The 576716-nt window shown below is 41.6% G+C and overlaps 4 protein-coding genes, 2 non-coding genes and 6 pseudogenes across 11 annotated transcripts in view; 4 read left to right on the forward strand and 8 right to left on the reverse strand.

The window, feature by feature from the left end:
- The window catches only part of LOC129458792 (large ribosomal subunit protein eL36-like), a 1308-nt pseudogene extending 651 nt beyond the window's left edge, over positions 1-657 (forward strand).
- The window catches only part of L1TD1 (LINE1 type transposase domain containing 1), a 12932-nt gene extending 2914 nt beyond the window's left edge, over positions 1-10018 (reverse strand). Inside the window, exons 1-2 of the mRNA XM_055235430.2 lie at positions 9920-10018; positions 1180-2296 (exon numbers count right to left, since the gene is read on the reverse strand). Coding sequence (XP_055091405.1) covers positions 1180-2187 — 1008 coding nt within the window. The 5' untranslated portion in view covers positions 2188-2296; positions 9920-10018. The remainder of the gene's footprint in view (positions 1-1179; positions 2297-9919) is intronic.
- Positions 10019-16378: 6360 nt separating this feature from the next.
- LOC129458260 (phosphatidylinositol N-acetylglucosaminyltransferase subunit P-like) lies at positions 16379-17113 on the reverse strand (annotated as a pseudogene).
- Positions 17114-35647: 18534 nt separating this feature from the next.
- LOC129458261 (uncharacterized) lies at positions 35648-36257 on the forward strand (annotated as a pseudogene).
- Positions 36258-43085: 6828 nt separating this feature from the next.
- Positions 43086-44031, forward strand: LOC134731936 (bolA-like protein 3; annotated as a pseudogene).
- Positions 44032-47907: 3876 nt separating this feature from the next.
- On the reverse strand, positions 47908-473466 carry PATJ (PATJ crumbs cell polarity complex component). Of its 6 annotated transcripts, none has more exons than XM_063613334.1 (45): positions 473381-473466; positions 456854-456910; positions 456589-456755; positions 453018-453212; positions 450047-450186; positions 447552-447747; positions 443829-443957; positions 431335-431553; positions 427553-427652; positions 423131-423222; positions 421291-421432; positions 410607-410753; positions 406874-406950; positions 404180-404236; positions 388989-389123; positions 383712-383873; positions 377486-377617; positions 354793-355002; positions 349379-349498; positions 346415-346810; positions 336281-336404; positions 326892-327063; positions 312662-312733; positions 311183-311360; positions 304359-304469; positions 299335-299412; positions 286520-286619; positions 219113-219309; positions 192681-192772; positions 174069-174141; positions 159803-159895; positions 142509-142583; positions 136187-136304; positions 131156-131289; positions 107105-107188; positions 104793-104986; positions 102040-102187; positions 101211-101297; positions 97422-97536; positions 95655-95692; positions 90677-90799; positions 89206-89310; positions 64300-64406; positions 58597-58720; positions 47908-50925 (listed from the first exon to the last, which is right to left on the reverse strand). In XM_063613334.1, the coding sequence occupies exons 2-45, from the start codon at positions 456873-456875 to the stop codon at positions 50779-50781; spliced, it is 5727 nt and encodes a 1908-aa protein (XP_063469404.1). In that variant the 5' UTR covers positions 456876-456910; positions 473381-473466; the 3' UTR covers positions 47908-50778. The 6 variants fall into 6 exon arrangements, with proteins under 6 accessions (XP_063469404.1, XP_063469405.1, XP_055091121.1 ...); XM_063613335.1 differs by lacking the exon at positions 473381-473466 and adding an exon at positions 463422-463611; XM_055235146.2 differs by lacking the exon at positions 142509-142583.
- On the reverse strand, positions 84406-86289 carry LOC129458849 (Krueppel-like factor 17). The gene has a single exon (XM_055235149.2). The coding sequence runs from the start codon at positions 86236-86238 to the stop codon at positions 85078-85080; it is 1161 nt and encodes a 386-aa protein (XP_055091124.1). The 5' UTR covers positions 86239-86289; the 3' UTR covers positions 84406-85077.
- On the reverse strand, positions 172907-173329 carry LOC129458793 (ragulator complex protein LAMTOR5-like; annotated as a pseudogene).
- Positions 358429-358530, reverse strand: LOC129459040 (U6 spliceosomal RNA). Its single transcript, XR_008649856.1, has one exon. It is a non-coding gene; the product is annotated as a U6 spliceosomal RNA (small nuclear RNA).
- LOC129459020 (U6 spliceosomal RNA) lies at positions 395839-395945 on the reverse strand. The gene has a single exon (XR_008649839.1). It is a non-coding gene; the product is annotated as a U6 spliceosomal RNA (small nuclear RNA).
- Positions 473467-492692: 19226 nt separating the features above from the next.
- TM2D1 (TM2 domain containing 1) lies at positions 492693-536976 on the forward strand. Its single transcript, XM_055235151.2, has 7 exons — positions 492693-492886; positions 494049-494122; positions 508781-508889; positions 516427-516518; positions 522654-522727; positions 534199-534329; positions 536673-536976. The coding sequence occupies exons 1-6, from the start codon at positions 492723-492725 to the stop codon at positions 534307-534309; spliced, it is 624 nt and encodes a 207-aa protein (XP_055091126.1). The 5' UTR covers positions 492693-492722; the 3' UTR covers positions 534310-534329; positions 536673-536976.
- A 25785-nt stretch (positions 536977-562761) lies between these two features.
- Positions 562762-568781, reverse strand: LOC129458262 (sepiapterin reductase-like; annotated as a pseudogene).
- Between the last annotated feature and the right edge of the window lie 7935 nt (positions 568782-576716).

The raw sequence follows: 576716 nt of genomic DNA on the forward strand, positions 1-576716 counted from the left end.
TAAAAAATATTGGCTTACGAATATAGACCTTGGCTGGGCATGGTGGCTCACACCTGTAATTCCAGAACTTTGGGAGGCCAAGGCATGTAGACTGCTTGAGCCCAGGAATTCAAGACCAGCATGGGAAATGTGGCAAAACCTCGTCTCTACAAAAAGTACAAAAATTAGCTGGGCGTGGTGGGTGCATACATGTGGTCCCAGCTATGGGGAGGCTGGAGTAGGAGGATCACTTGAGCCTGGGAGGTGGAGGGTGCAGTAAGCCCAGATTGAGCCACCGCACCCCCACCAGGTCAACAGAGCAAGACTTTATCTCCAAAAAAAAAAAAGCACCTTCCACCTTCCAGCACAGCAGCCATTGGAGAACAGCAGCCACAGCTCTGTGAGACCCCAAGGCTTTGGGCCTCAACAAGGGCAACAAGGTGATCAAGAACATGAGCAAAAGCCCAGGCACAGCCGCTTCAGGCATCTGACCAAACACACCAAATTAGCGTGGGACATGATCTGAGAGGTGTGTTGCTTCGCCACATAGGAGTATCAGGACAAACAGGCCCTCAAGTTCATCAAGAAAAGGGTGAGGTCACACATTCACACCAACAGGGAGAGGAGCTGAGTGCCATCTTGGCCACCATGATGAAACCAGCTGCCAAGAAGGACTAAGGCCCCCTTGCCCTCTGCCCATAATAAAACCTTCACAGAAAAAAAAGTGCCCTTTAAATCATTACTTTTAATATCATGCTTTTACTTTTAAGGAATCATTTTTTTAAAATTGATTTAACCGGCCGGGCGCAGTGGCTCACGCCTGTAATCCCAGCACTTTGGGTGGCCGAGGTGGGTGGATCACCTGAGGTTGGGAGTTTGAGACCAGCTGACCAACATGGAGAAACCCGTCTCTACTGAAAATACAAAATTATCTGGGTGTGGTGATGCATGCCTGTAATCCCAGCTACGTGGGAGGCCAAGGCAGGAGAATCACTTGAACCTGGGAGGCAAAGGTTGTAGTGAGCCGAGATTGTGCCATTGCACTCCTGCCTGGCCAACAAGAGCCAAACTCCATCTCAAACAAACAAATAATTCAGACCTTTTCTCAAGAAAAAAAAAAATGATTTATCCTTCAAAATAACCGTGCCAACTATTACATTTATACATAAGCTTTATACATTTATACATTTGTATGCTTACCCTTTTTTCTTGAATTCCATATTTTCTTCCTCCTTGATTTATTTCTTCCTTTTGTGGGAGTACATCTTTCAGTAATTCTTTCATAGAAGATTTTTGGCTGGCAAATTTTCTAAGGCTTTGCAGATCTGAAAATGTCTTTATTTCACCATCACATTTAAATGCTAATTTAACTTTGCACAGAAATTTAGGTTCAAAATCATGTTCTCTCAGAATGTTGAAGATATTACTCCATTGCTTACTAATATCCAGTGTTGCTGATGAAAGGTCGGCTGCCAGGGTAAGTACTGCTCCTTCATCCATCAACACTTTTTCTTCTCTAGAGGCTTTTAAAATGTCTTTATTCTTGAATTTCTGAAATTTTCTTTCCTCTCTCATTTCTTTGACAAATTCATTCTCTCCATTCTTCCTACTCTCTCCTTCTATAATTTCTAAATGGACATTGCGATTTCCATCTCTGTCATCTATATCGCATAAGGTTTCTTCCATACTTCCCATGACTTTGTAACTTCGTGATTCATTCTGGGGTAATTTCTTACCATCATTACTATTGCATTCATTAGCGTTGTCTAATTTACCACTTGGCTCATTTACTTCTTTTATTTTAAAGGTTAAATTTTCAATGTCATCACCTATTTTAGAGTTTTCTCCTTCTATTTTCCCTACCATCCCTGTTTTTTGTAATGCTAAATTGATTATTTGTTGCAACTCTGTCCTACTACTGGAGTTCTCTGAATTCTTTACCTCAGGTATTGTAGTTTTTCCTCCTAAAACTGCCTTTAGGTCATTTTTAAGAGTTTCCCTCATCTCCTCAAACATCAGGTCTTGAATTTCCATTAAGACCTTAAACTTACTCATAACTGCTGATACGTCCTTGCATTTTAAATCTAATACCGGAGCTATGTCCTTATCAGTTTCTGTTAACTGCTCTCTTTTCATATAGGTGATATTTTCCTGTTTCTTTCCAAGTCTAGCAAATTTTGATTGTACACTAGTAGATACGTCAGACATTGTGGATATGTTGTCAAGACTGGATTCTGTTTTTAATTCCTGCAGAATGATTTTTGTTCTTACAGGCCTGCTAGACTTCAGAAATTAAAAAATCTTAAAATACGTCAATCTGAAATACAAAGAAATGAAAAATTACTTACTAAAGATTCTCTTGAGAAACTTGGTAAGAATATGAGCTTAGTTAAGAAGACTATGCTGGGTGCACTCCATAATAAATTAATAAAAGGTTCACTAACAAAATGGGTATCTGTACACTAAGACCAGAAAAAAATTAGAATTCAAAATTTATAAATTATCATGAAAACTCCCTTTACATAATGATTTGGATGCAATAAACTAACCAAAGAGCAGATAACTAAGAATGAAGCAGTGTGATTTGCCATACTATTAACTTTGTTGTCTATGTTCTCCATGGGCAGATTAATTATAAGAAAATAGATGTTATTCTTTAAAAAACCAACATATGTATCATACCAAATCATTCAAATCTCAGCTAACCTGAATGGAATCTTACACAAAATTGAGAAACAGTTGTCCTTTTTGAATTGCAGAGACTGTTAACATTAAGACTTTTTCTGAAAACCAGTCATCAAGTCAATGCAAAATGACTTTCTTGGCCAGGCATGGTGGCTCACGCCTGTAATCCCAGCACTTTGAGAGGTTGAGGTGGGAGGATCACTTGACCCCAGGAGTTCGAGACCAACCTGGGCAACACAGGGAGATCTGTCTCTACAAAAATAAAAAGATTAGCTGGGCACAGTGACACACGCCTGTGGTCCCAGCTACTTGGGAGGCTCAGATGTGAGGATGACTTGAGCCTGGAAAGTTAAGACTGCAGTGAGCTGTGACTGTACCACTGCACTCCACCTTGGGCGACAGAGTGAGACCTTGTCTCAACAGAAGAATACTGTTGGCCAGGCACAGTGGCTCACGCCTGTAATCCCAGCACTTTGGGAGGCTGAGGCGGGAGGATCATTTGAGGTCAGGAGTTCAAGACCAGCCTGGCCAACATGGCAAAACCCTGTCTCTACAAAAATACAAAAATTAGCCAGGTATGGTGGCACATGCCTGTAATCCCAGCTACTCAGGAGGCTGAGGCAGGAGAATCACTTGAACCCGGGAGGCAGAGGTTGCAGTGAGCCAAGTTCAAGCCACTGAACTCCAGGCTGGGCAACATAGCAAGACTTCGTCCCCCCCAAAAAAAAAAAAAAAAAAAAAAAAATATATATATATATATATATATATATATATACACACAGTTTTCGTTGGTTTTGTTTTTTTTTCTTTTGACAGTCTTGCTCTCGTCACCCAGGCTGGCGTGCAATGGCACGATCTCGGCTCACTGCAACCTCCGCCTCCCAGGTTTAAGCAATTCTCCCACCTCAGCCTCCTGAGTAGCTGGGATTACAGGTGCCAGATAATTTTTTTTTTGTATTTTTAGTAGAGACGGAGTTTCACCATGTTGGCCAGGCTGGCCTCAAACTCCTGACCTCGTGATCCGCCTGCCTCGGCCTCCCAAAGTGCTGGGATTACAGGCTTGAACCACCCTGCGCAGCCAAGAATGTTGTTTTCTAGAGTACAGGGAGATCTAGAAAGGCTTCCCTGGTGAAGGCAGGTGAATCACTTGAGCTCAGGAGATTGAGACCTGCCTGGGTAACATGGTGAAACTGTCTCTAACAAAAATATACAAAAATTAGCCTGGTGTGGTGGCATGCACCTGTAGATCCAGTAATAAGGGAGGCTGAGGTAAGAGGATCACTTGAGCCTGAGGGAGGCAGAGGATGCAGTGAACTGACATCGCACCACTGCACTCCAGCCTGGATGACAGTGTGAGACCCTGCCCCTCCCCTGCAAAATAAGAATCATATAAGCAGCTAAAATGTCACTCTTGTCAGGGCAAAAGATATATGCTCAGCACCCAACCAAGAATTCCAGTCGTGAGCCACCTCACCCAGCCTCATCCCTCTTAATTAAGTAAATTTTTAAAACCCAGCACCAGTAGTATCTGAATCTAATCAAGGACTGAGAAAGCAACCGAATAGTCCACAGGACAGTTCCATAGGATACTATACAGGACTTCAACGGGAATAAAGGGGCCCGCTTTCATTCAGGAGACTAAGGGAATTCACTAGATGCAATGTACGCTCCCCCTATTTTGGATCTCTATTTGAATGAATCAACTGTAAAATGCAGGGAGTATTGAATATGGACTGATTATTAGATGATATTGAGGAATATATATTTTATTATCTGTAACAATACTGTATTTAGTTAAGAAAGTGTCCTTATTTTATAAGAGCTACATACTGAAGTTTTTACAGATGAAATGGCATGATGTCTGGGATTTACTTTAAAACACAGCAAACAAATAAGAAAGAAAAAAGGGAGATTAAACAAATGTGGAAAAATATTTGTTTTTGAATCTGGGTGATGAGTTCTTACTTTTATTGATGTTTGAAAATGCTCCTAATTTTTTTTTTTTTTTTTTTACTCAGGGTCTCACTCACCGAGGTTGGAGTACGCTGGCACCGGGCCTGGCCTGATAATGCTTCTAATATTTTTTTTTAACTGAAAATCCTTAAGGAAGACCACTGAGCTCTCCCTGGTGAAACAGACTTCTACTTGACTTGCCAAGATGACACAGAAAGCTGAAAACAAGGGTAAACTTCTACAGGCACAAAAGGACAAATTTTTTTGATAACAACAATTGTGCCTTTATTGTGTCCAATAAATGCTACAATAAATGAACTTGAGGCCGGTTGTGGTGGCTTATGCCTGTAATCCCAGCACTTTGGGAAGTTGAGGAGGGCAGATCACCTGAGGTCAGGAGTTCCAGGCCAGCCTGGCCAACATGGTGAAACCCTGTCTCTACTAAAAATACAAAAATTAGCTGGGCATGACGGCGGGAGCCTGTAATCCCAGCTATTCCAGAGGCTGAGACAGGAGAATCACTTGACCCCGGTAGACAGAGGTTGAATTAGGGTTAACGCCACTGCACTACAGCCTGGGCGACAGAGCGAGCAAGACTCCATCTCAAGCGCCGGGCGCGGTGGCTCACGCTTGTAATCCCAGCACTTTGGGAGGCCGAGGCGGGCGGATCACGAGGTCAGGAGATCGAGACCACGGTGAAACCCCGTCTCTACCAAAAATACAAAAAATTAGCCGGGCGTGGTGGCGGGTGCCTGTAGTCCCAGCTACTCGAAGAGGCTGAGGCAGGAGAATGGCGTGAACCCGGGAGGCGGAGCTTGCAGTGAGCCGAGATCGCGCCACTGCACTCCAGCCTGGGTGACAGAGCAAGACTCCGTCTCAAAAAAAAAAAAAAAAGACTCCATCTCAAAGAAAAGTAAAAATAAAAATAAAATAAAATTGATAAACTAAAACAAAACATTTTTAGGAAAGACAATGTAAATCAATAGTAAACATGTGAAAAGTGGCCCAATCCCAGGAGTTGAGTACATAATAAAAAATACAATGAGACCACTTTTACCCATCAGAAGTAGGAATAGTTATTAAACATTTCAGGAAACTGGAAAAGCCTATTATTAAAGTCAGAAATAATACATACACTCTCCCCTTGAGAATCTACCATTAGGTTATGAAACCACCTGTACACTTAGGAATACATGAATAGAAATTTTAGTACTGAGTTTTTTGTGGCCAAAAAATACTAGAAAACGATGTCCTTTAATAAGAGAAGGATGGAACAAATGATGGTTTATGCACACAATGGGATTATATAGAACAGATATAATTATATATAAGTACATAAATACATTAATTTATAAAATATACATTATAATATACATTATGGCCAGGCACAGTGGCTCACGCCTGTAATTCCTGCACTTTGGGAGGCTGAGACGGGTGGATCACCTGAGGTCAGGAGTTCAAGACCAGCCTCGCCAACATGGTGAAACCCCGTCTCTACTAAAAATACAAAAAATTAGCCAGACGTGGTGGCGGGCGCCACTAGCTACTCAGGAGGTTGAGGCAGGACAGTTGCTTGAATGCGGGAGGCAGAGGTTGCAGTGAGCTGAGACCATGCCATTGCACTCCAGCCTGGGCAACAAGAGTGAAACTCTGTCTCAAATAATAATAACAATAATAATAATAACATACATTGTTATATATATACCATGTTATGATATATATACTGTATATGGTGCATACAATGTGTTTAATGTATGTATAAAAATTATACTATACATAATAGAGTATATTAGAATCATACACATATGGTTAAGGATGTCTTTGGTATATTAGAGGGAAAAAATGGTGCAGAAAATTTAGAGTACAGTCGCATTTTGTAAACACATATACAAAAACCATATGTACGGTAAACACAAAAAGATTATATTAGTCAGGAGAATGCAAATCAAAACACATTCCAGTGTTTGAACACCCTGATTACAGCCAGTGCAGGGGTAAATAAATATCCACCCTGGCTACATTCATAGTGACCCTGGGGATTTTTTTACCTCTTCAGTAATTAATCTGGCCAGTGCCCTATTATCTAACACTACCTTTTTTGGGTAATGTGTTTTCCAAGAGTCACTCTATAGTACATGACAGGTGCAATGAGAAACTCGAAATTAATTAATTTTTTAAAAAGAGACAGGGCCTTGCCATGTTGCTGAGGCTACACTCAAAACGCCTGTCAAAGCCTCCTGAGTAGCTGGGAATACAAGCACGCACCACCATGCCTGGCTTAAAACTGAAAATTACAGCCGGGCACGGTGGGATTTATTATTTGTCGTTAACTGTATCAGATGCTAATTTTTTTTGAGACAAGGGTCTCACTCTGTGGACTAGGCTGGAGTGTGGCACAATCTCGGCTCACTGCAAACTCTGCCTCCTGGGTTCAAGCGATTCTCCTGCCTCAGCCTCCTGAGTTGCTGGGAGTACAGGCACATGCCACCACGCCCGGCTAATTTTTGTATTTTTAGTAGAGACGGGGTTTCACCGTGTTGGCCAGGCTGGTTTCAAACTCCTGATCTCAGGTGATCCACCCGCCTCAGCCTCCCAAAGTGCTGAGATTACAAACATGAGCCACTGCTCCCAGCCTCAAATGCTAAATGCTAAATTATAATTAGTGTTTAATGACAATAAATATATGTGACCTTTTTCACATCCAAGATATCAGATACTCTGAATTCTAGCCAGACACTACCCAGGCACTCTGGGTTCAAAATCCCTGATCAAGAACAAAGCAGAGGCTGGTGTAAGTTTAGCAAATTTTGTCTCAGGGCTGGATGGTAGCCATCAAAAGGGCTCAGGGACCAGACGTCCTGGCTTCTGCCTGCAGTCCCAGCTACTTGGGAGGCTGAGGTGGGCAGATCACTGGAGCCCAGGAGTTCAAGGTTACCGTGAGCTCTAATTGCATCACTGCATTCCAGCCTGGGTGACAGAGCAAGACCCTGCCAAAAAAAAAAAGTGATTAGGGAAACGGGAGGTTTTCACCAGTGTACTCCCAAGTTCTGCTTTATATTTTAAGGAGGTTACTCTAAAAGTATGCAATATAGGAGAGCACCGGTTGGGAAGGGCAAGAAATGTTTAGCACTTCCCTCAAGGGACTGGGGGTTGGGAGGGCGGATAAACTTTTCCTTTAATTTTAGGGATGGAAAAAACTTGTTCATTTGCATTGCCTTGGCTTGTGACTGCCATCTTTTCATATGTTTATCTGCTTGCATTTCCTTTGTGGTGTATTACCTTTTCAACACTGGCAGCCTGTTCTTATCGGCGGGGTGGGGCGGGGGGGTCAGTGTGTGTGTTTTTCTGAATTTGCTGGGGGGATTATGGACTTCTCTTTTATTTTTTCTTTTTTTAAATAAGAACAATTAATATTCCCTCACCTCAGTCTCTATCATTTGACCTCTGAGGCCACCCAGTTTGGTGTGGTATCTCTCACAATGTACAGGTGACTTTTCTTTTGTGTTTTTGCATTTTTTTTTTTTTGAGGTCTCACTCTCGCCCAGCGTGGCAAGCAGTGGTGTCATCACTGTTCGCTGGTCACAAACTCCTGGGACCAAGTGATCCTCTCACCTCAATCTCCTGAGGAGCTGGTATTACAGGCGTGCCACCATACCAAGATAATAAAGTGCCTGATTCTTATGGGTGCATGGGAGGACAATAAAGGAATGCCAACTTTGACTTCTAGAGAGTATGTCTCTTTCTTTGGGTCAGGGGACATTTACTTTTTTTTAATAGCTTTATACTTTTAACACTATTTTCTTTTTTTCAATAGGCCATTTGTAATCTTCCAGTTATATATGCACACCTCACTCTTCTATGTGTGACATGCCATATTTTGAACATATTTTGGTTCAATAAATAATTCCCTCAGCAGTGGGCATTCAAGTAATTTACAGAGTTTTTTTGTTCTGTTTTGTTCTGTTTTTGAGGCAGAGTCTCACTCTGTCGCCCAGGCTGAAGTGCAGTGGCACAATCTCAGCTCACTGCAAGCCCTGCTTCCCAGGTTCAAGCGATTCTCCTGCCTCAGCCTCCCGAGTAGCCGGGACTACAAGGGTGCACCACTGCACCCAGCTAATTTTTGTATTTTTAGGGATGGGGTTTCACCATGTTGGCCAGGCTGGTCTCCAGCTCCAGACCTCAGGTGATCCGCCCACCTTGGCCTCCCACAGTGCTGGGCTGGGTGCGGTGGCTCAAGCCTGTAATCCCAGCACCCTTCGGGGCAGCAGAATCACTTGAGGCCAGGAATTTGAGACCAGCCTGTGCAACATAGCAAAACCACCTCTAAAAAATTTTTTTAGATAATAAAAAATGTTGAATATATGAGCTTCTTAACCTACTACTAAACAAGATTGAGTAGCAGAACTATATATATCTATATCTATATATAGATATGGTTTTTTTTTTTTGAGAGGGCATCTCACTCTTGCTCAGGTTGGAGTGAAATGGCAGGATCTCAGCTCACTGCAACCTCCACCTCCCGGGTTCAAGCGATTCTCCTGCCTCAGCCTCCTAGTAGCTGGGACTACAGTAGCGTGCCACCACGCCTGGCTAATTTTTGTAGTTTTTAGTAGAGATGGGGTTTTGCCATGTTGGCCAGACTGGTCTCGGACTCCTGACCTCAAATGATCTGGCCTCCTCAACCTCCCAAAGTGCTGGGATCACAGGTGTGAGCCACCACACCCCGCCCTACCTTTTAATCTTGAAGTAGTGAGAGTGCAAAACCTGCAACAACTGTTATGTGAAACAAAACGTGGTTTCTAGTGATGATGAATTGTGGGTTCTGCTAATAGCACCAGACTGCAAAAGGGTCCTGACCCACACTAGATTTTAAGTAGGACTAATTTCTTTATCAGACTCCAGGTCATTTCCCGTTTCACTCTAAAATACCCCTCCCCAGTCCAGGCGCAGTGACTCACGCCTGTAATCCCATCACTTTAGGAGATGGAGGTGGAAGGATCACCTGAGGTCAGGAGCTCGAGACCACCCTGGCAGAAATGGCAAAAGCCCGTCTCTACCAAAAATACAAAAATTAGCCGGGTATTTTGGCAGGCGCCTGTAATCCCAGCTACTTGGGAGGCTGAGGGAGAAGAATCGCTTGAACCCAGGAGGCGGAGGTTGCAGTGAGCAGAGATGGCACCATTGCACTCCAGCCTGGGCGACAAGAGAGAAACTCCTTCTCAAAAAATAAAATACCCCACCCCAACCCCACCCGCACACTTACCCGCCACTAATCCTGCCCCTAATCCACTAAACTACTTACCAGGTCTCAGCAGTTCATCCACCTCTGTACCTTCACTGGAAAGACGAACTCTGCAGAGCAGGACTTGGGTCTACTGTAAGCTGTGCCTTGGTGCCTAGAATTCAAGTCAAGTTCATAACACCAAAGTTTAAGGTTTATTTATTGTAGAAAATCACCTCATATTATAGACTGGAAAAAAAGGACTTATCTATGCATGTGTTTGCTTAAAAAGGCACACACAATTAGCAGAGTCTAGGGTGCAAGTTGGGAGAGGGCTGCAAGGAAGGGGAGGACCCAGACAAGATCTGAGGAGGCCAGGGAGGGGCCGGAGAGAATGGTTTCTTCTTTGTGAGAGTTGGGGGTCCATTATTATGGAAGACACGCTTTCCTTTTGCAATTTGAACAAGAATTCGATTTGCCTAACAATTGGAAGAAATTGAAGAAAATCCAAAAATTACTACTTCCAAATCAATTTTTCCAGTCACATAATTAAACACTTTTTTTTTTTTTTTTGAGACGGAGTTTTCCTCTGCCGCCCAGGCTGGAGTGTAGTGGCCCGATCTCGGCTCACCGCAACCTCCGCCTCCCCGGTTCAAGCGATTCTCCTGCCTCAGCCTCCCGAGTAGCTGGGACTACAGGCGCGAGCCAACACACCCGGCTAATTTTGTATTTTTGGTAGAGACGAGGTTTCCCCAAGTTGGCCAGGATGGTCTCGATATCCTGACCTCGTGATCCGCCTCCGCCTCGGCCTCCCAAAGTGCTGGAAAATAACAGGCGTGCGCCAGAGCGCCCGGCCCTCCATCTTTTTGTTTTTTTTTTTTTTTGAGACGGAGTTTCGCCCTTGTTGCCCAGGCTGGAGTGCAATGGCCTGATCTCGGCTCAGTGCAATCTCCGCCTCTCGGGTTCAAGCGATTCTCCTGCTTCAGCCTCCCAAGTAGCTGGGATTACAGGCGCCTACCACTATACTCGTCTAATTTTTGTATTTTTGGTAGAGACGGGGTATCTCCATGTTGGTCGGGCTGGTCTCGAACTCCGACCTCAGGTGATCCGCCCGCCTCGGCTTCCCAAAGTGCTGGGATTACAGGAGTGAGCCACTGCTCCCGGCCCGTCCATTCTTTTTCTAAAGCTAGGACTTGTCAAGCACCACCTCATTTTCTTGACTTTATTTTTTCTTCACAGAGCTACTTTAATGTTTCCAATTTGGGGGTAGGGAAGTCTTAAGATAGTTTCTTTCTCATTGCGCCACGGACGCTTAGGGAAAGAGCAGGGAGTCAAGTGAGGGGGGTCAACTGCCTGCCCCACCCCGGGCCCCACGCACGCACCCGGATCAGCCTCGCCTGGGGCACCTCGGGCCTCACGTACCTGGGCCAGCCTTACCCGGGGCACCCCGCGCCCTTCGCGCCTGGACCAGCCTTACCCGTGGCACCCTGGACCTCACGCTCCTGGACCAGCCTTACCCGGGGCGCCCCGGACCCCACGCGCCTGGGTCAGCCTTACCGGGGGCACGCCGGTCCCCACGCACCTGGGCCAGCCTTACCTGGCGAAAAAGGAATCCGCCTGGACGACTGAGGAGCGAACAAAGCGAGGATGGAGCCTTGTAACTAAGGTCTGAGAGGACTCCCGGTCTCTCGGGCTGGCTCCTCCCCTCCCGGTGTGTCCCAACCGCCTCTGCCTACACACCCTCGTCTCCTCCCCGGAAATCGCATTCCGCCCTAAGGAATTGCTGACTTCCATTGCTGTCCCCCGACTGAGCCCAATTCCCTGTATCCACCGTGCCTCCGCTTGAACGAGCCCCACCCCTCAGACCCGACTCCAGACTCAAATCTGAATAAAGGCGCCACTAAAGGGCCGCATCACCCAGGCCTGAACCCCAAGGTCACCTCATTCCTTTTCTTCAACCCTCGCAGTTAATCCATTCCTGAGTCCTTGAATTTGCCGGCTTCTATCTCCACAGCTCCAGCCCAGTCCAAGCCCCGTTGCCTCTCACCTGGATCACTGAAATCACCTCCAACTGCTCCCTGGCCTCTCCCGCGACCCCTCTGCAATCCTTCTCCCCCTCCAATACCATTCAGTGGCTTCCTGTTTCGGTTAAATTTCTACCTCTTCATTCTATCCGGACTGCCCCTTCAACATTGTCTTAGCACTACTCTCCTGATAACAGAAACACTGTCTCTTTCTGTTCCTCAAAAAACACGGAACTTCCTGCCTCAGGGCCCTTGCACTGGCTGTTTCCTCTGCGAGTTATTTTTTTCTTTTTCTTTCTTTCTTTTTTTTTTTGAGACAGAGTCTCTGTCCCCACAGCTGGAGTGCAGTGGCATGATCTTGGCTCACTGCAACCCTGCCCTCCTGGGTTCAACCAATTCTCCTGCCTCAGCCTCCTGAGTAGCTGGGATTGATTACAGGAGCACGCCATCACGCCCGGATAATTTTTGTATTTTTTTTTTTTTTTCTTTTTGAGACAGAGTCTCGTTCTGTCACCCAGGCTGGAGTGCAGTGGCACAATCTCGGCTCACTGCAACCTCCGCCCCCTGGGTTCAAGCGAGTCTCCTGCCTCAGCCTCCTGAGTAGCTGAGATTACAGGCTCCTGCCACCACGCCTGGCTAATTTTTGTATTTTTAGTAGAGAGGGGGTTTCACCATCTTGGTCAAGCTGGTCTTGAACTTCTGACCTGGTGATCCGCCCGCCTCAGCCTCCCAAAGTGATGGGATTACAGGCGTGAGCCACCGCGCCCGGCCACCTCTTTATTTTCCCGGTTCTTTCATTATGGCTTCTGTTCATCCTCAGGTCTCAGGTCCAATGTTAACTCCTCTAACAGGCCTCCTAGACTACCCTTTCTACAGGAGCCAAACTCCCCATATCCCAATACTCTTTTTTTGTTTTATTTTGTTTCCTGAGAGAGTGTCTTGCTCTCTAATAGAGACTCAAAGGTTCTGGGTGGTTGGACTCCCCAGTCCTGCCTTGCAAGGCTCAGGTGGAACTTGACTTGCCCAATGTTATGCAGCTAATAAGCAGAGAAGCCTCAATATCTGGCAGTTCAGTCAATACACAGCATATGAATAAACAAAGAGAATTTTGTCTTTTGCTTTTAATCCCTTATTTCTTCTTACTGCCTAAAATCCCAGCACTTTGGGAGGCTGAGGTGGGAGGATCACTTGTTTATAGTTTAAAACAAAGATGATAACAGCCCTTTCCCGAAACAAACCCTTCGGATTTAGACTGCCTTTGTAGTACTAACAAATTAGCCACAGGATTAGAAATTATGGTTTAGGAGTCATGCAGCTGGAGGCTACAAGACTCTGACTCTCCCCAAATTGCTTCTGGGGATAAAACCACTACTGCAAAACCTAAGACCAGGGAGATATTTCACAGATATTTTGCAGATCCTGCACTTGACGGATCAGCTGGTACCACCCAGATCAATAAACTGGCTGATCTGATCTTGGTGGCCCCCACCCAGGAATTGATTCAGTGCAAGAAGACAGCTTTGACTCCCTATGAGTTCATCTCTGATCTGACCAATCAGCACTCCCGGCTCACTGGCTTCCCTCGCCACCAAGTTGTCCTTAAAAACTCTTATCCCTGAATGCCTGGGGAGATTCACACAGCCCACTCTTTGTGAATTACTCTTTCTCTATTGCAATTCCCCTGTCTTGATAAATGGGCTCTGTATAGGCAGTGGGCAAGGTGAATCCATTGGGCGGTTACAATCACACCACTACACTCCAGCCTGGGCGACAGAGCAAGACCTTGTCTAAAAAAAAAAAACAAAACTGGGCGAGGTCACTCAAACCTGTAATCCCAGCACTTTGGGAGTTCAACGCAGGTGGATCACCTGAGGTCAGGAGTTTAAGACCTTAGGTAAGCCTGGCCAATATGGTGAAATCCCATCTCTAATAAAAATACAAATATTAGCCAGGCGTTGTGGTGTGTGCCTGTAATCCCAGCTACTCAGGAGGCTGAGGCAGGCGAATTGCTTGAACCTGGGAAACGGAGGTTGCAGTGAGCTGAGATCGTGCCACTGCACTCCAGCCTGGGTGACGGAGCAAGACCCTGTCTCAAACAAACAAAAAACAGGAAAATTTGAACACTGACTGGATATTTGATGATATTAAGAAAAACTGTTGGGCCGGGCGCGGTGGCTCACGCCTGTAATCCCAGCACTTTGGGAGGCCGAGGCGGGCGGATCATGAGGTCAGGAGATCGAGACCATCCTGGCTAACACGGTGAAACCCTGTCTCTACTAAAAAATACAAAAAAAATTAGCTGGGCATGGTGGCCGGTGCCTGTAGTCCCAGCTACTTGGGATGCTGAGGCAGGAGAATGGCGTGAACCCGGGAGGCGGAGCTTGCAGTCAGCCGAGATCGCGACACTGCACTCCAGCCTGGGCGACAGAGCGAGACTCCGTCTCAAAAAAAAAAAAAAAAAAAGAATAACCGTTAATTTAAGTGTAATAAGGTTACTGTGATTAGATTTTTTAACGGTTAAAGCCTTCTGTTACTTAAGATCACGTGTTCTTGGGCTCTCAGTGCAATAGAAATTGACATGAGGCTGAAAGATTGTTCCCAGACAAGGCTTGTTAGAGCTTATGCACAGACATAACGGAGAGGACTACCTGACTAACTCTGCTTTATTAGGCAATCAGGGGTAGAATATGCAGGTTGGGCTAAGCAAAGCACATGAGGGGTAGAGTACGCGGGTCAGCCTTATCTGGTTTTGATGGTTTTATTGAGTAATGGATCACCCACCTGGTGGTCTGGCTAACAGCAACAAGGCTGTAAATCAATTGTTCAGCATTTCTTCCTGAGGTGGGACACTCCACAACCTTAGTTTAATATTTAGATTTCCTAAAGCCAGTTCCCGGAATTCTTTTAAGTAAACGGCAAGGTTAAACATTATGGGCCGGGCGAGGTGGCTCACGCCTGTAATCCCAGCACTTTGGGAGGCGGAGGCGGGCGGATCACGAGCTCAGAAGATCGAGAACATCCTGGCTAGCACAGTGAAACCCCGTCTCTACTAAAAATACAAAAAAATTAGCCAGGCTTGGTGGCCGGCTCCTGTAGTCCCAGCTAATCAGGAGGCTGAGGCAGGAGAATGGCGGAGAACCCGGAAGAGCCGAGATTGCGCGCCACTGCACTCCAGCCTGGGCGACAGAGCAAGACTCCATCTCAAAAAAGAAAAAAAAAAAATTATGAAAGAGGCGCTGTGTCCCATTCTTATTATATCTCACTTCCAGCCCTATGCTACTAAATTTGGGGTAAAAAGACTGGGTTCTGTGTTCCAATGGGCCAATCAAGGCCTATTTATATGAAGAAGTGGAGCTGGCTGGTGGCAAAGGGAATAGGCTAGTGAGGTGGTGGTGTCCTACAGCAGAGGCCTTGATGCTGGTGCATGCTGCCTCTACGGTACTTGGAGAACTTCCAGCAGATAAGTTGACCTGAACAGTTGCTTTGTTTTGTTTTGTTTGTCCATTGAAGCATTTTATTTGGACATGTGTATTACATCCCTAGAAAAAGAATCCCAGGATTTTACCCGCTGTGTGTTTTCATTTTGCTTCTTCATGGCCCGAGATGTCAGGTGAGGTTGTCAGTACAATGAAACCAAACAGAGGGGAAGGGAAGAGATTATTCTGCCATTTTTCTAGATCTTTGAGCTATATGTCGAATCTGGGCCTGATCACTCCACACTTGTGTAACTTTGCCTGAGAGGTTCTCAACAATTTTCCCAGCTCTGTGATCATCGATGACCTCAAATTTGCCAATGTTCAAATTTGAACATTTGAACATGCTTCATCATCACAGTGAGAAACCAGATGTTGTCTTTGCAGCACAGCCTAATTAGAACCTGGCCTTTGCCTCTGTCTTCAGCATTGTTGATGCTCTTGAGAACATCTGCCAGGACATTTATGTGCACCATTATGGTGGCACAGTAAGATGGCAGAAAGAGCTTGTTGTTGTTGTTTTTAATTATTATTATTATTTTTGAGACGGAGTTTTGATTTTGTTGCCCAGGCTGGAGTGCAATGGTGCGATTTTGGCTCACTGAAACCTCCACCTCCCGGGTTCCAGCGATTCTCCTGCCTCAGCCTCCCAAGTAGCTTGGACTACAGGCACGCACCACCATGCCCAGCTAATTTTTGTATTTTCGGTACAGTTGGGGTTTCACCATGTTGGCCAGGGTGGTCTCAAACTCCTGACTCCAGGTGATCTGCGCACTTCAGCCTCCCAAAGTGCTGGATTTACAGGCGTGAGTCAATATGCCTGGCCTTTTTTTAAAAATATTCATGAAGTATTGTAAAATTCTGTCCACTGGTAACTAATATTTGAGAACATTTACAATATTAATGGAATTTAAAGATAAGTTATGTGTATATTTTATTTTACATTTCAATACATCTTAATAGGAGATAGTAAAAATAATTACGGTCACAATTATAATGGCAAAAACATATAAATGTTTGGTGTTAGAATATCTATATACAATTCACTTTTTGGTATAAAGTTCTTTGGTTGCCAAAAAGAACATTAGGTTTACTTCATTAACAGGAATATGTGTTAATGCTGGTATGGCCTCTTGGTATTTTTTTGTTTTGTTTTGTTTTGTTTTTTGTTTTTTTGTTTTGTTTTGAGGAGTCTCGCTCTGTCGCCCAGGCTGGAGTGCAGTGGCGGGATCTCGGCTCACTGCAAGCTCCGCCTCCCGGATTCACGCCATTCTCCTGCTTCAGCCTCCACAGTAGCTGGGACTACAGGCACCCACCACCACGCCTGGCTAATTTTTTGTATTTTTAGTAGAGACGGGGTTTCACCATGTTAGCCAGGATGGTCTCGATCTCCTGATCTCGTGATCCGCCCGCCTCGGCCTCCCAAAGTGCTGGGATTACAGGCATGAGCCACCGCACCCAGCCCTTGGTATTTTTTTTGCTGTTAATTTTTGGAATAGTTGCGTGTGATTTTACGAATGGAGTTGAGTGGAGAGAGAGATACTCATTAATTTAGTTCCAAAAAAGAGTACATAACTGGTTACTGTAGTACTAAGGAGGTAGACAGGTAATGCAACTGCCCAATATTTTTGAGGCCAATAATTTAAGCCTGAAGAATTTAGCCAGGATTCAGGAGCCAAAGTCCATAGTAGACAAGGCATGAAGCCAAATTGGGAGTTTAAGAAAAGAATAGAGCCATACATTGCTCTTTCTGGCAATGATAATGGTGAATTCTCCATGACTATCCTATGGCTTTAGACAATCTCGGCGCTGGGTCCTCTGTGCTAGTGATCAGGGAGCTGCAGGAGGGGGAGAGAAGAAAAAATGAGGGAGGCTGGGCGTGGTGGCTCACGCCTGTAATCCCAGCACTTTGGGAGGCCGACGCAGGCGGATCACGAGGTCAGGAGATGGAGACCATCCTGGCTAACACGGTGAAATCCCGTCTCTACTAAAGATACAAGAATTATCTGGGCGTGGTGGCAGGCGCCTGTAGTCCCAGCTACTCGGGGAGGCTGAGGCAGGAGAATGGCGTGAACCCGGGAGGTGGAGCTTACAGTGAGCTGAGATCGCGCCACTGCACTCCAGCCTGGGTGACAGAGTGAGACTCTGTTTCAAAAAAAAAGAAAAATTGAGGGAAAGGTGAACATGCCATGGTGCCCCACCTCCATCCCAGTCACTCTAAGGCAACCAGTTTCCCAGTTTCCTGAGCCTCAAACATATATCTATTTTTAAACCAATCTGCCTAAAAAGGTGACCGAGGTCTGAAAGATTCCCTTTTCTTACCTTTACCTGCCTTTTCCTCAATCTTTCTTTTTTTTTTTTTTGAGACGGAGTCTCGCTCTGTCGCCCAGGCTGGAGTGCAGTGGCGCAATCTCGGCTCACTGCAAGCTCCGCCTCCTGGGTTCACGCCATTCTCCTGCCTCAGCCTCTCCGAGTAGCTGGGACTACAGGCGCCCGCCACCACGCCCGGCTAATTTTTTTTGTATTTTTAGTAGAGACGGGGTTTCACCGTGGTCTTGATCTCCTGACCTCATGATCCGCCCGCCTCGGCCTCCCAAAGTGCTGGGATTACAAGCGTGAGCCACCGCGCCCGGCCCTTCAATCTTTCTTTTCCCACTTTGTAAAATGATGACATTTCTGAACTCATTTTTTTTTTTAACGGAGTTTCACTCTTGTTGCCCAGGCTGGAGTCCAATAGCGTGATCTCGGCTCACTGCAACCTCCGCCCCCAACGTTCAAGCGATTCTTCTGCCTCAGCCTCCCAAGTTGCTAGGATTATAGGTGCCCACCACCACGCCTACGTAATTTTTTGTATTTTTAGTAGAGATTGGGTTTCACCATATTGGCCAGGCTGGCCTCTAACTCCAGACCTCAGGCGAGCCACCTGCCTTGGCGTCCCAAAGTGTTGGGATTACAGGTGTGAGCCACCGCACCCAGACTTCTTAACTCATAGGGGTATTTCTGCTGGGAAAAATCTGGTTGAGCCCAGGAGTTTGAGACCATCCTGGGCAACAAAGTGAGACCTTGTCTTTACTAAAAAGTAACCCATTAGCTGAGTGTGATGGCACACACCTGTAGTCCCAGCTACTTAGGGGGCTGAGGTGGCAGGATCACTTGAATCCAGGAGTTTGAGGTTGTAGCAAATTGTGATTGTGCTACTGTACTCCAGTCCAGCCTGGGCAATGCAATGAGACTCTGTTATTAAAAAACAAACAAGGCTGGGCGCAGTGGCTCACGCCTGTAATCCCAGCACTTTGGGAGGCCGAGGCGGGTGGATCACCTGAGGTCAGGAGTTCGAGACCAGCCTGACCAACATGGAGAAACCCTGACTCCACTAAAAATTAGCTGTGTGTGGTGATGCATGCCTGTAATCGCAGCTACTTGGGAGGCTGAGACAGGAGAGTCGCTTGAACCCAGGAAGTGAGGTGGCGGTGAGCTGAGATTGCACCGTTGCACTCCAGCCTGGGCAACAAGACTGAAACTCCATCTCACAAACAAACAACAACAACAAAAAACAAGACAGGCGCAGTGGTTCACTCCTGTAATCCCAGCATTTGGGAGGCCTAGGCAGGCGGATCACTTGAAGTCAGTTCAATACCAGCCTGGCTAACATGGCAAAACCCTGTCTCTGCCAAAAAATACAAAAGTTAGCTGGACATGGTGGCAGGCACCTATAATCCCAGCTACTCGGGAGGCTGAGGCAGGAGAATTGCTTGAACCTGGGAGGCGGAGTTGCAGTGAGCTGAGATCTTGCCCCCGCACTCCAGCCTGGGTGAGGAGTGAGACTCTGTCTCAAAAAAGAAAAAAAGAAAAAAAAACAAACAAACGCCCGGGGGCGTGGTGGCTCACATCTGTAATCCCAGCACTTTGGGAGGCTGAAGTGGGCGGATCACCTGAGATCAGAAGTTTGAGACCAGCCTGGCTAACATGGTGAAACACCGTCCCTACTAAAAATACAAAATTAGCCAGGTATGGTGGTGCAGGCTGTAATCCAAGGTACTTGGGAGGCTGAGGCAGGAAATCTCTTGAACCTGGGAGGCAGAGGTTGCAGTCAGCCGAGATGGCGCCACTGCACTTTTGTTTTTTGTTTTTTAAAGAAAAGTATAGAGAAGCAGACCGGGCATGGTGGATCACGTCTGTAATCCCAGCACTTTGGGAGGCTAAGGCAGGCGGCGGGTCACCTGAGGTCAGGAGTTTGAAACCAGCCTGGCCAACATGGTGAAACCCCGTCTCTACTAAAAATAAAAAAATTAGCCAGGTGTGGTGGCGGGCACCTGTAATTCCAGCTACTCGGGAGGCTGAGGCAGGAGAACCCTTGGAACCCGGGAGGCGGAGGCTGCAGTGAGCTGAGATTGTGCCACTGAGCTCCAGCCTGGGTGACTGAGGGAGACTCCATCTCAAAAAAAAAGAAAAATATAGAGAAGCAAACATGGATTACCTCAAATACTTTGATGTACATTCCTTCAGATTTTTCAGATTTTTTCTACGTACATATGTGCTTACATAAAATATGAAATGTTTACATCTGTGAACTTTCTTTCTTTGAGGATTTTTTGTTTTTTTTTGACAGGGTTTTGCTCTGTCACCCAGGCTGGAGTGCAGTGGCACAATATCAGCTCACTGCAACCTCCACCTCCCAGGTTCAAGCAGTTCTCCTGCCTCGGCCTCCAGAGTAGCTGGGATTACAGGCGCCCACCATCATGCCCGGCTAATTTTTGTCCTTTTAATAGAGACGGGGTTTCACCATGTTGGCCAGGCTGGTCTCAAACTCCTGACCTCAGGTGATCTGCTCACCTTGGCCTCCCAAAGTGCTGGGATTACAGGTGTGAGCCACCGTGCCCAGCCTCTTTGGGGATTTTAATCAAAGTTGAGTTATATAAAAATTAATTGGGGAAGAATTACATATTATTCAAGCTTTACAGCAATGAAGAGGAAATCTCAGGCAAGTTACTTAACTTGCTTTGTGCCTATTTCCTGTAAAATGAGAAATACTATGGTATCAGCCTCATAGAATTGTTGATTAAATAAAGTCAAACATGCAAAGGTGCTTAAAATTGTGCCTATGGCATAGTAAGCCTTCCATAAATTTTATTTTTATTTTTATTTATTTTTTTTTTTGAGACAGAGTCTTGCTCTGTCGCCCAGGCTGGAGTGCAGTGGCGCAATCTCGGCTCACTGCAAGCTCCGCTTCCTGGGTTCACGCCATTCTCTTGCCTCAGCCTCTCTGAGTAGCTGGGACTACAGGCGCCTGCTACCACGCCCGGCTAATTTTTTTGTATTTTTAGTAGAGACGGGGTTTCACAGTGGTCTCGATCTCCTGACCTCATGATCTGCCCGCCTCAGCCTCCCAAAGTGCTGGTATTACAAGTGTGAGACACCGCGCCCAGCGTAATTTTTTTTTTTATTATTTATTTTTTATACGAGTTCTCACTGTGTTACCCAGGCTGAAGTGCAGTGGCACAATCTCAGCTTACTGCAACCTTTGCCTCCCAGGTTGAAGTAATTCTCTTGCCTCAGCCACCCTGAGTAGCTTGGATTACAGGAATGCACCACCACGGCTGGCTAATTTTTGTATTTTTAGTAGTGATAGGGTTTTGGCATGTTGACCAGGCTTGTGTTGAACTCCTGACCTCAGGCAATGCACCCACCTCTGCTTCCCAGTGTTGGGATTACGGACGTGAGCCACCGTGCCCAGCCCATAAATGTTTACTATTAACATTGTTAATGCCATCATTTGTTTAAACTTTTTAAAAATTTTTATTATTTATTTATTTATTTATTTTGAGATGGAGTCTTACTCTGTTGCCCAGGCTGGAGTGCAGTGGCACCATCTCGGCTCACTGAAACTTCCACCTCCCAGACTCGAGAGATTCTCCTGCTTCAGTCTCCCAAGTAGCTGGGATTACAGGCACGTGCTACCATGCGCAGCTAATTTTTGTAGTTTTGGTAGAGACGGGGTTTCACCATGTTGGCCAGGGTGGTCTCGAACTCCTGACCTCAAGTGATCCACCTGCCTTGGCCTCCCAAAGTGCTAGGAATACAAATGTGAGCCACCGTGCCTGGCCTCATTCTTTAAATTAGAGATGAGGTCTCACTATGTTGTCCAGGCTAGTCTTGAACTTCTGGGCTCAAGCGATCCTCCCATCTCAGGCTCCCTGGGATTACAGGTATGAGTCACCACGCCCAGCTATTTAAACTTTTTGCATGTTTTTTTTTTTCTCTGAAATAGATCTTATACATTTTTTTTCGTAGATATTATTCTTGAATAGCTGGGTACAGTGGCTCATGCCTGTAAGCCCAGCACTTTGGGAGGTCGAGACTAGAGGATGGCTTGAGTCCAGGGGTTCAAGACCAACCTGGACAACATGACGAAACCCTATCTCTATAAAAAGTATAAAAATTACCCAGGCATGGTGGTACGCACCTGTAGTCCCAGCTACGCAGGAGGTTGGGGTGGGTGGATCATGTGAGCCCAGGAAGTTGAGGCTACAGTGAGCTCAGAATGCACCACTGCACTCCAACCTGGGTGTTGGAGTGAGACCCTGTTTAAAATATATATATATATAATTCCTGAGTAAAATTGTAAAATTGGTGTTCATTACTATTGTAAATGATACTTTTCCCCTAGTCTATTCCTGATATGTAGGAAAGCAGTAGCTGATAGTCTATGGCTCATATAGTAGTTCATAGCCTGGCAGTAGTTCATAGTCTAGCATTGAAACCGCCTTTGCAAAATTATGACTGAGACAGTGAAAGAGATCTAACCTAATCAACTCTATCTTGCTTCTAACCTCCAAGCTGTCCCTGTTCATTCCTGGGCATAGGCTGAACTAACTTTGAGAGAAACTTAATTTATAGTTTAAAACGAAGACAATGACAGCCCTTTCTCAAAGCAGACCTCCTTCTTGCTGGGGGCCTAGATTGCCTTTGTAAGACGAATGCTAGCCACAAGATTAGAAACTATGGTTTAGAAGCTGGGCACAGTGGCTCATGCCTGTAATCCCAGCTCTTTGGGAGGCTGAGGCTCTTTGGGATCATTTGAGGTCAGGAGTTCAAGACCAGCCTGGCCAACATGGTGAAATCCCGTCTCTACTAAAAGTACAAAAATTACCTTGGGGTGGTGGCGCATGCCTGTAGTCCCAGCTACCAGGCAGGCAGAGGCAGGAGAATTGCTTGAACCCGGGAGGTGGAGGTTGCAGTGAGCTGAAATTGTGCCACTGCATTCCAGCCTGGGCAACAGAGCAAGACTCCATTTCAAAAAAAAAAAAAAAAAGAAACTATGGTTTAGGAGTCATGCAGCTGGAGGCTACCGAGTTCTGACCCTCCCTGAACTGCTCCTAAGATCAGTGCTTGAGATATTTTGCAGACCCTGCAATTGATGGATCAGCAGGTACCACCCAGATCAATACCACCCAGATCAATACAGTGGCTCATCTGATCTTGTGGCCCCCACCCAGGAACTGACTCAGTGCAGGAAGACAGCTTCAACTCCTTATGTTTTCATCCCTGACCAATCAGCACTCCTGGCTCATTGGCTTCCCCCAGCCCACCAAGTTATCCTTAAAAACTCTGCTTCCCGAATGCTCGGGGAGACTGATTAGAGTAATAAGAAAACTCTGGTCTCCCACACAGCTGGCTCTGCATGAATTACTCTTTCTCTATTGCAATTCCCCTGTCTTGATAAATGTGCTCTGTCTAGGCAGTTGTTGGGAGAAAAGCTGAGTGTTGGGAGAGAAGCTGAGGCAGGGCTTGCATGTGTGTTAGACTTGCTGGCTCCTTGCTTCTAGCACTGCCATTATGTCAAGCAGCCACATGTTTCTCATTTGCTTGATACACTGTTTCCTTTCAACCCCCGCATCCTCACCACCTGTTTCTTTGTTGGATTACCAATAAATAGCGTGGGCTCCCAGAGCTTGGGGCCTTTGCAGCCTCCGCAATCGCAATGGACCCCTGGTCCCACTTCTCTCTCTCAAACTGTCTTTTTCTCAATCCTTTGACTCTGCCGACTTCATTGTCCCCACGACCTGGTGTTGGGTCTGATCACCCCAACATTCCTGGCTGCCCAACGTGGGGCGACAAAGACCCCAGTGAAGCAACGCTACAGCATGTGAAAGCAGAGGACACATCTTCAAAGGACAGCCGAGGACGTCTAAAAGAAGCTTGACAGGAAAGCTGAGCACTCGGAAGAACCAGAGTAACAATGGGACAAAGTGAAAGCAGACATTCTGCTTATTTACATTTCTTAAGGCATTTATTACGAAGAGGAGGAGTAAAAGTTAGTACTCAGAGTTTGTTATCACTCTTTAGTACAGTAAAGCAGTTTTGCCCATGGTTTCCTGAACAAGGGACTATGGAGTTGGACGAATGGGAGAGAATTGGAAGAGATTTTAAAAAGGCACATAAAGAGGGAGCAGAAATTCCAGTTTTCATTTGGTCAGTGTGGGTGCTAATGAAGACAGCTCTTGAGCCATTTCAAACAGATGATGAGGCAGATTCAGATGAGAAAGAGGAGGACAAGTGTCAAAAACTAACTTCAGATTCTGAGTGTGAGGAACACCTACCGGAGGAGGTTAAAGAAAAGAAAGGAAAGCTAAAAAAAAGGATGTTTTACTAGCCCATAGCTTCCACCTGCTGAATTAAGTGAATGGCCACCTCCTGTCTCTCCCCTTAATAGGCAAGAAAATAAATTAGCTGAAAAACTTACTGCTCCTGTAGTTGCAACATGAAAACCTGGAGCGATCGGTGGTGCTATACAAAATTCTATTCAAAAAGTTACAGCCAAGGGCGACCTTGAAGCATGGCAATTTCCCATTGCTATAATCCAGCAAGGAGGACAGAATATAACTAATTGGGCCACTTTTCCTTTAAAGTTACTAAAGGAATTTAAGCAAATCATTAATATGGACCGAACCCTCCTTTTGTGCAAACTTTATTTAAAAATATGACTCTTGATAATAGGTTAACACTGTATGATTGGGATACTTTGACAAAATCTGTTCTCAATCTCAGTACTTGCAGTTTAAAACCTGGTGGGCTGATGAAGCTCAAACTCAAGCAAAGGAAAACATACAAGCACAGCCACCTGTGCCTGTTTCCTTTGAACAGTTAATGGGAGTTGGCCCTAATTGGGGTCGGTTAGAGAATCAAGCAGTGATGGAGGATGTTGCCATTGTTCAGCTGTGCTGTGTGTGCTTACAGGCGTGGGAAAGGATAAACGTTACAAGGGAAAAATATCCTTTTTTCAATTCTGTCTGACAAGGACCTAAAGAACCATATATTGATTTTATTGCTTGGCTCCAAGAGGCTGTGTATAAAGCCATAACTGATAAAATGGCTCAGGATGTTGTAATACAGCTTCTTGCATACAATAATACTAATGCAGAGTGTCAAACTGCTATTAGACCCCTGAGAGGGAAGGCTCATTTAGCTGAATATATTAAGGCTTGTGATGGCATTGGAGGTAACTTACATAAGGCTACTGTTTTAGTGTGGGCTATGGCTGGATTAAGAGTAGGAAGGAGTATGCCCCATTTCTCAGGCTTTTGCTTTAATTGTGGGCAATTTGGACACACAAGAAAGGAATGTAGAAAAAGAAATCAAAAGGCAAAAACTACTGCTATCAATCAACAGAAAAGTCCCGGTATATGTCCCCGGTGTAAGAAAGGCAATCGCTGGGCAAATCATTGTCATTCTAAATTTAGCAAAGATGGACAACCTATTTCGGGAAATGGGAAGAGGGGCCGGCCTCGAGCCTCTCAACAAACCGAGGCATACCCGGCACAGCCAGTGCCCTTGCAAATGTACAACAATTGTCCCCTGCCTCAGCAGGCAGTGCTGCCATAGACCTCTACAGCACAATTCCCATCTCCTTACTTCTTGGGGAGCCACCAAAGAAGGTCCCCATGGGAGTTAGGGGACCCTTACCCTCAGGAACAGTCGGTCTATTACTTGGAAGATCTAGTCTAAATTTAAAAGGTGTTACTGTACATACAGGAATAATTGACTGTGATTATACTGGAGAAATTAAATTAGTTATTAGTTCCCCGACTCTGTGGTCTGCCTCCCCAGGAGAGAGAATTGCTCAGTTGTTGCTGTTACCTTACATAAAGCTAGGAAGCAGCACAGTGAAAAGAATAGGAGGCTTTGGTAATACTAATCCAGCAGGAAAGGCTGTATATTGGGTTAATCAAGTGTCTGACAAAAGACCTATTTGCACAGTAACTATTCAGGGAAAGGATTCTGAAGGACTAGTAGATACTGGAGCTGATGTCTCTATTATTGCTGTAAATCAACGGCCCCGGCACTGGCCTAAGCGAAAGGCATCCATTGGTATTTTTGGAGTAGGAGCTGCCTCAGAAGTTTTTCGAAGTTCTTTGATTTTACCATGTCAAGGGCTGGATGGTCAAGAAGGGACAATTCAGCCTATCATTACACCTCTTCCTGTCAATGTATGGGGTGGAGACTTACTGCAACAATGGGATGCTGAAATATCTATTCTTACGGATCAATATAGTAATAATAGTAGACAAATGATGAAAAATATGGGATATCGCCTGGGAAAAGGACTAGAAAAAGATAAATGACCAATCAGAACCTTTAGAATTAAAAGGGCAAACAGATCGGACCGGATTGGGGTGCCATTTTTAGGAGCCGCCATTGTTGGGCCTCCGGCTCCCATTCCTCTTGTTTGGCTAACTGCCAAACTAGTTTGGGTGGAGCAATGGCCGCGGAAACAGGAAAAACTGGAGGCTTTAAAAGAACTGTTGCAGGAACAACTGCAAGAGGGACATATAGAGCCTACTTTCTCCCCTTGGAATTCTCCTGTATTTGTCATTAAGAAAAAATCCGGTAAATGGAGAATGTTAACAGATTTAAGGGCTGTTAATGCTGTGATTCAACCCATGGGCACACTACGACCAGGGCTGCTCTCCCCAACAATGATCCCAAAATACTGGATTGAATGTGCCTTAATTCAAAATGTGACTGATGAACAACTTAATCTTTTATTTCATTCTTTACAGCAAGCAATACAATAAAGGCATTCACCTTTCTGTATCACTCATATGAGAGCACATAATAACCTCCTCAGCCCTTTGACTAAACTTAATCAATGGGCGGATGCATTGTTGTCTGCAGCCTTTGCTGATGCACAAACATTTCATTCTTTAACCCATCTTAATGCCGCAGGCATTAGAAAAAGATATGGTCTATCATGGAAACAAGCTAAAGCAATTGTGCAACACTGTTCTGCCTGCTAAGTCCTGCATCTGCCACATCAAGGACCAGGAGTTAACCGTAGAGGTTTATCTCCAAATTCCATCTGGCAGATGGATGTAACACATATTCCTGCTTTTGGAAAATTGTCCTTTGTTCATGTTTCAGTAGATACCTATTCACATTTTATCTGGGCCACATGTCAAACAGGGTAAGCTACAGCTCATGTTAAAAGACATCTTTTATCTTGCTTTTCAGTTATGGGAATCCCAGAAAAAATCAAAACTGGTAACAGCCCAGGATACTGTAGTAAAGCCATGGCTACATTTTTTCAACAATGAAATATTACCCATACTGCAGGTATTCCGTATAACTCACAAGGACAAGCAATAGTGGAAAGAGCTAATATAGTACTTTAAAAACTCAAATACAAAAGCAAAAGGGAGGGGACCAGGAATATAAGACACCACGTATGCAATTGCATTTAGCTTTATTAACATTAAATTTTTTAAATGTACAAAAAGATCAACCCATTACTGCAGCTGAACAACTCCTGACAGGACAAAAGGAAAATAAAAAGCCTGGACAAGATATATGGTAGAGGGATGCACATACAAAGAGCTGGGAAAAAGGAAAGATAATTTTATGGGGAAGAGGATTTGCTTGTCTCTCCAGGTGACAATCAGGTCCTGTGTGGGTGCCCACCAAACATCTGAAGTTCTATCATGAACCACAGCATCTAGTGGACCCACCTGTACAGTGCAAATTGAAGGTTTAAGGATTGCTTTTAAGCCTTGATTTGCTTTCTCTGTGCCTTCTGTTAGAAGGGGCCTGCTTCTCATTATCAGTGGTAAGTTTTGCCCCGTGGTAATTAACCAAAGAGGCAGAAACTGAGTTACAAATGCTTCAGCAATGGCATGCCTCCCAGCTACAGCCACAAAAGTTTTTGCTTCTGTCTCAATAGATTTACTAACATGGGGGTGAGGGTATGCTTGTGTTTTTGCAGGAGATGAACAAACCATGTAGGTGCCCTCCAGATGTGTGCGACCATGGAACAGGAGACTGGAAGGACCCATGGAACCCAACCATGGACTGGGTTCCGCTAGTACGAGCCATGCTGAGAAAGTGCTGGAGTGCCAGAGTTTTACCTATAGATACTTAACAAACACATGCTTTTTTTTTTTTGAGATGGAGTCTCACTCTGTCGCCCAGGCTGGAGTGCAGTGGCATGATCTCGGCTCACTGCAAGCTCCACCTCCCGGGTTCATGCCATTCTCCTGCCTCAGCCTCCCAAGTAGCTGGGACTACAGGCGCCTGCCACCACGCCTGGCTAATTTTTTGTATTTTTAGTACAGACAGGGTTTCACCACGTTAGCCAGGATGGTATCTATCTCCTGACCTCGTGATCCGCCTGCCTCAGCCTCCCAAAGTGCTGGGATTACAGGCGTGAGCCACCGCGCCTGGCCACAACGAACCAATGCTTTCTGACTGAACTCCTCTCTACCCTGAATACAAGAGACCCTAATTGGTAGGCAGGAGTATCATCACCCCTATTCAGCATGAAGTTACAGAAGATGGACCTTCATCCTTCTGCAACCCCTAGGATTAAGGGTCCTCTCGTAAAAGGGAAAGGGGAGATATGTAGGAAGCATTCAAACCAGAGCGACTCCATTTTGAATAAGGGCTAAGAAAAATGAAGCTGGATCGCCAACTGGCAATTAAGGGCTGCACAGCCTGTGATTGCCTTGCTCAATTAATTTTAAAAAGAGGCCACCTTATGCTAGTAATAATGATAGCTGTGGCTGCCTTTACAAAAAAGAGAAGGGGGGCATGTTGGGAGAAAAGCTGAGTGTTGGGAGAGAAGCTGAGGCACGGCTTGCATGTGTGCTAGACTTGCTGGCTCCTTGCTTCTAGCACTGCCATTAGCTCAAGCAGCCATGTGTTTCTCATTCACTTGATACACTGTTTGCTTTCAAACCCCACATCCTCACCACCTGTTTCTTTTTTTTTTTTTTTTTTTTTTTTGAGACGGAGTCTCGCTCTGTCACCCAGGCTGGAGTGCAGTGGCGCAATCTCGGCTCACTGCAAGCTCCGCCTCCCGGGTTCACGCCATTCTCCTGCCTCAGCCTCTCCGAGTAGCTGGGACTACAGGCGCCCGCCACCACGCCCGGCTAATTTTTTGTATTTTTAGTAGAGACGGGGTTTCACCATGGTCTCGATCTCCTGACCTCGTGATCCGCCCGCCTCGGCCTCCCAAAGTGCTGGGATTACAAGCGTGAACCACCGCGCCCGGCCCACCACCTGTTTCTTTGAGCACCAATAAATAGCGTGGGTTCCCAGAGCTTGGGGCCTTCGCAGCCTCACACCATGGTCCCCTGGTCTCACTTCTGTCAAACTCTTTTTATCATTGCTTTGACTCCGCCGGACTTCGTCGCCCCCACGACCTGGTGGTGTTGGGTCTGATCACCCCAACAGCAGTGGGCGAGGTGAACCCATTGGGCAATTACAGCATCTTCTGGGAAAGATAGATCCTATAAACAGGTAATTTTAACACAACATGTTAATTGAAAAGGTAAAAATAAGCAAGCAACAGTTTTCATGGAATGGCAGAGGAAGTTGCATTAGCAAAACTTGCAGAGGAAGTCTGGGGAAAAGTTTCTTGGAAGTTGTAATAGGGAACTGAGTCTTGAAGAACAAGGCATTTTGCACAATGTGTGGACGCCGTGCTCTCATAAGTCAGGGAAAACAAACCTTGTAAACAATTTGAAGAGACTTATTCTGAGCCAAGTATGAGTGGCCAAGGCCCAAGGCAAAATCTCAAGAGGTCCTGAGAACATGTGCCCAAGGTAGTTGGGTTACAGGTTGGTTTTACACGTTTTAGGGAGACATAAGCATCAACCTAGACATGTAAGATATGCATTGGTTTGGTTCAGAAAGATGGGATAGGTGGATACAAAGATTTTCTTGATTGGCATTTGTTGAAAGAGTTATTATCTAAAGGCTAGGAATCAATAGAAAGGAGTGTCTGGGTTAAGATAAGGGGTTGTGGAAACCAAGTTTCTTATTATGTAGAATAGATGGTAAATGTCTCTTATCAAGCCTTAAAAGATGCCAGACTCTAGTTAATCTCTCTGGATCAGGAAAAGACCTGGAAAGGGAAGGTGATTCTCTACAGAATGTAGATTTCCCCACTAGGATGTAGATTTGCCCACCAGGGCCATTTTAAAATATGCCAAAAGAATATATTTTGGGGTAAAATACTTTGGATTTCTTTCAGGGCCTGCTCTCTGTCATGTGAAGCTATACTAGAGTCACGTTGGAATTTGTTATTACTACAAAGAGTGGGCTTAGTCTTAAGATCTCTATTTTAATGCCTTTTTTTTTTTTTTATAGATAGAGTCTCACTCTGTTGCCCAGGCTGGAGTACGGTGGTGCCATCTTGGCTCACTGCAACCTCCGCCTCCTGGGTTCAAGTGATTCTCCTGCCTCAGCCTCCTGAGTAGCTGGAATTACAGGCATGTGCCACCATGCCCGGCTATTTTTTGTATTTTTAGTAGAGACGGGGTTTCACCATATCGGTCAGGCTGTTCTTGAACTTCTGACCTCGTAATCCACCTGCCTTAGCCTCCCAAAGTGCTGGGATTACAGGCATGATCACTGCATCTGGCTTTTTCTTTTCTTTTTTTTTTTAATTTCTTTTGAGAGGAGGTCTTGCTTTGTTGCCCAGGCTGGTCTTGAACTCCTGGGCTCAAGCGATCCTCCCAAAGTGCTGGGATTACAGGCGTGAGCACCACACCATGCTTAAAGTCTCTTATTTTAATGTTAATGCTGGTCAGTTGTGCCTGAATTCCAAAAGGAGAATGGTATAATGAGGCGTGTCTGATTCCCTCTTCCCATTGACGGCCTGAACTAGTTTTTCAGGCTTACTTTAGAGTGGGGGTGGGGGTCTCCATTCAGTTGGTTGGGGGGCTTAGAATTTCATTTTGGTTCACCCAAAACTCTCAGTGGAGGTCCCAACGTGGTGGGCTCTGCATCTAGCCGTCACTGATGCCAGGACTCAAACTAGGAGCAAAGGAAGAAAACCGGCAAGGTGGGTTCAACAATCTAGGGAACCTGGTGCATCCCCCTCCACTAGCCTTGGGACTAGAGTTTTTTTGTGTGTGTGTGTGTAATCTCGCTCTGTCACCCAGGCTGGAGTGCAGTGGTGCGATCTCGGCTCACTACAACCTCTGCCTCCTGGATTCAAGCTCCTGCTTCCGCCTCCCAAGTAGCTGGGACTACTGTTGCGTGCCACCACACCTGGCTACCTTTTTAGTATTTTTAGTAGAGATGGGGTTTCACCGTGTTAGCCAGGATGGTATCTATCTCCTGACCTCGTGATCTGCTCGCCTTGGCCTCCCAAAGTGCTGGGATTACCAGAGTGAGCCACTGCACCCGGCTGGGACTAGAGGTCTTCTCTCACTTGTACCTTGGGGATGGAGGCCAGTTGCTGTTGTTCTAAATTAAGACCTACCCTCTTATAATGGCTGGCCTTGACTCTGAAGCCAATATATTAAGAAAAAAAAAAAAAAAAAAGATGGAGGGATTAATTAGAGCTTTTTTTTTTTTGACATTGAGTCTTGCTTTTTCACCCAGGCTGGAGTATAGTGGCACGATCTCAGCTCACTGCAACCTCCGCCTCCCAGTTTCACTCCTGCCTCAGTCTTCTGAGTAGCTGGGATTACAGGTGCCTGCCACCATGCCCGGCTAATTTTTGTACTTTTAGTAGAGACGGGGTTTCACCATGTTGGCCAGGCTGGTCTTGAACTCCTGACCTCGTGATCCGCCCGCCTCAGCCTCCCTAAGTGCTGGGACTACAGGCGTGAGCCACCGTACCTGACGGTTAGAGCTTTCTTTTTGGGAGTGTAGTAGTACTCTTCTAGCCTTGTGAACATGTCCTAATCTGCTATGCTTTCTGGAGAGAAGGGTGGCATCTATGGAGATGGGATGCCTATTCCCACCTGTTATAAGTCTCTCATTTCTCACTTGCCATCATAATTTCTGGGGAGCCCTCTTCTGACGTAAGTAATGAGATCAAACAATTTCTTTTGAACAAGATTTCCATCTTTCCAGCCACGCAGGAACCAGGTAAATGGAAAACCTGCGCCATCTTCTGGCTAAGATGTGAGTAGCTTTCTGAAGAGCCATTGTTCTTTAATATTAGATACAGGTTTTCCTCTGCTTTTCTGGCTGCTAAATTGGGGGTTCTTCAAAGAACTTTAAGGTATGTATGCCTGTGCGTGTTCAGTGACGAATCAGGGAAGAAACTAGGTTGAAATACAGACTCTGATTTGTACATGTGTACGTGCAGCGATCCAGGGTTCTGATGTAAACTGTTCATGGGCCACACCCTGAGAAACAGTAAAAATGTTACAGCGAAGGCCAAACCTTCATTTCATTAAAGGGAAAATCTGACCACAAAACTCTCCAGATTAAAATAGCTCAGTTGTCCAGGTGGGGTGGCTCATGCCCATAATCCCAGCACTTTGAGAGCCCAAGGCAGGAGGATCACTTGAGGCCAGTAGTTTGAGACCAGCATGGGTAACATAGTGAGACCCCATCTCTACAATAAATAAATTAGTTGGGCATAGTGGCATGCCTGTAGTCCCAGCTACTCGGGGCACTGAAATGGGAGGATTACTTGAGCTCAGGAGGTCAAAGCTGCAGTGAGGCATGATCGTACCACTGCACTATGGCCTGGGCAACAGAGAGAGACCCTGTCCCCCCCCCCCAAAAAAAAAGATCAGTGACAGCATAATGCTGAAAGGATAAATTCCACACTCCTTCAAGTGGCTTAGAGGGCCCTTCCTGAGCAGGACCCTGCCTGTCTGCCTGGTTGCCTGTCTTTTCACTTCTCTCATCTTATGTCCCAGTCATACTTGACTCAGGAGTTTTTGGAACTCACTATTCTGGCATCTCACTTTGAAATGTTGCTGCTCTCCCTGGCCACCATGCCATACTACTCCTCATTGTTCCTTCACCTGACCACCTGGCTAACTCTTACTGCTCTGCAGCCTCTGCAGGTGGTTTTCCTGACCCCTCTTGTACCTCTCATGACATTTTTTTTTTTTTTTTTCCAAGACGGAGTCTTGCTCTGTTGTGCAGGCTGGAGTGCAGTGCTGGGATCTTGGCTCATTGCAACCTCCGCCTCCTGGGTTCAAGTGATTGTCCTGCCTCAGCCTCCCTAGTAGCTGGGATTACAGGCACCCACTACAATGCGTGGCTAGCTTTTGTATTTTTAGTAGAGACGAGAATTCACCATCTTGGCCAGGCTGGTCTAGAACACCTGACCTCAAGCGATCCACCCCCTTTGGACTCCCAAAGTGCTGGGATTACAGGCATGAGCCACTGCACCCAGCCCTCAGCTCATGTCTTTTTTTTTTTTTTGAGATGGAGTTTCACTCTTGTTGCCCAGGCTGCGGTGGCTCAATCTCAGCTCACCGCAACCTCCACCTTCTGGGTTCAAGCAATTCTCCTGCCTTAGCCTCCCGAGTAGCTGGGATTACAGGCATGCGCGCCACCACACCCAGCTAATTTTGCATTTTTAGTAGAGACGGGGTTGCTCCATGTTGGTCAGGGTGGTCTCGAACTCCCGACCTCAAGTGATCTGCCCACTTTGGCCTCCCAAAGTGCTGGGGATTTACAGGCGTGAGTCACCTCGCCCGGCCTCATGTCATTTTTTTCTAAGAGACAGTTCCACTATGCTGCTGAGGCTGGGGTACAGTGGTTTTTCACAGGTGTGATCACGGCACACTACAGCCTCAAACTCCTGGACTCATTCAATCCTCCCGCCTCGGCCTCCAAAGTGCTGGGATTATAGGCATGAGCCACTGTTCCTGACCAGTAAGTGTCTTTTTTTTTTTTTTTGAGATGGAGTCTTGCTCTGTCACCCAGGCTAGAGTGCAATGGCATGATCTCGGCTCCTTGCAACCTCTGCCTCCTGACTTCAAGCAATTCTCCTGCCTCAGCCTCCGGAGTAGCTGGGATTACGGGCATGCACCACCATGCCCAGCTAATTTTGTATTTTTAGTAGAGGCGAGTTTCCTTATGTTGGTCAGGCTGGTCTCAAACTCCTGATCTTAAGTGATCTGCCTGCCTTGGCCTCCCAAAGTACTGGGATTACAGGCGTGAGCCACCATGCCTGGCCTGCAAATCAGGAGTTCGAGACCAGCCTGACCTACATGGTGAAACCCCGTCTCTACTAAAAATAAAAAAAAATTTAGCTGGGGATGGTGGTGGGTGCCTGTACTCCTAGCTACTCAAGAAGCTGAAGCAGGAAAATCATTTGAAACCGGGAGGTGGAGCTTGTACTGAGCCGAGATTGCACCATCACACTCCACCCTGGGCAACAAGAGGGAAACTCCATCTCAAAAAAAAAAAAAAACAAAAAAACCACTAAATCTGCTAGTGTTTTCTTTTTTTTTTTTTTTTTTTTTTGGAGACAGAGTCTTGCTCTGTCCCCCAGGCTGGAGTGCAGTGGCTCAATCTTGGCTCACTGCAAGCTCTGCTTCCTGGGTTCATGCCATTCTCCTGCCTCAGCCTCCCGAGTAGCTGGGACTACAGGCGCCCGCCACCACGCCTGGCTAATTTTTTGTATTTTTTAGTAGAGACGGGATTTCACCATGTTAGCCAGGATGGTCTCGATCTCCTGATCTCATGATCTGCTCACCTCAGCCTCCCAAAGTGCTGGGATTACAGGCGTGAGCCACCGCGCCCGGCCTCTGCCAGTGTTTTCTACGTGTATCCTATAATAGCAATCTTACTTAGAGTACTCAAATGATAAATTCTAGCAACAAGTCTCCTTCAGAGTGCAGACACTGGAAAGGAGCAGGATATGGGCAGAGGTGGGGGCACCTGAGGACTGAAATCCATGGCCAAACCCTGAAACCCTCACATCTGTATCTTGTTGCTCAATATCCAGGCCAGGCAAATGGATCTAACTGGCCAATGGAAGAGCTGGGATTGGAAGGCAATGGAACCTGGTCATAGTCAGAGACAAAGCACCAACAGGTATGAGGATCACATCCACCTTCCTGTACTGTCGGTTAACAACCTGGCTGGGGTTGAAACTGACCTTCTGAGGCTCTGGCCGCACTGGAGGTCAGCGACGCATGCACTACAGCCAGGCCTTTTCTGCCTTCCTTCCCCTCCTGTCTGGTTCCTACTGAGGACTCAGCTAAATGAACGTGTTTTTCTCCATTGGTCTGGATGGTTCCAGAGACAATCAGCTGCAGTGCCACAGTGGAAAGTTGGAAGGAAGAGAGTGAGTTTGGGTGGATGTGGCCCAAGCCTGGACTGACTTCATTTCTAGCCTATGAAGATGATTAAATAGCGACTTAGGTACCTTCTAGGTAGCTCTTCAGGTCTGGAATTCTCAGCTCTGCATTCCTTCTCTCAAGGTCTCATCTCTTACGGAAGAGTTAGTTGGTTATCTGATGGGATAGGAAATCTGAATATTGCGCCGGGTGCTGGTGGCTCACGCCTGTAATCCCAGCACTTTGGGAGGCTGAGGCAGGCGGATGATCACTTGAGGTCGGGAGTTCGAGACCAGCCTGACCAACATGGAGAAACCCCCTCTCTACTAAAAATACAAAATTAGCCGGGCATGGTGGTGCATGCCTGTAATCCCAGCTACTCAGGAGGCTGAGGCAGGAGAATCGCTTGAACCCAGGAGGCGGAGGTTGCAGTGAGCAGAAATCGTGCCATTGCACTCCAGCGTGGACAACAAGAGTGAAAAACTCCGTCTCAAGAGAAAAAAAAAAAAAAAAAAAAAAGTCTTGTAGGGAAAAGAAAGAGATCAGACGGTTACTGTGTCTATATAGAAAGGGAAGATATAAGAAATTTCATTTTGACCTTACCCTGAACAATTGCTTTGCCCTGAGATGCTGTTAATCTGTAACTTTGCCCCAGCCACTTTGACCCAACCTCTTTGTCCCAATATTAAGCTCACAAAAACATGTGTTCTATGGAATCAAGGTTTAAGGGATCTAGGGCTATGCAGGACGTGCCTTGTTAACAAAATGTTTACAAGCAATATGCTTGGTAAAAGTCATCGCCATTCTCTAGTCTCGATAAACCAGGGGCACAATGCACTGCGGAAAGCCGCAGGGACCTCTGCCCTGGAAGGTCGGGTATTGTCCAAGGTTTCTCCCCATGTGATAGTCTGAAATATGGCCTCCTGGGATGGGACAGACCTGACCGTCCCCAGCCCATCACTCGTAAAGGGTCTGTGCTGAGGGGGATTAGTAAAAGAGGAAAGCCTCTTGCAGTTGAGATAGAGGAAGGCCACTGTCTCCTGCCTGCCCCTGGGAATGGAATGTCTCAGTATAAAACCCGATGGTACATTTGTTCAATTATGAGATAGGAGAAAAACCACCCTATGGCGGGAGGCGAGACATGGTGGCAGCAATGCTGCTCTGTTACTCTTTACTCCACTGAGATGTGTGGGCGGAGAAAAGCATAAATCTGGCCTACGTGCACATCCAGGCATAGTACCTTCCCTTGAACTTAATTATGACACAGATTCTTTTGCTCACACGTTTTCTTGCTGACCTTCTCCCTATTATCACCCTGCTCTCCTATTGCGTTCTTCTTGCTGAGATAGTGAAACTAATAATCAACAAAAACTGAGGGAACTCAGAGACTGGTGCCGGTGCAGGTCCTTGGTATGCTGAGCGCCGGTCCTCTGGGCCCACTGTTCTTTCTCTACACTTTGACTCTCTGTCTTATTTCTTTTCTCAGTCTCTCGTCCCACCCAACTAGAAATACCCACAGGTGTGGAGGGACTGGCCACCCTTTCAAGTCTGAGTGTTGTTTGCCTGGAAGTGAAATTTCCTGTAACTTCTTGAGGAGCTTTAAAAAAAATACCAGTTCTTAGATTTCTCCCTTCCTCCCCCTACTCTGGGGTGTAGCTTGGGCATTGAGCCTTTAAAATATCCCCAGGTGATTTGAATGAATAGCCCAGGTTAAGAACCACTGCCCGAAAAAGACAAGCAGCAGGTTTGTGCTTTTTTTTTTTTTTTTTTGAGACCAAGTCTCACTCTGTCGCCCAGGCTGGAGTGCAGTGGTGCAATCTCAGCTCACTGGAACCTCTGTCTCCCGGGTTCAAGTGATTCTCCTGCCTCAGCCTCCCGAATAGCTGAGATTTACAGGTGCCCCCACGCCCAGCTAATTTTTGTATTTTTAGGACAGATGAGGTTTCACCATGTTGGCCTGCCGGGTCTGAAACTCCTGACCTCAGGTGATCCACCCGCCTCGGCCCCAAAGTGCTGGGATTACAGGCGTGAGCCATTGTACCCTGCCAGGTTTGTGCTTTTTGGACAGGTGGGGCTGTGTGTTGTACCTGTCTGCTAACAAATGTTCATACACCTGGGCATGGTGGCTCATACCTGTAATCCTGGCACTTTGGGAGGTCGAGTTGGGGAGGATCGCTCGAGGCCAGGAGTTTCAGACCAGCCTGAGCAACATAGTAAGACCTCGTGTCTACAAAAAATTTTAAAAAACCCACTGTGGTGGTGTGCACCTGTAGTCCTAGCTACTCAGGAGGCTGAGGCAGGAGTGTTACTTGAGCCAAGGAGGTCGAGGGTACAATGAATCCTAGTCTCACCACTGCACCCTAGCCTGGGTGGCAGAGTGAGACCCTGTTTTTTTTTAAAAAAAAGTTCAGTCTGGGTGTCCTGGCTCACGCCTATAATCCCAGCACTTTGGGAGGCTGATATAGGAGGATCACTGGAGCCCAGGAGTTCAAGACCAGCCTGAGCAACATGGCGAAATCCTGTCTCTACTAAAAGTACAAAAAATTTGGTGGGCCTGGTGGCATGCACTTGTAGTTCCAGCTACTGGGGAGGCTGAGGTGGGAGGATCACCTAAGCCTGGGAGGTCAAGGCTGTGGTGAGCCATGATTGTGCCACTGCACTCCAGCCCAAGCAATAGAGTGAGACCCTGTCTCAAGAAAAAAAAAAAGTTCATACAGGTGCAGACTCAGTCTGAGAGTCGTTCTAACAGGTAAAATACCTCCAGTGCCAAGGCGGCAAGGGAGGAGGCTTGTGTTTCTTTCTGCCTCTAGCCACTGGAGGCAGAAAAGAACTCAGCAATTGTGAATGACCACAGACTGGAAAAAAAGGGGAGTGTTCTCCAGGCTCTCAAAGTTTAGTGTTTAGAATCACCAGAAGAGCTTGTTAAAACTCAGATTTTTTTGGCCCTACCCCAGAGATTCTGATGCAGTTGGTCTAGGCTAGAGCATACATTTGCACCTTTCCTAGGTGATGCTGATGACGGTGGCCTGCAGTCACATCTTGAGCAGCAGTGCCGTCTATGCCGATGGATAGTGTGTGCAAAGGCCTAAGGGTGTGAGAGTCCGGCTCATCCTGGGATAAGTGCTTAGTGAGACCAGAGTTAATACGACTGCTGGAGGTTAAGGTGGAGGCTAAATTATGAAGAGCCTAACATCCATGCTGAGTTTAGACTTGACCCTGAGTCCACTGAGAAGCTACCTAATTAGGTATACAAGTACTTAGGGTCCTCCGGTGGTGGGGTGGCAGAGGCCAGATCTCAAGCCATCTGCTCCTGAGGGCTCTGGGACGGTAGATGTGGTGATGGTGACTGCACCACAGTTGTGGACACCAGAGGGGGCAGGGGGCTGGAAAGGGGTTGAGAACAAGGATAGTGGACACTTCTGCACTTTCCCTAAGGCAAGGCCATCTCCCTAGAGTGGTCCGTTCAAGGTCTCATGATGTCTGATGCTTGATTTGTGAATTTGGAGGGTGTTTTTGGATGAGATCAACATTTTTTGTTTGTTTGTTTTGTTTGTTGTTGAGATAGGGTCTCGATCTTTCTCCCAGGCTGGAGTACAGTGGTGCCATCTCAGATCACTGCAGCCTCTGTCTCCTGGGCTCAAGTGATCCTCCTACCCTCAGCCTCTGGAGTAGCTGGGACTTCAGGCACGTGCCACCATGCCCAGCTGTGAAACATTCTTCACAGAAAATTATCTTCTGGGTCTTGAACCAGCTGGCCCACGGTGTAGATTTTGGACTTGCCCACCTGTATAACTGCAAAAGCTAATTCCTTATGATAAATCTTTCTAAATACATACACATCCTCTCGGTTCAGTTTCTCTGGAGAACCCTGACTAATACAATGTTGGACAGGAAGTTTCTGCTCTCAGTCTTTAAGAACATGTGAATCCTATTCCTCATGGCATGGAGGCCACTGGATGTTTCTTCTCTTTTTGGGGGGAGTGGGGGAGGAGGAACAGGGTCTCACTCTGTTGCCCAGGCTGGAGTGCAGTGTGTGATCATCGCTTACTGCAGCCTCGACTTCCAGGCTCAAGCAATCCTCTCACCTCAGCCTCCAAAGTAGGTGGGGCTGCAGGTGCGTGCCACCGTGCCAGGCTGATTTTTTAAGTAATTTATTATTTTTGAGATGGGGGCCTTACTCTGTCACCCAGGCTGTAGTGCACGATCATGGCTCCCTGCAGCCTCAATATCCCTGGGCTGAGGTGACTCTACCACCTTAGCCTTCGGAGTAGCCAGGACTACAGGTGTGCGCCACCACGCCTGGCTAATTTTTGTGTTTTTTGTAGAGACGGGATCTTGCCATGTTGCCCAAGCTGGTCTCAAACTCCTGTGCTCAGGCAATCCGTCCACCTCAGTCTTCCAAAGTGTCGGGATTACAGGTGTGAGCTATTGAGCCCAGCCTAATTTACTTTTTGTGGAGACCAGGTCTCACTATGTTGCCCTAGCTGGTCTCAAACTCCTGGGTTCAAGTGATCCTCCACTTTAGCCTCCCTGGAGTGTTTTCAGACAGCTATCCTGAAGTTCCCAGGAGAGTAACACATGGCTCTGGGGTTGAGAGGAGTTGAATGACGGGGTCCCTTTAAGATTTGTGCTTTTTGGACAGGTGGGGCTGTGTGTTGTACCTGTCTGCTAACAAATGTTCATACACCTGGGCATGGTGGCTCATACCTGTAATCCTGGCACTTTGGGAGGTCGAGTTGGGGAGGATCGCTCGAGGCCAGGAGTTTCAGACCAGCCTGAGCAACATAGTAAGACCTTCTGTTCTCCTGGGAGAGTAATGCTGGGGGCATGCCCAGTAAAGCCATTAGGCAGGAGGAGCCATTGAAACACCACATCTGTCATCAACTGTGTCTATCTAGAGAAGAAGAATGTTTAAACCATGAGGGAGGGTATCCAGAGTGCCCGGCCTTGGAAATTCTTCCCAGGATGTGGGGATGTAGGGTGAGTGGATAGACTAGGTCTTCTTTGTCGACATCTAAAAGATGTGTCCTTTTTTCATTTGTTTGTTTTCTTCTATTCTTTACTTTAATCTTCTTTAAATCTTCTGCTTGTGTTTAGGGAGAACTGAAATAAACTTACAAATTCAGGCTGTGCACACAGATGTTTATAGTAGCTTTATTCCTAATTGCCAAAACTTGGAAGCAACCAAAATGTTCTTTAGTAGGTAAATGGATAAACTGTGGTACATCCAGACAATGGAATATAACTCAGTGCTAAAAAGAAATGAGCTATCAAGCCATGAAAAGACATGGAAGAGGGGCTGGGTGCGGTGGCTCACGCCTGTAATCCCAGCACTTTGGGAGGCCGAGGCAGGTGGATCACCTGAGGCCAGGAGTTCATGACCAGCCTGGCCAACATGGCGAAACTCTGTCTCTACTAGAAATACAAAAATTAGTTGGGTGTGGTGGCGCATGCCTGTAATCCCAGCTACTCAGGAGGCTGAGGTAGGAGAATCACTTGAACCTGAGAGGCGGAGGTTGCAGTGAGCCGAGATTGTGCCACTGCACTCTAGCCTGTGAGACAGAGAGAGACTCCATCTCAAAAAAAAAAAAAATTGGTTTGCATGGTTCGGAAGGGGGTTGGAGAAGAATAGGGAGCACACGAAGAACTTTTAGGGCAGTGGAAATATTCCATATACCTTTATGGTAGGCACATGTCATATATTTGTCCAAACCCATAGGATGTACACCACCAAGATTCTACCCTCAGGTTGAATATGGAGTTTGGGTGAGGATGATGTGTCAATATAGGTTCATTCATTGTAGCAAATGTACCACTCTGGTGGAGGATGTTGATAATGGGAGAGGCTGTGTGAGTGAGGGCACAGGTATGTGGGAAAGCTCTGCACCTTCCTCCCAATTTTGCTGTCAACTTAAAACTGCCTTTTAAAATTTTTTTGGAGACAGGGTCTTACTTTGTGACTCAGGCTGGAGTGGAGTGGTGCAAACACAGCTCACTATAGCCTCAACCTACCAGGCTCAAGCAATCCTCCCAGCTCAGCCTCCCGAGTAGCTGGGACTATAGGCACACGCCATCATGCCTGGCTAAGTTTTGTATTTTTTGTAGAGATGGGGTTTCACCATGTTAGCCAAGCTGGTCTCAAACTACTGGGCTCAAGTGATCCTCCCACCTTGGCCTCCCAAAGTGTTGGGATTACAGGTGTGAGCCACTGTGCCTGGCCCAAACTGCTCTTAAAAATAGTCTTAACACAGCGAGAGCCCCGTCGCTACAAAAAGTTAAAAAAAAAATTAGCCAAACGTGGTGTCGCACATCTGTAGTCCCAGCCAGTTGGAGAGCTGTGGTGGGAGTGTCACTGGAGATGGGGAGTTTGAGGTCGCAGTGAGCCACGATTGCATCACTGCACTCCAGCCTGGGTGACAGAGCGAGACCCTGACTCAAAAGAGAAAAAAAAAGGCTCTCGAGAATATTTCGAACTAATATGGTAGCCACGTGTGAGTACTCTACAGTAGTTTGCTAAGTTGGTGAATTCCCGCTAAGGTTTATGGAGAACTCTTAGGGCTGCAAGCTAGTGGGGGACTGGGCTAGTCAATTCCTTTCTCTGGCATGCTTCTCCCACTTGTAAAATGGGAGGAGTGGTGTAGCAGGCAGGACAGACTCCCAGTTCTGAGGTTGCCTCCATTTCAAAAAAACTGATTCTAGAAGGAGGATCAGGTATATGTTTGTTCCTGTATAATTTTGCCAAGCACAGGTCCTGATACCCAACAGCAATCTCTCAGGGACCCAAGACCAAATCAGCTTTCTTGCTTCTTCCTTCACATGACTGGAAATGGATATGCTGCCCAGGCCAGGCAGGGGTGAGAGTCTTTTATACACCGTCACACACACACACACACACAAATGACTCTTCCAAATGTCAGTTTATCTTGGGATTGTGTAGAGAGTGAAATGTTTCTTTTTTTGTCTTTACTTAAATATAGAACATCTGAAGATTGAAAGTCAAGTTGTCAAAAACTTAACATTTGCACCAGGCTGGCATACAACTGAGGCTATAACCTAAATTTAAATTTTTGTGTTAAAAAAAGTCTCACTGTTCTGGTTGACTTTAATAGAAAAAATATAAAACATAAAATTAAGAAGAAAATCAGGTGCAAAAAATTTTAGTTGTGCCAGACAAGGTGGCGTGCACTTGCGGTCTCAACTACACAGGATGTTGAAGTGCAAGGATTGCTTGTGCCCAGGAGTTCAAGGCCAGCCTGGGCAACATAGCAAGATCCTTGTCTCTTAAAAAAAAAAAAAAAAAGAACAAGAAAAGGAAAGAAGGAAAGAAAGAAAGAAAGAAAGAATTAAGACTTATGTATGGTTCATGAAACAACTGTCTCACGTGCTTACTTTGAAACCTGAAAACCAGTGCTGTAAGGAAAGGAAATGTTGCTTGATCTCCCACGGTAAGAAGGCTGTAGGCTGGGCACGGTGACTCACGCCTGTAATCCCAGCACTTTGGGAGCCCGAGGTGGGCAGATCACAAGGTCAGGAGTTCAAGACCAGCCTGGCCAATATGGTGAAACCCTGTCTCTACTAAAAATACAAAAATTAGGCGGGCATGATGGCACGTGCCTGTAGTCCCAGTTAGGAGGCTGAGGCAGGAGAATTGCTTGAACCCAGGAGGCAGAGGTTGCAGTGAGCCAAGATCACGCCACTGCACTCCAGCCTGGGCGACAGAGCAAGACTCCATCTCAAAAAAAAGAAACAAAAAAAAGGCTGTCGTTCTGATCCTGATAATGAGTATTCCTGAAGAGGGGATATCTTCCCTAGGTCACCTGGGCAGGTGTGGCTGTGAACAGGGGTTGAGGAAGGATGCCAACCACTGAGTCAAATGGGCTGTCAATTCTAGAAGTTAAGAGAAACCAGGGACCTTATTGGTAGAGTGCTCCCTTAAGTGTAAAATGCTTACAGGGAATTGAATAATCATATTGTGAGACATTTATTCCCAGTAGCATCAAGGATACAGGACTTTTGCTTCTGTGTGAAGGATGAGGTGCTCTGGGAATTGCCCTCCCACTGTAGTAAACAACTAGAAAAATGGATGTAATATATGAAACATTTTCAGACATCAGACAACAGGCAGCATAGGATTTTGATCCCTGCAAGAAGGAAAACAAGGTAAATTCTACAACTGTCCCAGTTTTACCCCTGGAGGCAGTATCCATGCCACACTCAGGAAGGGGAAACTCACACAGAGTCCACGAGTAGAAGAGAAAGAGATCCACGTTCAGGGAGGCCAGCCAAGTTGGCTAGAACATGTAGTGTCTGGAAAGGAGGGAGCTGTAGATTGAGAGAGCTATGGAGATCGCCTGTTTGTCAAATACTCACCTGCACATGCACGAAAGGGCCAGGAAAGAAACATTAGAGGTTGGCTGGGCATGGCGGCATGGATCCTGGCCGCCGCAGTGCCTCTGCTCTGTGGGATCTGTGGGTTTCTTCTTCTCCACCGTGTTCATCGGATGTTTGCCTCCCAGACTGAGAGGGAGCTAAACGTGACCCAAATTCTCAAAGAAAACTTTCCTTAGCTACAGCTATCAAAGTCACTGACATTTCAGGAGGTTGTAGGTGATGCATGAAATTAAAATTGCATCAGAAGAATTTAAGAACTGTCCAGCAGCGCCAGATGGTTATCAGGCATTAAAAGAATAACTCGAAGGGATGCATGGATTGAGAATACTTACCTCTGTCCCTAAACGTTGACCATGCCCTGGCAGCATAGATGCTGCTGCTTAAAACCATCAGGCTGTGCCTGATGAACTTGGCCAGGTGGTGGCTCACGCCTGTAATCCCAGCACTTTGGGAGGCCAAGGCAGGCAGATCACGAGGTCAGGAGATCGAGACCATCCTGGCTAACACGGTGAAACCCCGTCTCTACTAAAACTACAACAAATTAGCCAGCTGTGGTGGCGGGAGCCGGTAGTCCCAGCTACTCAGGAGGCTGAGGCAGGAGAATGGCGTGAACCCGGGAGGCGGAGCTTGCAGTGAGCCGACATTGCACCACTGCACTCCAACCTGGGCGACAGAGCGAGACTCCGTCTCAAAAAACAAAACAAAACAACAACAACAAAAAACCTTGGATGAACTTGACTGACACCATTCTTCCCTAGGCATTTGCCAAAAAATCTATATATTTTGTTCATATACATTTCCATATTTATAGAAGATGTGTAATCAATTTAGATTTGAATTTTTTTTTTGAGATAGAGTCTCTGTTTAGGCTGGAGTGCAATGGCACGATCTTGGCTCACTGCAACCTCCGCCTCCTGGGTTCCAGCGATTCTCCTGCCTCAGCCTCCCAAGTAACTGGGACTACAGGTGTATGCCACCATGCCTGGCTAATTTTTTGTATTTTTAGTAGAGATGGGGTTTCACCATAGTAGCCAGGATGGTCTCATCCTGACCTCATGATCTGCCTGCCTCAGCCTCTCAAAGTGTTGGGATTACAGTCGTGAGCCACTGCGCCCGATGCCCAGCCTAGATGTTAATTAAAGGAAACAAACAGCGGAAACAAACCAACCAAAGAAGAATGATCAGAAAGCAGTTCCTGGAGTTCAGACAGGACTGTGAATAGCTTCTACCTGTCAGAATGGAAAGACCTTATAATATGATAGACATTGGGTAGAATTTTCAGAATAGTGCCTTAATAGTGGGGCAAAATTACCCCTAAAATTAAAGGCTGTATTTAAAGGCTGTATTAGACTCACCCTAAGAAAGCTTAAAAGCAAGACGTGAAAGGATCAAACTGATCACAAGTAACTTAACTGCATGCAAGAACAGTCCAATGCTATTTAAAGAAATACAACAGCCAGGCATGGTGGCTTATGCCTGTAATCCCAGGACTTCAGGAGGTTGAGGCAAGTGAATCGCTTGAGCCCAGGAGCTTGAGACCAGCCTAGGCAACATAGCAAAACCCCGTCTCTACAAAAAAATACAAAAAAAATTAGCTGCATTGGCCAGGTGTGGTGGCCCACACCTGTAATCCCAGCACTTTGGGAGGCTGAGGCAGGCAGATCACCTGAGGTTGGGAGTTTGAGACCTGCCTGACCGACATGGAGAAACCCTGTCTCTACTAAAAATACAAAATTAGCTGGGTGTGGTGGTGTATGCCTGTAATCCCAGCTACTCAGGAGGCTGAGGCAGAAGAATCGCTTGAACCCGGAAGGTAGAGGTTGCAGTGAGCCGAGATCGCACCATTGCGCTCCAGCCTGGGCAACAAGAGAGAAACTCCATCTCAAAAAACAAACTAGCCAGCATTGGTGGCATGTGACTGCATTCCCAGCTAATCGAGAGGTTGAGGTGGATTGTCTGAGCCTGGAGGTAGAGGCTGCAGTGACCTAAGACCACCATTGCACTCCAGCCTGGGCAACAAGAGAGAAACTCCATCTCAAAAAACAAACAAACTAGCCAGCATTGGTGGCATGTGACTGCAGTCCCAGCTAATCGAGAGGTTGAGGTGGATTGTCTGAGCCTGGAGGTAGAGGCTGCAGTGACCTAAGACCACCACTGCACTCCAGCCTGGGCAACAAGAGAGAAACTCCATCTCAAAAAACAAACAAACTAGCCAGCATTGGTGGCATGTGACTGCATTCCCAGCTAATCGAGAGGTTGAGGTGGATTGTCTGAGCCTGGAGGTAGAGGCTGCAGTGACCTAAGACCACCATTGCACTCCAGCCTGGGCAACAAGAGAGAAACTCCATCTCAAAAAACAAACAAACTAGCCAGCATTGGTGGCATGTGACTGCAGTCCCAGCTAATCGAGAGGTTGAGGTGGATTGTCTGAGCCTGGAGGTAGAGGCTGCAGTGACCTAAGACCACCATTGCACTCCAGCCTGGGCAACAAGAGAGAAACTCCATCTCAAAAAACAAACAAACTAGCCAGCATTGGTGGCATGTGACTGCAGTCCCAGCTAATCGAGAGGTTGAGGTGGATCATCTGAGCCTGGAGGTAGAGGCTGCAGTGACTGCACCATCGCACTCTAGCCTGGGCAACAGAGACTCTGTCTCAAAAAACAAGAACAGGCCAGGCGAGGTGGCTCATGCTTGTAATCCCAGCACTTTGGGCAGCCGAGGCGGGTGGATCATCTGAGGTCAGGAGTTCGAGACCAGCTGGGCCAACATGGTGAAACCTCGTCTCTACTAAAAATACAAAAATTAGCTGGGCGTGGTGATGTGCGCCTGTAATCCCAGTTACTCGGGAGGTTGAGGCAGGAGAATCATTTGAATCTGGGAGGCAGAGGTTGCAGTGAGCCGAGATTGCACCACTGCACTCCAGCCTGGGCAACACAGCAAGACTCCATCTCAAATTAAAACAAAAGACAAAAAAAAACTCGGCCGGGCACAGTGGCTCACATCTGTAATTCTGGCACTTTGGGATGCTGAGGCAGGAGGATTGCTTGAGTTGGAGACCAGCTTGGGCAACATAGGAAGACCCTGTCTCTACAAAAAAGAATGAGCTGAGTGTGGTGGCGTGCATCTGTAGTCTCAGCTACTTGGGGGTTTGAAGAGGGAGGATTGCTTAAGCCCAGGAGGTCAAGGCTGTAGCGAGCCATGATTGCGTGACCATACTCCAGCCTGGGCAACAGATTGCAGACTCTGTCTTTTTTCCCCTTGAGACAGAGTCTCACTCTGTTGCTCAGGCTGGAGTGTAGTGGCATGATCTTGGCTCACTGCAACCTCTGCCTCCCGGGTTCAAGGGATTCTCCTGCCTCCAGAGTAGCTGGGATTACAGGCATGTGCCACTACACTTGGCTAATTTTTGTATTTTTAGTAGAGATGGGGTTTCACCATGTTGGCCAGGCTGGTCTCAAACTCCTGACCTCAAATGATCCACCCACCTCGGCCTCCCAAAGTGCTGGGATTACAGGTGTGAGTCACTGCTCCCGGGCTGTAATGCATATATTATTATTATTTTATTTATTTATATTTTAAGACAGAGTCTCCCTCTGTCACCTAGGCTGGAGGACAATGGCACAATCTCGGCTCACTGCAACCTCCGCCTCCCAGGTTCAAGCCATTTTGCCTCAGCCTCCTGAGTAGCTGGGACTACAGGCGTGCACCACCACGCCTGGCTAATTTTTGCATTTTTAGTAGAGACGGGGTTTCGCCATGTTGGCCAGGCTGGTCTTGAACTACTGATCTCAGGTGATCCGCCTGCCTTGCCTCCTAAAGTGCTGGGATTACAGGTGTGAGTCACCATGCTCGGCCTATAATGCATCTATTCTAGTGCCCAGCAACATAGTTGGCAGTAAATATATGAGACAGCTATTAATGGATTCCATATTTGTTTTTGAAACAGTCTCACTCTGTCGCCCAAGCTGGAGTGCAATGGCGCGATCTTGGCTCACTGCAACCTCTGCCTCTCAGGTTCAAGTGATTCTTGTGCCTCAGTCTCCCAGTAGCTGGAATTACAGGCACCCACCATGACGCCTGGCTAATTTTTTTTTTTTTTTTGAGACGGAGTTTCCCTCTGTTGCCCAGGCTGGAGTGCAGTGGCGCAATCTCGGCTCACTGCAAGCTCTGCTTCCCAGGTTCACGCCATTCTCCCACCTCAGCCTCCGGAGTAGCTGGGACTACAGGTGCCCGCCACTACACCTGGCTAATTTTGTTTTTGCATTTTCAGTAGAGATGGGGTTTCACTGTGTTAGCCAGGATGGTCTTGATCTCCTGACCTCGTGATCCGCCTGCCTCAGCATCCCAAAGTGCTGGGATTACAGGCGTGAGCCACCACACCCTGCTTCATTTTTGTATTTTTAGTAGAGACAGGGTTTTGCCATGTTGGCCAGCCTGGTCTTGAACTCCTGACCTAGGTGATCCATCTGCCTCGGCCTCCTAACGTGTTGGGATTACAGGTGGGAGCCACCACGGATTCCAGATTTTAATAGGACATCAAAAAACCTTGTGAAAAGTTGGACTTTTTTTTTCTATTAGGGAACAAAATGCTGAAGAAAAAGCACAATTAGATCCAGAAAGTACACTTTTTCATATATAATAAAACTCCGCAACGGCCTTTATTTAGAATCTTTGGAAATATCTTATACATACAAACATTCAGCAGTTTTATTCTTCCTGGCTTACTTCCCTCTCATGCTAATTCTAATTAGTGATATCATTACTATACTGAAATGGCCCAAATGATGAGGCCAAATATAAGAGCACTACTTCTTTCACAGATTTCCATCTTCATAGCCTCTCAGCTTGTCAGTAAGTTCTGAGGCAAAAATATCTTTCTGGAAAGGCAATTACTTATTAGTCATGTGAGCAGAGACAGAACCAATTATGACAAGTCCTAGTTCTATCAATTTAGTGCAGTAAGAAGTATAAAGCATCATAATTCCTTCATCAATATACTTTTACTAGCATGACCTAAAAGGATAATGTACAAAGAAACACAACAACAATGTATTTTCTCAAAATGTGTATTTAATGGCCATTCCATCAAAATAAAGCAGAATCCCATTTCAAAACTATTATATGCATATATATTTTTAAGGTGCATTTTCAAGTTTTATTTGAGTTTCATTTCTTCTTGGCTTGCCTGAGGTGTTCTTGCAGGTACAATTAACACAAAATGTTCTGAGGTTGGTAGCTTTTCATGCACTGAAGAATGAGATCCTAACAACACTGCACATCTTGGATACATTAGAAATTTTAAAAGCCATGTTTAATTTCAGAAAACTTAATACCATCATGAAAGACATTTTCAACACAAAATTTAGGCACTCTATACTTTGGAATAGCCATAAAATATTCCAACAAGAGTTAATGCACTTTGTGATTACATCTACTCAAAGATAATTCTCAGTTAAAATCTATACTTATTAAATAACATTTTAAATTAGAGCCCATTAGATTTTGATAATTACTGTGAAATATTTGCAGCATTGTGTTGTAGTTAAATAATGCTGAACTACTTCTATTACTGACTCTAGTACTCATCCTTCATGGTTTTTTTCTTTTTCGAGACAGAGTCTTGCTCTGTCACCCAGGCTGGAGTGCAGTGGCACGAACTTGGCTCACTGCAACCTCTGCCTCCCAGGTTCAAGCAATTCTCCTGCTTCAACCTCCTGAGTAGCTGGGATTACAGGCGCCTGCCACTGCACCCGGCTAATTTTTGTATTTTTAGTAGAGACAGGGTTTTACCATGTTGGCCAGGCTGGTCTTGAACTCCTGACCTCATGATTCGCCTGCCTTGGCCTCCCAAAGTGCTGGGATTACAGGCGTGAGCCACTGCACCCGGCCATGGTACTTTTAAAAACAGAGGACTCTATAGCATCCACCAGTAAGCATCTCTCCCTTTTTCTTGCTAATATATGAATAAGATTGCCAATAATCAACTTAAAGGTATTCTTGTGTTTTCTGCTGTAGTTGATTTCTTAGCATGCAAGACTTCAGCAAATGGGAGTCTCCTTGGAGATCAGGAAACATCAGCCATGCATGTTCATCACAGATTCCTAGGCTCAATTCATCTGCTCACTTTGCAGCTAAGTATGTTGCTCCATTAGGTTCCTGCAGTCCGTGCTGCTGGACTGACTGCTATGGAGGTAAAGGGAAAGATAATCAAATATGTCACCCACTTTGCACAAGGCCAAGGCCAAGGCCAAGGCCACCTAGACCTTGTCTGACTTGAGACAAAACTTGCTGATCTCTGCAGTGTGGTTCTGGGACTTCTACTTCCTTTTCCTAAGACCGAGGGATGGGAATGATGCCTACCTACTGAAATGCCATTAATTCCAGGTGATCTTTCTGGACTTGAATGTAATTTAGCACTATTAGAATTCAGAACATGTATGCTAGTTGTTCCTGTTGAGAATAAGGTTATTTGCTTAGTGGTATGCATTTACATGGCACAGAAAACAATTAGTATTTCAGAATTTTTAGAAGATTACAGTCTGTAAATTGACTCATCAAAATCACCAATGACTAGTATATAAAGATCTATCCAGAGAAATGAATTTGAGACTTATTTGACTATAAGTCATACAGAAGAGAGCACAGTAATTTCCCATAGGAGAATCTGGTATTTCATCTTGGGGGATCACTGGTAAATTAATTACACTGCTAATGTTTTCTTGCTTACTTGAAGAGACAATTAGCATAAGTAAATCATGAGTGAGATGACAAGTTGCTTAACATTTGTTTCTGTCCATTGGATGAGATCTGAGGTTGCCGTTAAGCCTCGGTGTGAGTAGGGGATAGGGAGAGAAGAGTATAAGGAAAGAGAAGTTAACTCCAGTTTTGGTAAATATAATCAGAACCAGTTGGTTAAAATCAGAATACTGGGCTGGGCGCAGTGGCTCACGCCTGGAATCCCAGCACTTTGGGAGGCCAAGGCAGGCAGATCACCTGAGGTCAGAAGTTCAAGACCAGCCTGGCCCACCTGGGGAAACTCCGTCTCTACTAAAAATACAAAAATAAGCCCGGCGTGGTGATGCATGCCTGTAATCCCAGCTACTTGGGAGGCTGAGGCAGGAGAATCGCTCCAACCTGGGAGGCCAAGGTTGCAGTGAGCCAAGATTGCGCCATTGCACTCCAGCCTGGGTGACAGAGTGAGACTCTGTCTCAAAAAAAAAAAAAAAAAGAGATCAGAACACTGAAATTAAATGCAAAACAGGTAGACTCATTTAAGTTTTAGAAATCAACCTCACCAACAGGTGACAGGAACTGGGAAACATTAGGAGATGATTGTTGATTCGGGAAATTCACGTGAAACCTCAGCCATTTCTCCTGAGCAGAGAGGACAAGAAATAAGAATGAAGGTGCATTTTAGTTGAGGGTGCTTTTCATACCCACTCAGAACTTCATCTGCCTGTCGATATTCTAAGCAACAACATCTATCTTGTGATCAGGCCCGAGGCTCATGACAGCACAGTTAAGGTTACAGTCCCTCTCTGGTGTTTTAGAATGGCGACTGCTTGCTCATGAGTAACACCTTCCAGGGTCTCGCCATTAACAGCTAAAATTTGATCCCCTCGTTTTAATCGGCCGTCATCTGCAGCTGCTCCCTACAAACAAGAAACATTCCAGTTTAATCCAGGGTAAAACACAGTTTATATTAAATTAATAGTAAAACCTCTAACTTCTGTCTGGTGTGCATATTAAAAGAGTAACTTTAAAAACTACCAATTAAAGTTTTTTCTAGGTAATGTTTTAAATTAGGAAAAATGTAAGATATGCTGTTTGAATAATAATGGTTGAATAGTAACTATAATTATGGATAATCTAAATAACATACTAATAGAAATGTACTGATACACTTCTTTCAATAGAAGTAGAACCTTATTTCACTATTTAGTATTAAATGGAATTGGATGTCATATCATGTCCTATTCATGAAAATGTAATATACAAAAAAAGGCAGATGGAATTGAATCTGGTGTTAGTCTTACTGCAAATACCACCATTATACAGAGTTCCCATTGCATTATTAAGCTATCAGCACTGTGATCTGTCAAAAATAAGTGTAGTCTTTAAATGGGTGAATTGTATGGTAAGTGAATTATATCTCAGTGAAGCTGTTATCTATATATAAATATATACAAGTGTAGCATCTCTAAAATTTTGTAATATCATATTCAAAACCTTCCACTTGATCTTTGATCATCTAAATAGGTTTCTAAATGACTACTGTTATTATATACTCAGTCATGCATGGCTCCTCAAAACGGCACAAAGCCAGTGAAACTTCGGGGTTTTTTCACTCTAAAGCTGCATATCTAAAAATGCCACGATATTACTAGAAACATTTTGGACTGGTAAGGGAAGAAGAGACCTTAAAAAATGATTTACAGGAGGTTTCACCATCTGTAGGGGTAACTGTTTAAGCTCCTTGAAAAGTCAGTGCCAGAAGAATCCTCCAAATGAGGTCAAACTTCAGGGGGCAACCAAAGCCCGCAGGCACTTGGCCCTTGACCGACTCAATCAGAAGCCGAGCTAGGAGGCACCAACACTCCTGAGATCTGTGTCCATGTGCAGCTTGGAGGTCCTGAGGTGCTGGGGAATCAGACAGGTTTTTCTAAACCGTGAGAATGGTGGAATTTCTAAATGGATATGCAATAAAGAATATTCAAAACCTGCTGGGCACAGTGGCTCATGCCTGTAATCCCAGCACTTTGGGAATCTCAGGTGAGAGGATTGCTTGAGCTCAGGAGTTTGAAAGCAGCCTGGACAACATGGTGAAACTGTCTCTACAAAAAATTGGCCGGGCATGGTGGCTTATGCCTGTGGTCCCAGCTCCTCAGGAGGCTGAGGCAGGAGGATCACTTGAACCTGCAGAGGTTGGAGTGAGCTGAGATAGTGCCACTGCACTCCAGACTGGGTTACAGAGTGAGCTCTGTCTCAAAAAAAAAAAAAAAAAGTATTCGAAATCAGGTCTATACTGTGGGCAAAATATCAAAATTAAATATTAATAACTTGCAACTGGCCAGACATGGTGGCTCATGCCTGTAATCCTAGCACTTTGGGTGGCCAAGGCAGGAGGATCACCTGAAATCAGGAGTTTAAGACCAGACTGGCCAAAATGGTGAAATCCTGTCTCTACTAAAAATACAAAAATTAGCTTGGTGTGATGGTGTATGCCTGTAATCCCAGCTACTTGGGAGGCTGAGGCTGAAGAATCACTTGAACCTAGGAGGCAGAGGTTGCAGTGAGCTGAGATCGCCCCATTGCATTCAGCCTGGGCAAAAAGAGCAAACTGTCTCAAAAATAAATAAACCCCAAAACTTGCAACTTCACTCAAATCTTTTAAGAAAGTAATGTGTCAACTGTACTAAAGACAAAATTAAACAAGTAATTTTACTGGATAAAATCAGAATTACTAGGCAAAGTTGATTTTATTAAATTTTACATGCTAAGATTTAAGGGCTTCAGTAAATCTCAGATATCTGTGTAAATTAATTTTTTAAAAACTATGTTAAGCTCTTTATCTTTTTTAGTAATGCAAAGAAACAATTTTTTAATTTTAATTTTTTTGAGAAGGAGTTTCACTCTTGTTGCCCAGGCTGGAGTGTGATGGTGCGATCTCGGTTCACTGCAAACTCCACCTCCCGGGTTCAAGCGATTCTCCTGCCTCAGCCTCCCAAGTAGTAGGGATTACAGGCGTCTGCCACCAGGCCCAGCTAACTTTTGTATTTTTAGTAACAGAGTTTCACCATGTTGGCCAGGCTGGTCTCGAACTCTTTTTTTTTTTTTTTTTGAGACAGAGTCTTGCTCTGTCACCCAGGCTGGAGTGCAGTGGCGCGATCTCGGCTCACTGCAAGCTCCGCCTCCTGGGTTCATGCCATTCTCCTGCCTCAGCCTCCCGAGTAGCTGGGACTACAGGGCCTGCCACCATGCCCAGCTAATTTTTTGTATTTTTAGCAGAGATGGGGTTTTTCACCGTGTTAGCCAGGATGGTCTCAATCTCCTGACCTCGTGATCTGCCTGCCTCAGCCTCCCAAAGTGCTGGGATTACAGGCATGAGCCCGTGCCCAGCCAGGATGCTTTTTTAACTTTCTAGGACTTGGACTCTCTCCAGTGTTGCAGTGCTTGGTTGATGAGCACTTACTGATATGTATCTACTCTCCTACTTTACCAATGTGGCATTTGTGGACTACAGGGAAAAAGGTAAAAAGGAAATAAATACATGGCTTGAAAACCTCTACTTACTTCGTAATAGTGGCTCTTTACTCACTTGCTATTTGTCCCAAGTTGGTCACTTAGTCTTCTCAGATGCCATAAAATGGGCATCTACTATCTACCTTGTGGCCTGTTCTAAGGATTAAATGTATGATATATGGCATTTACTCAACATGGTGGTAATATAATAAAACAAAACACTAGTGACAACCAAGTTCATGGTTCAGATTTCATAGGCTCTGAAAAACTGCTCCTGAAATTTTTAGAGTTGCTGAAGTCTTTAGGTCAATCTCTTACTGGCTCAGGGTAACATTCAGCTGCTGAAGGGACTAAGACCTAAGGCTGGCTTGGATTTCTTTTTTTTTTTTTTTTGGAGACAGAGTCTCACTCTGTTGCCCAGGCTGGACTGCAATGGCACGATCTCAGCTCACTGCAACCTCCGCCTTTCGGGTTCAAGCCTTTCTCCCGCCTCAGCCTCCCGAGTAGCTGGGAATGCAGGCGCCTGCCACCATGCCTGGCTAATTTTTGTATATTTTGCAGAGATGGGGTTTTGCCATGTTGGCCAGGCTGATCTTTAACTCCTGACCTCAGGTGATCCACCTGCCTTGGCTTCCCACAGTGCTGGGATTATAGGCATGAGCCATCATGCCCCTCCTGGCTTGGATTTTGAAGTTTTCAACCAGATACCTGAAAGAAAACTGAAGGAACTGACAGCTTATTAGTCATATTGACTAAGTCTCTCAACTTCTACACGCCCAAAGTGCCAGTGATCATTTGCAGGCACTTTGGGTGTATAGGAGTTACGAGGGGCTGAATTAAATAATTTCTGGAGGGGTTGAATTAAATAATTTCTTAGTTGAGCAAGATAACTTTTTTTTTTTTTTTTTTTTGAGATGGAGTCTCGCTCTGTCATCCAGGCTGGAGTGCAATGGTCTAATCTCGGCTCACTGCAACCTCCACCTCTCAGGTTCAAGCGATTCTCTCATCTCAGCCTCCCGAGTAGCTTGGATTACAGGCACCTGCCACTATGCCCGGCTAATTTTTGTGTTTTTAGTAGAGACTGGGTTTCACCATGTTGGCCAGGATGGTCTTGAACTCCTGACCTCATGTGATCTGCCTGCCTCCACCTCCCAAAGTGCTGGGATTACAGGCATGAGCCACACCGTGCCTGCCCTAATGAAGTCTTTCTAAAATGAATTCTGATACTGAGTTACACATTTCCCCCTCAAGAATTTTGAAAGGTGTAGATTTTCATGTGATCTTTTTGGTATCCTAAGTTTCTTTTAATTTTTTTTTTTTTTGACAGGGACTTATTCTGATGCCCAGGCTGGAGTGCAGTGGTGTGATCACAGCTCACTGCAGATTTCACTTCCTGGGCTCAAGCCATCCTCCCACCTCAGCCTCCCAAGTAGCTGGGACCACAAATGTGTGCCACTATGACCAGCTAATTTTTAAATTTTCGGTAGAGACAGGGTCTCTCAATGTTGCCCAGGCTGGTATCAAACTCCTGGGCTCAAGCCATCCTCCTACCTCAGCCTCCCAAGGTGCTGGGATTACAGGCGTGAGCCACTGTGCCCAGGCACAAAGATTTTTTTAAAAGTCACCAAAGTAAATCTGATAATAACCCCTTTGGCACTATTTAAATAATAATAATAACTATTATTTACATTGGAGGTTTTTTTTTTTTTTTGAGACTGAGTCTCACTCTGTTGCCCAGGCTGGAGTGCAGTGGTGTGATCTCGGCTCACTGCAACCCCGGCCTCCCAGGTTCAAGTGATTCTCGTGCCTCAGCCTCCCGAGTAGCTGGGATTACAGGTGCCTGTCACTACGAATGGCTAATTTTTGTATTTTTAGTAGAGATAGGGTTTCACCATGTTGGCCAGGCTGGTCCTGAACTCCTGACCTCAAGTGATCTGCCTGCCTCAGCCTCCCAAAGTGCTAGGGATTATAGGCGTGAGCCACCATGCCTGGCCTACATTGGAGTCTAAAAAAAAATTTTTTTCTTTTTAGAGATGGGGATCTCATTTTGTTGTCCAGGCTAATCTTGAACTCCTGGGCTCAAGTTATTCTCCTGCCTCAGCCTCTCAAAGTGCTGAGATTACAGGTGTGAGCCACCATGTCCTGCCCTATTGGAATATTATTTTGTTTTATTTTACTTTTTGAGACAGTCTTGCTCCGTCGCCCAGGCTGGAGTGCAGTGGTGTGATCTCGGCTCACTGCAAGCTCCACCTCCCGGGTTCACGCCATTCTCCTGCCTCAGCCTCCCGAGTAGCTGAGACTACAGGTGCCCGCCACCATGCCCGGCTAATTTTTTAATATTTTTAGTAAAGACGGGATTTCACTGTGTTAGCCAGGATGGTCGCGATCTCCTGACCCTGTGATCTGCCCGTCTCGGCCTCCCAAAGTGGTGGGATTACAGGCATGAGCCACCGCACCCGGCCTGGAATATTCTTTTAGTAAGACTGACTGCGCTAAGTGGGCCACTGGATAGGGCTTAGAAATTTGTCTTTTTATTTTTTTAAATTCAGAGCTTTTCATTTTTAGGTGTGCCATTCTGTAAGTAATGAAATACATGAAGGATATTCAATATCTGTTCCTTATAATGTTTCTACTTCCATGGCTGCTTCCTTTTTTTTTTTTTTTTTTTTTTTTTGAGACAGAGTCTCGCTCTTTCACCCAGGCTGGGCTGGAGTGCAGTGGCGTGATCTCGGCTCACTGCAAGCTCCGCCTCCCGGGTTCACGCCATTCTCCTGCCTCAGCCTCTCCGAGTAGCTGGGACTACAGGCGCCCGCCACCTCGCCCGGCTAATTTTTTGTATTTTTAGTAGAGACGGGGTTTCACCGTGTTAGCCAGGATGGTCTCAATCTCCTGACCTCGTGATCCGCCCGCCTCGGCCTCCCAAAGTGCTGGGATTACAGGTGTGAGCCACCGCGCCCGGCAACTTCCATGGCTGCTTCCTAAAGGAGCTCTTTCAGTGGGACCTTTGAAGAGAGCATTCTGTGTGAGCCACAGTCCATTCTTTATTCCCACTACTCTTGTCCCACTGTGTGGATGCTGGTGGGTTCTTTTAAAAATTCACCAGCAATGCACAGCCATTTTGCTCTTAGCTGTATGTTCTGGTGCCCCGTCAGGGTATCTGGCTCCCAGCTGTATGTTCTAGTACCCTGTCAAAAGGTGTCTGGGTCCCAGCCCACCAGTCTATTGAAAGTGTAGACAGCTGGGGCAGTCTGCTGAGCTCTGGGTCCAGGTCAAAAGGCCTTAGAAGCTGACTCACGTTCTGTCTGTATCCAGTTATCATGAAATGAATGGGTGACTGCAAACATTCTGGAGGAGCTTTCTGGAGGCAACGGCAGGCCAGCAGAACGTGTTAAAACATGGGGGCTAATTCTGCAGCCTTCCCACTGTCCTTATCTACATAGCTGGCTATTTCAAAAGCAAAGTATAATAATGCCCTCCAAAGAATAATTATCCCAACAACTTATGGTGTTAAATGTGTCATAGGAGAAGGATGGTCAGTTTATGGTTTATCTACCTTGGGGATAAGCATTCTGCTACCCAGAATGTTTCTGTGCTGCCTTTCCTCTCCTCTTTTGCCTATCAGCAGTTCAACAGGTTGTGTTTGGGAATAACATGCCTCAATAGGCACTCTAGCAAGATGCAGGAAGTGGGTAAATGTGCAGCTGCTCAATGTCCAAAAGCAAATGCCAAATGACTTAAGGGTTTTATGGCAGGTCACTGGGCCCAATTAACAGGTGATAAGATCTAAGATTTGCACAGGTAAAAGCAAGCTTGTATTTAATGTATAGTTTAGCTTTCTGGAAAGAGATTCCTTCTTATTTCTCCTTTGGAAGACCTTTATCTCTCTCTCCTTTTTTTTTTTTTTTTGAGATGGAGTCTCACTCTGTTGTCCAGGCTGGAGTGTAGTGGCGTCATCTAGGATCATGGCAACCTCTGCCTCCCAGATTTCAGGGATTTTCATGTCTCAGCCTCCCAGGTAGCTGGGATCACAGGCGTGTGCCGCCACGCCCGGCTAATTTTTGTGTTTTTTAGTAGAGACGGGTTTTGCCATGTTGACCAGCCTGGTCTTGAACTCAGGTGATCCACCCACCTCAGGCTCCCAAAATGTTGGGATTACAGATGTGAGCCACTATGCCCAGCCTCAAAGACCTTTATTTCTTTAGGAAAATAAAGCAGTTCAACAAGATCTGTTCATAAACAAATGACCATAATAAAACCAAAGAAGAAAAAAATTATAATATCAATTTGAAATACTTCTCAGAGATCTTCAAAATTTATAAAAAAATTAAATTCCAATTAAAAAAATCACAGTGAAGTTAAAAATAATTACTCAGGCTGGGCACAGTGGCATACACCTATAATCCCAGCACTTTGGATGGCCGAGGCAGGTGGATCGCCTGAGCTCAGTAGTTTGAGACCAGCCTGGAAAACATGGCGAAACCCCGTCTCTACCAAAAATACAAAAATTAGCCAGGCGTGGTGGCATGCACCTGTAGTCCTAGCTACTGAGGCAGGAGAATTGCTTGAACCCGGAAGATGGAGGTTGCAGTGAGCCGAGATCACGCCACTGCACTCCAGCCTGGGCGACAAGAGTGAAACTCTGTCTCAAAAAAATAAAATAAAGAATCCACTGATTCGAGGCTTGCACAGCACAAACCTTTCTGCCTTAGCCCCCTGGTGCCTGTTATTTTCAAGAAGAGAGCCAAATCTTTTTTCTAGCTCAGAACAATACTTCCAAGGACACCTTCTAAAGAGTGGCACTGCTCCTTATGCTGTGTTGCTGAAAGAAGACACTCTAAAAATCTGTAAGCATCTGCTTCTGTCATAGAATCCAAAGAAAACTGCACTTCTTGTGACTCCGCCATTGTAAAAGAACTCTTCTCTCACTATTCCTGTGTGAGAATTTCCTATAAGATTCAAATGAAATGAGCATACATGCACACATCCAGGTCGAACCCAAAGTAAAGCAAAGCAAAGCACTTAAAAAAAATCTCACCTAGGTTTAATTTTTTTAAAAAAGTACATTAAAAAAGAAAATATACCTTTGCAAATATAGTCTTGACATAAATTGGCAGGTCTCCATGGGGACTTCCATAACCCCCTACAATACTAAACCCCAATCCTTCAGAGCCTTTCTCCAAAGTAATAATCTTAGGTGGAGGTGTTCTGAAAACACAATGCATGCTGTTTAATTCGAGAATAGATATCGAGAGGGAATTTCATTTTATTGGAAGAATACAGATTTGAGAGAGACTTTCATACTGCAAAACTATGAAGTTTGGTTTATCAGATCAAACTCTCAGAAAGCAATCTAGAAAGTTATTTTAAAACTTCTCATGTCATGCTAATTAGTCACCAATATTCTTGATGTTTTAGAAGTTTCTCTTTTCATAAAACTCACTGATTTCTAATTAAAGATAAAGTCATGATGCTGAAGTTGTCAAAGCACTCTTCTATATGCTTAGTTTTTAACTTTTTTTTTTCGTTTTTTGAGACAGAGCTGGGACTATGGGCGCGTGCCATACCTGGCTAATTTTTGTATTTTTAGTGGAGATGGGGTTTCACCATGTTGGCCAGGCTGGTCTCGAACTCCTGACCTCAAGTGGTCTGCCTGCCTCGACCTCCCAAAGTGCTAGGATTACAGGCATGAGCCACTGCACCCGGCCAGTTTTTAACTTTTAAACTTACTGCTGACAGCTGAAGGAAGCTGTCATCACATCCTTGAAGCATGCGCATGGAGACAGAGGTAGCATGTCTCCTAGTGTGGTGGGAGACTGCCAGTCTTCACATGAACCCTTGTCCATGACAGGTAACAGCAGCCCGCAGCTCAGGAAACTGCTGCTCCTTTTCTTTTACTTTTTTTTTTCTTTTGAGACAGAGTCTTGCTCTGTCACCCAGGCTGGAGTGCAGTGGCACAATCTTGGCTCACTGCAACCTCCACCTCCCAGATTCAAGCGATTCTCCTGCCTCAGCCTCCTAGTAGCTGGGATTACACGCGTGTACTACCACGCCCAGCTAAGTTTTGTATTTTTGGCCGAGCGCGGTGGCTCACGCTTGTAATCCCAGCACTCTGGGAGGCCGAGGCGGGCGAATCATGAGGTCAGGAGATCGAGACCATGGTGAGACCCCGTCTCTACTAAAAATATATAAAAAAAAAAAAAAAAAATTAGCCGGGCGTGGTGGCGGGCGCCTGTAGTCCCAGCTACTCGGAGAGGCTGAGGCAGGAGAATGGCGTGAACCCGGGAGGCGGAGCTTGCAGTGAGCCGAGATTGCGCCACTGAACTCCAGCCTGGGCGACAGAGGGAGACTCTGTCTCAAAAAAAAAAAAAAAAAAAAAAAAAAAAAAAAAAAAGTTTTGTATTTTTAGTAGAGATGAGGTTTCGCCATGTTGGCCAGGCTGGTCTCGAACTCCTGACCTCAGGTGATCCACCTGAAGCCTCCCAAAGTGCTGGGATTCCAGGCGTGAGCTGCCACACTCAGACTGCTGCTCCTTTTCTGCCGGAATGCCCTGGCCACTTCCACCTAAGGCGGGAACTCATTCTCCAAACTCACTTCCAATGTGAGGCTCTCCTGCCTCCCTTGGGAGGATGGGTCCCACAACCTTTTCTGTGCTTCCCCTGCATTGAATCCAAATTTCCATTTTGGCACTGACTGTAGCATATTGTAATTACTTAGCCATCCATTTCCTCTACCAGACTATGACCTCTTTGTCTTAGTCATCCGAGACTTCCCAGCACCACGTGTGGTGCTTGTCAGAAACAGGATCATGACTGTGTAGATGAGAAGTGAAATCCAGGAGAGAAGAGAGAAACCAAGGTGATGCAAAATGGAGAAAGAAAATCTGTTTCAAATGTAACATTTAGCTTTTCAAAGCTTCGTCCAGTGTGGAAGTCTTCTCTCTCAGAAACAACATGGCTAAAAATTAAATTACCTATGTGGGCTCCCAGTAATTTAACCTTAATCTAAGCTTAGGCGATGCCAATTTCTTATTCCCAAATGCTATTGCTCAAAAGGCAGAAACCCAGACCCAGTCTTATTTATGATAGGTAGTTCATATTTGTGTACTGGCAGCATCCTTTGTTTTGTGGCAACATGCATGTCTGAGAGGCAAAGTCATCTCATATAAACTCAGCCATTCATGTACTTAGAGAAATTTGCAAAATGGGGACACAAGCAATCTTTGAGTATGTTGTTCTATTTAACTAGAATATTCTTCCCTCTCTCCCTCAGTTTTGCTGGGTTTATTTATTTATTTATTTTTTTTGAGACTGAGTCTCACTCTGTCGCCCAGGCTGGAGTGCAGTGGCACTATCTCCGCTCACTGCAAACTCCGCCTCCCGGGTTCACGCCATTCTCCTGCCTCAGCCTCCCGAGTAGCTGGGACTACAGGCGCCTGCCACCACTCCTGGCTATTTTTTTTGTATTTTTAGTAGAGATGGGGTTTTTCACCATGTTAGCCAGGATGGTCTCGATCTCCTGACCTCATGATCTGCCCACTTCAGCCTCCCAAAGTGCTGGGATTACAGGCATGAGCCACCGCGCCCGGCCAATTTTCCTGGGTTTATTAAAGGGTTTTCAGCTGGTTCACATTGTTACCAGTTGTTTGTTGATGTACTTACTGTTTGTTTACAGCAGACATCCATAGTTATTGCTGACGATCTATGCTATATAAATTAACTGATTTTTTTGTTTGTTCGTTTGTTTTTTTTGAGACAGAGTTCTGCTCTTGTTGCCCAGGCTGGAGGGCAATGGCGTGATCTCGGTTCACCGCAACCTCTGCCTCCCGGGTTCAAGTGATTCTCCTGCCTCAGCCTCCCGAGTAGCTGGGATTACAGGCATGCGCCACCATGCCCGGCTAATTTTGTATTTTTAGTAGGATGGGGTTTCTCCATGTTGGTCAGGCTGGTCTCAAACTCCTGACCTCAGGCGATCTGCCCGCCTCAGCCTCCCAAAGTGCCGGGATTACAGGCGTGAGCCACCACGCCCGGCCTTGTTAACTGTTTTTAACTGTTTTGTTTGTCTTTACATTTTTTTATAAACACAAGATCTGACCATGTTGCCCAGTGCTGGGATTACAGGAGTGGGCCACCATACTTAACAATTTTGAATGTTACCTGCTTATTCCAATTCTTTTTTTTTTTTTTTTTTTCTTGAGACAGGGTCTTGTTCTGTCTCCTAGGCTGCAGTACAGTGGCACAATCGCAGCCCATTGCAGCCTCAAACTCCTGGGTTCAAGTGATCCTCCCGCCTCAGCCTCCTGAGTAGCTGGGATTACAAGCATGCACCACTATGCCTGGCTCCAGTTCCCTTAAAACTGGCTCCAGTTCTCTTAAGCTTAAGCATCAGCTTCTCCAACTACACTCCTTAACTGAGTTATGTCCCATATCCATGGTTTCACAGGACCCTCTCTCAATGAATTTAGCTCTCCTACAGTTATCTTTTATAACCATGGATTTATGGGTCTGTTTTTCCACTTCTCTGGCAGCTCTGTGGGGATTGGGGCAATATCTTTACTTACATTTCTAAGTTTGAGTCCTCAGGACCTAGCACTTGTATCTAAGTGTCTGGCCTTAGAATGGTGCTCAATAAATATCTGTTGAGATACTGATGAATTGTCCTGTATAGCTGAATGATTATGACTCATGAATAAGGCTCTACTTTTCCCCACTTTGTGGCCTTACAAGCACTCTCAGTAACAGCTCACTGGCTGGATACAAATTCGATTCATGTTTCTTCTTTCAAACACGGCCCCCATTTCCAAAGATACTGGAATGGGAACCTAGATGCCCAAAGCCATTGCTTTAGAGCTACCTCCTGCAGCCACCAAATCATTAAAGACCCTTATAATCGTGCCTATTTATACTCAGGGACGTATTTTCAGGGGAAGAGGGAGGAGTGTGGCTCTACTCAACTGGCAACATCAGATGGAATTTGCCTCCATTGATCTCACAATATCATAACATTTTCAACCAATTAGTTTAAATTTACTTTCATATAGAAGACTAGTAAAAAAAAAAAAAAAAATCCCAGTGTTAGCAGTGGTGGGATTATGAGTGATTTTTAAATTCCTTTAAGCTTGTGGTTCCCAGCCTGCCAGAGGCCATGGAATTATAGCAAAGGAATTAAGATTACCAGGGGATCTCTGTATTTCCATTGCCACATCAAAGGATGCTAAAGGTACACTGTACTTCCTATAAAGGTCCTGATTTTTTTTTTTTTAAGGAAAAGGCCACCGTAATTTGAAAAATGTTATATTTCTATGTGTTGTCATATTTTCATGGCATGCATCTATTACTTTTATAATGAGAAAAAGGTAGAATGAGCTTAATTTAATATTCTTTCCTCAAGAAAAATAATCTCAAAGATGTCATTTAGGTGGGGAACTACCAGGAAAAAGTTGGGATGGGCTATGACCGTGAGATCCTTCAAATGAACCATCCAGATCTGTCAACAAACATTTACTGGGCACCTACTAGTGACCAGGCACTGCTGGTACCTGAGAGGAATAGCTTCAGGCAGCATTTCTCAAAGTGTAGCATTTCTCAGCCCATCTGTAGCAGAATCACTCTGGGAAACTTGTTAACATCAGGTTTCTGGAATCCACCATAGACCACCTAGTCGGAATTTTGGGATGTGGCCTGGGGAATTAGCATCTTTAAACATGCTCCCTAGATTACTCCTCTTTTTTTTTTTTTTTTTGAGATGGAGTTTCCCTCTTGTTGCCCAGGCTGGAGTGCAGTGGTGCAATCTTGGCTCACTGCAACCTCCACCTCCCGTGTTCAAGCAATTCTCCTGTCTCAGCCTCCCGAGTAGCTGGGATTACAGGTGCTTGCCACTACGCCTGGCTAATTTTTTGTATTTTTAATAGAGACAGGGTTTCATCATGTTGGCCAGGCTGGTCTCGAACTCCTGACCTCAGGCGATCCACCCACCTTGGCCTCCCAAAATGCAGGGATTACAGGCGTGAGCCACTGCGCCCGGCCCTTAGATTACTCTTATGCACATTCTAGTTTGAGAAACCCTGCTTTAATGAACGACTTTAACTGTGATGACTGGTTTTAATGAAACATGTCAGCAAGTATAACAACAAGATTTCATCTCAGAACAAGATTTTAGCCTAGAAGTTCAGGAAACATGGTTCCTTGCACAATAAAGAAGCGTGCACCTGGGCTATACATCCGTGGTTTCTTTTTTTTTTTTTTTTTTTGGAGACGGAGTCTCACTCTGTTGCCCAGGCTGGAGTGCAGTGGCGCGATCTCGGCTCACTGCAAGCTCTGCCTCCCGGGTTCACGCCATTCTCCTGCCTCAGCCTCTCCGAGTAGCTGGACTACAGGCACTTGCCATCACGCCAAGCTAATTTTTTTTTGTATTTTTAGTAGAGATGGGGTTTCACCGTGGTCTCGATCTCCTGACCTCGTGATCCGCCCGCCTCGGCCTCCCAAAGTGCTGGGATTACAAGCGTGAGCCACCGCGCCCGGCCATACATCCGTGGTTTCTTAGGGAAGCAGGCATAGGCACTGTGTCAAAGTGACCAGGTGCAGCGTGTGTGCAGGCCCTGCAACAATGGTCTTTCAAGAATTCATATGGTGGAATTAAGCCTTGTGAGAAATAAGGATTCCCTAGAATTTAGAAAAAGTCATGGGCGCTTTGGCCTCCTCTCCTTTAGAGTGCACTTGAGTATCTGGAAAAGTTCTTCTGAGCTTTGCCCACATGCATAATAGGCCCTCTGCATCTGAAATACTCACTCTGTGTCTTCTGGTTGGTGTTCAGCGGTGGGCGAACCAAGGTGGTAGCCTGTAGACATGTTTTCAAGCTGAGCTGCTATGGCGCTTATATTGGTATCTGCTACAACCTGGGGAAAAAGTGAAAACAAGGTATTTCATTATAAGGAAGGGGAGAATTAGAGAAACCATGCTATATCCAAGGGTCAGTTCTCAATCCTAATCTTATTCAATTTATCTAGACCATTTGACACAATGGACTATTCTCTCTTTCAAACTTTTTTTTTTTTTTAAAGACAGGGTCTCACTCTGTTGCTCAGGTTGGAGTGCAGTGACATGATTTCGGCTCTCTGTAGCCTTGACCTCCCAGGCTCAAGCAATCCTCCCACCTCAGCCTCCCACGTAACTGGGACCACAGGCATGCACCACCAGGCTCGGCTAATATTTTTTTTTTTTTTTGAGACAGAGTTTCACTCTTGTCACCCAGGCTGGAGTGCAATGGTGTGATCTCAGCTCACTGCAAACTCTGCCTCCCGGGTTCAAGTGATTCTCCTGCCTGAGCCTCCTGAGTAAGTGGGATTACAGGCACCCACCACTACCATGCCTGGCTAATTTTTTTTTTTTTTTTTGGAGTCAGAGTCTCGCTCTATCAACAGGCTGGAGCGCAGTGGCACGATCTCGGCTCACTACAACCTCTGCCTCCCGGGTTCAAGTGATTCTCCTGCCTCAGCCTCCCGAGTAGTTGGGACTACAGGCGAATGCCACTACGCCCAGCTAATTTTTGTATTTTTAGTAGAGATGGGGTTTCACCATGTTGGCCAGGATGGTCTCCATCTCTTGACCTCGTGATCCACCTGCCTTGGCCTCCCAAAGTGCTGGGATAACAGGCGTGAGCCACTGTGCCTGGCCTAATTTTTATATTTTTAGTAGAGGCAGGGTTTCACCATGTTGGCCAGGCTGGTCTCGAACTCCTGACCTCAGGTGATCCACCCACCTTGGCCTCCCAAAGTGCTGGGATTACAGGCGTGAGCCACCACGCCCAGCCCTGGCTAATTTTTTTGTATTTATAGAGAGGGAGTTTTTGCCATGTTGCTCAGGCTGGTCTCCAACATCTGAGCTCAAGTGATCCACCCGCCTCATTATCCCAAAGTGTTGGGATTATAGGCATGTGCTCCTGTGCCCGGCCTTAAACTATTTTCTTCATTTCTTCGTTTGGCTTCCATGACACCACAATTCACTAGTTTATTTTCCACCACTTCTGGCCATTCCTTCTATCATTCAAACCTCTAACTGAGGGCCACAGGGCTTAGTCCTTGAGCTCCTTATCTTTTCCATTAAAGATATTATCCTATCCCATTATCTCCCATTCCATCCCATCCGATATCCCATCCCATCCATCTCATGAATGTGAATACCATCTAAGTGATGATAATCCCTGAATCTGTACCTCTAGCTCCAGTGCTAACCTAACATCAGATCCATATATCCAGTGGGTGACTGGATATATGGATCCAGTTGTCACTGGGTCCATAGACATCTATGGGACATCTCCAGGAATCTCAAAGCTAACGTCTAAAATGGAGCCTTTGCTCCCTGCAACCTTTGCTCCCGGAGCCTTCTTCATCTTGGGCAACTGCAGCTTGATTTTTCCAGTTTCAAGGATGGCGTCATCCGTGGCTCATCTCTGTCTCTCACAACCCACATTCCATCCTCATGAAATTCTATTGGTTTTTCTTTTTTAAAAATTTATTATTTATTTTTTTGAGATGGAGTTTCGCTCTTGTTGCCCAGGCTGGAGTGCAATGGCGTGATCTCGGCTCACCGCAACCTCCACCTCCCGGGTTCAAGCGAGTCTCCTGCCTCAGCCTCCCAAGTAGCTGGGATTACAGGCACCCGCCACCACGCCCGGCTAATTTTTTTGTATTTTAGTAGAGACGGGGTTTCTCCATGTTGGTTAGACTGGTCTTGAACTTCTGACCTGAGGTGATCTGCCTGCCTCGGCCTCCCAGAGTGCAGGGATTACAGGCGTGAGCCACCGCGGCCGGTAAAATTCTATTCGTTTTTCTATGAAATTATTTCTAGCCTTCTCACTGGTCTTCTCGCTTCAGCCCCTCCATCCATAGCGGCTAGGATGTTTCTGTTACAATGGAGCAGATTATTCCAATCTTTTGCTTAAAACTGTCCAAAGGAAACCCGACTCTCTTGGACCACCACTGAAGTCCTTCCTATAACCTCTAGGGACATCTGCAGTGATGTGCCCTGTGACATCTCTGCCTCTCCCCTAACATTCTCCTTGGCATTCTCTCTGCCCCATTGTGCCGGCCTCCTCACTGTTTCTTTCACATGCCAGACGCATCCCCACCTCAGCACTTTAACCGCTGTGCCTTCTGCCTGGCACGTTCTGTATTTGGCATCTGTGTGGTTGGCTTCTTCACTACTCTGAGGCCTTTGAGCCACCTTCCCTGGCCACTCTAATTAACCTTTCCACACCAACATCCCAGCTCCATGTTTCATGTTCCCCTTCCCTGCTTCCTGGTTCCTTCTAAATATTTATTTCTTTCATGTATGTATGTATTTGTTTATTTTTGAGACAGAGTCTTACTCTGTCGCCCAGGCTGGAGTGCAGTGGCACGATCTCGGCTCACTGCAGCCTCTGCCTCCCGGGTTCAAGCAATTCTCGTGCCTTAGCGTCCCAAGTAGCTAGGATTACAGGCACATGCCACCACGCCTGGCTAATTTTTTTGTATTTTTAGTAGAGACACGGTTTCACCATGTTGTCCAGGCTGGTCTCAAACTCCTGACCTCAAGTGATCTGCCCGCCTTGGCCTCCCAAAGTGCTGAGATTACAGGCATGAGCCACCGCACCTGGCCTTTTATTTTTTGAGACAGGGACTTGCTCTGTCACCCAGGCTGGAGTGCAGTGGTATGATCTCAGCTCACTGCAGCCTTGACCTCCTGGGCTCAAGAGATCGTCCCACCTCATCCTCCAAGCAGCTGGGACTACCGGCATGCACCACCATGCCCAGCTAACTTTTTATTTTTTGTAGCGACAGTGTCTCACTGTGTTGCTCAGGCTGGTCTTAAACTCCTGGGCTCAAGTAATCCTCCCACCTTGGCTCCAAAAGGAAGGAGGATTACAGGCGTGAGCCACCCTACCTGGCCTGTTTCCTTCTTACCACCATCACTATCTAATGAACTGCATACATCTTACCTTGTTTATCTTATTTATTGTCTATCACTTCATATTAGAATGTAAGGGCAGGAAGTTTGTCTGCTTTGTTCACTCCTGTATTCCCCATCACATAGAAGAGTGCCTAGCACATAGCAGGTGCTCAGTAAATAACTGGTGAATGAAAGAATGGATGAATATCTCTGACTCTCTGAGATTTGCCTATTAGATAGTCCCAAACAAAGGTATAGTAGAATAGGCTGTGCACGGTGGCTCACACCTGTAATCCCAGCATTTCTGGAAGCCAAGGTAGGCGGATCACTTGAGCTCAGGAGTTCAAGACCAGCCTGGGTAACATGGCAAAACTCTGTCTCTACTAAAAATACAAAAGAAATTAGCCAGTGTGGTGGCACATGCCTGGAGTCCCAGCTACTTGGGAGGCAGAGGTTGCAATGAGCAGAGATCGTATCACTGCACTCCAGAGTAAAACTCTGTCTCAAAAATAATAAAATAAAATAAAATAAAAATAAAGAAACCCACAAACACACACAAAAACAAAGGTATAGCAGAATAATGGCACTTTATATTTGTATTCTGCTAATTATATATATATGTTTTTGCAAATAACATTCTAAAGCATTTAGAAGAAATATAGTATAGCTCTGGGAGTCCACAACAGGACTCAGGATGGAGTTCCAGAGTTCAGTTTCAGCCACTTATCAATGCCGTATGTGAGTTTCAGCTTCCTCATCTATTAAAAGGGAATCATAAAAGTCTGTTTTGCCTCCTTATCCTGGAGTTGTCTTCCACCTCAACTAGTTACCATAGATACTTTCTCAAGAGCTCCTTGGTCACCTCTGCTTCTAGGTTATAATTCTCACTGCACAAATACAGAGGGAAGTTTGCCAGCAATGCAAAGCTCGACTTGATTGCAATTTCAGAAAAGGCCAACAGAGGGCACAGCTGCCTAAACTGCTAAATTAAGCTTCATCTGTTAAGTAGAGCAGAGAAAGAAAGAAAATAGGCCTGACCCAGAACGCATTTTGGGTGAAGCATCCTATTCTGGGGAAAACACTGCTATGTCCAAGTTACAGAATCTTCTGGAAATACCACTGTATGAAGAATGAGAACACATTTTGGGTGAAGCATCCTATTCTGGGGAAAACACTGCTATGTTCAAGTTATAGAATCTTCTGGAAATACCACTGTATGAAGAATGACAGAATGAATTGGGAAATATTTAGGATGAAAGATTAAAGGAGGAAATGATAGATTTCTCCCTGACCCCAAAAGTCTCTCCTTTTAGCACCAGCTTTCTGCTCTCTTCCACAGCAAGTGTACTGGAAGGTTAAATTGTCCATGAACTCTTTTATCCTTCCTACTCTTGAAGTCCACCATCTTTATAAACCTACCCCACTCTGGCTTCCATCCCCATCTCCCACCCAAACTTCCATGACCCACGCTTTTCTGGCTTTCCTTCTGCAGGGGCCTGTCTCTCCATCTCTTTGCTCTTCTTCCATTCATCTCTCATGGTGCAGTCCTGGGCCCATTATGCACTTGCACACTCAGGCTCCAGTGACAGCATGTACATTCCCACAGCTTTACATTCCCACATGCTCACAATCCCAGCTTAGGCCAGCGTGGCGGCTCACGCCTGTAATCCCAGCAATTTGGGAGGCAGAGCGGGCTGGATCACCTGAGGTACAGAGTTCAAGACCAGCCTGGCCAACATGGTGAAACCTGGTCTCTACTAAATATACAAAAATTAGCTGGGCGTGGTGGTGGGCACCTGTAATCCCAGCTACTCGGGAGGCTGAGCCAGGAGAATCGCTTGAACCCAGGAGGCAGAGGTTGCAGTGAGCCGAGATTAAGCCATGGCACTTCAGCCTGGGTGACAGTGAGACTCTGTCTCAAAAAAAAAAAAAAAAATCCCAGCTTAGTCTGTGATATCCAATTGCCAAGTTGACATCTGCATTTTAATATCTCAAATATGTATCAAAATTAACACAATATCCAAACTTTTGATCTAACAATTCATCTCCTTCAATTCACTTTTCTTCTAGTTTTCCTCATTTTAGTAAGTGGCACCTCCAGATGTCAAGTTAGAAATATACTAGGTGAAACAGTGAAAATACTGGTGTGCTGGCTGGTGCCTATCTAACTGGAAAGGATGCTAGGATGCCAGCCATATAGCTGATGGCTCTCTGAATATCTGATCCCTCCACTCCTGCTTGCTCTATGTAATCCATCAAGTCCCCTGGATTCTACCTCCAAAATCCTTCTCAAAGGATTTTGAGATATTTCTCACAAATTATGGTGATTAGTATCTATGTGCATGTTGACTGTATTTCCCACCCAATCACAGGATCCTTGAGGATCAGAAGTGCTTCTCCTTGGCACAATGCTAATGTGTCTAGCACATAATAATTGCTTAATAATTGTGGAGTGAATGAACGAATCTAAAACTGTCATAAGGAATAGGGATTATGAGACTCAATTTTCTGAATTTCCACAGAGCAGGGTGAGACTGATGGAGGTTACAAGGAGATAGGTGTTGGGTCTTTTAAGGGGAAAAAAAAAAGTAACAAGGCAGTTATGGAATGGAATGGCACAGTTTGCTAGGGCATGAGCACCTCAGTGGAGCAAGCATTCAGATAGAGGCTTGAAATTAATCAATTCAGGATGTAGTGGAGGGGAGTCCTATGCTTTGTGGGAAGTTACACGGGTACTGTTGTTAGCTGACCATGAAACAGACTGTCCATATGGGGCCGAGGAAGAAAGTCACTAAAACTGTTTTTTTTAAGGTATCGTCAAATGCCAAGATGTGACGGCAGCCTGCTCCTTCATTTACTCGCTCATTTATTCAACATAATGCAGCATCACCATGGCTGAATATAAAATGAGCACTTACTTTATGCTCATTTTATTTTATTTTTTATTTGTTTATTTAATTGTTTATTTTTGAGACAGAGGCTTGCTCTGTTGCCCAGGCTGCAGTGCAATGGCACAATCTCGGCTCACTGCAACCTCTGCCTCCTGGGGTCAAGCAATTCTCTTGCCTCAGCCTCCCAAGTAGCTGGTATTACAGGCGTATGTCACCACGCCCAGCTAATTTTTTGTATTTTTAGTAGAGATGGGGTTTCACCATGTTGGCCAGCCTGTTCTCAAACTCCTGACCTCAGGTGATCCACCCGCCTTGGCCTCCCAAAGTGCTGGCCTCCCAAAATACAGGTGTGAGTCACCGTATTTGTTTATTTTTGAGACAGAGTCTCACTCTGTTGCCCAGGCTGGAGTGCAGTGGCACAATCTCACCTCACTGTAACCTCCACCTCCCAGGTTCAAGCAATTCTTGTGCCTCAGCCTCCTGAGTAGCTGGGATTACAGGTGCATGCCACCATGCCTGGCTAATTTTTGTATTTTTAGTACAGATGGGTTTTACCATGTTGCCCAGGCTGGTCTTGAACTCCTGGCCTCAAGTGATCTGGCCATCTTGGCCTCTCAAAGTGCTGGGATTACAGGCATGAGCCAATGCACCCGGCTATGCTCATTTTACATTCAGCCATGGTGGTGCTGCATTATGTCTTTAAGCATCCTTCTGAGTCCCTACAGAGGTAGGTGCTGCTATTATTTCCATATTACAGATGAGGAACCTGAAGCAGGGAGGTTAAGTCACACAGGTGGTAAGGGGTAAAGCCAGGATTTAAATCCAAATCTAGAATCTTGTACTCCTAACTGTCTGTGGTGTGAGGCAAATCACCTTGTGTGAGGCAACAGAGTTTATAGGCCATTTTTGGAGCATGGGAAGGGGAGGAGCAGAGGGACAGTGGGACAAGAAGATGCAAATAGAGCAGACCATCATGATGGCATGTGCTTGGCACCAGGGGGTACTCCACTCTCCAGGGTACTGCAAGGAGACAGCCTGAGGTGTGGGAGGCATAACACACCCACCACCTCACCCCCACTTCCTAGAAATCTTCCTAGCTTCCTAGGAAGAAAGCTGTCTACCTTTTATTTTATTTTTAGAGATGTGTCTTGCTCTCTCACCCAGGGTGGAGTGCAGTGGTGCGATCATAGCTCACTGCAGCCTTGAACTCCTGGACTCAAGTGATCCTCCCACTTCAGCCTTCTCAGTAGCTGGGAATACAGGCGTGAACCACCGAGACCAGCTCATTGCCTTTTAGAAAGAGATTATCCTTTCAAGAGTCCATGAAATCCGCCATACAAATGGTAAAACCAAAGTCATAGTTTTATTTGGGTAAAAATCAATTTTTTTAAAATTTGAGATGGTGTCTCGCTCTGTTGCCCAGGCTGAAGTGCAGTGACATGACCTCAGCTCACTGCAACCTCTGCCTCCCAGGTTCAAGTGATTCTCGTGCCTCAGCCTCCCCAGTAGCTAGGATTACAGGCTCGTGCCACCACTCCCAGCTAATTTTTGTATTTTTAGTAGAGACGGGGTTTCATCATGTTGGCCAGGCTGGTCTCAAACTCCTGATCTCAAGTAATCTGCCTTCCTTGGCCTCCCAAAGTGCTGGGATTACCGGTGTGAGCCACCGCACTCGGCCAAAAATCAATTTTTAAAAAGTCTAGCTGCAAAGTATAAAAACACTTCTGTAGCATGGTCTTATGGAAAAACTCACATCCCTCTAAAACCTGAAGTCATTTTGCTCACTCCTTCACCCCGAAACGAAAAAAACTGATAATACCGAATCTTAGAGACCCACCCAGGACACTTGGGGTTGTCCAGTCTTCTGCCTATTTTGTAGAAGTGGAATCCAAGGGGCTGAATGAGAAACATGAATGACTTTCACTGACAGCTTGGTCTTTTGCAGGAAGACAAGGAGAGCACAAATATGTCACCTTAAGAATGACTTTAGCCTGGGCAAGGTGGCTCATGCCTGTAATCCTAACACTTTGGGAGGCCCAGGCAGGCAGATCACATGAGCCCAGGAGTTCGAGACCACCCTGAGCAACATGGTGAGACCATGACTCTACAAAAAATACAAAAATTAGCTGGGCGTGGTGGTGCATGACTGTAGCCCCAGCTATTTGGGAGGCTGAGGTGGGATGATCACCCGAGCCCAGGAGGTTGAGGCTACAGCATGCCATGATTGTGCCACTGGATTCCAGCCTGGGCAACAGAGTGAGAACCTGTCTCAAAAAAAAAAAAAAAAAAAAGAATGACTTTAGACTTTACAGCTCTAAGAAATCCCCATCAAGCCCTTCTGTCTTAAGAGGTGATTGGCAAGTAACTTGATAGGCAGCAGAGTTAAACCTTCCTGGGGCTTTGACTTGTGAAAGGGGATAATCTGATCTCCAAAGGGTGTGTTCAGCTTTGAGTTCATATAAGTTCAACTTTGAGATATGGTCTGTGAGCTGGCTCAGCCCCGCCACTGGAGAGCTCTTCCACCGTCAACATCAGGGACTGACTGAACAACACGGAGGTGAGGCTGGGAGATGTTTGTGTGCTTTGGGGAAGGCAAAGAGTCTAATAAGAAGTTTGCTCTTTTTTTTTTTGAGATGGAGTCTCTCTGTGTCACCCAGGCTGGAGGGCAGTGACGCAATCTCGGCTCACTGCAACCTCTGCCTCCCAGATTCAAGCAATTCTCTGCCTCAGCCACCCAAGTAGCTGGGACTACAGGTGCCGCCACTACGCCCGGCTAATTTTTGTATTTTTAGTAGAGACTGGGTTTCACCATCTTGGCCAGGCTGGTCTTGAACTCCTGACCTCAGGTGATCCGCCTGCCTCGGCTTCCCAAAGTGCTGCGATTACAGGTGTGAGCCACCGTGCCCGGCCAGTTTGCTCTTTTTTAAAAGTAAATCTTACACTCCTGGGTGTAAACTTCTGCGAAAGGTTCTGAGAATAGAGACGGGGGCAGAGGAAACCCAGGGGAGCAAAAGTTCCCTGCCCTCCAGAGATTGCAGCCAATGTCATCTAGTGTGGGAGGCAGATATGAACACATGCAGGTCAGAGTGGAGAGAGGAGAGGGGAAGGAAAGGGATTCCTTCTGGGGAAGGCACAGGGACTTTGAGGTCCTTAACTGGACAATAGGCATTAAAGTTTCTGTAACTTGAATGTGCTTCAGAGCTGTAGTGTTTGGAGTCCTTTCACCTGGGTGGGGCCAGCTCCAGTCCTAAGATCTGCAGCTGTGGTCTTGCATTTTGCATTACTCAGATTAGCAAACTTTTCGCTCATGTCCCGCTAGACCCAGAGGCCTGGAAATGTGGCTGGTGCCCCGGCCCTCCAACATGGGGGAGGTGGGTTAAATTTATGCCTGCAGGTCCTTTAAATTTATGCTCCTTCTTGGCTGGGTGCAGTGGCTCACACCTGTAATCCCAGCACTTTGGGAGGCTGAGGTGGGTGGATCACCTGAGGTCAGGAGTTTGTGACCAGCCTGGCCAACATGGTGAAACCCCTCTGTACTAAAAATACAAAAATTAGCTGGTCATGGTGGCTTATGCACCTGTAATCCCAGCTACTAGGGAGGCTGAGGCAGGAGAATCGCTTGAACCCAGGAGGCGGAGGTTGCAGTGAATTGAGATTGCGCCACTGCATTCCAACCTGGGTGACAGAGTGAGACTCCGTCTCAAACAAACAAACAAATAGAAAACTTATGCTCCTTCCTGTGAGTCACAGTGCTGCTGTAGACATCTTGAGTGGTTGTTTAAGGGCAGGTAACTAGATCTGGAAGCTGGTGATGGGTATTGCATCACCATTAAAGTTAGTAGAACTTCTAAGTCACCAAACGGTTGTGTTTTCTTAAAGTCTCACTAGGCATTTAATGAACTACTTGGTTTCCCCTCATCCTCCCCAACTCTTATTATCAAATATTTAGTAATTGCCGACCTGAGGTGGAGGAGACCCCTGGTCTGAAGGAAGAGAAGGAAATCTCCCAACCCAAAGAGTGGAAGGCCACAGACCTGAAGAAAGAGGTGGAGAAAATCTCCTCATCCGAGGAAGAGGAGACTGTGAACCTGAAGGAAGAGGTGGAGAAAATCCCCCCACCTGAGGAGGAGACTATGGACCTGAAGGAAGAGAAGGAGGAGATCCCCCCACCTGGGGTGAGGGAGGCCACTGGCCTGAAGAAAAAGCAGGAAGAAATCCTCCCGCCAGAGGACGGGGAGGTCGCAGCCTTGTCCTCTGCGCCTAAGGAACAGTTAGAGACGTTTGCATCTGTGGAAGAACCGACAAGCCTGCTTCCCTCTCAATCTGTGTTCCCCCCACAAACTGCTATCCCCTCTCATTCTGTGTTCCCCCCTCCAGAGGCATTTACCCCTCAGGCCTCTATCCCCACTCACTCTGTGTTCCCCCCTCCGGAGGCATTTCCCCCTCAGGCTGCTGTGCCCCCTCACTCTGTGTTCCCCCCTCCGGAGGCATTTCCCCCTCAGGCTGCTGTGCCCCCTCACTCTGTGTTCCCCCCTCTGGAGGCATTTCCCCCTCAGGCTGCTGTGTCCCCTCACTCTGTGTTCCCCCCTCCGGAGGCATTTCCCCCTCAGGCTGCTGTGCCCCCTCATTCTATGTTCCCACCTCCAACGGCACTCACTCATTCCATGTTTCCTTCTGCCAATGGGTTTCCCCCTCACTGTTTCTCCAACAGCGTTCTCCCTCTGATGTGATTCCCTTAATTTGTGCCACCTTCCCCACTGTTTTCCTTTAAGAAGATATTTATTCTTATGTACTCTCTTGTGCTTTGCCTCCATGTTGCATTTAATAACTTAGGGTAAAAGGAACATTAAACTTAATTAGAACTCTATGTTCTACAGTGAAATATTGTGTATTTATTAAGCTTTCTAAATGAGTAATGAAGTAGAGGTCTTTACTGCACGGACCTAGGTTGAGTATCTTTCTTTAAAAACAGGTTTAGGTATTATGTTTTGGAGAATTGAGAAGTCAAAATAATTTCCAGATAAGTAAGATATTACAATGCATAAAAGCTTGAGCTCCTTGCTTAGAACTTTCCTAAAGGTTTCTGCAAAAGAACAAGATTAGCCCTTAGACTTACTAGACTCAAGCCTTTCAGTACCAAATCTGAAATTTAGCACTGGCTGGGTGTGGTGGCTCATGCCTGTAATCCTAGCACTTTGGGAGGCTGAGGTGGGAGGATCGCTTGAGCCTGGCAGATCAAGGCTACTGTGAGCCATGATTGTGCCACTGCACTCCAGCCTGGGGAACAGAGTGAGACCCTGTCTCAAAAAAACAACACACCACACACACACACACACACAACATAAAAATCCTCAGCACTTACACGCAGCTGGACCCTCAACCTATGGGTGCACACATGTTGAAAACAAACAGGAAGGCTGTAAAGTTAAGGTGATCCCTGAGAAAGCTGGCATCTTAAGATGGGGACACATTACAGAAACACACACACACACACACACACACACACACAAACGAAAAGCCCATGCCTGGCCTTTGGTGTAACTTACTGAAATAGAAAGCACAGCTGCTTAAAGTTTTTGTCTAGAATCTAGTGACCCTGATTTTAGTGACACCAGAATATATTGATTTTTATGTGTCTGTTAAAAATTCAATGATCGAGCTGGCTGTGGTGGCTCACACCTGTAATCCCAGCACTTTGGGAGGCCGAGATGGGCGGATCACTTGAGGTCAGGAGTTCAAGACCAGCCTGACCAACATGGAGAAACCCCGTCTCTACTAAAAATACAAAATTAGCCGGGCGTGGCGGCGTGAGCCTATAATCCCAGCTCAGCTACTCAGGAGGCTGAGGCAGGAGAATCGCTTAAACCCAGGAGGCAGAGGTTGCAGTGAGCTGAGATTGCACCATTGCATTCCAGTCTGGGTAACAAGAGCTAAACTCTGTCTCAAAAAAAAAAAAAAAAAAAAAAAAAAATCTAATGGTCTGAAGTGTGAAGCACTTGGAGTAAAATTCGAAAAGGGCAAACTGACTTCCAGCCACATCGCCACCTAGTGGCACACACCTCAAATGCCACCTGGAAAACCACTCCACTTCCAGGATTTTATAAAGGAATTTTAGTATCCTCTAACTTCAAGCCTATGTTATTACAATGAAAGTAATAAGATACCACTTAGTATTTACCATTTGCAACATACTTTATTTATTAGACACTTTACATCACACCTCATTTAATCCTCAGAGCAACCTTTTTAAGAAAGGAGCTCCACAGTCCGTTTTAGAGGAATAGGTTAGACTTTAGTAAAAGGATTCAAACTCACAACTTTCTGACACTACAGCCTACCTCTCCTACCTAAGTTGGCCTAGGTCTTCATTTCAAGTTTCAAACCTTAGGTCTTTGTCCTTTTCCTGCAGTTTATCACTGTCTTCATGGCATTAATTTGGCTTTTTTTTTTTTTTTTTGAGACGGAGTCTCACTCCGTCACCCAGGATGGAGTGCAGTGGCGCGACCTCAGCTCATTGCAACCTCTGCCTCCCGAGTTCAAGCAATTCTCCTGCCTCAGCCTCCTGAGTAGCTGGGATTACAAGCATGCGCTACCATGCCTGGCTTATTTTTGTATTTTTAGTAGAGAGGGGGTTTCACCACGTTGGCCAGGCTGGTCTTGAACTCCTGACCTGAAGCGATCCCCCCCCCCGCCCCCCGCTCCCGACCTCGGCCTCCCAAAGTGCTGGGATTACAGGTGTGAGCCACCACACCTGGCCTAAGCATTAGTTGGCTTTTTATTTGCAAACCCTGTAGACTACTTTTCTTACCCCTGGCTACACATTAGAATCACCCGAGAAATTTTAAAATCATCTGATGTCCATGCCATATCCCACAAAAATTAAATCTGAACCTCTGGGGTGGGGCCCAGGAACAGGTATTAAAATCAGTGATTTTATTATGCAACTAAAGTAAAGACCTAATAGCAGATCATTCCTTTAGTGATACTCACATAGGCCATGACACGCCTGCTCTGCACCCTCAGTGACACACCTTTTCCATTTCCAACCCTGGGTAAGCCATCCATCTTCCTCCCCTACTGGAATTTTTCTGGACTAAATTGGTAACTGTGCTGATTTGTTCCCTATTAGTTCATGTCCTTCAGCTTGATTGGAATGGCTCAGCAACTCCATGTGAGCAGCACTGAGGAGGTATCTGCTCTGGGCGAGGCCCTGCGCCTGAGGCACAGACGCAGATTTCTCCAGCTTTGGAGAACCATGGTCTGGAAGGACATCAACACCCAGGCACTCCCTATTCTTGGATGGAGAGTTTCTTTTTTTTTTTTTTTTTTTTTTGAGACGGAGTCTCGCTCTGTCACCCAGGCTGGAGTGCAGTGGCGCGATCTCCGCTCACTGCAAGCTCCGCCTCCCGGGTTCACGCCATTCTCCTGCCTCAGCCTCTCCGAGTAGCTGGGACTACAGGTGCCCGCCACCACGCCCGGCTAATTTTTTTTTGTATTTTTAGTAGAGACGGGGTTTCACCGTGGTCTCGATCTCCTGACCTCGTGATCCGCCCGCCTCGGCCTCCCAAAGTGCTGGGATTACAAGCGTGAGCCACCGCGCCCGGCCTGGATGGAGAGTTTCTAAACAAAGGATTTTCCAAAATTTATAAAGAAAAGAGGCTGGGCATGGTGGCTCACACCAGTAATCCCAGCACTTTGGGAGACCGAGGCGGGCGGATCACCTAAGGTCAGGAGTTCGAGACCAGCCTGACCAACATGGTGAAACCCTGTCTCTACTAAAAATACAAAATTAGCTGGGCGTGGTGGCACATGCCTGTAATCCCAGCTACTCAGGAGGCTAAGGCAGGAGAATCGCTTGAACCTGGGAGGTGGAAGTTGGAGCGAGCCAAGATCACGCCATTGCACTCCAGCCTGGGCAACAAGAGCAAAACTCCATCTCAAAAAGAAAAAAAAAAAAGAAAGAACAGAAGAGAGGGCTGGGTGCTATGGCTCACGCCTGTAATCCCAGCACTTTGGGAGGCTGAGGTGGGACAGTCTCTTGAGTGCAGGAGTTAGAGGCCAATAATGAGACCTTGTCTCTCCAAAAAAAAAAAAAAAAAAAAAAAAAAAAGACGAGAGTAGGGTGAGAAGGGTGTTTCAGATGAAGAGAATAACGTGGGGAGACCTTTATTCATCCCTAAATAATGCTCTACTCCCCTGGGTCTGAGGCATGGGATCTGAATTAGCAGCATCACCAGTACCTAGGAGCTTGTTAGAAGAAATGCAAAATTGGCTGGGCACGGTGGCTCACGCCTGTAATCTCAGCACTTTGGGAGGCCAAGGCAGGCGGATCACCAGAGGTCAGGACTTCGAGACCAGCCTGGCCAACATGGTGAAACCCCGTCTCCACTAAAATACAAAAATTAGCCAGGCATGGTGGTGGGTGCCTGTGGTCCCAGCTACTGGGGAGGCTGATGCAGGAGAATCGCTTAAATCCAGGAGGTGGAGGCTCAGTGGAGCCGGGATTATGCCACTGCACTCCAGCCTGGGCTTCAGAGAGCAACTCTGTCTCAAAAAAAAAAAAAAAAAAGAAAGAAAGAAATGCAAATTCTTGAATCCCACGCCACTCCTGCAAAATCAGAAATGCTGGGGAGCCCTCCAGGTGTTTCCGGAGCGTGCTAAAGTTTGAGAAGCACCATTCTACTCAAATCTGTTTAGCTGCTTTTCAAACGGACCTATATTCTTGGTTCTTTTCTATTCTTTTTTCTCGAGATGGTGTCTCACTCTCGACTGGGCTGGACTGCAGTGGTGCAATCTCGGCTACTGCAACCTCCACCCACTGGGTTCAAGCTATTCTCCTGCCTCAGCCTCCCAAGTAGCTGGGACTACAGGCACGTGCCAACACATCTGACTAATTTTTGTATTTTCAGTAGAGATGAGATTTCACCATGTTGGCCAGGCTGGTCTCAAACTCCAGACCTCAAGTGATCCACCTGCCTTGGCCTCCCAAAATGCTGGGATTACAGGTATGAGCCACCATGCCTGGCCATATTCTATTTTTTCTAAATATTTCTTTTTTGTGTGTACATAATAAAAAATTAAATAGTACAGTACATGATAAAAAAAATTCAACAATTGCCCTCCCTAGAAGCACACTGAACTTTTCTCTTTTTAATTCTAAAGAATAAGCTAAATAATATTCTTATATGCCTATTTTGAAATGTACTATCTTGGTGTCCACTGACTCCATACTCAGATGAAAATTTAGCTCGCCAAACTCTTTCACTTAACTGTTACATCATTTTTAAGTTCTATTTGTTTCCTATGTTTTAAAAATGTACTCAATCCTCTGTAGTTCTGATACTTTCCAACAACTTTTTATCTCACTTAAAAAAAAATCAGCATGATTTATAGTCCTTTGGGTATATACCCAGTAATGGGATGGCTGGGTCAAATGGTATTTCTAGTTCGAGATCCCTGAGGAATCGCCACACTGACTTCCACAATGGTTGAACTAGTTTACAGTCCCACCAACAGTGTAAAAGTGTTCCTATTTCTCCACATCCTCTCCAGCACCTGTTGTTTCCTGATTTTTTAATGATGGCCATTCTAACTGGTGTGAGATGGTATCTCACTGTGGTTTTGATTTGCATTTCTCTGATGGCCAGTGATGAGGAGCATTTCTTCATGTGTTTTTTGGCTGCATAAATGTCTTCTTTTGAGAAGTGTCTGTTCATGTCCTCTGCCCACTTTTTGATGGGGTTGTTTGTTTTTTTCTTGTAAATTTGTTTGAGTTCATTGTAGATTCTGGATATTAGCCCTTTGTCAGATGAGTAGGTTGCAAAAATTTTCTCCCATTGTGTAGGTTGCCTGTTCACTCTGATGATAGTTTCTTTTGCTGTGCAGAAGCTCTTTAGTTTAATGAGATCCCATTTGTCGATTTTGGCTTTTGTTGCCATTGCTTTTGGTGTTTTAGACATGAAGTCCTTGCCCACGCCTATGTCCTGAATGGTATTGCCTAGGTTTTCTTGTAGGATTTTAATGGTTTTAGGTCTAACATATAAGTCTTTAATCCATCTTGAATTAATTTTTGTATAAGGTGTAAGGAAGGGATCCAGTTGCAGCTTTCTACATATGGCTAGCCAGTTTTCCCAGCACCATTTATTAAATAGGGAATCCTTTCCCCATTTCTTGTTTTTGTCAGGTTTGTCAAAGATCAGATAGTTGTAGCTATGCGGCATCATTTCTGAGGGCTCTGTTCTGTTCCATTGATCTATGTCTCTGTTGTGGTACCAGTACCATGCTGTTTTGGTTACTGTAGCCTTGTAGTATAGTTTAAAGTCAGGTAGCGTGATGCCTCCAGCTTTGTTCTTTTGGCTTAGGATTGACTTGGCGATGCGGGCTCTTTTTTGGTTCCATATGAACTTTAAAGTAGTTTTTTCCAATTCTGTGAAGAAAGTCATTGGTAGCTTGATGGGGATGGCATTGAATCTATAAATTACCTTGGGCAGTATGGCCATTTTCACGATATTGATTCTTCCAACCCATGAGCATGGAATGTTCTTCCATTTGTTTGTATCCTCTTTTATTTCATTGAGCAGTGGTTTGTAGTTCTCCTTGAAGAGGTCCTTCACATCCCTTGTAAGTTGGATTCCTAGGTATTTTATTCTCTTTGAAGCAATTGTGAATGGGAGTTCACTCATGCTGCTATAAAGACACATGCACACGTATGTTTATTGCGGCACTATTCACAATAGCAAAGAGTTGGAACCAACCCAAATGTCCAACAATGATAGACTGGATTAAGAAAATGTGGCACATATACACCATGGAATACTATGCAGCCATAAAAAATGATGAGTTCGTGTCCTTTGTAGGGACATGGATGAAACTGGAAAACATCATTCTCAGTAAACTATCGCAAGGACAAAAAACCAAACACCGCATGTTCTCACTCATAGGTGGGAATTGAACAATGAGAACTCATGGACACAGGAAGGGGAACATCACGCTCCGGGGACTGTTGTGGGGTGGGGGGAGGGGGGAGGGACAGCATTAGGAGATACACCTAATGCTAAATGACGAGTTAATGGGTGCAGGAAATCAACATGGCACATGGATACATATGTAACAAACCTGCACATTGTGCACATGTACCCTAAAACCCTAAAGTATAATAAAAAAAAAAAAAAAAAAAAAAAAAAATCAGGCCAGGTGTGGTGGCTCACGCTTGTAATCCCAGCACTTTGGGAGGCTGAGGTGGGCGGATCACAAGGTCAGGAGATCAAGACCACAGTGAAACCCCATCTCTACTAAAAATAGAAAAAATTAGCCGGGCGTGGTGGTGGACGCCTGTAGTCCCAGCTACTTGGAGAGGCTGAGGCAGGAGAATGGTGTGAACCCCGGAGGTGGAGCTTGCAGTGAGCTGCGATTGAGCCACTGCACTCCAGCCTGGGTGACAGAGCGAGAGTCCATCTCAATGAAAAAAAAAAAAAAAATCACACCTATTCACTTATGTAATTTTTTTTTTTTTTTTAAATTTTGAGACAAGGTCTCACTCTGTCATCCAGGCTGGAGTGCAGTGGCACGATCTTGGCTCACTGCAACCTCTGCCCCCGCCCCTGGTTCAAGCAATCCTTCCACCCCAGCCTCGCCAGTAGCTGGGACTACAAGTGCATGCCACTATGCACGACTAATTTTTGTATTTTTTTGTAGAGACGGGGTCTCACCATGTTGCCCAAGCTGGTCTCAAACTTCTGGGCTCAAGCGATCTGCCAGCCTCGACCTCCCAAAGTGCTGGGATTATAGGTGTGAGCCACTGCACCCGGCCCATTTATATAATTGTAAAAGTCAAAATGATTCTATAGTGTTTAATGAAAGAGTCCTTGCTCCTTTACCCCCATTACAGATTCTCACTCCCTAAAAGCAACTACTTTCAGCTGTTTCTCCTAGTATTTGCTTCCATATTCACATCGCCCAGGCCAGAATGCAGTGGCGAGATCTCGGCTCACTACAACCTCTGCCCCTGGGGTTCAAGTGATTCTCCCACCTCAGCCTCTTGAGCAGCTGGGATTACAGAGGTGCACCACCACACCCGGCTACTTTTTTATATTTTTAGTAGAGACAAGGTTTCTCTGTTGGCCAGGCTGTGCTTCCATATTCTTAAATAACAGTTTTACTTCTATTTCTTGATTTTAAAATTTTTGATATCTAATCACTCCTTATTGTGGAAGATGAAGATTTAACTCACATTTTCATTCTACTAAAACACCACAAATCCCCATGCTACTAATAATTCATTCGGCCAGGCGTGGTGGCTCATGCCTGTAATCCCAGAACTTTGGGAGGCCAAGGCAGGCAGATCACTTGAGGTCAGGAGTTTGAGACCAGCCTGGCCAACATGGTGAAATCCCATCTCTACTGAAAATACAAAATTAGCCAGGTATGGTGGTGCATGCTTGTAGTCCCAGCTACTTGGGAGGCTGAGGCAGGAGACTTGCTTGAACCCGGGAGGTAGAGGTTGCAGTGCACTCCAGCCTGGACAACAGAGCGAGACTCCATCTCAAAAAAATAAAATAAAATTAAATAAAAATAATTAATTCATCCTAATGTTTGGTTATATTGGTTATTATTATTATTATTATTATTATTATTTTTAATTTTTCCAAATTTTATTAAGACTACTAAACATTTACGTCGAAAAAGTTCAATGAATCCTAAACAGAATAAAGGTAAGTTCAAAACCATACAAAACCAATCACTATATTTAAGAACAGATACGCTATGTGGTAAAAACAATAAATAGCTAAGGCAAGATTAATCAAAATTCAGTATAGTGGTTACCTCTGCAAAGGATGGGGAATTCAAAGCTTTAAATGTACTGGTAGATCACTTTTCCTTCTTTTTCTTTGAATTTTATTTTTTACAGAGACAAGGTCACGCTGGTCTCAAACTCCTGGCCTCAAGTTATCCTAAGCATTTTTATTATTTTGTATTATTTTTCTTTTTCCTTTTTTTTTGACCTTCCTAACGTGAGTGCATTTATTATTAAATTGGATATATACAAAATATTTTTTGCAGGTATGATAGATATCACAATCAATGGAAAATGAATCAAGTTCACCCATTCTTCTTCTGTGTTACTTATAACACAAGTCAGGAACCTGGAAGTCATCATTGGCCTCGCCCTCACCTACCATATCCAGTTAACTATCACTTTCCTACTTCTCCCTACCGCCACTCTCACACTCTGGCCAAAGCCACCCTGACTCCCACCTGAAATACTGCTATGTCCCTTCCTCTCCCTTACATCCTCACTCTAATCTAATCTCCATGTTGCAGCCAAAGAAAACAACCTTATCTCTCCATCTTGAATCTATCTCACCATCCCCTTTACTATCAGAAGCAAGAGTGACAAGTAAATTTCCCAAGACACCTCATAGCCAGGAAATGGCAGAGGCAGGATTCAAAATCTATTAGAGTCCACAGGTCTTGTTTGTTTTGAGATAGAGACTCGCTCAGTCGCCCAGGCTGGAGTGCAATGGTGAGATCTCAGCTCACGGCAACCTCCACCTCCTGGGTTCAAGAGATTCTCCCATCAGCCTCCCAAGTAGCTAGGATTACAGGTGCCCGCCATATGCCAGGCTAATTTTTGTATTTTTTGTAGAGATGGGGTTTCACCATGTTGGCCAGGCTGGTCTCGAATCTTTAATCTCAAGTGATCCGCCTGCCTTGGCCTCCAAAAGTGCTGGGATTACAGGCGTGAGCCACCGCGCCGGGCCCAATTTGTGCACTTCTAGTAACATCCCTCCTTTGCTAGATTGTGACCTCCACAAGAGCAGGAGCCTGTTTTGCCCACCGTTGTAGTGCACATCATACACCCTTGATCACTCTGTCCTCTCCAAGTCCACTTCTTGGTGAAAACTAGGTCACCAAGCAGACAACAAGCAATCTGGTTTGCTGACCCTACCCACGAGGCTGTGTGTGAGCCAGGTGGGCTGGGGAACAGAGACTAGCCCTGGCCCAGTGAACCCGAGATGGCCTGCTCCATGGAAGGGATCTGGTGCCCTAGTAGAAAGACACTTTGAGTACCCAAGACTTCAATCCCTGGGGCTAGTGAATGGGTCATAAATGAGCCCCTTCTGCCCCTGTTCTTTTAATCATGTCCACTCCCCTCACATAGGAGCTTGGATGAAGGGCACCTGGATGTCCATCCCAGGTATACTGGGGCCACTAGTAACACAGACAAAGGCAGCAAAGCAGGACAGGGTCACGGTAGGGGTGGGAGGGCAGGGGCAGGCACGGCCAAGGCTGTGGGGCTTCCCCAGAGGCCCAGATAGGCTTGAGCCCGCAGAGGACCAGCTTCTCTTCTTGGCAGCACTGATGACACATTATAAATGTTGTCTATGATCTTTCTGCTCTGCAGAGGCAGGGTGCCTTCATGCACCTCTGAATCCTTACTGTCTATGCCATAGTTTCCAGAAGACAGACATGTCCAACGGTATATGTCCAAGAAATATGAGGTGCAGCTAGCCCCCATGAGTCCTTCGGGTCTGATGGAGGCACCTCCTTGAGAAGTCTTTCTTCCCTGACACATCCTTTAGTTAACTCCATGCTCCTCACCACGGGTCTCCACAGCCTTGGTGCGCTCAGTATTGTGGGCTCAAAAACCATTTTGCTGAATGAATGTAGAACTTGAAGACTGCCTCTCCTCTGAGCAGTTGCCATGTCCAGTGCTCTCTGCCTGGAATCCTCTTCCTTCTTCATTCACCTAAGGACCAGCAGCAGGAGGACTGTCCTGCTCTCCCTCGGGGGCCTGTGGGTCTGAGGGTGCCGGCCGATGAGTTTTCTGGTGTTGGTTGAGATGGTCAGACCTCATGAACTCCCGGCTGCACTGATCACATTTATATGGTCGATATCTGGTGTGTCCTCGCATATGTCGTCTAAGCTCATCAGAACGGAAGAAAGACCATGAACAACTTTCCCAGTTGCAAGAATACGGCCTCTCACCTGTGTGCTTGTGCTGGTGGCTCACGAGATGGGAGCGTTTGGTATAAGCTTTTCCGCAGTTCTCGTAGTCGCAGCAGTAAGGCCTTGCCTCTGAGGAGCCCCCTCTACCAGTTCTTTGCTGAGGCCTGGAGTTCTTCTCTGCTGTCTGTGGAGCAGGTCTGGGCTGCTCCGGTAGAAATGGGCCTTCTTGAGAGTCTGGCTGACTGACAAGAGAGGCCTGAGATCCTAAAACCAGCAATGACTGGGACTCAGCTAGGGGCATCCCAAGGTCATGGGCATCTTGCGGGGGCAACTTCTGAGCCATGGAGGGGAGCACTGCCTGGGCCTCAGTGGAAGGTACGGTCGGGCCCAACAATATTTCGTCAGAAGGTACTGTCGAGAGGCCAGGGTAAGGCATTGGAGGGGTCCCAGTGTGGGACATCATTGGGATTCCAGTGCAAGCCGAGACTGGCAGCCCATTGGGGGGCATCCTTAGATTCTCACTGAAGGGCCTGGCCACCCTTGGAATATTGGGCTCTCCTGTGGGCATTAGTTGGGGCCCACTGAAAATCATCTCTTGCTGAGGGGGAGACACTCTCTGACAGTAAGCCATCTGGGAAGGAGTGAGAGTCGCTTGGGGGCAGTAGCTCATACCACGCTCAGGCAGTGGCATACTAAACTGTGGCCCCCCTTCATCCACATTCTGCCTCGGCACCTCAACAGACACCAAAGGGGACCCCAGCATCTCTGCGCCGTGAGGAAAGTGCTGCATGCTTGGTAGGCCTTGGTTCCAAGAGGTGTGCACTCCAGAGCTTCCAGAAGATGAAGACATGTTCAAGGTGGGCGCTGAGCTCTCGTTATCCTGGGCAGCTTGGTGCGCTGCCTGCCACCGGCTCAGCTCCCCAGCCTCCTGTTCCATCTCAGCCTGCGGTCGGCCGTACATGAAGACTGGGTGGGGTCTAAACTCTCTACCGAAGAGACAGGGAAACAGCCACCACGGCGTCGCAGGCGGGTATCCGGTTTTTATTATTATGACATTATAGTTACATAATGTTATTATTTACTGATTTAGAGCTGGGATCTCACTCTGTCGCCCAAGCTGAGTGCAGTGCTACAATCACAGCTTACTGCAGCCTCAAACTCTTGGGCTCAAGTGATCTTCCTGCCTCATCCTCCGAGCAGCTAGTTTCTATGTGCTTTTTTTTTTTTGAGATGGAGTCTGACTCTTGTAGCCCATGCTGGGGTGCAATGGGGTGATCTTGGCTCACTGCAACCTCCGCCTCCCGGGTTCAAGGAATTCTCCTGCCTTAACCTCCTGAGTAGCTGGGATTACAGGCATGCGCTACCACACCTGGCTAATTGTGTCTTCTTATTTATTTGTGAGGAAGACAGAGCTGAACAAATTATATCCATGTGTGAAAATATCAATAATACTAGATTTTGCTAAGGGAGAGAGACTTTTTTCTGGTCAGTTACCATTTGAAGTAGGATCCTCCTAAGGTCTTTGTAATTCAAGGTCCTGGGCTCGGCACTGAAGAGCTGTACTGTACTGCCTCTAGGGGTCAGCATAACGTGAAGGATGAGCAAGCACAGCCACCCAGGGTGGAGGAACAAATGCAGGTAACTGTGTAGGTTTCCACTGAAAGTGAGGACCAGGAGTTGAGGGGAAGCAGATTCTATGCCCAGTCCGCACAGTGTTTTGGTTTGTGTTCAATAGAAAATCAGGGACCCAAATAATTTAATAATATTTGGCCTATCACATAAACTCCCTTGAAATTAATGACAGGATTTTCTTTTCTTTCTCTTAAAATTTTAACTTAAAGACTAGTGTGATAGTAAACGGAAAGGATTTTCATTATACCCCTCATACATACTGAAAGCCGCTTACTTTTTAAACATCTGTTTGGACACTTTGGACTTAGACCACAGAGATGTTAAACACCACAAATTGCTTCTCCCAAATGTAACGGTTTTTCTTTCTTTCTTTTTTTTTTTTTTTTTTTTTTGAGATGGAGTCTTGCTCTGTTGCCCAGGCCGGAGTGCAGTGGTGCCATCTCGGCTCACTGCAAGCTCCGCCTCCCAGGTTCACGCCATTCTCCTGCCTCAGCCTCCCAAGTAGCTGGGACTACAGGCGCCCGCCACCATGGCTGGCTAATTTTTTGTATTTTTAGTAGAAAGGGGTTTCACCATGTTAGCCAGGATGGTCTCAATCCCCTGACCTCGTGATCCGCCCGCCTCGGCCTCCCATAGTGCTGGGATTACAGGTGTGAGCCACCGCACCCAGCAGTTTTTCTTTTTTTCTAATTTTTTTATTATTCAAATTAAATTTTTATTTTTATTATTTTTGTAGAGATGGGGTATCATACCACGTTGCCCAGGCTGGTCTCAAAACTCCTGGGCTCAAGCAATTCTCCTGCCTTGGCCTCCCAGAGTGTTGGGATTATAGGCGTGAGCCACTGTGCCCAGCTATGTAATGGTTTTTCAATTCGAACTTCCTATGTATTTTTTATTTATTTTGAGCCAGGGTCTCACTCTGCTGCCCAGGCAGGAATGCAGTGGCACAATAGTGGCTCACCGTAGCCTCCAACTCTTGGGCTCAAGCCATCCTCCTGCTTCAGTCTCTTGAGTAGCTAAGACTACAGGCACACACCACCATGCCAGGCTAACTTTTTAAGTTTTTTGTAGAGATGGGGTCTTGCTATGGCCTAGGCTGGTCTTGAACTGCTGGCCTCAAGTGATCCTCCTGCTTCAGCCTCCCAAAGTGCTGGGACTATAGGTGTGAGCCACTGCACTCAGCCCAAACTTCTTATTTTAAGGCTAGAATGATGAGTGGCTGGCTGGCCCTCTCCCTAAGGTAGTACATGGTGGGCTTTATTCTTTATACCTATAAGCTAATTATTTTATTTTATTTTATTTTTGAGACAGTCTCACTCTGTCACCCAGGCTGGAGTACAGTGGAGCAATCTTGGCTCACTGCAACCTCCTTCTCCCAGGTTCAAGTGATTCTCCTGCCTCATCCTCCTGAGTAGCTGGGATTACAGGTGCCCACCACCATGCCTGGCTAATTTTTGTACTTTTAGCAGAGGCGGGGTTTCACCATGTTGTCCAGGCTGGTCTTGAACTCCTGACCTCAGGTGATCCACCTGCCTCAGCCTCCCAAAGTGCTAGGATTACAGGCGTGGGCCACCGCGCCCGGCCACCTATAAACCATTTTATATTACCTCTGCAGACGTATGGTAAGCATACATTGCTGGGGAAACTCATTAATGAAACTCACTGCCAGTATGCTGCCTCTCAGTCATGCATGGTGTCAATCTCAGAGACATTTGAAGGGCTAAAATATAAGCAGGGGTAATTAATAACACATTTTGCTTTTACATCCTGGTATATTTCCTTGTGCCTCTGAACAATACAGCTGGGGACCACAGCTGATAAACAATTGTCTGCCTTGGTTGATGACTGCTATGCGTGAGAATTTAACAGTGTTGGCAATCTATGCTAAAGGAAAAAGATCATTGTATTTTTCCTCTTCCTTTAAGGGGAAAAGAAGAAACAGCACTTGGGCAGTTCAGTAACAGTCTTTGGGCATAAGAAAAGAAATCATTTCTTATTCCTTACAAACTCTGATTTACAAAAGAACACTGGAAACTAAAAGCCGTGTTGATTTATCATGTGAAGCAGAGAGTAATTTTTCTCCCCTTGTTATGCTTTCATATAATCATGCTCACTGCCTGTATGGGTGGCATTAAAGAATTTCTGAATAAAAATAATAATTTCTTGCTTTCAACCTTCATAATTCACATCAGCAAGCACCCTGCTGGGTTGCGATGCCTACTGCCAGTGACGCTCAATCTTTTTTGCACGCCACTTATCTGCCTCATGCAGCTGCGTGCTCCATTGATCGCAATACCTGCAGGATAATGCGCCCATAGGCGTTCTTCAGCAGATTAACCACATCCGCGTGAGACAGCCCATCCAAAGGTTGCCCGTTAATGCTGACAATCCGATCTCCAACCTGGAAGTACAAAAGTGACAGAAAATCACTATCATTAAGAAAAATTAAATTTGAGAAGAATGCTTAAAATTCTTTGCGAGTCCTATTTCCCATTTGTGGCTATTGTGAGGATTCTGCATTACTACCGTGCATGCATGTTCAAGAAGCATGAGGAATTTTTTTGGCTTTCCCCAAATACAGACAAATCAGAGCAACAAGAAGGGGGTCACATTTGATTATTAAAAGGCACAGTAGGCCACTTTTGTATTTTGGTAATGGTGGTGTTTCATACATCCATTTGCCAGTAATAGCGAGGTGTACACATTAACCGTTCAATAAAGTTCTAATGAGGAAGCCAAATATTTTCTGCTTTATTTTTCTACTGAAGTTAAGATTAAGGGGCAACAAGGGGGAGAAATCGTAAAAATGGTGATTCTTTTGATTGAGGGAAGACTCTAAGGTCAAATGTCTCTCAGTTGAGAGCTGATTTTGGGTGGAATGAGGTGCTTTTTTTTTTTTTTTTTTTTTTTTGAGACAGAGTTTCGCTCTTGTTGCCTAGGCTGGAGTGCAATGGCGCAATATCAGCTCACCGCAACCTCTGCCTTCCGAGTTCAAGCGATTCTCCTGCCTCCGCCTCCCAAGTAGCTGGGATTACAGGCATGTGCCACCATGCCCGACTAATTTTGTATTTTTAGTAGAGACGGGGTTTCTCCATGTTAATCAGGCTGGTCTCGAACTCCCGACCTCAGGTGATCCGCCTGCCTCGATCTCCCAAAGTGCTGGGATTACAGGCGTGAGCCACTGCCCCCGGCCTGGAATGAGGTGCTTAAAAGGGTAAAGGAAGGTTTGCAAAGGGGCTGCAATTTCTTCTTTTATTGAGAAGCTTTGATACAAATAATAATATTTTTATGTGCCTGGGGACCTAATGAATTTCTAAAGGTATAAAGTTTTTTTTTTTTTTTTTGAGACGGAGTCTTGCTCTGTCACCCAGCCTGGAGTGCAATGGCGTGATCTCGGCTCACTGCAAGCTCCGCCTCCTGGGTTCACGCCATTCTCCTGCCTCAGCCACCCGAGTAGCTGGGACTACAGGCGCCCGCCACCACGCCCGGCTAATTTTTTTTTTTTTGTATTTTTAGTAGAGACGGGGTTTCACCATGTTAGCCAGGATGGTCTCGATCTCCTGACCTCGTGATCCGCCCGCCTCGGCCTCCCAAAGTGCTGGGATTACAGGCGTGAGCCACCACGCCTGGCCTCTAATGCATCTTGCGCTCAGCCTGGGTCTCTGATGGCTATTGGAATTCCAACTTTAAACAAGGTGCCCAGGGCTGCAACTTCCTCTCCCACCCCACCACATGCTGTTAGTCCTTCAACCAGTTCTCTCGTTTACTTTAAGCTTCTGTGTCCGTGCGGCCACTCCGCTGGCCTGAATCATGGCAATAAATATAGGGATATCTCCTAAGGGACTTCCTCTTCCTCCAGCAATACTGATTCCAAGGGCATCACTGAGCTCCTAAAAAAGAAAGAAAACATAATGCTTATATATTTAATAAAGAGCCACAAACTGACTATCCCCAGATAGCTGTTGAACAAAATCCCTCCATGAGGTAGGAGGCCAGGATAACACAGGAGTTAAATGTGGAACCTTTGGAGTAGACAGCTCTGGCCCTCTTTTTTAGTTTCGCTCTTGTTGTCCAGGCTGGAGTGCAATGGCATGATCTCAGGTCACTGCAACTTCCGCCTCCCGGGTTCAAGTGATTTTCCTGCCTCAGCCTCCTGAGTAGCTAGGATTACAAGTGCGTGCCACTATGCTTGGCTAAGTTTTTGTATTTTTAGTAGAGACAGGGCTTCACCATGTTGGCCAGGCTGGTCTCGAACTCCTGACCTCAGGTGATCCACCCTCCTTGGCCTCTCAGAGTGCTGGGATTACAGGCGTGAGCCACCCTGCCCGGCCCCAGCTCTAGCTCTTAATTAGCTGTGGGGTCTTGGGGGAAGTTACTTAACCTTGTGAAAGTTGTCAGAATCAAAATGGAGTCACTTGTGTCAAAAAAAAAAAATCCTTACCAATAGAGCCAGGAAAGGCTATGCAGAAAGGGTTCTCAGGCTTGTATGCCTGATAACAAAAATTATCACAAAAGACTGCAAAAACCACAACCCTGCAGGAAGGACATCACAATCTTTCATAAAAAAATACTTCTACAAGTGCATCTGTCCCGCAGATGCCTGTCCAGCCTTGGGCTGTGTGTCACCCCTGTTATTAATCTTTGTGGCCAAGGATTATCTCAAAATAATTATATATTTCTCATTCTGTCCTCTAAAACCTTTTATTTTCCTTACCTCCCTGAATACGCACATAGTCTACTATGGCCCGCATATTCCCATTCCTGAATAAACACCATTTTCCTTTAGAGAGCCTCTCTGTTTGTTATTTAGGCTGACTACCTCTTAAAGCCTCCATGTCTATGCATAAAATGAGAAGAATACTACATACCTGACAGTGTTGGTCTGAGCATTAAATGAGATAGTATGGCACAGTCATTGCCTACAGAAATGGCTCAATAAAAGGCAATAGCAGGAGTAAATTAAACACACACACACACACACACACACAAAACACCCTATGCAGCTCCTTAGTTTAGTGGCCAATTCTGATGCAGACTTGGCAAGTATGTTCTCATATGGTGTTTATGATTAAACTGCCACACATACTATGCTCTTCTGGGTGTGAACAAACACATTTGGCTTTAAAAGACTGCGTTAAAACAAAGGATCTGAGAGGACACTCACTGTAGTGACAACAGTTTGAAGAGAGACATAAAATGCGGCTGAAAATGTTCCCCAAGACGGACTCTGGTGAAGAGACTTGGCTCTAGTCCAGTTTTTTCCCTACATTAGTATCATAGGGTTAATATTTTTAAAATCACTAAAAGAACAAATGACAAGTTCCAGTTCTGGCATGGCAGCATAGGCATGTGACAGCGTATCTCTCCTGCTGGTTACAATCAAGACGTCTAGTTAACATGTAAAAAACAACTACCTGTGGCCTCTGAAACAAAAAGAAACCAAATGAAGTGTGGTGGAGAGTCAAAACTTGGAGAAATGGCAGCAGAGGGGGAAGTTCCCAGTTTTTTTTTTTTCCTGGCAGCTGTACCCTGAAGGTGATTCCCAGTCAAGGAGCTGGAAAGGTACGGTGAATGCTAACATTCAGATAGAAATTCCATCCTTCTGGGCAGAAGAATCAAGAAAAAGAGGGAAAGAGAAGAAAAGCAGAGAAGAGGAAGCTGAAGAAAACGAATTCTCAATTCTGTTTGTGAACCCACAGAACTCTCAGACTACATATGTGTGGGACAGACCCAAACCAGCATAGCAGAAGTTTAGAGGCTGGGTGTGGTGGCTCACTCCTGTAATCCCAGCACTTTGGGAGGACGAGGTGGGTGGATCACTCGAGGTCAGGAGTTTGAGACCAGCCAGGCCAGCATGGCAAAACCCTGTCTCTACTGAAAATACAAAACATTAGCTGGGCGTGGTGGCACGCACCTGTAATCCCAATTACTTGGGAGGCTGAGGGAGGAGAATGACTTGGACCTGGGAGGTGGTGGTTTCAGTGAGCTGAGATTGCACCACTGCATTACAGCCTGGGTAACAGAGCGAGACTCTGTCTCAGGAAAAGAAAAAAAAAGAAAGAAATTTCTGCTTGGATCACGTGTGGTAGAATTGGGTAGGTAGGAGCAGGCTTTATTGCAAAAGCCTGTAAAAACAAGTGGCTGAAATGACTAAGGAAACATAATATTATTTTTGAAATCTTAGAGGAGAAATTTATGCAATAATTTTTTGGCTTTGTTTAAATCCATCATGATGTTTCCTTAATTTATCCATAATTATGTATACTGTTGGTACATTTAACTTCCCCATCATAGGAACATTTGAGTTGCTACTCTGGTGGAAAAATATTGGGAACAAATAAGGCAGATTTAGTCAAAGCTGTAGCTAATAACAACAGAAGCCACTTCCTGGGCATTCCTGATGCACTAGGTGCTATGCTAAAGACATTACACTCATGACCTCGTGTAATCCACACAATAATATTTACCTTTGAGGTAAGTTAGTGTTATCACCCCCATTCTACAGATGAGAAAATTGAGGTTGACTTGCTAACTATTATAGAGCTAATGGCTTTTTTTTTTTTTTGAGACAGGGTTTTACTCTGTCACCCAAGCTGGAGTGCAGTGGCATGATCACGGCTCACTGCAGCCTCAACCTCCTGAGCTCAAGTGATCCTCCCACTTCAGCCTCCCAAACAGCTGGGAGCTGGACCACAGGCATGCACCACCACACCTGGCTAATTTTTAAACAAATTATTTGTAGAGACAGAGTTTCCCCATGTTGCCCAGGCTGGTCTCAAACTCCTGGGCTCAGTGATCCTCCCACCTTGGCCTCCCACAATGCTGGGATTACAGGTATGAGCCACCGCACTCAGCTGTACAGCTAATGTACAGGCTGAACTGGGTCCCCCTAAGATTCACATGTTGAAGCCCCAAGTACCAGGGCCTCAGAATGTGACTGTATTTGGAGATAGGGCCTTTAAAATGAGGCCAGGGTGTGCCCTAGTCCAATGTGACTGGTGTCCTTATAAGAAAAGATTAGGACATAGGAGAGACACCAGGGATGGATGATGAGTGACACACAAAAAAGGCCACGTGTGGCTACAGCAAGAAAGCAGACATCTGCAAGCCAAGGAGGGGGGCCTCAGGAAAAACCAAACCTGCAGACACCTTCATCTTGGATCTAGCCTTCAGAGCTGTGAGAAAATAAATTCCCATTGTTTAAGCCACCCAGTCTGTGGTGTTTTATAACTGCAGATCTAGCAAACTAATGCAGCTAATAAATGGTAGAATGCCTTCAAACAGAGGTATCATTAAATCTAGAGAAGTAAAGTATGCTGGATATCACTTTACTGCAGTGGATTACCATGATTACAACAGGGTCATTATTTCTTCTTGAACCCCTCATTTAGGTCAAAGTGAGCAAAATAAAAGTCTACTTTCAGCCGGGCCTGGTGGCTCATGCCTGTAATCCTATAACTTCCGAAGGCTGAGGTGGTCGCATCGATTGAGGGCAGGAGTTCGAGACCAGCCAGGCCAACATGGAGAAACTGTGTCTCTACAAAAAATACAAAAGTTAGCCAAGCGTGGTGGTGCGTGCCTGTAGTCTCAGCTACTTGGGAGGCTGAGGCACGAGAATTGCTTGAACCCGGGAGGTGGAGGTTGCAGTGAGCTGAGATTGCACCACTGCATTCCAGCCTGGGCGACACAGTGACTCCATCTCAAAAAGAAAAAGAAAAAGAAAAAAAAGAGTCTACTTTCGTTAGATATCATCACACAGGCGTCTGAAAATCAGGGTTCGACAAATTTATGAACTGAAATACATCTTATATAATCTTCTCAATAGGGGAATTTAGCAACATGTATAAAAACCTCTAATACCAAGCTTGGCTTTTGACCCCAAAATTTCATTTCTAGGAATTAATCCTGAGGAAATTACTCATGATTTGGGCAAAAATATAAAGATATTTTACTATAAAAGATAGCAAAAATTGAGAAATATGCTAATTGTTCAATAATAGGAAACTGGTTAAGAAACTTATAGCACATGTGGCTGGGCACAGTGCCTCACGCCTGTAATCCCAGCACTTTGGGAGGCCAAGGCAGGCGGATCACGAGGTCAGGAGATCGAGACCATCCTGGCTAACACGGTGAAACCCCGTCTCTACTAAAAATACAAAAAATTAGCTGGGTGTGGTGGCGGGTGCCTGTAGTCCCAGGTACTCAGGAGGCTGAGGCAGGAGAATGGCGTGAACCCGGGAGGCGGAGCTTGCAGTGAGCCGAGATCTCACCAGTGCACTCCAGCCTGGGTGACAGAGCGAGACTCTGTATCAAAAAAAAAAAAAAAAAAAAAAAAAGAAACTTATAGCACATTCATAAGATGGAGTACTATGAAATCGATAAAAATCATACTATATGCTCTCAAAAAATACTTATTTAGTATTTGCCACATGACACCATTTTTGTTTTATAAAACTTTACATGTACAGGTTAAAAGACTAAGATTGAAAAAAATAAATAAAAATAAAACTTACACACAGGCACAGAATATAGTGGATGAGATTTGCCAAAAAATTCATAGAGGTCATCTCTGTGCTCTACTGTACTTTTCTCAGTCTATTTATTGATGTTATTTAGACCGTATTTTTATCACAGTAACTTGAAAGAGCACACTTACAATCCAATAAACTGTATTGGGGAAAAGGTACATTTAGTGCAAATCCAACACAAACCAGAAAAATACATATAGCAAAATGACTGACTTACCCTGTTTATCTCAACAGTCCTTGGTTCCATATCTGTGCCTATAAAGAAGCAACACAATTTACTTTTTAATATTAAAAAATAATATATTTAGGATATAATATTGTCCCATGAAAAATTGTTTCATTTTCTAGGTCTTTCAAGAGAAGACACTAAAGCACGCAGGTATTGTACCCTTCCTCAGCATCCAAGCTGGTAGCCAAGTCACCAGGGGCCGTGTCCTCTTTTTTTTTTTGACACAGAGTCTCGCTTTGTCACCCAGGCTGGAGTGCAGTGGCACCATCTCAGCTCACTGCAACCTCTGCCTCCCAGATTCAAGCAATTCTCCTGCCTCTGCCTCCAAATAGCTGGGATTACAGGCGCCTGCCACCACACCTGGCTAATTTTTGTATTTTTAGTAGAGACGGGGTTTCACCATGTTGGCCAGGCTGGTCTCAAACTCTCGACCTCAAGTGATCCACCTGCCTCGGCCTCCCAAAGTGTTGGGATTACAGGCGTGAGCCACCGTGCCCGGCCTGCTGTGTCCTCTATTTTAGAGAAGTGCTCTCTGTTTCAGATCAATGTGGCCATAATCATTTGGTCTGACAAAAGTTGATGGGCTATATAGCAGCAGCTGCCTGGAACATGGTGAGTAAATACTTGGAGGATGAGTCATTTGTGTGTGTGTGTGTGTGTGTGGGTGTGTGTGTATGTGTGTTTAGACGGAGTCTCACTCTGTCGCCCAGGCTGGAGTGCAGTGGTTCGATCTCAGCTCACTGCCATCTCTGCCTCTTGGGTTCAAGCGATTCTCCTGCCTCGGCCTCCTGAGTAGCTGGGATTACAGGCATGCGCCACCATGCCTGGCTAATTTTTGTATTTTTAGTAGAGGTGAGGTTTCTCCATGTTGGCCAGGCTGCTCTTGAACTCCTGACCTCAGGTGATCTGCCTGCCTTGGCCTCCCAAAGTGCTAGGATTACAGGCATGAGCCACCGCACCCGGCTGAGTCATTTGTGTTTCATTGTACATTTTTTTTTTTTACCTTAAAGATAACCCTCTATTCAACAAAAGACTTAAAAGGACCCCTTGTCCCACCCTGCCCCCAAGGATATACAAACTTTTTTTTTCTTTTAACTGGCCCAATTTTCCCATAGAAGGCATACACACTTCTGACCTTTCTCCAGTGACCTGTAATTTATTAATTTTCTCTTTGTAAATAATTTTATTTTACCATGCACTCCAGCTTTCTGCTTTTCTGTTTTTCAGGTGTTTTGTGTTGTGCCACTGAAGGAATTTCTTTCTTTTTTTTTTTTCCTGGAAACGGAGTCTTGCTCTGTCACCCAGGCTAGAGTGCAGTGGCACGATCTCGGCTCACTGCAACCTCTACCACCCCTGCCAGGTTCAAGCAATTCTCCTGCCTCAGCCTCCTGAGTAGCTGGGACTACAGGCATGTGCCACCATGCCCGGCTAATTTTTTTGTATTTTAGTAGAGATGGGGTTTCACGGTGTTAGCCAGGATGGTCTCGATCTCCTGACCTCAGGTGATCCACCCGCCACAGCCCTCCCAAAGTGCTGGGATTACAGGTGTGAGCCACCATGCCTGGTCACCACTGAAGGAATCTCTATGGCTTTCCTACCTTCAGAACAGGCCTTTCAGAAAGCTCAGCTTATGCGGCCAAGCTCAAAAAATTAAAAAACATTTATATTAAAGAAGACTGGTTTTTAAAAAACATATATATATTTTTTTAATTTGGGTAACAGGGTAGTTTTGCTTTGGGTGTGTCCGTGTAATACCTGAATTTTTCTGGGAAGGATCTGAAACTCTTTTTGTGCCAACCAGGTTTTGCAGGCCAGTGATGACAGGAGCGAAGGAGGGATGACAGCTGCTGTGTGCGCTCTGCTGACTACCCTGAAAGAAAGACCCAGGGGTCATCTGTGTGCAGACATTGACTTGATCCCCAAAATGCATACTTATCCATTAGTGTGCCAATTACTGATGTCACCATAACCATCTAACAGAAAATCGTGAAGAGGCCAAGAAAGAAAACAAAAATCACCCACACTATTCTCTTACTACCTCAACCCAATCCCATTTAGACACTTCCTCCATTGCTTTCTCCATTATATGTGCTTTTGCATACGGTTTCAATCACCAAGGTGGAGACCATACAATCATTTCAGCTGTTCTTGCTCCACATAAAATCAAAACCATTTTCCTAGGTTGCCACATAGTGTTTATGTATATATAGTCAGTTAATGGGCACTATGTTTCATTTGGGGTTACAGTCAACCTTATTACCCAAAATGTATTATGTATTTTGCTAAAACATGTATAATAAGACCTTGATTAGCAGAAACCTACCAAAATAGAACCCTCAATTGTGGGGAAAAAAGTACCAAATCTGAAGGGAAAAAGGCTTGTTTTAGGGATATATAACATTTTTTTCTCAAAGATTTTCCTAGAATCAGTAATAATTTAGTCCAGTCTCCTAGATCTCCATTACCTGTCCCTCTATTCATTTAAATGAATATGTGAGGTTAATACTGTGTAGTCTTTTAAGGCCAGTGGCTGTTCAACAAAAACTGTATACATAGTGAAGGGCCTTTCTTATGTAGACAACAATATTGCAAATAATGAATATCTTTTTCTACCAAATTATTCTGCATCAAAATTTAAGCTAAGCCTAAGATCACTGTTATCAGTTCATAAATTATAATTTGGTCCATTTTCTTAACTCTATGATGAAAGTTGTTTAATATTTTAATTCCTAAAATATGAAAACCTTCAAATATATAGAGAAGCTGAAAGAATTATACAATAGACATCCATATAAATAGCACCTAGATTTCACAATGAGTATTTTGCTATATTTCCTTTATCACATAGTCATTTATCTATTCATCACTCATCTTTTTTTAAAAAATTCATTTCAAAGTAAGTTGTAGATCTCAGTATACTTCACAGTGGCTATATACATTTAAAGGAGTTTTTTTATACTTTTCCTTAAAGGATATGATTTAAGTAAATGGTACTATAATAGATAACTAATCAGAACTGAGGAAGTACAGTATATTATAACTTTTGCCTTTAAAAAATTTCAGAAAGATGTGTTTGCCAAGACCTTTACTGCATTGTATTGTAATTTTTGAGGAGTCTCCCTCTGTCACCCAGGCTGTAGTACAATGGCGCAATTTTGGCTCACTGCAACCTCTGACTCCCAGGTTCAAGTGATTCTGTTGCCTCAGCCTCCTGAGTAGCTGGGGTTACAGGAGCCCACCACCATGCCCGGCTAATTTTTGTATTTTCAGTAGAGACAGGGTTTCACCAGGCTCTTTGGTCAGGCTGGTCTTGAATTCCTGCCCTCAAGTGATCTGCCCGCCTCGACCTCCCAGTGCTGGGATTACAGGTATGAGCCACCACGCCCAGCCCCACGACGTTTATGAAAGTACACTTTGCCTGGCTGTGTTCCCTTAGTTGGCTGAGGAAGAGATCTCGCAAGTATTTTTTCCTCTGCGGAGTAAGGAAATTTCTTTCTGGTTTGGTGGAAAGTCATTTTAAAAAAAGATGCCTGGTGGCCCCAAAGCTAGAAGTTATTTCTCTCTTAATGAACTCACTTTCTATGAATTAAGTCAACAGCTTATTCTCCTTCGCACTCAGAAGAAGGCATTGATCTCCCTATTTTGTAACTGCTCAGAAGGAAATCTGTGTTCCTACAAGATCCTGATTTTTTAAATGGGTCTGGATATAAAAATGTTTGGCAATGGAATCTTGTTTTTGCCCACCAGGGTCAGTCTTCAACTCATCATGACGGGAAGACATTTCCTTTTCACAGTCGGCTACCAGCCTTCTTCTAATTAGCCAAATAGGGCAAACTCTTTTATCTCACCCATAATTTTAAGCACCTGAGATCACCTGAGATCAGGAGTTTGAGACCAGCCTGGCCAAGATGTTTTGAAACCCCGTGTCTACTAAAAATACAAAAATTAGCCGGATGTGGTGGCGGGCACCTGTAGTACCAGCTACTCAAGAGGCTGAGGCAGGAGATTCACTTGAACCCAGGAGGCGAAGATTACAGTGACCCGAGATCGCGCCATTGCACTCCAACCTGGGCAACAGAGTGAGACTCCGTCTCAAAAATAAATAAATAAATAAATAAATAAATAAATAAAGAAGAAGATGCTCACATACATTTCTCAAGAGGGACAGAAATCCAGTTCTATCCACTACCTTACCTATCGATCAGTCCAAACTTTTCTTAAATCACACAAACTCCTGTTACCTCTTTGTGCCTTTGTGTATGCTATTTTCCCTGTCTGAGATGCCTTTTCCTTCTTTTCCCCAAACTCCATTTGGAGTGAGATTCAATGGAACCTCCTCTGTGTAGCTTCATTCTAATCTTCTGTATACAATAAGGCTTTAATGAAATCATTCAACAAAGATGAGCCTTCCATTAAGGAAGAAGCCTGGCTAGACAACTGTTTCGTTTGTTGATATAAGTCTGGTCAATATCATCACTAACTATTAACTCATGGAATCCTACAGCAGCACCGTGTCTTAGATATTTGCTGCCCATTATGTAAGCCAGAAATGGAAAAAAAAAAAAAAAAGGGTTTCAAACTTAATATAGTGTTTATTGGGTTTGACTGCTTTGAAGATTCCCTAAGACAAGCCAGCTAGTCTGTAATCCTATCTGAACAATGGTATTTTCCTCACTCATTTTTTAACAGCAGTGAGGAACAGGAGGCAGCTAATAGCTTTCCAGAAGTACCTGTGTGCTAACTGTAAGATCAGAGCATCTTCTGAACAAAGGCCTTGGAGAGGCTTCAGAAATAAGGCAACCAGGAGGGGACCAAAAGTCATGCTTTTAACCTCAAAACTAAGGCGGCCTATCCATAACCCAGAGAGGAGACTTAGGGGTCACATATAAGTTTCTATAGTCTCATTATGTACCACATGGGGCTAACCATACAGTCTACCATCTTGATTTTGTCAGCCATTACAATGAAAAAAATATAGTGAAATATACTTTGCAAAAAAAAAAAAAAATGGCACTTACATCAGCTTTGCAAATAAAGATGTTTGCTAACCCACAAAATATCACCCACTAAGGCCTCCCTCCCACAGGAAAAACCCCCACACTTGGTTCTCCTAGGAATATGCCATTAATTGCCCTCGGCATGTGTGAGTGGCTAGTCACAAGTTAACTTTATAGCAATATTTAATTGAATGAATAGAACAATGTTGTGCTAATGAGGGTCAAATTGCCACCAGATGTTGCCTCTGTTTTTTTTTAAATAAACACAGCTGTGTACATGCGTGCAGAGGCAATATAGAACTAATAGTGAGAGAAAAGTGGTTCTAAGAAAACATTTGTAAGCAATAAAGGAGAGAAAAATCTAGGGATTAATGAATTTCCATCCCACCCTTCATTTTTATTTCAAACACATGAAAATTCACTAAACTTGGTGCTGTGAATATGCTGTACATTAGATATTATTTCCAAACAACCATTTATTAAATGGGGAACTTTCTCCCAATGGGGGCAGAAGAGTGAGTCAGTCTGATGAGAAGCCATCGACAACCTGACTATTCTGTGATGTCTTCCTTGCGGAGGTCCAGGAACCAGCTCGGAGTCTTCCAATCTCTAGCTGCACAAGTCCCTGTGCACACTTGGAAAGGCAGGAAAAGAACAGAAATGAAAAGTAGTAGCATTTATATTCTGAAATATCTTAACAGAGCCTCTCCTTGCAGCCACGAATTATAAAAGGGTAATGAAAACAACAGGCATAGCCCTAGAGAGAGGAGGATGAATTCTGTGGCTCCTGGAAGGCCCATCTCATGAAACGGATTTAGAGAACAGTGATGGATACTTAGAATTTTCTTTTTTTTTTGAGACGGAGTCTTGCTCTGTCGCCCAGGCTGGAGTGCAGTGGTGCAATCTCGGCTCACTGCAAGCTCCGCCTCCCGGGTTCACGCCATTCTCCTGCCTCAGCCTCTCCGAGTAGCTGGGACTACAGGCGCCCGCCACCAAGCCCGGCTAATTTTTTGTATTTTTAGTAGAGACGGGGTTTCACCGTGGTCTCGATCTCCTGACCTTGTGATCCGCCCGCCTCGGCCTCCCAAAGTGCTGGGATTACAAGCGTGAGCCACCGCGCCCGGCCTAGAATTTTCACAAGTATGAAAAACTTGCTTGTGAAATCCCAAAGCAGGTTCCCTTTCATTCTGTTAGTCAATGTAACAGAACTTTCTTTTAAACCTATTCCTGCTCATTTAAAATAATCAGAGATTAAATCTCTAGTAAAAACTAGAGTTAGCATAAAATCCAACCCATTTTATAATCAAGCTAGACTGGAACAGTTCCCACTGGACTTCAGTTGTGCCAGCTGGGTAAAAAGCAGCCTAGCAACTCACCTTGAGGATGGTGGCCACTGTCTCCTGTGAAGCATTTCTCATGTCCTCCCCATTCACAGATAAGATCTGATCTCCCTGAATCAATCTCCCATCCAGGTCTGCGGCTCCGCCTTTCACGATGTCAGAAATAAACACTCCGCTTCCATTTCTGTTAATACCATACAGCAGTGCAGTATTGGCACAACCTAATATTTCCATGCATAATACGTGTGTGTGTGTGTGTGACAGGATACACACACAGATGCTCCTTTCTTCTTCCAGTTTTGTTTTCTTTTTGTTTCTTTCATACCTTGGTAATTTGCCTTTATCAGCACTTGGTGCTTCCTCATTTTTTTTTTTTTTTTTTTTTTTTGAGACGGAGTCTTTCTCTGTTGCCCAGGCTGGAGTGCAGTGGTGCGATCTCGGCTCACTGCAAGCTCCGCCTCCCAGGTTCACGCCATTCTCCTGCCTCAGCCTCCCGAGTAGCTGGGACTACAGGCGCCGCTATCACGCCCCGCTAATTTTTTGTATTTTTAGTAGAGATCGGGTTTCACCGTGTTAGCCAGGATGGTCTCGATCTCCTGACCTCATGATCCGCCCGCCTCGGCCTCCCAAAGTGCTGAGATTACAGGCTTGAGCCACCGCGCCCGGCCCCTCATTTTTTAAATGGCTACATATTATTCTATGATGTTTCATAATTTCACTTACCAGTAGCTTACTGATGGACATACAGGTTATTTCCATTCTTTAACTATTGCAAACAATGAGCAATGAATACCTGTAAGTATATCTTTAAGATAAAGTCCTGGTGATGGAATTGTTAGTCAAGAAAATAGTGACTTTTGAGAACTATACATCTCATCCTTTACAATGCAAGTTTTTGTGCTAAGGAATGTAAATGTTCCTTACAAACTCAACCTGAAATACTGACATTCACTAAAAGCAAAAAACATTGCTGTAAATGAAACTGCACCAGGTATACGTATGTGTCAAAACAAGAAAGCAAACTTCAACACTGGCTCTGTCAGTTGCGCTGCACCCAGATGTGCACTGATTTTTGTTTAGAAATGTACGAGATTCAGCATTTTTTGTTTGGTAATGCATTTTCAGAGTGATGGTTTTATGGTGCTGAAGTAAAAAAAAAAAATGAGATTATGACAGCACAATACTTGGCCCAAAATCAGTACTCAAAAATTGTAGCTAATATTTTTATTTTAATAACAGCTTGGCCTGCTGGACAGACACTAGGCTAGTCACCAGAGGTCTGTGAGGGCATATAACATAACATGCATAAAACCAACTTGATTTCTTCCTTAACAAGATGGTTCATACACTTTAAGGCCATATTAGGATATTACCTGGAAATCCTATAGCCCTGTTGGGATAAATGCATACTAGATACCTAAAAGCCAGCAAACCATGGAAGCTAGGCTTTGTTTCAAGCTATTACTTACCTTTCCAATTCACTGCAAGAGAAACTTAGTAATATGATCCTGGAACAAATTACTGTTCAGCAGTATAGACTTCATTTTTCTTTAGTTAAAAAACTTTTTTAGAGACAAGTCTTGCTATGTTGCCAGACTGATCTTGAACTCCTCACCTCAAGTGATCCTCCCACCTCAGCCTCCCAAAGTGTTGGGATTACAGACGTGAGCCACTATGCCTGGCCTAGGCAACATATATTTCTTTTTATTTATTTATTTATTTTTGAGATGGAGTTTCGCTTTTGTTGCCCAGGTTGGAATGCAATGGTGTGATCTCGGCTCACTGCAACCTCCGCCTCCCAGGTTCAAGCAATTCTCCTGCCTCAGCCTCCCAAGTAGCTGGGATTACAGGCGCCTGCCACTATGCCTGGCTAATTTTCTGTATTTTTTAGTAGAGATGAGGTTTCACCATATTGGTCAGGCTGGTCTTGAACTCCTGACCTCAGGCGATCCACCCGCCTCGGCCTCCCAAAGTGCTGGGACTACAGGCATGAGCCACCGTGTCTGGCAGCAACATATATTTCAAAAGAGCAGCCTGGCCACTAGGATCTATCTACCTACATTTTTGGTGCAAACTATTACTTTGGGGACATCTTTCTTTTTTTCCTTTTCTTTTTTTTTTTTTTAATTTACAGATGGGGTCTTGTTATGTTTCCCAAGAGGCTCAAGTGCAGTGGCTATTCACAGGCATGATCATAGCACACTATAGCCTTGAACTCCTGGCCTCAAGTGATCTTCCCACATAGCTGAGACAACAGGTACATGCCACTGTGCCCAGCAGGACATTTTTCTTAATAGAAAACTACTATCATGAATAATTATGTTTATCTCTTAACTATGTCTACTCAACTAGTTTCAACATAGCATGAAATTAACAGTATGACACAAAGCAATGTTCCATGTTAATTTCCATGTCGAAGCAATGTTCTTGACCCAACATTGGATAAATCTCATTCTTGATACTAGCTATTTCTTGGGTATGGTTGCTTTAATCAACCTCTGCAAAACTCCGATCTTAGTAATTCCAAGTGAAAGAACCTTGCTAGTTGTTCTTACTCTGTACAGAAATATATCAGTCTGGGCTGATTGGGCTTGGAGTTCTATCTTGATATGACAATTTTTTTGGTAAGACCTTGCTCAGAAATATGACCCATGTTGTCACATTTTCATAAATATCTTAGTTTTAGAAATCCCATCACTACTTTACATTAGGCTTTCTCTTTCAGTGTTCACAGGCATCAGAGCTCTGGATGAAAAAGGCAGACCCCAACTCCCACAGCACGACTTTACCGTTTCCCAACGATGCTCAGGCCCAGGCCCCGGCCAGCTTTCTTCTGCAGATCCACAGGGAAAATCTCCAAGTTCTCCTCATCCCGGTAGTGTGCCTCATCTCTATACACCACCAGCCGCACCTTCTGGGGGGTCTGCCTCAGGGCTGTGATGGCTTCTTCGTGGCTGGAGTTCCTCAGGTCAACCCCATTAACCTGGAACAATGGGCATCCTGAGCTGGGCTGCTGATGGCAGAGGCCTCTGCCTGCTCTGTCTGCTGAATCTCCTTGATCTAACCAGTAAAGAATCTCTAGAAATTTCCAGCCAATCTCAAAGCAAACAGGTAGTGACCATGAGCAGTACGAGCTACTCTGAATATAAAGGAAGTGGCCCTTAAAATATCCTACCCAACATGTGCACAGAGGGTGGATACATGATAATGCAATTTTACATAGCTATAAACTTTACTGTGAAATCAATGAAAGAGACAGGAGAGTGTGCACGCAGGGAATTAATTAGCTCATTTAATTGTACTCAGCCACAACCAGAACCAGTCCAATGTGAAGTAGAAAGCCGTTGAGAAAGGAAACATGTTCCCTGACCAAATTGAGAGCTGTATTTCTTAGCTAAACAAGTGTCAGACTCTTATGAACTAGACCTTGTCTGAGGTAAGAGAGGAGCCTGTACTGGCCATCTTTAATGAGAAGTATAGGCCATCCATTTAGAATAGATAATATAATGCTGCCAGTTGCCAGGAAACTGTTAACTTGATTTTTGAAAAATTCTCCTCCCACTTAAAACAAATTTGCTTTATTCATGTTAAACTTTACTGGGTGTTTGCTTGTACTTGAATATACTTTATAGAAGACAGCAGCTACAGAGGGTCTACCTAATACAAACAAATAGTTAAAAAAAAATCCTTATTGAGGTATAATTGATATAAAATAAACTGCACAAACTTAAAGTGTACAGTTTGATAGGTTTTGCCAGATGGGTACTTATACCTGTGAAGCCATCACCACATTCAAGATAATGAACATGTTAGATTTAGTTTCAAGTGACCATTATAACTTGTGGACTTAGAAATCATATTAGTATCAAGGCATATGTGTATCAAGGCATATGTGCCATTTTAAATATTTAATCTATTCATCTTAAAAAGCCAATTATGATAACATCAATTGATTTGAAAATCTAGGGAGGGAAAAACAAAGAAACCCCAAACTCCTGACCACTAAAACACCATGTTGTATGCTAAGGCAGTCAAGCCAATTCCCAGAGAGGTCTTGCTTATTTTTCTAACCTCATACACTTGTACCTTAATGAATGTACTGGGAATATGTCTTAATCCAATGATGAAACACAGTAAAGGCCTGCAGAGAAATCCTGTAACTTGGGCTGAATTTTATTTGCAATCAGCCTGGCCTCTCCTTTAACCCCTTCTCACCTATGTTTCCTGCCCTTAATTATATCTCTGGTTTCATCTTGGGAGGCAGAAATGAACCACCAAAGGGAAAAATAAAATTCTATGATGTCATTTGTAATGTGCTACATTAAAGTTGCAACGCAAAAACGCACATGCTCACCATAAAATGCCAACTATTCAATTAAGTTCATCCAATGAAAAAAAAAAAAACATTGCCTAAAGGTTTCACACCATCGAGAAAGCTCTTTAGTTCCACCTACCAGAACGCCTGGCATCGCCTTCTCTCAATGTCAGCCATTCCATAGTGCAGACATTGCCTGCTTTGGTACTTTTTAAAAGGTTTTAACAACTTTGCTAAATGAGAGTCAATTTGAAAAAGTTAAGCATTTCAATTTTTAATAAGCATCATGGGGGAAGATTTTACATTTTCATCAGCTTGAAAACATTGGTGGCAAGGCATGAACTTCCATTTGGCATAAAGATTTATTAAGATTAAGAAAATATGATTTAAGCTGCCACAAAATCTTTAAAATATCAGGTATATATGTGTATGTGCATGTATCTATATGTATGTGTTTTTAGGAGGAATTTAGTAGGGTATAATGGAGAGGCAAAAAATTTGCAATATTATATAGTCTCATTTGATATTAAAATAATAGACCCGTAAGTTCTATTTTTCCTTTTAGTTAAAAAAAGTTTTCATAGACAAATGTAGATTGATAACCTGTCATGATTCTAAACCACCGTACAAAGTACACTGAGGAAAAAAAGAATATGCTAAGTATTTTGTTAAACGGGAGAGGAATCAGTGAAGATATAGTTGAGTAGAAAGACAACTTTGTGGATCGAGACCAGCAAAGGAACCACATTTACTGATTGATATAAAATGAAATTCAAAACCATATACCTCTAATATCTGGTCACCAGCCCAAAGTCTTCCATCTCTGGCTGCTGCCCCTTCTTCATAGACTTCATGGATAACTATAGCATTCTATAAAAAATAAAATCTTACTCATTTTCAACAACCACAAATGCTTCCTTAAGCAAACAACCAATAGGCAGCAACCCATAATTTTCTGTTTGTTAATAATGTTATATTTTATCTGACATAAAGATAAACAATATACACAGTTATGATATATTCAGAGGTATAATTAAATTTTCCTAAGATTATTATTTCATTCCTTTAAAACTGGCTCTGCCTAATATTTCATGTTAAACTTCTTCCATGTGTTTTACTGTTAACCCTGTACATTGCTGCTGTGTATGAACTTGAGGTGAACTATGTGTCATTCTTATTTACATTTTATAGTGTATTTTGAAACATGGTTTCAGGTATTTATTGGTATTCTAGGATTTGGCATAGATGTGTGGCCTGATGAAGGGGGTTTTGCCAGGCCTTTTTACTTGGGCAATGAAAGAAAAGAACTTAGTGGAATGAATAGGTCCTGGAGGAGAAGAAAATGGGAGTAGGGGAAACAGCATTCATGGACTTCAGTGTAAAACAGCCGTGGGTTCAAATCCGGACTCTGCCTTCTTGTAATCTTGGGCAATTAACTCCTCTGAACTCAGCAATCTGAGCCATAAAATTAGGACAACAATATTTACTGTAGGTAAGCTTTGGCTGGGAAAAGTGTTTCATGGTTAATGAATTAAAAAATAATTTGTATGTCTTCAGATTCATAACCTTAAAAATTATTTTATCATCATAAAAATGACACGTACCCACGTATAGGATTCAAGTAATACTACTACAGGTTGTTGCAAAGCTCAAAAATAGACTGCTTGCCACCCAGACCCAGTCCCATCAATCACCACTCACAGTTTCCAAGGATCTCTCCAGACAATTCACATTTATGCACCCAAATATTTATATATTTTGATGAGAGACTATTCTAAAAATATTAAATTGAGCTTGCCCACCCTCATCCCCCTTCTGTTGAGCAAGTGGTCAAGCTTTGAAATTCTTCGCTTTGGGGATTTTTGTGGAGCTGAAAACTGAAGTAACCAGAAGGCATTGGCTCTTTCTGTTTTTAATAGAACCAAAGAGTGCTGAATGGATTATGATAGGTGTCTTAGAGGGCTGCTGAGAGAGGGACACAAATTTTTTTTTTTTTTTTTTGAGATGGACTCTCACTTTGTCGCCCAGGCTGGAGTGCAGTGGTGCGATCTCGGCTCACTGCAAGCTCCGCCTCCTGGGTTCACGCCATTCTCCTGCCTCAGCCTCCCGAGTAGCTGGGACTACAGGCACCCGCCAACACGCCCGGCTAATTTTTTGTATTTTTAGTAGAGACGGGGTTTCACCGTGTTAGCCAGGATGGTCTCAATCTCCTGACCTTGTGATCCGCCTGCCTCGCCTCCCAGAGTGCTGGGATTACAGGTGTGAGCCACTGAGCCCAGCCGAGAGGGACACAGCTTTTGAGTGGAGATTAGAAACAGACGTCTATGGGTCCCACAGTGGGGATTTGAGTCCTGCAGTGCCCAGGGTCCTCCTATTCCTTGCCCCCAGTGCACACACACAGGTTTTAAGACCCTGCTGGCAATGGTCAAGGGCTGACATCCTTGACACCTGTCAGAGCCTACAGGCTGACACCTATAGGACCCCAGGCATGAAAGAAGTCAAGCAGCAGGACTTCTGGACTTGAGAGATCTTATAGGCTTGGCCAAGAATAGGCTTGATGATGAGCAGGCAGTGCTGATGGCAATGACCACATCAACGTCTGGGTGTTTGGTTGGTACCCTTTGGAGTTAACGAGCCACCAAAATGGCTGAGGTTGAATTTCACCTTAGTCCAGAAATATGGAGCCTCAGAATTAAGTTCATATGAAGTAAAGAAATGAATATTTCTTGCAAAAATGTGACAAGATAGACAAAATACACACACCTACACACACACACACCCATACCAAACCTTGTTTGTTTGCTTTTTAATTAAAAAATTTTTTTTGAGATTGCATCTCCCTTTGTGGCCCAAACTAGAGTGCAGTGGCTCAATCATAGCTCACTGCAGCCTCGACCTCCTGGGCTCAGGTGATTCTCCTGCTTCAGTCTCCCAAGTAGCTGGGACTATATGTGTGCACAACCATGGCTGGACAATTTTTTTTTTTTAAGTAGAGATGGGGGTCTCACTATGTTGCCCATGCTGGTCTCAACCTCCTGGGCTCAAGCAATCCTCCCGCCTTGGCCTCCCAAAGTGCTGGAATTACAGGTATGAGCCGCTGTGCCCAGCCATATATATATATATATATATATATTTTTTTTTTTTTTTAAGAGGAGTCTCACTATGTTGCCCAGAACTCCTGGGCTCAAGCGATCCTCCTGCCTCATCCTGGGAGCTGGGACTACAGGCATGTCCCGTAGCACCAGGCTTACTTTCTATTAAAAACAAAATAACAACAGAAAAACAAAAAAAGGGCTTCTATACAAATTCCACAATAGAGAAGCAACAAAAGAAAACAAGAGGTCTATAACTAGATAACCCATCTGGATTCCAAATACTTTTACAATACTAAATACCGTACTTTCATTTTATCGCTATACAGTTCTGAAAACATTCTTTATTATAGCAATTAGAGAGGCAGCCCCCAAAAGCCAGGAAAAGTTTCTGGATCCAGGCAGTTTACATTTCAGATTCTGTACCAGGAATACATTTTAGACCATTCTTTGTTTTAACTCTGACTTATGAAATTTCCAGACCCAGGGAGTGTTTACACTGCCAAGAGTTTGTTTCTCTGAACTGTTTCAGGGGAATGATTTGGAGGAAACTTGAGGGGTCAGTGGCTTGTGGTGATCCCTGCGACACTAATGAGATCCTACCAAAGGTCATTTGTATTAAGGTAGTATGAGGAGAAACTAATGCAGACTCCTGGTAGCACCCTGTAATGATACTGGTTTTCAAAGTTTGGTGCCCAAATATCCTATTTTCACTGGATTGAGAGAGTCACACACTACACTTGGACTATGCATGGCTTTTACAGAATTTGATTTTCAGCAAAAACTCCTTTGATCTTGGAACATTACAAAAGGCAAATAGAAAATTTCTGTTCACTCATACTCAAAAGAAAGAAAAGACCCCCTTGGAATTTTTATTCCATAAAAGTGGTCTGAATTCAAAATCTTTAGATACTTTCTGGCGCTCAATGAACTATCCTACATAAAGGATGCCAGTGACCCTAAAGGAATAATATGTTAATAGTTTCAAATGCTGAACTCGCTGCAAATGATCCATTTTTAGTTCATAAGTCTTTCTGTATTTAAAATTCTCCATTTATTTCTTTCTTTTTGCTTGACTGCTACTGTAATTCCTCTTAAAGTTATTGGTGAAGGCTGGGCATAGTGGCTCACGCCTATAATCCCAGCATTTTGGGAGGCCGAGTTGGGTGGATCACTTGAGGTGGGTGGATCACCTGAGGTCGGGAGTTCGGGACCAGCCTGGCCAACATGGTGAAACCCCGTCTCTACTAAAAATACAAAAATTAGCCAGGTGTGGTGGCCCATGCCTGTAATCCCAGCTACTCGGGAGGCTGAGACAGGAGAAACACTTGAACGCGGGAGGCAGAGGCTGCAGTGAGCTGAGATCACACCACACTCCAGCCTGGGCAAGACAGAATGAGACTCTGCCTCAAAAAATAAAAAAATAAAAAATAAAGTTATCAGTGACGATACCAGAAAATATGAGACACTGTGACCTGTCAATAGAAAAGGGCCACATTTCTTTTTTTGTTTGTTTGTTTTGTGTTTAATTCAGCTAGTGTATTTAGGGGAAAAAAAGGCCATGTTTCTTACTGTGTGCCCCTGTAGTCTATGAAGCTGTGGTTCTGGATAGTTACATTAACTGGGGGTGAGAGGTGGAAGGTGGGGACCAAGAGCTAAATTAGAAATGTGGACTTGTGAATTCAAAAGAAAACCTGATTTATGTTTTAAAACATGCAATTCAGAGAGTGGAACAGGAGAGTAAAAAAGATGCTGGGTTGGGATATTTTATGCATCTACTTTGTGAATAGATGAAATAATAGGTCATTAATGAAAGACTGACCTTTATTGCTTTAAATTAAAAATTTGGTGTTGATTATGCATATGACGCTTATCTCATCATTGGATATCCTCCTAAATTTTAATGCTCTTGAATTATTCAAGCAAAACTGCAGCTCTGAGTGCCTTCTCCCCTACCCGCCCTCCCTTCCTATCTCTGCATATGTAAATAACATTCCAAAACCCAAGACCTCAGTGACTCCAGCCTACAAATACCGGTGATTTCTAAAACTCATCTATTCCAAAAGCAGTCCATTAATCAACCCACTCTGCAGGTGGCTCGCTGGCTCACTCTGAAGACAGGCTATAACAGGCAAAGGATTATGAGCTAGGCTTCTGGAATCAGACTTCTTTGGTCTAAATCTTGGCCCTGCTACTGTTGGCCGCGGGACTTGGGGGAAGACTGTTAACCTCTCCAGGGCTCCACTTTTTAGATGGTTTTAACAGTATTGTCTACCAATAAGGCATTATGTACAGTGCGAGCACACAGTAAGGAAGTGATAGACTGTGTTTTTTTTTTTTTTTTTTTTTTGTGTGTGTGTGTGTGTGTGTTGAGACAGAGTCTTACTCTTTTGCCCAGGCTGGAGTGCAATGGTGCGATCTTGGCTAACTGCAACCTCCACCTCCCAGATTTAAGTGATTCTTCTGCCTTGGCCTCCCGTGTAGCTGGGACTACAGGCACGTGTCACCATACCCGGCTAATTTTTGTATTTTTAGTAGAGATGAGGTTTCACCATGGTGGCCAAGCTGGTCTCGAACTCCTGGCCTCAAGTGATCCACCCGCCTCGGCCTCCCAAAGTGCTGGGATTACAGGCATGAGCCACTGCACCCGGCCAGGTAATATTTTTAATAGCACCTGTCCATTCTTATTTATTTTACATCTATGTGCCATAGATGCTACACACTTCCCATTTGTCCCATTTAATCCTCATAACAACTCATCAAATTCAGTGTCATTAGTTCCACTTACAGCTGAGGAAACGAAAGCTCATAAGGGTTCAGACTTGACTAGGTCTCTGCAGCTTCTAATTAGGAGAGATGAAATTCCATCTCAGGATTGTTTAACACCAAAGCCTGTGCTCCCACCACGATAGCAAGCTTCTCATCTGTTTTGAATATTTGATTTTGTACTTGTACAAAAGCTAGCTTGGGATTTTCCATATGGCATCAATTCTGTTGAAATATTGTCACCTCAACTCCCAGCAGAAACCTTGACGGTGTGAGCTGATTATTTTACAGAGAGTGAACAAAAAGATGACTTGTGGAAGCAGAAGTTGAAGCCTTTGACTTAATGAGGTGAGGCGATGATCTATAGATCTCACTAGCTAGTGCTGGCACATGGTTAGGGGTTTGCACTACAGAAAGCATGATGCATAGGCCCCTCCCAGTCTCCAACAGAGTCCCTCTCATTTGTTATTCTTTTTTTTTTTTTTGAGACAGGGTATTGCTCTGTTGCCCAGGCTGGAGTGCAGTGGCATGATCTTGGCTCACAGCAAAGTGGGCCTCCTGGGCTCAAGCAATCCTCCCATCTCAGCTTCCCAAGTAGCTGGGACCAAGGCATGTGCCACCACACCTGGCTAATTGTGCTTTTTTGGTATTTTTTGTAGAGACAGGGTTTTGCCTTGTTGCCCAGGCTGGTCTTGAACTTCTGGGCTCAAGTGATCCTCTCACCTCAGCCTCCCAAAGTGTTGAGATTACAGGCGTGAGCCACCACTACGCCTGGCCCATTTGTTATTCTTATCTCTTTCCTTCCTTACCTTCAGCTTTTCAGTCCTATTTCTGTGCACCTATATTATTCACTTAATGATTTTTTTTCTAAGACAAATACAAAATATTAAAATACATACAAGTGATACATTGATGTTCAAAACAAAAAATTGTTCAGCCCAAGAAAAAAGATTAATTTCTATCAATTAATGGCACAGAACTGAGGATCATTTACAGATGATCAAGACTGACAAAGAGTCAAAAATGAATTTCCTCCTGGTAGTTGTGTGATTTTCACTGGGACAACAGAAATGTAAGTAAGATGACCTGTTTATTTACTGCTTCAGACAAGACCAGTGATTTCCTTTTGAATGTTTTATTTATTTATTTATTTATTTATTTGAGACAGGGTCTCACTTTGTTGTCCCGGCTGGAGTGCAGTGGTGCAATCTTAGCTTACTGCAGGTTTGACCTCCTGGGCTCAAGTGATCCTCTCACCTCAGCCTCCTGAGTAGTTAGCACTTCAGGCACATGTCACCATGCTCGGCTAATTTTTAAATATTTTGTAGAGACAGGGTCTTGCTATGTTGCCCAGGCTGGTCTCAAACTCCTAGGCTCAAGTGATCCTTCTGTCTCAGTCTACTAAAGTGGTGGGATTACAGGTGTAAGTCACTGTGCCCGGCCTGGATACTTTAAAATTATTCATTTGACTTGCCAGCTCAAGAGCCAGTGAAGAATTTAATCAGTGAGAGGGAGAATCTCCCAAATAGTGGTTTTCTCATAGCCAGAAGGGTCAGACAGGATTTGAGAGACATGGTAAGTCTTCTACTTAAAAACTTCTCCCTCAACAGTCTGTCTGAAAACTCCCTTTATTCCATAATCAAACATTTATAACATTAAAGAAAAAATGGACAACCAGGAAGAAGCAGCTGGCTAGCAAATTCATCATGTTGCTTAAGAAAATACTGTCTTTAGGCTGGGCACAGTGGCTCACGCCTGTAATCCCAGCACTTTGGGAGGCTGAGGCGGGCAGATGACCTGAGGTCAGGAGTTTGAGACCAGCCTGACCAACATGGTGAAATCCCGTCTCAACTAAAAGCACAAAAATTAGCTGGGTGTGATGGTGTGTGCCTGTAGTCCCAGCTACTCAGAGGCTGAGGCAGGAGAATCACTTGAACCCGGGAGGCAGAGTTTGCAGTGAGCCGAGACTGTGCCACTGCACTTTGCCTGAGTGACAGAGCAAGACTCTCTCAGAAAAAAAAAAAAAAAAAGGAAAGAAAGAAAAGAAACTACTGTCTTAATGTCTCCATTCCTAAGAGAGTATTTATTTTTAAACATGGATAATGTATGCACATGGTACCATACTCAAAATAGTATTCACTGATAAGTATCTCTCTAGTACTTGTTCCTCAGCCATCCAATTTCTCTATCTAGAAACAAACAGTATTAAGTTTTTTGTGTATTTTTGTAGAGATTTTCCATATATCTATATTTGAAATATAGGCTACCAAGTGCTTGAGGGTTATGCTTTCTTTTATCTGCTACCTCCTTTGTTTCATGAAATTCTACAAGTGCCACCTCTTCTATGACATCTTCCCCAACTTTCTCCCCTGATAAAGTTGATTGATCCTTCTTGTGAGTCACCACTACATAAGTTCATTAGTACCACTGAACTTATCACAGCATCATGAATGTCTGTTCAGGGCTCTATGTCTCGTGCCACCTCCCATTCTTGATGGAAGCCTTCAGGACAGAGGCTGCTTCCAACTCATCTTTGTATTCTGGTGCCAAGTCCAGAGTAGGCACTCAATAAATGTTCATTAAATGATTGTCAAGAAATTGGTTGGAGATAGATAAAGAGGTTACAATGACTCAGAAAAGGGAGGCTGGAAAAGTTAGTATGTCATAATCTTACTCCAATCAAAACCAATTGTATGGTTTGAATGTACCCTCCAAAATTCATGTTGAAATTTAATTGCCATTGTGACAGTATTAAGAGGTGAGACCTTTAAGGTGCGATTGGGTAATGAGGGCTCTGCCCTCAAGGATCGATTAATGCTGCTATCTTGGGAGTGAGTTCCTAATAAAAAGAGTTCAGCCCCCCTCCCTCTCTGCCTCATGTGCTCACTTGCCCTTCAACTTCTGTCACAGGATGATGCAGCATGAAGGCCCTCACTAGATGCTGGCTCCATGCTCTTAGACTTCCCAGCCTCCAGAACTGTGAACTAAACACAATTCTTTTTTTAATAAATTATCCAGTCTCAGATATTCTGTTACAGCAGCAGAAAATGGAGTAAGACACCAAGCTTCTGATGGTAAAATATTAGTGATACACAACCAAAATACCCATCACAAATGGATTTTAAATCCATTGAAGTTTCCAGAGGATTTACTTTAGCTCAAAGAGCAATTTAAGAGAGCCAAGTATGAGGGACTTAATTATCACTGAGCCCCACAAAAATCCCAAACTCCTCCAAGGGGATTTAAACTCTGAATTGTTGGAAAAGAATTTCACAATATGCAATAGTATATCCTTAGACAGAGTCAATGTCACCAGACACTTCAGCTAATCAATCACCATTTTTATTGTTCAAGCTGCCAACAGGTAGATAAAGTAACTCATAAACACACCAATCATTCAGCAAAAGGCAACCTTATTGTCACAATAGACTCATAACACTTAAGCCAGGTGTTAGAAAAATTAACTAAGGGTTTCCTGTGGGCTGAAGGATATCAATAAGTACCCTTTTTTGGGTGAACTATTTTAGTAGATGAGATTTTACAATTCTAGATATTTAGTTGATTGTTTTAACAAGCATTTTAGGACAAAACTTTGACAAAGAATCATATGTAGATACTATTATAAAGAACTATGAATATACGGCTTAATTACACTGCTTGCAGGCATGTTTTACTTAATTTGATCACTCTGGAATTAAACTCAATCTTTGCCATACTCATAAAAGTCCCTACCTGCACTCCCTACACATACAAAAAAAATCCTAAGGGACATTTTAACTACAGGAAAGTTTCACATTAAATCTCACACTGAGGTGAAAAACATATTTACCAGTGATCCAGAAAGAGTGTTATGTCTTATTACCCTGCACTAGGGGAAAAGTCCCTCCTAACAAGAAAAACCCATGAAGACCAAAAAAAAAAAAAAAAAGTTGGAGATATTGTATGTAATAAAATAGTCATATGTTTTCCTTTGAAAGAAACTATGGTTTGGATCTGTGGCCTTGGAGGAAGGATGTAGCTTTTAAACACCATTTAATAGTTTTCCCCTCTATGGCTGTCCCTTTTCAGAAATCATAAAGACAACCATGTCTTCTACACAGTAGGTGACTTTCTCAGCAGGAAAGCCGTAAACCAACGAGGGCTGATAATATGGCGGGCGTGGCAAAATCCTCAATCCAGTGCTGTGTAGATCAAAACTACATCCAAATCTACACTGAAAAACACATGGTTATGCATTAAGTTACTGATTTGTGATGTCTACTACAGTTATAGAGTTTAAAAAGAAAGGGTTAGCTTAAAACTTTTAAAGTATATTTCACTTTGAGCAAAGTTGATTTTATATATAAAATACATTTTTTATATATAAAATACATTTTTCATTTCATTACATATAAAATCAACTTGTATTTTTATATATATATTTGTCATTTATATATATAATATATATAAATAATAATATATAAATAATAAATAATAATATATATATTTTATATATAAAATCAACTTGTATTTATATATAAAAAAGGATTCAGTTAACAGAGTAGAATTAAAAAAAAGAAAAAAAAATTTGAATGTTTTAGAACACGATTCTTTTCCATCCTAAAGCCTTTGTGACCAAATGCTTTAAACATTTTTAAAAGCTTCCCTATTATATTCAACTAGAATGTGATTTTAAAAAAATGTGCAGTAGTCTGTGAAAGAAAAGACTCAGGACTGGGGGGTCAGAGGAGTTAAATTTTCTGACAGCTCTGCAGGTAACCAACTGGATCAATTTGTTCATGACACTAATATTACCAGTAAAGCACAGAGTTGAATGACTACATGACTTTTTTTTTTGAGACACAGTCTCACTCCGTTACCCAGACTGGAGTGCAATGGCGCAATCTTGGCTCTCTGAAACCTCCACCTCCTGGAGTTCAAGTGATTCTCATGTCTCAGCCTCCTGAGTAGCTGGGATTACAGGTGCACACCATCACACCCAGCTAATTTTTGTATTTTTAATAGAGATGGGGTTTTGCCATGTAGGCCAGGCTAGCCTCAAACTTCTTTTTTATTTTTTTTTTTTGAGACAGAGTCTCCCTCTGTCACCCAGGCTAGAGTGCAGTGGCGCAATCTTGGCTCACTGAAAGCTCCGCCTCCCAGGTTCACACCATTCTCCTGCCTCAGCCTCCAGAGTAGCTGGGACTACAGGCGCCCGCCACCATGCCCAGCTAATTTTTTGTATTTTTAGTAGAGACGGGGTTTCACTGTGTTAGCCAGGATGGTCTCGATCTCCTGACTTCGTGATCCACCCGCCTTGGCCTCCTAAAGTGCTGGGATTACAGGTGTGAGCCACCACGCCTGGCAGGGCTGGCCTCAAAGTTCTGACCTCTAGCGATCTGCCCGCCTCCGCCTCCCAAAGTGCTGGGATTACAGGGGTGAGCCACTGTGACTTGCCTGAACTACATGACTTCTAAAGTCATTCCAGTTCTAAAATTCTAGCCCTCTATGAGCCTAAATGTTGTGTAGAGTGAAACAGATAAAGTCGTTGTTTTATACAGATATTTAGGTCCTACCTAAGAATAAGAGCTCCTTCTAAATGGTAGGTCAGAAGAATCCTAACTCCCATAGGTTGAGCAAGATATGAAAGCTATGGAGGCTGGAGTCAGACTCTGTTTTAGTTACCTTTGGCCACAAAACTTAGTGGCTTAAAACAACTATTTATTTGTTTACAATTCTATGGGTTTGCAATTTGGGCTGGGCTCAGCTGTGCAGTTCTTCTGCTTTACATTATGTCGCTTGGGTTCTGAAGTGAGCTTGCTGTCAGGTTAACCCAGGCTGGTTGTGTCCTGGATGGCTTTACTGTCATGTCTGGGGCCTCAGCTGGAATGGCTGGGCCTCTCTCCCTCTACGTGGTCTCTCTACATGCTGTTTCATCCTCCAGGCCAGTCCAGACTTCTTCATAGGGTGGCAGTGTTTCAGGAGAGCAAGAGCTAAAATTGCAAGGCTTCTTGAGACCAAGGCTTAAAAGTCACACAATGCTACTTTTGTCACTATTGGTCAGATTGGATTCAAGAAATCTGGAAAGAGCTGCATAAAATTTATAGTCTTTTTTTTTTCCTTTTTTAAAAATTTGAGACAGCACATATAGCCAGTTTCAATGTACCACAGATTCTATCAAGGTTGCCAGAGGAATTTTCCAGCTTGCAAACAGTGGAAGGCAGCAACGTATGCTGGGAAGAGTACTGGCTATGGCCAGATAAACCTGTGTTCAGATTTTAGCTCTGCCACCTATCATAGATTTATGATACTTCCATTAAGTTATATAACCTCTCTGAGCCAGCATTTCTGCCTCTGCAAAATGGAACTAATAAATCCCCCTTTTTAGATTTTCAGGATGAGATGGGGTTATATGCCAAGTAAAGTGTCAGCTAAATCGCAGGTATTGAGTAATTGCTCATGAGAGCTCCTAACATAGACACTAAGTTTGAAGGGGCATATCTAGTATATAAAACATCTATGTTGGGCCGGGCGTGGTGGCTTGCGCCTGTAATCCCAGCACTTTGGGAGGCCGAGGCAGGTGGATCACCTGAGGTCAGGAGTTCAAGACTAGCCTGGCCAACCTGGTGAAACCTCGTCTCTACTAAAAATACAAAAAGTTAGCTGGGTGTGGTGGTGGGTGCCTGTAATCTCAGCTACTCGGGAGGCTGAGGCAGGAGAATCACTTGAACCCGGGAGGTGGAGGTTGCAGTGAGCCGAGATCGTGCCATTGCACTCCAGCCTGGGTGACAACGTGATCAAAATTCATGACTCTAAGGATGAGTGACACCAGTCTTGTCCATTTTTTTCATTTCTAATTTTCTTGTTATTATGTTGATCCCAAAATATAACTGAAATATAATCTTTCAAGAAAGATTATACTACAAGGATATTTTAGATTATTTTTCCCAAGTCATAGACTACTCAGGATTAAGCTCAAAGGACCATGTGAATGCCAACAAGCTCTAAGCCAGACTGCAGGAGTCTCATTCCCAGACATTTTGATTTTTCTTGGTCAAGTACAATCCTCATTGATCATAGATTCAGTATCTGTGAATCCATCTACTCCCTAAAATTTATTTGTAACCCCCAAATCAATGCTCTCAGCACTTTTGCCATCATTCTCAAATGTGCAGAGTGGTAGAAATTTGCGTCTTCTGATTTCCTTTTTCCCAGCTGGAGTTGAAAAAGGTGTTACTTTGCCTTCTTGTTTCAGTTCTCATACTTCTTGTTTCATGTTGTTTTGCTTGCCAGCTCCATAGTTGAACAGGTAAACAAGAACCCTTTTCGTGGTCTATTTAGTGTCTTTTTTTTGTTTTAATTTTTGTGCTTTTTCTGTTTAAAATGGCACCCAAGCATAGTTCTGGAGTTCTGTCCAGTGTTCCTAAGTACAAGAAGACGAGGATGTGCTTCATTGAGAAAGTATGCGTGTTAGATAAGCTGTGTTCAGGCATGAGTTTTAGTGCTGCTGGTCATGCATTCAATGTTAATGAACCAACATTATATATTAAACAATGTGTCTTTAAGCAGAAACATACATAAAGCAATGCTGAAAATGTTGACTAGAAGCGTGGAAGAACCTGCCTCTGTATTTCCCCTAGCAGCAATGGTTCACTCTTCACTAATCAGTGTTTGCCTTGACTTTATAGAATACAACTCCTGTGAACAATGAGAATCAACTATAACTCCTATTGTTGCTTTTCCTGGGTGGTACTTTACAAAAAAAACTGGGAAGCACAATGTGAAAGGCAGAAATGCAGACAAATGCTTTCTCTAATAGAGATGACAGGACTCATGTTGACAAAGGCAGTCCTTGCCACAACGAGGCAGGGATTGATGAACCTAAGGATGGGAAATTTAAAAATGCATTTCCTCTATGCTGTGGCATGTACTTTTATGCTTATATGTCAATGCATTTTGTAGATCTATATTTTTTGAACCAATTACAAAGGTAAAATGCAGAGATGATTCAAGATGAGCTGGAAAGTTACTTATCTTCTCCACCTTTGGACTAAGAACTTTTCTCTTCTTTGATATAAAGAGTTATTTGGTATCACCTCACTGATTCATGAGAAGCAAAAGATTAAGCACTACGTAATTTCAGTATCTCAAAAGAGCATGCAGGACCTGAGGCAGAATGTAGTCAATAAAAATTATACTTACTTTAAGATAATTTTTTTCTTATTTTAACAATTTTACAATTTGGATGAGTCTAACACTCAAGTGTACATTTAATCTACTGCTTTCCTACCATGGGTCACAATAAAAGATTATTGCCTTCGAAGATACACAGTGTTCGCTGAGTTGATGTTGTTTTGCCTGCCAGCTCCATAGGTTGAACAGATAATTGTTTCTGTTCAGAAAACCTGAGGGACTATAGCTGTACAAGGGAAGTCAGCAAGGGTCAAAGGAACTTACCGATCATACTTGAAATCATAGTTTTAAAAAATCTGGATATTCTATTTGGCTCACAAATAATAAATTAGTTTACTGCACAGATTTTCCCCAAAATCTCACAACACAGTCAGACTTCAGTTGACCCTTACAAAACTCTGCTATAAAATAAACACAGAGCTAGTCTATATACCCTAATACGCATTTACAAAATCCCTTAAGAAGGAAGAAAATGGATCATAATGTTCAGTACCTACTGTTTTGAAATATTTGAAACATTCTCAGCTAATAAACTATAGATAACGTAAGTGAGCATTATAATAGCAACAAATAATGGTGTCTCTTTTGACATAAAATAAGATTAAATACTCACTTACACTGGAAGAAATAACACAAATCTCTCTCTCTCTCTCTCTGTGTGTGTGTGTGTGTGTGTGTGTGTGTTGAGACAGAATTTAGGTTAGGTTCGGTGGTTCATGCCTATAATCCCAGCACTTTGGGAGACTGGGGCGGGAGGATTGCTTGAGCCCAGGAGTTTGAGACCAGCCTGAGCAAAAGAGTAAGACCCCATCTATATAATTATTTTAAAATATAAAAATAAAAAAAAGAGAAACAGAGTCTTACTTTGTCACCCACGCTGGAGTGCAGTGGCAGCACCATAGCTCACTGTAGCTTTGAGGTCCCAGACTTAGGCAATCCTCTTGCCTAGCCTCCCGAGTAGCTGGGACCACAGGGGACACACCACCACACCTGGATAATTTTTATTTTTTTGTAGAGACAGGGTCTTACTGCGTTGCCCAAACTGGTCTTGAACTCTGGGCCTCAGCTGATCATCCTGCCTTGGCCTCCCAAAGTGCTGGGATTACAGGCATAAGCCACTGTGCCTGGCTGTGTGTGTTTTTTAATGCAATGGACTATGCAAGCAATCCTAAAACCCAAACTCAGGGATTGCAAACTATTACATATATTTACAGGTAACTAATATGTGAAATAAAATCACAGCAATACATGGCTAATATAAGAACTGCTGTAAATATATTAAAATGTTTTGCATTTCAAGACTGAACAAGTTTTCTCTTCTTAAGCTCAAAAAAGAAATGGTTTTATATTTATTTAAAATGGAATTCCCTTACCCAAGTCTTCATTTAACAAAAAGTTGATACTTATCAATATGAATATAATTTTTCATACAGAAATATAGACTTATTTTAAGGAAATGGTATAAGATTTGCATTATATTTTATAAGTCCCCACAGTTCCATTTGGTTATTATTAAATTTGACTTAGCTTACATAATATTTTTGCTTATATTCATATTCTTTAAGACCAGAAATGTCCAAATCTGGAATTCAAAGGTACTATTCATTAACATTCTTTCACTGTGATTCATAGACTTTTTGCAAACTCTGCTTTGATTTTAAAATAAAACTAAGGTAATAAGATGTTTTGTATAAAAATATATGACTTAAGCAATAACAATAAAAGGAGCTTGGCTTTGGTGGATCACATGCCAAAGCAAACCACACTCCTCATGAAATAGACTGTACAAAGTTCATGTCAAGGGGAATAACAAAATAAAACACTTAATCAAATGTAAAATAGCTTTCTATTCTGCTTATTTAAAAAATATCCAGTGGTTTAAATTGCTGTAGTCCTATGTTTAAATTATCAAAAGCAGTACCAGAATGCAACATGATGAGGGGTTAAGTGAGATCACTTCAGAACAACATATGGTTATAGCTAAAGAACAGGTATTCTTTATTTCAATTTCTAGATAGATGAATTTTGCCACATAGTACCCAAATGGGAGAGTATGTCTACCATGATATTTCTTGCTAATGTATCTGCCCTATAGAACTTTTGTTTAATAAGAATGAATTAAATTGGTATTAAATCAGGTGATTGAAAAAAATGTGGATTTGAAACTTGGAGAGACATGACAAGATTCTAACTCTTGGCCAGGCACCGTGGCTCATGCTTGTAATCCCAGCACTTTGGGAGGCTGAGGCGGGCAGATTGCCTGAATTCAGGAGTTTGAGACCAGCCTGGGTAACATGGTGACACTCCATCTCTACTAAAAATACAACAAATTAGCTGGGTGTGGTGGCACGTGGCTGTAGTCCCAGCTACTCAGGAGGCTGAGGCAGGAGAATCACTTGAATTTGGGAGGCAGAGGCCGTAGTGAGCGAAGATCGTACCACTGTACTCTGCCTGGGTGACAGAGTGAGACTTGGCTCAAATAAATAAATAAATAAAAGTCGTTTTCTTGCCAGGCGCAGTGGCTCACACCTGTAATCCCTGTACTTTGGGAGGCCGAGGCAGGTGGATCACCTGAGGTCAGGAGTTCAAGACCAGCCTGGCCAACATGGCGAAACCCCATCTCTACTAAAAATACAAAAATTAGCTGGGTGTGGTGGTGGGCGCCTGCAATCCCAGCTACATGGGAGGCTGAGGCAGGAGAATCACTTGAACCTGGGAGGTGGAGGTTGCAGTGAGCTGAGATCGCGCCATTGAACTCCAGCCTGGATGACAAGAGTGAGACTCCGTCTCAAAAAAAAAAAAATTCCAACTCTGACATTCGCAGGACTTTTTATCATTAAGAATATCTAAATCTAAAAAGAGAATAGTGCTTGAATCACTTTTTTTTTTTTTTTTTTTTTTTTAACAGGCAAGGTCTTGCTCTGTTGCTCAGGCTGGAACGCAGTGGTGCAATAATAGTTTACTGCAGCCTTGACCTCCCGGGGTCAAGCCATCTTCCTGCCTCAGCCTCCCAGGTAGCTGGGACTACAGGCACATGCCACCATGCTCAGCTAATTAAAAAAATTTTTTTTGAAGAGACAGGGGTCTTGCCATGTTGCCCAGGCTAGTCTCGAACTCCTGACCTCAAGCAATCCTCCCATCTCAGCCTCCCAAAGGTCTGAGATTACAGGTGTGAGCCACTGCACCTGGCCTTGAATCACGTAATTTAATTTTCTTTCTTTTTTTTTTTTTTGAGACAGACTCTCTGTTACCCGGGCTACAGTGCAGTGGTGCGATCTCGGCTCACTGCAACATCCACCTCCCGTGTTCAAGTGATTCTCCTGCCTCAGCCTCCCAAGAAGCTGGGACTACAGGCACGTGCCACCATGCTCAGCTAATTTTTGTATTTTTTAGTAGAGACAGGGTTTTGCCATGTTGGCCAGGCTGGTTTCAAACTCCTGACCTCTGGTGATTCACCCACCTTGGCCTCCCAAAGTGCTGGGAATACAAGCATGAGCCACCGTGCCCAGCCTATTTTATTTTTTTTTAAAATAAGAGATGGGGTCTCACTATGTCACCCAGGCTGGTCTCAAACTCCCAGGCTCAAGTGATCCACGTGCCTCAGCCTCCCAAAGAGCTGGGATTACAGGTGTGAGCCACCGTGCCCAGCCAAATCACTTTTTTAAAGTTTGATGTTGAAAAACAAATATGCAATTGTCTAGGAACAAAGCCACATTTCACTGTGCAGGTAATATACTAAAGACACACAGACAAAGAAAGTTAAGGATCTACTTTAATACAAATGTTTATAATTAATAATAACTGAACTCAGTTTAAATAGGCACTGGGCAAAGTTCTTTATATTCATTATCTTAATTAATTCACATGACAATCTTAAGAGGTAGATTTTTGTTATCACCACAGTGGCACAAATGAAGAAGTAGATTTAACTTAGAAAGGCTGTCATTTGTCCAGAGTCCCACAGTTAAATATCTAAGATTCTAATGCCAAAGAACCAGCATCATTACTCTGCTATGGTGCCCTTTAGGTTTGGTAGTACACATTGTCTATAGCCTGGGATCTTTGCCAATGTTATCAGGGAAGGAAAATGCATAGAAAGAGGATCCTAGAGACTGCATTCTCATTCTTTCTCCACTTCATTAGTTCAATTCCAAAAACAGTTCAAGTCTGCCAGTAATCCAAGATAAAGGATTTAGTTCTTAAGTTTTTCTTCTCTATAATACCTAAGCCTGATAATAACCCCAATGAATGAGTCTGGAGAGCTATCTTCTACTTCTTCTGAGGGTATTGCTGATAAAACTTCTAATCAACGAGTATACATCTCTGAGAAGTGGACATTGAAGGACACCAGGGAGGAGTTTAAGGAATACGATGCAAACCTCAGAAAAGGTAAGAGGGCTTGGTATTTCATTTGACAGAGTAGGATGAGTTCTCTAAGCTGTAGGATTTCACGCAAATTCAATACTCCGACAAGACTAGAGGGGTGGAGGGAGATAGAAGACAGGATGAAAGGATGGACTGATGGATAGAAGGAAATAAAAATTATGAATTCATATACTACCTCTGATATCCAATGTGCCTTATCTGGCTTCCTGGCTTATAAGAAACATAACAAATAGCTTATATTAATTAAATCTAGAAAGTGGATGCCATGGCTCTACTCTTTTCTGGTTTCCAGAGGAAGCCCCTATTTTAATAGTCATTATTATGACTTTTCATTGGTTTATCTCCTATATTAGACCATAATCACTAAAAGTCAACAGAATTAACTTGAACGACTGTGTGAGCTCTTTGAGGACAGGGTTATCTCACTCAATTTTGTATCCTTAGCACTAAGCAAACGGCAGCCTTTGAGCAAACATATGCAACCTATCACAGAAGAGCCACGTCCACCAAAGGCAAGCCTGGGAGCAACATCACAAGATTAAAACAACAGGCAGAAGTCTGTCATTGAGGATTGGGTCCAGGTGTGCTTGTAAACCTTCCCGAGGTTCACCCTCATCATTACCTCGGCATTTTAAAAGGTCGATTTAAATACAATGGGATGCTAAGTGAGATCTCCCTCTGTGATCTCAGAAACCACCTGTCTTGGCTCTAGAGAAACTATTTATAGCAGAGAGGACTGATGTGGTGTCAAGACCAGGTCCCAGAGACTTAATTCCTCTAAAGACAGCAAAAATATCTTTTGGACAGACAACAAAGAAGACACAGGAATCTTAATTGGGAGGGTTGGAGCAGATGTGAAGAAGGGTCACCAGAAGTCAGGACGTACTCTTTCCCCATGCCAGAGCTGGAGTCAGGATGCATCACCTAACCAAATGTGCAAAGGTTCTTCTGTAGTGAGTCTCAACGTTTTCTACCATTTCTCTTTGATATGCTCTCATCTTTGTTTGCTAACTTTCTGCTAGCTGGATACCATCCCAAGACCTGACTGGAAAATGTGACCTATGGTATGCTGGATACCATCCCAAGACCTGACTGGAAAATGTGACCTATGGTATGCTGGATACCATCCCAAGACCTGACTGGAAAATGTGACCTATGGTATCAGTTAGGTTGCACATTCCATGTCAAAATTTGGAAGGGGGGAAAAAAAAAAGAAAAATGAAAGATTTGCATTGTGGTAAATAATAGCTTTATTTGTTAAAGTGCTTTCCAACCCTCGCTGTTCAGCCTCACTGAAATGACAGACAGGCCTATATATTTCTCCTGAGTCTAACTTACGGCTTTTGATGAGGTACCTGAGGTTAGGAAATAAAAGCTGTGTCCCATCCCTCATTTTTAAGTCATGCTTATCCTTCCAAGGACAATGGGATTTACAGTCTCAAAAGGCAGAACTATGTATTACGAACCTCAAGAAGCTCTTGATTTTTTTTTTTTTGGCTGCCTCACAGTGGCGGGGAAAGGAGAGTACAGTATTTAGCAAACAGCCTCACATCCAGGTTGCAGGAAGTGATGGAATTCAATGGAAACCCTCAAGCTATCAGCCAGCAGCACAAATGAATGCAATATTGAAGACCCAAGTGCAGCACAAAAGACACATCTTGTTCAGGTATTCCAACCAACCCAGGTAAAACAAAGTCAGATTAACAGCGGCAAAAGCAAAACCACAACTCATTCAGCTAGGATGGACATGCTGATCAAATTCTTCCGATTTCCTATGGGAAATCTATTCCCATATAAAAAGCAATGTAAAAAGACTCATGTTTACAAAAATAATCAAAGGTTAATATTCTATTATGAAGGAATTCACTACAGAATTTAGACTGTAATTTCCCAGGATTATTGTTTTTAATATTCAGGAACACCTCCTCGGGAAAGTGTGGAAACATGCCTTGGAAGGAGCCATCACCCAATGTTCAGGGTCAACCAGTAGTTTCTGAATATATATATATGTTCTATATATTCTATATATATATATGTTCTATATATTCTATATATATATGTTCTATATATTCTCTCTATATATGTTCTATATGTTCTATATATATATGTTGTATATATTCTATATATATATATTCTACTGTTTATAAGATATCTGATCCTCACCATAACTCAACAAGTCAGGAATATTAAGGTCATTTTGCATATGTGAAAACAGAGAGTTGGAGAAGGTATGTGCCATGGGCAGTGGCTCACTGTGTGCTAAACATCCTATGAAGGTCATCTCTTTGATCATCCTAGTAAGTCTACAAGGTATTATTATCTCTGTAAATAGAGCAGGAAATAGACTGAGAGGTTAAGAAATCTGCCCCAGCTAGTAAATGGTAGAGAGGGAATATGACTGAGAGCTAAAAGAGAGGAATGGTCAGCATTACTTCTGAGTTTGGCTGAGGACCGATCATGAAACCCAGGGAAGACTTCTTGGGGAGGAGTGGCTTAGAGGAGGTAGAGAAGCTTGATGGGAGCAGGACGAGGGCAGAAGAGAGCAAATTCAGGGGAGCAGAGCAAAGTCCAAGATGCTGGAGCGCATATGTAGGTTTGAGGAACGATGGTCTGGTCTGGTCCTATGTTGGTGGTATATGAGACTTTCTACATAAAGTGGGGGCTAGCTGGGTGGCTGGCGCTAGTCAAAGTGTTTCTGTGAACTGCTGAGAGACCAGATGACATAAAATTACAAATAATTGGCTGGGCGCGGTGGCTCACGCCTGTAATCCCAGCACTTTGGGAGGCCGAGGTGGGCAGATCATCTGAGGTCAGGAGTTCGAGACCAGCCTGACCAACATGGAGAAACCCTGTCTTTACTAAAAATACAAAATTAGCTGGGCATGGTGGCACATGCCTGTAATCCCAGCTACTCAGGAGGCTGAGGCAGGAGAATCGCTTGAACCCGGGAGGCGGAGGTTGCAGTGAGCCAAGATTGCGCCATTGCACTTCAGCCTGGGCAAGGAGAGCGAAACTCCATCTCAAAAAAAAAAAAATTACAAAGAATTGTTAAAAATACTATTAGAAGATACAGTGCAGACCAAATTCCTGTATATATGAAGCCACACAGCAGCTCCTGCTTGCAAAGGCAAGAGGAGAATTCAGGACATAAATTTTCATGAACTCCAGAGAAAAATGTGAACAGTACTTTTATCAAGCAGAAGGAGATAAAATCCTTTCAGGTTCAGGTGAGGTGGTTCACTAGCAGGGTGGGGCTCAAAGCCAGGATTTTCTAGACCGGGCCCAGTGGTAGGAAAGGGAAGGACCATGACCAGCAAACATGTAAAAGGCATTAATGATAGGGACAGGAGGCAGAGAAAGTCTAGGCAGACGGGGCAGATCCCCGGCAAAACCCCACCTTTGAGCCGAGAAGCCTGAAACCCTTGGTCCAAAGTGATAACTTCTATCCCTGTTTGCCTGCTGTCTCTTGATTGGTACTTTCTGAATAATGTCGTTTTACCATGCAAATGTTGCCTTTCCCAAAACTACCTACGGCCCCCCCCACCCCTCATCCTGTGCCTACAAAGATCTCAGACTCAGTTGGTAGAGGAGAGAAGCACTTGACTGAGGAGACGCAGCTTGACTTTAGAGGGATGGCTGGACTTTGGAGGAGAGATGGTTTAACTTTAGAGAAGAGCCAGCCGGACTTCAGGGAAGACTCTGCGCCTGTCCGTCCCCTCTCCAGCTCCCCTCTCCACTGACAGCCGCTTCCATTGCTAAATAAAATTCTTCTCCACCATCCTTCAAGTGTCTGTGCAACCTAATTCTTCTCGGACACCGGACAGGAGCTTGGGATTCACCGAGTGCAGGTACCCAAAAAAGGCTGTCACACTGGCCCTTTGCCCTCACTGGTAGGGAGCAGCTGCCCCATGCAACAAGGCAAGTAGCCCACTGAGCTGATAACGTACCGCTGTCCACAGATGACGGAGGTTAGCGTTATAACACACTCTCTGGGGCTTCAGGGGTCACAGGCACCCCTACCTGGTCTGGCCGAGGGGACCCCACAGAGCCTGCTCCTGCCGGCGCCCAAAGCAGCCAGCTGGGTCCTGCACTCGCTCTCTCATGCGCTCCCTCCCACACAGGCTGAGTGCGGTGGTCCAAGTAAACGGAGTACCCCTGTGGCAAGTCTGATGAAGGGGTCAAGAGAAAACTCCCGCATCATCAAGACCCTGGTTTCTATCGCCTGTGCTGTTCTTGAGTTTCCTAGTGCTTTAGGGAACTAATATTTATTACAGAAAAGTAGAATAGGATCTCCCCACCCCCAACAGTACTACCACAAAAATGTTATATTACTGCCTAATGTGGAAAAAAAATAGTTTTATAGACCCTGATATATTTGTTTTATCTGGCATGTACAATTTATTGCTTACTAAATAAAATGGGCAAAAGAAATACCAAAATATTCATTTAAAACATATTCATTAACAAGAGTGATTGTCTCTAGGGAGTTGCCCTGGTTTTAGGTAGTGAAGGGCAGAGCTAGGGCAAAAAGGTAGGAGGGAGGTTTATTTTTCGCTTTTTTCCTTTTATGGCAACTTAACTTTGTATAAGATGCAGGTATTAAACACACACACACACACACAATTTTCCTTTTGTATCAATTTAACTTTGTATAATATGCAGGTATTAAACACACACACACACAGACACACATGCATTGATTAATCACATCTTGAGTAAATCAAAACCCAGGAAAGGTTTTCATTTTAATGGCGCTACTGAGTAGTGATAAACAAAAGGTACTGAATAATGAAAAATCAATCATCCTGGCCAGGCATCGTGGCTCATGCCTGTAATTGCAGCATTTTGGGAGGCTAAGGTAGGAGGATCGCTTGAGCCTAGGAGTTCAAAACCAGCTTGGGCAACATAGCAAGACCCCATCTCTATTCATTAAAAATAAAAATAAAAAACAATGAAAAATCAATCATCCCAGGAAACATTAATATTCTAGACTGACTTCTAAAAAAAATTATGAGTAGATATGAAAATGGGAGTCTGAGGCAGGAGAATCACTTGCACCCGGGAGGTGGAGGCTGCAGTGAGCTGAGATTGTGCTACTGCACTCTAGCCCCACTCCTCAGGAGGCTGAGGCGGGAGATTCACTTGAGCCCAGGAGGTCGAGGTTGTAGTGAACCGTGATCATGCCACTGCACTCAGTGTAAAATGAACCTAAATTGTTGGGCTGGAATAATTCATGCATACTTTTTTTTTTTTAACAGAGACAGGGCCTTGCTCTGTTGCTCAGGCTGGAGTATAGTGGCATGATCATAGCTCACTGCAGTCTCAAACACCTGGGCTCAAGTGATCCTCCTTCCTCAGCCTCTTGAGTAGCTGGGAATACAGGTGTGTGCCACCATGCCTTGCTAATTAAAAAAAAATTCTCTTTGTAGAGATGAGGTCTTGCTAGTTCCCCAGGCTGTCTCAAACTCCTGGCCTCAAGCTATCCACCTGCCTCGGTTACCATGCCAGTCTGATGTATACTTTTTATCTACCATTCCATTAAATAATGATGATGAGAATAACAATAGTTACTACTTACTGAACACTTACTATGTGTGAGACATCCTCTTAAATACTTCTAAATGCTGCTGTGATACTGTTGGTCTAAAAAGTAGTTATAAAAATATTCAACATCCTAGATGGAGAAAATCCTGATGAAAGTTTTTTTTTTTTTTTTTTTTAGACAAGGTCTTGCTCTCTGTCACCCAGGCTGGAGTGCAGTGGCATGATCACGGTTCACTACAACCTCGACCTCCTGGGCTCAAGTGAATCTCCCGCCTCAGCCTCCTGAGGAGTGGGGCTAGAGTGCAGTAGCACAATCTCAGCTCACTGCAGCCTCCACCTCCCGGGTGCAAGTGATTCTCCTGCCTCAGACTCCCAAGTGGCTGGGACTATAGGTGTCCACAACCATGCCAGGCAAATTTTTGTATTTTTAGTAGAGACAGGGTTTCACCATGTTGGCAAGGCTGGTCTTGAACTCCTCACCTCAAGTAATCTGCCTGCCTCAGCCTCCCAAAGTGTTGGGATTACAGGCGTGAGCCACTATGCTTGGCCCACCCAGAAAATTTTTGTACTTTTTGTAGAGATGGGGTTTCGCCATGTTGCCCAGGCTGGTCTTGAGCTCCTGGGCTTAAGCAATCCTCTTGCCTTGACCTCCCAGAGTGCTGGGATTACAAGCATGAGTCACCGTGCCCAGCACTGATGAAAATTAAACACCGAGAAAAACTTGAAAACTAGCTAGACTGTGGATGCACATCTATTTATAATCACGTTTTCTCTACTAAGAAAAAAGGCAAGTCTTGAAGAGTCGTGGCGCAGGGCCAAAATTAACCTCAACAACTAGTTCTATGACAGTGGATACATTTTACTTCTAGAAACTTACCAAGGGTGTGTCTTTTCCTCCCACAATGCTGAGACCAAGCCCTGAACGTCCCTTGGATATTTCTATAATCATTTCCTGTCCAGGGACAATGGGACATGTTGCGGGGTCCACTGACAGAGGAGCCTGGAAACCACCTGGAAAAGAATTGAACACAGCATGACTGGTGCGTAAGAGTTGCAGCTCAGCCTGCACGTTCCATCACGTGGGGATTGTGGGGCTTGCACGTGTTTATCACTGCACTCTTTTCCTGCCAAACACCATGAAACAAAAAGCTGGGTCATTCCTGACTCTTCAGCCAGGGATGACACCGTTGAGATTAAAATGATAACTCCCACCCCTCAACCCATCAATTTTACTTGAAAGTTTAAAATCTTATTTTATTTGTTTATATTTTTGAGACAGTCTTACTCTGTCGCCCAGGCTGGAATGCAGTGGTACGATCTTAGCTCACTGCAACCTCCACCTCCTGGGTTCAAGCGATTCTCCTGCCTCAGCTTCCCAAGTAGCCGGGATTACAGGCACCCACCACCATGCCTGGCTAATTTTTTTATTTTTAGTAGAGACGAGGTTTCGCCATGTTGGCCAGGCTGCTCTCGAACTCCTGGCCTCAGGTGATCCACCCACCTTGGCCTATAGGTGTGAGCCACTGCACCTGGCTAAAAGTTTTAAAATCTTAAAATACATCATGAAAATCTGTATGGAAAAATTACAATGATTAAATGATTAGGTATATGAAGGCCTATGTTACAATGAGAATAAAGGCTGGTATAACAGGAGATTCTGAGCTATAGAATACTAATTAAGAAACAGTGCCTAAATACTTTCAATTAGAGCATAGCAGATGAATTAAATTATTAAGATGTATAAAGAATTTAATCAATAAAGTATGAAATACCTGAAAATAACAATTACCTAAAATTTATCCCCAAATATATTATATAGTAAAGCAAAATGTATTATAAACACAAGACTCAAAAATTACTTGCGGGGTTCATGGAGGAAAAGTTTATTTAAAAGTTATTGCGTTTTTACAAAGGTTTATTTTTAAAAACAATTGTTTTAGGTTGGGTTTTTCCAAAGAGTGAGGGAAAAAATGTTTATAGGCTAAGAAAAAATGTTTAATAACACCTGTTTATCCAGCATAAAATCTATACACATGCTTTTCCAGATAACCTAACCTACTAAAAACTCAAAACATTCGGCCGGGCGCAGTGGTTCAAAGTGTAATCCCAGCACTTTGAGGCCGAGGTGGGAGGATCACCTGAGGTCAGGAGTTCGAGACCAGCCTGGTCAACATAGTGAAACCTCGTCTCTACTAAAAATATGAAAAATGGCTGGGTGTGGTTCATGCCTGTAATCCCAGCTACTCAGGAGGTTGAGGCAGGAGAATTGCTTGAGTCCGAGGCAGAGGTTGCAGTGAGCTGAGATCACGCCATTGCACTCTAGCCTGGCCAAGAAGAGTGAAACTCCATCTCAAAATGGCAACAACAACAGCAAAACCTCAAAACGTTGAATAGTTTCAAGAGATACTCATATAAAATGTTGAATAGTTTCAAGAGATGCTCATACAAATCATAGTCTCCAGAGAATGTCATATTTTCTGATAACTAAGTTTGATCACCATGAGTATTGTTTCTTACATTACGAGATAATTCAGGAAAGGGCTGATGAGAGAGGGCTCCATCTGCTGGTCAGCTGCAGCTAATGCACAGAGCTGAGATGAGATCCCAGTGCTCATTAAACCTATGTGTAAAAGCAGGGGTCAGGGGACTATAGCTCGCGGATCAAGAATGGCTTTTCACTTTCAAAAGCTTGAAAAAAAAATCAAAAGATAAATAATGTCTCAAGGCATGTGAAAATGATATGAGTCTAAATCTCAGTGTCTGTAAATAAAGTCGTAATGGAACACAAACTCACTAATTCATTTATGCCTAGCCTATGTATGGCTGCTAGCATACTACAGTGGCAGGGGTGAGTAACTGCAATAGTGATTGTGTGGCCCATAAGCCTAAAATATTTACAATCTACTTCTTTATAGAAAAAGCTTGTCAATCTCTGGTATAAAACAAAAAGAAACAGGCTCTAGGTAAGCCTGTGGGGGTTCTGCTCTCACTAAGTGATAATCATGGTCTTTGAGATGAAATGGCACAGGCTTTGGAGTGGCACAGAGCCACAGTTGAGTTCCTAGGCAGGAATTTAACAGGAGGGTGAAAGTGGAGCTCCCTTCTCATCAGAAAAATGCATGTAACCACTATTAAAAAGGCTGTTAGAGAAATTAAATGAACAATGTGTGTGAGGTGCCCAGCCCAGAGTCTGGCACATTGTGGGTATTCATATATCTGCTGTTCCCATCCATATGGAATTTATTAATCTAAAGGCCTCCTGGTTAAGAGCAAGAAATTCAGTGACACAACCATAAAAAGTACCATATTTAGAAGTAGCCTATGGCCAGCCTATGGTGGCTAGCACGCTACAATGGCGGGGGTGAGAAACTACAACAGAGGGTGTGTGGACCACAGCCTAAAATATTTACTATCGACTTCTTTATAGAAAAATCTTGCCAATAAAACAAAAAGAAACAGGCTCTAGGTAAGATAGAGGCAAGGCAGAATATTAAATTGTAAACCAAATTTGTCTCTAAATCTTTTTGCAGCATACGTATTTTATACTACATTTCCCATTAATTTACAATAAAAATGACATACGATAGTGGCACACTTTCTTGGGTGCTTTAAAAAGTTTATATTGCTTTTAGGCCGGGCGCGGTGGCTCACGCCTGTAACCCCAGCACTTTGGGAGGCTGAAATGGGCGGATCACCTGAGTTCAGGAGTTTGATACCAGCCTGACCAACATGGTGAAACCCCATCTCTACTAAAAATACAAAATTAGCCAGGCATGGTGGCACATGCCTGTAATCCCAACTGCTAGGAAGGCTAAGGCAGGAGAATCACTTGAACCCGGGAGGCAGAGGTTGCAGTGAGCCGAGATCACACCATTGCACTCTAGCCTGGGCAACAAGAGCAAAACTCCGTCTCAAATAAATAAATAGATAAATAAATAAAAAGTCTATACTGCTTTTGTAAATGACTAGCATAGTCTCCTGAGTGAGAAGACCGAAAAAAACCTGGTGAGACATCCTGGAGATGGCATTTCTTTTCCCTCCTCCACGTTTGCCTCACCCTAGCCAGTCCCAGTCTTTTTATTTACTTCTCTCAGGGAATCCAGCCCCAAACCTGGCTCATACCAAGTCCTCAATAAATGCTTGGTAAGTAGATGAGTAAATGAATAAAATTTCTATAGATTCAACTGTAGGATGATGAACTTCATTTATTTATTTAACCATGAGAATGAAAACCAGGCAGGATGCTGAATTTCTGTCATCTAAGTATAAATATGTGATATATATATATTACCAAAACTCAACTCGTCTACCTCCATAGTCAGCACGCATTGCTGGTAAAGTGCCAAGTATACATATTTTGGGCATTATAGGCCAGAATGTCTCTGTTGCGACTACTTAACTCCATCATTATAGTGTGAAAAAAGCCACTGACAATACAGAAACAAATGAGTGTCTATAAACCTGTATTTGTGGACACTGAAATATGAATTTCATAGAATTCCTTAATAAAATTTTCTTTGGTGTTTTTTCAACCTTTAAAAAGTGAAAACCTTTTTAAGCTTGTAGACCATACACAACTAGCTAGTAGGCCAGATTTGACCCATGCGCCATAGTTTTCTGACCACATGCATCAAATGTTTTAGTACAACTACAATGCTTTAAAGTAGTACCTGCTTGATGAACTTTATGAAGTTAATATTTATGAAAAAATATATAAAAGACAAATACTGCAAAGATTTCAGAACTGCTAAATTAATGCAGGGTTATGCTTTGCCATTGGTGAGTACTGTCTTATAAAGAGTTTATTTTTTACTGATGTATACTGCACAAAAGCAAAGTAGGGCTGGGGACGGTGGCTCACATCTGTAATCTCAGCACTTTGGGAGGCCGAGGCAGGCAGATCACTTGAGGTCAAGAGTTTGAGACCAGCCTGGCCAACGTGGTGAAACCCCATCTCTACTAAAAATACAAAAATTAGCTGGGCATAGTGGTGGGCACCTGTAATCCCAGTTACTCAGGAGGCCGAGGCAGAAGAATCACTTGAACCCGGGAGGCAGAGGTTGCAGTGAGCTGAGATCACCCCCCTGCACTGCAGCCTGGGTGACAGAGTGAGAATCTATCTCAAAAAAAAAAAAAAAAAAAAAGCAAAGTAGAAATACCTATTATTTATTATAAAGTTCTACTTTCAACCTCCAGTCAGCATAATTCAAGCCAGGAATTTAAAGACAGAATGTGCATGCCAATTTCTTTAAGCATTGAAAATCAACATTCTTCAAACAGCTAATAGCAACATTTGCAGGGCTAAAAATTGGGTTTGATAGGATTTTTAAAGACATATTACTCAAGACCTAAATATAATCTTTTGTAGACATTAGAGAATAATAATACAGAAGCCTCAGATTCAAATAACATTTACTGAGGTCCTTTTCTTTTCTTTCTTTTTTTTTTGAGGCAGAGTCTCACTCTGTCACCCAGGCTGGAGTTCTGTGGTGCGATCTCAGCTTACTGCAACTTCTGCCTCCTGGGTTCAAGCGATTCTCCTGCCTCAGCCTCCTGAGTAGCTGGGATTACAGGCACGTGCCACAACGCCCGGCTAATTTTTTGTATTTTTAGTAGAGACAGGGTTTCACCATGTTGGCCAGGCTGGTCTCGAACTCCTGACCTACTGAGGTCCTTTTCTGTTCTAGTGCTTTTATATTCAAAAAGCAATAGGCAATGGCGATGGCAGAGAGGAGGAAAAATGGTGTAGGAAATGAAGTGACCTATCCAAGCCCCAAAGCTAAGGAAGTGGAGGAAGCATCCAGAGTCAGACTTCTGCCTCCTGGTCCAGTTCTCGTTTTAGGACATTATGATCCCTTGCCTTCTCTAAGGCTTAATGAGCCAGATCTGCTCAGGGAAAGAATCATACCATAGCCTGTGAAGTCTGCATCTGTTGAATGGTATGATGAAGCTGGTGCTAATGGTATCTCTTGTGAACTGAAGGAGACTTTTGTTGGATATTTTTGCTGTTTCATCTGGCTGACAGCCTACAAAAGAAAGGAAAATTAGATGAATATCAAAAAGGAGAAAGGTAACAAGAAAATACTTTAAAACTGGTGTATTGTTACCAAAACAATGGTGCACTCCAATGATGTCTTTTGAGAATATAAGGTTGGAGGGTGGCAAGAAGTTAGGATGATTTATGCCTCATTCCTCAGGCTTCCCTATTTAACTTTACAACTACAATACTTTGATGAAGGGCAGACCAAGGAAGGGAGGAAAGATAAAAGCTGAAGATACTCTGTCAGTGTGATCTGTACATGAAGCTGGGGGTGGGAGGCGAAACAAAAATTATTTTGCAATTTCTACTCATTCTGATGAAATCAGCAAGAAGCCCCTTTATCTATGGACTTTGAAGTGACTTATCTGTGTTGTGCACATTGAAAAACAATCTACAATGGGGATGTTTAGAGCATCAACACTATCCATTTCTTCTGGACACACTAGAGTCAAAGATGCATTTGGTAGGTTAATTAAGCAAAATGAGGGGTGGACAAAGAAAACCAACATCTACTGAAAGCCTACTAAATGCCAGGTACATCAGTGACATTTAATTCACACAAAGGAAGCACAGTTCCTTTACTGAGTCCCTACTATGTTCCAGGCACCTATGATACCCAGTGCCTGGAACATAGTAGGGACTCAATAAAGTGCTTGATGAATAAATGAACAAGAAAGAAAGAACAAAGGAAAGCAAAACTGAAGACATGAGTAACTTGCAATTCAGTGAAGGTACAGGGACCTTTACTGTGTGAGTTTGGGAAAAATTAACTTGTAATTCTGGATTTTTGCTGACAGTACCTCCAATGAATATTAATATTAAAAAACGAAGGGGCCAGGCACGGTGGCTCACGCCTGTAAACCCAGCACTTTGGGAGGCTGAGGTGGGTGGATCACCTGACGTCAGGAGTTCAAGACCAGCCTGGCTAACATGGTGAAACCCCATCTCTACTAAAAAAATATATAAAAATTAGCCAGGCGTGGTGATGCATGCCTGTAATCCCAGCTACTTGGGAGGCTGAGGCAGGAGGACTGCTTGAACCCAGGAGGCAAAGGTTGCAGTGAGCTGAGACTGCGCCATTGCACTCCAGCCTGGGCAACAAGAATGAAACTCCGTCTCCAAAAATAAATACATACATACATACATACACTAAGAAAAACCAAAAGGACTCCTTGCTTATTTAACAGGCAGTTAAGAAATACAGGTAGTAACCTGACCTGCCTTCTGGATCTGCAGTTTGCCAGAGAACCCATCCCCAGCTGGAAGAGTCTGGTAGTGAAGCACCAGGCTGCCCCTGGAGTCTAGAAATAGGACCAAGGTAACTGCTCCAGAACTGTAACACCTCAAGATTCTGTCAGTAGAAAGCTGTGCCTCAATATAGGGCATTGTGCAGTGTGCAGTAACAACAAAACAATACCATCCATTGTGCACATGCACTGTGCTTTCTAGTTTTCAAAACACTTTTACATCCATAAATTCATTCAATCACACGAACAACCCTGACAGTTAAATATTACTTTTTTTCTTTTTGCAGAAAACCAAGCATAAATGTCAAGTGACATATTTGAAATCACGCTGCTAATTAGAGAAAGAGGTAGAACTGGAAGTCAATAGTTGAAGAATGCTACAAGCTTAAAGTGTTCATCAAACAGCTGATAGGCAGTGATTCTATGGATGTTCTTTTGTTTTTTTCCTGTATATATAACCATCTTCTTCTTCTTTTTTTTTTTTTTTGGACAGGGTCTCACTCTGTCACCCAGGCTGGAACAGTTGCGTGATCTCGGCTCAGTGAAACCTTGATCTCCTGGGCTCAGGTGATTCTCCCACCTCAGCCTCCTGAATACCTGGGATTGAAGGCGCACACCACAATGCCTGGCTAATGTTTTGTATTTTTAGTAAAGATGGGGTTTTGCTATGTTGCCCAGGGTGGTCTCGATCTCCGGGACTCAAGCAATCCACCCACCTCAGCATCTCAGAGTGCTGGGATTACAGGCATGAGCCACTGTGCCCAGCCACTATCAGCATCATTTAATATTGACTAAAAAAAGACTTATTCAATTACACATTTATCAGTGATTTTTAAAGGAGGGAAGTGGAAAAGGACAAATAAGGGGTTACTATAAGAAAACAACATTGAGAGGACTTAGATATCCAATTATTCTAAGGACCACATTTACTAGCCTCATTGAAGGTAGGTGTGCCAACAGGCTAAGTCCTGGTCAATGAGATGTGAATGTACAATTTTTAGGTCATTCTCCTAAGGAGAAAGATCCTACCTTTCCCTTCTCACTGGTTGGAATGCAGATGTGTTGGTAATAACTGAAGCAGCCCTCTTAAACTAAAGAATGGATGCCACCATTTGAGGATGGTAGAGTAATCAAATAAGAATGGTATAGTATCTGATAAGAGGTGCTAGGGTCTCTGACACTTTGGAGATACCATATCATCCCCCAACTGACCACACACAGACTCATAAGCTAAAGAGAACTTCTTGCACCAATTGAGCCTGTATCTTAACTCACACAGTACTTACATCCAACTTACATTTTTTATCACCTCAAGAAAGAACATGGATTCCCAACAAAGCTGGGTGCAAGCCGCAGAGTTCTTTTATGAAAAATCACATGACTTTTAAAGCAAGAAAGCACTAGAGACAGCAGACTAGATTACTAGATTACGACTTTTCTATAGCACGAGATGACTGTTGCTTTTCTTTATATCCCAGTTTCATGTAGCATCTGGTGTATAATAGGTCCCTGATAGATACTGGTGGAATTGAATTCAATTTAACAATAAGGAAGCAGTCCACAGAATCCAAGTGAAATGTCCAAACATATATACATAGAGGTGGGCCTCCAGTTGTCGGTATGTGTGGTGATGGACGAAGGAGTGTTCCCATGACTCATTCATTGGCACAAAACCAAACTACTATGTAAGAAAGATCAGAAAGAATGGATTTGCTGTTGTATGTTACTGTGTTGTAAGAATTGAGATGGCCTTTATAGGTCATCCAACCTAACTAAACCTGTGGTTTTCAACCCTGTTTCATAATAGGAACACCTACGGAACTTTTAAAAATTACAGATGCTAGGATCCCCATTGCAGACAAAATAAATTAGCATCTAGGGGTGTGGATCCCAGGCAGGTGTTTTTTGTTTTTTTGTTTTTTGTTTTTAATTGAGACTTATTGCTTAAGACTTAATCTTCTTTTAAGAAGCCCTGGCTTAATAATCCACGGTTTAACTTTAAACGACAAGTCTCAATTAAAAACAAAACAAAACAAAACTTGCCTGGGATCCACATCCCTAGATGCCAGTTTATTTGGTCTGGGATGGGGGTCCTAGCACTTGTGATTTTTTTTAAAGCTCCCTAGGTGTTCCTATTATAAAACAGAGTTAAGAATCACTGGTTTAGTTGTAAAACACCCTTGCAGTTGTATCAAAATTGTACTTGTCAGTGTTTTTCTTTTTCTTTTCTTTTTTTTTTTTGAGACAGAGTCTCGCTCTGTTGCCCAGGCTGGAGGGCAGTGGCGCGATCTCTGGTCACTGCAAGCTCCGCCTCCCGGGTTCACGCCATTCTCCTGCCTCAGCCTCCAAAGTAGCTGTGACTACAGGCACCCACCACCATGCCTGGCTAATTTTTTGTATTTTTAGTAGAGACGGGGTTTCACCGTGTTAGCCAGGATGGTCGAGATCTCCTGACCTCGTGATCCGCCCACCTTGGCCTCCCAAAGTGCTGGGATTACAGGCATGAGCCACCGTGCCCGGCCCTTGTCAGTGTTTTTCTAGAGAAAGGATTTACATTTCATCAGGCCCTCATGATAGGAAAATAAAAATCACTACTCAAAAGAAGGTATATGTTGCCAAGTTTGCTATCACTAATTAGCTGTGTGACCACAGACAAGTCACTTGATCGCCCCATCTATAAATTGGTGATATATCTATATCTTGTAAGGTTGTTGTAAAGATTAAAGGTAAATAAATAAACCCATCATTGTGCCAGAAATAATTTAGGCTCAATTAATAACAGCTATTAATGCTTTTATGTCCTTTTAGAACATATCAATAAATGATTGGCCAGCTTCTGATTGAAAACCTTCAGTGATGGAAAATTCCACTTCCATGAAGAAGCTCATTCCATTTTGGAGCAGCTCAAAGAGTGGAAAAGTTCTGTATAATGAGCTGCCAGCCTCACTGCAGATGATGCCCACTGACCTCTGGGCCATTTCTCTTTGGAAGCTGCAGAAAGGGCTTAATATCACTTTCCCAAAGGAGAATAATTTAGATGTTTAGGTGCTCATTGTTCTGCAAGAAGAAGAATGTAAGATGATATTTAGGATTCGCCCTAGCTCTAAAATTCTATGGCTGTAATATTTTAGAGATGTTTGATATGTGCTTGAGGTAGGTGGGAGTATATAAAGTTTTGTTTGTTTGTTTGTTTTTGAGACAGAGTCCCGGTCTGTCACCCAGGCTAGAGTGCAGTGCTGTGATCTCAGCTCACTGCCACCTCCGCCTCCTGGGTTCAAATGATTCCCCTGCCTCAGCCCCCTGAGTAGCTGGGATTACAGGCGGCCGCCACCACGCCTGGCTAATTTTGGTATTTTTAGTAGAGATGAGGTTTTGCCATGTTGGCCAGGCTGGTCTCGAACTCCTGACCTTAGGTGATCCGCCTGCCTCGGCCTCCCAAAGTGCTGGGATTACAGGCATGAGCCACTGTGCCCGGCCAGGAGTATATAAAGTATTAACACCTTAATGTATTTGCAATTCATTAATGACACCTTAATGTATTTGCAATACATTCAAGCAAAACCTGCTTTTAAATTTAAAAATTATAATTGGCCAGATGCAGTAGCTCACAACTATAATTCCAACATTTTGGGAGGCTGAGGTGTGAGGACTGCTTGAGCCCAGGAGTTTGAGGTTACAGTGAGCTATGATTGCACTACTGTACTCCAGCCTGGGTGACAGAGAAAGACCCTGACTCTTAAAAAAAAAAATTGCTTAAAGGTTTTCAGTTGAACTGAATTTGGTTATTTTTAAGGTTCATTCTGTATCTATTTTTTTAAATTTGGGTTTTCAGCATATAATTTTACAGAATTTTCAAAGGCATTTTCTTTGGCAATGTTTGAAATATATATTTCCTGTAAGCTCTAGTAATCTATAGTTTCTTAAATATAAAAATAGCTAACACAGTGATAATGTATACATTTTAGACACATAAAAACATAGATTAGTACACAGATATGAAAATCTGGAGTTAAAAAAAGCAAGGAAAAAGCTCAACAGCAACAAAAGTATAAAAACTTGATAAAAGTTTATAGTTTTTTAAGACAAGTGAAATTCAAATGTAAGGAACACTAAAGTTATTTTATAGAAATTCTTCCATTTGTAATTTTTATTTCTAACATTGTGTAAGACATGGTGCTCTCAGAAATTTTTTTGGAGATGGAGTCTCACTATATCGCTTAGGCTGGTCTGGAATTCCTGGGCTCAAGCAAGCCTTCTGCCTCAGCTACCTGAGTAGCTGGGACTAGAGGTATGCACCACTGTGCCTGGCTAGATAGAATTTATTTAAGTGCAAGGGTGTTTTCAGGGATATCCTTTTATTATTTATTTATTTATTTACTTATTTATTTATTTATTTATTTATTTAAAGACAGCATCTCACTCTGTCACCCAGGCTGGAGCGCAGTGTTGCAATCTTGGCTCATTGCAACCTCTGCCTCCCAGGTTCATGTGATTCTCATGCCTCAGCCTCCTGAGTAGCTGAAACTACAGGCATGCACCACATCTGGCTAATTTTTGTATTTTTGGAAGAGATTTTTGTATTTTTAGCAGACTTGCTATGTTGGCCAGTCTGGTCTGGAACTCCTGACCTCAAGCAATCTGCCTGCCTTGGCCTCCCAAAGTGCTGGGATTACAAGCATGAGCCACCATGCCCAGCCAGGGATGCCCTTTTAAACATCTGTTTAGGGGGTTGGGACAGAGAGGTGAACACAGGATATTTGCATACAACTTGCACAGAATCAATGATACAGTTGTGGCTTGATTTCAGGTTGCATGACACTCTACAACCTCTTGTCAAGTAATAAAAGGTCTGATCTCATTGCAATCACCTCCTTTTCTTTTGGAACCCAGTCTATAATGCACGCTACCCCAGAAGAGCAAAACCTAAAGTACAAGTTATGTACATTGTCAGGTGGGTATTCCAGTGCCTTCTGCTGATCTGCCACCGTGCCCTGACCAATCAGCTGGGACGTGTCTTCCTGAAATGTAAAAGACACAACCAATTAGCAGCATTGTAGGGCTCAACCACACTTTCCAATTTCAGCAGTTAGAACATTTAATTGGGCTTCGGTCTACTATAAAAATGACCAAAACACTGGGCAAAAAAGTTTCATTCACCCACTGGACTAACTCTTAGAAATGAATGCAGCCTTGTCATTTCCAAATGTTTTTTCAGCCCTTTCAGATCTGTGAGGCTTTAGACCTATCAGATTTCTTTTCTTTTTCTTCTTCTTTTTTTTTTTTTTTTTTTTTTTAAATAAAAGACAGGGTCTTTTTATGCTGCTGCTGGAGCGCAGTGTGCTCTTCATAGGCACAATCTCACTACCAATCAGCACAGGGGTTTTCACCTGCTCTGTTTCTGACCTGGGCTGGTTCACCCCTTTTTAGGCATCTTGGTGGTCCCTCCTCCCAGGAGGTCACCATATCGATGCTGAACTTAGTGTGGACACCCAATTGGCAGAGCTTGTTATAGCGTCAAACTTCTGGGCTCAAGTGATCCTCCTGTCAGCCTCCTGAGTAGCTGGGACTACAGGAGCAGTAACGCACTGGGCCAGATATCCTTTGACGGTCATTCCAGCCAGAGCTTTTTCTTTTTTGTTACACTAATATCCCTATAAAACTATCTGTTCAGGGCTCAAATCCTGAACTAGAGTTTTTTCCCCTTAAGACATTCAATTAGAATTAAAAACAACAACAACAAAAAACGTGGCTACAGAAAATACTGTGGGATAAAGGTAAGTTAGCTCTAAACCCCATGGAGGAGTGCAGAATCCAGACTTGAGAGACTACAAACTGCCTAAATATGTGGAAAGCTGAAGCATAGCGAAAGGGCAGTTTATTAACTGAAATAAATAATAACACCAATAAATTGACCAGAATGTTTATGTCTGCCTCCCATTATATCCAATCTTTTTTTTTTAATAGGCACATTTTCAGGGGAAATTATCATATGATGGTTTACTTTAAGGCATAAATTCCTGCAACTGGGCTTGGACAAAGCAGGGAACAGGAGAGACTGGTTTGGATAGGAGAAAGCATGGGTTTACTCTGTCTTTTGGTAACGTCTGAGAGATACCCAGGTGGTGAGGTGTAGTACAGCAGAGAGGTAAGCTGATCTGGAAGGTAGGGATAACTTGTACAATGAATGGAATGTTAGGAGTTTGTGATCGTAGCTCTTCAACTTAAGAGTTCTGCAAACCTGGCCGGGTGCGGTGGCTCACGCCTGTAATCCCAGCACTTTGGGAGGCCAAGGGGGGCGGATCACCTGAGGTCAGGCGTTCGAGACCAGCCTGGCCAACATGGCAAAACCCCGTCTGTACTAAAAATACAAAAATTAGCTGGGCGCCTGTAATCCCAGTTACTCAGGAGTCTGAGGCAGGAGAATCACTTGACCTGGGGAGGTGGAGGTTGCAGTGAGCTGAGATCGCGCCACTGCACTCCAGCCTGGGTGACAGAGCAAGATTCTGTCTCAAGAAAAAAAAAAAGTGTTCTACAAACCTGAACAGGTTATTTGCCCTCTTCAAGCCTTAATTTCCCCATCCATAAAATGGAAAAAAAAAAGTAGCTATACTTTCAGGATGCTGAAAAGGTTAAATGAAGTAATACATGAGCGACTGTGGCATCACACCTGGCAATTAATAATATTTACTAAAGATGTTAATGATGATAGTAAATGGAATTGGAATATGGTAGCCCCATGTTCCTAAATGCACTATAGGGGACTAGTGCAGGGCCCAGAACATGCACCCAGAACCGTGGTGCTAAGAGTCTTGCAAGTGACCTAGAAAGGACACTTTTCTCCTGTAGGAAATGCTGGATGCAATTTTTAGGGTAAGTAGGACTAACTTACCTTTGTATCTCACAGTATTTTCTATAACTGGTTTTTGTTTGTTTGTTTTTTGCCTTTAATTGAATCTGACATCCCCTGCCTTGGGTTTCTTTCCTAGGCATGTTCACACAGCCTTTCTTCACCAGGCTCCCATTAGATGTATAACAATACAACAGATAATGACCAAGTTATGCCCAGCTGTTCATTGTTATTAGATTCAGTTACAATCTCATCCTATGTCCTTAATTCCCCACTGGTTTACAACCTGAAAGATCTAACCCCAGTAAGCACTATCCTGAAACTGGAGCCTAGGTCCCCTGGATGACCATGCCTACACTTGGCTGCCTACTTTGTAACTGATTTTTGGGGGGCCAGACTTACCTCACTCATTCAGATTCTCTTTAATTTTCCCCTTCTACGAGAAAGATCCTAGGACTGCTCCCCTGCCCTTTATAAATTTTGCTCCTAAACAGATGATATGATATAAAATGAACTAAAAAAATTACCTCATCTCGTAATTCTTCCCTTAGCCCCTGGGTGGTGTCCCTTCCACAAGATGAACCAATTAATTTGATCACTTATTTGCAAGATTATACTGTATCTTTTTATGTATGTGTCTCCCATATCTTAATATGATCGACTTTGTCTTATTTCTTTCTTCAACATATGGCAGAATAGAATACGGGCTTTATAAAGTGTTAGTGCTGAATGAACCAAAGTTCGGGAACTTAAATCTTAAATGCACCTGGGTGGATTTGAGAATCAGCCATGAAAGGAAGGTCACACAGTGAAGACGACTCTGTGGCCTTTACTTTAAAGGATCACACTTGAAAAGAAAGAAAAAAGACGTGAAAAGGTCAATAAGGCTCATGGGAATTTTTAGAGGAAAAACTCTAACCTGCTTCATAAACAGAAACTATTGGTGTTACTCCTACCAGTGTGTATCAAATGGCCTTAGGAGGAGCAAAAGTAGTGCCTCTGTTTGAAAATGATATTGTAGATCTGCAATTTGACCTTGGTTTCAACCCCAATCAACCAGCAGTGGGACAAAGGACCTGACTTCCCAAACTACAGGTTTAAAAACCAATTTGCATATCACATGGAGGAAGTACTAATTTGGTTTTATTCTTCCTTATCATTTGAACTTTTTAGTAAAAAGAAATGGCACTGGAATAACAGCCAGAAAATCTGGGCTCAGAATGGTTCTGCTACTTACTAGCAGTAGCAGTAATAGTGTTTGGAAACCTTCATTTTTGTCAACATTAAGAATGCAATAACTGCTACCTGAATAAGGGGTTGTGAGCAAAGCTGATTTAATACATGCTTACCGAGCACCTACTACATGCCAGCACAAAGAAAAAGAAAAACAGAGGAGCCCTCGCCCTGAGCACATTTACAGATCTAGTGAGACAGATGTTAAAGAAATAATCATAGAAATGACGAATACAACTGAATGGTAGAAGCGTGAAGGTGTGTGGTGGGTAGCAGGAGCCTGAAGTGTCAGTTTCCTTCCTTTTTTCTTGTCCTCAAAAATGTAGAAGGAATAGATGAGAAAACTGGTTTTCTGAAAAGCATCTGGTCTGACGCACTGTCTCATTTCTTATAATGATTACCCTTAAACATCCGAGCCAAGGGATGGAGCTGGTACGTGACGATATTGAAAATTATGACAGCTACAATCTCCTGAGTATGAGTGTGCCTGTTACTAAGCTAGGCGTATTACCCATTTGTTGGTGTACACAACAGACCTGTATATTAGGGACAATTATTGCTCTTATTTAGAGCTGAGGTAACTGAGGCACAGAGAGGCTAAATTATTATTTGCCAATCCAGAACTTAACTCAGACGCATCTTGCTGCAGAGCGCTTGCTCTTAACTGAGTAAACCTTCAGGGAAAGGGAAAGTACTGTTTACCTCCTCCCAGCAACACACGCAACATTCTTAGCCAGCAATGACATAGTGATTCCGTTTTTAGATCCAATATCAGGTCAGAACAAGTCATGCCTGCTTATTTTAGACTTGGTGGGGAAAAAAATCATGGCACTAGCCACAGCAGTGACCTTGGGTCACTTTCCTTCATGTTTTGTGTTTAAACTTGAATTTATAATTTGCTAATTGCCCAATTATTTCACAAAAGGAGCTCTTAATGCCTTCAAAACTGAGGTTTGAGGACATTCTAATGTGTTTACTTTGCAAGGGACCCCTAAATAGGAAGACTGAAGAAGTGTTATAGAAAGGTCATCTCATTTCATGAAATAAACTGATAGGACACATTCTGTCAGCGTGATGCTATAATCTTCAGCACAGCACTATGAGCTCTGAAAGAAAATGCTTTGTGGGCCAGGAAAATTACTGTGATCAAGTGAAGGAGCTTCTGAAGGGTGGACATAAAAGGCAACACTGGCAATATCCCATATAACAGATGAGTGAGATGTCCAGCTGACAATCCCCAAAGCTGGTTGATCTCTGTACCAAAGCTGGACAATCAAAATGCCCTGTCTCTCTGGCCACAGTAACGGGTCCAAGGGTGGACACTTGAACCACACAAGAATATTCTACGGATTTTCCAAAGTAGACCCAAGGGAAGGGTCAGCTCTTTTCTGGCAGAGAGGCTTAGGAGCTTCGGGCAGCCATACACACACCAGGCTGAAGAAGCACATCTGCAGGAGGAGAGTCAGATAAACAGAGAGAACCCTGGCAGCAGCAGGCCTCTGGTTCCAGCCGCCTCTGAGGCTAAGTGTCAACCACACGCTGCCTGCAAGTATATGAAAAACAAACAAACAAACAAACCTCTAGCCCTTGAGTAAATTTCTCCTTTTGTCTAAGTAATGTCAAATTGAGATTCTGTCACTTGCAACCAAGAGACCCCTAATTGAAACAGGGTGGAACCCATCTCTCCCAGAAAATATCCGCCAGGATAACAAACTCAGATGCATCCAGGCATCAGGCTGCAAGGGAGCCAACTGAAGATGAATGACGTGAACTGAGTATAAGACAACAAACTAGGCCAGGCGCGGTGGCTAACGCCTGTAATCCCAGCACTTTGGGAGGCCGAGGTGGGTGGATCACTTGAGTTCAGAAGACCGGCCTAGGGACCATGGTGAAACCCCATCTCTACAAAAAATACAAAAATTAGCCAGCCATGGTGGTGCACACCTGTGGTCCCAGCTACTCAGGAGGCTGAGGTAAGAGGATTGCTTGAGCCCAGAAGGCAGAAGTTGCAGTGAGCTGAGATGGTGCCACTGCACTCTAGCTGGGGTTATAGAGTGAGACCCCATCTCAAAACAAACAGAGATGGTGGTTCAGCCTAAAAGCATTCAAATTTAACAATTCTTAAAGCATGCCCATCAGACAAACAACAGACAAACACTAATGTTTACTACTACTTTTGGTCCTTCGGCTTCCACTTTGTAGCTGAAGTTGCCTTTGCAAAATTACGACAGTAAGAGAAATCTGACATAGTTGACTTGATCTAGCTTCTTGACCGCCTCACTGTCCTTGATCATTCCTGCATGTAGGCCATAGAAACTCTGGGAGGAATTTAGTGGATAGTTTAACTTGAAAGCAAAGATGATAATAGTCCCCACCGAAAACTAACCCCTTTCTTGCTTAGGGATCAAAAGCTTCTTTTGTAAGAGTAATGAAAGGCCACAAAAATAGGAGTATTGGGGCTGGGTGTGGTGGCTCATATTTGTAATCACAGCACTTTGGGACGCCCAGGCGGGTGGATCACAAGGTCAGGAGATTGGGACCATCCTGGCTAATATGGTGAAACCCTGTCTCTACTAAAAATACAAAAAATTAGCTGGGCGTGGTGGCATGTGCCTGTAGTCCCAGCTACTTGGGAGGGAGGCTGAGGCAGGAGAATTGCTTGAACCTGGGAGGTGGAGGTTGCAGCAAGCCAAGATTGCACCACTGCACTCCAGCCTGGGTGACACAGCGAGACTCCATCTCAAAAAAAAAGAATAGGAATTATGAGAGGGGCCTGAATTCTTTGCTAAGAGAGGCATAATTTCTATAATCCCTTGCTGCTCAGGGGTCATATAGCTAGAGGTCACAAGATTTGTGATTTCCCAAGTTGTAGATAACATCACTATTGTAGAACCTAAGGTTGGTTCTTTGAGATATCTTTCAAACTGACCCCATGTGGACTTGTGACTCATGATTCAGCTGATCCTGTGGCCCCACCCAGAGGTGGATCAGTGCACAAAGACTGTTTCCACACCTCTATGAATTCACCCCCAACCAATCAGCAGTACCCATTCCCTAGCCCCCTGCCCACCAAACTGTCCATAAAAACCCCAAGGTCTGAGCTTTCAGGGAGACTGAACTGCAGTTCTTCAGTGCGTGGGCTGGTCTTGCGTCAATTAAACTCTGTCTCTAATGCAATGCTGTGGTCTCAGTGGGTTGATTTTGTCTGTGCAGTTGGCAGGAGGAATATACTTAAAAAAGCCTTTTCCTGGGTCAGTTCCAGCCTAATTCCTATTCATCTAACCACCTGGATTAGGTGAAATCACATTAGCAAAGTTCCCACAGGCCAGGCGTGGTGTCTCCTGCCTGTAATCCCAACACTTCGGGAAGCTGTGGCGGGAAGATTGCTTGAGCCCAGGAGGTCAAAGCTGCAGTAAGCTGTGATCACACCACTGCGCTCTAACCTGGGTGACAGAGTGTGACCCTGTCTCAAAAAAAAAAAAAAGTTCCCATAGCACGTTACCTTGTCCTTCAATAATACTTTTTTTTTTTTTTTTTGAGAAAGGAGTCTTACTTTGTCGCCCAGGCTGGAGTGCAGTGGCGTGATCTCAGCTCACTGCAAGCTCCACCTCCCGGGTTCACGACATTCTCTTGCCTCAGCCTCCCGAGTAGCTGGGATTACAGGCATCCGCCACCATGCCCAGCTAATTTTTTGTATTTTTTAGTAGAGATGGGGTTTCACCGTGTTAGCCAGGATGGTCTCGATCTCCTGACCTCGTGATCCACTCGCCTCGGCCTCCCAAAGTGCTGGGATTACAGGCGTGAGCCACCGCGCCCAGCCTCAATAATACTTACTAACCTTAATAATTGCTTTTTAAAGTTGGATTCAAATCTTGGCTGTGACACTTATTAGTTGAGTGTCTCAGTTTCCATATCTATAAAATGGGAATAGTAATAGACCACTCTCATATAAAATACAAATTAATGCACTTGGAATAATGCCTATAGAATGCATAGTAAATGCCATGAAAGCATTAGCTGCTATTATCCTTGGCAGTTCTGAAAGCTCCCTGAAGGCAGGATTCTTCACTGTCACTACACCTTGGTTAGTGCAGAGCCTGGGACATAACAGGCCCTCAATACAAACTTGCTTAATTTCTGAAAGAGAAGGTAGATTTATAGCTCCCTTTGAAAGATAACAAAATCAACACACGTTTTAGATTATAGGCTCTTATTATGTGGGCAGATAAGGCTTCCCAGAAAACTGAAAACTTTATAGACTCAGAGAGCAGTGCCCAAGCAGCAGCACTTGTTTCTGAGGAGCAGTGGGATTCTGAAAAGAGGGGATGTGACTGGTGTGAGAAAGTCTGAGTTCTGAGTTCTGGGTTCTGAGCCCTGTCATTTTTCTTCTCTAAGCCCTGAGTGCTAATAATTACGATTGTGAGATCATTTTCTCAATTTAGAAAAAATCTGATAAGCAAGTGATTCCTTCTGGGCAAGTTAAATTTCAAGTTGAATAAGTCTCCACATTGGACCAGCTACAGTGGTTGGGAATGAATGTAAGCTAGTAGATATCAAAACCGTAATTTTTTTTTTTTTTTTTTTTTTTTGAGACAGAGTCTTACTCTGTCACCTAGGCTGGAGTGCAATGGTGTGATCTTGGCTCACTGCAACCTCTGCCTCCTGGGATCAAGCGATTTGCCTCAGCCTCCCGAGTAGCTGGAATTACAGGCAAGCGCCACTATGCAGGGCTAATTTTTGTATTTTTAGTAGCGAAGGGGTTTTGCTATGTTGCCCAGGCTGGTCTCAAACTCCTGAAATCAGGTGATCCGCCTGTCTCGGCCTCCTAAAGTGCTGGGATTACAGACATGAGCCACCACACCCGGCCTAAAGCTATGAATTTGTGTCAAAATTGTGTGCCTACATTTCTGCTGTCTTTGAGTTCATGAGGTTACTTGCTCTGTTACCCTGGTGTCTCTACATTATCTTCATTTACTACAGTGAGAGGAACAGAATAGAAGAAAAAACCAAAAGCGTTTCTCCAGAGACCTTCCTGAAGGAAGTAGACTTGACTGTAAAACCTACAGCCTTTTTTATCATCAAGAAAAGGAAATTTATCATGTACGCAAATCTCAAGTGGTTTTCAGGAATACAAGATATAAAGAACAATGAGCTGTGAAAAATGCCACATATTTGAATGCACTTGAACTCTGCCATTGGCAATTTGCATACTGTCACAAAAGAGAAGCCAGTGCTGACTCAGTCACACTTTCCTGCTCCTTAGAGGGAATTCCTAGACTCTTGCTACAGATGTATTTTTTATGTTGCATCTGAAACAGAAAAAAAGATTTGCACAGTGACATTTGCTCCCAATAGCAAACCAGAAATCCAGCAGTTGATAAGAGTGCAAATTGGGGGTAAAAATCGATTTTAAGCATACAGTTCAAGACCTCATATTAAAAATGAGTAGGATATAACACCTGGGAATTCTAGCCTGGAAGTAAGACCAGCAAGAAGCCCATAATCATTAGAAACACATTTTAAGCTATTTTTTCATACTTGGATACCAGCACTTTAAAAACACTTATGAGGGCCCGGCGCGGTGGCTCATGCCACCCAGCGCTTTGGGAGGCCGAGGAGGGCACATCACTTGAGCCCAGGAGTTCGAGACCAGCCTGGCCAACATGGTGAAAGCTCATCTTTACTTAAAATACAAAAAAAATTAGCTGGGTGTGGTGACACACACCTGTAATCCCAGCTACTAAGGTGGCTGAGGCAAGAGAATCACTTGAACCTGGGAGGTGGGGGTTGTAGTGAGCTGAGATTGTGCCACTGCACTCCAGCCTGGGCATCAGAGTGAGACTTGGTCTAAAAAAAAAAAAAAAAGCATTATGGCTCATACCCCATTATACTTCAAAAGTCATTAAGTCCCTAAGATTAAAAACAAAAACCATATTATCATCTTAGTAGACTCAGAAAAAGCTTTCGATAAAATCCAACACAGCTTCATGATAAAAACCCTCAACAAACTAGGCATCGTAGGAACGTACCTCAAAATACTAACAGCCATCTTTGACAAACTCACAGCCAACATTATATTGATTGTGTAAAAGCTGGAGGCATTCCTCTTAAGAACTGGAACAAGACAAGGATGCCCACCCTCACCACTCCTATTCAACAGAGTACTGGAAGTGCTAGCCAGAGCAATCAGGTAAGAGAAAGAAGTAAAAAGGCATTCGAATAGGAAAATAAAAAGTCAAATTCTCTGCCTTCACTGGTGATATGATTCTGTAACTAAAAAACCCTAAAGACTCTGCCAAAAGACTACCAGACCTGATAAACGACTTCAGTGAAGTTTCAAGACACAAAATCAGTGAACAAAAATCAGTAGTATTTCTATACACCAATCACATTCAAGCTGAGAGCCAAATCAGGAATGCAATCCCATTTACAATAGCCACCCAAAAAGTACCTAGGGATACATTTAACCAACGAGGTGAAAGATCTCTATAAGGAGAACTACAAAACACTGCTGAAAGAAATCAGAGATGACACAAACAAATGGAAAAACATTCTATGCTCATGGACTGGATGAATCAATATTGTTAAAATGTCTATACTGCCCAAAGCAATCCATGCATTCAATGTTATTTCTGTCAAACTACCAATATCACTTTCCACAAAAGTAGGAAAAGCTATCCTAAAATCTGTATGGCACCAAAAAAGGGCCTAAATAGACAAAGCAATCTTAAGAAAAAAAATGAAGCCAGAGGCATCGCATTATTTGACTTCAAACTATACTATATAGCTATAATAACTAAAACAGCATGGTACTGGCACAACAACAGACATGCAGGGCAACAGAACAGAATAGAGAACACAGAAACAAAGTTGCACACTTACAACCAACTGATCTTTGACAAAGTCAACAAAAACAAGAAATGTGGAAAGGTTCCACATGTCAATAAATTGTGCTGGGATAACCAGCTATCCATTTGCAGAAGAATGAAACTGGATCCCCTTTTAGTACCATATATAAAAGTTAACTAAAGATGGATTGAAGACTTAATTAAGACCTAAAAGTATAAAAATCCTAGAAGAAAACCTAGGAAATGCCCTTCTGTACATCAGCTTTCACAAAGAATTTGTGAGTAAGTGCTCAAAAACAATTGCAACTAAAACGAAAATTGACAAGTGGGACCTAATAATTAAAGAGTTTCTGCATAGCCAAAGAAACTATTAACAGAGTAAACAGACAACCTACAGAATAGGAGAAAATATTCATAAACTATGCATCCAACAAAGGTCTAAAATCCAGAATTTATAAGGAACTTCAACAAATCAACAAGCAAAAAACAACCATATTAAACAGCAGGCAAAGGCAAAGGACAAGAACACACTCTTCTAGAAGAAGACATACGCCTGGACAGTGTCTCACACCTGTAATCTCTGCACTTTGGGAGGCCAAGGCAGGAGGATCACTTGAGGCTAGGCATTCAAGATCAACCTGGACGACAAAGTGAGGCCCTTATCTCTACAAAAAATTTAAAAATTAGCCAAGTGTGGTGGTGCGCCTATAGTCCCAACTACTTGGAAGGCTGATGTGGGAGGATTGCTTGTGCCCAGGAGTTCAAGGTTGCTGGAGCTATGACCACACCACTGCACTCCAGCCTGGGAAACAGAGTGAGACCCTGTCAAAAAAGGAAAAAAAAAAAAAAAAAAAAAAAAAAAAAAAAAAAAAAAAAAAAAAGAAGACAACATAGAAGCAGCCAACCAACATATGAAAAAATGCTCAACACCGATTATCACCAGAGAAATGCAAATCAAAACCATGAGATACCACCTCATACCAGTCTAAATGGCTGCTATTAAAAAGTCAAAAAATAACAGATGCTAGTGAGGCTATGGAGCCAAAGGAACTCTTATATGCTCTTGGTGGGAATGTAAATTAGTTCAGCCACTGTGGCAAGCACTTTAGAGATTTCTCAAAGAACTAAAAATAGAAGTATCATTCAACCCAGCAATCCCATTACTGGTTATATAGCCAAAGGAAAATAAGTTATTCTACCAGAAAGACACCTGCATTCATATGTTCATTCCCGCACTATTCACAATAGCAAAGACATGATATCAACCTAGGTGCCCATCAACAGTGGACTGTATAAAGAAAATGTGGTGTAAGTCTGGGTGCGGTGGTTCACGCCTGTAATCCCAGCACTTTGGGGGGCCAAGGCGGGTCGATCACGAGGTCAGGAGATCAAGACCATCCTGGCTAACACGGTGAAACCCTGTCTTTGCTAAAAATACAAAAAATTAGCTGGGCGTGGTGGCGGGCGCCTGTAGTCCCAGCTACTCGGGAGGCTGAGGCAGGAGAATGGCGTGAATACGGGAGGCGGAGCTTGCAGTGAGCCAAGACCACACCACTGCACTCCAGCCTGGGCCACAGAGCGAGACTCCATCTCAAAAAAAAAAAAAAGAAAGAAAATGTGGTGCATACACATGAAATACTACACAGCCATAAAAAACACTCAACAAAATCATGTTCTTTGCCACAATATGGATGCAGTTGCAAATTAACACAGGAAGAGAAAACTAAATACTGCATGTTCTCATGTGTAAGTGGGAGCTAAACACTGGGTACACATGGACATAAAGATGGGAAAAACAGGCTGGACGCGGTGGCTCATACCTGTAATCCCAGCACTTTGGGATGCCAAGGTGGGTGGATCACCTGAGATCAGGAGTTTGAGACCAGCCTGGCCAACATGGCAAAATCCCGTCTTTACTAAAAATACAAAAATTAGCTGGGCATGGGGGCGGGCACCTGTAATCCCAGCTACTCGGGAGGTTGAGGCAGGAGAATCGCTTGAACCTGGGAGGTAGAGATTGTAGTGAGCCAAGATGGCACTACTGCACTCCAGCCTGGGTGACAAGAGTGAAACTCAATTAAAAAAAAAAAAAAAAAGATGGGAAAAACAGACACTGGGGACTACAAGAGGAGGCAAGGAGAGAAAGAGGGAGGCAAGGTTCAAAAACTACCTACTGGGGACTGCGCTCACAGAGGTTCAATCATATCCCAATCCTCAGCATCACACAATATGCCCTTATGACAAACCTGCACATGTACCCCCTGTATCTAAAATAAAAGTTGAATGGCTGGGCGTGGTGGCTCACTCCTGTAATCCTAGCACTTTGGGAGGCCAAGGCGGGTAAACCCCCTGAGGTCAGGAGTTTGAGACCAGCCTGGCCAACATGGTGAAACCCTGTCTCTACTAAAAATACAGAAATAAAATAAAAGTTGAAAGGTCTGGCACAGTGGCTTATGCCTGTAATCCCAATACTTTGGGAGGCTGAGGTGGGAGGACCACTTGAGGCCAGGAGATTGAGTCTGCTGTAAGCTATGATCTTGCCACTGCACTCCAGCTTGGGCAACAGAGCAAGACCCTGTCTCCAGGACTCTTCAGTTTATAGAGAGATTTACTTACATTATCTAATATGATCCTCACTCCCTCCCACCTACCACCAGCCTATTTTCACCCATCAAGTTATGTTAGTGTGGAACTGCTGAACTGAACACGGTGAAACCCATCTCTATAAAAAATACAAAAAAATTAGCCAAGTATGGTACTGTGCGCCTGTAGTCCTAGCTACTTGGGAGGCTGAGGCAGGAGGATTGCTTGAGCCCTGGAGTTTGAGGTTGCAGGGAGCTATGTTTGCCTCACCACACTCTGGCCTGGGTGACAGAGCAAGACCTTGTCTCAAAAAAATAAATAAAAAATAAAATAAAAATTCAGATTAAAAATAAAAAAAGTCAGCCCGGTCAAATCCATAAGGCTCAGAATCCTTACTACAGCACTCACAGGCTCTAAGTCTTTGAGCACGTGCATTAACTTCTGGTACCTCAGCTGCAAAACGGAGATGACGACAGTGTTAACGCTTTCATTATGGGAAGGACAGCGGTGGAGAGCAACAGTTTCTGCTCAGTTCCTAACAAATAAGCATAGAATCCAGGTGGATGGTATTGCTATTATTATTGCTGTTTCTATCAGGATAAATGAGATCATATTTTAAAGTGCTCATTATAGTGACAGATATGTTTCCTGTTTTACAGAGACATCTAAAAACAGACAAGAATGAAGGTAATCCTCTTTCCACACAAATCTGCTCTTCCTCCTGTTTCTTTTCTCAGTAAATAGCATCAATCAACCACCCAGTCAGCTGCCCACGACGTATCTGAGAATCATTTTTGCCTCTTCCCTCTTCAACTTTCATATCTACGTAACCATCAAGTCCTATCCATTCTGACTCCTGTATAAGTTGAAAATCTGTCCATATTTCTCTGTCCTCATGGCCAGATCGTTGGTTTCAGTCATTATTAACTTTCATCTCAGTTACTCTAATAGCTTTTTAATTCTCTTCCTGACTTCAGTTTTGACATTTTCTGATTCTTTATATTTTATATATATATAATTTTCTGTGCAAAATTGAAAATTGACCAAAGTATCTAACCAATTCTTTTTTTTTTTTGAGATGGAGTCTTGCTCTCTCACCCAGACTGGAGTGAACGGGCGCAATCTCAGCTCACTGCAGCCTCCGTCTCCCGGGTTCAAGCGATTCTCCTGCCTCAGCCTCCCAAGTACCTGGGATTACAGATGTGTGCCACCATGCCCGGCTTTGTATTTTTAGTAGAGACGGGGTTTCACTCTGTTGGCCAGGCTGGTCACAAACTCCTGACCTCAAGTGATCTGTCCACCTCAGCCTCCCAAAGTGCTGGGATTACAGGCTTGAGCAACCATGCTGGGCCTAACCGATTTTTCAAAGGGCACCCAGAAGGATCTTTTCAAAAGGTTAATCTCATCTTTATAATCCTCTGTTGAAAACCATTTCAAAGGCTTCCCTTGGTATAAAGTCCTTTCTCCTGGTCCACAAGGCCCTCTGCCAGCCAGCCCCTGCTGACTTGGTGGTTTTCACTTCCTGCTACTACATCTACATGCCCATAGTTCTGTCTCTAGGATTAGGCCAGGAATGCAGATGTGAGGACCTACAGGTGATGCCATTAGGGAAGCAGGCTGCATTAGAGAAGAATAAAAAGGCAGGGACTGAGATAAACTCGGAGTACATAATTGAAAGGCAGCTTGGAATACTGGTCCATTTCCAGTGGAAAATGGGAACCAGGATTTTTATGGAAAATCTCCTGATTCATAAAACTTAGCTCAAAAATCGTAAGAATGTTGCATAGACTAAATGAAACACATTTGTGGGCTGAATCTGACTCCTAACAACCAGCTTGTGACCTCTGCGTTAGACCAGGTGTGGCACGCTCCTGGACATGAAAGCGGTCTTACTTATCTTTATATGCCTAGAGCTCGACACGCTGCACAGATTCTAACAAAGTGTGTACTGAATAATGAGAGCTCTGGCACACCTACATTTCATAGAGGCAAAATCTGGTATTAATGATAGCTACCACTGAGCTTTTGCTGCATGCCACGTGCTGTGTCAGAAATTTCACATACAAAATCATACTTGATCCTTATAACAAAGAAGTGAGCACCATCTCCTCTAATTTTTGGATGAAGAAACATAGGCAGACAGGATAAGCCCCTTTCCCACAGGCAGGATCTAAGTCTGTTCAGACTTCAGAGCCCACGATTTATATCTGACAGCCTTTTTCATCTGGAAAAGCAAGTGTCCCCAGTCCATTTGGCAATACAGGTGTGATGTGTAACACATGATGCTGTTTAATAAGTAGGTTTAAATTTTTTATATGGATCAAATGTATCAAGGTGGAGAGTAAAGAATGCTCTTAAAATGTTGGTATTCTAGCTGACAAGGACTCTGAAATGGTAAAATGCACGGTCAGCTGCAGTATGCATTTCCATGTCACAGCTCATTTAGGTTACTGATAAGTTACCTCTGAAAACAACTCATGCTTCTTCAGGCATCTTTCTATCCTGTAAATTCTAAAATCTCCACAAAGAAACTCCAAGAAGAATGCTGCCCTGCGCAGGCTGGAATACTCTCATTTTTGTATTCTTGCCCTAAGGGTCAGAAATTATATTTCACAATGAAAGACAACAGTAAAGACAAATACCACTGAAAATTTGAAAAATCACGACATTCTGAAAATTTTTGAAAAATCTAAAGTGTTCTTGAGGCAGCTGTATACAAACCAGGTCTGTAATGACAAGTGTCACTTGACATATAGAGTGCACTGCTGTTATGCAGTTGTACAAAATGAGGGAAGTACAGTAAGCACATCTGTTCAGGGCAATTCTAACATGGTTCTCTTGGGCTCCTGGCCAAGCTTTGGGATTATGGTTGTTCTGAAGCCCCGGATGCTATGACATTTGCCATTTAAATAGCTGTAAACCTGCATTCAGAGGAAAGCTTTAAAGAACACTTACAGACATAAGGTTTACATACTGGGGGCAAGAAACATCAATTATTTTACTGACAACCCTCTGTGAAACTTACCTAGTAAACCCATACATTGCCTTGCTGAAGAGCCAAGCATGTTTATTTTACATGATTTTTGCAAAGACAAAACATGAGAATATATACTGTTTCCACCATCTCTCATGGACTGCCAGTGCCGCAATCAACTCTCAACCAGGGCATCAGCATCCACTCTGGCCTGTTCTATCTGATGCCACACTGAGGCTACAGTGAACTGGGAGTCATCTCCTGCAGACCTCTGTGGCCTCCCACTGCCATCAGCATGGAGATCACACTGCTTAACGTCGCCTGGCTGCTGCTGACCACTCCAATTTCGCTTCCATCTCACCAATCTGGCAACCACAGACTTTCAGTTCATCAGACTCTCACAGGTTCTAAGTTTGCCTAAAACCTTCCTTTGTTTTCTTCTTTGTCCCATTCCCAATTATTGTCAGCTTCTCCTTCAAATTCATCCCCAGGGTAGCCCTGCCTCTCAAGGTCAAATCCCCTTTTATACGCTCTCTTAGCACCAAGCAACTCTAGTTCTTAGCTTTGATTAGAATTGAGGTTTCAGGCCCAGCACAGTGGCTCACGCCTGTAATCCCAGCACTTTAGGAGGCTGAGGTGGGCAGATCACCTGAGGCCAGGAGTTCCAGACCAGCTTGGCCAAATATGGTGAAACCCTGTCTCAACTAAAAGTACAAAAATTAGCCGGGCCTGGTGGCACATGCCTGTATTCCCAGCTACTCAGGTGGCTAAGGCATGAGAACCGCTTGAACCCCAGAGGTGGAGGTTGCAGAGCAGGGACCTGAGAAAGCGCCACTGCACTCTAGCCCGGGTGACAGAGTGAGACTTAAAAAAAAAGTGTAGTAACCTCCAATTTGAGCCCTGGCTTCAATGGGTGATTTTTTATTTTTGAGATGGAGTTTTGCTCTTTTGCCCAAACTGGAGTGCAATGGCGTGATCTTGGCTCACTGCAACCTCTGCCTCCCACTGGGTTCAAGCGATTCTCTTGCCTCAGCCTCCCGAGTAGCTGGGATTAGAGTCATGCACCACCATGCCCAGCTAATTTTTGTATTTTTAGTAGAGACGGGGATTCTCCATGTTGGTCAGGCTGGTCTTGAACTCTTGACTTCAGGTGATCTGCCTGCCTTGGCCTCCGAAAGTGCTGGGATTATAGGCTTGAGTCACTGTGCCTGGTCCTTTTTTTTTTTTTTTTAAGCCAATCTCTGGTAAATAAACTGCTACTATTCTTAATGCCAGTTGGTCAGGAGTTCGAGACCAGCCTGGCCAACATGGCAAAACCCCATCCCTACTAAAATTATAAAAATTAGCTGGGCATGGTGGCGTGCGCCTGTAGTCCTAGCTACTCCGGAGGCTGAGGCAAGAGAATTGCTTGAACCTGGGAGGGAGAGGTTGCAGTGAGCTGAGATCATCGCACCACTGTGCTCCAGCCTGGGCGACAGAGTAAGGCTCCATCTCAAAAACAAAAACAAATAAAAAAAAAGGAGAGATTGCTTCCTTAATCCCAGACAGCACAATTCAAGTGTCGCCAAGGTAAGAGAAGATGGTCTTCTTCAGAGTCAATGGGTCACTCGCTACACATAATAGCTTCTCGTCTCACAGACAAAGATTCCTGAGAGACGCAAACATGATAGGTGGTTCTTTCCAAGGTGGTACAAAATATAAGTGATACATCCCTAAACAGAATACAGGATGAACAATACTCAAGATTCTCACCAGTTTGAAGCTTTCACTTTCAGGCAGTTGTTTAATACCAACTTCGAGGCTGCCATCTTCCTCACTACTAATAGGTTCGGTGCTGCTCTGATCCTATGGAAAGTTAAAAAGAAAATGGCAAAGATGTCATTCTTCACTCACACTCCCTTGAATTGTACAGATACTCAATGTCATTTGCTCATCGTATGTTGTGGTGGACATTGTTTCCTCTGAGGAAGGCTTTTCTGTTTCTTTCTTTCTAGCAGAAGACTGTTTTGTTGTTGTTGTTTCAGGTATTTATCTCTGCTGCTCACAGATAGGACTTAGGGAAAGCTGGTCCCTACCCTCTGTTTCAGGTGTAGGCCTGATTGCCTAGGATAGTCTTATTCTTTTCCCAATGATTTTGTCAGGAATGGGCAGATCAGGCATAGATTTTGTCAGTTCTGGCCAATGAAATATAAGGAGAGGTTTGCTGGAGATGTGTGGAAAAGTTCTTCTTTAATCTTAAGAGAGCTGCAAGAAGTCCCTATACCTTCCAAATTAACAAGAGAGCATGAGCCCAAGTTTCCATGGACAGCCGTCCCATGACAATGAGGGAACCAGCCGTAGGACAAGGCTGACCCTGTGGGTTACAAAGCAAAGGCAGAGATAGAAATAACTGGTTCTCTGATGGCAAAACTAGGTCACTGGATTGAGCAAACTTGGAGCCCAGCCTTATCCTTAACCACCTTCTGTGAGAGCTAATACATTTCCTTTTGCTTCAGCCGGTTTGAGGTAGCCATTCTGTTACCTCCAGCCCAAGCTTTCTCACTGAGTCAGCTGACTGTTTTTTGTATATGACTAAACTGCTTGAGATAAGAGACTGGGTTTATCTTGTTGATTTATTTTATTTATTTTTTTATTTAATAACAAAATGTTTCTTTAAAATTTAATAAACAAATTTTTTTTTTTTTTTTTTTTGGTGGGGAGGACAGTCTCACTCTATCGCCCAAGCTGCAGTGCAGTAGCACGACCTCCGCTCACTGCAACCTTCGCCTCCCGGGTTAAAGGGATTCTTTTTTTTTTTTTTTTTTTGAGACGGAGTCTCGCTCTGCTGCCCAGGCTGGAGCGCAGTGCTGTGATCTCAGCTCACTGCAAGCTCCGCCTCCTGGGTTTACACCATTCTCCGGCCTCAGCCTCCCGAGTAGCTGGGACTACAGGCACCTGCCACTGCGCCCGGCTAATTTTTTGTATTTTTAGTAGAGACGGAGTTTCACCGTGTTAGCCAGGATGGTCTCGATCTCCTGACTTCGTGATCCGCCCGCCTTGGCCTCCCAAAGTGCTGGGATTACAGGCGTGAGCCACCTCGCCCGGCCAAGGGTTCAAGTGATTCTTGTGCCTCAGCCTCCTGAGTAGCTGGGACTACAGGTGCACGCCACCACACCGGCTAATTTTTGCATTTTTGGTAGACGGGGTTTTGCTGTGTTGGCCATGCTGGTCTCGAACTCCTGACCTCAAGTGATCTGCCTGCCTCAGCCTCCCAAAGTGTGTCTTGTTGATTTCTGAAATCAAGTCCTATCACCATACCTGGCATGTGGAAACCACCTAACACTGATGGAACTAATGAACACACTGAGTACTTGTTTTCTTTCGTGACTTTTTCCTGCAGAATCCTGAAAATATGTATTTACATAAATGAGACACCCGGCAATAATACATACCACTAAAAATCTAAAACACATTAGGCATCTCCTCAATTGAATTGTGACATATTACATGTTATAGTTAACTAACTAGAAGTTATTTTACTTTCTGGGGGTATATAAGGAAGGATAAGAATGATAAATGGAATATCCACATTGTACTTACCTGGACTTTTACTTTTAATCACCACCATCCTGGGATTACTACAAATTTGGTTGAAATAGTTTACAGGGAAAATAGTTTTGATTTTGAGACATTCAATCTCACTCATAATTTGATGCAATTAAAGCAAAGAGAGCATTCTTTCAGCTATCAAATGGACAACAGAATAGGAAAAGAACATTCAATATTGGTAATGTCAGGGAGAGAGGAATTTTTATATACCATTGAGTGAATATAAATTAAGATAATCTTTTCAGAAAAAAAAACATACTGTGTGTGTGCGTGTGTGTGTGTGTGTGTGTGTGTGTGTGTGTGTGATTGCTTACCTCTGGGGAGTGGAATTGTGGAATGGGTAATTTTTGCATTAATTATTTCTATACTGTTTGATTAGAGAAGAATTATCACATATGATTGCACATTTAAACATAAAGTAATGAGAGACTATGAGAAACACCTAAAAGAAGAAAAAAAATTAAAGAAAGCAAGCAACATGGACTTTAGAATTGGGCAGATTTGGGTTCAAATCTCAACTTTGCCACTTAGAATTACATGACTTGGGGCAAGTTGCTTTCAAACCTGAGTACAGGTTAAGTATCCCTTATCCAAAATGCTTGGAAATGTTTTGGACTTCACATTTTTTCAGATTTTGGAATGTTTGAATTATACTTACCAGCTGGGCATCCCAAAACCAAAACGAAAAATCTGAAATCCAAAATGCTTCAATGGGCATTTCTTTGGAGCATCGTGTTAGTGCTTACCAAGTTTCAGATTTTGGAGCATTTCTAACTTCAAATTTGGGATGCTCAACCTGTAACTTAACTTGTTTTTAAAGTGCAGATAAAATACCAGATTAAAAATACTACCCTATAAGGTTGCTTTAAAAGATTAATGAGTTAATAGGTAAAATATCAATTTGCATAACACCAGGTACAGTTAACTTTTGTTTCTAGCTTTTAAATATAATTTACTATTTTATTTTCTTTTTCTTTCTTTCTTTTTTTTTCTTTTTTCTTTTTTTTGAGACAGAGTCTTGCTCTGTCGCCCAGGCTAGAATGCAGTGGCACGATCTCGGCTCACTGCAACTTCTGCCTCCTGGGTTCAAGCGACTCTCCTGCCTCAGCCTACTGAGTAGCTGGGATTGCAGGCACCCACCACCACGTCCAGCTAATTTTTGTATTTTTAGTAGAGACGGGGTTTCGCCATGGTGGATAGACTGGTCTCAAACTCCTGACCTCAAGTGATCCACCCACCTCAGCCTCCCAGAGTGCTGGGATTACAGCGTGAGCCACCACGCCTGGCCTTTTCTTTCGTTCTCTGTTTCCATGTGAATTTGACAGAACTGTTTCTAGCTTTTTGTTGAAGCAGATTGTTGATTCTTGCACTATCTCATTTAGTCTTCCTAAATGTTTCTAGCTTTTTGTTGAAGCAGATTGTTTATTCTTGCACTATCTCATTTAGTCTTCCTAATAACCTGCTATGGGTATGTACCACCATGATCCCAATTCATAAATGAGGATAATAATACATTGTAAATAACTTGCTAAACAACTCCAGGCAGTAAAAGGTAGACCCAAGATTCAAAGCTGAGAAAGGGCCATGCTAGGCCCTCAATAAATGATGCTCTCATTTCTCTCTCATTCTACCTTTTCAGTATTGAGTGTTGACAACTGATCTTACAGAAGACTCACAATCTTTCAAAAAATTATTGTTAATAGATCATGGATTTTCTAAAATGTGTCTTAGCATTTTTTTTAACCAGAAAATTGTATTAGATAGAACATCCTCTTCTCAGTGAATTTTGGATAATCAAGGAGTTAACATGTGAAATAAACATACCCAAGTTAATACATCTTGAAAACATACAGATTTTCAGCATTTTTCACAGTGGTAATGTAAGTTTTAGAAACAGAAATTCTGAACAAAGGAATTACTCTTTAAAAAATCAGTATTTAATCTATGGAAAACTTGTAATATCCAAATTCCTTAGTGTGTCTAGTTCTGCAAGCTGTGGGAGCCCCTGAAGAAGGCCTGGCAAGGTCATGGTGGCCAAGTGGAGCTTTGAAATAGTCAATGTTGGGCTGGGTGCGGTGGCTCACGCCTTTGGGATCTCAGCACTTTGGGAGGCTGAGGCAGGTGGATCACGAGGTCGGGAGTTCAAGTGGCCAAGATGGTGAAACTCTGTCTCTACTGAGAATACAAAAAAATTAGCCAGGTGTGGTGGTGGGTGCCTGTAATCCCAGCTACTCTGGAGGCTGAGGCAGGAGAATGGCTTGAACCTGGGAGGCAGAGGTTGCAGTGAGCCGATATCGCGCCACTGCACTCCAGCCTGGGCGACAGAGACAGACTCTGTCTCAGAAAAAAAGAAATAGCCAATGTCTGTAAATGCAGCACATCAGACTGCAGAACAAACCCACAGGTTCCGCTAGTAACCCTGCAAATGGCCACCACCTCTGGTCCCAGAAGAAAGAGATTCACACATGAAGAGGGGTCAGCTGAAAACATTCATCTAATTATGCACATGTCTCCTTAGGGAAAGGAAAGTGTTCCTTAAATAAACTAGAGGAATCTTTGCCTTTATATTTCTCAGCAATATGCATATTGAAGATGAGATATTCTTGGTCTTTATAAAATGAATGCTAAAGTAGAGGAGAAAACAGCTGTTTAAGGGCTGCGTCAACTTGTAAAATTTAAGAAAACATGGGCAAAGCAGTGTAGGTTCCAAATAGTCTATGCATCCTTTAAGATGTGAAAGGAAACAAAAAATACCCTCTATGTCTACACCACATCCCACACTGAGAAACTAGATGAGCAAATGAAGCAGAATTTATCATTCAAAGCCAGGTCTCAAATGCCACTTGTTCCATTGTATCTTTTCCTTCTCCTTAGCTGGGGGACATCTCTCCTTCCTCTAAATTGTAACATTCTACCTGAACCTCCTCTGTCACTTAACGTTCATCTCTTTTGTATCCTAATTATGTATGTACAGAACTGATCTCGCTGATGGGACTGAAAGATCCTTGAATCAAGCATCTGGGCCTCATTCATTCCCATTGCCTGATTCATTTTTCACCCTAGGTCTGTTTTACTTCAAATTCCATACTCTTTTTAACCATACTACACCTCCCCTCGTTTCTTCTTAGTCTGAGATGACTCCGTAGAGGAGGGTTGGAAGTCCAAATCTAGATGGAGTTGGGAGTCAGGCAAAAAGGAAGTTGGAATTGAGGGAGGATAGCAACAAAGCATTTACTTTCTAGGAGAGCTAAAGTTTGTAACAGTTTAATGTTTACATTAATGTTACATTACAAGGAGAGCTAAAGTTGTAATGTTTATGCTAAAATGAGGTACAGAACACAACAATGTGGATCCCTTCCCCTCCCTCCCTCCCTCCCTCCCTCCCTTCCTTCCTTCCTTCCTTCCTTCCTTCCTTCCTTCTTTTTTTTCTTCATCATCTCACTCTGTCACCCAGGCTGGAGTGCAGTAGCATGATCACAGCTCACTGCAGCCTCGACCTCTTGGGCCCAGGTGATCCTCCCACCTCAGCCTCCCAAGTAGCTGGGACTACATGCGTGCACCACCATGCCTGGCTAATTTTTTGTATTTTTTGTAGAGATGGGGTTTCACTATGTTGCCCTGGCTGGTCTTGAATTCGAGCTCAAGCACTCCTCCGGTCCTAGCCTCCCAAAGTGCTGGGATTACAGGCGTGAGCCCCCGTGCCAGGCCACAACAATGTGGATTCTGCTCTGAGGATAGAATGGCTCATGAGGTAAGGAGTCTTCAAAATACCCCACTCACCAGGAGCTTGGAAAATAGCAAAGAGTCTGATATGGGAAAGGGAAAACAGGTCAGCAGCGTGATTTCTAAGGCACAAGTGCATTAGAGTGGTTTCAGGACCATCTGGTTGACGGATGGGGGCCAGTTGACACCCAAAATGACTCAGCTAATCCAGATGGCTGGGTGTTCCTGTCATCTCTTGCTGATCTTCAAACCACCTGTCCAAAGCTGCCTGCTCAGCCAAGCAGCTTAAGGAGAACAACCTCTCCCCATGAGATCACAGTCAGTGGATTCCACAGTGAATTATGTTTTGTAGATGAACAAACAGAAAAGGCAAGACTTGTAAGGTTTGCGGATCAACCCCCACTGAGGTTAGCCTTTTTCAGACCTTCGGGAAGTTCCAAATTCCTTCCCCTGGGCTCTCCCAAAATCTTCCATATAAGGATTGCAGAAGTGATAACGCTTATTATTTTAAACTCTTTTTTTTTTTAATGCCCACCATTTGTCTATAGTTTTCTTCAAACTGAACAGTGAAATCTTGACAGCAAGAATGCTATTTTATTTGAGAGTACACTTTCAATAAAAGTTAAATTTGTTAAGGACGTTATTGTGGATTGAAAAAACATTTCCTTTTTTTTTTTTTGAGATGGAGTTTCACTCTCGTTGCCCAGGCTGGAGTACAATGGCACGATCTCAGCTCACTGCAACCTCCGCCTCCCAGGTTCAAGTGATTCTCCTGCCTCAGCCTCCTGAGTAGCTGGGATGATGGGCATGCACCACCATGTCTGGCTAATTTTGTATTTTTAGTAGAGATGGGGTTTCTCTGTGTTGGTCAGGCTGGTCTCGAACTCCCGACCTCAGGTGATCCACCTGCCTTGGCCTCCCAAAGTGCTGAGATTACAGGTGTGAGCCACCGTGTCCGGCCAAAAAAACATTTCTAATTAGTTAAATGTTCAATAGTCTTGTTCCCTACCCTGTTTCCTCATTTAACATAACAAGAGTATATTAGTATATACAACTGTTTTCCTTTTCATTGATTTAAAATGATACTAAGCAAAGTAAATTTTAAAAAATAGCAATTATAACTCCCTAATAGGATTGAAAGTTTTTTAAAAAATAAAACTTATGTTTAGTGCAAATTTTGTCATTCCCATATTTTCTTTCTTTCTTTTTTTTTTGAGACAGAGTCTCACTCTGTCACCCAGGCTGGAGTGCAGTGGCATGATCTCGGCTCACTGCAACCTCCACCTCCTGGGTTCAAGCGATTCTCCAGCCCCAGCTTCCCAAGTAGCTGAGATTACAGGCGCACGCCACCCCACCCAGCTAATTTTTATATTTTTTTTTAGTAGAGACGGGGCTTTGCCATGTTGGCCAGGCTGGTCTTGGACTCCTGACCTCAGGTGATCTGCCCGCGTCGGCCTCCCGGAGTGTTGGGATTACAGGTGTGAGCCACCGTGCCTGGCCCATTCCCATATTTTCTAAATCCAATGTTCTTTTAGAAAACACACAAAATAATTTTAGTCTCATTGCCAACCTAAATTCACAAATATTTCCTTCTGCAAAACCTTGTTTACCAGAAGTGACAAACTGAATTTCTTTCTTCTAACCCCAAACATGAGCTTATTTATTAAGCTGCTCAGAATTCTAGAAAGGCAAGGCAAAATTAAAATAAAATGGAAATTATGCTAATGGAACTCCCTGTGTGATCAACTTCCCTGATCTTTATGAGGCCTGTTCCATCTCAGTTAGTACTTTAAAAAGCACAACTTCTAAGAAAGCAAAAAGGAGGTCCTTGTTTGTATGAAGATATTCTAAAAGATTTAGACTGTCCTGTCAATAAATGGAATAAGTATGTCGGAACCCAAGTTATTTGAGCCCTCAGTACCTCTTACTAGACGACAGCAATGGCTTCTTAATTGGGTTTCCCTCTTCAAGACGTCTTTAACATTGCTGTTAGACTAATCTTCCCGGAGTACAGCCTTGATCAGATTGTTTCATTGTTCAAAATGCCTTCAACAGCTCCAAAACCTAAGAATGAAATTCAGACCCTCTGGGATCTAAATGTGGAATCTAAAAAGTTGAACCCATAGAAGCAGAGAGTAGTGGTGGTGACCAGGGGCTGGTGGATGGGGTGAAGGTTGAAGACATGTTGGTCAGAGGATGCAAAATTTCAGTTAGAGTAGTAAGTTCTAGAGATCTGTTGTACAGCAGGGTGACCACAGCTAATAACAATGTACAACAATGTATTGTATTCTTGAAAATCTCTGAGAAAGTAGATTTCAACTGTTCTCACCACAAAAATAAGTATGTGAGGAAATACATATGTTAATTATCTCGATTTAGCCATTCTACAACATACACATATTTCAAAACGTCATGTTAGCCAGGTGCAGTGGCTCACTCCTATAATTCCAGCACTTTGAGGGGCTGAGGTGGGAGGATCTCTGGAGCCCAGCAGATTGGGCATGGACAACATAGTGAGATTCTGTCTCTGCAAAACATCTTGTAATAGCCAGGTATGGTGGTGCATGCCTATAGTCATAGCTGTTCAGGAGGCTGAGGCAGGAATACTGTTTGAGCCTGGGAGGTCGAGGATGCAGTGAGCTGAGATCATGCCGCTGCACTCCAGCCTGGCAACAGAGCGAGATCCTGTTTCAAAAAATAACTGCCCCCCACAAACCAAAACCAAACAAAAAAAGCCATCATGTTGTCTATGATAAATATATACAATTTTTATTTATCAATTTAGTTTTTAAAAGGAAAAAAATCCTGTTTTGTATGTAACTATTAAAAATGGAAGATGTTGGAGGCTGGGAGTTCTACTAGAGGGCTGTGATAATATAAGTACAATCACAACAAAAATGAGGTCTTACCATGTGCCAGGAATAGTGCTAAGCCTTTTATAAACATTACTTAATACTTCTAACAAGTCCATAGAATTAATTATTATTATCAAACCCATTTTAAATGTGAGGAATTGAAGTTTATAGAGCGTAACTGGCTCAAGTTCACTCTGCTAGTAAATGGTAGAATACTGATTAAGACTTGGCTCTGTCTGACGTCCAAGCTTATGTTCACATCACTATGCTGTAGAATTGTGCCAATGGTATTATAACTACCACAAGCACTGCATCATAATCCCTTATAAATATACATAGCTGTAGGGATAAAATTTTTTTACACCTGGCCCTCATAACTACCCTTTGACACAGGCAGGGGCGGCTATTAACCTGGCTTTACAGAAAAAGACAGACTTTGGGAGGTTAACTGCCTCTACCAAGGTTATATGCCCACAGGTAATTAGTAGAGCCAAAACCAAAACCCACATCGTCAGACTTCTTGCTCAGTGTTTTATTAGCATTCTTGCTCACTCTACTAGCACAGAACTGCATGAAACAATTTTGTTCTCTGCAATACCCTTTGAGTCTAGAACACTGACACATAATAAGAGCTCAATGACGCTAGGCTCGGTAGTTCACACCTGTAATCCCAGCACTTTGGGAGGCTGAGGTGAGAGGACTGCTTGAGGTCAGGAGTTCAAGACCAGCCCGGGTAATATGGCGAGATCCTGTCTCTACAAAAAATTTAAAAATTAGCCAAGCATGATGGTATGTGCCTATAGTCCCAGCTACTTGGGAGGCTGAGGCAGGAGGATTGCTTGAGCCCAGAAGTTTGAGGCTGTAGTGAGCCATGATAGCACCACAGAACTCTAGCCTGGGCTACAGAAAAAGATGTTGTCTTTTTTTTTTTTTTTTTTAAATAGCTCAATAAGCATTTGCTGAACAAAGAAATAAATATGAGATACCATTAACATATAATAAAACTGCTACTTAATAATACTGAATTATTATTATCAGGTCCAATTTAATAATGTATGGCTCTATTTCATCTATTTGGTTATGATTTAAATGGGCTGTCTCTTTTAGCCATATGCTGGATATGAGTTATGCTTTAGTACTGACTAGAAACATCTAAGGGGGAAAAAGATATACTAAGAGGGTCCACATAGGCAAATGGGAAGGTGAGAAAAAGTGGTCAGGGATACATGTCCTCTTCACATAGGGGGTGGCATTCATCATTTGGTAGCAGTTACTAGAGCCAATAGTCCAGAGTGGAACTAAAGAGCCCTCTCTAGAATATAATCAAATTGTGATAGTTCAATAGAAACACTGCCCGCATAGCATATGCTGTTAGAGAAAGGGATTTATTATTTATTTACACATTTAGATGCCTAATGTGATTTCATTATTTTTGAAAATGAAATACAAATAATGGCACACAAATTTGATTAAGATATGTGATAATGTTCTTGAAACTTAAGACTGGCATTATTTATACTTTACATATTTTTTACATACTAGCCTGCTTTTTAAATTATATTTATTTATTTATTTAATTTTGATTCAGAGTCTTGCTCTGTCGCCCAGGCTGGAGTGCAGTGGCGCGATCTCAGCTTACTGCAAGCTCCGCCTCCCGGGTTCACGCCATTCTCCTGCCTCAGCCTCCCAAGTAGCTGGGACTACAGGCGCCCACCACCACACCCGGCTAATTTTTTCTATTTTTTAGTAGAGATGAGGTTTCACCGTGTTAGCCAGGATGGTCTCGATCTCCTGACCTCGTGATCTGCCCGACTCAGCCTCCCAAAGTGCTGGGATTACAGGCGTGAGCCACCACGCCCGGCCTAGCCTGCTTTATTTTACATACTAGCTTGTACTTTTTATTTTACATACTAGCTTGCTTGTTTTAAAAATAAAATCAGTCTTCTAAATTTTCAGAACAGCTATTCTTTGAAAGACTCTAGTAAATAGTACCACTATCTACCCAGTTGCCCAAGCCAAAAATCTAGGTTTATCCATGACTCTCTACTTCCTCTCAGCTCCCTCGTTTAATTAATCAAGTTTGACTCAACCTCCAAAAGGAACCTCCATCAAGAATCTGCTCACTTTTCATTGCTTCCAATACCAACACTTCATCCAAGCCACATTAGGGCCTCACTGGGGCTTTTGCCTTTTAGCATATTACTTTCCCACCAACCCATTCCCTACCTAGCAGCTGTGGGAGATGAGAATATGCCACTCTAAAAAGGAAGGATCGTTGAGCTGAAGGCAATTAGGAAGAAGCAGATACAGGAAAACCCTCTGCTCTCCCTCTATTTGTCTAAAAGCGGGACATAGATATATAAAGACAAAGGTATCTCCCTCCCTCTGAATCAGGGAGAACAAAGGTTAACCACTGAAGACAACATGGAACGCTTATCCCCTGGAGACGGCACCAGGGGAATCTACATAGCAAGCTATACCCACTAGCCTTTATCTGCCAGTTGTTTGCCTTCCCTCAAGTTGCCATCCCTAGAGACAAAGTCCTCTTCCTTTGTCTTGTCACTTCTCTAAACGTTTACCATTTTTGTTAAAGATGCTATTTAAGCTAGAATTTAAATCTATCTTACTGAGAACTACTCATTCCCTGGGTGTTCGCCATGTATATAAGAAATACATATGTCACTAAACTTCTGTTTGTTTTGCTCTTGTTAATCTATCTTTTGTTACAAGGGTCCATTCCAACTAAGAACCTATGAGGGTTGAAGAAAAAAGTTATTTTTCTTCCCCTAAATAGCCAAATGGATCCTTTAAAATTATGTATCAGGTCACCTCATTCCCCTGTTTAAATCCTTCCAGTGGCTTCTACTGCATGTAGAATAAAACCCAAACTTCTAACTGACTTACACAGCCTTTCTCTCCCTCTTGTCTCATATTTCACTGCTCTCCCAGCTCCTAATATGCTTCCAGCCATATTCCTCAAACACGCCCCAGCTCATTCTCACCTGAGAGCTATTTCTGTCCTCTCAGCAGGGAAGGCTCCTCCCTCTTATTTTTGAATGTCTGGCTTTTTCTTTTAATTTTTATCTTATTTAAATTTTACCTTGCCCAAGTGTAACCAAGTACTCCCATTTTTCTAAGAGATAATTATTTTTTTCTCTCTTCTTTCCTCATTCCCCCAGTTCCCCACTTCCTACTCAGTCTTTTAGAAATGCAAACATAGGGTCATGCCTGTAATCCCAGCACTTTTGGGAGGCCCAGACGGGCGGATCATCTGAGGTCAGGAGTTCAAGACCAGCCTGGCCAACATGGTGAAACCCCGTCTCTACTAAAAATACAAAAATTAGCCGGGCGTGGTAGTGTGCGCCTGTAATCCCAGCTACTCGGGAGGCTGAGGCAGAAGAATTGCTTGAACCTGAGAGGCTGAGGTTGCAGTGAGCCGAGATCACACCACTGCACTCTGCCTGGGTGACAGGGTGAGACTCCATTTCAAAAAAAAAAGAAAGAAATGCCAGTATAGCCTTTTACCTCCCCTTCACCAGACGCTCCCTAGAGAGCAAGTTCATCTAATTATGTGCTTGGGAGAGATCCAGAAAGGAACCCTCACTCACCAGGAGGTTGCCTGGATCGCTAACAGCTGATTTCTATGGGCCCCCACCCCCCAACCAGGAGACTGCCTTGAGAGATATGAAACTCTCTCCCACCTGGGCAGTTTTTGGCCTAGTCCTGCACAAGAAGGCACCAGCAGTCACCAGCTCGACTGCCCAGTAGATAGGGCACTGGAGCTAGCACATGGACCTCCCCCTTGCTCATTTCCTCCTCTGCCTTTTAAAAGTGCGAGCTTTCTGCTCCAAAAGCGAAGCAGTTACCCTTAAAGCAGGAAGCCTGTACTCCTTCCCCAAGGCTAGCTTTGGAATAAATCACCTTCTTTATACCAGACCCCCTTCTTGATAACCTGTGTTTCGGCTACATAAGTATCCTTCTCTGTAACTCAGCAAAGTGGTCACATTCCCCACTTTAATTCTTTCCAAGGCACTGCCCACTATATGATAATTCTTTTGGTTTATTTATTTCTTAATTTGTATCTTTGTGTCTTCAATCATGAAGAGAGAAAGATGATAACAAATCGGTAGGAAGCCTTATCTGTTTTATTCACACCTAGATCTCTAATGCCTAAAAGAGTGCTTAACAAATAATATGCACTCATTGAACACTTGTTTTTTTTTTCCTCCAAACAGATTATTGAATACGGCAAAATTCTATATACAAAGTGACCTGGACCGGCTGCGTCAAAACATGATCCTTTCTTACTAATATCTTGATAGGTCAGTCCATAGTGTTAAAAAGCAATTTACGGCCGGGCGCGGTGGCTCACGCCTGTAATCCCAGCACTTTGGGAGGCCGAGGCGGGCGGATCACGAGGTCAGGAGATCGAGACCATCCTGGCTAATACGGTGAAACCCCGTCTCTACTAAAAATACAAAAAATTAGCCAGGCGAGTTGGCGGGCGCCTGTAGTCCCAGCTACACGGGAGGCTGAGGCAGGAGAATGGCGTGAACCACGGGGGGCGGAGCCTGCAGTGAGCCGAGATCGCGCCACTGCACTCCAGCCTGGGTGAAAGAGCAAGACTCTGGCTCAAAAAAAAAAAAAAGCAATTTACTCTTAAGTAAATAGAAAAGTGCCCATTGCACATTAAATGAATGGCCTAACTACTGGAACTTTAGTAGTTCTACAGGATATTTAACAAAGGTAGGATGGAGTTCCTATGACAGGCTGCTGAAGAACAGATACGAGCCATCAAGAGGCCATTTTGTGTACTGCCACTATGAAGCCATCATGCTTCTGGATCATAATGTTCCCATTATCTGATGCTGGACACACTACAAGAATATCAGTGGGGTCAGAGGTTAGCTTAGCTGCTTGTTGGGCTACAACAGATATCACTCCAGCATGCTCGTCTGACAGGGTCCCATGGCAACCCAGATTAAGTGAATGTGCATGGGACTCCGACAATGGAGGGATTCTTCATTGTATCTTCTAAGCACTGCTCCAAGGTCGCCTCCACCCCACCCACCGTCCACCCTGGCCCAGAACCCTGAACACTTGTTGAAAGAATAAAAATAATGTGTATTGCACATCACATTTTTATTAAAAGGGACACTATATATAGCTATTTATGTTTACTGTAGAAACAAAGGAAAAAGTATGAAAAGATACTGAATAGTGAACGTTAACTTCCTTAGGGAGGTAGTGAAAGAAAAATTAAGATTTCTTTGAATAACCCTGCACTATTTAATTAGTAACAATAAGTATGTCTTTCTTTTTGGAGTTAAAAAATAATTCAATAAATATAAAATGAGAAGAGAAGGAATATTCCCTCAGCTGGGGAGACAAACTGATTACACAATTCTATATCTATCTACTCCAGAAGCTGACCAATATTACAGCAATCTTGTTATGCTAGTAATTTCTCCATTCACAGATGAAAGTAATTATTTAAAGACGCCTTGATCATAGGTATTAAAGTATTTCAAAACCATAAAGAAAGGGGTACAATTCAGTCATAAACAAAGAGAATTTTCTTGTAAATCCTGAAATGCCCAATTAGGACAAATTTATATATTTAGAGGAGACCTTGAGCAACTTTGAGGAAGGTAATACTTATATGGTTAGGTTCTAATATATTTACTAAAAAATTACTTTATAATCAATACCTCAATACTTTCTATTTTGGTCAGGGAAATTTTCCATGAGTTTGGAATACCAAATACTGAATATCAAAAATGTCAGATGTGGGGAAAATGCTCATGACAAATCCATCGAACATACTAAGAGCTAATTAGAAACAACCTTACCTCAATAGAAGATGGAGAACTTGATGGCACTGGAAAGGGAGTAACGGCCATCTGATTGACTGCATCCTCGTTTCTGTGAAATGTTAAAACAGGCAGAATCAGTACACAGTAAATGCTAAGTTCCTGGCTCAAATTATAAATACTTCCTCAGTTCTCAGTTGAAAATGCACACACAGCATCATAGAATTAAATATATATATATATATATAAATATATAGCTTCCATATATATAGCTTCTAAGCATGCAAAGTTACTACACACAAAAAAATATGTATTGCTCAAAGGATACCAAGATGCAATTATTAGTGACAAAGAGTGATGATGCTAGGAGTTACTCAAATCTCACTTAGTAAGTCAGGTGCTGCAGAGGATAAGTTTGGAAAGGCTTTGGCTCTTTCAGCACTGTGGAGTATACATTTTTCAAATGGCCATGTGCATTTGAATGTCTGGAGGCCCCATTAATGTCTGGAGCGTTTTGTTCTTTGAACTGGAAAGGATCCCAGCCTCCTCACTTGGCTTCTAACTTTGTTTTGCCAAATGAAGGATGATGGGGTGTCTACAATAGGCCTGCAAGGTGGGGTGTGAGGAGGAGTGATTGATGGGGAGGGCAGAGCTCCAGACAATGCTTTGTGGGTAGGTGAATTCTCCTCCTCCTCATCCCAATGGAGTAGAGTAGATGGCAGCTGAAACCTCATCACCAGGGTGACAGGCATACAACTCCTATAATACTGGTTCTGATTATCTGGACCTATTTTCACCACATTACTAGCAAATGGTTGGCAGTGGTCTGTGGGAGATAATGACTATCCTTTATAGTCATTATACCCATTATGATGCACAACCAACATAATTATCTCAAGATAGCCGGGCGCGGTGGCTCACGCTTGTAATCCCAGCACTTTGGGAGGCCGAGGCGGGCGGATCATGAGGTCAGGAGATCGAGACCACAGTGAAACCCCGTCTCTACTAAAAAATACAAAAAATTAGCCGGGCGTGGTGGCGGGCGCCTGTAGTCCCAGCTACTCGGAGAGGCTGAGGCAGGAGAATGGCGTGAACCCAGGAGGCGGAGCTTGCAGTGAGCCGAGATTGCGCCACTGCACTCCAGCCTAGGCGACAGAGCAAGACTCCGTCTCCAAAAAAAAAAAAAAAAAAAAAAAAAAAATTATCTCAAGATTTATGTGAAGTTTGATTTTATGTTTCACAATATAAACCAAGGAAGCCCACAAAAAACGCTTCCTGCTGATATGTAAAGTTCTTAGACTGTTCACAGATTTCTCTCCATATGAGCCATGTATATAGAAGAGCTATTGTCTGACTTGGGAGGGCATTCAAAATCCAATCCCATTTTATGCTTTCTTTTTCATCAATTGGATTACTAGACCATTCCTCCCTTGGTGATTTAATCATGTCACTGCTTTTTCTTGAAATGCCTTTCTTTCTCTTTTTTCTTTCCCTTCCTCCCTTCCTCCCTCCCTCCCTTCCTTCCTTCCTTTTTTTTTTTTTTTTTTTGAGATGGAGTCTCACTCTGTCACCAAGGCTGGAGTGCAGTGGCACAATCTCGGCTCACTGCAGCTTCCACCTCCTGGGTTCAATCGATTCTCCTGCCTCAGCCTCCGAAGTAGCTGGGATTACAGGCATGCGCCACCACACCTGGCTAATTTTTGTATTCTTTATTTAATTTATACCCCACCCATCCTTCCCCTCCAATGTGAGTCCAATTACCTCTAACTAGGTGAATTATTCCCTTCCCTTAAATTCAAAGACTATTCTATATACGGATGTCTTCCAAATTCACATATTTAGCCTAAATCTTCTGAGCTTAGGACTAGGACCTGCGTACCCAGCTCTTACTTTATATCTCCACTAGATGTCTTATAAGCATCTCAAATGAAACAGAGCTTTTTTATCCCACTCAGTCACCATATGGTTCCACAGCCAATTCTCTCCACCAGAGTAAATGTCAACAACGTCTGTCCAGTTGTTCAACCAGGAACCAGGGGTCATTCTTAAAAATAATCTTCCTCAACTGTACTTCCAACCACTAAGTCTCATGGATTTCACCTTCAAAACATATCTTGGATCTTTCCATTTCTTTCCATCCTATCCTATCTATAAGCCATCATCATTTCTCACCTGCATGTAAGAGCAACCCAGTTACATCTCTCCAACCCATTCTCCACCCAGCAAAGTTATGATTCTAACATATAAAACTGATCATACTTCTAACTCCTTCTTACGGCTTCTTAATGCACTTAGGATCAAGCGCAAAGTCGATAAGGAAGCTCTGAGCTCCCAGCCCCCATCTCTGGCCCCCTCTAGTGCTTCTTCCCCTTGCTCACTTATGCCTCAGTCCAGCTGCACAGACTTTCTTTCCACTTCTTAGCTGAGCTGAGATCTACTCACCTCAGGGTCTTCTCTTACCCTACTCTCTTCTGCTCTGCTTGACAAATACTTTGGCTGATTTACTCCTATTTCTCCTTCACAGCTCATCATAAACGTCATTTCCTAAAACAAGCCTTCCAGGACCTTCTTAATATGCTCATAGCACCCTAGACAATGATTGCTCTTATAGGTCTGCTTCTTTCATATTTTACCTAACTGATTTGTGTGAACATTTGCTCCAAATCTGAATTTCTCTCTGGATGGGAAGCATTCCAAGGACAGGACTCATGTCCGTCCTGCTCCCTATGACACTATCTAGGGGTAACACAGTGCCTGGCAAGTGTTTGTGCTTAACATAGTTATTGGAAAAAAAAAAAAATGGCCGGCCTTCCTTCCTTCCTTCCTTCCTCCCTCCCTCCCTCCCTTCCTTCCTCCTTGCTTTCTTCTTTTCTTCTTTCTTTTCTTCCCTCTGTGGCCCAGGCTGGAGTACACTCGGCTCGCTGCAGACTCCCTGCGTCCGGCTCCGGTGATTCTCCTGCGCTGGCCTGCGGGCTGCCTGGGATTGCCGGCGCGCGCCACCACCCCTCTCTGGTTTTTCTCCTTTGGCTGGAGGCGCGGTTTTGCCATGTCGGCCAGGCTGGTCTCCAGCTCCTGACCTCGAATGGTCTACCCGCCTGGGCCTCCCGAGGTGCTGGGACTGCAGACGGAGGCTCGCTCACTCGGTGCTCGGTGTGGCCCGGGCTGGAGTGCAGTGGCGTGGTCTTGGCTCGCTGCAGCCTCCGCCTCCCAGCCGCCTGCCTTGGCCTCCCGGGGTGCTGGGATTGCAGCCTCTGCCCGGCCGCCGCCCTGTCTGGGAGGTGGGGAGCTCCTCTGCCTGGCCGCCCATCGTCTGGGTTATGAGGAGCTCCTCTGCCCGGCTGCCCAGTCTGGGAGGTGAGGAGCGCCTCTGCCCAGCCGCCACCCTGTCTAGGAAGTGAGGAACGTCTCTGCCTGGCCGCCTGTCGTCTGGGATGTGAGGAGCGACTCTGCCCGGCCGCCCCTTCTGGGATGTGAGGAGCGCCTCTGCCCGGCCGCCCCGTCTGGGAAGTGAGAAGCGCCTCTGCCCGGCCGCCCCGTCTGGGAAGTGAGGAGCGCCTCTGCCCGGCCACCCATCGTCTGGGAAGTGAGGAGCGCCTCTGCCCGGCCACCCATCGTCTGGGAAGTGAGGAGCGCCTCTGCCCGGCCACCCATCGTCTGGGAGGTGAGGAGCGCCTCTGCCCGGCCACCCATCGTCTGGGAGGTGAGGAGCGCCTCTGCCCGGCCACCTATCGTCTGGGAGGTGAGGAGCGCCTCTGCCCGGCCGCCCCGTCTGGGAGGAAGTGAGGAGCGCCTCTGCCCGGCCACCCCGTCTGGGAGGAAGTGAGGAGCGCCTCTGCCCGGCCGCCCCATCTGGGAGGTGAGGAGCGCCTCTGCCCGGCCGCCCTGTCTGGGAGGAAGTGAGGAGCGCCTCTGCCCGGCCACCCCGTCTGGGAAGAAGTGAGGAGCGCCTCTGCCCGGCCGCCCCATCCGGGAAGAAGTGAGGAGCGCCTCTGCCCGGCCGCCCCGTCCGGGAAGAAGTGAGGAGCGCCTCTGCCCGGCCGCCCCGTCCGGGAAGAAGTGAGGAGCTCCTCTGCCCGGCCGCTCCGTCCGGGAAGAAGTGAGGAGAGCCTCTGCCTGGCCGCCCCGTCTGGGAAGTGAGGAGCGCCTCTGCCCGGCCACCCATCGTCTGGGAAGTGAGGAGCGCCTCTGCCCGGCCACCTATCGTCTGGGAAGAAGTGAGGAGCGTCTCTGCCTGGCCGCCCCGTCTGGGAAGTGAGGAGCGCCTCTGCCAGGCCGCCTCGTGTCTGGGAAGAAGTGAGGAGCGTCTCTGCCCGGCCGCTCCGTCTGGGAGGTCTACCACGGAGGCCAGAAGCAATGTGGGGGCTGGACGTGGTGGCTCACGCCTGTGGTCCCGGCACTCTGGGGGCGAGGCGGGTTGATCACTTCGGGCTAGGAGTTCGAGACCAGTCTGGCCAACTTGGCGAAACATGAAAAATACAACAGACAAACCAACCAACCAACTCAGTGACAACAAAACAGGTCTACCCTGGAGTCATACTCTAATTTTTTCTATTTTCCTCCCTTTCTGATCCTTTATCCCACTTTCTTTTTCTTCCTCTTCCTTCTCCCTCTTCTTTGTCAAATAGAGGATTGAGTTATTATCACTGATCCATATAAAGTCCCTCTCTCATTTATTTTAACTCCCACCCCCCATTTCTATTCCCCGACTTCCCATGTGCAACCTTCCTGATATGTTTGATACGCATCTTTTTGTTTGTATGTATTTTTAGAAAATGTTTATTGTTTTTGTGTGCAAAAAAAATTAAAAAAAAAAAAAAAGAAACATAACATTTGACTGCTTACCAGGTACCACTGTTCAAAATCCTTTACATACATTAACTCATTTAACCTTCATAACAAGTCTATGTGGTAGTTAGAATTATTTTTTTCATTTTCTCTTGGTTTTACAGAAAGGTTAAGCAACCTGACCAAAGTCACACAGCTTATAAATCACAAAGCTGATAAACAGCAGAGCTGAGGTTCAAAAACAGCAATCTGGTTTCAAAACCTACTCTTAACTACTATACTACAGTCTTTCCCATTTTCATAGCCTATCCAGAGACACAGATGTCTCCTTCTCTCATATACACAAGTTAAGATCCTTAGGTGAGTCTAGGCTATTAAATTTTGGGCTATTACTTTTTAAATTATTTAATAAATTTCCTTGGGGTAAAAATACATGCAAGGTTCTAAGTCTGCTCACTGTATCAACTGCAATCTGTCCACATTTCATATGTAGGTCCTGGGTGTTTTATCTATTAAGATATTACCCATCCCTTATAGAGATATAATGACTATAAAATGCTTTAAAATTTCATTTTGTGTGATGGGGCAGGTATAGTGGTTAATATTACAGTGGAGTGTAATTTCCTCAGTACTATTCTGGGATAGTTATTAGGGCTGTTCATAAATCCTCTAGCTTCAACTTTTCTTCCTCTTTAAAGGTGAACCAGTGCTTGATTAGCTACGTTTCCTTTTTCTGCACTGGTGATCATGGAAACAAATGCTGAGAGGGAGCCTCTGCTGCCTGGGTACGTGAATGACCATGGTGAACACAGGGTTCCTTACTGAGCCCTGATGGGTATGTAATATGAGAAAGAAATAATCCTTTATTTATTTATTTGTTGTCTTAAGCCATGAGTTTTGGGGCTGTTTGTTACTGAAGCATAACTGTGTCTACCCTGAGTCTAACATGCTGTATACAAGTTTATAATTTTTTTAAAAGCCACTTTTATACCTTATTCATAGTAACTAAAAACTGGAAACAACCCAAATGTTCACCTACAGGAGAATGATCATCAAATTTTTGTATATTCATAGAGTGAAGTATTACTCTGTGATTAAAGGAACAAACTTTTGATAAACATAACATGGATAAATCTCAAAAATGTTATGTTAATGAAAGAAACCAGACACAAAAGAATAAATGCTGTTTGATTCTATTTACATTAAGTTGAAACTAACCTATAGTGACAGACATCAGGAAGCAGGTGGCTCTTAGGGGAAGGAGAGAGTGACTGTAAAGGGACACCGCAATCTTTCGGAGGTGAATGAATAGTCTATATTTTTGTTTTGCGTGGAGGTTACACATGTGTATGCAATTATCAAAACTCAACAGACTTAAGACATAAAATCTATTGCACTGAGTATAAATTATACCCCAACTAAAAAATAAATCCATGATAATGTGTAGTACAAGACAACTACGTTGGCTTGGAAATGAATATAAGCAAAGGCACAGACAGACCAAAGCAAAGGTATGGATTCTAACTCTGATAAGATATAAATAAGATACAAAACAACTTAAAACCCTGGTTTCTCAACCTTTAAAATTGGGATAATGTCTAATATTAATAGAATTGTTATGAGATAATGTAAACGTCAAAGCACCAAAGCACACTAACAGAAGTAAATATTTAATGTTTTATGGCTTTGTGATGTTAAATCTCAAATGCTTAAACTTCCAGGTGCTACATTGTCGGTTACTATTAATTCATTCAGCCATCAACCAAAAAATTTAAAACATCACTGAGTCTAATGGTTTAATCTAAAGGCTTTATTCTTCTTTTTTCTTTTAATCCCATAGTTTCCATCCTAATTCATGTCCTTTTCATGTTGCCTGGTCTATGACAACAGTATCACTACTTGTTTTCTTGTTCTGCTTTCTCTGCATCTGAATCCATCCAAATTGCTCCCTCTCAACTGTGAAAACTACCCACTGGAACCAAGCCTGAAAATAACCCAACATCAATGAGTTCCCTCTATGGATGTTTGTTTTGCCTGATGTATAGTTTCTTATTTGCATGTCTTTGTAGTTGCTGGAGAACTTGTTACTTAACTGTACGACCTTTTATAGCATATGACATACAGGAGGTACTCAGTAAATCATGAATTTGCTGATGCCATTTGGACTCAATTCTTTCCTATGTAAGTCTACCTAGCTAGTATTAAATATTAACTAACTCTCACTGTACCCACTTCTCCAACAGCAATCGCTTGCTCCTTTGAATTTCTAAACTGCTCATGTGGCTTGTCTCAGTAACTTCATTCTAGTCTTCTAAGAGCATTTCACTGTATTTTTGGATGCACATATATGTCATATACAGCACTTTGTTGATGTAACATTATATATTTATTCTTTATCCCTCAAAGGTGTAACCATAATTCAAACTGTAATGAGGGATTTCATTAACATGTTATTTGATAGCCCTTGACTAATTCCTTAGGATAAATATGGGATACTCTAATATAAACTCGAAAAGAACACTGTAAATTGTTGCCAAAAAAAAAATTAGTAGTCATGAGGAGAACATACTCATGCTTCAGGGAGACACAACAAGCCCATGATGACAATTTATGAATGATGAAAAATAAGACATCTAATGTGACAGGCAGTGTGTGTATGTTTGTAGAATGCCATAACTTCATCAGGGTATGAGATATTCCTAAGAAGCATTTCTACCTCTTCTAAAAGCAAGAAAGTGTGTTTCATCTTAAAATTCATAGGGAATTTCAAGGGACCCCAAATAGCCAAAACAATCTTGAAAAAGAAAAATAAAGTTGAAGGTCTTACCTTTCCTTGATGTTCAAACCTACTGCAAAGTACGGTAATAAAAACAGCGTGGTACTGGCATAAAGATAGACATATTAACCAATGGAGTAGGACAGACAGCCAAGAAATAAACCCTGGTATACGTGTATGTATGCATGTATGTATGTATGTATGTATTTTGAGACAGGGTCTCGCTCTGTCACTCAGGCTGGAGTGCAGTGGCATGATCATAGCTCATTGTAGACTTGAAGCCTTAAACTTCCAGGCTCAAGCGAACCTCCCACCTCAGCCTTCTGAATAGCTGGGACTACAGGTACAGGCTACCATTTCTGGCTTTTTTTTTTTTTTTTAAACACAGTCTCCCTCTGTTGCCCAGGTAGCAGTGTGGATGACGTGATCATGGCTCACTGCAGCCTTGACCTTCCAGGCTACAGCAGTCCTCACACCTCAGATTCCTAAGTAGCTGGGACCACAGGTGTGTGCCACCACAGTGGGCTAATTTTCTTTTTGAATTTTAGTAGAGATGAGGCCTCGCTATGTTGCCCAGTCTGGTCTTGAATTCTTGAGCTCAAGCAATCCTCCCACCTTAGCCTCCCAAAGTGCTGGGATGACAGGCGTGAGCCACCACACTCACCCTGTATATGATTAAGGGATTTTCAACTAGAACACCAAGACCATTCAATGGGGGAATGGATGATCTTTTCAACAAATGGTGCTGGAAAAACTGGATATCTACATGTAAAAAATTAAGTCTTCTGAGTGAAGGTTACACTGATGGGGTGCATCTGTAATCCTAGCTACTCAAAAGGCTGAGGTGGGAAGATGGCTTGAGCCCAGGAGTTTGAGGCCAAATTGTGCTATGATCATGCCTGTGAAGAGCCACTACTCTCCAGCCTGAGCAACACAAAGAGATCCTCAACTCTAAGAGAGGGGAAAAAAAGAATGAAGTCATAGCCTTCCTTTATACCATATATGAAAATAAACTCAAAATGAATCAAAGGCTTAATATAAGAGCTAAAACTATAAAACTCTTAGATGAAAATATAGGGATGAAATGCTTTGTGACATTGGATTTGACAATAATTTCTTGAGTACAACACCAAAAGCACAGGTAACAACAACAAAAATAGATAAATTGGACATCAAAATAAAAAACCTTGCGTATATCAAAGGGCATAATCAACAGAGTGAAAAGGCAACTTATGAAATAGGAGAAAATATTTGCAAATCATATATCTGACAAGTGGTTAATATCTACAATATGTAAAGACTCCCATAACTCAACAACAGCAAAACAAACAATCTCATTAAAAAAATGGGCAAGGGACTTGAATAGACATTTCTATAAAGAAAACACACAAAAAGCCAATAAGTACATGAAAAGATGCTCAGTATCACTAATCCCTCAGGAAAGTGCAAATCATGCACATCAAAATCACAATGAGATACCACCTCACACTTATTAGGATGGATACTATCCAAAAAAAAAAAAGGAATGTTGGCAAGGTTATGAAGAAATTAAAACCTGTGTACATTGTTGGTAGGGACGTAAAATGGTACAGCAACTATGGAAAACAGTATGGAGGTTCCTCAGAAAATTAAAAATAGAATATGACTCAGGAATTCCATTTGTGTGATATATATCCAAAAGAATTGAAAGCAGGGTCTGGAAGAGATATCTGTATATCCATGTTCATAGCAGCATTATTTACAGTCACCAAAAGGTGGAAGCAACCCAAGTACCTATCAATGGATGCGTGGATAAACAAACATGGCACATACATAAAATGGAACATTATTCAGCCTTAAAAAGGTAAGAAATTTTAGCACACGCTGTGACATCACTGAACATTGAAAGTACATGCTAAGTGAAATATACCAGTCACAGAAGGACAAATACTGCATGAGTCCACTTATGTGAGGTACCTAGGGCAGTCAAATTCAGAGACAGACAGTAGAATGGTGGCTGCCAGGGGCTGACAGGAGGGAAGAATGGGGAGTTATTGTTTAATGTACACAGAGTTTCAGTTTGGGAAGATGAAATAATTCTGGAGATGGATGGTGATGATGGTTGCCCAACAATGTGAATGTACTTCATGCCACTGAACTGTGCACTTAAAATGGTGAAGATGGTACCTTTTGTGTTATATGTTATGCTCAGTTGCTTCCACCTTTTGGCTACAGTAAATAATGTTGCTAGGAACACAGATATAGAAATATCTCTTCCGGACCCAGCTTTCAATTATTTTGGATATATACTCCACAAGTAGAATTGCTGGGTCCTATGGTGAAATTGTGTTATGTTTATTTCATCACAATTAAAATTACCTGAGCAAGAAAAAAAGTGAAAGTGTGATGAAAATATGTTTGAATTATTTAGAATGTCACTTAAAATCATGATTGTCTTCAGGGTGTTCTGGGCCTGCCTCTTGGAAACGTCCTTTCAGCAGATCCACAGGATCTCATTTTATGCCAACAAAATACCGTTTTATCAAAAGCAGAAGTTATGTGCCTGAATTCAGCCTGGATTGTTGAGCAGGCTGACTTTATTTATTGCAACTTGTTCTAAAATGATTACAACTACAATCTAGTGCCTGGTACATCATTTAGGTGCATGTACACACACACACACACACACACACACGTTGAATAAATGAACACATCAACACAACTAACAAGGCCTGGATATTGCTTTCTGATTATACTAAATCTAGTCGTCTGAGACATTTCAGGATAGTAAAAAGTAATCTCTATACTTCCCGTATTAATTGGAACATGACACTGAATTAACATTCAGCCAGGAAAGCTCCACGTAAATGAATCAGAAGTAATGTACAAAACAAAGCAAATCATTCTACCTCAATGGGAAAATTCCTTTCCAAAAAGATTCCAGGAGATATTCCTAACTGTATGAACAGAGTAAACAGTTCCAATTCACAATTAGAAGAAACTACCAAAATAGCTGAGTATGTCGAATCGGAAATAAAAGTCCAATGACAGTGGAATTATGAGTTCTATTTACTTGGCACTTCAAACAATGTCAATTACCAATGAGGGCTGCTGGGAGAAAGTAGTATCTAGACCCACATTTTACACAGGAGGCCTGAGGCATGTTCTAAATAATTGTTGCCAGTTGTGGAGAGGAAAAGGTGGCTCATAAAATATTTGGCAGTGCAGGCTGGCAGGAGAGTTGATACGGGGAACTTAGGACTGGATGGAATGGATGACTTAGCCTAATAAGTTGAAGACAGCCTTTTTTTTTTTTTTTTGAGACAGGGTTCTCTCTGTCACCCAGGGTGGAGTGCAGTGGCACTATCTCAGCTCACTGCAACCTCCGCCTCCTGGGTTGAAGTGATTCTCTTGCCTCCGCCTCCTGAGTAGCTGGGATTACAGGCACATGTCACCATGCCCAGCTAATTTTTTGGCATTTTTAGTAGAGACAAGGTTTTGCCATGTTGGCCAAGCTGGTCTCGAATTCCTGGCCTCAAGTGATCAGCCCGTCTTGGCCTCTCAAAGTGCTGGGATTACAGGCATGAGCCACTGCGCCCAGCCTTCCAAGAGAGTCTTTCTAAAAGATAGTACCATAGATACTCTCAGCTATTCCCCTCTTATTCCTGGCTGGCAAATCCCAAAAGTTCAGATACACAGACCTTAATATACAGCCCTCACCATAAGGCCATGTGCTGGGATCCTCACCCTCAGGGACAAACTGGGACAAATCCTGCCTGATTCCTCTTTGGTAATCATGGTAATCTCATTTCAAGAGCCAGCAATGGTTTGGCAATGGTAATGAGTGATACAGCAGATCCTCAGTAGAGACTTGTTCAGAGGCTTTATGCTCTGCTAAAGTCGTTTGAAGGATGAAAAACTCAGAATTCTAAGGCTAAAAGCTTACAACTGACAGGAAGATGCACAGAGGAAACCAAAAATCTCACTCTGGTTGCTTGTAATTTGTTCAGATAGCTCTATTTCTTATCTGTTCATTAAGATTATTTGACAGTAAGCAATAAAAATAAATTTGGGCCAACGTAAGCAAAAGAGAATTTACTGGAGGGATACTGAGCTCTCACAAAATTGATAGGCTATAGGATCAGGCTTGGGACAGTTGGGAACTAAGAGACTTCCAGAGGACAAGGAAGTAGGAAACAGAATGATGTAGCAGGAGTGTCTGGCCAGGGCACTGTGGCTCTATGAATAAACACCATTCGTATCAAATCACTCACATTACTTGCTTCCAATTCTATACCTAAGGTATCGTATTGCCAAAGTGTAAGACACATTGACCACCTGCTGGCCACACTTTGGCAGTGAGAGAAAGAATTGGCTCCTTCAGCTTCCACAGAGGGAGACAGGCATCTAGATGTGTTTCACTGTGTGTGTGTGTGTGTGTGTTGAGAGGTGAGAAGTGGGGGTCTACCTAAGGAAACAGGAATTCCACTGGGCAAATAGTATAAATATTGACCGGCAAAAAAGAAAAAAAGCAAGCTCACATCATCCCTGATGACCATCCCAATTAGTTGTTTCTGAGTGCCAAAAGAGGTGAAACAAATATAGGCATAATTCCCATAAGCTAATATATGCAGGTATTATATTAAGGAATGGAAGTAGCAAAGAAAAAATTACCAATTCTGCCCACGAAAGAGTAAAACTAAATAGACCAATATCAACTTCTGAATGGAATTGGTAATAAAAAAAAAAACCTGCCAACCAAAAAAAGCCCTGGACCAGATGGATTCACAACTAAATTCTACCAGATGTACAAAGAAGAACTGATACCAATCTTACTGAAACTATTCCAAAAAAAATCAAGGAGGAGGGGCACCTCCCTAACTCATTCTATGAAGCCAGCACCAGCCTAACACCAAAATCTGGCAGAGACACAACAAAAAAAGAAAACTTCAGGCCAGTATCCCTCATGAACATAAAGGCAAAAATCATCAACAAAATATTAGCAAACCGAATTCAGCAGCACATCAAAAAGCTAAACACCACAATCAAGTAGGCTTTATTCCTGAGATGCAAGGCTGGTTCAACGTACACAAATCAGTAAATGTGATTCACCACATAAACAGAATCAAAAGCAAAAATCGTATGATCATCTCAATAGATGCAGAAAAAGCTTTTGATAAAATCCAACATGACTTCATAATAAAAACCCTGAACAGACTACTCATTGAAGGAACACCTCCAAATGATAAGAGCCATCTCTGAAAAACCTGCAGCCGACATCATGCTACCTTACAGAATTCAAAACAAGTGGCATACACAGCTATACTTACCCGATGATACTTTCCTAAAGAACGATTGCTTCTCTCCTAGAAGCAAATATCCAGGTATTTTGATTGGGTATCCAATTGTGGAACCTTTGGGTTTCTATACATCCTATGACTTGGCTTACTTATCCTTCGAGTCTTAGCCTAAGCATCTTTCTCTGTGACATCTTCCCATGGGCCCCAAAGACTACATCAGATGCATCTCCGATATGTCCCTAGAGCATCACAGTACTTATATCACTGGATAAGGTACTAGACTATTGTTTATTCTCTGTCTTCTCCTTTCAGACAGAAATCGTGTTCTTTCCATCACTGACTCCACAGCATTAACACAAGTAGGTGTTCTGTAAACACCTGTTAAAAAAAGAATGAATGTTTCTTTATGAAAGTTAAACTCATGCTTATGCATGCGTTCTTTTTTCCTGTTTATCAAAACTAGATCTAACGAATCAAGAGCACAAGAAGGATTTTTGTTTTTTTTTTGGAGATGGAGTTTCACTCTTTTTGCCCAGGCTGGAGTGCAATGGTACGATCTCGGCTCACTGCAACCTCCACCTCCCGGGTTCAAGTGATTCTCCTGCCTCAGCCTCCCAAGTACCTGGGATTACAGGCACCCGCCACCATGCCCAGCTAATTTTTGTATTTTTAGTAGAGACAGGGTTTCACCATGTTGGTTAGGCTGGTCTGGAACTCCTCACCTCAGATGATCCGCCTGCCTGGGCCTCCCTAAGTGCTGGGATTATAGGTGTGAGCCACCATGCCCAGCCAAGAAGGATTTTTAAAACAGGCATCCGAGTTGCTTCTTCAGATGGTCATCTCCTTAAGATGACTCTGGCATTCACATTAATTCAAGCAATATCATCTTTCAGGGATATGGCCAGAGGATAATGAGCCACGCTATATTTTTAATTACAAAAGCAAGACATATGTTCAATCGATACGGGAAGGTGGAGCCCATGGTGAGTCCACTTTTACTCAGTGGGGCTTGACAGCTAGCACTAAATCTTTCCAAGGATTTCAGTTTCATCTCGTTTCCTTTAGCCCCAGGAGTTTTTACACAGTACACATTTTCCACATGTAATTAAGTAATGGAGAGTGAGCTGTTATACATGACATTCAATTTTTGATAGTGGGGGAAGGTACGACAAGAGCTGCAGGCAAGATCATTAATCTCCTTGGATCCCTGCACTGCCAAACACGGCAATTCATTTGTTGTGTTAATACAGCTCTCCTCTTGTACTTAAATTGCTGTGCTCATATGAAGGGGAGAATGCCAAACACGAAAACCCACAGAATTGAGTGTAGAGTACATAGCGAGCACCCAGATTGTAATACACATCTGGATGATCCAGAGTTGAATAATTTAGTGTATCAGAGACCATATGTTTAGAGTACAATTTCCAGGACTGTCCAAAATCTAATGATGCGAAAAGCAAAAGGGAAAAAGTGATTATATAAGTCATGTATAAATAGCTGCAACTTGCTGATTTGTGCTAATGACCCACAGACCCCTTGCCAATTATAGATAAATTAGTATATGACTAAATACAAGTGTTAAAAGAATATGACAAGGACCTGATTACAAAATGTCCATTGCTACAGACGAAAGGCCTTAGTTAATTAAAATGTTGCCTGCAGCATATTTTAATAGCTTTCTGTGATTACTGCTAATCGTTCTCTAAAACCTGTGGCCAGTTCCCATTTTCATCTCAATTGTCAATAAATTTGAAAAACAGTTGCCAAGGTATAAAAGCCAACATTTTCTGTATAACGGAAAAGCACAGAGAATAATTTCAACTAAGGAAGGAAATTTTGCCAAATAGAAGTGCAAATTGTAAAGAAATACAATTTATAAAAACTAGTTTTCAAAGTAACATTATAACACAGTACAAGTTATGCAGAGTTTAAAAGAAAAGCAAAATCGCATCTGTGGTGCTGAGATGATTTAAGTGTTAACTTCTGGAAACTTGATAATGAATCGAATTTTAACTTCTTCAGGATTTGATTCTAAAATAGGCAAAATCAGGATTCTTATAATAAATAATTATTCAGAATCACTCCTATATGTTTTTTCTCCCTATAAAAGAAGACATAAAAAAATCTTAGCTAATTTGGGAAAGTACTGGGAAGAGGGACTGAGGTATGAGGAATTTTGTAAAATACTGAGTTACAGAAATGTATATATTTTTAATCCACAAAATAACAACAACAATGAACTTACTATAATTGTTGCCTTTGGACAACAAGTAATCTAGAATTGCTTAGTACGAGCGAAAAGGAAATTTATTCAATAAAGCTTTCTGAACACTCAGTATATGCTACACACTGTAATTGAATGACCATGCAGGAAAGGTTCGTGCTACAGTCTGAATGTTTGTGTCCCCTCAAAATTCATTTGTTGAAACCTAATCACCAACATGAAGGTATTAATAGGCAGGGCCTTTCGGAAGGTGTTTACGTCATGAGAGTGGGGCCCTCATGATGGGATTAGTGCCTTAGAAAGTAGGCCCAAGGGAGCCCCTCCTGTTACGTGAGGATACACCAAATAGATCTATGAAACAGGAAGTGGGCCCTCTCCAGACATCAAATCTGCTAGAGCCTTGATCTCGAACTTCCTAGCCTCCAAAACTGTGAGAAATAAATTTCTGGGCCTGGCGCAGTGGCTCATGTCTGTGATCCCAGCACTTTGGGAGGCCAAGGTGGGCAGATCATTGAGGCCAGGAGTTTGAGACCAGCCTGGCCAACATAGTGAAACCCTGTCTCTACTAAAAATAAAAAAAAAATTAGCCGGGCCTAGTGGTACACACCTGTAGTCCCAGCTACTCGGGAGACTGAGGCATGAGAATTGTTTGAGCCTGGGAGGCAGTGGTTGCAGTGTGCCAAGATCGCACCACTGCACTCCAGCCTGGGTGACAGAGCAAGACTCTGTCTCAAAATGAATGAATGAACGAATGAATGAATGAATGAATTTCTGTTCTTTATAAGACACTCGGGTATTTTGTTATAGCAGCCCAAATGGACTAAGAATTAGATTACAGATTTTAAATGTACATTGATACTTCTAAATTGCTTAAAATCACTTCCAGTAAATAAGCATTCAGCAGCATCCCTAATCTTGTGTATACCATTAATTTACTCAACAAATTCTTTTCTTGATTCTTTTCTGTTCAATGATCAAAACTGAAATAATCAGACTCTAAATTGATGGAGCTTTACTACTATGATTAAAATTCTATTCAGCTTTCTCTTCTGTCTTCTAAATAATTTCAAATTATTTAACCTTTCTTTATTGAAGGAGGAGGGTTTTATTTCCCAACTACACAATTGCATTAAATTATTTCCTTTGGACTCTATTCAAATTTATTTTTGCTGTCTTTAAAATGGCATGGCCCATGTGGATAATAAAAGCCCCACAAATGCTGAAGAGGTAAGTACTGTTGATAACAGCTCTTGTGGTAGCAGCCCTCACTATGTACTAAATACCATGTGCAGATGCTGATACTGTTAAGTGCTACATACATCTTCTCATGTACTAGCCACATAATTTTTTTTTTTTGAGACAAGGTCTTGTTGTCACCCAAGCTGAAGTGCAGTGGCATGATCATGGCTTATTGCAGTCTCAACCTCCTGGGCTCACGCGATGCTCCTGCCTCAGCCTCCCAAGTGGCTGGGACTATAGGGCACATGCCACCACGCCTGGCTAATTTTTTTTTCTTTTGCACAGATTGGGTCTCACTATGTTGCCCAGGCCAGTCTCAAACTCCTGAACTCAAGCCATCCTACTGCCTTGGACTCCCAAAGTGGTGGGATTACAGGTGTGAGCCACCGCGCCTGGCCCCCACACAACTTTATGCAAAGTTTTCAAGTCTGAACACACTACTTTTGTGGACTTCTCTTAATGAACAACATCTTAATCTCTTGAGTGCTGACCTTTCTTCAAAGTCTACTCAAGTTTTTTTTTAATCAACTAACTCTAATTTTATAACCTTTGCCAAAAGAAAGGACAAGAAAACCAAAAAGGAGACTGGTATCTAACAGAGGATGTCAAAGGAGAGTAAGGATAAAGGGCTCATCTTAACATACAAAGACATAGGTGAAGGAGGAAGCTTTCACTCTCTGAAAATACAGTGAAAAACTAGAAAGCCAGAAAGTGCCACTAGGTGGGAGAAAAGGATGCTAATACAGGATTTCCTTTTTTTTTTTTTTTTTTTGAGACAGAGACTCGCACTGTCAACCAGGTGGGAGTACAGTGGCGTGATCTCGGCTCACTGCAACCTCTGCCTCCTGAGTTCAAGATGCAATTCTCCTGCCTCAGCTTCCTGAGTAGCTGAGATTACAGGTGTGTGCCACCACACCTGGCTAATTTTTGTATTTTTAGTAGAGACAGGGTTTCACCATGTTGGCTTGGCCAGGCTGGTCTCGCACTCCTGACCTCGTGATCTGCCTGCCTCAGCCTCCCAAAGTGAGCCACAATGCCCGGCCTTTTTTTTTGAGACAGAGTCTCTCTCTGTCGTCCAGGCTGGAGTGCAATGGTGCGATCTCAGCTCACTGCAGCCTCTGCCTCCTGGGTTCAACCAATTCTCCTGCCTCAGCCTCCCGAGTAGCTGGGAGTAGAGTTGTGCGCCATCACACCTGGCTAATTTTTTGTATTTTCTAGAACAGACAGGGTTTCGCCATGTTGGCCAGGCTGGTCTCAAACTCCTAACCTCAGGTGATCCTCAGGTGATCCTCCCAAAGTGCTGGGATTACAGACGTGAGCCACCGTGCCTGGCCCTAATGTAGGATTTCTTCAGGAGCGAAGTAGAAGTGGGAAGGGATATTTCAATCACGTTAGTGCCCATGCTGGGAATAAAACTACCTCCTAATAACAGTGGTCCCTGGGAATGGACAGATCTTACTGCTGGTAACTAACGAGAAAGGGAAGAATAATAATGATTGTCGTAATCCTAAAATAGCAGCTAACATTCTTTCACCCCTTGCTCTATGCTAGATGGTGTATTGAGCATTTTCAATTTCTGAAATATCACAGTGAATGACGGAGGTGCTTTATTATCCCATTTTACAGATGATGACTGAGTTCCAGAAGGAAAAAGAAGCACAGCTACAGTGAACATAAAGGGTTAGGTACATGACCTAAAAATAATTCAGATTTACTTGTCATTTCAGTCCAATAAAGAGAATCAAACAACCTCATTTCTATTGCTGATGTGGCAATGTTGGCTACAAACAGTAAGATCCCTAATTCTGATTTACTTGTACCTTGAGGGCTCAATCAGCTTGCAGGGAGGTCTGAGTAAAGGTGAAGCCCCAAACACACAATACAACTCTAGGCAGCAGTGCTGACATCTTCTCTACTCTGAGCTTCTCACCAGCACTCTTAAAAGGAAGCTCCTAAGAATGTCTTCAGTTCTGTTTTCCTGTTTATTCTTTAATGAAGACATTAATGATTCAGCAAATGTACCAAATAATAGTGACAGGAGGAGAAGTTAGCGGGTTTCATTATATTTATATACAGGATAAATGGATCCAGAAAGGGAAGAATGTTTTATAACTGAAATATAAATACTAGCCTCAGCTACCAATTCTATCCCGTGAAACATAAGCAAATAAGAAAACCTCATAATCCAAACAATCAATACTTTTCTTGAAGTGACAGTTACAAAAGGAATATATATTTTTAGAAGGAACAGTGATTTCACTAGACAAATCAAAGATGACATAGTCTTACACTAATAACATCTTCAGAAGAGGTCTTTGATTTTGCAAAACCAGATCTAGCAATCTTACCTGATGAAAACCAGCTTGACCTTTGATGGGGCAGTCTTAATAATGGCAGATGCATTTTGGTGACTTCTTCCATACAGAATCTGATTGTTTATCTGTTTGGGAAAAAACACAATGTACTAAATTATACATGTCTACAAGCATATATGTATATACTTGGAATTAAATGATAAAGTCTACTGAATTTCTTTTTTTTTTTTTTTTTTTTGAGACAGTCTCACTCTGTCGCCCAGGCTGAAGTGCAGTGGTGCAATCTTGGCTCACTGCAACCTCCACCTTCTGGGTTCAAGTGATTCTCATGCCTGAGTCTCCTGAGTAGCTGGAATTACCAGCATGCGCCACCATGCCTGGCTAATTTTTTTGTATTTTTAGTAGAAAAGAGGTTTCACCATATTGGCTAGGTTGGGGTTGGTCTTAAACTCTTGGCCACAAGTGATCTGCCTGCCTCAACCTCCCAAAGTGCTGGGACTACAGGCGTGAGCCACTGCACCCGGCCCTAAGTCTACTGATTTTTTTTTTTTTTTGAGGCGGAGTCTCGCCCAGTCACCCAGGATGGAGTGCAGTGGCACGATCTCGGCTCACTGCAACCTCTGCCTCCCAGGTTCAAGCAATTCTCCTGCCTCAGCCTCCCGAGTAGCTGGGATGACAGGTGTGCACCACCATGCCCGGCTAATTTTTGTATTTTTAGTAGAGACGGGGTTTCACCATGTTGCCCAGGCTGGTTTAGGACTCCTGACCACGTGATCCACACGCCTTGGCCTCCCAAAGTAAGTCTAATGATTTTTAAGTGGGTATGTTAGGACTCTCAAATGCTAAAAATCTTAATATTCTTTGTAGTAGAGATTCAAACAGTAATTCTAAACAGCTATCAAAAATCCTTAAATTCAGTTTTGACTACAGTTAATGAAGAACATACAGTCCTTTATCCTTTTGCTAAACTTCAAGAAAGCAGTAGTTAAGCCCGATACAAAAAGTTTACGACACATATTTCATTTCCTACAGCTTTCCCAGATTCCTTAAAAATGCTGAAAACAGACCAAATTGTGGTATTCACTGGAGCTCTGGAGAGCCCATTAAACATGATTTTGTAAACATGTCAAGGTTATTACATAATATAAATTTGTTACTCTAGAAAAGGTAAATATTATATCCCTGTTTTAAGTCAAATTTTAAACCAACTACACAGAAAGATTTTACTGAACGCCATCAATGAGCCATCTGCTCATATCCAAGACATGGTAGAATTTTAAACTTGATTGGATCTACCAAAACATGACCTAAACAACATTTAAATTCTACATTTCTTTATTCCAGATTTTCCCACTGGCAAACTATGATGATAGCTGGAAACCCTCTTATTTTATTTCACCCAACTGATAACAGCTCATACAGTTTTGACTTTTTCCTTCTATCTCTTTAAAAAGTAGTTAATGATCTATAACTATACTATTCCTATTCAAGTGTGACATTGACAATTTCTGCTATTTAAGAGATAGTATAGTGTACCATATAAGGGATAGTAAAAGGAATTGTAATTTGCATCTAATTTGTTCTTACTGTCTCTGGAATTGTGCATTTTAAGGCACACCTGATGTTCCTTTCAAGACATCTAAAATGTTATTTTTTTGTCAAAATAATTCTAATGTGAAAGCATGTGGAAGTGAACACTTTAAAATATGAAATGAAAATATAGTATTTTCAACTGTCTAAAAAGTGGCCCTTCCATCACCTTTCCTAAGTGGTAAAGCTGGGATTCATATCCAAGGCTGATGGAAAGACCAATCTTGGGCTACCCCCTCACTCTGCCTCTTATTCTATCAGCTTTTGTTCTGCACCAAGATCATCAATCTCACCGGGCACAGTGGCTCACACCTGTAATCCCAGCACTTTTGGAGGCCAAGGGAGGCAAATCACTTGAGGTCAGGAGTTCGAGACCAGCTGGCTAACATGGTGAAACCCTGTCTCTATTAAAAATACAAAAATTCAGCTGGGTGCCTATAATCAGCACTTTGGGAGGCCGAGGCAGATGGATCACTTGAGGCCAGGAGTTCGAGACCTGCCTGGTCAACATGGCGAAACCCCATCTCTACTAAAAAATACAAAAGTTAGCTGGGTGTGGTGGTGCATGTCTATCGTCCCAGCTACCTGGGAGCTGAGATGGCGCCACTGCATTCCAGCGTGGGTGACAGACTGAGACTCTGTCTCCAAACAAAAGCAAAAAGCAAAAATTAGCTGGACGTGGTAGCACGCACCTGTAGTCCCAGCTACTGGGGAGGCTGAGACATGAGAATAGCTTGAACCTGGGAGGCAGAGGTTACAGCAAGCCGAGAAATTGCGCCACTGCACTCCACCCTAGGTGACAGAGTGAGATTCCATCACACACACACAGACACACACACACACAAACACACACACACAAAATCATCAATCTCATGGAAAGCACCGATTTCCACACTGTCAGTTCTCTGTGCCTCAGTTTCCCCTTCTCTAAAAGAAATCTAAGTACCTACTTCACAAAGCTATTGTGAGAATTAAACAAGATAATGCCTTTACGTTTTATTTGGAGTACTCTTGATATCCAAAGGATTTTTAATTTTTATGGGTTTGAAACTACTCATCTTTGCTATTATGTTTCTTTCTTTCTTTCTTTTTTTTTTTTTTTTTGAGACAGAGTCTTGCTCTGTTGCCCAGGCTGGAGTGCAGTGACATGATCTCAGCTCACTGCAACCTCCGCCTCCGAGGTTCAAGCAATTCTGCCGCCTCAGCCTCCTGAGTTGCTGGGATTACAGGTGCCCGCCACCAAGCCCGGCTAATTTTTTTTTTTGTATTTTTAGTAGGGACGGGGTTTCACCATGTTGGCCAGGCTGGTCTTGACCTCCTGACCTCAGGTGATCTGCCCTCCTCGGACTCCCAAAGTGCTGGGATTACAGGCATGAGCCACTGCGCCCGGCATACGTTTCTATTCTTAATATCATGCATTTAAAAATATGTCCGCTGTCTAGATTGCATATTTTCTCCTGACACTTTCAGAGTTTAACTTTTCTTATATTTGTATCTTCTTACCTACTTAGCTACAAGGGAAATGGTTAAAGAAATCATGCAGTGGCCAGGTGCAGAGGCTCACAGCTGTAATCCTAGCACTTTGCGAGGCTGAGGCTGGTGGATTGCCTGAGCTCAGGAGTTCAAGATCAGCCTGGGCAACATGTTGAAACCCTGTCTTGACAAACGATATGAAAATTAGCCAAGTGCGGTGGTATGCACCTGTAGTCCCAGCTACTTGGGAGGCTGAGGCGGGAGGTTTGCTTGAGCCTGTAAGGTTGAGGCTGCAGTGAGGCAAGATTGTACCACTGCACTCTAGCCTGGGCAACACAGTGAGACCCTGTCTCAAAAAAAAAAAAAAAAAGGAAAGAAAAAAGAAAAGAAATCATCTTTAAGAGTCTGTGAAAAAGCATACTTAATGACTTAGAAAATGTCCAAAATATACTAACTGGTAAAACCAAGTTTTAAAATAGTATGTGGTGGCGGGCGCCTGTAGTCCCAGCTACTCGGAGAGGCTGAGGCAGGAGAACGGCATGAACCTGGGAGGCGGAGCTTGCAGTGAGCTGAGATTGCGCCACTGCACTCCAGCCTGGGCGACAGAGCGAGACTCCGTCTCAAAAAAAAAAAAAATAGTATGTCTAGTATGATCATGTTTTTTGCTGACCACATTTTCCAATCTCTTTAATTTATAATTAACTACAAACAAGGTACTTTAAATCATATTTGACAATTAGATAAGGCCAAGTGTGGTGGCTCATGCCTGTAATCCCAGAGCTTTGGGAGGCTGAGACAGGAGGATCACTTGAGGAGTCTGAGACCAGCCTGGGCAACACAGAAAGACCCTGTCTCTAAAAAAAAATAATAAAAAGTTAACCAGTGATGGTGATGTGTGCCTGTAATTCCAGCTACTCAGGGGAAGCTGAGGTGGGAGGATCGCTTCAGTCCAGGAGTTCAAGACTGCAGTGAGCTATGACTGTACCACTGTACTACTGCCTGATTGACAGAGTGAGAAGAATTGGGGGGCTGGGTATGGTTGCCCATGCCTGTAATCCCAGCACTTTGGGAGGCCAAGGTGAGCGGATCACTTGAGGTCTGGAACTCAAGACCAGCCTGCCCAACATGGCGAAACCCCGTCTCTGCTAAAAGTACAAAAATTAGCTGGGCATCGTGTTAGGCACCTGTGGTCCCAGCTACTTGGGAAGCTAAGGCATAAGAATCACTTGAACCTGGGAGACGGCGGCTGCAGTGAGCCAAAATTGCACCACTGCACTCCAGCCTGGGCAACAGAGCAAGACTCAGTCTCAAAAAAGACAAATGACGTTTGGAATGAGCCTGATTCAAGGCCTGGCATTCAGTTAAGCATTTGTGAATGTCTGTGTCTTCCCACTGTGTTCAGCCTTTGCTTCCAGAAGCTTTTTCTAAGCCACCTATCCTACCCTCCTGTCTTTGAATCTTGTGGCACTAGGTTTAAAAAAATTTCTCTTCTTGCACTTATACCACAACACAACATGGTAAAGTCAATCCTTGTTGGGCAGTAAGCATCAGTGCAGGCACACAACACCTCCTGAACTGAGTGGAGCTCCTTAGGGCAGGAGCCAACACCCTCCTCTAGGTGGTTCCCAGTTTTTCATGCATAGCTTGTGCATAGTGGCCCTCAATGAGGATGTGCTGAGTTGCAGTCCTGAATGGAAGTGGTGCTTAATCAACTGCGAGTAGGCTTTCACTAACATGGGCTCCAGCTTTCAACGTGACTAAGGTTAAAAAAAAATGGTTTTGATCAGCAAAATGCTTGAGCATGTAGGAAATCTAACTGTTTCATGTTTATGGATATGTCTGCTTCTTTAGTGGTGATCCTCCATTTTGGTAGAATAGAATCTATGATACTATTATTCTGAGAGAGAAAAATGAGATCCCAAACGAAGAAAGCAGATCGTTAATTTTAATTTACGTAAGAGGAAATCTGAAGTTATGCCTTTCATGGTGCTGTTTCTAAATGTGCAGAGCCTCTGGCAGTGGAAAGGCAAAGCAGCTTGCTTGCTGTTGATGTTTTTTCCAGTGCCAATACGGGTGTTTATGACTAAGGCAGCTGCTCCCAGCAACATGCCGAGGCCTCTGGAGAAACTCTGCTATGCAGTGGAAAACTGGGAACAGAGCAAGAAACCCAAGAAAGAGTGAACCTTGATTTAACTGGATTAAATCTAAAAGGAAAATGCTGATCTCTGGATAGAAAAATAAATCCAAGACAAGGACTCTTTTATGGCCTTAAAAATAACACAGGGTTAGGGCTAGGGAAAAAAAATAACACATTTGTAGCCATTCAGTTTTAGGAGAGGTCTCTCTTTTGTTTTCTTCTTATTTAATATAAAACAATTTCACTATTTAAAGAAAAGTTATACAGCTTCCAACTATTCAAGCAGTTTTCATATTTTTTCATCACTAAAGGAAACATACTCCATTGAAAATTCAATAACTAGTTGGAAAGAATGATATATTTTATGCACAATTAGCTTTAGATTATCATCTATTGTATTACTGAGAAGCTGTTCTCTGAGGGCATTATTCTTTAAACAACAGATGTAGAAAGTCTTCCAAATAATCTAACACAGGCAAAAAAAGAAAAAAAGCATTCTTTTTTGGAAGTCTATTAGGTTAACTACAGTTAATAAAGGCTACCATTTACTGAGTGCTTATTCAGTGCAGAACACTATGCTAAACTCATTATGCACAGTATCTCATTTAAATCTCAGAATAACTGGGGTATGATTTACTTTCACTAGATTATGAAACTATAATTTGCCCAAGGTGCTTTAGCAATTAGTTTAAAAGCTTATAATCCTAGGGCATACCCAGAGGTCACATCATCTGGATGGTACACATAAAAAATGAGATAATTTCCAACAGCCATCTCTATAAAAAGATGAGCAAGAACAGAAAAGTGAGCTGGTCACTCTACCATCTTAGGTCTTGGACTTTTGAGATAAAGAAGTCAGTATTAACCAAAAACCAGGTCACTACAACACATGGGGGAAATGCCCAATAGTTGACTTTTAAGCTATATTTTGTTTTTTGCTTGCCCCCCCTCCCCTTTTTTTTTCTTTGAGACAGGGTCCCACTGTCACTCAGACTGGAGTGAAGTAGTATGCACATGGCTCGCTACAGCCTCAATCTCCTGGGATAAAGAGATCCTCCTGCCTCTGCCTCCCGAGAAGCTGGGACCACAGGCATGCACCACCATACCCAACTAAGACTTTTAGGCTTTTTAAAGTCCCAAATGCAATATGGAGTCCCATACAACTGTACCTTTCTTTTCATGCAAACAAACTGCACCTTGAACAATAACATACCCTTATGACACTTTTTTCAGTATATAAGTACATCTCATTTTATTGTGTGTGTTTTGTTTTTGTTTTTGTTTTGTTTTTTAACAAATGGAAAGTTTGTGGCAACCCTGCATTGAGCAAGTCTACTGGCACCATTTTTATAGCGGCAGGTGCTGACTTCCTGTCTGTGTCACATTTGGGTAATTCTCTCAATATTTCAAACGTTTACATTATTATTCTATCTGTTATGGCTATAAGTGATCCGTGACCTTTGATGTTGTTATAATTGTTTTGGGGCACCATAAACTGTGCCCATATAAAATGGCAAGCTTATTTAATCAGTTAACACATAATTGTGTGTTCTGATTACTCCACTGACCAGCTGCTCCCCATCTCCTTTTCTGTCCTCCGAGGCCTTCCTATTCCAAGACACAACAATATTAAAGTTAGGCCAATTAATACCCTACAATGATCTTTAAGTGTTCAAGTAAAAGGAAGAGTCCCACATCTCTCACTTTAAATCAAAAGCTAGAAATGATTAAACTTAGTGAGGAAGGCATGTCAAAAGCTGAGCTAAGCTGAAAGCCAGGCCTTTTGCACCAGTTAGCCAAGTTGTGAATGCAAAGGAGAAGTTCTTGAAGGAAATTAAAAGTGCCACTCCAGGGAACACAGGAATAATAAGAAAGCGAAACAGCCTAATTGCTAATATGGAGAAAGTTTGAGTGGTCTGGATGAAAGTTCAAATCAGCCACAACATTCTCTTAAGCAAAAGCCTAATCAAAAGCAAGGCCCTAACTCTCTTCAATTCTATCAAGGCTGAGAGAGGTGAGGAAGTTGCAGAAGTTGTTTGAAGCTAGCAGAGGTCTAAGGCAAGGAGTCTCGATCTCATAAAATGCAAGGAGAAGCAGCAAGTGCTGATGTAGAAACTTCAGAAAGTTATTCAGAAGATCTAGCTAAGCTCAATAACAAAGATGGTTACATTAAACAATAAATTTTCAACAATAGTCTTTCATGTGAAGAAGGATGTGTTTGCTTCCCCTTCAGCCATGATTGTAAGTTTCCTGAAGCTTCCCCAGCCATGCAGAACTATGAGTCAATTAAACTCCTTTCCTTATATGGAATCAACCTAAGTGCGCATCAACAGGTGAATGGATAATGAAAATGTGGTATATATACACAATGGAATAATATTCAGCCATAACAAATAATGAAATCCTGTCTTTTGCAATAACATGGATGGAACTGGAGGCCATTATGTTAAGTGAAATATACCAAGCACAGAAAGACAAATATTCACATGTTCTCACTCATTGTGGGAGTTAAAAAAGTAGATTTCATGAAGATAGAGAGTAGACTGGTGATTACCGGAGGCTGGGGTGGGGTGGGGAGGGGGTTTGTTGGGGAGTTGGGAGAGAGGAAGGAAAAAAAAAGAGTATACCTGCATTTATTACCACTGAGCTGTACACTTAAATAAATGTGGCTACAAAAAAAAATCAACATTAACAGGAATTTGGGAGAAGCTGATAACAACTCTCATGAATAACTTCGAGGGGTTCAAGATTTCAGTGAAGGAAGTCACTGCAGGTGTGGTGGAAATGGCCAGAGAACTAGAAACAGATGTGGAGCCTGAAGATGGGACTGGATTGCTGCAATCTCATGACCAAACTTGAACAGATGAGGAGCTGCTTCCTATGGACGAGCAAAGAAACTGGTTTCTTTCCTTTTTTTTTTTTTTTTTGAGATGGAGTCTCACTCTGTTCCCCAGGCTGGAGTGCAATGGTGCGATCTAGGCTCACTGCAACCTCCGCCTCCCAGGTTCAAGCGATTCTCCTGCCTCAGCTTCCTCAGTAGCTGGAATTACAGGCACCCACCACCACACTCGGCTAATTTTTATATTTTTAGTAGAGATAGGGTTTCACCATATTGGCCAGGCTGGTCTCGGACTCCTGACCTTGTGATCTGCCCACCTTGGCCTCCCAAAGTGCTGCGATTACAGGTGTGAGCCACCAGGCCTGGCCAAAAGTGGTTTCTTGACATGAAATCTCCTGGTGAAGATGCTTTGAACATTGTTGAAATGACAACAATGAATCTAGACTATTACATAAACTTCATTGATAAAGCAGTCCTAGGGTTTGAGAGGACTGACTCCAATTTTGAAAGAAATTCTACTGTGGGTAAAATGCTATTAAACGGCATCCAATGTTACTGAGAAATCTTTCATGAAAGAAAACAATCGATGTGGCGAATGTCATTGTTATCTTATTTTAAGAAGTTGTCACAGCCACTCCAACCTTCAGCAACCACCACCCTGATCAGTCAGCAACCATCAACATGGAGGCGAGAGTCTCCATCAGCAAAAAGATGACAACTTGCTGAGGCTTAGATGATCGTTAGCAATTTTTAGAAATAAACTATTTTAAAATTAATGTATGTACTTGTTTAGACATAATGCTAATGTACACTTTATAGACCATAGTGTAAGCATAACTTTCACATATGCTGGGAAACAAAAAAACACACGCTACTCACTTTATTCTGATACTTGCTTTACTGTGGTAGTCTAGAATGGAACCCATAATCTATCTGAAGTATGCTTGTAAACAAATGGGTTCAATATATATAGGTTGACTACGCTTTTAGCTTTTTCTGACCCAGCCCCAAGGAAAACAATTAAGATATTTCATTTTGGATCAAATATTGCTCCCCATCTTTCATGACCTGAGTGCTTATTCAGATTATCTTGAAATTGGAAAAATATTATTTTCCATTTACTTCCAGTAAACTGAGAGGTAGAGAGACTAAGTGCCTTTCCCAAAGTTTCTTCTTTCAAAGGTGACTGAATGATATAAGGGAAGAATAATAAATTATTTAGACATGTCTTTATCTTTGATATCATCCCACAATGGTGGGAAGAACTATCTTTAGTCCTGATTTGATGCTTCCCAATTTACCCAAATAATCTATTTATTATCTTAAAACCCGAGATCTACAACTCTTTCATTCAAGGGTAATCATATATCCTGATTTTCCTGAGACAGCCTAGTTTATTTATGTTGTTCCAATTATTTATTTATTTATTTTTGAGTCAGGGTCTTGCTCTGTCACCCAGGCTGGAGTGCAATGGTGCGATCATGGCTCACCGCAGCCTTGACTGCCCAGACTCAAACAATCCTCCCACCTCAGCTTCCTGAGTAGCTGGGACTACAGGTGCACACCACACACCAGGCTCATTTTTCATAAAGACAGGGTCTTGCCATGTTATCCAGGCTGGTCTTGAACTCCTGGACTCAAGCGATCCACTTGTCCTGGCCTCTCAAAGTGCTGGGATTACAGGCATGAGCCACTGTGCCGATTAGTAGTTACCCAGTTTGGATGATAAATTATATCTTTTTCCCACATTCATGAAGCCATGACTATGGGAAGTGATTTAATAGCATTCTAACTCAATTTCTATATCACTAAGATGAGAAAGCCAGACCAGATGAGGGATGTAGTAGAGATCTAGGGGGATCTTTGCCAGCACACACTGTTTCTCTTTGCAAGGGACTGTCCTTCAAATCCTTTCATCACAAATACCATTCTTTATGGTGGGCAGCCAAGTTTGTGTTGCTTGTCATGACACTCCAGGCCACAGCTGAGGAGCATATAACATAGGATAGGACAACCAAGATTCTCTCTTTAGGGGGTTTTAAATTGGAGCTGAGACACAGCTAACTTTTTTACATGTTCATTAAGCTTCTGTGAGATGTCCATATTCTGCCACACAGATGAAGGGACTGGAAAAGCCATCATTTCCCAAAGCCCTGGTGCATCCCGATCTTCAGGTTCTAGGAAGGATTCACATCATTACAATAGATTCTACTTTTTTGGTGAAGCTATTGCTATGGGCTGAATTTTTATGTCCCTCTGCAAATTCATATGTTGAAGCCTTAATTCCCAACACGATGGTATTTGGACGTGGGGCCTTTGGGAAGTAACAAGGTCATGAGGATGGAGCCCTCATAGAGGAAATTAGTGCCCTTAAACTAAGAGACATAATCTCTCCCTTCACCATGTGTGTGCATACAGCAGGAACACTGTCTGCAAACCGGGAAGACAGCCCACACCAGGAACCAAATTAATCAGCATCTAGATGTTGGGCTTCTCAGCCTCCAGAACTGTGAGAAATAGATGTCTATGGTCAGCCCAAGCTGACTGGGACAATTATTTGAACTAATTTCTGTTCTTTGCAACCAAAAAGTATTCATTGATATGGTTTCTTAGGCTCCTGATAATTTAAAATATTAATTTGTAAATCTAACTGACATACCTCTTTTAATCTCCTAGTCTTGTGCTCTTTCAGATGTTCAGTAATTTGCCTTGGCATCCAAAAAGATACAAAAGAAGAAAAAGAAAAAGGGAAAAAGTTTTCTGTTCAAAGGAGCTTTCTATGCTCTTGACCTACAATTCTGGTTTTCTTATCTGTTTTTAGCTTCCTCATCTGATTACTGACAAAGTGGGCCTTCTGAGGTCTTCCAGATAGTTCTAGTAACTTCTATCTCAGCTTCATGAGGCCTAGTCCCAGAAAGACAGTAATATTTTACCTTAGGGGTAAGTGAGTTCATTTTTTCCCAGGTTCTGAATTTCCAACTCAATAAAATGTCGTTCAGTAGCAAATTATATAGCTCTGGATACTGAAGATAACAGCCTCAAATGAGAAATACCTTTATAATCAGGTGCCACATAATAATGCCTCAGTCAAGGATGGACCACTTATATAATGGTGGTCCCATACGATTATAATGCCGTATTTTTACTGTACCTTTTCTATGTTTAGATATAAAAATATTTACCATTGTGTTACAGTTGCCTACAGTATTCAGTACAATAACATGCTGCCCAGGTTTATAGCCTGGGAACAATAGCCTTATACCATATAGCCTAGGTATGGAGTGGGCCACACCATCTAGGTTGTATACTTTATGACATTCATACAACAAAATCACACAGTGATGCATTTCTTAGAAATGTATCCCTGCCATTAAGGCCTGACTGTATTTGCAAAGCTTCTAAGCTATATTATGTTGGATTTTCACTGTGTTTGACTTTTCCCCTTATAGACTGATTTCAACTACTGTAGTGAGGGAAGACAATCTGATATGAGGTAAGTCTTCTTATATTTATGTACCAGAGATGGGATACTTAATTATAACATTAACCTAGCAGAAATAGAATTAGGGTTAATCCAGTGAAAATTCAGCAAAAGTAAATGAATTCAAATCCTTTTGTTATACTATACAAATTTTCACTTTAGAGATCTTTAATGAGATTTGTTTCAATAAAATTAATTATTCAAAAATATCATGAAGTGATAGGTTTTCAACTACTGTTAATTTTTTATAGTTCAACTAACATGAATAGAAATTTATACTGGGCTGAACACAGTGGCTCACGCCTGTACTCCTAGCACTTTGGGAGGCCGAGGCGGGTGGATCGCCTGAGCTCAGGAGTTCGAGACCAGCCTGGGGAACATGGTGAAACCCTGCCTCTACTAAAAATAGAAAAAATTAGCGGGGCGTGGCAGCGTGCACCTGTAATCCCAGCTACTTGGGAGGCAGACAGGAGAATTGCTTGAACCTGGGAGATGGAGGTTGCAGACAGCCAAGATTGTGCCATTGCACTCCAGCCTGGGGCGACCGAGCGAGACTGCGTCTCAAAAAACAAACAAACAAAAAAAAACAAAAAAAAAAGAAAAGAAATTTATACTGAAGAGCAGCTCAATTAAATCTATTTAAAAAACCCTGCCAAATTGGAAGTAAAAGTTAGTTAACTTAAGCTAGGAATGGAAATATTAATTATATAAAAATTAAAGTTTAGCTCAAGTAACAGATTTGCCTGAGGTGTGAATATCATGTCATAATATACTATACCTAACAATACCCCACCCACAATTTTATTAAAGCAGAAGGATTGATTATGAAAAGTGACAAATTATTATTAAAGAATTGAGTTGAATTCATGTAATTTGAATTGGTGATAATTAAATCTGAGAGTCCTTCTCTGTAATTTACTTTTTTTTTAAGAAGCAGGGTCTCGTTCTGTTGTCCAGGCTGGAGTGCAGTGGCACAATCATAGCTCACTGTAGCCTAGAAGCCTCTAACTCCCAGGTTCAAGGAATCCTCTCACCTCAGCCTCCCAAGTAGCTAGGACTACACGTGTGTGCCACCACGCCTGGCTAATTTTTTTGGTAGAGACAAGGTCTTGCTATCTTGCTCAGGGTGGTCCTGAACTCTTGGGATCAGGCAATCCTCTCATCTCAGCCTCTCAAAGTGCTGAGGTTACAGGTATGAGCCACTGTGCCTGGCCCAACTTTTTTTCTTTAATAAACTCTTTTACTGAATGTAACACACAGACAAAAAAAAAAAAAAAAAAAACCCAAATCATAAGTACTTACAACAATGAATATTTTTAGAGGTTAATTTTTAATCTAATAATTCCACTTTTTTTTTTTTTTTTTTGAGACGGAGTCTCGCTCTGTCGCCCAGGCTGGAGTGCAGTGGCGCGATCTCGGCTCACTGCAAGCTCCGCCTCCCGGGTTCACGCCATTCTCCTGCCTCAGCCTCTCCGAGTAGCTGGGACTACAGGCGCCCGCCACCACGCCCGGCTAATTTTTTGTATTTTTAGTAGAGACGGGGTTTCACCGTGGTCTCCATCTCCTGACCTCGTGATCTGCCCGCCTCGACCTCCCAAAGTGCTGGGATTACAAGAGTGAGCCACCGCGCCCGGCCCCACTTCTAAGAATTTATCCTAGGCTGGGCGCCTGTAATCCTAGCACTTTGGGAAGCCAAGGTGGGTGGATCACTTGAGGTCAGGAGTTTGAGACCAGCCTGGCCACTCAGGAAGCTGAGGCACAAGAATAGCTTGAACCCAGGAGGTGGAGGCTGCAGTAAGCTGAGATCACGCCACTGCCCTCCAGCCTGAGTGACAGGTGAAACTATGTCTCAAAAAAAAAAAAAAAAAAAAAAAAATCCTAAAAAATTAAAAAACCTAGTCATCCCTCTCATGGCTATTCTTTTAAAAGAGAAAAAGTGAAAAAAACTACGTATTAACCAACAAACGATTATACTAATAATCGTATATCAATAAATGGAAAACTGCAGTATTAAACGGAGGTAGGGGAGGATGATACAGATGTAGATGCATTGTTATAGAAAGAAAACACTGCATGCAGAGTGAAGAAAATAACAAATTTCATGCAACCTATTTGCCACATTATTTTCATTTATGTAAAAGTTTCTGTGTGGGTTTAAAGAAAGTTCTGTGAGTATCTCTACTAAATGTCAGCAATGACCATATCGCTGGTGGGATTTAAGGTGATTTTCAGTTTGTTTTTCTATATTGACATTTTATAACTATAATAGTACCATTTAATAAATGCTTACAACATAGAAGGCACACACACATACATGTGCACACATGCCTAATACATTACTTGTCTCACTCAAACCAGTAGAGAACTGCATGGTTACATCATTATATAGATGGAGAAATTGAGGCACAGTGAGTTTAAGAAATTTGACCAACATAACACATCTAGAATCAGAATTTATAGCCAAAATATCTTGCAGTTTAAAAGCTTATTAATTAAAAAACATTCCCTAAGGGTATTTACTTGGGGTGAAAAAAAGCCATAGTATAAGTAACTCATTTTTAGTCCTATGAAATCAGAATTCCAATTTATAGGGCTCACAAAGTAGAAACCCCAGACCAAGAAATATTCCAATAAAAGTGTAACAGATATGTTGAATATTCACCCATTTATTCACTTAACAATCATTGCATAAGTGATGAGGATACAGGAATTTTCATTACCATTGTCATCATAGCTGCCATGTATTAAACACTTGTGTTCTAGGTACCAGATTCTCTGAAAGTCACTTTGTAGAAATGACTTTATTTAGTCAGATACGGTTGCTGCCCTCAAGGATCTGGTACTCTGTAAGTAACATGGTTTTGGAAACAAATAATTGCATTGCCATATGATGTGTGTAGGCATAAAACAAGAAGCAATTGTCTCATCTTGGAGTTGGGTAGTTTGCTCTTAAGAAGGAGTAGACAGATGTTTAGACAGAAGCTTAGCAGGCACACGGGAAGTGAGTGGCAAGAGGACTCCATGACTGGGGAAAAGCATATGAAAGGCACGCAGGTGTGAAGCTCAAGGTCTCTCTGTAGGAACCACAGGTACTTTTACGGTGTAGCTTTCGGGGTGGGGAGGAGAGAAGTAGACTGACAGAGATAATAGAGGTAGTTTCTTCTTTCCAAAAATCTTGGGCACTGGCCCCCATGAAGAAGATGCCCACTTTCTAAACCACTGCTCCCACTTTGCAGATGGGAGAACCAAAAGGAGGAAAGGAGTACCAGGCTAGGGATGGGACAGGGCAGATGCCTGAAACTCAGGGGAAACACAATTTCACAATAATGAAAAAAGACTTCTGAATAAATTATCACATTAATTTTTTCCTTGGAAAAGACAAAATAGTGTACAACAAGCAGCCACTTCTTAATACCTTGGGCAAAGGAGCAGGTTTCAAGGACTCAGTTTAATGGAAATTGCAGTGCTGAAATAAGATCTTCCACAGTTGCAATTTAATCTATTTCTTGTGAAGTATAATGTTTCCAAAGGATCACATTCATATAAAAGGCTTAAAGATGGGAGATTTATTTTCTCTCAAACAAAACTAATTAAATTGAAATACATTCTAAAGGCAGCCTAATGGTAATATGCAGCTCACATCTGTCTAAATTTGTTATATTGGGAAAAGAGTAAGATATCCTTTTGAATTCTAAACCCTGACATGTTTTTGAAAAATACTGACTTCGAGAAAATACAGAAATATGTTTCTGTGTTGTTCTAATTTTGAATACTCCTGTGGAAGTTGCTCCAATTGCCACAAGCTGTTTCACTTGACCAAATGAAGTAGGTGACTATAGCTAATTTCCCATTAGCTGCATGGCAAAGGAAAGACTCAATGAATGAAGGCACAGTATAATCCACCTCTTATATTACAGAGGAATCACGGTTTCCTAGGACATTGAGATATTACAGCCTAACTCTATCAATGGTATTGTTAGCCACCTAAGCAGACAGGACTCAGGTGACCAATGACCGGGAATTTATTCTTCCAAGAACATTGATATATGCTACCAGTCAAGACTTTCCCTAAACTAGTAATGCTTAATATTTGCTCCTTTTCATAAAAACCGCTGATCTAATTAGAACCCCACCTCAATTCTCTCTGTTGCTAGAAATCTTTTCTCTTGCCTTCAAAATATTTCACTTGTCCCTTGTATAGACATGGTCAAAAACCCATTCAGTCATCAAAGGACTCATCACTCCCTAACTGTGCTCCCTTCCAACTCCAGTTTCTCTTTCTTTTTTTTTTCTCGAGACGGAGTTTCACTCTTGTTTCCAGGCTAGAGTGCAGTGGCATGATCTTGGCTCACTGCAACCTCTGCCTCCCGGGTTCAAGCGATTCTCCTGCCTCAGCCTCCCAAGTAGCTGGGATTACAGGTGTGCACTACCACACCTGGCTAATTTTTTTGTATTTCCGATAGAGACGGGGTTTCACTATGTTGGCCAGGCTGGCCTCGAACTCCTGACCTCAAATGATCCAACTGCCTCAGCCTCCCAAAGTGCTGGGATTACAAGTGTGAGCCACTGCACCCTGCTCTCTTTTTCTTTCTTTTAAACAGTACTCTTGTTAGTGAATCAGTCCTGTAGGGGCAGGATTACATCATATACAGTTGATAGCTTTTAAAGTATAACTCATCCAGAGTCCAGTACTGCCACACTGCCCATCATGACAGAGAAGGTTGGTGTTCCTGTAATTGTGTAATGACGACGTTGAGACTCACAAACTCAGTGACTTACAAAGGGGTTCTAGGTAAGGAGGTGGCAGAGCCAGAATCCAAGCTCAAGCCTCCTGATCTCAAAGCCTATAGGTAGGTTCGGGGCCTCTGGAATGGGTAACAGAAGATGGAACTTGGTGCCATGGGACTCCTTCTACCTCTGTAATACTCATCCTAATCACCCACATCCCCAGCTTCCCTGCCACCACTAAAACAACAAAACAAAACCCAGCACCCAATTCTCATTCATTATTTTTTTACAGTGGTAAAGAAAGAGAAAAACCCAACTCAAGGGTCAACTTTAAAAACTCTGGGCTGGGCACGGTGGCTGTCACCTATAATCCCAGCATGTTGAGAGGCCGAGGCAGGAGGATCACCTGAGGTCAGGTGGGCAATATGGTGAAACCCTGTCTCTACTAAAAATACAAAAATTAGCCGGGCATGATGGCAGGCGCCTGTAATCCCAGCTACTCGGGAGGCTGAGGCAGGAGAATCACTTGAACCTGGGAGGCAGAGGTTGCAGTGAGCCACGATCACACCACTGCACTCCAGCCTGGGTGACAGAGCAAGACTCCGCCTAAAAAAAAAAATCCAAAAAACAACAAAAACAAAAACCACAACTCTGCCTCACCTCAGCACAGTACTACTTTCTTCCTTAACTGTATATGTATATGTGTGAAAAACTTTCTCTAATGACAAAACTTTCACCTATCAGGTTGCCTGAGGTCTTATAATATCCAGTATTTGCTAGCTTTTGGGATGGAAGGAGTGGAACGGCCTCTCTTATGTACTGGGTTTTTTTTGTTTTGTTTTGTTTTTTTGAGATAGAGTCTCACTCTGTCACCCAGGCTGGAGTGCAATGGTGTGATCTCAGCTCATTGTAACCTCCACCTCCTAGGTTCAAATGATTCTTGTGCCTCAGCCCCCCGAGTAGCTGAGATTACAGCTGTGTACCACCATTTTTGGCTAATTTTTGTATTTTTAGTAGAGATGGGGTTTCACCATGTTGGCCAGGCTGGTCTTGAACTCCTGACCTCAGGTGATCTGCCTGCCTCAGCCTCCCAAGGTGCTGGGATTACAGGTGTGAGCCACTGTGCCCAGCCTCTCTTATATACTGTTAATGGGGCAGAAAATATACAAATGGGGAGTAAAATACAAAAGGTTAATATAAGAAAACTTCTATCAATTCTAAGAGCATATTTTTCCAGGCTGCATTTTAGTACATTCACTACAATATCCATAGGACATGAAGGAAGTTGGGAAAGTGCTGGACAAAGGAGGAAATGGAGGCCCAGAGAGCACTCCCAATAGGTTATGGAAGACATGGGGGAAAACCGCAGAAAGAAGAGTGGAGAGAGGCACTGCTGAAACTTACTCCTTCCGTAAATTTCTTCCCCAGCATACATTCTTGTCGCTATTTTTTTTTTAACAGATTTCTTCAGTAATCTGCTTCTTCAATCATCATTTTTGCTTTCTATTTTCATGGCACTTTCCATAATTTTAAGATAATTTGGCTCACTGGAGAGACCACACATAAAGCTTTTGTGCAAGCAATAATGAGGACTGCAGTAATAAAAAAAAACGATTGTCATTCCTCCAAGACAAGAATATGGATTTTTGGCCTCAATATTTCAGTGGCATAAGGAAGTATGACTAAATAATTTAACTCTTCCCCTAACAAGCCACAGTCGGAAACAAAAATGGCAGAAATAGAGCTCAAAGACTTCATAGCAGGAAACAGAAAAGAATGAGGCCAACCGATACGAACTAGGTTTTACATAACAGTTTCTGCAACTGGAAAATAAAACTCTTAACTCTATGAAGGAACTGAAGGGTAAAGGTCTTTAATTACGAAGTTCAGACAAGCTCTCCTAGTGCAAGAACAAGCTCAAAAAATAAATTTTCTTCTTCTTTGGTTCTTAAGTGATGAATATAATTTCACTAACTATATTCTACTTTTAATTAATTCAAAGTGGCATTAAATTTTTAGAAGACAGGCTGGGCACAGTGGCTCACATCTGTAATTCCAGCCCTTTGGGAGGTTGAGGTGGGAAGACTGCTTGAGCCCAGGAGTTGGAGATCAGCCTGGGCGATACAGAAAGACTTTGACTCTACAACAAATAAAATAAAAATTAGCTGGGCTAGGCACAGTGGCTCACGCCTGTAATCCCAGCACTTTGGGAGGCAGAGGCAGGCAGATCACTTAAGATCAGGAGTTCAAGACCAGCCTGGCCAACATGGTGAAACCCCATCTCTACTAAAAATACAAAAAAAAAAAATTAGCCAGGCCTGATGGCGCGTGCCTATAATCTCAGTTCATCGAGAGGCTGAGGCAGAAGAATAGCTTGAATTTAGGAGGTGGAGGTTGCAGTGAGCCGAGATCACGCTGCTGCACTCCAGCCTGGGTGACAGCGTGAGATTCTGTCTCAAAAAGAAAAAAAAAAAAAAAATATATATATATGTATAAAAGCTGGACACAGTGGCATGCACCTATAGTCCTAGCTACTCAGGAGGCTGAGGAGGGAGGATCACTTGAGCCCAGGAGTTTCAAGTTACAGTGAGCTATGATCATTCTATTGCACCCCCAGCCTGGTGACAGAGTGAGACCCTGTCTTTAAAAAAAAAAAAAAAAAAAACCACACACACACAAAATTAAGAAGATAAGAATAGCATGGAATTGTATTGTGAGAAACTATCTTGGGTGTTTTAAACTAGTACTGGATAAATTGCATTAATCTGTATCTACCAAAACTATTAATACAAAACAGTAATGAATTCACTGATTACCTTCTAGAATCATTATTAATCCAGAACTCAAGTAACTTAAAAACATAGCCTACTACCAGGCAAATAGTTAAGTACTCAATGTTAGCTCAATTCCCTATTCAGCACCCTAACCTCACTCTCAATTTCTTTTAATGAGCAAGTCTTTTGTAACTGAAACTGAGTATAACACAATTGATTACTTAGGGAACATGATTAGCAAGACACAGATAGTTATTGGTTACAATGCTGTAATGACCAGAGGACTGCACTTAGTGTGTGAGGCTGACCACTCAGCCAGCACCACAGTCCTCTGGCAACCTTTAGAGTTGTGAACCGGGTTGCAGATCATCTTACGAGTAACAAAATGAGGTGACTTTGGCTCTGCATATGGGAAGGTCATATTCAGGCCTTGCTTACAATATGTATTTGTGTCAGGTTTAATCACGCATTTTTTAATAGCTTTGAGATACAATATTGACATACAGCAACATCACATACTATTAGTGAATAGTATTTAGTATTAGTGAAACCATAGCTACAATCGAACAGCAAATACTATTAGTGAATAGTATTTAGTATTAGTGAAACCATAGCTACAATATCGAACACTTGATCAATTCATTTTTACACCTTTAGCTATTTAGAACCTATCTCTGGCCAGGCGCAGTGGCTCACCCCTGTAATCCCAGCACTTTGGGAGGCCAAGGCGGGCAGATCACTTGAGGTCAGGAGTTCCAGACTAGTCTGGCCAACATGGTGACACCCCATCTCCACTAAAATACAAAAATTAGCCGGGCGTGGCGGTATGCACCTGTAATCCCAGGTACTCGGGAGGCTGAGGCACAAGAATCACTTGAACCTAGGAAGCAGAGGTTGCTGTGAGCCAAGATTGTGCCACTGTACTCCAGCCTGGGTGATAGAGCAAGACTCCATCTCAAAAAAAAAAAAAAAAAAAAGAACCTATCTCTATGAATAAAGCTACAGGAAAAGTTATTTTCTTGCAATTTTTAATTCTTTGTTCTTCTTTCTGTTCCTCAAACTACTGTTTCTATAATGGGATATTTTATTACATGAGGTCTCTGAGGGCATAGTTATTTCATTAAGAAACACACTTCATAAGATTGCATCCATGTATGGTAATCTAAAAGAGCCAATCTAGATGACAGAAGCTTCTGACTATATAAGTAATCTTATCCATGCATATGCAGAAGCTAGTGATTTATTAACTACTCTACTGTACTTCCAAACACATCTAAGTTTTCCAAAAGATTTCAAAAACAATTCACTGGCAGCAAGCAGAGAGTCAGGGATAAACTGCTGAGACAGTGGTGCTGGTAAGGGCTCCTGGCAGGAGTTTTGCATGAAGCAGCTGCACATACACCTGGGCCAGTCATTTAACTTTTATGGTTTTGGTTTTTTCTCTTATAAAATAAATATTACTGGACACTGAGATTTGAGATTACCTGTAGCTCTATGTCTTTATCCCTGACAAATACAGGACACATTCATGCTTTTGATTTTTCATGATTCTTAATATCATTTTATACATATGCAAAATGACAGGATTTTACTTGGGTTATCCTTCAGGTAAACGATACAAAGGGAATGTACTGCATACTTCTTCTATCTCAAAAGGCTTGGGAACCAGACAAAACACAGCTCAATACACTAGCCCAATCAATTGTGCACTTCTTGTGCCACCCACTTTGTTCCTTCTGGCTGCTTTTGGAACCTGACAAATTACTCCAATTCCCTGCACAGCACCATCAACTCTTTTTTCCCACATTTGCACTGAAGGGAAGATTATAAATGAATTCTATATTCATATGACAGCCCCATGCACAGGCCTGTGCATTTTCCAGGACTAATTGCTTTGGGAAAGCCAATACTCTAGCGTAAGTCTCATTCCAGTCCACATGGTGATTATATGTTAATGCCTTTTGAAATTAATTTAGTAACCTTCTTACTAGCATGGAAGTAAAGGGCAAAGAAGCTGAGATTTAATCATATTGTCTTTTAGGGGCTTAATGTAAAATTTCTTTTGTAAGTGAACCAAGCTATTGATCGACAGAATTTGCTGAATGCTCTTCCACTGTAATGGTGCAGTCCCGCAGCAACAAAACTGCTAGCAAATGTCACACCAAAAGTGTGTCATGAACAGGGCTCTCAAAGAAAAGCTGAGTTTCTGGCTTCAAAGAAGCCACAATGTATGCTCGACCTCTCTTTTTGCTTTTTTCTATAAATTAGCCTCATCTAAGGGTCTGAAGGAATTAAGATCAAGTATAAATAAAGGGAGGCTGTGAGCAAAGCCATACCATAGAGGCAAAACAATAATGATAAATAATATGTGCAAATAATGAAGTTATAAAAATAATCAAGACACTGAGCATTTTACTTCAATTGAGGGAGAGACGATAAAAATAAACACAGCGTCAGAGGGTAAAGCAACCACTCATGATTTGCTCTCAGAAACCCAATAGGTATGATCTAAAAGCCCACTTGCAAATGCTTCCCATATAATGCAGTATACTTCTACAATCTACTACACTGCAATATCCAAAGAACAGCTATTATAACACTGGCTTTAGCTTTCTTGGTACTCATCATTAAATCAATTTCCTATACTTAGCTCAAAAGCACATTGGATTTGATATTATACTATATACAAATTCTTCACATATCATAGAGTAATAATTGAAAATTTTTCTGAGCTATAAAAAGAAATCAGGGAAATGGTTCTCACATGAATTTAATTCTCTATCATCTCTGACCTAAAGCCCAATGAGAAGATGGGTTATAAATGCTTAAGAATCCTGTATATGGGCTGGGCATGGTGGCTCACCCCTGTAATCCCAGCACTTTGGGAGGCTGAGGCAGTTGGATCACCTGAGGTCAGGAGTTCGAGACCAGCCTGACCAACATAGTGAAACCCTGTCTCTACTAAATACAAAAAATTAGCCGGGTGTGGTGGCATGCACCTGTAATCCCAGCTACTTGGGAGGCTGAGGCAGGAGAATTGCTTGAACCTGGGAGGTGGAGGTTGCAGTGAGCCAAGATGGCACCATCGCACTCCAGCCTGGGCAACAAGAGCGAAACTCTGTCTTGGGAAAAAAAAAAAAGAATCCTGTATATGCATTTTTCCATTCTCCCAGCTCTTCAGGATATTGCATGGAGCCATCAAGGAATAAAAAGATGACTTCCCTATGGGACAGAGTTTCAGAGACAAAGGCATTAATATAAATGAATAAAAAGAACTGAGCTATACAACTCTGAAAAAAAATTACGAATAAAATCAAAATCATCTGAAATGTATTAAGGTATTTCTATGTGCCACATACTCTTATTAATTCCCACACTACCCTCTGAGGTTGATGCTGTACAATCACTAGACTGGAAGCTCTGTGAGGGCAGGTATTATGTATTTTGTTCACCAATAGAGAATCTACACTTCGTTCATACAGCACCTGCTATATGACAGATGCACAGTAAGATATTTGCTGAATGAATTAATTTCTCCATTTGAAAAAGGAGGTAGCTGAGGCTTAGAGAAGATAAATAATTAGCCAAAGATACATGATGCCAGAATCTATATTCCAACATATTTTTATTCGTTATCATTTTTTTTAAACTAGAGAATCTTTGTGGAGTGATGGGGAGTTAAGTTATTGGTATGTTTAATCTTTTTGTTCGTTCCATCTCTGAATGAAGATGAAGTTGCTGAATTGCAATGAAAGGGCCAAATTCCGAAGGTCAAAGGAAAGCATAGGAAGAGTCCAATAAAGCAAAATGTTCTTATTTTTTATCCAGCAGAGTTCTTCCAGACTCTAGCTTAGCAAACAGATACCGGAAGTTTCTAAGGGAGTGGAAGTCTGTTTTAATTAACAGTTAACTATTCACCATGCTGTGCTATTGTGATATAATCAGAAATATATATTTGTTCTCTGCTTGCAGTTTCTGGCACAGAGCTCCTAAAGCCGTTGTAATTTCCTGAGCAACAGGGGTGCTAGGTGCTAGGTACATCTCTTGTTTTAATATTTGGTCTCTGATCTGGGTTCTTGACACAGAGCTCCTAATCCCTTGGAATTCCTTGGGTGACAAGAGTGTCTTTTGTTCTAATGAGGCAACTCTTGGTGGGTTCTTGAATGGGAGATGATTGCCAGAAGGACGAAACCATGGCTAAAAGCTTGGAATGTTCAGTTCCGACCCTCAGGGAGAATGAGGTAATAATTGCTCATGCCTACATGATGAAGCCTTAATAAAAACCCCTGAACTATGGGGTTTGTAGAGCTCTCGGCTTGCTGAACATGTGGACCTGTCTAGTGGGTAGCATGCCCAGACAGGGCATGGAAACTCTGCCCTCCCCTTCACTTACACCTCAACCTTTATATCTGTCTCTTCATCTGGCTGTTCACCTGTATCTTTGTAACTTCCTTTATGACTAAATATAAGTAAATTGTTTTACTGACTTCTGTGAGCCACTCTAGCAAATGAATCAAACCTGAGTTAGGGGTTCATGGGCACTCCCAATTAACGGCTGGTTGGTCAGAAGTTCAGGTCATAACCTGGGATTGCAAATGGCCTCTGAAATGGTGGGAGACAGTGTTGTGGGACTGAGCCCTTAACTTGTGGGACTGATGCTGTCTCCAGGTACCTAGTGTCAGAATTGAATTGAATCATAGGATACTCAGTTGGTGTCAGCTTAAGAATTGCTTAGTATGTGGGGGACAATCTTCACACATTTGATGTCAGTTGATGTTCTGCTGTCTAAGAGAAGGAAAACTCTTTACCTCTTACATACATTATGCTGAGCAAATTCGGAAATACAACCAATAACCAAAAGAATCGAGACAAGTTACGGTAGGTCTTCCAAGTCCAGTGCTTGCTGCCACATACATAGTGCTGAATTTTGTGTTTGACCTGTAAAACACTCTCATTACTCTGCAGCCACAGCTCATTTGTTATCAGTGTCTAATAAAATGTCAGACAGAGAAATAAAATACCCATGCTCCTGTTAGTCTGGATATTACAGGACATTCCATCTTGAGTCTTAATAAGGTAGAAAGAATGGAACAAGAATCTTCATATTCCAAATTATAGCCTTTGGAGTGTTTCCATATACCAAGCAAGTCAGGAAATCTCTGTCTAGATAGGTATAACACAACACAGTGACTTAATATACATGATTCCCTGAAGACTAAAGCATCAAAAGTCAGGAATCTCCTGAATCTAAACAAACTGGGTTGGTTAAAGAAGTCCCATGGGACCAGGCCTGGTGGCTCATGCCTGTAATCCCAGCACTTTGGGAGGCCGAGGCGGATGGATCACCTGAGGTCGGGAGTTCGAGACCAGCCTGACCAACATGGAGAAACCCTGTCTCTACTAAAAATACAAAAATTAGCCCGGCGTGGTGGCACATGCCTGTAATCCTGGCTACTCGGGAGGCTGAGGCAGGAGAATCTCTTGAACTTAGGAGGCGGAGGTTGCGGTAAACCGAGATCGTGCTATTGTACTCCAGCCTGGGCAACAAGAGCGAAACTCCGTCTCAAAAAAAAAAAAAGTCCCATGGGGAGAATAGTATAACTTAATGGCTGTAACACGGGTCTTGGAGTCTGGCAAGCCTGAGTTCTTATCCACACTTACTCACTTAGTTCTGCAATATTAGGTATATTATTATCCAGTTTCTAATCCATAAAATGGAGATAATAATAGTTGTTACCATAAAGGGTTCTTAAGAATACTGAATACAAACATGTACAATGCATACGCACAGTGCTAGTAATAACTGAGTACATTGGCTCTTTCATCATTTTTACTACCACCATCGCTTTTGTCTCATCTCTGAGGAAGTCTCTAAACGTAAGCCAAAGGAAACAAACTGAGGCGATGAATAATATTGGTTACATAAGGTCATCTTTGACTTTATTTATGTAATGATTATGCTAGTCAGTGTTACGACCCAATGTGGGTCCCATTCATGATGCTATATTATAAAAGAACAAGAAAAGAAAAGTAATCCTGGAAGCAACTTCTTTGCAGAAACAGGTTTTAAGTGGGGAGAAGCAACCAGGGTTTGGAAGAAAGAGTTGATGGTGATAGTCTTCCTGTTGCACCTGGCCAGCTGTGGCAGTAGTTATTATTAGGCAAGTAAAATTATGGATGACTGTAAATTCTATTCTGAGTCAGAGTCTGAGGAGGAAATCGTAAAATGCAAAATCAGTAAGCCTTCATTTCAAGTAAGCAGTCTAACACTCAGTGTCTCCATGATTTAGCTCCCCTAAACGTTCTAAAGTTGGAACATTTTATCAAATAGGCCTTAAAGCACAATGGTTTACAAAGAGCTACAAGTCAAACTGCCTGCCATTGAATCCTAACACTATCATTTAGTTTGTGATCTCACCAGTAAAAGAGGTTGTTGTGTTTGGTACCAGGTATATTTTAGCTGTTATTGTCATCATCATCATCATCATTATTGCATTTCTCATTTTGTAGTATAAATATCTTTTCACGTCTGTTTTCTTCTTCTAGACTGTGAGCTATACTAATGAAGGAACTGGATGTATTCATCTCTTTTTCTGTTTCTGGTCCTAATAGACACTCAAAAGTGTTAGCTGAAAGAATGGGTGAATGAACAACAAACATGTACAATGCATACGCACAGTGCTAGTAATAACTGAGTACATTGGCTCTTTCATCATTTTTACTACCACCATCGCTTTTGTCTCATCTCTGAGGAAGTCTCTAAACGTAAGCCAAAGGAAACAAACTGAGGCGATACTCATTTGAGTATCAAACTAAGATAAGCTCAGAACAGATACCTTAAATTTAAGTGTAGAAGAATAAGAATAACCTTTTCAGATTATTAATGAAATTATCTGGAGTAATTAAAAGAGGATCAGTCATCTTCTTAGCTTCTCTTTTGTCTATTCTATTCCTAAAGAAAGAACCTATGTAGCCTTAACCCATATCCTGAACTTCACAGACATTATTATTTTTGAGAAGCTCACAGCCTCTTGTAGGCTCTAACATCTTCCCCACTTCCCCCCGAAAAACTGAAGAACAACAACAGTTACATGTATGATTAATTTAAAACCCAAAGAGAATTTTGATAAATACTATCAAAATTAGGTTAATATACAAATTTTGAATATTTAAAAATTGATATTAAAAACAAAGGTTTTAATGTTTCCATGATATTTTACTGAAGAACTTCTAAAATATTCTGTGAGATTAGTTTTTACTTAAGCAGCAAATAACATTTGCAAGCAACAGTTTGATTTCTGTTCTTGCTTTGAAAAATGATTTTAAGTAGTTGAAGGAAATATAATTTGACATCATTCTTCCCCTTCACCTCATTTTCCTATACAACATCCACTGCACCCATCGACTTCACCAAAAGATAAGTTAAAAACATATGCTTCTCACCTCTAAGAGTTCATCTCCAATACGCATTCGTCCATCTGTGGCAGCAGGTCCTTCCGGGTTAATTCCCACCACAAATATGCTCATGCGTGATCGGTCTTTATTACCAGCAAGGCTGAGTCCAAGTCCATTCTTATCTTTTTCAAGTTCAATAATGTGCAGTTCTCCAGGCAAATCTGCATATCTTTGTCTGATTTTTTCTAGGAAAAGAATTTTAAAAAAATTAAATAGAGTAGCTTGATCTGTATTATTGAGATGTCAGCATTTCCCCATCCTTACTGTGATTTCTCAACTATGATACCTTTTTTGTTATTTAAGAGACAGAGTCTTGCTATATTGCGCAGACTGCAGTGCTGCAGTGGCTATTCACAGGTGTGACTATAGCACACTACAGCCTCCAACTCCTGGGCTCAAGTGATCCCCCTGCCTCAGCCTCCCAAGTAGCTGGAACTACTAGTATATGGCACTGTGCCAAGCTCTATAATAGTTTATTTTTGAGAATGAAGGTACTTAAGGTCATGCATGGCGTTAGATGTAGGTTACAGTTAAAAATTATTTTATTTCCTCCTAAGAGGTTTAACTCACCCATAAGACCTTCTGATTGTTCAGGTTCACACTGGCCTAGACTTTCTGTGTACTCTTTTCTTACCTAAGTCAATCAACACAAAGTGGTAGAAACCATGGTCCTCTTCCTATCTGCCCCAACCCACCCGCACTAAAAAGGGAAGCAAAAATATTAACTGAGCACCAGATTTAAGGCAAGCAAACTATTTGGTCTTAGAGATTTAACACTGAACAAAACAATCATGGTTTCTACTCTTAGGACTTACGGTCCAGTAGGAAAGAAAACCAACAATTCTAAATAATTACATTAATATATATTAATACAAAGGGTACCAAATAACACTGGGTTATGGGAGCAAAAGCAAGAGGAATTCAGGGTGTTGGTTTAGCTGTCATATTTGAATTCATTCCACAAATCTACCATTTACTCAATATCTAACAATGAATACATTGTTTTATCTCTATGAGGTTCCGCTTCTTCATCTGTAAATTGTTACTATCCATTTCATCGATGTTGAGAAAATTAAACAACATACATGTTGAAGGGCTTAGCGGCTCATAGTTCATAGGTGTTCTATACTTCTCTTATTCCATCTTCTGTCTCACTTTGCTACCTCTATGTTAGGGTCAAAAGGACCTGTTTTAGGAGATGGCTGGCTATGTCTCACTTGTGTTGGTTCTGTGCAGCAAAACCACACTGACAAATCAGTGTGAGGATGGTACTGCTTTAAGCATGTGCTGTGCCCCACAGAGCATAAGATGAGGCCAGGTGTGCCACCACACTCAAAGGCTTCATGCCTACTACCATGGCTGGAAGCAATCATCTCATCAGCTTTTAAATAACAAATTAGTAGATTGTGACCCTCTTGGAACTCTAAATGCTCATTCTAATGCTTCACTTATATTACATTTGCTGTCCTTAGGAGGGAACCTTGCAAATTAAAAGCTCAAGTCAAATCATTTGTCTTAAGGTAGAGTGGGGAAGAAGACAGCCCAGGCCACTCTATCGCTTTACCAAACTTAACAAACACTGCTTTATAAGTGAGTAGATGATAAATTTAAACTCGTAAAAATGACTTTATGCATAAATTTATAATAAAAGAATAAGGCACAAGGGGGGGCTTATTTTAGAATGAAAATAAATGTGCTTTACAAGAATTTTGAAGAGAATCTTAAAGAACTCTCGCTGAACAAAGCTTGTTACTAATAATAATGAACACATTTAGCAAAATACAGTAAAATGAAGGACTTGCAAGATCACAAAACTGTTAACTATATAGGAAAAGAGTTAAGTCATATTAACATTGAAGTGAATAAATACAAGGCATTTTTGCTGGTCGGCAACCAAGAACAAGATGCTGTGTGGGGACTTGAATGAATAGAGACACGTAAGACATGCATTACCATAAAGATGCTCACACAGCATAATAGGAGAAATAAAGTTAACACAACAAATATTCAACAACTGCAATTACTTTTAAAATTCCCAACCATTACGACTGCTGGTCACTGAATAAATACTAACTTATTAGTTAATTAGATCAGTGAATAAAACTAAATTAATTATGCTACCAATAATTGCTTTCATTTTATTTTATTTTATTTTTTGAGACGAAGTCTTGCTCTGTCACCCAGGCTGGAGAGCAGTGGTGCGATCTTGGGTCAGGGCAACCTCCATCTCCCAGGTTCAAGCGATTCTTGTGCCTCAGCCTCCAGTAGCTGGGATCACAGGAGTGCACCACCACACCCAGCTAATTTTTTGATTTTTTGTAGAGACGGGGTTTCGCCATGCAGCCCAGGCTGGTCTCAAACTCCTGATTTCAGGTGATCTGCCCGCCTCCGCCTCTTACAGTGCTGGGATTACAGGTGTGAGCCACCAGGCCTGGCCCCAGTAATTGCTTTTAGAATTCCAAGAATGGATATGGCTAGAAAAGATTTTTTGGAATTAGCAAAATTTAAGCAGAGTCTTGAGTAAGGTATGGAATTTGATTATGTGAAGAAGAATCTTGGTGGGTGAAATGGCAAGAGGAAAACGCAGTTGGGATGGGGAGGAGAACATGGGTAGCTGTTGGCTGCAAACTGGAAATTCTTTGGACTAGTGGGTGGGTGATCAGAAATAAGACTGAAAGGTTAATTGATAGGCCTTTTACAGCAATAATATTCCATTTTAGGGGTTCTGCAGAGGTGCCATAGAGTCCCCCAGGGATGGGGAGTTCAGAGGAGGCTCCATTTAAGACCTTTTCTCCCAGATTCAACCAGAGCACTTATGCTCTCATCTGCTTTGTTTATTGGACTTATAGAGTAAGACGGCTAAGAAATAATATCACAGCTAAGAAAACAACATGAAACACCAATTTTAACACACCTCTCTCAGAAAGTAATAAGGCATCTTTTTTTCTAAAAAAAAAGATGTTGATAACTTTAACAAGACAATACACTCAAAATAGTAGATATAAGAGAACTCTACAACTGACAGACACAAAGTGCACATTTTTTGCAACTCACACACAGAACAAGTACAGAAACAGACTGCATATTGGGCCATAAAAGAAACTTCAATAGCTCTTAAAGACTCAATATTACACAGGCTGTGTTCTTGAAATATAGTGCAATAAAACAAAAAAATTATAAATTAATAATAAAAAGATAACTTTAAAAACCTCAGGTGTTTAGAAATAAATTAATATTAGTAAAAAACCCAAGATCTTAAACAGAAAATTAAGAAATACAGTATTCACAATTGAATAAAAATTATAATTTTAGATGTCAAACTTGAGAGACACAGCTAAAGAAGAACTTAGAAGGCAATTTTAAAATTTTGAAGAATTTACCAGAGAACAAGAAAAGTTAAAAAAAAAAAGCATTATAACTAAGAAATTGGAAAAATACATAGCAAATGCAAAGAAATAAGACAGAAAATAGCAAAGATAAAGGCATCTACTAATGAATGAATATAGAACTATCACCAACAAACAAAACAAAATAAAAATGCATTCTGAAGTTCAGTGAAATTAAAACCTACTTCTTAGAAAACATTAATAAGATAGGCTCTTTAAAAATTTAATGAGAAAAAATAGGTGATGAAAATAAATTACAAAGCTAGATACAGTAGCTCATGCTTATAATCCCAGCATTTTGGGAGGACTGCTTGAGCCCAGGAGTTTGAGACAAGCCTGGGCAACATAGCGAGACTCCGTTTGCACAAAAAATTTAAAAAGTTAGCCCAGCATAGCGGCACACACCTATAATTTTGGTTGCTCTGGAGGTTGAGGCGGGAGGATCATTAAGTCCAGGCGTTCAAGGCTACACTGAGCCATGACTGTACTACTGCACTTTAGCCTGGGCTACAGAGTAAGACCCCCATCTCTAAAAATAAATAAATAAAAATAAATTACAGAACTAAAAAATAACTGCAGACAGGTTTTTTAAATAAAATTATGGACCATACATCAATACAAACTATAAGTTGGTACATTTTAAAATCTATATGATGTAGATACATTTCTCAAAAAAATTAAAACACAATATTTAGTGCAAGAATAAATGTAAAACTGTAATGAACTAAGAGCTATTAAAGACACTGAAATGAAGCTGGGCATGGTGTTTCATGCCTGTGATCCTGGCACTTTGGAAGGCTGAAGCATCACACATTCTTGTGGCAGAATAGAAAGGGTAAGGGTTAGGGTCACAATTAAGTCAAACACAAGCTGAGGCACTTAACATCTCTGATTCCTTGGACCAATTACTAAATCTCTATGAACCCAGATTTCTTATGTAAAATGGGGTTGTTACCTTAAAAGTGGATGTTCCCTAAAAATGCCTGGGAGATAGGAGTCCAAATAATGTTAGGGGAAACAAAATCTCATTATGATATAGTTACGTTGAGTTTTAAAAAGTTAGTCTTAAGTTGGTGACCAAGCTGCTCTTTTCTACTTAACTTTTTGTTTGTTTTAAGAAAAATGGAGCCTTAAGGAAGAAAGAAGTTTTCCCCATGATGGCATGAAGAAAAGCCACACAGCCCTCTGGTGGGAACCATTAGAGGAAGGGACTAACATTGTTCTCCCCTGAGTCTCTTCTTTGAGTCAGGGAGAAGACCCTGGAACATCTGCAGGTGCAGAGAAATGCCACCACTGGATCAAGTGTTTGTCCTGTGATATGGAGGCCACTGAAACAGCTTTACAATTGTGTGCTAGTCAAGTGTAGAATCAAAACCCTTTCTGTAGTTTCTGTTTGAGAAAATAAGAAAGTTCTGGAGATGGATGGTTGTACAATGTGAATGTATTTAACATTGAACAATACACTTAAAGATGGTAAAATAGTAAATGTTGTTATGTATATTTTACCACAATTTAAAAAAGACCCCTATCAGTGGCTTAAAAGACCCTCAAAAAATTGGTTCCCTTACCAATATCCCACTGAGGGACTAAGTTATAGATTTATTATTCTGACTTTTGAAACCAGCAGCTTCTTTTTTTTTTGAGTCAGTGTCTTGCTCTGTCACCAGGCTGGAGTACAGTGGCACGATCTCGGTTCACTGCAACCTCCGCCTTCCGGGTTCAAGAGATTCTCCTGCCTCAGCTTCCCGAGTAGCTGGGACTATAGGCATGCGCCACCATGCCCAGCTAACTTTTGTAGTTTTAGTAGAGATGGGGTTTCACCACGTTGGCCAAGATGGTCTCGATCTCTTGACCTTGTGATCCGCCCGTGTCGGCCTCCCAAAGTGCTGGGATTATAGGCATGAGCCACCATGCCTGGCCAAAACCAGCAGCTATATTTTTCTAGTCAATGCTTTTTTGTGACCCTACTATAATCCTACTTATTCAATGAATTACTATGAATTGAATCCAAATTCAGGCCAGGCTTGTGATACAAAGGGAATACAATACTGAATTTGTTTTCAAGGACCTCAAAATCTATCACTGGAGACAAGCACGCATATGACTAGTTATAATTCAGAGAGATAAGAGCATTGAGAAAAATACCAGCAGCTGAAGTTACCCACTTATTTTAGTGTGTTGTCAGGAAAAACAACTAATATCTGCAAACTATACTGAATAGTATAGATGTTCTAGCCAATTCTCAACCCACTGGTCAGCTACACTTTCTACTGTATCATGCCAAGGCCTCGTTTTGGTTGACATTTCCAATAATCCTGCATCTATCTTGTTCTGACTTTATTTACCTAAATGCTAACAGATGAGTTATTCAGGTTTCCTTAATTTCTTTTTATTGTTTTTTGTTTTGTGGGAGAATGAAATAAGCTCAACAGAATAAAGCTCAGCAAAAAAATCCCAACCCTGAAACATTAAAGAATTGGGTATACTTAGGCCGAGTGCAGTGGCTCATGCCCGTAATCCCAGCACTTTGGGAAGCTGAGGCGGGCAGATCACTAGCGAGGTCAGGGGTTTGAGACCAGCCTGGCCAATATAGTGAAACCCTGTCTCTACCAAAAATACAAAAATTAGATGGCATCGTGACACATGCCTGTAATCCCAGCTAATCGGGAGGCTAAGGCAGGAGAATCACTTGAACCCAGGAGGGGGAGGTTGCAGTGAGCCGAGATTGCAGCTCTGCACTCCAGCCTGGGTGACAGAGCAAGACTCTCCCTCAAAAAAAAAAAAAAAAAAAAAAAAAAAATAATTGAGCATATTTCATAGTTATACAATTTTATTAATAATTTTTGGGGGCCACGTGCATAATCCCAGCATTTTGGAAGGCAGAAAGATTGCTTAAGGACAGGAATTCAAGACTAGCCTGGGCAATATAGCAAGACTCCATCTCTACAAAAATTTAAAACATCAGCCAGGCATGAGGGTGGACACCTGTAGTCCCAGCTACTTGGGAGGCGGAGGTGGGAAGACTGCTTGAGCCCAGGAGGTTGAGGCTGCACTGAGCCACAATCACGTCACTGCACTCCAGCCTGGGTGACAGAGCAAGACCCTGTCTCTAGTTTTGTCCATCTGTTTTCATGGTCCTAGCTGAAAAGTGTCTTTTAAGATTGCTTATTTCCTTCGACCTCCCTCCCCTAGAATATAAACTCCATGAGCTCCTTGTCCGCCCAACTCTCTGCAGTCTTCTGTACCCACAACAGTGTCTGGCATATATTAGATAGTCCATCTAAACCTACTGAAAACAGAAATGGGTGATTTTGAAGATCCTCTTCAATTGCTAGGACACTGTTCTGACACTGCCCCAAACCATGCTATATAAAAGTGACTGGAAATCTAAAAGCTTTAGACATATACAATATTTTCCTCAAAGACAATTATCCCTTCAGTTAAAGGAAGTAAAACAGTTTCCTCCTTAGAGCTGTATTCAAAATTAAAATCCATTAGTACTACTAGGAAAACAAATTACTATGTGCACATTATCTTTTAAAACCCACTTTATCAAGCTGAAGAAACTTGATAAGCAAGAAGATTTACAGGTAATCATTTTTTTCAGTGCCTCATAAAACAGAAAGCATAATAATAAGAGAATAAAAGTGCCAAATACTCTGTAACACATACACTTCCGTTGAATTTTTATTAACATTTTCAGGCCTCAGAATTTGGGTTATCCTATGACTTTTATTTAAACTCATAGTTAGATGGAGTTTAAAAGATGACAGGTCCAGCCCTTCAGATACATTAATTGCTATGTTTTCACCATATCATGAAATCAGAGACTTTTAATTCAGGCAAAATGAACTAAGAAATCATGGATCTTCTCTTACAGTCACCCCCCTTACTTTCAGACTCCATTTGATAAAGAAATAAGACCAAAGAATGAAAATCTCATATAAGGTTATGAAGCTAATTTACGGGTAGAAACTATAGACTAAAGAGGTAAAGAGTGTTCTTTTATTAGGTTGGTGCAAAAGTAATTGTGATTTTTGCCAATAAAAGTAATGAAAAAAACCACAATGACTTTTGCACCAACTTAATACTTGAAGCCAATGAAGTTCTCCCTTAAAATTAAGAAACAGAAAAAACAAAGAACCCATCCTTTGTTGCCACACAAAAATACACACTACACACACGTAAATTATGTCAGTACTAGCTTTTAGCAACAAAATATGAAAAGTGTTAAAAAGTCTTCTAGCATATAGTTCAATTTTTTTCTCTAACAAACCATGTATAAAATTCTCCAATATCATTTTAAAGGAAAGATAAAATGACTTCGAATTTCTCCCTCAGTTTTAAGAAGCTATCGTCAGAATCCTCACGTGGTCATACTACCTCCTTATATGAAAGAAACATTTCATAGTTCACTGTGTCATCGATTCTTCTCCACACCTTCGTAAACGCCTCCATTTGCAGATGAATTGACTGACACTCACCTCCATTTGCAGATGAATTGACTGACACTCGCCTCCATTTGCAGATGAATTGACTGACACTCAGAGAACTGAGGTGACCTGGCCAATGTCAGGGTCAGTTCTGCTGAATCCAAGTGCTGTTACCTGTTCCTCACACCACAGCTATCTCTTCAACTGGTAGACATTTTAGGTAGTAAGTTCCCTTCAGAGCTGAAACAATGGTTCCGAACCAGGCCTATCTCCTTATTTGTCAGGCTTAGATTTATTGCTATTGTCAGGATTCAGAACACAATACCCTAAAATGTAGCACCTTAGCAGACTGAGTATTTTACACTGAAGGAAACTGAGAAAACCACAGAAGCAGGATTATGTGTTCTGACCTTCTCTTACCCCCTTCTCCTGAAGTGGGCCACAGAAACTAGAAAGCCCCCTGCCCCCACTTCCCAGAAGCAGGCCACAAAACCTACGAAGGTCACTCTCTGACCTCCCTGCCTTCTCCCCTGCAGATGTGTATGTGACAGGTGTCCTGCCCTATACTCAGAGGAAGGGAATGGCATACAGAGATGCACAAGAATCGCAACAAGGCTGAGTGCGGTGGCTCACGCCTGATACCCCAGCACTCTGGGAGGCCAAGGCGGGTGGATCACCTGAGGAGGAGTTTGAGACCAGCGTGGCCAACATGGTGAAACCCTGTCTCTACTAAAAATACTAAATTAGCTGGATGTGGTGGCACATGCCTGTAGTCCCAGCTACTTGGGAGGCTGAGGCAGGAGAATCGCTTGAACCTGAGAGGCGGAGGTTGCGTTGAGCCGAGACTGTGTCACTGCACTCCAGCCTGGGCGACAGAGTGAGAGTCCGTCTCAAAAAAAAAAAAAAAAAAAGAATCACAACAAATAGGCTTTCCTGAGTTCCCCCAACTTTCATGCCGCTAGATCATACCCTTTTGTCTTCCAGTCATACTTCTGCAGGACTGTCCATAAAAACAGTTTTCCCTGGGTCTTTGGGCCTTTCTTTCTGAAGGCTCCTGTGTTGTATAAAATTTTGGATAAACAAATTTGTTATGTTTTTCTCCTGTTAATCTGCTTTTTGTTACAAGGGTCTCAGCCATGAACCTTGCAATGGGTGAGGAAAAAATAATACTTTCTCCCCCATACTACCTAAAACATCACCCTTGGTGCTTATAAAACAGAACCATGACTGGGCCCCACAAGCTGAGATTCTGAGCCAGGTTGTCTGGGGTAAGGTTTAGGAATCTTTGTAACAAGGTGCTCAGGTGCTTCTCATGGGCAGCTAGGTTCGTAACCTACAGATGAATCTCTCATGCAGTGCAGTCATTTCTCTCCAGGAAAAACATGTTGATGATGACAGTCAACAAAAGTTCACAGAGACCAAATTTAAGGCAGCCTTTAAATAGGCCCTTCACAAGACTAATCTAACATGGACACTATCTCTTTCTCCACAGTCAGGCTTCAGGATTAAATAAAAGGTTTATTTTGATTGCGTAATAGATTTCCCTTCCTCTCAGCCTCCTAGGCTGCCTCCCTCCATCCATAATCTCTGGGGTTTCCTATAATCTCTGTGACGATTGCTTCTCTTTAGTAAGTACAACAAAAGCTAAACCTAGAATTTCAAGGGGAGAGGGAAAACTGATTTGGTTTTTGAAACTGACTTGGTTTTTCATTTTTAAAAAATCAAGATATTGCAATGCCAGTTTAGTTTTTAATTCAAAACTTAAGAGAGAAATGGTAGCGCTCCTCCTGTGCATGGCTGAGTCAGCACAAACTGTTGTGCAGTATCAGACATGTGGCTCCACTGCGGGTAACCCCGCATGGCCTGGCATTTGCTCTAAGGGCTGCTGGGAGTCGTTGCCACAGCAACCAATAGGGTGAGAAAAGGATAAGTGGAAAGAAAATGTATAGAGAATGGTTTTCTTAAAATTTACTAATTTCAATTTCACTGAAAATACATGGTTTTAAAGAGGTGGAGTAAAGAGTATTCTTTTATTTGAAGCCAATGAAGTTCTCTCTTAAAATTAAGAAACAAAAAAACCAAAGAACCCATACTGTTTACTCTATGAAAATGCACACCACACACACACACATACACACACACACAAATTATATAAGTACTAGCTTTTGGCAACAAAATATCAAAAGTGTTATAATAATCTAGAATCTTACCACATCTGGTATTTCTGGGAAATATTTGTAAAAACAACAGCCATCTTTATATAGACTTTTGCTGATTTTATTTTTTTTATTTTTTTTGAGACAGGGTCTCATTCTTTTGAGCAGGCTAGAGTTCAGTGGCACAATCATGGCTCACTACAGCCCCAGCCTCCCGGGTTCAAGCAATCCTCCAGCCTCAGCCTCCTGAACAGCTGGGACTACAGGCATGTGCCTTTATGCTCAGCTGTTTTCACTGACTTTTCATGGGATTTAGTACACACTACCCCACAATATGGCATCCTGGCATTTGAGAAAACAGCAGAAGCAGGAAGGTAACTCTCACTCCTCCCACCCCTTTTCCCCTGAAGCAGGTCAAAAAACCTAAAAAGAATTTCTTGATCTTCCTCCAAAGCAGGTGATAAGACCTTCATTACAGAGGTGCCCTGCCTACACCCAGAGGAAGGGAGCATCCTTATCTCTGAAGATACAGGGACACAGAGAAGAATCTGAGCAACAGACCTTAGTAAGTTCCTCCTAGTTTATTACCATTAGATCATGCCTCCTTTGTCCAATCCTACCTCTCTATGGCTATTTACTTCTTTGGTTTAAACCTAGCATAAAAACCACACAGGTTTGTTTCCTTGGGACTTCATTTCCTTATGAAGCCCCCTGTGTATATTAAATAAATGTGTATGCTTTTCTTTTGTTTATTTGTCTTTTTTTTTTCTTTTGAGACAGTCTCTGTCACCAGGCTGGAGTGCGGTGGCATGATCTCGGCTCACTGCAATCTCCGCCTCCCGAGTTCAAGCCACTATCCTGCCTCAGCCTCCTGAGTAGCTGGGATTACAGGCACACGCCACCACATCCAGCTAATCTTTGTATTTTTAGTAGAGACAGAGTTTTACCATGTTGGCCAGGATGGTCTCAATCTCCTGACCTCGTGATCCGCCCACCTTGGCGTCCCAAAGTGCTGGGATTACAGGCCTGAGCCACCATGCCTGGCCTAATCTGTCTTTTGTTGTTATAAAGGCCTCAGCCATTAACCTAAGATGGGAAGGAAAGATATTTCTCTTCCCCTCCACTTACGCAGTGTGTTAGTCAAGTGGCTGTAGTTCTTTTTTCAAATAACCTAGATGCCCTCCCATTTCTAAATAAAAATCAGAGATGAGTAGATAAGTAAACTACTTCTTTTGGCACCAGGCTTTATTCAAGTATCCCTGAATGAACATCAGACTAGAATAATTAGAGAGAGGACAGTCTCTTGATGCAGCTGAACACTCATGCTTGTTTTAAACATGGATTTTCTAGCCCCAGGACAATGTTATCTGAAGAAAGGAATCCCAAGTTGCTCATAATTCTCTATCAAAGCATCAATGCCTTTTTCTTGTCCAAGAAAGCCAATAACATTTCTCCATTGTTGTCACAGAATGTTTTCCTATCATCACAGGATATTAGATGTTGCTAAGTAACAGAGCCTTTCTCCCAAGAAAGAAACTTAATTCAAGTCACTGCCCAGTATTTTAATAGCAAATGTTCAACACACTGGAATAATGACTCAATGCAATTTCAGAAACATTTAGTTACCTGGTCTGTTTCCAAATAACAAAGAATAATATAATACAGAGAAAACATTTTAAAACACTCTTCTATACATTAAATACAAGAATTCCACTTAAAAAAATCGGGTATAATAAACATCTCAATCTAATTTTTCTTATGCACTAACCAACTTCTAGTTCTCTGAGTTAGTACTTTCAGATTTGAGAAGTAAAAATATATAAAAGAAACTGTAATTTATCAGAAGAAATAGCATAGGCTGGGCGCAGTGGCTCATGCCTGTAATCCCAGCACTTTGGGAGGCCGAGGCAGGCAGATCACCTGAGGTAGCGAGTTCGAGACCAGCCTGACCAACACAGAGAAACTCCGCCTCTACTAAAAATACAAAATTAGCTGGGTGTGGTGGCACATGCCTTTAATCCCAGCTACTTGGAGGACTGAGGCAGAAGAATCGCTCGAACCTAGGAGACGGAGGTTGCAGTGAGCCAAGATTGCGCCATTGCACTCCAGCCTAGGCAACAAGAGCGAAAAACTCTGTCCAAAAAAAAAGAAAGAAGAAAGAAAGGAAGGAGGGAGGGAGGGAGGGAGGGAGGGAGGGAGGAAGGGAGGAAGGAAGGAAGGAAGGAAGGAAGGAAGGAAGGAAGGAAGGAAGGGAAGGGAAGATAAGAAAATGAATGTCCAAACAAATAGAGAAAATGTCTCTTCCTGTAAGAGATAAACAACATTAACTATAAACAAATAGAGAAAATAAGAAAATGATGACTTTCAGAGAAGAGAGAAGAAATAGTGAATCAGAGGAGGCACAAAGTGACTTCTGGGTATTAGTAATGTTTTATTTCATTACCTGGAAGGTGGTTACATGGGAATATGTTCTTTGTGAAAATACAGCAAACTATAGTACAGTTTTCTGTTTGTATGTATTTCAATCAACTTATTTTTATTAAAAAAATTTTTTTTAAGTTTTTTTTTTTTTTGTTCTTACTATGTTGCCCAGGCTAGAGTACAGTGGCTATTCACAGAGGCCCCATCATAGCGTACTAAGCCTCAAACTCCTGGCCTCAGGGATCCTCCTGCCTCAGCCTCCTGCACACCTGTGGGACTACAGGTGTTCACCACAGCACCCAGCTAATAAATTTCTTTTTTAAAAAGAGATGTAAAATACTGTAATGCCAGCCGGCACAGTGGATCACACCTGTAATCAGTGTTTTTGTTGAATCTGGGAGAAAAGGTCTTAAATGGAGCACCCCCCTCAACCCTTCATCCCTGGGGGGACTCTAGAACACCTCTACAAAACACCTAAATTGGAATATTATTGCTATAAACAACCTATCAATTAACCTTTTTAATCTTCTTTTTAAAATTCTACTATTATTTCCTTTTTCTTACACTGGGAAAGATGAATTAACCTTTTAAACCTTCCACCTTCTTTCTTATCACCTACCCACTAATCCAAAAAATTTCCAGTTTGGGCTGGGCACAGTGGCTCACGCCTGTAATCCCAGTACTTTGGGAGGCTGAGGTGGGCCAATTACTTGAGGCTAGGAGTTCGAGATCAGCCTGGCCAACATGGCAAAGCCCCATCTCTACTGCAAATACAAAAAAATTAGCTGGGTGTGGTGGCACACACCTGTAATCCCAGCTCCGCGGGTGGCTGAGGTTGGAGAATCCCTTGAGCCTGGGATGTGGAGGATATAGTAAGCCATGATCACGCCACTATACTCCAGCCCGAGCAACAGAGTGAGACCCCATCTCTAAAAAAACAAGCAAACAAACAAAAATACTATTATGTGAGGACCTTGTTTGAATCTGATTTGAACAAGCCAATTATAAAAAATATGTTTTGAGACAATAAATTTAATTACGGATTATATATTAGAAAAAAACAAAAAATTATGATGTTAGGAAAATTAATGGTATTGTAGTTATATGTTTAAGAGATGCACGTGTATGAATAAAATGACATAATGTCTGGGGATAATTTGAAAATATTTCAGTAAAGAAAAATAGAAAATATAAGGAATAGGTGAAACGAGTATAGTAAAATCTTGGTAATTACTGAATCTGGGAGAATATATGGGAGAATTTGCTGACTATTCTCTTTATGTTGGTAAATGTTTGAAAATTTTCACAACTAAAAAAACAAAACAAGGCCGGGCACATTGGCGTACGCCTGTAATCCCAGCACTTTGGGAGGCTGAGGCGGGTGGATTACCTGAGGTCAGAAGCTCGAGACCGGCCTGGCCAAGATGGAGAAACCCCATGTCTACTAAAAATACAAAAATTAGCCAGGCGTGATGGGTGGGTGCCTGTAATCCCATCTACTTGGGAGGCTGAGGCAGGAGAATCACTTAAATCTGAGAGGAGGAGGTTGCAGTGAGCCGAGATTGTGCCATTGCACTCCAGCCTGGGCGACAAGAGCAAGACACCATCTCAAAAAAAACCAAAAAAACAAAAAACAAAACCCTCATAACAATGCTATAAGTATAACCATCCCATCTTATAGATAATGAAGCTGAGTGGACGTTATGGAACTTGCCTAAACTCGAAGTAAGTAATTGGTAAGATTTGGGTTTCAGGTTTGGGTCTGTCTCACTTCAAATCGTGTGTGTTTACCCATCAACACAAAGAAAATAAAGAAGCACATTATGTTCACATCTGCTAGAGTAGCAGAAGGAAAGTCTAAAACCTTCCTCAGCCCTTTTGGAATTGACAATTTAAGGAACACATATAGGCAATCCCCAGAGCTGAGCCTTAGGAAGCGTGGCTGCAGCACACAGAGGATGACTTGAAGAGGGGGCAAAGAGACAGGAAGACCAAGCATGACTATAAAAGTAGACTGGTGGAGAAAAAAAATTAGAGGCAAAATTAGCATGTGGTAATAGAAAATAATTTGAAAGCCAACAGGCTTTTCAACTGTTTGGAAGTCCAAAGTAAAGGAAGCTGAAGGCTAACAAGGAAGCTGTTATCTGATCCTTAGAGGCATGGAGTGAAACACAAGCAGGTGAGAATTTACTTTGGGCTGGTTTATGGTATCCACAGACAGCTGCAGCTGAATGTGGCTTGGAGCTCAGGAATGAAGGAGACAATAAGCCTGAAACTGCTGCTAGGACCAAGTGGACAGAGGTTCTAAACATCTGGATCAGGCAGAGATGCTGAAATGCTTTGAACAGTGTTTGAAGATGAATTACCACTCAACAGTGGGAAGGAGGGCTGACAGGGCAAGAATAGGAAAGCTGACCATTTAGAAGGATATTACCATGTACCCAACAATTATAGGAATGGATGTACACTGGATTAAGGGCATCAACTGGAAGAGATTAAAAAGAACTCAAAGAGTTGGAGAAAAAAGGAATAGCTGACTTTACTCCACTTATTTATTAAAAAAAAAATTCTGAATACTGGCTCTGGGCTAGGCACTATGCTATTTGTTAGAGAGATAAGGGTGAAAACAAAAGTAGTAAAGATTGAATTAGGTACTATCAAAAGCATAAAAAGTTCCAAATATGATGTGAGATCTTTCAATCACATAACAGGAGACAAAGAAGGATTCAACTTTGGCAATCAGGACTTAAACTCTTAAGAATCACACTTAATTTGGGTCTGGGCATGGTGGCTCATGCCTGTAATTCCAGCACTTTGGAAGGCTGAGGCAGGAAGAATGCTTGAGCCCAGGAGTTTGAGACCAGCTGGGAAACATAGTGAGTCTCCCATCTTTACAAAAAATAAAAGAACATTAGCCAAGTGTGGTGGCTCATGCCTATAGTCCCACCTACTCAGGAGGCTGAGGTGGGAGGATCACCTGAACCCAAGAGGTTGAGGTCAGAGAAAGCCAAGATCATGCCACTGCACTCCAGCCTGGGCAACAGAGTGAAACTCTGTCTCAAAAAAACAAAACAAAACAAAAAAACCCAACAACAACAACAATGAAATCACACTTAGTTTGGAGATGGAAGGAAACCAGCCCAGAACCTTCACAATCAAGGACACTACAGGTCATAGAGCTTAATCACAAGTAAATGGCAAAACGAAGAATATCATCCAAAACTCCTCATGAATTAAGCCAGTTTTGTAACTGAGTACCCCCATTTTTCTAGGAGATAGAGAATGAGTTATTTTTAAATTATTATTATTTTTTAGTATAAAGAAAGTGACTTTTTATTCCAAAGCTAGCTTAGGGAAAGAAGTACAGGCTTCCTGCCTTGAGGGTACCACTTTGCTTTTGGAGCAGAAAGCATGTTTGTTTGTTTGTTTTTTGAGACGGAGTCTCATTCTGTCACCCTGGGTGGAGTGCAGTGGCATGATCTCGGCTCACTGCCTGGAGGCTGAGGCAGGAGAATCGCTTGAACCTGGGAGGTAGAGGTTGCAGTGAGCCGAGATCGCGCCATTGCACTCTAGCCTTGGCAACAAGAGCGAAACTCCATCTCAAAAAAAAGAGAGAGAGAGAGATGGGGGTATCTCTGAGGCAATTATCTAATGGAGAAGACCTAGTTGACAAATGGTCAATCTACAATGACAAAGTTCAAGTTCACTGACCACCTTTAGGCTTAAAATATAAAATGAAATTAATTTAGTACAGGAAGTTTATCCACCCTAATTGGTGGTCACATATGAGCCCATGCTCAAACTATCAGGCTCACAATATCAGTTTTGCTCGACATGTCCTTTGAAGCCTTTCTACAGAAGTGTACCACTATGCCTAAACCAGCATGTCCCAGTGTGGTCCTGGGATCACCAGAAGTAGTCCTGTATGAAGTGCTGGTGTCTGGGCTCCGTGTCATATCTACAAAATTGAAATCTCTGGGGATGGGGCCAAGGAGTCACCCTTTAAAAAAGACAAAAAAAAGATCTTTATGAAATTCTTATGCACACTAAGAACACTAAGTCCCTATCCCAGTTCAAAATGCCTTTATAGTCCTTAGCAATGCCTGAATATGAGATTCATAAAAAAAGGTCTGATTATTACCTCAGATTTTTAACTCAGCCTTAAGAGAAAACAGTAAACATGCTTTAATTTTGAAAACAGCACTGAGAAAAGCCAAATGTAATTTTAGGAACATTCTCTACAATCATTTGTTGTATATTTTAATTATTGGGACAACACAGAATATGGTTCTTTAATCACTATGAAAGTGGTGAGTCGCAAGCTCACTATGGTTACAGCGTAGTAGAAATGTGCTAGGGTTCGGCTGAGTTTGCTTCCTGGTCACCCCACAGTCATGTAATAACGCTCAACCAGAGCTCTGCACCCCATCAGATCGTGGTCATCAGCAGTGGCACTGACAACGTTAATATTTAATTATATTTCCTAGATGGAAAAATAATGGTAGTTTTCAGTAATTAAAGGAAACTGTAGTAGAATGTAGAAAAAGGATTAAAACATGTTATTTGCCAAACTGACCTGGTTCCTTTAGTGACTGAGAGCGTGGAACTTCTCTCTGCATACCTGCTTAGGACACCATCAGGCTGTGTGCCCAAAACCCTGTACATACGTATTATTTCCAATAACGATCAGAATAAGCTCAGGGAGGACGCAGAATTCCAGCTGAGGTTTGACGGTATTTTGTTGTGTCATCTTTAGTCATTTATTGCTCGTAGCCCCACTCTTGTCCGCTCAATGAGAGAAGAAACTAATTCTGTCTCATGTAGGCAGAGTTTCTGGCCCAGAGTAGGTACAGCATAATATGTCAGTAAATTACAGAAACACAAGCTTACAAATGTGTCATTATCTGAATTGGTCAAGAAACAGGTTATTTATTAATAAAAATTTCTAATTAATACACTTTTACTTTCCCTAGGAATTAAATTTTAAGAAAAGATTCCAAGATTAAGCTGATAGAAAATCTTTTTTGGGTAATCCAAATGTTTCATCATTATTAAAAACACTGTTTTTGGGGTATTTTGAACCAGAGCCTATCCGAAAAAAGTATACAAGCTTTAGAGTTAGAAAGAGCTTCACTAATAGGTACATGGTGAAGTCAAAAAGATCTATTTTGCAAATTCCCCTGAAGCCACACTGTACCTGTTGACCTCCTGAAAATTACTTAACTGTGCATCTGACTCTTTAAAGTAATCACTTTTCTTGCCCTAGGAATGGCAGAACATAGAATTAACGAATGTAAAGTATTTAACTTAATGCCTCACACCTAGTAGTTATATGTACCAGAAGTTTGTTCCCTCACAGCCAAAATTTCCCTTCCTTATTTCTTATAGAGAGTGTCTTAAAGTACCACGCAAACCAATTTTAATTACGTAACCTTGCTTTTAAAAATTATTGTTGTCATTTCTTTTACAAATGAGGAAACAGGCTATGAGAGTTTAAGAAACAGCCACAAAGCGACACAGTACATAGTATTGTTTTAACATTTAACTTTTAAATGACAACAACAGAAAATCCCATGAGATCCCTTAAAAATAGTTTTATGAGAAAGAACATCAGCAACACTACAATTTGTTTAATACAGGTTGAGCATTCCTAATCTGAAAATCCAAAATTAGAAATGCTCAAAAAACTGCAACTTTTTGTACACCAACATGAAGTCACAGTCGCATGAAGCCACACCTGACCTCACGCGATGGGTCACAGTCAAGACTTTGTTTCATGCACAAATTTATTTAAAATATTGTATAAAATTAAGTTCAGGCTATATGTATAAGGCATATATAAAACATAAAGGAATTTAATGTTTAGGCTTGGGTCCCACATATAGCTTATTAAGTATATGTAAATATACCCAAATCTGAAAAAATCCAAAATCTGAAACACTTCTGGTCCCAAGCATTTCAGATAAGAGAGACTCAATCTAAACATAATTATTTTTGTTCACACTTATTTATTTATTTATTGAGAGATAAGGTCTCACTCTGTCACCCATGCTGGAGTGCAGTGGTATGGTCATGGCTCACTACAGCCTCAACCTCCCATGTTCAAGTGATCCTTTTGCTTCAGCCTCCCAAATAGATGGGACTACAGGTACCCACCACTGTACCTGGATAATTTTTTTTTTTAAGAGATAGGGTCTCACAGTGTTTCCAGGATGGTCTCAAACTCCTGGGATCATGCAATCCTTCTGCCTTGGCCTCCCAAAGTGTTGGGATTACAGGAGTGGGCCACTATGCCTGGCCACCCAAATAATTTTAAACAATAACAAATATTTCTGTTTAACAGCTTCAGCCCACAGTACGTCACAGTCTATGCTGTTTTTTCTTTTTAATTTTATTTTTTGAGACAGGATCTCACTCTGTCACTCAGGCTAGAGTGCAGTGGTGTGATCATGCTCATTGCAGCCTCGACCTCACAGGCTCAAGTGTTCTTCTTACCTCAGCCTCCTGAGTAGCTGGGACTGCAGGCATGCACCACCATGCCTGGCTAATTGTTAAATTTTTTGTAGAGACCCTGAGTTTAAGTGATCCTTCTGCCTTGGCCTCCCAAAGTGCTGGGACTACAGATGTGAGCCACCACACCTGGCCTTATGCTGTTTTAAACAGTTGGGGAAAGAAACCAGAAGCGAATGACATCTTATTTACTTCTGCAAGAGGCTAACAGCATATTCATATTTTCATGGCCAAAAGAAGAGGCAAGGAGGTAGAGTGTAGAGAAACAATGACTTAGGGTTAAGAACCTGGATTCTACTTTCTATTTTCTTTTCTTTTTTTTTTTTTTTTTTTTTTTTTTTTTGAGACGGAGTCTCGCTCTGTCACCCAGGCTGGAGTGCAGTGGCGCAATCTCGGCTCACTGCAAGCTCCGCCTCCCGGGTTCACGCCATTCTCCCGCCTCAGCCTCTCCGAGTAGCTGGGACTACAGGCGCCCGCCACCGCGCCCGGCTAATTTTTTGTATTTTTAGTAGAGACGGGGTTTCACCGTGGTCTCGATCTCCTGACCTCGTGATCCGCCCGCCTCGGCCTCCCAAAGTGCTGGGATTACAAGCGTGAGCCACCGCGCCCGGCCTCCTGGATTCTATTTTCTAGCCATGAAATCCTGGGCAGTTCACTTAACTTAGTCCAGCCTCAGACTGGTCAGTGAGTTAAATGTAAGTTATCTTGCCTGCCTTTACCATCTCACAGAATTTGTAAGATGATCAAAATAAAGAATACCTGTGAAAAAACTTTAAAAACTGTCATGCTCTAAAAGCATGCAAAGGAGCTGGTAATTTTCTTAAAGAATGTTTTGTGGTTTTGAAGCTTTCATTAATTAAGATTGCTTGTGAGAAAGGAAACATAACTGATTAAATTTCTACTTCAATGAATATTAGACCAGGTGACAAACTCTCAGAAGTATCTTATAGTTCTGCAACTTGGACACTGAATACTTTGATGATAGTATCTTCTGAATAGTTCAAAATTTCTGGATTAACGACGTTAACCTCTTGAGTGGCCAGGTGTGGTGGCACACACCTATAATCCCAGAGCTTTGGGAGGCCAAAGCAGGCGTTAGTGTGAGGTTAGGAGTTTGAGACCAGCCTGGGCAATAGATGAAGAGGTCATCTTTACAAAAATTTTTTAAAAATTAGCCAGGCTTGTGGCACATGCCTGTAATCCTAGCTACTCGGGAGGCAGAGGTGGGAGGATCACTTGAGCCCAGGCATCTGAGGCTGCAGTGAGCTGCACTCCAGCCTGGGAAGAATAGAAAAGCACAAAGGATTTTCATGGCAGTAAAACTACTCTGTATAATAGCGTGTGGTAAGATACATGTCATTATAATTTGTCAAAATGTACAGAACGTATACCAAGAGTGAACTCTAATGTAAATTATGGACTCTCGGTGATAATGACATGTCAATATAGGTTTGTCAAATATAACAAATGTACTCAGGTGTAGGATATTGACAGTGGGAGAGGTTGCCCATGTGTCGGGGGAGGAGGTATTGGGAACTCTACTTTCTGCTTATTTTTGCGTTGAACCTAATACTGCTTTAAAAATTAAAGTCAAATAAAGAGAGAAAAAGTAAGTCTATTACTCCAAACTATAAAATTTGTAGAAGAAAAAATAGATGACAAGCTTCATAACTTTGGATTTGGCAATGGTTTCTTGGATATGACACCAAGAGCACAGATTACAAAAAAACAAAAAACAAAAAACATGAAAAAAACAAATAGACAAATGGTACACATCAAAATTTCAAAATTTAAAACATTTGTTCAAAGTACACAATCAAGGGCCAGTTACGGTGGCTCATGCCTGTAATCCCAGCACTTTGGGAGGCCGATGCAGGCAGATCACTTGAGGTCAGGAGTTCGAGACCAGTCTGGCCAACATGGTGAAACCCCATCTCTACTAAAAATACCAAAATTAGCCAGGTGTGGTGGCATGCGCCTCTAGTCCCAGCTACTCAGGAGGCTGAGGCACGAGAATCACTTGAACTCGGGAGGTGGAGGTTGCAATGAGCTGAGATCATGCCACTGCACTCCAGCCTGGGCGACAGAGCGAGGCTGTGTCTCTTTTTTTTTTTTTTTTTTTTTGAGACGGAGTCTCGCTCTGTCGCCCTGGCTGGAGTGCAGTGGCGCGATCTCGACTCACTGCAAGCTCCGCCTCCCGGGTTCACGCCATTCTCCTGCCTCAGCCTCTCCGAGTAGCTGGGACTACAGGCCCCCGCCACTACGCCCGGCTAATTTTTTTGTATTTTTAGTAGAGACGGGGTTTTCACCGTGGTCTCGATCTCCTGACCTTGTGATCCGCCCGCCTCGGCCTCCGAAAGTGCTGGGATTACAAGTGTGAGCCACCGCGCCCGGCCGAGGCTGTGTCTCAAACAAACAAAACAAAGTACACAATCAAAACAGTAAAATGGCAACCCACAGAATGGGAGAATATATTTGCAAATTATCTGATAAGGGTATATAATATCTAGAATATATAAAGAACTCCTAAAACAACAAAATATAAATCAAATAATCTGATTTAAAAATGGCCAAAGGACATAAACAGACATTTCTCCAAACATGGTATACAAATAGCCAATAAGCATGTGAAAAGATGCTCAACACTTCATCAGTTAGAGAAATGCAAATCCAAATCACAATGAGCTATCACCTCACTCCCACTAGTGTAGCTACTACCAAAAACCAGCAAATAACAAGTGTAGTCAAGGATTTGAACAAACTGGAATGCTTATGCATGGTCGGTAGGATTGTAAAATGGTATAACCCCCATGGAAGAGTATGGACATACCTCAAAAAAATCAGAAACATCATATGATCCAGCAATTCTACTTCTGGGTATATCTCTAAAATAATTGAAAGCAAAGTCTTCAAGAAATATTTGCACATTCATGTTCATAGCAGCACTATTCACAATAGTCAAGAGGTGGAAGCAACTCAAAGGTCCACCATCAGATGAATAGAAAAAAACACAAAGTGGTCTACACAGACAATGGAATACTATGCAGCCTTCAAAAGGAAGAAAACCCTGTCACATACTACAACATGAATGAACTTTGAGGAAATTATGCTATGCGAAATAAGGCAGTCACAAAAAGTCACAATGCAATATGATTCCACTTACACAAAGCATCTAAAGTAGTCAAATTCACAGAAACAGAAACTGTAATGGTGGTTGCCAGGTGCTAGCGATAGGGGAAAAGGAGTTCTTCTAAAACTTTTTTAAAAAGCAGGAAGTTATTTTTTAATAGGTATAGAATTTCAGTTTGGGCACCGCATGTTCTCACTCATAGGTAGGAATTGAACAGTGAGAACACTTGGACACAGGGTGGGGAACATCACACACGGGGGCCTGTTGTGGGGTGGCGGGAGTGGGGAGGGATAGCATTAGGAGATATACCTAACATAAATGACAAGTTAACGGGTGCAGAAAACCAACGTGCCATACGTATACACATGTAACAAACCTGCAAGTTGTGCACATGTACCCTAGAACTTAAAGTATAATAATAAAAAAAAATACATTAAAAAAAGAATTTCAGTGTGGGAAGATAAAGTTTTAGAGATCTAGTTTACAACAATCTAAACATATTTAACACTACTAAACTGTACACTTAAAATGGTTAAGATGACAAATTTTATATATTTTTTACCATAATAAAATAAACAACATAGAGTCTATTTTTTTTTTTTTTTTTAAATTGTGCTGGTAGTACCAGCAAGTACAGTTTATTAATTTTTGCATACAAAAACAATAAACATTTTCTAAAAATACATACAAACAAAAAGATGCGTATCAAACATATTAGGAAGGTTGCACATGGGAAGTCGGGGAATAGAAATGGGGGGTGGGAGTTAAAATAAATGAGAGAGGGACTTTATATGGATCAGTGATAATAACTCAATCCTCTATTTGACAAAGAAGAGGGAGAAGGAAGAGGAAGAAAAAGAAAGTGGGATAAAGGATCAGAAAGGGAGGAAAATAGAAAAAATTAGAGTATGACTCCAGGGTAGACCTGTTTTGTTGTCACTGAGTTGGCTGGCTGGTTTGTCTGTTGTATTCTTCATGTTTCGCCCAGTTGGCCAGACTGGTCTTGAACTCCTAGCCCGAAGTGATCAACCCGCCTTGCCCCCCAGAGGGCCGGGACCACAGGCGTGAGCCACCACGTCCAGCCCCCACATTGCTTCTGGCCTCCGTGGTAGACCTCCCAGACGGAGCGGCCAGGCAGAGGAGCTCCTCACTTCTACCCAGACATGGGGCGGCCGGGCAGAGGAGCTCCTCACTTCCCAGACGGGGCGGCCAGGCGGAGACGCTCCTCACTTCTTCCCAGACGATAGGTGGCTGGGCAGAGGCGCTCCTCACTTCCCAGACGATGGGTGGCCGGGCAGAGGCGCTCCTCACTTCTTCCTGGACGGGGCGGCCGGGCAGAGGCGCTCCTCACTTCCCAGACGGGGCAGCCGGGCAGAGGCGCTCCTCACTTCCCAGACGGTGGGTGGCCGGGCAGAGGCGCTCCTCACTTCTACCCAGACATGGGGTGGCCGGGCAGAGGAGCTCTTCACCTCCCAGATGGGGCGGCCGGGCAGAGGCGCTCCTCACTTCTTCCCGGATGGGGCGCCCGGGCAGAGGCGCTCCTCATTTCTTCCCGGACGGGGCGGCCGGGCAGAGGCGCTCCTCACTTCCCAGACGGGGCGGCCGGGCAGAGGCGCTCCTCACTTCTTCCCGGACGGGGCGGCCGGGCAGAGGCGCTCCTCACTTCCCAGACGGGGCGGCCGGGCAGAGGCGCTCCTCACTTCTTCCCGGACGGGGCGGCCGGGCAGAGGCGCTCCTCACTTCTTCCCGGACGGGGCGGCCGGGCAGAGGCGCTCCTCACTTCTTCCCGGACGGGGCGGCCGGGCAGAGGCGCTCCTCACTTCTTCCCGGTCGGGGCGGCCGGGCAGAGGCGCTCCTCACTTCTTCCCGGATGGGGCGGCCGGGCAGAGGCTCTCCTCACTTCTTCCCGGACGGGGCGGCCGGGCAGAGGCGCTCCTCACTTCTTCCCGGACGGGGCGCCCGGGCAGAGGCGCTCCTCACTTCTTCCCGGCCGGGGCGGCCGGGCAGAGGCGCTCCTCACTTCTTCCCGGACGGGGTGGCCGGGCAGAGGCGCTGCTCACTTCCCAGACGGGGCGGCCGGGCAGAGGCACTCCTCACTTCCCAGACGGTGGGTGGCCGGGCAGAGGCGCTCCTCACTTCCCAGACGGTGGGTGGCCGGGCAGAGGCGCTCCTCACTTCCCAGACGATGGGTGGCCGGGCAGAGGCGCTCCTCCCTTCTTCCCGGATGGGGCGGCCGGGTAGAGGCGCTCCTCACTTCTTCCCGGATGGGGCGCCCGGGGAGAGGCGCTCCTCATTTCTTCCCGGACGGGGCGGCCGGGCAGAGGCGCTCCTCACTTCCCAGACGGGGCGGCCAGGCAGAGGCGCTCCTCACTTCTTCCCAGACAGGGCGGCCGGGCAGAGGCGCTCCTCATTTCTTCCCGGACGGGGCGGCCGGGCAGAGGCGCTCCTCACTTCCCAGACGGTGGGTGGCCGGGCAGAGGCGCTCCTCACTTCCCAGACGATGGGTGGCCGGGCAGAGGCGCTCCTCACTTCCCAGACGGTGGGTGGCCGGGCAGAGGCGCTCCTCACTTCCCAGACGGTGTGGCCGGGCAGAGGCGCTCCTCACTTCCCAGACGGGGCGGCCGGGCAGAGGCGCTCCTCACTTCCCAGATGGGGCGGCCGGGCAGAGGCGCTCCCCACCTCCCAGATGGGGCGGCGGCCGGGCAGGGGCTGCAATCCCAGCACCCTGGTAGGCCAAGGCAGGCGGCTGGGGGGCAGAGGCTGCCGCGAGGCCAGACCACGCCACCGCCCTCCAGCCCGGGCAACACCGAGCACTGGATGAGCGAGACTCCGTCTGTAGTCCCAGTACCTCGGGAGGCTGAGGCGGGCAGAGCACGCGGCGTCAGGAGCTGGCGACCAGCGTGGCCAAGATGGCGAACGCGTGGCTGCAGCGAAAGGAGAAAAGGCAGGCAGCGGTCGCGCGCGCCGGCAGTCGCAGGCAGTCCGCGGCGCGGGCAGCAGCAAGCGGAGTAGATTGTAGCCTGGGCCAGAGAGGGAAAGAGAAAGAAAGAAAGAGAGAGAGAGAGAGAGAAAGAAAGAAAGAAAGAGGAAGGAAGGAAGGAAGGAAGGAAGGAAGGAAGGAAGGAAGGAAGGAAGGAAGGCAGGCAGGCAGGCAGGCAGGCAGGCAGGCAGGCAGGCAGGCAGGCAGGCTAGAGTCTATTTTTTAAAATAAGTTGACCCTTGAAAAGGTATTTAAGGCTAATGTTGTGATCAAGATCTGCATTTGCCAAAACAACTGAGAGTGAAGGAGACCACATGTGTATTCTAAAGAAAAGCCACCGAATGAAAGAAAGCATCTATCCCATACACCTAAAGAAACTGACAAAAAAAAGATTAAGTCCTGAAAAACTGGTAGCTGAGATGAGTTTAATAAAGATACAGAAAAGCTACCAAAGGCTGTCAAAATAAGCTGACAACACCTGTCATTCATACCCTTCCCACAGAGTCATAGATACTTGCTTTCTCTCCAGTGTTGGTATTTTTGCATGGTTTAATGCTTTACCCCTTGGGCTTTTATAGCTTCTTGGATTTTTTTTCAGGCAGGGCTGAGATGATGACATCGAAAAGGAATTATATCAGACATTGCAACCAGTCTGTTTTCATTTTTGGCACATATTTGGACTCTGAAAGCAGTTGATAGTCAGGTCCTGGACAGGATCATGCATATCAGTGAACAACTGCTTTTCTCACAAGATAAAAGATAAACAAGAGGGAAAGGAATTGAGAGAAAAAAGCAAGCAAAACAGAAAGGCAAAAGCAACAGCAGAGGAGGAAATCAAGCAAGGAAACAAATATTTAAGATTAATCCAAAATCTCTTATGGGCAATTCTAAACCCAAATTTCTAATAACAAATGTCGCCTTTTGAGTGACAGTTACCTTTAAATAAATTATCTCATTTAATACTGCAGCAGTCCTTTCTAAAAACAAGAAACAGTGAAGCTGGGAAGGATTAAGTGAACTGCTCAAGAACATCAGCTTGGGAGAGAATCAATATTTTAACATAAATCACTGTCTCTCTTACAGATTATAAATCACACACATTTCCTTAAAAGGTAAGATGAAACTGTACTTAGCACTTTTATCTTTTTTTCTAACGTCTAATCAAGTCAATCCTATGAAAAGCAGATATTGAATGCTTGTGAAAGGTATCTTTCCTTGAATAGAAAGTTCAACTCTTAGAGATAGTTTAAGGTTAAATTAGTAAAACTATATTTTAACTATCAAAAGCAAGTTTAGAAAATTCAAGATTTTAGGAATAAAAAGACAGTTCTTAACTTAGTATATCTAAATAAAAATAAAATGGCGAATAGTAAGCATTTAGTTAACTGACTAATGCTTGATTTGCAAGTATTAATCTTACAAAGAATGAGAAACTGAATTATTTTTAATCCTCTCCATGCAATTCAACTCTGCTTTAATTTTGATAGAATTCTATTGTCAGAGGTGTTTGAACCAGAGCAACTCCATCTTGAATAGGAGCTGGGTAAAATAAGGCTGAGACCTGCTGAGCTGCATTCCCAGATGTTTAAGGCATTCTAAGTCACAGGATGAGACAGGAGGTCAGCACAAGATACAGGTCGTAAAGATCTTGCTGATACAACAGTTTGCACTAAAGAAGCCGGCCAAAACCTGCCAAAACCAAGATGGCCATGAGACTGACCTCTGGTTGTCCTCACTGCTACACTCCCACCAGCGCCGTGACAGTTTACAAATGCCACAGTAACGTCAGGAAGTTACCCTATATGGTCTAAAAACGGAAGGCATCCACCCCTTGTTTAGCATATAATCAAGAAATAACCATAAAAAAGGGCAACCAGCTGCTCTGTCTATGGAGTAGCCATTCTTTATTCTTTTACTTTCCTAATAAACTTGCTTTTTTTTTTTTTTTTGAGATGGAGTCTCGCTCTTGTCGCCCAGGCTGGAGTGCAATGACGCAGTCTCGACTCACTGCAACCTCTGCCTCCCAGGTTTAAGCAATTCTCCTGCCTCAGCCTCCTGAGTAGCTGGGGTTACAGGTGCCCACCACCATGCCAGGCTAATTTTTGTATTTTTAGTACAGATGGAGTTTCACCACATTGGCCAGGCTGGTCTTGAACTCCTGACTTCAGATGACCCACCCAGGTTGGCCACCCAAAGTGCTGGGATTACAAGTGTGAGCCACCGTGTTTGGCCTTATTTGCTTTCACTTTACTCTATGGACTCACCTTGGCGTGAGATCCAAGAACCCTCCCTTGGGGTCTGGATCCTAACCCCTTTCCAGTAACACTATGACCCTAACAGATTACCATTCAAAAATAAAGACAAGGAGGCACTGGCAGGAGAAAATCCAACCTACCTGGTACAAAGCACCCAAAATCTACTTCAACATAAATAATAGACCGGGTGCGGCAGCTCACGCCTGTAATCCCAGCACTTTGGGAGGCCAAGGTGGGTGGATCATGAGGTCAGGAGTTTGAGAACAGCCTGGCCAACATGGTGAAACCTCGTCTCTACTAAAAATACAAAAATTAGCCGGGCATGGTGGCATGTGCCTATAGTCCCAGCTATGTGGGAAGCTGAGGCAAGAGAATCGCTTGAACCTGGGAGGCGGAGGTTGCGGTGAGCCAAGATTGTGCCATTGCACTGCAGCCTGGGAGACAGAGCGAGACTCCACCTCAAAAATAAATAAATAAAAATAACATAAATAATAACAGCTTCTTGAATAAATTCCTAGATGAGGCCGGGCGCGGTGGCTCACGCCTGTAATCCCAGCACCTTGGGAGGCCGAGGCGGGCGGATCACGAGGTCAGGAGATTGAGACCATCCTGGCTAACATGGTGAAACCCCGTCTCTACTAAAAATACAAAAAATTAGCCGGGCGAGGTGGTGGGTGCCTGTAGTCCCAGCTACGCAGGAGGCTGAGGCAGGAGAATGGCGTGAACCCCTGGGGGCGGAGCTTGCAGTGAGCCGAGATGGCGCCACTGCACTCCAGCCTGGGTGAAAGAGCAAGACTCCGTCTCAAAAAAAAAAAAATTCCTAGGTGAGTGTTCCTGTGGAACCTGGATCATCCTATTTGACTCTCTCAAACTCTCCTAGTACAAATCTCTCCTACTCTGACTGGCCAAAGCACTGCCTCCTCGGTTAAAATGAGCAGTAAAACCTAGTGACTGAGTGTGGGCTCTAGAGTCAGAATGTGGGTTCAAATCCTATTTTTGCCACTCGCATTTGGGTGCTATGCCTTTTCTGTACTTCTCAATTTCTCCCGTCACTGGTTAACTTTGTCCCTTGTCAACTGAACTACTTAGCCTCCTGCTACCCACTTCCCCTCATGGGATCAAGTAATAAAAATTAAAAAGGTTCCACTGGTTGACACGTTAGTGAGAGTGAGAGTTAGAGAACCATTTTGTTCACAAAATGATTAGGTAACTTTGGGCTCAGAGGTATCAAAAACAAGTACAGATGAAGGCAGACAATACTAAAGATAATAATTACTGTATTCAAATGCAAATAACATCTACTGACCCTAATTACCATATTCAAATGAGAATAACTCTACTGAGTTTTAGGCACAGTACCAGCCTCTTTCATGTTTTTTTCATTTAATCCTGAAACTAACTTTGCAGATAGGCATTAGCCATGTGTCCTGAAGATGAATAAACTGAAACTCAGAAAGTTTAAATGGCTTGATTGAAAAGGTACAACTAGAAAAGAAGAAAGCTTCAATCTCTACACATGAAGGCTCCTTTTTTTTTTTTTTTTTTTTTCTTTTGAGACAGAGTCTCCCTCTGTGGCCCAGGAATACAGTGGTGCAATCTCAGCTCAGCTCACCTCACTGCAGCCTCCACCTTTTGGGTTCAAGTGATTCTCTCACCTCACCCTCCCGAGCAGCTGGCACTACAGGCACATACCACCACGCCCGGCTAATTTTTGTGTTTTTAGTAGAGATGGGGTTTCATCATGTTGGCCAGTCTGGTCTCAAACTCCTGACCTCATGTGTTCTGCCTGCCTCGGCCTCCCAAAGTGCTGGGATTACAGGCATCGGCCACCACGCTCGGCCGACGGAATTTAAATACCTTTTTTATTTCTTTTTCTTTTTTAAGAGTTGAGGCCTTGCTCTGTTGCCCAGGCTAGACTGCAGGGGCATGATCTTGGCTCACCGCAGCCTCAATTTCTAGCTCAAGTAAGCCTCTTGCCTCAGCCTCCCCAGTAGCTGGGACTACAAATATGCCACACCACACCCAGTTAACTTTTGTATTTTTTGTAGAGATGGGGTCTTACCATGTTGCCCAGGCTGGTCTTGAACTCCTGGCCTCAAGCAATCCTCCCATCATAGCCTCCCAAAGCTCTGGGATTATAGGCGTGAGCCACTACACCCAGCCTTAAATATCTTTTCTATGTGTCACGGAAATCTTTTCTGGAAGCTTTAATCTGCTAATCTATATATTTAGTTAACTGGCTATTTTAAGAATAGTCAAGAACACATAAGAAATTATACCGCTTTTTAGGCCAGGTGCAGTGGCCTCTAATCCCAGCACTTTGGGAGGCTGAGGTGGGAGGTTCACCTGAAGTCGGGAGTTTGAGACCAGCTTTGCCAACATGGTGAAACCCCGTCTCTACTAAAAATACAAAGATTAACTGGGCATGGTGGTGCACACCTGTAATCCCAGCTACTTGGGAGGCTGAGGCAGGAGAATGACTTGAATCTTGGAGGTGGACAATACAGTGAGCTGAGATCATGCCACTGCACTCCAGCCTTGGTAACAGAGAAAGGAAGGAAGGAAGGAAGGGAGGGAGGGAGGGAAGGAAGAAGGAAGGAAGGAAATTATAATGCTTTTTAATACAACTTAGTGTGAACTAAAATAAACTGTGACAAAACAGATATTACCTCTAGAACTCATTATATTAGAATAAATAACATTCAACTAAAGCTTTTAAAATAGTTCCAAGAGAATAAAAATACTATATAGGCCAAAATTTCCACTCTCTTCTGATTTGGATAGGTAAGTATAAGCAAGCAACTAAACAAATTGTAAAAAGGGATAATGTGTGCTGCTGCTTTTTATTCTATACAATTAACCCTGAGCGATCCAAGTTTAAACTGTGTGGGTTCATGTATATGCAGAATTTCTTCCATCTCTGCCACCCCTGAGACAGCAAGACCAACCCTGCCTCTTCCTCCTCCTCAGCCCACTCAACGTAAGGATGGGGATGAAGGCCTTTATGATGATCCACTCCCACTTAATGAACAGTAAATATATTTTTTCCTTCTGATGCTTTACTTTTTATTTTCTATTTTTTTTTTGAGACGGAGTCTCACTCTGTCTCCCAGACTGGAGTGCAGTGGCGCAATCTCGGCTCACTGCAACCTCTGCCTCCTGGGTTCTAGTGATTCTCCTGCCTCAGCCTCCTGAGTAACTAGGACTACAGATGTGTAACACCACACCCAGCTAATTTTTTGTAGTTTTAGTAGAGACAGGGTTTCACCATGCTGGCCAGGCTGGTCTCAAACTCCTGACCTCAAGCAATCCACCTGCCTTGGCCTCCCAAAATGCTGGGATTACAGGTGTAAGCCACCACACCCAGGCTGGTTTTCTTAATATTTTCTTTTCTCTAGCTTACTTTATTGTAAGAATATATATAACACATATACAAAATATGTGCCTAATTGATTGGTTGTGTTATTGGTAAAGCCAAGAGTAGGCTATTAGTAAAGTTTTGGGAGATTCAAAAGTTATATGCTGATCTTTAACCTACCATTGGAAATCCTGCTAATTTGTCCTTTGATATCCATTCTATCTTTTCTCTTGAATAATAGACTGCGTATATTTTAGCTGGGCATATGTCTGTCCAGAAGAAAAAGAACATTTCTCAGCCTCCTTTATAACTATCTGTATAACTAAACTCTGGACAATGGAATACAACTTAAAGAGTTATGTGCTATTTTCCAGAAATATCCTTAAAAGGAGGAAGGTTGGCCGGGCGCGGTGGCTCACGCTTGTAATCCCAGCACTTTGGGAGGCCGAGGCGGGCGGATCAGGAGGTCAGGAGATCGAGACCACGGTGAAACCCCGTCTCTACTAAAAATACAAAAAAAATTAGCCGGGCGTGGTAGCGGGCGCCTGTAGTCCCAGCTACTCGGAGAGGCTGAGGCAGGAGAATGGCGTGAACCCAGGAGGCGGAGCTTGCAGTGAGCCGAGATCGCGCCACTGCACTCCAGCCTGGGCGACAGAGCGAGACTCCGTCTCAAAAAAAAAAAAAAAAAAAAAAAAAAAAAAAAAATAAATAAATAAATAAAAAAAGGAGGAAGGTTGCCTTTTCTCTTTTCTCCTTTCCTTTCTGGCGGCTGGGCTGGCATGCTGCCTTGATAGCTGCAGCTAGTATCTTCTTGACATTTTGAGGTGACATGGAGGATGGTGGTCACACATAGGAGAGCAACAATATGAAAGAAGCCCAGGTCTCAGACACTGTGCAATGTCCACTTCCAGGTCCATATGTGTGAAAAAAATAAACTTCTGTCCTCTAGAATAGCTGTTATTTTGGGGTGTCTTCATTCAGAGTCAAACTTAATCCTTAAGAATGTATCTTCTAATTAGTCCTCCTGTTGCAATTTGTCAACAAGTTAATTCTCCCTAATGATCACCGATTAATCCTGTACTAACTAAAAGAAGTCTTCAAAACCCTCCATCATCACACCACAAACCCAGTGTAATTACTCTACACGTCTAGATTGATTTGCCTTATATCTGCTTTGTCAACTATAAAACTGCTTTGTAAAAATAACTCAAAACTCAACTCCAGACAGGGTATCTGAAATGAATATTTGAAGGAGAAAAAAATATCAAGAGACAGAAGGACATATAGTCAGTGCCCAAGCCCCTCCAAATTACATGCCTTCTGCCTAATTTTAATATCCTGTTATTCATCCATTTGATCATTTAATATTTATTGAGTGTATCATCTGTACAATGCATTAAACAAGACATGTTGAATTAAAAATTAATCAAGATAGACTATTCTCGTGAGGCTATAAATATCATGAATAACCATGTGTGAATAACGATAATATCATGGTAGGCTGTGGAAGTAAAAATGAAATAATAGAGGAACCAACAAAAAGAAATACAGAAGACAATACTTCTAACTGAGAGAGTCAGGAAAGGTTTCCCAGTAAGAATAGATGGTATGGTTTGTGTGTCAGCACGTAGGGCTGCAACCAAACAGAGACTTCCGTATTCACATTTCTTTTCTTTTTTTTTTTTTGAGACGGAGTTTCATTCTTGTCGCCCAGGCTGGAGTGCAATGGCGCGATCTCAGCTCACTGCAACCTCTGCTTCCCAGGTTCAAGCGATTCTCCTGCCTCAGCCTCCCGAGTAGCTGGGATCACAGGCATGCACCACCACACCCAGCTCATTTTTGTATTTTTAGTAGAGATGGGGTTTCGCCATGTTGGTCAGGCTGGTCTCAAACTCCTGACCTCAGGTGATCCACCTGCCTTGGCCTCCCAAAGTGCTGAGATTACAGGCATGAGCCACCGCACCCAGCCCCGTATTCATATTTCTTTTGTCTGCTTTATATCATTTTTCTACATCTTTTGTTGTCAGGTTGATACTTTTCATGTATTGATCCTGCAGTCAGCAGGCCTGCCTAGAGTGTTTTTGCAAAATACATTTTTTTGTCTCCTATTATATGAATATAAAATATGATAAATTATAATAAAACATTTTATTTGCAAATTGGTAGCTAATAAGATCTAGTCAGGGACTCTTTTTCAAGCAAAGTAAATGAGCTGAGAGTACACATGTAGTTATATCCATTTTGGCCCCTGGGAATCTCTTCTGATAATTTCTTTCTTGGCTTTGTGCCTTGGCTAGGACTGGTCAGGAAGTCAGAGGGCTAAGTTTCAGAATATCTAGTAAGACAGTCAACCATGACTGGTTGTGCAGTATGTACACTGCACAAGGGTGCCAGGCTGAGATAGTGGGTGGGAGTTGTTATGGAATCCATTTGACTGTGTCCAAGGATAAAGGCATTCCTTTTTTCTTTGATCAAAGGCCTTTACCTTGCTAAATTGTCTGAGTGCCTCCCTATCGGTATCGTTCCAGAGTGTGTAGCTTTCTCCAACTCACCCAAAGGTACTGTTCCAGATATTCCACAGAATTAATGACAGTAAAGGGAAGAAAACTTTAGGCTCAACTTTTCTCAGACTGATTTTGAAAGCTGAACCATAAACCTGTCTATGTCTCCATTATTAAAATGGACAGTCCCTTTCCTTCCCATATGAATGTTTGAATATATTTACAAGATATCAATCCTTCCATCTTTAACTCTGCCCCTTTCAAGAAGATATAACTGTCTAGAACTCAAGAATCAGCAATCAGTGTTTCCCCCTATCTAGACTGGATGAAGCCAAGAGCACTGAGAGAAATGGTCAGCAAAATTATCGTTTCTAGAGAACCCATTGGCATCAAGATTTTGGGAAATTTCTTTTAAAAAAATAAAGAGAAATTTGAATTGTTCTCTGTAAAAATTATATTTTGTTCAAAGGTAAAACTTTTTTTTTTTTTTTGAAATGGAGTTTCACTTTTGTTGCCCAGGCTGGAGTACAATGGCATGATCTCGGCTCACTGCAACGTCTGCCTCCTGGTTCAAGCCGATTCTTCTGCCTCAGCCTCCCAAGTAGCTGGGATTACAGGTGCCCACCACCACACCTGGCTAATTTTTTGTATTTTTAGTAGAGACGGGGTTTCACCATGTTGGCCAGGCTGGTCTCGAACTCCTGACCTCAGGTGATCCAGCCGCCTTGGCCTCCCAAAGTGCTGGGATTACAGGCGTGAACCACTGCGCCTGGCCAGGTAAAACAATTTTTATGCTGAACTCAGATTTGTGTAATAGGAAGATATGAGGGAAAGGATGGTCACGTAGGGAGAATATTGTGCATTTCATATGTATTATGTCACTTAGTCCTCTAAATAATCCAAAGAGGTAGGTGCTTCCATCTCCACATTAGAGTTAAGGAATACGTTTCAGAAAGATTAAATAAAGAGATGATCTGGGGCTAAAATTGCATGACTCCAAATCCCATGCTCTTAACCACTAAGTAATGGTTTATATAAACTTATACAAAGATAATTAGACTCATTAGAATACCCAATATTGATATTGAATATAACCATAAAAGATCATTTACTTATTTATTTATTTTTTAGAAATGGGGGCCTTGCTCTGTTGTGCACACTAGAGTGCAGTGGTGTGATCCTAGCTCACTGAAACTTCAAACTCCTGGGCTCAAGTGATCCTTCTGCGTCAGCCTCCCAAGTAGCTGGGACTACAGGTGCATGCCACCATGCCTGGCTAATTTTTAAATTTTTTTTTTTTTTTTTTTTTTTGAGACGGAGTCTTGCTCTGTCGCCCAGGCTGGAGTGCAGTGGCGCAATCTTGGCTCACTGCAAGCTCCGCCTCCCGGGTTCACGCCATTCTCCTGCCTCAGCCTCTCCGAGTAGCTGGGACTACCGGTGCCCGCCAGCACGCCTGGCTAATTTTTTGTATTTTTAGTAGAGACGGGGTTTCACCGTGGTCTCGATCTCCTGACCTCGTGATCCGCCCGCCTCAGCCTCCCAAAGTGCTGGGATTACAAGCGTGAGCCACCGCGCCCGGCTATTTTTAAATTTTTTGTAGAGATGGGGGTCTGGCTATGTTGCCCAGGGTAGCACTTATTCTTTCATACAACATTAAGCAATAATTATGTACAAAGGACTGTGTTGAGACCCATATGACAGAACCATTCTAAAAAAGTAGTGGTGAGGCTGGGAACCATGGCTCCAAGCACTCTGGGAGATCAAGGTGGGAAGATTGCTTGAGTCCAGGAGTTTGAGACCAGCCTGTGCAACCTGGTTAGACCCCATTTCTACAAAGAATTTTTAAAAAATTAGCCAGGCATGGTGACATGCACCTGTGGTCACAGCTACTTGGGAGGCTGAGGTGGGAGGATCGCTTGAGCCTGGCAGGTCGAGGCTGCAGTGAGCCATGATTGTGCCACTGCACTCCAGCCTGGCAATGGAGCAAAACTCTGTCTCAAAAAAAAAAAAAAAGAAAAAATATATATTATATATATATATATAATATATATATATAGGCAGTGGCAGAGCTCTTTATAGAAATAGAAGGTGTCATTTCCTGACATTCAAAAATTTATCTATTTAATTTTCTTTCTTAAGTTTTACTGTAGCTTAACCAATTTTTAGAGATAAGATGTTATATATATTTATTATCTGCTATGTAATCCCTGGTCCCATACTAATTTCTTTCAAAAAAGTTATACTATAAAGGTCTAGCTGGCCTATTTTAATATGAAGTATCATCTATTCATCCTACCTTTCATGATTTGTATAGATTTAGAACAGTGCTGCTTTACCTCCCTTGAGCTATGGATTTTATGGATGATATAATAAAGGTAAACTTCTCCTTTCAATCCCCCCAACACCCCTCCCCACATTCCAAGAAAATTCAAGGGACTAGCAGACATTCTTGGACTCCTTATGGACTGACAGATGCCAGGCTAAAAGCTCACATTTAGGCTCTTTGTATTTACTGAAAATGTGTATCTTCAAGGTTTCGTCTGCTCTAACAAAACAGAACATCCACTCCCCCTAAAAATCATAGGACTAGAAGGAATTTTAAGGATAATTTAGTCTCACGCTCATTTTACAGATTAAGAAAGTGAGGCTCCAGAGAAAGTCAACGACTTGACAACTTGGTCACAAACTAACAAGAGGCACAGCCTTGATTTCTGGGCCTCTATATTCTCCCTCTACCAGGTAACCCCTCGGGATCACAATCTCTCCTCTGTGTTCCCTGAGGAAAATGAAAATTCAACATGTATTTGAGGTCAGAGTCACAATGGGCTTTTTATAAGAGGATAAAAAAATTTGTCAAATAAAGCAGAAGACACTGCTTAAATATTGGGAAAATCTTCAAGGGAAATCTTCATGGTTTACAAATCATAGGGTACTTTAACCATAGAGGGCTTTAAGGTGTATAGCTATTTTGCAAATATTACACAAGAATATAGGGAATAATATAATATAATGATATTCTATACTAAAGTATTCTTATCTAATCAATTTAGTATTTGCTACTACCATTTGCCAGAAACAATTAGGGTCATGTTTTAAAAAGTTAAGGTAATGTTTGAACAGTTAACTTCTTTACAGCAAGGGAAAAACCTAAATAACTAACCAGATTAAATTTAGGCCATGAAATTAACAGAGTTAGAAATAATGAGTATACAACTTGTAGTCACAATAAACATGTAAACAAATTACAAATTACAAACATGTAAACACAATAAACATGTAAATCACAGAGTATACCACAATAAAGGTAACAACTTTCAATCTTACACAAAGGAAAAATAAATGTACCAACATACACGGAAATACATATACATATATTTTGTATATAGCTAATCTTTTCAGAGTGCTTGCCATTTACAAAGCAATGTATTAAATACTTTATATATTTTATGCCATTTAATCACCAGGAAAACCTTATTAGGTAGGTAGTATTATTCCTGGTTTGTAGAAAAGAAAATCAAAGTTCAGAGAGTTTTGTAATAATGAATTTCCTCAAGTATACACAGTTGACAAGCTATAAGGTAAGATCTAACCTTGAACTCACACCTGATTCAAAGCTTCAACTTCTATAATGTAACTCAGGGGTTGGCAAACTTGCTTGAGAGAGCTGGACAGTACATACTTTAGGCTTTAGGGCTACACGGTCTCTGCTGCAATTATTCAACTCTGCTTTTTTGTAGTTTGAAAGCATCAACAATAAGATTTTACAAACACACATAATGGGCCACATGCTGCACCAAAGATTCACTGGTCACAAAGTGGAAAAGCTTCTACTCTTTCCTATTTGACCAAGAAACTATCCCGTTACTTGACCTGAACATGGCGCAATGCATAAATCATATAGATTAGTTCAGAAACCACTGAAGAAGTGAACTCAAAGTAAAAATGAATTGCTCAATTAAAGTAAGAAAAAAAAGACAGAAAGCAGGAAAATAATCTGCCCATTATTCTAACGCTTATCATTCCCAAATACATAATTCCTTTATGATTATAGAAAAATTATTTGTCCAATGAAAACCATTGTTCCACTGAGAGAAAATGCCCTTTCTTTATATAACCTCATTGTACCACGCAGCACATAAAAAGAACCTTCTAAGTAATACGTGTAGTTGGTAGAATGATTCCCTTTTCTTTAGTGAGCCATTGTTCCATGAGAATACCCACTTTATAAATGGAATAGATTTGCCCATTCTCTTATGAATATTCATTAGGTTACATGCAAAATGACCTTTTCTGCATCAGTTCAAATAAGGTTTATTAAACATCTACAGTTACCTAAACTCTGGCCATAGATGAGATCAAAACCTAAACCCCTAGTCTCAACACAGCACTGTAAGTGCATTAATGGCCATATACTCACAGGGAGGAAGTGACTATTAAAATGCAAAGCGAAAGAAACAGGAGCACAGGCCTATGATGGGAGTAACAGACTCAAGGGGGACTGAAGAATGGAAAGCTAGTTTTTGCAGGTTCTGTGATCTGTGAAAACACAGATTATCTGCCTGCCAAAATGATTGTTCTCAAGGAACAGTTGAAACACGTGACTAAACAACTTGCAAATTATCATACAAATGTGACTTAGCAATAAATCAAATCCAATGTCTTGTCATTTGAAGAACCAAAGTATTTAACTTAATTTTACACAGTAGCAGAGAGCTTTTTCAAAGACTTCGTGTGGCACAGATAAACAGCCGCAACCAATGTAATTTTGTTATTAGATGATCACTATAGGCATGTTTTATCCCTGCAGGTATAATCAAAACATTTCCAAGAAGCATGAGATATACTCAAGTGAACACTTAGATGAGAGAACCTAGAAACTACCCATTAGATATAAATTTCTTTTTCTAACCTTTGATACCTCATTATCTTTTGCTTTATGGAACTCTAAGGTGCTGCCTTCTCATTCCCAGCCTGCTCTTGTACCTGCACCGGCTTTTGTAAGATTCCAGAGAGCAGATATGGAAAACCCGAAGCAGGTTCAGGCAACACTGAGCCAAAATCCAAATGAAATTCAAAAGCTTTAACAAAATGCTCGTACATTTCCATCTTACTTAGGCCAAACATGAAAATATTGAGTGACACACACTACAATTTGTAAAAATTTCATAATTAAAATAAATTGGAAACCTAGACACTCACCCATTCCCATCTAGTTAGCATCAGGAGACTTGCTATTTCTTCTCCAAATGCAGACCTTTCTCTGCAATGGAAGAGAAGTCAGTTTGTGCTGAGAAGCCTGGCTCATACTGGGCAGCGTGTGATGCCACATGGAGGTGTACCCTAAGCCTCATGGCATGCCTCTGATACTGTATTTTTCTCCAATTCAGCTTCATGTGGTTTGTGACTTTTTCTTTTAAATTGGAACTTTCAATATTAAAATGTGGTTTGCTGGGGAATACAGTGAACATTTTTCAAAATTTGGAGCTTCAGTATGCTTTTTGGAGGGAGTAATTCCAATTATATGTCTCTTTGTCCAATGAGCAGATGTATAAAATGAATTACCAAAAAAGAGAATAGCAATCAATTTGGCTTCACTAATGAAATGGATTACTTGAGAAGATGCATGAAGACATGAAAAATTAAAACTTCCTAAACGTACAGGCTTTGTAGTCATCTAGACTTGATCTATAAAATAATAAGACTTCAAAAAACTCATAACATTATATGTGTTGAAGAAAACAATGTGTGTAAGGCATTTAGCACAGTGTCTAGAACCTAAGTATTCAAAAAAGTAAAGAAATAAACCTATAAATTTCATTTCAGTGTTCTCAAATGTAGCTACTTGGATTAGCTATCACTATAATTTCCATTTCAGAAAATAAATTCTTGAACTTAAAGTTTTAGAACTCTGTTACACATGTATCCCCTCTTGGCACAGATCATTGCTATCCTTGCCCTCCTACAAGCCAGGCTTGTAGCACTTCTTTTAGTGAACTCACAAGTCTGGAGCTTGGACTCCAAGCCACCCCCACCAACTTCATAAGCTCAGTCTCTTCCAGAGGGCCTTCCAGTGCATGTGTCCCTATACATATTTTTTCTTTTTAGAAATTTTATAAACTTCTTGAAGGCAAAGTTCATATTAGATACTGTATTTCTCCTCTTAGCCTTAGGGCTGTATTAGGTTCCAAAAATGCTTAATGATGCATCACCACAGTAACTGCAGCTATGCTATACTTCCACCAACCAATGGATAAACCCCTCCAAGCATTCTATAAAAAGAGTTTTACTATCTAAAAATGGGAATAATAATACTAACATGGAATAGATATATTCAAAATGTGCAATATGAATTCCTCACACTATACAAGGATCTTAAGAGTTTGGCATACCAGGCCGGGCGCGGTGGCTCACGCTTGTAATCCCAGCACTTTGGGAGGCCGAGGCGGGCGGGTCACGAGGTCAGGAGATCAAGACCACGGTGAAACCCCGTCTCTACTAAAAATACAAAAAAAAGTTAGCCGGGCGTGGTGGCGGGCGCCTGTAGTCCCAGCTACTCGGAGAGGCTGAGGCAGGAGAATGGCGTGAACCCAGGAGGCGGAGCTTGCAGTGAGCCAAGATTGCGCCACTGCACTCCAGCCTGGGCGACAGAGCGAGACACCGTCTCAAAAAAAAAAAAAAAAAAAAAAAGAGTTTGGCATACCAGCCGGGCGTGGTGGCTCACGCCTGTAATCCTAGCACTTTGGGAGGCTGAGGCTGGTGGATCATGAGGTCAGGAGATCGAGACCATCCTGGCTAACATGGTGAAACCCTGTCTCTACTAAAAATACAAAAAATCAGCTGCGCGTGGTGGCAGGCACCTGTAGTCCCACCTGTAGTCCCAGGTACTCAGAAGGCTGAGGCAGGAGAATGCTGTGAACCCGGGAGGCGGAGCTTGCAGTGAGCCAAGATAGTGCCACTGCACTCCAGCCTGGGCAACAGAGCGAGACTCTGTCTCAAAAAAAAAAAAAAAAAAAAAAAAATAGAGTTTGGCATATCATAAATGTAAGAAAAAGATAAAAGTAAATCGTTTAAAAAATACATATCTAAATAAGTAAACATGATAGAAACTTAGGAGTGATATTTCTTACCTCCTGCCCCATTGCATTCAACAAAAAAGAGGCAGTCTCTGCAAGAGAGTAACTTTAACTGCTATTTAATTTTGGATATATTATTTTCTTAATTGAAATAACAATGCCCTCTCTTTGTTCAACATTGGATCAATTAAAATGATGAGTGTTTAACCTATACTTATATATATATATCAAACCTAAAATGCTTTAAAGGGACATAAAACTACTGAAATCAAAGCAACATAAACCCATGTAAAATAATGTGTTTCCAAGCAAGAATAAAAGAAAAGGTAAATTCTCTACAGACCGAGGGCTCATCCTTTATTTATAATTGTACATTACTTTTTGTAAAATATGCCAAAAAGAAACATGAAATAGAAACATGCTTTTACAACTGACTGAATGCCAAAGCAGTGAACATAATATAAGATAGACTAAGTCGTAAGACTACTAAAATGTATTAAAATACTTTGGAGTTAAATGTGTATACATAAATAGAAGCTTTTAATAAATGTTGAAAATATTTATTATAGAAAATCAATCCTGATCATGAACACTGAAAAAGTAACTTACATATGACACAGAAATATGTGTCCATTTATGAGACATGCTGATAGTTAATAACCTTTTTTAAAGTGAGTTTATATATTAGTTCAATAAAGTGCAAAGGACACATAAATTCCTAATGACTAGATATACTTGACTCACTTTCTGGAAAACTGCAATGGGGATTTTCAAGGGTTCCACCGTGGTGTTTGGAGCCTGGACAGTGGCAACTTCAAGTCAGTGTGGTAGAGATTAAGAAAATGATCAGGGATGGCCAGTTATACTCAGGAGATTAAAGCATACATGTATTTATAATCTGGAGAAATAGAATTTAAATATCAAGAAATTTCCAAAAATAAAAGGAAAATGAATAAACTGCTCTGCAGAGTCTGAGGAGAAGCAGGCAGGATCCACAAATATCCAGGATGATTCCTATAAGTTGCCTTGTCAATACAAGTTTGAGAAGCAGTATTAAAAAGATGACAGACAACTGAAAGCAATTCCAACTGCAGAATGAAAAGAAACACAATATAGACAGACAGTTGTCACTACAGGGAATCTGTGACACATCCATTTCCTCCAAATCAAAATAACATAATTGAATACTAGGTAGTTCAGGACCCCCACAGGAATATCTTCAGAAATCATATTTTAAACAAAAGTTCTTGCTCAATAATTTTGACAGCATAGCCACGAATAAGGTTTGCTAGCTTAAATCAGGAATGCAGTAAATATTCTACTGTTGCAGTAGAAATAACCTAATTTGCGTGTGCACTGCTGAAAATAAAAAGAAAGGCTATAATGTCATGTCTAACTCTTAACAATTGACTCCCTTAGGCAATAATACTTATGCAAGAATACCCCTATTATGTCTCAATATTCCATTTTATTTGATAAAAAGAAGCCCTGATTTTGAGAAATTAATTTTTTAAGTCAGGCAAAAGCATAAACTAAGAGTACTCTATTGCATGAAATTATATGGCCAATGTAGCAATGATTGCAAGAACCATTATGTTAACAAGGAAGTCAGTGGTAATACTTCCAAGAGCTGAGCCCCCACCCCTAATGAATTTAAATTTGTAGACTTAGATGAATGAGGCACCAAACACGACTAGCAAATAAAACAATTAAGGTGTTATTTTACAATTTAGAAAAAGCAGCCTTTTGTTTACTACTGTGAGTTCTTGATGATATTCTGCTTTCATCTATAACAAAATGCTGAATGGTCAGTTTTTAAAATTAACCAGAATAACCTAGTTCTAATGTAAATAGTCTTCCCTTTTTATTATGGTGAAGTCACAAGTAACAACAATAATGATAATAAATGTCCCAGAGGTCTACTTCTCAATTACAATTCTGAAAGGAGAGAATACAGCATGAACAGTGTTGAGAATCTTGGCAGTGAAACTACTGGTATATCTCTGACAGTCTGATTAAACTGCTCCACTTTTCAAAAACATCATAAGGACAATTCAAACTACAGTGCACATGAAAGAAAATTGCAGGGGTTTGTTTCTAATGTACAATCACCTTGCACATGCATATGTGCCCTCGCTCTCTTAAGAAAAATGCCTTGGCTTACCATTGTCTAAACCTTTAAAACCACATTCTGCACCAACACTAAAACAGCATCAGATTGCATTCCGAAAGAACCACAGATCACACAGGCAACAGAAATCTTACCTGGGAAACCCCCTTGGACCATTGTTGTGTTCCCTTCAGGGTATCTGCATTCCTGACAAATATCCAATGCTGGACGCAGCTCAAATCCTCACCACAGATTCCTCTGTCTTCTGACGACCTTGGGCCTATTTTTTTTTTTCTCTCTCTCTCTCTCTGTCTCTCAGATTTTGTTCTCTTTAAGGGCAACCTGTCAATCTATTTATATCAGGAAAAGCAATCAATTAAGCTAATTTCAACTAGTCCTCAAGCTAAACAGTCACCTCTGTCAGCAGGTGAAAGCTGCCTGGAAAACTATGCCGGAGAAGCAAAATCCCTGGTTTCCCACATCTGACCCTCGGATGCTTCACGCTGCCGACTGTGACACTCAGTTACCCTGCTCGCCTCAGGATGATAGCTCTATTTCAGACAGGAGGCATTATAACTGCAACCATTTATTGTGGCCAGCTTCAATTAATATCATTTTAATGACCCAGCTTTCCTGCTGAGAAACGGTTCATCACATTAGTTACATCTTTCAAATGCAAATTAAAAGGAAACAGCAGTTGATTTTAGCCTGTCCAAAGTGAGGGGAACAGTCACCAACTTGCTCTCTCCTTAATGCTCCTAGCATTGAATCATGTTTAAAACAAAGAAGCTGGTGAACCACATTGAGCGTGTGGTATCTCTCCCATAGCGAGACTCATTTGTATCTCAGTAACATTCTAAACGTGCAGTAAAGATTCTATTTAAGCAGTCAAGCCTTCAAGTTAGTTTCAGGGGGGATAAATATAAAAAAAAAATTGTAGCTTCAGAAAAACCACTAGAAAAATGGTTGAGATTTCTTAAATTTCACTCAAAGTGCTACAGTGCACCCCCCACCCTACCCTACCCTACCCCCCCCACACCTGAATACCATTATTTAACCAATTACAGTGACTTCAAAAGTATCTATAAATTATACAGTATAATCTTTCTTTGTAAAATGCAAAATAAAAAAATCATCTATGTGATCACTGTATTATATGAGTAATACTTAAAAAGTCAAGAATACCCAAAGAAAACTCAAATGCTACTCAAAAGGTATTAAACAATACAATTTTTAATTTACAGTTATAATAAATACATCCAAATTATATCAAGCGCTGAAGCTGAGTTTTCAGAATAAAAAAAATAAAAAGCCAAATTCATCAGTTTTCTCCAATTACAGAGCTAGAATACAAATTTTACTAAATAACTTTTTTTTTTCCTTTTTTTTTTTTTTTTTTTTAGACAGAGTCTCGCTCTGTTGCTCAGGCTGAAGTGCAGAGGTGCGATCTTGGCTTACTGCAACTCTGCCTCCCCGGTTCAAGCAATTCTCCTGCCTTAGATTCCGAGTAGCTGGGATTACAGGCATGTGCCACCATGCCCAGCTAATTTTTGTATTTTTAGTAGAGATGGGGTTTCATCACGTTGGCCAGGCTGCTCTTGAACTCTTGAGCTCAGGTGATCCGCCCGCCTGGGCCTCCCAAAATGCTAGGTTTACAGGCATAAGACACTGTGCCAGCCTATTTTACTTAACTATGAAAAGCCTAAAAATGGATGATTGTGTAGGAAATGAGAAAAATAATTTATATAAAACTAAAAAATGAAATCAGCCTTTATTTCTAACACTTTTCCATCCTATTTTGCATTGCCAAAAAAAACAAAAAACAAAACAGAGAACAAACATACTCAAATATTTGGTGAAATGAACATATAAATATTATTAAGCACAGTTTGACGTGAACATTCTTAACATTCTTTAAATGCTTGGTAATAATTGCTGTTGATTGTAGTGACACCTATTGGCAAGGTAGAGATCTATTACAGAGTCCACAACGATACAAAAAAATAGACAAAATTTTAAACCAAAAGAACTACTAGTTGCTCAATAAATCTTTATTACAAGTTTGCTTCATGCTAAAAACTGGCATGGCACACAGAGAAAGGCACTGGAAGGAAGTGCCTACATGTGGCCCTGAACATCCAATGAGAACCAGATTCTAGTCCTGGTTTCATCAGTAACTAATTTAGTGGTTTGGGGCAAATTAATCACTCTCTGTCTCAGCCTCCTCAACGTAAAATTAGATACCAAATGAGCTCCAAGGTTCTCAAACGCCATCACTGTCAAAAAAATACATTGCTGTTGATTATTATACTTTTATTCCCTTATTTATTTATTTATTTATTTATTTATTTTTTTTTTTTGACAGAGTCTCGCTGTCGCCCAGGCTGGAGTGCAGTGGAGTGATCTCGGCTCACCGCAACCTCCACCTCCTGGGTTCAAGCGATTCTCCTGCCTCAACCTCCCCAGTAGCTGGGATTACAGGCACATGCCACCACACCCAGCTAATGTTTTGTATTTTTAGTAGAGATGGGTTTCACCATGTTGGTCAGGCTGGTTTCGAACACTTGACCTCAAGTAATCCGCCTGCCTTGGCCTCCCAAAGTGCTGGGATTACAGGCATGAGCCACCGTGCCTGGCCCCTTCTTTGCTTTTTTGAGACAGAGTCTCGCTCTGTCACCTAGGCTGGAGGGCAGTGGTGTGATCTCGGCTCACTGCAGCCTCTGCGAGGTTCATGTGATTCTCCTGCCTCAGCCTCCCAAGTAACCAGCATTACAGGCATATGCCCCCATACCCGGCTAATTTTTGTATTTTTAATAAAGACAGGGTTTCACCATGTTAAGTGGGCTGGTCTCGAACTCTTGACCTCAAGTGATCCACCTGCCTTGGCCTCCCAAAGTGCTGGGATTACAGGTGTGAGCTGCTGTACCTGGCCTATTCACTTCTTGAAAGTAATTTACAAACTGATCCCCCTTCTTTAATGTAGATCCTTTTATAATAACTTTTTTTTTTTTTTTTTGAGACGGAGTCTCGCTCTGTCACCCAGGCTGGAGTGCAGTGGCGCGATCTCGGCTCACTGCAAGCTCCGCCTCCCGGGTTCACGCCATTCTCCTGCCTCAGCCTCTCCGAGTAGCTGGGACTACAGGCGCCCGCCACCACGCCCGGCTAATTTTTTTGTATTTTTAGTAGAGACGGGGTTCCACCGTGGTCTCGATCTCCTGACCTCGTGATCCGCCCGCCTTGGCCTCCCAAAGTGCTAGGATTACAAGTGTGAGCCATCGTGCTCGGCCTTATAATAACTTTTAACTCTCTTATGCATGTGATTCTTTAATTTAAAATTATATTTAACTTTGAAATATTTTTAACAGTTTTACTGAGTATAATTTGCACACTATAAAATTCACTCACTGTAAATATACAATTCAATGATTTTTAGTAAATTGATGGAGTTGTGCAACCATCACAACTATTTGGTTTTAGAACCTTCCCACTTCCCACCACCCCCCAAAAATTCCATCAAACTCAATCGCAACCCAGGCCTGCTTTCTCTATATATAAATTTGTTTTTTATGGACAGTTTATGAAAATGGAACCATAGAGTATGTAATGTTTTGCAGCAGGCTTCCTTTTTTTTTCTTTTTTTTATTATTATACTTTAAGTTCTATGGTACATGTGCACAATGTACAGGTTTGTTACATATATATACATGTGTCATGTTGTGCTGCACCCATTAACTTGTCATTTACATTAGGTATATCTCCTAATGCTATCCCTCCCCCCGACCCCCGATCCCATAACAGGCCCCAGAGTGTGATGTTCCCCATCTTGTGTCCAAGTGTTCTCATTGTTCAATTTCCACCTATGAGCGAGAACATGCGGTGTTTGGTTTTCTGTCCTTGTGATAGTTTACTGAGAATGATGGTTTCCAGCTTCATCCATGTCCCTACAAAGGACATGAACTCATCCTTTTTATGGCTGCATAGTATTCCATGGTGTATATGTGCCACATTTTCTTAATCCAGTCTATCATTGATGGACATTTGGGTTGGTTCCAAGTCTTTGCTATTGTGGATAGTGCCACAATAAACATACGTGTGCATGTGTCTTTACAGCAGCATGATTTATAGTCCTTTGGGTATATGCCCAGTAATGGGATGGCTGGCTCAAATGGTATTTCTAGTTCCAGATCCTTGAGGAATCACCACACTGTCTTCCACAACGGTTGAACTAGTTTACAGTCCCACCAACAGTGTAAAAGCATTCCCACTTCTCCACATCCTCTCCAGCACCTGTTGTTTCCTGACTTTTTAATGATCGCCATTCTAACTGGTGTGAGATGGTATCTCATCGTGGTTTTGATTTGCATTTCTCTGATGGCCAGTGATGATGAGCATTTTTTCAATGTGTCTGTTGGCTGCATAAATGTCTTCTTTTGAGAAGTGTCTGTTCATATCCTTTGCCCACTTTTTGATGGGGTTGTTTGATTTTTTCTTGTAAATTTGTTTAAGTTCATTGTAGATTCTGGATATTAGCCCTTTGTCAGATGGATAGATTGCAAAAATCTTCTCCCATTCTGTAGGATGCCTGTTCACTCTGATGGTAGTTTCTTTTGCTGTGTAGAAGCTCTTTAGTTTAATTAGATCCCATTTGTCAATTTTGGCTTTTGTTGCCATTGCTTTTGGTGTTTTAGTCATGAAGTCCTTGCCCATGCCTATGGCCTAAATGGTATTGCCTAGGTTTTCTTCTAGGGTTTTTATGGTTTTAAGTCTAACGTTTAAGTCTTTAATCCATCTTGAATTAATTTTTATACAAGGTGTAAGGAAGGATCCAGTTTCAGCTTTCTACATATGGCCAGCCAGTTTTCCCAGCACCATTTATTAAAGAGGGTATCCCTTCCCCATTTCATATTTTTGTGAGGTTTGTCAAAGATCAGATGGTTGTAGATGTGTGGCATTATTTCTGAGGGCTGCTTCTGTTCCATTGGTCTATATCTCTGTTTTGGTAAGAGTACCATTCTGTTTTGGTTACTGTAGCGTTGTAGTATAGTTTGAAGTCAGGTAGCGAGATGCCTCCAGCTTTGTTCTTTTTGCTTAGGATTGTCTCAGCAATGCGGGCTCTTTTTTGGTTCCATATGAACTTTAAAGTAGTTTTTTCCAATTCTGTGAAGAAAGTCATTGGTAGCTTGATGGGGATGGCATTCAATCTATAAATTACCGTGGGCAGTATGGCCATTTTCACAATATTGATTCTTCCTATCTATGAGCATGGAATGTTCTTCCATTTGTGTCCTCTTTTATTTTGTTGAGCAGTGGTATGTAGTTCTCCTTGAAGAGGTCCTTCACATCCCTTGTAAGTTGGATTCCTAGGTATTTTATTCTCTTTGTAACAATTGTGAATGGGAGTTCACCCATGATTTGGCTCTCTGTTTGTCCATTATTGGTGTATAGGAATGCTTGTGATTTTTGCACAGTGATTTTGTATCCTGAGACTTTGGTGAAGTTGCTTATCAGCTTAAGGAGATTTTGGGCTGAGACGATGGGGTTTTCTAAATATACAGTCATGTCATCTGCAAACAGGGACAGTTTGACTTCCTCTTTTCCTAATTGAATATGCTTTATTTCTTTCTCCGGCCTGATTGCCCTGGCCAGAACTTCCAACACTATGTTGAATAGGAGTGGTGAGAGAGGGCATCCCTGTCTTGTGCCAGTTTTCAAAGGAAATGCTTCCCATTTTTGCCCATTCAGTATGATATTGGCTGTGGGTTTGTCATAAATCGCTCTTAGTATTTTGAGATACATCCCATCAATAGCTAGTTTATTGAGAGTTTTTAGCATGAAGGGCTGTTGAATTTTGTCAAAGGCCTTTCTGCATCTATTGAGATAATCATGTGGTTTTTGTCTTTGGTTCTGTTTATATGCTGGATTACATTTACTGATTTGCGTATGTTGAACCAGCCTTGCATCCCAGGGATGAAGCCCACTTGATCATGGTGTATAAGCCTTTTGATGTGCTGCTGGATTCGGTTTGCCAGTATTTTATTGAGGATTTCTGCACTGATGTTCATCAGGGATATTGGTCTAAAATTCTCTTTTTTTGTTGTGTCTCTGCCAGGCTTTGGTATCAGGATGATGTTGGCCACATAAAATGAATTAGGGAGGATTCCCTCTTTTTCTATTGATTGGAATAGTTTCAGAAGGAATGGTAGCAGCTCCTCTTTGTACCTCTGGTAGAATTCGGCTGTGAATCCATCTGGTCCTGGACTTTTTTTGGTTGGTAGGCTATTAATTATTGCCTCAATTTCAGAACCTGTTATTGGTCCATTCAGGGATTCAACTTCTTCCTGGTTTAGTCTTGGGAGGGTGTTATGTGTCCAGGAATTTATCCATTTCTTCTAGATTTTCTAGTTTATTTGCATAGAGGTGTTTACAGTATTCTCTGATGGTAGTTTGTATTTCTGTGGGATTGGTGGTGATATCCCCTTTATCATTTTTTATTGAGTCTATTTGATTCTTCTCTCTTTTCTTCTTTATTAGTCTTGCTAGTGGTCTATCAATTTTGTTGATCTTTTCAAAAAACCAGCTCCTAGATTCATTGATTTTTTGAAGGGTTTTTTATGTCTCTATCTCCTTCAGTTCTGCTCTGATCTTAGTTATTTCTTGCCTTCTGCTAGCTTTTGAATGTGTTTGCTCTTGCTTCTCTAGTTCTTTTTGTTGTGATGTTAGGGTGTCAATTTTAGATCTTTCCTGCTTTCTCTTGTGGGCATTTAGTGCTATAAATTTCCCTCTACACACTGCTTTAAATGTGTCCCAGAGATTCTGGTATGTTGTGTCTTTGTTCTCATTGGTTTCAAAGAACATCTTTATTTCTGCCTTCATTTCATTTTGTACCCAGTAGTCATTCAGGAGCAGTTTGTTCAGTTTACATGCAGTTGAGCGGTTTTGAGTGAGTTTCTTAATCCCGAGTTCTAGTTTGATTGCACTGTGGTCTGAGAGACAGTTTGTTATGATTTCTGTTCTTTTACATTTGCTGAGCAGTGCTTTACTTTCAACTATGTGGTCAATTTTGGAATAAGTGTGACGTGGTGCTGAGAAGAATGTATATTCTGTTGATTTGGGGTGGAGAGTTCTGTAGATGTCTATTAGGTCCGCTTGGTGCAGAACTGAGTTCAAGTCCTGGATATCCTTGTTAACTTTCTGTCTCGTTGATCTGTCTAATGTTGACAGTGGGGTGTTAAATTCTCCCATTATTATTGTGTGGGAGTCTAAGTTCTCTTTGTAGGTCTCTAAGGACTTGCTTTATGAATCTGGGTGCTCCTGTATTGGGTGCATATATATTTACAATAGTTAGCTCTTCTTGTTGAATTGATCCGTTTCCCATTATGTAATGGCCTTCTTTGTCTCTTCTGATCTTTGTTGGTTTAAAGTCTGTTTTATCAGAGACTAGGATTGCAACCCCTGCCTTTTTTTTTTTTTTGTTTTCCATTTGCTTGGTAGATCTTCCTCCATCCCTTTATTTCGAGCCTGTGTGTGTCTCTGCATGTGAGATGGGTCTCCTGAATACAGTACACTGATGGGTCTTGACTACCCAATTTGCTAGTCTGTGTCTTTTAATTGGAGCATTTAGCCCATTTACATTTAAGGTTAATATTGTTATGTGTGAATTTGATCCATCATTATGATGTTAGCTGGTTATTTTGCTCGTTAGATGACGCAGTTTCTTCCTAGCATTGATGGTCTTTACAATTTGGCTTGTTTTTGCAGTGGCTGGTATCGGTTGTTACTTTCCATGTTTAGTGCTTCCTTCAGGAGCTCCTGTAAGGCAGGCCTGGTGGTGACAAAATCTCTCAGCATTTGTTTGTCTGTAGAGGATTTTATTTCTCCTTCACTTATGAAGCTTAGTTTGGCTGGATATGAAATTCTGGGTTGAAAATTCTTTTCTTTAAGAATGTTGAATATTGGCCCCCACTCTCTTCTGGCTTGTAGAGTTTCTGCTGAGAGATCTGCTGTTAGTCTGATGGGCTTCCCTTTGTGGGTAACCTGACCTTTCTCTGTGACTGCCCTTAACATTTTTTCCTTCATTTCAACTTTGGTGAATCTGACAATTATGTGTCTTGGGGTTGCTCTTCTCGAGGAGTATCTTTGTTGTGTTCTCTGTATTTCCTGAATTTGAATGTTGGCCTGCCTCCCTAGGTTAGGGAAGTTCTGCTGGAAAATATCCTGAAGAGTGTTTTCCAACTTGGTTCCATTCTCCCTGTCACTTTCAGGTACACCAATCAGACGTAGATTTGGTCTTTTCACATAGTCCCATATTTCTGGGAGACTTTATTCGTTTCTTTGTACTCTTTGTTCTCTAAGCTTCTCTTCTTGCTTCATTTCATTCATTTGATCTTCAATCTCTGATACCCTTTCTTCCAGTTGATTGAATCGGCTACTGAAGCTTGTGCATTCATCATGTACTTCTTGTGCCATGGTTTTCAGCTCCATCAGGTCACTTAAGGACTTCTCTACACTGGTTATTCTAGTTAGCCATTCGTCTAATCTTTTTTCAAGGATTTTAGCTTCTTTGCAATTGGTTCAAACATCCTCCTTTAACTCGGAGAAATTTGTTATTACCAATCGTCTGAAGACTTCTTCTCTCAATTCATCAAAGTCATTCTCCGTCCAGCTTTGTTCCGTTGCTGGCGAAGAGCTGCGTTTCTTTGGAGGAGAAGAGGCCCTCTGATTTTTAGAATTTTCAGCTTTTCTGCTCTGGTTTCTCCCCATCTCCATGGTTTTATCTACCTTTGGTCTCTGATGATGGTGACATACCGATGGGGTTTTGGTGTTGATGTCCTTTCTGTTTGTTAGTTTTCCTTCTAACAGTCAGGACCCTCAGCTGCAGGTCTGTTGGAGTTTGCTGGGGGTCCACTCCAGACCTAGTTTGCCTGGGTATCACCAGCAGAGGCTGCAGAACGGCAGATGTTGCTGCCTGATCCTTCCTCTGGAAGCTTCGTCTCAGAGGGGCACCCAGCCGTATGAGGTGTCAGTCACCCTCTACTGGGAGATGCCTCTCAGTTAGGCTACTCGGAGGTCAGGGATCCACTTGAGGAGGCAGTCTGTCCGTTCTCAGATCTCAAACTCTGTGGTGGGAGAACCACTACTCTCTTCAAAGCTGTCAGACAGGGACGTTTAAGTCTGCAGAAGTTTCTGCTGCCTTTTGTTCAGCTATGCCCTGCCCCCAGAGGTCGAGTCTACAGAGGCAGGCAGGCCTCCTTGAGCTGCGGTGGTCTCCACCTAGTTCGAGCTTCCTGGCCGCTTCGTTTACCTACTCAAGCCTCAGCAATGGGGGACACCCCTCCCCCAGCCTCACTGCCGCCTCACAGTTCGATTTCAGACTGCTGTGCTAGCAGCGACGGTGGGCGTGGGACCCTCCAAGCCAGGCACGGGACACAATCTCCTGGTATGCTGTTTGCTACAGCTGTTGGAACAGCACAGTATTATGTTGGGAGTGTCCCGATTTTCCAGGTACCCTCTGTCACGGCTTCCCTTTGCTAGGAAAGGGAATTCCCTGACCCCTTGGGCTTCCCGGGTGTGGTGATGCCATGCCCTGCTCCGTGGGCGGCACCTACTGTCTGACAAGCCCCTGTGAGATGAACCCAGTACCACAGTTGGAAATGCAGAAATCACCCGTCTTCTGCGTCGCTCATGCTGGGAGCTGCAGACTGGAGCTCTTCCTATTCGGCCATCTCGGAACCTTCTCAGCAGGCTTCCTTTACTTAGCACGATGAGAATGTAGCAGCATTGAACTCCTTTTCATTGCTGAATAGTATTCCACTCTGTGGATATACACTATGTATATCCTGTCACCAGTTGATGGACATTTGGCTTGTTTCCAGTTTTTGGCTATTATGAATAATACTGCTATGAACTTCTATGGAGTAGAGTTTGTGTGGACATATGTTTTCATTTATTTTGGGTATATACCTAGAAGTGAAATTGCTGGGTTGTATAGTAAACCTATATGCAGACTTTTAAAGAAACTGCTGGCTGGGCATGGTGGCTCACACCTGTAATCCTAGCACTTTGGGAGGCTGAGGCAGGCGATCGTCTGATGTGAGGAGTTCAACCAGCCTGGCCAACACAGTGAAACCCCGTCTCTACTAAAAATACACAAATTAGCTGGGTGTGGTGGTGGCTGCCTGTAATCCCAGCTACTCAGGAGGCTGAGGCAGAAGAATTGCTTAAACCCAGGAGGGAGAGGTTGCTGTGAGCCGAGATCGTGCCCCTGCACTCCAGCCTGGATGACAGAGTAAGACTCCCTCTTAAAAAAAAAAAAAAAAAAAGAAAGAAAGAAACAGCCAAACTGCTTTCCAAAATGGCTGGACCATTTCACACTCCCACCAGCAGTGTATGAGGATTCCAGTTGTACTGTCTATCATTTTGCATTAAAATCATTCTAGTGAATGTGCAGTGATTTTAGTTTGCATTTCCTTAATAACTAATGATATTGAGGATCTTTTTATTAGCCATTCAGATGTCTTTGGTGAAATATCATTTCAAGTTTTGGCCCATTTTCAAAAATTGAGTTAGTTGTTTTCTTATTATGAGCTGTAAGAAGAAATGCCTTTTTTCTTTCAAATAAGCATATTTTGTTATATAAAATTCAAGTAAATTAAATAAAGTTGAAAGCATACATTTTTTTAAAACCTCCCCTCTCAAAGTAGTTCTGTATATTCTTCTGTACTTTTTTCAATTAAAAAAAATACTAGGAATCCTGCAAAGTTCAGCTTTGATCTTTAGAATTTGGTTAAAAACTGCTATTTGGCTTTGACCTCCAGAAGGCCAAATGAAAGATACATCATTCATGGCACCACTGAAGCAGTGCAAGATCAATAATCTGGTGACAGCACGGGTTAAGAATGAAAACAAAACTGTATTTATTAATGGCAATAATTCAAACAAGACTGACATTTGGATTTACTGTTACTACTTAGAGTAGCATTCTTGAAGTAACTTGGAAGTGAAAAATCTCTTTCAGTGACATATGTGGTTGCTATGCTGAAATTCTATCAATTAATTGAAGTAGAACGTTTATTACTACCAGAGTAAAATATTAAAATAATTAAAGACAGGGATGAAAGCTGTAAGTTTTTATATTAAAATTTATTAAAAAGTTAAGTAGGAAAATATGTTGACAGTTAATATGACTATTTAGAGAATTAACTTTTATTTATTTATTTATTTATTTATTTATTTATTTATTTATTGAGACAGAGTCTCACTCTGTTGCCCAGGCTGGAGTGCAGTGGCATGATCTGTGCTCACTGCAACTTCCACCTCCGTGGCTCAAGCAATTCTCGTGCTTCAGCCTATCGAATAGCTGGGACTACAGGTGCGTGCCACCACACCTGGCTAATTTTTGTACTTTTTGTAGAGATGGCATTTTACCATGTTGGCCAGTCTAGTCTTGAACTCCTGATCTCGAGAGATCTGCCTGCCTCAGCCTCCCAAAGTGCTGGGATTACAGGCATGAGCCATCGTGCCCGGCCGAAAATTAACTTTATAAACAACATTATACTCTTTGTGAGTCAACAACTGTTCATAAAACGTAAATGCTACAAGGCAGAATAATAAAGTTATGCCATAAGTTTGTTGGGAGTGTTTGGCAAACTAGCACTCATATTAAACAAAGTAAACTTTAAAAGCTATTATTTTTAGTTTTTAGATTCCAACTGAACCCTTAACTTTTCTCAAAAAATTTTCCTGTGTATTCTTCCTACGTAGGGAGAAATGAAGTTAAAGTGAAATGTCAACCCTACAGCATCAAAATTCCATAGGAAATATGCCAATTCATATTATATACAATTGCTTCTATGGCATATCCACCTTTGATCCAGGGAAAATAAAGAGTAGGAAGAGAAAAAGTATTAGAGAAAAGTGAAGTACTCCAAAATGCCTTTCTTTCCTAGTGATCTCAGTTGAAAGTGAAAATGTAATACTGTGAAGATGCAAAGGTGAGCAGAGAGAATCCAGCAGTAAACAGTGTTAATAAAGTACTGGTCCTATTCAATCATGCTAAACTTAAAAAAACTGACTTCCAAAATTTAAATAAATTAAATAATAATTTTAGATAAAAGGTTAACATACTCTTATGCTAGAATTTCTTTTTCTTTTCTTTTTCTTTTTTTTTTTGAGACGGAGACTTGCTCTGTTGCCAGGCTGGAGTGCAGTAGCACAATCTCAGCTCACTGCAACCTCCACCTCCCGGGTTCAAGTGATCCTCCAGTCTCAGCCTCCCGAGTAGCTGGGACTACAGGTGTGTGCCACCACGCCCAGCTGATTTTTTGTATTTTTAGTAGAGATGGAGTTTCACCATGTTGACCAGGATGGTCTCAATCTCTTGACCTCGTGATCCATCCGTCTCGGCCTCCCAAAGTGCTGGGATTATAGGCGTGAACCACTGTGCCCAGCTAGAATTTCATTTTCTAATGGCAATATGTGGCACACATTGAAGAATTTTATATTACTACTGATAATAATAAAAAGCAGTAGCTGGCACTTCTGCTAGCATTTCTGGAGCACTTCCTATGTGCCACTTCGTATATAAACACATATCTTCTAATCTCACATAATAATACTGTGAAAAGGGTATTATTGTTATCATTTTCCCAATCTTAAAATGAGGAAACTAAAGGAGATAGATGCAACTTGCTCCAGCTCAAATGCCTACAAAAATTTAGAGGCTAAGTGGCTTAGTCAAAGTAAATGATGTATTAAATACATAAATATGTATTATTACAATTGCTATTAGTAAAAAATGCTGAAGTAAACATCTTTGTAGAGATATGTATCTACATACACATATATTTACACGGACAATGAATCCCTTAGGATATGAAGCTGAATTATTCTGTCAAAGAATAAGCACATATAGGCTGGGCGTGGTGGCTCACACCTGTAATCCCAGCACTTTGGAAGGCCAAGGCAGGCGGATCACCTGAGGTCAGGAGTTCGAGACCAGCTTGGCCAACATGGTGGAACCACGTCTCTGCTAAAAATATAAAAATTAGTCAGGCATGGTGGTGGGTGTCTGTAATCCCAGCTACTCGGGAGGCTGAGGCAGGAGAAACACTTGAACCGGGAGGCGGAGGTTGCAGTGAGCCGAGATCACCCCATTGCAGTCCAGCATGGGCGACAAGAGCCAGACTCCATCTAAAAAAAAAAAAAAAAAAGCACATAGAAACTTTTTATACATGCTGCCAAATGGGTGTCCAAAAAGAGGTAAAGTGATTCCTATTCCTACCAACAGTATATAACAACTCCTGTTTTTCTACAACCACTCTAACAATGATGATTAATATTGTTAAAATATTAAGTACTCTGATAGGCCAAAAAAACCTGATTTTTATAGTTACACTTATTATTAGTGAGGCTGAACACAGACATTTTGTACTTGTTACCCAAATATAACTTATTTGGTTAAATACTGCCTGATCTTTGCTTGTTTTTCTATTGTCCTCGACTGTATATATATGTGTGTGTGTGTATGTGTGTCTTTCTTCTGACTCTGTGTGCGTGTGTGAATGCAAAGTTTGTAATTTTTATGTAAGAAAACACATGATTATTGTCCGTTATTGTTTTGGTAATAATAATTTGAAAGGCTTTTCCCTGTACCAAGGTTATACTTTAAAAATACCTTACATAGACTTTTTATAGTATTTCTATGGTTTCAGTTTTTAGAATTACATGATTTTTTTTTTTTTTTTTGAGATGGAGTCTCGCTCTGTCGCCCAGGCTGGAGTGCAGTGGAACGATCTCGGCTCACTACAACCTCTGCCTCCTGGGTTCAAGCGATTCTCCTGCCTCAGCCTCCCAAGAAGCTGGGACTACAGGTGCCCGCCACCACGCCTGGCTAATTTTTTTTGTATATTTAGTAGAGACGGTGTTTCACCAAGAATTACATGATTCTTTTGAAATCAATTTGTAATTTTCTTGAGAAGATCTCTACATTTTATCCCCAAATGAGTACACAGTTCATCATTTTTTGAATCATGTATCTTATTTCTACTATTTAAAAAAAGAAATTTTTTATGCTCTAAATTCTAAATAAACACCTGGGACTATTTCTACACCAATTTTAATGCAAATATTGAACTGATTTTATTACCGCAGTTAAAAAATTATTTATTTATTTATTTATTTATTTATTTATTTATTTATTTATTTTTAACAGAGATGAGGTCTCACTATGTTGTCCAGGCTGGTCTCAGACTCCTGGGCACAAGTGATCCTCCTGCCTCAGCTTCCCAAAGCGCTAGAATTACAGGTGTGAGCCACCGCACACAGCCTATTACTGTTAGTTTGTTTTTTTATTTCAACTTTTATTTCAGATACAGGGAGTACATGTGCAGATTGGTTACATGAAAATATTGCATGACGCTGAGGTTTGGCATATTGATCCCTGTCATCCAGGTAGTAAGCATAATACCAGATAGACAGTTGTTTTTTTTTGTTGTTTGTTTGTTTGTTTTTAAACACCCCACCACTCTCTACTACTGCAACTTTAAACAATGTTTATAATCAAGAATGCTGTTACACTACTAGCACTTTGGACAAAATAATTCTTCCTTGTAAGGGACCATACCTTGACACCCCAACCAATCAATGACAGTAGAATCCCCCATCCACTTAGACCAGGGGCCACTTGGCAAGGTGCAGAAATGTTTTTGGTTGTTATAACTGTGGTGAGTGGGAGGGTACTACCAGCATCTAGTGGGAAAAGGCCTGGGATGCTGTTAAACATCCTACAATACAAAGGACTGCCCCACAACAAAGAATTATTCTCTCAAGACAGCAACAGTACCAAGATGGAGAAAACACTCACATTCACGTTTAAAAGCTCCAGACTGAGTTTGAAAAGCACCAGTTTAGAAGAGATTCAGATACAAAAAAAGGCAAGTCCCTAGGCCAGGCGCGGTGGCTCATGCCTGTAATCCCAGCACTCTGGGAGGCCGAGGCAGGTGGATCATCTGAGGTTGGGAGTTTGAGACCAGCCTGACCAACATGGAGAAACCCTGTCTCTACTAAAAATACAAAATTAGCCAGGTGTGGTGGCGCATGCCTGTAATATCAGCTACTTGGGAGGCTGAGGCAGAAGAATCACTTGAACTCAGGAGGCAGAGGTTGTGGTGAGCTGAGATCGTGCCATTGCACTCCAGCCTGGGCAACAAGAGCAACACTCCGTCTCAAAAAAAAAAAAAGGAAGTCCCTCATCATTATCTTTCTTTTTCAAAATTGCCTAGTATTTTATTTCTAAGTCAATTTTCAATCAAGTGCTTGTATTTTTTTTTAAAGCCTATTCCACCTAGCAAGCAGATGGATTTAAATTACCTTAAATTTACAGACAGATTTAGAAATAACTGAAATCTGTAATACACTTAGTTTTCCAATCAGGAAAATAGTATGGCACTCTATATTTTTCCCAAAATCTTTAATAAAGTTTCCTAATTTTCTATAAGAAAGAAACTATATTGTAGTCCCAGCTACTCAGGAAGCTGAGGCAGGAGGATTGCTTGAGCTCAGGAGGCCAAGGTTGCAGTGAGCCGAGATCATGCCACTGCACTCTAGCCTGGGCAACAGAATGAAACTGTCTCAAATGAAAAAAGAAAGAAACTATGGGGATTGTTATCCAGTGGTCGTTGAATTCTTAAATGGGCTTCAAGACTCCCACAAAGCTGAAAAAATGTTACATAAAAGGTTGTGTGTATATGTGTGTGTGCACCCATGCACATGGGTGACAGTGTTTCTGTGTATTTGCATACATTTTTCTGGGGAGTGGGTTTATAGCTTTCATTGCAGTGGCACTGAATAAATGACTCGAAGCTATGAGTCATTGCCATGACTTTTATGTTCCGAATTGCATTGTTCCTGGATATTTCCCATTTTTTGCAGTTATTGCTATTAGGAAATTTATATCGCATTTCCTAAGTAGATAATACTGATAAGAAGATTTAAAAAGATGTATCATTTGGCCAGGCGTGGGGTCTCACACTACCTGTAATCCCATCACTTTGAAAGGAGGCCGAGGTGGGCAGATCACTGGAGCTCAGGAGTTTGAGACCAGCCTGGTCAACATGGTGAAACCCCATCTCTACTAAAAATACAAAAATTAGCTGGGCATCGTGGTGTGTGCCTGTAATCCCAGCTACTTGGGTGGCTGAGGCACGAGAATCGCTTGAACCCTGGAGGCGGAGGTTACAGCGAGCCGAGATCGCGCCACTATACTCCAGCCTGGGCGACAGAGCGAGACCCTGTCTCAAAAAAAAGAAGTACAATTCATATACAGCCTTAATTATTATAGCCAAAATACTTTGTAGGTTTTGAGTTTTTGAGACTGACAATTATATGACCATCTGTAAATAATAATTTAATTTGTTCTCTTCTTTTCTGGCTTTTTTTTTGTCTTGGAAGAGGAGAGGAGGTGAGCTTAATGCATTGCTAGATTCTTGAGGACAGTGGGGCTAGCAAGTATTCTGTTTTCTCCTAAACTTGAATATAGAATATTTTTTGCAAGAAGGGGAGAGGTTTGGGATAGGTTTCCTACTCCACTCCATGGGAACACATGAGAATTACTTTTTAAAAAATTAAAATATACATGTATATATATTTTATACATGAAATGAATTTTAAATAAATATGAAGTAGAGTGACTGCTAATGAGTAGGGATTTGGAGGGAAGTGTGATGAAAATGTCCTAAATGTTCTAAAATTAATAGTGGTGACAGTTGAACAATTCTGAATATACTGATAGCCACTGAATTATACATTTTAAGAAGGTGAATTGTATGGCATGTGAATTATATCTCAATAAAGTTATTTTTTTTAAAGTTATCCCTTCTAAGCTTAAAAATGTTGTGACTCTGAGTAACAGAATTGATAATAAACCACATTTCACAAGGACTTAGCTAGTATCCTTAAAATAATTGAAATAAAACAATAAGAATTAAAGTAAAACATGAAGATGCAAGGAATTGGTAATGTAAGTTTTTATTTGCATCCGGCAGTACACAGGTTAATTTTTTTTTTTTTCAGACAGGGTCTCACTCTGTTGCCCAGGCTGGAGTATAGTGGCACAATCATGGCTCACTGTAGCCTTGACCTCTCAGGTTCAACTGATCCTCCTGCCCCAGCCTCCTGAGTAGCTAGGATCACAGGCATGCACCAATACACCCAGTTAATTCTTTTATTTTTTGTAGACAGGGTCTTACTATGTTGGCCAGGCCAGTCTGGAACTCCTGGGTTCAAGCAACCCACTCGCCTCGGCCTCCCAAAGTTCTGGGATTAGAGGAATGAGCCACTATGCCTGGCCACACAGGTTAATTTTATAATTATGCTTCATAATCCAAATATACTGTGCATACCAAGCATTCTATTATGATATATGAAGACCAGGTCTTTTCTGGGAAAAACAAAATTAAGGTAGAAAAACAAAATACCTAAGAGAGCATGCTTTTCTGAAATTAAAGTATAAAGGAAGGGCTTTAGGATTCCTATAGTGTGGGGTTCCATTCATATCTCTGCTAGATCCTTAAAAGCCAGTGGCAGCAAACAAGTCAATTAGACTGAGTTTCTAGGACCTTATCTGCACAGACAGAGACATGTCTATAATGTGGTTCTCATTGTTTCTTTATGACTACTCTCTTACATGTTACAAAAAGTCATTCCAAAATCTTCTGCTTCCCATAGTTGAAAAATGTCGCTGAAAGAATGAATGTTTGCAGGTTAGAAAGACCTGGCTGTTGTAAAAGCATTTAACCTCTGGGATCAAAGTGATCAAAGCAGGGCTTTCTGGGGATAGACGCTTCTCTCTCAGGAGACTGAAGCTTTTAGATAAGGTGGGAAATGGCATGTGGGGAAAGAGAAGTCAAGCTGTTCTGCATAGAAGGCTCCGAAACTAGGTGGATGGTGCAGTTCGGCAGTAAGAGTATCTCCAAAGCACCACGAGCAAACCTGCATTTTCATCACATCCCCACTGTTGACTATCCGAGGCACATACCCTCTACCATTAATTTGGCCAAATACTGGGTTTGTATAACGTCCCAGGCCAAAACAGAGAGGGTCATTAGCCTCATGGAACTTAGAGTGTTAAGTGGGGAAGACAGATATTAATCTAGTAAGTACATTAAAATGATATTTTGTTAACTGCTATAAGGGAAAAATGCAGGAATCTATACTGAACTAAGGAGTCAGGCAAGCTTTTCCAAAGGAGGTGACACTAAGCTGAAATCAACAGAAGGTATAATACCTTCTTCAAAGGCTCTTCTGTATATCCAGTGAGAATGCATTCAAAGAGTTGGGGAGAATGTATGGCACATAGCGGGTACTCAAGAGACTGTGATTATTACCATGTAATTACTAAAACTGTGGTGATAAAAATGTAAAGGGCTGGGCGTGGTGGCTCACACCTGTAATCCCAGCACTCTGGGAGGCCAAAGCAGGCGGATGACCTGAGGTCGGGAGTTTGAGACCAGCCTGGCCAACGTGATGAAACCCCATCTCTACTAAAAATACAAAATTAGCCAGGCATGGTGGCGCATGCCTGTAATCCCAGCTACTTGGGAGGCTGAGGCAGGAGAATCGCTTGAACCCGGGAGGCGGAGGTTGCGGTGAGCCGAGATCGTGCCACTGCACTCTAGCCTGGGCAACAAGAGCGAAACTCCATCTCAACAACAACAACAACAAAATACAAAAATTAGCCGGGCGCAGTGGCATGTGCCTATAATCCCAGCTACTCAGGAGGCTGAGGCAGGAGAATTGCTTGAACCTGGGAGGCAGAGGTTGCAGTGAGCCGAGATTGCACCACTGCACTCCAGCCTGGGAGACAGAGCAAGACTCTGTCTCAAAAAAAAAAAAAAATGTAAAGGAACAACTACAAATGCGAAAGAGACTGGGAATGAAGATTCATGTATGTTTGTTGATCCATTGCCAGGAAGAGACATAACAAACAGAAGAGAAGTTTCATTCTAGGGTTGGGGGATGGGAGTGCTGGTAATGGCTTGAGCCAAAAATGAGACTAGAAGGTAAAAGGTCAGCCTTGGAGAAGACATAACATTTTATTTTGGTTAGAAAATTGAAAGTGCTAGTGGAAAAAAGACATGGCATCTTCCCAAGAGCCTACTAAAAACGTGGGTCACAAGATCAAAGAAGGATTAAAGTTAGAAACAAAGACTTTCAAATCACCACATAACAGTCAACTGAGTGATCTCTTTATGCTCTCAGTGATCTTGAATTCTTTTTTTCCTTTTTTTTTTTTTTTGAGATGGAGTCTCACTCTGTCGCCTGGGTGGAGTGCAGTGGCACGATCTCGGCTCGCTGCAACCTCTGCCTCTCGAGTTCAAGCGATTCTTCTGCCTCAGCCTCCCAAGTAGCTGGGATTACAGGAGCCCGCCACTATGCCCAGCTAATTTTTTGTATTTTTAGTAGAGACGGGGTTTCACCATGTTGGCCAGGCTGGTCTTGCACTCCTGACCTTGTGATTCGCCTGCCTCAGCCTCCTGAGTAGCTGGGATTACAGGCGTGAGCCATCGCGCCCGGCCAATCTTGAATTCTTGACAAAACAATTTAATTCCAGGTATGAAAGGCCATTTCCACAAAGTCAATCAAAAGTTCCTGCACCATCAATACATACCTTTGACAAATCCTGCAACCTTTGATAATGGTAGTTTTGCCAAGAGCTAGGCATTGATGCAGTACATTGTTTCTTAATTTTTTCATAATTCTCAATTAATTTCATTAATTGAACCGGAGTTCAATTATAAGACTTCTTATGATAATTAGACACCAGAATGTAATAAAATATGTGCAACTATGAAAGATAAGTGATCTAAAATATAAATGCCCATTACATACCACATTCTCTATATTGGTTGTTACATTTAAGTTTCATAATAATCTGAACAATAATTACTATGCTTATTATTTTTTTCGGAGGGCGGACAGAGCCTCCCTCTGTTGCCCAGGCTGGAGTGCAGTGGCGCGATCTTGGCTCACTGCAACCTCTGCCTCCAGGTTCAAGCGATTCTTGTGCCTCAGCCTCCCCACTAGTTGGGACTACAGGCGTGCAACACCACGCCCAGCTAATTTTTGTATTTTTAGTAGAGACGGGGTTTCACCATGTTGGCCAGCCTGGTCTCGAACTTCTGACCTCAAGTGATCTGCCCACCTCGGCCTCCCAAAGTGCTTGGATTACAGGGGTGAGCCCCTGCGTCCCACATACTACCGTTATTTTATCAAGTGTCCTCTTTCTCTTCTTTCTCATCAATTTCTTGTTGTTAAATTCAATGGTTATTTTCATGTCTACAGCCTCCTCAACTTCTTAGCAGCATTCCACCCTTGACCACTGAAGGTCAGTGACAGCCTTCTTGAAACACCTTTCTCTCATAAACAACATAATCCCCTAATCTCCTGGAAGTGTTCTTATGCTAGAGTGCTCCTTGCTGGCTCATGGAGCAGGTGCTGGGTTTGCTTCTTGTTGCTGTCTACACACTATTCCTGAGTAAACTTATGAGCTCCCATGACTTTAAAGACCATTTCGATCAGTGGTTTTGGTTTTCAGAGTGTAGTCTCTGGATCGGATGTATAATACCAGCATCACCTGGAAACTAGTTCCAAATGCAAATGATCAGGTCCAGGCTTAAGGAATCAGAAATGGCCGGGGCTGTGTGTGTGCGTTGCGGGGGGCAGGCAGGGAATGACCACAACTATCAATTACTGTTCTAACAAGCTTTCTGGAATCTTCTGAGGCACACTGAAGTTTGAAAGCCATGGATTTAAATTACTGTTTTTCATAATGCAGGTTGCGACTTGTTTGTTAGTCATAAAATATACTGAGTTGCAACCAATATTTAAAAACATGAAATAGAATAAAATAAAAAAGAATAAAATTCACACATTATAAAGGTAAGTAATATTTCATGAAACTTTTGTTTCAACTATACATACATGTTCCTGTGTGTGTGTGTGCATCTATATTGGTTAAGTGTATTTTACTGTGGGTCACATCTCAAAAAAGCCCTCATCTATATGATGACTATATGAGCCAGATCTTTGCAGTGTGGTTCCTTCTTCATTTAGATTTCATTTTTGAGACAGAGTCTCATGCTGTCATTCAGCCTGGAGTGCAGTGGCATGATTTTGGCTCACTGAAACTTCCACCTCACAGGCTCAAGCTATCCTCTCACCTCAGCCTTCCAAGTGGGTGGGACTATAGATGCTCACCACCACACCCAGTTAATTTTTTGTAATTTTTGTAGGGATGGGTTTTGCCATGTTGCCCAGGCTGGTCTTGAACTCCTGGACTCAAGTGATCCACCCGCCTTAGCCTCCCAAAGTGCTGGGATCACAGGCGTGAGCCACTGCACTCAGCCTATTTGGGCCTTTCTTAAGCATTCTCTGTCTCCTCCAATGCATTTATTCTCATGCTACCATGTTTTGTTTTTATTATTTTTGTTTTAAAATTTATTTTTAACATAATTTTTAAATTTTATTATTTTATTTTATTCATAATCCTTATCACTACTTAAACTATCTGATTGTTTATAATCTTTCTCCCCACTAGAATCTAAGCTAATGCGAGGAACAGCCATGTTCCCTGCTATATTCTCAACACCTAGAACAGTGTCTCCCAAACGCATAACATCCACTCAATAAACACTTCTTATCTGAATAAACTTTATAATTAAGCAACTAGCAAAGCCAGCTCTTAACATGCTTTAGACTAGTGTGTGATGGCTCATGTCTATAATCCCAGCACTTTGGGAAGGATAGTTTGAGCCCAGGAGTTTGAGACCAGACTAGGCAAAATAGCAAGATTCCATCTCTACAAAAAAATAAAAAAAATTAGGCTGGGCGTGGTGGCTCACGCCTGTAATCCCAGCACTTTGGGAGGTTGAGGCAGGCGGATCACCTGAAGTCGGGAGTTTGAGACCAGCCTGACCAACATGGAGAAGAAACCTTGTCTCTACTAAAAATACAAAATTAGTGGTGGTGCATTCCTATAATCCTAGCTACTCCGGAGGCTGAGGCAGGAGAATCGCTTGAACCTGGGAGGCAGAGGATGCAGTGAGCTGAGATCGTGCCACTGCACGCCAGCCTGGGCAATAAGGGCAAAACTCCATCTCAAAAAAAAAAAAAAAAAAATTAGCCAGGTCTGGTGGCACACACTTGTGGTACCAGCTACTTGGGTAACTGAGGCTTCAGTGAGCCATGATTGCGCTACTGTACTCCAATCTGGATGACAGAGCAAGACCCCATCTCAAAAAACCCCCAAAAACCATGTGTATCTCATCCCTGGATCTCTCTAATAAAATCAGCACTTCCCTGTAGGCCTAGGGCTTACGTTGCAGCCATTCGCTTCAGAATCATGGTCCTTGGGAAAGTTATGTAGCCATACTTTCATCACTGCAAAAACAAAGGCTTAGTCTTCGGACAAGAATCTGATAAAACGGCAACCCGAAATACTTTTAGTTTAGACAAATGAGCAGAGTGTTCATTTAATGAGTCAAGGAACAAAGAAAAACCCATAGGATCTATTTCAAAAGGAAATACAGGAAGGCCAGAGGCTTCAGGTTCATGTGCATTTCAAATGTGAATTATCTAACAAATACCTCCATACAGTTCAAACTCTTCTGGAGGAGGTTAACAGTAAATTTAATGGGGTATAAAATGGGGACTGTACACTGGGAAGGAAAAAAATTAGGAAGCAAAATGAAGAGAAAAGTAATATACACAGCCAAAATAGGTTTGCTGGAGAATCTCTGAAATCTATAATATTATAGCTCAAGAATGGCTCAGTATTAGAAGTCTTTTTCTACATTTAAGGTAAATTAGTGTCCTTCCTGACCCCACTGCTGTCGTGTATATGTGCCTGTGCATATGAGCTTGTAACTTTGGGGAGGACACTGCCGAGTCTGCCTATTTTAGGCATAAAAGTGATATTTAAAAGAGAACCCCAAATCACTCTGTACCTACTTCTTTTTTTTTTTTTTTTTAAAGAGACGGGGTTTCACCATGTTGGTCAGGCTAGTCTTGAACTCCTGACCTCAGGTAAGCCATCTGCCTCGGCCTTCCAAAGTGCTGGAATTACAGGCGTGAGCCACTGTGCCCAGCTGTACCTATTAATGCAATCATGAGTTTTAAGTAACAGCAAGTGTCGATGATCTTATAGGCTCTAGAGTAAGAGTACATGGGTTTGAATCCCATTTCTACTATTTGTTAGCTGTCTAACTTTGGACACATTCTTTAATTTCTCTGAGCTTTCATTTGTATAATTAGAACCTCACAAAGTTAGTATGTTGACTGAGTTAATAATACACATAAAAGCTTTAAAACAATGCCTGGCACATGGTAAACCAGAGCATTTACTAGGTATCACACTGCCTGTACTAAGCTCTTCAAAAGCTTTTTCTCCTCTAATTGTCACAACAATACTATGAGGCAGGTTATAAGACATTCGCTCACTTCCACATAGATAAGCAAGTGTGAATCATGAAGAAGTTAAATAACTTGTCCAAAAACTCACAACTAGCAAGTAATAGAACTAGGATTAGAACATAATCTTAGGTGCACATCTCAACCAGGTTTCCTAATAACTGGGCAAATACTGGCCTTCTAGGGAACCAAAATGTATGGAGTAATCAATAACTCAGCTCCATTCTGTGGCAGCTGCCCTGATATCTATATCAGAACAAGGAAATATATTACACATGTACACATACATATCAACTTTATATACCATGTGTAGCTCTCCAAAAAGAGGCTGAGAACTAAAGCCCACAGTACACTTATCACACTTTGTTCCCATGCCTTTGCATTATCCCTTCCAGGGTGGTGGCTCAATCAAGACAAAAGGAACGATGTGTTATTCATTTCACAGCAGACTCACTTAACACTGTTACTAAAAAGCAGATGGTATTCAACAAAGATTTATTGAAAGTATGAAGAAACTGACACGAGAAAGGGCTTCATAAAATTGCAAAGTACAATTCAAGTTTTTATAACATCAACTTAATTATTATAAAGTTACATTTATTTTATATTTATTTCTATTTATGTATTTGTTATTATATTAAGAAAAATATGAATAATAATTATTATAACCACAATAGGAGCTATAATACTTATCAAAGACTCACTATGTGGCAGGCTAAAGGCATTATTGCTTTATTTTAATCCTCATTACAACCCTATGAAGTAGGTATCATTACTGTACCCTTTTTATAGAAGAGGGCATATTTAAGGTCACACTTTAGGAACTGCTAGAGTTCCTTTAGGAACACTTTAGGAAAACTAGAGTAAGAATTTTGACTCAGTTTTGATATTGAATTCTTTTTCTATATTGTAGAAGGGAAAACATTCTGTTAAGTAAACATATGTTTCACATACCATAAAATCCACCATTTACAATGTATAAGTCAGTGATTTTAGTATATTCACAAACTGTATAACCATCACCACTACCTAATCTTAGAACATTTCATCACCTCCAAAAGAAATTCGATATACATTAGCAATAGTATACACTACACACACATAAAAGAAATGCAAATTATTTTAAGTAAAGCCACAGTTAAATATATGTATGAATGGATATTTGATTCATCTAATGCAAAAGAATATCATGAAATGAATTTTAAAGGACAAAAGACAAGTTGGTGGGCCTTCCGTAATTCTGCATTAGCAACATTACTTTGAGTAAGGCAAGTAATCAACAACTGAAATCTACATCCAACCCAGATAATTATGGGTCAAATTCTAATTTCAAAGACAGGGGACATTTTTGTATTCACAACCAAACAATAAGATTAGAAGGGAATATAGGAAAAATAGCGTACAACATAGCTTCCTTCAATATTCCCTTTCTCAGTGTCCAAGGGAAAAGCTTAAGAAATGACGCCACAAAAGCTTCAAAGGTATAGATTTGATTTTTTAGCACACGTTCATGCAGATTTTTGAAGAACTCACAGCCATATATTTGATAATTTACAACAGTCGTTAAAACATAATTTAATAAGTTCTGCATGTACCCTAAATAGTGAAAAGGCACTCACGGTCGGTAAAGGCATCTTCTTCTTCATTTTCATCACTGTCATCAGTCACAGCTTTATAAGGAGGAGGAAGTTTCATTGGCGGTGGAGCAGTTCCTTGCCTCTGAAGATGCAAAATTTGAGAGAAGAGTTAAATGCTTTTTGTACAATGCTCTTCCTTCAATGACAAAAAGCATAAAAAGATAGTCTGGAAATATTTAGACCGTACCCAACTTCATTCGTATCATGAGGATTGTAAAACAAACACAATGTATTATTTTATGCTTATGTTATAATATAAAAGTGACTCTGTGATATAAACACACTAATGCAGAAAAACAGGAATTTAAAAGCAAGCTTTTAAGACTGCTGACCTACCTAAAAGAATGCATTCCTTTCTCTAGTGAGAAAGTCAGTTATTTGTATCTTCTATACATTGTGGAAGCTTAATTTTGTTATTAATCAGAAAATTCAAATGAAAGACATATCTAAAATAAATGTAAAAGTAAAAACTATCCATCGTATTAATTCTACAATGATTTTAACTTTCTTCAATTGTAGAAGTTACAGATTTTATTCTTTAAAAGACACGTGACATACCAAGATTTTTCTAATTGAAAATGTATTCATCTATAATTTACAGATGGTCAACACATTTTAACATTTTCAAAAAGAGATATCTTCATGATGAATAATTATATCTGCATAAATATTCATTCAATTCACATACCAAATCAATATTTGGTTCATACACACAATTAAAGTAGAACTAAACTCTATGATCAAATTACCTTCACAGAATGAAGACATTTTCTTGAACGCCGGGAAAAATAAAACATGCCAAACTCAATGATGAGACTCAAGCTGCTAAAAAGAATAGGAGGCGATATACCCAAGCACTCCACAAAAAAACAAAATAACTGGATTATGCTACAGGATTTCAGTAAAGTATATTCAATTATGCTTTATATGACAAAACCACTAATGGCAGGATACACTTAAGTAGCCAATGAGTGGTCCATTACAGAAAGCAGGCTTGTAATAAATTCCTCCAAAATAGAAAACACTATTTGAGAGTCATAAAGGGAAGCACACATCCGTATTTACTTAAGATAATGTTGAACCAAAGCAGAAACTATATACACTTGTAGAAAATCCAAAAATCTATAAAATGCAAGAGTGATGGCGGAAGATGCCAAATACAAAATGCCTCTTAGGCAATAGGAGAATACAGAAATGTGATCACTTTGTCTCTTTAATTCTTTTAAGTTAAAAAAAACTTAAAACTGAGTGAAATGAAGGGTAAAGGCAAATGAACTCTTTTCAGTAAACCTTTTCCTCAAAACCAGGATATTCTATATCAAAGACAATACTCAGAACAAAGACAGCCAGGTTTTAAAATAATATTAAGAGATGAATTCTCTTTAATGGAATTTTTTATATCTAAGGCAAAACTGTACCACTGATTTATTTATTTAGCTTCTACTGATATTCTTGAAAAAGAATATAGAATAAGCATGTCCTGGTCTCCTTATAGTCTGAATGTGGATTGCCAGATACTGCACGTGAGAGAAGGGTGTGTACAGGGCCAGGCTCTCCCCAGGTGTGGCAAAGGCAGCTGGAGCAAGGGATGTACAACTAGACCAGGTGATTATGACCTTCACAAGGGTAGAGCACAAAACAGACTCTGGTATCCTCAACTCTGAGAAGAGTCCTGGGAACACAGTAGGCCTCCCTGAACTATTTGCTGAATGACTAAACAACTGGTTGTCACTCATGCTGTTTGGGTTCCCTGACACATTATTAACCTTAGAAAAATGTCAGAGATGCAAATAATTCTTGTTCAATGTCATTGCATATTAATTTTGTCTGGTAGAGATGCAAATGATTTTAGTCCTGTAGAAAAGATCACTTCAAAGGTTACAGTTTATTGCCCTGTAAGACATTAACCAGTTTTGTATCTAAATTGGAATCTTAAGCATTCTTTCTTTTAGCACTCTCTTCAATAGCACTTCACTCTCTTCAATTCTCTCTGAACCAGGCTTACCATCTTATTAGTTCCCTCATTAATGAGTTAAATAAATACCTGGCACCTGCACATTTTGCATAATTTTCAGTCATGTTTTTATTTTTTTCTTAAATTATACTTTGAACGGTTTTGGAGGTCCCACAGAGATGCTCAAGCAGACTCACCTACCAGAACCAATTAAATTGTGATGCCTCAGAGATGCAATTCATGAGCTGTTTAAGCCCATTTACATGATTTTTTGGCACCCACAGTTAGTTCCAAGTGGCAACAAACTTTGCTTTTTTGACAGTTTCTCTGATTTTTATTTCCAGTTCTATGATTTTGTTTCTGATATGAGACCAAGTTTGGTTCTGATATGTACTCGTAATTCCTCACTGATAGTAGGAATAAATGAAGTTTGGTTTTATGGTCTGACCACTTAGAGTTATTTGTTGGGATAAGAATCTATAATATGCTGGTTCTATAAAGATCGATTCTCGATTGATTGAGAAACAACAGAGAATGCATTTTTTAGACTTTTTGTTTCCTGTCTTTTTGTACAAGAATGTGTCTTGGGTCCTACTGGAAAGAACAGCTCTTTGACATAAAACCAGTAGGGTTTTGCATTCCTGTGTCTACATTTGACATATGGCTATAGCTGCAGGACAGAAGCTGAACACATTGTGTATCTGCACTGGAGAAAGAAAAGTCCTTACCTTTCATTTTGAGTGTGAAATATTTTCCTACCTTCAGAGCATATTAATAAATTAAATTATTAATAAATAAATTAGATGTAAATCTCTCAAAATAAAGAATCTCTTTCTGATTGGTTTATAGAAATGAGCATCATTTAAATGTAATATTCCCAGAGTTTCCAGAAAATAGTTGACTAAAGTTATAGTACTTTAACTGTACAAGCCTTTTAATAATAATTTTAAGAATCTCTTTTTCACAAAAACCACAAACTCAGAATCATTTTTACATAAGAAACCAAATTTACATAATCAAAGTTCATAACCTCTTGAAGAAAGAGAATATGTGAAATAACACTGAAGAAAACCTTAGAAAACAGCCAAGAGTTTTTAGGAACCTACAGTTAATAGTAGCATTTCTTTTTTGTTTCTGAGACAGAGTCTCACTCTGTCACCCAGGCTGGAGTGCAGTGGTGCCATCTTAGCTCACTGCAACCTCCGTCTCCTGGGTTCAAGCAATTCTCCTGCCTCAGCCTCCTAAGTAGCTGGGATTACAAGCTTGTACCACCACATCTGGCTAATTTTTATATTTTTGGAAGAGACGGGGGTTTCACCATGTTGGTCAGGCTGGTCTTGAACTCCTGTCAAATGATCCTCCTGCCTCTCGGCCTCCCAAAGTGCTAGGATTACAGGCGTGAGCTACTGTGCCTGGCCAGTATTTCTATGAATCCTGATTGCCTCTTCTTTCACTCTACGTAATGCAAAACAGGTCCAAAAACAGTGAACAGAGGCAAACTAGAACAAAACTAGAGACTCATTCAAGATCTGCTCATTAGTTTTTGGTTGGTTTGTTTGTTTGTTTGTTTTTTAGTCACTCCCTTTTTTTTTTTTTTTTTTTGAGATGGAGTTTCAGTCTTGCCGTCCAGGCTCGAGTGCAATGGCGAGATCTCAGCTCAATACAACCTCCGCCTCCTGGGTTCAAGCGAGTCTCCTTCCTCAGCCTCCCAAGTAGCTGGGATTATAGGCATGCACCACCACACCCGGCTAATTTTTTTGTATTTTTAGTAGAGACAGGGTTTCACCATGTTGCTCAGCCTGGTCTCAAACTCCTGGCCTCAGGTGATCCACCCACCTCGGCCTCCCAAAGTGCTGGGATTACAGGCGTGAGCCACCACGCCCGGCTAGTCACTCTCTTTTTTTAAAGTGAATGATCTCAAACCAAACCTAGACCTCTGTTAGAAATGAGTTTCAGGTGATTTGTATTGTCAGTGATTCTAGAGAACATGTCTTGCTTTTATATTAAGAAGAAAATAAGATACACAAAAAAACTTCTTCTAGTGATAATAATTTTTAAAGAGATAGATTAGTCACCTGGCCTCATAACCTTGAAAAGAGTACGCTCCCAAAGTATGCTGGGCACATTTTTATTTTCATACTAATTACATTCTCTTTATTTCACTACATGTGGCACCATGATCTGAATGCCTCTTATGGTGAAGGCGCCTTGTCATTCCAGAATGTAGTAAAATGCTTGGCATCTAAGATGCAAGTTCAGAGAAAAATAATACAGTAAAAAGAGCATTCTGCAACCACTAAAAGACCATCTGTAATGAAGATGTAGATTCTGATATGATTTCTCCAGTTGCCACATTAATGCAGTGGCTAGGTGTTTTTCTTTGTGACAAATAACTCAGTTGACTTTTGGTATTACTGGTCTCCTACTGGGGTTTTTACTGAATGCAAATACCCTTGCCATGTATTGAAATTCAATTGGTTTAATGGAGCAGTCCAAAGCTGGTAAGAATCACACATTTACTTTTTTCTTTCCTGGGATCTTATGTGGAATTTTCCTGAATTGATTACATTATCTTATTTCCAGATGTGGCTGGAGTAGTAACCAGTTCGTTCACCTACGTGGTGTTCATTGTCTGTGTCCCCACAGAGTGTTACCTTATATGTTTCCTTTTTGATGTTATATCCCCAGATTGTTGCACAGTAACTGGTTCACTATAGGTAACCAATAAACACTTGATGAATGTTCACATCTTTGCATCAACATATGAATTGACAAAATTCCAGCAATAGGGTAGATGAGATATTCTGAAGAACCCTTCTTAACCACATAAAAATGACAGATTAAAGTTTAAACAGTGCTTTTGTGACATGTGACTGAAGTCAGAAACAATTAAAAATCCCAAATCAGGAGGTCCAGTGGAGCACTGGAAGGTGACACTTGCCTGGAGGGCATCTGCCAATCCTTGGAAACCTAAAGCCAGAGATCTCTTTTGATTTTAGGATTCTTTATTCATCCAAGAAATATATATGACACCAGACAGTGTTCTGGGCAATAGAGGTAGAGTAATAATGAAACAGATGAGGTCCCTGCCCTCATGGAGCTTAAATTCCAGTCCCTTCCAGATGTCACATTTTATGGGTTTCCATGTCTTGTCCCCAAATTACTTTAAAGTAGCAGTTACTGGCCAGGCATGGTGGCTCACATCTATAATTCCAGCCTTTGGGAGGCCGAGGCGGGCAGATCACCTGATGTCAGGAGTTCAAGACCAGCCTGGCCAACATGGTGAAACCCCATTTTTACTAAAAAAATAAAAAAATTAGCCAGGTGTGGTGGCGTGCACCTGTAGTCCCAGCTATTCAGGAGTCTGAGGCAGGAGATTTGCTTGGACCTGGGGGGTGGAGGTTGCAGTGAGCTGAGATTGCACTACTGCACTCCAACCTGGGTGACAGAGGGAGACTCCATTTTGAAAAAAATAAAAAAATAAAAATAAAGTAGCAGTTGCTGATTCTATCCTGTTTGCCTTGCCCCACTAGAAATGCAAGCTGCAAGACAGTAGGAATTTTTTTGTCTTTAACAGCTTTAATTCACTATATTGAGGTATAATTGACATGTACAAAACTGCACACATTTAAAGGATACAATTTGAATCCCTCACCACAATCAAGATAGTGAACATAACCATCATCCCTAAAAATCTGTTCATGTCTTTTTTAAATCCCTCCTTCCCACCTTTTCCCCTGACACCCCACTCCCAAGGAATCACTGATCTGTTTTCTCTCACTATGGATTGTATTTCCTAGACTTTTTTATAAATATAATCATCCAGTATCTACACATTTTTATCTAATGAGAGATAAGGATTTAATGAGTCCCAAGTGCCCCCTTGAGGCCAAGCAAAGTGGGAAGTTAGACTAAAAATATCACCCTCCCAAATTCCTATCCCTGAAAATAGAGGCTTGTACCTCTAAAAGATTGACAAAGAATTCTGCAACTAATTATCTGCAATCTGTAGGGAAAAAGAAACACCTCTGCAAGCAATAACCACCGTCTTCTGGAATCTTATATATTACCTATGCTTATTAATAAGTGTCCCCCTAAAAAACGCACAACAGCCTGATCATATAACATGTGCTACTGCTAATCTGAATGTAATCTTTGTGATTAAAATCTGAACTCAAAGACAGTGGCCAATCAGGTTAAACAGACAATCCTTTAATTTGGTGAACAACCTAATGACACTTTTCCTCATCTTTTTGCAAAAACTCTTTCCTTAAATCCTCAAGCAGTCAGTGTCTTGATTGGCCCCCATGTATATGTCTGTAATTAAAGTTGTCCCATGGGTTCAATTCAGTTATGCCTTTTTTTCTAATGGGGTGAAATCTGTAGTAGATAAAGGTTTAAAAAAATAAACAAACCAAAATATTGATCACAGAAGATATATTTCCTGGTCTTAGTCTTAGCTTGAGGTGGAAGAGAAAAAGAGGAAAAAGGTGCACCTTAAGAATTCCATACAAGAGGCTGGGTGCGGTGGTTCATGCCTGTAATCCCAGCACTTTGGGAGGCTGAGGCGGGTGGATCACCTGAGGTCAGGAGTTCAAGACCAGCCTGGCCAACATGGTAAAACCGCGTCTCTACTAAAAATACAAAAATTAGCTGGGCATGGTGGGCACTCCTGTAATCCCAGCTACTCAGGATGCTGCAGCAGGAGAATCACTTGAACACGGGAGGTGGAGGTTGCATGAGCAGAGATCACTCCACTGCACTCCAGCCTGGGCAGCAGAGCAAGACTCTGTCTCAAAAAAAAAAAAGAATTCCATACAAGTCTAGATTCACTGAAGTTAAAGACCTGACTTCATTTTATGTGTGTGGCTTAACAAATTCCAACCCCACATGCCAGGCAAATATAAAAAGAAAGTCAACATGGTTTCAGTGATAGTGGGTATATTAGTCCGTTTTCATGCTGCTAATAGACATACCCGAGACTGGGAAGAAAAAGAGGTTTAATGGACTTACATTTCCATGAGGCAGGAGAGGCCTCATAATAATGGCGGAAAGCAAGGAGGAGCAAGTCACGTCTTATGTGGATGGTGGCAGGCAAAGAGAGAGAGCTTGTGCAGGGAAACTCCTGGTTTTAAAACCACCAGATCACACTATCACGAGAGTAGCACAGGAAAGACCCGCCCCCATGATTCAATTATCTCCCACCAGGTCCCTCCCACAACACGTGAGAATTCAAGGTGAGATTTGGGTGGGGAGACAGCCAAACCATATCAGTGGGTGAAATAGATGTTTAAGGTATTACTAAACACTGCCACATATTAATAAAAGGGCCAATTCCCCAAGGATGATATAAAAATTTTAAACTTGGATGTACTTAATAAATCAACTTGAAAACATGTGAAATAAAAACTAAAAATACACAAAAACAGACTAATTTTAGTATCAAAAGGGGCAATCATTCAGTTATGCTAACAAAAAAAAACAGTAAGTATAAGAAATTGGAATAACTCAAATAGTTCGATCTATCAACTTTTTATAAAAACCTGTACTCAATAACTAAATAATAGCTATCCTTTTTCATCACAAATATAACATTCATAATAACTATGTACTAGGCCATTAAAAACATGTCTCGACCGATGTCAAAGAATTAATATTACATACACAACAATCTCTGATTATAGCTAAATTAGAAAATAAGAACAAAACGATTTTAAAAAATATTCATGTGGAAACTTCAAAATATATTTCTAAATACATTGTGGGTCAAAAAGAAATCATACTGGAGCCTAAAACAAAAACAAAAACAACAAACAAAAAACCCTCAGCACCAAAAAACAGAAATTCAACTTAAAATCTTAGAATGTAGTAAACAGGAACTTAGCAAAACTTACGCTAGAGGCAGTGGCTCAAACCTGTAACCCCAGCATTTTGGGAGGCTGAGGTAGGCAGATTGCTTTAGCCCAGAAGTTTGAGATCACCCTGCGCAATATGGCAAAAACTCATCTCTAAAAAAAATACAAAAAATTAGCTGGGCATGGTGGTGCGTGTCAGGGGTCTCAGCTACTTGGGAGGCTCAGATGGGAGGACTACTGGCAGTGAGGGTGCAGTGAGCCATGACTGCCCCACTGCACTCCATCCTGGGCAACAGAGTAAGGCTGTGTCTCCAAAAAAAAAAGAAAAAGAAAGAAAAATATTATAACCTTAAATGATTATTTTAGACAAGAAAGAAAGTAGAAAATTAATAATCTCTGTATTTAACTAAAGATTATTAAGGGGTGAAAAAGGGGAATGAATCCAAACAAGGACGCAAGGCAATATAAAGATGAGAACAAAATTAATTAAGCAGAAAAAACATATAACAGATAAGACAAACACATTTCAAAAGGTAATTCTTCAGAAAAAAAATTAAACGGAAAATTACTTTCAAGATTAATCAAGAAAAAGATATAGCAAATAATTACCAATTTTATTTTTTACAATTTATTTTATTTTTCATTATTATTTGTTTTATTTTATTTTTTACTTTTTAAAAATTTTTTTGAGACAGGGTTTTGCCCTGTCCCCTAGGCTGGAGTGCAATGGTGTGACCATGGCTCACTGTGGCCTTCCCTGGCTCAAGTGATCCTCCCACCTCAGCCTCCCAAGTAGCTGGGACTACAGGTGCACACCATCACACCCAGCTAATATTTTATATTTTGTAGAGACAGGGTCTTCCCAGGTTGCCCAGGCTGGTCTTGGAACTTCTGGGCTAAAGCAATCCTCCTACTTAGGCCTCCTAAAGTTCTGGAATTACAGGAGTGAGCCACCAGGCCTGGCCATAATTACCTATTTCAGAATGAAAAAGAACTACTATGAATGGAGCAGAGATGATTAAAGTTAAGAGAAATGGCTGGGCACGGTGGCTCAGGCCTGTAATCCTAGCACTTTGAGAGGTGGAGGTGGGCAGATTGCCTGAGCTCAAGAGTTCAAGACCAGCCTGGGCAACATGGTAAGACCTGTCTCTACTAAAAAATATACAAAAATTTAGCCAGGCATGGTGGCACATGCCTGTAATCCCTGCTATTCAGGAGGCTGAGGCATGAGAATCACTTGAATCTGGGAGGTGGAGGTTGCAGTGAGCTGACGCCATGCCACTTCACTCCAGCCTAGGTGACAGAACAAGACTGTCTCAAAAAAAAAAAAAAAAAAAAAAAAAAAAGAATACAGAAACAACTTTATGCCAACAAATGTAAAAAACTTAGGTGATATCAATATTCCTAGAAGAGTCAATGACCAAAAATGACTCTAGAAGAAATAGAAAATCCAAATGATTCAATAACTATTAAAGAACTAAATCAGTATTTAAAATTTTTCCCACATAGAAAACACAGGCCCACAATGGCTTCGTAGGGTAGCTTGACTAAAGATTGAAGGAATTGATAATGTTTTCTTTCTTTTTTCTTCTTTTTTTTTTTTTTTTGAGACAGAGTCTCGCTCTGTCATCCAGGCTGGAGTGCAGTGGTGCCATCTTGGCTCACTGCAACCTCCACCTCCCGGGTTCAAGTGATTCTCCTGCCTCGGCCTCCCGAGTAGCTGAGATTACAGGTGCACGCCACCATGCCCAGCTTATTTTTGTATTTTTAGTAGAGACGGTGTTTCACCATGTTGGTCAGGCTGGTCTTGAACTCCTGACCTTGTGATTCGCCCACCTTGGCCTCCCAAAGTGCTAGGATTGCAGGCATGAGCCACCGCACCCAGCCAATAATTTCTTTTTTTATACAAACTCTCAGAGAACTTAAAAGAACACATGCTCCTACTGATCATTTTAGTACTTTACCATAACCAAAGCCAGATAGGATAGTATATAAATGAAAATTTCCAGGCAAATCTCACTCATGACCATGGATGGAAAAATCCTAAAATAAATATCAGCAATGGGGAAAAATAAAACAAAAACAAATAAATTGCATTCCAGTAATTCAAGATTGGTTCAACATTCTGAAATCTATTAATACAATTTACTACATTAAAGGATTCAAGGAGAAAAAATTTATAGATGCACATACTTCTTTCACTGGAGATTAGTAATATATCTGATTAAAGTCAATGCCAGTGCCATTCGTGGTAAAAATCACAGCAAAGTAGGAATGAAAGAGAGTATTTCCTTAACCTGATTGAAGCCACCTTTGCAAAAATTGTAACAGTGAGAAAACTATGGCAGTGAAAGAGACCTGACCTAACCAACTCCATCTTGCCTTTAATCTCCAATATCTTGGCCTTGTTCATCCCCGTGCATAGGCCAAGCTGACCATAGGAGGAATTTAGTTTATAGTTAAACTTTGGAACAAAGATGGTAACAGCTCTTTTCCAAAACAAACCCCCTACTTGCCTAGGGACCAGACCATCTTTGCAAAACCAACAAATTAGCCACAAGGTTAGAAATTATGGTTTAGGAGTCATGCAGTCAGTCAGAAGCCACACGATTCCTAACCTCCTCAGTTGCTTCCATGGATAATGTTACTATTATGAAAACTAAGATTAGTGTTTAAGGTATTTTCCAGACTCTGCATTCTATGGATCAGCCGACATACGCAGACTGGTAAACTGGCTTATCTGGTCTTCTGCCTCACCTCCCCCAAGGAACTGACTCAGCTCAAGAGGACAGTTTTAGACTCCCTATGATTTCATCACCAACCAAACTAATCAGCATTCCCCGTTCTCTACCCCCCAAACTATCTTTGAAAGAAGACCCTAGCCTCCAAATTTTCAGGGAGGCTGATTCGAGTAATAATAAAACTCCGGTCTCCCATTTAGTCAGCTCTGTATGCATTAAACTCTTTCTCTACTGCAATTCCCCTGTCTTGATAAATCGACTGCATTTGGGTAGTGGGTAGGATGAACCCATCAGACAGTTACATGACAGATTATCTACAAATACCTACAGTACATCATATTCGACAGTGAAATATTAAAAGCTTTTCCTTAAATATCAGGAAGAAAAATGACAAGAATGTTAGCTATCATTACTTCTATTAAACACAGTACTGGAGGTCTTAGCAGATACAATAAAACGAGAAAAAGAAAGATTGGAAAGGGAAAAACAAAACTACCTTATTCCAAAGAGTTTATTATTTATTATATGTACAGAAAATCCAAAAATAAAAATCTACATAGAATAAGAATTTGAGATTCATATTCTTATTAAAAATATCATATATATATATGGAGCAGACACACAAAGACACTAAAAGGTTCTATATGAAATGTTTAATAAGTTTATCTTTAGGTGGTAGGTTTATATTTTTATTTTTTTGTTTCACCAGTATGGTTTTCCCAGTATTCTTCACTAGATTATTGTATGTTTTAAAAGAATAATGTTTCAAGATGTCAAATAAATATATAAAAGTCAATTTTATGTCTACAAGCCAGAAACAAACAGAAAACACAATTTAAAGAGATATCATTAAATAGCAAAATAAAATACCTAGGAATAACTCAAGATTTCAGTATCTTTTTAAAGAAAATTATAGGCCAGGCACAGCAGCTCATGCCTGTAATCCAAGCACTTTGGGAGGCCGAGGCGGGTGGATCACAAGGTTAAGAGATCGAGACCATCCTGGCCAACATGGTGAAACCTTGTCTCTACTAAAAATACAGAAATTAGCTGGGCATGGTGGCACATGCCTGTAATCCCAGCAACTTGGGAGGCTGAGGCAGGAGAATCCCTTGAACCCAGGAGGTAGAGGTTGCAGTGAGCCAAGATCGCGCCACTGCACTCTGGCCTGGCGACTGAGCGAGACTCTGTCTCACAAAAAAAAAAAAAAAAAAAGAAAAAGAAAATTATAAAAATTAATTAAAAGAAATAAAAGAATTTAATAAATTAAAAAATCATATTAATGGCTTAAAAGTCTCAACATCCAAAAGATATAACTTCTTTCTAAGTTAATCTATAGATTCAACAAAATTCCAACCAAAATCCCAAAAGAAACCTTTGTGGAATTTAATAATCTGATTCTAAATGGATATGGAAAAAAATTATATAAACAGTTAAGACATGTCTAAGAAGAAGAAACATATAAAAGAAAGTGCTCTGTCAGGAAACAAGATTGATTACTAGGCTTTAATAATTCCGTCAGTGCAGCATTTGTACTGGGATAGACGAGCTGATCAAATGGAACAAAGAGAAAGCTTAGAAACAAACTCCCCCTTGTAACCTGAGATATAGCAGAGTTGGACTGCAAATCAGTGGGTAAAGGAGGTCTATTTTAAAACAGTGGAACAGTAATTCCCCAAGAGAACAATAAGTTCTCTTGATGGGAAAAAATGAAAATTCATCCCTACTTGACACCACATCTTAAAATAATTTTTAGGTCAATAGATTCTACTTTAATAGAGGTGGGCAAACAGGAATGGAGGATTAATTCTGATTGACAGGAAGGATAGTTTTCTCAGGAGAGATGACCTTTGATGTGGTCCTTGAAGAATGAAAAGGGTTCTTATGGGAGAGTAATGTGGGAAATGGACTTCCAGGCGAGAGCAGCAAGATCAAAGTCTCAGTGTGAGAAGCATGTTCTGGGAATGGACAAACAACCAGCCTGTCTGAACAGGAAAGAAAGCTATAGACATTGATGGCTGACTGGCCATTTATAGTATTTTTGCATCTATGCTGCACCAGGTTTCTGTCCTCTATCCTGGTAAGAACCAGTTATATTTGCAGGAAAAAAAATTATAAATATAGTGCTTCTACAACACTGACACTCATCAAAAAGCCACTTCTATTACAGCTCAGATAAGGAAAAAAACAAAAAAACAAAAACAAAAACAAAAAAAATTTTTTAAACCCTTGAGAAGTTCAAGTTACCTTTTCTTTCTTTCCTTGGGTGTCCTGGTACTGGTTACTGGTGATTTTGTTGGCCTTGTTATGTACATTAGGAATGACCTATGGTGACAAAAAAAGGGGTGGGGGGAAGAAAATGTTTAACTGACATAATCATTCCTTTTTTTTTCCTTGACATTCCAGAATGGAGAATTTTTTTTCAATCATTACATTTCTTTTTTTTTTCTTTTTCTGAGATGGAGATTCGCTCTTGTCACCCAGGCTAGAGTGCAATGGCACAATCTCTGCTCACTGTAACCTCCGCCTCCTGGGTTCGAGCGCTTCTCCAGCCTCAGCCTCCTGAGTAGCTGGGGTAATAGGCGCCTGCCACCACACCCAGCTAATTTTTGTATTTTTAGTAGAGATGGAATTTCACCATGTTGGCCAAGCTGCTCTCAAATACCTGACCTCAGATGATCCGCCTGCCTCAGCCTCCCAAAGTGCTGGGATTACAGGCGTGAGCCACTGAGCCTGGCCTATCATTACATTCCTTAATGTATTTGTTTAAACAGCTAAAATCTTAACTTTGTAACTTCATCTAAAGAGTAAAAGTATGAGAAGTACAATTCAAAGCAAACAATAAAACTTGGAAAGCCTGAGAAGATATATAACTCTAAAATATTATAAAGTTATATATATGCCATCAGGGCATAAAAATGCAGATTTCTGTATGTGGATCCAGAAGCTGAAGACGAAAAAGACTAAAAACAAGGTCACATACTGACCATGGTCCAAACGTCACATTTTGCAAGATAGAGTTTTAGGGGTGATCTAATTAGTTATCCAAGAACATAGGATAACACACCTGTTTGACAGATTTACCTTATTCATCATTGTACCCCCAGTTCAAGTATATTATCTCCCACACTGTGTGTACTCAATATTCCACTATCACTATTAGCATAAGGATGAATTAACAAATCTATTCTCACCACTGAATAAGCTTAATGAGAGTGGAACTCAGTGTTATTTTTCACTATTTCTCTGGTGCTCAGAAATGGCCTAATACATAGTTGTACGTAATAAATGTTTATAAATGAATGAACCAGTTTAATTTTATAAAAAGAGGCTCCTCAAAGAGCTAGTACGGATAATCTTGGCATAAAATCTGGTGAGAGACATGAAGATTAAAAGAAAAAAACAGGCCAAGTACAGTGGCTCATATCTGCAATCCCAGCACTTTGAGAGGCTAAGGCAGGAGGATTGCTGGAGTCCAGGAGTTTGAGACCAGCCTGGACAACAAAGGGAAACTCCATCTCTACAAAAATTTACAAATTAGCTGGGTGTGGTGGCGTGCGCCTGTAATCCCAGATACTTTTAGGGCTGAGGTCGAGGCTACAGTGAGCCACAACTGCACCGCTGAACACCAGCCTGGGTGACAGCGCAAGACCCTGATTCAAAAAATACATAAATAAATTAAAAAGAAAAAGACAAAAAAAAATCCTTGCTCAGAAAATTAAAAGACTGCATGCCTGGAGATAATTAAAAACAAAACAAAAAGCCCATTTTCCCCTAAATGCAATTTAAGATTAAATTTTCATTTTTAATATAGAATGTAAATAAAGTTTAGAATGAGAAAGTCTCAGAAATGTGTCATTTATGTAAAAAACAACAGTAATGATACACTAGTACCTAATATTTCTATCTCTGTTTAATACATGTAACAACCTAAGTCAGATTTCAAAGACTGGTGGGGTTTACAGGCATGTGTTCCTTGTCCTGAAGAATCTTAAACAAAACACTTTGCCTCCCTGACAAGTCAGAAACTATCTGACTTGTCATATATATATGATATATATATATATATATAAATATATATATGATGTTTCTGTGAAGTGCAGTTATGTTATTAAGTGGAAAAAAATTACCTTACAGAAAAACTTTCTATGGGACTTACTCTCAAATAAGTATTTGCCAAGTACATCCAAGTAGATACACACATTTTTCCAGAAGGCTGAAAATACACTTGAGAAAGTCAGGGTAAGAAGATTTGAAAGATGTATTGGTGGCTGGGTGCGGTGGCTCACTTTGGGAGGCCGAGGTGGGCGGATCACCAGGTCAGAAGTTCGAAACCAGCCTGACCAACATGGTGAAACCTCGTCTCTACTAAAAATACAAAAATTAGCTGGGCGTGGTGGCATGCACCTGTAATCCCAGCTACTCAGGAGGCTGAGGCAGAAGAATTGCTTGAATCCGGGAGGCATAGGTTGCAGTGAGCTGAGATCACACCACTGCATTCCAGCCTGGGCGAAGAGTGAGACTCTGTCTCAAAACAAACAAACAAACAAAAAACAACAACAACAAAAAACCAAGAAAGTGTATTGCTGATGCTCCTAAGGCAGCTGATAATGCACACAGATAAAAACAACCACTGAATTCATAGTGTTGAGGAGAATGTTTATGTGGCCAAGGTACTTTTAGACATCACCTTTGATGGGCACAACATTAGAAAATGACTTTTTTTGGGGGTTTTAAGGACAGTTCAAAATTTAATGTAAACTAGATAAAAATGATTAAGCATTGCCTATATTTTCTATTTCTGGATAATCAGTACTACTTGCAATAATAAATAAACCAAAGACAGCACCATGTTACAAAGACATGAAACTTGATTCTCCTTTCATTTGCCTCACTCAATAAGAATCACTTTGCCCTGTCCAGGCGCAGTGGCTCATGCCTGTAATCCCAACACTTTGGGAGGCCGAGGCAGGAGGATTACTTGAACCTGGAGTTCAAGACTTGCCTGAGGAATAAGGGGAGACCCTGTCTGCAGGAAAAAAATAAAAAACTAGCTGGGCATGGTGATGCATGCCTGTGGTCCCAGCCACTTGGGAGGCTGAACCGGGAAGACTGCTTGAGCCAAGGAGTTCAGGCTTCAGTGAACGATGACTGTGCCACTGCACTCAGCCTGGGTGACAGAATAAGACCCTTTCTCAACAAAAAAAAAAAAAAAGAGTTACTTTGCCCTATAAACAAAGTTGAAAATGGAACAAGTCATGGACATAGTAATTAACATCATCAATGGGATATGCTCCCTTGGCTAGAACCACAGATGGTTCAATGCCTGATGAACTGAATGTACAATGTGACAGTCTATTATACTACATAGGGAATAAGTAACTTGAGCATGGCATGGTGCTGAAGAGATTTTCTTTGTTTGAATAATTGAAAGAAATTGCACTGTTTGTGTCATCCAAACAAAACTTTCCACCTCAGCTCACTAGCAAAGGTTGGATTGAAAGCTTAGCCTTTTTGGCAGGTCATTCACAGCTGGCCACACAAATGTATAATTTGATTGGCTCATTCTCATTCATAATTATTGATTTGGAAGTATAATTTGGCAAAGAACAATCCGGCCAATTTTCCTGTTGAACTAGGTTTCCAGAAATAAAAGCCATGGCCTCAACTACATTCTCAATATTATAAGAATTAAAAACTGAATTCTAAAAATTCTTATTGAATTTCAAATTTTATGAAAACAAGAGAACTTTATTCAGCTCACCTCTCTCAATTAGTCTTGATGATGTAAACATGGTGCTAAGAATGGAAGGCACCATACTGCAAAATGCAGTGACACAGCAGAGGTGCCAATGCAGGCTGCAGCTCACTGTGCATAGGCAGGTTACAAGCATGCAAAATATTCCATCAATGCCCCCACCACTGGGATAGCCAACCATATACCCGTCCAGTTTGCCATATAAGTATTATTTTCTTTTTGCCTTGACATACAAAAGATTGGGATGCACTACAAAACTATATTGGAAAGCAAATAATTTTTTAAAATATGCAGTTAGAAGTGCATATGTAAGCCTGGGGAACAAAGTGAGACCCTGTCAAAAAACAAAAAAAAATTCACCAAGTGTAGTGGCATGCACCTGTAATCCCAGCTACTTGGGAGGCTAAGGCAGTAAGATTGCTTGAGCCCAGAAGATAAAGGCTGCAGTGAGCTATGATTATGCCACTGCACTCCAGGCTAGGTGACAGAATGAGACTCTGTCCCCAAAAACAAGCAAAAAAGGAAGTGTCTATGTTTTGAACAGCTGTCTTCCATTATAAAATGAAGAAAAATAATGTTGAATATTGCTTCCAGTTTTAAGGGTGATGTTTCCGTTGCACATTGTAGTATAAAATCCACATCCTGCCACTGACATTTCATATCACAGTTCCAATTCCATACCAAAGGAGTAATTAATTACAGAAGAAAAATTGTAGGTCAGGCGCAGTGGCTCACACCTGTAATAACAGCACTTTGGGAGGTCAAGGTGGGCAGATCACTTGAGGTCAGGAGTTTGAGACCAGCCTAGCCAACAAGGTGAAACCTCGTCTCTACTAAAAATACAAAAATTAGTGGGGCATGGTGGCACATGCTTGTAATCCCAGCTACTCGGGAGGCTGAGGCACAAGAATCACTTGAACCTGGGAGGCAGAGGTTGCAGTGAGCTGAGATCGTGCCACTGCACTCCAGACTGGGCAACAGAGCAAGACTCCATCTCAAAAAAAAGAAGAAAAAGAAAAATTTTATGATTAAATATTGCTATTTTTACATTTGGAATCTCCAACATTAGAACACACAACAGTACAACATGTCAATATGTTTTTATTTTTACATCATTTAATAAATATACACGACATGTGATAGTATCTCTACAATGTTTTTACACCTGACCCTCTGTTCAAAGTATTTCATAAACAAAGTAACTGGCTCAGAAAAGTAACCTCCAAGTTAGCAAAGCTGGTAAATAAGGAATCAAGAAATTGAAAACAGGTCTGTTTGATTCCAGAAGCAGTAACTTAAACCAATGCACACTGTAATGACTCCAATTTGACCAGCAGATCAAAACTGGAGGGGAAAAAAGGGAACTTTATGACTAAATTTTTATGAAGCTCATACTTTAAGTATAGTTTGGGAACTACAATGAAAATATGTGGAAAATACTTAGAGGCCAAAGCTTGGTCTGCAGGTATACAGAGTGTTGTTAAACTTTTTGAAAATATGAACTAAAACTTACTCGTGGAGTGGATGACAAGCTCTGAACAACGAACACCACAGGGTTTCCTGCATTCTTAATGGCCTCAACTGCTTCGCTGTGTGAGGCATTCTGCAAATCTACTCCAGACACCTGAAACACAGAAGCAACTTATTTCAATTAGAACAGCACTAGATATTGTGGACAGGTTAATTCAAAGTTCATGTGTATTATCTAGTTATGAGAACGGCCAGAGTCTAATGAGTTAGATCACAGTCAGAAAAAAATAAGATTGGCCCATAAAAAGCTTGGCAATTTTAGAAGAACATGTTTAAGGAAACTAACATTTCACCTTCAGAAAAGTAGATAAGAAAAATATATTAATAAAAACAGCCCTGGTTAAATATAATTATCCAAAACAGGTAGCTCGGTCAGTAACAGAACCTCAAGATGTCTGTCACCTCTGCCAAGAGCACAGTACATAATTCTGAGTGGGATAAAGGAGGCTGGGAATATCTATGGACTTTTATCATCTCTCCATTAAGCTGAGAGGCATAATATTTTAAGTAAGTTGACTGTTATCACAATTGAGTAGTTGGACATTTCTCAAATTATGTTTAAAAAGAAGCACCAAAAAACATCCACAAGTTCTTTTACGAAAACTATTTATATGTTCAATAAATTTGAGTAAGTGTAAACAGTTCCTTATTATAGAAAATTTCAGAGAACATAACTTGCTAACATGCCCATAAATCTCCAAGAGCACTCTGTATTTCCAAAACATGTTTAACAGAACTAATTTTTCAAATCTATAATGTAACAAAGCCTTGGTAAATGCTGGGATGGTCTGTGGTCTCAATGGATAGTGACAATTTGTGAAGACTGCTTTGCTATTAGAGGACCGAGGAAACAGGAATGTGGGTGGAAAGGGATGTAGGATGTTTTTAAGACAGGAGGAAATATTACAGCAATAATGATACAGTGCAGAGAAAAAAATGGATGATAAAGGAGAGACATGACAACTGTAAAGACAATATCCTTGGATAGTCAAGAGGAAATGATTCCTACTGCACAAGTTAGAGAGATTGGCTTTGGATAGAAGCACAAATGTAGTTCCTTTGCTGTTACAGAGGCAATTAGAAAAAAGCTTTGGTGAGCACTGGAAGCAGGGGAAGTTCCCTTTAACTGCCTCTATTTTCTCAACGAAACCTGAAACTAGGACCTTAAACTGAGAGCAAGACTGAGGAAAGAGGCATAAGGGGTTTGGCACAGTTACCCGTGGTATTAGTTTGTTCTCACACTGCTATAAAGAACTGCCTAAGACTAGGTAATTTATAAAGGAAAGAGGTTTAATTATCTCATGGTTCTGTATGGCTGGGGAGGCCTCAGGAAACTTACAATCATAGTGGAAGGGGAAGCAAACACGTGGCAGGAAGGAGAAGTGCCGAGAAAAGAGGGAAAAGTTCCTTATAAAATCATCAGACCTTGTGAGAACCCACTCACTATCACAAGAACGGTAGAATTGGGATAACCACCCCCATGATTCAATTACCTCCCACTGGGTCCCTCCCATGACATGTGGGGATTCTGGGAACTACAATTCAAGATGAGATTTGGGTGAGGACACAGCCAAATCATACCACTTATAAAAATTGGAGACTGAACCAGCTAGGAGAATATTACAGGACAGCAGGGCAAAACTAAAGACCTGCTTGAAGGGGTGCTCATGAGCTTCTAATGAGACCAGATACCATGGCTGGTTATTTCTCCAGCCCTGCTAGAGACCTGGAATAAGCAGAGCTGCACTTAACTAGGGTGTGATTCTCCCAGACAAGTTCAGTGAAAGGAAAGAGGATCAACAGTAGGAAGCACATGCAAGGGAGGGGTTGGAGCCGCCAACCACTGAACTTGAGCAGGCTGAGGAGAAAGTGAGCACATGAGAAGCTGAGGACATAGATGTGTGTGCCTGTGGTATAATATGAAATGTCCTTGTTCTTGTCACAGAGTACTCTTGGAATTTCCTGAGAGATAGGAGTGCCTTTTGTTATGTATTAATAGCCCCTTTCACATCTGAGTTTATGCTACTGAGGTGGCTTGGGGTAGATCCCCTGGATAGCCTCGGGATGGGGCCAGTCACCAGAAAGACCAAAGGATTAAAGAATCCCTGCATTCGCCCTACGATCTCCAAGAAGTGAGGGTGGGGGCTAGAGATGAAGCTCTGTAAAAACCCTTGAACAACAAGGTTTGATGAGCTTCTGGGTTGTTGAACATGTTGACATGCTGGAAGGGTAGCAGGTGGTACACCCAGAGTGTGGATGCTCTGTGCCCTCCTCCGCATACTTTGACCTATGCATCTCTTCATCTGGCTGTCCATCTATAACCTTTGTATAACCGGTAAATGTGTTTCTCTGAGCTGCCCTAGTAAATTAACAAAATTCAAGGGGAGGGATGTGGGAACCCTGGTTTGTAGCCAGTTAATCAGAAGTATAGGTGACAACCTACTAAGATTGGCATCTGACCTGGGGGCAATCTTGTGGGACCAAACCCTCAACTGTGTGATGTAATGCTAGATCCAAGTACATAGTATCGGAATTCAATTAAATTATAAGACAGTTGGTGTCCGCTGGGGATCTGATACTATCTCCAGATACATAGTATCAGAATTAAAAGACATCCAGTTGGTGTCGACTGGAGAACTGCTTAGTGTATGGGGGGAAACTCCTACACATCTGGTCACATCTAGTGTTCTGTTTTGAGTGTGAGAGTAAAGGGAAAAGGTTGGTAAGAATATGGAGAAACTTACACATTGCTGGTGTGAATGTAAAACGGTATAGCCAGCCACTCTGGAAAGAGTTTGACAACTCTTTTCAAAACCAAAAGTACAATTACCATAAAACTCAGTAATTGCACCCTTGGGTATTTATCTTACAGAAATGTAGACTTATTTTCACTCAGGAATTTGTACACAAACATTTAGAGCAGATTTATTTGTAATAGCCAATAATTAAAAACTACCCAAGTGTCTTTCAATGGGTGAATAATTAAACAAATTGGTACATCTATATTATGAAATGCCACTGCTATGGTTGGAATTTATGTGTCCTTCACAATTCATATCTTGAAATCCTAACCTCTAAGGTGAAGGTATTAGTAGGTAGGTAGGGCCTTTACGAAGTGATTAGGTCATGAGGGCTCTGCCCTCAAGAATAGGATTAGCGGCCTTATAAAAGAGACCCAAGATAGCTAGCTCATCCCTTCTACCATGTGAGGACACAGAGAGAAGGCACCGTCTCTGACACCCCAGAAAACAGGTCCACACCAGACACTGAATCTGCCAGTGCCTTGATCTTGGAGTTCCCAGCCTTCAGAACTGTAATGTAATTTCTATGTTTGTGGTATTTTGTTTTGGCAGCCTGAATTTCCAAAGACAACTACTCAACAAAAAGGAAGAAAGTGGTAGTTTCTTTGTAGACAGAGGGTCTCACTATGTTGCCCAAGCACGTCTTGAACTCTTGGACTCAATCCATTCTCTTGCCTCCGCCTCCCAAAGTGCTGGGATTACAGGTGTGAGCCACCTCACCCAGCCATGGGAATGAACTATTAATGTGCACAACAAATTGAATGAACCTCAAGGAGATTATGCTAAGTAAAAAAAGCCAATCTCAAAAAATACATAATGCATAATTGCATTTATGAGACAATTGTGAAATAACATATTTATAGACATCAAGAAACAGAAAACTGGTTGTCAGAAGTTAGGGATGGGAGAGAAAAGGAAGAGGCAACCAAAAGTGAAGAAGGTGACTGCTTCTCCTTCCACCATGATTATAAGTTTCCGGAGGCCTCCCCAGCAATGTGGAAGTGTTAGTCAATTAAACCTCTTTGTTTTATAAATTATCCACTCTCAGGTATTTCTTCATAGCAGTTGAGAACGGACTAATACAGAAGGGTAATGCAAGGGAGTTTTGTGGTGATGACACAGCTGAGTCTCTCAACTGTGGTGGTGCATATGCAAGGTTTTACATGTGATAAAACTGTATAGAACTACAAACACACACACAAATCAATGCATGCATAGCTGGTGAAATCTGAATAAACTACGGATTGTGCCAATGTCAATTTCTTGGTGTTGCTATTATAATATAGTCGTATAAGATATTAAAATTGGAGGTGACTGAGTGAAGGGTACATGGGACTTCCCTGTACACTTCTTTGTAATTTCCTATGAATTTATGATGATTTCAAAATACATTAAGAAAAAATATAATACAAAATATTAAAAAATTAAATTACAATAGAGCAATCAAAGTAAAAAGGGAATTCATCTCACTTATTTTCTAGATGATTAGATTCAAAAAACAAAATTTAGTTGTATGTTGCTTACAAAAAATACAACTAAAACTAAATGAAAAGAATGGTGGAAAAGAAGGAATGAAAAAAGTAAAGTACCGTCTGGGCGCGATGGCTCATGCCTATAATCGCAGCTGAGGTGGGCGGATCACCTGAGGTTAGGAGTTCGACATCAGCCTGACCAACATAGCAAAACCCCGTCTCTACCAAAAAATTCAAAAATTAGCCAGGCGTGGTGGTGGGTGCCTGTAATCCTAGCTACTCGGGAGGCTGAGGCAGGAGAATTGCTTGAACCTGGGAGGTGGAGGTTGCAGTGAGCCAAGATAGCGCCACTGAACTCCAGCCTGGGCAACAGAGAGAGACTCCATCTCAAAAAAAAAAAAAAAAAAAGCAAAGTGCCATGTAAATTAATAACTAAAATAAAACAAGGTTACCAATATTAATAAAATAGAATTTAAGGCGAAAAGTAACTAATAGGAATAAAGAGGAAAACTACATAATGTCAAAAGCAAATCACCAACAACAAATCCACTAAATATATACAGCAAAACCAACAGAATTACAAAGAATAGCAAACAAATCCATAATCACAGTGGGAGACAAACTCTAACTGAAACTGAGGAAAAAGACCAAAAAAATTAGTAAGAATATGGGACTCCTTATTTGTTTATCTAACTGACTATTACTATATGGATGTCAAATAGGCATCTTAGCCTAACATGTCTCCCCAAATCTGTTCCTCCCACAGTCTTCCCCATCTCAGCAAATGGAAATTCCATCTTCGATTCCTCAAGCTGAAAAGCTTTTGAATTATCTTTGCCACTTTATTCTTTTGCATCCATTCTGTTAGTAAGTCCTATTATTCACCTGCAAAATATACTACAACCTGACTGCTCTCCTCTTGGTCCAGGCCGCCATTCTTTCTCTCCTAAGTTACTGCAACAGCCTTCTAGCTGAGGCCCCTGCTTCCAACCCTGCCCCTGAAGCCAGAATACTCCTTTGAAACAATACTTACTTGCTCATAATTCTCCAGTGACTCTCCACTGCGTTCAGAGCAGAAGACCTTCCAGAGCTTTCAGGCTCTACATGATGTGGCTTCCCATCACTCCTCAGCCCTTTTCTCTTACCCCTTCTGGCTTGTTCACACTATGCTATCATTGCTGGATTTACTGCTGCTCCTTGAACACATCCAGGCAAGCTCCTACCTCGGAGCTTTTGCGTGTTTTTCTTCCTCCATATATCTATATGGCTCACTCTCTCATTTCCTATATTTGTCCCAGTATCATCTTCCATAACAAAGCTATTAAAATTGCAACTATTGCTTTCACCATCCCCCCCAACCCCGATGCTCCTTATCCTCCTCCCCTGCTTTATTTTGTTCCCTAGCTACTTATTACAATCTGACATTCTACATATACTTATTTATTTTATTGTCTATTCCCCCATTCCCACTATCATGTAAACACCATAAGGGAAGAGACTTTTGGTCATTTTCTTCATTGCCATATTAGTAGTATATTTGAAAATTGTTTTAAAGATTGCACAGCACAAATATAACTCAACATTTGTGTATACAGAGTAGCTTTTATGTAGTTCTTTAATTTAATCCTCACAATAATGCTATCGATTTTAAATTCTCATTTCCATTTTATCTGAAAACATTAACCCAATGCAAAGAAATGTATCACATTCAGACCTCAGGGCATTCTCAGTGGTTTCATGTGCCCTTTTTTTTTTTTTCTTTTCTTTCTGCTTTGAGACAAGAGTGTTGTTCTGTCACCCAGGCTGGAGGGCAGTCTGATCGTGGCCCACTGCTACCTCCACCTCCAAGGTTCCAGCAATTCTCCTGTCTCAGCCTCTCGAGTAGCTGGGAATATAGGCACTTGCCACTATGCCCGACTAGTTTTTGCATTTTTAGTAGATGGGGTTTCACCATGTTGGCCAAGCTGCTCTCAAACTCCTGACCTCAACTGATCTGCCCGCCTCGGCCTCCCAAAGATTACAGGCGTGAGCCACCGTGCCCAGCCTGATGTACCTTTAAAACTTAGCGCCCACAAAGCATATCAGGTGCGAATCACGGATCCTCCCCTCCCCCAACAGAGCCTTCAACCTTCCAGGGTCAACTTCTTTCTCTAAACAAGCATAGATATCCTACTGACACACAATTATAAAATTTAGAGCTTCAAGAAAAAAATTTAGAGCTTGTTAAAGAATGTGGGAGAAGCATAATGCCTACCATCTGCCCTGTTCTATATAGAGCCCTTTGTTAGTTAAAATGTTTTTTGCGATCAGCTGAAGTTTTTCTTTTATCATTTTTTTATTTGTTTACCCCTGCCCCCACTCACTTGAGAAATGCATAAATTGTGCATACAATATACAAACTAAGGCATATAAATAGAGCACACCAACTGTACACATACGGTCCCCAACACATAAAGGAAGGTATTCTAGCTAAATGATTATTTCACTGTCTTACAGTATGTTTCCAATAAAAACAGTACTTTAACATCATTTACCTCAAGTATTTTATCTCCAGTTTTAAGTGCGTTCGTCTTCCCTGCTGGACTGTCTTCTAAAACTTGTTTGATGAATATACCTTTAAGTTCCTCTCCATTCTTTAGACGTTTTATAACAGTTTGTCCACCAACAATACTGATCCCAAGAGACACATTGGGTTCTCTCAAAATCTCAACACTATATAAAGGAAAAAAGCAAAAGTCACCCATCAACAAGTTTAATCTGTTGGACTGTAAGTATTCCATTTGTATCATATCCTTGTGACTCATATAAATTTTTGAAATATATTTTTACAAATGTTATACAAATTATACCTAGTTCCAACATTATATTATCAATAATTCATAACAAGTGAAAGTTTCAGTTCTGAAAAGCATAGATTTCTAGAATAATAAATATAACTCCAAATATTCAGTGAAGATTTAGCTGAGCCCTAATATTCCCATCTCCTATCATAATATATTTTCTGTCATTAGTCCTTTTCATTTATATCCGTAACATTAGCAAAGAATGGACTGAAGAAATAACAAATGGGCAAGACAAAATCAAGAAAGCCACATACGTCATTTCGGCAAAAAGTACAGACTTTCAGAAGAAAATAAATTTGCCACTGAGTGGCTCATTGCCCAAGCTGCTTTTCCCAGTCAGCAGGTTTGACTCTGTGGTTCTTTAATCAGAGGACAGATTTTACCTACTCCTAAGGCCAGAAGGTTTTGTTTTCTTCCTACCTCCATGTCATTATTTAAAAGAAAGTATGAAATGAAAACTGCCCACCTCAAAATCTAATAGGTTTTGCACTGCAGCCAATAATTAACTCATTAAAAAAGTAACTCAGAAAACAACTCTTAAATGTTTTAAGACAAATTCAGATTTCAATTACAAGAAAAGAACCAGTTTGGGTGGAGGTGGTGGAATTAATAATGGATACGGAATAGAGAGAGCAGCTAAAGGAAGACTTTCATCATCTTAAAGTGCAGCCCTGGTGAGGACTTAAAACTACAGCGACGGGTGAGGACTTAAAACTTCCCCCAGATCCAAGGGAAGATGGGTTTTCAACACATTCTGTTAGCACAAACATGGACTCTCCACCAGGGGAGGAAGGTAGAGATAAACTGATATATACTAGAAGCCTCAACTACTGTTATTGTTGTTTACCACAAAAGAAAGCTTTACTGCATTCAAGGCAGCTTTACCTGACTTGCTTAATGACACAGTGATAAACTATACTTGTTAGATGGACATCTAAGTTGCTTTCTCTGAAAGAGTATCAAAGATGTTCCTAATATTAGTTATAGTTGTTTTGTTCAGCTAAAAATCTCTAGATAAGACAAAATGAAACTAAAATGTAGGCCAGCTTACAGGTGAATTATCACAATTTCTCAATGATTAGAGTAGGACTAAATAATGTTCTGTTAAGTTAAAGAAAAGAGCAACTGGTTGTGCTCCTATTGAGAAAGCCAATAATGTCATCCACATACATTCTCGGTGGACCCCAGTGGCTAAAATTTGGAGTTTCTTCTCCTTCGCCTTCTTCTCTCTCGGGTAAGTCACTACAGAGGGAAAAAGAAAAAAATACATACAATTTTAAGGCATACTCATTATTAAAGGTCCTTGGAAAGTTTTGAAATTGTAAAATCTATAGGTAGTTAAATGATTCTCAATTTTTAAGTTTTTAAAATATTTACATCAATAAATATGCAAAGCAAAAATATACTGCCTTAACATTCAACTCAACAAATCCCCACCCAGCATTAGAAAATCACATAATTATTATAAACACTTTTATTAGTGACACTCTAGATGCTAAAAATTTGTGTTTGATTTGTGCAATTTCAAATTTGTTTCTTTATCAATATCTAAAATGTTATAAAATGTATTCCTTAAAACTTGGTATTGTTTGACCAGCTAAGACACAGAAATCGACATGTATCATATATATCAAGTATAAATCAACATGAACAGGTCAATATGATCCATCTTTCTAGCCCTAAGTATTTCCCCTGTCATTTGTATCCCATGAATATTTTGCATACTTATATGGAACTTTTCAGTTACTTATATTATCTAATATGATCCTCACTGCTTCCCACCTACCACCACCATATTTTCATCCAGCAAGTTAAGTTAGTATAGAACTACTGAACTGAACATAGTGAAACCCTGTCTCTACAAAAAAATCAGCTGTGCATGGTGGCACATGCCTGTAGTCCCAGCTACTTGGGAGGCTGAGGCTGGAAGATTGCTTGAGCCTGGAAGGTCAAGACTGCAGTGAGTCATGTTTGTGCCACTGCACTTCAGCCTAGGTGACAAAGCAAGACCCTGTCTCAGAATAAAAAAAGAACTGCTGAACTGGATAACGTAAAAGGCTGAGTTACGGAGTATTTAGTTATAAGATTAATGCAACAGTGAATAGACAGTGCCATATATCATCTGGAAGAGAAATCAGGAGTCATAAGCTCAAGTCTAACTGATACCATGAAATAGGTGTGTGGCTTTGGACCACTAAATGAAATCGGTCTGAGGTTGTAAATTGTATTACTCTACACGAAAATCTAGGCACTACCTCTTCCACTTCATTTTCATAAAAACCCTTGGCCAGGTGTGGTGGCTCATGGCTGTAATCCCGGTGCTTTGGGAGGTCGAGGCAGGAAGATCACTTAAGCCCAGGAGTTCAAGACCAACCTGGACAACATAGTGAGACCCCATCTCTAAAAAACAAAAAATTAGCTGGGCATGGTGGCACACCTGTAGTCTCAGCTACTGGGGAGGCTGGAGGAGGAGGATCATTTGAGAACAGGAGTTCAAGGCTGTAGTGAGCTATGATCACACCACTATTCTCCAGCCTGGGCAAATGAGCAAGACCCTGTCTCAAAAACAAAAATCCCTCTAACCTATAAAGTAAGCACAGAAGATCATATTATATTTTACACAGGAGGAACTGAAGCTTGGAGAAGGTTTAAGCATACAACCTCACAACCTTTCCTCACGTATCCAAATCTGTTTTAGCCCTAAGTTTCAATACTCCCATTTTTCTCTGAACTTTCAAGTAAGTCCTATAAAATGCAGCAAAACTCTACCTTCTTGGCCCGCTATAGACTTAGTATCTAGGATAAAACCGTTGTAAGGCCATGTGAAAAGGAGAAGGCTGAAAGGATCTAGACAAGCCAAATATCAGTGAAGAAATTAGGATCGTTACATCTCACCCACTACCAGATGTCTTTCTTACCTTGGCCAGTCTAATTTTTATGACTGAAAGTATCACAGCATTCAGGGGAAAACAACTTGGCAGACACTTGCTGGTTACTTTCTAATGTCTTTTTCTCCCCTTCTTCCATAAATACATAACCCCTCTTTTATTCTAGGTGGCACTATGCCCAGCTTTGAAAAAAACACACTTTCTGGACTTTCTTTCAGCTAATGGGAACTGTGTGCCACAGTGCTGATCAGTGATATAGAACCAAAAGTCCCTGGATGAGACTTCCAGGAAAACTCATTAAAAGGAAGGAGAATCAGCTGGCAGGAGCCTTTTGCTCTATGCCCTCCCCCTCTTCTTGCCTAGAATTCACAGGTGATATTGGTGGTAAAACATTCATCTTCAAATCCTACAGAAACAATGAGGAGTAAGGCCATACATTAAAGGCAGCAGAGCAGAAAGGACAAGGTATTTAAGACCCTGATGACAACAGCACCACACCATCCTAAGACCACCTTCTTCAGGACTTTTCACATGAAAAAAACTTGCCTTTGTTTGGTTAAGCCACACTAAATGGGGTTTCTGTTTATGAGTATGTAACTGTAATCCCTCAATGATACACCCACAATTCCACCAATTCAAGTAAACTGTTTTCACTTTAACCTATCACTTTTTTGTTCTTTGCAACTATATTATCATTAGATAACTGTAATCATAGCACAAACTGTCCTATTTTGATGATCCTGTGTAATAATAACAAGGATTAAATTAGATATTAACTGAGGCTCAACCAATATTCATTTCCTCTATAATTTTTTTCACTTGAACTTATAACAAAAATCTACCCACATAGTATCATAATCTTCATCATTTTTTATTTACTAGTAACTTAAGAGGCCATTGTATTGATGTAATTTATCTGCTATCTCAATATATGATGCATTTAGATTATGTATTAGTCCATTTTCACATTACTATAAAGATACTACCTGAGACTGGGTAATTTAAAAAGAAATGAGCTTTAATTGACTAACAGCTTCACATGGCTGGGGAAGCTTCAGGAAACTTACAAATATGGCAGAAGGTAAGGAAACTTACATACATGGCAGCAGGAGAGAGAGAGTGCACAGGAAAACTGCCACTTTTAAATCATCAGATCTCGTGAGAACTCCCTCACTCTCATGAGAACATGTGAAAACTTCCCCCATGATCCAATCACTTCCCACCAGGTCCCTCACCTGACACATGGGAAATACAATTTGAGATGAAATTTGCGTGGGTACACGGAGCCAAACCATATCATTCCACCCTGGCCCCTTCCAACTCTTATGTCCTTTTCACATTTCAAAAGCAATCATGCCTTCCCAACAGTCTCCCAAAGTCTTAACTCATTTCAGCATTAACCCAAAAGTCCAAGTCCAAAGTCTCATCTCAGACAAGGCAAGTCCTTTCCACCTAGAAGCCTGTAAAATCAAAAACAAGTTAGTTATTCCCAAGACACAATGGAGGGTACAGGTATTGGGTAAATGTTTTCATTCCTAATGTCCTCCAAATAGGAGAAATTGGCCAAAACAAAGGGGCCACAGGCCCCATGTAAGTCCAAAACCTAGTAGGATAGTCATTAAATTTTTTTTTTTTTTTTTGAGATGGAGTCTCCCTCTATTGCCCAGGATGGAGTGCAGTGGCGCAACCTCGGCTCATTGAAACCTCCACCTCCCAGAGTTCAAGCGATTCTCCTGACTCAGCCTCCCGAGTAGCTGGGATTTCAAGTGTGCACCACCACTCCTGGCTAATTTTTGTATTTTTAGTAGAGATAGGGTTTCACCATGATGGTCAGGCTGGTCTCAAACTTCTGACCTCAGGTGATTTGCCTGCCTCAGCCTCCCAAAGTGCTGGGATTATAGGCATCAGCCACCACCTGGCCATAATCATTAAATCTTAAAACTCCAAAATGATCTCCCTTGACTCCATGTCTCACATCCAAGAAATGCTGATGCAAGGGGTGGGCTCCCAGGGCCTTGGGCAGCTCTGTCCTTGTGGATCTGCAGGGTACAACCCCCATGGCTGCTTTCACAAGCTGGAGGTGAGTGCCTACAGCTTTTCCAGCTGCATATGCAAGCTGCCAGTGGAGATACCATTCTGGGGTCTGGAAGATGGTGGCCCTCTTCTCACAGTTCCACAAGGCAGTGCCCCCATGGGGACTCCATTTGGGGGCTTCAAACCCACATTTCTCCTCAGCATTGCCCTGGTAGAGATTCTCCATGAGGGCTCTGCCCCTGAGCTGACTTCTGCCTGGACATCCAGACATTTTCATACATCCTCTGAAATCCAGGCAGAGGCTCCCAAAGCTCAACTTTTGACTTCTGTGCATCCTCAGGCCCAACGTCACATGGATGCCACCAAGGCTTGGGGCTTGCACCCTCTGAAGCAACAGCCTGAGCTGTACCATGGCCCCTTTTAGCCACAGCTGGAGCTGAAGCAGCTGGAATGCAGGGTACAAAGTTCCAAGGCCGCACACAGTAGCAGGGCCTTGGGCCTGGCCCATGAAACCATTTTTCACTCCTAGGCCTCCTGGACTGTGATGGGAGGGGCTGCCACAAAGATCTCTGACATGCCCTGGAGATATTTTCCCTATTGTCTTGGCTATTAACATTCAGTTCCTTGTTACTTATGCAAATTTCTGCAGCCAGATTGAATTCCTCCCCAGAAAATGGGTTTTTCTTTTCTACCACATGGTCAGGCTGTAAATTTTCTACACCTTTATGCTCTGCTTCCCTTTTAAATATAAGTTCCAATTTCAAACCATCTCTTTGTGAACACATACGATTGAATGCCTTCAGAAAAAGCCAGGTCATCTCTTCAATGCTTTGTGCTTAGAAATTTCTTCTGCCAGATACCCTAAATCATCTCTCTCAAGTTCAAAGTTCCACAGATCTCTAAGGCAGGGGCAAAATGCTGCCAGTCTTTTTGCTGAAGCACAGATTATTGGGAAGTGGAGCAAAGAGTGACCTTCAATAAATTCCTCATCTCCATCTGAGACCAACTCAGCCTGGACTTCATTGTCCATATCACTATCAGCATTTTGGTTAAAAGTATTCAACAGGTCTCTAGGAAGTTCCAAACTTTTCCACATCTTCCTGTCTGTTTCTGAGCCCCCAAATTGTTCCAACCTCTGCCTGTTAGCCAGTTCCAAAGTCGCTTCTACATTTTCAGGTTATCTTTAGAGCAGTACTCCACTCTGCCAGGACCGATTCTCTGTATTAGTCCATTGTCACACTGTATAAAGATACTACCTGAGACTGGGTAATTTATAAAGAAAAGAGGTTCAATTTACTCACAGTTCCACATGGCTGAGGAGGCCTCAGGAAACTTACAATCATGGTGGGAGGCAAAGGGGAAGCAAGGCACATCTTACATGTTGGCAGGAAAGAGACAGAGAGTGTAGGGGAAACTGCCACTTTTACATCATCAGATCTTGTGAGAACTCCCTCACTATCATGAGAATAGCATGGGGAAACTGCCCCCATGATCCAATCATCTCCCATGAGGTCCCTCCCCTGACACATGGGGATTACAATTTGAGATGAGATTTGGGTAGAGACACAGAGCCAAATGATATCAGATTGTATCTTGTGTTTTAGAATATGGACATTACTGCAAGGAATATCTTCATGCTGTGCTGTATTTTAGAATTCTCTGTTTGTGTGTGTGTGCGTGTGTGTGTGTGTGTGTGTTTTGAGACAGAGTTTCGCTCTTGTTGCCCAGGCTAGAGTGCAATGGCGCAATCTCGGCTCACTGCAACCTCCACATCCCAGGTTCAAGCTATTCTCCTGCCTCAGCCTCCCAAGTAGCTGGGATTACAGGCATGCACCAACACACCTGGCTAATTTTGTATTTTTAGTAGAGATGGGGTTTCTCCATGTTGGTCAGGCTGGTCTCAAACTCCCGACCTCAGGTGATCCACCCACCTCAGCCTCCCAAAGTGCTGGGATTACAGGTGTGAGCCACCGTGCCCAGCCTTCTGTTAAATATTAATTAAGATACAAAACAAAACCTAAAACAATACAAACCTTCCTCCTCTCCATTTTCCACTTTCCTGTACCCCAAATCATATAGGCATTTAGGGAAAAAAAAGGCAAGCATTTCACCATGACACCTTTATGCTATCATTATAAGCACTAAATTCTTTTTTTTTCCTCTCTTGTTATGTTGTTTTGTTTTTTGAGCAGAGTTTCACTCTGTTACCCAGGCTGGAGTGCAGTGGCACAATCACAGCTCACTGCAGCCTCACCAGATAGCTGGGACCACAGGCATGCACTACCATGCCCGGCTAATTTTTTTACTCTTTGTAAATACGGGGTCTCATTATGTTGTCCAGACTGGTTTCAAACACCTGGACTCAAGCAATCCTCCTGCCTTGGCCTCCCAAAGTGTTGGGATCATGGGCATGAGCCACCACACCTGGCCTAAATTCTTTAATTGGGGGGAAAAAACCACACCCTAAAATAGAAGGGAACCCAACCTTCAACAAATAGTATGGGCTATTTGTTTCTTAATTTTAAAAAGTAAAAACTAAAAATTTCCTAAACTGCTGACTCTCACATACAACTTAGGAGAAGGCGTAGGGGAAACCACTCTATCTAGAATATGAAAAAGTTTAGATTTCTTTGACAAAGTATGTCACAAAATGGTTAGTCTGTCAGAAGAAACTCACTGACTTTTTCAGAGCATAGTACCTTTCTTCAAGGTTTTAGTATACACACATTTTATTCAAACTAGTTCATACCTAATGAGAGATAGAACCTGTGAAAGCTTATCTAGATAGTGTGATTAGTTTCAGAAATACAGTCACAGGAGATGAGCAATTAAACAAATTAATGTAGTCACTTTACACTGATGAACACATGTACCTTTTAACCCAAATTAAAATTTAACTGAGAAAGTGAAATATTCTTACTGTACATATTAAGATGTAAATTTGCACAAACATATTTGAAATTTTAACAAGGAATTTCTAACCTCAAATTTTATAATTTGCACTGTGATTAAGTACGATCAGTCAGTTAGAATAGCTGATTGTATTAAGTATGTAATCCCATACTTAATAGCTCAATCAGCTAGAAACTCAAATCTTAAAATAACCGAACTTTCCGACCCTACAGAACATACAACACCAAGACTGAAACCTAATCTAAACTATGGACTCTGGGTGAAGATGATGTGTCAGTTTATCAATATTATCAATTGTAACAAATGTGCCACCCTAGTGGGCGATATTGACAATAAGGGAGGCTATGCATGTGGGGGTAGGGGGTATACAGGGTATCTCCTCTCTGTACCTTCTTCTCGATTTTGCTGTGAATCAAAAACTGCTTTAAAGAAATAAAGTCTTAAAAATGATCTGAACTTTTGCCTCTTACATTCAACCAGGGATTTATAACCAAATTTTTCCCCAAAGGAATTAACCATCCAATTGAAACAATGTGTTTTATTTCAGGCCTTTATCACAAATGGCTAAAGTTATAATTCTTTACAGATTTGGGGGGGGCGGGTGGAGATAGAATACCCCAAGAGCACACAAGCGGATATTAATGATAAGACTTCTTCATGATATACAAACTCTTTGCAAATAAAATGCTCATCATACAAAATATGATGACTCCAGACAGCCCAGGTGGCTTTTCCTCTTCAGTAGTACTTAATTTCACATAAAATTTCTACATACTAAGCAGTATGAAGGTCAAGTAAACTCAGTACCCAAAAATGATGGAAGCGGGGAGGGCTCCAATTGTGACTAAGTAATCTCATAATGTTTTTTCCTCTTTAAATACACATTCTATATGGCAATATTCTATGATATACCACAGGGAATATGAGCAACTGGAATCAAAAAGAATGGGCACTAGTGTTTTCTAAACTGGTAGGGTTATTTGTACAGATGTTCCACCATGATTTTGAAGTTGCAGAGCAAATTATTACCTGACACCAGTATATGAAGAATTAGGCATTTCCTTGCATTAACATTCAGACATTGTCCTGACTAAAAGAAGGTAGACATAAAAAAGTACCTACTGTATGACTACATGTACATGTGTTCTAGAACAGGAAAAACTAATTTACAGTGTTAGAAATAAGATTAGTGGTTGCCTGGTGAAAGACACACAAAGGAGTAGGAGGACTTTCTGGGTGATGGAAATGTTCCTTATCTTCATTGGAGTGTATATAACATGAATGTATACATATCTTAGTAGGCTGTACCTTAAAATGTGTGCATTTTATTAATATGTAAAATTGTATTTAAGAGCTTCCTTAAGAAACAGAAGTTCAAGCCATACAGAGGAAGTTGCTTCCAGAACATTACGTCTCTTCTGGCCTTCTGTAGAGCCTGAATTAGTAATCAAAGATCTAATTATATTTTCAAAGGCATTAGTGTAGTATTTCTATGTACCTCTTGTCCTAATTGTTCACATTCGCCTTCATCTGCAGTGTGGGCCACCACTGCAACAGCACTGTAAGAACCTGGAAGTGTCACATGCTCGAGGCCATAGACTTCCACAAACACCCCCTTTTTTTCTGCCAACTCACACTCCAGAGTAGCCCTCTCTCTGAAATGCAAATATTCATTCTCTCCCTTTTCCTCCATCTCCTCCTGATGTTCTGAATTTACACGTAAGTTTTGGCAGTTTAATTCAAATGTAAACCTATTAAATATCCACCATTTATGTAGAAGACACTAAATGCCAAGTACTGTGTTGGGAGCTTAAAATATCACATTAACTTAGTTAATCCTTTACCCAACTATGACACCTAGCCTCCTATTTCTCCTCCCACTGTTCCTAACAAAGTGTCCAATACCTGAAGCCATTTCTACTCATTTGCATCCTATTACATCTATAACATGATTTTTTTTCCATTTTAAATATGTCTTTCTTCTAAAGTTCACCATCCTCCCAGACATCAGCCTCTGACACATTGCTTTACTGTGATTTGATCCTATTACATTTTTTTCTTTTGTTAATCAACAACCTCCTTGAGTGTTTTAATAAACCCAGCAACAATGAATACTACCCTGGGTATATGTCAGGGCCCATGAGCCTATCATTGTCACTGCCACCAACATCACTGCAAACCTTCTATTAAACGTTTACTATTGGCAAGGCTGCTATATTAAGCCTGTTAAATGCATCCTTTCCCAGCTTTATTGACTTTTATTTGACAAATAAAATTGTATAAATGTTTTACATGCACTTTAAAAAAAATAATAGGCCAGGTGCTATGGCTCACACTTGTAATCCCAGCACTTTGGGAGGCCAAGGTAGGAGGATTGCTTGAGGCCAGGAGTTTAGACCAGCCTGGGTAACATAGTGAGATCTTGTCTCTACAGAAAATAAAAAAATTAGCCAGTCATGGTGGCAGGTGCCTGTGATCCCAGCTACTTGGGAGGCTGAGGTGGGAGGATTGCTTGAACCTGGGAGGTCAAGGCTGCAGTGAGCTGTGATCACACCACTGCACTCCAGACTGGGTGACAAAGCAAGAACTTGTCTCAAAGAAGAAGAAGAAGAACAAGAAGAAGAAGAAGAAAAAAAAAACAATAAAAAATAGCGACCAAGTGTCACTGTGTTTGCCAGGCTGGAGTGCAGTGGTGTAATCATAGCTTGCTATAACCTCGAACTACTAGGCTTAAGAGATCCTCTCGCCTAGGCCCCCAGAGTAGTTAGGACTACAGGCATGCACCAACATATCAGGCTTACTTTTTATTTTTTTGTAGCAGCAGGTTTTCACTATGTTGCCCAGGCTCGTCTTGAACTCCTGGCCTCAAGCGATTCTCCCACCTTGGCCACATAAAGTGCTAGGATTACAGGCGTGAACCACCACGCCTGGCCTGTATGAATTCTTATTCAATCTACAGAACTACCTGCTTTACAGGTGAGAAAAGACAGATACAAAGGAAACCCTTTCAGGGTCATACAGGTATAAACAGCAGAAGAAAGACATGAACAGCACTCATAATACATCCACACCACAGACCTCCTAATGTCTGAGAAATACCCATGTGCCCCCAGGGGCACCCATAGGTCTTTAAACAGCCAAAAATAACAGAGATGAGGAAGAAAAAGACTGAAATCAGGCGAGGTCTGAAAACACGATCTCAAGTGACCTTAGGAACAAAGAAGGATAGAGTAGTCCCTTCCACTCAGCTAAGGTTTTGCTTTCTGCAGTTTTGCTTTCCTTGGTATCAGTTAGCTGCGGTCAACTGCAGTAATGGCAAAAATCTTAAATGGAAAATTTCAGAAATAAACAATTCATAGGTTTTAAACTGCGTGCCATTCAGAGTAACATGAAGAAATATCTTGCTGTCCAGCCCGGGATGTGAATCATTTCTTTGCCCAGCATATCCATACACTATATATGCTGCCTGCCCAGAAGTCACTCAGTAGCCATCTCAGTTATCAGATCAACTGCTGCAGTACTGATCTATTTGATTACTAGTTATTGTTGTTAATCTCTTACTGTATGTAATTTGTAAATTAAACTTCATCATAGGTATGTATGTACAGAAAAGACATAGTATATATAGGGCTTGGTGCTGTCTGTGGTTTCAGGCACCCAGTGGGGTTCTTGGAACATATCCCTTGAAGATAAGAAGGGACTACTGTGTTCTGAACCAGAACACCTGAATTCCTTCCACAGAATTATACCCTGCCTGCCCACAGTCCCCTTTCTAGAGATCTCTCCTTTCAAGGAGCACCTGACCTCTTAATACCAGTCCTACCTCCTAAGGTAAGGAGAAATTAGTGCAAAAGTGCACTGTAGATAAAACATCACAACCATTAGATACTTACCCTTGGTGCACTCACACGCACGTAGACACACAACTCTGCTGGGTCGTACACAAAAATTAATGCAAGGAAGAAACTGTAAAATACCATTTAGCACTTCATGACACCCTGATTATCTGAAAGACTATCATCTAAAATAATCTATGCATTCCTCAGGCAGGCTCCTGAGTGGCAATAAATATTCACCTATGAACCTAACTCCATGGGGCATACCCTTAAAGATTAAAAGAAGGAATATGATTTACAGGAACTCTTCTGGAACCTGCTGGGATTTAAATATACCCTAAATCTCCAATAGCAAAAGCCAAAAAAACAACTTTCAAGTGCAAGACTAATCTCCTAAGACAAGGTTAGGCTGGAGTCCTTAAATGCCCGTGCCTGCATAAGAAATCAGCTTGTCAAATACTCATTTTGAAAGAAAAAGCAATGGGATAAGAACAAAGTATATCTTCCCTCTCTGAAGCTGGGGTCAAATTGAGTAAGAACAACTGATGCTCCACTTCCTCTTCTGTCCAAGAAAGGAGGGGTGGACTTAGAAGTTTGCTTAGATCTTTTCTGATTCTTCACATTCTACAGTTACAATTCTACGGTTTAGAGAAGCAGTCTCATTTCTGCATTCTTCTGCCAGATTCAACTATTCACACTAAGCAAAAGAGAAATTTAAAAAACAATGGAAAAATAATTTGAACACTTTGGGAGGCTGAGGCAGGCAGATTGCCTAAGCCCAGGAGTTTCAGACCAGCCTGGCCAACATGGCGAAACACCATCTCTACGAAAAGAAAAAAAAAAAGTACAAAAATTAGCCATGCTTGGTGGCACATGCCTGTAGTCCCAGCTACTCAGGAGGCTGAGGTGGGAGGATGGTGTGAACCTGGGAAGCGGAGGTTGCAGTGAGCTGAGATGGTGCCACTGCACTCCAGCCTGGGCAACAGAGTAAGACCCTGTCTCAAAAATAAAAAGAAGAAAAAAATTTTGACTACATAAAAAGCCATAAAACACGTTTCTAACTTCTCCACTTCCAGGCATCTGTCCTAAGGAAACAAATCTATTGCTTATTTATCACTGTGCATTCCTCCAGAGGCTGCACCAGATATCACATTAGGAAATCGGGCTCAGCAGCACTCTCCCTCTGCACTCCGGCCTGGCTTTTGCAGAGTAGAAAAGCTGTTGGGCCTTTCTGTGTCCCTTCCTTCCACTCAGATATGGGGTATGCAGAAGCACAGAGAACAACTTTTGATGAAGTTTCTATCTAAAACTCTGGGTAAAATTTCAGGTTGCTGAACAGAGAAATGCACATCATCTAAATCTAAGACATCTCCCATGTCAACACAAAAATCACACTTGGATTAAGGTTTTAATAAAAACGTTTAAAGCCAATTAAGCCCACCCTATCTGTCATCCCTGTTATGTTTTGCCGAAAGCTACAACTCCTTTGTGCACTTCTTATCTCCCTACTCACAATGCCACACCTTTCTGGGTTTTCCTTCAAATGTGCTTCCTTTGTCACGCCGCACCCCAAGACCTGCCATGCACATCATCCATCATGCTGCATGGAATCTGCTAGAATTATAAACAAACCATCCACACCCTGACCTCTTCACTGAACGTTCTCTGAACTCTTCAACAGCTCTGGTTCTCTGCCAAGTATACCACACTCAAGTGGGTGAAGCTCATTCTCTCACTCCCTGGGGCATTGGAAAAAGAGGGTAAATATTTTTCAAAACTCCCTACCATAGGTGGTTACTCTCCTACCACTCTTTCAAAAGCTAATCTCTGCTCCAACACCTCTCCTTTTAATGCCCACTTTATTAGCACTTCATCACTCTTAGTAGTAAATAATCTTCTCCCTAAGTGACAGAAACAAACAACATCATCATTGGACAAGAATCTCTTTGGATTCCTGCTCTCAAGCTATAAAAAGTACCTACATCCAGACCTTCCTTTCCTTCCTGGCACCTATCTCAGTGGAGGAGGTAATCACCCCCTTTATGGCATCTGCATATTCCACAAGCAAAGAAAATTCTCTTCAGTTTGATATACATGTGAATGTAGTAATATATAATATAAATGTTGTATGTCTTATGTACATTTTATATATATATATATATATATATATATATATATATATGTTTCCCATTGCCTTGATACATTAACACCATCTAGTTATCTAAGTAACATGTATTCTTTTTTTTTTTTTTTTTTTGAGACAGGGTCTCGCTATGTCACCCAGGCTGGAGTGCAGTGGCACAATTATAGCTCCCTGCCGCGTCAACCTTCCAGCCTTAAACGGTCCTCCTACCTCAGCCTCCCTAGTAGTGGGGACTACAGGTGCATGCTATCACAACAAGCTAATTTTTTTTTGAGATGGGGTCTTGCTGTGTTGCCCAGGCTGGAGTGCAGTGGCACGATCTCAGCTCACTGCAACCTCTACCTCCCAGGTTCAAGTGATTCTCCCGCCTCAGCCACCAGAGTAGCTGGGGTTATAGGCGCACACCATCATGCCTGGCTAATTTTTGTATTTTTAGTAGAGACAAGGTTTCACAATGTTGGCCAGGCTAGTCTCGAACTCCTGACCTCAGGTGATCCACTCGCCTTGGCCTCCCAAAGTGCTGGGATTACAGGCATGAGCCACCAGGCCCAGCCCATAACCAAGATTTTCAAAACACTAGTCAGCTCTTTCTGTGTCCAATTTTTAACCTTGTGTTCAATTCTCAATACACTACTCTCTGAATTCTACTCTACTGACAATGCTCTGTGCTTACCAAGGGCATCCATGCGGCCAAGCCCCGGGAAAACTTCTCTGTCTACACTGACCTTACTAGCATGTGAACATAGTCTGTGAGGACCCTTTTGTTAAAATGTTCTCTTCCTTTGATTTCTAAGCCAACGTCTAGTTCTCTAATTTTCTCCTACCTTTTGTTCATTCCAGCTCACCCCTTTCTTCCTCTGTTCATGCCTTAAGTATTGCTCTTTTCCAGGACTCCAATCTTGACCCTATGCTTGCCTTATTGTTTAAGCTTCGTGTTGATGACCATTCAAATCCAAGAGTTTCACCTACGCTTAATCTTGCTCCCAATTACCCATGTCCAGACAGACCTCAACATTAATTCCCAGACCCACATATCTAATTGATTCCATTTAACTTTGTTGTTCTATGGCTACTTTAACCCTCAACATGTTCCAAACTGAACTCATCATTTTCCCTTCCAACCCATTCATGCTCCTATATTATATTGAAGCACTAATTTCTCATATCCATCTAGTTTTCTATTCCAAAAACACAAGTCATCCTCAACTACCTCCTTTTACACTCAACATGTAACGAGTCAAAGGATTCCTGTAGATTTCCTCACTCTTAAATTGGTCTTCTTTTAATTTGTCCTCAAGTGCATTTGCTTGAGTTGTTAAAATAAACTCTGAATTAACCTCCCATTCTCTAAGCAAATACTCTATGTAATCCATTTTGTGCACAACTGCAAGATACAAAATTGTATATATGGCAAAATTTTAAGTATATGAAATTCTCATAGTAATTGTCAAATACAGTGAATTTCATTCATAATATTTTTCTGTATTTTCCAAACATTCTACCAACATCATGCATTTTTTAAGCAAAAAAAAAAACAACAACAACACTATTTTATAATGTGACAACAAAGAGAAATGATATCATACCATGTATCAGTGGCATATCTAGAAGACAACATTCCTGTGTATGCTGAGGCCTTGGAAATAACTCGCGTCGCTTGGTGTTGATATAAAGGCAAGTCTTCTTGTTCCCTACTTTGAGCCACAGCAGGAAGGTCAATGAGCAAGCTAGGACCTTGGACATCATTCGGGATCACGCCTGAAGAGCAAATCCAGATGACAGTGAACACAAGAGGCACTCACTCTCCTTCAGTCATTCAACAACTAGGCATGGGCACCTACCATGGGAGGGGACTCTTCCAGGTAGGAGACTGAAAATATTAAAGTAAATAAATAAAGGCTTTAATATATCAGATGATGATAAGTACAATGGTGAAAAATAAAGAAGGAAGGAATATAGGAATTGTTCAACAGAAGTCGGTTACAATTTTCAGTGGTCTCACTGAAAAAAATGACATTTATGCAATATTAATATTACTAAAAAATCTAATCTTACTACACATTTTCTGTTATCAACTTAAGCTTTCCTAATAAGTACTCTGACATTTCACTGATTAAAAAAAAAAAAAACCTCCACAGAATAATAAATAAACCATATTAAATCACTTCTATTTTTAAAAGGGCTTTGTTTATAAATTTCAGAATTCTTTCACATTCTTTTTTTTTTTTTTTTTTTTTTAAAGAGACGGAGTCTCTCTCTGTTGCCCAGGCTGGAGTGCAGGAGTGCAGTGGCGTGATCTTGGCTCACTGCAACCTCCGCCTCCTGGATTCATGCAATTCTCCCTGCCCCAGCCTCCTGAGTAGCTGTGACTACAGGTGTGGTGTTGCATGCAAAAATACAATAATTTTTGTATTTTTAGTAGAGACAGGGTTTCGTCATGTTGGCCAGGCTGGTCTCGAACTCCTGACCTCAGGTGATCCACCTGCCTCAGCCTCCCAAAGTGCTGAGATTACAGGCGTGAGCTGCCACATCTGGCCTATACTTGTTCATTTAATTCTCACATCAAACTATGAGTTAGAAAGAAAAGACACTATCAACCATATTTTATAGACAGGAAAACTGAGGTTAAGAAATTTTGCCAAATTTTACCAGCAGGTAAAGGGTACAGATTGCCATAATTTATTTAAATATTTACAACAAACTTCCTAACAATTAATTTTGATTTCTACTTAGAAAGGTTCACATAAGAAGCTTGAGAAGTATGGTGGGGACAACATTTTTCGACTTTACTTCTTATATTCTTCCCTAGTTGTCGGTAGCATATTATACAATTATCATGTTAAGAAATTAAAAGCTAGTATTTTCTCCTTATATTTGCCCAAATAAACTAAAGAAAGCTCCTTTAGTCTCACCCACCACAATAGATCATATGTTGATACATGTATATATAGTAAGCACAGTATAACTGTCATATATAGACATGTGTGTGGGTATGTCCACATATATTGTCTATACACATCCTCACACACACACTATAAAAAGATAATGCATAAGGTATAATATATAGGATTCAACACCACGGTTATCTATGGACAGGAAGCTAAGCTGTGTTATAATGGTTTATTGTTTAAAAACAGAATATTGGCCAGGCGCAGGTGCTCATGCCTGTAAACCCAGCACTCTGGGAGATTGAGGCAGATGGACTCCTTGAGCCCAACAATTCAAGACCAGCTTGGGCAACACGGTGAAACTCCATTAGCCAGGCTTGTGGGAGCATGCCTGTAATCTCAGCTACTCGGGAGGCTGAAGCAGGAAGATCACTAGAGTCCAACAGGATGATCATAGTGAGGAGTGATGTCGCCACTGTACTCTAGCCTGGGCAACAGAGTGAGACCTTGTATCAAAAACAGAAACAAAAGGAAAAAGAAACCCAGAAGATTTGGGGTTGAGGGAGAAAGCTGAGATGACCCAGTGATGAGGGTAGACAAGTAGCGTTTCATACAAACTGGAAAAATTTGGAAGACTATAAACCAAATCGCGATTACCTCTGCAGACAATTTTTTATTTCTACTTTTTGTTTATCTTATTTATCCTCCAGGAACACACTTAATTGTTTTTTGTCACCAAGCAAATAACCTCCTTAAGAACTTTGCACATCTTGTTCTCTCAGCCATATCCCAAATGTTTTCACACAGGGCTGGCTTACTTTACTCACGTGTCAGTCAAATGTTACCTTACTAATACAGTCAGCCGGACCACTCCATATAAAATAGGCCTCCTCCTCAAACATTCTCTATTTCTTTTTACTGCTTTATTTTCCCTCATGAACCCTATCATATTATACATTAATTTGTTATTGTCTGCCCCTACCAGAACGTGGGCCGACTTTATTTTGTTCACTGCTCCATTCTCATGACCCCCAGAGCAGCGCTCTTATACAGAAAGCACCTAGCAAATATTTCTGAACAAGTAAATACGGTACTTGCTTAATACACCAACCAACAATGAGTTTTTAAGTTTAAAAAATAATGAGTGTACTGTTTTCTGAAGTAGAAAAACAAAGAAATCTACAGCTAATGTTATGATTAGAATGGAAGTCGCATCTATTGTGCATCCCACGGTCCATTCTATACATAACAAGTGTATCTTTGATAATCTCGTAAAGGAGCTTTGAGACTTCTGATTAAACACCTTCAGTGACTTGGGAATGCCATTTATTCAAATGATATAAATGGGGAGCCTAAAATAATTGTGCTTAATCAAACAAGGTAAATGGAGAGCCTAAAGACTGGGCTGGGTGCGGTAGCTCACACCTGTAATCCCAGCACTTTGGAAGGCCGAGGTGGGTGGATCACCTGAGGTCAAGAGTTCGAGACCAGCCTAGACAACATGGCGAAACCCCGTCTCTACTAAAAATACAAAAATTAGCCAGGTGTGGTGACACACACCTGTAATCCCAGCTACTCGGGAGGCTGAGGCAGGAGAATCATTTGAACCCAGGAGGTGGAAGTTGCAGTGAGCCAAGATTGTGCCACTGCACTCCAGCCTGAGTGACCAAGCAAGACCTTGTTTGAGCTTTAAGTCATATTTTAATCACACAATGTGTGATATTTTAAAATGTTTTTCCTTCCAAGAACACAGTGTTCAAAGAAATACATTGCAGGAAAAACTGTTCTGGCCAGCACAGTGGCTTACGCCTGTAATCCCAACACTTCGGGAGGCCAAGGCAGGCGATCACTTGAGGTCAGGAGTTCAAGACCAGCCTGGCCAACATGATGAAACCCTGTCTCTACTAAAAATATAAAAATCAGCTGTATGTGGTGGCACACACCTGTAATCTCAGCTACTCAGGTGGCTGAGGCACGAGAATCTCTTGAACCTGGGAGGCGGAGGTTGCATTGAGCCGAGATCACACCACTGCACTTCCAGGCTGAGCGACAGAGCAAGACTCTGTCTAAAAAAAAAACAACAACTGTTTTAACTGTGGTTCATGGATCCTGTGAAGCTGCCCCCATAGGCCCCAGGATAAGGCTTCTGAGCAGCCAGGTCAAATTCAGGGTCCTCCCCAGCACACAGGGTCCCCACAGCTGGGCTCTCCTGAATGTCTCCGCTACCTGCCTTATGTATTCTTCACTCTGCACTGAGCTGTTTTGCTAAACTCTTCCAAACATGATGCTTTTCTCTGTCTGTAATTCTAGAAAATAGAGAACAACAAATAGTGCCTTAGGTTTCCCAATGCATTGCACAGTACCTTATAGATAGATTTTATTTTATTTTTGAGACAAGGTCTCGCTTGGTCACCCAGGCTGGAGTGCAGTGCTGCAATCTCGGCTCACTGCAACCTCTGCCTCCCAGGTCCAAGTGATTCTCCTGCCTCAGGCACCTGAGTAGCTGAGATTACAGGTGTGTGCCATCATGCCCGGCTAATTTTTGTATTTTTAGTAGAGACAGGGTTTCGTCATGTTGGCCAGGCTGGTCTTGAATTCCTGACCTCAAGTGATCTGCCCGCTTTGGCCTCCCAAAGTGTTGGGATTACAAGCATGAGCCACCGTGCTGACCAAAACAGTTTTTCCTGCAATGTATTTCTTTGAACACTGTGTTCTCGGAAGAAAAAATATTTAAAATATCACACATTATGTGATTAAAGTATGACTGAAAGCTCAAACATGTGTAAGATGATAAAATACTATTGTACTGGGTTGAGTAATAATAACATAGCTTTTATCCAAATGATAAGAAATCAAGTGTATGCTCTTATCAAGATTGTGGACATCTATTTTTTGGTTTGCATACCTTCTATGGATTTAAAAAATATCTGGTGGAGCTTAACCTAGAAAATGTAACAAAGAAAAAAGTTCTAATGCACCTTCCATATTTTGTTTTGTTTCCCATCAAATAAATGTGAGAAGACACAAAACCTTAAGTATTTTACTTCTTTGACTAATGGGGGAAGAAGCTGAAGCTACAAAAATACCTTTAAGTGTATCCAACATTCTGTGGCTGCTCTTCATTCACGCATTCACAAATTCACTTAACAAATGTTTATAGAGCACCCACTACTTGCCAGGAACTATTCTAGGCATTAGAGATAGCTAAGTGTATAAAACTGATAAAGTTCCTATTCTTGGGAGCTAGCATTCTAGTGGAGAGAGATACAGAATGAACACAGCATGATTTCAGGACATGGTAAGTTCTAAGAAGGAAAATAAGGCAACAGGTAGGAACAGAAAGAAACAGGTGAGTAGCTGGTCGGGTGTGGTGGCTCATGCCTGCAATCCCAGTATTTTGGGAGGCTGAGGCGGATGGATCACTTGAGACCAGCCTGGCCAGCATGATGAAACCCCATCTCTACTAAAAATACAAAATTAGCCAGGTGTGGTGGCGTGTGCCTGTAATCCCAGCTACTCAGGAGGCTGAGGCAGGAGAATAGCTTGAACTCGGGAGGAGGAGGTTGCAGTGTGCCAAGATCACACCACTGCACTCCAGCCTGGGTGACAGAGTGAGACTCTGCCTAAAAAGAAAAAGAAAAAAAAAAATAGATGGAGTAGTTAAAAACCTGGATGGTGATAGGGAATCAGTCCCATAAAAATCTACAATACCACTCTAGGTAGGAGGAACAGCATAAGGAGGAGGCTTGATGAAAAAGATGGAATTTTACCAATATTTTGATTTGCCACTACAAAAAGCACTGTTGCTTAGCAATATACCAAGCAAAAGAATGCGACCCAGAAGTAGTTGGGCTCCAAAAAAAAAAGGAAAATTCTAAAACCCTAAGTCCTGTGAGCCTTATTTGTTCTTCTCACCATACTGGAGAACTCTGCAATGATAGGAAAACCAAATTACAAACAACGTCTCTCCCATCTTAGAAGTGGGCAGCTAGGTTTTGGGTCCAAACAGCACAGCTTCGAACTTTTCTTCTTTTTAAATATTTTATCTTATTTGATGGAGGCCTTCGTTCTAGATCGTCAGGGTCACTTTGGATCTTAGCTCTGTCATCCAACATACTGACAATCCTTCCCAATTTCCTGGAATGTGTGAATTTATCCAACATGCCATCTGCGCCATTACCCCATTTCCCGAGAAAAAGAATAACTAAGGCAACTTGTGCATAGAGTCCTATGGCCTATGTTAGAGACCTGTACCTTTGCAGGCATAAACCCATTAATCACTCATAGGATATACCCCAGTAATTCATTATAAATTATCAGCCAATTGTTTTTGTCATGTTTATAAGAATATGATGAATTGTGCATCAAATGTCTTCCTTAAGTCCATAAATTTGGCCAGGCGCGGTGGCTCACGCCTGTAATCCCAACACTTTGGTGGGTGGATCACGAGGTCAGGAGTTCAAGACCAGCCTGGCCAACATGGTGAAACCCTGTCTCTACTAAAAATACAAAAGAATTAGCCAGGCGTGGTGGCACATGCCTGTAATCCCAGCTACTCAGGAGGCTGAGGCAGGAGAATCACTTGAACCTGGGAGGAGGAGGTTGCAGTGAGCCGATATTGTGCCACTGCACTCCAGCATGGGTGACAGAGTGAGACTCTGTCTCAAAAAAAAAAAAAAAATCCACAAGTTCATAGTATATTTGGGGTACTTGCCTTAGTAGAAAATCATAAATGACCTCTGACTAAGCATGTAGATACTCTTTTAAAACTTTTTTTTAAATAGAGATGGGGTCTTCCTATGTTGCCCAGGCTGGTCTCGAACTTCTGGACTCAGGTGATCCTCCTGCCTTGGCCTCCCAAAGTGCTAGAATTGCAGGTATGAGCCACCACACCCAGCCTAAAACTTTTCCTATAATCATCACCGAAACTCTTTCCATGCATTCATCTTGAACAAATTTTCTGGTAAACTCACTACCACTTCTGCTTTTTATTTCATCTAGAAACTTTGGAATCAGGGTCCAATCAGTTGGCAATGTTGCAGATATAGGGTGAAAATGCTGTCATGCTCAGGTGGGATTAACGGAAGTCTCAGTTACCTTTCCCCCATCCTCATACTCCCCTTTGCTCCCATCCATGAAGGCCTCCATTCCCACATGACAATCAAAGCACCGTCCCACTGTTCCAGCTTTGCTGATGTCTGCCTCCCCCACACTGAGGAGGAAAGACCAGGGCAGGACTGGTGCTCAGGCAGGAATGGCCTAAAACCAGAGTTTTCAGAACAGGAAACTGGTTCTATTTACAGAGCTATGTCCCATCCAGCTACACTGGAAAAAACCGTCTGTTAAACTACACCACTAAGTTGCATAGGTTGGTGCAGTTTAAAACTTCATGAATTGCTCCACACAAAGGCTACCTGTGCCCTCTGCCCCACTGCCTCCTCCATGGACCCTGTCAGTGCACAGGCACACACTTCTCACCTGTCACAGCACTTCACACAGTTACACTTTACAGAGCTGTCCACCAAGTGCACAGAGAAACCCAGGAGCCCATGAAAAAGACTGAGTCCTGTAGGGCCTCTGTAGTCAGGTAATGGTCATAACAGGGGTACAGAGGTTAGAAAAACAGGGAGATTTTTAAAAAATAAATGCTCTAGGATTTAAGTTGTATCCATTCTCACACTGCCATAAAGAACTACTGGCGACTGGGTAATTTATAAAGAAAACATGTTTAATTGACTCACAGTTCCACAGGCTGTACAAGAGTCATGGCTAGGAAGGCCTCAGGAAACTTACAATCATGGCAGAAGGGTGAAGGGGAAGCATGCACGTCTTCACATGGCAGTAGGAGAGAAAGCATGTGCAAAGGGGGAAGCGCCACACACTTTTAAACCATCAGATCTCTTGAAAATTCACTCACTATCATGAGAACAGATGGGGGAAATCTGCTCTCATGATACAATCACCTCCTACCAAGTCCCTTCCCCAATACTGGGAATTATGATTCAACATGAGATTTGAGTGGGGACACAGAGCCAAACCATATCAGAAGTTAATGCTTATAGGAGAGGAATGGGGGAAATTTTCTAAAGGTCTACATTTGGTGAGATGCAAGAATGGAATAACAAAATAAAGGCACGGAGAATCCAAAGTAGAGAAGAGATCGGGTTACTACACAACTTAGCAACCGAAAAAAAAAAAGCAATGAACTCATATGCTGTTGAATAACCACGTGAGCAGTACATCATTTCCTCATTCAATAAATATTTCTTGAGCACCTACTATGCGAATATAATCAGATACAGTCCTCAACCTCCTGAAGCTTAGTGTGTAGTAAGAGACAGGCCTGCAAGTAAGCATATGCACTGAGTCTTGACAATAACACAAAATCATCTTGGATTTGCAAATGGCACAACCCAGTCTTCGAGCAAAGACTGGGAAACAGAACTACCTTCTGTCTGAAATCTTCCAAAATCTTGTAACACTAAGTGTATTACTCACTGCAATAATGTCAATAATTACATTATTAATTATGCAAATTTAAATGTTTAGTTTTATAACCCATGAAGAGTATATGCTTTTTAAAGATACATAATTTTGGATTAACCAAAAGGTCAAGAATATCCCTTTACACCAGAGCTCTCAACGATGACTTCTAAATTCATTGTTCTGTAGATACATCTAAGATTGCCTCTTATTCCACTGCTCCTCCACCCAAACCCAGCCCATATAGCTAGTCTATTTCTTTTGATCTTGACAGTATAAACCAGTGGTTTATACGGCATACATGTGGCAACATCTGGAGACATTTTGATTTTCATCATGACTGGGAGACGGTGTGCCACTGGCATCTAGGGTTAGAAGACAGGGACGCTGCTAAGCATCCTACAATGCACAGGGTACCGCACCCCCACCAAAAGACTCATCTGGTCCAAAATGGTGCTAAGTTTGCTATAGTATTAATAGTAATGAAACAGATATGGTCTATTTATTCATTTACTCAAACATTTGTGCTATAAATCTACTCCAACTATTTAATAGAGAACTATAAGAAATGTGGTGAATTTTAGAAAGCAATATACCTGGAGAGTTTTATTTTGGGAAGTCCCATTTTTCTCCTAGTCATGGTCTTGAAAACTTGGGTAGATTCATCTAATCTTAGATATTTAAAACTAAGTATTCATACTCTGTCTTTTTTTTCCAAGCTCTGTTTTGACCCACAGGAAACTGTATGTTATCATCTCAGAGATGCCTTCAATTTTTACCCTTAAGTATTCCATTTTTTAGAATTTACTTAATAGAATCCTAATCTCATATAAAACTGTTACATCACTTTCTACAGCCCTCTCTCCCCTTACAACATATTACTATACAACACAGAGAAAGACTTATAAGTAGTCATAACAAGTGAAGGACAGCATAAATCCTCAACAATGGCTCTATAAATCCCAGTGCTATGAAAGCATTTAACAATCTCCCTAGGGATGTCAATTTTATAATGACATTCAATATTTTAGTGTTAGATGAAGAAAAATTCTTTTTTAAAGTCAACTTTTCAAACATATCTAAGAATCGATACTGAGGGGCAGCAGGGAGAGACACTATACTTTTAGAATTCTTTAATGGAAACTAAGTTATTAATGTACTAAAATTGACTGTAATATATGGCTATAAAAATGTTTCATAAATGTTTAAAATATGCCTCTCTTTATTAATATTTAACAGTCCCATTAAATGAGCTAGCAATATTACTTAAGAGCATCAGAGATTTTAATATATATTAGTAGAGACTTATTTCAGATTTGGCGTAAGGTTCTAGTCTGAGCTGCAATCCATACTGCTAATAAAATGCAACATGAGGAAGAGAAAATGTAGCCGTCTCAAAAAACAGAATCTGAAAACTCTAAGTTGAAATCTGAGGCATGTTTATTCTTTCAGGTAATTCTAAAGCAGAGTAATTATTAAGCAGATGTAAACTCAAAACATCATAATGAATAAAAATATGACAGTGAAATTCACGTATACAAACGTAAAACTGAAAGCTTGCAAAATAATGTAATTTGTGTTTATGAGAAACAAAAGTCACAAACCTAAATCCAGACTAGTTTTTGCTAATGAATTAAGATTTTCCAGGTCGTCAAATCTGCCTTGTTGACTGTTTCCTTCAGTTGATGGTACAGATGGTAGGGACTCCATGACAAAATTTTCTTTCATCTTGAGAGGAAGAAAAATAGAAATGCATTAGTACTTTAAGAAAAAAAATGTATTACTGTACAGTTGATCAAGCCAAATAATAATGATAGTGGAAAACTGGCCTTGCAAACAGGCCTTCTCAAGTAATGGTTTATACTGTGGTAAGCAGTAACAAATGCTGGTAACAATATCTGCAAGAGTATAGGCTAGTAAAATCTGTTTATTCCAAAACTTAGATTTTTAACCAAAAAAACTGTTTTACAAGCATTAATAAGTGGATTTAAATAAACATTTACCAAAGTAGAGGAATAAAAGATCTATCAAGTCAAGCAAGGTCAATTGCTGATACACACAGCCTCCTGGATTGTGTTGCTCTGATATCTACAAATAAATAGCTTCCTTGCTGACTCCGAAATATGTGATAAATTTTCATATCTATAAGCGTTTGTTAGCACTCTTATCTGCCTGGTGAATACCTAGTTACCAAACCTAAAACCCAAAACCTACAGATAAGTGCTGTCGGTAGCTTAACTGCATTTTCCTCCCATCTTGCTTTTATATACATGTTTTTTATGGTTTTCCAAAGTCACAATCTTCCAGAATGCTAAAATATTTATGTTCCCCCTGACCCTGCAAATTCATATGTTAAAATCCTAACCCTCAAGGTGAAGATATTTAGAAGTGGGGACTTTTGTGGGGTGATAGAGTTATGAGGGCAGAGCCCTGGTGAATGGGATTAGTAGTGCCTTTATAAAATAGGCTCAAGGGGCCAGGTGCGGTGGCTCACACCTGTAATCCCAACACTTTGGGAGGCCGAGGCAGGTGGATCACTTGAACCAGGCATTTGAGACCAGCCCAGCTACCATGGGGAAACCCTGTCTCTACTAAAAATACAAAAATTAGCCAGGCATGGTGGTGCATGGCTGTAATCCCAGCTACTTGGGAGGCTGAGGAGAATTGCTTGAATCTGGGAGGCAGAAGTTGCAGTGAGCTGAGAACAGGCCATTGCACTCCAGCCTGAGTGACAGAGAGAGAGGCACTGTCTCAAAAATAAATAAATAAATAAAATAGGCCCAAGGGAACTCATTCCACTCTTCCACCCTGTGAGGACACAGCTAAAGGATGATATTTATGAACCAGAAAGGGGGCCCTCACTGATGCAGAATTTTTTGCTCCTTAACTCAGCTAATCTGGGTTCTTGTCTCACAATCAGGAAGAATTAGGCACACGGACACATTGAAGAGTGAGGAGGGTGGAATTTTTAAGCAAAAAGAAAGCTCTCAGCAAAGAGAGGGGGTCCTGCAAGCGGGTTTTCACATCCCAAATTGCATACCTGGGCCACCACACACCAGCTGAAGAGGCCAGGCTCCTCCCCTGCATAAGACACAAATTCCTGGTGGCTCCACCCCATTCCCCCCAGTGCATGGGTCTCCAGCCTGCTGCGGGCATGCCTAGGCAAACTCCCTGTGCAGGTTCCCTTATCTGTATAAAACATCTGGTGTAAACACTTGTGGGGTAGCTCAGAGATTCTCCAGAGACCCTTCCCAATCTGCCCAGGCCTTTGCCCACCTCCTGCCTCTAACATCACCAGACACCAAATGTGTGGACACCTTCATCTTCGACTTCCCAGCCTTTATAACTGTGAGAAATAAATTTGTTTTGTTTATAAGCTACCCAGTTAATGGTATCTTGTTATATCAGGCCACACAGACTAAGATAGAAAACATTGTATTTTCACTTTAAGTATCTTTTTATATTTTAAAAAATTTTATGGCCAGGTGCAGTGGCTTATGCCTGTAATCCCAGCACTTTGGGAGGCCGAAATGGGTAGATCACTTGAGGCCAGGAGTTTGAGACGAGCTGGTCAATATGGCGAAACCCCACCTCTACAAAAAAATTACAAAAATTAGCCAGGCTTGGCGGTGTGTGCCTGCAGTCCCAGCTACTCAGGAGGCTGAGGTGGGAAGATAGCCTGAGCCTGGGAGGGTGAGGCTGCAGTGAGCTGTGATCATGACACTCCAGCCTGGGCAAAAGAGTGAGACCCTGTCTCTAAAATAAATAAATAAATAATAAAAATAAGAAATTTTATCAGTACAAATTTAAATGACTATTTTATAGCCACCTTAGGGATGTACCATAATTCATTTAAGGTGAACAACACTACGTTATTCTTTATTGCTGGAATTTTGGTTGTTCAAAACAAAATGTGAATTTAGTTTTGAAAATGGTCTACTTTTTCTGTAAAGTAGTCAGACTTCAGTGATTAGAGAAGGATCATTCATAAGCCAGTATACAAAATACTTTCAGCTTTCCAAAGTAGATTATGAATTTGGTAATGCTGGGCAAGGTGGCAGAGCCCCAGCAACAGAAAGTGATTGGCAGGCAGGTAGTAAAGAGAATTTACTGACAACAGCACAGGCTCGAAAAGTCAAGTTTTATTAGACAGAAAGAACACTGCAGTGGGGCGCTTCAGTAAGAGAGGACTGAGTGGGCCTCCATGGATTTTCCTTAGGGGTATTTATAGACCTTAAAGCAGGAGCGTAAGGGTAATTTGGACCCTGTTAGTTTTGCAGGTCATGATAGATGATTACATTTGTAGACATGTTGGTGCCTTGATGTCAGCAAAGGCTGCACAATGAGTTTCGATATGCATGCATTCAGGAGGTATATAGAAATTCTAGCTACTTATAAATTTTTGGGAAAGCAGCCTGGTAACCAGATGCTGGCTTTAGATAAGAGGGAAGTCTAATTGCTTCTAAATTCCTCAGATAAGGAGTTTTGCCTCTGGATGGCCTGCTTGATGACCACCAGGTGATCTTTGCTCTCTTCATTATACATCTAAATTCCTCAGATAAGGAGTTTTGCCTCTAGATGATCTGCTTGATGGTCACCAGGTGATTTTTGCTCACCTCAGGTAAGTATGTAACTATATCAGATACCTAATGGAGCCTAAGGAACATAGAATTCAACTCAAATATTAAATAGTGGTAAGAAAGGGGATCTAACTACATAGTTGCCTAGAATAAGATAAGCAAGAACTTCCTACAGAAAAGAGTGAGGATTTGGAAGGAACTGAGCAGTTAAAAAGAAGGTTGTTATTTGGGGCCATTTGGACTTTTTAAACAAAGTTAATGGTAATTCTGTTAGCAAATGAAGAAGAAGAGAATTGATATCCAAATCTGGGATTTCAATACGCTGGGTATGATAGTGAGATCTTTATAAATATGAATTTCTGGCTGGGAGCAGTGGCTCAAGCCTGTAATCCCAGCACTTTGGGAGGCAGAGGTGGGTGGATCACTTGAGGTCGGGAGTTCAAGACCAGCCTGGCCAATGTGGTGAAACCCCATCTCTACTAAAAAATGCAAAAATTAGCTGGGCGTGGTGGTGGGCGCCTGTAATACCAGCTACTCGGAAGGCCGAGGTAGGAGAATTGCTTGAACCCAGGAGACGGAGGTGGCAGTGAGCCGAGATCACACCACTGCACTCCAGCTTGGGTGACAGAGTGAGATTCTACCTCAAAAAAAAAAAAAAAAAAAAAAAAATATATATATATATATATATATATATATATATATACCAAAAATTATCCAGGCATGGTGGCACATGCCTGTAATCCCACCCACTTGGGAGGCTGAAGCAGGAGAATTGCTTGAACCCAGATGGCAGAGGTTGCGGTGAGCCAAGATTGCACCATTGCAGTTCAGCCTGGGCAACAAGAGCGAAACTGTATCTCAAAAAAATAAAAAATAAATAAACATGAATTTCTTTTTTCTGGGTTTTTTTTTTTAATAGAGAAGATTTTTTTTCTAAAAAGAGAAGAAAATAAGAACATAGAATTATTCTTAGGTAAATAACCCTCAGGCAAAAACAAACAAACAAACAAAAAAACCAAATCTTTAAAAAATGGACAAAGGACTTGAACAGATATTTCTCTAAAGAATACATAACGATGGCCAAGTAAGCACATGAAAGGATGCTCAATATCACTAATTGTTAGGGTAATGCAAAACAAAACATAAGATAGCACTTTATACTCCTAAGAAGCAAACAAAAAGCCAACAAACAAGTGTTGGAGAGCCTGTGGAGAAATTTGAAACCTTGTGCTTCGCTAATGGAAATATAAACTGGTGCAGCTGCTTGTTGTAGAAAACAGTATAGCTCCCCAAAAATTAAATATAGAATTAGCATATGATCCAGCAATTCCACTGCTGAGTATATACTAAAAAGAACTGAAAGCCGGGATTTCAACAGATATTTATATACCGATGTTCATAACAGCATTATCTGCAATGGTCAAAGGTAGAAACAACCTAAATATCCATCAACAGATGAATGGAAAAACAAAATGTGGTATATATGGTGGGGACCTATAGGAACCTCAGAGTTGGTATTGATAGTGACAGGAGGCAGAGAAATTTAAGGGCAGGTCCCTGACAAAACCCCACCCTCAAGCCTAAAACCATGGCCCAAACTGAGAACTTCTATCCATGTTTTCCAGCTCAAATGTTACCTTTTCCTAAACCACCTATGCCTTCACCCCACCCCATCCTGTGCCTATAAAGACCCTAGACTCAGCTGGCAGAGAGAAGAAGCAGCTGGATGTCAGGGACTACAGCTGGACATCAGAGAGAAGCAGCTTGACTTTAGAGGGACAGCTTGACGGTGAAACTTTGGAGAAGAATCCAGCCGGAGATGGTTGGACTTCTGGGGAAGATTACCTACCCACCTCCCCATCTCCTTTGCAGCTCCCCTTCCCACTGAGAGCCACTTTATTGGCAATAAAATCCCCTCATTTACCATCCTTCAATTCGTTCGTGCAGCCTCATTTTTCCTGGATACCAGAAAGAGCTCAGGAACCGCAAGAGTGGATACGAAAGGCTGTCACACTGGCCCTTTGCCCTCACTGGCAGAGGGCAGCCACCTCACGTGAAAAGGCAGAGGGCCCACTGAACTGTTAACACTTAAGCTGTCCACAGATGGCAGAGCTAAAAGATCACTGTAACACGCCCTTTGGGGCTTCGGGGGTCGCAGGCACCTCCCCTAGATGCTGCCGCTGGACCTGCACAGAATTTGCTCCTGCCAGTACCCAAAAGCGCTTGCCCAGGCTCCTGCACCTGCTCACCTGAGCACTCCCCTCCCATGAGGGGTGAACGCCGCAGGTCTGAGTGGAGTTTACCCTTGCCAGCGCCAAAGCAGTCAGCTGGTTCCCGCATGCATGTACTCCAGTTCCCACCTTGTTCGCTCACACACTCCCTCCCTCGAGGAGAGCGGTGGGCTGAGTAAACAGGGCACCTCTGTCACAAGTCCCACAAAGGGGTCGGGGGGCTATCCGGCTTCAGTATGAAGATTATTATAAACTAAAGATATTTTAGATTTAACAGATGCAGAAAAAAGACTTCTCAGCGCTTCCCTTTTGTGACTAAGCAGCAAGTTCTAGGAAATTAGGCTATCAAACATTCCCTCTTGAGGTGGGTCGACCCCCAGGAAGATTGAGAGTAAGCCTACTATAAATGCCCTCTTGAGGAATGGCAATAAGCAAACAGAAGGATCAGTGGCCCTGCATTTAAAAAATTATCAACATCATCGAAAATGTTATCTCCATTTGTTCTCCTAAAAACCCATTTGTCTTTCCTAAACAAACCTAGTTGTTCTTCTCATAGAAGCTTTCTCTGTCCTCCCTTTCCCCATAAGTTACATATGTAAGCTCTAACTTCAATCACTTAGTGAGCTTGCTGCTTCTTTTGTTGCGTTCATATGTGTATAAATAAACCTTTATTCTCCTGTTAATGCCTTCTGTCAGTTTAATTTGCATTCTCCCAGGCATGAAATAGAGGGTAGAGAAGAAGTTTTTTCTCTGAGACATATATCTATAAGGAAATATTTTATTCAACTTTTTTTTTTTTTTGGGACAGAGTCTCTCTCTGTTGCCCAGGCTGGAGTGCAGTGGCACAATCTCGGTTCACTGCAACCTCTGCCTTCCAGTTTGAAGTGATTCTCCTGGCTCAGCCTCCTTGAGTAGCTGGAACCACAGGCATGCGCCACCATGCCTGGCTAATTTTTCTATTTTTAGTAGAGATGGGGTTTCACCATCTTAGCCAGGCTGGTCTTGAATTCCTGACCTCAAGTGATCCACCCACTTTGGCCTCCCAAAGTGCTAGGATCACAGGCATGAGCCACCATGCCCGGCCTATTCAACTTCAAAAAGGGAGGAAATTCTGACATATTCTACAACATGGATGAATCTTAAAGACATTATACTAAGTGAAAGAGCCAGACACAAAAGAAAAATATTGTACCATTCCACTTTTTTCAGTTGCTTTAGTATAGTCAAATTCTTAGAGATAGAAAATAAAACAGTGGTTGGTTGGCAGGGGATAGAGAGAGAGGAGAAAGATCAGATTATTGTTTAATGAGTAGAGTTTCAGTGTGGGATGATAAGAAGATCTGTAGCGATATGGTGGCCATGTTTACACAAAAATGTGCATGTACTTAATGCCACTGAACTATATACCTAAAAATGATTAAAATGGTAAATTGTGTGTTGTGTGTATTTTACTATAACTAAAAAAAACCCAGATCTATATTCCTTTAGTGTTTTTACTCTTCAGCTAAAATGAAGTATGAGGGTGGAAGAGAAAGATAAAGTTTGAAGTAGTTAGGTACCATTTGCCCTCCACAAATATAGCTGACATCTATAGCCCCAAATGGATATTACAACCAAGACAGAAATAATAACGTTCCTTCACCCTTTGGGAGGGCATCCTCTAGAAGAGTATTGGGAATTACATATTTGTAAGGGATTTGAATGTGTTTTTAAAATCTTCTCAGAGCTTATAATATTTGATAATATTATTAGATAAATTATCACAAGGGTCCATCAGCAATACAATGGGGGCAAATATTCAAGCCCATCCTGATCAGTGGGTGAAAGTGTTCATCACTGTGGAAGGGAGAAAAGAGCCAATACTTTAAGAAAGCACATATAATTATATAAAGAAAATAAAATACTGTTTAGGCAAGAAACATTCGGGCTGAAATAGTCTTACTCAATGCTGGTTTGGGGAAGCCTATAGAGGTTACCTTTACAGCCTATGTGAGAATTGGCAAAAAAAAAAAAAAAAAAAATTTACAGATTTTAAAATATGAATGTTTAAGTAAACTTCCAGAGTAAATATTATAAATATACATTTGACTGTTTCATCTATAGCCTTAAAAGTGTATACATTAAAATAAACTGATATTTCAGGTTGCCTTTATTTCGGTAAACAGAAAATTTTCTTTTTATGGAAGAAAATGGCAATAACAAGCAAGTATGGCTGAATCAGTAATGAGAAATAAAAAGAGGGAAGCTAGGAAATTAAACATAGATTTAGTAATCAGAATATGCATTCTTCAAATTGTAAGCACTGACTGTTGTTTTAAACAAGCCTCTTGAAGAACACTTTAACAAACAATAGAGTAAGTGGTTATGTCAGAGGTGCTTGAACCAGAGCAACTCCATCTTGAATAGCGCTGGGTAAAATGAGGCTGAGACCTACTGGGCTGCATTTCCAGATGGTGAAGGCATTCTAAGTCACAGGATGAGACAGGATGTTGGCACAAGATACAGGTCATAAAGACCTTGCTGATAAAACAGGATGCAGTAAATAAGCCGGCCAAAACCCACCAAAACCAAGATAGCAATGAGAGTGACCTCTGGTCGTCCTCACTGCTACACTCCCACCAGCGCCATGACAGTTTACAAATGCCACAGTAACATCAGGAAGTTACCCTATATGGTCTAAAAAGGGGAGGCATGAATAATCCACCCCTTATTTAGCATATAATCAAAAAATAACTATAAAGATGGGCAACCAGTAGCCCTCAGGACTGCTCTATCTATGGAGTAGCCATTCTTTTATTCTTTTACTTTCCTAATAAACTGGCTTTCACTTTCCTCTATGGATTCGCTCAAATTTTTTCTTGTGTGAGGTCCAAGAACCCTATCTTGACATCTGGACCAGGACCTCTTTCCAGTAACAGTTATATTGTGAAGAGCATCAACACAAACTTATAAGAGGGATTTTTTTTTAACTTAACATTACGCAAATGACACTTGAGATAAGAATAAAATTTTGAGTGACAGTACAGATTCAAAAATTGCTGTATCTCAAACAACCTAGCTAGAAATGAAGATGATATATTTGGAAAGCTGTGTTAAACGATCAAAAAGTGATTCTAGTGATAATGTAGATACTGACATTAAATACGCACTGAAGAATTCGAATAAAATTATATAATTAAATATGAGAATAGGCAAAAAAATTTAACATCTCACAGGTTTTCAAATTGAATGTTTAACTAAACTTATAAAGTAAATATTGTAAGTATACATTTGACCATTTCATCTATAGCCTTCAAAGTTTATATATGAACTGGTATTTCAGGTTGCCTTTTATTTGGGTACATAGAAAATTATCTTTTAATAGAAGAAAACAGAACAAGGGAATTTTTATGAATATTCAGTAATCTTACCCATTTGCTTCATATAACTGAATACGTATGCTGTTTGGCGTTAAGCACTGACAGATATGAGAGGGACTGGCAAATATAGAAAGTACCAACGTCAGTGGAGCACACCAGATTCCATGTGACCTCTTTCCAGAGGCAACCAGGCATCATTCACATATTCCAAAAACATCTGTTCTCCGGTACACTGCCCAGGGCCCTCTATCATGGTGAATCCTCCAGGGTCACATAAATACAACCAGCACAGCACCTTGCCCAACAGAGGAAGCCATCAGCATTTGCATGAGGGACAAAGTGAGGAAATGTGTAAGGGAGGCAAGGGCAGAAACACCCTCTATCTGCCCACTGAGAGAACACATGAAGCCACACTTTGCACATCACAACAGGAAAAGGTGCCAACCTCAGAGAGGGAAGCAACACGCTGCATCTGAAATATTACTAACCTGTCTTTTTAAAAACGTCCCCATACAGTAAGTCTGTTTCCATTTGCCTAAAAGTTAATTTGGGGCAGGAAATAAAAAAACAAAAATATTTTTTAAAGTCCTTAATTAAGGATTCCGATTAGTGACTGCTTGACTATAATTTTATTAAAAATAAAGTTTACTGGTGATATAATAGTAAAGGCAAATCTATTAAAATATAATGCTCTTCACTGGGCACAGTGGCTCCTACCTGTAATCCCAGCACTTCGGGAGGCCAAGATGGGAGATGGGAGATGCTTGACCTCAGGAGTTCGAGACCAGCCTGGGCAACATGGAAAAACTCCATCTCAACAAAAAAATTAAAAAAAAAAAAAAACTAGCCAGGCATGGTGGTGCATGCCTGTGGTCCCAGCAGCTCAGGAAGCTGAGGTGAGAGGGTCCATGGAGCCTGGGAGGTCGAGGCTGCAATGAGCCATGAATGTGCCACTGCACTGCACTCCAGCCTGGGCGACAGAGAGAGAGAGGCCCTTTCTCAAAAAAAAAGGAAAAGAAAATTTTATGTATATATAAAAACAATGCTTTCCCTCCAAGTTGTAAATAAATAGCATCTCAAGTGTAAAGATAATTTTCTAGAGTTGAGTGCTTTTAGCATCATACATAACATAGAGAACAATGTGGGTGACCAAGATATAAACAACAATATGTAAGTACTAAATTGGCGTTGATTTTGCCTGGTAAATATACTATGTGAAAAATATACAGCTGTGTTTCCCTAGGGAATTTTTTTTTAAATCACAAATGTTAAAAGAACTCTTCTCTGAAATAAGAAATTGGAAAAACATCACTAAAAAAGCAAAGCAAAAAAACCCTAAAACAACAGCAAGGCAACTGCAGCTTATTGATCCCCATGAGAAGATGCGAAATACAGAAAAGACGAGCTTATACTTACAGCTAGACACTGGATGACATATCTGGTAAACAGTGATGACTTATGGAAAGGCCCATTTAAAAACAAACAACATCGAAGTGACATGAGTTAGAGACAGGGACAGGCGAGGAGAACAGAAGGGGAGGCGTGGAATATGTGTTCTAATCTCTTACCACATTTTCAGGGCAATAGCCATACGGCTGTGCCTCCTGGGAATAGACAGTCCTCCCGGTCCTTGCCTCTTGAGACTCGGATGGTTCATTATCATGCAACCACTGTGTACCAAAGTGAAGTTCATTCACAGAGGGCACGTGAGTGGCCTCTTGAATGTGCGACAAGGGATACAACTCCATGGATGGAGAGGGATCTTGATATAACTCATATTCTTCATCAACAAGCATTTCTCTTTCTTCATCCATTTCCTGCAATCTAGGAGTCAGAAATTCATGCATCTCCCAGGCCTCCTTGCTTTGCTCTATCTCTTTTTGTTGGGAATGGAAAGACTTTCCCAGATCTAGAAATGGTTCATCCACAAGTTCTTCTTTAAAATATGGTTCATCTCTAAATCCCTATAAATAAAAGATGCAAAAAATGTGAAGTTATGCCTGTCCTGAAGCTGCACTATACAGATAAATTGGAAAATTTTCAAACGCTGGCGCGACTGCATATGCCAACGCACAGCTAACATGCACAGCTCTTCACAGCAAACATGGAGAAACACAAGCTCACCTCCACACAATTCTCAACCCAGAAGAGGGACAAATAGTAAATTATGAGGCAGAAATCTGCCCTTGGCAAGGTGAATGATTTTGCTAAAACGTTCATTATACATCAACCACCTGACAATTCTCCACTAGAAATAGGAATGCTGTTAAACTCTTACACTAAATATTTAACCCATAAAAAGTAGTACATAAGTATACATACACTGCAAACTATTATTTAAGAAAGCAAAGACTTTAAAGGTCAGGATTTTCAAGCTTAAATAACTCAAAAGAAATTATAACTATCTGAATGTTCAGAAAACATTCTCTACAAAGATATGGGGAGTATGTCTCTACTTTGAGTATAACTCTTTTATAATATAAAAAATAACAAATCTTATTTTTCATCTGTGTTGAAAATACATAATATGAAGGAATGAATACAGTATTTTTAAAATTAATTTATATTTCACTAATCAGAACAGCTAGTGCATACCACTGAAACTAAATGTGCAGAAACTGTGTGGGTTCCTGGCTAAAACCTGGCATATAGATTTGCTCAGACCATGACCTATCTCTGGAGAACCTCTGGGTGCTGGGCATAATGAGGTCCTCTTCTTTCTAAGAGATCAAAGATCTTTCCTATTTTAAGTCCTATTCTTTACTACCAAGTGTAAATTCCTGGAATAAATCTATTCTTTTCTATTGTCTTCTCCTTGCAGCTAAACATCATCGTAGTGAAGCTTTTAAATTAACACAGTAGGGTTGGACATCGTGGCTCATGCCTGTAATCCCAGCACTTTGGGAGGCCAAGGCAGGAGGATCTCTTGAGTACAAAAGTTCTAGACCAGGCTGGGCAATATAGTGAGACCCCGTCTCTACAAAAAAATTAAAAAATTAGCCAGGCATGGTGGCATGCGCCTGTGGTGCCAGCTACTTGGGAGACTGAGGCAAAGAATTGCTTGAGCCAAGGAGACTGATGCTGCAGTGAGCTATGATCACACCACTGCCCTCCAGCCTGGACAACAGAGCAAGACACTGTCTCAAAAAAAAAAAAAAAAATACAGTATACCAAATACTGCCTTTTTTTTTTTTTTAATGTGGTTAGAGGATGTATTTGAACACGTCATATGGTTATGAAATTTTCTAACTGTCGGCACTAAAAAATATAATAGACATTATAGAAACACATATCATCTTGAGACACTGTCTACATATTATGCAAAGAATATCACTAGACAGTTGTTATCAAGCAAAGCAAAACCATACTAACTGCAAAGAGCAACAAAAGTATAATTCCTTTTAAGAATAAAAAAGGAAAGCTTCAAAATACATTTTCTAAAATTAAAGCATAAGGTAGGGTTTGACTAAATAACCCTTCTTTAGAAAGTATTCAATATGAATATTTTTTGTGTAGTTCCATTTTTATAGCATTTTAAATGCAGGTCTATTTTCAACAATATGTTCTATCATCCAAAATTTCAGGAATACATTAGTGTATGTTTGTTCTTTGAAAATGCTTTACATCTTGCCTTTATCATTTAGAGAAGCAATGTGATATGGAAGGAAAGAATTTAGTTTTAAAAAAATAGGCTGGGCGTGGTGGCTCACGTCTGTAATCTCAGCACTTTGGGAGGCCGAGGTGGGCGGATCACCTGAGGTCAGGAGTTTGAGACCAGCCTGGCCAACATGGTGAAACCCTGTTTCTACTAAAAATACAAAAATTAGCCAGGCGTGGTGGTGCACGCCTGTAGTCCCAGCTACTTGGGAGGCTGAAGCAGGAGAATCGCTTGAACCTGGGAGGCAGAGGTTGCAGTGAGCTGAGATCATGCCACTGTACTCCAACTTGGGTGACAGAGTGAGAGTCTGTCAAAAAAACAAAACAACAACAACAAAATATATATATAATGTATGTATGTATGTATGTATGTATATATATATATAATGAGGCCAGGCGCAATGGCTCACACCTGTAATGCCAGCACTCTGGGAGGCTGGGGCAGGTAGATTGCTTGAGCTCAGGGGTTCAAGACCAGCCTGGGCAACGTGATAAAAGCCCATCTCTACCAAAAATACAAAAAATTAGCTAGACATGGTAGCACATGCCTGTGGTCCCAGCTACTCAGGAGGCTGAGGTGGGTGGATCACTTGACCCCGGGAGGCAGAGGTTACAGTGATCCCAGATCCCACCAGCCTGGGTGACAGAGGGAGATCCCATCTCAAAAAAAGAGAGAGAGAGAAAGGAGGATTAGTTCATTTATATCTATTTAGCCAGGGATGGGGACAAGCTTTTGTCCTCTTTATGTCTTTATTTATTTCTACTTAGCCAAAGGATAAGGACAAGCTTTTGTCTTATTTTCTTTTGTATTCTTTCTACATAGAAATTTTAGCTCATAGCAAATCATTCAAGTGGGAAATAAATTTATTAAATACCTTGGGTGCTTCGAGTATTAAAGATGAATTTATATCATGAATTGTTCCTGAAAATTCAGTCTTGTCTTCATTACTGCTTGAATGTAAAATATAACAACTTTCTTCTTCTTTATTATCTTCCTGAAAATATAAACCACTTTTATTTATAAATAAGAAAATATTGTGGGGTGGGGGGCAAGGGGAGGGAGAGCATTAGGACAAATACCTAATGCATACGGGGCTTAAAATCTAGATGATGGGTTGATAAGTGCAGCAAATCACCATGGCACATGTATACCTCTTTAACAAACCTGCACATTCTGCACATGTATCCCAGAACTTAAAGTAAAAGAAAGAAAGAAAAAAGAAAAGATTCATTCATGTAAAAAAAAAAAAAGAAAGAAAATATCTTGGTTTCAAACTCTTCAGATTCTCATCTTTCCATTAAGACAAATACACAACAGAAAATTTATTCAAATTGCTTCATTAGAACAAACTTTCTTTAATAATTAAAAAGAACTCCATATTCAGGTCAGAGCTTCCCAAACTTTTTAAAGTATTTCTTAAAGAAAAAGCACTTTCCCAGGAATAGACCCTGTATATATAACTATGTACCTGGCACAAAATTAAGTACTGTAAATATATTTAATATATTAATTAACATGTTAATATATACTCTAAGACATGGGTCCTCTTATTAGCCCTATTTTATTGGTGAGCAAAAGTGGACACAGTAATTTGCCAAACGTTACATATCCCAAAATTTAAACCCCGGGTGTCTGGTACTAGAGCCTATGTTCACAATTACCATGCCATGCAATCTCATCTTTTTTTTTTTTTTTTTTTTTTTTAACTGAGACAGAGAATCTCGCTGTGTCACCCAGACTGGAGTGCAGTGGTATAATCTTGGCTCACTGCAACTTCCACTGCCCCGGTTCAAGCAATTCTCCTGCCACAGCCTCCAAAGTAGCTGGGACTACAGGCGAGCAACAGATTGCTGGCTAATGTTTTTGTATTTTTAGCAGAGACAAGGTTTCGCCATGTTGGCCAGGCTGGTCTTGAACTCCTGACCTCCCAGGTGATCTGCCCGCCTCCGCCTCCCAAAGTGCTGGGACTACAGGCATGAGCCACCGCGTACAGCCAATCCTCATCTTACAGATGAGCGAAGTGGAAGCTGATGAGGTTGAATAACTGGCACAGGGACATGCAGCCTTGCAAACCACGCAACTAAGCAAAAACCCATAGCTGTTTGGCTCAAGAGTTTTATTGTCAGTTCTGCTCCGTTAGTTCTGAAGATATAATGCAGTTTTTAAAGTCATTTCAGCCAGAACATGGTGCCTCACATCTGTAGTTCCAGCACTTTGGAAGGCTGAGGCAGAAGCATCACTTTAGCCCAGGAGTTCAAGACCAGTGTGGGCAACATGGAGAGACCCCGTCTCTATTTTTATGTTAAATAATAATAATAAGTCATTTCATTCATTTTTGGGGTCTGGTATATTTGAGGCTGCACTTATGAATCTGTCACCTAGCTTTTAAGCCTCTTTTTAGAAAAGAGTTAAGATGAAAATATATAACATGAAGTGTATAGATGTATACATACTATAGCTATATAAATACAAGACTTAATACAAATAATTTGTTCTCATCACCATTATATATTCACAGTCTTTCTGCTCTACCCTGACTTGGGATCTGCTTATTCACATTCTCTGTCCCCACTTGCACTGCAGATTGAGTAAATGTTTAGTAAACATTAGTTAACTAGGCCAGGTGCGGTGGCTCACACCTGTAATCCCAGTACTTTGGGAGGCCGAGGCGGGTGGATCACCTGAGGTCAGCAGTTCGAGACCAACCTGCCCAACATGGAGAAACACTGTCTCTACTAAAAATACAAAATTAGCCGGGCATGGTGGTGCATGCCTGTAAGCTCAGCTACTCGGGAGGCCGAGGCAGGAGAATCGCTTGAACCCGGGAGGCAGAGGTTGTGGTGAGCTGAGATCACGCCATTTGCACTCCAGCCTGGGCAACAAGAGTGAAACTCCGTCTCAAAAAAAAAAAAAAAAAAATTAGTTAGATAAGTGGCCGTCAATTTTACTATGAGAGAGAGGGAAGGAGGGGGAGAGAGAAAGAGAGAGACACCTCAGAGAAGATCCATGCCTGGTTCCTTGAATCACTATTTATAGCTCATGAGCAGTTTTCCCAGAAGACCCCAGATGTTAAAGGAAGCTTACTTAGTGGTTAAAAAGAAAAAAAATCTTGAAATTGACCTTTCTCTCAATCCCTTCATTGGCCTCCCACTCCTAAGTATTCTTGGCAGCCTTGGACTCACTGAGGGAGGCCTGGGTGAAGTTCCACCCACAATCACTACGTTCCAAAACACTCTCAGAGTAATGCTCCAAGGTCCTTCCACCAGAAATAGCATGAGGATCCACACTCAGTTGCTTCCAACTCCTGTTTTTGTTTTGTTTTGTTTTGTTAAATGGCCCCCCGAGACTTCCTAAAACTGCTTGAAGGTAAAGGCTCTGCTGTGGAAGTCCTCTAGGACACAAATAGCTTGGGATGTCCCCATGCAGCCACACTAATCTGGCAAATAACCATCAGGGAAAATCTAGACAAAGTTCCTGCTACAACCCAAAACATTAAGAAGATGCAGTCCCATAAAAACATTAATAGTTTTCCCATCCTTAATTTATCCAAAACACAAACCAAGCACCTCATGGCATCATCTGCTGACCACGGCAATACCCACACCAAATACACAAAAGGTCAAGAACTTACTTAGCTATGTGTTATATTCCACTTTGAAATATTTAAAGTGTCTGATAGATGTAATACACAGGCCAGAATAAAAAAGTAATACATGAAGACCACCTTTTGGTCTCCCATGCAAAAATACCGTATGCTGTATATGAATCTATTTATATATGATTGATACAGTTTGTATATTTGTCTCTGCCAAAATCTCATGTTGAATTTTAATCCCCAAAGCTAGAGGTGGGGCCTGGTGGGAGATGTTTGGGTGATGGGGGTGGATCCCTCATGGCTTGGTGCTGTCTTCGCGATAGTGAATGAATGAGTACTCACGTGATCCTGGTGGTTTAAAAGTGTGTGGCATGGCCAGGTGTGGTGGCTCACGCCTGTAATCTCAGCACTTTGGGAGGCCAAGGCAGGTGGATTGCCTGAGCTCAGGAGTTCAAGACCAGCCTGGCAAACATGGTGAAACCCTGTCTCTACTAAAAATACAAAAATTAGCCGGGCATGGTAGTGTGCACCTGTAGTCCCAGCTACTTGAAGGCGGAGGCAGGAGAATTGCTTGAACCTGGGAGATGGACGTTGCAGTGAGCCAAGATTGCACCACTGCACTCTAGCCTGGATGACGGAATGAGGCTCTGTCTCCAAAAAGAAAAAAAAGTGTGGCTCTGTGGCATCCCCCACCCCACTCCAACTCTCTCTCACTCCTGCTTTTGCCATACGAGTGCCTGCCCCCACTTTGTCTTCTGCCATGAGTAAAAGCTCCCAGAGGCCTCCCCAGAAGCAGATGCCACCATGCTTCCTGTACAGCCTGTAGAACTGTGAGCTAATTAAACCTCTTTCTTACAAATTGCCCAGTCTCAGGTATTTCTTCATAGCAATGCGAGAACAGCCTAATACAATGAACACATCTATCTATATTTACCTATCCATCTATCTGTACATATGAGCACTTATAGTATGTTATTCATATGTTAAGTTAAAATGTTTCATAAAGAATTGGAGTTAAAAAAATACCTTAGGAATTCTCTAGTCTTGTTCAGTCTTTTCAAAGATGAAGAAAATAGGCTTAGAGAAGTGGTATACCTATTGATCAAATTACTAGTACAATGTTTCTCAAAGTACAAAATTCTGCATCAGAATTACATAGGTGACCCATTGAAGAGGTAGATTCCTGAAGAGCATATCAGAGTTACTAAATGAGAATCTCTGGGAGTAGAACCTGGGAAACTGCATTTTAACTACCTCTCAGGTGATTCTTATATATATTACATATCTTTAAGTTTGAAACCTACTGGGCTAACTCATAGCAAAGCCAGGGGGCAGAGCCCAGGTTTCTAGAAATCTAGACTAACAATTTATTACAACCAAGCTGTTTCAGACATGCTGCATACAAACTAGGCAAGTGACAACATAGTAAGACAGGCATGTACAGCACTGTGGCTAACAGCACAGGGTTTGAAGGTGCCCTGCTGAGTGTACATTACAACTCTGCCCCTTACTAGTTATAAGACCTTGGGTAAGTTACTCAATTCTCTTTGCCTCGATTGATTCATCTGTAATGAGGGTAACAAAAGGACTATTCTTAAAGTTGCTGTGAGGATTAAGTTAGTTAATAGTTAATAAGTGTAAAGGGCTTAAAAGAATGACTGACATTTAGTAAGCACTTAATAATAATAAAACTGGCTGAAAATCATCATCATTAAGTTTTTGTTGTTGGTGGTGATGGTGGTGGTTTGTTTGTTGCATTAGAGGCCTCCAGAGCACCATAACTATAATGTAGCCTTCAGTCATAAGCAGTAACCTGACCATAAGATAAAGCAACAAGATGACTTCAAGATGGTTTGACATTATAGGGGTTCTTGATGCTAGGAGTTACAAGGTGCTTTGATGGAGAGAAAAGCATATTAAACACTCACTGTTATATGGTTAAAATGCTATAGCTGCAAGGATTTCAATTTATCATACCATCTTGACATCATTCCCAAATGAAAGTTAAAATGGATACTTATTTTAATTTACATATAAGAATAGCCATGTGCAGTGGCTCACATCCCTAAAAAAGCACTTTGGGAGGCCAAGGCAGGCAGATTGCCTGAGCTCAGGAGTTCAAGACCAGCCTGGCCAACATGGTGAAACCCCATCTCTACTAAAAATACAAAAAATTAGTAGCCAGGCACAGTGGCACATGCCAGTAATCCCAGCTACTTGAGAGGCTGAGGCATGAGAATCGCTTGAACCCAGGAAGCGGAGGTTGCAGTGAGCCAAGATCATGCCACTACACTCCAGCCTGGATGACAGAGAGAGACTCTGTCTATAAAATAATAATAATAATAATTTACGTATAAGAAATGTGCTGAGAGCTTAGAAGTCTGTGCTAAAAGCATGAAGATGAAAATAGTAGTAAGAGTGGTAGTAGTAGAACTAGCAACATTAGCAGCTAGTATCTATGTAATAATATGCTATGCACTTAATGAATATAACCTTTAAATCCCAAAACCCTATGAGGTAGACATTATTTTTTCTGATATTGTAAGTCAAGGACATTAAGAAACCTGCCCAAGGTCACACACATAGTAAACAGTAGAACAGAAATTCTTGGCCAGGTATATGTGTCTCCAAAATCCATGTTTTTAACTGTTGCACTATTATCACTTCCTATATTAACAAAATACAACACTTACCACCAAAGGCTTACAGATGCCAAGGCGTACTATGCCTGGTGGCACAGCTTTCAATATTTCCACAGCTTCAGCAAGTGAGGTGTTGTCCAAATAGTATTCATTGACTGAGACCAGGCGGTCTCCAGGTAATAGTCCCCCACTTCTTTCTGCTACACCATCTGCTACCAGGGAGCGGATCACAATCACTGATCTTGTAGCATCTAAAGGGTCCTGTGAATCGAGCGAAGAAGAAAGATGAGTCCATGCACTGAAAATTAATATGCAGCCTTAGGACAGCTTGAGTTAACTGATGAATCTTATCTGACCGCTTACTTCATGTGTCTGGCACTCTGGTGATAATCTTCTAAACAGGTAAAAATAAATTAAAATCTCACTCTAAGCCAGGTATTGTTGTACACCTCTGTATAATTCCAGCTTCTTGGGAGGCTGAGGTGGGAGGACCGCTTGAGCTCAAGAGTTTGAGATTAGCCTAGGCAATATAGCAAGACCTTCTTGCTAGAAAAAGTTTTTTTAATTAAAAAAATTAAAAGGCCAGGTGCAGTGGCTCATGCCTGTAATCCCAGAACTTTGGGAGGCCGAGGCAAGAGGATCGCTTGAGCCCAGGATTCAAGACCAGCCTGGACAACATGATGAAATCCCATCTCCGCAAAATATACAAAAATTAGCCAGGTGTGGTGGTGTGTGTTTGTAGTCCAAACTACCTGGGAGGTGGAGCAGGGGGTGCTGAGGTGGAAGGATTGCTTCAGCCCAGGAAGTCAAGGCTGCAGTGAGCTGTGGTTCAGAGCTCACTGCAGAGCTGTGGTGACAGAGCAAGACCCTGTCCCAAAAAATAAATAAATAAAACATCACACAAATATCAGGTTCTATCAAGGTGAAAATATAATCTTAACAATTTCAGTGGCATGTCTGAGTGCCCAAAATATATAGATTTCCTGTTAAAATTTTTGGTGATTGATATTTGGTTGGACCACGCGAGGTCTGGGAACAGCTGGGCAAGATTCTCTGACATTCTCAAGCAGTCATATGATGGACCAAAGGTAAGCCTGTCTGTTACTCCTCTAGAGCCATAAGTAAGCTCCAAGAAAAGCATGAGTGTAATCATAAATATAAAATGGGAAATGGTACTCCGTTCTTATACCTTCACCAGTAGTACAGAATCCTCCTATAAAACCACACAAATCCAGAAAAGACATGGAAACCATGGAAGATTCCACTGTATTTTAAAAAGTATATTTATAAATAATGTGATCTAAAATTATGATATAGTACCCTTAGGTCACAACTATTCCAATACATAGTTAAATATGAATTTATGAACAAAAGCAACATACAGATCTTTCACCCATTGGGAGGGCCCCATATTTCTTGATATTAAACACTGAGGACAACATTGACATTCAATACATCTGGTTAATAAAAACCAATTTATATCTCCACTACTGTTTTTTAATTTATTTAACAAACTGATATATAGCACTTACTATATGTTGGGCTTGACAATCACTAACTTATCTAATCCTTACATCTCCAGGATGTAGGCAGATTTATTGTCTGTGTTTTACAGATGACGAAACCAAGGCTCAGAAAGTTAAGGAAACTAGCCAGTATCACCCAGCGCATATGTGGCAGAGCCAGGATCCAACCAGCAGCCCGGCTCTTAAGTCCCTACTCCTGATCACCTCACTCTGCAGCTTGCTTTCCATCATAATGGTCAGAAGAAATGGGAAACAAAGAGTTGTACATTGAGAAGAAGAAATATTCACATAGCCATCTTATGATTGAGCAGAGTCTCTTAATTTGTCTTCACGGTGGAGGTGTGCGGCACTATTACTGAACTTCTAACTTAGCAAGGGAGAGAAAAAATGACATCCCCATCACAGCAGCACTCACATTTGTTTCTCTATGCTTCTCCCATTGTTTCATTATGCACATGCTGTTCCACAAGGCAGGATATTGTAACCTGAGATTCTACTACTCTAGCCTCTCTTAAAACCTTCCAGACAAAGTAGAGAAAAACTGCTAGGTTTTGTGTGGGAATTATAAAACTTTGGAATTAGCAAAGTAAGAATTTGCCAAGTTCCTGGCTATGTCTGTTTGAAGTGGCTAATGATTCTTTTGAAGTTTTCTGATCCAGTTTTCTATGCCTCTGTGTTTCAGACATCAGGGTTCATTTTCAAAGTACTGCATGGAATTTTAACCAAATATACCATATTTAAATCAACAAAGGCTACACAGCTAATTCCTTGAAGAATGCCTTCAAATGTAACTTATCTTGCTTTTTGCAACTAACCTTGCCTTTCTAACCCCGAGTCAAGAGACTCTTCGAAATTTTCTTACATGCTCTGATGTAATACAACACCACATATTTATGAAGAGGATTAAAAGTCAAAAAGAGCCCGGGGAACTCACTAATAAAGTAGTGTTAAACTATAATTACACCAGTATTTTCAAGTAGAGGGAGCTATTGCATAGGAAGAGAACAGAAGAGAACCAAAAAGTACAGTGGCATATCAGCAGGCAATCGACATGGTAATATAAAAGAGCTGTCTATTTTGTCACCAGCAACCATGAATCACAACACACTTTTCATCCTGAAATATGAAACCATTACATTTTAAGTTTGACACACTAATAAATAAGCTGTACAATTATTTCCTTCATTTAGGATGTCAGTTTTTGATGAAAGGCTTTTTTATTGGGGGGAGAAGGGAGACTACATAATAGCTTATTCCTCTCATGAAATGCACAGCGGCTAACATTACTTCATATTAATAATTTCTACACTTTCTAAGAGAAAATTGCAACAGCAAAATATACCAAAAGCAAATAAATGGTTGTACCAAGTTGTTTGTGAACAATCTCTGCAGCTTCAGATAACACCAAAATTTTAAAATATTGTTTTTAACCCAAATAGGTGAAGAGGTTTTCAAAATGCAACCCATTGAATTGATAATTTAGGAACATTTTAAAGGAAGATTCACCAGAAGGAAATGGAAATAGACTTCTACCCTTGAAAGGTGAATATATTTCCCTTATTGCCAGAAAAGTCATTGTGAGCACTAATTTACACAAAGTGAGGCCTTCTTTAGACCTCAAACCAGTGACAGGCATGCTTGCTTACTAAAATGTATTCAGGTTTAGACCACTAGTTATGCTAAACACCAAATCCAATCTATCACCCCTTTTCCTGGACGACAGAACCCAAAGGCAGCTTCTTTGTCATTTGGGGGGCAGGGAGGGGACAACCTAGCCACCTCTGAAGATGCCCCATTATGTATAATCACTGCTTCATTTTCTGTGATGACTTTTCTGCCTGTGATTTCCCATGTAGCTGAATGAAATCGCTTTAATGAGTAACAGTCATTTCCTTTCGTTTCCTTTACATCACATGCAGCAGCCACCCTATGGAAAAACAGCAGCTGCTACTCCCTACTGGGGTGGCTACTATTCTTGAGGCTTTGCTGCATAAAAGTGCTCAAAAACCAGCCTGACTCAGGCTGCTTCTCATCAGAAGGGTCCATTTTCCGAAAATACAGTCTATGATATTATGTGCATGTTATAGCAAACAAAATGTTATAGAGATACTTCTCAAAACCCTTACCCAACCCCTAGGCCCCCAGGCATATTTACATAGATATATATGTGAAGCGTTTCACAAATATGCATGTTATTCTTGCACAAGGGTCATGCTGATCTTTGTATCATTCCAATTTTAGTATATGTGCTGCCAATGTGCACACCCCCGATGGCACCTTGCTGAAATTATTTTAACTATCTTCCTACTAAAAACAAAACCCCCATCAGTTTTTATCACCTTTCATCATAATTGTAAAATCTCTAATATTTATTCTTTTGGTAAACAACACTGCAAGGAACATTGTGTTCAAGAATCAAGATGCTGCTTTAGACTAAATAACCAATAGAGGGCACTAGAGACCAATCATAGAACATGAGAAACATGTACTATGCGAGCCATTCTCTTCTGAAGGAATTTTTTTCCTCTTTATTCAAAAGGCTTATATTATTATACACACTGTAACAGTGTCCCATATGTTTGGTTCAGCCCATTTATTTCTGAAAGTTGTACCCTACACCTCTTTTTTTTTTTGAGACAGAATCCCTGTCACCCAGGCTGGATTCTCGTGCCTCAGCCACCCGAGTAGCTGATGTTACAGGTGTGTGCCGTCACTCCCAGCTAATTTTTGTATTTTTAGTAGAGATGGGGTTTGCCATATTGGCTAGGCTGGTCTCGAACTCCTGGCCTCAAGTGATCCTCCTGCCTCGGCCTCCCTATATCCTCTGAGTGGCATCAGCATATATTCAAGCATTCCCTTCTCCCCCTCACCCCTCCATTGAGTTGCTCACTAAGGCATGTCAGTTTTTTTATCTCAGCCTTTTATCTCTTCTGATTCTTCCTTTCCATTTCCACTGCCACAGCTTTGGTTCAGCTTCTCATTACTTCTGAGCAGCTGCTACAGTTTCCTGATAAGTCTACCTGTCTCTAATCTTGCCCCCATGAGTCAAATTTCTAGAGAGATAATAGAACCATCTTTAAAAATAAAAAGGTGATCATAATTCCTCCTCTGCTTACAATACTTCAGGGACACCCACTGCCTTCAAGATAAAGTCCTAACTCCTTTATTCTTCGTGGAAGGAAAATCCTTCAGAACCGCTGTTCTGTCACGTCTCTCACTCTCCCCACACATACCACTGCCTGCTCCCGTTTGCCCAACACTTTATCCCAGGTATTGTGAAAGGCCTTGTCATGCTGCATGGCATAATGCAAACCATCCCCTCAGCCACGAATGCTCTCCCTGACCCACTGCCACTTGTCTAGACTTTGCCACCAGAGTCAGCTCAAGTGTCTCCTCCAATGAGAAGCATTCCCTTACTCCCTGAAGACCCAAGCACTTCCTACTCTGCGATATCCCTAAACCAAATAAGACCTTCAATTACAGCATTTATCATAATATATTTCCTTTACTGTTTGACCTTCTAGAATTAGTTTGGTCTTCCTGTTGGATGTATCCACAGCTTGTTGCATTTTCTTCATTAAAATACTTTTTACATTTTACTGAAATTATTGTAAATGACTTCCCTGAAATTACTTCCTACTAAAAGTAAGCTTTATGAGACCAAGAATGTGTTTGCTTAGTTTTTGCTTGATTTTCAGAGCCTACTACAATGCTTGTCATGGAGAAGACACTGAAGAGTAGTTAAAATGTTGAATGACTATCTATTTAATTTGTCTCTTCCCACTGGACAACAAGTACACTAAAAGCAAAAGCCACATCCCATCATATAGGAATAACAACAACAGCTGGTAACACTTACTAAGCTCTTGCCATACCAGGCACTGTTCTCAGAATCTTATTTATTTGAACCCATTTAATTCTCACATCATCATGAGGTAGGTATGTACCAACATTATCCCCACTTTCCTGGTGAGGAAACTGAGAAAAATTAAATAACTTAACCAAAGCACATGGCTGGTAAATGGCTGAGCCAGAAATTAAGCTAGCCAGTCAATTCCCAGAGTTTGTGCTTTTAGCCACACTAAGCAATGCTGCTTCTCTAACTTAAGTATTTGCTAAATGAACGAAATGTTGAAAGAAGACAAATATGTTAGAAGATATTTTTATCATCTTACCAAAGTGTATAAAACTGAATCCCTTAAATATCACACTTGGCCACCAGAGGTTCATGTTTTAGTACCTAGCAGATGAAAAGTTAGAGAGTACAGAATGTGCAGCATGCCCGCACGTACAGGTAAAACATGCATTTGTTTGCCAAATTTCAATGTACAGTTACTTTCTCAAGAATCCATTCATTTGGTGGGCATAAGAAGACCGTTACATGAACAAATTCAAACGTGATAATCATTATGCCCAAATGGATGGGATTCAAAGTTTCTGATGTGTCTAAAAAATGTATTATATGAATATTTGTGTACATTCCCAAAGATCAAAGAGACCAGATTTCACATAAGCTAAGGCACAGCGCAAGAGCATCACCTAGAGCGGAGAGGTGGTTCAGCGGAAACAGGCTCTGTCAGAGACAGAGACGTCAACTCGAAGATGTGGAGAGCTCTAGCCGTGAAATTGCTCCAAAACCTGGACTACAAATCCAAGCTACCATGGCAAACTCAGTGAAAAGACACGAGGCAGAGAATGTGACATAAAGAGGAGACAGAAGGAATCAACAAGAAAAGTGTCATAGGTAATAAACTGGCAAATGCATCAATAAGAGGCATTTAGAAAATAAGAACAGGAGATACATACCAAGAATTGTTCTAATATTTAACATTTATATGCTTTGCAGTATTACCCCAATAAAGAAACACAAGGGATAACAAAGACTTAACTACATTCAAAATGAAGAATATCTTTTGGGTTTGTTTGTTTTTAAAAAATCTATTCTGTATGTAACACTCAAACTTTTAAAGGCATCAAATAACAGGATAGGAATTTAAAGACCACAGAGCAGGATGGCGAAGAGATGGATCATAGTTTATTTCCTTTGATAATTTTGACTCTTACTGTCAACTGAGTGTATTACATATAAAGTTGGTCAACTAAACTCATGAGAGGAAATATGGTTAATTCATAGACTCTTTTTTTTCTTTTTTGAGACAGGGTCTCACTCTGTCGCCCAGGCTTGAGTGCAGTGGCACCATCATGGCTCACTGTAGTCTCAACTTCCTGGGCTTAAGTGTTCCTCCCACCTCTGTAGCTGGGACCACAAGTGCACACCACCTTCAGCTAAATCGTTTTTATTTTTTGTAGAGATATGGTCTCCCTATGTTGCTCAGCAGATCTCAAACTTCTGGGCTAAGGGATCCTCCCACCTCAGCCTCCCGAAGTACTGGGATTACAGGCATGAGCCACCATGTCTGGCCTAATTTATATAGTCTTAATGGTACGTTATTAAAGTTCTAGACTGTGTTGTATAGTTCACCACACCAAAATACCTGCTCTACAGCTGTATTACAGAGGTCCTTCACAAGGATGAAATGATTCCAAGGAAGGACTAGCAAAACAACTTCAATCAACTCTGAAATAGAAAGTACTCTACAAGTGAAAAGAAACAATCAACCAACCAACAAATTCAATGCCGTAGCACATGTCACTACAGAACTAGGCTTTCAGCTTCATTCCACAGATATGTATTTTTATTTCAGTAAGAGAAAGTATGTTTCAAAGATAATTTTAAAGGGACTACACACAAATTTCTGGACAACATGAATAGTTAGCTCTGTAATACTGGATAAGAGAATTATTCCAACTCAATAATGATCAACTGAGGAAACTATGAAAACAGCAGGTAGCCAGATACTGGCTTGTTGAAAAGCATATTCTTAAACGTGGCCATTATTATTTGAACTAAGGAGTATTAAGTTAAAATCTAAATTAATTAACAGCTAAATAAATTTTCAAAGCAACATCTCAAGGAAGTTGCTAAAATAGAGAATGCAGAAAGAAACCATTAAGTTTAAAAGGGAGACAGCTGGCCGGGCACAGTGTAATCTCAGCCTGTAATCCCAGCATTTTGTGAGGCCAAGGAGGGAGGATCACTTGAGTCCAGGAGGTCGAGACCACCCTGGGCAATACAGTGAGACTTTGTCTCTAAAAAACATTAAAAATAAATAAATAAAAGGGAGACAACTATTTCATTCTGGAGGTAGGCAAAAGGAGGATCTGGGTACAAAGAGGCAAAGGAAAGGTTCTTTTATACACACGTACACTCACACACAGATTTATATACCTTAAGGAAAAAGAAAAACAGTGACGTGCAGAAGCTCGGATTAAAATTTCCATTGTGAGTAATATCAGAAAACAAGAATTCCAAGATTTTTAAAAAGGAGAAAAGATATATAAGAGAGAGATAGAATGAAGACAGATACTCAGCCCATTAGTGTTAGGATGAGTGTGGATTAGAAGAGACAAGTTTTGAGACCTAGCCTGGTCCCCACCTGGATGTGTAGAGTTTCACGAGTGTCTTCGTTTCTCTGAGTCAGTTTCCTCACAAACATAAAATGAAAAAGTTGGATACATGAGTTATGATCCCTTCTTTCAACTCTAAAATCCTATAACTTAATTTGACAGAGTATCTTGACTCAAATTTGTCCCTAGTTTCTACCCAAACATTCACAAAACCACTATAGAAAGCAAGGAAAGATAGAAGTTAATTCAAAACACTGCATCAGCAATGAAATTGATGTATATTTTGGTCAGAAAACTCAAAAAGGGTATTTACTATTAAAAAAAGAACAGCAAAATACGTATGACAGCATGTGTCCTTTTTTGATAAGATATATCTTAAAACACCTCTTCTTTTTCCTTTGCCATTTTCAGAGCAACAGAAGCCATGTCAGGAACCGTTAGCTGAATTAAAATCACAAGAACAGTTCTGGTTTAAAACAATAGGGTATAATTAATAATTTCAAAAGACTGTCTTCTGATTTGACCAATAAGCTAAGCATTTACTTTTGGGAAAGAGAAATAAATGTATTTATAGTGAATGCAAAGCAATAACTAACTGATTCTAATGAATAATGAGCAAGCTATCTTATCTAACATCTAACTCCATTTTTAACTATTTTATAATATAGCGAAGTATTACACTAATCATACCAATTACCACAACACCATCATGTTCAAAATAAGTGCCCACAAAGTACATTCAGTCCACTCAAGATAGATTAAACTGATATGGTTCCTGGTTCCTTGTGTCTTATTAGTTCCTAAATACTATTAGGCAGTAAGAATAGATTTTTCCACACATCAGACATAGAACTAAACAGTCCCAGAGCTGCACAGTAAGCACAGCACAGAAGGCAATAAAAAGCAAAATGGAAGAGAAGTGGACAAAGGAACTGGCTAAAAGATCAAACTATATTCTTAAGAGGAACAAAAAGTACATAAGCTTGCACATACTTTTATCCTATAAAGCTTAGTACTTTAAAAACCTATTTTAAGCATCCCAATATTTTAAATGGTTTAAGCAGGAGTCCCATGGAAATCACTTCTTGAAGACTATTCCTTTCTCATAACCCTTCTGGTCTCCTGCTGAATAACTTCTTTGTATATTAGATACATTCCTTGGATGTTTCATCTCTTGAAAATTTTAAGTCATGCTGGAATTGTTTACATGGTTACCAGTCAGTCCTGGTCCAGGACTTTTGCTAATTGTAAAGAAAACAAAAGAAACCATACAACTATCCTTTATCTAAAAGCCCCATCACCTTACTGAAATGCCTAAGGTTCCACCAGGCAGACAGTAGTAGTCAACTACAATTAAAATTACATTAGTTGTGGCCGGGTGCAGTGGCTCATGCCTGTAAGCACTTTGGGAGGCCAAGGCGGGCAGATCACTTGAGACCAGGAGTTCGAGACCAGCCTGGCCAACATGGAGAAAACCCGTCTCTACTAAAAATACAAAAACGTTAGCCAGGCGTGGTGGTGCGCACCTGTAATCCCAGCTACTCGCAAGGCTGAAGCAGGAGAATTGCTTGAACCCAGGAGGCAGAGGTTGCAGTGAGCCAAGATAGCACCACTGTACTCCAGCCTGGGCAACAGAATGAGAATCCCTCTCAAAAAATAACAAAAATTATATTAGTTGAAATGTGAATATACTTAATACTACTAAACTATTTATTTAAAAACAGTTAAGATGGTAAATTTTATGTTAAGTGTACCTTACAATTTTTATAAATGTAGAATATGAATTTATAAATAAGAAATAATCCATTATCTTCCAGAAAAAATTGTATTAGTTGAAATTGTATTATGATGCAGGTAAAGTATAGACATATAAAACTTAAAAGCTTTGCAAATACTGATTTTGGAATTTAATTTTCCAAACAAATCACTGTCAACTTAACCTAAGCACAAATACTAGCCGAATGATAGTGATCAAGTTGTTTAATCGTGAAGATTTGAGTTTCTCATTTGTAAATGGAAATAACAATAGTACAGATTTCACAGTTATTAAAAGCATTCAACAAGGCATGTAATGTGCTTAGTAAGTCCATAGTAATCACTTCATAGCAATAACTTTTCCATCATAATTCTCATAGTAATAATAATAGTAATGTTGTTATAATAATAATGTTATATATTCTCATAGTAATAGTAATAGTAATGTTATTATTATTACTATGAGAATTATGATGGAAAAGAAGTTAAAAGGACATACGGGTTTGAGGAGTTTCCATCCCATTTACTGCCTTCTAAATTCAACTGAGCATATGTGACTTAGACCAACAGTGCTATCATCTGCTAAACCCCTCACCTCGTGATGTTACATTCAAATATTAAAATATGAAAACACAGGGTTGAATCTATGTCCTCCAGATATGCAGATCTATAACCTCTTGAATGCGCAAAGAGAGGCTCAGAACACATGGCATCCTCAGACTTCATTCTCCCCGAGCAGACACTGTAAGACTGGAGCCATCTCTAGACTGGGAGATTGCCTGACAACACAGCCACGTCAAAGTCACAGGATGCCCTTCATTCTTTAGAAAAGATTCTGCAGTGTTTTGCTCTTTTCTTTTTAATCCTTGAAAGGTCAACCAATGCTGATATACAGCACACAATATGTAGAAACAAAACTTTGCTAACTTTGAAACTGTACAGGAAAAAGGCCAAGGAGTCCTGCTAGGAAATCCAAGCTAAAGCACACAGTTTATACTCTCGGGTGACAATAAATAAATAAATAAATAAAAATAATGTCAGTGAAGAGCTTTGCCCAGGTGAGAGGAGTAAAGGCAAGGGATCATAAGGGCTTCAAGAAAAATCTGAAGAAAAGCTTTTAAAATTATGTTTCTCTAGAATGACAAAATAACTAGAAATTTCTATCACCTTTCACTTCAGCCATAATTATGAAGAATTAGTATTGTTTTTGGTCTACACAGTATACCTGACAAAACCACAGACTCAGGAGCTCAGCTCCATTTACTAACTGGGTGGTCATGAGTGAACTCCTTAACCTCAGCATCAGTTTTCCTTATCCATAAAACAAGGATGATTACAGGACCTACAGCCTGGAGGTTGTAGAAGATTAAATTAGTCAATATACCTAAAGTGTTTTAAACAATCCCTGACACAGAGTACAGTAGTCTCCCCTTATCCATATGGAATATGTCTGAAGACCCCCAGCAGATACCTGAAACTACAGATAGCACCAAGCCCTATATATATTATGATTGTTCCCTTACGTACTTACCTGTTATATTAGTCCATTTTCACACTGCCCTAAAGAACTACCTGAGACTGGGTAATTTGTAAAAGAAAAGAGGTTTGATTGACTCACAGTTTCGCATGGCTGGGGGCACCTCAGGAAACTTACAATCATGGTGCAAGGCAAAGGGGAAGCAAGGCACATCTTACATGGCAGCAGGAGAGAGAGATAACGAGGGGGGAGCTGCCACACACTTTTAAACCATCAGATCTTGTGAGAACTCACTCATTATCAGAAGAACAGCATGGGGGAAACCACTCCCATGATCCAATTACCTCCCACCAGGTCCCTCCCCTGACACATGGTGATTATAATTTGAGATGAGATTTGGGTGGAGACACAGAGGCAAACCGTATTACCTATGATAAGGGTTAATTTATAAATTAGGCACAGTAAGAGATTAATAACAATAATAAAAAAAGAACAAGTATAACAATATACTGTAATAAAATTTATGTGAATATGGTCTCTCTCAAAAATAGCTTAATATTTTCAGACTGCAGTTGACCGTGGGTAATTGATGCCATGGAAAGTGAAACCTCAAAAAAGAGGGAAATGTAAGCAGTACATAATTGTTAGCTATTAAACCATGTGGCCATATTTTCCAAATAAAAAATCAGAACACAAAGTTTTCAAAGGATTTTTCATTAAAAGAAATAAAATTTGAAAGTTAAGGAAAATATTAAGCAATTTAGTTACAAAAGAAAATAAAAACATGAAATCAGGACTAACTTATTAATTCTGGGTTATTCACTGTGGCTGGAATGTCCAATCCCTTACTGTCCACACAGCAGACCTCAGTTCCCCCTGGGGCCTCTCTGGATCCCAAGAAATAACACTCAAAGTCTTTTAGTCTTACTTTCACCATTGCTCAGATTATAACATATTGTATGGAGCTGTTGCCAAGTCTGTTCTCTTTATTCTGTTGTAATATATGCTTATTTGTCCACTGTCTGAATTGAATTCAAACTCCATGAGGACAGACTTCATCTAATTTGTTCACTGCTAGCTCCCCAATGCCTAGAACAATACCTGGAAGAGGAGATGCTCAGCAAATATTTATTATATATAGGAGTATATCTTTTCATTTTTATAGTCTCCATACTGGCTCATATCTTTTAAAGGTGAGAATGAATAACAAGCACAACAAATCTGTACCCAGATTCTATCTTCAAAAATCTTCATCATCATTATCATCATTTTTCAGTAAATATAATAGGAACACTGATTATTTTGTGTTAAGAAAAGCATAGGCATTTATATGCATTTTTTTTTTTGAGACCTGGTCTCACTGTGTCACCCAGGCTGAAGTGCAGTGGTGTGATCGCAGCTCACTGCAGCCTCGAACTCCGGGGCTCAAGCCTCCGGAGTAGCTGGGACTACAGGTGCATGCCACCATGCCCGACTAAGTTTTTTTGGTTTTGTAGAGACAGTTTCACTGTGTTGCCCAGGCTGGTCTTGAACTCCTGGCCTCAAGTAATCCTCCTGCCTCAGCCTCCCAGTGTTGGGATTACAGGCATGAGCCACCACACCTAGCCTATATTCATCTTTTTATTTAGTCCTTGTAACCTTATAAAGCAAATATTATTTCTATTTTAGATATTATCATTTTAGTAAACAAAGAATAAGAAAGACTAACAAGCTAGCCAAAGTCCCAGGAGTATATCCAGAATGAAAACCTGGACGTTTGGGCCCTTTCTGACTCGTAAGCTAGTCCTCTTAACCACACCATATGTTCAGTGCTGTACTGATAAATGTAGTATCAGATTAAAATAAAATACAGAGGAAAGGGCTGAAAGGGAAACTTGAGCCCTAGAAATGGTGTGTAAAAATCAGCCAGTCAAGTCAATCTGCTTTCAAGCATCATTCACAGACTAGATGTTTGGTACCAGAAGGAGGCAGCACCACTTCCTGGCACTCACTGGGAAAGCCTGGCTTTTCTGGATCACTGCCTGCACCAAATGACAGTCACAAACAAGGTGGAGCAGCACAAATCATCACGCCTTGAACAAACAGATTCCCAATACCTACTTGTTAATCTGATTCAATCACTCTGGCACACTCTAGGAAGGGCTATGACTTTATCTACTACCATGGTTCTTAATACTGACATCACACTCAAGTGGGAACTCCAGAATACATCCATTGCTACAGGTAGAAGACTGGTGATGAAACAGCTCTGGGGACCGAGTTTCTTCTTTCGATGAACTATTCCTATTCCTTTCTTTTTCTTTTCTTTTTTTTAATAGCTGTTCTGTTTTTTAATTACATGAGGGACAGATGCATAGCCAGGCTGATACCCACTCACTTTCTGGAATATCTTGAGCACTTTGCAGAAGAGATGTGATTACCAGTTATGGCAGTAAATCTGAGCACCTTTATGCCCACATTTTAGCTCTTCGTGGCCATTCCAAAAACACTAATATTTATAGTTTGGCCACGTCTGAAACACTCACTAAAGGTAATACAGTAGATTCACCATCTTCAGGATCCTCTCTTCCTTAGCAATGCCTTCAAGTATGATGCAGAAACTGTCATGGATAAACACGTGTTAAAAGGAGAGCTACCCTATGAGAAAGCTGACAAGCATTTGCTGCTTGCCTGTTCTTCTCTTTCGCCCCCACTAGACACAATGGGATTTTTTGCCAAATTCTTATTCCAGAGCCATGAAATCCCTGCAAAGTTCAACATCAGGCCTGACTTAAGATCTTTGAGGCCTCCTGCTAACTTCATCCCCCTGCAGCTGCCTCACTAAGGCAAGCTTTTGATCTGTACTATCTGGATTTCAAGCTGATATACACACAGCCTCTTTGATCTCTTATTAAGTGGCTTCTGGTCTCCTGATGCCTTTAGTCTTGCTGCACTGAGGTTTCTGGAAGTCAGTCGTCATCCTGAGCACACTACAAACTGCACACACCAGGAGTGGGCTCCCTTCATTCACTCACCTCGCAGGCTTGAAAAGCAAAACTTAAGCCATGAGAGAATTTCCCCAGTAGCCACAATCAATCCACTCCATGAGCACACCACTAAGAATTACTTTTCAAATGAAGCAGCTTAAAATGATTTAAAGGATACAGAACTTTCCCATAGAGGGAAAGGAAGCAAATCCTCTGTGAAAAGAAATCTTCAGCCCAGTTGGCACTGGAACTTACAGTACTTTGATGTTAATAAAAATAAATGTGGATAGGAGTCAGGGATGGGCAAAAAGTAGCCTTTATCAGTTCCCCTAAGTTCTGTTAAGCAAAAAGTGACCTTTAAATGCGCTGTGTGGTTTGTTCAACAGTAAGGCATATGATACATCTGCAAGACTACAGATACTGCCATTAGTAGCAGATTGACTGCATTTTGCTTAGTACCAATATCTTATATGGGTGACGTGGACCCAAAGAGCTCTTAAAAAAGAAAAAAAAAGGCAAGAGAAAAAAAAAAACCTAGATGTCAGTGGCCATGTTATAAGATCCCTTGAGTATTAAAGTGAAACTGTATAATAACTTATAGTACATACCTATCCTTTATATTTTAGATTCTGGAAATAATATGGTTACATACCTGACTTTATAGTGTTACCACTCTATATACTACTAACGTGTTAAAATTATATCAATACCTATCAAATGCTAAATCCTACATTCTGCAAACCAATTAGCTAAGATGAACATGAAGATAGTAGGCTTGCACAGGCTGTTGAAAACTATACACTGATATTAGCATTTACTCAAATTCTCAAATCTCTTGGTAAAAATTAAAGTCCTAATGCCCTCCCCCCAACCCCACCACTTTAAAGCTAAATTCTCTAATAAACAAAGGTAAAACAAGATTAAAATTTGTGGAAGAAGAAATAAATAAATAAAATTTGGTGGAAGAAATAGAAATAGAGTTTGGGGCACTAATATCATAGTCTGAATGTAAACACTTTATGCCCACTTAGCTACAAAGGCCAATAAATTAATTACTGCCATATATAAAGTTGAAACAAAATTGATAGTTATATATTGCTATCACTTAATCTGTCCACATCATAGAAAACCATTAGCAAATTCATGAATTACATACCTGCTTACACTATCTTCCATGAGAATTATCTGAATAAGGAAATAACTGTACATAAGAAAGGATCCATTTTAAGCGGTCTAAATATATGTGAGTCTCACAAACTGTTAAATGCAAGCTATTTGGTAAATATGTACCAAAATTTAAAAGATACAGTATGCTCTTCTGATGAGCAATTCCACTTCTAGGAATTTATCACCTACCTATCACAAGATTTATTCCCACCTTTTAACAAAAATATCCACTAAAGCCTTACTTAAAATACCCACCAACTGGGTACAGGAGGCTGATGAAATAAATTATTGTACATCAACAATAAAAATACTATGTAGTCATTAAAAAGAGGTAGCTCTATAAATGGGGCCAAAATGAAAGAGCATATAATTTTAAGAAAAAAAATATAGAGCCTTTAAAGTGTGTATGATACAATCCATTTATATGTCAAAATTGTTTAAAAATTAAATGATTAAGTACTATTACTTATATAACCATGTATATATAAAATGTTTCTGGAAGGATGGACAAGAAAAACCAGGTTTTTTACCTGGAAGAAGTAAGGGATTATGGTCGGAGGTAGATTTGCTTGTCACAGGATATCTTTATACACCTTTGAATTTTTATGCCATATGTATGTATTACCTATTTTTAAAACATTTGCAATGTGCTCAGAAAGTCATTCTGTTGTGCATAGGATAAGGAAAAAGACAACTTAAAGACATACATGAAATATATACAATCCTGTCCTAAAACTTTTATAAATCTTTTAAAAAGAGAATTCTAATAGAGTTAATAGGCAGTCAAAACTACACACTAGATTTTTTGCACAAATACTAAGGCATACTATATTCAAGACTCAGTAACATGCCAATATTTTATATTTTGGTTTTATAACCCATTTCCTCTTTTAAGAAAAATTAATAACTGTCAATTTTTATAGAGAGAAATATTTTCACTATTCTTTTTAATGAGTCGCCATTTGACTTTGGTTTCAAACAAATTTTTAAAGCATTACTAATAGTATTTACATATGAATCACCTCCCAATGGCTATGTTATTATGATTTCTATTTTTATCTCTCTCAGACTTTGAGAGAGATAGAAATAGTGTTTCAAAAATATCTGCTTTGGCAAAAATTGAGTCACTCAAGAGGGGAGAGGAATGAGGAATAGGATGTAGGATGGAGGAGAATAATTGGTTAATAAATTTTATCTTCTAAATCACTGAAATTCAAAAAGTACCAAGGATGGCAATATCATGGCTAATGTTCAAAAATTGGCTAATGTCAAACATTTCCAGTGAATTATAATCATGAGGGGTTATTCAAAGTTCAACATAAATCAAAACACCAGAAAATATCTACTTGCCATGTTTAATTTATAAGGTCAACTGAAGGTAAAATCCATACAGTTCTAATTTTTTTTCAAGCTTTTTGGTAGAAATTAAAAATTACAGACTCTTGGACTACCTAATCATTGTTTCATTATTGAAAATTAACCCACAACAAATTACTTGCACTAGTTTAGGATTCTTAAATTTGCAATGATGGTCTTCTGAAGCAATAAAACTAGCTCTTACACAATGCATATGAGCACACTATATTAATTTTTAATACCTGCTAAACTTTCATATAAGCATGAAAAATGAGAATACTATCTAGTAGCTTAGTTTTTAAGATATGAAATTTTTCACAAGCTGAAAAAACAGAAAGGTCTTCTGTAATAAGTTTACTATAGCGATGCCCTGTAATAAAATGCACATGGAAATAGCACTCACAAAGCAAAGAGCAGTATAATATGTATGGCATAGACCTGGTGGAGGAGGCGGTGGTGGAAGAAACAGAAAGAAAAAAGAAGACCTGGGGCCCAGCTGCTTCAGTTCTACCATATACTATCTGTATGAATTGGACTAATTACTTAAGTTTTCTGTGCCTCAGTTTCTTCACTTCTAAAATGACAACAATAAGAGTATCTCTTTCATACGGTTCATGTGAGGAATACATAGCCTAATATATGTAAAGCAATTACCTGGCACTCAGAAAACACTCAATAAATGTTACCTGACATTGGTATTAATACTAGTGTGAGTATCAGTAATCTTCCACAGAGACAACAGTCTAAGGAATAAAGACATTACACATAAATACTAGGGAAACAAGACAGAGATAACTAAGGTACAATATAAAAACCTCACCTACAAACTGGCAAGAAATTACAGTATAAAAACTTATAACCAAGTTTCTGAAGAATTTTGTTGCTTAGAAACAGAGTACTCAGTCGGCCGGGCACGGTGGCTCACGCCTGTAATCCCAGCACTTTGGGAGGCCGAGGCAGGTGGATCACGAGGTCAGGAGATCGAGACCATCCTGGCTAACATGGTGAAACCCCATCTCTACTAAAAATACAAAAAAAAAAAAAAAAAAAATTAGCCAGGCTTGGTAGCGGGCGCCTGTAGTCCCACCTACTCGGGAGGCTGAGGCAGGAGAATGGCGTGAACCTGGGAGGCAGAGCTTGCAGTGAGCCGAGATCGCGCCACTGCACTCCAGCCTGGGCGACTCAGCAAGACTCCATCTCAAAAAAAAAAAAAAGAAAGAAAGAAACAGAGTACTCAGTCAAGCCATAATATTCATGCTCTTAACAAATTACACAGCACTGTTTGCCACGACGCAATCCTGTAAGGCATGACAATGGCGATCAGTGAATCTTCTAATACGGCACACGTACAGAGTGGGATTTTAACTAGCCACTATATGAAGTGGCTAGGTGCATTTGAGACTAACAAATATTCTACACCTCTGTTCAAATAATAGCCAACAAAGCTACTACCACTGTACCCTAAGAGCTAAGAAAGAAACTTATAACCTAATCATATTTATTGTCTTCCTTGTTGCTTTCTCTTTTGCCTTTGACCCAATCTAATTTAAAATGTCTTTCATGAAATGAATTTTCACACTTTGTTCTTTGGCCATATGACTCAGTTAAAGAACTGTGTATCAGACTCAGCTGATCATTTTAGGTATAAAGGCAGACCTCTTTTCTCTGCTCAGTTACACAACTTCCATCAATATTCTGAGTCACTGACCTGTCTGGAGAGCTACCCTATTGTTCTATAGACTAATTGAAGCTCCTTTATCTGCTAACTCATCTTTCCCTTTTTTTTTTTTTTTTTTTAAGACAGAGTCTCACTCTGTCTCCCAGGCTGGAGTGCAGTGGCACAATCTCAGCTCACCATAACCTCTGCCTCCCAGGCTCAAGGGACTCTACTGCCTCAGCCTCCTGAGTAGCTACGATTACAGGCATGCACCACCACGCCTGGCTAATTTTTGTATTTTTTAGTGCAGACAGGGTGTCACCATGTTGGCCAGGCTGGTCTCAAACTTCTGGCCTCAAGCAATCTGCCCACTTTGGCCTCCCAAAGTGCTGGGATTACGGGTGTAAGCCACCACGCCTGGTCTCTTTTCCTAAAGTTCAGTTCAATTTATATAAAAAGCAAACTTCTGGCCAATAATCCACAATTGAGTAATTCACATATGGCTCATCAAGAATTGGCTGTATTTTAGAATGCAATTTTAAAATTAAGTTTAGACTTCACTAAACAAAGGCATCTACTTATTAATTTTTCTAATCTAACTAGAGAGTTAAAGAATTGATAGAGTACAAACATTACAGTATGGTGCCATCTTTGAGGACAGTATCAAAAACTTTTGTGTTTATTTTCTAAACTGAATAATTGTTAATACATGTCCATAACAACATAACATTTCCTATTTCCTTACACACTAATTCACTTAATCCACACAATCCTTTGTGCTAGACATTACTATCTCCATTTTCTAAATTTGGAGGTACATAAACACCAATGAAATAGATGAATGTAATTTTGTTAGGCTCTTCAAAAAGTTCTTATTCTAGAGAAAAGGCTGTTCATGAGAAAAGTGGTTAACTGAAATGAAATATTCCAAAGTAAATTTTCAATCTCTTCAATAATGCTAAGTAAGCCCTTTACAACCTAAAAGTTCTCTCTTGCTACCAATACTTTCTCTCTGTAGCTAAATGTTTCTGCAGTACTTTTTGTTCTGAACATGCTAGGCATGGCAGGGCAAGAATTTGCCTTGGCCCTACTCAGCTACCTAATAAATTCATACAGGACATGCCGAATGCAATAATAGCCAGGGACGTGGCCTTTCATGGCTTTTGCTAAACCTTTGCCTGGCCTTGCAAAAAATATTTTTGAACTTCAGAATTTATTACCTAATTACAACAAGGGAGGGTATAACCGATTAATTAACTTGCCCAAAACCAAATTTGAATTGTGTTTACCTGTCATCTAAATGTCATAGTAGATAACAGTTCTAGGTAGCACTGACAAATGGTGAAAAATGTGCTGTACACATCTGTAAGTATACTTAAGACTGACTTAAGAAAAGCATCCAAGTTAGGATTGAATGTGTTCCCCTCCCCATTCCCCAAGGTTCAGCTGTAGAAGTAAATAAGATGAGCCCTTTAATTTGAATCAAAGTGGCCTTTAGGAAATTAAGTAGTTATGTTCTATAAGAAGCACAAAGACAAAAAGAATATCTAATCCTTTGTTGGCAGAAAATTACTTTATATAATTTGTACAGAAACAAATGTCAGCATGTGTGCTGCTGATTGTGAGGTAAATGAGAAGAAAAGGAAAATCCTAGAATTCTATAAATTAAAAATAAAATTTCAAAAAGCAATAGAAGTTACAATACATACCTATAGGAATGCAATGAAGAACAAAAAATTCTACATTTAGAACTGACTATAGATGTTTTTAAGTGTAAAGCTCAGAAAGGTGTTTTCCTTTTAACTAGGGATTAAATTCTTAAGGACTATCTAGTTTTTCTTTCCATCCTTTACTGAATTCTTTTGAGTTCTGAAACATTTCTCTGCCTTAATATGTGCAATATTCAAAATATAAAACTTACAGATAATGTCATTTGAAAACATCAGAGCAACCATTATGATATAAATATTTATAAGAATGCAAATATATATAGATTCCTACAATAATAGAAATGGAAATGTACCTGAATATCTAAGACCACATCTGAAAGGTGTCTTCTAAATTAAATCCCAATTATCAAAGTCGATTATTAACAAATTCCCATTAAATTTGTTCATTCAATTCCAGTTAATTTTGGCTAACGTAGGCTGGGCGTGGTAGCTCACGCCTGTAATCCCAGCACATTAGGAGGCTGAGGCAGGGGAATCACTTGAGGTCAGGAGTTCGACACTAGCCTGGCCAAAATGGTGAAACCCCATCTCTACGAAAAATAGAAAAGTTAAGAGGGCATGGTAGTGCATGCCTGTAGTCCCAGCTACTCAGGAGGCTGAGGCACAAGAATCGCTTGAACCCAGGAGGCAGAGATTGCAGTGAGCCAAGATCGCACCACTGCACTCCAGCCTGGGCGACAGAGTGAGACTGTCTCAAAATAGAAAACAAACAAACAAAAAAGGTCAGGCCTAATTTTGGCTAACCTAAACTTTATTAAATCATTCTGCAAATATTTATTAACCACTAACCACCTAGTGATTCTAGATAATATAGCTACAATGGGGAAGAAAAAAAGAGTCCCCGCCAGTTTTTTTTTTTTTTTTTTTTTTTTGAGATGGAGTCTCGCTCTGTCACCCAGGCTGGAGTGCAGTGGCGCGATCTGGGCTCACTGCTAGCTCCGCCTCCCGGGTTCACGCCATTCTCCTGCCTCAGCCTCTCCGAGTAGCTGGGACTACAGGCGCCCGCCACCTTGCCTGGCTAATTTTTTGTATTTTTAGTAGAGACGGGGTTTCACCGTGGTCTCGATCTCCTGACCTCATGATCCGCCCGCCTTGGCCTCCCAAAGTGCTGGGATTACAAGCGTGAGCCACCACGCCTGGCCCATTTGTTTTATATACTCTAATATTAACCAATATATAAACTTGCAAACACTTAACTGTGTTCAGATTTCTTGATAAATATATTTCCCAAAATATTTGGAATCAAGAACTTATCATTCAGTAATATTCCAAAGAGAAATTCTAAAAAGGAAGAGGGCTATCTGGCACAGAACTATGCCAGCAAAAATGAAATAGATTTCTTTTTCAGTAAATTTAAATCACACTGCCAAAATACAGAATTTAGACCGAGCACAGTGGCTCATGCCTGCAATCCCAGCACTTTGGGAGGCCAAGGCAGGCTGATCACTTGAGGTCAGGAGTTCGAGACCAGCCTGGCCAACATGGTGAAAACCCATCTCTACTAAAAAATACAAAATTTAGCCGGGTGTAGTGGTAGGCGCCTGTAGTCCCAGCTACTCAAGAGACTAAGGCAGGAGAATCACTTGAACCAGGGAGATGGAGGTTGCATGCTACTGCACTCCAGCCTGGGCGACAGAGTGAGACTCTGTCTCAAAAAAAATAAATAAATAAAATAGAATGTAATATTCTTATATAATGCTCAAACTATTTTTCTTTTAATCTATTCCTGATTGCCTTATTATATTAAAAAAGAATTGATTTTTAAATATCACTTGGCATTTTATGTGCTTTAATAGAGTACATTTTGCTTTACTAAACCACAATGTGTTAAGGCAGCACCAAAGTAGTAAAATACGCATCTTAAAAGTTAAGAGATTTCTTGGCAACAATTTTAATTCCCCCAAATAATCAGCAGTCTGAATATATGACAGTAACTGGTAGAACTGTATAACATAGATGTCTTGTTGTGACCTTTTACATCGCCTTCTCCCAAATGTATCAGTAACTTTACCCTAGTTATAATTGGAGTAGCTATAAATATATAAATACATAGATATTATATATTAATATAAATGCAATATATAACCTGACCAAGAATATTTCTATTTATTTAAGCACATTGAAATTAATAGGTAAGCTAAACTATAAACCTTCATATGAAGGGGAGGGAGAGGAGAGTACGAATTGGGAATGAGTGCTAATGTGTATGGGATTTCTTTTTCGGGTGTTGAAGATGTTCTAAAATTAGAGCGTGGTGATGGTTGCACAACTCTGTGAATATACTAAAAATGACTGAACTGTATGCTTAAAATGGGTGCATTTTATGGTACGTGAAAGATATCTGAACAAAGCTGAGGAACAAAAGTCCTCCATATAAACAAGTTCATCAAGTTCCCGTCTCTAAAAGCACCCATGGATATATAACTATTGCTTCCCTTATTGTCCAGTTCCTATGTAATGCATCATTTTATTCACTAAGGGAGCTACTAATTTTAAAGATAACAATTGAAAGTAGTATAATATCCCATCTTTGGGATTCAGTTTTGCTTAAGTCAATAGGGGTCTTAAACAATTACTACTTCCCATAACTTTGATACAAACCAATCACTCCAAAGAAAACACCCCTACACAGGTTCTTATACCTGGTAATCCAAAATGCTGAATCCCAAACCTTTACAATCTTTTAGTAGTTCAACAATCTTGACTTCAGGGGACCACAGTGCTAATTCCCCATCATCATCTTCTTCAGTATTGACATCCATACTGTGGTCAACCTGAAATACCAAAGAAGATAAATGCTTCAAAACACTATGCTTTCAATTCTGACAAGAACGCACACATCAAGAATCTCACAGCTTCTTCTCAAACTGAGAATTCTCTTTGGCATGCATAGTTTTTCTTTTTAATCTTTGTAAAAAGGGCATGCTCTGGGGCACACACACTCCAGGATAAGATCTTACAAAAATTCAAGTGCTTAAAAATTCAGACTGTTCATACAGTTTTTTTTATTAATGTGAAGAATTTATTTCATTCAAAGTATTAACACTGACCTCTTATACTTCAATGAGTTCTGTCATCCCATTAGAAGCATAAAAGGAAAAATATGCAACTTAAGTAAATGAAAACATCATACAAAGTAGAAGCTTATAAGATATGTAAGTAGCAATACCTGGATTCATAATTACAGAGAGAGACAAAGAAAGGGATGTCAACACAGAGACAGGCTGGAGGAGGACAGGGAAACCACTCCTGCTGACTCCTGGAAGTTTTCAAGAAAAGCTTTTCTAGAAAATAAGGTGAGAAAAAAAAAATCCAAGTCTTTGGACATCATGTAAGTCTAAAATGAATAAAAATCACTGAGTTGAAATAATGAAAATCTGATCTTAGAAGAAATAGGTCAGCACAACTGCCCAGCATACAGGTCCTTTGTTACTTTTCTTGATTTTACTCCTGAAAGTCCCTCTATTCTAGACTCCTTGTCTTTTTGGGAAGAAGAGTCATTGCTATGTGGAATTCCAGGAAGTTAAATGAGAGGGTCAATGGATCCACTATGCAGAAGAATGGCTGCTTCAAAAAACCTTCTGTTTTATACTAATTATAGCATTGTACTGTTGTTTTCATCTTATTGACATTCCCCCAAAATACTCTAAACTTCTATCTGAAGCTCGAAAATTATCTTTTATAGCCCAAGCAATGAACAAAATACCTGGCTCCTAAGCTAGAATGGAAACTCTGTGAGGGCTACCACAGAGTTTACCATGGTTATCAGCTCAACCATATAATGCCTGGCTCACAGCAGGCACACAATAAATAGTTGTTCAATACATTAAAAATTACCTATCTTTGAGTGTGTTTCTCTTGAAACTCCTTCTCAATAAAGGTACCAAGTAAATAATTTTTAAAAGTAGACTTCCTAAAACTTTGGGTAACCTCAGTAAATAAAAATGCATCATCTCTACAAACATAATTTTGAAACACCAGTATAAGAGAAGCAATTTAATGTAATCAAAAAAGGGAAGGGAAAAACCCTTTATAATTAGGAAAATAGCTAGTTTAAAAAATTTATTTTATTTACGTATGTATTTATTCTTTCCAACATTTATTTTAGGTTCGGGGGTATGTGTGCAGGTTTGTTATATGGGTAAATTGTGTGTCACAGGAGTCTAATGTACAGATTTTGTCACCCACGTAATAAGCATAGTGACTGACAGGTAGTTTTCTCATCCCCACCCTCCTTCTACCCTCTACCCTCAAGTAGGCCCCAGCGTATATTGTTCTCTTCTTTGTGTCCGTGTGTACTCAATGTTTAGCTCCCACTTATGAGTGAGAACATATGGTATTTGGTTTTCCGTTTCTGTGTTAATTTGCTTAGGATAATGGCCTCTGGCTCCATTCAGGTTGCTGCAAAGGACATGATTTCATTCTTTTTTATGGCTGGATAGTATTCCATGGTGTCTATGTACCACATTTTCTTTATCTAGTCCACTGTTGATGGGCATTAGGTTTGTTCCATGTCTTTGCTATTGGGAATAGTACTGTGATGAATATACACACGCATCTTTATGGCAAAACAATTTACATTCCTCTGGGACTGCTGGGTTGAATGGTAGTTCTGTTTTAAGATCTTTGAGAAATTTCCAAAATGCTTTCCACAGTAGCTGAACTAATTTACATTCTCATCAGCAGTGCTAAGTGTTTCCTTTTCTCCACAACCTCCCCAGCATCTGTTATTTTTTAACTTTTTAATAATGGCCATTGTGACTGGTATGAGATGGTATCTCATTGTAGTTTTGATTTGCATTTCTCTAATGATCAGTGCTATTAAGCATTTTTTTCATATGGTGGTTGGCCACATATATGTCTTCTTTTGAGAAGTGTCTGTGCGTGTCCTTTGCCCATTTTTTAATGGGGGCTGTTTGTTTTTGCTTGCTGCTTTAAGTTCTTTATAGATTCTTGGATATTAGATCTTTGTCAGATGCATAGTTTGCAAATATTTTCTCTCAGTCTGTAGGTTGCCTGTTTACTCTGTTGATAGTTTCTTTTGCTGCACGAAAGCTGTTTGGTTTAATTAAGTCCCACTTGTCAATTTTTGTTTTTGTTGCAATTGCTCTTGAAATCTTCATCATGAAATCTTTGCCAAGGCCAACAAGGCCAACAAGGCCAATATCCACAATGGTAGCTCCTAGGTTTTCTTCTAGGGTTTTTATAGTTTTAGGTTTTACATTTAAGTGTGTTTTTTTTGTTTTTGTTTGTTTGTTTGTTTTTTGAGATGGAGTCTCGCTCTGTCGCTCAGGCTGGAGTGCAGTGGCGCAATCTCAGCTCACTGCAACCTCCACCCCCCGGGTTCACGCCATTCTCCTGCCTCAGCCCCCCAAGTAGCTGGGACTACAGGCACCCACCACTACACCCAGCTAATTTTTTGTATTTTTAGTAGAGATGGGGTTTCACCATGTTAGCCAGGAAGGTCTCAATCTCCTGACCTCATTATCTGTCCCCTTGGCCTCTCAAAGTGTTGGGATTACAGGCGTGAGTCACCACGCCCGGTCTACATTTAAGTCTTTAATCCATGTTGAGTTGATTTTTGTAGATGGTGAAAGGAGGGGGTCCAGTTTCAATCTTTTGCATATGGGTAGCCAGTTTTCCCAGCAACATTTTCCAAATAAGAAGTCCATTCCCCATTGCTTGTTATTGTTGGCTTTGTTAAACAACAGATGCTTGTAGATGTGCACCTTTATTTCTAGGTTCTTTAACGTGTTCCATTGGTCTATGTGTCTATTTTTGTACCAATACCATGCTGTTTTGGTTACTATAGCATTGTACTATAGTTTGAAGTTGGGTAGTGTGATACCTCTGGCTTTGTTCTTTTTGCTTAGGACTGCTTTGGCTATTTGGGCTCTTTTTTGGTTCTAAAAAATTTTTCTAAAAATTTCCTTAAAATTTAGAAAAATTTTAGAATAGTTTTTTTCTAATTCTGTGAAAAACGTCACAGAAATAGCATTGAATATATAAATTGCTTTGGGCAGTATAGCCATTTTAACACTACTGATTCTTCCTATCCATGAGCATGGAATGTTTTTCTATTTGTGTCATCTCTGATTTCTATGAGCAGTGTTTTGTAATTCTCATTGTAGACATCTTCCACCTTCCTGGTTAGCTGTATTCCAGTTATTTTGTTCTTTTTGTGGCTATTGTGAATGGGATTGAGTTCCTAATTTGGTTCTCAGCTTGGATGTTACTGGTGTAAAGAAATGTTACTGATTTTTGTATAGTGATATCGTATCCTGAAACTTTCTGAGGTTGTTTATCAGATCTAGGAGGCTTTGGGCAAGAGACTATGGGGTAGAAAAACATTTTTTGAATTAGGATTGGTCCAGATCTTAAACTGTCACTGCAAGACACGGGTGGTCAATAACCGGTCCACAGTGGATTGAACCTAACATGGGAACAATATGAAGCCGAAAACTTGAAATGAGTGGAAACATTATGGATCAATAACCTCTGCATATTTCAGTCTGATGTGTGGAAGTGATATACTTAAAAAGAAAACACTTATATCTTCCAACAAAAAGTAAAGTTCCAATGGCTAATACAACATGATTGATGTTTTACTGGGGCATTTAATACCCTCACTGATTATTGAGTATTCGAATTTTGGCTAAGCTGCCTAACCAGATAGGGTTTAAGAATATAAGATGGTATTAGGAGAAATGAAAAAAGAGACAGATGGAAAAAGAGCCAAGACTTTAAGAAACCACACACAATTATAAAACCTGTGTTTATAGAAATGTCAAGGCATTCAAGGTACATAAGATATTATACTGCAACCTGAAATATATCACTTTGATACAATCAATTCTGCATAACTCCTGTATTTACAGAATGGAAAGCAATCAACTAATGGGCAGCAAGGTTGACATTTAGCATAATTCAAAGCTGTTGTTCACCATTGTGGTAAAGCATGACAGACAGGGGCAGAGAGTCAGGAAGTGGGGTTTCTGATTTACACACCTTGCAAGATTAGATTAAAGGCATTGTTATCAGCCTTTAGAGGGAACCCACCACCCATATTTCATTTTGGTAAGGATAGCAAAAGTCACAAAAGTGTGGCATTTGAGTATCCTCCCTGAAATAGTTTTTACAAAAGTTAAACATTTTTTTAAAAAAGAGTCAACCAATAATCAAAAATTTTCCAAGCCCCTCTTATATGCCTAATATAGACTAAAAACACTATGAAATAGAAAATAATTTTAAGATATGGCCTTTGCCCACAATGAGCTGACAGTCTTCTTGGATAAACAAGATTAATACATACTAAAGTATCTATAAGACAGTGTTAGACTCTTATGTACTTCAGGACATAAGAAAACAAAAACGGATGGACTGGCAGAGACTCGAACAGCCATAGCTGACTGTTACTGAGCACTTCCCATGTGCAAGGCATTGTGTTAAGAACTTGCTCACATGACTGCATTTCCTTCTCCCACAAACTCATGAGATGGGTAAGTATGATAAGTATCACCATTTTTCAAAGGAAAAATATGAACAGAAAGTCATTTGCCCAAAGATTCACAATTATGAGGTAGTAGGGGCAGGATTAGTTTCATGTGTACTGAAATCCAGAACTTAAGTAAAAAGCCCCATGAATCCAAACTGGTGTTTAGTGGAATTACAACCCAAAAGAGATTGAAAAGGGGGAAAAGTAGCATAAAAGATGAGGTTACTAATAGCATAAGATGGCAAAGCATGTGCTCAAAACTCTTCCAGCTGGGTACAGTGGCGCACACCTGCAATCCCAGCACTTTGGGAGGTTGAGGTGAGAGGATTGCTTCAGTCCAGGAGTTTGAGACCACCCTGGGAAATATGGCAAGACTCTGACTATACGAAAAAAATTTTTTAGTTAGCTGAGTGTGGTGGCATGTGCCTGGGTCCCAGCTACTCGGGAGGCTGAGGCGGGAGGGTTGCTTGAGCCCAGAAGGTCGAGGCTACAGTGAGCCATGTTCAAAACACTGTGCTCCAGCCTGGAGAGATCCTGTTTCGAGAGAAAAAAAAAAAACTCTTTTCATAATTACAATGCTCTTTAAAAAAAAAAAATAAAGAGTACCAAGAGCATATAAAGTGTTATTTCATTCTCTGATCTTCTGAAGGGTTTTATGGCAATTTCTAGACTCACTTTGAAATTTATCATAGAGTTTCTTTTTTTTTTTTTTTTTTTGAGACGGACTTTCGCTCTTGTTGCCCAGGCTGGAGCGCAATAATCTCAGCTCAGCGCAACCTCTGCCTCCTGGGTTCAAGTGATTTTCCTGCCTCAGCCTCCCAAGTTGCTGGGATTATAGGCATGCGCCACCATGCCTGGCTAATTTTTTGTACTTTTAGTAGAGACGGGGTTTCTGCATGTTGGTCAGGCTGGTCTCCAACTCCCGACCTTAGGTGATCCGCTCACCTCGGCCTCCCAGAGTGCTAGGATTACAGGCGTGAGCCACCGCGCCCGGCTGAGTTTCATATTTTTAAGGTTCTGAAAAAGAGAAGTACATTAGATATGCAACTTTCTCAAACACCTTAAACTTATATAAGACAAACTGAGTTGAACTAAAAGCCAAAAGTAATGAATCCAGGCAATTACTAAAAAAACAGATTCTCTAAAATCAAAATGCATGTGCATCAATGTTGCCAACATGTCAAGGAAAGGGAAGGAAGGAATTTTTTGATGTTCAAGAGTAACAATTTGAAAAGCTATGCATTGTTGCCTTAGTCAAGTAAAAACAGAGCAGAGTGGAATGGTTTCCCCTCCCTTCATATTGCAGTACAGTCTTCGGGGCATCTTTGATGAATGGGCAGGCCTATGGGAACCGCACTATATTCATTTAGTACCTCTGTCTCAGGAAGAGAGGTTTCAGTGCACCTTGGTTCATCTACAGAAGCCTCATCATCAAACAACCTCCGACAGCAAACCAAAGTAAAAGGGGGTGGCACTTCTTTAAGAAAGGAGACTGCTTCTCGGCGAGATTTTCCATAGAGCTGTGTGCCATTGACCTAGGAAGACAAGGGGATAAGTCAGAACTGAGGCAGCCCCAAATGAAAAAACAAAAATCTCTTATTTATATCCATCTACCAAAATGAAAACAGGACATCATTTTATTTTCCCTGTAAACAAGGGGCCTCGCTTTCATCATATTTATGATTAAATAATATGCAAATAAAAATGTTAGAAATCCTTAAAAATTTTAAAATCTAAGGCTAAATTTTTGCGTGTATTGATGGATAAAGTACAAAATGCATGCAGAGTACGCCCTTACTGGGTAAGGGATCTGCCTAATCTTTTGCAGCACTGTGGTTTCTCCTTTTTTTTTTTTTTTTTTTTGAGACGGAGTCTCACTCTGTTGCCCAGGCTGGAGTGCAGTGGCGCAATCTCGGCTCACTGCAAGCTCCGCCTCCCGAATTCACGCCATTCTCCTGCCTCAGCCTCCGAGTATCTGGGACTACAGGCGCCCAGCTAATTTTTTGTATTTTTTTTTTTTTTTTTTTTTTTTGCTGCAAATGACAGGACTTTATTCTTTTTATGGCTGAATAGTATCCTATTTTCTTTATCTATTCATCCGTTGATGGACAATTAAGTTGATTCTATAACTCTTCAATATATTGATTTCCTTTTTTTGGATATATATCCAGAAGTGGAATGAATGGACCACATGGTAGTCCTTGTTGGAGGGGGGAGGGACAGCATTAGGAGATCTACCTAATGCTAAATGACGAGTTAATGGGTGCAGCAAAACAACATGGCACATGGATACCTATGTAACAAACCTGCACATTGTGCACATGTACCCTAAAACCTAAAGTATAATAATTAAAAAAAAAACTAGCTAAAAAAGAAATGATGAGAAACATCATCAATCAAATGATGAGAATTTTTTGTATTTTTAGTAGAGACGGGGTTTCACCGTGGTCTCGATCTCCTGACCTCGTGATCTGCCCGCCTCGGCCTCCCAAAGTGCTGGGATTACAAGCGTGAGCCACCGCGCCCAGCCGTGGTTTCTCCTTTCAAAACTCCAACGTCATATTCTCTCACCTACCTCTACTCAGCTCTCCTTAAACACAGTAAGTATCACTTACAGCCCTTTAAGACTGCTTCCCTTTGCATTTTCATTTTATAAGAATATCACTACCGAAATTTAAGGGTGTTAAAAAAACTGTTTAATTTATTGCTTAAAGTATAGCTAATAAGTCTAGAATACTTGGCTGTCAAAATTTAACATCAGTCCACAATATTCATTCACATCCCATACATTCTTAATACCATTCTAGAAAAATAACTTCTATTGAAAAGAAATATACATAACTTTGCATCAGTTACATGCTCTGCTGATACAGCAATCAAGCATATATAGAAAATACTAAAATAATTTTTAAAATAATTTTATGCAAGTGTCTCATATGTTTAAAGGAAAAAAGTATTCTTTATTAATGATTAATCCTTGTCACCAAAAAATCATCTAAATTTCATATTACTTTTGGCGCATAATAATAATACTTGGCACCAATGATGATTTGGCTACATAATTCTAATTTTTCATATATATGACTTGAGCTCAAAGGGTCCTGTCAGTTCTAACTATAGGTCTCTAAAAGCTGATCTGTCTGCTACTCCCAAAAAGCTGAGGCATGAACAGAATGTGGGCAACAAATAATCTTTTCGCATCTGACTCCTACCCTCCTGGGAGGGTTTAGAAGCATTATTTGTTTTCAAGATATTTCTAGTCTGGCATTAATTTCTAATAGGTGCCGTGCTAATGTTGAGATAACTGGCCAGACTGACTTTACTGGGAGAAGCCCTTCTACAAATCTTTCACTGCACCAAAGAGGAAGAGGACACGGGGTTGCCGGAAGCCTTGAGCAGCGGGCTGAGTCTCAGGTCCACTATTCCTGGGAACCACTCTCAAGCCTGCAACATATCAAGCACTTTGCCATCAAGTCAGACATATCTCCCTGCCTCTTAATTATTTACAAGGAAACCACCACATGGTAAAGAGACCCACGTGCACTTTAGGAAGCTAGCTCTACTGGAAAGTCTTCATGACAAATGAAGAGGTCTAGGGGACAGCAAGCTCAGCAGCTGATGAAAGGTTTTACCTTGGGATAACTGCAAGTCAACCTTTACATAAGAAGAGGCAGGGAGGTACCCATCAATGGTCACACCGTATCCATGATTTCAACTGGTGTCACAAATGCACAAAGTTCTAAAATCAACTAAATGGGTAGTAACTTATACTAAAAAAATGCAAGGAGATAGAATCAGAGCAGGAATTCTACCCATACATGAGTATGAGTTTGTGTTGCACTTCAACAAATTAGAAAGTCACTTTTCAGGTTTTTATCTTGGAGTACCTTTAAATATTTATTTATCTCATTACTTATTCATTTGAATTGTCTCCAATTATTATACCAGTGCCTGGTAGTCCTCCTCACTGCTCTGTTGCTAAAGGGATTGGTCACATTTCCCATTACCAACTCCTATCTAAGGGGATTTATAGCTGCTGTAAATAGCTGTTCTGGGCTGAGACTTGGCACAGTGTTCTAACCCCAAAGCATATTTGTGTTTCTGGTTTTAAGTTCCAAGGAGTACATTACACACACACACACACACACACACACACGACACTTTGAGTTCAGGAGTTTATTTGGCTAACTGTACTGAGACTTTTAAATTTTGTATTTTTGGTTATTCAGAAGAAGCTAATTTGGCTAACTGTACAGAGACTTTTAAATTTTGTATTTTTGGTTATTCAGAAGAAGCTAATTTTTATTTTAGAATTCATAATACTTCTCAAGGTCCTTCAACTTGTGACCCTCCTAAGTGCTGTCAAATCTCGAGTATCCCAAGTTTTTAACTGGAAAATGCACACACACATACACGCTTCCAGAGTACAGAACATTGCACAAGTGCGGCCCCACTATTTTACCACATCCAACCATCATCCCAGCCCATAAAGCCTGTTAATATGCCTTTTTCACAGTGATAACATTGCCAATGCCCCGCAATGAGATACTGCTTTATAATTTACAGGGATGGTATTTCATTAGATCCTTACAGGCGCATAGTGAAGTGGGCATTTATTGATGAAGGAACTGATTCTCAACAAAGTCAAGTGACATGCCAAGGGACACATGCTAACCTGTGGCAATTCAGACCAAAAGTGGCTTTTCTGACTCCAAATCTGTGCTTCTTTCCTTATCCCAAGCTCTTTCACCAGATTATCTATATTTAAGAATTCAAAAACTCTTCACACTACCTTATTATAGCACATTCTTTTACAAGGTGGTAGGCCCAGGGGACCCTAGTCTTGGCTAAATCATACAGAATTCAGCTGATGGCTGGGATCACCTATACTTGCTCTACTGTGATCCAGCCAACATTTCTTTAGCGCCTACCACATACTAGTAGTGATTTATACTTAATACCACCAAATTTCACACTTAAAAATGGTTAAAATGGGCCAGGCATGGTGGCTCATGACTGTAATTCCAGTACTTTGGGAGGCTGAGGTAGAAGAATTGCTTGAGGCCAGGCGTTCAAGACCAGCATGGGCAAAATAGCAAGACTCTGTCTCCACAAAATAACTAAAAAATTAGCTGGGCATGGTGGCGCACAGCTATGGTCCTAGCTACTCGGGAGGTTGAGGTGAGAAGATTGCTTGAGCCCAGGAGTTTGATGCTGCAGTAAGCTATGACCACGCCACTGCACTCCAGCCCAGGCAACAGAGTGAGACTCTGACTCTTAAAAAAAAAAAAAAAGGAAAAAAGGTTAAAATGGTAAATTTCATGTTATATATATTTTGCCACCAAAAAAAAAAAACAGTGGACCGGGTACAGTGGCTCACACATGTAATCCCAGCAGTTTGGGAGACTGAGGTGGGTGGATTGTTTGAGTTCAGGGGTTTGAGACCAGCTTGGGCAACATAGCAAGGCCCCGTTTCAAAAAAAAAAAAAAAAGTGAATTAAATTGGTTATACTCATACCTCTACTTGTCCTGAACAAATGTATCTCATTTCTCAACACCTAATAACTACATACTACAGCAATAGTCTCCAATCTACAAATGATCATGTATGATATCCACAAAGATATGCCCGTGCCCAGCCAATAAGAAGAGGAAGACCAAAAAGAAAGCATAATTATTCTAATAAAACGTAGCGCATTAATCTGCAATAAGAAGCCCAATACCATTCCCTTGAACACCTCTAAAAATAAGCAACTTACTACATCTTAGGACTCCAATACCCTACCCTCCCACGCTTATGACAGAATTTGATAACTAGTCATAGCACTTTCCCTCTAAAATTGAAATTATACCAGAATCCTTCCCATTATACTCCTTTAGGTAGCTGGACACTACTAATAAATTGCAATTACACCCAACATGAGACCTACTTGCTATCTCTGTCATTTCACTGTGAACAAACATAAATTTTAGAAAAAAAAAAAAAAAAAACTCTAACACTAAGGCCCATGGGATTCTGATCTTGGCTAAAGCTACTAGGTTGATTCTATTGAATCCAACCTAGGGCTTCTTGTGTATCCTAACTCTTGGGAGAACCCTCTTCTATGCAGTCTTTTTGTGTAACCATTCCCCAAGACCTTTCCTCTCAAGAAAGTCCTTTCAAAGCAGAGGTGCTCTAGAACTGCTTTGATTAAAGAGAGGCTGGAGAGCCTGGGCAAGCCCAATAGAGGCTGCCATTTTGAGGGAGAAGTCCCAAGGAGAAAATGTGAAAACCAGTACGCCTGAGGTCATTCAGCTGTAATCCTTGTTAGAAATAATCAATAAAAGCTGCAAATAAATGTGGCTATATGTTGCAACAAGGCTCAGGGATTCAAATTTTGCTAAAAAAAGAATGTTAATATGCTATCAAACTTCTTTCCTGGTCATTCATTTAAATAAAGAACATCCCAGGAGCCCCAAAGATGGGGAAAATAAAATGAAAGCGTAGCTACTTCCTTTATCATCCAGTAACCTGTTGGGTTTTTTCAATCTAAGAGGCTCATATTACATTGGCATTGGTAACACTATAACTCAGGGGATTTGTGATGAGAACACATTTTCCTAAAACTTACGAATTCCTGCCTGTGTCTTTCTTTCCCCATAAATTTTACCTCAAGCAGCTCATCTTCTGGCTGTAGGAGACCCAATGTATCAACAGGACCACCAGAAACAATTGAAGAAATATAATGGTGCCCATCAAAGGAATCCACTTCCACACCAAGCCTCAGAGTGTGAATAGGCAGCAGCTGTAGCAAAACACAAAGCAATGATCAAACATGACAATGACACATCTGGCTATTCATCCTCCATCCAGTGCTATTTTGAAGTGAAAAACCCCACCTCTTGAATTAGATCACCAAAATCCTAAAAGAGGACAATAATGGGAAAATTAGCTTCAGGTAAAATTATGAAGTCATTGGTCATCTTGTTCTCACTTCTCTTTTCTTCCGGATTCCCTGGAAATGAGGAGACAGATGTATACAGTCTTACCTTCAATTCTAAGCTCCAGGCAGTTTACACTTCCGTAGTCCCCAGTGTATGTGCTGTGTTTCACTTTTCTATGGGACTCCCCATCCCCTAGAACATCCTAACTTTTCTTTATTATCTAATTAACTTCTACTCACACTAAATGCCACAGCAGGAAGCCCTGAGTTCATAAGCCTCCATCTGGGGTTCAAGACCACTCTCTGTACATCTCCATCACAGCTCACAACATACCGGGCTTAGAATTTCTTTTTTATTTTTTTTGAGACAGAGTCTCACTCTGTTGCCTAGGCTGGAGTGCAGAAGTATAGTGGTGCAATTTCAGCTCACTGTAACCTCCACCTCCCGGGTTCAAGCAATTCTCATGCCTCAGGTTCCCAAGTAGCTGGGACTACAGGCGTGCGCTGCAGTGCCCGGCTATTTTTTTTTGTATTTTTAGTAGAGACGAGGTTTCGCCATGTTGAGAATTCCTAGTTTCTTGATTGTCCCTCTTCCACTCCTTACCTGAATGCAGAGTCTGTACCTTTAATCTTCATAACTTCATCCCTGGAACAGTACCTGGCACTAAACATGAGCTCATTAAATGTTATTTAAACTAATCCATGAAAAATAGTGCCTCATTTAAAATGTCCTTTTCCATCTAGCCAACTTAAGTGAAAACATTTCCGATTTGGGAAAGGCAATCGTTTATCCATTCTAGGTCTGTGAGGATTCATATAGGCTAAGATACGAGTCAAGGGCTGAGAAACTCTAGCCAATGTCGAGTAAAGAGATGAATGTCTCAGTTGCACTCATCTTTGTTGGTTGTAACGGTCAAGGGCATTCACCAAACTCCATTCCCCTGACTTTCAAAGACAGACTAAAGATTTCTCATTGTGGCTTATAATCTCAAATAAGGTAAATGGTACTCATGATGATTTACATTTCCTGTATCAATAGTCTGATACCTAAAAAACACCAGACCTACCTCGAACTATATTTTATAAGGAGAAAACCCTACACAGGGTGGCAGTGCATCCACCATGTGGCTGTCTTCCTCTTCTGTGATTCTCTATCCCTGAGCTTGCCACCTCCCTCAGTCTTCTGCTTTCAGTCCCCAGAGTGCCACAGGCCTTCCTTCAGACAACATCTGAGGCTCACTTCTGTCTCACTATAGACATGCAGACAAATGTGAAGTGGCAAGGAGTCTGGCTGACTAAGACCTCAACACGCACATGAGGGACTTCTAGCCCTGGGATAATTTCCTGAAAATTAAGTGCTCCTGACCACTAAGCACTTCAGGATCTACGACCATCTCTGGCAAGAAGATGTTCTAGCTCTGTAAATGAAAGGTTAAGATAGTTTTTCCAGCAGGGCGCGATAGCTCACGCCTGTAATCCCAACACTTTGGGAGGCCGAAGTGGGCGGATCACGAGGTCAGGTGATCAAGACCATCCTGGCTAACACGGTGAAACCCCGTCTCTACTAAAAACACAAAAAAATTAGCCGGGCATGGTGGCAGGCGCCTGTAGTCCCAGCTACTTGGGAGGCTGAGGCAGGAGAATGGCGTAAGTAAACCCGGGAGGTGGAGCTTGCAGTGAGCCGAGATCGTGCCACTGCACTCCAGCCTGGGCAACAGAGCAAGACTCTGCCTCAAAAAAATAAAGATAGTTTTTCCTCCTGTTCCCTCTCTGTGCTTTCTTTCTTCCTCACTGTTGCCACTTCATTCTCTTGTCATTGTACCAAATCATGGGTATGGAGAGCTAAGGAGATATTAGTGTCATGTAGCAGGACATCTAAAGGAGGTGAGGAAAAGCTCTCAGAGAAATGTTTCTGTATTAACAGTTCACCACTCATCTCTGCCAACTGTCTTCCTTCCTTATTTATGAGCCAGATGCTACAGGGCAGAGAGTTGCCAGTGAATCCACCATAGCTCATCCCCAGTGCGGTGCTGGGGCTTATACTGGCTTGAGAGCAGACTGTTAAATTTTCACTGATTTTGCAAGCCAGTTGTTAAACACAGCTATTATTTAAAATTAAGCCATATAAAGTTACAATTAATAAAAATAAACGGGCCGGGCGCGGTGGCTCACGCTTGTAATCCCAGCACTTTGGGAGGCCGAGGCGGGCGGATCACGAGGTCAGGAGATTGAGACCACGGTGAAACCCCGTCTCTACTAAAAATACAAAAAAAAATTAGCCGGGCGTGGTGGCGGGTGCTTGTAGTCCCAGCTACTCGGAGAGGCTGAGGCAGGAGAATTGCGTGAACCTGGGAGGCGGAGCTTGCAGTGAGCAGAGATTGCGCCACTGCACACTCCAGCCTGAGCGACAGAGCGAGACTCCATCTCAAAAAAAAATAAAAATAAAATAAAAATAAAAATAAAAGTAAATGTAGGCCGGGTGTGGTAGCTCACACCTTTAATCCCAACACTTTGGGAGGCCAAGGCGGGCAGATCACCTGAGGTAGTGAGTTCAAGACCAGCCCGACTAACATGGAGAAACCCCATCTCTACTAAAAATACACAATTAGCTGAGTGTGGTGGCAGATGCCTGTAATCCCAGCTATTCAGGAGGCTAAGGCAGGAAAATCACTTGAGCCCAGGAGGCAGAGGTTGCAGTGAGCTGAGACTGAGCCATTGCACTCTAGCCTGGGCAATAAGACTGAAACTCCGTCTCTAAATAAATAAATAAATAAATAGGCCAGGCACAGTGGCTCACGCCTGTAATCCCAACACTTTGGGAGGCCGATACGGGTGGATTGCCTGAGGTCAGGAGTTCAAGACCAGCCTGGCCAACTGAAACCCTGCCTCTACTAAAAATATAAAAATTAGCTGAGCATGGTGGGGCACACCTGTAATCCCAGCTACTTGGGAGGCTGAGGCAGGAGAATTCCTCGAACCCAGGAGGCAGAGGTTGCAGTGAGCCGAGATTGCGCCATTGCACTCCAGCCTGGGCGACAGAGCGAGACTCCATCTCAAAAAATAAATTAATTAATTAATTAAATAAAGTAAAATAAAAAATAAAAATAAATATAACAAGTACTCAAAATGCATTACTTCCTAATTATTTTTCACTTTTTTACTAATGTCTATGTTCATGAAGTGATTTATATCTACTACATCTGTACAGAGAGGAACACTCTCTATCAGAACTCAAAGAATACTGAGGGGTGGATAACTGAAAGAGACACATGAAGTGCTTGATTTGGTTAGCTGCTAAATGCAGGTGGGACAAGTAATTAAACAGTCTTACTCCTACAGAGAAGCCTGCAGCAATGAAGCACTACTGTGCATTGCCTTTCAGCTCACCGATCAGTGACGCCATTTTGGTAGCTTTATATCTGCCATGGTGGGAGTATTTACACCACAGATATTGGTACATGCTACAAATTAGAGCTGCCTTCCCACCCGCATCCCCCCACCGCCACCTGCCGCCCCATGCTGCTTTTGAGAGCTAGAAACTTACCAGCATACCACTGATTTATAATATAGTTCGGACATGATATCCAGCATATATGTACAGGGTATAAACTGTGTGCAAGGCATTGGGCTATGAGCTGGAAATACAGGATGAAGTCTTTGCCCTCCTAGAACTAACATCTAGCATGGCAGACAGATAATAAATAGGCAAAAAGGTAAGTAGACAAAGCAAATACATAAATAAACAACCAATCAACAAGCAGCAGGATTATCACAGTCCTGATATGATAGGCAAAGAATATAAGGAAATGCATCCAAGGAATGTGTGACCATTGTGTGAAAAACAAACAAGCAGTTACTAATTGTGTTAAATGCTGCAAGGAATCAGGGTTATGATATCAGAGCCCCACTAGTGGAGGCCATTTTGGAAAGTTGGTCAGAGCAGGCTCCACACTGAAGGGGACACTTAAGGTGAGACTTGAGGGATAACAGTGAGTCAGCCCCACAAAAAAGCCTACTGGGGGATGGCTGTGGGAGGTGAGCAAAAAGGATAATTGCTAAATTTCTGGTTTGAGCAAATGAGTAAATGGTGGTAACAACTTCTGCATAGAAATAAGTGCCCAAATTAAAACAAAGATCCTGCTGTACACAGAGATCTTTGCTACTTACATAATAATATGCCCTCATACAAGATAAAAGGGTTAAGGCAAGAACTGGTCCCAATCCACATCTATTCATATGATGACCCCCATTCCCACCTCCATGGAACAGCTGGAGTCAGGATTCACAGAGGCTCACCCATGTCATCCCGTGCCCTCCACACGTGGGCTGTGCCTTCTAGGCTATTCCCCTAGGTATCTGTAAACACCACATGCTCCCTAGAAAACTTAAATGGTGAACAAAACAAGCTCTATCTTCAATTAGGCTGAACAAATAAACCAGAAATGATGTTTATGAAATCTGTCAATCTGAAGGATGCCTACCTAATATTAGTTCTGAATCTAAATCTGAGTACAGCTGAGTTACTAAGATTTCATGTTACATTGCTGCAGGCTTCTCTGCGGGAGCAGGACTGTTTAATTACCTGTCCCAGCTGCATTTAGCAACTAAACAAATCAAGCATTTCATCTGTCTGTTTTAGTTGTCCACCCCTTTCAGTATGCAGAGTTCTTAGCAGAAAGTGCTGAAATGACAGTGAGTGAAACAGATGATTGGTGCCTTCACACACACTGCATGTCATGCTTTTTGATGCTTATTCAACGTGCTTTGTGAGGGGTTCTATTTAAACTGACAAAGTTAATGAGCAACAGGATTTTCATGATCCTAATATAAGTAAAGGATACAAGGAAATGCATTCAAGGGAAGCGTGGCCATTGTGTGCTTTACTGTCAGTGCAAAAATGAAGATCAAATGAGATCAAGAAGGCTTGAGGCCTTCTGCCCACAAGTGGTGAGACCTATCATGAAACAAACTACAGCCCATTCATTTTGCTCAAAGCTTTACTTTTAGGATACTATAACAGGATATCAAAATGCTTAAGTAGGAATATAAATGATATTGCTTCAGGGGGAGAAGAAACTTCTGGAAAGGAATGCTTCAAAAAGGTGTCAGTGGGATGGGGAAGGATTTTCCAAAAATGTTGAACTTGACAGAAAATAGAACAGAAAGAACCCATGATTGGTTCTTGTAACTCTCATACACAAAGTATTAAATAGCCATTTATGTTTAAAGATTAGAGAGTTACTAAATTTACCATAAATAAAAAACAAACTTTTCAAGAATGAGGCTACAAGTTTTAAAGTAATGGGAAACCACAAGCAAGATGGCCTCCGAACTTAGGTGTGCCCCCTCAGAGGTTATACAAAACAATCGATCCATTAGAGCTTCATTTATGTTTTGTTTTTCTCACCCTTCCAAAATTTTATTTTATTTTATTTTATTTGAGACAGAGTTTCGCTCTTGTTGCCCAGGCTGGAGTGCAATGGTGTGATCTCGGCTCACTGCAACCACCGCCTCTCAAGTTTAAGTGATTCTGCCTTAACCTCCCCAGCAGCTGGGATTACAGGTGCACACCACCATGCCCGGCTAATTTTTGTATTTTTAGTAGAGATGGGGTTTCATCATGTTGGTCAGGCTGGTCTCGAACCCCTGACCTCAGGTGATCCACCCACCTCGGCCTCCCAAAGTGCTAGGATTACAGGCGTGAGTCACTGCTCCCGGTCCCTTCCAAAATTTTAATTCAGAATGTTCAAAAAATGTGTAACAGGTACTCTGTTGTACAGTAGTAAATTGAAAGTTCTCTTCAGTCACCTAATATTAAGGTCAAACATCAGTTGCTATTTAGCATTTTGTATATAATTTATGTTTCCTGCCTGGCCCATGTGATATATCTGAATTTTTGATACTTGAACTAACACTTTGCATTTGGCTTTCTCCCCCTACCTATGTTCACGGTAGTGCCTTCACCTGAAATACTCATTGTACTCATTTGTACTCCAAATCTATTCTTCAGAGTATAGTTCAAATGCCATCCTTCCAATAAGCCTCCATCTGTCTTGAGGAAGTAATATCCTTCTAGAACACATATTAGGCATTTTAGCAATATCTGAATAATAATTCTCTACAGCCTGAGGCAAGAAAGGAATCAAAATTCCCTTTAGGAACCTTACCCCAAACCTACAGAATCAGAGTATCAGCAAGGAGGAACAAAATAGGGCATGTGTATTTTGAAAAAGCTCCTCTGATGTTTCTGATACGCCACCTGCACTATCAGGTAACCACTGCTACTATAGTTGATTCTGTGTCTTAACGTTCTCCACTTAAAAAGAGAGCAGCAAAGTATAAAATTACATCCTTGAGAACTGGTAACAGCATTGCTTCTGTGGATGAGAGGACTGGGGTGGGAGAAAAAAAATCACCTTTTGCAGTACATATTTCTATACCTTTTAAATTGTATGTCTTGCCCATATATTATCTATTTAAAATTTAAAAGAAGAAAAAAGAATGATGCAAGCTTAGAAGCCAGATAACCCTTGATTTGTTTCTTTTTTTGAAAATTTTTTTATAAATTTATTTTTTAATAGTTCTGGAACACTTCACGAATTTGTGTGTCATCCTTGCACAGGGGCCATGCTAATCTTCTCTGTATCATTCCAATTTTAGTATATGTGCTGCCTAAGCAAGCACGTGATTTGTTTCCTAATTCCACCCCCTTACTAGCTGCATATGATCTTGGGCAAGTTACTTTACCTGCCTGACAGTCAAGTTTCCCATATTAAAAATGGGAAGGGGAAAATGCTTGCTGACCAATACAGGTTACTATTAGAAATATAGAAGAAAATATATTTAAAGCAAAGAACCGGCCCTCGTAACTGAACAGTAACATCCACTATAACTCTTGGAAAGCCCAGTACATCCCACTTGCCTTAAAAATTATATTTGTTCAGTATAAAGTGGTTGGGGAGAAACCATATTTTAATGTTCTCTGGGTCAGGAAATGTAATTCAAGAGAGAAATAAAGTTAAATTTGTCATCTGTTTTGTCAAAACCAGAGAGCAGGACCTGGTGTTTTTGTTTCCCACACAAGTGATATTACTGATGCTCACTTCATATTACAATTGATGGCCAGCAGAAAGGTCACTAGAATGAGCTTAATGCTTCTCCCTCATAAGGCTGTGATTATCTTAATAGTAAACACTTGCCAAGAAAGCCATCCCTAAAAGTGCAAGTCTCCCTAGATGCGGGAAAACTGCTCTTGTGTCATGATTAACAGCTTCCTAGAAGCAGTGCAGCTAATGCTTAAGTCACTGTAAATAGCTTTCACCTCCCTCTTTCTCCACAACTCCACCCACCTCAGAAGAAAATCTTATCTATTAACATTAGCCCATAATATATGAAGATGCTTCTTTTCTTAAAATACAGAGACAGGGTTTCCCTCTGTTGACCAGGTTAGTCTCAAACTCCTGGCCTCGAGATCCTCTGCCTCAGCCTCCCAAAGTGCTGGGATTATATGCATAAACCACCCCTCCCAGTCATGTAGATGCTCCTGGAATCATCCCTTCAAGAGTGGTGGCCATGGAATGGCAACCATCTAAAAGCAGCTAGACCCATAGAAACATAATTGTTCTAATCAGAAAGCTGATGAGACAGAGGAAAAACCTCCAGCCTGGACCTCAGATCATAGAAAAAACCCTGCTCAAAACCTCCCACTGGTGTTACCTGTGACTGAGGATGAAGTCCATACATATCACCGGGGCTCCCAAGGGGCCCTTTAACATCTAGTCTTCCTCTCCAGCATCATTTAACAATATTCTGCTCTTCACTTAGTTTGACCCAGACACTCTGAAAGAAACAACTTCTATTCCCCCAACACGCGAGCCCTTTCCCACAGCAGAGCCACTGTACTTGCTGCTCCTCTTTTCCACATTTTTATCCTTCAAGCCTGGGCTCAGAAAGGCTTTCCCTGGCTCCCTCTAAAGTGTCCCCCACCCCAGTTATGCTCAACTTACTGTTTATTCATTTGCAGCACTTCTTACAATCTACAAGTATCTTATCAAGTTATTTTTTACTTATTACCATGCCCCTATACAATCGCAGAATCTAAGCTCTATGAGAGCAAGGACCCTTTCCATTTTGCTTCCCACAGATGGTAGCACAGTGTCTGGCATAGAGTAGGAGCTCAGTTAATAGTTCAGGAATGGATGAATGCATTCTAAGCTACAACCTGCCTCTGCTATGATCTAGTTGTATAATTTCGGTCAAGTCATTCAACCTAGGCAACCTTTACTATCCTCCTGTCTGTAAAATCGGTTTTGACTGGTTAGTTAAAATCTCCCTTACATATTGTAGGGAGAAATTAGTAGCTACTGAATTAAGATGCAAATTTCCAATTATAAGAGGATTTTTAAAAATCATAGCTGATCAAAATGAAGAAAAATTCTATGGACATTTAATAAGTAAGAAATTAATGTAGAAAAATGTAAAAATATATGATAATGTTACATGGAAAAACTACACACCCCTTCTATCCCACATACGCACACGCGCATGCGCGCGCACACACACACACTGAACAAAAGGCAGGCAATACTGACTGCAAATACATAAATATGTAGCTAACAACTAAATATGTAAAGACAATAATGCGGCCGGGCATGGTGGCTCACGCCTGTAATCCCAGCACTTTGGGAGGCCAAGGTGGGCGGATCACCTGAGATCAGGAGTTCAAGACCAGCCTGGCCAACACGGTGAAACCCCGTCTCTACAAAAATACAAAAATTAGCTGGGCATGATAGCAGGTGCCTGTAATCCCAGCTACTCGGGAGGCTGAGGCTGAAAAATTGCTTGAACCCGGGAGGCGGAGGTTGCAGTGAGCCAAGATGGTGCCATTGCACTCCGACCTGGGCAACAGAGCGAGACTGCATCTCAAAAAAAAAAAAAAAAAAAAAAGAGAATAACGTAATTTTGGGTGACTCTTTTTCTTCCAGTGAAAAAAATAGGGAAACAAGAAAAGCAACTTTTTGCCACAACAAAATTTCAATTAATTAAATGTTTTTTAAAGCATATTAAAAGAAAAAGGCCTTTGAAAGTTCAGTCTAAAAGTGCTAGAGGCATATAACTGGGAAACAAAACTACCATTTATTGGCCATTTCTTATATCTTGGCACTAAGCTACATTAATTAAGGTATATATGAAATATTATTTCTCTTTAGTCTTCTACAACACAATTATTATTGTTCATATTATTTAGAAGAAAAATTATGCCAGTTAGTACCTCCAAAAGCATTTCATCAAATGTTACTTTCTTAAGCCTTCCCTGACCAACCTATCTAAACTTGCAAACAAACCCCCACTTCTGAATTTCCTATGTTCCCTGCCTTAATATTCTCCATGGCACATATCACTTATATGGTACAACTTGCTTATTTTTGGCCTCCTCCCATTAAAATATAAGTTCTATAGGATGGAAATTTTTCTTTCTGCTTTGTTCTTTTCTGGAACCCAAGCAACCAGTAGCGGACCTAGCACAGAGTACATATAATACATATTTGATGAATGAATGAACAGCCAAATGTACTAGTGAGTTTTTATAAGGTGGTTCTGAAAGTGTGTTCAACTCAAAGCCCTTCTGCCCATTTATACCAGAGTTACTGAGTACAAATATATATATGTGTGTATGTATGTGTATATATGTATATGTACATTCCATAGAGGTCGATCAGGAAAGACGACACAGTAAGAGTGGAGGCAGAGAACTAAGGAGTGAGAATGAGAAAGAACATCTTCTGCCTAGAGAAAGAGAATCACACTCTTTAAAAATGTACACAAAGTGTGCTTTGGGCCTTTTTTCCTTGCTGTCTTTTACTTATTATAAAAGATGATTCAGGGTCTTAGGCTTTGAATGTGGGAGGACAGACAAGTAAAGCTGAACCACGTGATGAATGGAGCCTGATCAGGGCAGGACTTCCCTGCAAGGACATATCCTGAGTTCTAAAGCAATATGACACAGGGGGCTAAAAAGCTAATCAGGAAATCTCGGAAAAGCAAAGCAAGTATTTCAGCAGCCCACACTACTAAGGAGAGAAGATTAGAGTTCAGGTTCCACCAGTATAAGAGGACTGGTAAACACCCCAGGGTCTTTTGTGGATTACCCCGGAGGCTGTGCGTTTTTTTTTTTTTTTTTTTTGACAGAATCTTGCTGTATTGCCCAGGCTGGGGTGCAGTGGCACAATCTCGGCTCACTGAGGCCTCTGCCTCCCAGGTTCAAGTGATTCTCCCTTCTCAGCCTCCCAAGTAGATGGGATTACAGGCACCCACCACCATGCCTGGCTAATTTTTGTATTTTTAGGAGAGACGAGGTTTTACCATGTTGCCCAGGCTGGTCTTGAACTCCTGACCTCAGGTGATCTTCCTGCCTCGGCCTCCCAAAATGCTAGGATTACAGGCGTGAGCCACTGTGCCTGGCCAAGGCTGTGTCTTAAAAGTGAAGCAAATCAGAGGTAGTCTGAATCTTACCAGAACTACTGTACCTCTGCCCTGTCTCTAAGATGAGCACCCACCACACACACACATACACACACACACACACACACACACACTTTCTCTCTCTCTCTCGCTCTCTCTGACTCACTCACATTCTCTCTCTCTCTCTCTCTCTCTATTCCCTCCCCTCCCTCTGTCACCACATTAGCAGGCAGGGTAAGACCTCTCTGGACAGAGATAACTGATATTATCTGAAGGCTTTTATAGTTATCAGATATTTAATCAAATTTTGGCATGACAAGAGATACACCCAAACAAAAAGACAAAACATTAAACGACAGAAACAGATCCAAAGTTGATCCAGATATTGGAATTACTTTAAGTAATTTATAAGCTATGGTTAACATGTTGAAGAAATAGAGGAAAAGATGGCAAATACAGAAATAGATGAAAAATATAGTTTTGTTTTGTTTTTTTGAGACGGAGTCTCGCTCTGCCGCCCAGCCTGGAGTGCAGTGGCGTGATCTCAGCTCACTGCAAGCTCCGCCTCCTGGGTTCACGCCATTCTCCTGCCTCAGCCTCCCAAGTAGCTGGGACTACAGGCACCCACCACCACGCCCGGCTAATTTTTTGTATTTTTAGTAGAGATGGGGTTTCACTGTGTTAGCCAGGATGGCCTTGATCTCCTGACCTTGTGATCCACCCGCCTTGGCCTCCCAAAGTGCTGGGATTACAGGCATGAGCCACCGTGTCCAGCCTAGATTTTTTTTTACATTGGGAATTTAGCTGGAGAGTTATAATCTAAAAAGAAATAAAATGAAAATTCCATACTAGATAAATAACTAAAATTAAGGACTTAATAGATGGGCTTTAGCAGCCGATTAGGCACAGGATGTTTAGTGAACTGGAAGACAGTTAAACAGAAAATATCTAAGAGTTTAGTGTAAATTAAAGAGCAATTTCATGCAACACTGACTTATATGATAATAATAAAAATAATAATAAGAGCCTGGCCGGGCACAGTGGTTCACACCTGTAATCCCAGCACTTTAGGAGGCCAAGGCTTCACCTGAGGGCTGGAGTTTGCGACCAGCTTGGCCAACATAGTGAAACTCCATCTCTACTAAAAATAGAAAAAATTAGCCAGGTGTGGTGGTGGGCACCTATAATCCCAGCTACCTGGGAGGGTGAGGCAGGAGAATCACTTGAACCCGGGAGGCGGAGGTTGCAGTGAGCCAAGATCGCACCATTGCACTCCAGCCTAGGCAGTAAGAACAAAACTCCGTCTCAAAAAACAAGAGCCTACTATGTGTTTGCAACTATTATAGGCATATTATAGTTAAAATACCTATATAAATCTATGAGGCAGGTACAATATTAAGCATCATATAGTTAATTCCTGTATAAATCTGTGAGGCAGGTATTAATATTTCCTCTTTACATACAAAAAACTGAGACATGGACTTTAGATCATTTTCTAAGATTACACAGCTATGAAATTCTGCATAAGCCAGAATTTGAACTCAGGCAGTTTGGTTCTAGAATCCATGTAATGAGTACACTATAATGCAGTAATTAATAACAAATGAAGCTTGATAAGGTGTTTGTCTTTGAGATGGAGTTTCCCTCTTGTTGCCCAGGCTGGAGTGCAATGGCACACTCTCGGCTCACTGCAACATCCGCCTCCCGGGTTCAAGTGATTCTCCTGCCTCAGCCTCCCGACTAGCTAGGATTACAGGCGCCCACCACCACACCTGGCTAATTTTTTTGTATTTTTAGTAGAGATAGGGTTTCACTATGTTTTCTTTGTTTTTGTTTTTGTTTTTTGAGACGGAGTCTCGCTCTGTTGCCCAGGCTGGAGTGCAGTGGCACGATCTCGACTCACCACAACCTCCGCCTCCTGGGTTCATGCAATTCTCCTCCCTCAGCCTACCAAGTAGGTGGGGCTACAGGTGCATGCCACCATGCCCGGCTAATTTTTGTATTTTTAGTAGAGACAGGGTTTCACTATGTTGGCCAGGCTGGTCTCGAACTTTGGACCTCGTGATCTGCCCACCTCGGCCTCCCAAAGTGCTGGGATTACAGGCGTGAGCCAACATGCCCAGCTTTGTATTTGTATTTCTTACTCTCACTTTGAATTAAATCCCTCTTAATATATTGAGATGGCATTAATATTTAGTCACTACTCTAATCTGACTTTGTAAATAATTTAAAATCAAACTACAAGATAAGCCATATTGCTTTTTGTATTTTCCTCAGATTTTGTACATCTGAGGAAAGCTTGGTCGGTTGGTTGACACAGTCACAATGATGAAGTGACACAAGATGCAGGTAAACTGGGAAGGGAAGAAAGCCTCTCAAGTGTCAGCCTTGAAAATTCAAACCTGACCAGGCGTGGTGACTCATGCCTATAATCCCAGCACTCTGGGAGGCCGAGGCAGGTGGATCACCTGAGGTCAGGAGTTCGAGACCAGCCTGACCAACATGGTGAAACCTCATCTCTACTTAAAAAAGAAAAAAATTGCCGGGCGCGGTGGCTCAAGCCTGTAATCCCAGCACTTTGGGAGGCCGAGGCAGGTGGATCACCTGAGGTCAGGAGTTCGAGACCAGCCTGACCAACATGGTGAAACCTCATCTCTACTTAAAAAAGAAAAAAATTGCCGGGCGCGGTGGCTCAAGCCTGTAATCCCAGCACTTTGGGAGGCCGAGGCGGGCGGATCACGAGGTCAGGAGATCGAGACCATCCTGGCTAACACAGTGAAACCCCGTCTCTATTAAAAATACAAAAAATTAGCCGGGCGTGTTGGCGGGTGCCTGTAGTCCCAGCTACTTGGGAGGCTGAGGCAGGAGAATGGCGTGAACCCGGGAGGCGGAGCTTGCAGTGAGCCGAGATCGCGCCACTGCACTCCAGCCTGGGGGACAGAGCAAGACTCCGTCTCAAAAAAAAAAAAAAAAAAAAGAAAAAAATTAGCCGGGGGTGATGACACATGTCTGTAAGTCCCAGCTACTCAGGAGGCTGAGGCAGGAGAATCGTTTGAACCCAGGAGGCGGGGGTTGCAATGAGCTGAGATCATGCCACTGCACTCCAGCCTGGGTGACAGAGCAAGACTCCGTTGCAAAAAAAAAAAAGAAAGAAAAGAAAATTCAAACCTATAAAATTATGGCACACATAGCATAAAATCATGGAAGATAAATATTGATTACAAACATTCAACCAAGAAGAAAATGTAGCACTATCAAAAGACTTTTCAACTTCTTATGAAACCTTCATGGGACGCAGAAAATAAATTTTTAGCCGGGCGCTGTGGCTCACGCTTGTATTCCAAGCACTTTGGGAGGCCAAGGCGGGCGGATTACCTGAGGTCAGGAGTTGGAGACCAGCATGACCAACAGGGAGAAACCTCGTCTCTACTAAAAATCCAAAATTAGCCGGGCATGGTGGTGCATGCCTGTAATCCTAGCTACTAGAGAGGCTGAGGCAGGAGAATCGCTTGAACCCGGGAGAGGTGCGGTGGTGAGCCAAGATTGTGCCACTGCACTCCAGCCTGGGCAACAAGGGTGAAACTCTGTCTCAAAAAAAAAAAAAAAAGAAAAAAGAAAAGAAAATACATTCTTAAAACTGCATGTGACAGAAAAGTTTAAGGTAGGCTCAGCACTTATATCCCGCGCAGAATTACAGTATAACTTTTGAAACCACTCAGGCAAGAACATCTTTCCTTTCTTATCAATTGTTGAGGAGGCCACCTACAAGGCTTCTCTAAGTTTCAATTGCCCTGGCCTCTGCTTATCCAGAGGGGAATGTTTAGTGACAGGACACTAAAAAATGTTGGGAAAAAAACTGTAGAAGTTGTCTTCTGGCACCTTGCCAATAGAAATAAAGCTTACCAAAAATGTTTTCAGTTCAAGAACAACCACTGCCTACACTCCGAAGATAAACCACTTTTCTTTTCTTGAACATCTGAACCTGAAGCCTGTATTCCTGGGTCTTGATTTTTAGGAAACATTTATTAAAGGACTTCTTATAATATCTGAAAAGCTAACACTGCACAGTGTTACTCTGCATACTACCTCTAATGTGGGCAAAGGAGTCAAACCTGGGTTTTGGCTTCTGGACGTGACATAGGGATCCCGTGTTCTTTCCAGGCATCATCTTTCATAACAGTGAGACCCATCACATATCCAGGAAACATGCAAGACTAAATTCTGAAAACTCTAGGTCACAGCACTAATTTAGTTTCTTCAGCAAGAATTTAAAGAAAGTTCTTCAAACGATAAAAAATGGGCCGAGTTCAGTGGCTCCACCTGTAATCCTAACACTTTGGGAGGCAAACACGGGAGGATCACTTGAGCCTATGAGTTTGAGAGCAACCTGGACAACATAGTGAGACCCTATCTCTTAAAAAAAATAAACTGTTAACTTTGTTATAAAAAATGCTTACCTTTGAATATTTCTGTAACTCAGCATCATCTGCAATCTGTGTGTCCAAAGTAGCAACCTAAATTTACAAAAAAAATTTCCAATATTTGTAAAAGCATAACTGTATTTCTTCCTACATTTTCTGAAAATATCTGTAAAACCTATATATTAATAACTCTATTTGACCTACATTCTAATACCTTTCTTATATTTTTGAAATCTATAACACATAATGTGAAATTTCAGAGTACATTTGATTTTTTTGTTGTTGTTCTCCACAACAGTCTTTTTTCCTAAATTGCATAAATTGAACAGAAGGTGAAGGGCAAATATATATACTATTTTTAAAAATCCATGATCCCTAAAATTTTAATATAATCCTCCATTATCCTGAATGCATAAAAATTTTATTCTTTTGACAAAATCAAAAATATGGCCATTTTTACTTTCAAATTCAAGCCTCAAAACAAAATTTGCAAGGTCAGTAAAGTCAGATGTGTTTGGAAAAACTAAAGCATCTGACTTTCCACAACAAGCTCAAACCATTTCCCCAGGAGAAATAGCTGGCAAAGACATAAACAGAAAGACCTGGTCCCTGGTGGAAAGCTCATGGAATACTTAAAGCTTTTAATCCTGGCCTAAAACTATTGTTCTAAGCTTCAATGGTGGACATCCACAGAAGTGAATTCCTTGCAAGCAAAAGTATGTTACTGATGATTTGCATCTGTAACTTGTTAATAAAATATGATGCATCTGGCGGGAAGGGAGAAGTTAAACAATGACCCAACTATAGCTTCTGAAAGTACTGCATTTCAGATAAGCAGATCCTGTAAGAAAGTTTTTTAACAAAATAAGAACTATTGGAGTACATGCATTCATTCATTCTCCATCATGCCTAGCTTCTTTCCGCCAACCATTCCTCGGTACAAGATGCTACAACTTTTAATGGATAGCTGTCACTTTAAATTTCCAACTTCAAATTCTGTCTCCTCTTTATAATTTGTCTGTTATGACCTCACCATGTAATAAATAAATGAAATTTAAAAGTTTAATTATAAGGAGAATAAAATTTTAACAGAAGGCTGGCAGTGGCTCATGTTTGTAATCCCAGAACTTTGGGAGGACAAGCAGGGTGGATCACTTGAGCCCAGGAGTTAGAGACCAGACTGGGCAACACAGCGAGACACCATCTCTAAAAAAATTTGAAAAATTAAGCGAGCACGGTGGCTCATGCTTGTAGTTCCAGCCAGTCAGGAGGCTGAGGTGGGAGATCACTTGAGCCCAGAAAGTTGAAGCTGCAGTGAACTATGATTGTACCACTGCATTCCAGCCTGGGCAACAGAGCAAGACCCTGTCTCTCAAAAAAATGTTTTTTTGTTTTTTGTTTTGTTTTGTTTTTGAGGTGGAGTCTCCCTCTTTTGCCCAGCTGCAGTGCAGTGGCACCATCTCGGCTCACCACAACCTCCGCCTCCCGGGTTAAGCAATTCTTCTGCCTCAGCCTCCTGAGTAGCTGGGATTACAGGTGCCCACTATCACACCCAGCTAATTTTTGTATTTTTAGTAGATACAAGGTTTCACCATGTTGGCCAGGTTGGTCTCAAACTCCCGACCTCAAGTGATCCACCCTTCTTGGCCTCCCAAAGTGCTGGGATTACAGGTGTGAGCTACTCTACCCAGCCAAAAAAATGTTTTTAACAAAAAAAAGAGCCCATCATAAAACTGGCCATTTGTAAATACTGGTACAGCAGATTTATTTGAATATCAAACCACTAAGATAAGTAGGAAAGGCCATTTGCTAGGTGACAGCCTAATAACCATATTCGAAATCTATGAAGCAAAGAAACAGCAGCTCATGAGAACTGACACACAGGCATAAAGTTACCAAGAGAAAGTGTGAATTGTATTGACTCATCTTAATGACACTGAAAATTTTGTGAAAACAGATAGTGGCTGGGTAATCTAAACCAAAAAGATTTAAAAAATCTCCAACCAGCCAACAAGTACTAATTATAAACATATGTAAGAAAATGTGAATGAGAGTAGAAATTTAAAAGAATATTTTATTACTAATACATTTAGTGAATACTGTAGAGGCTTGTCTAAGCACAACCTTCTGCCTTCATGTGGATTCATATGGGGAAATGTAATCAGTCCCTTACTCAATGAATCTAACAGCAGGTGAAAGGAAGTCTAATGGACCACTGGCACTATAAACTTATACCTAACCTAAATTACTTCCTGTTCTTCCAAATATATTTGATAATCATTCTTTCATTTTTCACATAAAACTGTAAGATTCTTTGTGAAACATAGGACTAATATCCACAGTCCTTTCAGTGTACAATAAAACAAACAGATCATAAAAGCAATCATAAAAATGCCAGCAATTTTAAGCAGCTGATACAGGTTATAAATTTAAAGGCAAGCCCTCTCTCTCCTAACAGTTTTCTGTCTATTGTCGACTTAAATGGTTTCAACATGAACTGAGTGTCTCCTAATGTTAACTGAAGTTTGTGTGCAGTCCTTAATTATTCTTACTGCTTAAAATGCTAAAGACAGGGGGAAAAAAATCAATTGATTGATCCACTAGGGAAGAAAGGCAGGAAGGAAAAATAAAGGCAGGCTGGCTATTCTTTGACATTTCTTTGGATCGTACTGTTAGAAACTTGATGTGAAATGAGACATGACTGTTTTTTATTAGAGCATTTTAACATACCATTACTTCATAATCAGGACCCAATAGGTTTTCCCATCTGGATTTCAGCTCATTTTCTGGAGAGTCTGGGACTTTTTCTGGATATTAAAAAAAGAGAGAGAGAGAATGTTGAAACTACTGTGAGCCAAACACACTTAACTGCTAAATTCTTCAATAACAGCCCAGTTTCAGTAAGTAAAGGGGAAATGAATAAAAAGGAAAATGCATTAACTTAGGTCTACTAGGTAAAGTAAATTAGAGGTGACTTATAAAACTAACATAAAATGTAAAGACCAGCTGTGACCAAATTATGAAGGTGCTTTTGTTGTTAAGGGATATTTTAAAGGAAAGAGGACGTGATGAGTTATACATGAAATTTAAATTATATACAGTTTATATGTAAATATCCTATAGTTTACAAGTAAAATGCATCTGGCTTTGCTTTATAATACATTAGGACATAGAAGGATTTAATTTAAATGTTAATCACTTCAAAGTAGTTCCATTGCAGCTGCCCACTAGAAAAGTAAAAACTTATCAAGATATCTTTACTATCAGCAGTGCATATCAACACAATACATTCAGACTTTTCACATGGGTAGCTATAAAGGCTTGTCTGGTTTAATTCAGTCAAAGTTCCATTAGCTTTAATACAATAGAAACTTTGGTTTCACACTAGTCTTTTGTTGCTAGTTATTAAGATATTTGTGTCTTTATGATTTTCTTGAACGGAATACTGTCTTTGTTGCATAGATAATTTTATAGTGCCAAAACAGATTTTAAGTGTCTTGCCTCTCCTCCACATGACTGTAGCCAGAAGCTCAGTGCACGGTGCATAGTATGAATAATGTCTAATGGGGAAAAGTCAAAGTACTAAAACTGAAGTTATAACTTATACCCATAAAAGTAGCAAAAAATGAACAAACTTCTAAGTTTTTTAACTTAAAGAAAAACTGTCTCAATTTTGTCCTAAGATTAAACAAGTCACAGAACAGTTATCACAACTGATATAACCATCTGCCTAAAATCAAACGTAACTTGCAGTATCAGCTCTTTCAGTCTTCAGCATGGACAGCTCATCTTGGATGCATATAATGTTTAATCACATAATACAAGTCATTAAGTGAAACAGGCTAACCTCAAAAACCAGTGACTAAGACTAATGAACATTAAAGAACTTAAATTACTACATTTATAAAAGAACACTCATGAAATTGCTATGCTAGATTACATTTAGGTGATAACTAACCAAAGATCCTATTAAAAACAAAAAATCAAATTCACTGGGCTCTGCACCTTTGCGCCTATTCCTGTTAGCATTTCCTTAAGAAATCACATTAAGAGTTCTAATATCTTGCCTTATAAATTTCTTCTAGGCAGTAATTTCTTATCTGGTAAAGAAAACTGAACAAAATTGGCAATTTATTTGTTGAATTCTAAGCTTAAAAACATGGCTTTCACATGACAGTTAATATAAATGTATAAAATAATGTTGACATTTCACCAGCAATTCTTTTGACTATATTTTTACCTTTCAGTTGTACAATGAAAACACAGTCATGTGTTTTAAACTACAGTACAAAGGCCTAAGTGCTAGAGAAAAGAGATATGCTTTCAGCAGCTCAATAAATCCTAGGCTACACAAAATGATCAAAAAATGAATAACATGATGATCTGAAATAATTATTCCAAAGACAAAAAGAGAGCAGTTAGTAGATTTTGGTTTTACTCTAAAGCTAAAATTATACATATGCAAGAAGAAAAAAATGTAGTGAAGTTGATCCAAAAAGCACACATAAAATATTTCTAAAACTAATACTTCCTGGTCAATTGTAAGTATAATTTTTAACTTTTGCATATATAACTAAAAAGTGGTATGTCATTTTTAAAATTTGTATTTCTTTCATTACAAACGAGGTTGATATGTCAGTGTTGTTATTGGCTTTTTGTATTCCTTTTTCGTGAACCATCTGTTCATTGTCTTTACCTGTTTTCATTTGAGCAAGTAGGACTTGATTTAAAACGGGAACATAACATATAAGACGCCAAGACCGTCATATTGATGACGAAAATCTTGTAGTGCATGTGTTGGAGTATCACGTGCAACACACAAGTCTTAAGTATCAAGAAGTAAAATAATTTCATTGTTTCTATTACTAACATTAAAAGTTGAGTGCAAATTGTATAAAATTAGGTACTTTGATTAGTAAAAAAAAAATTGAATGTTTTATCATTTTATTTATTTTATTAAGCATGCCCAGTTATGCCAAGCATAGTAAATAATGTTTTTAAAAGGTCATGTAGCATTTATAATAGAGGAGTATTGTTATCCCTAGCATGAGTGTAATGGTGATACGAAAAACTTTGTCTTGTCATTGTAATAATAAAAAACCGAACATTTATTATGGAAAAAATACTTCTAAAACTATATCTAATTTCAGAATGTACTTGATTTTCATCTGACATTTTACTGAAAATCTAAGCTGAACTCAGATTTGCAAAGATAAACTGCAATCTACTTGAGTCAAAAAGAACAAGGTAAATTTCCAAATCATAGGCTATTCTTTAAGCCAAAAGCCAAAACTTCTCGGGAACATGGATGGTGTTAAGCACTCAAGGAGTTTCATTTAGCTGGGGAGGCTTTCCAGAGCACTTTTGTGCAGGGAACTGTGTGCAACTGTTACTCAATGAGCTTGGAGAGTAGAGTCCACTATAATAGCTAAGGTATCAAAATACAAAGTAAAAGGACAAAGCTGCAAATCAATTAAAAAAAAATTAAAGAATAAAGGTATAACAGCTTGGCAATTCGATGCAACTTATAGAAATGTATACATTATTAATTTTTATAATAAAAACATGTATAATGAAAAAGAAACATATGCTATATGTGCATAAACAGCAATAATCTATAGATATAGACATATCAATGATAATATATAAGCTAAGGTGGTTCACACCTATAATCTCAGCACTTTGGGGGGCCAAGGTGGGAGGATCGCTTGAGGTCAGGAGTTTGAAACCAGCCTGGACAACATAGTGAGACCCCCATCTCTACAAAAATTAAAATAAAATTAAAAAATTAATATAAGTAAAGAAAGATTAAACAAGAGCTTTGTCTCCAACTGTCACAGTGTTAAAATGTTGATACTGGCTGGGCACGGTGGCTCATGCCTATAATCCCAACACTTTGGGAGGCCCAGGAGGGCAGATCACTTGAAGCCAGGAGTTCGAGACCAGCCTGGCCAACATGGTGAAACCCATCTCTACTAAAAATACAAAAATTAGCCCAGTGTGGTGGCATGCACCTGTAATTCCAGCTACTTGGGAGGCGGAGGCAGGAGAATCGCCTGAACCCAGGAGGTGGAGGTTGCAGTAAGCTGAGATCATGCCACTGCACTCCAGCCTGGGCAACAAGAATGAAACTCCATCTCAGGGCCTGTCATGGGGTGGGAGGAAGCGGGGAGAGCATTAGGAGAAATACCTAATGTAAATGACGAGTTAATGGGTGCAGCACACCAACATGGCACATATATACATATGTAACAAACCTGCACATTGTGCACATGTACCCTAGAACTTAAATTAAAAAAAGAAAAAAAGAAACTCTGTCTCAAAAAAAAGTTGATATTAAGAATATCCTATTTTATATCTCCAAAATGCCTCTAAGATTTCTCACATTATATTAACGATAAAGACAGAAAATGGTTAACAAATGAAGAAGTCTGTTATCGCAAAGTGAATGCTTTGTGCCTACCCAATTTTTCTAAGGCTTGTATGTTGTCATTTTTTAGAGTATCCATTCTTTCTTTAATTTCCTCATCTTCACCATCCACATTAGTTTCAGTTTCCACTGCTCCAGTTAGAAAGAGAGCTGGTGGCTTTGGTGGTTCTACAACAGTTCCTAAAACAAAACAAAAAAAATTTTTTTTTAATTTTGTTAATGCTAACTTGAATTATAAGTTGTTGAAGACTATATTTAAGTGAGCATATTTACTCCTGTTCTCCCATTTCCAACCTTATTAAATCTGAGGTAACTTACATATATGATTCCTTAAACCGAAAATGCCATGTGTAATAGATAACCAATCAATTCCTTAAAAAATGAACTTGTTAATAGCATTGAAAAGAAAAAGGAACTAAACAATGGGAAGAGAAAAGCAAGGTAAAGTCAATGACAAAGAAGGGGTTAGATGCTTTTCAATATATCCTTGGAAAAGAAAAAAATGCTAAGGTCCTAAGCTGTTACTGTTCTGGTGGGCAGGAAGCAAGACCTGCAGAATAGCTGGACCAATTGCTATGGGCTTTCCTATGTTCTGGCATGACATCATCATGACACTGACAAACAAGCCTACACAGGTAACCTTATTACTTAGAAGGGAGTTAGAGAGAATTCCCCTTGGTGTAGAGAGTCCTCACTTTGCTAAACTGAGCTAAGTAAAATAATAGAGGAACTGGAAAGGAGCAATGGCTCATGGCTATAATCCTAGTGCTTTGGGAGGCCAAGGTGGGAGGATCATGTCAGGCCAGAAGTTTGAGACCAGCCGGGGCAACTTAGTGAGACCCAATCTCTACCCCCAAACAAAAAAATCTTCTTTAAAAATTAGCCAGACATGGTGATGTGCACCTGTAGTCCTAGCTACTTGGGAGGCTGAGATGGGAGAATTCTCTGAGCCCAGGAGTTTGAGGCTGCAGTGAGCTATGATCATGCCACTGTACTCCAGCCTAGGTGACAGAGTGAGACCCTGTTTTTAAAAAAAACCATAGGAGTTACCCAAGTTTTCACTCTCAACTGTAAGTTGCGTAAGAGTGATTCTAGGTTGTTTTTTAAATAATTGCACATCACTTATAAAGTATTCTTATCAAAAATAATTAAGTTCGGGTGCGATGGCTCTCTGTAATCCCAGCACTATGGGAGGCCCAGGCAGGTGGATCACTTGAGGTCAGGTATTCAAGACCAGCCTGGCAAACATGGTGAAACCCCATCTCTACTAAAACTACAAAAATTAGCCAGGTGTGGTGGTGCGTGCCTGTAACCCCAGCCACTGGGGAGGCTGAGGCACAAGAATCAAGAATTGCTCATTCACAGATACTAGGTATCCCTACATTCAGTTGGCATGGTAAACTGAAGCCAAGAGCTCTATCAGAGCTATTAAACACCATTATAGGGAAGGATTCCAAGATGGCCAAATAGGAAAAGCTCCAGTCTACAGCTCCCAGTGTGAGCGACGCAGAAGACAGGTGATTTCAGCATTTCCAATTTGAGGTACTGGGTTCATCTCATTGGGACTGGTTGGACAGTGGGTGCAGCCCAAAGAGTGTGAGCCAAAGCAGGGTGGGGCATTGCCTCATCTCGGAAGCACAAGGGGTCAGGGAATTCCCTTTCCTAGCCAAGAGAAGCTGTGACAGACGGTACCTGGAAAATCGGGACACTCCTGCCCTAATACTGCACTTTTCCAACAGTCTTAGCAAACGGCACACCAGGAATTTATATCCCACGCCTGGCTCAGCAGGTCCCATGCCCATGGAGCCTTGCTCACTGCTAGCACAGCAGTCCAAGATCGAACTGCGAGGTGGCAGCGAGGCTGGGGGAGGGGCATCTGCCATTGCTGAGACTTGACTAGGTAAACAAAGCGGCCAGGAGGCTCTAACTGGGTGGAGCCCACCACAGCTCAGCTCAGTGAGGCCTACCTGCCTCTGTAGACTCCACCTCTGGGGGCAGGGCGTAGCTGAACAAAGGCAGCAGAAACTTCTGAAGACTTAAACGTCCCTGTCTGACAGCTTTGAAGACAGCAGTGGTTCTTCCAGCACGGAGTTTGAGATCTGAGAACGAACAGACTGCCTCCTCAAGTGGGTCCCTGACCCCCGAGTAGCCTAACTGGGAGACACCTCCCAGCAGGGGCCGACTGACACCTCATACAGCTGGGTGCCCCTCTGAGACGAAGCCTCCAGAGGAAGGATCAGGCAGCAACATTTGCTGTTCTGCAATATTTGCTGTTCTGCAGCCTCCGCTGGTGATACCCAGGCAAACAGGGTCTGGAGTGGACCTCCAGCAAACTCCAACAGACCTGCAGCTGAGGGTCCTGACTGTTAGAAGGAAATCCAACAATCAAAAGGAATAGCATCAACATAAACAAAAAGGACATCCACACCAAAACCCCATCTGTAGGTCACCATCATCAAAGACCAAAGGTAGATAAAACAACAAAGATGGGGAGAAACCAGAGCAGGAAAGCTGAAAATTCTAAAACCCAGAGTGCCTCTTCGTCTCCAAAGGATTGCAGCTCCTCGCCAGCAAGGGAACAAAAGCTGGATGGAGAATGACTTTGACGAGCTGACAGAAGTAGGCTTCAGAAGATCATTAATAACAAACTTCTCCGAACTAAAGGAGGATGTTTGAACCCATCGCAAGGAAGCCAAAAACCTTGAGAAAAGATTAGACGAATGGCTAACTAGAATAACCAGTGTAGAGAAGACCATAAATGACCTGATGGAGCTGAAAACCATGGCACAAGAACTACGTGACGCATGCACAAGCTTCAGTAGCCGATTTGATCAAATGGAAGAAAGGGTATCAGTGATGGAAGATCAAATCAATGAAATGAAGCGAGAAGAGAAGTCTAGAGAAAAAAGAGTAAAAGAAACAAACAAAGCCTCCAAGAAATATGGCACTACGTGAAAAGACCAAATCTACATTTGATCGGTGTAACTGAAAGTGACAGGGAGAATGGAACGAAGTTGGAAAACACTCTTCAAGATATTATCCAGGAGAACTTCCCCAACCGAGCAAAGCAGGCCAACATTCAAATTCAGGAAATACAGAGAACACCACAAAAATACTCTTAGAGAAGAGCAACCCCAAGACACATAATTGTCAGATTCACCAAGGTTGAAATGAAGGAAAAAATGTTAAAGGCAGCCAGAGAGAAAGGTCGGGTTACCCACAAAGAGAAGCCCATCAGACTAACTGTGGATCTCTCAGCAGAAACTCTACAAGCCAGAAGAGAGTGGGGAGCCAATATTCAATATTCTTAAAGAAAAGAATTTTCAACCCAGAATTTCATATCCAGCCAAACTAAGCTTCATAAGTGAAGGAGAAATAAAATACTTTACAGACAAGAAAACGCTGAGTGATTTTGTCACCACCAGGCCTGCCTTACAGGAGCTCCTGAAGGAAGCACTAAACAAGAAAGGAAAAACCGGTACCAGCCACTGCAAAAACATGCCAAACTGTAAAGACCATCGAGGTTAGGAAGAAACTGCATCAACTAATGAGCAAAATAACCAGCTAACATCATAATGACAGGATCAAATTAATATATAACAATATTAAACTTAAATGTAAATGGGCGAAACGCCCCAATTAAAAGACACAGACTGGCAAATTGGATAGAGTCAAGACCCATTAGTGTGCTGTATTCAGGAGACCCATCTCATGTGCAGAGACACATATAGGCTCAAAATAAAGGGACGGAGGAAGATCTACCAAGCAAATGGAAAACAAAAAAAAAGCAAGGGTTGCAATCCTAGTCTCTGATAAAACAGATTTTAAACTAACAAACATCAAAAGAGAAAAAGAAGACCATTACATAATGGTAAAGGGATCAATTCAACAAGAAGAGCTAACTATCCTAAATATATATGCACCCAATACAGGAGCACTCAGATTCATAAAGCAAGTCCTTAGAGATCTACAAAGAGACTTAGACTCCCACACAATAATAATGGGAGACTTTAAAACCCCACTGTCAACATTAGACAGATCAACGAGACAGAAAGTTAACAAGGATATCCAGAACTTGAACTCAGCACTGCACCAAGCAGACCTAATAGACATCTACAGAACTCTCCACCCCAAATCAACAGAATATATATTCTTCTCAGCACCACATCTTATTCCAAAATTGACCACATAGTTGGAAGTAAAGCACTCCTCAGCAAATGTAAAAGAACAGAAATCACAACAAACTGTCTCTCAGACCACAGCGCAACTCAGGATTAAGAAACTCACTCAAAACTGCACAACTACATGGCAACTGAACAACCTGCTCCTGAATGATTACTGGGTAAATAATGAAATAAAGGCAGAAATAAAGATGTTCTTTGAAACCAATGAGAACAAATACACGATGTATCAGAATCTCTGGGACACATTTAAAACAGTGTGTAGAGGGAAATTTATAGCACTAAATGCTCACAAGAGAAAGCAGGAAAGATCTAAAATCTTTCCTAACATCACAATTAAATGAACTAGAGAAGCAAGAGCAAACACATTCAAAAGCTAGCAGAAGGCGAGAAATAACTAAGATCAGAGCAGAACTGAAGGAAACAGAGACATAAAAAACACTTCAAAAAATCAATGAATCCAGGAGCTGGTTTTTTGAAAAGATCAACAAAATGGATAGACTGCTAGCAAGACTAATAAAGAAGAAAAGAGAGAAGAATCAAATATACACAATACAAAATGATAAAGGGGATATCACCACCGATCCCACAGAAATACAAACTACCATCAGAGAATACTATAAACACCTCTGTGCAAATAAATTAGAAAACCTAGAAGAAATGGATAAATTCCTGGACACATAACACCCTCCCAAGACTAAACCAGGAAGAAGTTGAATCCCTGAATAGACCAATAACAGGTTCTGAAATTGAGGCAATAATTAATAGCCTACCAATCAAAAAAAGTCCAGGACCAGATGGATTCACAGCCGAATTCTACCAGAGGTACAAACAGGAGCTGGTACCATTCCTTCTGAAACTATTCCAATCAATAGAAAAAGAGGGAATCCTCCCTAATTCATTTTATGAGGCCAACATCATCCCAGTACCAAAGCCTGGCAGAGACACAACCAAAAAAGAGAATTTTAGACCAATATCCCTGATGAACATTGATGCAAAAATCCTCAGTAAAATACTGGCAAACCGAATTCAGCAGCACATCAAAAAGCTTATTCACCATGATCAAGCTGGCTTCATCCCTGGGATGCAAGGCTGTTTCTACATACGCAAATCAATAAATGTAATCCATCATATAAACAGAACCAAAGACAAAAACCACATGATTATCTCAATAGATGCAGAAAAGGCCTTTGACAAAATTCAACAGCCCTTCATGCTAAAAACTCTCAATAAACTAGGTATTCATGGGACGTATCTCAAAATACTAAGAGCTATTTATGACAAACCCACAGCCAATATCATACTGAATGGGCTTAAACTGGAAGCATTCCCTTTTAAAACTGGCACAAGACAGGGACGCCCTCTCTCACCACTCCTATTCAACATAGTGTTGGAAGTACTGGCCAGGGCAATCAGGCAGGAGAAAGAAATAAAGGGTATTCAATTAGGAAGAGAGGAAGTCAAACTGTCCCTGTTTGCAGATGACATGACTGTATATTTAGAAAACCCCATTGTCTCAGCCCAAAATTTCCTTAAGCTGATTAGCAACTTCAGCAAACTCTCAAGATACAAAATCAATGTACAAAAATCACAAGTATTTCTATACACCAATAACAGACAAACAGAGAGCCAAATCATGAGTGAACTCCCATTCACAATTGCTTCAAAGAGAATAAAATACCCAGGAATCCAACTTACAAGGGATGTGAAGGACCTCTTCAAGGAGAACTACAAACCACTGCTCAACAAAATAAAAGAGGACACAAACAAATGGAAGAACATTCCATGCTCATAGGTAGGAAGAATCAATATCATGAAAATAGCCATACTGCCCAAGGTAATTTATAGATTCAATGCCATCCCCATCAAGCTACCAATGACTTTCTTCACAGAGTTGGAAAAAACTACTTTAAAGTTCCTATGGAACCAAAAAAGAGCCCGCATGGCCAAGACAATCCTAAGTAAAAAGAACAAAGTCTGGAGGCATCATGCTACCTGACTTCAAACTATACTAAAAGGCTACAGTAACCAAAACAGCATGGTACTGGTACCAAAACAGAGATATAGACCAATGGAACAGAACAGAGCCCTGAGAAATAATACTACACATCTACAACCATCTGATCTTCAACAAACCTAACAAAAACAAGAAATGGGGAAAGGATTCCCTATTTAATAAATGGTGCTGGGAAAACTGGCTAGCCATATGTAGAAAGCTGAGACTGGATCCCTTCCTTACACCTTGTACAAAAATTAATTCAAGATGGATTAAAGACTTAAATGTTAGACCTAAAATTATAAAAACCCTAGAAGAAAACCTAGGCAATACCATTCAGGACACAGGCATGGGCAAGGACTTCATGACTAAAACACCAAAAGCAATGGCAACAAAAGCCAAAATAGACAAATGGGATCTAATTAAACTAAAGAGCTTCTGCACAACAAAAGAAACTACCATCAGAGTGAACAGGCAACCTACAGAATAGGAGAAAATTTTTGCAATCTATCCATCTGACAAAGGGCTAATATCCAGAATCTACAAAGAACTTAAATAAATTTACAAGAAAAATTCAAACAACCCCATCGAAAAGTGGGTGAAGGATATGAACAGACACTTCTCAAAAGAAGACATTTATGCAGCCAACAGACACATGAAAAAAATGTTCATCATCACTGGCCATCAGAGAAATGCAAATCAAAACCACAGTGAGATACCATCTCACACCAGTTAGAATGGTGATCATTAAAAAGTCAGGAAACAACAGGTGCTGGAGAGGATGTAGAGAAATAGAAATGCTTTTACTCTGTTGGTGGGAGTGTAAACTTGTTCAACCATTGTGGAAGACAGTGTGGAGATTCCTGAAGGATCTAGAACTAGAAATACCATTTGACCCAGCCATTCCATTACTAGGCATACACCCAAAGGATTATAAATCATTCTGCTATAAAGACACATGCACATGTATGTTTATTGCGGCACTATTCACAGTAGCAAAGACTTGGAACCAACCCAAATGTCCATCAATGATAGACTGGATTAAGAAAATGTGGCACATATACACCATGGAATACTATGCAGCCATAAAAAGGGATGAGTTCATGTCCTTTGTAGGGACATGGATGAAGCTGGAAACCATCATTCTGAGCAAACTATCACAAGGACAGAAAACCAAACAGTGCATGTTCTCACTCATAGGTGGGAACTGAACAATGAGAACACTTGGACACAGAGTGGGGAACGTCACACACTGGGGCCTGTTGTGGAGTGGGGGGATGGGGAGAGATAACATTAGGAGAAATACCTAATATAAATGACGAGTTAATGGGTGCAGCACACCAATATGGCACATGTATACATATGTAACAAACCTCCACTTTGTGCACATGTACCCTGGAACTTAAAGTATAATAAAAAAAATTTTTTTAAAAAAAGCTTCTGCATAGCAAAATAAGTGGTCAACACGGTAAACAGACAACCTACAGAATGGGAGAAAATATTTGCAAACTATGTCTCCAATGAATGACTAATATTCAGGTTCTAGAAGGAATTCACACAACTCAGTAAGAATAAAACAACCGATCATTAAAAAGTGGGCAAAAGACATGAACAGTCATTTCTCAAAAGTAGACATATAAGTAGCCAGCAAACTAACAATCCTGCAATTAAATCCACATTCAAACCACAATGAGATACCTATCAGTCAGAATGGCCATTATTAAAAAGTCAAAAAACAACTGATATTGGCAAGGATGTGGAGAAAAGAGAACACTTATACACTGTTGGTGGGGATGTAAATTAGTACAACTTCTGTCGATGTGGAAAACAGTATGGAGATCTCTTAAAGAACTAAAAATAGCACAACCATTTGACCCAGTAACTCCACCACTGGGTTTCTACCCAAAGGAAAAGTAATAGTTCTATCAAAAAGACACATGTACTTGTATGTTTATTTCAGCACAATTTGCAATAGCAAAGTCATGAAAGCAATCTAAGTGTCCATCAACAGATGATAGGATACAGAAAATGTGGTATATATACATCATGGACTATTATACAGGCATAAAAAGAAAGAAATTATGTTTTGTTTTCAGCAACATGAATGGTGCTGGAGGCCATTATTCTAAGTGAAATAACTCGGAAACAGGAAATTAAACACTCCATGTTCTCACTAAGCTAAACAATGGGTACACACTGACATGCCGAAGAAGATAATAAACACTAGGGATCCCAGGATGAAGGAGGCTGGTGGAGCGGGGGTGAGGGTTGAAAAATTACATATTCAGTATGATGTTCACTATTTGGGTTATGGGTATACTGGAAGACCAAACCCCAACACTATGCATATATATCCATGTAACAAACCTGCACATTTATCCCTTGAATCTATAAAAATAAAAAAAATTTTAATTAAAAAGACATATTTTTATAAATATTTATGTAAGCCACTTAAGGTCAATATGGCATTTGTGCCAGGCGCGGTGGCCCACGCCTGTAATCCGAGCACTTTGGGAGGCCAAGGCAGGTGGATCACAACGTTAGGAGCTCGAGTGGCCAACATAATCAAACCCCGTCTCTACTAAAAGTACAAAAAATTAGCCAGGCGTGGTGGCAGGCAGCGCCTGTAGTCCCAGCTGCTCGGGAGGCTGAGGCAGGAGAATCGCTTGAACCCAGGAGGCGGAGGTTGCAGTGAGCCAAGATCATGCCATTGCACTCCAGCCTGGGTGACGAGAGTGAAACTCCATCTCAAAAATAAATAAATAAATAAATAATTTTTAAAAAAATTTTTAATGGCATTTGTACAATTTGTACTATTTAGGCAATTTTTAATCTCATACATTGGATGCAGTTGGCAGGGCATCTGTCTTTCAGTAACAAAAGTTCTACTATCACATAAAAGAGAAAAAGTTCCGATTTAAATACAAATCACTACTGGCCGAAAGCAAAGGCTTCCAGGTGTATTGTATCTTCAGAGGAATATTTCCAGAAAAAAATGATCTTCGGTCATATTCTAATTGAAGTATTTCTTACTCCCTAGTTATTTAACTAGTCACTTTTTTTTTTTTTCTTTTAAGAGACAGGTCTCACTCTGTCACCCAGGCCGGCATGCAGTGGCAACTTTTTTGCACACTGAAGCCTCAAACTCCTAGGTTCAAGTGATCCTCCTGCCTGAGCCTCCTGAGTAGCTGGGCCTACAGGTGGGTGCCACCAGGCCTGGCTAATGTTTAATTTTTTGTAGAGAAGGGGTCTCCCTATGTTGGCCAGTCTGATCCTAAATTCCTGGCCTCAAGCGATTCTCCTGCCTCGGCCTCCAGAAGTGCTGGAATTACAGGCCTGAGCCACCAAGCATGGCTAGAATTACTGCACCCAGTAAGTCACTCATTCTAAATTGAATATGTGTTTCCATGATTATCAGCTTTTGTTCATCTATATGTTTATAAGTTGATAATTAAAAACTGGCATGCAGCCGGGCACTGTGGTTCACACCTGTAGTCCCAACACTTTAAGAGGCCAAGGCAGGTGGATCACTTGAGCCCAGGAGTTCGAGACTAGCATGGGCAACACAGGAAAGACCCCATCTCTACAAAAAAAATAAAAGTAAATTATTTGGGTATGGTCGTGCTCGCCCATGGTCCCAGCTACTCAGGAGGCTGAGGTAGGAGGATAACTTGAGCCTAGGAAATAAGGCTGCAGTGAGCCATGAACGTGCCACTGCACTCCAGCCTGGGCAACAAAGTGAGACCTGTCTAAAAAAACATAAAATACAAATACATGTTTTATTTTCTCTCAGTATACTTCAAAAAGTAAATCAAGAGGCAGATTAGAATAAAATATATTGTTAAAAGTAATAGGAAACCTGGCTGGGTGCGGTGGCTCACACCTGTAATTACAGCACGTTGGAAGATCAAGGCAGGCAGACCACCTGAGGTCAGGAGCTTGAGACCAGCCTTACCAACACGGTGAAACCCTGTCTCTACTAAAAATACAAATAGAATTAGCCATGTGTGGTGGCACATGCCTGTAGTCCCAGCTACTTGGGAGGCTGAGGCATGAGAATCACTTGAACCCAGGAGGCAGAGGTTGCAGTAAGCCAAGATCATGCCACTGCACTCCAGCCTGGGCAAGACAGTAAGACTGTCTCAAAAAAAAAAAAGAATAGGAAACCTGAAGTCTGCAAAATGTCAAAGCATTAGACAAATGAGATTCCTCCAACAAAAGGTGTCAAAGCTTTATTATTCAAACATACGTAATCAATGAAATTTGAAAGCTTTTAGAAAAAATGATTTTCAACTCCATTTAGAGATACTCTCAGAGCTTAGTGCATGCATGTCAAGGTGCACATCCTACCATTCTGACTGACATAGTAAACAAAGAAAACACCTCTTCAATGAACAAATGAGCTGACTCATTTCTCCAACAGTGCATTACACAAGGTGGGACAACATTTCCTGCTGAGACGCATGGAGCAACTTCCATAATTGAACTACTCTTCCAAATGTAAACTACTTGAGGGATAGAGGGGTGGCAAATTAATCACCTCTGTCTGAAGGTGGTTCAAGTGGAGAAGTAGATGAGGATGTCTTCTTTCGAACTAGGGTTAGGTGTACCACCTGCCCTGCATTTCGTAATACTTCAACAACATCATGGTTGGCAAAACCCTGAATGTTCACGCCATCGACCTAAAACACCAAGAGAAACATTAAACAGAGGTTTCAAGTTAGCTACTATTTTTAGCTCTGGCAACACTGAATAAAATGAGGCAATTTCTTTCATTCCAAAAATAAATTATTTAGGCCGAGTGTGGTGGCTCGCGCCTGTAATCCCAGCACTTTGGTAGGCCAAGGTGGGTGGATCACCTGAGGTCAGGAGTTCGAGACCAGAGTGGCCAACATGGTGAAACCCCATCTCTACTAAACATACAAAAATTAGCCAGGTGTGGTGGCAGGCACCTGTAGACCCAGCTACTCGGGAGGCTAAGGCAGGAGAATCGCTTGAACCTGGGAAGCAGTGGTTGGAGTGAGCCAAGATTGTGCCATTGCACTCCAGCCTGGGCGACAGAGCAAGATGAAGCAAGGACGGAAGGAGGGAAGGAAAGAGGGAAGGAAGGAAGGAAGGAAGGAAGGAAGGAAGGAAGGAAGGAGAAGGAGAAGGAGAAGGAGGAGAAGGAGGGAAGAGGGGAAGGGGGGAAAGAAAGGGGAAGAAAATAAGAAAGAAAGAGAAGAAAGAAAAAGAGAAAGAAAGAGAAAGAAAGAAAGAAAGAAAGAGAGAGAAAAGAAAGAAAATGTAGACCTTAGGATATATTTTTGAACAAGGATGTAAAACTAGTAAAACATGCTGAGAAACTTCCTCACACACTAGAAAGCAAATTCAAATTTGTCACTTAACTAATAGCCTGAGAGATATAAAGGACTTTAATCTCTGAGGCAATTCAAAATTCAAAATGCCATAAAAGATGGCCAGTTATTACACAAGATGTATTAATAGAAGCCATTATTATCAAAACTGAAGAGGTCATCTAATACTTCATCCCTCTATTCATATCACCACATGATATTTTCAAGAAACACACCGATCTCCCTCCAACAGGTCTTCTAGCTTTCTGAAAAAGTGTGAGCAAGAACAGTATTCTTAATCTGTGTCAAGCCCAATTCCTGAAGTCTATCAGAACCAATAGGCTTCCTCTCTCAATCTTCTTTGAGCTAGCTATAAGTATTTCAACTTTCCCCATAAGGCTTTTAAAGCCAAGAGTCATGAAATGTGCTTTCTTAGATAGATTTGAAGGACAAGGATTCAAATCACATACCACCCAGCATTTGTTTCTATGTTAAGCAATGTGTGTGTATACATATGTATAGACATTAATATAACTGTATATATAAATTGAACTAATTTCTACTAAATGGGGGAAAGACCAGTTTTAATTGATAAAAGGTAATTATTATATTCTTAAATATGTAAAATACCTCAATTTTAGTTGTACTCATAATTATTGTTAACAGAAAAACTACTTTCACAAAAAGATAAAAAGAGCTGGTTAATGGCCTATTAATTATAGATAAAATGGGTGAGTTTAAAGAACACAGTGTGGTCCTCGCAGGGTTTTCTAGGATAATGCTACAACATCTTTTAAACATATATGTATAGAAAAAATATATTTTTTTACCAATATGTTTAGTGAATCCTTTCTTCACTGACAGTGAAAAAAATTTAATGTAGGAAGAAGAGTCCAAAATAATGAGATTTCACTGTATAACAAACTTAATTTTTTAAAAAACCTTATAAAGCTATATTAAGCTATTCCCCCTCACATGTATTATAATAATGATGAACCTTTTTTTCAACTAGAATCAAACCTAAAACAGAGGTTAGTTACTTACAGCAACTATTTTGTCATTCACTTGAATGTGGCCATTGTGGTACGCTGCACTCCCAGGTATTATACTTTTCACATAAATCCCTGACGCTTCCCCTTAAGGTGCACAGATATACAGAAAAAGGAAGAAAATTCTAATTAGGCCTTGATTGCAAAATTTGTATCAAGAGGTTAATTAGCTAACGGGGTTGACTGGAGGTTTGATAAATACTATTTTGAACACAAGCAGAGAAATTGATGGATTATTTCAAACTGTCACCATCTCAAGTGACCCGAATTTGAAATGATTTGACTGATGACTACTTTTCTGGAAAAATAATCAGTAATGGAACCCTGATGAAATGTACTCTAATTTAAGCTGGAATTCAGGAGAGCCCAGAGTAAGTCTGACTCTCTCTCAGTCTGTCTCTTATTACTGATGTGGCATAAAACTTCATTTTTTTTTTTACCATCACTATGACAAGAGTCTCCTAGGTCTTCCTGCCTATATTTAGATCACTGCTCATGTTAGCTTCACAGACACAGAAATAAGAAAACTATATATGATCCTTTTGTTTGTTTGTTTTTGAGACGGAGTTTTGCTCTTGTCGCTCACGCTGGAGTGCAATGGCATGATCTCAGCTCACTGCAACCTCCACCTCCAGAGTTCAAGCAATTCTCCTGCCTCCTGAGCAGCTGGAATTACAGGCGCCCACCACCACACCCAGATAATTTTGGAATTTAGTAGAGATGGGGTTTCGCCATGTTGGTCAGGCTGGTCTCGAACTCCTGACCTCAGGTGATCCACCCACCTCGGCCTCCCAAAGCACTGAGATTACAGGTGTGAGTCACCATGCCTGGCCCAGAAAAGTACATACGGTCTTAACAACAACAACAAAAAATTAGTATGAGCTCAGCAACATGAAATAATCTTTATATATTATAAAATAAAACATTGAAACAGACAAATGGCTATAAAAAATTTATAAATTTAAAACTTTAATTTTAAAGAATGCCTTCCCATGGGCAGGGACAGGAAGGGAAATTGGAAAATAAAACACAATAGATCTGCATGATTTTACATTTTTATTTCCAAATAAACTCAAAACATTGTTTGTAGGCCAGGTGTAGTTGTTCACAATTGTAATCCCAGCACTTTGGGAGGCTGAGGCGGGAGGATCACCTGAGCCCAGGACTTTGAGGCCAGCCTGGGTGACAGAGTGGGATGTCATCTCTACAAAAAATTTAAAAATTAGCTAGGTATAATGGTGCATGCCTGTAATTCCAGCTACTCTGGAGGCTGAGGCATGAGAATCACCTGAGCCCAGGAGCTTAAGGCATGTCTCTTAAAAAAAAAAAAAAAAAAGTCTGGGCACAGTGGCTCACGCCTGTAATCCCAGCACTTTGGGAGGCTGAGGCAGACAGATCACTTGAGGTCAGGAGTTCAAGACCAGCCTGGCCAACCGGCCGGGCGCGGTGGCTCACGCTTGTAATCCCAGCACTTTGGGAGGCCAAGGCAGGCGGATCACGAGATCAGGAAATTGAGACCACAGTGAAACCCTGTCTCTACTAAAAATACAAAAAAATTAGCCGGGCGTGGTGGCGGGCGCCTGTAGTACCAGCTACTCGGAGAGGCTGAGGCAGGAGAATGGCGTGAACCCGGGAGGGGGAGCTTGCAGTGAGCCGAGATCGCGCCACTGCACTCCAGCCTGGGTAACAGAGCGAGACTCCGTCTCAAAAACAAAAACAAAAAACGACCAGCCTGGCCAATATGGCAATACCCTGTTTCTACTAAAATACAAAAATTAGTTGGGCGTGATGGTACACGTCTAATCCCAGCTACTTGGGAGGCTGAGGCAGGAGAATCACTTGAACCTGGAAGGTGGAGGATGTAGTGAGCCGAGATTGTGCCACTGCACTCCAGCCTAGGCAACAGAGTGAGATTCCGTCTCAAAAAAAAAAATTGTAGAAGAAAAATAAACATAAATCACTTCCTATTGGCAACAAAATAATATACAAATTTCATAGAATCACATTCAAGGCCCTCCATAATCTGCCCAAATTTATTTTTTGACTTCAATTTCCACTACAACTTTCTAAGAAAATAAAAGTCCGGACACACCAGGCTCTTTTTTTTTTTTTTTCAAACAGGGTCTGGCTCTGTTGCCCAGGTTGCAGGTTGGTGTGCAGTGGCACAATCACGGCTCACTGCAGCCTCTGCGTCCCCAGCTCAAGCGATCCCACCTCAGCCTCCCGAGTAGCTGGGGCTACAATTTTTTTTTTATTTTTTGTAGAGACAGGGTTTCACCATGTTGCCCAAGCTGGTCTTGAACTCCTGGGCTCAAGTGAGCCATCAGCCTCAGCCTCCCAAAGTGCTGGGATTACAGGCATGAGCCACCAAGCCCAGTCCACGGCACGCACTTGACATTTCCCCAAAACATCTAGCATTTTCATGATTTTACTTTTCTAGTTTCTTTCTTTTGGTAAACTTTGACCTACTGAAACCCTTCTTTTCCATTTATAGCTCAAATGCCGCCTTCTTTGTCAATTCTCCATTTCCCTCTGACAAACTGAGTATGTCATCTGCCATACCGTGATAGTTTGCTTGTACAGTGGGCCCTGCATATCTGCGGATTTCACATCTACAGAATGTGAACCGGATGTGGTGATGCGCACCCATAGTCCCAGCTACTGGGGAGTCTGTGGCACAAGAGTCACTTGAACCCGGGAGGCGGAGGTTGCAGTGAGCCAAGATCGTGCCACTGCACTCCAGCTCTGGGCGACAGAGCGAGACTCCATCTCAGAAAAGAAAAAAATGATAATAATAGTTTTTAAAAAAGAACTAAGTGTTTCTTATATGTTTGTCTCCCTGAACAGACTTTTCTTATTCATTTTTCTACCCTCTCCAGAACTGCTCAAAAGTCCAATGAATAGAATAAAGCAAAAATGATTTTCAAAGACTACTTGTTAAAAAGCACGTTGAGTTGTGTTTGGATTTACGTGCTCCCTGCCACCCCTAATTACCCAGTCCAAAAAACTTTTGAGGGTAAAGAAGTAAAATGGGCCAGGCACAGTGGCTCATGCCTGTAATCCCAACACTTGGGGAGGCCAAGGCAGGCAGATCACCTGAGGTCAGGAGTTTGAGGCCACCCTGGCCAACATAGTGAACCCCTGTCTCTGCTAAAAATACAAAAATTATCCGGGCGTGGTGGTGTATGCCTGTACTTCCAGCTACCCAAAGGCTGGGGTAGGAGAATCTCTTGAACCTGGGAGGCAGAGGTTGCAGTGAGCCAAGATTGCGCCACTGCACTCCAGCCTGGGCGACAGAGCGAGACTCATCTAAAAAAAAAAAAAACAAAAACAAACAAAGGAAAAAAAGAAGTAAAATAGTAAAATGATACTTTCCTTTATCCAGTAATATAAACATTAAATTTTCTCAATGTTCTACCAGTCATTCACTTTCACTTAGGAATGAAACCGTAAGTTTAGGGACTAATGATTCCTCTAACCAGACTTAACATATTAAAAACTACTTGATGTGGTTTTTTGTAACATTATTATACAATCCACAGTGAGCTCTTTTGAATGTCATTAAATTCTGAACCTAAATAAAGGTGGCACTTAGAATCTAAAGGTTTGAAAAAAGATAGTTCATTAGGCTAAAATAGCACAAGGTGGTCTGACATGAATTTCATTCAGGACTTTGAATACATTAGCACTCTTAATCCTTCCACCTGCTGTAAGGATGCAAAATAACAATGTTTTTTTTAAGGAAATGAACTCTGTAATCTTGCTATTAAAAAAAACTAGAACATTTTATAACTCTGAATTTTCATATTATTAGCAAATATTTGTGGAAAGGTTTATTTTTTCTTACCCTAATAATTCTCTTATAATAAAGGAATAAATCTTATAGTGAAAGTTACCAAAGCTTTGCAGATAGGATTTGAGAGAGTTTTAGTCAGGGATACTTGAATTGTGTATTTATTCTCATAGTTTATTCCTTTCACATGAAAAGAAAACAGTTCTAATGAAAATGCTTGTTTCAACTTTTTTTTAGTGATAAAACATAATAGTCATACTTCGGGAACATTTACAATACGAAATATATACAGTAATCGATTTACTTGTCACAAATCTAATCTATCATAATATGTTAACAATATTCATAATATAGCTATTTTACAAACAAGAGAAGGTACAATTCAAATATTATACACTGAGCTGGCCAATTATATTCCTTTGTTAATGGATATCAAGCCAGCTATAAAACTATTGAGATAAAAATGTGATTCTGTAATCACTGAGAAGTGACTGCTTGCTAGTATAGACTCATGGTTTTATTGTTCAAGATTTAAATTAAAATCTGCAAGTATTTAATTTTACTATCTAGAAACCTTAACATCCTTTACAATTTCCAAATATAAAATAGAAATGATTCATTTACCTGTATGAGATGTTCCAACATAGCCAACAATTCTAATTCCAAGACTCTGCCCATCTTTTTTCACAAGCTCAACATTATAAGTTTCAAAAAGAGAACTGTCCTAAAAGGAAAAAACAAATTTAATTATGCATGCTTAGTGGCATACCTGTGTGTACATAGTCAATCTGCGCAAGGTTTGTCAAGTATTTTCTTAGCACCTATGGTAGGCAGAATTTTAAGATGGTCCCATGACCTTCAATTTCTGGTGCTACTCCCATATTGATGCCATATTACATGGCAAAACGGAGATTATCCAAGTGGGCCTAATCTCATCACTGGAGTCCTTTAAAGGCAGAGTTTTCTCCTGCTGGTAGCAGAAAGGGAAATGAAAAAGATCTGAATCATTAAGGACTCAACTTGCGGTTTGAAGATGGAGGGAGTCACGTGACAAGGAATGGAGGGGACCTTAAGGAGCCGAAAAAGGTCTCTGGCATAAAAAGGGACCTCAGTCCTACAGTCGCAAGGAACAAGAATCTGCCAACAATCTGAATGAGACTGGGTATGGACTGTCCCCAGGGCATTCAGAAAAGAGCCCAGCCAGGCCCACACCTTGATTTTGGCCTTTGTAAGAAGCTAAGCAGAGGCCAGGTGCAGTGGCTCACACCTCTAATCCCAGCACTTTGGGAGGCTCAGGTGGGTGGATCACCTGAGGTCAGGAGTTGGAGACCAGCCTGGCCAGCATGGTGAAACCCCATCTCTACTAAAAATACAAATATTAGCCAGGCGTGGTGGCACATGCCTGTAACCCCAGCTACTCCGGAGGCTGATACAGGAGAATCGCTTGAACCCAGAAGGCAGAGGTTGCAGTGAGCCGAGATCATGCCACTGCGCTCCGGCCTCGGCAACAGAGCAAGACTCTGACTCAAAAAAAAAAAAAAAAGAAGAAGAAGAAGCAGCTAAGCAGAGAGCCCAGCCAAGCCCACCCTGAATTCTGACCTACAGAACTGTGAACTAACTATGAACTAACAAAGGATATTGTTTTAAACCAGTAAGTTTGTTATACAACAACAGAAAGCTAATATAACCACTTAGAAAAAAGGCTATATTTGTATCTGAAAGAACTATGAACATAAAGAAAAATTTAGAAACAAAACGTAACACTAATTATTGTTCAGTAATATAAAAATATCGACCTAAAACTTATTTTATTTTCTCCTTCTTCTTTGTTTTTTTTTTTTTTTTTCAGAGACAGGATCTTGCTCTGTCACCCAGGCAGGAGTGCAATGGAGCAATCACAGCTTATTGCAACCTCAAACTCCTGGCCTCAAGCCATCCTCTCCCTTCAGCCTCCCAAGTAGCTGGGACTACAGGTGTGAGCTACTGCATCTGGCCCTAAGACTTACTTTCAATACTTGTCTTTTAAACATTTCTGTAAAGGAGTAATGTGTCTAAATACATAATACTTTGCTTTTAATTCAAAACATTAACATGAGAAAGCAAATAATTGAATGGATCAAGTTTCCAGTTATCACATATCCACATTTGTCTCTCACTACAAAGTAGAAGGCTCCAGGGAACTAGAGTAACGGAGGAAAAAGAAAATGTAACCACAATTGGAGAAACTTTTTTTTTTTTTTTTGAGACATAGTCTCACTCTGTCACCTAGGCTGGAGTGCAGTGGCAGGATCTCAGCTCACTGCAACCTCCACCTCCCAGGTTCAAGTGATTCTCCTGCCTCAGCCTCCTGAGTAGCTGGGATTACAAGCGTGTGCCACCACTCCTGGCTAACCTTTGTATTTTTAGTAGAGTCAGGTTTCACCATGTTGGCCAGGCTGGTCTCGAACTCCTGGCCTCATGTGGTCCACCCACCTCAGCCTCCCAAAGTGCTGGGATTACAGGCATGAGCCACTAAGCCCGGCTGGAGAAACTTTTTTTTTTTTTTTTTTTTGAGACAGAGTCTCGCTCTGTCGCCCAGGCTGGAGTGCAGTGGCGCAGTCTCGGCTCACTGCAAGCTCCGCCTCCCGGGTTCACGCCATTCTCCTGCCTCAGCCTCTCCGAGTAGCTGGGACTACAGGCGCTCACCACCACGCCCGGCTAATTTTTTTTTTTTTGTATTTGTAGTAGAGACGGGGTTTCACCGTGGTCTCGATCTCCTGACCTTGTGATCCGCCCGCCTCGGCCTCCCAAAGTGCTGGGATTATAAGCGTGAGCCACCGCGCCCGGCCCTGGAAAAACTTTTTAAAGGTTCTGATATTTCAAATAGAAAACTTCCACTCATACAGTTCCAAGTAGAGAAAGGCAACAACTTCCTAGAAGACACAGAATGCCATCTCAGGTGATGATAATGAGTGGCCTTCCACCCTTTTCCACCATAATCATTTCTCTTTCCTTTTGTTTTTGTTTCGGTTTTTTTTTTTTTTTTGTCTGTTTGTTTTGTTTTTGTGTGTGTGTGTGTTTTTTTTTTTTTTTTTAACAGAGTCTTGCCCTGTTGCCCAGGCTGGAGTGCAGTGGTGCAATCTCAGCTCACTGCAACCTCTGCCTCCTCGGTTGATGTGATTCTCCAGCCTCAGCCTCCTGAGTAGCTGGGACTACAGGTGTGTGCCTGCGCCACATCTGGCTAATTTTTGTATTTTTAGTAGAGATTGGGTTTTGCCTTCTTGGCCAGGCTGGTCTTGAACTCCTGACCTCAGGTGATCCACCCACCTTGGCCTCCCAAAGTGCTGGGATTAGAGGTGTAAGCCACCACATCCGGCCCATTTCTCTTTTCTTTCCTCTTCCTCCTGGACCCTCCCTTCAAAACCTATTTCTGGTCAGGCATGGTGGCTCATGCCTGTAATCCCAGCACTTTGGGAGACCGAGGTGGGCGGATCACCTGAGGTCGGGAGTTCAAGACCAGCCTGACCAACATGGAGAAACTCCATCGCTACTAAAAATACAAAATTAGCCAGGCGTGGTGGTGCATGCCTGTAATCCCAGCTATCTGGGAGGCTGAGGCAGGAGAATCACTTGCATCTGGGAGGCGGAGGTTGCAGTGAGCCGAGATAGTGCCACTGCACTCCAGCCTGGGCAACAAGAGCGAAACTCCATCTCAAAAACAAAACAAAACAAAACAAACAAACAAAAAACCTATTTCTTTGCTTTTACTTTATTATGTCTTCATTAAAAGCCCGTGTTGAGATAGTGGTAAGGAGTTTGGAATAGACCAGAAAGATGTGAATTCAAATTCCAGTTTTGCAACTTACTCCCTATAAGGTCTTTAACATGATGTTTGACTTTATTTTCCTCATCTATTAAATGTAAAATAAGGCCTATCTGGCAGAATTACTGTGAAGATTTCAGAGGACCTGAACAATTCCAGGTGCTTGATAATTAAAAATAATAACTATTATTATTATTACATAATTAAAATAATTAGCATAATAAATATTATTGATATCCATTCCCTTTAACCAGTCTGTGGCTACCAGTGATAATTCTCACACATCGGCCAGTGTTTGTACAGTTTTCCTTCTACCACCTGGACGTCTCCTCATCAGCCCAATGAAATAGACAAGGCAAGTATTATTATTCTTCAATTTATAAATAAGTCACTGACGCTCAGGGAGGCTGAATGACTTAACCCTGAGAAACAGTGAAACAGAAAACCAACATGTCTAATGTCTCCAAATGAGTTTTTTTTTTTCCTGTTTCACTAGTGAGCATGCAACTCACACCAATGTGGTGCTTCAAGTTGAAAGAATTTATCTTACAGTGTGTCACACCCAGGCTTTGGTTTAAAATGAAAGAATGATATGTATACTCACAGAACCAGGGCCCTTGCTGGCTACAGTAGGCAGGGCAACAGGTAAGGCTGCAGGGGCAGGAGGGGTGACTGAAATGTCACCAGCTGGATCTCTAGCAACGAGCATCCTGACTGAATTCCCACAGTTCCTTAGAACTTGTGCAACTTGCTCACTGGTCATTCCCTGCACGTTTGTACCACCAATCTTCAAGATGTGGTCCCCTGTCTGGAGTCTTCCATCCTTCAATCCAAGAAAAAGACAAAATTATTTTGAGAAATCAATGCTGTAACTTCACTGGTTAATAACAATTCATCAGACTTTCAGCTCCGGCAAAATGGCTGACAAAGAAGCCACCTAAAATGTTGAATAAAATGGAATACTGTTAATAACTGGCTGAAAGGGCGAGAGTAAAGGAATTTCATGTAGAACACAAAGGAATGGCTCAAAATGAGAAAAGTAATCAGTATTCTAAAAAAGGCCTTTGCTTGAGGGTATAAGCTCATGCCTAATGGCCTAGAGTTGGGTGTTAATGGCCATGTGTGCAAGGAAGAGGACAGAAAGGCCAGGGCCTCAAGAAGGAAAGGTCAGAACAGAAGCCTCCAGCATAAAGCTGGGAACTTCAAAACCAACATCCTCAGTGACATGTTTGAGGAATAGAAAGATGCCAGTGCGGCTACAAGAAAATGAGGAAAAACAAGAGTAGTCTAAGAGATGGGAGAGCTAATGGAGTCAGACAGTATAGGGCATCTTCTTTGCATGACTGGGAAGAGAAGGCATCGAGCAGAGTTTTGAAACAGAGGAGTGACATTACCTGACTGACTTTAACAACATAATTCAAGCTTCTGTACTTAAAATAAACTACAGAAGAGGAAACGATAGAAACAAAGATACCAGTTGGGAGGCCTTAGCAATAATCCACAATAGCTTGGGTGTGGTTCGCAGTTGGAGTGTTCAGAAGTGAAATTCTAGATAGATAGATAGATAGATAGATAGTTTTTTGTTTTGTTTTGAGTCAGAATCTCGCTCTGTCGCCCAGGCTGGAGTGCAATGGCGCGATCTTGGCTCACTGCAACCTCCGCCTCCCAGGTTCAAGCAATTCTCCTGCCTCAGCCTCCTGCGTAGCTGGGATTACAGGTGGGCACTACCATGCTCGGCTAATTTTTGTATTTTTAGTAGAGACGGGGTTTCACCACGTCAGGCTGATCTCAAACTCCTGACCTTTTGATCCACCTGCCTTGGCCTCTCAAAGTGCTGGGATTACAGGCATGAGCCACTGCGCCCGGCCAAGATATATTTTTTAATAAACTGTCAATAGGATCTGCAGATAGCTTCTATATGGGCTGTGAGTGAGGAAAAGGAGTCAAAACTCCAAGTTTTTAGCCTGAGCAACTAGAAAGACAGAGTTGCCATGAACTGAGATGAAGACTACAGAGGTACAGATGGGTGAGGTGGAAATCAGGAGATCAGTTTCAGAGCTGTTGTCTTAGATACCTATTAGACATTCAAGTGGAGGTAACAGGTATACAGCCAGATACACAAATCTGAAGTTCAGTAGAGAAATCCAGACTATGCATTTAAATTTGGGAGCTGGGGAGAGGTAAAACAAACAAAAAAACAAACAACACCTTGCAGGTCATTAGCACATAGGAGGTATTTATAGTCATGATTATGCCAGCACAGTGGCTCACACCTGTAATCCCAGCACTTTGGGAGGCTAAGGTGGGTGGATCACTTGAGGCCAGGAGTTCAAGACCAGCCTGGCCAACATGGAGAAACTCCGTCTCTACTAAAAATACAAAAATTAGCCAGGTGTGATGGCGCACGCCTGTAATCTCAACTACTCGGGAGGCTGAGGCATGCAAATCACTTGAACCTGGGAGGCAGAGGTTGCAGTGAGCAAAGATCACGCCATTGCACTCCAGCTTGGGTGACACAGCAAGACTCTATCTCATAAAAATAAAATAAATAAATAAACAAGTCAAGATTCCAGATGAGTTGAAAGAAAAGATACATAATGTTATATTTCTTAAGCTAGGTGGTATGTATTATACACTAGTAATTATTGTTTTGTTTTGTTGAGATAGAGACCCACTCTGTTGCCCAAGTTGGTCTTGCAAATAATTATTGTTTTAATTATCATTTAAAAGTGTACAGATATTATATACGTTCTTTTATATGTATGTATATTTCATACACAGAAGGTAAATAATAATTTATCAAAATGAGTATCTGTTCAAAGTGTTCATCATTTCCCTTCTTTGAGAAATTTTTGAAAGCTAATTTTTACAAAATTTTTCCTAAATTTGCTTAGTCAAAAATTCTGAATTCACTTTATTATAGTGTATTAAAGATACCACAATGTTAACACAGCTGGCTTTATTTAAACTTATACATGCAGAGCACCTTACAGGTTCAAAATCACTTTCATGTACCATCTCACTTAGAGAACGACAACTTTCAAATGAAAAAATTGAGATACAAAAAGTTTGACTGACTTGACCAAGGTCACAAAGCTGATAAAAAGGTTGAACCAAAGCTGAATCCAAGTTGCTCACTGACGACTATTCTCATTCAGTTATTTGCCTTATATTTCAGTATCTCCAGAGTAACATTACTGCAGCAAGTCAATCTCCTACATGCAAAGGCTGCTAGTAGATAGTAAATTTACTGCTTTCCTATTCTCCAAGAAACTGCCTATAACTCTCAAAAAGTTTGAATGAAATGAAGATAAAAAATAGATATCCTGCAACATGGAGAGAAAGCTTGAGAACAGAGCAATGGCTATTGGGTTAATCCGGTTCTGAGCTTCAAATTCCTAGTTCCAGGTGGCACCACTGCAAGCTAAAGATGACATTCTGAAGAAAGAAGTTTTTTAAAAAACCCTTAGACTGAAAAGTCTATTCTCCATCCTTCCTTTTCTCCAATTTTACAGGAACCTAAATGAAGGAATGCTTTAGCTTGAAATAATGCGTACAAAGCTCTGTGCTTTGTTGTAAATGCTGCAGAAGCCACTAGAAGGGACTGGAAGTGGAGAGAAGTGGTGCAGCAGAAATGCAATTTAATTCAGAAACATCTGGAAAGAGTAAGAAAACAGAAACAGATGCAAGGAGGACATTGTTATGAAAAAAAGGAATGAAGAATTGCTGGATTTCTACTTTAATAGTGATAATCTGATATTCTGTTTTCATCCATGCAACAGACTTGAAACAAAATAAGCAACTACTTAAGAGAAAGTCAGTGGTCCTGATGAAAAGTAAGGGTAAAGTTGCCTCTGTAAATCAAACTATTCTTCAACAGAATTATGCACTGATCAAAAAATTTAAAAATATATATGTCTAATAAGTGTTTTCATACTTGGCTTGGCCAAAGAAGGGCATTTTATCATAAAGTATATTTTTAGTCACTTCCTAGGCATTATTTTTCTCCTATTTTACCTCAACTCTTAATTTAATATGATGTCGATAATTTGCATCTGTCACTGAAAGTCAAACATTTTCTTCCTACAGAAAAGCAGGTGTTCTAAAGAATTCATAAGTACAAAAATAGTCATTAGATTGATAGGAAGACACCAAAATGACAGCTACCTTGTCTAAGTCCAGCAGCCCCAGTCTGCATTTTATTGATATTTTCTGATCAACATTCTCCTTCCATAACCTGTCTTCTGTGTGAGGAAACTAAAAGGCATAAAGTCCCTTTTGTTCTTTAACAGAAATCATCAATCAATGAAAACCAATAAATAGCTATGCCAAGATTCAAGTACGTAGCATGCTAATCAAACATTCACATATAAAAGTTTTATTAATCCATAGATTCTTTCAAAAGAGAAAAAAATTATGCATAATGGCAAAGATAGTGTGAAAGGCAGAAAAATTAAAACAGCTGAAGCAATAGGGTATCACATACTTACAGTGAATGTACACCTGTAATCCCAGCACTTTGGGAGGCCGAGGCGGGCAGATCACCTGAGGTCAGGAGTTTTCATTTTTGTTTTTGTTTGAGACGGAGTCTCACTCTGTCGCCAGACCAGCCTGGCCAACATGGTGAAACACATATCTACTAAAAACACAAAAATTAGCTGGGCATGGTGGTGTGCGCCTATGAACCCAGCTACATGGGAGGCTGAGGCACAAGACTTGAACCTGGGAGGTGGAGGATGCAGTGAGCCAAAATCATACCACTGCACTCCAGCCTGAGCAATAGATCAAGACCCTGTCTCAGAAAAAAAAAAAAAAAGTAGCAACTTTGGGCTAAAAAAAAACTCACATTACTTTGCATTTTAACTTCTCTGATATGCTGTTGTGGATAATAATTTAAAAAAAATTTTTAAACCTATAGGAATTCAGACCTGAGCTACAAAAGAAGAAATCTAATTTGTTTCTTCAAAAACTAAAAAGCGAATCCAGGTACTGTGGCTCATGCCTGTAATCCCAGCACTTTGTGAGGACTGCTTGAAGTCAGGAGTTGGAGGCTGCAGTGAGCTAGGATCGCACCACTGCACTCTAGCCTAAGTGACAGAGCAAGACTCTGTCTCTATTTAAAAGAAAAAAAAAGAAAAGAAAAGAAAAGAAAAGAAAAGGCACCAAATACTTCCACAACTCAGAAAATGAAATCATAACTATGTTTGATTCCAGGCCAGTTTTATTATTGGTCTTCAATCAAAAGGCAACATGCCATTGATAGAAAAGGGTAACTTTACAAAATAAAATACACTCTTTACCTAAAGGAATTAAAGAAACTATCCTATCCTACTCAAATTCCCAGAGCACTCATTAACTGATTTTTAAAGATAAAGAAAATATCTGTTTATATAATCACTCAAAGCAAAATTGCTTGGGACTAACCAACCATTTAGTGACCTCAAGCTGGGCCTTCCTTACTCTACACTGAAAGTCTCTCAAAATTCACATCCACCCTCAAACCCTTGCTTGGTTCCATTCCTTCCTAGTATTAGGTTACTGGGTAGTCAGTAGACTCATATTATAACTGCTTCATACCAAATGTCAATAATTTATGACAACCTTTAAATAGGCTGTGTTCTGAAGGCAACGAGGTATCCCGGTATACCTGACTGCCCTAGAACTTCCCCAGACCACATGAAAGAGGTTTCTGCACTTCAAGGGTTTTACACTGCCCGTTATCAATGTCACACAAAACAAAACAAAAAGTACCTCCCAAAAAAATGTTTAACTCTTGCCACAACTGATAGAATGTTCTCAAGGTGAGTGTTTCAAGCACTGTGAATTTTGGAGAGGCTCTGAGGCTTACAAGGAGATAGGCCTTTTAGCTACCATTTTAATATCATATAATTTCTCTATCCATGGAATTGGCCCAATTATATTAACTGATTGGACATTGTAACTAGATCTCAACAAATGTTTCTTAAAAGATTCCTATAAATCAATTTTGAAAAATAAATAAATGCTATTTTCTACTTCATTTCTTTTTCATCATTAGTAGCAGGACACAACAGAAAGACAAGGGCTTTGGAGTCAGATGCACCCAAGTTCAAATCTTAGCTCTACTTTGGACAAAGTGTATGGCCAAAGGTCAGTTGTTTATCCTCCCTAAGTCTCAGATCCTTCTTAAGCAAAATGAGAATACATTTCTCTCTCAGTGGGTTATAAGCATTTTGGGAACTAAGAGGCATTGTGCTAAGCATGTTACATTGATTAACATTGAATTTTCACACAGCCTTTTATTTAAGGCAAGCAAAATTATCTCCTGCCAAAAAATAAAAAAAAGCGTCAACGGCAGGCCTAAGACTACTTTCCTTGGAAAGGCCTTCTCACAAGTTTAGCTCTTGGCTAACACCTGGGAGCTTAGATTCTGTGAGGGTTCTCACCATTCCCTGGTAAAAATGGCTCTAGGTGCCTAAAGTGTAGTCTCTCCTGAACACCTGCATTCTTCTGCAAGTCTAGGACTTCGGTATATGCTACACAGTGTGTGCCTATGTGACCAGCATCCAGTAACAACCCTGTGCAGAGTCTCTGATGGGCTTCCATGGCAGACATTTCAGATGTGTGGTCATAATTCACCACTGGAAGACTTAAGTGTGTCCTATGTGACTCCATGGCGAGAGGACTCGTGGAAGCTTGTGCCTGGTTTCCACCAGTCTCCACTTCATGCACCTTTTCCATGTTGATTTTGCTTTGTATTCTTTCACTGTAATAAATACAGCTGTGGGTATAACTGTATGCTGAGTCCTATGAATCCTCCTAGCAGGTCATCAAATCTGGTGGTCTTGGGGACCATTTTAGAAACATAGAATTAAGCCAAGAAGTCAACTGCCCAGGGTGAGAGGTGGATCCAGAATTCAACCCTTCATCTGTCTGATTCTAAAGCTCACACACTATAATCCTATGCTCTTTCCTTTCAGAGGCTAATTTGGATGTAGGTGTGCTGAGAAGAATTTCTCCAAAGGTAGACAATAGGGAGGGTGTATACCACATCTTGTGCCATAGCCTAGGGCCTGAGGGTGCTGCAGCTTAAGTCGTTTCATGAGTTATAGCAAGCATAACATTGACTGGTAACAAGCAACAAATGGGGCCAGGCTGAGGAAGCAGATAAGTTGGTTATAGCAAGAAGGCTGAAGAGATTTTATGTGTCATCAGCTGACATGACAGGAAAGGAGAAGTGAATACTGCTCTGTCTGCTATGTCTAGGACTTACCATATGCCCTAGAAGAGACAATAGCTCTGTTGTTCCTAGAGCTGGCTACTCCCTGTTGATGGATGTGAACAATTGTGCACAGTTGTATATCAGGAAAAGGAAAACACTAGGATTAACTTTGGATAAATTCAAACGACAAAGCTCAGACTTCAGCATCAAACAGATATGGGCTCAGTGCTGACTTTGTGGCTCACCTAGCTGCTGTAACCTTGGGCAATTTCTTAATGGTTTCCATATCTATAATTTGGGAATAAAACTTCTAAGAGTGTTTTGAAGGTTACATGAGAATAATGTACATTAAGCAGATAACAATGTCTGGCATAAGTACTTGCTTCTCTTTGAGCACTTATGACCCTATGACAAGCATACCCTCTACCTCCTCTTTGATGATCTGAAATAGTGATGATCCCTTCCAGTAAAGGGCGAAAATAAGACTTGGGCTTTTTCCAACAATGCCTCAATGGGATTAATCTGGGAAACTCTGCACATCTTATTCTTGTGAAAATTCATAAAGCATGTTAGTATTTTAAAAGCTCAGAAAATTCTTACAGTAAAGAAACCTATTGGATTTTGTTTAAATTTACTTGACTGTTTGTTGTTCACAATAACCACTCCACTTTGCATTTTGGAAAAAAAAATGCCACTCCAACAAACAAACCTATTAAAATTGCTAAGGCAGAGGCAGGAGGAGGGAGGGAATACAAAGAAAGGCATCCCAAAATTTTCTGCAATATTTTATTATTTCCAGGTTATAAAAATTTTTTTTAAGAATCCTTGAAGAATATCGTGTTGTGCCACAGATGTGTGCGGTTTTTGTTTGTTTGTTTTGAGAAAGAGCCTTGCTCTGTCACCCAGGCTGAAGTGCAGTGGCGTGATCTTGGCTCACTGCAACCTCTGCCTCCCAGGTTCAAGCAATTCTCGTGCCTCAGCCTCCTGAGTAGCTGGGATTACAGGCATGCACCTCCACACCTTGCTAATTTTTTGTATTTTTAGTAGAGATGGGGTTTCACCATGTTGGCCAGGCTGGTCTCGAACTCCTGACATCAAGTGATCCACCCGGCTCACTTGTGCTGAGATTACAGGCATGAGCCACTGCACCCAGCCACAGATGTGTTTTAAAGGTCTATAAAGTGAACATTCTCAAACATTCTGGTCTCAGAACTTGCTACAGTTTGGATGTTTGTCCCCCCCAAACCTCATGTTGAAATCTCATCCCCATTGTCAGAGGTGGGGCCCAATGGGAGGTGTTTGGGTCATGGGGGTGAATCCCTCATGAATGGCTTGGTGCAGTGAGTTCTTGCTCTGAGTTCTCTGCAGTGAGTTTCCTTAGTGCAGTGACTTCTCACTCTGATTGTTAAAAAGAGAGTTGCCCCCCACCCACCACTTCCTCGCCGCCCACATGATCTCTGCACACACTGGCTCTCCTTCACCTTCCACCATGGAAGCAGCCTGAGGTTTTCCCCAGATGCCCAATTTTCCAGCCAGCAGAACTGTAAGCCAAATAAACCTCTTTTATTTTAAATTACCCATCCTCAAATATTTCCTTATAGCAACACTAAATGGATAAAGACAGAACTCCTTTACATTCTTAAAAGTTATTAAGGATGGAGGGATAGGAATTACAAAGTAGTACAGGAATCGGCTGGGGGTAATGAATACGCTCATTATCTTGATTGTGGTAATGGATGGTACAACAGTTAAATTACATGTGCCACCTTAGCTGGGCTGTGGTGCTGACTGTTTTGGTCAAACACTAATCTAGATGTTGCTGCAAAGATATTTTGTAAATGTGATTAGCATATACAAACAGTCGATTTTAAATAAAGGAAGATTACCCGCAATGATGTAGGTGAGCCTCATCCAATCAGTTGAAGAATTCACAAGCAAAAACTGAGATTTCCTAGAGAAGAAATTCTGCCTCAAGAATGTAACAGAGCTTCCTGAGACATTCTGCTGGCCTGCCCTATAGATCTCAAAAACAAACTACAGCATCAACTCTTGTCTGGGTTTCCAGCCTCCTGGCCTTCCCTACAAATTTTGGACTTGCCGGCCCCCACCATGGCATGAGCCAATTTTTAAAAATAATATCTTTTTTAAAATAATCACACACATATCCTATTGGTTCTGTTTCTCTGGAGAAATCTGGTAAAGATGAATTCACAAATGTATACACATGCAAAAATTGGTGCTGAGGAATTTTTAAAATATTTAATATTTAATGTTAATTTTTATCAATATTTATGTATATTAATGTGTATATATTTTTAAAAGAGCTATGTTTTCCAAAACAAAAAATATTGGCCAGGCGTGATGGCTCACACCTGTAATCCTAGCACTTTGGGAGGCCGAGGCAGGTGGATCACAAGGTCAGGAGTTCGAGACCAGCCTGGCCAACATAGTGAGACCCCATCTCTACTAAAAATGCAAAATTAGCCAGGCATGGTGGCACATGCCTGTAGTCCCAGCTACTCGGGAGCCTGAGGTAGGAGAATCGCTTGAACCTGGGAGGCAGAGGTTGTGGTGAGCCAAGATTGTACCACTGCACTCCAGCCTGGGCAACAGAGCAAGACCCCATCTCTCTTTCTGTATATAGATATATTAGTAAGAGTGGTACTGTTTAATATTTTTACAAATCTCTTTAATATCTGGCTTAAAAGAAAACAGCTGGACTCACCTGCTTCTGCATTCAATATGTTACAATATACTGTTTCGGATGAAGTATATGAAGAATATCTGGCCTCGATCAGATATATAATTGGAAAGGGGAGGGGTATTATAATAGTCCTTTCAGCCTATTCTTTGATAACACACCAAAACTTGGCAAGTGGTGGTTTCTCATACAGTTACAATGTAGAATCTGGAACCATATCAACAAACTTTCAGATGCTATTTTATTAAAATCCACTGATCTATCTTGATTTTCTAAAGGATCTTTTAGCTACATATTATTTTGTCATATCACATATTGGTCTTCAGAAAATATTGAGGCTGGGTATGGTGGCTCACACCTATTTAATCCCAGCACTTTGGAAGGCCTAAGCAGGAAGGTCGCTTCAGGCCAGGAGTTCAAGACCAGCCTGGGAAACAAAGCGAGACTGTCTCTACAAACAATAAGTCTGGGCGCGTGCAATGGCTCACACCTGTAATTCCAGCACTTTGGGAGGCCAAGGCGGGAGGATCACTGGAGCTCAGAAATTTGAAATTAGCCTGGGCAACATGGTGAAACCCCGTCTCTACAAAAAATACAAGAATTAGCATGGTGGCCTGTGTCTGTAGTCTCAGCTACTCCAGAAGCTGAGGTGGGGGGATCACTTGAGCCCCAGAGGCAGAGGCTGCAGTCAGCCAAGATCGCACCACTGCACTCCAGCCTGGGTGACAGAGTAAGACCCTGTCTCAAAAAAATAAAAATGAAAATAAATTAGCCTAGCATGGTGGTACATGCCTGTAGTACCAGCTACTCGGGAGACTGAGGTAGGAGGACTGCTTGAGCCTGGGAGATCGAGGCTGCAGTGAGATAGGATCACACCACTGCACTTTAGCCTAGGCAACAGAGCAAGACTATGCTCAAAAAAAAGAAAAAAGAAAGGAAAATATCGATTCACAGTTATGCAGACCTTCCAAATACTGACATATTTCATCATATAATATCAAGACAATCATATTGGTTAATGTCAATCAACAATCTAATCAGAAATGCCTTTCTTTTCTTTTCTTTTTATTTTTTTTCTTGAGACAGGGTCTTACTCTGTCACCCAGGCTGGATGGAGTTCGGTGCTATAATCTCAGCTCAAAGCAGCCTCCACCTCCTCCCACCTCAGCCTCCCAAGTAGCACCATACCCAGTGAACTTTTCTGTCTTTTGTAGAGACAGGGTTTTGCCATATTGCACAGGCTGGTATCGAACTCCTGGGCTCAAGAGATCCTCCCACCTTGGCTTCCCAAAGTGCTGGGATTACAGGCATGAGCCACCATGCCCAGCCTTAGAAAAGCTTTTAAATATTAGGGAAATGTCAAGCTCATGGTAAAATACAAATTTTCCAAAATTCTAATTTTTGCTTAAGCTCAAATTTTATTGTTGCTAATAAACAGTGCCAGTTGTTTACCTTGAAATAACAGATTCACATCATCCATTCTCAAGAAAACATCTTCCAAATACCCAAGTCTGGATAAACATAATTTTTCTGCAGTTATTTTTATAAAAATAAAAGTGTGTTCCACATAAAAAGTAGCAGATTCGGCTGGGCGCGGTGGCTCACGCCTGTAGTCCCAGCACTTTGGGAGGCCGAGGTGGGCGGATCACGAGGTCAGGAGATCGAGACCATCCTGGCTAACACGGTGAAGCCCCTCTCTACTAAAAATACAAAAAATTAGCTGGGCAAGGTGGCGGGCGCCTGTAATCCCAGCTACTCGGGAGGTTGAGGCAGGAAAATGGCGTGAACTCGGGAGGTGGAGCTTGCAGTGAGCCGAGATCGTGCCACTGCACTCCAGCCTGGGCGATACAGCGAGACTCTGTCTCAAAAAAAAAAAAAAAAGGTAGCAGATTCATCTTGCAAATGACTTTCCTTAAGACAACCATCATACTTCAGTACATAGCAAGAATGCTACGTGGTACTTGTTATTTTGACAATATTCAAAAGACATGCACTAAATGGTCAAAATTTACTAAAATTAATCATTTTACTGCATCTTAAAAAACTTCAAGTAAAATGGCATTTTTTTTCTTTTTTGTTGAAAGCACATGGCAGAAAAGAATGCAATGATTACTATAACAGTTTGTGGCCACTGCCTTGTTTTGCACCAAGGTACCTGCAGTTTTAGCCTGCAGCTGCTTTTGTATCATCAGTACAAATGTTAACAGGGTGAAAGGGATAATAACATTGTGGTATTATTGTAAAAGCTGTTTGGATTTCATAGACCACCTGCAAGGCTCTCAGACCCCTCCAGAGGCCCACAGACCAAACTTTGACAACCGCTATTCTAAATAAATACTCTTAGGAGCTGAAATGATAGGGACATCAGTGGGTCCACAAGCTGCATAAGGTGAAGCAATCGTGATCAGAAATGAAGAGCCAAGGAACTTGCCTTGAAGCTGCATTTGCATGGCAAGTTCATTTTTACTTATGTATGTCTATCAGAAGGGATAAATTTATACGTAACTGGGCAATAATCAGTGAAATTTTACATATCATTCTGATTATGGGACTAACTAAAGTTATTTCTGATCTATCATGCCTATTCTATATAATATGGGCTTATTATTAAGTGGCTTCAGGGTCAAATTTCTAAACTAACTTCTAAAAACTAAATGTAGTAATTAACATTTCTTCAATATAAAATTAAGCAGAAATAGTTGCTAATTTTTTTAATAGCCCACTTTCAGTTTAAACACTGCTAAACAATGAAACGTAGTCATTTAACTTATAAGACCATAAATTTTAATTCAAGTGAAAATTACCATGATAATATTGGGACAAATGTTTATAATCCCTGTATCTTCTGATTTTATCATTAAGGTCATCGAAAGACACACTAGAGGAGAATAACACAGATGTTCAAAATGCAATATTCATTAACAATGCTCTTCAATAAAAAAAATTGTCCTCTGATGTAATCATGAAGCCTGTCAATTATAAGCAAAACAAACCCCAAAAATGTTGATTTAGGAACTGTTTAAAATAAGACAAGAGTGTATACTAATAATACTTACAGAATAAATCATTTTTAAGCTATACTTAAATTCTATTTATTAAGTCATATATCCTGGTAACTCATGTTATAAAATTACCTTTCAATTCATACGACTTAAATTTTATAAAACTAAAATGATAACAAGGAAGGTTGACTTACTCGATCTGCTAATCCTCCAGGAACTATAGTCCTCACAACCACGCCACTTGTTTTTCCTCCAACTATTCCAAAACCTAGTCCGGAGCCATCATTAATGAGCTCAACCTCTTCAACATGGCCCCAACAAACCTACAAATTAAAGGCAAATGAGAGTCGCAGTATCAGTAATACACACAGGTTCTTAGCTTTCCAATACAATCATTACCAAAGTAACAGATTTGTAACAAATTGAATATTCATACAATTAATCAAGGCAATGTTCTACAGGCTAAGATATACAGACAGAGATAATCATATGGTACCTGACCGTAGGGATCTTCTAATCCAGTAGAGAGAAACTAAAACACAAATAATTAAAATACAAGGCACAATATTGGATCATAAGGCACTAGCTCTAAGAGCACAGGAAACATTTCTCATTCCTTACTCTACGCTGGATATCCAGCACAGTGCCCAGCACATAGTAGGGACCAGTAAATACGTGTCTGCTTGAAAGAGAATCACAAAATATTATAAAGATTTTTTACAGCAAGGGGAGCACATGAAGTCAAAACCAATGAAGAATTACAGAAAACTTCAAGGAAAAGGGGCATTTAAGTTTCACTACAAAGGAAGACATTCAAGCAAAAAGAAAATATAGGGGCAAAGCTAGGCCAGATAACACAATGGATGAAAGATATGGTCAAAGGTTGGATTTAACTGGGTAATCAAGTGGAAATAGTTAAAGGTTTAGAAGAGAAATGACAGGACCAAAGTAGTGGTTTAAGAAAATTCATCTGTGAAGAATCTAATGGTGGTAGGACACAAAGTGGAGAGACTAATTTAGGAGACTCTTATGAGGGAGAGGACAGGTAGGCCCCATTGAAGATATTAGCAATAGGACTATACAAATCAGACTAAAAGACACAAGCGTTTCCCCTCTAACTAGCAGGTTTCTATGAGAAATGTGCATTACTTCACATAATCCAGCTGCAAAACAGTATCCTCCCTCTCAAGATCATTAGGGTATACTCATTACTTAGTTTTTCTTTCTTTCTTTCTTTTTGAGACAAGGTCTCACTCTGTTACCCAGGTTAGAGTGCAGTGTATGATCAGAGCTCATGTCAGCCTCAAACTCCTGGGATCACCCATCCTCTAGCCTCAGCCTCCCAAATAGCTGGGACTACAGGCATGTACCACCACGCCCAGCTCATTTTTTTTTTTGAGATGGAGTCTTGCTCTATCGCCCAGGCTGGAGTGCAGTGGTGTGATCTCGGCTCACTGCAAGCTCCACCTCCCGGGTTCACGGCATTCTCCTGCCTCAGCCTCCCGAGTAGCTGGGACTACAGGCGCCCGCCACCACGCCTGGCTAATTTTTTGTATTTTTAGTAGAGATGGGGTTTCACCATGTTAGCCAGGATGGTCTCGATCTCCTGACCTCATGATCCGCCTGCCTTGGCCTCCCAAAGTCCTGGGACTACAGGCGTGAGCCAAAGTGCCTGGCCGTGCCCAGCTAATTTTTTTTATCTTTTGTAGAGGTGGGGTGTTTTTTTTTATTTTTTGTTTTTTGTTTTTTTGAGACAGAGTCTCACTCTGTCACCCAGGCAGGAGTGCAGTGGCATAATCTTAGCTCACTGCAACCTCCGCCTGCCAGGTTCAAGCAATTCTCCTTCCTCAGCCTCCCAACCAGCTGGGATTACAAGCATGTACCACCACGCTCGGCTAGTTTTTGTATTTTTAGTAGAGACAGGGTTTCACCATGTTGACCAAGCTGGTCTCGAACTCCTGACCTCAGGTGATCCACCCACCTCAGCCTCCCAAAGTGCTGGGATTACAGGCATGAGCCACTGTGCCTGGCCATAGAGGTGGGGTTTGACTATGTTCCCCAGGCTGGTCTCAAACTCCTGGCCTCAAACAACCCTCCTGCCTAGGCCTCCCAAAGTGCTGGGATTACAGGTGTGAGCCACCATACCCATCCAGTTTTTCTATTACACTAAATTGCAATGTTAGTATGTAGTCTTAAATAAAAAGCATTATTGGAGGGCTGGGTGCGGTGACTCAAGCCTGTAATCCCAGTACTTTTGGAAGCCAAAGTGGGCAGATCATGAAGTCAGGAGTTCGAGACCAGCCTGGCCAACATAGTGAAACCCCATCTCTACCAAAAGTACAAAAAAATTATCTGGGCGTGTTGGCACATGCCTGTAAATCCCAGCTACTTAGGAGGCTGAGGCAGGAGAATCACTTGAACCCAGGAAGCGGAGGTTGCAGTGAGCCGAGATCACACCCTGCACTCCAGCTTGGGCGACAAAGCAAGACTCCAACTCAAAAAAAAAAAAAAAAAAAAAGCAATATTGGGATTGTTTAATAAATTCATGTCTAGAACATCTACTATCTGGGAAACAATAATGTTTGCTAAAATAATATGCCTGACAATACCAGCTGATAGCAGCCAATATTCAGAGAATGCATATGCAGCACCAGGCACAGTGCTCAGTTCTTCACATGCCTTCTCATTCAAGCCTCACAACATCTCTGAGAACTAGACATCATACCTTCAAAGGAAGGTATGAGGTAAAGGAATCTGCCTGGTGTGACACCACTAGGATATGGGAGAAATGGACTTGAATGCATCCAAGCCTGACTCCAAAGCCCTTGTTCTTTATATGTTAAACAATTCCCCACTTTATTCACTGTATTTATTATGTAAATTCTGCTGTATAAATATTGCTGATTACAACAGGGAAAATGCCTATACATTAATTTTTGTTGTGACCTTGTATTGTACCGAGACAGTCTTATTTTTTCTTTTGTCCCAATGAATAAAAATTAAATAAATCAGCTAGCACTTAGTGTTATAAGAAAATAAGATTTATTAGCTTGCATTCTCATGATGCAAGCCAAAATCTGTAAAACGTTAAAAAGCAAGTTCAAGGGTTCCCAAAAGAGACATATACTTTTATTCTTTCAAATTGTTCAGTATGTATCTTTACATGAAAAAAAGCCTGCTATAATTTTGTAATACCAATAATCTGGTTATAAATCCCCTTATAATTTTCAAAAATAATGTTTTTCAAATAATCAAATCTTACTTTAAACACTCAACAGTAAATCTCTAATAAAAACTCTCAATTAATTGGCTACATCACCAAGGAATACAAGACTCTCCATCACTAAATAAATTACACCTAATACTTCAATTTGGCCTCCATATTAAATAATAATCTTAAAGAGACCCACAGGACATTGAAAAGACAAAAAAAAAAAAAAGACCTTCATGAAACATCTTGTTTAAATATGCTAACGCTGCATTCAGAGATATGATCATCTTTTTTAACTATGAAAAGTAAAACGGGCCAGGCACAGTGGCTCACGCCTGTAATCCTAGCACTTTGAGAGGCCAAGGCAGGTGGATCACCTGAGGGCAGGAGTTCGAGACCAGCCTGGCCAACATGATGAAACCCCGTCTCTACTAAAAATACAAAAGAAATAGCCGAGTGTGATGGTGGGCGCCTGTAGTCCCAGCTACTCGGGAGGCTGAGGCAGGAGAATCACTTGATTCCAGGAGGTGGAGGTTGCAGTGAGCCAAGATCTGGCCACTGCACTACAGCCTGGGCAACAAGAGCGAAACTCCAGCTCAAAAAAAAAAGAAAAGAAAAGTAAAATGACACCTTCTAAATGTCTTTACACTTCTTACAATCAATGGCATTATTCAAAATTAAGTATTTTTTCAAATTTGCAACTCACTGTTTCAGGCAGAGTTGTATCAGTTAGGCTGCTAGAAGTACTGCTTTTTGTGTGGACTGGTTCCCTGGCCACAATCAGTCGCAAAGATCCGGTGGTTTGTTGTAATAATGCAATTGCTTGCTGATGGGAAATGTTCTGATCCAATGGCGTGTGATTAATGGCCAATATTTGATCATTTTCCTTTAATCTTTGATCCCTTAATCATGTAAGAAAAGAAATTTTTTAAGTGATCTAATAACCTGATTTTTAAAAATCTATTATTCAAGTTAAGCAGTTTGTTGCCTATGGTACTACTTTACTTAGTACATTCATCAAATAAGTTATTTAATTATATAACAGAGCTCTTCAGAGTGTTTTTCACAGAAGTTAACTAATTACCTAATTTGGTAGTGCATCCTTAAACACACAGACACACTTTAAAAGCCATCTGCCTAGAAAAATAAACAAAAACAATCTATAGGACCCCACTGCCAAGGTTTTGCAAGTACGGACACTGCCTCCATTACTGCATGAACCCAAACCTCCCGAACCCCTTCCAATCTGATCTCTACCCATACCACACTGGGGTAACAATATTCTCAACTACACCAATAACCTCCTCTCACTCCATGTTCACTGTCTACTTGTCCAATATTTATCAATAGAGGCCAAACCCTCCTTGAAAATTCATAGAGATTACTTCCAAATTTATATCTGAGCTTTTTTTTTTTTTTAGGCGTGGTCTCGCTCCTATTCGCCCAGGCTAGAGTGCAATGGCACAATCACAGCTCACTGCAGCCTCAGCCTCCCAGGCTCAGGTGATTCTCCCCCCTCAGTCTCATGAGTAGCTGAGACTACAGGTGTGGACTACCACGCCCAGCTAATTTTTGTATTTTTTGTAGAGATGGGGTTTTGCCATGTTACCCAGGCTGATCTTGAACTCCCAAGTGCTGAGATTACAGCCATGAGACACTGAGCTTGGCCAATCTGAGCCCTTTTAATCTCTCCCAAGCACCAATCTCCCAACTGCTAGCCAGGGTAAGAAGGACTCTTTTTAAAAGAAATCAGCAAAATCTCTAAAGAAAAATAGTATTTACTGAGCACTCATCATGAGTCAGGTACTATCTTGAGTGCTTTACATGCATTATCTCACATAATCCTCACAATCACCTTTTAAAGTACTTAGTAAATTTTACATATTAAGGAACTGAAGCCCAGACAAGCCTAGCATCTTATCAAGAGTCAGATTCTGAAGCACAGGCTTTAACTTCTTAGGTTAAAGTGCATCCTAAAGATAGCCTAGGATTTACTCTGTCCTGGTTTACTGTATTTGATTTTATTATCTCCCAAACACCAGATATTCTTCCTCTTCCTGTTTACCCATTCTCACTACAGTTCTTGAAGAAATGATGCCGGGCGCGGTGGCTCACACTTGTAATCCCAGCACTTTGGGAGGCCGAGGCGGGCGGATCACGAGGTCAGGAGATCGAGACCACGGTGAAACCCCGTCTCTACTAAAAAAATACAAAAAATTAGCCGGGCGTGGTGGCGGGCGCCTGAGGCTGAGACAGGAGAATGGCGTGAAGCCGGGAGGGGGAGCTTGCAGTGAGCCGAGATTGCGCCACTGCACTCCAGCCTGGGGGACAGAGCGAGACTCCGTCTCAAAAAAAAAAAAAAAAAAAAAAGATGGTAGAACAAAGATGCAAAGTCACAGAAACTCATTATGTTTGAAATCTGAGTTGGGGAGACTAGAATTAATCCCCCATGAATAGAGAATGTGAATTCAAAAATGTATTATCAACTAAGAATTTTATAATAATATACTACCATTGTTGCTATTATTCTAACACGTGCATTGGAATAGCGTACTTATTAAATGAATAATAAACCAAAGACTGGAAATCAAACAGAGACAAAATAAAAGGCTTGCAAATACCCCTTAAAAAATAAAAGCAAATGCAAACATGGGAGATAACATAGACTTGAGGAGCCTCTTAATTGACAATAAGCATAATAAATCAGGTAGAGTAACATGACCACCAAAATGTTGTTATAATCTTAAGAATAATAAACAATATAATATGCAGAATGAGAACTTCAATATTCCTATTTTACTGATCAGTCCATAGCTAAAATATCATGTTCAATTGTAAGAGAGGGGAACAGCGCACTAGCTTTGCAGTCAGACAGTCTTGGAATCACATCACGGCTCCAGCATTAACAGCTCTGTGACTATAGGTTGACCACTGAACCTCTCTGAATCTCAGCTTTCTCATCTACAGAACGGAATGATGATACCTATATAGTGGAACTGCTGTCATGGGGTATAGGAGGATATTCGCAAAAGGCCTGACAAATGCATAGCAAAAACTAAAGCAAGAATGTTAGCTAAAACTAAAGCAAGAATGTTAGCTGTTACTGTTACTGTTTTTATTACTAGTTTTTCACTCTCTTTATAATAGTTTTCAGAATTATCAGGAAACAATTAGAAAAATGAAAATAAACAGCTTCCTCACCTGTCTGCTACACTCCCTGGCTGGACATCCTTCACAAAGATATCAACTTTTCCCAGATTTTGACTTCTGAGGGCCACCACACTGAATCCAAGGCCTCCAGTTGAAGGCCGTTCTATATCTATATATTCAATTTGCCGGCCCTAATGAAGGAGCGTTAAAAAAAAGTCAATGGTGTACATTTAGCCAACATACTCTGTCTGCAGAACTGAAATTGCTTAGCATAAAAGCAGCTTCCCCTAAGAACCACATAAACTCAGCATTTCAGTAATAAATTATTTCTGGAAATCCTCTCACTTGATTATTTCAGTAGAACATAAGAAAGAGTGTGTGCACTGTTCTGCAACCTCAGGGAATCAGAGGTATTTTCACACTTCATTCACATTATGAGATGAATCCCAAGCTAGATGGAAACTCCTGAGAAAAATACCTTTTCCCATAGTAAATTCTGAATTACTGTTTTACATTGAATTTCCTTAAATTCTCTTGATGCAAAGTACATTTTTATTTTACTTTTTTTCTTTGAGACAGGGTCTCGCTCTGTTGCCCAGGCTAGAGTGCAGTGGCATGATCTCAGCTCACTTCAACCTCCGTCTTCTGGGCTCAAGCGATCCTCCTGCCTCAGCCTCCTGGGTAGCTGGGACTATACGCATGCATCACCATGCCTGGCAAATTTTTGTATTTTTTGTAGAGACGGGGTTTCGCCATGTTGCCCAGGCTGGTCTCAAACTCCTGAGCTCAAGCGATCCACCCGCCTCAGCCTCCCAAATTGCTGGGATTACAGACGTGAGCCACAGTGCCCAGCAGCAAAATGTATTTTTAAATGAGGAAAATAAATTAGATATATCAAAAATGTCAGTATTTAGCCTGTCAGAACCAGCTGCATTTTATAGGGCTCTGTTTTTAATTCTATTGTTGATTAATTGATATTCTATTTATTTATTTAATTTTTTTTTTTTTTTTTTTGAGACGGAGTCTCGCTCTGTCACCCAGGCTGGAGTGCAGTGGCGCAATCTCGACTCACTGCAAGCTCCACCTTCTGGGTTCACACCATTCTCCTGCCTCAGCCTCCGGAGTAGCTGGGACTACAGGCGCCCGCCACCAGCCCGGCTAATTTTTTTTTATTTTTAGTAGAGACAAGGGTTTCACCATGTAAGCCAGGATGGTCTCGATCTCCTGACCTCGTGATCCGCCTGCCTTGGCCTCCCAAAGTGCTGAGATTACAGGTGTGAGCTACCGTGCCCAGCCCAATTGATATTCTATTTATTAGGTAAATTCAAAAGACTCTGAAAAGGCCACCATTTACATGGGTTCTACCTGTAAGAACAGGTAGAACTGTTCTTGTGACAGCCAGGTATTTTATTGCTTTAGTTAGTAACCGCACTTATAACATGAGAACTTCATAAATGTAATCAACTAAAAAAAGCACCACATAAAAATAATTACTAGTCAGATGAAAGAGATAGAACCGGCCGGGCGCGATGGCTCATGCCTGTAATCCCAGCACTTTGGGAGGCCGAGGCGGGAGGATCACGAGGTCAGGAGAGACTATCATGGCCAACATGGTGAAATCCTGACTCTACTAAAAATACAAAAATTAGCCAGGCGTGGTGACACGAGCCTGTAGTCCCAGCTACTCAGGAGGCTGAGGCAGGAGAATTGCTTGAACCCAGGAGGTAGAGGTTACAGTGAGTCAAGATCGCGCCACTGCACTCCAGCCTGGGCAACAGAGCAAGACTCCATTTCAAAAAAAAAAAAAAAAAAGAAAGAAAAGGAAAAAAAGAAAGGGATAGAACTATAAAGTCAAAAACTAAGACCAGAATATTATTTAATTATCACACCTTAAACAGATTTTATTTAACAATGCAACTTAAGTCTGTCTATTTATTTATTTATTTATTTTTTTAAGAGACAGGTCTTGGCTCTGTCACCCAGGCTGGAGTACAGTGGTGCGATCATAGCTCACTACAGCCTTGAATTTCTGGGCTCAAGTGATCTACCAACATTAGCCTTCCAGGTACGTGGAGCTACAGGTGAGTGCCACCATGCCTGACTATATTTTTATTTTTATTTTTGTAGAGATGGGGGTCTCCCTACATTACCCAGGCTGGTCTTGAACTCCTGGCTTCAAGCAATCCTCCTGCCTCTGCCTCCCAAAGATTATAGATATAAGCTACCACGTTCACACCTCATTTCATTTTTAATGGCACTTGAAGGTCGAGGTGAACATACATAAAACTAACATGTCCAAAATTTTAATTGTTTATTATTTAATTTTTAATAGGTATTAGGGGCTACAACCGGATTATCCTTCCAAATGTTTTCTAGATTTTCCAAATTACATTAGTTCTAATTTCCATTAATTATGGGTTGTCACCCAGGCTGGAGTACAGTGGCACGATCTTGGCTCACTGCAACCTCTGCCTCCGGGGTTCAAGCGATTCTCCTGCCTCAGCCTCCCAACTATCTGGGATTACAGGCACCTGCCACCACGCCCGGCTAATTTTTCTATTTTTAGTAGAGACAGGGTTTTGTCATGTTGGCCAGGCTAGTCTCGAACTCCTGACCTCTGGTGACCCGCCCTCCTCGGCCTCAGAAAGTGATGCGATTACAGGCGTGAACCACTGGGCCCGGCCAAAAATCTTATTTTAACAAGAATAGAGATGCGTTCAATTAGTCATTGTCTAAAAACTCTCCTTAGCAAGACCTTATCTCAAAAAATAAATGTTAATTATTTTTTTTAAAAACTCCCCTTACCACATACATGGGTACTTTCCTTATGTAATTTTAAGTCAATAAATTTTCAACACACAAGTTAGAAAATGGTGTCAGATTCTCCTAACAATATAAAAATACACGCAAGCAAAATACATACTAACACATTTTACAGCAAAAAGAATGAGTATAAGTTCCCTTGTAAAACTAAAACAGGAGAAATGAAGCTAAATATTTCCATGAGAAAATACAACTTTACCTGAGCCATCTGTTGAATGACTGAGTTAAAGTCTTCATTTCCCAACTTCGGGGTCCAAGGAAATAACCCAGATACAGTCGAGTTATTAGAGGGCCTGTGGACATTTCCACTAGTAATGGAACCATCTGTGAACACTAACAAACCTTTCCTAGAAAAATCAAAGTTGGCTGAACAATCTGAGGGTATATGGTTGAGCTGTTGGAGAGAAAAAAAAAGAATCATCAACAGAAATCTATAGAAAAATTGTTTCTATTTATTAAATATATTTTGACCATTGCGTGGATAATTTGCACATTAAATATATACATGGGAAAGAAATAAGGTAAAGATAGATCAATCTGTGTATTCACAAGGCTAAAAATTTTTTTAATTTAGTATTACACAAAATGTTTAATAGCTTAAAATTTGTTCTTATTTCCTGCCTTCTACCACTACTCCAAGTTAACAGCATGTACACTGACATCTTATTACACTTCATATATACAGATGCATCCAGTCACATAACAGTGTAAGGCACTAAACCTTTTTCCATTTATCTGTACATTTCCACGTGGGGAGCAACAAAAGATCCACAGGTAGTATATAACGATAATAACTGTACTTATTGAGTGCTTGCTATGAGTAAGTACTATACCAGCATGATTGCAGGTATTATCATTTAATTCTTACAACAATCTAATGAGATATCATTATCCCATTTTGTAAGCCTAAAAACCAAGGCACACAGGGGTTAAGTAACTTACTCAAGATTAGCAGTAAGTGAGTCAAGGAGCCACTTAAACATTGGTAGAAAGAGGAGAATCATGTAATTATGGTGGACATAATTTAAAATATCATTGGCTGATACAACTGCCAAAACAGTAGAATAAAGGTAACATTAAGAATAAATGTCAGTGGTGAAACCCCATCTCTATCAAAAACACAAAAACTGGCTGGGCATGGTGGTGCACACTTGTAATTCCAAGTTACTTGGGAGGCTGAGGCAGGAGAATTGCTTGAACCCCACGGGTGGAGGCTACAGTGAGCCGAGATTGCACCACTGCACTCAGCCTGGATGACAGAGCGAGATTCTGTCTCAAAAAAAAAAAAAGAATAAATGTTAGGCCAGGTGTGATGGCTCATACCTGTAACCCCAGCACTTTGGGAGATCAAGGTGGGAGGACTGCTTCAGGCCAGGAGTTCAAGACAAGCCTGGGTAACATAGCGAGACTCTCGTCTCAACAAAAAATACAAAAATTAGCTGGGCATGGTGTCACATGCCTGTAGTCCCAGCTACTTGAGAGGATGAAGTGGGAGGATTGCTTGAGCCCAGGAGGTTGAGGCTGCAATGATCCATAATCACACCACTGTACTCTAGCCCAGGCAAAGACTCTGCCTCAAAAAAAACAAAAATGAATGTCAATAAAACCTCAAAGAAAAAATAAAAAACCCCTGGCTACAGGGATTATACAGTCCAATGCATAAAATATGACTGTGCACATAACAACTCCAAACTATACAAATATAAAGAATTGTTATTAGGAAGGGGTAGTTACATCCACTTAGTCCAACAAGTGTGATAGATTTCTGCTGATCTTTGCCAATTTCAGTTGTTACCAACAGCATTCACTATTGTGATATTCTATGACCAAGAGAAATACAGAAAGCTAAACATCAATATAGGCAGTGCTAAAATTAGGGTATAAATTCTGGTCTAAAGAAAGCAATTCACAGAAAGACACATGTAGAGTTTAATCCTTAATTGGCTATAAACAAATCACTCACAAAATACTTAATGGGCAAGCATTTTAGTTTGTCAGCAAAAACCATTTTTTCCCAAATTTTGTAAATTTTCACTTAACTGTGCTAAATTAGCTCCAATTATGTTTTAAATTCTGCCAAAATTTCATCTATGGTGTAGCTACTATTCAAGTTCAGCTTCCAGAATAGGTGATTTAAAAGTAATTTGCCATCCCTGACCCCAAAACAAAGAATCCAAGAGGACAGTTAAAACAATTAATTTCTGGTTCGATCTCAGCACACACACACACAAAAAATCCCACAACTACTAATTTGCACTCCTCTAAGAAGAGGTGATACGTGTCCCTTATTCAATGATGATGTATTAGAGCCTGAAGAATACAGATAGTGTGGTAAATGAGTAGAGGAAACACAACTATATATTTAAATACCAGGTAGGCTGCTTCCAAGGAACTTCTAATCAGAATATGCATGAAAGACAATAAATATTTGATAATTAAGAGAAGTGTGACTATTGTGCTATAAGGGCATGATCACTTCTTTTTTTTTTTTGAGACGGAGTCTTGCTCTGTCGCCCAGGCTGGAGTGCAGTGGCGCAATCTCGGCTCACTGCAAGCTCCGCCTCCCGGGTTCACGCCATTCTCCTGCCTCAGCCTCTCCGAGTAGCTGGGACTACAGGCGCCCGCCACCACGCCCGGCTAATTTTTTGTATTTTTAGTAGAGATGGGGTTTCATCATGGTCTCGATCTCCTGACCTCGTGATCCGCCCGCCTCGGCCTCCCAAAGTGCTGGGATTACAAGCGTGAGCCACCGCGCCCGGCCAATGATCACCTCTTGTTAGATAAAAGACTTCGGCCGGGCGAGGTGGCTCAGGCCAGGCGAGGTGGCTCACGCCTATAATCCCAGCACTTTGGGAGGCTGAGGCGGGCAGATCATGAGGTCAGCAGATAGAGACCATCCTGGCTAATACGGTGAAACCCCGTATCTACTAAAAAAAAAATAATTTAAAAAAAAAGACCAAAAAAAAAAAAAAAGACTTCATGAAGAAAATACGCCTGGGCAAGGTGGCTCAGGCCTATAATCCCAGCACTTTGGAAGGCTAAGGCAGGAGGACTGCTTGAGGCCAGTAGTTTGAGACCAGCCTGGGCAATATAGGGAGACCCTGTCTCTATAAAAATTTTTAAAAATTAGCCCAACTGTGGTGGCACACACCTATCCCAGCTATTCTGGAAGCTGAGGTGGGAACATTGCTTGAGCCTGGGAGATCAAGGCTGCAGTGAGCTAGGATCACAGCACTGCACTCCCACCTCAGTGACAGAGAGAAACTTTGTCTCAAAATAAAAAGAAAATATATTTAAGTTAAGCACTATTTTATAGTTTTGAAGATGTTGAGAATTCTCAAAGCATCTGACCTTTACATACTTAAATAAGTACAAAAACCATATTCTAAAACCAAACACAATTTTTTTTTTTTTTGAGAGACAGGGTCTCAACTCTGCCATCCAGGCTGGAGTGCAGCGCCATGATCATAGCTCACTGCAACCTGGAACTCCTGGGCTCAAGCAATCCTCCCACCTCAGACTCCTGAGTTGCTGGGACTACCGGTACATGCCATCACGTCCAGCTACCAAAGAAAAAATTGATTATCGACATTTCTAAATTATCTATGCCAATGCTACCCACAGGTTATAGGTTACAGGTCCCAATACAGTCTCTTTGCTGAACTGAGTCCTTAAAGATAATTTGTCTTTGTCTATCTTCTCTATCTTTCTTTGATGGTTTGAATATATTAATATAATATATTAATGTAAAACTCTGATGGGTAACTTACTTGCCCCTTCAGTTGCTTGATGGACTGCTGAAGTGTGAGTATCTGGTTGAAGAGAGGACTCTTTAGTGTCTCATAAAACATAGACAACTTCTCATTCTGTGACGTGTCACCCTTCTCCTGCAATTTCATTTTCAGGCGATCAAGTACCTGCAGGACCTGCAGTTTATCTTGGGTCAAGATGAATAAGTAGAGTAATAGTTAAGTCCCATCTGAGATTCCATTTTTAAATCATTAATTTAATTATAGAACAATATATCCAGTATACCTGTAGCAGGATTTTCAGGCATTTTGAATTATTCTCTTCAATCACTCTTAAAGATACCTAAAGAAAAAATTTAAAAATATAAAAGATGAATTTCAATTGTATATGGCTATAATCCTGTAGAAAAATTAACGAAAACCTCAAGAACATTCTTCATCAAGACTCCACTCAGTGAAATTCAAAATTATAACCACCATGAGGTGCCACTACATACCCATTAAGATAACTAAAATTTAAAAACAGACAATACTAAGTGTCAACGAGGTTATGAAGTGCCTGGAACTATTGTACATTGCTAAGAGAAATGTAAAATGTCACAACCACTTCGGAAAATTGGTAGTTTCTTACAAAGTTAAAAATATACTTACTATATGACCTAGCACTTCCACTTACAAATACTTACTCAGTATTCATGAAAATATATGCTCACAAAAACATCTGTACATGAAAGTTTATAGCATTTTTATTTATAAAACCCCCAAAACTAGAAAAACCCAAGTGTCTAGTAACAGATGAATAAACAAATAATGGTATATTATATTTAGAAATAAAAAGGAAAAATTACTGATACACACAACAAGGATAAATATCAAAAATGATATGTTGAAAAAAAGAAACCTGACCCAAAAAAGGCACAAACCATACTGTATGATTCCATTCATATGAAGTTCAAGTACTGACAAAACTAATCTACAATTATGGATTAATTTACCTGGGGCAGGGTGATAGGGAACTGACTAGGACAGGCTTCAGAACATGCTACTCCCAAAATATGACACCTTGGCATTTTTTAATATTTTAAGTTGAAGGAATCTGAGAAACAGCAGGTGCAAAAAGGACTTCCCCGAAGCAGATCATAGGATCCTCACGTGAGAGGTGTCCTCTCTATACCCAGAAGATAGCGGCATCTTAATCTCAAAAGACAGAGTGGCCGGGTGCATTGACTCATGCCTACAATCCCAGCACTTTGGGAGGCCGAAGCAGGAGGATCACTTGTGCCCCAGAGTTTGAGGCCAGCCTGGGCAACACAGTGAGATCCCAGCTACTCAGGAGGCTGAGGTGGGAGGATCACTTGAGCCCAGGAGTTCAACATCAGCATGGTCAACATAGCTAGACATACATATAAAAAAAAGAGATTTAGAAAGATAGTCAATGTAGTAATAGTGACTACTTCTAGAAAGTAGACGTGAGGATGGAGAGATTTAAAAATTAAACTTTTCATTTTACAACTTTAAATGCTGCAGGTATTAATTTTATAATTTAAAAACTAGGGAGCCAGGCATGGTGGCTCATGCTTTTGAACCCAGCACTTTAGGAGACCAAGGCATGTGGGTCGCTTGAGCCCAGGAGTCTGAAACCAGCCTGAGTAACATGGCAAAGCCCTGTATCTACATAAAATACAAAAATTAGCTGGGTGTGATGGTGCACGCCTGTAGTCCCAGCTACCCAGAGGGCTAAGGTGGTAGGATCACCTGGGTTCGAGAAGGTTGAGGCGCAGTGAGCCGAGATAGCACCACTGCACTCCAGCCTGGGCAACAGCATGAGACCCTGTCTCAAAACACAAAAATAAAAATAATGAAAAATAAGGCCCAATGCAGTGGCTCACACCTATAATCCCAGCACTTTGGAAGCCAAGGTGCAAGAATTGCTTGAGCCCAGGAGTTCAAGACCAGCCTGGACAACATAGTGAGACCCAGTCTCTACAAAAAAATTTAAAAATTAGCCAGGCCTGTTAACACACACCTGTGTCCCAGCTACTTAGGAGGCTAAGGTGGGAGACTAGCTTGAGTCCAGAAGATCAAGGTTGCAGTGAACCATGACTGCATTACTGCACTCCAGTCTGGCAACAGAGCAAGATCAAAAAAAAAAAAAAGTAAAAGTGACCAAAAAACAATGGCTATGACAGTCTGCAAGCCACACAGTGGGATAATTATACTATAAGGCATATACACACAATAGCAGTGCAGAGGTATGTACCATGTGCTAAGAGAAATCATAAAGAGTGACTAATCCTACCTAAAAAGTTTAGGAATACTGGAATGAGAACACAACAGAAACCTCTCTCGTTGTAAATAAAAAAACAGTCCGGGTATGGTGGTTCATGCCTATAATCCCAGCACTTTGGGAGGCTGAGGCAGGCGGATCACAAGGTCAGGAGTTCAAGACCTGCCTGGCCAATATGATGAAACCTCATCTCTACTAAAAATGTAAAAAATTATCTGGGTGTGGTGGCGCACGCCTGTTGCCCCAGTTACTTGGGAGGCTAAGGAGAGAGAATCACTTGAACCCAGGAGGCGGAGGTTGCAGTGAGCCGAGATCATGCCACTGCACTCCAGCCTGGGCAACAGAAACAGACTCTGTCTCCAAAAACCAAAAAAAAAAAAAAAAAAAAAAAAAAAAGTGTCCTGGTTTGAGCAATATATAAGGCTACCCTAGGTTAGTGGTTCTCAAACTTTTGCATGCATCAGAATCACCTGTAGGGCTTGTTAAAACACAAATTGCAGAGTCCCACTCTCAGAGTTTCTGATTCTGTAGGTCTGAGGTGGGCCCTGAAAATCTGCATTTCTAGCAAGTTCTCCTGTGACCCTGTGATGCTGCTAGACCAGAAACCACAACTGAAGAACCACTGCGTTACAGACGCAAAAGTGCCTGACTTTCTGTGAAACAATAACTAGCTTTAAAGGACCTAATATAAGATCTCCAGAAGTAGCAGAAAGGGGAAAAAAGACCACTGTTACTCCAAGTATAGACTGCAAACTGATGCTTGGCCCATAATGGCACAAGTATTGAAATTGAGAATGAACATTTAGAAACTTTTCTGCAACATGGCAGAGTAAAATGTCTTACATTTAGTAATAAAAAACTTGGCGGCCGGGTGTGGTGGCTTACACCTGCAATCCCAGCAGCTTGGAAGGCCGAGATGGGCGGATCACCTGAGGTCAGGAGTTCGAGACCAACATGGAGAAACCCCGTCTCTACTAAAAATGCAAAAATTAGCTGAGCGTGGTGGTGGGTGCCTGTAATCCCAGCTACTTGGGAGGCTGAGGCAGGAGAATCGCTTGAACCCAGGAGGCAGAGATTGCGGTGAGCCGAGATCACGCCATTGCACTCCAGCCTGGGCAACAGAAACTATGTCTAAAAAAAAAAAAAAAAAAAAAAAAAAAAGACACATGGCCTTATTTTGTATGTCTTTTTAAAATTTCATTTTTTCTAATAGCTTCTTTTACAAAAATATCAGTTCTTGAAAGATTATAGAGTGGAGAGCCTGATCTTTCACCATTGATAGTTTGAGAAGCTCTGATTTAGATAGACTAATTTGAAAGGGTCCTTGTAAACAATGCTAAGCAGACTGGTCTTTATCCTGTTAGCAACAGGAAATAATTAAAGACTTTTAAGTAGGGAAGTACTGAGTCCAGATTTCTATTTTTAAAAGGTAATTCTGATAATAGTATAGATTAGTGGTCTGCAAACTTTTTAAAACACACATTCCCATCAGTAAAAATGTGTTGGCCATGTATCTCAATTTATTTTTAAATAATTATAAACATATACTACTATACTAACATATGTTTTAAAACATACATAAAATAGAAACTTTATGAGGGTAAGGTAAAAATGGTAAAGTTTTATTGTCATCTTCCTAACCTTTTTTTTTTAAAGACGGAGTATCGCTCTGTCGCCCAGGCTGGAGTGCAGTGGCGCCATCTCGGCTCACTGCAACCTCCACCTCCCGGGTTTAAGCAATTCTCTGCCTTCTGAATAGCTGGGATTACAGGAGCCTGCTACTAAGCCCAGCTAATTTTTTTTTTTTTTTTTTTTTTTTTTTGAGACGGAGTCTCGCTCTGTCGCCCAGGCTGGAGTGCAGTGGTGCTATCCCGGCTCACTGCAAGCTCCGCCTCCCAGGTTCAAGCCATTCTCCTGCCTCAGCCTCCCAAGTAGCTGGGACTACAGGCACCTGCCACCACGCCCGGCTAATTTTTTTTGTATTTTTAGTAGAGACAGGCCAGGCTGGTCTTGAACTCCTGACCTCGTGACCAACCCGCCTCAGCCTCCCAAAGCGTAATCCCCCAAAGGGATTACAGGCGTGAGCTATCGTGCCCTGCCCATCTTCCTAACCTCTTAATGGATCATCTTCCACATTTTGGAGACCATACTGGAGTATCCCTTGGTAAGGATTAAGGGTAGAAATTGGTTGGCCATCTACCTCTCTTACTTTATTCTATTTTTTTAGAAACAGAGTCTCATTATGTTGCCCAGGCTGTATCTGAACTCCTGGGCTCAAGAGATCTTCTGGCTTCAGTCTCTTGAGTCGCTGGGACTACAGGTGCACATCATGAAACCCAGGTCTCTGACTCATAATTAGTAAGGTTAAACTATGTCCACAAAGCAGGCCTGGAAAATTACAATTCCATGGTGTAAAGAAATGTCTAGGGAAGATTAAAGCTTTATGAGTATATAAGGCCAGGCACGGTGGCTCATGCCTGTAATTCCAGGACTTTGAAAGGCCCAAGTGGGTGGATTGCTTGAGCCCAGGAGTTTGAGACCAGCCTGGGCAACATAGCAGAACCCTGTATCTACAAAAAAAAAAAAAAAAAAAACTTGCAAAAAGTTAGCCAGGCATGGTGGCAAGGCTGTAGTTCCAGTTGCTTGGGAGGCTGAGGTGGGAGAATTACCCGAGCCCAGGAAATTCAGGGTGCAGTTAGCTAAGATAAAAAAGAGTATATGACAAGAAAAGGAAGAAACACAACTCTACAACGCACTATCCATCAAACAGCACTCAGGCTAAATGGAACCTAGGTCTCACTCAGGGTATGGTCATAGGAAATCTTTGGTCATTCAAATTTGACCTGTTTAGTAAAAGAAACCAACAGGGCTTATGGAGAGGGATTTCAACTTTGTTGAAACATGGTAAAACTGAGTCTAACTTGTCATAGATAGGCTACCTACAGTTGGTCACAGCTAGAAATTAAGATGCCACATTGTACCACTGTCCTCATTGTTGGACAGCCTCCAGAGAATGAGAACTTTATTATGCTTGGGAGCTTCCACTCCATCATTGATCAAGAGAGTTTGTGCCATGAATTATTCATATCCGGTTCACTGTAGAATGTGATTGAAGGAAATTATTATAATATTGTGGCTTTTTAAAATCCAAGGCCTAGGCCAACGCCAATTAATGAAGTATTTGAGGGGACATAGAAATTTAATTTTAAATTAAATTATATTTTATTATATATTTTTAATTAAACTCTTGATCTGATTAAGATAAGAAATAAAATATATAGGCTGGGCACAGTGGCTCATGCCTATAATCCCAGTACTCTGGGAGGCCAAGGCAGGTGGATCACCTGAGGTCAAGGGTTCGAGACCAGCCTGGCCAACATGGTGAAACCCCATCTCTACTAAAAATACAAAAATCAGCTGGGCGTGGTGATGCACACCTGTAATCCAGCCACTTGGGAGGCTGAGGCAGGAGAATCGCTTGAACCCGGGAGGCGGAGGTTGCAGTGAGCCAAGATCACACCACTGCACTCCAGCCTGGTGACAGAGCGAGACTCTGTCTCAAAAAAATAAAAATAAAATATATATAATAGAATCAAGAATTTAGGCAAAGTAAGGATTCTGAGAAACACACTTTTTGAGCTCCCAGTACCTCACAAGAATGTAATTCCCTACTGATTTACTAAGACATATGATATATCTAACCTGAAATTTGGGGAGAAAAAGATCACTTGCAATATCTTTGGGAAAGAACAGGTGTTCAGCCTCTAACTGCATATGTGAATTGGGCAGGTCACAATTAGGCCACACATAACTCCCCAGTGGGAATTTTCCAGAGCTCATTGAACCAGGGAGTTTGAAGAATCAATGAGCAAGTGTAAATTTAATCATATTTACACTTATCAATATCAAGTGCAAAGATCAATGTCAAGCATAAATATAGTCATGATTTCTGAAGTTTTTCAAAAATTGAAGGTTTAAGTTTCTATTGTTTCCTTTGGAGTACAAAGCTCAGGATGTGTCTAATTATCATTCCTTTGTCCTCAAAGCTCAGCATTTATGAGGTACTGATTAAACGAAAAACTTTCCTAGCCAAAGAATAATGGTTGCTCTCCACCAGTACTTCAAATAAATACATCTGCTGCCATACAAATGCAGATTCAAGTCAGGTGTCCTAGCCTTGTGTTCCTACCAAATGACAAGACTTTTCTAAATACCTTAAATATAAAAATACTATATTTTGGACCACTATATCCCTGGACTTTTGGAAACATATATAAATTCCAGAACAATCCTGACAGTTTGCAGATATATGCTTAAGCCTAAGCAATGTTTAAATCCTCCTGACAGTGAACATTCAGGAAATGTTGAAATTGAAGTTGAAAGACACCACTTTAAGTTCAGAATCTGAAATTAAAACTTGTGAATAGTGCTTCAATGAACATAAATTTTTTTAAAAAGAAATGAAAGCCGGGCGCAGTGGCTCACGCCTGTAATCCCAGCACTTTGGGAGACCGAGGCGGGCACAAGGGAGGCCCTTGGATCACAAGGTCAGGAGTTTGAGACCAACCTGGCCAACATGGTGAAAACTCGCCTCTACTGAAAATACAAGAATTAGCCGGGTGTGGTGGCAGGCGCCTGTAATCCCAGCTACTCAGGAGTCTGAGCCAGAAGAATCGCTTGAACCTGGGAGGCAGAGGTTGCAGTGAGCCGAGACTGCATCATTGCACTCCAGCCTGGGTGACAGAGCAAGACTCCATCTTAAAAAAAAAAAAAAAAAAAAAAAAAAAAAGAAAACAGAGTCAGTTTTTCAGAATAATTCAGTTAACTAATGCTAATTTTCTCATTAAACTATTCAAAGTTAGCCAATGCATACCAATATACCAATACTCTTCCTATAACTTGGCTACTTTTGCAGGAACAAAGTTAAACTGCTGTATGGTAGACTTCTTTTTTTTTTTCTTTTTTGAGATGTTGTTTTGCTCTTGTTGCCCAGGCTGGAGTGCAATGGAGAGATCTTGGCTAACCACAACCTCTGCCTCCCGGGTTCCGGCAATTCTCCTGCCTCAATTTCCCAAGTAGCTGGGATTACAGGTATGAGCCACCACGCCAGGCTAATATTGTATTTTTAGTAGAGATAGGGTTTTTCCATGTTGGTCAGGCTGGTCTCAAACTCCGACTTCAGGTGATCCACCCGCCTCGGACTCCCAAAGTGCTGGGATTACAGGCATGAGCCACCACGCCTGGCCTTTTTTATTTTATTATTATCATTATTATTTTGAGACAGGGTCTCACTCTGTTGCCCATGCTGGAGTGCAGTGGTGCGATCTTGGCTCACTGCAACCTCCACCTCCAGGGTTCAAGCAATCCTCTTGCCTCAGCCTCCCTAGTAGCTGAGACTACAGGTGTGCACCACCATACCTGGCTAATTTTTGTATTTTTAGTAAAGGCGGGATTTCACCATGTTGGTCAGGCTGGTCTCAAACTCCTGTCCCCAGATGATCTGCCTGCCTTGGCCTCCCAAAGTGCTGGGATTACAGTCTAGAGACAATGCGCCCAGTCTATGGTAGGCTTCTATATTCTGGTTGGTAGCAGTTTTCCCCAATGAGCAACAATGACAAAAAAAAAAATCTGGGCAATTTTCACACTTAGAGGTCTCTGATCATGTAGCCAGTCCCAACTAAAAAGACCTGGGCATTCATACTATTCACTAATGATTAGTTTCCACCTCAAAAATGCTGTTCAATTTTACCCACACTGCCGACTGTGCACTCCCAGCTTCTCCCCAGAAATTATGGTCATATCAGGAATCAGGCATGGTGGCCCACGCCTGTACTCCCAGCACTTTGGGAGGCCAAGGAGACGGATCACTTGAGGCCAGGAGTTTGAGACCAGCCTGGCCAACATGGTGAAACCCCGTCTCCACTAAAAGTACAAAAATTAGCCAGGTGTCATGGTGCACACTTGTAATCCCAGCTATTCAGGAGGCTGAGGCAGGAGGATCACTTGAATCCATGAGGCAGACATTGCAGTGAGTGGAGATCGCACCACTGCACTCCAGCCTTGGCAACAGAGTGTGAGACTCCATCAAAAAAATAAAATAAAATAAAAAGTAAAATAAAATAAAAAAGGGAAAGGGATGCTATGGAAAAAGGTAAAAACAAAGCAAGGAAACATAGATGCCATTGGAGAGAGTTAATTCCATGGGGAAGGGGTTCAACTGTTAGTGACCTTTTAGTAGATAACTACTTTAAAAATGAGAGAATACTTCAAATTTTAAATGGTGGAAAGATTTACAACCTGACCCTCAACATTCACTTAACTCATCTCCCTCTTCTACCACACTGTGTCCTGGAACTTCATCAGAAGCTCCAAAAAATGGGCTTGGCCTGGTGGCTCATGCCTGTATCCCAGCCCTTTGGGAGGCCGAGGCAGGCAGAACACCTGAGGTTGGGAGTTCAAGACCAGCCTGACAAACATGGAGAAACCCCCATCTCTACTAAAAATACAAAAATATTAGCCAGGTATGGTTGCGGGCACCTGTAATCCCAGCTACTCAGTGGTAGTAGTAGCAGGAGAATCACCTGAACCCGGGAGGCAGAGGTTGTGGTGAGCCGAGACCACACCATTGCACTCCAGCCTGGGCAAAAATAGTGAAACTCCATCTCAAAAAAAAAAAAAAAAACGCTCCAGAAAATAACCCAAGGGAGACCAGGCAGAAGCCCTGCCCACCAGCCCCTACTGTCAAAGCCACACCCACTAATTATTATTAATGGAAGCTAAAGTGAAATGAAACTGACCTGTCCCTGAAAGCCCACAGACCCAGGCCTAAAAGCCATCTACCAAACCAAGCAAGGTGTGCAAAGGCTCAAAACAAGGGCAGGACCTTGGTCTGCTTTGGTTCTAAGAGTACAACCTACATTAGAGAATGTTCATCTCACAGTGGTTCCACTAACTTCTTTGAACTATGAGGCAGCTTCCCAAATGCAAGCAATCAATACAGACAAAATTCAGATGTGAAATTCGTAAAACACACATTGTCCTGGTTTACAATATTATTGTTCAGCAGGTTTTTAAACTTTATATAAATTATATCATACTGTATACTTATTCTTCAGCAACTTGCTATTTTAAGCTCAACTTTACATTTTTAAGATTTATTCATCTGTTATCTCAGCACTTTGGGAGGCCAAGGCAGGCACATCACTTGAGCCCCAGGTTGAGACCAGCCTGGGCAACATGGCAAGACCCCATCTTGACAAAAAAATTTAAAAATTAGCCAGCTGTGGTGGCACACACCTGTACTCCCAGCTACTCAGGAGGCTGAGGTGGGAGGATCAATTGAGCCCAGGATGTCTAGGCTGCAGTAAGCCATGATCACACCACTGCACTCCACAGCCTGGGCAACAGAGTGAGACCCTGTCTCCAAAAAAAAAAACACCAGGCTGGGGTGGGGGGTGTTATTCATGATGATATAGGCAGTTCCTGCTCAGCCACTGTAACAACTAAGTAACATTCGACAGTAGGAATACATACTTTCTTCACCCAATCTCCTGTTTATGAGAATTTAGATCATTTCCTATTGGTCACCAACACAAAAACAGGATTAGAGCTAAATGTCTACTTCAATAATCAACTTTTTGCCAGTTGATTCAATAGCCAATTATTGAAATATGGGAAATTCTATAGCCTATGAGCTCTGAAATCATGGAGACTTAGGGTCTATCCCTAGGACCTGCTCTGTAGGCCAATTGTTTAAATCTCCCTACACCTCAGTCCCCTTGTTTGTAAAAAAGAGTTAATAAAAATTACTTCATGGCTGGGCGCGGTGGCTCACACCTGTAATCCCAGCACTTTCGGAGGCTGAGGCGGGCGGACCACAGGTCAGGAGTTCGACACCAGCCTGGCCAACATGGTGAAACTCCTGCCTCTACTAAAAATGCAACAAGAATGAAACTGTTTAAATTAAAAAAAAAAATATATATATATATAGAGAGAGAGCTGGGCGTAGTGGCAGGCACCTGAATCCCAGCTACTTGGGAGGCTGAGGCAGGAGAATTGCTTGAATCCGGGAGATGGAGGTTGCAGTGAGCCAAGATGGCACCACAGCACTCCAGCCTGGGCGACTCCATCTCAGGGGAAAAAAAGAAAAAAAAATTACTTCATATGTATATTGAAAAGACTAAAGAGGATAATTTAGAGCATTTGGCCTAGCACATGGTACACATTCAACAAATGATAGCTACTATTAGCATCTCTTTTCAATCAAAATGATTTAAAACATGGCAAAACCCCATCTCTACAAAAACAAAAACTAGCTGAGCGTGGTGGTGCGTGCCTGTAGTCCAGGCTGAGGTGGGAGGAACCCTTGTGCCCAGGGGGTCAGGGCTAGTGAACCATGATCATGGCACTGCAAAAGCTAATAATTAAATTATTGTAGCAGAGATTTTAGTGTGTAATCAGTAAGTTAGTTCTGAGAATACTGAAAAATAAAATGTTTCACCACTGTAGTAAGTATAAGGGAGGAGGTTATAGAGAGGACCTATAATTTGGAGTATTAATCCATTTACATGGCCAGGCGCAGTGGCTCACGCCTGTAATCACAGCACTTTGGTAGGCTGAGACGGGCGGATCGCTTGAAGTCAGGAGTTCGAGACCAGCCTGGCCAACATGGTGAACCCCCATCTGTACTAAAAATACAAAAAATTAGCCAGACGTGGTGGTGCATGCCTGCAGTCCTAGCTACTCAGGAGGCTGAGGCAGGAGAATGGCTTGAATCTGGGAGGCAGAGGTTGGAGTGAGCGGAGATCAAGCCACTGCACTCCAGCATGGGCAACAGAGCAAGACTTGTCTCAAAAAAAAAAAGGCATTAAGGCAGTATACACATAGGCGTGTAAGTGCTTTGGTAAACTAAACCCTCTTAAGAATAAACATATTCAGATCAGTGGCTCACACTTGTAATTCCAGCACTTTGGGAGGCCAAGGCAGGTGGATCACGAGGTCAGAACTTAGAGAACAGCCTGAGCAACATGGTGAAACCCCGTCTCTACTAAAAATGCAAAAATTAGCAGGGCGTGGTGGCACACGCCTGTAATCCCAGCTACTTGGGAGACTGAGGCACGAGAATCACTTGAAGCCAGGAGGTGGCTCCAGCCTTCGCAACAGAGTGAAACTGTGTCTCAAAAAATAAAAATTAATAAGATATTTTAGATTCCTTTTTTACATGAAATCTGTTCAAAATCTCGTGTGTATTGTGCATTTACAGCACATTTCAATCCTAACTAACCCAACACAAAGTGGCCCATGCCCATGTGTGAGAGTGGCTTACTGTAGTAAAGTTTTAATCTATACCTTTTCAGAAAGATCCCTGTTTTGTTTTTGTTTTTTCTTCCTCCACCGTGTTTTTAGGAAAGACTTCATCAGTTCAGCTCATATGGTCTCTATGCCTTTTCTTAGAGTAACTATCTGAGTAAGAGCACTCACAAACTTGAGTTCTTCCCAATAAAAAGATCACAACTCCATAATTTTGCCGGAATTCAACATAGGGAGGAACAAAAAGCAGGAGAATAATAGCTTACAGATTACAAGACACATTCTTGAACATTATTTTCTTTCAACCTCACCAAATCTCTGTAAGGCAGACCATTTGCAAATGGGACCAGATTCTGGAGGACCAGAATTAAATGACTTGTCAAGCATTGTATGGTAGGTGGACCCAATTCCTTGTCTCCAAACTTTACTGGCTGGACAGCTGTACAAACACAAAAAATAAGTGAGCTCTACATCTTCAGCATTGATCTATCCCACTGACTTAAAAGGAAGGGTATTGACAGGCACTAAATTTCTCCCCATTTGCACCAGAACCTAAAATAAGGGCTTTAAAAAAGGCATCCAAATCTACACAAAACCCTAAGGAAAAAAACATAGCAATGGTCATGAAATACCAAGGTAGATTGGTCCTGTTTCTCAAAAAACTTACTAAGTTGGCTCACCAAGGGGAGCAAAGTCTTAAGGTTGGCTTCCCCAACCTCATGTATTCTTGTTAAACTTTAACAAAGCAAGTAAATTCAGCCTGCTGGCTGTTCAGTGTAAAGATAATTATTAAATGCTGTTACGTAAAAATGCAATTGTAAGAACTAGAAAATGCTGAGCCACTGTCTCAGAATCACAAGGTTCTAAATGTGAATTCACTATGAGAACACATATACAGGTTTTTCTCTTTAACTTTAAAAATGCAATCTGAAAGAAAATACATCCTAATGTTATTAGTGGTTATCTCTCAATAATAGACAGTCTGTGTACTTTTAGCTTCTTTTTTGAAAATTTTCTCCAATTTTTCTACAATGAATATGTTAGCTTTATAGTTACAGAAATATTAATGCATGGCTTAAACTTATTATGGTTTCATTAAATGCAGAAGGGAGCTTAATTTTCTATTCAGCTTTAAACACAACTATTTTTCTGATGGGAAACTCATTTTATGTGACCTCCTTGTGATATTGTATATTGGTTTTCATCCATGGTTCCTGGTTTATAACTCCCATAACTCTTGTTAGTCTTTTGTTATACTGTTGGGGTGCTTTAAGTCTCAGAAGCAGTCCCCAGAAATATCTCTGATGCTCTCCTGCCCCTCCTTTCATCCACTCCTTTTTCTCCCCAAGGCAGGACTCTAATCTTCCCCTGCTTTTCCATCTTGAAGCTGGCTGTAAAGAAATTCTCTGGGCCAGAAGCGTAGCTCACGTAAGCCCAACACTTTCACAGGCCAAGTCGGGAGGATGGCTTGGGACCAGGAGTTCGAGACCAGCCTGAGCAATATAACGAGACCCAGTCTCTACTAAAAATTTTTTAAAAGTGGCCAGGCGTGATGGCTCACATCTGTAATCCCAGCACTTTGGGAGCCCAAGTCGGGCAGATCTCTTGAGGTCAGGAGTCCGAGACCAGCCTGGCCAACATGGCAAAACCCTGTCTCTACTAAAAATACCAAAAAAAAAAAAAAAAAAAAAAAAATTACCCAGTCGTGGTGGTGCACGCCTGAGGTTGTGAGGCTGAGCCAGGGGAATCGCTTGAACCCAGGGAGGTGAAGGTTGCAGTGGGTGGAGATCGCAGCACTGCACTTCAGCCTGGGCAACAGAGTAAGGCTCTGTCTCAAAAATAAATAAATAAATAAATAAAAATTTTTAAAAATAAAAATAATTGCCAGGCCCAGTGGCTCACGCCTGTAATCCCAGCACTTTGAGAGTCCAAGGTGAGTGGATCGCCTGAGGTCAGGAGTTCGAGACCAGCCTGGCCAGCATTGCAAAACCTCATCTCTACTAAAAATACAAAAATTAGCCAGGTGTGGTGGCAGGCACCTGTAATCCCAGCTACTTGGAAAGCTGAGGCAGGAGAAGCACTTGACCCTGGGAGGCAGAGGTTGCAGTGAGCCAAGATAGCGCCATTGCACTCCAGCCTGGGCAACAGAGCAAGACTCCGTCTCTAAATAAATAAATTAATTAATTAAAATAAAATAAAATAACTTTGGCTAGGTGCAGTGACTCACGCCTGTAATCCCAGCACTTTGGGAGGCCAAGACAGGTGGATCACTTGAGGTCAGGAGTTCGAGACCAGCCTGGGCAATATGGTAAAACCCTGTCTCTACTAAAAATACAAAAATTAGCCAGGTATGGTGGCACATGCCTGTAATCCCAGCTACTCAGGAATCTGAGGCAGGAGAATCACTTGAACCCGGGAGGCGGAGGTTGCGTGAGCTGAGATCATGCCACTGCACTCCAGCCTGGGCAGCAGAGCAAGACTCTGTCTCAAAATAAATAAATAAATATTTTAATAAATTATCTGACCTCCCTTGTCTGATTGTAGGTCATAAGACCCCCATAAGAAGGAGTCCTGCCCATACCCTGGAGGAAGGAATGCTACAGAGAGAGGCCAAGAAAAATCTGAACAGATAGGCATTGCTGGGTTTCCCTACTCCATGCTTCAATTATGTCTACCCAATGAAGTCTCCATAAAAAGCCCAAGAAGACGGGGTAGGGAGAGCTTCTCAATATCTGAACACATGGAGGTTCCTGGAGGGTGGCATGCTCCTTCTCATACCTCACCCTATGCATCTCTTCCTCTGGTATCCTCTGTAACACTCTTAATAATAAGCTAGTAATAAACCTAAATAAGTGTTTTCTTGAGTTCCGTGAGCTGCTCTAGCAAATTAACCAAACCAGAGGAGGGAGTTATGGGATTCCCAATTTATAGGTGGTTAGTCAGAAGCCGGGGTAAAACAATTTAGGACTTGTGATTGGCATCAGAAGTGAGGGCAGTCTTATGGGATCTGACACTATCCCCAGGTAAATAGTTTCTGAATCGAACTGGAAGATGCTCAGCTATTGCTTGATGCAGAACTGATTGGCCCACACATTTATTTGGTCACAGAAGTCTTAACACTGATTGTAGTGGTGTGAGAGCAGAGGAAAAAGTTTGTGTTTTTTCTCTTCCTCCTAATAGGATCTGGACTGGTAAGGGCAATTCTCTTCAGAACTCATTTTATAAGTTCTATCCATAAGTATTTCCATATTTATTAACTTTCTTATTACCTTTGTGAAAGTTGCAGATACCAGGTCAAAATCACTTTTTGTCAGAGACCTAAACACACTAGACAGCATGAGGGAGAAAACTCATGCTTGCATGCCTGAGATAAAGATCGTCTCAAGAACAAACTAAAATAACCACCCAAGAAATTCTTTCTTTAGGAATGCAGTAATTCAGATAAGATTAGATACTCTTTTTTCCTTTTTTTTTTTTTTTTTTTTTTGAGACAGGGTTCTTGCTCTGTCACCCAGGCTGGAGTGTAGTGGTGCAAACACTACTCACCGCAGCCTCCATCTCCTGGGCTCAAGCAATTCCGCTGCCTCAACCTCCCGACACACCTGGCTATTTAAAAAGTTTTTTCTGTAAAGACAGGCATGTTGCTCACGCTGACCTCCAACTCTTGGCCTCAAGCGATCCTCCTGCCTAAGCCTCCTAAGTAGCTGAGATAACAGGCATGAGGCAGGGTGCCAGGCCTGATAAGATGCTCTCCTTAACACCTGCCCAGTAATGGCATCTTCAACAATGGCCAACTCTGGCTTTGAGTCTGCAAAACCAATAAACTGTTTTCAAGCAGCCAGCTTATCTGCACTATTTTGCCAATAAAGTTTCCCTTTACCCTCCCCTCTTCCGTGCATATATGGCTTGCCAGGGCTGTGCACCTCGGGCTATAATGCTCATTTCTCATTCCCAAATAAATTCAACATATTTGGAGCGTTTTGTTGTTGTTGTTGTTGTTAACATCTTAAAGGCCATTAGGGGCCCTAAAAACATCAAAGCTCACTTTAGCTAAAAGGCTCAATCTCACCTAACATTTTCTAATGCTGCAAACAGATTTAAGTTTTTAACCGCTGCCCCTGCCTCCACTCCTTTCAAATAGATGTGTGCAAATCAATTGGCAGCCAATAGGAATTTAGCCCAGAATGTGGTAGTATCATCCTCAGTGGAACCGACATTGTCCTTCTGGGTTTCCTAAGGCTTCTTCATTCATTTAAGAAACACTTGTCGCGCACCTACCAATAGCCAGACCCTAAATGCGGTCGAAAAACAAGGCCCTGAAAGGGGCACCCTCTAAATGGCAGAGGCAAGCCAGTAAACAACAAACTCGAATCCAAAGTGACAAGAGCCACTTGGAAATATGACAAAGTGCCAAGTGAAGGGGTGTTCACTTAATTCGGCCTGTGTGCGGGACGGCTGGGGCGCTTTGGAGGGTGGGAGTGATCTGAAAATGCTTTCCTGAGCTTGATTTAAAAGCAGGAATCCAGGAATTTCCCTAAGGCTGGAACCACTTTCCGACAGAACCTCCCCGTCTACGCAGCAAGGCTTGGCAGAGCCCACGGCTTGACCGCTGGCTTGGGAACCTCCGCTACGGGACGACCAGGCGCCGCGACGCGGCCGGGCCCAAGTCGCCCCCTCAGCCCGGCTCTGATAACCCCCTCCTCTTTGTCCCCTCACCCCGTTCCCTCCTTCCACGGCCACCGATGGAGGGAAAGACTCCGCCCAGCTCTGGGAGCGAAACATGGGCACCGATATGGGCGCAAAATAGGATCCGTGCCACCCCCCGAATACCAGTGGGCCGAGATTCGAGGCCCGAAAGGCCTGGGGAGGCGGGGCGGCGCCCCTCCCTACCCGGGGCCTCGGCGAGCCCTGAGCGGCGGGGCGGGGACCACCGCGGGGTCACCCGGGCCCGACGCAGGAGGACGGCGCCCCCGCCCCGCCTCCCGGGCCAGCGCGGACGGACGCTGCGGGCGCCCCATCCCCGCCGCGGCCCCTCTGAGCGCCCGGCGGCGCCCTCCTCCTCCGGCTCCCACCCACTCCAAGCGGGCGGGCGGGGAGAGCGCGGGGGCAGGGCAGGCAGGCCCGGGAAGCCCGCGAGGGAGCTGCCCCGGCCGGCCTCCAGGCGCGGGGACCCCCAGGGGCGAGCGCGCACTGCACAGCCGGGACCCCACGCTTTACCTGGTGCGCTGGAGGAGCAGTGGGTGCCCGGGTCGGGCGGGCTCGGTGTCAGCCCTGCCTCACCTGGGCGGAAGTGAGAGGCCCAGGGTGACCGCGCCTCACCTGGCAGGCCCTCCCCTCGCCCCGACTCTCCCCGCCCGGGGCGGGGCACCGGGGTGGTGCAGGGGGCGGGGGAGGGAGCCCGGGGCCGCGGGAGGCGGGCTCCGAGGAGGGAGGACGGTTGCCCTGGCTGTTTTTGTGCAGGTGAATTCCTACCGGGCGCGGGATGGCCAGGGGCCTGGGAAAAGTGGGCTGTGGGGTCGGGGTGGCGGATGAGACCGCGCGTGGTGGGGACAGCCGGCACTGACGGGGAGGGAGATCCGGACAGATCCGTGTGGTTGGAGGCCTGCTTGGAGAGCGAGACCCAAGATCAAGGAAATTGAGGAGGATATCGATGAAAGCGTTGGGTCAATCCGCTTAACACTTTGTCTTTTTGCCCCTTTCCTTTGCTGTTCTCTCATCCCTCCTTTGTTTTCTATATCCGCTGACGCAAAATAAAATATTCTAAAACGTGTAAATGTGGGAGTCATTTTCTTCTCATTTAGTGGAAGAAAGAAATCCAGCAGTATTTGCCTGCCGTATGCTAGGTGCTAGCTTATGCAATGTCTCATTTACTCTCTGAAGAAACTAATGAGGAAACCGTGCACCCGGTAGGTTGACTGGCCCAAAGTTTGGAACACAGGCAAGGCATTTTGACTCTTAACTACAGTGATGATTTCACTATACATTAATTTTATTTTATTTGTGATGTCACACCTTCGAGAAAAATATGCCCCGATGGCCTTCTTCCACTCCCTTTAATAACTTTAGGCTTTTGATGATAGGGGTTTTACTTTGCCTGATACAGTCCACACATTAACGATAAAGAGAATCAGGCCGGGCGCGGTGGCTCACGCTTGTAATCCCAGCACTTTGGGAGGCCAAGGCAGGCAGATCACGAGGTCAGGAGATCGAGACCACGGTGAAACCCCGTCTCTACTAAAAAATACAAAAAATTAGCCGGGCGTGGTGGCGGGCGCCTGTAGTCCCAGCTACTCGGAGAGGCTGAGGCAGGAGAATGGCGTGAACCCGGGAGGCGGAGCTTGCAGTGAGCCGAGATCGCGCCACTGCACTCCAGCCTGGGCGACAGAGCAAGACTCCGTCTCAAAAAAAAAAAAAAAAAAAAAAAAAAGAGAATCAATCTTCAGGTATCTTATTCATAGAGTACATACAGTAATTGTTAAACACTGTGATTGACTCTGGGAAGATGTGTAAAATGGTATCCCTGTCCCCAGGAAGATGAGGAATAGATACAAAACAACTACAACATAAAGACTTTTAGGCCGGGCGCGGTGGCTCACGCTTGTAATCCCAGTCCTTTGGAAGGCCGAGGCGGGTGGATCACCAGAGGTCAGGAGTTCGAGACCAGCCTGACCAACATGATGAAACCGCGTCTCTACTACAAATACAAAAATTAGCCGGGCGTGGTGGATGCGTAGTCCCCTCTACGCAGGAGGCGGAGGCAGGAGAATCACTTGAAGCCAGGAGGCAAAGGTTGCAGTGAACTGAGATCCTGCCACTGCACTCTAGCCTGGACGACAGAGAGAGACTCCGTCTCAAAAACAACAACAACGATAAAAATTAGCCCAGAGTGGTGCCGTGAGCTTGTAGTCCCAGCTACTCTGTGGGGCTGAAGTCGGAGGATCACTTGAGCCGGGGGTTTCAAGACCAGCCTGGGCAACAGAGCAAGACTCCATCTCAAATAAATAAATAAATAAAATTAAGATCATGCACTTGGTGCTTTGTAGTTTGCTTCCTTGTTTTAAAAGAAATGTAACACTTGTTAGGCATGGTAAGAAGACACACAATATCAGCATGGTTCCTGCTTTTTAGGAACTAGCAAACTACTGAGAGAAATAACGTTAGGCAAATTACCAAATGGAAGCCAGACCTCAGAAAATGAAGAGATCTATTATGTTTTTTGAAAGCATGGGTTAGAACTTAAACAGGTCTTAACCAGAGTCTGAGATTAATTTAGGTAAAATGGAGAAGGAAAGGCTTTCCAAGTCGGGGGCAAAATAAAGAAAGTTGGAGATCGAGTGGGAAAAGGGAGAGGATCGAAAAACTACCTATCAGGTACTATACTTATTACCTGGGTGATGAAATGATCTGTATATCAAACCCCATGGCATACAATTTGTCTATGTAACAAACCTGGTTTTTGTTGTTGTTGTCGTTTTGAGACGGAGTCTCGCTCTGTTGCCCAGGCTGGAGTGCAGTGGCACAGTCTCAGCTCACTGCAACCTCTGCTTCCCTGTTCAAGCCATTCTCCTGCCTCAGCCTCCCGCGTAGCTGGGATTACAGGTGCCAGCCACCACACCCAGCTAATTTTTTGTATTTTTAGTAGACATGAGGTTTCACCACATTGGCCAGGCTGGTCTCAAACTCCTGACCTCGTGATCCACCCGCCTCAGCCTCCAAAAGTGCTGGGATTACAGGTGTGAGCCACCGCACCTGGCCTACAAACCTGTGCATGTAGCCCTGAGCCTATAATAAAAATTAAATAGGAAAAAAAAGAAAGGTGGAGACCAATTATCTCAAAGAATCACCTTGCAAACATTGGTCTCTTTTTAAATTTATTTTTATTTATTTATTTTTTTAATTGAAATTGAATCTCACTATGTTACCTAGGCTGGCCTCAAACTCCTGGACTCAAGCAATCCTCCCACCTTAATATCCTTCTTGAAAAGTTGAGATTATAGGCACACACCACCACACCTGGCTATTGGACCTCTTCTTTATTTATTTATTTATTTATTGTAGAGAGAGGGTCTCACTGTGTTGCCCAAGCTACTCTCAAACTCCTGGCCTCAAGCCATCCTCCTGCCTCAGCCTCCCAAAGTGCTGGGATTACAGGTATGAGCTACCATGCCTGGCCTCTTCTTACTTTATTTTGTATTTATTTAATTAATTAATTATTTTTGAGACAAGGTCTCACTCTGTCACCCAGGCTGGTGCACAGTGGGGCAATCATGGCAGCCTCAAATTCCTAGGCTCAAGCGATCCTCCCACTGCAGCCTCCCGAGTAGCTGGGACTATAGGCATGCACCATCACACCTGGCTTATTTATTTATTTAGACAGAGTCTCGCTGTTGTTGGCCCTGGCTGGAGTGCAACTGTAACCTCCGCCTCCCAGGTTCCAGCAATTCTCCTGCCTCAGCCTCCTGAGTAGCTGAGATTACAGGCGCCCGCCACTACACCCGGCTAATTTTTGTATTTTTGGTAGAAATGAGTTTCACCATGTTGGCCAGGCTAGTCTCAAACTCCTGACCTCAGGTGATCCACCCACCTCGGCCACCCAAAGTGCTGGGATAACAGGCATGAGCCACCACACCCAGCCTGCCTCTTCTTACTTTAATATTAAATGATGTTGTGAACATATTCCCCTTTTTTCAAAAAGTTATGTAACTTTAAATTGACCATGAAACCAAGTCAAAACTCCTTTTCTTGCTATTCAAGGCCCTTCAAACTCTCCCCTTCTTCCTGACTTTTTTCTCTTTTTTTTTGAGACAGTCTCGCACTCCAGGCTGGAGTGCGATGGCACAATCTCAGCTCACTGCAACCTCCGCCTCCCGGGTTCAAGCAATTCTCCTGCCTCAGCCTCTTGAGTAGTTGGGATTACAGGCAACTGCCACCACACCTGGCTAATTTTTGTATTTTTAGTAGAGACAGGGTTTCACCATGTTGGCCAGGCTGGTCTCAAACTCCTGACCTCAGGTAATCTGCCTGCCTTGGCCTCCCCAAAGTGCTGGGATTACAGGCGTGAGCCACTGTGCCCGGCCCCTTCTTCCTGACTCTTCAACCTAATCTCCACTTCACCTCTGGAGGATCTTACTCTGAGCAAATTTATCTACTCCATATCCATGGAACACCAATGGCTTTTCTGTTGGTTACTTACCCCCTTTCCCCTGCCTGGAATGTTCTGTAAGCCCTACCCTCCCTCTAGAGCTAGACTCAAGTCTAACCTCTTCTGAGAAGCTGCCTCCCTGACCACCCCAGGAAACATCATCTCTATCAGTTTTAACCTGATTTTCTCTACATTTCTGTGCTGTTAATTAATTTTACCTCACCAAACACCCTTCTTCCTTTGTGTTGTTAATTAACTAATTAATTTTTTCGGGCCAGGTGTGGTGACTCATGACTGTAATCCCAGCACTTTGGGAGGCTGAGGCGGGTAGATCACCGGAGGTCAGGAGATTGAGACCAGCCTGATCAACATGGGGAAACCCCACTAAAAATACAATAATAACCTGGGCGTGGGTGGCACACACCTGTAGTCTCAGCTATTCAGGAGGCTGAGGCAGGAGAATCACTTGAACCCGAGAGGCAGAGGTTGCAGTGAGCTGAGATCTTGCCACTGCACTCCTGCCTGGGCGACAGAGCAAGACTCCATCATAAATAAATAAATAAATAAATAAATAAGACAGGGTCCCACTCTGTTGGAGAGCAGTGGTGAGATCATAACTCACTGCAGCCTTGAACTTCTGGGCCCAAGCCATTCCCCCATGTTAGCCTCCCGAGAAGCTGGTACTACAAACATGCACCACCATGCCCAGCTAATTTTTTAAATTTTTTATATTTAGAGACAAGGCCTCTCTATGTTGTCCAGGCTGGTCTCAAACTCCTGGGCTCAAGAGCTCCCAAAGTGCTCCCAAAGTGCCTCGGCCTCCCAAAGTGCTGGGATTACAGGCGTGAGCCACTATACTCAGTCTGTGTTAATTTAATGTAAACTTTTTTTTGGTTGTCACTTGGAATTTAAAATTTTAAAAATTTATCTAATAAATGTTTAAACAAGGTTTAGCTGTACCAGAAAATGTTTATATCTGAGAATCCTCAAGAGTGTCTTTTTTTGGCCAGGCATGGTGGCTCACGCCTGTAATCCCAACACTTTGGGAGGCCAAGGCGGTCAGATCACGAGGTCAGGAGTTCGAGACTAGCCTGACCAACATGGCAAAACTCTGTCTCTACTAAAAATACAAAAATTAGCAAGGCATGGTGGCACACGTCAGTAATCCCAGCTACTCAGGAGGCTGAAGCAGGAGAATCGCTTGAACCTGGGAGGCGGAGGTTGCAGTGACCTGAGATCACACCACTACACTCCAGCCTGGGTGACACAGCGAGACTCCATCTAAAAAAAACTAAACAAAACAAGACAAACAACAACAACAACAACAAAAACCAGACTGTCTTTTAAAAAAAAAAAAATGAAGATGAGGTCTCACTATGTTGCCCAGGCTGGACTTGAACTGCTGGGCTCAAGTGATCCTCCAACCTCAGCCTCCCAAAGTGCTGAGATTACAGGCATGAGCCACCATGCCCAGCCCAAGATTGTCTTGTTCACAGAATGATGAAGAAAGATGAATTTTTAAAAGTACAAGCTCTTGTCAACCTAAAACTACAACAGAGGGAGATAATCCAAAGACAATGAACTTGTCAACTAAAAAAAAAAAAAAATCAAGCTTTTAAAGAATTAAAGTTCATTTTATTCAGAAGTCTTGGGGAGTGGGACACAGTGGCTCATGCCTGAAATCCGAGCCCTTTGGGAGGTCAAGGCAGGAGGACTGCTTGAGGCCAGGAGTTTGAGATCAGCCTGGGCAACATATCGAGACCCTGTCTCTACAAAAAATGGAAAAAAAGAAAAGCCCAGTTTGGTGGTTTATGCTTATAGTTCCAGCTACTCAGGAGGATCCCCTGAGCCCAGGAGTTGGAGGCTGCAGCAAGCTATGGTTGCCACTACACACCACAGCCTGGGGGACAGAGTGAGACCCTATCTCTACTTGTCTTTTAAAAAATAAAAAGTTATAAAGTTATGGCTGGGCGTGGTGGCTCACACCTGTAATTCTAGCGCTTTGGGAGGCTGAGGCAGGTGGATCAACTGAGGTCAGGTGTTCAAGACCAGCCTGGCCAACATGGCGAAACCCCGTCTCTACTAAAAAAAAAAATATTAATACAAAAATTAGTCAGAAGTGTTGGTGGGTGCCTGTAATCCCAGCTACTCAGGAGGCTGAGGCAAGAGAATTGCTTGAACCTGGGAGGAGGAGGTTGCAGTGAGCTGAGATCATGCCACTGTACTCCAACCTGGGTGATACAGACTCTGTCTCAAAAACAAAAACAAAAACAGTTATATTGAGGACTGTAGACGGAGGCCTACAGAAGACTAGGAACAGTTCCTCTGAAAGGTGCTGTCAGACTGGTCTGACACAGTATTATATCCCACTGCTTATATACAGATGGAGGAGGTTCAGTACATGCAAAACCACATCAAAGTTGCTCAGAAGTCACATTAAAGCAGAATCACACCAAGGTTTGAGTATAAAAGTACATCTAGTTATAGATTACAGAGGCATAATCACTAACCCCATCAGATGTGGTCTTATGTGTAAGAAAAGACAAGGGTCATTTATTTTATTTTATTTTATTTTTGAGATGGAGTCTCGCTCTGTCGCCCAGGCTGGAGTGCAGGGGCGCGATCTTGACTCACTGTAACCTCTACCTCCTGGGTTCAAGCAATTCTCCTGCCTCAGCCTCCTGAGTAGCTGGGATTATAGGCACATGCCAAAACGCCCAGCTAATTTTTTTTTGTATTTTTAGTAGAGACGGGGTTTCACCATGTTGGCCAAGCTGGTCTTAAACTCCTGACCTCAAATGATCCACCTCCCTCAGCATCCGAAATTGGTGGGATTACAGGCATAAGCCACTGCACCCGGTGGGTCATTTATCTTTTAAGGAATATAGTGACTCTCAGGCAAGAGATGTGGCAGGCCGTGTGCTCTATCCTGTTTTGTCTTCAAAGCATTTTTCCAAAGAGCTGTAGTCATCACAGAATCAGGGGCTTTGTGAAATTATGCTGGCAAGCGAAATAAGCAACCATGACTTCTTACATTTGCTACTTGGTCTCACAAAATTATTTGGGAATAAGCAGAAACATTGCAATGGGAAATGTGTGTGCCATGGCAACCATGGGCACATTCGGGGAGGTTGAGGTAAGGGGAAGCTTTTAAAGGCAGAAGAAGTACAGAAGTACAAGTAAGTTGTTTTCAAACAAAGGCAACATTGGTTACGGAGGCTTATTTCAAATCACTTCTTTTGTTTGTTTGTTTGAGACGGAGTCTTGCTCTGTCACCCAGGCTGGGGTGCAGTGGAGTGATCTTGGCTCACTGCAACCTCTGTCCCCCCGGTTCCAGTGATTCTCCTGCCTCAGCCTCCCGAGTAGCTGGGTTACAGGCGCCCAACACCATGCCCAGCTAATTTTTGTATTTTTAGTAGAGATGGGGTTTTGCCATGTCAGCCAGGCTGGTCTCAAACTCCTGACCTCAGGTGATCTACCCAACTTGACCTCCCACAGTGCTAGGATTACGGACATGAGCCACAGTGCCTGGCCTTAAGCCACTTCTTTAGGAGAAACAGTGTATGGGGCAAGTATTATATTTCTGGCTAACTGTCCTTATGCCTCATGTAGCCCTTGGCAGAAGCTCTTGTTACAGGAATATAAAAGGGCCTCAGAGAGAGTCTTTCTTTGTAATTTTTTTTTTTTTTGACAGGGTTTTACTCCCATAGCCCAGGCTGGAGTGCAATGGTGTGATGTTGGCTCACTGCAACCTCTGCTTCCCGGGCTCGAGTGATTCTCCAGGCATGTGCCACCGCACCCGGCTGATAACTTCATCTTGATATTGATATTTTTTATTCTCTGAAACCAGAAGAGATGAGCTTGACTCTTGACTCCTTCATTTCCTAAAATAAAACCTTGCCAAGTTACTTAACCTTTCTAATTCTCATTAGTTAAACTGCAGTGCTCACTTCATATGGTAGTTTTGAAGGTTACATGAAGGAATACATGTATTACACATACCTGGCACATAGAAAGTACTCAATAAGGCTGGGTGCAGTGGCTTACGCCTGTAATTCCAGAACTTTGGGAGGCCTAGACGGGCGGATCACCTGAGGTCAGGAGTTTGAGACCAGCCTGGCCAACATGGTGAAACCCTGTCCCTACTAAAAATACAAAAATTAGCTGGATGTGGTGGAGGGTGCCTGTAATCCCAGCTATTTAGGAAGCTGGGGCAGGAGAATTGCTTCAACCTGGGAGGCAGAGGTGATCGCACCATTGCACTCTAGCCAGGGTGACAAGAGCAAAACTCTGTCTCAAAAAAAAAAAAAAAAGAAAAAGAAAGAAAAGAAAGTACTCAATAAATGAAGCAGCACATACATGGGAACAAGTATGACAGATACTGGTGACCACAAGGAGAAAGCCAAGACTAGTAGTAAATGAGGCCACAGCAGATGGAGGACTTGAAAACACCACAAAGAACTTTAGGTTATAAGAGTTTATCTTTCATCTCTAAGAAATTAAAGAACCACCAAATTTTTTTCAATAGGATTTTGAATACAATTTTGAAGATGGTATAGGAGTTTCAGCTATTCAGAAGGCTGAGGCAGGAGGATTACTTGAGCCCAGGAGGTCAAGACTACAGTGAGCTGCATTGGCATCACTGTACTTCAGCCTGGGTGAGAGAGCAACATACTGTCTCAATAAAAATTTAAAAATATTAAAAACGTACAGGTTATTTTAAAAAATAAAATATTAATCTGGAAGAAGTGTGCAAAATGGATTGACAAAGTTGGGAAAAGAGCCTAGAATAAAACAGAGGAACTAAGAGGTCACTATAGCAAGGTATATAGGAAATGATGAATGCCTGAAATAGAGTGAAAAACGTGTGATTAAATAAAAGAAGGAACACTTATAGATATCAGTTGTTTACTGATTAAAGGCATTAAAGGAGAACAAGGGGAAAACTGAAGGGTAAAAATGATTCCAAGTTTTGAATCTGATAAAAGGGACATTGGTTGTGAAATTGAGAAAAGCCAATTTATTTTGTTTTGTCCTGTTTTTTTTTTTTGAGAAGTAAGATTTGATAAGTCAGTTTTAGGTCCTCCATTTGACATTCAAGATAAAATGTACTTGGCATATGAAAGTAGGCCTTATTAAGTGATGAATCGAAGTTAATTTAATTTTTGATGGTAGGCAGTTAGATTAGTGCACCGAAGGGAGGACACAATCACAAATACTGGGGAGTCAACAGCATGGATAGAGTCAAATTTCAAGTGTTGTGCAGAAGGGTATAACAAAGATCTAGCAGAGCCCTAAACTTACGAATCTATCACCAGAGAAAAAGAGCACAGCCACAGCACATCAAGCACATCACAGTCAAATAAAAAAGAAAAGTTTGGCCAGGCATGGTGGCTCACACCTGTAATCCCAGCACTTTGGGAGGCAGAGGCGGGTGGATCACGAGGTCAGGAGTTCAAGACCAGCCGGCCAAGATGGTTAAAAAAAAAAAAAAAAATTAGCCGGGCGCGGTGGCAGGCGCCTGTAATCCCAGCTACTCAGGAGGCTGAGGCAGGAGAATCACTTGAACTCAGAGGGCAGAGGTTGCAGTGAGCCAAGATCATGACACTGCACTCCAGCCTGGGTGACAGAGTGAGACTCTGTCTCAAAAACAACAACAACAACAAAAAAAACAAAAAAAATTAGCTGGGTGCGGTGGCAGGCGCCTGTAATCCTAGCTACTCGGGAGGCTGAGGCAGGGAGAATTGCTTGAACCTGGCAGGTGGAGGTTGCAGTGAGCCGACATCGCACCACTGCACTCCAGCCTGGGTGACAGAGTAAGACTGTCTCAAAAAAAAAAAAAAAAAAGATTTGAGAGGAAGAATCTTTTACTTAACGTTTCTGTCCTAACTGTGGAAACAGAAGTTAGGTTGGTTCCCTCAGAAAGTTTTGCTACAGTGCAGAACTATCTGTTAATGTAATCAGCGGCATGTGAAAACCTTAGGAATGACAAGATCCAATGTATACAGATTCAAGGTAAGAGCCCTTGAATCCCACAGGAAGCTACATTTCAAGCTTCACTTGTAATCCTTTTTCCTTATGTTTCTGCACAACAATTTCCACCTTGGTTTGTACTATTTATGTCCTTTGCTTTCTATACAATTCTATAGAATTTTTATGTGACAAAGAAATTAGGCATTGCAAAGATTGAGATTTAAGTTCTTACTAAATTTAGACAATGCATTGATCATGTGATCAGAGACTGTGTTTGCGAAGAAATAAAGTAATATATTTTACTGAGCCATGAGAAAATAGATTAAGGGGCAGTAAGAAGCGACAGCTTTTTTTGTTTTTTTTTTGCTTTTTTAAACATGTCATCAGTTCAAGAGTCAAAAATTTTGTATTGTTTCTTTACTTTCATGGGGAAACATTCTTGTTCTTTTTAGTTTACATACTGTAGAAGAGTATAAATATAATCATATATAATGGGATTAATCAGTAAAGAGGGCTGGGCACAGTGCCAGCACTTTGGGAGGCCAAGGCGAGTGGATCACCTGAGGTCAGGAGTTGGAAACCAGCCTGGCCAACACGGAGAACCCAAAATACAAAAATTAGCTGGGAGTGGTGATGGGTGCCTGTAATCCCAGCTACTCAAGAGGCTGAGGCAGGAGAATCACTTGAACCCAGGAGGCGGAGGTTGCAGTGAGCCGAGATCACACCATTGCACTCCAGCCTGGGTGACAAGAGTGAAACTCTGCCAAAACAACAACAACGACAACAAACCAGCAGAGTAGGCATTTTCAAAGAGTTAATTCAATATCTACATGGAAAATGACAATTACAAAGATCAGCAATATTCTTGCAGTCAGCAGAAAAACATCTAATTTTGTCATAATCTCAATAAACTCAAACTAGAAAGTTGTATCCTTTAACCTCCCAACTTTGTTTATTAGATTGTATTTTTAAAATCCGTGCTGGGCATGGTGGCTCGTGCCTGTAATCCTAGTACCTTGAGACGCTGAGGCAGGAGGATTGCTTGAGCCCAGGAGGTTGAGACCAACCTGGGCAACATAGAGAGACCTCGCCTCTACAAAAAGTGAAAAATTAGCCAAGCGTGGTGACACAGGCCTCTAGTCCCAGCTACTCAGGAGGCCTAGGCGGAGGGTGGCTTGAGCCTGGGATATCAAGGTTGCAGTGAGCTATGATGGTACCACCGCACTCCAGCCTAGGTGAAAGAGTGAGACCTTGCCTCAAATTAAAAAAAAAATCAAACCAGAACATTTTAATTTTTAAAAATTTTAAATAATTTTTTTCTCCGGAATTCTAGGCTCTACAAACCAGAACATTCTTTTCTTTTTCATCTTACAATTTCATTGCATACTTTTATTTTTATTATGATTTACTAGCTGGTAAATGAATTCATCCCTTCATTTTTATACTTTGTGTCATTTTTTACTGGATATGCCTTTTGTAAATATCATATAGCAAATTTTATGTAGTCAACAAATATTTAAAGAGCACTCACTATGTTATCAATCACATTTTTGTTTGTTTGTTTGTTTTTGAGACGGAGTCTCGCTCTGTCACCCAGGCCAGAGTGCAGTGGCACAATCTCTGCTCACTGCAACCTCCGCCTCCCGGGTTGAAGCGTCAATCACATTTTAAAAAAATTATTATGCTTTAGGTTCTGGGATAGATGTGCAGAACGTGCAGGTTTGTTACACAGGTATACACGTGCCATGGTGGTTTGCTGTACCCATCAACCCGTCAACTACATTAAGTATTTCTCCTAATGCTCTTCCTCCCCTAGCCCCCCACCCCGACAGCCCCGGTGTGTGATGTTCCCCTCCTTGTGTCCATGTGTTCTCATTGCTCAACTCCCACTTATGAGTGAGAACATGCAGTGTCTGGTTTTCTGTTCCTGTGTTAGTTTGCTGAGAATGATGGTTTCCAGTTTCATCCATGTCCCTGCAAAGGACATGAACCCACCCCTTTTTATGGTTGCATAGTATTCCATGGTGTATATGTGTCACATTTTCTTCATCCAGTCTACCATTGATGGGCATTTGGGTTGGTTCCAAGTCTTTGCTATTGTGAAAAGTGTCACAATAAACATATGTGTGCGTGTGTCTTTACAGTAGAATGATTTATAATTCTTTGGGTACATACCCAGTAATGGGATTGCTGGGTCAAATAGTATTTCTGGTTCTAGATCTTTGAGGAATCGCCACACTGTCTTCCACAATGGTTGAACTAATTTACACTCCCACCAACAGTGTAAAAGCATTCCTATTTCTCCACATCCCCTCCAGCATCTTTTGTTTCTGGACTTTTTAATGATCGCCATTCTAACTAGCATGAGATGGTATCTCATTGTGGTTTTGATTTGCATTTCTCTAATGACCAGTGATGATGAGCTTTTTTTCATATGTTTGTTGGCCACATAAATGTCTTCTTTTAAGAAGTGTCTGTTCATATTCTTGGCCCACTTTTTGATGGAGCTGTTTGGTTTTTTTCTTGTAAATTTGTTTAAGTTCTGTATAGATTCCAAACCAGAACATTCTAAAAGCATCAGAATGGTAGTCAAAATGCAAAGTTACTGTCTTTTATTACCAGGTAATATGTGTAACAGATATTCTGATCCTTAGTCTTGGATTTCTTAAACAAAAATTATGGGAGGCCATTGTTTCAAACTGAGCTCCTGCACTAATCCCCCAAATACCAGATCAAACCAAAATGGACTCACTCATGCTAAATGCAACATGCTCAACTAAAGGTTTAAGGAAGCAGATAGATCCCCAAACAGACCAATTTTTCCTGAAAGCAGGAGATTCCAGTCTACTTGAGTTTCTGTAACAAGGAAGTCCCCTCTGCTTTAACACTTACAAAAAACCCTGCAAACCCTGTCTTTTTCTTTTTTCTCCTCTTCCTCTCCCTCCTCCTCCCCCCCTTTTTGGGGACAGGGACTTGTGCTATTGCTCAGCCTGGAGTGCAGTGGCACAATCATGGCTCACTGCAGCCTTGCACTCCTGGGTTTACCTGATTCTCCAGGTTCAGCCTCCTGAGTAGCTAAGACTAGAGGCATGCCCAGGCAATTTTTTGCTTTTTGTAGAGATGGAGTCTATATTGTCCAGGCTGGTCTTAGAACTCAAACTCCTGGACTCAAGTGATCCTTCCACGTTGGCCTCCCAATGTGTTGGGGAGCCACCATGCCCAGCCTCCAACCACGAATTTTTCTGTTGCTGTTTCTTTGTTCCCATCTTACAAAACCCACTGTTTTATTATTGCCCAGTGGGAGTTTTCTTTCTAGTGTATAGAATGAAGGCTGCCCCACTTCTTGAATTGTGACTAAAAGTTAATTAGATATATAACTGAATTTGTTGTAATTTTGCCTTCGACAGATTTTTTTTTCTTTTTTGAGGCAGAGTTTCTCTCTTGTTGCCCAGGCTGGAGCGCAATGATGTGATCTTGGCTCACCGCAACCTCCGTCTACCGGGTTCAAGCAATTCTCCTGCCTCAGCCTCCCGAGTAGCTGGGACTACAGGCACGTGCCACCGCGCCTGGCTGATTTTTGAATTTTTAGTAGAGACGGGGTTTCTCCATGTTGCTCAGGCTGGTCTGTATCTCCTGTCCTCAGGTGATCCACCTGCCTCAGCCTCCCAAAGTGCTGGGATTACAGGCGTGAGCCACCGTGCCTGGCTAGATTTTACCTAATCCTTGCCTCGTAACCGTGTCATAAATTTCACCTCAGAATAGGGCTGAGGGAATGAATGGTGTTGAGCTGTATATTGTACATTTTATTAGCTTTTCTGTTTGGTTTTTGTGTTTTTTTTTGTTTGTTTTTGTTGTTGTTGTTGTTGTTTGTTTGTTTTTGAGACAGAGTCTCGCTCTGTCACCCATGCTGGAGTGCAGTGGTGTGATCTCGGCTCACTGCAACCTCTGCCTCCTGGGTTCAAGCAATTCTCCTGCCTCAGCCTCCCGGGTAGCTGGGACTACAGGTGCCCGCCACCATGCCCAGCTAATTTTTGTATTTTTTTTTTTTTTTTAGTACAGCCAGGGTTTCACCATATTGGCCAGGCTGGTCTCGAACTCCTGACCTTGTGATCCACCCACCTCGGCCTCCCAAAGTGCTGGGATTACAGGCGTGAGCCACTGCGCCCGGCTGGTTTTTGTTTTTTAAATACAAGTTTTTTTGTTTTTTGTCTGTTTTTTTGAGATGGAGTTTAGCTCGTTACCCAGGCTGGAGTGCAATGGCAGACCTGGGTTCACCGCAACCTCTGCCTCCCGGGTTCAAGCAATTCTCCTGCCTCAGCCTCCCAAGTAGCTGGGACTACAGGCGCCCTCCCCACACAGGGCTAATTTTTGTTTTAGTAGAGACAGGGTTTCACCATGTTAGCCAGGATGGTCTTGATCTCCTGACCTCAGGTTATCTGCCTGCCTCGGCCTCCCAAAGTGCTGGGATTACAGGCTGAGCGACCACGCCCGGCCTAAGTAAAAGTTTAAAGGTTCGTTTTCTAGGCTATACACTGCAACCTCCGCCTCCTGGGTTCAAGTGATTCTCCTACCTCAGCCTCTGGAGTAGCTGGGACTACAGGTGCATCCCACCACATCAGGCTAATTTTTTGTATTTTTAGCAGAGTCAGGGTTTCACCAAGTTAGCCAGGATGGTCTTGATCTCCTGACATCATGATCCGCCCACCTTGGTCTCCCAAAGTGCTGGGAATACAGTTGTGAACCACTGTGCCCGGCCCTAGGCTACACCTTTTTAAGCAGTCATGTATCCTACAAAAATATAGTGTTTCAACTACTATTTTGGGAGAATCTTTTTTTAATTTTTATTTTTTTTTTTGTTCAAGCCATCTGCCTTCCTTGGCCTCCCAAAGTGCTAGGATTACAGGCTTGAGCCACCACGCCAGGCCCAGGAGGAATATCTTAAGCAAAACCATTGTCCTACTACAGTAGCTAGTATGTGCTTCTAATGTAACAATTATCAAACAATTATCAAATAGTATTTAACTGTTTGTATTTTCCCTTACCAAACAGGAAGTGCTTACCTGCAGGGTTTTTGTCTCAATTTTTGAGTCTAGGGTCTAGCTTCATGCTGAGTACATAGTAAATGATCAATTAAAAACAATTTTTTTTCCTTTTTGGAGGGAGAGGGAGGACCGTAAAAAAGGAAAGAAAGGGAAAACGAAGGAAGAAAAAAGAGAGAGAAGGAAGAAGTCCATTTAGAATAGGAAGTTTATAATTGAACTACTAAATTTCTCACTTACATCATTTAAACCTGATTTAAAGCATAAATATTATGTATAAATGTCTTAAATTAAAAATAGCGGCGGGACACGGTGGCTCACGCCTGTATTCCAGCACTTTGGGAAGCCAGAGCGGGCGGATCACAAGGTCAGGAGTTTGAGACCAGACTGACCAACATGGTGAAATCCTGTCTCTACTAAAAATACAAAAATTAGCCATGCGTGGTGGCGTGTGCCTGTAATCCCAGCTACTCAGGAGGCTGAGGCAGGAGAATCACTTGAACCCCGGACGCAGAGGTTGCAGTGAGCCAAGACAGTGCCACTGCACTCCAGCCTGGATGACAGAGCGAGACTCCATCTCAACAAATAGTGGCGGGGCGTGGTGGCTCACGCCTGTAATCCCAGCACTTTGGAGGCCAAGGCGGGCAGATCACAAGGTCAGGAGTTCGAGACCAGCCTGACCAACATGGTGAAATCCTGTCTTTACTAAAAATACAAAAATTAGCCAGGAGTGGTGGCGTGCGCCTGTAATCCTAGTGAGAGGTGACAGTGTGCTGGCAGTCCTCATAGCCCTCGCTTGCTCTCGGCGCCTCCTCTGCTTGGGCTCCCACTGTGGCGGCACTTGAGGAGCCCTTCAGCCCACCGCTGCACTATGGGAGCCCGTTTCTGGGCTGGCCAAGGCGGGAGCCGGCTCCCTCAGCTTGCAGGGAGGTGTGGAGGGAGAGGCGCGAGCGGGAAACAGGGCTGAGCGCGGCGCTTGCGGGCCGGCTGGAGTTCCGGGTGGGCATGGGCTTGGCGGGCCCCCCCACTCAGAGCAGCCGGCCGGCCTTGCCGGCCCTGCCGGCCCTGGGCAGTAAGGGGCTTAGCACCCAGGCCAGTGGCTGCGGAGGGTATACTGGGTCCCCCAGCGGTGCTGACCCGGCGGCACTGTGCTCGATTTCTCACCGGACCTTACCTGCCTTCCTGCAGGGCAGGGCTCGGGACCTGCAGCCCGCCATGCCTGAGCCTCCCTCCCCCTCCATGGGGTCCTGTGCAGCCCCAGCCTCCCCGACGAGCGCCGCCCCCTGCTCCACGGCGCCCAGTCCCATTGACCACCCAAGGGCTGAGGAGTGCGAGCGCACGGCACGGGACTGACAGGCAGGATCCACTGGGTAAAGCCAGCTGGGCTCCTGAGTCTGGTGGAGATGTGGAGAACCTTTATGTCTAGCTCAGGGATTGTAAATACACCAATCAGCACCCTGTGTCTAGCTCAGGGTCTGTGAATGCACCAATCGACACTCTGTATCTAGCTGCTCTGGTGGGGCCTTGGAGAACTTCTGTGTCCATACTCTGTATCTAACTGATCTGATGCGGACGTGGAGAACTTTTATATTTAGCTCACAGATAGTAAACACACCAATCAGTACCCTGTCAAAACAGACCACTCGGCTCTACCAATCAGCAGGACATGGGTGGGGCCAGATAAGAGAATAAAAGCAGGCTGCCCGAGCCAGCAGTGGCAACCCGCTCGGGTCCCCTTCCACACTGTGGAAGCTTTGTTCTTGCACTCTTTGCAATAAATCTTGCTACTGCTCACTCTTTGGGTCCATGCTGCTTTTATGAGCTGTAACACTCACCACGAAGGTCTGCAGCTTCACTTCTGAAGCCAGTGAGACCACGAGCCCACCGGGAGGAAAGAACAACTCCAGACGAGCCGCCTTAAGAGCTGTAACACTCACCGCGAAGGTCTGCAGCTTCACTCCTGAGCCATTGAGACCACGAACCCACCAGAAGGAAGAAACTCCAAATACATCCGAACATCAGAAGGAAGGAACAACTCCAGACGCGCCACCTTAAGAGCTGTAACACTCACCGCGAGGGTCCACGGCTTCATTCTTGAAGTCAGTGAGACCAAGAACCCACTAATTCCGGACACACTAGCTACTCAGGAGGCTGAGGCAGGAGAATCGCTTGAACCGGGTGGGCGGAGGTTGCAGTGAGCCAAGATTGCACCATTGCACTCCAGCCTGGGTGACATAGTGAGACTCCGTCTCAAAAAAAAAAAAAAAAGCATAGGATGGCCGGGTGCGGTGGCTCTTGCCTGTAATCCCAGCACTTTGGGAGGCTCAGACGGGCAGATCACCTGAGGTCGGAAGTTGGGGACTAGCCTGATCAACATGGAGAAACCCCGTCTCTACTAAAAATACAAAATTAGCCAGGCATGGTGGCTCATGGCTGTAATCCCAGCTACTCAGGAAGCTGAGGTAGGAGAGTAGCTTGAACCTGGGAGGCGGAGTTTGCAGTGAGCAAGGTTGTGCCATTGCACTCCAGCCTGGGCAACAAGAGCGAAACTCCATCTCAACTCCATTTCTGTCTCTAAATGAATGAATGAATAAAGCATAGTAATGCTGCAAAGTTGTTTTATTATGAAAATTTTAGGGCCGGGCGCCGTGGCTCGAGCCTGTAATCCCAGCACTTTGGGAGGCAGAGGCGGGAGGATCACCTGAAGTCATGAGTTAGAGACCAGCCTGCTCAACATGGTGAAACTTCGTCTCTACTAAAAATACAAAATTAGCTGGGCTGGTAGCGGGTGCCTGTAATCCCAGCTATTCGGGATGCTGAGGCAGGAGAATAGCTTGAAGCTGGGAGTGGAGGTTGCAGTGAGCCGAGATCATGCCATTGCACTCCAGCCTGGGCAACAACGATGAAATTCCACCTCAAAAAAAAAAAAAAGAAAATTAAAAAACATAGTTTATGTTTAAATATTACTTCAAATAGTTGTATGTCTTCCAGAATATATATTCCAAAATGAGGCCAGGCACAGTGGCCTCACACCTGTAATCCCAGCACTTTAGGAGGCAGAGGCGGGCAGATCACTTAGGCCAGGAGTTCGAGACCAGCCTGGCCAACATGGTGAAACCCTGTCTCTACTAAAAATGCAAAAATTAGCTGAGCGTGGTGGCGCACGTCTGTAGTCCCAGCTACTCAGGAGGTTGAGGCAGGAGAATCACTTGAACCAGAAGGCGGAGGTTGCAGTGAGCTGAGATTGTGCCACTGTACTCCAGCCTGGGTGACAGAGCGAGATTCCATCTTAAAAAAAAAATTACTTCTCATAAAACATTATACCAGTGTTCTCAAAGTGGGGTCCCTGGACTAGCAACATCCACATCCCTTGGGATCTCCTAGAAATGGAAATTATCCAGTCCCTCCCTACATCTTTTGTATCAGAAACTCTGAGTGCGGGGTCTATCATTCTGTTTTAATAACTACTACAGGTGATTCGGATGCTACTCAAAGTTTGAGAACCACCAAAGTTAGTGCTAAAGTATGGATGAAGAAGCACCACTCAAGTTCAAATTTTTATACTGTTAGACAAAAAAAAGATTAAACTTTAAGAAAACATTTTTTCTCACTATTAAAGATCCCCCCCCCACAGAACTTTTAGAATATATAGAAATTTAAAAACAACAGATGGAGGAAAAAAATCTTCTACTTTTCACTTAATCATAAACTATTATAATCATAAACTTGTTACAGTTTCCACCCACTAAATTATCCCCCACCTAAATTGTCACTTTTTTTTTTTTAAAGGTGTAATGTCTCTTAGAGTTTTTAAGTTCTGTTCGTGGTAGCCTTCCAAAATCCTTCTCTAAAGTTACAGGAGGACATTATGTCAATTAGTAAGAGCGTAGATCTTAAATCTGGCAAACATCAATTTCATTCCGACTGAGTCACTTAGTGATTAAGGTCAGTGTGTTTCAGCGTCTTTGAGCCTTGTTCCTTATCTGTAAATCCAACTCCTATCAGGGCTAACTGCGATGATGTCAGGAAAGCATTGATTCCAACCTCAGGCGCCGCTGGCACTTTCAGAGGACTGAGAAGCCTCAGCTAGGGGCGCGGGAATGAGAAGCGGGTGAAGCACCTGATTGCCTAAACCACTCGTTTCCTTCCTCCAGCACTCAGAGATCAACCTTAGCTCCTTCCAAGGGTTCGTGGGGGAAAATTCGCCCCGAGGGACTGGGTAAATGCATATTTTAAAAGAGTCTCCCAATGTGATTCTACGGGCTCACAGAAGAACACGCGAAGCGACGGAACTGGCCTCTATCCTCTGCGAGGTGCCTTTAAGAACCTCGCCCTGTTGCCCTTCTCCCTCCCGCTCCTGGGCGGAGGCGGAAGCGGAAGTGGCGACAAAGTGTCGGTCTCCAAGATGGCGGCCGCCTGGCCGTCCGGTCCGTCTGCTCCGGAGGCCGTGACGGCCAGACTAGTTGGTGTCCTGTGGTTCGTCTCAGTCACTACAGGACCCTGGGGGGCTGTTGCCACCTCCGCCGGGGGCGAGGAGTCGCTTAAGTGCGAGGACCTCAAAGTGGGACAATATCCTCTGTGGGGAACACCCCTCCATGGAGGCGAGGTAGAGTTGGGGTCGCAGGTGGGTCGCTGCCGTCAGGACTGGCTAGGGCTGTACTGAGTGAAAACGATAATCTGATCTGTGGCTTCTAATGACTGAAGGATCCCTGAAGGTGAACAGAGTTGTGGAGATGGGAGGGCCAGAGGCCACCCTTTGTGATTTCCTTATGATTTTACTAGTCATTGGCACTTCCTCTTCTGATCTACTTTTTTTTCTTTTTTATCAGTGTGCTTACTTGTTCAATAAAACATGTAGATCCTGAAGTATGCCAGGCCCCGTTCTAGACAGTAGTAATACAAAGATGGATAGTCTCTTACCCTGGAAATGTTTGCAAACTCTTCCTAGGGGAAGACAAGTAATAACGATCTAGCCGATGTGTGTTGCCCATTTATCGTTAACTTTATGTATATTATGCATATTACCTCATGTCATCCTCAAACTTCATGAGATGCTAGACTGCCAGACAAATTTCTGTTTTCTTTTTTTGAGACAGGGTCTCACTCTGTCGCCCTGGCTGGAGTACAGTGGCGCGAACTCAGCTCACTGCAGCCTCCGCCTCCCGGGTTCAATCAATTCTGCCTCAGCCTCCTGAATAGCTGGGACTACAGGCATGCGCCACCACACCCGGGTAATTTTTGTATTTTTAGTAGAGACGGAGTTTACGCCATGTTGGCCAGGCTGGTCTTGAACTCCTGGTCTCAAGCGATCCGCATCCCCCTCAGCATGAGTAACCGCATGGTGCCTCAGTGGATAAATTTCTGTTGCACTTTGTAACCTTGGGTGGCTTATTTGAACTCTGTTTTCTCATGAGTAAAAACGTGGATAATTATGAGGCAAACTTAAAGGTTTATTGTAATGTTTATGTATTATTATATTATTTGTAGAGACAGACTTCTCATTATGTTGCCCAGGCTGTTCTTCCCAAACTCCTGGGCTCCAGTGATCCTCCTGCCTCAAGTATTACTTAGCAATACTAAAAGTATATTTGTACATATGCTTATTGACTTGGACAAACTAGCAGCCTCTATTTACATGTGAATATCAACATGAGTATATAATATGAATAGTAAAGGCATGATGATGTGTTGTGTTGGAATGTAGTCCGTATTTCCTTAACTTTTTTTTTACATATATTTGTAAAGATCCAAAAATAAATGACGCTACGCAAGAACCAGTTAACTGTACAAACTACACAGCTCATGGTAAGATTTCAAGAAACATGTCTTTAAAAATAATTTTAAAAACATTATTTCATAGGTCAATGTATGATCACTAAAGGCAATTAATAAAGGCATTTTTTCTAAATTATAACATTATTATTCAGTTTCCAGAGTAACTTAAAATTGGAGAACTAGCTAGAGGTTGTCAATATTTAATTTAAAAAAGAATCTTACTTGTTCTGAAATGGTAAAATTTCACCATATAAACAATAACAGGGCTGGACGTGGATGTTCCCAGATTCAGTTAGGCAAGTGTACTTATATTTAATATACTTTATTTTCCCCAAATGAATAAGCATATCATTCCCTCACATGGAAAGTCTTCCTTTTATTTTCCTTTAGCTCTCCACTTATCTATGATTACTTACCTGATAGTTCTTGGCTAGTGCTGTAATACCTACAAGTCCTTTATGCTTCCCAGCAACTTCATCACTATCGTTTATGTCACTTTGATAAATGTCATTTATATTACTTTGATTACATTACTTTGGTTTATATTTGATTATATTTATTTGATTTGGGGTATATGTTTGTGTGTGTGTATTTAACATTCACGTGGCACCAAAATGATTTTTTACATGTTTATGAATTTATTTATCAATAATTCTTAAGTGGATTCAACATTTTATTCCAGAAGATACCTAACTGGAGGGCAGGAGGGCAGACTTCTTTTGGGGCAGAAATTCTTTTTAGTTGTGTCATTTCCTTTGAAATCTCCATATATACAAAACAACCCTCTAGGCTAGAAAAATGCTTTTTTTATTTTTATTTTTGAGACACCTGGCTGCCAGCTTCCCAGTATGAAGTGAGATGCTTGAGTTACACTAGTATTCACAGATTTCTAGCATCTTTCATATGAATGATTGAAACAACTATTTGAGAACTAACTCTTTTTTATGTGTAACTCTATTCTCTATTCTGAAAACTATGATATAAAAGACTTCGAAGTGTAAAACAGGCAAATTAAAGGATATTTATAAGTTAACTACAAAGGAAAGGATTACTTACAAAGTTCCTTTAAATGGCCAGGCATGGTGGCTCACGCCTGTAATCCTAGCACTTTGGGAGGCCAAGGCGGGCGGATCACGAGGTCAGGAGTTCAACACCAGCCTGGCCAACATGGTGAAACCCTGTCTCTACTAAAAATAGAAAAATTAGCCAGGTGCAGTGATGGGCACTTGTAATCCCAGCTACTCGGGAGGCTGAGGCAGGATAATTGCTTGAACCTGCGAGGCAGAGGTTACGGTGAGCCGAGATCGCGCCATTGCACTCTGGCCTGGGTGACAGAGCAAGACTCCGTCTCTGGGGGGATAAAAGTTTCTTTAACTGTAATATATCTAAATAAAATAAATATACATACTAAGCAATATCTCCTCTATAAGGCATATATTATCTTATTACTTTTCTTTCTGGGGGGTCTCATTATGTCACCCAGGCTGGAGTGCAGTGGTGCCATCTCAGTTCACTGCAACCTCCGCCTCCCAGGATCAAGTGATCCTCCCACCTCGGCCTCTGGAGTAGCTGGGACTACAGGTGTGCGTCACCATGCCCAGCTAATTTATTTTATTTTATTTTTTGTATTTTGGTAGAGACAAGATTTCGCCATGTTGCCCAGGCTGGTCTCAAACTCCTGGGTTCAAGCAATCCGTCTGCCTGGGCCTCCCAAAAAAAGTGCTGTGTTTACAGGCATGAGCCACCAGGACTAGCTCCCTGACTTTTTTTTTTTTTTTTAATTGTAGAGATGAGGGTCTCCCTATATTGCCCAGCCTGGTCTTGAACTCATAGGCTCAAGCAGTTCTCTTGCTTTGGTCTCCTAAAGTGGTGGGACAACAGGCATGAGCCACTGTGCCCGGCTAATTGCCTTTTTTAAAACACACAAAAGCTCATGGACTAGCTATGGTGAATCAGTTCTAACTCCTGATCAGAGACGGATATCAAAATAGCTCATGAAACATGCTTTTTGGTTCTAACATAGGAGAAAAATATTAAGAGTTGTGAAAAGTGTGAGTTAAGTGATCTCTCTCATTCTTTCAGCCAAAATTATTTTTCCTTTGTTTTTTTTCACTGAGTATATGAAGAACTATTGTGAAATTCTCAAACTATGTTTACTTTTCTTTTTCTTTCTTTCTTTTTCTTTTTTCTTTTTTTTTGAGACAGAATCTCGCCCTGTCGCTCAGGCTCGAGTGCAGTGGCACAATCTCAGCTCATTGCAACCTCTGCCTCCCGGGTTCAAGGGATTCTCCTGCCTCAGCCTCCCAAGTAGCTGGGATTACAGGCATGCACCACCATGCCCAGCTAATTTTTGTATTTTTAGTAGAGGCAGGATTTCGCCATATTGGCCAGGTTGGTCTTGAAGTCCTGACCTCAGGTGATCCACCTGCCTTGCCCTCCCAAAGTGCTGGGATTATAGGTGTGAGCCACTGAGCCCAGCCTAATTTTCTTCTTTCTTTTTCTTTTTTTTTTTTAGACAGGATCTCACTCTGTCACCCAGGCTAGACTGCAGTGGCACCATCTTAGCTCACTGCAACCTCCACCTGCTAGGCTCAGGAGATCCTCCCACCTCAGCCTCCTGAGTAGCTGGGACTACAGGTACATGCCACTACACCTGGCTAATTTTCTGTATTTTTTTGGAGGGGTGAGTAGCGGTGGGATGTACCATGTTGCCCAGGCTGGTCTGGAACTCCTGGGCTCAAGCAATCCACCTGCTTGGCTTTCCAAAGTGCTGGGATTACAGACATGAGCCACCACACCTGGCTGTTCAATTTTCTTTTTTTTGAGACGGAGTCTTGCTCTGTCACCTAGGCTGGAGTGCAGTGGCGCAATCTCGGCTCACTGCAAGCTCCGCCTCCCGGGTTCACGCCATTCTCCTGCCTCAGCCTCTCTGAGTAGCTGGGACTACAGGCGCCCGCCACCACGCCTGGCTAATTTTTTGTATTTTTAGTAGAGATGGGGTTTCACCGTGGTCTCGATCTCCTGACCTTGTGATCCACCCGCCGCGGCCTCCCAAAGTGCTGGGATTACAAGTGTGAGCCACCGCGCTCGGCCTTCAATTTTCATAAACTAATGTTTGGGTAGGGATGAACGTGAACAGTGTTTTACAGAGGGGAGTTTGGGGCTAGTGAGTAGGAATTGGGACAAAAGGCAAAGGAAATTCATCTATGACAATAAATTGATGTGATCTTAAAATGGTTCCTGGTTATCTCAGTATCATTCAACAAGCGCATTTGTTTATTGAGAAAGTATTTATTGGTAATGAATAATTTAAAACTAAATTTACTTTATTAAGACAGTTTATATTACAAAGTATTGTTATTGATTGAGAATTTGTTCATTTATTTATATTTATTTATTAAGAAATTATTACGTGGCAGGCATCTGCTTGGTGGTATAGGTGATATACAAAAGAAGACATAATCCCTGCCCTCAAGAAGTGTTCTGTCAGCCCGGGCGAGGTAGCTCACACCTATAATCCCAGCACTTTGGGGGGCTGAGGTGTGCAGATCACGTGAGGTCAGGAGTTTGAGACCAGTCTAGCCAACATGGCGAAACTCCATCTCTACTAAAAATAGAAAAATTAGCCAGGCGTAGTGGCACACGCCTGTAGTCCCAGCTACTTGGGAGGCTGAGGCAGGAGACTTGCTTGAACCTGGGAGGCGGAGGTTGCAGTGAGCCAAGATCACGCCACTGCACTCCAGCCTGGGCAACAGAGCCAGACTCTGTCTAAAAAAAGGAAAAAAAAAAAAAAGAAGAAGTGTTCTGTCTAGGTTACGTACACATATATCAGCAAGTATTTTCAATTTTTCTATCACAAATACAAAAAATATATAGATTTTACCTCCAGAAAATCTCCTTTGACAGAAGTCTTCTTTATTTTCTTAAGTTTGTATTAAAGTATAGTATGTTTACAGAAAGTGCATGTAAGTATAATTCAAATGATTTTCACAAACGACACACCTGTAAATGCTTCCAGATCAAGAAATAACATTATCAGCATGGCAGAAGCCCTCTTCATAGTCTTTTATAGTCACTACTCTGCCTCAGTGGGTAACCACTATTTATTCTAACTTCTGACTGTAAATTAGTGTTGCAAACAGTATATTATTTTTTATCTTTTTATTTGGCGTTAGTTTCAAACCTACCGAAAAGTTAGAAGAATAAGAGTAGTACAAAGCACTCCACCCTAGGCTGAGCGTGGTGGCTCATGCCTGTAATCTCAGCACTTTGGGAGGCTGAGGCGGGAGTTCAAGACCAGCCCGACCAACATGGAGAAACCCCTTCTCTACTTAAAAAAAATACAAAATTAGCTGGGCGTGCTAACTCATGCCTGTAATCCCAGCTACTTGGGAAGCTGAAGCAGGAGAATAGCTTGAACCCGGGAGGCAGAGGTTGCAGTGAGCCAAGATTGTACCACTGCACTCTAGCCTGGGCAACAAGAGTGAAACTCTGTCTCAAAACAAACAAAAACAAAAAAACCCACAAAACTCCATCTGTATACCCTTTACCCAGATTGACCAATTGTTAACATACTCTCTTTCTCTCTCTCTGTTTGTGTATATAGTTTTTTCTGCCGCTAGAAATACTTTTGTGTTTTTCTGTAGAGATGTTCCAGGTCAGATGTGATGGCCCATGCCTGTAATCCCAGCACTTTGGGAGGCTTAGGTGGGCAGATCACTTGAACCCAGGAGTGCTAGACCAGCCTGGGCTATGTGGTGAAACCCCGTCTCTACAAAAAACTAGCTAGGCATGGTGGCGCACACGTGTAGTCCCAGCTGCTTGGGAGGCTGATGTGAGAGGACTACCTGAGTCAAGGAGGTGAGGCTGCAGAGAGCCCTGATTGTGTCAGTGCACTCTAGCCTGGCGACAGAGCAAGACCCTGTCTCCAAAAAATAAATAATAAAAAAATGAAAATAGAAATATTTTCTTAACATACAGTTCAGTTACAAACTTTAGTAAATTTAATTTATTAATACACATGCCTTAATCCATATTCTTATTTTATCAAATGACCCAAATAATGCCTTTTTAGCATTTTCTCCCAGTACAGAATCCTAAAATCAGATTTTACATTTAGTTTTCTTTAAATTGGTGCATTTCCACAACTTTCTGTGTTTTTTATGGCATTGACTTACATGTTTGATGACTACAGCCTCCCTTTATTTTAATAGAATGTTCCTCATTGGGACTGTCTGATATTTCCTTATGATTAGACTTAGGATATACATTCCATGCTGTAAAGTAACATAATTGATGGAGTGTCCTTCCCAACATCTCACATCTGGGGGCACATGATAACTATCTCTTTCTCCTTGGTGATGTTGTTTATCACTCAGCTTTTTCTACTGTATAGTTAGTATTTTTTTCTTTGCAACTATAAATAATCTAAAGGGATGCTCATTAAGGCCATGCAGGTATCCCCCGCCACCCCCAGATTTACATCCCATTAATGATTCTGGCCTGAACTATTCTTTTTTTATAGAATGGTCAACAGTTCGTTCCATAAAATGGAAAAAGTGTTCCCTGCAACTATTCTTTATTCTGATAGTTGCAAAATGATTATTTTCCAAATCTAGCACTTTCAGAGGAGAACTCTTTTAATGCTAAAAATATGGAGATGGGGTTGGCTCTTGCCAACTTTTTCTCTCTCTTTTTCTTTTTTTGGAGATGGGGTCTCACTCTGTCACTCAGGCTGGAGTTCGGTCGCAGGATCTCTGCTCACTATAACCTCCACCTCCCAGGCTCAAGTGATCCTCCCACCTTAGCCTCACCACGCCTGGCTAATTTTTGCATTTTTTTGTAGAGATGGGGTTTCACCATGTTGCCCAGGCTGGTTTCTAACTCCTGAGCTCAAGCAATCCACTTGCCTCAGCCTCCCAAAGTGTTGGAATTACAGGTGTGAGCCACCACGCCTGGCGTTTTTTGTTGTTGTTGTTTTTGGAGACACGGTCTCACTGCTTTGTAGCCCAGGCTGAAGTGTAGTGGTGCGATCACGGCTCACTGCAGCCTCCATCTTCAGGGCTCAAGCGATCCTCCTGCCTCCCCCACCCAAGTAGCTGGGATTACAGACATGCACCACCAGTCCCAGCTAAGTATTTTTTGCAGAATTGCCCAGACTAAATTTAGTCCTTTTTTTTTATTGTTATGAAACTTCATTGTCTGATTACATTATTTCTGGTTTAACATTTCCGTATTTGAAAAACATCACTGCTCTCTATACCAGGTGTGGTGGTGGTGTGTGCCTGGCTGTTTGGTAGTCTGAGGCTGGAGGATGTCTTGAGCTCAGGAGTTCGAGGCCACAGTGAGCTGTGATCACGCCACTTCACTCCATCTTGGGCAATGGAGTGAAACCCTGTCTCTAAAAAGAAACCAATCAAACAAAAAAAAACCACACTGTTGCTTTTTATAATGAATACTCTGTAGTTATTGGCTTGAACTGATATTATCTAAATCCTAGACATTGGTCAGAACCAAACCTTTTTGCAAGAAAACTGCAAATTGAATCGTTTTCAGGCTTGTAGCATGTTGCTTAATTTTGTCTACTAGGTAACATTTACTGATAACTGGCTTCTTTTTTTTTTTTTTTTTTTTTGAGACAGAGTCTTGCTCTGTCTCCTAGGCTGGAGTGCAGTGGCAGTATCTTGGCTCACTGCAAGCTCTGCCTCCCGGGTTCACACCATTATCCAGCCTCAGCCTCCCAAGTAGCTAGGACTAGAGGTGCCTGCCACCACGCCTGGCTAATGGTTTTTTTTTTTTTTTTTTGTATGTTTAGTAGAGAAGGGGTTTCACTGTGTTAGCCAGGGTGGTCTCGATCTCCTGACCTCGTGATCCACCGGCCTCGGCCTCCCAAAGTGCTGGGATTACAGGTGTGAGCCACTGCGCCCGGCCATAACTGGCTTCTTTGATCTTGTCATATTGATTTGTTTATTTTTGCTTATTGCTGAAATCAGTGTTAGCATGGGATAACTATGATATAATGGAAAGAGTATTGATTAAGAGTAATGAGTTTTAGTCTAGGATTTAGAGAGTATTATTTGCTCTTTAGTCAACTCATTTAATTTCTTGGAACCTCAGTTTTCCTGTTTGTGAAAGGAAAAAAAAAGAAATATTGTGAATTTGCTTACTTAACAAGTTCTTCTTTCTTACAAGGATGAAATGAAATCATTATAAAATATGTCTAAACAAGTAAACTCTAGGGTTATAGGCTTCTTTTGAATTGATTAATTTCATATCATAAAATCTTACGTTATTTTTATAGCCACTCACAATGTTATATTCACTTCTTTTCTAGTCTTCTAAGTGTTGAATTTCTCTGATTTCCTAGAGTGGGGAATCTAACTCTCTTTGTGTGTGTGTGTGTGTGTGTGTGTGTGTGTATAATATTATATACATATATAAAATTATATATATTATCTACATATATAAAATTATATATATAATTATCTATATATAAATTATATATATATAATTTCTTGGGGGGGGGTTGGCGGAGAGTAGAGGGAGGCCTTGCTCTGTCGCCCAGGCTGTAGTGCAATGGCAGGATCATAGCTCACTGCAGCCTGGATCTCCTAAGCTCAAGAGATCTTCCTGCCTCAACTTCCCGAGTAGCTAGGACTACAGGCACATGCCACCATGCCTGGCTAATTTTTTTTTTTCTTTAGAGACAGAGTCTCACTATGTTGCCCAGGCTTGTCTTAAATTCCTGGGCTCGGCTGGGCGCGGTGGCTCACGCCTGTAATCCCAGCACTTTGGGAGGCCGAGGCGGGCGGATCACGAGGTCAGGAGATCGAGACCATCCTGGCTAACACGGTGAAACCCCATCTCTACTAAAAATACAAAACAATTAGCTGGGCATGGTGGTGGGCACCCGTAGTCCCAGCTACTCAGGAGGCTGAGGCAGGAGAATGGCGTGAACCTGGGAGGTGGAGCTTGCAGTGAGCCGAGATTGCGCCACTGCACTCCAGCCTGGGCGACAGAGCCAGACTCCGTCTCAAAAAAACAAACAAACAAAAAAACCTCCTGGGCTCAAGCCCCTAAACACTTTTTGAATACCTTTTCTAACCAAGCACCATGCTTTACACAACATATGCTTTTTCTTTTCTTTTCTTTTTTTTCCTTCTTTTTTTTTTTTTTTTTGAGACAGTCTTGCTCTGTCACCCAGGCTTTAGTTCAGTGGCGCCATCTTGGCTCACTGCAACCACTCCCTCTCGGGTTTAAGCAATTCTTGTGCCTCAGCCTCTCCAGTAGCTAGGACTATAGATGCAGGTCACCATGCCTGGCTAATTTGTGTATTTTTAGTAGAGACAGGGTTTTACCATGTTGGTCAGGCTGGTCTCAAATTCCTGGACTCAAGTGATTCAAAGTGCTGGGATTAGAGACGTGAGCCACTGTGCCCAGCCTGTATGCTTTTTAAATGTATATAACAGGAGTATAAAAGATATGTCCCATGTCACAGATTGGAAACATGATTCAGAGAGGTTTTATTTTTCTTGAAGGAACATGCTGGTTAAGTGACAGTTAGGACTTAAATCCAAATCTGTCTAGTTCTAAAGTCCTGCTCTTTGGAGTTCTTAATCTTTTCAAATAAGTCATTCTGAGTTTCTCTTATTATTTTCTCATGTCTTCTGTCTATTTATTTGGAGCAACAGTTCATCCTGTTTTCACTCAAGTATATAATTTTCGTCCCTTGAAATAAGTAGCTCAAATGTATGTCAAAATTCTTGAATCATTGCAATGTGGTTTTCCCGTCACGATCGTACCTCTTTCCACTATGGTGTCTTTTCTAGTATCTAATCCTGGAGTGTTAGGCTTTTTTTCTCTCTTTCATCTTTTTTATATTGTATACAAAGCAGCTATTAGAAATGATTAAATATTGAAAAGTAAAACTCTCAAAATATGGGATTTTGGACGATTGGTACTATCTAGTTGGAAAATAGATACTGTTGGCTGGGCATGGTGGCTCACATCTTTGGGAGGCCGAAATGGGTGGATTGCTTGAGCCCAGGAGTTTGAGACCAGCTTGGGCAATGTGGTGAAAACCTGTCTCTACAAAAAATATAAAAATTAGCCAGGCTTGGTGGCACACACCTATAGTCCCACCTACTTGGGAGACTGAGGCGGGAGGGTCTCTTAAGCCCAGGAGGTCGAGGCTGCAGTGAGCCGTAATTGTGCCATTGCACTCTAGCCTGGGTGACAACAAGACCCTGCCACAAAAATAAAGCAAAAGAAAGGGCTCTTTAGTTTTTTTTTTTGGACAGAGTCTTGCTATGTCACCCAGGCTGGAGTGCAGTGGCGCGACCTCAGCTCACTGAAACCTCCGCCTCCCGGGTTCAAGCAATTTTCCTGCCTCAGCCTCCTGACTAGCTGGGATTACTGGCACATGCCAGCATGCCCGGCTGATTTTTCTGTTTTCAGTAGAGACGGTGTTTCACCATGTTGGCTAGGCTAGTCTCGAACTCCTGACCTGGTGATCCACCCACCTTGGCCTCTCAAAGTGCTGGGATTACAGGTGTGAGCCACTGCGCCCATCCAGGGCTCTTTAGTTTTTAATATTTTTTACAAGGCATTTTCAACTCAACCTAGAAATATTTGGTTTTTAAAAGTTTTGTACAGAAACCTGTCACCTCAAAAAAACAGTACGTTTCTATTAGGCAAGGTATATTGGAAAATAACCCCAGCTGGTATCATAATAAGTATTTTGTATTGCAACTATCTCTAAGACCTGATTTTAGATAATCTGCAGGAAGATCTCACAAGGCTGTATGACAAGAAAGTGACAGCTTCAGACCAAGCAAGTGCAAGGTAATAAATACTTTTAGAGAAAAATGATCTACAATCTAGTAATACTGTGCTTTCTGGCACACAATCTACTTACTGGCTTGAGGATATGAAAAGATTTAAAGCTGCTTTTTGAGAAAAAAAACCTGTGTTTATAGATATTCTTGCAGACCCCTCCTTTTTTTTTATTATTTTTATTTGAGACGGGGGGGTCTCATCCTCTTTTCCAGGCTGGAGTATAGTGGCATGATTGTGGCTTACTGCAACCTCCGTCTCCCAGGCTGAAGCAATTCTCCTGCCTCAGCCTCCTGAGTAGCTGGGACCACGGGCACGTCACCACGCCTGGCTAATTTTTTGTATTTTTGGTAGAGATGGGTTTCACCATGTTGGCCAGACTGGTCTTGAACTCCTGGCTGCAAGCAATTCACCTGCCTTGGCCTCCCAAAGTGCTGGGATTACAGGCATGAGCCACTGCACCCGGCCTAGATTCTCAGCTTTTTTTTTTTTTTTTTTTTGAGATGGAGTCTCATTCTGTCTCCCTGGGTGGAGTGCAGTGGCGCGATCTCAGCTCACTACAACCTCTGCCTCCTGGGTTCAAGCAATCCTCCTACCTCAGCCTCCCAAGTAGCTGGAATTTCAGGTGTGTGCCACCACACCCCACTGATTTTTGTCTTTTTAGTAGAGACAGGGTTTCACCATGTTGGTCAGGTGACCTGACCTCAAGTGATCCACCTGCCTTGGCCTCCCAAAGTGCTGGGATTACAGGCATGAGCCACTGCGCCCAGCTGATTCTCAGCTTTTAAATGTGCACTCTTTCCTAAAATTGATGTAAAATTGTGGAATTTTAGAGAGTAGTTCTTTCGTATCTGTTCTCCGGTGGATCATGATGGCTGTCAAATTGCTGTGGTTTTTACAGTCCACTTTGAAGAGTGCTATAACATTTTAATTTTAATGATAGTATTAAATATACTGGAGGCTGGGTACGGTGGCTCACACCTGTAATCCCAGCACTTTGGGAGACTGAGGCAGGCGAATTACTTGAGGCCAGGAGTTCGAGACCAGCCTAGCCAACATGGTGAAATCCCATCTCTACTAAAAATATAAAAATTAGTTTGGCATGGTAGCAGGTGCCTATAATCCCAGCTACTGGAGAGGCTGAGACATGAGAATTGGTTGAACCCAGGAGACGGAGGTTACAGTGAGCTGAGATTGCACCAGTGCACTCCAGCCTGTTCAATAGAGTGAGACTCGGTTTCAATAAATAAATAAACTGGAAATGACATTTTTTCCAACCATTTAAATTCATGATGAAAAATTTTAGATGTCTGTTTAAATGTATGAGGGCATATATAGTGTATAAAAATTTAGTTTATAGCAGTTGTATGTGCAGAATTTTTTTGAAGATGACTAATCTATAGCAGGGTTTCTCAACCTCAGTGCTATTGATTTTTTGGACTGGGTAATTCATTGTTGTAGGGAGGCTATCTTGTGCACTGTAGGATGTTTATGAGTATCGCTGGTCTCTACTCATTATATGCCCCTAGCAGCTCCCCAGTGACAACCAAAAATGTTTCCAGACCTTGCCAAATGTCCTCTGGGGAGCAAAAATGCCCCCAGTTAAGAATTACTGATTTTACTGATTTAGGGCTAGTTACATCACGGTGGCTCACACCTGTATTCCCAGTACTTTGAGTGGCTGAGGCAGGAGGATCTCCTTAGGCCAGGAGTTCCAGCCTGGCCAACATCAAAACCTCATCTCTTAAAAAAAAAAAAAAAAAAAGAATTAGTGATCTAAAACCATGTTGATCTCCTTTCAGTGACATAGAATTTATATCAACATTTCAGACATGTGCTAACCTCAACTTTGAGTTGTCTACTATATAACTAATCAAAAGCATGATCTAAGATGGAAGATTTTCAAGAGATATAATCTAAGGGATGTGACATTAATTCATTCGCAAAAGTCAATAAATTTTATCCCTGTGCCAAGGCAGGTAGCCAAATAGCTACATACCAATTGTCTTTTAAGTTCTGCCACATCTCTTTGTATTTTCTTTGTGTGTGGTTTTTTTTTTTTTTTTTTTTTTGAGATGGTCTCACTCTGTTGCCCAGGCTGGAGTGCAGTGGCATGATCACAGCTCACTGCAGCCTCGACCTCCCAGCCTCAGCCTCCTGACGACAGGCAAGCACCACCATGCCTGACCAATTATTTTATTTTATTTTTTGTAGAGATGGGGTCTCTCCATGTTGCCCAGGCTGGTCTCAGACTACTGGGCTCAAGCAGTCCTCCCACCTCTGTATCCCAAAGTGCTGGGATTACAGGTGTGAGCCACTGCTCTGTCCACATCTCTTTGTACATTTTTTTTTTTTTTTGAGGTGGAGTTTCACTCTTTCACCCAGGCTGGAATGCAATGGTGCGACCTTGGCTCACTGCAACCTCCGCCTTACAAGCAATTTTTTTGCCTCAGCCTCCCGAGTAGCTGGGATTACAGGCGCCTGCCACCACGCCTGGCTAATTTTTGTATTTTTAGTAGAGACGGGGTTTCACCATGTCGGTCAGGCTGGTCTCGAACTCCTGACCTCGTGATCCGCCTGCCTCAGCCTCCAAAAGTGCTGGTATTAGAGGGGTGAACCACGATGCCAGGCCCTATAAATCTTAACATTATGTCCTTCCTTATATCTAGAGTCAGTGTAGGAAATGGCTATGTGGAAAACCTCTGTTGTTTTCTGAAAGTTCTGTTATATTCTGTGTTTCTTGTATTGGGAACCAAGCCAAACTCCTGCAATAGTTTAAAGGTGAATTGGTATGCTTTCTTTGAGTTAGATCACCACAGCTGTGTAAAACCTTTTGCCTTAACTACCAAGAATCTCTGAGCCAAATTTGTGACTTAATTATAGTGTCTTCCCTTTGCCTGGTTTTCTACTATCCTAACTATGATTATTTCCTTACTCTCCCTCTCCCCTTCATTTTTTTTTTTTTTTTGACACAGAGTGTCACTGTCACCCAGGCTGGAGTACAGTGGCACTATCTCGGTTCACTGCACCCTCCACCTCCCAGGTTCAAGTGATTTTCCTGCCCCAGCCTGTCATGTAGCTGGGATTACAGGTGCCTGCCACCATGCCTGGCTACTTTTTTGTATTTTTAGTAGAGATGGGTTTTCGCCATGTTGCCCAGGCTGGTCTCACACTCCAAACCTCAAGTGATCCATCCGCCTCGGCCTCTGAAAGTGCTGGGATCACAGGCTTGAGCCATTGAGCCACCACGCCTGACCACCCTTAGTTTTATTTAAATGGTTCTCAGTTTTATTGAATCTGTGCATTTTATTATAAACACCACCTTGTTTTAGAAATTCCCATGCATTAAATAAATACAATTTATGGGGTAATGTAGTTAGAACTATCAGTAACCTGACAAATAGGTGTAGAAGTCATTATAGGGTTTTGTTTTTTTTTTTTAAACCATCATTTTCTCAGTGTACTATTCTAGCCTAAAAGAGGACAGTGATTTGTTGGAAATCTTAGGATAATTATAAAAGATAGAAAATACTATCTTTCTTTCCTAATCAAACTCTAGCTTCTCTATGTTTTTACTTTGATTATTATACACAGTTTTATTTTAAAAAATCTGTAATTCTTGATGCTAAACATAGAGGTAAGCTTTTTCTGAAACTAATCTAAAAGTATTAGTACTTTTCAGTCTTAAAAGGTTGATTTATTGAATACCTACTATATACTGTGCCTTCTGCCAGGTACTTTTATATATTTAATTCTTACAATGGTACTGTGAGGTGGGTAGTCATATGTGTGTGTGTGTGTGTGTGTGTGTGTGTGTGTGTGTGTATATATATATGTTTTTTTTTTTTTTTTTGTGGGACAGGGTCTTGCTCTGTCATCCAGGCTGGAGGGCAGTGGCACAATCATGGCTCCCTGCTATGTCTGCCTCTCAGGCCCAAGTGATCCTCTCACCTCAGCCTCCCAAGTATCTGGGACCACAGGCACAAGCCACCATGCCTGGCAAATTTTTGTGTTTTTTTTTTTAGAGATGGGGTGTCGCCATGTTGCCCATGCTGGTCTTGAACACCTAATCGGCCCACCTCAGCCTCCCAAAGTGCTGGGATTACAGGCATGAGCCACTGCACTCGGCCCTTTGGTACTATTTTTACCTATAAAGAATTGAAGGTTCTGAAAGGAGCAATGTCCAAATAGGTTGTTCTCATTCCAGAGGTCTTGTTCTTTACACTATGAGGTTATAAAGCTGTTAAGGCAGTGCTTGCCTGGGTCTATAAGTGTTACTTCCTCTTATTATGTCATCTGGGTTATGAGGAAGGATCAAGATTGCTTAAATTATGAAATAATCTATATCAAATCCCAGAGAGAATTAAGAAACAAATACATTTAGAATCAATGAAAATAATTTATGGCAGCAGTTATCTATAATAGTTGATATATGCTAAAAATACAAACTCAGATTATGTTAAAATAATTTAATAGATAAATTGCCCAACGAATTACCAACAAAAATTTGAGAGGTATTCTTAATTCTGGAGATGAAGTAAAGGGCAGTAATATTGTGCAATTCTTCCCTTGGTACCTTTATCAGAGGCAGGCGATTGAATTATAGATTGGCTATGCATCTAATCCAGTGTGGCAACTCTTATATTTTTGTGTTAAGAGACTACTCTACAATTTTATATTTATCTTGCATGTAAGTACATACGTAATGTCACTTTTCCCACCTAAAATTAAAGACTTGTGTCATGTTTTATTGGGAGGTAGTTTGTTACAACATATTTGCTAGTCTTAGAACAATTACATACTGTTTCCCCAGAAAAAAAAAAATAACAGTTTCTTGACTTTTTCTGCCTTCAGTTTCCTGTTTTCCAGCACCCAACATAACTTGTAAGGATTCCAGTGGCAATGAAACGCATTTTACTGGGAACGAAGTTGGTTTTTTCAAGCCCATATCTTGCCGAAATGTGTAAGTACATTACTGAAACTTAAATTTTCAATTACTTGCCTATATTATGTCTTGATTGCATGAAGAGATGAGATAATTTATGGGGACTGTCTTGAAAATGTATCTTTTATCTTTTTGCTTGTGTCAGAAAACCTTTATTTTAAGTGTTTGTTTTTTGGTTTTTGAGGTAAGGTCTTGCTTAGTCACCCAGGCTGGAGTGCAGTGGTATGATCACGGCTCACTTCAGCCTCGACCTCCCAGGCTCAAGCAGTCCTCCCACCTCAGTCCCGTAAGTAGCTAGACTACAGGTTTGTGCCACCATGCCTGGCTAATTTTTAGTTTTTTTGTAGAGATGAGGTCTCCCTATGTTTCCCAGGGCTGGTCTCGAACTCCTGGCCTGACATGATTCTCCTGCCTCGGCCTTTCAAAGTGCTAGGATTTACAGGCATGAGCCACCACACCCAGCCAAGTGTGTATTTTTTTTATAAATGCAATTCACCAATCAGGTAGAGCTGAGTAGTCCAGTATGTGGGACAAATAAAGACTATAAATGGTCTCATGCCATGTTAATTCAGGTCAGTTAGTTTATGCCACTAATTGAGTTATGAAAAAATTGTCTTCAAAATATGGGAGATTTCTAGAGTACAGATAGCAATTGTGTACCTATTGTATCAGAAAAATGCTAAGTTTTTGCACATAAAGGGCATCTTAAACTTGGTTTTATTCTTTGTAATAAATATGGATGATGAATGATAATGTTAAACAGAATTCAAAAGTTATCAGTTTGGCTAGCTGGACACAGTAGTATACATCTATAGTCCTAGCTACTCAGGAGGCTGAGGCCAGAGGAGCCTGGAAGTTCACGTTCAGCCTGGGCAGCATAGTGAGACACTGTCTTTTATAAAAACAACAGCAAAAATGATCAGTTTGGGATAGTAAGACAAATGGCTTTCTTTTGTTAGGAATTCCTTTATTTAAAGGACTTTTAGGCCTAGGGTGGTGGCTTACACTTGTAATCCCAGCACTTTGGGAGGCCAATTCCAGGAGAATCACTTGAGGCCAGGAGTTGGGGACCAACCTGGGCAAAGTAGGGAGACCCTGTCTCTACAAAAAATACAAAAAGTAGCCCAGTGAGGTGATGCTTGCCTGTGGTCCTAGCCACTGGGAGGCTGGGGTGGGAGAATTACTTGGGCCCAGGAGTTTGAGGTTGTAGTGAGCTATGATCGCAGTAACAGAGTGAGACCCTGTCTCTAAAAAACTTAAAATTAAAAATTTTTTAAAAAGGACTTTTAAGTTTGATTTCTCTTTCTGTTAAAGCTTATTATTCATTCTTATATTCCTGCTTTGTACTAAAACATGATTCAGTGTTATCTGTTTTTAATTGTTGGCATTATATTTTCAACCTAAAACTGTATATTGTTACATTCTATTTGATGGCACTTAGTTTTGGTTGTTTCAAGAAATAAGCCACTGTACAGATGAAATGAACCTTAAAAAGGAAAAAGACAAAAAAAGAAATAAGCCACCATTAGACTATTGCTACAAGTTGTTAGAATTCTTAGCAAGAACTCTTAGCATTCTTTCTTTCCTTTTGACCCTACCTCATTGAGTTAATGAGGGGCTTTTGATTCTATCTTGCTGTATAATCCTAAACCTACCACTGATCTTCTTGGCTTCCAAGATTTCGCATTAGTCAAGTAAAAATTATTAAAAAGGAATAGTTTCCAATGTACTTAGATATGGTTTCATTTTTTTTTTTCTGTTACAGAGGTAAGTTTAAAAAATAGGGTTTAGTTAATATCTAAATTTATAGATATTTCTACCTCAAACATTCTAAACAACTAATGTATTAAATGCTGGTCCAAGATATAGGTTATAGTAAGAAAATCATCTGTTGAAAACAGCTAACCACTCAGGCTGGAACTTACAGGTTTATATATATTATTGGTAATGCTAATACCAGAATGGTCTGTTACTTAATTTCCAAGTTAATGCTGATTTTTCTTTCGGTGTCTCAAAATGGATTAGGCTGCATACAACTGAGCTACACTAATCATACTCATAAGCATTTTTTATTATTTTTTTTTGAGACAGAGTCTTCCTCTGTAGCCCAGGCTGGAGTGCAGCGTCACAATCATGTCTCATTGCAGCCTCAACCTTCCAGGTTCAAGCCATCCTCTCATCCCAGCCTCCCAAGTAGCTGGGACTACAGGTGCATGCCCCAAAGCTCAGCTAATTTTTGTATTTTTTAGTAGAGATGGGGTTTCACCATGTTGCCCAGGCTGGTCTCGAACTTCTGGGCTCAAGCGATCAGCCTGCCTTGGGCTCTCAAGGTGCTGGGATCACAGGCATGAACCACCGTGCCTGGCCCTTATAAGATATTGATATCAATTATGATAAGAAATATAACCATCAGGGAAACCAGATATTCCAAGGCTACTGGCCAGCTTATTCCCTTCTTACAATAAAGTTTACTATTTCTTTTTCTTTAAGACAGAGTTTTGCCATTGTTGCCCAGGCTGGAGTGCAATGGTGTGATCATCTTGGCTCACTGCAACCTCTGCCTCCCGGGTTCAAGCGATTCGCCTGCCTCAGCCTCCCAAGTAGCTGGGATTACAGGCATGGGCCACCACGCCCGGCTAATTTTGTATTTTTAGTAGAGACGGGGTTTCTCCATGTTTGTCAGGCTGGTCTCAAACTCCTGACCTCAGGTGATCCACCAGCTTCGGCCTCCCAAAGTGCTGGGATTACAGGTGTGAGCCACCGCGCCCAGTCTAAGTTAACAATTTCAAGACAGAATTTGTGGCTTGGCGTGGTGGCTCACGCCTGTAATCCCAGCACTTTGGGAGGCCAAGGCAGGCGGATTGCTTGAGCTCAGGAGTTTGAGACCAGCTGGGCAACATGGTGAAACCCCATCTCTACCAAAAAATACAAAAGTTAGCTGGTGGTGCATGTCTGTAGTCCCAGCTACTTGAGAGGCTGAGGTGGGATGATAGTTTGAGCCTGAGAGGCAGAGGTTGCAGTGAGTTGAAATCATGGCTACTGCATTGGTGACAGAACCAGATCCAGTCTCAGACAAATAAAAGAAAAAGAATGAGCATTGCTCAACAGAACAATGGGAGTTAGACTGATGGGTAATTTTGATGGTAAGAGTGGCAAAGCTAAGATAACCTGATAAATAATTTTGCTTTATTGGGATATTAGGTATGTGCCTACCAAAAGGCTGCTGTGCAGCTACTGAATAAAGACTCAGCGATACATTCTTATTCATTAGGTGTCCCTTTTCCAGTTTCATATTTTCTTTGTACTCCTGTTAGCATATTGTTTTTCAAACTATATGTAATAGTTTAATACTTGATTAAAATTTCATCTTAGTATTACAAACATTCTATAATGTATTCTCCAGAAACTGAAGTCTGGTAACCATGCCTGATTGATGACGAAGCCACCCACCTATTTACACTGGCCATCTATGTTAGTATTACGTCATAGCTTCATTTGGGTTAACTTGGAGGTCTGGGTGGTGGTGGTGAGGCCATAGTTGTTCCATGCAGTCATGAATGGGCCTTGCTCCTTTCGTCTTGTGGCTTTGCTTTCTGTAGTCCTTAGAGTCCTTTCCACTAAGCCAGCAGATGGGAAAGAGGAGAGGGAAACCTTTGTAGGAGTATTTTATGGGCCAGACTTGGAAATGGCGTACACTTCCATCCTCCTTCCACTGGCCAAAACTCAATTATGGCTGTATTTAACTGCAAGGTGAACTAGCAAATGTAGGTTAGCTGTATATTCATAAGAAAAAGAGAAATGAGCCGGGCGCAGTGGCTCACGCCTGTAATCCCAGCACTTTGGGAGGCTGAGGCAGGCAGATCGCTTGAGGTCAGGAGTTCAAGATCAGCCTGGCCAATATGGTAAAACCCCGTTTCTACTAAAAATACAAAAATTAGCTGGGCATGGTGGTGCGTGCCTGTAATCCCAGCTACTCAGGAGGCTGAGGCATGAGAACTGCTTGAACCTGGAAGGTGGAGGTTGCAGTGAGCCAGGATGAAGATTGCACCACTGTACTCCAGCCTGGGCAACAGAGAAAGAGAAATGGCTCGGTGAATAACTAATCTCTGCTATACCACCAGTTTTCAGATTATTCTTTAGGGTGATTTACTTACATAGATAGTTGCTTTTCTGATTTCGTTTCCCTTCCCAGCCAAGCTTTTTGAAAGTTGTTTTGATAATACTTATCTGTTACAAGATTTTCTGTCTAATGCAGTATGGCTTTTGGCCATGCTGAGATTCAACAGCAATCTTTGTCAATGTATCAAAGGAATGTTTATAGTCCATATCTTAATCTTTCTACAGCATTTGGCTATTCCCTTCTTTCTCTCTCCTTCTCTCTCTCTTTTTAATATAGAGACAGGGTGTCACTATGTTGACCAGGCTTTGCTGTCTCAAATTCATGGCCTCAAGTGATCCTCCCACCTCAACCTCCTAAAGTGCCAGGATTACAGGTGTGAGCCACTGTGCCTGCTGTTTCTTTTCTTAAAATACTTTCTTGGCTTCCTTAAAATACTTTATTGGCTAGACCCAGTGGCTTAGCCTGTAATGCCAACACTTTGGGGACCAAGGTGGGTGGATCACCTGAGGCCAGGAGTTTGAGACCAGCTTGGCCAACAAGGTGAAACCCCATCTCTACTAAAAATACAAAAATTAGCCAGGAGTGATGGTGGGCGCCTGTAATCCTAGCTACTCAGGAGGCTGAGGCAGGAGGATCGCTTGAACCCGGGAGGTGGAGGTTGCAGTAAGCTGAGATTATGCCATTGCACTCCAGCCTGGGTGACGAGTGAAACTCCATCTCAAAAAAAAAAAAAAAATACATATATATATATATATATATGTATGTAAAGATTGGCCAGGTGCAGTGGCTCATGCCTGTAATCCCAACACTTCGGGAGGCCAAGGCCTGCAGATCACTTGAGGTCAGGAATTTGAGACCAGCCTGGTCAACATGGTGAAATTTTGTCTCTACTAAAAATAACAAAAATTAGCTGGGCGTGGTGGTGCACGCCTGTAATCCCAGCTACTTGGGAGGCTAAAGCAGGAGAATCGCTTGAACCTGGAAGGTGGAGGTTGCAATAAGCTGAGATCGTGCCATTGCACTCCATCCTGGGCAACAGAGTGAGACTCTGTCTCCAAAAAAAAAAAAAAAAATTATGTGAAACATATATATACGTATATATAATATATACTAGTATATTATATATTATATATAGTAATATGTCATATAATATATAACTACCATCTTATATTAAATATATAATATAATATTTAATATAAAATATATTACCATCTTCATATATAATATATAAAATATAATTGTATATATTTTAGATCATATATAATATATATAAATATGGTAATATTCATTAGGCACAACAGTGGGAGAGCTGGGCACAGTGACATGTGCCTGTAGTCACATGCCACTGTGTCCAGCTCTCCCTTTGTTTTTTTTCTTTTTTTCTTTTTTCTTTTTTTTTGGAGACAGTCTTGCTCTGTCACCCAGGCAGGAGTGCAGTGGTGTGATCTTGGCTCACTGCAACCTCCATTTCCCAGGTTCAAGCGATTCTCATGCCTCAGCCTCCCAAGTAGCTGGGACTACAGGCATGCACCACTACTTTGTATTTTTAGTAGAGATGGGGTTTTACCATGTTGGCCAGGCTGGTCTCAAACTCCTGGCCTCAGGTGATCCAACCGCCTCAGCCTCCCAAAGTGCTGGGATTACAGGCGTGAGCTACCACACCTGGCCCCATTGTTTCTTAAGCTCTCTAATATCTAAAATATATTACCATCTTTATATATGTTACATATATATGTATGGCCTAAAATTGAATTGAATTGAATATCAATATATTAACTATCTTTATTATATATGTAAGGTCTAAAATTGAATTGGACCAGGCATGGTGGCTCATGCCTGTAATCCTAGCACTTTGGGAGGCTGAAGCAGGTGGGTCACTTGAGGCCAGGAATGAGACCAGCCTGGCCAACATGGTGAAACCCCATTTCTGCTAAACATACAAAAATTAGCCAGCTGTGATGGTACCTGCCTGTACTCCCAGGTACTCAGGGGGCTGAGGTGGAAGAATCACTTGAACCTTGGAGGCAGAGGTTGCAGTGAGCCGAGATCACGCCACTGCACTCCAGCCTGGGCAACAGAATGAGATTCCATCTCAAAAAAAAAAAAAAAAGGAAGAAAATTGAATTGAATATCAATATATTACCATCTTTATATATATTATATATATAAGGTCTAAAATTGCATTTGTTTCTTTTTCTTCAAATCCTTTCCTCCTTCGTCTCATTGAATGGCACCAGTTCTACCCAGTTTCTTAAGCAGAAACTTTGGATTCATTACTTATTTTTTATTATTTTTTTGAGACAGAGTCTCACTCTGTTGCCCAGGCTGGAGTGCAGTGGTGCAATCTTGGCTTACTGCAACCTCTGCCTCCTGGGTTCAAGCGATTCTCCTGCCTCAGCCTCCCGAGTAGCTGGGATTACAGGTGCCTGCCACCATGTCCAGCTAATTTTTGTATTTTTAGTAGAGACTGTTTCACTCTGTTGGCCAGGCTGTTCTCAAACTCCTGACCTCAGGTGATCCACCTGCCTCGGCCTCCCAAAGTGCTGGGATTATAGGCGTGTGCCACTGCGCCCATCTTGGAGTCATTCTTGACTTCTCCTTTTCCCTCATTTCCCACATGTGCCTGTTTGCTTCTGCCTTGTTAGTATTTCCCAATTTTGTTCACTTCTTTCTCCCACTGTTACTGCCCATTAGATTTCAGCGTTAGTTTTTGCATTGCCTTCTAAATTATTTTTCTGCTTCTAGTTTGGTGCCCTATTCCATTGTAGATGAGGTGCTACTGCCCTCAGCAAAAGTTTGACATCCTTATAATGTTAGACACATAAACGGCATCTCTGGGCCACTTACTACTTTTTCTAACTCCCTACAAATATGCAATGCAGTGCAATACACACACACACACACACACACACACACACACGAAAGAGGATTACGAGCAGGGATCTTACATGATGAAATTTGACTGCAAAATGATAGTTCTGGCTGTCTCTTTTGCCTGTGACACTCTTTCCTCAAAGCATGGCATGGCCATCTCACTCACTTCCCTCAGGTCTCTGTTCAAATATCACCTTCTCAATGAGGCCTACTCTTACCACTCCATTTAAATGGCTCCTGGCATTCTACACAGCCTGCTCTACTTTTTTTTTTGTTGTTAACATTTATGACTTTCTAACATAGTATATAATTTACTTTTTAAATATATTTGTGTTTATTGCTTGTTACCACTAGCCTGTAAGCTCCACAGGGATAGGGATCTTTGTTGCTTTTATTCATTAATATATCCCAATAGCCTAGAATAGTGCGTGACACATAGGCATCCAAAAAACATTAATGGAGTGAATGAATGAACCAATTAACAAATAAGTAGTAGTTAATAATTTTTTTTCTAAAATGTTCACGTTGGAAATAGGATACTCAGATCTTAATTTTTTGCAGAAATGGCTATTCCTACAAAGTGGCAGTCGCATTGTCTCTTTTTCTTGGATGGTTGGGAGCAGATCGATTTTACCTTGGATATCCTGCCTTGGGTGCGTATGTTTCATTATAAAAAAATCCTTATGAAACCTACATTTTAGTTCATTGTAGGTGTTCTTATAGATTAAATCTCTGTGTATTTATTATAAGTTCTATATAATTGGAGTTCAGTAGTTAACATTCTTCTGTGAGTATAGAGCTATCAGTTAGCCCAACAGTTCAGCTTAGGTAAGAAATACTGACTTTTCCTATGTTTTCACCTTTATGAAAACACACACAAGATAGTGGAGGCATTTACTTAAGATAGTAGACTGGAACTGTCACTGCTAGTGCTGGGCACACACTGGATGTTTAGTAAATGTTTTATGAATAAATGTACATCCTCTACCACTCCAAAAAATATTTCCTTCTGCCCAACTCTCTTTCACCATTGCCCTGGGATTAGAAACTATGCACTTCTTTCAGAACAAGTTGGGGTTGGAACTTTGGTGACCAGTTTGAGCTGGGGTGGGAGCCTGACTTCTATCACCCTTAGCTCCCCTTTCTATATCTTCCTTCCGGCTGTAATCACATTTACCATAGTTACTAATGCTTATGAAAACTATTTACATTTTACGATAGCTTTTGTTTAAACAGTACTTTCACATGCCTGCCCTTATTGAAGCCTTACAACCCTCTGAGTTTATCATCCTCTTTAAATCCTCTTTAACACGTAAGGAAACTGTCACCAGAGAGGTTAAGGGATTTACGGAGTCTAGAGGCTTTCCTTTATTCTGTGACATATTTGTTGTTATCATCTTTGTTTTATGGATAGGAAAATTGTCACGAGATTAAGAGATTTACCCAAGGACACTCAGCTAGTGACCTCAATTTGAACCCAAATTTTCTGGCTCCAGAGATCATGCTTTATTTACTGTAGTACTCTGCTTCTATATTAGCCCTTCACTGAGCAAATTTAAAGTTTTTGAATGCTCTGCCTTCTAGCTAGCAAAGCTAACCTTATTTCTTCCATGTTGCTACCCACAAAAGATCAAAGAGAAGTCTTCACTGTGGGGTTGATGGTAGGTATATTTCTGACAGGTGTACTAAAACTCAGTGTTGTAAGTTCCTAAGTAAACGTCATAAAGTACTATATATATTTTCTTATTTAATTAAACATATATTCAACATTTAAATAACTAAGTGATATGGAAATAATGATGAAGGTCACAGTGTATATTGGTTAAAAATAAAATAAACATGTTAGTAGGCCAATTTATGGTACAGCGCTGTAACAGAACCATAACAAAGTGCTGTGAGAGTACGGAAAAGGGACTGATGCAGTTGACTGAAGGAAGTTCTTAGATGTGGTGACATTTATGCTAGGTTTTGAAGGATGAAAAGATTACAGAGGTTGAAGGCATTGCAGGGAACAGCATGTGTAAAGCATATAGGTGTACACCGAGAGATTAGGGGATAATTTAGCTGATCGTGTAGGAAGAACAATGCAGGAGGTGATACTGCCTAGAGAGGTAGTCTATGGTCCGATTATAAAATGCTTTGAGTATCTTGCTATGGAGTTGGGTCATTTAGATATCAGAAGTTATCCTTTTAGGTATCAGAAGCAATAAAATATTTTTTCTTTTTCTTTCTTTTTTTTTTTTTTGTGACAGGGTCTCACTGTGTTGCCCAGGCTGGATTGCAGTGGTGCGATCACGGCTCACTGCAACCTCGACCTCCTGGGCTCAAGGTATGCTCCGTCCTCAGCTCCTCCCCGAGCAGCTGGGACTACAGGCATGTACCACCACGCCTGACTTATTTTGGTATTTTTTTGTAGAGATGGGATTTTGCCGTGTTGCACAGGCTGCTCTTGAACTCCTGGGCTCAAGCTGTCCTCCCACCTCAGCCTCCCAAAGTGCTGGGATTACAGGGATGAGCCACAGTGCCTGGCCAATTTAAAATTTTTAAATATTTTAAATAAATTTTAACTTCTTTTAAGAATCCAAGGTTAAGGAATTTAGGCATTTTTATTTTAAATGATCACTGCCTTAAAAAAAATTCTTAACTACGTAATACAATGTTGACTGCAATGAAAGTAATTATAGACAACATCTAAAATTCAATTTTTTGCTGGGTGCAGTGGTGTGTGCCCGTAGACTTAGCTACTCAACAGGCTGAGGTGGGGGGATTGCTTGAGGCCAGGAATTTGAGGCCAGCAGAGACAACATAGTGACATAGTGAGATCCCATTTCTACAAAAAAGAAAAAAGAAAAAAAAATCCCATTTTACAACTAACCTTACTTAATCTTTCTTCGTGGTTATGAAAAGCAGTGGTCTTACTTATATATAGCTTTTTTTTTTCCTTCATAGTGCTAATTGTAAATCTGTTAGCTTCAGGGACTTGTTTATTCATTCATTTTAGTCTTCTTCTGGAATGTACTTTTTTTTTTTTTTTTTTTTTTTTTGAGGTGGAGTTTCGCTCTTGTTGCTCAGGATAGAGTGGAATGGTGCGATCTCGGCTCACTGCAACCTCCGCCTCCTAGGTTCAAGTGATTCTTCTGCCTCAGCCTCCTGAATAGCTGGGATTACAGGCATGCGCCACCATGCCCAGCTAATTTTGTATTTTTAGTACAGACAGGGTTTCTCCATGTTGGTCAGGGTGGTCTCGAACTCGCAACCTCAAGTGATCCGCCTGCCTTCGCCTCCCAAAGTGTTGGGATTACAGGCGTGAGCCACTGCGCCTGGCCTGGAATGTACATTCTTAAAGGCAGAGGCCTTATCTGTCTTATGCAAGTTGATATCCTGAACAGAACTTGACAGACAGTAAGACTCTGATAAATATTTGTCATATGAATATCAAAAAAACTAGAAACAGGCTAAATGTTCAGTAGGGAGGAACTGTCTCAATAAATTAAGGTGCAGTGTGTAACACAACAGAATACTACGCAGCCATTTAAAACAATGACATGGAAATATGTTTATTGGGAAAGTAATGTAATAACACCCACAACAGAATAAGATGATACATTTAAGAAAATCTAGATATTTTGCTACAGAACTCCTTCTTAGGGATGCTTCACAAAAATGAACATGAGAGGTTTCTGCTAAGATAAAATATTAGATAAGGGAATAATATCTTTGTTTGGAACTGGTAAATATTACCTACTCCTAGAGTAATACATTTAAGGAAACTAGAGAACAGATCAGAGATGATATTTAAAAGTTTAAGGAACTAACAAAAAATTTATAGTGGCAGAAAGCAGATAAGTGCTTGCTGGGGAAAGACGGGGGCAAGGAGAGACAAGAAGTAGAAATTACAAAGGGGCGTGAGGAAACTATTGGGTGCGACAGATATGTTCTTTTTTTATTATAGTGATTGTTTCACAGGTGTTTACAAGTGTCAGATTTATCAAATTGTACATTTCAAATATGTACAGTGTATGTCATTGCATGTCATTTAGGTCATTGTATGTCATTTTAATGTATGTCATTTATAGCTCAGTAAAGCTGTTTTAAAAAATCAAGAGGCTGGGTGTGGTGACCCACACCTGTAATTTCAACATTTTGGGAGGCAAAGGCAGGAGGATCAGTTGAGGCCAGGAGTTCAAGACCAACCTGGGCAACACAGTGAGACTCTTGGAAATAGTGAGACCCTGCAAAGGAAAGAAGGAAGGGAAGGAGGAAAGAAGGAGAAAGGAAAAGAGGGAAAGAAAAAAAGAAAAGAAAGAAACTACTGGAATAACACATTTAAACTTACCAGTTCACTGTTAAAAAAAAAATTGAAGATTTAATCATTACAGTGACTTATAGCATATCTTACTCCAAACGTGTGATGTTAACTATGGTCGATCTATTTCTAGAAATTTAAGGCAAAGGATGATTTTAGTAATGAAGTTTCCAGTAATGCCATCTTACACTTGTTTTAGATGTAAACATATAAAAATACTTTATGAACACAGATAGGAAGGGCAATAAGAATTAAACAAGATAAGATACATTTGATAAACGTTAGCCCAGCAACTACTTTTGTTGTCACTATTTCTGCTACTACAGTTACTATAATCAAAAACTTCATTCATCCCTGAGAAGTATGAGAAAAAAATAAAAATAAAAAAATAAATTTAGGCCAGGTATGATGGCCTGTAATCCAAGCATTTTGGGAGGCCAAGGCAGGAGGATCACTTTATCCCAGGAGTTCAAGACTAGCCTGGGCAACATAGTGAGACCCTGTCTCTACAAAATTTTAAAAACTAGCTAGGCATAGTGGGTTATGGGGCAGGGATAGGGTGGCATGCTGCTTCAGACAGGCAGGTTAGGGAAGACTTCTCTAAAGAAATGGTCTAAAAGGAAGAACATCCTTGGAAAAATTACCTATTCATGGATTCGCAGTTAAAGATGTAACTTTAGAGGGACTATACTTAATATTCTCTCGTTTTTTTCTTTCTTTCTTTTTTTTTTTTTGAGACAAGGTCTCCCTTTGTTGCCCTGGCTGGAGTCCAGTGGCGCAGTCTCAGCTCCCTGCAACCTCCGTCTCCCAGGTTCAAGTGATTCTCCTGCCTCAGCCTCCTGAGTAGCTGGGATCACAGGCATGTGCCACCATGCCTGGATAATTTTTGTATTTTTAGTAGAGACAGGGTTTCACCACGTTGGCCAGGCTGGTCTTGAATTCCTGACCTCAGGTGATCCACCTGCCTCGGCCTCCCAAAGTGCTGGGATTATAGGCATGAGCCACCACGCCTGGCCAATATTCTTTTTTATAAACAAATTGAAGAAAGAGAAGCTATGACATTCTCAAATTTATATTAACATGCTATGTGAAGAGGAATACATTTCGGAAATATAAAATACACTGGATAAAATCTCAGCAGACAATTTTCTTTGGGCTACTATAGTACCATGCAACTAATGAAAAAACTAAGGGAGTTATTATTAAGGTAATGGATGGAATGATGGGAGTGTTTGGGAAGCAGAAATATGAGAATATTTATCAGTTTATGCAACAAATATTGAGCATTTACTATGTGCCAGGCAATGTCGTTGGCACTAAGGACACGGGAGTAAAGAAAACAGATGAAAGGCCCTGCCCTAATGGGGCTTCTGTGTGACAGATAGTAATCAAAGATAAAATGTTAGGTAAGTAAATGTTCTGAGGAAAACTAAAAGCAAAATTTTTAATTATTTCTGTATTTTAATAGTTATTAACTTATTGCCACCATGTTATTTCTGTACTTACAACATTATTCTGCTATATGTGGGGGAAAAAGTCATCTAATGTCCTTACATAGTTCAATCTTATTTGTGTATTCTCAGGTTGTGGGAGGTGATCTCATGATCTCATCCTCTCTTAGGATTTTTAGCTGGCATCTATTTGTAGCTGATATATGGAACTACATTTTCACAAAGAGTCTTGTCATGCCATTTTTATATCTCATATGAGATGTATTGTAAGAAACTCAAGTTTAAATTCATAGGAGATTAATCATCCCACCCCCAGCCCACCCCCAATCTGCCTCTTACAATCATTTTTGGGTTATATTATTGTAGATGTCCCATATTAGATACTCTGTTATCCCCTCTATTTTAGCATCTTAGCTCTTGGGTTGGGACCAAGGACAAAGCTGTATATAGTGCTCAGCACAGAATTGTTGATTTTGACCATAGAGCTAATAAACAGGAGATCCTTAGGAAAAAGAAATATATAAGATAAAGGTAATTGGATTGCTAATAAAATTTTGCAATTTTACAACAAGAGCAGTGTTTTTTCCTGATTTTTTTTTTGGCATGACAATTTATATATTTTAACTTTCCAAATGTATAGTAAATTTTGGGTCATATAATATATGAAGTCTAAATAAGTAATTAAGGATTTTAGGACTAAAAGATGTTTTGTAACTCTGGTGTACTGAGATTTAAGGATTATTTCCTTAGGCCTTTTCTCTTAGAAATTTTGTTAGATTATATTGAGGTTTTTTTTTCAGTTACTAATATTTATTTGTTAAGGGAATTAAATTATTTTTTGGCATTTCTATGTAGAGGGTTCCTTTAAACTCTTCTTTTCAGGTGAAGATTTGATTTTTTAAAGTGTTACTTTTATGTTCTTGATATAAAGAGCGTGATATATATATAATAATGGTTTATTGGAAAATGGAACAGTTTGTTAATATTTAGAAGACTTTCCAGATTATAAATGACTTTACCTTCTTTTCTAGGTTTGTTAAAGTTTTGCACTGTAGGGTTTTGTGGAATTGGGAGCCTAATTGATTTCATTCTTATTTCAATGCAGGTAAGTTTCTCAATTTAGAATGTAAACTACTTTTACATTCAAAATTGAGTTCTGTGATCTCCTGTTATATTTAAAATGTTTAGTATACAAGGAAGCAGAGAGGAATGGTTGTTTCCATTTTTCTTCATGTACTAGATCTAAGGAATCCTGGTCATGTTTCCAACTAGCATTTCTCAAACTGTGCTCTACCAGTTAGTAGTTCTCAAAGACATAAGCAGTTCATTAAAAAAGATTCCATGCTCAAATATGATTTGTAAATGTGAGTTCAACTGAGTTAAAGAAGTTTCTTTACTGAATAACTTCTCAAAATCTTTTTAATATATGTTGTCTCTAAGAGGGATTGTGGTTATTTTTCAAACCCGTTTCTTTTCCTCATAGTCACTGTCACCTTGTCAATTACCATAAAAGCATTGATAGGATTCTGTTATACATATGGACATTGTGGAGGCAGAGACAAGATTTTCTTTTGCACTGGACAGGCACTCTATACTAGTATTGTGTTGTTTGCAAATTACAGAAACTGAAATCCAGCTAGCTTAAGCTAAAAAGGAAAAAAAAAGGGTGTTCTTTAGAAAATCTGAGAATGTAGATCAGATATGTATAAACAAATGATATACATGTTTAGGGCTCTCCTGATAACTCATCTTGCTTTTCTCCTTAGCCTCATTTTCTCCTGCTGCAGTGGGACTGGGGGCAGGCATAGTTTGTGAAATGCTGTCCTTAAACATTTAAAAGTGCCACCAGATGTTTTCTCTTAAATTATGTAGAACTGATTGTGGTTAACTCATGAAAATTCTTAGAGAAAGATGAATTTTTCACAACAAATGTTGACAAACAGCATTTCAACAAGCATTTATGGAGCACCTAACGTCTTTAGCAAGTGTGTCAGTTGCATTTAGAGCATCATCTGTTTTGCTCTGCTTTCTCATATAGTATTTCCACTCTTCAATTCTGTCTGCTTGATGTTATCATTATGCTTTAAAAGAAAGTCACAATCTAGGAGATTTGGATACCATACTGTGAGGAGGAGGCAGCATATGGACCAATAAGATACCAGAATTAAACAAGGAAAATATTTGGTTTTAAAGTTGGAATTTTCCTGTCTATACTCGTAAACATATGCCTAACCAAATATCCTGCCTTCTCTGACTATGGGACAGGCAAGCAGGCATGAAGAGGCTAAGGTACTTGTGCACATATGCTTAGAAACGAGTTTCTCACTTTCAGTGAGGATCCAAGGAATTTAATGTATTATTGGGATTCTTTGAGTTAAGATATCCAGAATTCAAAGTGTCTTTGAAACTGAACCATTTAGTTAATATTTTCATGCTAGGTTCTTTGGTGATATTGCATTGTAGCTTCAGTTATATCAAATTATAGAGTTAATTTAATTCAGTTACTGCTTTCTGATTCATTTATACCTGAACTTTTTACAATAAATAGTTACTTTTTTTTTTTTTTGAGACAGGGTCTCTGTCACACAGGCTGGAGTGCAGTGGTGTGATCTCAGATCACTGGCAACCTCTGCCTCCTGGGCTTAAGCGATCCTCCCACCTTGGCCTCCCAAGTAGCTGAGACTACAGGTGTGCGCCACCATACCTGGCTAATTTTTGTATATTCTGAAGAGATGAGGTTTCGCCATGTTGCCCAGGCTGGTCTCCTGAGCTCAAGCAATCTGCCCACCTCAGCCTTCCAAAGGGCTATTATTATAGGCGTGAGCAACTGCACCTGGCCTCTGGTTATTTAACTTAAAGATCTGGGATTAGGAGTCGATCACATTAAGAAATTATTGAGGTGTAGAGTTAGAGTGTGTGAACACCTGCAGTAAATTTCCCTAAATGAGACATTTTCACAGGTATGATCAGTTTAGACTGCTTTCAGATTGAGGGAGATTATAATCCATTTCAAGCATAGCCAAATAAGATGGGTAGCCTTATTCTTCATGTCATTTAACATATTTAACATTTGATGTTGACATCATCAGTTTTAGAGGAGAATTCCTGGGTTCAAGCGATCCTCTCATCTCAGCCTCCCAAAGTGTTGGGATTACAGGCATGAGCCACTGTGCCTGGCCCTGGCTCATCTTTTTATTTTTCTTTCCTTCCCCATTCTTGCCATGACTTTCTCTTTCTTTCTTTCCTTCTTTCTCTCTCTTTCTTTCTTTCTCCTTCCTTCCTTCCTTCCTTCCTTCCTTCCTTCCTTCCTTCCTTCCTTCCTTCCTTCCTTCCCTTTTTCTTTCTCCTTCCTTCCTTCTTTCCATCTGTCTTTCCATCTTTCTTTCTTTTTTTGCCATTAAATATTATTTTCCAGTGAGTAGCAATGTGTTTCTGTTGGACTGTGATCCCATAAACGTATCGGGCATGGATTCAAGACCTATAAAAACATACTGTAGTCTAGTTATAGTTTGTCTTTGAACAGAAACAATACAAAGTATAATGCCCACATTACTAAAGTAAGCTTTACATGTTGCTATATTTACTGAAAATACTTTTATGAGTTTGTCTACTTGTTATTAAACTTTGGAAGTTTCTATCTTTTGTTCCTAAAAATATATAGATAATATGAATGATGATTCATGGCATGAAATAATACATAGATTACAGTCCAGAAAATCTAAATCAGTGATACATATATAGTATACCATCTTTCAGCTGTGGGTAACTATTGTATATAACTACTATATATATATATATATATATATAGTTATTTATAAGGTAGTTTTGAGTATTTAAAGACACTCATTCTTTTGTGCCATATATATATATATATATATATATATTTTTTTTTTTTTTTTTCTTTTTTTTTGAGATGGAGTCTTCGTCGCCCAGGCTGCAGTGCAGTGGTTTGATCTCGGCTCACTGCAGCCTCCGCCTCCTGGGTTCAAGCGATTCTCTCCTGCCTCATCCTCCCAAGTAGCTGGGATTACAGGCACGCACCACTGCGCCTGGCTAATTTTATATTTTTAGTAGAGACGGGGTTTCTCCATGTTGGTCAGGCTGGTCTCGAACTCCTGACCTCAAGTGATCCACCCACCTTGGCGTCCCAAAGTGCTGGGATTACAGGCATAAGCCACCGCACCCAGCCTCCTTGTATTTTTATATATGTGATGAAGGATAGATTAGATAATACAAGTTTTTTTATCAGAAAAATGAGAATGTTTTGATTATATTTAAACCTCTTTCCTCATTCACGCAATCTGGGCTTTTTTTTTTTTTTTTTGAGGTGGAGTTTTGCTCTTGTTGTCCAGGATGGAGTGCAATGGTGCGATCTCGGCCCACTGCAACCTCTGCCTCCCAGATTCAAGCGATTCTCCTGTCTCAATCTCCCAAGTAGCTGGGATTACAGGCACACACCACTATGCCCAGCTAATTTTGTATTTTTAGTAGAGATAGGGTTTCACCATGTTGGTCAGGCTGGTCTCGAACTCCTGACCTCAGGTGATCCGCCCGCCTTGGCCTTCCAAAGTGCTGGGATTACAAGTGTGAGCCAACATGCCTGTCCTGGGTATTTTTAATTATACCAAAATCACTGATGTATATTCTGCAAAACAAAAAGAAAATAAAGTCTCATGTTAAATGGAGACAAACAGCCACAAATCAGAAAGATGAGGGAGGATATGCGGAGGGAAAATGGAAATAAGTGTTACAATATAGAAAGTTATTGGACGTGTGCTGGGTTCTTTCTTTGTCATAATTTTTTAAAAATTCTGTTCATCATGGAAGAAATTGCTTTTACTGCCATTCCTATTAATATAACAGAGTGGATTTCCTTAAAGGACTAATAACCATACAAGCAGCAGAAATTCAAAAAAGTAGCATAATGTCTGAAACATTTATGGATTTTATAAATACATTTAACAGACTGGTAAAGTATGTTTCATCAGTTTGATATTTATTATATACCACTCTAACACTGGGTTATATACTGCTTTGTATTAGTTTTTAACTTTTAAACAATGGATTTGACTTTTCACACATAACTTTTTTGAGGAAAAATGACTTTTATTAATCTCCTATAGTACCAGTAGTATGTTAAACAGAGTATGCCCTCAAAAATTTTTGCTGATTTGAAACTGTATGCAGTATGCCTTATACAAAGTGTGGTTTTGTGCCGAGTACAGGAAAGATGAGGTGCAAAATGGTAGTTTTTAAAAAAGTGATTGTTTTTCTGTAGGACCTGTTTTGGTCCATTTGGGGATATAACAAAATACTTTAGACTGTATTATTTCTTTTTGTTTTGTTTTATTTTATTTTTTTTTTTTGAGACTGAGTCTTGCCCTATTGTTCAGGCTGGAGTACGGTGGTGCAATCTCGGCTCACTGCAATCTCTGCCTCCCAGGTTCAAGCGATTCTCATGCCTCAGCCTCCCGAGTAGCTAGGATTACAGGTGCCTACCACCACACCTGGCTGTATTTTTAGTAGAGACGGGGTTTCACCATATTGGCCAGGCTGGTCTTGAACTCCTGACCTCAAATGATCCACCCACCTTGGCCTCCCAAACTGTTAGGATTACAGGCATTAGCTACTCTGTGTGGCCTAGACTAGATTATTTCTAAACAATGGAAAATTAGTTCTTACAGTTCTGGAGGCTGGGAAGTCCAGTATCAGGACACCAGCAGGTTCAGTGTCTGGTAAGGGCTCTCTGCTTCATAGATGGTGCCTTCTATATGTGCCCACATGGTGTAAAGGATAAGGTCATTAATCCCATTAATGGATGGTGGAGCGCTAATGACTTAATAACTTTCCAAAGGGTCTACCTCTTAATACCAACACATTTGGGGTTAGACTTCAACATAGGAATTTCATAGGGACACAAACATTCAAAACATAGTAGGGCTAAATTCCTAAATTTCGCAGTGTCACTTGAGAGGTAATGAATAAAAGTGAAAGTTGATGTGATAAACTATAAATTATGCCATCACTGGAAATCGGTTTAGTGAGCACCAACTTAGGTATAACATGGGGTCCTTGTCCTAGAGGAACCTATGATCTTTTCCAAGAATAGTCTGATTATAATAGATTCCATTTATTTTTAGAAACAAAATATTTCCAGATGAGTGCCTATAATCCCAGCACTTTGGGAGGCCGAGGTGGGAGGATCACTGGAGCCCTGGAGTTTGAGACCAGCCTGGGCAACACAGTGAGACTCCTTATCTACAAAAAATTTTTTAAAAATTTGCCAGGTGTGGTGGTGCATGCCTGTAGTTCCAACTACTCAAGAGGCTGAGGTTGGAGGATCACTTGAGCCTGAAAGATCGATCAAGGTTGCAGAGTGAACTGTGATTGTAGTACTACACTCTAGCCTGAGCAACAGAGTGAGACCCTGTCTCAAAAAAGAAGAATAATAAAATATTTCCTTGGGTGCTGTAGGCCTAATAAACACTTTTCTTAATTTTTATCTTTTTTAAAATCTTTGCATTTTACAAACATTTTTAAAAGCCTAAGCTTTTCAGTTTAGACCAAAATGCGGCCAAGGCTATGGAATCACGTCTGTGTGACCCAGTTTGTTTGGTCAAAGACATAGCCTATGCCTCTTTGATCAAAAGAAGGACTAAAAGTATAATTGCCATAAATCTACTACCAATGCTGGAAAAGGTGGTATACTTGATAGTTTGCTAGATGTAGGACAACAATATATACAAACAAAAGACTTTTTTTTATTTTTTATTTTTGAGTTAGAGTCTCACTCTGTTGCCCAGGCTGGAGTGCAGTGGCACGATCTCTTCTCACTGCAACCTCCACCTCCCAGGTTCAAGCGATTCTCCTGCCTCAGCCTCCTGAGTAGCTGGGATTACAGGCATGCACCACCGCGCCCAGCTAATTTTTAGTAGAGACGGGGTTTCACCATGTTGGCCAGGCTGGTCTCAAACTCCTGACCTCAGGTGATGTGCCTGGCTGGACCTCCCACAGTGCTGGTATTACAGGCGTGAGCCACTGCACCTAGCCACAGAGGAGTGTTTCTTTTTGCGGGGGTGGCAGTGGGGCGACAGAGTCTCACTCCGTTGCCCAGGCTGGAGTGCAGTGGCATGATCTTGGCTCACTGTGACCTCCACCTCGTGGGTTCAAGCGATTCTCCTGCCTCAGCCTCCTGAGTAGCTGGGACTACAGGCATGTGCCACCGCGCTCAGCTGATTTTTGTATTTTTAGTAAAGACGGGATTTCACCATGTTGGCCAGGATGGTCTTGATCTCTTGACCTCGTTACCCGCCCGCCTCAGCCTCCCAAAGTGCTGAGATTACAGGCGTGAGCCACTGTGCCTGGCCACAGAGGACATTTTATAGACATCAAATCTTTCAAATAGCTCCCTGTATCATTATTTAACCCTGGTGTGATATATTGGGAAAATAAATTGGAAAACCGAAGTGACTGATAATTTGAGTAACTTTTACTCTGTCATGTGACCTTAATTAGGTAGATTTCACTTGGTTCACTTACCCTGTGGGTAGATTTTTTTTTAGTGCCTTTAAGAGGATTTTCAAAACAAAGAATATCTTAAACTGGTTCTGAGACGAATCCCAATGCTGTGTTTTCCTCAGGATATAAATGGTGACTCTTAATCATTTCTTAAAGAATAGTGTTTATATTGGTCATTTATGATTAATACTAAGAATTCTTTAAGTCAAATGAAGTCAGGTGTTCTGAATGCATAAATTCTGGCACTGTAGGAATTTTGATGCTTAATTAAAATGTGACTAATCAGATGGTTTTAATGGCATCATTTTAAAATTAATCACACACAGAAGTGAAATACGGATACAAAAATGTAGTCTGACTTTTAAGAAAGTATTAGTTATTTGGGGGAGTTGGGATGGATACAGGTTGCATTAGCCTTTACTTGCAGACAGCTGAATCCTTTTACTTTTATCACCAGGTTGGTAGGTTTGCAGGAGATGATCTGATCTTGCTGATGTTACTGTTGGCATTCTTTGTATAGAGGAACTCAGAAGTCTTTTAGATAGAGAAAGCATAGATTGATATAAAATGGTTTTTTTTTTCTTTCACTTCTTAATTCATTCATTACATTTGAAGTTTTTAAAATATTTGAGCTACCTAAGAAGCATGACTTCACTGACAATGCTGTTAAATGAGGGGTCATATCAATTGCTAAAGTTGAGGTGATAAAGTACTTACTGGTAACCACATTTTTTTTCCTTTATTCTTAGTAAAATACCACCTAAGTATATACAAACAAATTACATTTTACACTAACAAGATCAAAAGTTTATAAATTGCAAACATTAATACTACAACATTAAGTGCAAATAAGATAATAGCTTTTTGTACAGTAAAATATATATAACATAAAAATTACCACTTTAATCTTTAAATGTACAGTTCAGTGGCATTAATTGTGTTCAGAATATTTTACAACTGTCACCACTATATTTCTAAAATTTTTTCATCACTCCAAAAATACTGTACCCCTTAAGTAATAGCTTCCTTCCCCTTCTCTTCCTACCTTCTGGTAACCTCTAATATACTTTTTGTCTTTTTGAATTTGCCTGTTCTAAACTTTTGTTTTTGCAAATAGAGACAGGATCTCACTTTGTTCCCTAGGATGGTCTCAAACTCCTGGGCTCAAGCTGTCCTGCCTCGGCCTCCCTAAGTGCTGGGATTACAGACATGAGACACTGTGCCCAGCCAGCTTCAGGATATTTCTTAGCAGAGAAATAAACTCATAATTTTAGGTTTCATACTCTGTTGCCTATGGACAAATGGACATAGACATATTTACTGAGTAAAAATATTCCCAGTATTGGGATATTTTACTTTCTTTTTTTAGAGACAGGGTCTTGCTCTCTTGCCCAGGCTGGAGTGCAGTGGTGTGATCATAGCTCATTGCAGCCTTGAATTCCTGGGTTCAAACAATCTTCCTGCCTCAGCCTCCCATCCAGTATGGGATATTTTAAGAGATTTGTAATTTTATAATTTATAATACAATCATATACTCATAATGAAAGATTTTAGAATTGTCACATTTATTATATATGTGTGTGTGGGTGCTTAAAACAGGTTTTATTATTTATTTGTTTTTTCTTTGAGATAGAGCCTCATTCTGTTGCCCAGGTTGGAGTGGAGTGGTATGATCTCAGCTCACTGCAACCTCTGCCTCCTTGGTTCAAGCAGTTCTCATGTCTCAGCCTCCGTAGTAGTAGCTGGGATTACAGGTGTGCACCACCGTGCCTGACTAATTCTTGTATTTTTTTTGTGTGTGGATACTGGGTTTTGCCATGTTGTCCAGACTGGTCTCGAACTCCTGGCCTCAAGCAATCCTCCCGCCTTGGCCTCCCAAAGTGCTGGGATTACAGGCATGAGCCACCCACACCCTGTCTTAGGTTTTATTTTATTTTTTTTAATTTGGCAAAGGAATATGGATCTAAATAGTTGAAATCTTTATAGCTGATCTTTTTTTTAAAAGTAAATGAAACAGTTTCTTCTGTGACCAGATAGTTCATAGAAAAGTGTGCTGATGATACTTTGTAGTGGCTTAAGCTGAGGTTTTTGTATCTAAATCTTATAGAAGACATTAAAACTTTAAAAATACTGTACAGGGCTGGGCGCGATGGCTCACACCTGTAATGCCAGCACTTTGGGAGGCCGAGGCGGGGGGATCACGAGGGCAGGGGATCGAGACCACCCTGGCTAACACGGTGAAACGCCGTCTCTACTAAAAATACAAAAAATCAGCCAGGCGTGGTGGCGGGTGCCCATATTCCCAACTACTCGGGAGGCTGAGGCAGGGGAATGGTTTGAACCCAGGGGCGCGGAGCTTGCAGTGAGCCAAGATTGTGCCACTGCACTCCAGCCTGGGAGACAGAGCAAGACTCTGCCTCAAAAAAAAAAAAAAAAAAAGAAAAGAAAATACTGTACAGATCAGCATATTCTGTTCTTCATTATAATCAGTAAGAAAAATTGAGATCCAGGAAGGAATAAATTATTTGATCCTACAGCTAGTTATAGAAAGAGACAGCTTTCTCTTCCAAGTTTTCCTTTCAGTTCAGTGCTTTACCACACTGATTTAATTTGGTTATTTAAATGGGGTTGCATTCTGTCACCCAGGCTGGAGCACAGTGGTGTGATCATAGCTCACTGCAACCTTGAACTCCTGGGCTCAAGCAATCCTCTTACCTCAGCCGCTGGAGTATCTGAGACTACAAGCACACGCCATGGCACCTGGCTAATATTTTGTTTTCATTTTTTTTGTAGAGGCAAAGTTCTTGCTTTTTTGCCCACGCTGGTCTCAAACTTCAAGCAGTCTTCCTGCCTTGGCCTCCCAAAGTGTGGGGATTACAGTTAATTTTTATGTAAATTCATAAATGTGTCAAGCCAAATCAATTTAATCTTTAACAAATAAGTCAATGTGCATAACAGCACCTGACATGGTGTGTGGCATATTATGTGCTTTCTAAGTACTACTTGAATATTAACATGTGTAGTTCACTAGAATAAGTTCCCTGTTGGCAGAGATGGTATTTTATTCACTGTTAGTGTATAATGTCTAGCATAGAACCTGGAATATCATAGGAATTAAATATTTGTTGAATAGTTTTAAGATCAAATTTATTTTTAAAATGAGGAATGCTTTATAGCAATGTCCTTCAATTTCAAAAACACAGTCCATACTCTCCACATATTTTTAAATTGACATTTAAGTCTTCTATCATAAGTTTAAATAGTTGTAAAGGATATAACTTCCAGTTTGCAAATATTTACATATTTAAATGAAAGTGTTACATCAATTTTGAAATGTATCCAACAGAATATAAATATCATAGGATTTTAAATATCACCTACTTAAAAAAGATGTGCATGAACTCTTCACTAACCATTATAATTTTTACATTGCTTCTTTTCTTCCTTGAATTTTTATTTTTATTCCTCTTCTACAGAATTTTATCCTAATATAATATATTTTTATGTTTAAAAACTTCCTACTAGGCTGGGCACGTTGGCTCACGCCTGTAGTCCCAGCACTTTGGGAGGCCGAAGCAGGCAGATCAATTGATGTTCTTAACCATCATCCTAGTACTACAAGTTTGAGACCAGCCTGTTCAACATAGTGAAACCCTGTCTCTACAAAAAAATACAAAAACAAAATTAGCTGGGTGTGATGGCGCACACCTGTGGTCCCAGCTACTTGGGAGGCTGAAGTGAGAGCATCGCTAGAGCCCAGGAGGGGGAGATTGCAGTGAGCCAAGATCATGCCACTGCACTCCAGCCTGGGTGATGGAGTGAGACCCTGTATCAAAAAAAAAAAAAAAAAAGAAAGAGAGAAAACTTCCTACGAATCATCTTAGTCATTAAAATATTTAAAAATTTTCTGTGATTTTTTTTTGGATTGAGTTGTCGTTATGATGATACACAGTTGATCAAAACAGCGTAAACATGCTGCAAATTATTTTTAAACAAAAAGATGTAAAATGTTATTGGAAATGCATCTTTGGAACAGATATGGTAGAATGTATTTTTGGACCTTTGAGTAAAGGATAGTTCCCTAAATCCAATATTTTGAGTTATCCCTTTGTTTGGCACTTCAGAGACTTTCACACCTCAGGGAAATATGCCACCATAAGACTTGGGGTATCCTGGATGGTAGGTATACTTTACTATTAACAAGTGGGAGAAATGACCACAGTGAGGAGAAGTGGGAAGGGAAACTGGCAGGATGCTTCCACTGTAGCATGGTATCAGGCAAATTTGTTTTACAAAGAGTATTTAGGGAATTAAGATCTCAAGATTGATTTCCCCTCTGGGCCCACATACACCTTGGTAAATCTTTGTCCACCTTTAATGCTACAGTTTGAAGATTGCTACCTTAGAGGATAATTTATAGAGATTATGTTAACTAGATTGTCACATATGTGATTAAGTGGACAAGATGATTGTAGTGAACGTGAGTTGTTTTTTTCTACCTTTTCCTTTTCCATTCCAGGTGGTTCTGGCAGGACTGTCAATGATACTACCTCATCTCCTACAGGCAGCCTGACCTGGCCAATCATATTAAATCTATTCCCATGGATATAGTAGTTGGTCCACAGTAGGCATAAAAACCAAGCAGATCGATAAAAGTCTTTCCCTGGAATTGGTATATAAACATTGGGGAAGAAAATTTTACTTTCTTTGTATTAGGAGCTGCTGAGCTGGGAATATGTGACTCTCCAGCTGCTGGCAATTAGTTAGAGTGCCACTCTGCAGAATGAAGACAAGCAGAGCTAAGCAAGGAGGCAGGGAAGCCAAGGGCCTCAGGGAGCACAGAATTCAGTCCTTGGTTCCTGTAGCTTTTCTTTTGATCCTTTGAGCTATCCCAGTATTCTTTTCAGCTACGTGAGCCACTGAATTACCTGTTTTTGCTTAGGTTAGAGCTGGATTTTTGTTGTTTCTGAAATACTTTTATTAACAACTGAGAAAAGTAAACAAAGTGTTGTGAAATGTCTTGTAAAATGAATAATTTTGAAATTTTGTCTCTTCTAGATTGTTGGACCTTCAGATGGAAGTAGTTACATTATAGATTACTATGGAACCAGACTTACAAGACTGAGTATTACTAATGAAACATTTAGAAAAACGCAATTATATCCATAAATATTTTTTAAAAAGAAACAGTAAGTGATACATATATATAATATCTTGTAGTATATTATTCATATGAAATTATGAGAATTTTAGGACCATAGAAAATTTTAAGAGACCATATAAACCTCTCAGGTACCCCTATGCCTGAAACATCTCCAATCCTTTGAAAAGCATTTTACTCCACGCTCATGGCTCCTACGGTTCCCACTTCAGACTCTTTGCAGTGCATATAGTTAAAGGACAAAGTTCACAAGAAAAAAGTAACATCAAAGCAAAAAGGCATTTATTATTTGATGGTTATGATGAAAGTATGTGCCATAAGTAGCTCAATATAGCAGATCTTTCGCTGCCCATCCCTCTAAGAGTCAGTGTAATCTTTAACTTCCTTCTTTGCTTCTCCTTCCCTGAAACTGAAAATAGATACTGAAAGAGTCCAAAGCCTGAATTCCCTGTAAGTGCTTCTTCTAAAGTTTGGCTCTGCCCATGAGAATTATTAATTGGCCGCAGCTTTATCTTTTTCTTTTTCTTTTTTTTTTTTTGAGACAGAGTCTTGCTCTGTTGCCAGGGCTGGAGTGCAGTGGCTCAATCTCGGCTCACTGCAACGTCTGCCTCCTAGGTTCAAGTGATTCTTGTGCCTCAGCCTCCCCAGTAGGTGGGACTACAGGCACACACCACTATGCCCGGGTAACTTGTATTTTTAGTAGAGATGGGGTTTTGCCATTTTAGTCAGGCTAGTCTTGAACTCGTCAGGTGATTCACCCGCCTTGGCCTCCCAGAGTGCTGGAATTACTGGCGTGAGCCACTGTGCCTGGCTGGCCTCAGCTTTAAATAAGTGATAAACCTGCTGAAGTCAGAGATACCATCCTTTTTCCTGGTTCAACTGTCTGGTTTTCTAGGACTCTGCTACTACAAGGTTTTTTTAATTTCAATTACCATACGTTAGTCTATTCTAATAATCTTCCAGTAATGCAAACTTTTACTCAGGATTTTGGTAGAATATCAGGAAAACCATTTCCTGGTATAATTATTCTCTGTAATAGAGACATCCTATATATCATGTAGGGTGAAGGGTAGCTTTTATGTAATGGTTCACTTTGAACTGTCTAGCAGCTGTCTAGCAGCTTTCATAGACACAGACAGGCAGAAAGACAGGGTAGATGTCTTTTTTTATTATTATTATTATACTTTAGGTTTTAGGGTACATGTGCACAATGTGCAGGTTTGTTACATATGTATCCATGTGCCATGTTGTTTTGCTGCACCCATTAACTCTTAACCATTATCCTTGTTCTAGGGTTTTCAGTCAACTCTATCTCAAAAGACTGCTTCTAGAGGCCAGCAAGAGAATAGACATTTGTTTCCTGTCTTGTAGGACAGAAACAGGATATGAAGTATACTTTTGCCCTTTAGGTGGATTTTTTTCTTTTCTAACAGTAAAATTATGGATATGCCTTATAGTTATTGTCATGGGATTGAACAGTGACACACCCTGAAGATGTAAGGAATTTATTCAACTGATTGTCCAAAAGGTTTTCCAAATCTTATAAACTATAAGTCATTGAGCCTTAAAATTAGAATAAAGCTTAGATATCCATCTACCTCTTCTTACCAGGAAAAAAATCGAGAGCTAAGGAAGTTGAGACTAAGACACACAACTAATTAGTGCAAAACTGAAACTGGAATCTAGGCCTTCCATACATTCTGTGACATGGTTGTGTTCTCTTCCTCCCATCCTACCCCAGCTCCAGTCAGCTGTATTATTTTGTATTAGGCATTTTTGTTTTGGAAATTGTTTCTCCTATTTTGTGAGAAGGATTGTGTAGTTTTATGTAACTTTTATTATTCATACTGTAAATTGTGTCTCCTTCAAAAGTAGATTGTTTCTAAACCATAGTTTATAAAAATTAAGCAAATGTAATTTTAAGAGGAATCTCATTCTTTGTAGCCTATTATGTAAACATTTAGCCTTGCTCTGTTGCCCAGGCTGGAGTGCAGTGGCATGTGATCTTGGCTCACTGCAACCTCCACCTCCTGGGTTCAAGTAATTCTCCTATCTCAGCCTCCCAAGTAGCTGGGATTACAGGCACATGCCACCACGCCTGACTAATTTTTGTATTTTTAGTAGAGATTGGGGTTTCACCATATTGGCCAAGTTACATGACTTAAAAAAACTTGAAACCTGAAGGGCCCATTGAAAAGGCCAGTGTCTGCATTATCATTCATGTAATCTCTCTGCATTATACAGAAGTGCTCCAAGAGTGAGAAAAAAAATATATTGAGCAAATGAAATGTTAAAATATACGTCTGCAATAACCTCATTGGACTCTTAAAAAATATTGTGTTTTAACGTATTTCTTTTTTTTTTGTTTTAGGATTTGAGCCTCCTTGATTTTAATAGAGAACTTCTAGTGTATGGGTTTAAAGATTTCTCTTTTTCATTCATATACCATTTTATGAGTTCTGTATAATTTTTTGTGGTTTTTGTTTATTTGATTTAAAGTATATTATTGTGAGATTTATTTAATAGGACTCTCTTTGAAAGCTGTATAATAGTGTTTCTCGGGCTTCTGTCTCTATGAGAGATAGCTTATTACTCTGATACTCTTTAATCTTTTACAAAGGCAAGTTGCCACTTGTCATTTTGTTTCTGAAAAATAAAAGTATAACTTATTCACATTTTTAGTGCTTTGTTATTGAGAAAATCTTCTTAAATGTTGAATGTAGCTGTCTTACCCATTTTGATCCTTCAAAGCAGTTAATCCGTGGTGTGAACAAATACCATTTATACTGCCTGGGGCTTCAGTCTTGTGTATGACAACCCACCTGTTTTTCTGCAGCTTTCAGATCTGTCTTTGCCTTGGTATCTAGGAGCTAAAGATCATTAGGGAGTCTGTGAAACCTTCAGGCAACATGTCCACTTCTGGCATTGATTCAGGCCTCTGAAGTGTGAACTTCTTTTTTTGCTTTGGGAGTGCTACACTAGCTTTTGGAAGACCAGATGCTGACTCATCTAGCTCACTGCAGTTATATTTGAAGCTGGATGGACAAGGTGGGAGCACCAAACAGATGATTAATGTCTTCCATCTGTGAGCACCACCAGGCAGATGCTGGCACAGGTGCCTTAAGTGATGCATTAGTGTCTGAAAAAAGCAGCACCTGTATGTTAGCACTGATTTTTCTTGCCATGTTTAGAGGGGTTTTAAGAAGATGGAAATACATGAAATGTTATGTCCCCAGAATACTATCCCACTTTTTCTTCAGTAACAGGCATACCAATTTCAAAATTACTAGTGTCGGTGCTCCTCAAGAGTAAAAACCATAATTTTTTGTCAGACATTTTCCTCAAAAGTGGACAGTGTAGTATAATTAGCTTCATAACATGTAAATCATTCAGTAGTAGCTTCTCAAGTTGGTGGGAGATTATTAAATATTAATATATGAAATGAGTTTGGGTTGACCCCCAGTGTACACCAGGAACATCTCTTCAATTTGTTCAAAGAGACGTTTGAACAAGTTTGATTGTCTACTGAGTGGGAGGCCTGATCTATATGGGGGGATGCAGGAGTGAACAAAATCCCTGCCCTTTAGAAGCTTATATTCTCTTGGAACTTACTTTTTCACCATGATATTTTTGGTCACTGTTAAACTAGTTGGTAGATACCCATTTTCCAGTGTCCCTGAGTTCCTTTAGGTTGCAGACAGTGCTTTGTAGTTTACTTCAGTATAATCTAAACCTAGATTGTAAGTCATGTTTCCACAGTCAGGTTAGTTCAACTATATAAGAAATACCTACTCGGGAGGCTGAAGCAGAAGAATCACTTGAATCCTGGAAGTGGAGGTTGCAGTGAGCCGAGATTGTGCCACTGCACTCGAGCCTGGGTGACAGAGCGAGACTCTGTCTCAAAAAAAAAAAAAAAAAAAAAAATACCTGCAGCCAAATTTTGGAAAGTAATCTTGATCCTTGCATAATAGCTATAGTCATTCACTTGGCCAGGCAGTAAGTCTGTTTCAAAGCAGGTGATGCTAAGAAGTATTTATTCAAATAAGCTATACTCTTAAAGGGTTGTTGATGAAGTATAGAAACAAAGTCCCTTCACAATACATTATAAGCCTTTATACTTTATTTTCACTTTAGTTTCCTAAATTTGCATGACAAGAACATTTCTAGTTTGCCTAATTCTGTTGCCTAATATGTAATTCTTTAACAGATTTTTTAATAAACTCATGTGAATGCATTTAAATTCTATTTGTCAGCTTTTTCTTTCACTGAGCACTATTATGACAATTTGTTAGTAGTGTGTATGGATATGAATTATATGTTAAGCCCTCTCTATCAGATGTTTTATATGTTAACCTTGCTTTTATATGAGTGACCAAAATTGTGAGATGAGCTCAGTCATTCCTTATTACTGCTAAGCCTTTTAAGGCAGAATGGAAAGGATTCTTTCAATCCTATAGAGATGTTTAGTGCCTTGTAGCAGTGATGTACAAATGATACTACTTTTGCCTAAAGGATTAGTATAATTTCCAGAAGTACCTATTTACCCAGAAATATTCCTTACTTCAAAGATTCTGTTATGTCTATGGCCAGCATTTGTTCATGGAACTGCTAAGAGTATAAAAGAAATATTGGTTGGGGGTTATTTTATTATTATTTTTAGTTGGAGTTTCACTCTTGTTGCCCAGGCTGGAGTGCAATGGCACAATTTTGGCTCACTGCAACCTCCACTTCCCGGGTTCAAACGATTTTCCTGCCTCAGCCTCCTGAGTAGCTGGGATTATAGGCGTGTGCCACCAAGCCCCGCTAATTTTTGTATCTTTAGTAGAGACGGGATTTCACCATGTTGGCCAGGCTGGTCTTGAACTCCTGGCCTGAAGCAATCCTCCCGCCTTGGCCTCTCAAAGTGTTGGGATTACAGGCATGAGCCACCGCACCCCACCTGATAGATACATTTAAAAGAAAAAGGTAGGATGCCGTATTAGAGGTCTGGCATCCAAGCAGCATGGCATGATAAGAAAAGTATAGACTTCTGAGTGCATTCTTTGCACTCAAAGGTCTTTGATTCTTGTCCCTTATTTTGTGACTGAGCACGTAACCATTCTTAATCCCTCTGTCTTCATATAAATAGAGGTAGTGACACGTGTCAGGTAATGTTGAAAGATTAAATGGCAGATACTAATTGTGTATTGAACACATTTTAAAATAATGGGATAATGGCATCAAGTACTGGTGAGGTCTGTCTGGAACTTGCAAGAGGTTCTGCACACATGGTTATTTCTTAAATAAAATGCCAGTGGGCTCAAAAGTCTCTTTTACAAAAGGAGGGTAAGACACTTCGTTTGAACATTGTTTACCTGTTTTTCTTATTATCTGTATCCGTACCTGCAGTTACTGGATGTAATATGGGCCAAAAATGTCTTTTTTTTTTAAATCAAGAATTAGTCTTATTGGCACCTTCACTCCTTTAAGACTCTAAGAAAAAGCTGAAATGTTACAGATTTTGTTTTTGTTGCTTTTTCATCTAAAGTTCGCTGGAGATATTTAATAAGTTTTAAAATGTTGCTGTGAGGCAGCTGATCAGCCTACTTTCAGCCTAAATTACGGTTAATTGCAAGCAATCACTATGCATACAACAGAGTGTTGCTTTTAACCTGTCAATGTTATCAGAATATGCCAAGCATGTGGAGATTAAAACTTGAAAAATGATTAAGGATAGAGCTATTTGGGCTGCATATGCCAAAGAAAAGCGTTGTTTTACCAGAATACTCTAGCAAGTGTGGTGTTTGGAACTTTTTATCATGTGAGCTAATTTTGTGTTTAAGAGGGTATGATTATGAAGGCTCAAGATCCTATCTTTGATTTTTAGAAAAACCTCAAAATTCGACTAATTCTGAATAGATTATGAAATTCACCTATTATTGCAATATGAGAAACATTAAGGAGAATGGCATGACTTCTCTGTGTGATTTGTCACTGAGGCAAACTATTGGAGTGAAATGGTTCAAGACATAACAAAAGTTGTTTTTAATAAGTGTTTTGAAGGCTGGGCCCAGTGGCTCACGGCTGTAATCCCAGCACTTTGGGAGGCCGAGGCGGGCGGATCACGAGATCAGGAGATCGAAACCATCCTGGATAACACGGTGAAACCCCGTCTCTACTAAAAATACCAAAAATTAGCCGGGCGTGGTGGCGGGCACCTGTAGTCCCAGCTACTCGGGAGGCTGAGGCAAGAGAATGGCATGAACTCGGGAGGTGGAGCTTGCAGTGAGCCGAGATTGCACCACTGCACTCCAGCCTGGGCGACAGAGCCAGACTCCGTCTCACCAAAAAAAAAAAGTGTTTTGAACCTTTTAAAAGGTATTCAAAAGAAGCAAATTTATTGTTTATTAATTCTCAACTATTTATTGACCTACTATGCACCTCTTCTGCTCTTGTCCTCCTACACTATATTCTCCACACAGCACCCAAAGAGATAAAAATAAATGAGAAAATACCACTGTTCTGCCTATTCTCCAGTGGCTTCTGTCATGCTTCAAATATGCCATATTGATTCCTTTTTTTTTTTTTTCATAGAGACAGGGCTTCACTATGTTGTCCAGGTTGGTCTTGCGCTCTCAGCCTCAAGCATTCCTCCTGCCTCCGCCTCCCAAAGTGCTGGGATTACAGGCATGAGCCTCTGCACCCAGCCCAATTTCTACCTGAAGGTTTTTTTTTTGTTTTTTTTTGAGACAGAGCCTTGCTCTGTTGCCCAGGCTGGAGTGCAGTGGCATGTGATCTTGGCTCACTGCAACCTCCACCTCCTGGGTTCAAGTAATTCTCCTATCTCAGCCTCCCAAGTAGCTGGGATTACAGGCACATGCCACCACGCCTGACTAATTTTTGTATTTTTAGTAAAGATTGGGGTTTCACCATATTGGCCAAGCTGGTCTGGAACTCCTGACCTCCAGTGATCCACTTGCCTCGGCCTCCCAAAGTGCTAGGATTACAGGCGTGAGCCACCGCGCCCAGTCTACCTCAAGACTTTTTACTTACTCTTTCCTTTGCCTGGAGTACTCTTTCCCACGTTGTTACATGACTTGCTTCCTCAGTCAGGGCTCTGTTTAAATATTTTATAAACACTAAAATTCTCTCTTTGAATGGGTGGTTTCTAGAGGTGGTTCCTGAGAAAAGATCAGGGAGTAGATTATTAGAAATAATTAAGGAAGCTACTAAATTGCCTATTACTTGCTATGTACTCTCCTGACCTGATTATCTCACTTAATCCCTATAATCACCTCATGAGACAGGACGATTAGTTTCCCTTCCAGTGATAAAGGTCTTTTATGCTATAGATATCGTTGGCTAGCCTTTAATATGTTAACGGAAGCTTTAGTTAAATATTGTGCCCCTCTGCGGAACTCAGGCTAGTTTCTGATTCAATTTTTAAATATCCACCCACCTATTCATCCAAGTATGCCGTAAAGGGTAATGCTTAAATTCATGGACTTTAGGATCAGACACACCTGTCACTTCTTACGACCAAACTCTTTGGACCTTAGTTTCTTCATTCTTAAAATGGACATGTTAGTATCATTCTCATGCATTTGTCATAGGGTTAAGTAATATATTCCACGGTGTGTGGCACATAGTAGGTATTTAATAACTGTTTTTAAGATTTTAGTATTTTTTATCTCATGTACTTCCAATGCTCCTACAAGGTCAGTACAGCCATTTATATATCCATATTATATACATAATTAAACTGAAGGTTAGAGAGATCAAATATCTTGACTAAGATTACACAGCCAGCAAATGATGCTTAAAACCAGGTTTGTGACTCCTAAGCCCATCCTCCTAATCACTATACTATATCACTTCCCTTTTATGCCCTCAACTGGCCATATATCTGTCTCATGTTTTAATAATTTCCCCACTGGAGTTTTTCAGCAAAAAGGAAAGACAATCTTACAAAAGCCTAGTGGCTTCATTTTAAAAAGAATATTCTGGGTGCAGTGGCTCATGCCTGTAATCCCAGCACTTTGGGAAGCTGAGGCAGGTGGATCACCTGACGTCAGGAGGTCTAGACCAGCCTGACTAACATGGTGAAACCCCGTCCCTGCTAAAAATGTAGCCAGCTGTGGTGGCTCATGCCTGTAATCCCAGATACCTGGGAGGGTGAGGCAGGATAATCACTTGAACCCAGGAGGTGGAGTTTGCAGTGAGTCGAGATTGCACCATTGCACTCTAGCCTGGGCAACAAGAGCAAAACTCCATCTCAAAACAAATAAAAAAAAATTATATTGAGGTATGTATAAAATGCCCAAATCTTAGTATAAAGCTTGATAAATTTCTGCCTGTGTACACACCCATTTAACCACCATCTAGTTCAAGATAAAGAACATTTCTAGCACTCCAGAAAATTCTATAGTGTTCCTTCCTAGTTAGCATCCACCCCTCATGGATATCACTCTTCTATGAGTCTATCACCATAGATTAGTTTTGCCTGTTTTTGAACTTCATGTGTTTGGCTTCTTTCACTCATTATTATGGTATAGTATTCCACTGTATGAATGTGTCAAAAATGTTTATCCAGTCTACTGTTGCCAGAGCTGTAAGATAATAAACATGTGTTGTTTTAAGCCACTAAGTTTATGGTAATTTGTTATAACAGCGATAGGAAACTAATATAATTACGTTCAAAGTGAGTTTCTTATAGGCAGTTATATCGTTGGATCATTTTTCCCCTATTCTGCTAATATCTGTCTTTTAATTAGCATATTTAAGCCACTTGCACTTAAATTAATTATTGATATATTGAGTCTTAAGTTTGCCATGTTACTACTTCTTTACTGTTTCCTCCTTCTGTTTTTCATTCTTCTATTTTTCCTTTTTGCCTTCTGGGCATTACTTGAACTTTAAAAAAATTAATTTTCCTCTATAATGCTTTTGAGCATATTGCCCTACATAATTTTTTTTAGTGATCTCTCTAGACATTGCAATATAAATACATAACTTATCACCGTCTACTGATGTCAACACTTTACCTCTTTCAGTATTGAAAGCTTACTTTCATTTAGGTCCCTTTGTGCTTCCCACTTCTAAAATACAATTGTCTCAAGTATTTCCTCTACATATATTGAGCACCACCACATCAGATAATGTTACAACTCTTGCCTCACTTAGTAGCACCTGTAGGCTATCTAAAAAAATTTTTGTTTGGGTGCAGTGGCTCATACCTGTAATCCCAGCTACTCCAGGGGCTGAGGCAAGATAATCACTTGAATCCAGGAGGTGGAAGTTGCAGTGAACCGAGATCACGCTACACTGCACTCTAGCCTGGGAGACAGAGTAAGACAGCCTCAAATAAACAAAAAAATTTTGCTTCACCTACCAAATATGATGTAAGAAACTTACGAAGGGAAGTTAGTCTGCTATATTTACCCAATATTTATCCATTCCGTTCTTGTTCTTTTAATTTCCAAAGTTCCCAGCCTTATTCTGTTATTTTCTTTCTGTTTGGAGAGTTTAGCTATTCTTCAAGGGTGAGTTTAATGGCAACTAAGTTTCTTAGTTTTCCTTCATGTGTGAATATCTTTATTCCCCTTCCATTTCTGACGGATAATGTCACCAGATACAGGATGCATAACTGAAAGTTCTTTTCTTTCAGCACTTGAAAAGTGTTGTGTCGTTTTTTCCTGGCCTTTATGGTTTCATATGAAAAATCCATCCTCTTACTAATTGGTGTTCCTCTATAGGCAGTGAATCATTTATCTCTGGCTTTTTTATTTTTTTCTTTGGTTTTCAGAAGTTTAATTATGATGTACCTAGGTCAGAAGAAGAAGTGTAACAGCAGACACAGAGGTCACAGTGATGATTACTTATTTGAAGGTGGAAGGAGGCCATGAGCCAAGGAATGCAAGGAAACAGATTCTCCCATAGAGCCTCCAGAAGGACACAGCCTTATAACACTTTCTCCTGAGCTCCGTGAGACTCATTTTGAAATTCTGTACTTCCAGAACTATAAGATAATAAATTTGTGTTGCTTTAAGGCACTAAATTTCTGGTAGTCTGGAGCAGCAACGACGGGAAACAAATATAGGCCTCAAAACCTCCTTTCACATATGGCCAACCTCCTTTCACATATGTGGACAACGGAGTCAAAATTTCTTGGTTTAGATTCTACCCTCTGCCTCTTAGTGTGCTGTGTGACCTTGGACAAGATACTTCATCTCTCTGAGCCTGTTTCCTCATCCATCAATCGGGAATGAAGTAATAATACCAAACTACCCATTAACACGTCTGTTTCTACTTCCTCGGGGCCTGTATGTAACATTTTCAAAATTGTTCTCATCTGTTTTTTTTTCTTTAAATAATAGACTTAATTATTTAGAGCAGTTTTAGGTTCATAGCAAAATTTAAAGAAAGTACAAAGATTTTCCACTATCCCCACACATTCATACCCCCCTCCTACCACTATCAAGATCCCTGCTACAGTGGTATATTTATTACAATCGATAAGCCTATATCGACACATCATTATCACCCAGAGTCCATAGTTTACATTAGGGTTCACTCTTGGTGTATATTCTGTGGTTTTGGACAAATGTATAATGACATGGAGTCACTATTACAGTGTCATATAGAAATAGTTTCACTGCCCTTAACATCCTCTGTGCTCTGCTTATTCATCCCCCGCCACCCCCACTCCTGGCAACCACTGATTTTTTTACTATCTCCATAGTTTTGCTTTTTCAAGAATGTCATATAGTTGGAATCATATAGTATGTAGGCTTTTCAGACGGGCTCCTTTCACTTAGTAATATGCACTTAAGTTTCTTTCGTGTCTTTTCACGGCTTGACAACTCAGTTCCCTTTATCACTGAATAATACTTCATTGACTGGATGTACCACAGTTTATTTTCCATTCACCTACTGAAGGACATCTTGGTTGCTTCTAAGTTTTGGCAATTATGAATAAAGCTGCTATAGACGTCTATGTGCAGGTTTTTGTGTGGACATAAATTTTCAACTCCTTTGAGTAAATACCGAGTAGCGTGATTGCTGAATCATATGGTAAGAACAAGTTGAGTTTTGTAAGAACTGCCAATCTGTCTTCCAGAATATCTGTACCATTTTGCATTCCCATGAGCAATGAATGAGAGTTCCTGTTGCTACACATCCTCTCCAGAATTTGGTGTTGTCAGTGTGCTGGATTTTGGCTATTCTAATAGGCATGTAGTGGTATCTCATGGTCATTTTAATTTGCGTTTCACTGGTTACATATGATGTACAGCATCTTTTCGTATGCCTGTATGTCATCTGTATACTTCTTTGGTAAGATGTCTATTATGGTCTTTGGCCCATTTTTTATTCATGTTTCCTGATTTTTATATTTTTTAGAGGTAGGGTTTCACTGTATTGTCCAGGCTGGAGTGCAGTGGCATGATCATAGTTCACTGTAAACTCCAGCCCCTGGGCTCAAGCAATCCAAGCAATCCTCCCACCACAGACTCCCAAATAGCTAGGACTACAGGCCTGAGCCACTGTGCCTAGCTAGTTTTTTCTCTTTCTTTTTTTTTTTGAGACGGAGTCTCGTACTTTCACCCAGGCTGGAGTGCAGTGGCACAATCTCGGCTCACTGCAACCTCTGCCTCCCAGGTTCAAGCAATTCTGTGCCTCAGCCTCCTGAGTAGATAGGATTACAGGCACCTGCCACCACGCCCAGCTAATTTTTGTATTTTTAGTAGAGATGGGGTTTCACCATCTTGGCCAGGCTGGTCTTGAATTCTTGACCTCGGGATCCACCCACCTTGGCCTCCAAAAGTGCTGGAATTACAGGCATGAGCCACTGTGCCTGGCCTAAATTTTTTATTTTCTTGTAGAGAAGGGGTCTCATTATGTTGCCCAGGCTGGTTTCAAACTGGCCTCAAGAGATTCCCCTGCCTTGGCCTCCCAAAGTGCTGGGATTACAGGTGTGAGCCACTGCGCCTGGCCCCTATTTTCTTACTGTTGAGTTTTAAAGGTTTTTTTGTATATTTTGTATAACAGTTCTTTATCAAATATGTCTTTTGCAAATATTTTCCCCCAGTCTGTGCTTTGTCTTTTCATTCTCTTGGCAGTAACCTTTGCAGAGCAGAAATTTTGAATTTTAATGATGTCCAGCTTATGAATTATGTCTTTCATGAATGGTGCCTTTGGTGTTGTATCTAAAAAGTCATTACCAAACCCAAGAACATCTAGATTTTCTCCTATGTTTTCTTCTAGGAGTTTTATAGATTTGTGTCTCACATTTAGGTCTGTGATTCATTTTGAGTTAATTATCGTGAAGGGTGTAAGGTCTGCATGTAAATTCACTTTTTCTATGTGGATATCCAGTTGTCCCAGCACCATTAGTTGAAAACTCATCCTCATTTTTAAACTTATTTCCCCCTTATTCATTATGACAGGGGAAATAGCAGCATGTCCACCAAGAAAGAAGCCCAGAAGTTATCTTTGATGCTATTTTCTCCCTTCCTTGGGTGGATCACCAAATCTTTAATTCCACCTCATAAATACTCTGAAATCATTACTTCATCCTCATTGCAACCCTGCTATTTCAACCTCCTGAATATCTCTCATCTAGGATCCTCTGATAAACTCCTGCTTTGGTTACCTGGCCACAGCTCCATCTTCCTCTCCGTCACCCTTCCTACTCCTACCATACCAGACTGATGGTTCCGAAAAGAAAGCGATCATCTCTGTCTCTTGCTTAAAACCCTCAAGAAGCTACCAATGTCATTTAAGATAAAATCCAGATTCCTTTTTTCTGGCTTAAAAGGTTTATCCTGATTGAGTCCCAGCCACCCTGCCCTGTCCCCTCACAGTGAGTACTTGGTCTGCTGACCCCTTGAGATGACTGGAATGTGCCCTGGTCTCTTTTAGCCTGAGAATTTTGCTTACTGCTGCTGCTTGTTCTGAATCCTCCTTGTAAGGATTTCCTTCAGGTTCTTGAAGATGTGGTCAGAGGTTAGAAGTCCAAATCTGGTCTCAGTGGGCTAAAACAAAAGTTTCAGCAGGGCTCTGTCCTTCTGGAGGCTGTAGGGGAGAAACTGTTTCCTTGTTTTTCTAGTTCCCTTTTTTTTAAACTTTATAATTTCAACTTTTATTTTTGATTCGGGGGTACATGTGCAGGTTTCTTACATGAGTATATTGCATGATGCTGAGGTTTGGGTGCAATTGATCCGTCATCCAGGAAGTGAGCATAGTACTCAATAGATAGTTTTTCCACCCTTGCCCTCCTGTCCCTCCCCACTCTAGTAGTTCCCAGTGTCCATTGTTGCCATCTTTATGTCCACAGGTACCTGAAGTTTAGCTCCCACTCATAAGTGAGAACATGTGGTATTTGATTTTCTGTTCCTGTGTTAATGCACTTAGGATAATGGCCTCCAGCTGCTTCCATGTTGCGCAAAGGACATGATTTCATTCCTTTTTATGGCTGTGTCCAGTTCCTCTTTAAATTGGGTTAGCTGCCTCTCCAGTCCTTTGTTAGTATCCTGTGCTTCCCTCTAGCATGGCACTGGTTAGATATTATGATAATCTCTTTTAAAAGCAATAACTACATTTATTTATTTATTTATTTATTTTGAGATGGAGTCTTCCTCTGTCGCCCAGGCTGGAGTGCAGTGGTGCAATCTTGGCTCACTGCAGCCTCTGCCTCCCTGGTTCAAGTGATTCTCCTGCTTCAGCCTCCTGAGTAGGTAGGACTACAGGTGCACGCCACCACGCCCAGCTAATTTTTGTATTTTTAGTAGAGACGGGGTTTCACCATGTTGGCCAGTCTAGCCTCGAACTCCTGCCCTCAAGTGATCCACCTGCCTCAGCCTCCCAAAGTGCTGGGATTACAGGTGTGAGCCACCGTGCCTGGCCCCAAAAGCAAATCTAAAATGAAGAGGCATATTGTAACAGACACCTGTCTACTCAGCACTGAGATTAAATATATGTTAGTAATTTGCCATATTTATTTCAGATTTCTCTTATTTCTCTGAAGAAATACAAGCTTATAGACATAAGTGAAGCTTCACTCCTTCCAATCCTTTCTCTACCTTCCCTCCCTAGCAGTAAACACTACTCTGAAGCTGGTGTGGAGGTCTTTTTACTCATTTGTCTCCTTCACTAAACAGTTGGTGCCTTGAGGCGTCCTTTTGCTGGATTTCTCTATTCCAGATGCTTAGCACAGGGATTGTCAGTAAATGCTGGTTGAACAGCTAACTGGTTGACTGAAGCTAAGCATCGGCTTAGCTGCTTTTAACTTGCCACCTTCTGAAGCAACTCTTTCCAATTTTTTTTTTTTTTCAGACAGCTCTGCCTATCATTCTTACTTTAATGGAAACATGCTCCTTCTCAGAGAAGGGCTGAAATTATCATGGGGGCAAAAAGAAAGAACATGAATTTTAGAATCAAACTGACTGGGTATGTGCCTGGCAGCAATTACTTAATCTCTCTGGATGTTTAATTTTCTCTTTTGTAAAAATGAAGCTTAATAATACTCATTTAGTTGGGGTTTGTGAGCATTAAATTAACTAACAAATGTGAATATGCCCTTTAGGTGGAATAGGTGCTCCATAAATGTTACCATTCCAATAAAAATAATTAAGTATTTTATCTTCTTTCTTTCTTTCCTTCTTTCTCTCCTTCCCTCCCTCTCTTCCTTCCTTCCTTCCTTCCTTCCTTCCTTCCTTCCTTCCTTTCCTTCCTCCTTTTCTTTTTTTTTTGTTTTGTTTTTTTAGATGGAGTCTCCCTCTGTCCCCCAGGCTGCAGTGCAGTGGCTCAGTCTCGACTCACTGCAACCTCCACCTCCTGGGTCCTGGGTTCAAGTGATTCTCCTGCCTCAGCCTCCTGAGTAGCTAGGATTACAAGTGCACGCCACCATGCCTAGCTAATTTTTTGTATTTTTAGCAGAGACGAGGTCTTGCCATGTTGGCCAGGCTGGTCTCTAACTCCTGACCTCCAGTGATTCACCCACCTCAGCTTCCCAAAGTGCTGGGATTACAGGTGTCAGCCACCCTAAAGTGCTGGGATTACAGGCGTGAGCCACTGCACCCGGCATTCTTGTTTTTCTTTATCAGACTTTTTCCCCTGGCAGGCTTTGTGGAGTATTTTCTTTCTCCATTTTCGTGTTTATTTGTGCCAAATATTCCTTCACTCATTCCTTTCCCCAGCCTGTAAGGGACCTCCACTGTGCCTGTGGAGGTCCAGTTCCTCCCAAGCACCCTTCCAAGTCCAGTTCCATCCAGTCCTGAGGATTCCAGCTTTCTTCTTCCCTTTTCCTCATTAAATGTAGATCGTAGATAATTTTGCATCTGTGTTATACTCTATAATCTGACGTTTATGTTAGGGTAGTCTTTTCCATTCTATTTGTTCCTTGAGGGCCAGGACTGACTTATAGTTCAAGACCATTTTTCACACCTCTCAGCACTAACATGGGAGATAGTATGACATGGAGTTAGATTGCCTGAGTTCAGATCCTTGTTTTGCTACTTGCTAACTGTGATCTTGATCGAGTAACTTAGCTTTACTAAACCATGGTTTCCTTAGCTGTAAATTAAAAATAATAATAAAACTTTACTTTTTTTTTTCTTTTTTTTTTTGAGACAGGATCTGGCTCTGTCACCCAGGCTGGAGTGCAGTGGTGTGGTGTCAGCTCAAGTCATCCTCCCACCTTAGCCTCCCAAGTAGCTGGGACTACAAGCATGGGCCACCACACCCAGCTAATTTTTGTATTTTTAGTAGAGATGGAGTTTTGCCTTATTGCTTAGGCTGGTCTCAAACTCCTGAGCTCAAGTGAGCCGCCTGCCTTAGCCTCCCAAAGTGCTGGGATTATAGGCGTAAGCCACCACACCTGGCCAATACCTGTCTTATGGTCTCGTTTAGAGAATTAGAATAAGGCATGTCTGTAAAGCATCTTGTACTGCACTTCTCCCTAAGTGCTCAGTACACGCTGGCTTTCATTTTGGTTATTGTCCATTACAAATGACTTATGATATGGCCTCTTAATGTTAGTGCTAATTGTACTCATTTCCTATTGCTGTGGTAACAAATTACTACAAACTGCCCTGGCTTCAAACAGTACAAATTTATTATCTTACAGGTCTGGAGGTCAGAAGTCTAGATTGGGTCTCACTGAGCATGAAAGTGCCTGCAGGGTTGTGCCCTTCTGGAAGCGCTAGGGGAGAATCGGTTTCCTGGTCTTTTCCAGCTTCTACGGGAAGCTCACATTCCTTGGTTCATGGCCACATATCACTCTGACCTCTGCTTCCACTGTCACATCTCTTTCACTGATTCTGACACTCCTGCCTCTCTCTTTCATTTATAAGAACCCTTGTGATTACCTTGGGCCCACCCAGATAATCCAGGGTAATTTCCTCATCTCAAAATTCGTAATCACATCTGCAAAGTCTCTTTTGCCATGTAAGATACTAAAAAAAAAAAAACAAAAACGATATTCAGATGCTCTGGGCACTAGGATGTGGACACCCCTGGAGGGGGCCTTTATTCTGCCTGCCATACTAAAAGAGTAAAACTCATTCACTTATTCAACAAACATTTACTCATCACCTACTCTGTGTCGGGCCTTGCTTTACTCCCTGGGGTTGCAAACACAAAAATAATATCTGGCCCTAACGCTGCTTTCATTCGAATGGACAAACTGTGGGCAGTTGATCTATCTTATGACAGTGTTTCCAAAAATGTGCAAGGGAAATAAAAATATCTCATGTTTAACAGTTAACCAGGCCTTAGTGCTCTTTTGACTGATGGAGCAGCAGAAAATGAATGTAGCGTAGTTCTTTCTTTTTGAGACAGGGTCTCACACTGTCTTTCAGGCTAGAGTGCAGTGGCATGATCACGGCTCACTGCTGCCTTGATCTCCCAAGCTCAAGCGAGTACCTGGAACCATAGGCATGTGCCACCACATCTGGCTAATTTTTAAATTTTTTGTAGAGACAGGGTCTCACTGTGTTCCCCAGGCTAGTCTCAAACTCCTGGGCTCAAGCAGTGCTCCCACCTCAGCCTCTCAAAGTGCTGATATTACAGGTGTGAACCACCACACCCCACCCTAGCATAGCTCTTGTTAGCTTGTGCATACCCCACACTTTGGCTTGTGAATACACATCAGTTGAATTGAGGTATTCTTAAAACTTCTCTCCCAGTGAGAAACCAACAGAAACCAGACACACAATTTTCAAGTGAGAATGAGAACAGGGAAGAACAGTATTGCTTTTTATTTCTTTTTAGCATGGAGGTTTTATGTGAGTAATTGCAAGGATTAGGGAGAATGGTTTACTTTGGACATCATCTACCCAATAGAGTAACCTTTTACATTTACTTTCTACCCATTGGAATAAACACACAGATTTTTTTTTCTTTACTTTTCTGCCATTCATGTTTTCCATGATCAGTTTCCAGGATTATCAGAGGCATCATCTGATTTTGTTCACAGGAATAGGAAATAAGAGAATGAACACAGGAATGGGAAGTACCTGACAGAATTCTTAGAGATATGGGTCTTGGTTGATGGGGCAAAATTAAGGAAAAGAGAGAAAACCAAAAATTATATTTCCAAGTGTCAAATAGGTCATGTGTTTATTTGGGTTCCTTTTTCAGAAATGAACAAAAAATATCCTTCTCTAGACCCTGTATTTTCTACCTAATTCTACCTGGCTCCTTTGAACCCAAACTTTCCCTCCAAACTTCTTTTCTTCTCCACAGTTTTCCTTCTATGTCACTGCCAAGCAGTGGGCTAATAACACCAGAAGGAAAAAAGCTAGAAAGGTTTTCCCTCTTTCCAAGTACCTGACAACATGTCACATTTTGGTTGTTGTTGTTAGTTGGGGCCTGGATGTGTTTGTACTTTGCCTTCTTTAGCTCAGAAAGGACTGTTAAGGCTGGAATGGGCTTCTTAAAATGCAAGAGGCTCACTCTAACTGGCCTTTTGCTTATTCATTATTTTAAAAGGTGGGACTGGGGGCTGGGTGCAGTGGCTCATGCTTGTAATCCCCCAGCACTTCGGGATGCTGAGGCGGGCGGATCACCTGAGGTCAAGAGTTTGAGGCTAGTCTGGCCAACATGGTGAACCCTGTCTCTACTAAAAATACAAAAATTAGCCGGGCATGGTGGCTAGCGCCTGTAGTCCCAGCTACTCGGGAGGCTGAGGCAGTAGACTCGCTTGAACCTGGGAGGCAGAGGTTGCAGTGAGCCGAGATCAGGCCACCGCACTCCAGCTTGGGTGACAGAGCAAGACCACGTCTCAAAAAAAAAAAAAAAAAAAAAGGTGGGAACTTCATTGAGTCACCTTGGCTTGTAGAGATCACACAGCTCATTTGTGAAGGTTACACTAACATTCTCTCATTCAACAAATACTTATTGGGGATCTACTATGTGAAAAATAGGGGCAGTAGGGTGGGAAGCGGGGAAGGGAAGTAGCATCTGAGCTTCAATCTGTACATGCACTATGACTTTTGATGCTATTTAATTTGCCTAAAAAGTATAATTCATACTCAGACTTACGGAAACTGTATGGGAAACTGGTTTCCTCATCCATGCCAGTTCCAACTGCCTATCTGTAGCACTGTGTTGAAAAGGATTGTAAGGCTTAGCTCAAGTGTCATGGGAATAAGAGGTGGGATCAATAAATAATGTTTGCTGTAAGTGTGAGAATGGTGACACATAGGCTGTGTAAATTTTCATTTATTCATTAAACTCTTCCTAAATACCAACCATACACTTAGAACCATGAAGGCCTATGTCGACGTAAATGCAGTACAAGCTAATATATGATTAATGCCAGTGGAGGGCCACAAACACATTGTACCAAAGAAGCATAGAGAAATCGCTCTAGAATAGTCAGAGAAGGGATCAAGGAATAGCAGTTACATGAACTGAGCCTTGTGTATCAGTCAAGGTTTGATCAGGTAAGCAGAACCACTATGAGTGTTATGAATGAGGAATTGATTATAACAATTAGATATTACATAATTGTGGAAGCATCTGGGGAAACAAGATCGAGAAAGGAAAGCTGGGTGATCAGATATAAAATTGCTACTTATTGCTTTTTATTTCTTTTTAGCATGGAGGTTGTATGTGAGTAATTGCAAGGATTAGGGAGAATGGTTTACTTTGGACGTCATCTACTCAATAGAGTAACCTTTAAATTTACTTTCTACCCATTGCAATAAACACACAGATTTTTTTTCTTTACTTTTCTGCCATCCATGCTTTCAATGATCAGAAACACTGCCACGGGTGGATGAGTGGGAGCTTGCAAGGGAAATCTGGGAAGCCACAGGTATCTAGCTCTGGGGTGGGACTACCATAGAGAACTGATGGAGAAGCCAATAGAAGGTTGTTGACTCTGCATCTGGTGATGGGTGCAGGGAGTTGGTGTGGCCATCAGGGCCAGCAGTCAGGAAGGAGAACTGCTCTCAGAACACTGAGATGTGAGGACGAGTTTGAACTTGTTAGCCCCTTTGTTTATGGCTCTCACCACATCTAATCAGGATGTTCTTTCCAGAACTCCTGCAAATTTCTCTTTTGGTCAACTTAAACCTGGAATCATACAGGAAAAGAGATCCTGGAAAATGTGGTTCCAGCTTAACCAAGTTGACACAGCTCAAAACCATCACACCTTGAAAAGTGGGACAGGCTGGGCATGGTGGCTCATGCCTGTAATCCCAGCACTTTGGGAAGCTGAGCAGGCAGATCACTTGAGGTCAGGAGTCAGAGACTAGCGTGGCCAACATGGTGAAACCCCATCTCTACTAAAAATACAAAAATTAGCCGGGTGTAGTGGCTTGTGCCTGTAGTCCCAGCTACTCAGGAAGCTGAGGCAGGAGGATTGCTTGAGGCCAGGAGGCGGAGGTTGGGGTGAGCTGAGAGCGTACCACTGCAATCCAGCCGGGGTGGCGGGAGAGAAACCCTGTCTCAAAAAAAAAAAAAAAAAGTGAGACAAATTTGCATAAAGGAAGAAGGAGTGAACATAGCATGTGGGGAAGTCTTGTGAGCAAAGGCTTGCAGGTAGGAATGACTAAGTTAGTATTTAGGAAACCATGAGTGGACGTCTCATGCTGGGTCATAGTGGAAGGTAAGATTGGAAGCAAAGGTTGAGTCATTACTTAATTCACTTATTCAACAATTATTCACTGAACACATTATCTACGGGGCACTGTACTGGGTTCTAGGGGCATCGTGATGCATAAAAGAGCCAGATTTTGAAAGATTTTGAATGTTAGACTAACATTCTTGTTTAGTTTTTGATCCACCTGTTGAGAAATAATAGACTCTTCCATTTGGAACAATTGGTCAGTTGAATTTCTGTCCTTAGTTCAAGTCAACCAGCACTTAATTAAACTCAATCAACATTTAAGCTCCTTCTCTGTGCAAGCTCCTTGCAGGCACACGATCATTGTCCTTTCAATGGTGAAATACGGCTGCACCTGATAATATTGATTAGAGCAGAAATACTGAGTCACTTCTTTTCCTGCCAATTTTCTAGAATGATTTGTGCCCACATTTTGCTTTACACCATGATGCTCTCCTTCCAAATAAAAGCCCTTTATTAGGCACTTAAGTGAGCCAAAACAACATGCAGATTAAATGGCTTAAAATCACAAATTTTGGCCTGATGAGGTGGCTCATGCCTGTAATCCTGGCACTTTAGGAGGCCGAGGTGGGCAGATCGCTTGAGCTCAGGAGTTTGAGACCAGCCAGGGCAACATAGCCAGACCTCATCACTACTAAAAATTAAAAAAAAAAAAAAATCAGCCAGGCATATTGTTGCATGCCTGTCATCCTAGCTACTTGGGAGGCTGAGGTGGGAGGATTGCTTGAGCCCTGGAGATTGAGGCTGCAGTGAGCTGTGATTGTGCCATTGCACTCCAGACTAGGTAATAGAGCAAGGCTCTGTCTCAAAATAAATAAATAAATAAATAAATAAATAAAATAAAATAAAGGGCTGGGCATGGTGGCTTATGCCTGTAATCCCAGCACTTTGGGAGGCCGAGGGGGTGGATCACCTGAGGTCGGGAGTTTGAGACCAGCCTGACCAACACAGAGAAACCCCGTCGCTACTAAAAATACAAAATTAGCAGGGTGTGGTGGTGCATGCCTGTAATCCCAGCTACTTGGGAGGCTGCGGCAGGAGAATTGCTTCAACCGAGGAGGTGGAGGTTGCGGTGAGCCAAGATGGTGCCACTGCACTCCAGCCTGAGCAACAAGAGCAAAGCTCCGTCTCAAAAACACAAAACAAAACAAAACAACCCCAAACTCCCCCAAAAAACAAATTTCTTTTGAAACAAACATTATCTCAGTATTCTGTAAAAATGTTGATGCAGAACTCATATTAGTCCATCTTGGATAATACGTGAATTCTGTGCTAGCAAATTTTAACACAACTTAGCATTGTGCCTTATGTTATGCATATGAGATCTCACTGAAACCTCACAAAAGCCCTAGAAGGTAGATTATATTATTGACCCCATTTTGTGGGAAAAGGAAAGCCAGACTTAATGAGATTAAGTAACTTTCCCAGGATTATATAGTTAGAGGCTGAACTAGGAATCATCTCTTCTTCACCGTTCCGCAGCCAATAAATGAGCAGTCAACTACTCTATAATTTGGCAACTAGTGACTTAGATACTCCTCCAGGTGATTCAGGAAGAATAATATATATGCAGGAAAGGTGTCTAAAAAATATGACTCTTAGTGTTAATAGATACAAGTTGAGAATAAAGCACCTTAGAGGAAATCTGCAAAGAGCAGTGGGAAACTGAAGTCTTTCGGCTGCACTCCAGTAGTGCAAATTGGCATTTGAGCATTTCCTCCATATTCCAAGATACAGGCACCCGCATGTCAGACTCTTCCTTGGGATATTTCAATAGTTTTGAGCATTGCATGGTGGGTACTTTTTTTCTTCAAAACTAGCCCCTAAGCTTATTGCTGGATAATGTGGATGTGCTGCCATTTCTGCTAAATAAGCAACATAATGAGGATCCCACTGAAGGACACATGTGCATGTGTGTATGAGAAAGAGCACTGAATCTTTACAGAGTGAGAACCGAAACAAAACCAAGGACGATATCTAACCTTTGAAGAGTTTGCCACAGGGTCAGTATCGTTTGTTTCATTTCATTTCTATTTTACCACTTTCTGTGGCCCAGATCTTTTCTGAAGTGTTTCTATCAGCTTGGTGGACTCTTTATATTCCTTGATACAATGCACATTATCCTCACTCTGCTGCATCTAGTAATAGATTTCTACATTAATTTGTAGGTTATCAAGCAGTATTGCATTTAACCCTCATAATAGCTTAATGTGGTAGACAAAACCAAGGCCTAGAGAGATGAAAATACTTGCTGATATGATATGGCTATGTCCCCACCCAAATCTCATCTTGAATCGTAGCTCCCATAATCCCCATGTGTCATGGGAGGGACCCTGTTGGAGGTGGGATTTCCCATGCTGTTCTTGTGATAGTGAATAAGTCTCATGAGATCTGATGGTTTTATAAAGGGCAGTTCCCCCTGCATACCCTCTCTTGCCTGCCGCCATGTAAGACATGACTTTCTTCCTCCTTGGCCTTCCACCATGATTGTGAGGCCTCCCCAGCCATGTGGAACTGTGAGTCAATTAAACCTCTTTCTTTTATAAATTAATCCAGTCTGAGGTATGTCTTTATTAGCAGTGTGAGAACAGACTAATACACTTGCTCAGCTAGTTCATGGTAGAACTAACTAGCTGCTGCTTTTTCTGGTCTGCCTTATCGGTAATGTCAGTCCTGGGAAGGAGAGCACCATGGTTAGGAGTCAGAGTTTTTACTTTTTAATCACACTTTCGTATGATGACATCCTGTTTTCTTTTGGACTCATTTTAATTAGTTCTTGGATGGGGACTACATGCGGTGGTGGTGGTGTGGGGGAGAGAGTATACAGGAATCCAGGGAACAAGGTCTATGCCCAATGGTTTGCCTTCTTCACAGCACAAACCATCCAAACCAAATGTGACAAATGGGCAGAATCTCATAAGTATTCCAGCTCTTCACTTCCCTAGTTTGATTACATTGTCCTGGATGGCATTTGGAACTCAGTTCAGGGTGCGTATAGTTGAATTATACAATTTGCTGATATGCAATTAACTGGAGTAGCAACACATTCAATCTAATGGGGGCCAGACAGAGACTGCATAATTCTTGGGAGCACAAGCTGATTATGCAGTTAAGTGATATGCACTTAAGAGAAGTGCACCACATCTATCTGATCCCATTTCTTCCAATAGATTCCTCACGGCACTTTACCCCAGCCTGTCTGCTTTTATGGTCAAACATACTGTAACCTGTATCTACTTGAAATGAGAATCTTACAGTTCGTATGTAGATTGGGGTTTCATTTCTTTTAAAAAAATCAATCTTTTAAAATCTTGACTCTTGGATACATAAATGGGTAGGCAAATGAGAAAAGAAAAGGGCAAATCTGAGGTTCAGCATGTCGTGGTCTCAGGGATAGGAAACAACACCAGAATTGTGAAACTTAGGATGCTTCATTTTTAGTTTCTTTTCTTTCTTTCTTTTTTTTTTTGTTTGGTTAGGAGGTTGTTTCAAATGCAAATGTGAGGTGCATGAAAATATTTCTTTTTAAAAGCAAAGGACTTTGCACTCAGTATTTTTTAACTTGAAAATGGATATTGTAGAAAGGCAGTCCTTTTATGAGAAACTTCAATTAATTGACAGTTCATTTGGGAGAGCCAGTTTTAAGTTACTCTCATAATGATGGATTGTTAATTTAATTTGGCAGGTTTTACTATTTCACTGTATGCTTGCTGCATGCCCTGGATAGACCTAAATTCTTTGGGGACCCCAAGAAATATAAAATATGGCTGCTTATCTTCAGCCTTCTTGGGAGGTCATGACCCATGCATACAAAGTAATTGAAGAACAATGAAACATAGCATATTATTAGGTGTCAAAAATGGTTGTTAACGAGACTAACAGGTAAAAGAAATCAGAGAAGGGGATAATAAACTGGGCTAGAGTTTTTCATCACTAGAGGGAGACAGGGAGAAGCAAGAATTAGTGCTTCGCTTATATTAGATCGATCAAAAAACTCTGTAAGGGTATTACTATCCCCCATTTACAGATGAAAAAACTAAGGCCCAAGGATATTAAGGAACTTGTACATGATCCACAGGTAGTAGGAAATGGAGTCAGAATTTAGAATTAGGTTTGTCTGTCTCCACAATTCCTTTTTGGAGGTTTTAAGCAAGAGGCCATGGCAGATAGGCTGTGGAGGATTCAGACATCTGCCAGGAGAATGAACTGTGTGACCATCATGATTCCACCCAGACTTGGGGTCCTGTGGTCTGGAAAGATTTCAAGAAGCAGGTGGGAGTTGTGGTCTCAGTTTTGGGGGAACTCTTTCTTATCTAGGAGAGGAGATGCCAGCCTTGTAGATGCAGATTTTCCTGGGTTGAATAGATTTTTACAGGTTCAGCAAAATCAAATGTGGTGATTGAGAAAAGAACAGAGTAACCCAGCATTTGTGACTGGTTTGGTGGGTCAACAAGAGAGAATGACAAAGATTATTGTCATCAAATAGCCTTTCCCGAGAGGGCCACACAGTCATCAAATTCCCTATCCCTAAAGGGAAATCTGCTCATGGTCCACCAAGAATGGGGAGCCAGATATGACTGGGGCCAGCTGGGACTGAATTGGTCCCTGTGTTTTAGATTTGCATCAAAAGTACTTGATACCCCTACTCAGGATTTCACAAAACTGCAATCAGATAGCCAGGGCTGTATTCTCATCTGGAAGCTTGCCTGGGAAAGATGACTTTTAAGATTATTCAGATGGCTGAAAAATTCAGTTCCTTGCAGCTATAAGACTCATGGTGGCCTACTTCTTCAGTGTCAGTATACTTTTGGAGAGCATTTTATAATTTGCAAATTCTTTTTCATTGTAAAATTCAGCACAAATATGCTCCTTCTACTGTCATCTAAGGAGTCCACCATTCAAACAGTTGCCCAAACTGAAATTCTGAAAGTTACCCTCAATTCCGCTCAATTCCTCAGTTCATTAGCAAGTGGTATGGGCTACACCTCCAGAATAAATCCTGACTCCAATAACTAGTTTCCACTTCATAGTCACTACCATTAACCAAGCCACTACCATCTTATCTAGCCTAATGCAACTACTTTCTTGCTTTGTTGTTGTTTGTTCTTGTTTTTTTTTTTGTTTGTTTGTTTTTAGAGACAATGTCTTCCTCTGTCACCCAGGTTAGAGTGCAGTGGCACAATCACAGCTCACTGCAGCCCCAACCTCCCAGGCTCAAGCGATCTTCCCATCTTTGCCTCCCTTTGTAGCTAGGGCTACAGACGCACACCACCACGCCCGACTACTTTTTTTAGTTTCTGAAGAGATAGGGTCTCACTACGTTGCTCAGACTGGCCTTGAACTCCTGGGCTCAAGTAATCCAACAACCTCAGCCTCCCAAAGTGCTGAGATTACAGGTATAAGCTGCCGCGCCCAGCCTGCAACCACCTCCTTACTGCTCTCCCCACTTTCCCTCTAGTCCCACCAAATCCATTCTCCACAGAGCAGCCAGGAAGTGCATAAAATATGAAAATAAGATCATCACTTTGGCCGGGTGCAGTGGCCCATGCCTGTAATCCCAGCACTTTGGGAGGCTGAGGCAGGCGGATCACTTGAGGTCAGGAATTCGAGACCAGCCTGGCCAACATGGTGAAACCCCGTCTCTACTAAAAAAATATACAAAAAAAATACAAAAAATTAGCCGGGCATGATGGCAGATGCCTGTAATCCCAGCTACTCAGGAGGCTGAGGCAGGAGAATCTCTTGAGCCCGGGAGGTAGAGGTTGCAGTGAGCCAAGATCATGCCTCTGCACTCCAGCCTGTGCGACTGAGTGAAACTCTGTCTCAAAATAAAAAAAAAAAAAACATCACTTTCTTATTCAAAACCTTCCTCATAGCTTCTCATTGGGATTACAAAAAAAATCAAATTCAAGTTCCTTCATGATCTGGTCCCTGCTTGCCTCTGTGATTTTATCTCCGTCTACTCTCCTCCTTGATCATCATGTTTTGGCCATGCTGGGTGCCTTCTGTTCCACGAATATAAGATGACCTGTCTGACTCACAGTCTTTTCACTTACTTTCCTGTCCAACTGGAATTCACTGTCCCTAGACCTGCACATGGCTGGCTACTTTTCACTGTTCAGTTATCAGTTTGAAGTCATCACTTTACAGAGAACATCTCTGGCCACTTTTAGGCAAAGTAACAACCACCTCTGAACTTAAAATCGCCCTTCATCCCATCACTCAATTTCCTTTTTCTCATAGCACGTGTTACTGTCCAAAAATAACTTCTTCCTTCTTTCCCTTTCCCCTTTCCTCCTTCTCTTTCTGCCCCCATTCTTTCTCTCCCCATTTACTTACATATCTATTTTCTTTTCTTTTTTTTTTTTTTTGAGATGAAATCTCCCTCTTGTCACCCAGGCTAGAGTGCAATGGCATGATCTCGGCTCACTGCAACCTCCACCTCCTGGGTTCAAGTGATTCTTCTGCCTCAGCCTCCCGAGTAGCTGGGATTACAGGTGCATGCCACCACGCCTGGCTAATTTTTTTTTTTTTTTTTTTGTATTTTTAGTAGAGACAGGGTTTCTCCATGTTGGCCAGGCTGGTCTCGAACTCCTGACCTCAGGCGATCTGCCCGCCTCGGCCTCCCAAAGTGCTTGGATTACAGGCGTGAGCCACTGTGCCCGGCTCTTTTTTTTTTTTTTTTTTGAGATAGCGTTTTGCTCTCGTTGTCCAGGCTGGAGTGCAATGGCGTGATCTCAGCTCACTGCAACCTCCGCCTCCCAGGTTCAAGCCATTCTCCTGCCTCAGCCTCCCGAGTAGCTGGGATTACAGGCATGCACCACCATGCCCGGCTAATTTTTTGTATTTTTGTATTTTGTATTTTTAGTAGAGACGGGGTTTCACCATGTTGGTCAGGCTGGTCTCGAACTCCTGACCTCAGGTGATCCACCCACCTTGGACTCCCAAAGCGCTGGGATTACAGCCGTGAGCCACCACACCCGGTGGCTATTTTTTACCTGAATAATGCCTTGTCTTCTTTCTAGAAAATATGCTCCATGAGGAACTTTCAGCACTGTGCCTGGCACGTAATAGATATTCAGTAAGAACTTATGGGATAAATAAATGAACCTTGTAAGGAGGACATTAAAGGGATTATTAACTTCCATTTTAATTGGAAATATTAGGTCATTTCCCAAAGTCAGAATATTGTCTGGTGTTTCCCCATGAGTCCTCCAAAGACTGGGACCATGTTTTCTACATTTTTGTTGCCCCAGCAGTCACTGGTATGTAGTGCCAAGGAAGAGGATAAAGCAGTAGTTATTGAATTGGAATCCTGAGTGCTCTACTGTGTGTTACCTTGGGCAGGTTATTAAACTTCTCTGTGGCACGATTTCTTCATACATAAAATGGGGATAAAAATAGTACTTGCCTTATAGGTTATGAAAATCAATTCAATTCATATAGGTAAAGCTCGTAGCTCAGTGGTCCACACATATGAAGGGCAATAGATGTTCTTCTTCACTCACTTTTGCCTCCCTTTTCTTGTTCTAGGCATTTAATTAATATTTGCATTAAATTGTTGACCTTTCTATAGTTTTCAAACTGTTTTAATGAGTCATCGTATTTCTTTTCAGTTTCTCTAATCCCAGGCAGGGCTTCTTTCTTGACTTCAATCACTCACTCTGAGAAAGGTAGCAATGTTGCCTTAACTGAAAAGATTAAGTAACACTCTCCCTTTTTTTTTTTTTTTTTTTTAAATTTTATTTGTATCTGCCTTGGCCATGTACGTAGACACCCAAGGGCTCCTTCTCCCAGCCTGGGGGAGGGGTGGTGGATTCTGGAGGAAGGAGACATCAGAGTGAGGACATGAAGTTCAACAGAAGGTGCTGCTCCCCTCAGCAGGGGGCATCTGTGTGAACAGGGACTTGTGCCCTCTGCTCTTCCTCCCCACCAGGCCATCTGCGAATCTGCATGCATCCTCCTATTTGACTCAGGTCACTCTTCCCTCTCCCCATGGACTAGCTATGAGCAGGAGACACAACCTCCTCTCTTGTGTTTTTCAGCTTCTTCTCCTGCTCTTCCCATCCCTTAAATTCTATTCCTGGGGATAGAGACATGAACACCCATAACCTCTCTCCTAAGCCTCCTCATAATCCAGGGTGCCAAGTCCAGATTCCAGACAACTGGTAAGGCCAGCGACCTGGAAGCTCATCACAGCAGGCTACGTGTGAGAGTAGGACAGTAGACATGAGTGTTCATCTGTGTAAGGCAGGACTGCCACCATGGCAGGGTGTGGGGAGCCACGGGGCTCTGGAGTGTGTCTGAAAGTGGGGGCAGAAAGGTTTAGGAAGCCAAAGACATGGGCTTATTTATCGTCGAAGTCCACATGGGCTCCAGACTTGAACACCTCCTTTTGCAGCAAGGTCAGCCGTTTCTGGGCTGACACCCTGCAATCCACTAGCTCTCCCTTTGCCTTCAGCTCCTGCAGCCTTTTCGCATGTCTGGGTCCACGGAGGTCTACCGGGCTAACCGCTGGGACACGTCTGTGTCCAGAGGACCTGGGGCCTAGTTCGGCACCCTCACATTAGGTTCCTCCGACGCCAGGACCTGGAACAGAATGTTACCAGCAGCTTTTCCCGCACAGTACAGTGCTCAGCCTTTGAAGGGCTGCAGGGCACAGAGGGTTGAGATGTTAACCACAGTTCTGTTGAGGCCAGGACTGGTTGGGAAGGCCTTCAAGACGCTGCAAGTACGGCAGAGAGAGCATGGAGGTCAAGTTCAGCGCCCAGTCTTTGTTCACTTGAGTGGAGTCACCCAGGTCCACGAAGCTTTTGGACACATCTCCAGGAGAGCCCGCGCTGTTGATGAAGAGCAGTCGCTGCAGCTCCTCGGTCCTGGGGAGCTGACGCACGGCCCCAAGCAGCGGGCTGCAAGCCAACCTCTGCGCCCAGGTCTGAGGGCACCCGCACCACGCGCAAGCCAGACCGCCCGGCGCCCAGCTCGGCCTCCAGCTGCCGCAGCATATTGTCGTTGCGGGCGTTGAAGACCAGCACGCAGCTCGGCGACAGCAGTGAGGCCAGGAGGCCCGGGTCAGCACAAATACAGCACGCCCCAGGCCGCCCTCCATGCAGCAGTCCTGATCATGAACTAAGTCCCTGATAAAGGGGGAAGGGGAAAGGAGCCGCCAAGGCTGGATAAAGTTTTGTCTTCAACTATGAGCGGAAATATTTAATATTTCGGGTCTTAGTCATTTCTAGAGACTCTAGCTCCTTGCTCAATTTTTAGAAACTTTTTTTTTTTTTTTAGACAGTCTCGATCTTGTAGCCCAGCCTGGAGTGCAATGGCCCGATCTCGGTTCACTACAACCTTCGCCTCCTGGGTTCAAGTGATTCTCCTGCCTCAACCTCGCGAATAGCTGGGATTACAGGCACGCGCCACCACACCTGGCTAATTTTTGTATTTTTAGTAGAAACGGAGTTTCACCATGTTGATCAGGCTGGTCTCGAACTCCTGACCTCAGGTGATCCGCCTGCCTTGGCGTCCCAAAGTGCTGGGATTACAGGCCTGAGCCACGGTGCCCGGCCAGGGCAATCCTTATTGTGCTTTCTTTAGAGAGTGAAAGAATGCTCCCCTCTTTCCTCGTCTTTTATCTTCTGCACCCAGCTCTCAGTAGGTCCCTTAAAAATGCTAGTTTTATTCCCATCTCCATGCCCCACCAAAATGGCTAGGTTTGAATTTCACTTCAAAAGTAAGAGTCAAACGAATGCTGATAGCAGCTTTACTCATAATAGTCAAAGATTAGAAGCAACCAAAGTTTTAACAATAGGTGAATGGATAAACTGTGCTCATGGCCTAGCCACACAATGGAATACTACTCAGTAAGAAAAAGGAATGAACTATCAATGCACACAGCAACATGGGTGAGTCTCGAGGACATTATGCTGAGTGAAAGAAGTCACATACAGAAGAGTTCATACCATATGATTCTACTTATATGAAATGTTAAAGAAAAATCTAATCTAGAGTGACAGAAAGCCGACCAGTGGTTGCCAGGGGCTAGGGTTGTGAGTGGGGATAGACCAGCACAAAGGAATGGTTTTGTTTTTGATTTGTTTTGAGATGGTGTCTTGCTCTGTCACCCGGGCTGGAGCACGGTGGTGCAATCTTGGCTCATAGTAACCTCTGCCTCCTGGGTTCAAGCGATTCTTGTGCCTCAGCCTCCCAAGTAGCTGGGATTACAGATGTGCACCACCACACCCAGCTGATTTTTGTATTTTTAGTAGAGACGAGGTTTCTCCATGTTTGCCAGGCTGTCTCGAACTCCTGGCCTCAAGTGATCTGCCTGCCTGGGCCTCCCGAAGTGCTGGTATTACAGGCGTAGCCACCATACCTGGCCATTTTTGTTTAATTTTAATTTTTTTTTTCAGTTTCACTCTGAGCAAAGCATGTTGACACAAAGGAATCTTTTTGGATGATGGAAATGTTCTATATCTTGATTACAATGGTGGTTACATAGGTGTATTGCTTTGTCAAAACTCATGGATGTGTACAATTAAAATGAGTGCATGTTATTGTATGTAAACTATACCTCAATGAAATTTGTTAGAGAGAAACAAGAATCAAGATAAAATGACAGTACAGTTAAACCACACTTGATAGTTTCTGGTAATGGTGTTTTTTCCTTTTTATCCATGCTCTAAGGAAACAATAATGACAAGAAAAACCTTTGTTGTACAGATATTCCAGTAAGGAGCATTGGCCACTCCTTGGAGTGAGGAGGAGTTGTAGAGTGTTATGCTTTCATGGTTTGGGAAGGAGAACATCTGTTGTGTTCCATCAGCTTTGTTCCTTTGTTCCCAAAGGGTGTGGGGTGTATTCTGTTACTTTATAAAGCTTTCTCAAGTTCTGCCCATCTTCTTTCACTACCTCACTTTCCTCCTTTCATTTTCTTCCTTTCTTTGTAATTCTTGGCCTGCCAAGTTCTATGAAGTTCTGAATCACAGAAAAGCAGATCACCTCACATTCATCTGAAAAGCCAGGTTTAAACAGGAAAAGTAAGCAGGAGATTTTCAGGCAATTGTCTTGAGATAATCCAAGTTGAAGTTCTGCTTTTTACTCTTTTCTCACCATCTGGATTTCTTTGCATAATTAAGGTTAATTCTTTATTACTCTCCTTGTCTGGCCCAGTGAAGAAACATGTGAGTTCCTGAGAGTTTGGAGCTTGTAGATCAGAAAAATAATGTTTACAAAATGTGTAAATACTTTGGAATCAGTTGTATTAAACAAATTTTTAAAAGAAATTATAATTTTTTTTTTTTTTTTTTGAGGCAGAGTCTCACTCTGTCACCAGGCTGGAGTGCAGTGGCGCGATCTCAGCTCACTGCAACCTCTGACTCCCTGATTCAAGTGATTCTCCTGCCTCAGCCTCCCAAGTAGCTAGGATTACAGGCATGCACCACCACGCCCGGCTAATTTTTGTATTTTTAGTAGAGACACGGTTTCACCACGTGGGCCAGGAAGGTCTCGATCTCCTGACCTCGTGATCCGCCTGCCTCGGCCTCCCAAAGTGCTGGAATTACAGGCATGAGCCACGGCGCCCAGCCAAGAAATTATAAAAAATTTTCATCACAAAAGATTAAAACAATGTAGAACTTTATAGAGTAAAATATGAAAACTGCCATGCCCAGAAATAACCATCTTAATTTTTTGGTGAGTACCTTTCTTGTTTATTCTCTATGTTTGTCTTCTGTCTTAAACATAAATATGCCATACTATAGGTACTGTTCTGCAACTTGCTTTTTTCAACTACCAATATTCTTATAAATCTTTTCATATCTGTACATATATTATGTTGAAGCATATGAAATTGTTATTTATGTCAATAGCAGTAAAACATTGGCAGTTTCATATGGTTAACCTAATACATCTACTCCAGTATTTTAGTGGCTATATTGTATTGTAAGGTATGGTTGTAGCCTAATTTTTTAACAATTCCCCTGCTGATGGGCATTTAAGTTGTTTCTTCTTTATTTTGCTAAAATAAACAGAACTGTAATAAAAAAGAAATATATGAATATTTATATATGTATTTAGGTGTATATATATCTTTATGTATATACCTTTGCATATATATGTATGTATCTTTATATATTGTTCTATCTATTTTTGCATATATGTATCAGCATTTCTATAGAATAGATTGAGTAGACTCCTAGACACGTAACTGTGGGTCAAGGGGTTTACACATTTTACATTTTGATAATTATGAACAAAGTGTCCTCTAAAATGTCGCTAACAATTCATATCCCCAGAGCGTCCTTTCCCCCAACACCCTCAATAATCTTATGGGTAAATTGGTTTTTGAGGCATTTCAAAATGGGTTATTTTATTCAGCAAAAGTTGTAAGGAAGATCTGCTTATGTCCAGCTCTGTGCTTAGCCTGGAAAGTAAACATGTGTGTAATTAATGTGGTCACTGCCTTCACAGTGTGTTTATTCTGATTGGTGAGACAAGACTAATGCACACACAACACAGTTGCAATGATTTCAGTGTCATAATTACCAATCATCTCTAGCTAGATTAATTAAAAATACACCAACTGCTTACACTGAGGCTCCATGGAAATCAGACAGAACTGAGTGGCACTCTGAGTTCCTTCACTTACTACGTGGGTGACCCTGAGTTTCTTTATTTGTAAAATGGGGATAATAATAATATTAGCTTGGTGCAAAAGTAATTGAGGTTTTTGCCATTAATTTCAATGGCAAAACTGTGATTACTTTTGCACCAACCTAATAGTTTCTTTTCTTCTTCCTTTTTTTTTTTTTTGAGACAGAGTCTTGCTCTGTCACCCAGTCTGGAGTGTGGTGGCGTGATCTCGGCTCACTGCAACCTCCGCCTCACAGGTTCAAGCGATTCTCCTGCCCCAGTCTCCCAAGTGCTGGGATTACAGGCACACAACACCATGCCCAGCTAATTTTTTGTATCTTTAGTAGAGACGGGGTTTCACCATGTTGACCAGGCTGGTCTCAAACTCCTGACCTCATGATTTGCCCGCCTCAGCCTCCCAAAGTGCTGGGATTACAGGCATGAGCCACCGTGCCTGGCCCCTAATAGTTTCTTTATAGGGTGGTTGTGAAGATTAAATGTACAGTGCTTGGCACTTAGCAAGAACTCCATGGAATGTTAGCCATTGCCATTTGCCTTCACTTTGAGAGCACCTGCCAGCCTCACGGGCCTATCGTTACCCCCTGAAGGATGCGGCATCAAGTACTGGATACAAATATTTCTCATGTGGTGTGTCTAACCCTGAGGGGATTGGGACCATTGTCCCCCTCTTTGAACATTACACTCCTACTAGTACAGTTTGGTTGCTAAGGTTTCCGCTCTAGTTATTTTGTATTCTAAAAACTTTAAACATTCCCTGTGCTTTCAAACAGGGGGATGCACATTGCTCTTTCACAATGCCCTGATTCTTGGTTGAAAAAGGGCCACTTCAATTAAAATATAAAATTATATTTTAGAAAGAAGACAGTAAGGGGAGACACTGTAGATATTTTTAACCAAGAGTAGGATGGTGCAAAGTTAAGCCATGGAGATACCATAGCTTATCCTAACAAGACAAATTCGCTACATTCATTAGTAATGTTTCAGAAGCTGTTTTCTTCCAGGTATGTAAATTTTGTGTTCACTGTGGTGCATAAGCAGCTGGGTGGAAAAGTGCTCGGTCCATCATGCATGACCATGAAAGGACTGTAGTCCATAAACATACAGCTTCCTTCTCTAGTACATTTATTAAATCTGTTCCAATTAATTGCCCATCCGATGCTCAGGTGGTTGTAGCAACTGCTGCTCAACGGAAATTATGAGAAAAGATCAGATAAATGTAAACAATGGACATTCTAACAAGAGGGCATTGTCCCTACTGGACAATCATTAGGAGGAAGGACTTTGGTGCACGTAAATTGCCTTTGGAAAGAGGCATCTCCATCAGCTGCTAAGGATACCCTGACAACATGGATAGGTCTGGATTGACAGGCAGCAGCAAGGAAATGCTAAAAATGCCACTTAAAGGCAGGGCTGAAACCACTGCTGCTCACTCAGACCCAAGGTTTTCTGTGTTGGGAGTCCATTGGCATAATTATTTGTCACGAATGAAGTGATTCACAGGCTATCTCAAGTAGGTTATCTGTTCTCCCCGAGAGAGTCTTGACCTACTTAGGCTTATTGGATTTCTTTGACTATTTCATGAAAGTTCTAGTCTTTTTCCCCAGTAAAATAACCTTGTTCATACATACCTAGGATTTTGCTTATAATCTCTGGGGTTTCATAGATGCCCCAGAAGTACCAGGGACCCTGGATTAAGAAGTCCTGCTTTGTGCTCATTTCCTGTTTTCTTCACCCTTTTCTTCTAGCGGCATCAATCGTAGTTTTTCCTTCTCAGGATGAATGTCTACCGACCTTCATCCCACAGAGTTGATCCTTCCTTCAAGCCTGGTTCATGTTTCACCCTTTTGGAGCTCTTTGTGCTCCGAGCTCCGTGGCATTTGGAGTTGGTAACTCTTAATTTAGTACCCAATCGTTTCTAGGACTACCTGATTATATCTACCGCTAGCACAGCATTTATAAATTCATTCATTCAACACATGTTTAGTGAATGCCTACTATGTGCCAGACACTGTTCCCAGACACTTATTGTACTCTATGATAATCAGTATCATACAGCATTTATACATTCATTTATTCAACACATATTTAATGAGTGCCTACTATGTGCCAGGCACTGTTCCCAGACACTTATCGTACTGCACTATAATCAGTATTATACAGCATTTATACATTAATTTATTCAACAGATATTTAATAAGTGCCTACTATGTGCTAGGCACTGTTCCCAGACACTTATTGTACTGCACTATAATCAGTATTATACAGCATTTATACATTAACTTATTCAACACATATTTAATGAGTGCCTACTATGTGCCAGGCACTGTTCCCAGACACTTATTGTACTGCACTATAATCAGTGTTACACAGTCAGCTTGCCAACTTCCCCACTAGACTATGTCCATGGAGGCAAGGACCGGGTCTCCCACTTTGCCACATCTTCTCCTTCTTTATTCTCACTCGTCAGTCAAGGCTCAGCTCCAATACCATCCCTTCTGGGATTGATTAGGCAATCTCTTCAGTGCTCCTCTGGTGCCCGGTGCTGACCACTGTTAGAGCTCCTACCACATTATTTTGAAGTCATTTGTTCCCATATCTGTGTCCCGTGGTGTAGTCTCCTCCATGCCAGGGTCTTCCACCCAGTACAGAGCCTGGCAATGGGAAAACTCAGTAAATATTTGTTAAATATCTAAATTTTCTCTCACCTCCATGCCTTCAAACATGCTGTTCCCTCTGCCTGAAATACTCTTCCTTCCTTTACTGTTTGCAAATTCCTATCAATCTAAATATCACTTCCTCAGGAAAGTTTTTTTGATCTGTAGATGAAGTTAGGTGCCCTCACACAACGCTCCCAACGTAACTTTGGACCTCCTCTAACATTGTACTTTATTGAATGATCCTCCCTCAGTATTCTCAGGGGATTGGTTCCAGGACCCCCTTGGATACCAAAATCTTCTGATACTCAAGCCCCTTACATAAAATGGCATAGTATTTGCATGTCACCTATGCACATCCTCCTGCATACTTTATTTTTATGTTATTTTAAAATTTTTTACTCTCATCTAATTTTACATTTTTATCTTTAAAAAAATATTTTTTTTTGCCAGAATGCCATTGACAGAGGGCACCTGTATACTTTAAATCATTTCTACATTACTCGTAATACCTAATATAATGGAAATGCTATGTAAATAAGTTGTTATATTTTTTATTTATATTATTCTTTTATATTTTTTATTTATATTATTCTTTATTTTTTATTTATATTATATATTTTTTATTTATATTATTCTTTATTGTTGCAGTTTTTTTTTTGTTGTTTTTTCTGGCTGTTTTCGATCCGTGATTGGTTGAATATATGAATGTGGAACCTGCGGAAATACAGCGCTGACTCTACTTCCTTGTTTGATATTTACATTCTTTGTTAGCATATCAGCTTCAGTAGGGCAGGGGTCATGGCTATTTTATTTGCCTCTGTATAGCCAGGGACTAGGATATTGTACTGTCCTTTACTACTCAAAGTGTGGTTCACAGGCCAGCAGCATCGGCATACCCTCTGAGTTCGCTAGCAGTGCAGGCTCCCACGCTCTGTCCCAGACCTATTGAAACAGAATCCACAGGTGATTTACATATGTGTTAAGGTTTGAAAAGCAGTGGTCTAGTACAAAAGCATTCAATCAATAAATGCCAAATGAATAATGAGTTGAATTGAACAAAATGGAATCAATTTACTTTTGGCACCCCTATTGTCTAGCACAGGACCTAGCTCAAAGTAGTCACTCAGTAGTGTTTGAGGAAGGAATATTGTCTTCCACTGTTCTGCATGCACTATGTTTTCTTCAACTAGCTTATAAGCCAAACGTTAGGGCCTTTCTTCTTAATCTCTATAACTTGAAACTCCTCACTGAATGCATAGTAGACATTCAATAGGGATTCAAAGCCAATCTGATACTTCAATGTTGGGTAATATATTATCTACCAGGTTGGATTCAAGCAAGAGAGTTTGAGGTGTGGGCTGTGTGAAGTGACTAGGGATGTTTCCAGTTGTCTGGAGACCGTCATGGCTTGATAGCAGTGCTTTTAGTCTCAAGCTTTATTTCCGTAAAGAATAGCTCATGAAGGGCAGCAGAATGGAGAAGAGGCCATATCAATGAGAACCTGGATTTCTGGTTTTCACTCTTTTCTCAGGACACTGTTTGGTTTGAAGAGGCCTAATTATGCCACTTCTACCAGCAAAACCAGTGGAACAGATCCTTCTGAGTAGTATGTTTTAGTGTAATTCCCTCTTCCAGAGTTTCTCAAGGAAAAAACATTTGCTTATTGGCATTTGGTCTTAGTATTAGGACAACTTACAGACTGTGGGCAAAGGCTGTGTGAAAGTGGGCATATTGATGCATAAGGTTTTTTTTTATAACTAGGTGAAAGGTAAAAGTTGGATTAAAATTATATTAATTCATGTAGTGAATATTCTTGATGCTTTGGGCAAACGTTGCACTCTGTTAAACCTGGCAGACACTTCTTGAGAGCCTCCTGAGCCCAGCGCTGCAGATTTAATCATTGGCCTTGACGAAATCAAGGCTAGAGAGGGAGTCTGTATCCTGATTTGTTTTAAAAGTATATTTACTAGAATGTCAAAATCTAAGAGGTGTGGTAAGAACTTATGTTTCTTTAAATTTGTGGGATTTTAGAAAGAATAATTGGAATCTTGAAATTCCGCAGTGCTTGATCTTTAAATTGTAGATCACGAACTTTCCAAAATAGTTTCAAGATTATCCTGCATTGGAAGGAGTCAGGTAGAACAGCAGAGATGGCCATCAAACAGTGTCTCTCTGGCTGTGCCCTGCCTGCTCTGTGAGTATGTCCACCATCTTTTTCTATCTGACAGTTCTGGAAGAATTCAAGGAGGTTCTCACATGTAATTCATTTACTGGTCCTTGGGTGCTCAGTGGTGGACACCGTTTTGGTCCTTTCCTTCTCTTGTTCCTTGTAATGAATCTTCTTTCACAACAAAAGCTGGAGTCCTGGGTCACCAAACACACTCTAGTTACAGGCCCACTAGAGGCCTGTCACTGCCACTTGGTGCCAGCAGGCGCGTATGGCAATGCCTTTGTTGGGACACCCTCCAATTCTAGCACTGCCACCCACTCTGACTTCAGATACATTTGACGCCTTTCCTCTCCTTCCTCGCTTGTGCCCAAAAGTCTCTGAAACAAAACCGGAGCTCACACCTGAACCTAGTTAGCAATCTGATCAGGAGCCAAGTCAACAAGGAATTTGGGAGTCACAGCCCTTCTGTTCCCCACTTCATATCCCCTGCTTGCAACCTCATCAAGGCAGGAGAGGCCTGACATGAGGAGTCTGATTTTTTGTTCAGATGTCCCAGATTGTGCCCGTTTTCACTCTTACTTTCCATCTCCTTGGGAGGAAGAGACTTAAAATAGACTTAAGGAAGCTATTATGTAGGTGTATTTGTAATAGGACATATGTCTATGCTCCCCACACCCCGCAAAGCCCAGAGAAACACTCCTTTTATCCCTACAGTTAGCTCTAGCCTCCAGGGAGGAGCAGATTTCCCGAGGTTGTTTGTCCTAGACTGTCCCATTCCCAGTAGGGGTCTGAGCTGTTTGGTTTTATTGCCCACCTTATAAATGAGAACAGTCCGGTTTGATCAAGAGGTTAAGAATCCAGACCATGTGGCCAGCACACAAAGCAGTAAGGAGCAAAGGCTTTGGTAGTCAGAGCTGGACTCCAAACTGACTGCCACTTTCTTATCCAGTCTAAGACCCTGTTACCTTATCTATATAATGGGGAAATCCTTATGAAAGTGAGAAACATGAAGTAAGATTATATATATATATTGTGTTTAACTTAGGTCCTAAATCACAGTAATCACTCAATTATTGTTTGGTACTAATAATAACAAAAATAGCTAAGTGGTTTATTTTAAAATAGCAAACTCTGTAGCAATAGTGTTATAACATGTCTTCTTGTCTCCAGCTCCTTACTCTCCGCAATCCATTTTTTATTCAGCTGCTAGATTCATCTCCCTAGAACATTGTGATCATATTACACCCCATGTGAAAATGTTAGATCGCTTCTTATTACTTACACCTAAAGTCCGAAGTTGTCTTTGCATTCGGGCCTGTTGGTCTGGCCCCAACAAAACATTACCCCCGTTTCTCCACTACTCCTCTTCACACCTCCTCCACTCCAATTAAAATAAACCAACATTCTTCATGTACACCCACACCCTGCACACTGTTTGTTCTTTTTTATCCAGAATCCAGATCTTATCTCTCTTTTGATGCCTGGCTTAAGTGCCACCTCCTCCACTAAGACTTCTCCAGCCCATAATAAACCTCATAGCTCTTGATGGACCCCTTGTCATCAAACAGATATCTAGGTAAAATTCGTGCTTAAAATTTATACGTGTATCTCTTACATCAGATGATTGATTTTAGCTATCTAATTCATCTTTATATTCCTAAACCAGAATTTCTCAACCTCAGAGCTATTGACATTTTGGGCCAAATAATTCCTTTGGGGGGTGAGTTACTGTGTGCATTGTAGTACATTCAGCAGCATCCCTGGCCTCTACTCACTAGATGCTAGTAGCACTCCAAAGCCCCAGTGGTGACAACCAAAAATGTCTCCAGACATTGTCAAATGTCCTCTGGAGTGCAAAATCACCCCCAGTTGAGAACCACTGCCCTAGATTCCAAACCATGGAGATTTGAACACAAATGGTTCTCAGTAAATGCTTATGAAAGGAAGGAAAGAGTTTGGCTTAGGCCCTTTTAAGTTTGAGACAATAGTGGAATATATAATTAATGATATTCTTTCAGCGTTTGGGAATAGAAGCACAGAGTTCCTTTGAAAGCTCAGAACTAGAGATTGATATTTGAATGCCACTGGCATAGAATCAGCTAATAGGCATTTATTGTGTTACATAATGTTTTGAAGTCCCGAGTCAGATAGGAGTTGGGCTCCAACCACTGGCCTTACCATTGTAAACTGTCACCGTAGGTGAGTATTGTGACCCTTTTGAGCTTCAGTTCTCTTGTTTTGTAAAATGGGGGTAATAATTATAACTCGCATGGGGTTGCTCTGAGGATAAGTTAGGCAATGCATGTAAAGTGGTCATTTGAAAGCCTGGAATGTAGTAAGCACTTAGTAATAGTTCAGCATTATTATTAATATTGTGATTAATAATAATGATTAATTTTTAATCCATTCAGAGGTCATGACAGTATTATTTCCATTTTATAGACAGGTTGTGGTTAGAATCTGGATCTGCTAGGCCGGGCGCAGTGGCTCACGCCTGTAATCCTAGCACTTTGGGAGGCCGAGGCGAGTGGATCACCTGAGGTTGGGAGTTTGAGACCAGCCTGACCAACATGGAGAAACCCTGTCTCTACTAAAAATACAAAATTAGCCAGGCATGTTGGCAGGTGCCTGTAATCCCAGCTACTCCGGAGGCTAGGCAGGAGAATCGCTTGAATCTGGGAGGTGGAGGTTGTGGTGAGCCGAGATCGCGCCATTATACTCAAGCCTGGGCAACAAGAGTGAAATTCCATCTCAAAAAAAAAAAAAAAAAAAAGAATCTGGATTTGCTTAATCCCCATCTTTCCCTGGATCATATTCATCTCACATAATGCACACAGCATCTCACTTCCCAGAAGGATCTTCACCTTTTCATTTGGAAACTGAGTGCTAACTGCCTATGGCAAAAATTCCTTTTCAATTGGTAAATAACATCTTCTTCTATAACTATCATTGGGAAACTCAGTAACTGCTTATTAAGTGCTTTGGGTAAATAGATGGAGGAGATATTGTATATAAGACACCTGTGTTGCCAAAACAAAGCACCTGCCTGTTTGTAGCTTACTAACCCACATGCTCAAAGATTCTGTCCCTTAGGCTTTAGGAAATGAATTCATAAGTTTAGCAACCATAGGCATTAGCTCCAGGCAGCGTTTGATTTTTGGAGTAGAGCAGCATGAGCAGAGGCTGTGGCCCAGAGCAGAAGCTGGGACAGAAACCCAGGGACAGGCCAACAGGTGAGTCAGGGAAGCTAACTTCCTCCTGTGAGAGCTAGTCGGCTAAGGGCATCCAGCAGGCCAATGCACAATGAGTCTCCTGCCTTTAGAAAACAAACACCAGGCAGGTCAGGAAAATTTAGCCCAAACCAGTTCTGTCATCAACAAACTGGCTGACCTGGGAAAAGGCATTTAACCTCTTCAAGCTTCTGTTTATTCGTTGGCAAATGAGGGCATGGGATGAAATCGGTGGTTCTCATTCACTGCTCTGGCATATCGGAGGTGGAACGTGACTAGTCTACATGGTGCAGGATTTTTGTAGCAATTACTAGCCATCAAAAATGCCTGACAACTCATACATATACCTGAAAAAGTGTTGGGGTGGGGGGGGGGTTGTTTCTTTTTATCATATTAGGTTTCTGTTTTTTGATAGATTGGATTATTCAGTTCATTCATTCATTCATTCATTCAAATGTTATTGCCTGAGCATGCTATGTGCTGGGCCTGTCCTGGGACCAGGTGCTGCCTTTGCTTTCAAATGGGGTTTACCTGGAACCAGTTAAAATTCCTAGGTCATAGGAGGTGACATGATACCTTTTCTCCTCCAAATAAGAATCGCTGAATCTGATATGACTGTGGGTGATCTGGTCATGGAAATCCCTGCTTCCCAATCCTTACCACTTCTACCGACCCCCATTCCTATTGGCTACGAAATTCTCTAGGCAATTATCAAAGTTCCCCCAGCCCCCACCGGGTTCCTGCAGACCCCGAGGCGTCTACTAGGTTTGCCTTCTGATTCCTGTAGGTGGAGCCAGATCCCCTGGCTGAGAGGCCCCGGGCCTGCTCTCTGTGGCGGCCGCCGAGCGGTAGCTTTGCTCTCCAGCTCTCTTTTCCTCCTTCTCCCTCTCTCTTGTGCGGTCTCCCTCAACATCCAAACCAACCGAGTGCGTCTGAGGTGAAATCGTGCCAGACTTAGAGACGGCTGCCAGGTTTCTCTCAAGTCTTGGCTTAACAAAAGAAAGCAAATTACAAAAATGGAAATTTTCAAACTAGCGTTCAGTGGTATTCAAATCGACGTTTGGGTAGCGCACAGGCACAGACCGCATTCGTGCTATTTTGTGATTAAAATGATACCAAAAATACCTCCTTGCTTTGGTTTTCGTCTTCGAAAACGACTTCTTTCCTTCTTCTAATTTCCCCCTTACTTTTGGGAGCGGCAAACCCCTGACCACTCTAGAATTGCTAACATTTGGACCGGCGTCTGTTGAAATCTTGCCTCTGCTGACTTTTTTTTTTTTTTTTTGAAGAGTTGAACTTTAAAAATGTGTGCACTTTGCAGCCTGGGGAAATACAGATAAAGAAGTTTCTAGGCACTTTCCCAGGAAGTTCTGTGTTTTGTGTGAGGAACTACAAGTTCTATGACAGTGCATAAATCGTCTTTACGTCTCATCTTGATACAGGGAGCAAACCTGAATGCGCGTCTTGCCAGAATGCCTGCTACCTCGTTCTCCTTTGAGCGTGGATTGTGTGCTCTGTCTCATGCTTTTAAAACATGGGTTTAAGGTGGCCATTGAGTTGGATCTTGAATGATTTTACTTAACATGAAGTTTTA

This window comes from Symphalangus syndactylus, chromosome 19 (assembly GCF_028878055.3).
Source record: "Symphalangus syndactylus isolate Jambi chromosome 19, NHGRI_mSymSyn1-v2.1_pri, whole genome shotgun sequence".
NCBI classification, from domain to species: Eukaryota; Metazoa; Chordata; class Mammalia; order Primates; family Hylobatidae; genus Symphalangus; species Symphalangus syndactylus.

Coding starts and splice junctions, on each gene's coding strand:
- LOC129458849 (XM_055235149.2), bottom strand. CDS start 86,238: ATGTACGGCCGACCGCAGGCTGAGATGGAACAGGAGGCTGGGGAGCTG.
- PATJ (XM_063613334.1), bottom strand. CDS start 456,875: ATGCCTGAAAATCCTGCTACAG. Junction 443,958..447,551: donor ATACAACTCTGCCTGAAACA/GTGAGTTGCAAA, acceptor TTTAATTTGTAG/GTTTGTTGGGGCCATGTTGA. Junction 410,754..421,290: donor TGAACCACCTTCAGACAGAG/GTGATTAATTTG, acceptor GTTTTGTTTTAG/GAACTGTTGTAGAACCACCA.
- TM2D1 (XM_055235151.2), top strand. CDS start 492,723: ATGGCGGCCGCCTGGCCGTCCGGTCCGTCTGCTCCGGAGGCCGTGACG. Junction 494,123..508,780: donor TACAAACTACACAGCTCATG/GTAAGATTTCAA, acceptor TTCTGCCTTCAG/TTTCCTGTTTTCCAGCACCC. Junction 522,728..534,198: donor TCATTCTTATTTCAATGCAG/GTAAGTTTCTCA, acceptor TGTCTCTTCTAG/ATTGTTGGACCTTCAGATGG.